The following is a 575,168-nucleotide window of genomic DNA, read 5'->3' as shown; positions in this document are numbered from 1 at the left end:
CATGACAGCTTCTCCAACCCCCCAAACAAAAGAATCAAAATCTTTCCCAAATGAAGATACAATCCTGGAATTATCAGATACAGAATACAAAAAACTAATTTACAGAATGCTTCAAGAGATCACAAATGAAATAAGGCAAACTGCAGAAAAAGCCATGGAACACACTGATAAAACTGTTGAAGAACTCCAAAAGATTATTCAAGAACATAGTGGAAAAATTAATAAGTTGCAAGAATCCATAGAGAGACAGCATGTAGAAATCCAAAAGATTAACAATAAAATTACAGAATTAGACAACGCAATAGGAAGTCAGAGGAGCAGACTCGAGCAATTAGAATGCAGACTGGGACATCTGGAGGACCAGGGAATCAACACCAACATAGCTGAAAAAAAATCAGATAAAAGAATTAAAAAAAATGAAGAAACCCTAAGAATCATGTGGGACTCTATCAAGAAGGATAACTTGCGAGTGATTGGAGTCCCAGAACAGGGAGGGGGGACAGAAAACACAGAGAAAATAGTTGAAGAACTCCTGACAGAAAACTTCCCTGACATCATGAAAGACGAAAGGATATCTATCCAAGATGCTCATCGAACCCCATTTAAGATTGATCCAAAAAGAAAAACACCAAGACATATTATCATCAAACTTGCCAAAACCAAAGATAAAGAGAAAATTTTAAAAGCAGCCAGGGAGAAAAGAAAGGTTTCCTTCAAGGGAGAACCAATAAGAATAAGTTCAGACTACTCAGCAGAAACCATGCAGGCAAGAAGGGAATGGGAAGACATATACAGAGCACTGAAGGAGAAAAACTGCCAGCCAAGGATCATATATCCAGCAAAACTCTCTCTGAAATATGAAGGCGAAATTAAGATATTTACAGATAAACACAAGTTCAGAGAATTTGCAAAAACCAAACCAAAGCTACAAGAAATGCTAAAGGAGATTGTTTGGTCAGAAAACCAATAATATCAGGTACCAGCACAATACAAGGTCACAAAACAGAACGTCCTGATATCAACTCAAATAGGGAATTCACAAAAACAAACAAATTAAGATTAATTTAAAATAAATAAATAAATAAAATAATACACATAACAGGGAATCAGGGGAGTCAATAGGTAAAAGATCACAACAATCAAAAAGAGGGACTAAATACAGGAGGCATTGAACTGCCAGATGGAGAGCGATACAAGGCGATATAGAACGAAACAAGTTAGGTTTTTACTTAGAAAAATAGGGGTAAATAACAAGGTAACCACAAAAAGGAATATCAACTCCATAACTCAAGATAAAAGCCAAGAAAAACGTAACGACTCAACTAACATAAAGTCAAACACTATGAAAATCAGGACCTCACAATTTCCTAAGAAAAACGTCTCAGCACAAAAAAGTATGTGGAAAAATGAAATGGCCAACAACACACATGAAAAGGCATCAAAATGACAGCACTAAAAACTTATTTATCTATAATTACGCTGAATGTAAATGGACTAAATGCACCAATAAAGAGACAGAGAGTCTCGGACTGGATAAAGAAACACGATCCATCTATCTGCTGCCTACAAGAGACACACCTTAGACTTAGAGACACAAACAAACTAAAACTCAAAGGATGGAAAAAAATATATCAAGCAAACAATAAGCAAAAAAGAAGAGGAGTAGCAATATTAATTTCTGACAAAATAGACTTTAGACTTAAATCCACCACAAAGGATAAAAAAGGACACTATATAATGATAAAAGGGACAATTGATCAGGAAGACATAACCATATTAAATATTTATGCACCCAATGACAGGGCTGCAAGATACATAAATCATATTTTAACAGAATTGAAAAGTGAGATAGACACCTCCACAATTATAGTAGGAGACTTCAACACACCACTTTCGGAGAAGGACAGGACATCCAGTAAGAAGCTCAACAGAGACACGGAAGACGTACTTACATCAATCAACCAACTTGACCTCATTGACTTATACAGAACTCTCCACCCAACTGCTACAAAATATACTTTTTTTTCTAGTGCACATGGAACATTCTCTAGAATAGACCACATATTAGGTCATAAAACAAACCTTTGCAGAATCCAAAACATCGAAATATTACAAAGCATCTTCTCAGACCACAAGGCAGTGAAACTAGAAATCAATAACAGAAAAACTAGGGAAAAGAAATCAAATACTTGGAAAATGAATAATACCCTCCTGAAAAAAGACTGGGTTATAGAAGACATCAAGGAGGGAATAAGGAAATTCATAGAATGCAACGAGAATGAAAACACTTCCTATCAAAACCTCTGGGACACAGCAAAAGCAGTGCTCAGAGGCCAATTTATATCGATAAATGCACACATACAAAAAGAAGAAAGAGCCAAAATCAGAGAACTGTCCCGACAACTTGAACAATTAGAAAGTGAGTAACAAAAGAACCCATCAGGCACCAGAAGAAAACAAATAATAAAAATTAGAGCTGAACTAAATGAATTAGAGAACAGAAAAACAATTGAAAGAATTAACAAAGCCAAAAGCTGGTTCTTTGAAAAAAGTAACAAAATTGATAAACCATTGGCTAGACTGACTAAAGAAATACAGGAAAGGAAACAAATAACCCGAATAAGAAACGAGAAGGACCACATCACAACAGAACAAAATGAAATTAAAAGAATCATTTCAGATTACTACGAAAAATTGTACTCTAACAAATTTGAAAACGTAGAAGAAATGGATGAATTCTTGGAAAAACACTACCTACCTAAACTAACACATTCAGAAGTAGAACAACTAAATAGACCCATAACAAAAAAAGAGATTGAAACGGTAATCAAAAAACTTTCAACAAAAAAAAGCCCTGGCCCGAACGGCTTCACTGCAGAGTTCTACCAAACTTTCAGAGAAGACTTAACACCACTACTACTGAAGGTATTTCAAAGCATAGAAAATGACGGAATACTACCCAACTCATTCTATGAAGCTACCATCTCCCTGATACCAAAACCAGGTAAAGACATTACAAAAAAAGAAAATTACAGACCTATATCCCTCATGAACATAGATGCAAAAATCCTCAACAAAATTCTAGCCCGTAGAATCCAACAACACATCAAAAAAATAATTCACCCTGATCAAGTGGGATTTATACCAGGTATGCAAGGCTGGTTTAATACCAGAAAAACCATTAATGTAATCCATCACATAAATAAAACAAAAGATAAAAACCACATGATCTTATCAATAGATGCAGAAAAGGCATTTGACAAAGTTCAACACCCATTTATGATAAAAACTCTTACCAAAATAGGAATTGAAGGAAAATTCCTCAACATAATAAAGGGCATCTATGCAATGCCAACAGCCAATATCACTCTAAATGGAGAGAACCTGAAAGCATTTCCCTTGAGAACGGGAACCAGACAAGGATGCCCTTTATCACCGCTCTTATTCAACATTGTACTTGAAGTCCTAGCCAGGGCAATTAGGCTAGACAAAGAAATAAAGGGTATCCGGATTGGCAAGGAGGAAGTAAAGTTATCACTATTTGCAGATGACATGATCTTATACACAGAAAACTATGAGGAATCCTCCAGAAAACTACTGAAACTAATAGAAGAGTTTGGCAGAGTCTCAGGTTATAAAATAAACATACAAAAATCACTTGGATTCCTCTACATCAACAAAAAGAACACCGAAGAGGAAATAACCAAATCAATACCATTCACAGTAGCCCCCAAGAAGATAAAATACTTAGGAATAAATCTTACCAAGGATGTAAAAGACCTATACAAAGAAAACTATTAAGCTCTACTACAAGAAATTCAAAAGGACATACCTAAGTGGAAAAACATACCTTGCTCATGGATAGGAAGACTTAACATAGTAAAAATGTCTATTCTACCAAAAGCCATCTATACATTTAATGCACTTCCGATCCAAATTCCAATGTCATATTTTAAGGGGATAGAGAAACAAATCACCAATTTCATATGGAAGGGAAAGAAGCCTCGGATAAGCAAAGCATTACTGAAAAAGAAGAAGAAAGTGGGAGGCCTCACTCTACCTGATTTCAGAACCTATTATACAGCCACAGTAGTCAAAACAGCCTGGTACTGGTACAACAACAGGCACATAGACCAATGGAACAGAATTGAGAACCCAGATATAAATCCATCCACGTATGAGCAGCTGATATTTGACAAAGGCCCAGTGTCAGTTAATTGGGGAAAAGATAGTTTTTTTAACAAATGGTGCTGGCATAACTGGATATCCATTTGCAAAAAAATGAAACAGGACCCATACCTCACACCATGCACAAAAACTAACTCCAAGTGGATCAAAGACCTAAACATAAAGACTAAAACGATAAAGATCATGGAAGAAAAAATAGGGACAACCCTAGGAGCCCTAATACAGGGCATAAACAGAATACAAAACATTACCAAAAATGATGAAGAGAAACCAGATAACTGGGAACTCCTAAAAATCAAACACCTATGCTCATCTAAAGACTTCACCAAAAGAGTAAAAAGACCACCTACAGGCTGGGAAAGAATATTCAGCTATGACATCTCAGACCAGCGCCTGATCTCTAAAATCTACATGATTCTGTCAAAACTCAACCACAAAAAGACAAACAACCCAATCAAGAAGTGGGCAAAGGATATGAACACACATTTCACTAAAGAAGATATTCAGGCAGCCAACAGATACATGAGAAAATGCTCCCGATCATTAGCCATTAGAGAAATGCAAATTAAAACTACGATGAGATTCCATCTCACGCTGGCATTAATCCAAAAAACACAAAATAATAAATGTTGGAGAGGCTGCGGGGAGATTGGAACTCTTATACACTGCTGGTGGGAATGTAAAATGGTACAACCACTTTGGAAATCTATCTGGCATTATCTTAAACAGTTAGAAATAGAACTACCATACAACCCAGAAATCCCACTCCTCGGAATATACCCTAGAGATACAAGAACCTTCACACAAACAGATATATGCACACCCATGTTTATTGCAGCTCTGTTTACAATAGCAAAAAGCTGGAAGCAACCAAGGTGTCAGTCAACGGATGAATGGGTAAATAAATTGTGGTATATTCACACAATGGAATACTACGCATCGATAAAGAACAGTGACGAATCTCTGAAACATTTCATAACGTGGAGGAACCTGGAAGGCATTATGCTGAGCGAAATGAGTCAGAGGCAAAAGGACAAATATTGTGTAAGACCACTATTATAAGATCTTGAGAAATAGTAAAAACTGAGAAGAACACACACTTTTGTGGTTATGAAGGGGGGAGGGAGGGAGAGGGATTTTTATTGATTAATCAGTAGATAAGAACTGCTTTGGGTGAAGGGAAAGACAACACTCAATACATGGAAGGTCAGCTCAATTGGACTGGACTAAAAGCAAAGAAGTTTCTGGGATAAAATGAATGCTTCAAAGGTCAGCGGAGCAGGGGCGGGGGTCTGGGGAACATGGCTTGAGGGGACTTCTAAGTCAACTGGCAAAATAATTCTATTATGAAAACATTCTGCATCCCACTTTGAACTGTGGCGTCTGGGGTCTTAAATGCTAACAAGTGGCCATCTAAGATGCATCAATTGGTCTCAACCCACCTGGAGCAAGGGAAAATGAAGAACACCAAGGTCACATGACAACTAAGAGCCCAAGAGACAGAAAGGGCCACATGAACCAGAGACCTACATCATCCTGAGACCAGAAGAACTAGTTGGTGCCCGGCCACAATCGATGACTGCCCTGTCAGGGAGCACAACAGAGAACTTCTGAGGGAGCAGGAGATCAGTGGGATGCAGACCCCAAATTCTCATAAAAAGACCATACTTAATGGTCTGACTGCTACTAGAGGAATCCCGGCAGCAATGATCTCCAGACCTTCTGTTGGCTCGGGACAGGAACCATCCCCAAAGACAACTCATCAGACATGAAAGGGACTGGTCAGCGGGTGGAGAGAGATGCTGATGAGGAGTGAGCTGATGGAATCGGGTGGACACTTGAGAGTGTGTTGGTGGCCCTTGTCTGGAGGGGGGATGGGAAGATAGAGAGAGAGGGAAGCTGGCAAAATTGTCACGAAAGGAGAGACTGAAAGGGCTAACTCAATAGGGGGAGAGCAAGTGGGAGAAGGGAGTAAGATGTATGTAAACTTACATGTGACAGACTGATTGGATTTGTAAATGTTCACTTGAAGCTTAATAAAAGTTAATTAAAAAAATGTTGTTGGAATTTGGATCGGAATCGCATTAAATCTATAGATTGCTTTTGGTAGAATAGACATTTTTATAATGTCAAGTCTTCCCATCCATGAGCAAGGTATGTTTTTCCATGTACATAGATCTCTTCTGGTTTCTTGCAGAAGTGTTTTGTAGTTTTCTTTGTATGAATCTTTTACATTTCCTGTAAGATTTATTCCTAAGTATTTTATCTTCTTGGGGGTTACTGTTAATGGCATTGATTTGGTGATTTCCTCTTTGATTGTCTTTTTGTTGATGTAGGGGAATCCAACTGATTTTTGTTTGTTTATCTTGTATTCCGATACTCTGCTGAACTCTTCTATTAGTTTCAGTAGTTTTCTTGAGGATTCCTTAGGGTTTTCTGTGTATAAGATCATGTCATCTGCAAATAGAGATACATTTCCTTTTTCCTTGCCAATCTGGATATCCTTTATTTCTTTATCTAGGCTAATTTCCCTGGCTAGGATCTCCAGCACAATGTTGAATAAGAGTGGTGATAAAGGGCATCTTTGTCTGGTTCCCGATCTCAGGGGGAATGCTTTCAGACTCTCTCCATTAAGATGATGTTGGCTATTGGCTTTGTATAAATGCCCTTTATTATGTTGAGGGATTTTCCTTCTATTCCTATTTTTCTGAGAGTTTTTATCATGAGTGGGTGTTGAACTTTGTCAAATGCCTTTTCTGCATCAATTGATAAAATCATGTGATTCTTGTCTTTTGTTTCATTTATATGATGGATTACATTGTTTTTCTAATGTTGAACCATCCCTGAATAAAAAAAAAATAATAAATCCCACTTGGTCTTGGTGAATTATTTTTTTGATATGTTGTTGAATTTTATTGGCTAGAATTTTTTTTGAGGATTTTTGCATCTATGTTCATGAGGGATATAGGTCTGTAATTTTCTTTCTTTTTTTTTTTTTGTGGTATCTCTACCTGGTTTTCGTATCAGGGATATGCTGGATTCATAGAATGAGTATGAGAGTATTCCATAATTTTCTATGCTTTGAAATACCTTTAGTAGTAATGGTGTTAACTCTTCTCTGAAAGTTTGGTAGAACCCTGCAGTGAAGCCGTCTGGGCCAGGGTTTTTTTGTTGGGAGTTTTTTGATTACCTTTTCCATCTCTTCTTTTGTTATGGGTCTATCTAGTTTTTCTACTTCTGTTTGTGTTAGTTTAGGTAGGTAGTGTGTTTCTAGGAATTCATCCATTTCTTCTAGGTTTTTAAATTTGTTACAGTACAATTTTTCGTAGTAATCTGATATGATTCTTTTAATTTCAGTTGGGTCTGTTGTAATATTGCCCATCTCATTTCTTATTCAGGTTATTTGCTTCCTCTCCTGTTTTTCTTCTGTCAATTTGGCCAGTGGTTTATCAATTTTGTTGATTTTTTTCAAAGAACTAGCTTTTAGTATTGTTAATTCTTTCAATTGTTTTTCCGTTTTCTATTTCATTTAGTTCTGCTCTAATTTTTGTTATTTGTTTTCTTCTGGTGCCTGAGGGTTTCTTTTGTTGCTCTCTTTCTAGTTGTTCAAGTTGCAGGGATAATTCTTTGATTTTGGCCCTTTCTTCTTTTTGTATCTGTGCATTTATTGATATAAATTGACCTCTGAGCACTGCATTCACTGTGTCCCAAATGTTCTGATAGGACGTGTTTTCATTCTCATTGGATTCTATGAATTTCTTTATTCCCTCCTTAATGTCGTGTATAATCCAGTCTTTTTTCAGCAGGGTATTGTTCAGTTTCCAAGTGTTTGATTTCTTTTTCCTAGTTTTTCTGTTATTGATTTCCACTTTTATGGCCTTATGGTCAGCGAAGATGCTTTGTAATATTTCAATGTTTTGGATTCTGCTAAGGCTTGCTTTATGACCTAATAGACCACATATTAGGTGCACTAGAAAAGAAAGTATACTTGGCTGGTGTTGAGTGGAGTGTTCTGTATATGTCTGTGAGGTCGAGTTGGTTTATTGTGGCATTTAGATCTTCCATGTCTTTATTGAGCTTCTTTCTGGATGTCCTGTCCTTCACCAAAAGTGGTGTGTTGAAGTCTCCTACTGTTATTGTGGAGCTATCTCACTTTTTAATGCTGATAGAGCTTGTTTTGTGTATCTCGCAGACCTGCCATTGGGTGCATAAATATTTAATATGGTTATATCTTCTTGGTATATTGCCCCTTTAATCATTATACAGTGTCCTTCCTTATCCTTCCTGATGGATTTAACTTTAAAGTCTATTTTGTCAGAAATTAATATTTCCACTCCTGCTCTTTTTTGATTGTTGTTTGCTTGATATATTTTTTTTCCATCCTTTGAGTTTTAGTTTTTTTTTGTCTCTGAGTCTAAGGTGTGTCTCTTGCAGGCAGCATATAGACAGATCGTGTTTTTTAATACATTCTGCCACTCTGTCTCTCTATTGGTGCGTTTAGTGCATTTACATTCAGGGTAATTATGGCTAGGTATGAATTTAGTGCTATTATTTTGGTGTCTTTTTTGGTGTGTTGTTGACAATTTCTTTTTCCCACTTAGTTTTATGTGCTGGGTAGATTATATGTTGTTTTTTCCTCATATTCATTGTAGTTGATTTTGTTTCTGCTGAGTCTCTATTTTTTTCTTGTGTTTTATTTTGATGTGCAGGATAGTTTGTCTCCTTTGTGGTTACCCTATTATTTGCCCCTATTTTTCTAAATTTAAACTTTTCTAACTTTTATTTCTTTGTATCGCCTTGTATTCCTCTCCATATTGAAGACCTATGACTACATTGCTTCGTCCCTCTTTATCTTTTTAATGTTGTTTTCTTTTACATAGTAACATCACTGTTACCCTTTTTTGAGCATTCTTTAAATCTTTATTTATTTATTTTATTTCCCTGTGTAGGTTGACTTCTGATTGCCCTGCTCAGTGTTCTAATCTTTGGTTGATACTTGATATTATTGATTTTCTAACCAAAGAGCTCCATTTAGTATTTCTTGTAGTTTTGGTTTGGTTTTTACAAATTCCCTAAACTTCTGTTTATCTGGAAATGTCCTAATTTCACCTTCATATTTGAGAGACAGTTTTGCTGGATATAAGATTCTCGGCTGGCAATTTTTTTCCTTCAGTGTTTTATATAAGTCATCCCATTGCCTTCTTGCCTGCATGGTTTCTGCCGAGTAATCTGAGTTTATTCTTATTGACTCTCTTTTATAGGTGACTTTTTGTTTATCCCTAGCTGCTCTTAAAATTCGCTCTTTATCTTTGGTTTTGGCACGTTTGATTATAATATCTCTTGGTGGCTTTGTTTCAACATCTACCTTATGTGCAGTTCGATGGGCATCTTGGATAGATACCTTCTCATCTTTCACAATATCAGGGAAGTTTTCTGCCAAAAAATCTTCAGCAATTCTCTCCATATTTTCTATTATCCCTCCCTGTTCTGGTACTCCAATCACTTGTAGGTTATTACTCTTGACTGAGTCCCACATGATTCTTAATATTTCTTCATTTTTTAAAAATTCTTTTATCTGATTTTTCCTCAAATATTTTAGTGCCAAGTGCTTTATCTTCAGGTTCAGAAATTCTGCCTTCCTTTTGCTCAGTTCTGCTCCTCTGACTTTCTACTGAGTTGTCTACTTTTGTAATTTTATTGTTAATCTAAATTTCTGATTGCTGTCTGTGGATTTTTCCAGCTTATTGAATTTTTCATTATGTTCCTGAATAATCTTTTTAATTTCTTCAGTTGCTTTATCTGTGTGTTCCTTGGCTTGTTCTGCGTATTGCCTCATTTCCTTCCTGATGTCTTGAAAGGTTCTGTATATTAATCTTTTGTATTCTGCCTCTGGTAATTCCAGGAAGGCACTTTCATCTAGAAGATCCCTTGATTCTTTGTTTTGAGAGCTTGTTGAGCCAATCACGGTCTGTTTCTTTATGTGACTTGATACTGACTGTTGTCTCTGAGCCATCTCTAGGTTATTGTATTAGTTTATTTTATGTTTGTGTTCTATGTTGTAGCATCTTGCTTTGTTTTGTTCTGATATGCCCAAATGGGTTGCTTGAGTGAGCTGGCTTGATTATTTTTGCCTTTGGGGCTCTGACATCCTGTCCTCAGATGGCTAGAGCTGTTACAAGACATATCAATCTAGGAGTCCATTCACTTTTCTTGTATGAATTCAGCTCAGGTGTCCAAGTAGCTGGTCATCAAGTGTGTGGTACAGGCTCTGTCCTACACTCTTAGAGGGGCCTGGGTGATTGGTGTAGGTACCGGTGTCTGGTTGCAGCGGGGGGTCATGCTCTGAGCAAAGCAGGGGTCTGAGAATCACCCCCCAAGTGTCTCTGAGGAAAGCATGTCTCTGTTCCCTAAAGCATGCAGGTGGATGGGTTCTGCAGACGGACCAAGGGCACCCAATGTTTTGGGCTGTAAGGACTGGTATGTACCAGTTATCCTCGGACCCCTTTTGCAGGTGGCTGGGTGACTGAGTGGAGCCACCAGTCCTTATCCCCCTGATGTGTGTAGGTGAGTACCCTATTTAATAGGCAAAGCAATGTCAAACATCAAACACCCACCTTTCTGCCGCACAGCTGAAATGGTTGGAGTCTGCCAACAAGGGCCTATTCTCCTGAAATAGCCCCGCAGAGGTCCATGCAGAGGGGAAAGGTACTCAAATTCCACAGACCATCTGTGCCTAGACAGGAGCCGCTTCTGTCCTGAGCTCCCCTAGTTAGTGGAGCTGGCAAATTATCTTTTCCCCCAACTGCAAATTTATCCCTTCTCCACAGCCAGGAGGATGGCTCTAGGCGCTCAACAGGGCCTATTTCAGGCCCAGGGAAATCAGCTTCTGAAACTGGCTTTGGAAGGGGAAGGCACAGTAAAATTTATGCAAGTACTTAGCTTTTGCCGAGAGCACTGTTCTCTGTTTCCGGAGATATGAGTAGGTTGTGGGGCTGGCTGCTTCTCCCTGAGGAAATTGCAGCTGAACACTAGTACCAGCCCACCGCTGCCACTCCTGGGAATGGTGCCTGAGGGCTCCCCGTGATTCAGGTCCGGTAACTTCTCTCTGCTTCTGAACCACCTCTTCCTTCCCCGACCCTCAGTTCATTTTCTAAGCTTGCCTTTGATGTTCAAGGCTCCTAGCTTGTCATAAATATACTCATTTCACTTGTGTTTTCATGTCTTTGTCGTAAGAGGTCTCTCTGGAAGCGTCTGTCTATTCCACCATCTTGGCTCTGCCTCAGGATTGTTTTCTTTTAATGACTCTTTCTCTTCTTATGTCCCTTCTGGGTCTGCTCTTCTTCACACACAAAAAGAAAACAACTTACGGGGGGCGCAAGCAGTTTTTTCATTCTCCCACAGCTGCAAAAAAAAAACCCCAATAACAACCAAAAAAACAGAAGAGTCTGTCTCCTTAGCCACCTCAGCTTTGCTGACCCTGGGCATCTGTTCCCTGCCAAGCCTAAGTCTTGAAATGTTTGAGCCTTGGGCATCTGCCCTTCCATATGAAGGTGTTTCTGATGATAACTGTCATGCCCAGAGGGCAATGGTGATTCAGTGCTAGAATTTCCACCTTTTGTGCAGGATATCTGGGCTCAATTCCCAGCCAGTGTACCTCATGTGCAGCCACCGCCCATCAGTCAGTGGAGGCTTGCATGTTGCTATGTTGATGAAGAGGTTTCAGCAGAGCTTCCAGACTAAGTCGGACCAGGAAGAAAGACCTGAAGATCTACTTCTGTGGTCACCATGATTCGGAGGCCAACTTGTGGGTAGTTAACAACAACAAAACCAACAATGTCATACCCACCTCACTCTGCTGCAGAATTCAGGAGGCCTGGGGCAGGGAAGAGGTGTGATGGAGAAAGAGTCTATTTCTATTTAGATGTATCCACAGAGAGATAAACATTTCTATTGGGAGAAGAGGACCCCAGTGCCAAGTAAACAGCTGCTAAGATGCAGTGCGTCTGCTGAAAACCACTGAAAGGGCTCCCATGATCAAATCAGAAAAAGTTTTGCATGTAGTAAATAATAACAGAAACACTGTAACCCATTGAATACAACAGGAAACCATCAGTCCACATAAATAAATGAAAAAATTGAAAGCTTATTGAAGAACAGGATATTTATGTATTTTAAACAACCTCCCCACTAAATATGTGTTAATTACAAAGAGGGAGAGAGTACCTTTACTGTGCAAAATCCTGGCAGATGCCTCCTGAATCAGGAGATACTGATCATGCAAATGATCAGTAATGGGACAAGCTGAACATACACCTCCTCATAAGATGTAGTGAGAGGACCCAGCATCATGTCAATGACAATCCTGCCAAAGATATACCACCTGGACCTAGTCATGAGGAAACACAGAAAAACCCAGAACCAGTTGCTGTTGAGTCAGTTCTGGCTCATGGTGACCCCATGTGTGTCAGAGTAGAACTGTGATCCATAGGGTTTTCAATGGCTGATTTTCCGGAACTAGATTATCAGGACTTTCTTCTGAGATGCCTGTGGGTGGACCCGAAATTACAACCTTTCGGCTATCAGCTGAGTGCATTAATTGCACCACCCAGGGTCTCCTCTACAACATAACTGGCCTAATGTCTTCGAGAGTGTCACGGTTCTGAATGACAAGGAAAGACTGAGGAAGTGTTCCTGGCTGAAGGAGACAAAAGAGACATGTAGCAATATGTAAGTTGTGGTTCTGAACTGGATCCTTTTTCTGTAAAGAACATAGGTGGGACAATTGGTGTAATTTGAAAAGGGTCCGAGGGTTAGTGGTGCATTAATGTTAATTTCCTGATTTGGGCTGTTGTGTTGTGGTTATGTAGGAGAATGTTGTTGTTTTTACATTCCGAAACATTCAAGGGCCATAATGCGTCCACTTGGCAAAAAATCAAATGGTTTAGGAAAAAATAATTTGTTTAATTATCGTCCAATTTTTTTGTATGACTTTGTTTCCAAATAAAAAATGAAAAAATAAAAGAAGGAAGGGAAACAGTGCCTTGTTTCCTTGGGAGAGAGGCCATGGTCTGTGTGAATTTTTTCAGGTAGTTTCAATCAGAAGCCTGAGACTTTTATTGAACTTGAATAGCTTCTGGCAGGAAATGAAGTGGGAATATCAGATGAACAACACAACTTCATCTACAGTCTTGCTATCCAGATAAAGGTACTTCTAATGATTTGGTATATAGCCTCTGAGGGGTGTGTGCTTGTGGAAACTAATTTTTAAAAAATGTAGATCACATTTGATGTACTGTTACTTACTTAACATGTTTGGTAGGGTGTCGTTGAAAATGAGGGAAACCCTCAATGAGATGAATTGACACAATAGCCAAAACAATGGATTCAAAAATACTAACAATCACGAAGATGGCACAGGACCAATCAACATTTCATTCTGCTATACATGAGGTCACTGTCAGTAGGAGTTGACAGCAACTAACAACTTACTTGACAATACATACTCTTCTACAACATCATTTTTAAAGTTTACGTAAGAAGTATTCCTTTGATTGTGAACCATAATTTAGCTGGCGATTCAGTGGTAGAATTCTCACCTTCTATGTGGGCCTGGGTTTGATTCCTGGCCAATACTCCTTATGCACAGCCACCACCCATCTGTCAGTGTAGGCTTGGGTGTTGCTATGATGCTAAACAGGTTTCAGTGGCGTTTCCAGACTCAGATGGAGTAGGAAGAAAGGCCTGGTGATCTTTAAAACAATCAGTCAACAAAACACTGTGGATCATAATGGTCTGATCTGGAACCATCATGGAGATGGCGCAGGACAGGAACGTTTTGTTCCGTGCCGTTGTGTATGGAGTTGCCATGTGTTGGAGGCTTACTCAACGGCAGCTAACAACAGCAAACAACAACAAATCCCAGCTGGGGTTTGATTTTGACATTCCGTTCTTTATATCTCTGATTTTTGGCTGATATAATGTGAAAGCAAAAAGAAAAGACCCACCAGGTTCTTTCTGGCATCACTTGTATGGCTTGCCACTTTCCCATGAACAGAACTTGGCTATGAGGAGGAAGTTTCGAGGAGGGATTAAGATCACACCCCTTAATGGATTAGCTATACTTAACATCTCTGTGTTAGTTAACATCTGTAAAATGGTGGTAAAATGAAGACTGCCCACCTCATAGGCTTACTGAAGGATTGTTAGGTGACCAAAATGTGACATAATAGAACTGCCCCATAGGTTTTCCTAGGCCGTAGTCTTTACAGAAGTACATTGCCAGTCTTTCTCCTATGCAGCCACTGGGTGGGTTCCAACTACCAACCTTTTGGTTAGCAGCTGAGTGCTTAACCATTGCACCACCAGGCTCCTTTATTGAAGGATTAACAAACTGTAAATACCTGGTACCAAGTAAGTGTTTATTTGTGTTGGCCATTGTTGATACTACAAATAAATGTGAGGAGCAACTTTTGGAGTCTGCAGAAGGCTGGACAAGAGACCAAGAGGGGCAAGCTCCTCCCTCAGAGGGAAAACAGTCCTCTAAGTTGGTGGAGAGGAGTGATTATGATAGAAAAAAAATTTTTTCCAAGGTCTGGTGCTGACGTGTATCCTTGGTGACATTTTAATCTCTGAGTAATAGATTCTATTGCCTACAGAGCTAGGATTTTTCTGTTTATTGCTTTTCCTCTTCTCTCCCAAACCTGGATTCCTCCTCCTTGGCTCACGCCTACAACCATAGACTGTTTCTGGAAAGTCCCTATTCCCAAGCCAGATTCTTTCCTCAGATATTCAAGGAAGCCCGAGGGCCCAGCAAGATACACTGCCTTTCCTGGGGAGAGTGGAGAGGACCTGCCATGTGTGCCATCAGTCACACCAACTTTAATCCTGGCAACAGCCCTGCAGATACTGATATGATCTCCATGCTAGGATGGAGCAGAGGGATTCCACACATGGAACTTGGTGTCAGCAAACGTAGGCTCAAGTCCTTTTTGTCACTCATGCAATCACTGTGAGACTTTGGATAAGTTACTTAACTTCTCTGATGCTCAGTTTGCTCATCTCTAAAATGAAAGGCATAATAGCAATGCCGACATTTTAGGGTTGTTGGGAAGATTAAATTAAATTCTAGATGTAAAGTACATGTCATAGCACTCAGAGCACACCACATGGTCAATATGGCAAAGAATATGGACTGCCAAAAGAACAAACAAGCCTGTCTTGGAAGAGGTATTACCAGGATGCTCCTTAGAAGCAAGCATGGTGAGACTACCTCTTACATTCTTTGGACATGATGTCAGGAGAGGTCAGCCCTTGGAGAAGGACATCATGGTTGGTAAAGTACAGGGTCAACGAAGGAGAAGAAGACTCTCAATGAGATGGATTGACACAGTTGCTGCAACAATGGGCTCAAGCATAACAACGATTGTGGGCATGGTGCAGGACCAGGCAGTGTTTCGTTCTATTGTACAGGGGGTTGCTATGAGTAGGAGCTGACTCAACAGCACCTAACAATAACAACAATGACAATAAATGCTAATTACTGTTGTTATTATTTGAAGTTGAAAAAACTGAGTCTCAGAGTGGTTATAATTTTTATTATGTTTTGCAAGTGAAGAAACTCTGGTATTCTCATCTCTAAGTTTGTCCTTTTCGCACTGTACTCAGATGCTTCCCCTTCTGTAGCTAAGGTTGCCATTCTCTTAGTTTCTCTACTAATAGAAATTTTAGATGGGCATATGGCCACCCATCTATAAGAGTACATTTCCCAGCCTTCCTTGTGGCTAGACGTAGCCATGTAACTGGTTTGGCAAGTAGAATGTGAGTGGAAGGGCTACGTTTCAGTTGCCCGTTTCTCTCCTAAATTGATATGTGGACTCTCACATAAGAAGGATGTAAACTCCTATCTTGTGTAAGTCATTACGTTTTGGGTCTCTTTGTTACAGCAGCCAAACTCACATGGAGAGGGCTCACATAGGATGTGGGTTACGACCTGTGTTTCTTGACTCTGTCCCTCTTTTGGTACATGACCAAATTATTCGTTTGCTCCTTAATCTCACAACATTTACTTTGTCAGCAACTATACTAGACACTGGCAGTACAGAGGTAAATAAGACACGGCCTCAGAAATAAACTAATCCATCTGCAGTCTTGGTGATATTACCCATGTTAATCTTTGAGGAGGGTGCACTCCCTTGCAGACGACGTGGGCTGCAGCAACAGATGTAGGGCCAGGGCTCTTAAATAATTATTCCACAGGTTCCAAACCATTTATGGGTTCTAAAATGGGTTCAAAATCTGTTAAAATAATTAGCAAAATGCTTGAAACTATCAAAGCTTAAACATTTTCTGGAGTCCTTGGGTGGCCCAAGTGGTCAAGCGCTCAACTACTAACTAAAAGGTTTACGGTTCAAACCCACCCAAAGGTGCCTTGGAAGGCAGGACTGGCAATCTGCTCATGAAAGGTCACAACCTTGAAAACTCTATGGAGCAGTTCTATTCTGCACACATGGTCTTGCCATGAGTTGAAATCAATTCCACAGCAACTGACAACAACAAAGAAATCTACTAGCTACAAGTACTTGGCAAGATATTAAACCTCAGCTCCAGTTGTCAAATGGATATAATGATAGAGAAAATACATTTAAAGCGCTTAGCACTGTATCTGGCATTGGAGAGATAATATATGGTGATGATGATGATGATGATGATGATGAAGGTCTAGGCTTGATTCTCAGCTGCTCTAGAAAGTGGGTTGTGGTATAAGCTGACCAAGCAAGGTCCTGTGAAGCGAGGTCATCACCATTACTTTGCTGTCCCTATAAATGCTATGAGGGTCAAATAACTATGTTTTTTAAAACGCTTTTTCAAAAGAATGAAGTGGTAGTGAGGTGAAACCTTTGTCAACACTGAAACATGTAACACTCTACCCTCTCTACCTTGGTCCCTCAGATTGCTTTACTTGACTTTACCAAGATCTCATTTGACTACTGTTGTTGTGTTGTAGTGATTTCTTGTTCACTTTGAGGGTTTATGTTACTGCCCGGTGATCATCTACTTGGTCTCTACGTCCGTTAAGACTACCCACATACATGCACAAGTAATGAGAGAAAATCTAGGAAAAGAAAGAGTTTTATTCTAATCATTAAGTTATAAGGCATCTATATTCTACTTGAATATATAAAAGTTAGTCCATTTGCATCCTAGTATGCTGACTCTTGAGCTCAAACATAGCAACAATTGTAGGATGGTGCAGGAACAGGTAACATTTTGTTCTATTATATATAAGGTTGCTGTGAGTTGGAGTCAACTCGTTGGCACCTAACAATGCTGACTCTATGTCAAACTCGATAAAATATACATATTTCTAATCTTTAATTCTGCAGAGTTAACAATTATTGTCCTGATATCATAGATGAGGAAATCATGGTTCAGAATGGTCAAGTAACTTTCCCTGAGTACCTAGAGGCAGATCTACCAGGAAGCTAATGAAGCTTAAGCCTCAGGTCCCCTCACTAGTACAAGCCTTTTCCCAAGCCAGTGTGGATTTTGTACTCATGCTTTTGTATTCTTTTTCTTAAAAGGCCCCCCAAATTGTGAAAGTTTCAGGCCCTACAGAAACGGAATCCATTCCTGTAGGTCACACAGCTGGTAAATACTGGAGCCAGAGTTTGAATTGAAATCACTTGGGATTTGGCTTAAATTTATTGTTGCAGTTCACAGTAATTTAATAAAATGGTGCTTTTGGCACAGTTATGTCTTTTTATGGTTGGGATTAAAATCTCCCAGTGATAAACCCAAATAATATGCTTGATAAACTTATACCAATACATTTTGTAAGGTCAGTTTATTAATATAGATACTATATTACACTGTGATAATGACCATAAAACGTTGGTTTTACAGAGCAAATTCCTTCTGACATGCTTAATGACGCATCCATTTTTCTTATGGAACAGAATTATCACCTTCATTTTGTAATTGCTAATTGAGCAAACAACTTAATGGAAGAAGCAGAGTAGATGAGGGGTCATGAGTACCCATGAGACACTCTCTGGGAATTCCCAGGCATAATTCAGAGACATGCTGAAGATACAGGGGAGCCTGCCCCTAAAATGTGAGTAATTCTTACCTTGACCCCAGTATGTCCTCAGCCTGAAAAGTTCTAACTGATCTTATTTCCTTCCTGCCGTCTTCCTGCCTTGGATCACGTCATTGCTCTTCTCTGAACATCCACGCGTGTTTTAGACCTAGGATTGGACATGGCTGAGGGAAGTGGGAAAGGGGAGTTGTCAACCAAGGCTACAAGAGTGTGAGGATGGGAAATGGACACATGTGACTGCATTTAGCCTTCTGTTATGTCTCAGGTTATTGTTACTGGTTGAGCTGAATGATAATGTTGAACCAATCTAACCCCTTGGGATGGCTAGCAGAGAACTGTGTGATTCTTGTTCTCTCTCATCCACTCCTACGAGGTTTGTCCTGCCTAACAATCCCCACGCATGGCTTAAATCACCTCCAGAGTTTCACCTGGCAGAGAAAAGCAAACTCCCCTTGAAGTTTCTGATTTCTCCTAATTCAACCCCAGGAAAAGTGCTGTCTCACACCTTCTGTATCAAGATCTTTCCTTGTCTTATTAATAAAATGCCATAAAAGAACAGCGAAAACTATGACTTAAACGTCAAAATAAATCTCATGGTCATAAAGATATGAAGCTGTTATTTTTTTTATCTCTTGAGACTAGAGATAAAACTGTGGTTTTTTCTTATCTTCCAGGAAAGCAGGGTGAAGGTTGAGTAAGGAGATGGGCAGAGTACAAGCCAAAGCTTCAGATTCCTGTGCCAGCTACTCCAAACTTGGCAAGGGCACATGGAGACATGCATGAGGTAGAGCAACTCCTCAGGGGTCTCTGAAAGAGTGTTCAGAGGAGGTGATGGCTTCTGTGTGATGATCCACGTAGTCCAGCTCCCTTCTTCGAACCTGGGACAAGGAAGTTATATACTGTGCCAAGTTCCAGAACAGCTGCCAGGGGGTGATTTCTGACTATTTGGGAAGGGTTTCAAATTCTGAAACACTTCCACTTTGATATACCAACTATCCCTTTTTTTTTTTTTTACTTCTTTAACATTGAAGCAAAATTATCAATTAAAAGATACACATGAAGGAAAAAGTAATCAAGACATCGAGTTTATCAAAAAAAGAAGTAGTCTCCTGCCCTACTTCTCCCTAGCTCAATCCCTTTTTTCCAGAGTCTATTTCTCTTTTAATATTTCTAAATGCTCCAGTAGTTGACTCCATTTCGATAAATAATTTTCCGTGTTGCTCTTTCACGATTTACCAGGTTTACATTTTACGCATTGAGTTCATCTTAAGGTAAATGAAAGTTTTGCTCACTCTACCCCATCCTGTATCCTCACCCTTCAAGTACTTGTTGTTGTCGTTGTTAGGTACCTTTGAGCTTGTTCTGACTCATAGCCACACGATGTACGACAGAATGAAACACTGTCCCATCCTGCACCGTCCTCACAATCGTTATGCTTGAGCCTATTGTTGCAGCCACTGTGTTGATCTATCTCATTGAGGGTCTTCCTCTTTTCTGCTGACCCTGTACTTTACCAAATATGATGTCCTTCTCCAGAGACTGATCCCTCCTGATAGCACGTCCAAAGTATGTGAGATGTAGTCTTGCCATCCTTGCTTCTTAGAAGCATTCTGGTTGTACTTCTTCCAAGGCAGATTTGTTCATTCTTTTGGCAGAAAACAAACAAACAAAAAACCAAACCCATTGCCTTCGAGTCAATTCCGACTCATAGTGACCCTATAGGACAGAGTAGAACTGCCCCATAGAGTTTCCGAGGAGTGCCTGAGGGATTCGAACTGCTGACCCTTTGGTTAGCAGCCATAGCACTTAACCACTCCGCCATCAGGGTTTCCATTCTTTTGGCAGTCCATAATATATTCAATATTCTTTGCCAACACCACAATTCAAAGGCATCAATTCTTCAGTCTTCCTTATTCATCATCCAGCTTTTGCACGCATATGAGGCAACTGAAAACACCATGGCTTGGGTCAGGTGCACCTTAGTCTTCAAGGTGACATCTTTGCTTTTCAACACTTTAAAGAGGTCTTTTGCAGCAGATTTCCCCAATGCAATGCATCTTTTGACTTTCTGACTGCTGCTTCCATGGGTGTCGATTGTGGATCCAAGTAAAATGAAATCCTTGACAACTTCAGTATTTATTTATCATGATGTTGCTTATTGGTCCAGTTGTGAGAATTTTTGTTTTGTTTATGTTGAGGTGCAATCCACACCAAAGGCTGTGGTCTTTGATCTTCGTTAGTAAGTGCTTTAAGTCCTCTTTTTCAGCAAGCAAGGTTGTGTCATCTGCGTAACGGAGGTTGTTAATGAGTCTTCCTCCAATCCTAACGCCCTGTTCTTCTTCATATAGTCCAGCTTCTCTGATTATTTGCTCAGCATACAGATGGAATAGGTGTGATGAAAGGATACAACCCTGACACACACCTTTCCTGAATTTAACCACGCAGTATCCCTTTGTTCTGTTTGAACCACTGCCTCTTGATCAGGTGGATCCGGGGTTGTATCCTCTCCATGTCAAGTCTCATGTTGAGAACAATCCGATTGTGGAATCTCAGTACTAATTCCAGATGCCCACTATCATTGTGGTCTTCTGGCTTTGTGTTTTGGACTCTGAAGGGCCAGGCCCAGTCATGGCATAAAAAGCCCCAAAGGACAGCATGCAGTGATGGGGTTGATGCTCCTAGACCCAAGGATATTTGCTGTCAGCCACTTCCTGTGTGATTATGATCTCTTTACCCAGGAGGCTTGATGCCTTGGCTGGGTTTTTGGTTCACTAGTGACTTGAAAGATAACATCCCTTCCTAATTCACAGTGAGTTATTGTCTGTGACACCATCCTTACTTTTCCTGAGCTTTCTACCTCCTGATAATTGGTATGGTCACAGGTTCATTAATTAGATCATGGAAACTAAGGAGGAGCCCATAGCAATGACTATCAAAGAGGCAAATTCCAGATTGCAATAACCAGTCACAGAATTAAATTTTTAAAGTTTTCATTTCCAGAACATTTTGTGAAACAAATCTATACTAATAATCAATAGCTAGCATTTAGAGAATGCTTTTTATTTGCCAGTAGCTATGTAAATAAACATTTATTTACATTTTTACTTTTAGTCCTTACAACACCACGATGACATAAATACTCTTGTTATTGTCACTTAAGATGATAAGGTTGGGGGTGATAATGTAATTTGTTCAAATTGAGTCAGCTTGTAAGTGGCAGAGTCAAGATTAGAACCCAGGGCATCTGAAAATTAAGGCCTGAGCTCTAAACCACTTCACTATATCCCCTCCTTCTACAATTGGTGTTTTTGTTCTGATAATTTATCTCTATTTGATGCCCCTGGGAAAGAGTTTGAAAAAAACTTAAATTTTACTTTAGCCAAATATTGTTCAAATTATGAATTGAACTTAGTCAAATTGGTTTCATGTGGAGGCCTAATACAAAATACTGGAAGTTTCTTCTCTGATCAGTCTGACATGCAAATTGCAACATATGGCTATAAGATAGTTTGAATTTGAACACAACAAATAAAAAAAAGATGAAGTATTCTTGAAATTTAAATTGTGAATTTATCCACTCAGTTACCATCATTACAAGATAATATTTTACGATGTTCCATGATAACCCAATGGTGTTGCTAATATTTATTTGTAGATATAAATAAACCCATTGCCGTTGAGTTGATTCCGACTCATAGCGACCCTATAAGACAGAGTAGAACTGCCCCGTAGGGTTTCCAAGGAGCAGCTGGCGGATTCGAACTGCAGACCTTTTGGTTAGCAGCCGAGCTCTTAACTACTATGCCACCAGAGCTCCGAAACCAAACATATAAATAGTACTTGTCCAAATGGAATATCACAGAGATGCAGCTGGGGTTTGACCTTTAAAAATCTGGAAATGACCTAGATGGTTTTCTGGGTTTAAATGACAAAATCCTCTCTACTAAAACAGCACTGTGATTAGATTCATTTCTAGAACTGCATTACTAATACATGGAAATGGTATAAATTTGTTCCTAAACCATCTGCAGATGGTAGTTTTCTTTCCCGTAAACACCCAGGGGCTGTGATAGTGCTCTTTAGAACAAATGCTGTTTCATTTACCAGCCTTTTCATATTTTGCATAGCAATGCCCTGCTCATTCAACTGGGTCCCTAGTACTTGAAAACAAAGGCTGTTTAACATTAGTGATTGCTTCTTAAAAAATTGAGAGCTTGCTGCATGGTGAAAAGGAGAGATGTTTTCTACCTTGTCCCAGTCCATGAGCACAACTCTTTACCATAACTCTGTGGGGAGCACTGGTGATCCGGTGATGGAATGGTCACCTTCCACGCAGGAGACCCGTGTTTAATCCCATGCAACACACCTCATGCGCAGCCACCACCCGTCTGTCAGTGGAAGCTGGTGTGTTGCTAGGGTGCTAAAAAGGTGTCAGCAGAGCTTCCAGGCTACAACGGGTCTAGGAAGAAAGGCCTGGTGAGGTACTTCCCAAAAATCAACCAGTGAAAACCCTATGGATCTTAATGGTTGGATCTGCAACCGACTGTGGGGATGGCACAGGATTGGACAGCATTTTGCTCTCTTGAGCCTGGGATTACCATGAGTCAGGGGCTGACTCGACTGTACCTAACAACAATAGCAACAATAGACCCCTATTCCTATGTTCCCAGTCCCTGCCCTCATGGAGTTTACAGTTTAGTGGGGGAAAAGACAAGAAAGCAAGCAGTTATGGTGCACTCTGGGAGCTCCTAGGAAGGATAATTAAAACATTAAGAAGTAACTTGGAGGTGGAAGGCTGAGTGAGTGAGATCAGGGCAGACACTCCCAAGAAAGTAACATTTAAGTTAAAACCAAAAGAATGAAAGGGTGAGTTGGGAATTAGATGCAGGGAGGCAGGAGAGAGTGGCAGGCAGAGGGAGCAGCATATTCATTGACCTGGAGATGGGAGAGAGCCCAAATTGTACATACATCGTTGGGAAGGGGAAGTCTGAGAGATGTTAGCCAACCTAGACCAAGTGGTGGAAGATGAAATGCAAAGTGAGTAGTGACCAGTGACACAGAACCTACATGCCTATGGCATCAGACAGGCAATGTCCATGAACTAGAGACAAGGTGTGTAACAGTCATGGTGCAGACTGGGTAGGACTGCAGAGCACAGGCCCCGCCCATGTGGGATGTCCCTACTCAGCTCCAACCAGTTCTTTCCACGTGGGATTGTGTGTCCAGGGTTACCAAATATTCTGATTGTTAAAGAGAAGCCATAAATTTTGATCTGCATGCAAAGATTTCCAAATTATAAACATTGGCTTTGCTTGAAATTTATAAAAGCACTGTGTGAACCAAGCAAAACCCACCAGCCCACAGGCTTCCAGTTTGCAATTGCTATGAAAAGCCTTGAAAGCTATGAGAAAGAGTTCAGATTTTATCCAAAAAGCCATGGGAATCCATTGTGCTGCTTTGGAGGGTACGAGGGCAGGATTGCATTTGTATTTTTGGAAGGATGGTACTAATTGAAGACCATATAGGAAGCTCTGGTGGCAGTATTCTTGCTTGGCCTGGGAAAGTAGCTGTGAAGATGAAGGAAAATTGTTTTCATTCCAGAAATATTTAGGAGGGAAAAGCAATAGGGAGTCCCTGGGTGTTACAAAGAGTAAGCACTCAATTACTAACAAAAAGGTTGGCAGTTCAAACCCACCCAGAAGTGCCTCGGAAGAAAGGCCTGGCAAGCTACTTCTGAAATGTCATAGCTTTCAAAACCCTATGAAGCATAGTTCCACTCTGACACACATGGGGTCACTGGTTACTGGTAGAAGCAATAAAAATAAAATAAAATAAAAACCGAACCTGTTGCTGTTGAATTGATTCTGACTCCTAATGACTCTATAGGACAGAGTAGAATTGCTCCATAGGGTTTCCAAGGAGCAGCTGGTGGATTGCTTAACTACTAGGTCACCAGGACTCCCAAGTAGAAGCAATAGAATGTGGAAATGAGGGAGAAAGGAGCCAGGCACACATTCAGGTCTGACTCTTCACTTTATTGGGCAGTTACTAGAAATTTTCTTGCAAATTTTAGATATTAAAGGCAATCATGGCCCCACCCTGATAAAAACAAAAAACCAAACCCAGTGCCATTGAGTTGATTCCGACTCATAGGGCCCCATCCTGAGTTATCTAATAATTCCACATCAGATTGTGGGGTGGGAGGTGGGGGAGGAAGGAGGTGGCCAGTATTTAATGGCATGAAAAATGCTGAATCCTTTCAGTCTGAAACTTTGAAACTGGAGTGAATGTAATTTTTTTTTTTTGGTGATAAATTTACTTGCCCAGTTATAGACCTTGGAGCCTTGGTGGTGCAGTGGCTAAGAGTTACCACTGCTAACCAAAAGCCCGGCAGTTTGAATCCACCAGCCGCTCCTTGGAAACCCTGTGAGGCAGTTGTACTCTGTCCTATAGGGTCGCTATAAGTTGGAATCAACTCAGTGGCTGTGGGTTTAGTTTTATCTATTTTTTTTGTAATTATAGACCACGATTTAAGTGAATTTTCGTTTTCTTGGCCTTCACAAAGTGATACAGGGCTAGGCTACCCCAGAAGCCTGCTAGAGGCCACGGGGATACCATACTATGACTAGGAACCTGCAGGGTAGATAGTTCACATCATACGGTTAATCTAATTTCTTATCAAAGGTTGATATCAAACTGAGTGAGGGTGGGAGATTCTTCGACTCAGAAGGAACATGCTTAATTTAGCTACTTCTCTATATTACAAGGAGATGGGAATTCAAAGCAATCCCCTCCTCTTGATAAATTCCCTTAATACTATTTAGATTTTGCCCTCAGATACAAATGTTGTAAATTTTCTCAGCCTCTTTCCCAAGCAGAGGCAAGTGAGATACCAGGAGTTCTGCCTTGAGTAGCTAGGGAAAGGGCCTTAAATGAAATCCCTTTGAATTGCAAACTTCTGAACTGTGAAGGACAAAGGTCGGTTTAGCAAATACAAACGGCAAGTCCTTTGCAAAGAAGATTCTTGGAGGTTTTCTAGAAAGACCAGAATCCCAGATATCTATGGAAAGAGGGGGAATCTAAAAGATAGTCTGGAGCCCATAGGAGACCTGTTCGTAGTCAAGGGCTTAACTGTTTGAGCCACCCAAGCAAGGACTGGTGATTGGGCTGGTCAGCACACAGGAAAGGTGGCAAAATGCAAGTGAAAAATAGAGCGACATTTGCTCTAATCACAGCAGAACAAGGAAGAGAGCTTTAAGAGCGGACATTAGGAGCCCTTTGCCTGTTCTGTCTACTCGAGTCCTGTGGTCCATGCTCTTGCCCATCTAGATGCCAAGACAAAGGTGCTTTCCTGATCCCAGACCCTGCCTCTTAGAACCCAGAACAAAGGTGTTCATCCAGGAGGAAGTAAGTAGCCTTACCTCATCCATTGCCCTCCCTGTGGGGATAGAAGCAGCAAGGGAGCAAAAAGAGAAAGTCCTTGAAGGGCAATCATCTCCTGGGGAGAAATGCAATTTCTAACGTCAGTGTATGATTTATGCAACGGTCCATAGTCACGCTCCTTTTATTTCTCTGAAACAAAGGCCGGAGATACTTGCTTATCTTCTGTCCCAGAAGGGGACTCTGATCAGTGGAGGAGCCTTGATATTGCTCCAGGATCTGAAGTAGAAACCACAGCCTTGAGACAGTGCCAAGGCAGCCAATTAGGCAGGTGTTGACAACACTCTCAGGAACATTTTTCGAGATGTTTAACTTTGACTGAAAGTTTGTTGTTCTTGTAGGGCCTATCAAGTCAGTTCCAGCTCATAGTGACCCTATGTACAACAGAACAAAACACGGCCTGGTCCTGCACCATCCTCACAATTGCTAAGTTTGAGTCCATTGTATCAATCCATCTCATTGAAAGTTATTCTCTTTTTCACTAACCCTCTACTTTACCAAGCATGATGTCCTTCTCTAGGGACTGATCCCTCCTGATAAAATGTCCAGAGTCTGTGGGACTAAGTCTCGCCATCTTCCTTTCTAAGGAGCATTCTGGTTGTACTTCCTCCCAGACAGTTTTGTTTGTTCTTCTGGCAGTCCATGGTATATTCAATATTCTTCACCAACACTATAATTCAAAGGCATCAATTCTTCTTCAGTCTTCTTTATTCATTGTCCAGATTTCACATGCGTATGAGACAATTGAAAATACCATGGCTTGGGTCAGGCGCACCTTAGTACTTAAAGTGCCATCTTTGCTTTTTAACACTTTAAGGTGGTCTTTTGCAGCAGATTTGCCCAATGCAGTATGTCTTTTGATATCTTGACTGCTGCTTCCATGGGCATTGATTGTAGATCCAAGTAAAATGAAATCCTTGACAACTTCAGTCTTTTCTTCATTTATCATGATTTTGCTTATTGGTCCAGTTGTGAGGGTTTTTGTTTTCTTTATGTTAAAGTGCAGTCCATACTGAAGGCTGTAGTCTTTGATCTTAATCAGTAAGTGCTTCAAGTCCTCTTCAATTTCAACAAGCAAGGTTGTGTCATCTGCATATCACAGGTTGTTTGTGAGTCTTCATTCAATCCTGATGCCACGTTCTTCTTCATTTAGTCCAGTTTCTCGGATTATTTGTTCAGCATACAGATTGAGTAAGTATGATGAACAGACAGTTTAAGCTTCTAATGATCCCCAGAAACTTCACATTTTCCAGGAATAGTGCCTGGGCTCATAAGAACTTCCAAGAAACTCCAATTCTCAGAAGACTTTTCAGTCTTCAAGCTCACCCACCATCTAAGAGCTTTATTCGGAAGCAAGGCAATGAAACCTCGGCAATCACTCACGCAGGTGATATGTACGCAAGTTGAGTCAGATAGGAAGCCTGGCACCAATAAGGCCCCAGCATTGGCTTTAGGAAACCAGGCCTGACCACCAATAAGGCCCCAGCATTGGCTTTAGGAAACCAGGCCTGACCAGCATGACCTGACACAGCCTTTGGGTGTGACAGGTTGGCTAGTAGCAGTATTTGTCAAAACAAGTGGTTCAAATCAGCCCTGGTCTGGCCTGGCTTCCTTCATAGGGGACTTTTTCAGCGTTCTTACCGGTACCATCCAGTTGATTCCAATTCTTGGCAATCCTTACTCAGCTTCATGTCTTTGTTCAGAATTGCCACTACTGTTTTTTTTTTTCCTGGAGAGTAACTGGGCAATAGCTATTAAATTCTAAAACTTATGTACCCATTGGTCTAACAATCTCACTGGAAGCTCTGCAAGATAGGGTTTCACCTCCATCTTAAAGATGTGAAAACTAATACTCAAAGAACTTAAGGGATTCACCCAAAGTTCAGTAGCAAGTAGAGATCAGAGACAGGACTTGTGTCCTGAGCCACACTTAGGAATTCCCAAGACTAGATAAGAGCAAGGGAAGACCTTAGCCTCAGTGTCGGGGACAGTCTTGCTGCTCTAGCATTAATCCCTTAGTTACTGGATCCTGGGGAGATCTGGAAAGCGCTGGTAGAGGAACCAGGTGAAATAGAAGTAGGGACGAGGAAGCATGTGGAGGTCTTGGGGCAGTAGCTTTATACCAACGCACATAGTATTTCAATAATTCAACAAATGGTGCAGCAAATCTGGTGCATAATGGCTGAATATTAACCTTCGTCATAAATACATTAATTGAGATATAGAGCGATGGGATAAAGGTTCTTGTTGTTGTCAGTTGCGTCTAGTTGGCTCCAACTCATGGTAATCTCATGCATCGCAGAACAAAACACTGCCTGATCCTGCACCATCTTCATGATTGTTGGTATGTTTGAGTGCCTTGTTGTTGCTATTGTGTCAATCCATCTCATTGAGCATTTCTCTCATTTTTGCTGACCCTCTACTTGACCAAACATAATGTCTTTTTTTCTAGTGATTGGTCTTTCCTCACAATGTGTCCAAAATAAGCAAGTGGAAGTCTTGCCATCCTTGCTTCTAAGGAGCCTCACAGTTGTATTTCTTCTAAAAATACTGATTTGTTAGTTCTTCTGGTAGTCCACAGTGTATGTTCAATACTCCTTGGGAAGGATCAGCTCTGCTTGGATGGGAAGTAGAGGGTTTAACAAGATGGTCCATCAGACCATCAGATCAACAGAGGGGATGAGAAGGCATTTCACAGAGAAAGAAGATCACAAGAGAGGTTGGAAGCAACATGAAGCAGGGCTTACAAGTGCTCTGCCGTGGTCAGAGGGAGTGGAGGAAGGAAGAACAGTTATGAGAGATGAGACGTGGTGGGCATGCAGAGAGGCTTGTCATGAGACATCTTGACTAGGGAATTCCAGTAAAACCATTTTTATACTATGGACATGTAGACATTTACAGGTTATTTCTTGATTCTAAGAAAACAAATTATCGAACTTCCAAAAAAATTTTAAACAAGTGTTGTGTATAATAGACATTTTCATCCCACCCATGACTGCATGGCATCCTTGGTACATCAGGTACCCACTGAGCCATGGGGCCTTGCTCGTCACTTTCCATTGGCCAGACTTGTCTACAACTGCATTTCATCTTCCTTCAATTCTGCTGGAACTGGATCTCTTTTCAAAACCCTAGACTACTTAGGTGGGCCCCTGAGTCCTGACTACATATTCCCAGGCTCCACCTCTGGGGCTGGCTGGTCCTCCTTTATTGTTCTCCTCTCCCTCAGCCACGTGCTATGGAGTTGTTGTGAATGAAGTCATTGTTCAGAACTGTGCCATGGAAACCCATCTGCCTTTAATACCTCCCTTCATCTGGAAACCACTGCCTTAGCCCATCCACTCAGTTAGACCTCCACATACACCAATACCTGTGGGAAACACATCTGAGATCATGATAGGTACTGTATAATGTGCTTCCTGCCATTTTCTTCAAGGGCCAGTGCTGCAGCCAGGTCAATTTCTTCATCCCTCCATTCCTGTACCACCCAATTCACCCAAACATCCTGTCCCTCCTCACTTACCCTTGTTAATTCACATAATGCATTGTGCAAGAGTCCCATGAAGTCATAACAACAAGAATAAGCAAACCCAAGACATGCTTATTTTACAAAATGTCCAACTCTCAACGTTTAGATAGGTTTTGTCTTCATGAATTTGATTTTTAAAGAGAGGCTTCACAGTGCCCCAGACAGCTTTAAGAGCCAGGTGGAGACATGTCCTCAGTACAGGCAGGGATGTGATTTTGTTTTGCCAGGTTTTGCTCTTGCTTACCTAAGTAGTCTAGGGTTTTGAAAAGAGATCCATTCCCAGCAGAATTGAGGGGAGGTGAAATGCAGTTGTAGACAAGGCAGGCCAATGGAAAGTGCTGAGCTGGGCCCCATGCCTCAGTGAATATCTGAGACATTAAGGATGCCAACCAGTCGTGGATGAGATGAAGTTATCTATTATACACAATACTTGTTTAAAAAATTTAGAACAATTAAAAAAAAAAACAAATTTAGTAAACATCTGACAGGCATTTGCCAGGTTTTTTTTTTTTTTTTTTTTACTCATTTTTAAACCTGGTAATTTGAGTTTACAGATTTAGAGATGAAAAAAGTATAATAGGAAAACTACTTGATTGGGTGTCATGAGGCCCAAATTCTAGTACTGACTGTATATATCCTGAGGCTATGCTACTCAGCCTCAAATCTCTTTCTAGATCTTTAGTTTCCTCATCCTTAAATGGGGGATTGAGGATTTGATGTTCTTTCTAAAGTCATGGTTCTCATTCTTTTTGTGTATAAAACTCACTTTCAAATAAAAGAATGTGAAGTAGCACAATCGAAGACCTTAAAAAACTCAGAACAACACTGAAAATGTCAGCAGTCAGTAAGTATGATCCTGACACCATACAACAGTGTCTCCTATAGTGACTATAAAATCATCCACAATTATGGTTCGATACTTGCTTGTACTTTACTAATTTATGTGGAACTGTTCTACACTTTTAGTGGAACTGTTAACTGCCAGACCTTATTCTCTCATAACCTCCAGAGTCAGAATTTTTACATGTTCTGGAAGCATTTCAACCTTTTATTAGCCTTGGCTTGACATCACGCCCAAGCCACACAGAACAAATTTATTCCAAGACACACCATCCACATATCTCAATATTCCATCTGTCAGATGAATTAAAATTGTATGAGAACTCAGATAACCAGGTTTCAGCTGAGAACCCATGGTGGACAGGTTTCAGCTGAGCTTCCAGACCAAGACAGACTAGGAAGAAGGACCTGGCAGTCTACTTCTAAAAAAAATTAGCCAGTGAAAACCTTAAAAATAGCAGAGGAACATTGTCTGATATAGTACCAGAAGATGAGCCCCTCAAGTTGGAAGGCACTCAAAATACCACTGGGGAAGAGCTGCCTCCTCAAATAGAGTCGACCTTAATGATATGAATGGAGTCAAGCTGTCAGGACCTTCATTTGCTGATGTGTCACAACTCAAAATGAGAAGAAACAGCTGCAAACATCCATTAATAATAGAAACGTGGAATGGATGAAGTATGAATCTAGGAAAACTGGAAATTGTCAAAAACGAAATGGAATGCATAAACATTGATATCCTAGGCATTAGTGAGCTGAAATGCATTGGTATTGGTCGTTTTGAATAGGACAATCATATGGTCTACTATGTCAGAAATGACAAAATGAAGAGGAATGTTCATCATCAAAAAGAACGTTTTCAAGATCTATCCTAAAGGATAAAATTTTTTTTTTTTTTTTTTTATCCTAAAGCACAATGCTGTCAGCGATAGGATAATATCCATACGCCACAAGGAAGACCAGTTAACACGAAAGTTATTCCAATTTATGCACCAACCACTAAGGCCAAAGATAAAGAAACTGAAGATTTTTACCAACTTCTGCAATCTAAAATTGATCAAACATGCAATAAATATGCACCGATAGGGAGCCAACATGGTGCCGTAGACAGAAGCGCCACGCCATCCCTCCAAGCAAAGACCTGAAAGAGCAAGTAAAACAGAGACGAATGTCAATCCTGGAACTCTACGCGCCAAGCAAAGAGATAAATAACTCAACCAAGCACCGAATGGAATAAGCTCAAGAATTATTCAAAACAAAAAGATTTATAACAGGGAACCAGTCAGGTTAATTTGTAAAAGACAACAACGTCAGAACAATAAAAGAGGGAATAAATGGAATATGTATAGAACTTTCTAATGGAGAAGAAGGCAAGGCGATACCAAGTCATAAAAGACTAGTTCAAGCCTAGGAAAATAAGGGTAAATTTCAAGGTAACCACAAAGAAAATTAACAAACCTACTCATCAAAATAAAGAAAACCATAAAGTCTCAGTAAAAACAAAAGAAATGAAAAAAAAAAAAAATCTACAAATGAGGAATTCAGCACAGGAGAACAAGAGAAACAAAGAAAATGTCAGCGCCACACACACACACACACAAAACCCTACAAAATGACAGCAATAAACTCACACCTATTAATAATTACACTGAACATAAATGGCTTAAATGCACCCATAAAGAGATAGAGAGTGACAGAATGGATAAAAAAAAAACAGGATTCATCAATATTCTGATTACAAGAGACACACCTTAGAAACATAGATGTAAATTTATTAAAAATCAAAAGATGGAAAAAAGTATATCAAACAGCTACCAAAAAAGAGCAGGAGTGGCAATACTAATCTCAGATAAAATAGATTTTAAAACAAAATTCACCATAAAAGACAAAGAAGAACATTATATAATGACTAAAGAAACAATCAATCATGAGGACATAACCACAATAAATATCTACACACCCAATGACAGGGCTGCAAAATACATAAAACAAATTCTAAAAGCACTGGAGAGAAAAATTGACAGTTCCACAATAATAATAGGAGACTTCAACACATGTTTTGTTTTTTTTTTTTTTTTCAACACACGAATCTCGGTAAAGGGCAAAACATCTAGAAAGAAACTCAACAAAGATACAGAAGATCTAAAGGCCACAGTCAACCAACTTGAATTCATAGACATGTATAGAACACTCTACCCAATAGCTGCAAAGTACACATTCCTTTCCAACGCACGTGGAACGTTCTCCAGAATAGACTACATATTAGGACATAAAGCAACCCTCAACAAAATCCAAAACATTGAGATAATACAAAGTACCTTCTCTGATCAAAGTAGAAATTAACGACTGGAAGAGCAAAGAAAAAAATCAGTTACATGGAAACTGAATAACACCCTGCTTAAAAACCACTGAATAATAGAAGAAATCAAAGACGGAGTCAAAAATTCCTGGAATCAAACAAGCATGAAAACCCTACAGATCACAATGTCCAATCCACAACCAATCATGAATGACAGCATTTCTTTTCATTGTTCATGGGTCACCATGAATTTGGGCCAACTCAACAGTAGCTAACAACAACAACGTGGTTCCAAGGGTCATGCCAGCTAGAAAGTTCTATAATTCTATAAATTAAAAACAACATTTTGAGAGAAAAAAAAAATTCCTGTGGTGAAGTGTTTAATTAAGGCATTTGAATCTGTATCAGTTGCAAAAACAAGTCCCTATGGATGAGTGACCCGCCGTCAGGTTGGCCGAGCGGTCTAAGACGCTGCGTTCAGGTCGCAGTCTCCCCTGGAGGCATGGGTTGGAATCCCACTGCTGACAAAACAACCTTGGAAACCCTGGTGGCCTAGTGGTTAAGTGCTACAGCTGCTAACCGAGAGGTTGGCAGTTCGAATCCACCAGGCTTTCCTTGGAAACTCTATGGGGCAGTTCTACTCTGTCCTATAGGGTCGCTATGAGTCGGAATCAACTCAACGGCAACGGGTTTTTTTTTTTTTTTTAATGGATGAGTGTGAGCTCCAAGGACTTTGAACAGCCCCAAAGAGCTTACAGAGTCTGAGGGGCACTGGCAGAAAAATAAATGGAATGAATCGCAGAGAATGTAAATAGCAATGCAACAGAACTTGCATTCTCTCTGTTTCTAACAGATGTTTTTAGAATGGGACATTTAAAATTTTTGTTAAGAAGAGGGAAATATTTTTAGGTTCTTTAAAGTGATAGTTTTGTGAGCACTAAACTATTGGTTCTGTTGTGTCCCTGTAAATCATTATTCATTTCCTCAAGTGGCCTTTCCAAACATCTGTTTGTTTATTGTTCTGGGCACATCAAATTATAATCAGTTTAGTGACTGCTTGGTACAGATTTAAATTAGTTTGTTAGAGAAGATCAAAGCTTTTCAGAGCCAGGCGGCAAATAGATCAAAGGAAATCCTTATTTCACAACCCATTGAGTGTGACATCTTTAAATATCAGAAAATGAACATTTAGAATCATATTTTTATTATAAAAACACTTTCTTGCTTCAGATAAAACAAGTTACCCTGTCACAACTCTGCATTTGTGCCAGGAAATGGGGTGGGCCTGTGATTTTTCTTTCCCTTTAGGGAATCTCATTCATTGCATCAGCTGGTATATATTTAGTGTCTATTTTGTGTCAGACACGTGCTAAGTGCTGGGTGCCTGCCCTTATAGTATGGGCTGACTGGGAAGGCAGGCAAATGTGTAAGCAGTTACCTTAAACAGGTGAATGTTACAATGAGGAACTGGGCTGGAGGAGTTCAATTTGCTAAAACAGAGAATGCAAGATGATATTGTCAAGAAGCTGGAACAGAAAGAGGCAGCAGTCACTTCACATAGTGCCTTTTAAGCCATCTTAGAGTTTGTCCTATATTGTAGGAACAATGGGAAACCACTGGAGGATTTTAAGCAGGAGAGTAACATCATCGGATTTGTGTTCTTGAAGATTCCCAGGACAGGATTGGCGTGTGTGTGTGTGTGCGTGTGTGTGTGTGTGTGTGTTTACTGGTAAATCAGAGGACCTATCTGCAAGACCACTTCCCCTTGTCACTATCAGTCCACAAACTTGATTGTTTTTGGTTGAAACCTGAAATTGGGTTTCTTTATTTGGGTAAGATGACCAAGCAGGAACTTCTTGCTAATAATCAAGAGCTGATCTCCAGTTTGCAAGATTTTGGGACACAGTCAGAGCGGTGTGGTTATTACTAAACTGTGCCCATGCAGGTTTTGCCAACACTACCACAAAAGCATTACCAATTGGCTGCCCCTTTCCTAAAAAAAATACCTTTGAAGAAGCCTTAACCTTCCTTTCTATTCTCCCTTTTCTTCCCCTCTAGATCTGGAGATTTCACCAGCGCTAGGCAAGGGAAATTCCAAAACGATTAATTGTCCTCATGAGGAACCTGTACATAGATGAAGAGGCAGTCTTTTGAGCAGAAAAAAGGGGATACTGCGTGGCTTAAAGTGAGGAAAGGTGTGCGTCAGTGTTGTATCCTTTCACCATACTTATTCAATCTGTAGGCTGAGCAAATAATCTGAGAAGCTAGACTATGAGAAGAAGAACTTGGCATCTGGACTGAAGACCCATTAACAACCTGCTATATGCAAATGACACAACCCTGCTTACTTAACTGAAGAAGACTTGAAGCACTTACTGATGAAGATCAAAGACCACAGCCTTCAGTATGGATTACACCTCAGCATAAAGAAAACAAAAATCCTCACAACTGGACCAATAATCAACATCACGATAAATGGAGAACATACAGAAGTTTTCAAGTATTTCATTTTACTTGGATCCACAATCAACAACCACTGAAGAAATCAAACAATGCATTGTATTGGGCAAATCAGCTACAAAAGACCTCTTAAAGTGTTAAAAAGTAAAAATGTCACTTTGAGGACTAAGGTGCGCCTGACCCAAACCATGGTATTTTCAGTTGCCTCGTATGTATGTGAAAGCTGGACAATAAATAAGGAAGACCAAAGAAAAATTGACCCCTTCGAGCCCACAGACTGCCAGAAGAATGAACAAGTCATAGCACTATGAGTCTAAAAAGCACCTCTCAGGAGCACCAAACCAAAACCAAACCTGTTGCCATCTATTCTGACCAAACCTGATTGCGGCTCATAGCAATCCTATAGGACAGAGTAGAACTGCAACATGGGGTTTCTAAGAAGTGCCTAGCAGATTCAAACTGCTGACCTTTTTAGTTAGCAGCCAAACTCTTAACCCAGGGTTACCCTTAGGAACACACCCCCTCCTAAATTCCAGGACCTCAGCAGGGTAAGACCTAAACTGTGAGAAAATAAATTCCTGTTCATTAAAGCCACCCACTTGTGGTTCTTTGGTAGAGCAGCACTACAACCTAAGACATCATCATGTTATTCCAATCAGAGGAAGTAATGATATCTTATGTAGAAGCAACCAACAAATGCTTGTCTATTCCACTGGATTTGAACCTGGGAGAGTATGAATTTGGAGCTTTGAGGGGTACTGTGTGAAGCCTGAGGATAAGGTCAACACCATAAAAGGCAGAGCCCAGAGATGACATTGTTCAAGTCCCTGGAACAACTTGTAACTAGATCTAGTCCTCAATGTTATTGTCAATGACACAATAAATTTCCTTATTCTTTTCCTAAGCCAGCTTTAGTCGAGCTTTCTATCACTTGTAACTAAAAGTATAACTTATTAAAACAGCAACAACAACAAAGAAAACAATGGCTTCTTTATGCAAATTTTACTGCACTCACCGAATTATCCAAGTAAGGAACCAGCTTCCTCTTTGGATTAGGCACGCATTAATATAGTATATGAAGTGTTGACAGTTCAGTGTTAGAGTTCTCGCCTCCCATGCAGGAGACTCAGGTTCCATTCTCAGCCAATGTACCTCATGTACACTGGTGGCTTACATGTTGCTATGATGCTGAACAGACTTCAGCAGAGCTTCCAGACTAAGACAGACTGGGAAGAGAGGCCTGGAGATCTACTTTCAGTAATCAGCCAATGAAAACCATATGGATCAAAATGGAACATTGTCCGATCCACAATCGATCATGGGGATGGCACAGGATTGGGCAGCATTTCCTTCCGTTGTGCATGGGGTTGCCATGAGCTGGGGCTGATCAGAGAACAGCTAACAACACCAACAATAAGGCAGTGTAATTAAATCCACACTGGGTTTCAGCAGTTGCCATTGACTCACCTCCAAAGGGAAATGACAGGAGTACAGTTTGTAGTTCTTTCTTAGATATAGGCTCCCATACCAGGAAGAAACACCTCTCTAGCTATAATGCAACCCATTTTTACAGTTGACAATAGCAAAGAGAGAAAAATCTTCATCTGAATGAATGGGGTCCTGAGTGCTATTACTGGTGAAACAACAATGAGTTGAAGCCTGCTGTTTATTAGCTATTGTAAACAAATTATGAATTTGTGCCAGTAACCAAAGTGGAGACAACTGGATATAATAAACATTAATTGCCAAAGAAATAATCTAACAAATTACCTAAAAGATTCTTTGTGAACTGCAACATGTTAATTACACTAGATCTTATTGTATTCATTAATTAATTCAAGAATTTGTTGAGTGAATGGCAGCCTGGTGTAGTCTAGGGATGGCAAATAGTTTTTATTTATCATGGCACTTGTGGTTGTGGCTGCTCTGAGGGCTATGCTGAGAAAGATTATGAGACCAAATCTGGGATCAATAAAAATAAATGTCACAATCGATTAGAGGCGACTGCCATGGAAGTTGGGAGAAAGATGTGGCAGTCGGCTTCCATAAAGATTACAGCCTTGGAAACCCTATGGGACAGTTCTACTGGGTCCTTTTAGGTTTTTATGAGTCAGAATCAACTCTACGCCAATGGGTTTGGTTTTTTTGGGCCATGGAAGTAGAACAAAAGAGCGTCCAAGGTCTTGTCATTTTTGAAAGTGGAAAAGGGCCTAGTCCAAAGGTCAGATTTTGGGTAAGTCGCTTCCAGTCTATGTGCCTTTATTTCCTCCAATTTCTAAAACAAAAGAGTTGATCCTAATAATTTACAAGGTCCTTCCTTTCTTCCTTTCCCCATTTTGTTTATGCTTAGTAGCTATGATTAAAATGTGTCTTTCTTAGCACCTCTTAATGTTTGGGGGAGTTTCCCACTTATGAATTCAGCTTTCCCTAGTGTAGAAGCCGGAACCTTATTTTCCCAGACTCCTATGCAGCAAGAATGCTACCATGTGGTCTAGGTCCACCAATCAGACCCATCTATTCTAGATGTGTAGGGAAGCTGGTCATGCCCGTAGGCAAGCCCTGCATAGAATTTATCTGGCACGGGTGAAGGCAGAGGCATCTAGTTTGTTGAGGCAGCAGTAACATAAGGGCTGATGATAATGGCCAGTGCCCAGCTATGGTGGTTGTTCGCTCCCAGGGCTATGATGACTTCATAGGAACAGCTCTGCAGCACTGGTGGGGGCATTGGGCCTGGCTGCCAGTTTCTAATCCTGCATTCCTGGGCCTCCCACAGAGCACTTCAGCTGTTTAATTCTTCTTTTAATGAAATCCTCTTACTGCTTACATGAGTAGGTTTCTTCATCCTCCAGGAGCTCAAAAACCTATGATCAGGACTGAATGCCTTCAAACAGACCTTTTTTTTTTTTTTTCTCCTTTAAAGATGAAAAAAATCAATTTTCTTTTACAAATTATAAAGGGTGTGCTTAGCTGGTAGCTTCCAAAATGTAATTTATTACAATTATTAGCAAGATAACTGTTGCAGGTGGCTAAATATCTGTCATAAGGGAGATTATTCTCACTGTTATCTTCTTCTTTGCTCTAAGTGCACTAAAGGAAATATAATTTCTTCAGTGTGTATGGTTCACAGCTTTACACTGAGAGAAGGACTCCTCTTCTTGATCATTGCCAGTATGATTTTTAAGAGTTTGCAGAAGCACTTTAGTTATGTTTCTATAGTTTTAATAACACCTTTAGTTTTTTAATGAAGTTTAGAGCTAGGTATTTTATGAGAGTGAATGGCCACAGCAAACAAAGTCACTTGACTAATTACCTTTACGAGAATTTTAGAGGGTTTGAAACTTACTCCCCAAACTCTGTGTACATGAAAGATCACATTGCTTTATTTTCTTTAATTAATTGAAATTTCACGTCAACCTCCATCCCACCAGACTTTCAAAAGCCTTAGGGTCTTATAGCAAAGAAAAAACTTAGTGATACCAGCTCCAATTCCAACTACCAGTGAAGAACAGGTATCAGACCTGCCTTCCCACTTTAAATGGCTGTAATGCTGGATAAAATGTATGAAGAAATGGTTTGTGGCAATGGACGATCAATGTTGTTGTGGGCTGATGAATCAATTCTGATTCACAGTGACCTTATAGCAATTGAGGTGTATTCCTTGAGAGAAGGAAAACATACAAGGTGAGCTCCTCATTTATTTCTTCAAATATTCAATATGTGAAGCGAATAATCCTGCCTGGGGACATGTCCTAAATCAAGACATAGAAAAGTGAAACCTCGACAGAATGCAGTGGTCTTCTGGGCAGAGGAAAGAAATACCAGAGTTCAGGCATGCTGAAGCTGCTGGACAGAGTACTTAAGGGGAGAAAAAAAAAGGGGGGGGAGAGAGGCCCAAAATTCTGCATAAGGGGTCCTCTTGAACCCTTGGCTGGGTATAAGCTGCATATGTTCAGGGTGAGAATCCAAGAGATCTGGAAGAGAACAACTACTAGTGGGTGTGAGCTGAGTGGATTTTAGAGCTATACCAGAGGGTTAAAAAGCGAAAACAAAAACCTGTTGCTGTCGAGTTGATTCCGACTCATAATGACCCTATAGAACAGAGTAGAACCGCCCCATAGGGTTTCCAAGGAGCGGCTGGTGGATTCAAACTGCTGACCTTTTGGTTAGCGGCTGAGCTCTTAACCACTGCACCACCAGGGCTCCTTGCTAAAAATCCACAGTAATGAGTTGAGACTCCAGAATGACAAAATGTTAAGAGTAGGGTTACTGTAGCCCTAGAGTGAGAGCAACTCTAGGCTTAACATAATAAAGCTCAAAATGAAATCTTGACAGAACCAACCTAAGCTTCAAGGAAATCAGCTTCCAGCCAGGACAAAACTCAACACTTATTAAAGAAAGACTCTCAATCAAATAGTACCCAAAAAGCCCAGCACCCAACAAAAAAATTACTAGATATACAAAGAAGCAGGAAAACGTGTTACATACCAAGGAGAAAAAAGAACAATTTAAAAAACACCCAGAGTTGATGGAGATGTTGGGATAAATGGGTAAGAACTTCACAACAGCTGTTATAAATATATTCAAGGATTTAATAGAAAAGACAGACATACTTGTGAATAGAAGAGGAATTTAAACAAGAAAATGGAAACCATAAAAAGAAATGAATGTAAATTCTCAAAGTGAAAAAAATACAATATGTGAAATTAAGAAAGCACTGTATGGGTTTAACAACAGATTTGACATTGCAGAAGAAAAGTTTGGTAAATTTGAACATAAGTCAAAAGAAACTATCCAAACTGAAAAACAGATTTTTAAAAAGAATTTAAAAACGAATACACGCTCAGTGACTTGTAAGACCATATCTAACATGTGTATAATTTTAGTCCCAGAAAGAGAAAAGAGAAAGACTGGGGTAGAAAAAAATATTAGAAGAAATAGTGAAATATTTCCAAATTTGATCAAAAATAACATTCTGGCCTAAAAAATCTCCATAAACTCTAAGCATGATAAACACAGAAAACCACATGTAGGCATATTAGAGTGCAATTGTTGAGAAAAAAATTTTTTACAGGGGGCTGTGAGGGGTGGGGAGGGAAAAACACTAAATAGACAATAGGCAAGTGATAACTTTGGTGAAGGGTAAGACAGTACACAGTACTGGGAAAGTCAGCACAACCTGACCAAGGCAACATCAGAGAAGCCTCATAGACACAGCCAGACTCTGAGGGACTGAGTTACTGGGCTGAGGGCTGGGGACCATGGTCTTGGGGGACATCTAGCTCAGTTGGCATAACATAGCTTATAAAAAAAAGTTCTACATCCTACTTTGGTGAGCAGCATCTGGGGTCATGAAAGCTTGTGAGGTACATCTACTGGTCCCACCTTGTCTGGAACAAGGGAGAATGAAGAGAACCAAAGACACAAGAGAAAGATTAGTCCAAAGGACTAATGGACCACAACTATCACCGCCTCTGCCAGACTGAGCCCAAGACGACTAGGTGGTGCCTGGCTACCCCCACCGACTGCCCCGACAGGGATCACAATAGAGGGTCCCAGACAGAGCTGAAGAAAAGTATAGACAAAATTCAAACTCACAAAAAAAGACCAGACTTACTGGTCTGACAGAGACTGGAGAAACCCCAAGAGTATGGTCCCCAGACACCCTTTTAAAACCTTTTTAGCTCAGTACTGAAGTCGCTCCTGAGGTTCATCCTTCCACCGAAGATTAGACAGGCCTATAAAACAACCAACAATACACATAATTCAGCCAAGTGTACGACACTGAAGGGGGACACCAGGCCAAAGGCAGGGATGAGAAGGCAGGAGGGGACGGGGAAGCTGGAAATGGCGAAACCGAGGTCAAAAAGGGCAGAATGTTGACACATTGTGGGGTTGGCAACCAATGTCACTAAACAATACGTGTATTAACTGTTTAGTGAGAAACTTGCTCTGTAAACTTTCACCTAAAGCACAATAAAAAAAATTTTACAGGGGGGAAGTGTTACCTACAGGAGAATAATAAGAATTACGACTGGTGTCTCATCAAAATCAGTGCAAACAGGAAGACAGTGAAATAACATTTTTAAAGGGATAAAAGGGGGAAAAACACCTGTCAACCTAGAATTTTATCTTCAGTAAAAATATCCTTCAGAAAAGAAGTAAAAACAAAAGACTTCCACGTTTAGAAAGCAGTGAAAGAATTCACCACAATAGACTGCACTATTTCAGATGAAATGAAATAATACTAATCACAAAGTTGGGGCCTGGTGGTGCAGTGGTTAAGAGCTATGGCGTGCTACGGCTGCTAACCAAAATGTCAGCAGTTCAAATACAGCAGCTACTCACTGGAAACCCTATGGAGCAGTTTAGTTGCTATGAGTTAGAATGAACTCGACAGCAGTGTTTTTTTTTTTTTTTAAGAATAAGAACATCAGAAATGGAAAATACACAGGTAAATGTATAAAATACATTTCTTGTTTTTTAATTTTATTTAAAAGACAATTGACTAAAGAAAAATAATAACAATAGACTGAAGTATATTTCATACATGTAAGTGGAATAACATTAATTCACAAGTAGGCTGTGATATAGGAGCCCTGGTGGTGCAGTAGTTAAACCTTTGGCTGCTTAACCAAAATGTCGGCATTTCGAACCCACTAGTTGCTCCATGGGAGAAAGATATAGCAGTCTGCTTCCATTACACATTATAGCCTTGGAAACCCTATGCAGTGGTTCTCTGTCCTACAGGGTTGCTATGAGTCCGAATCAACTCAATGGCAATGGGTTTGGTTTTGGATTATTTTTTTTTTATGATAAATAAAGAATGTACATTATGGTTCTTCTAAAAACTTAAAATTATCAGGCATAGTTAAAAAAAAAAGTCAACAGAGGAGATAAAATAGAATGCTAAGAGATATTTATTAGCCCAAATGAAGGCAAGAAAAAAAGGAACAGATAAATAAAGGAGGAGAGCCAGAGGCCAGGATCCCTAGGTAGGAGCTGGAATCTCTTTGCATAGTCAATAAGACACAAGTAAACATCCTTCTGGTGTTCTCTGCTTTCAGCCAAGATCCATCTGATATCAGCAATGACATCCCTCATTCCATGTCCTCTTCTGAATCTGGCTTGAACTTCTGGCAGTTCCCTGTTGATGTACTACTGCAAATGGAACTGACTCAACAGCAATGAGTTTGGTTTTCGTTTTTGGTCAACAAAATTTTACTTGTGTGCGATATTAATGACATTGTTTGATAATTTCCACATTCAGTTGGATCACCTTTCTTTGTGCCCATTCGGCACAAATATGGATCTCTTCCAGTCGGTTGGCCAAGTAGCTGTCTTCCAAATTTCTTGGCATAGACAAGTGAGCACTTCCAGTGCAGCCTCTGCTTGTTGAAACATCTCAATTGGTATTCCATCAATTCCTGGAGCCTTGATCTTAGTGAAGTTGTAATCACATCTGCTAACGGTGTACATGTAGAATATGCAAGAAAGGGGCCAGAGACAACTCCAAGGTTTCCTCTTAGCAAGCGAGGTAACGCATTTGCCATCTATCAAGGTGGAGATGACTGATGATGAGTGAGTGGGTGGAGGCTAGTGTAAAAATTAGGATTTCTGTTTGGCCATGTTAAGTTTAAGATGCCTTGTTCTGATTGATTGTATCGAACCTTTCATTGTCTCTTTCCACAGACGTAGTTGATTTGATTCCTGTGTATTCCATCTTGCAAAGTTCATGTTTATAGTTGCTGTTTAAACTGTCAAAAAAAGGTATTTGCAATGAAGAGGTTGTTGGTCTTGCAAAATTCTATCATGCGATCTCTGGTGTCGTTACTATCACCAAGACTATATTTTCCAACTACAGATCTTTCTTCTTTGTTTCCAACTTTTACATTCCAATCACCAGTAATTATCAGTGCATCTTGATTGTGTGTTTGATCAATTTCAGACTGCAGAAGCTGGTAAAAATCTTCAATTTCTTCATCTTTGGCATTAGCTATTGGTGTATAGATCTGAAAAATAGTGCTATGAACTGGCCTTCCTTGTAGGTATATGGATATTATCTTATCATTGACAGCGTTGTACTTCAAGACAGGATCTTGAAATGTTCTTTTTGACAATGAACGTGACATCATTCCTCTTCAATTTGTCATTCCCGGCATAGCCGACCGTATTATTGTCTGATTAAAAATGGCCAATACTAGTCCATTTCAGGTCACTAATGCCTAGGATATTGATCTTTATGCATTCCATTTCATTTTTGACGATGTCTTAGTCATCTAGTGCTGCTGTAACAGAAATACCACAAGTGGATGGCTTTAACGAAGAGAAATTTGTTTCTTGACAGTAAAGTAGGCTAAAAGTTTAAATTCAGGGTGTCGGCTCCAGGCGAAGCCTTTCTCTCTCTGTTGGCTCTGGAGCAAGGTCCTTGTCCTCAATCTTCCCCTGGTCAAGGAGCTTCTTAGGAGCAGGGACCCCGGGTCCAAAGGATACACTTTGCTCCTGGTGCTGCTTTCTTGGTGGTATGAGGTCCCCAACTCTCTGCTTGCTTCCCTTTCCTTTTATCTCTTGAGAGATAAAAGGTGGTGCAGGCCACACCCCAGGGAAACTCCTTTTACATTGGATCAAGGATGTGACCTGTGTAAAGGTGGTGTTACAATCTTACCCTAATCCTTTTTAAAATAAAATTACAATCACAAAATGGAGGACAACTACAGAATACTGGGAACCATGGCCTAACCAAGTTGATACACACATTTTTGGGGGGACATATTCAATCCATGAGAGACGACTTTCAATTTTCCTAAATTCATACTTCGTACGTTCCCCATTCCAATCCTTAATGGATGTTTGCAGCTGTTTCTTCTCATTTTGAGTCATGCCACCTCAGCAAATAAAGGTCCCAAAAGCTTGACTCCATCCATGTCATTAAGGTTGACTCTACTCTGAGGAGGCAGCTCTTCCCCAGTTGTCTTTTGAATACCTTCTAACTTGGGGGGCTTATCTTCTGGCACTATACCAGTGTTCTGCTGCTATTCATAAAATTTTCACTGGCTAATTTTTTTTAGAAGTAGATCACCAGGTTCTTCTTCTTAGTCTGTCTTAGTCTAGAAGCTCCACTCAAACTTGTCCGCCATGGGTGGCCCTGCTGTTACTTGAAATACCAGTGGCATAGCTTCCGGCATCACAGCAACACCTACCCTGGTGGCATAGTGGTTAAGTGCTACGGCTGCTAACCAAAGGGATGGCAGTTCAAATCTGCCAGGCACTCCTTGGAAACTCTATGGGGCAGCTCTACTCTGTCCTGTAGGATCACTACGGGTCAGAATCAACTCGATGGCACTGGGTTTGGTTTTTGTTTTTTTGGTACCCTTGCAACAAAGGAGCCTGATGGCATAAACAGTTACGCACTCAGCTACTAATCAAAAGGCTGGTAGTTCAAACCCACCCAGTGGCTCCGGGAGAGAAAGACCTGGCTATCTGTTCCGGTAGAAATTACAGTCAAGAAAACCCTCTGAAGCAGTAATATTCTGAATCAACACAACAACACCTCACAACAACAACCCCACAACTATTACTGCCCTTGAGTTCCCTCTGATGTATTCTTAACATAGCAGTCAGACTGATACAGTTAAAATGTGTCAATTCATGTCACTCCTCTGCGTAAAACCCTCTAATGGCTCCTCAGATCTGTTTAAATAGCAATGTGTCCTTGCTACCTCACTGACCCCATCTTCTCCCACTCTCCTCCTTGTTCGTGCTATTCCAGTCACAGTGCCCTTATTGCTGTTCCTCAAACATGCCCAGCACATTCATCTCAAAGCCTTTGTCATTGCTTTTCCCTTTGCCTCGAAGGCTTCACCCCGGTTATACTCATACCTCATTCCCTCACCTCCTGTAGATCTCTGCTCAGCTCACAGGACACAAAATTGAAAATAGCACACTCCATTGCCCCCCTCCAACGCTGTCTATTCCCTTATTTGCCCTTTTTTTCTTCACAGAACTTCCTATGACTGCTACCTAGAACAGTGCATGGCACATAGAAAGCATTCATCAATATGTATTGAATAAATAAATTAACTAATTTATGAATGAATGTCAGAAAGCAAAACCAAAGATGTTGGCTTAATCATTCTGCTAAACTGTTACCCTGGCAGGGAATCTGCTTTAAGCAATAGCTCCTATACAGAGATCCATTATCATAGAATTTCCCTTGATGTACTAAATTACTATCCTTCACAAAATAAGCCAGAATACCATTTACTAATTTTTCTTCCCTGCCAGAATGCTGGGAATGTAGCAAAGGAAATGGGGAGTGGGAGAAAATGCTTTTTAAATATCATTATTTAAATTACTGGTATCGACTTCTTGACCCTAGCGTGCATCAATCAGTGGGACTTGCTAGATGAGTCAGCGGGGCCATGAGTCTGCCCATGGTAGGAGATAGGTAATGGAGGGTTGTCCCCTCAAATCCTCACTGAGCTTAAGGAGGTACCTTTTATATTGTACCTCTGCCTTTACAATAATAACAGCTGTTGCTTAATGAGCCTCTACTGCTTGCTGTGTGCTGTGTTCAGTGCTTTGCTTTTAACCATTTAATCCCCACCATTTAAAGAATTCTTTTAAAGCTTTAAAAAGTGAAGATGACACCTTGATGACTAAGGTGCATCTGATCGAAGCTGTGGTCTTTTCAGTCACCTCATGTACATATGAAAGTCGTCAATGAAAAAGGAAGATGGAAGAAGAATTGATGCATTCGAACTGCTGTGCTGGTGAAGAAGACAGAATACACTGTGGACTGCCAAAAGAACGAACAAATCAGCGTTCTTTGAAGAATCGAATGTGAGGTTGGTGAAACTTGTTGTGGACATGTCGTCAGAAAAGGACATCTCGTATGGCAAAACAGAGTGCCAACAAAAAGAAGAGAAATGCTCAATAAGATGGATTGACACAATAGCCACAATAGTTTCAAACATACGAGTGATCATGAAGATGGCACAGGACTGGCAACGTTTTGTTCTGTTATATGTAAGGTTACCATGAGCTGGAGTCGACTCGACAGCAACTAACAACAACAATCCTCACCATAGTCTAAGGAGTGATGGATTTTTCATGTTTTGTAAGGTAGGAGACCGAGGCTCAAAGACTTACGCCACATGTTTGGGTCACCTACTAAGGAGTATGGAGACAGGATTCCAAGGCAAACCTGTGTGAGTCCATAACCTGCAGAACTAATGCGAGTGTTTCTTTTCTAAAATGTAGGGCACTTGGTTCCTCTTATTTTAAACTTGCCTTGCTCATGGGTGCTTTGGGTCTTTGATCTCTTTTATTCTAGGTCTTTTTATTAATATTATTGAAGACTTCCCCTTTAGGACTTGTGGCCTCTCTGAAATAAGAGAAGATGGATCCAGCTTGGCTAACAGAATTTTAGAAGATTTAATCGACTCCCTAATGGCGACATTGAAGATTGTTCATTTGTGATACTTGTGATTTATGACCTAGATCATACAGCCTATGTCGTGGTCAAACCCAAAACGAAAGCCATTGCCATTGAGTCAATTCCAACTCATAGTGACCCTACAGGACAGGGTAGAACTGCCCCATAGGATTTCCAAGGCTTTAGTCTTTCCAGAAGCAGACTGCCACATCTTTCTCTTGTGGAGTGGCTGATGGGTTAACCACTGACCGTCTGGTTAGCAGCTGAGCACTTAGCCACTGCACAACCGGGGCCCCTTTATTGTATGTCGTGATAGACTAAGTGAAATCTCAAATTCAACTCCAAAGCGTAAAATCTCACAATTTTTATAGGTTAAGCCACCTCTTTGTATTTAAATATGTTTTCATAATGTTCTCTTAAATTTGGTCTTCCTTCCATTGTCTTAATAACTTACATCCCATAGTATGCAGTGAGGTCATCATCAGTAGAGATAGTCTGAGCAAATGTGATCTCTGTCCCAGTTTGGAGATGTCTGTCCATATTGAGCAGATTTTACCTGGTGATCTTATTTTCTTGTTGCCTCTTGAAACACAGAGCATCAGGCTCCATCATGACTCTGGAAAAAAGCCCCAAATGAAACTTGAGATTCCAAATGTCTTGGCTGCAAGGATGTTGTGTAGAACCTAGGTCTTCCTTGATATTGAACAAACTCTAAAAATTACATAAATCCTAAACATTTCAGCTCTATGTAACTATATTACAATCACAGCTGGAGACTACAAAACATTTTAAATGAAAGGGATTTTTGTTCCTAGAGAATGACAAAAGCACCTAAGGAAAGGTGAACATATGCCAAGTTCTGCTGATTGCATACCTCAGCCCTTTAAGCTCACTCCATTTCCATTTGAAGTGTTTTGTCCTAAAAGCCTTCACAATACTTCCTTTCTCTTTTGGTCTTTTTGTGGATTACATAGTAGATGCTTCCTCTTCCGGTAGGCTGAACAGTGAATTGGGCTATGCTTCCCTACTTGTTATGTTGTTTGTCCCTACTAGTGCTAGCCAATGATCTCTGCTAATGATTCTTAGGTTGTTGGCTCAGCTTCTTCAGTGTAGTCCTTTGGTTTTTTTTTTTTTTTTTTTTTTTAATTTTTATTAAGCTTCAAGTGAACATTTACCATTCCAATCAGTCTGTCACATGTAGGTTTACATACATCTTACTCCCTTCTCCCACTTGCTCTCCCCCTATTGAGTCAGCCCTTACAGTCTCTCGTTTCGTGCCAATTTTACCTTCTTCCCTCTCTCTCTATCTTCCCATCCCCCCTCCAGTCAAGAGTTGCCAACACACTCTCCCGTGTCCACCTGATTTAATTAGCTCACTCTTCATCAGTATCTCTCTCCCCCCCACTGACCAGTCCTTTTCATGCCTGATGATTTGTCTTCGGGGTTGGTTCCTGTCCTGTGCCATCAGAAGTTCTGGGGAGCATTGTCTCTGGGATTCCTCTAGTCGCAATCATACCATTAGGTGTGGTCTTTTAATGAGAATTTGGGGTCTGTATCCCATTGGTCTCCTGCTCCCTCAGGAGTTGTCTCTTGTGCTCCCTGACAGGGCAGACATCGATTGTGGCCGGGCACCAACTTGTTCTTCTGGTCTCCGGATATTGTAGGTCTCTGGTTCAAGTGGCCCTTTCTGTCTCTTGGGTTCTTAGTTGTCGTGTGACCTTGGTGTTAGTCCTTTGGTTTTTGATAGAAACATCCTGACAGTGAGCATCTTCCTATTTTCTGGAGGAAGTCAAGTTTGCTTGCAGTGCTGCCTGCGCCCCCCCGCCCCCACCCATATGGATTGATCTATTCTCAGCTTTGATTGCTGAACTCGAAATATCTTTCCATAATCATTTATTTAACCTCTGCAGAATTCAGAGATATTTCACTGTAGCAGCCACCAAGGATCTGGTTCATGCTTTAGTCATTCCCTGATTGTACCATTGTGAGACTCCTGGCTGCCCTCCCCATTCATCTGCAAGGAATGGCTTGCCAAAACTCTGTGGCCTATTTTAAGGATTTTTTTTTTTAAGTTATTTTTCAGTTCCTTTGTCAGTCTCATATTACCCTTCTCTTGGGTCATTTTCATTGCTTCTCTTTACCTGAGGATTATTGTTATTTTTAAATTTGCTACTTGCTGGGAGCATTCTATCTCAAGATGTCACATTGGATGTAGAAATCAAATTCTGGCTTGGTGCTCTGGTACATATTTCTAATAAATCCTTCTGTTCTATTTCCCATTCCCTCAGTGAACTCTTCAGCTGATGTCATATTTGGGCTCGTTGCCCCAAGAAATGGGAGCGGTTGGATATGATGACACTTTGCAAGCATCCCTAGGTCATGCTGAACTGTAGAATGACAGAATCTTAAGACTTGGAGGGTGCCCAGAGGCTGGCTAGTTCAACTTCCCTCCCAGTGCAAGAATTATTCTACAATATCCCCAATTCCCTTCTGTGCTTGAATCTTCCCAGGCAGGGAGAGCTCATTAGCTGGCTAGGTAAAGTGCTACATTGTCTCTAGCTCTAATGATGACCACTATTTTATTTTTTTAAGCTGAAATCTGCCTCCTGTAACTTTCTCTCATTAGTTCTAGGTCTGCCCTCTGCAGTGATATAGAATAAACAGATTCCATCTTTTATTAATGTAATAGTAATTGCTAGCATTTTTTTTTTTTTTACTGACTACTTGCATGTCTGTACTGTATGCCAGCCTATCTATCTGCATTGCACATGCAGACAGGCTGCGCCTCAAACTTCCAGGCAGTCATTAGACTGCTGGGAAAGAGGCACGTACACTCACTGGCATCAACCATTCTGTGGGTACTAAGTTCATCTGTGATTGAGACACACACACGAGACACAGTGTTGGTAAAGTGAGAGCCATTATTATTTTTTATAGAAAGCAAACAGTAAACAATAACAACAGATTCTCAAAAGAGGAAACGCTTATTACCCTTTCACCAATTACCCATGTCCATTCTTATGTCACTGGGCAGGCACACCGTGGTTCAGGTAAGATGCTGTATTCATGTCACTGCTGCCTTTGGCTCCCACCACGTTGCTCAGGGGATCTGCACAGTTCCCGAGGCTACTGCTCTGCTACTGGGTCTCACTAGGTCTTGCCTCTTTAGTGAGAAGGCCATTGCACAGGATCTCCAGAGTCTCTACTACTGGGCCTCTCTAGGCCCCTGCCCCGGCTCCCTCCCACACCCAGGCCTGAGTTGCCCAAGAGGCCACATGGCTCCTGCCACGCTGGAGGGCAGGGGGAGGCATGTAGCACCAGGCACACTCAGGCCTCTGCCTTGCATGGGCAAGTGTTACAGCTCTTTGGCAGCAGGCGAACCTCCTGCATGCAGATGCCCATTCCTGGGCCGACCATCCCACCACCCCTGTCTGTAGTGTAACAGTCGTCTCTCCTGAGTCTAGGAAGTTCTTAGCACGGGGATACTGGGTCCAAAGGACATACTTCGCTCAAGACTCTTCTCGAAGGTGGTGAGGTCCCCCGAACCTTTGTGGGATCGACCCTTATATAAGCCTATCAGGATGACAAAACCGAACAATCCTCTAGCTGAACCTAAAGGGGCTCAATCCTATTGGAGGGATTTTCAAGACACTTATTTGCATAGTAAATTGACCAATCTCTTGCAAGATTGTGGCCCAGCTATTATTCTGTGGGAGGTACAAGACCATGACTAGAAAGGCCGTATAAAAGCAATTCATTGCGCTGAATGTACTAAGTGTCTTACACACTGTATTAGTCAGGGTTCTTCATTTGTAAGCAACAGAAGCCAACTCCAGCTAACTATATTAGAAATGTTTTATTACATAATAAATTACTTAAGAACTTAGTGGCTTAAAACACACACACATTATTTCAGTTTCTGTAAGTCAGGAATTACAAGCCAGTTATCTTCATGGTTCTGGCTCAGGGTTTCACATAAGTTGCAATTAATGTTTGCTGGGGCTACATTCATCTGAATGCTTGACTGTAGCTAGAGGATCCACTTCCAACCTCCGTCACATGGCTAATGGCAGGAGGCCTTAGTTTCTCATAAGTTTTTGGCCAGAGGCCTTAGTTCCTTACCATGTAGACCATCTCTAACATTACTCCATATCCTATGTAGATTAATATTTCTGAAACATCTTTTTGCAATCATCCCAATTCAAAAGGTTTTATGGATTCCCCTAGCGTTCAAGACATCAGTTCCAGTTCTGCCTTTTTACCAATCGTGTGTCTTTGAGCAAGGTAATTAATTTCTCTGAGTCTCAGTTTTCTTATTTCTAAAGTGAAAATGATTATATCCACTCCATAGGTTGTTAAGAGGATCAGACAAGATTCTCTGTTGACCTGGACAGGCTAGATTGCGTTGCTATAAGAAATGATCTCTAAAACTCTGTGATTTCATTCTTGCTTATATTGGGTGCTTATTGCATGTCCATCATCTTCACTTCGGGGTTCAGCTTGATGGAGCAGCCTTCATCTGAAATGTTGGCAGATGTGGACCAGTGAACATGAGTGAATGTAATACAATCTCCCACAGATAATGTAGATAATATACCTGGCACAGTGCCAGACACATGGTAGGTGCTGAGTAAACGTCTTCTCTGTGGAGTATACCTTCAACTGTGAAGTGTGTTACACTGACGTCTAAATCTTTGCTTGAAGGATGTGTGGAGTTTAGAAGTCTCTTTCAGTGAGTTTGCTCTTTTGAATGGTTAAATTATTTTTCTTTATTCTCCTGGCTTCATAATCTGGGTAGGTTACTATATTAGTTTCCTGGGGCTGCCATAACAAATTACCACAAACTTGGTGACTTTAAAACAACAGAAATTTATGAAATCCAGCAGGACCACCCTCCCTCTGGAGGCTAGAGGGGAGAATCCATTCTTTGCTTCTTTCAGGATCTGGTGGCTAGTGGTATTCCTTGACTTGTGGCTGCAGCATTTCAAACTCTGCCTCTGTGATCAATGTTGCCTCATCCTCTTCTGTGAATTCCTTCTGTGTATCTCTTAGAAGGATGCTTATCTTTGGATGTAGGGCCCATCTGAATAATTCAGGATGATCTCCTCATTGCAAGATTTTTAACTTAATTACATATGCAAATATTCTTGTTCCCAATAAGGATTACATGTTCCAGGGATTAGGATGTGAACATATCTTTTTGGCAGTCACCATTCAACTCACTGCAGTTACTGTTCTGGATTAAATTGCATACCCCCCAAAAATGTGTGTCAACTTGGCTAGGCCATGATTGCCAGTATTGTGTGGTTGTCCACCATTTTGTGATTTGATGAGGTTATTCTATGGGCTGTAAATTCTAACCTCTATGATGTTAATGAGGCAGGACTCAATCTACAGGATTAGGTTGTATCTTGAGTCAACCTCTTTTGAGATATGAAAAAGAGAATTGAGCAGAGAGGAGGGAGACCTCACACCACCAAGAAAGAAGTGCCAGGAACGAAGCACAACCTTTGGACCCAAGGTCCCTGTTGGGGATTGAATTATATCCCCCCCAAAATGTGTGTGTCAGCTTGGTTGGGCCATGATTCCCAGTATTCTATGGTTGTCCTCCATTTTGTGATTGTAATTTTATGTTAAAAGGATTAGGGTAGGATTGTAACACCCTTACCAGGTCACATCCCTGATCCAATGTAAAGGGAGTTTCCCTGGGGTGTGGCCTGCACCACATTTTATCTCTCAGAAAGGGAAGCAAGCAGAGAGCTGGGGACCTCATACCACCAAGAAAGCAGCACCAAGAGCAGAGTGTGTCCTTTGGTCCTGAGGTTCCTGTGCCGAGATGCTCCCAGACCAAGGGAAGACTAATGACAAGGACCTTCCTCCAGAGCTGACAGAGAAAGACTTTCCCTGGAGCCAGTGCCCTGTATTTGGACTTCTAGCTTACTGGACTGTGAGACAATAAACTTTTCTTTGTTTAAGCCATCCACTTGTAGTATTTCTGTTATAGCACCACTAGATGACTAAGACAGTCCCTGCGCCGAGAAGCTCCTAGACCAGGGGAAGATTGATGGCAAGGACATTCCCCCAGAACCAACAGAGAAAGAAACCCTTCCCCAGGAGCTGGTGCCCTGAATGTGGACTTCTAGCCTCCTAAACTGTGAGAGAATAAACTTATTTGTTAAAGCCATTTGCTTGTGGTATTAATGTTATAGCAGCACTAGATAACTAAGACGGTTACCAAGTGAGTATTCATGAGCATTACAAACTTTATAACTTAGTTGTTTTTCATTATTTTAGAATGAGGTTAATCTTACACATGACATTTTTTTCAGTGATCAAGTGTTTTCTATAATCCCAGAACTAAGAAGTTTTGATGCTCGAAGAGAGTTCATTCCCGCCATAGTACTTTGTGTCACTGAGAAGTTGTGGCACTGACGATACTGTCATGTCAAGAAAGTAAAAATGGTAATTAGTTTAAAAACAAAAAAAAGCAGCCTTTCCTGCTTCCTCTTTTTGTTTTCTGAGATTAATGGTGTAACTCTATTTGCTGAGGTTGCTCATGCCAACTATGTTGATATCTCTAGGAGTTCTCCATGTAGAAAAAGTCAGATTTTTTGCCTTTGACTGTGGGTTGACTAAGATCTGCTGGGAAATTCTCCTGTGTAATCTCTGTACCTAAAACATTAAGTCATTATAAAAGATTCTCTATGATTAAAGAAAACCGATATAATTCCAAAAGACTTGGTCTATAGTTAATTGTATTTTAAAATGAATTGCATTTGTTTTACTGCTATTAGGAAAGATTAAACGTAATTTATATTTCTTGGGGAAAGATCAACCTCTTCATGTATGTACTTGTTTTTTCTGGTGTTTGATAATAGTTAGAGACAGTTTTTTTTTCTGTTAGCACAAGCCACTACTCTTGGTGTGAAAATGTATTGACATCCGTTGCCCCTTTCATATTATGTGTGAGGAAGTGATGAAGGAAAGGAAAAAGGGAAAATTGTAGTAATTTGTTGTCATGGAAATGAGTTAATACAAAGCTATTGATCAGAACTATGGCTTGAGATGCTTGGAAGGGAGAGGACAAAGATAACAATGTCTGTATCATTGTGAAGTCAAAATCCTTGGAGGAATTCTGGCAAATATCTGGGAAGATTTTTGTTCCCTTTTTCTGAGTATTCAGAGGCTAAGATTACACCCATAAACAAACCAGAGGAGGAAGGCTCCAAGAGCATTTGACCCCCTCTGAACATGGCATAGCCAAGTGTAGTGTTGGGTAGTTTTGACATCCAGTCTTTGCATTTCTTAGAGAAGTAGGACTCCAGTTTAGGTAAAAACATCAAACATTGAGGCAGTCTCTACATTTAGGTCAATGGTCCAACATCCACTGGGAATGACCCTAAGTCACAGAGTTTTCCCCCATGGCTATGTCTGGACTATTGACCCTGACCCCTACCTTGCCTGTCAGGTGTGACCTGACCCAGTTTGGCCAACTGTGGTAACTTCTTCTCCTGTCCATGATTGATTGGCCTAGGAATTGGCATCTGACTCAAACCAGACCAATCAGAATTGTTCCCCAGAACTTTTCCAACTGGAACTAAAAGATGAGATTTGGTTCTACTTTGGTGGTAAAGATGTGAGGTAGGAGGCCTGGCAGCTAAATAGGGCCTGCTGACTACCTCCTCAAAACAGTTCTTCTAAGGCAATGAAGTGTGCAGTGGCAGATAAGAGATGGACAGAAAGCCTACAGCAGTGCTCAAGTCCCCAGGTCAGTTATCCTCAAGGCCCAGCTATACTTATAACCTCTCCACAGTTATGAGAATCCATCTCCATAAATTCCCGTTTCTTAATCAAGTTATTTGGAGATGAGTTCCTATCCTCTGGAATCTTAACAGCTAACCTTTCCTCACCTTTTTTGGGTTGTGACTAAAAGTGATTCTCAGTCAACTCCTGTCTTAGTTACCTAGTGCTGCCTTAATACAAATGCCACAAGTGAGTAGCTTTAAAAACCAAACATTTATTTTCTCACAGTCTTGGAGACTAAAAGTCCAAATTAGGGTCTCAGCTGTGTCAATTCCTTCTTTGTCAGTATCCCTGGGTGTTGCTTGGTTCCTTGGCTTGTATACAACCATAACATGGCATTTATCTTCCCCTGTGTGTGTCTCTGTCTTTTATAACTTAGAAGTGATTAGGTTTAGGATCCATCCTACTCTGATACAGCAAAAGGAAAACCCTGTTTCCAAACAGGATCACACCCATAAGTATAAGGGCCAAAAATAAAACGCATATTTTTTGGGGACACAATTCAACCCATGACAAGTCCTAAGCTTCTCAGGAGTTGCTAGGGGCTGGGGTGACCCAAAGTAATGAAGTCACAAAGCTCTTAAGACATTGCTGTGCTGTGTGGGGCTGGAGGGAACTCAGGGAGATAGTCAATAGGAATATTCTGTTTTGATAGCTTTGTGAAGAATGATTTTCTTGCTTCTCTGCAGGTGACTGAAGATCCTTCCTTGGGTTTAAACACAAACACTCCTCCAGGGTGCAGAAATATTTAAAAAAAGAAAAAAAGAATCTACATCAAGTACAGTCCTTGGCTTTGGCGGAGCTTTTTATATCTTCTACAACACTTTCGCATCCATTATCACATTTTACCTCTTCAGAGCCCTTGGAGGTGAGTGGAGCAAAATGTCACCATTATCATTTTACAAAAGAAGTAGCTGCATCCTGAAAGGTTTAAGTGTTTTGTTCAAGGCTGCTGAGTTAGTCAAGGACAAAAACCAATCTAAAAATTAGGTTTTCTAACTCTCAAGACTCTTTCCCTGTTATACACACATTTGACCAGAAACAAATGATTCTTGTGGCTTTCTCTTCTGGTCCTTAATTTGGTTAAGCAGACAAAAAGGGGCTGAGAAATGCCCCCCTGGTTAGCATATGGACCTTTAATAGACATACAAAGGTCATGGGGGTGGGGCAATGCTCACACAATAGAATGAGAGACTTAGATGCACATTATTAACACAGTCCAGTGAAGTAGTTTAAGGGCATTATGAGAACGGTCTGGGCAGAGGCCAAGAAGGGCAGATGGACTCGCCTCACCTCCCCAAAAAAGAGTGTGTTTCTGTCATCTGCATATGTCGCAGAAGAGGTTGGCATCGTTGCAAGTACTATTTTCCAAATCGGGGATTTTTCTTTGCCATATAAACTGGCAAGGCTCCTTAGAGGCAGAAGTTTGCCTGCAGAATTACTTGGCTCTAAAGCTGGATGTGGAGTCTCTGGGTGGTGCTAACGGTTAAGGCGCTTGGCTTCAAAGTAAAAAGTTGGAGGTTTGAGTCCACCCAGAGGTGCATCAGAAGAAAGGCCTGGTGATCTACTTTTGAAAAACAGACATTTAAAGTCCTTTGGAGCACAGTTCTACTCTGACACACACGGGGTTGCCATGAGTTGGAATTGACTTGATGGCAACTGGTTTCTAAAGCTGGATGTGGTCAACTACATTCCCCCTTCAAACAGGGGTGAAGTCACAGAAGACTAGGGTTTCCAGATGGCTCTTATGCCCTTCTCAGTCACACCTCAGGGAGAAGGAACTAATGAGACTCCATTAATGGGAAAGAAAAAAGTAGCTGGAGGCTGTCTTCAGCCAGAGATGAAAACCAGATGGCCCTAGGAATATACCCGAAGGTTCCTCTTCCCAGCTTAAGGCCCTGAAAAGAGTAGAAGCTTTGTTGATAAGATTTGATGGAAATGGGGAAATAAGGTTGACTTTTGATTGCTAAACTCTAATACCAATACATATTGAATTGGATATGAAAGGTCAATGAAAAAGGACAGGATGGCTCCCCAGGTCCTTAGGCTGGCTGGAAGTGGGGTTGTGTGTGCAAAGGGACATGATGGTTGTGATGGTCAATCATGGAAATAAAGAAAAAGGAGAGAAACAGAGACAAATATTGGTAGCACTTGTTCAAACTCTGTGCATTGGAGAAGAAACCTTAGCCAATAGACTTTAAGTATGCAATGCCATTCCTAATGGGTAGGTAAGTGTAGGTTATAATCATAATGTTTTGAGTATTCACATCCTATTGGTAAGACCATCCCTGTATGAGATCAGTGATGTACTAGGCTACCTTATCCTGATGTTATAAACCTTTGGCTTAACTAATTCCGCTTGATCTAATATCACACTCAGCAAGAACCCCCCTAATTATTATTTAGCTTCTACAAGGAAAGAATGTATTGTTCCTAGAGACTTTAAATAGTCATAGTCCTTCTAAAGGTGGTTTCGCATGAAAAATGATAACTTGACATTATGATTTTATACACCAGCCTCTTGAACATGATTAGCTTGTCAGCCCTGGGAGATGAACTGCATGGGGTGCTGAGAAAGTAAGGTTTCGAGCTTGCCGGGCTAATTACCTGACTAAATTTGTAAGGTATTAAGTGATACCCTTTAAAACCATTTGGGAGATAGCCAGCGCATCCTTCCATGGTGGGGTATTCTGGCATCGCCATTTGGCTGAAAAGGCATTTTTTCTTTCTTTCTTTCCTTCTTTGTACTTTAGAGGAAGGTTTGCAGAACAAACTAGCTTCTCATTAAACAGTTAGAACACATATTGTTTTATGACATTGATTAACAACCCCTCAACATGTCAACACTCTCCCTTCTCAACCTTGGGTTCCCTATTACCAGCTTTCCTGTCCCCTCCTGCCTTCCAGTCCTTGCCTCTGGGCTGGTATGCCCCTTTAGTCTTGTTTTATTTTATGGGCCTATCTAATCTTTGGCTGAAGGGTGAACCTCAGGAGTGACTTCATTACTGAGCTAAAAGGGTGTCCAGGGGCCATACTCTCAGGATTTCTCCAGCCTGTGTCAGGCCAATAAGTCTGATCTCTTTTGTGTGTTAGAATTTTATTCTACATTTTTCTCCAGCTCTGTCCGGGGCCTTCTATCATGATCCCTGTCAGAGCAGTTGGTGGTAGCAGGGCACCATCTAGTTGTGCTGGACTCAGTCTGGTGGAGGCTGAGGTAGTTGTGGTTCGTTAGTCCTTTGGACTAATCTTTCCCTTGTATCTTTAGTTTTTTCATTCTGCCTTGCTACCAAAGGGGTGAGACCAGTGGAGTATCTTAGATGGCTGCTCACAGGCTTTTAAAACCCCAGATGCTACTCACCAAAGTACAATGTATAACATTTTCTTTATAAACTATATTATCCCAAATGAGCTAGATGTTCCCCAAGACCATAGTTCCCACAGCCCTCAGCCCAGTAATTCAGTCCCTCAGGGAGTTGTGGTGTGTCTATGGAGCGTCCTTGATCTTGTCTTGTACAAGTTGTGCTGGCTTCCCTCCCCAGTATTTTGTACTGTTGTACCTTTCACCAAAGTTACCACTTATCTATTGTCTATTTAGTGTTTTTCCATCCCTACCCCTCCCTTCCCTCATAACCATCAAAGATTGTTTCTTTTTGTATGTAAACCTTTTCATGAGTTTTTACAGTAGTGGTCTCGTACAATATTTGTCCTTTTGTGATTGACTTATTTCACTCAGCATAATGCCCTCCAGATTCATCCATGTTATGAGATGCTTCACAGATTCATCGTTGTTCTTTAATATTGCATAACACTCCATTGTGTGTATGTACCATAGCCTGTTTATTCATTTGTCTGCTGATGGGCATCTAGCTTGTTTCCATCTTTTTGCTATTGTGAACAATGCTACAATGAACATGGCTGTGCATATGTCTATTTTGTGTGACAACTCTTATTTCTCTAGGTTATATTCCTGGGAATGGGAATTCTGGATCATATGGTATTTCTATTTTTAGCGTTCTAAGGGAGCACCATATTGCATTTTGCATTCCCACCAGCAGTACATAAGAGTTCCAATCTCCCCGCAGCCTTTTCAACATTTTTTATTTTCTGTTTTTTTGATTCATGCCGGTAATGCCAGGGTAAGATGGTATCTCATTTTAGTTTTGATTTTTATTTCTCTAATGGCTTTTTTTTTTTTTAATGGCTAGTGATCGTGAGCAGTTCCTCATGTGTCTGTTAGAGTCCTGAATGTCTTCTTTGCTGAAGTGTCTGTTCATTTCCTTAGTCCATTTTTTAAATGGATCATTTGTCTTTTTGTTGTAGAGATGTTGGATTTTCCTGTAGATTTTAGAGATTAGAATTTTGTCTGATTTGTCATAGCCAAAAATTTTCCCTAGTCTGTGGGTTTTCTTTTTACTCTTTTGGTGAAGTCTTTTTATAAGCATAAGTGTTTAATTTTTAGAATCCTAGTTATCTAGCTTATCTTCTTGTGTTTGTGTGTTGTTAGTTATGGTTCGTATCCTATTATGCCATGTATTAGGGTCTCTGGCATTGATCCTATTTTTTCTTCTATGAACTTTATAGTTTTTGGCTTTATATTTGGGTCTTAGATTCACTTTGAGTTAATTTTTGTGTATGGTGTGAGGTATGGGTCCTGTTTCATTTTTTTGCAGATGGATATCCAGTTTTGTCAGCACCATTCATTAAAAAGACTGTCTTATCCCCATTTGATAGACTTTAGGCCCTTGTCGAAGATCGGGTGACCATAGGTGGATAGATTTACATTTGGGTTCTCAATTCTGTACCATTGGCCAATGTATCTGTCATTGTACCAGTACCAGGCTGTTTTGACTACTGTAGCTGTATAGTAGGTTCTGAGGTCAGGTAGTGCTAGTCGTCCCACTTTATTCTTCTTCAGTAGTGCTTTACTTATCCGGGGCCTCTTCCCTTTCCATATAAAGTTAATGATAACTTTTTCAATTTCTTTAAAGAAAGTTATTGGTATTTGGATCGGGATTGCATTGTATTTGTAAATCGCTTTTGATAGAACTGTCATTTTCACAATATTAGGCCTATCCATAAGCATGATATGTTTTTCCATTTACGTAGATCTCTTTTTGGTTTCTTGCAGTAGTATTTTGTAGTTTTCTTTGTATAGGTATTTTACATCCCTGGTTAGATTTATTCCTAAGTATTTTATTTTTTTAAGGGTATTATAAATGGTGGTTCCCCCCCAACCCCGATTTCCTTTTCATCATTGTCTTTATTGGTGTATAGGGATCAAACTGATTTTTTAATATTTATCTTTATCCTGCTACTCTGCTGAATCTTTCTATTAGTTCCAGCAGTTTTCTCATGGAGTCTTTTGGGTTTTCTACGTATAGTATCATGTCATCTGCAATTAGGAACAGTTTTTCTTCACTTCCAATTTGGATGGCCTTTATTTATTTATTTTTCCTTGCCTTATGGCTCTAGCTAGGACTCAAGAAGGCATGTTTTGAACTTTAACACAATTCTCTTTGAGGGGGAAATGTACACTGCAAGATAGAAACAGAGTCTTGGTGGTGGAGGTAGGAGATGCACAAGCCTTAAGGTGGTGTTATAAATGTTCACAGGATGAGTGTGCTGGCCATGAGCGTGTGTCTCACAGATTTCCAACTATAGAGAGGTAGCTGTGCTCAGAAATCCATTGCCACATTTGCATAGAGGCCACTTTTCCATTGATGACTCTTAGGCAATGACTGAGTACAGCAGGACTACCAAGGCAGGTGCATTACTGGGAGCAAGGGACTCCTCTGATAGCTGACTTTAGCTTGAGAACTTCCCAACAGCCTTGGTAAACCTTCCTGAGATTGCACAGCAGTCTAGAATGCTTCCTTTCAACATTTCTTCTCATTTTTCTTCACTTGGGGTCAGACTTTTGTCATGCTCTGAAGACTCTCCTAGCCTTTTCCAGCTCTCTCCCTATTTGTTCTCTCATAGGCATTTCCCTTATATGATCTTTATACATTAAGTCGTGTCTTAGCATCTGCTTTCTGAATGCCCAAGCTAACATGAAGAATGCCATAGTCATGATCCTAGCAGGAAAGGAATGAGGTACTCAAAGTGGGACACTTTGAATAGAGTTTGATAAATGAATTACTTTCAAAGGTGTGGTCAGGGTATGGAGAAACCACAGGGAAAGTACAGTTCCTCAGGGCCAGTAAGACTCTGTTCCCAGCATTAGGGAAGTAACAGTTACTAGAATTCAGAGTCAGAGTGGGTTGTAGAGAATGGGCTGCCTTAAAGGAGCTGGAATCTATGAACAAGGGATGCAAACTGGAGGAGCTAAAGGGATAAATACTCTCACTTCATTGTCCCTCCCTCTGATCTCTTGCCAGTGATTCCACTGATCAGACCCAACTGGAAGTGGAAGGTAAAGGGAAGCTGTTGATGCAGTCCCTAGAAGCCAGCTTTCTGGGTCCTACAGCATGGAGGAGAAGAGTGCAGAGTGGGTCTGAAGAGGCAAATGGGAAATCTCCAGCAAAGGGACAGTAGAGAGCTGTGGCATGGGTGGCTCAGAGTCCCTAGGTGGCACAGATAGTTAAAGTGCTCACCTACTAACTGAAATGTTGAAAGGTCTAGTCCACTCAGATGTGCCTCAGATGAAACTCCTGGTTATCAACTTCCAAAAAATCAGTTATTGGAAATCCTATGGAGCACAATTCTACTCTGACACACATGGGTTCACCAGGCATCAGAGTTGACTCATTGACAGCTGGTACTGGCATGGGTACTGGTAGCAGAAATGGCAAAAGAGAACCCCAGCATGGCAAATTAAAGACACAGCATAGCCTGTGGGGTGAAGCCAACATGGCAGTATAGACAGAAGCACCTCACTGTCCCTTTACAACAAAAACCTGAAAAACTAAGTAAAACAGATACAAATATCAGTCCTGGAAATTTAAGCATCAAATGAAGGGGTAAGCAGCTCAACCAAGCACTGAATGGCATAAGAAACGGACAGAGAACAGAGAACAAGGAGAGTTATGGATTGGAGGTCCCCTACCAGCTAACGCTGCATGGATCTGCCATCTTGAACCTCAGCCACCAGGAACAGAGGACAGGAAGTACAGGAAGGCAGCCTCATGGAGCTCCCAACAGGAGACAGAGCACCTGGTACCAGGGATACAAGCTTTCCTGCTCTCTACCTTTCTTCCCTCTGTGCGGCCTCTTCTACTTTCCAACAGGCCATGATTGCTTGGCTAGAGAGACACCAGCTCCTTGCTGCCCGGATCCATCCCTCTCCCACTGGCTGGCTCCTTCCGTGCCATTTGTTGTTGTTTTAGCTTTTTTTCATTTATTCTCTCTCTCACTTCCTTCTTTTCCTTTCTCCTGCCCAACTAGTACCATGTACTGTCTCCACCCCTTCTTGACAGACTGTGCCACATCACCCAGATAAAGAACAACTGGCACACAGCTTCCCTGTGTCTGTGATGCCCCACCAGTAGGCTCCTGCTGTGCCATTTTTTTCTTTCAGTTTCTTCTCTCTCTCCCTTCCTTCCTATCCTTTCTCCCACCCACCTATCTGTTTGTACCATCCCTGCCCCTTCTTGATGGGCTCTGCTGCCCTTCTCAGCTAGAAGGGCAACAGAACATGGCTTCCCTGGCTCTGTGCCACCCCACTGGTAGGCTCCTACAGAGGATTTCTTGTTTCTTTTTTGTTTCCTTTCTCTCTCCCTTCCTTCCTTTCCTTTTTCCCACCCACCTAGCCCACCGCACTGCTCCTCCCTCCCACTTTTTCTAGACATGCTGTGCCACACCACTCAGCTAGAAAGCCACCAGCACGTGGCTTCCCTGGATTTGTGCCACCTTCACTGGCAGCCTCCTACAGTGCATTCCTTCCTCCCTCCCTCCCTCCCTCCCTCCCTCCCTCCCTCCCTCCCTCCCTCCCTCCCTCCCTCCCTCCCTCCCTTCCTTCCTTCCTTCCTCTCTCTCTCTCTCTTTCTCTCTCTCTCTCTCTCTCTCTTCTTTCTTTCCTTTCCTTTCTCCCACCCACCTAGCCCCATGTGCTGCCCCTCCCTTGATGGGTTGTGCTATACTTCTCGTATAGAGAGCCTTTGATACACGGCTTTCCCAGGTCTGTGCCACCCCACAAGCAGGCTCCCTCAGTGCCATATTTTTAATTTTTCTTTACCTTTCCCCTTCTCACTTTTCCTTCTCTGTCCCATCTAGGCTCTGTGCTGCCTCTGCCCCTTCTTGATGGGCTGTGCTGTGCTGCCTGACAAGAGAGACATAAGCTTGCTACCACCCCAATTCCAGCCAACCCCTAATGGCCAGGTTCCCCAGCACCATATTTATTTATTTATTGTTGTTTTTATTTTTTTTTCTTTCTTCTCTCTCTTTCCTTTCTTTTCTTTCCTTTTTCCAGCCCGCCTAGTCCTGTGTGCTGCCCACACCCATTCTTGATAGGCCGAGCCATGCCACTCAGCTAGAAAGCCACCAGCACACAGCCTTGCCAGGTCTGCCCTGCCCCACCTGCCAAATCCTACCATGCCATCATCATATTCACTTCTCTTTTTACTTATTTTTTCTTTTTTTTTTCTGTTTCTCTCTCTTCTTCTCTTCATTCTCTCACGCACTTAGCCCCACATATCACATCATCTCCATTCCCTCCCGACTATTGGCACTGTGCACTGAGTGCTGCACCCCCGATTGGCACAGACATGGACCGCCGGACCCTGTCATGCATTGCCCCCTGGCCCCACCCTGTCAGCACCAGTATGTGCTGAAAACAACCCATCCCTGCTGCTCCCTCCCGCTGGACATTCCCTGCTGCACCATAGGTGAGCACCCAGCCCTGCCCACCTAGAAAAGGTGATGAGAAGTATCATGCTCAGAGACGAGCAAGCAACAAAGCATACCCAGCCCACCTTCCCAGACGTAACCAAATAAAACAAAAAAGCAGGATGAAACAAACAAATCTACAATCAATAAATGAACAAATAATTCCTGAATGTCCTGAAGACAGCAGACAATATCAAAAATAAAAATAAAGGACAGGATGGCTCCAGAGAGTGTCCAAAATAAAAAACCAGATTACCTTCCAGTAGGAGAAAAGGCACTGGAAGTACCTGACAGGGAATTCAAAACTCTAATATTCAGGGCTCTCCAAGAGATGAAGGAGAATGCAGACAAAAATAAGGAAAAAATAGACAAAATCATGGAAAATACAGACAAAATCATGGAAAAGACAGACGAAGCAATGAAGGAATTCAGGAAAATAATACAGGAAAAAATTTCAAAATAAACAACTAGAGATCATACAAAAACAGCAATTAGAAATCCAAAAGGCAAACAACAAGATTTCAGAAATGGACAGTGCAATAGAAGGTTTTAGGAGAAATTTGAAACAATGGAAGACAGGATCAATGAAATTGAAGACAAATCCTTGGGTACCACTTTGTTTGAGGAAAAAATCAGAGAAAAAATGAAGAAATACTGAGAATGATGTGGGATGCAATGAAAAGCAAAAATTTGCATATGACTGAAATTACAGAACAGAGGGAGAAAATGGAAAACAGAATCACTGAAGATTTACTAACAGAAAATTTCCCTAATATCATGAAAGATGAAAAGCTGACTATCCAAGAAGCTCAACAAACCCCATATAGGATAGACCCCCCCCAAAAAAAAATCATCAAGGCATATCATAATCATGCTTGCTAAAACCAAAGACAAAGAAAGAATCCTGAGAGCAGCTCGAGAAAAGTCACATATGAAGAGAACACAATATGACTAAACTCTGTTTACTCAGTAGAAACCATGTAGGCAAGAAGGCAATGAGATGGTATACATAAAACCTTAAAAGAAAAAACCTGCCAACCAAGAATAATATATCCTGCAAAACTCTCCCTCAAATATGATGGCAAAATTAGAGCATTTCCAGATAAATAGAAATTAAGGAAATATGTAAAAACAAAACCAAACTTACAAGAATTATTAAAGGGAGTCCTTCATTTAGAGAACCAACAACATTGGACAACAGTCTGAATCTAGGACACAAGACAGCATCAGCCAGATACCAACCTAGGTAATGAAATCTCAAGGATAAAACAAAACTGAAAGGTTTACAACAGGGAACCAGAGAGGTCAATCTGTGAACGACAACAATGTCAGAACAATATAAGAGGGAATAAACAGTGTAGGTATAGAACTTTCAAATGGAGAGGAAGTCAAGGTGACATCAAGTAATGAAAGACTGGTTTAAACTTAGGAAGATAGGAGTAAATTTCAAGGTAACCACAAAGAAAGTTAAAAAACCTACTCATCAAAATAAAGAGGAAAAACTTAAAATCTCAGTAAACACAAAATCTACAAACGTGAAAGAATCGAAAAAAAAAATCCACAAACAAAAGGAATTCAGCACAGGAGAGTAAGAGGAACAAAGAAAACATCAGCACCACAAAAAAAGCACTACAAAATGACAGCAATAAGCTCACACCTATCAATAATCATACTGAACATAAATGGCTTAAATGCACCCGTAAAGAGACAGAGTAACAGAATGGATTAAAAAAGCAGGATCCATCAATATCCTATCTACAACAGACCTACCTTGGAAACAAAGACATAAAATATATTAAAAATCAAAGAATGGAAAAAATATATCAAGCAAACAGCAACCAAAAAGAACAGGAGTGGCAATAGTAATCTCAGATAAAATAGACTGTAAAACCAAATCCACCATAAAATACAAGGAAGGACATTACATAATGATTAAAGGGACAAAACTCCATGAGGACATAACCATGATAAATATTTATGTACTCAATGACAGGGCTCAAAAATACATAAAACAAACTCTAATAGCACTGAAAAGAGAAATTGACGGTCCCACAATAACAGTAGGAGACTTCAACTCACCACTCAAGGTAAGGTACAGAACGTCTAGAAAGAAATTCAACAAAGATACAGAAGACCTAAAGGTCACAATCAACCAACGTGACCTTGTAGACATATATAGAATGTTCCACCCAACAGCAGAAAAGTACACATTCTTTTCCAATGCACATGGAACGTTCTCCAGAATAGACCACATCTTAGGCCACAAAGCAATGCTCAACAAAATCCGAAACACTGGGGTAGTACAAAGCATCTTCTCTGATCACAATGCCATAAAAGTAGAAATTAATAACAGAAACAGCAAGGAAAAAAACTCAATTACATGGAAACTGAATAACACCTTGCTAAAAAAACCACTGGGAAATAGAAGGAATCAAAAAATTCCTAGAATCAAACAAGAAAGAAAACATACCATACCAAAACCTTTGGGACACAGCAAAGGCAGTGCTCAGAGGGTCAGTATATAGCAATAGATGCACACATCAAAAAAGAAGAAAGGGACAAAATCAAAACATTACCTACACAACTTAAACAAATAGAAAGAGAACAGCAAAAGAAGCCTACAGCCACCAGAATAAAGGAAATAATAAAGATCAGAGCTGAAATAAATGAAATAGACAATAGAAAAACAATACAAAGGATCAACAAAACCAAAAATGAGTTCTTTGAAAGGATCAACAAAATTGATAAACCATTGGCCAAACTGACAAAAGAAAAACAGGAGAGGATGCAAATAACTCAAATAAGAAATGAAATGGGGGACATTAAAGCAGACCCAACTGAAATAATAAGGATCATAATAGAGTACTATGAAAACCTATACTCCAACAAATTTGATAACCTAGAGGAAATGGACAATTTTCTAGAAACACAATACATACATAAACTAACACAAACTGAAGTTGAAAATCTTAACAGAGCCATAACAAGAAAAGATATTGAAAAGATAATTAAAACAAACAAACAAACAAACAAAAACTCCCCCCCCCCCCAAAAAAAAGTCCTGGCCCAGATGGCTTCACTGGAAAATTCTACCAAACATTCAGAGAAGAGCTTACACCAGTACTACTCAAACTATCTCAGAACACAGAGAAGGGAAGGATACTTCCAAATTCATTCTATGAAGCCAGCATAACCCTGACAGACAAAACCAGGCAAAAAAAAAAAAAAAAAAAAAACCCTTTGCTATTGAGTCAATTCTGACTCATAGTGACCCTATAGGACAGAGTAGAACTGCCCCAAAGAGTTTCCAAGGAGTGCCTGGTGGATTCAAACTGCTGACCTTTTGGTTAGCAGCCATAACACTTAACCACTACACCACCAGGGTTTCCAAAACCAGGCAAAGACACCACAAAAAAAGAAAATTACAGGCCAATATCTCTCATGAATATATATGCAAAAATTCTCAACAGAATTCTAGCCAATAGAATTCAGCAGCCAGCTTCATACCAGGTATGCAAGGATGGTTCAAAATTAGAAAATCAATCAACGTAATCCACCACATAAATAAAACAAGAGAAAAGAATCACATAATCATCTCAACTGATGCAGAAAAGGCATTTGACAAAGTCCAATACCTATTCCTGATAAAAACTCTCAATAAAATAAGTATAGAAGGGAATTTCCTCAACATAATAAAGGGCATTTACACAAAAAAACAACAACCAATATTATTCTTAATGGAGAGAGGCTGAAAACATTTCCCTTGAGCACAGGAACGAGACAAGGGTGCCCTTTATGACCACTCCTATTTAACATTGTGCTGGAAGTCCTAGCTAGAGCAGTAAGGCAAGAAAAAGAAATAAAGGGCATCCAGATTGGTAAGTGTCTTAGTCATCTAGTGCTGCCATAACAGAAATACCACAAGTGGATGGCTTTAACAGAGAGAAATTTATTTTCTCACAGCCTAGTAGGTTACATGTCCAAATTCAGGACATTGGCTCCAGACTTTCTCTCTCTGTTGGCTCTGGAGGAAGGTCCTTGTCCTCAATCTTCCCCTGGTTGAGGAGCTTCTCAGGCGCAGGGACCCTGTGTCCAAAGGATGCGCTCTGCTCTTGGTGCTGCTTTCTTGGTGGTATGAGGTCCCCCAATTCTCTGCTAGCTTCCCTTTCCTTTTGTGTCTTGAGAGATAAAAGGTGATTCAGGCCACAGCCCAGCGGAACGCCCTTTACACTGGACCAGGGCGCTGACCTGAGTAAGAGTGGTGTTACAATCCCACCCTAATCCTTTTAACCACAGGCAGAGATTATGATTTATAACACACAGGAAAATTACAAAATGGAGGACAACCACACAGGGCCTAATCAAGTTGACACATATTTTTGGGGGACACAATTCAATCCATTACAGTAAGGAAGAAGTAAAACTGTCCATATTTGCAGATGTTATGATACAATACATAGAGAACCCAAAAGACTCCACAACAAAACTACTGGAATTAATAGATTCAGCAGAGTAGCAGGATACACCCCAAAAAAGCAGGATACAAGGTAAACAAAAAAATCAGTTAGATTCCTATACACTAATAAAGAGAGCAATGAAAAGGAAATCAGGAAAGCAATGCCATTTATAATAGCCCTTAAAAAAATAAAATACTTAGGAATAAACCTAACTAGAGACGTAAAAGACCTATGCAAAGAAAACTACATAACACTATTGCAAGAAATCAAGAGGCCGACGTAAATGGAAAAACATATACTGTTCATGGATAAGTAGACTCAACATTGTGAAAAATCTCAATTCTACCCAAAGCAATCTACAGATATAATGCAATCCCAATTCAGATACCAACAGCATTCTTTAATGAAATGGAAAAACTAATCATTAACTTTATATGGAAAGGGAAGAGGCCCCAGATAAGTAAAGCACTACTGGAGAAGAAGAATGAAGTAGGAGGACCGGGCACTACCTGGTCTCAGAACCTACTATACAATTAAACGGTAGTCAAAACAGCCTGGTACTGGTACAACGACAGAGACATTGGCCAATGGAACAGAATTGAGAATCCAGATGTAAATCCATCCATTTATGGTCACCTGATCTTCAACAAAGGCCCGAAGTCCATTAAATGTGGGAAAAGACAGTCTTTTTAATAAATGGTGCTGGCAAAACTGGATGTTCGTCTGCAAAAAAAATGAAACAGTACCCATACCTCTCACCGTATACAAAAACTAATTCAAAATGGATTAAAGACCTAAATATAAAACCAAAAACTATAAAGATCATAGAAAAAAAGGTAGGGTCAATGCTAGAGGCCCTAGTACATGACATAAACAGGATACAAACCATAACCAGCAATACATAAACACCAGAAAATAAGCTGGATAACCAGGATCTTCTAAAAAGTAAACACTTAGGCTCATCAAAAACTTCACCAAAGGAGTAAAAAGAGAGCTTACAGACTGAGAAAAAAAATGTGGCTATGACAAATGCAACAAAGGTCTCATCTCTAAAATCTATAGGAAAATTCAACACCTCTACAACAAAAAGACAAATAATCCAATTATAAAATGGGCAAAGGATGTGAACAGACACTTCACCAAAGAAGACATTCAGGCATCAAACAGCTACATGAGGAAATGCTCACAATTACTAGCAATTAGAGAAATGCAAATCAAAACAACAATGAGATGCCATCTCATCTCGACATTACCAGGATGAATCAAAAAAACAGAAAATAACAAATATTGGAGAGGCTGCAGTGTGATTGGAACTCTTATTTACTGCTGGTGGGAATGCAAAATGGTACAACCATTTTGGAAAATGATATGGCAGTTCCTTGGAAAGCTAAAAACAGAAATACCATATGATCCAGCAATCTCACTCCTAGGAATATATTCTAGAGAAATAAGAGTCATCAGACAGAATAGATATATGCACACCATGTTCATTGTAGCATTGTTCACAACAGCAAAAAGATAGAAGCAACCTAGATGCCCATCAATGGATGAATGGATGAACAAACTATGGTACATACACACAATAGAGTACTATGATGATGAATCTGCAAAGCATCTTACAGCATGGATGAATCTGGAGGGCATTATGCTGAGTGAAATAAGTCAATCACAAAAGGACAAATATTGTATGAGACCACTACTATAAAAACTCAAGAAAAGGTTTACACAGAAAAAGAAGCAATCTTTAATGGTTACAAGGGAGTGGAGGGACAGGGATGGAAAAACACTAAATAGACAATAGATAAGTGGTAACTTTGGTGAGGGGAAAGACAGTACACAAAACTGAAGAATCCAGCACAACTTGACCAAGGCGAGATCAAGGAAGCTTCATAGACACATCCAAACACTCTGAGGGACTGAATTACTGGCCTGAGGCCCAGGGACCATGGTCTAGGAGGACATCTAGCTGAACTAGCACAACATAGTTTATAAAAAAAATGTTCTACTTCCTACTTTGTTCAGTAGCGTCTGCGGTCTTGAAAGCTTGTGAGTGGCCATTTAAGATACTCCACTGGTCCCACCTTGTCTGCAGCAAAGGAGAATGAAGAAAACTGAAGGCACAAGGGATAGATTAGTCCAAAGGACTAATGGAGCGCAACTATCACAGCCTCCATCAGACTGAGTCTAGCACAACTAGATGGTGCCCGGCTGCCACCACCAACTGTTCTGACAGGGATCACAATAGAGGGTCTGGCACAGAGCTGGAGAAAAATGTCGAGCAAAATTCAAACTCATGAAGAGGCCAGACTTACTGGTTTGACAGAGACTGAAGAAACCCCAAGAGTATGGCCCCTGAACACCTTTTTAACTGAGTACTGAAATGACTCCTGAGGTTCACCCTTTAGCCAAAGATTAGACAGTCCCATAAAACAAAAATGAGACTAAATGGCACACCAGCCCAGGGGCAAGGAGAAGGCAGGAGGGGACAGGAGAGCTGGTAATGGGGAGCTCAAGGTTGAGAAGGGGGGAGTATTGACATGTAGTGGGGTTGGCAACCAATGTTACAAAATAATATGTGTATTAATTATTTAATGAGAAACTAGTTTGCTCTGTAAACCTTCATCTAAAGCACAATGAAAGAAAAATTAAAGACACAGTTTTCATTGAGGGTAATGCTGGGTAAAAGAAATAACAGAGGCTGTCAAAGAAAATTTATCCCCGGTGATCTGCTTGGAACAAGAGAGGACTCAGCTGAGTGTTGTCGTTACTGCAACCAGAAGCAGAATGCGAAGGGGGACATTTGATTGTTAGGCCTTGGGAGGAGATGGTGTCTTCCCCAGGACTGACTTCAAAGCATAGTCCCAAAGGATTCAGTGGGAGGGATAATATCTTCTCAGCCAGAAGGGGTTAATAAGTAAGGCAAATTCAGAATCAAATTGCCATGACTACCCATAAACATAGAAAAGAAAAGGAATTTGATTCCCACAAAGGAAGGACAAGCTTCAGCCCTCCATTACCGGGCCCCCAGGAAGCTTTGTTCCCTCTGGCGTTACATTTTGAGTTGGAGACTCTTCTTAGAGTAAGCGGAAGCATTCCTGGAGCCTAACTTGTTATTGCATATTGGAGTGAGAAGATCTTGTACAAGAACACATCTCTGAATTTACAATGGAAGTAAACATGAAAATGCAACTGAGTGAATTCCTTAGCTCTGTTGTCTCTCATCATCCCATGCCTTCATCAAGCACTGTGCTTTGTTGATTGTCTCCTGGATCTGCCCACTTGTCTTCATCCCCAAGGTCACTGCCTTAGTTTAATTCATGGTCATATTTTGCTTGGATTGTCACAGTAGTTCCCTCACTGGTCTCAATGCCTCCAGCATGTTTCTTTTGAATCAGTTTGGATGCTGTTGACTGTGAGAAAACACTGATTAAAATTTGCTTAATATTGCACCTGACAAGTCATTTGTAAGGGTGGGCTCCAGGGCAGAAAAAGGCTCTGGCTCTACTTCCCTGTGCATCTCTTAGCCTCAAACTCCCCCATGTGGTAACTTCATCCTAGTCTGGCAACTATCAATTTCTGGTGTCATATCCAGTCCTCTACAATGTCCAGAGGTAGAAAAGGCCACTTTTCTTGTGTACTTAGGCATGAAGAAACCCTTCTAGAAGCCCCCTAGCAGACTCTGCTAATGTACATACCCACCCAGAAGAGGGGGGTTCCTGATCAAGCTGGTGGATCTTTGAAGAAGGAGGAAGAGGGCTGGGAACAGACGTGAGATAGACAAATAGCCATGTCTGCTACAGCCATTTTCTACATAGTAAACTGAGTAATCTTTCTAATGTACAAATCTGATCATATCATTCTCCTGCTTAAGATTCTTCGGTGATTCTCACCACCCTCAGTTAAAAGTCCAAACTTCTTACGTGAGCACATAAGTGCTGTGGCCCAGTCTACCTCTCCAGCCTTATTTCTCTCTCTGTCCTCTATCCTGTAGCCATACTAAACACCTTACATTTATAAAAATAAGCCATGTTCTCCATTCTGTCACATGCTTTTGGGCTTCTGTATATACTATGTCCTCTGGAGAGCCTCCTGCTTCTTCTGGCCTACTCAGTTCATCCTGTGAAGCTCCACATTGACATCACCTCTCAAGAGCCTTCGCTTCGCTCTTCTATGTGCTCCAATGGCCCTTTGTGCTTACTCCTACAGTATTCCAGCTGCACTCAGATGACCTGTTTGTGCTCACCCCTGTAGTACTCCATCTATACTCCAAAGACCTGTTTACTGCTCTGTCTCCCTCCTTGGGCTCTAGGCTCCAGGAGAGAGAAGCCTGTACCCTCTATGTGGAGCTGTCTGATGTCATAGGTAATTGTTCAAGTTCTAGCATCAGACAGCCTGGGTTTGGCACTTGGCTTCACTACTTGCTAGCTACTGACCTTGGGCATATTATTAACCCCTCTTGGCTTCTGTTTCCTTATTGGTAAGAGGGAACAATAATAGTAACTTCTTCATAGTATTATTGTGAAAGTCAAGTGTGCTAATTCATGTAAAGCTCTTAGTGTAATGGCTGGCATTGATAAATATTTCTGGAATGAATGGTGATGTGGTAAGCAGGGCTGAGTCTCTCCCATTGCTCTGGAAGCTTTACAAGGCACTCTAATATTGTGGCCCTGACAGAGGACTTCCAAGGCCGATCTTACATTTGTGGCTGAGGAGGATCCAGGAGTGTGTTGGTTTCTCAAATAATTTCCTTACTAGCCTGTCATGTTGCTTCAAATTCTGCCAATACAGATTGCTTCTTTCAGGTTAATAATGTCTATTAAGTGGAAGACATTCTGATGGAGCTGTGGAACACTCACTCACTCCATGCTGCAAAAGGCATGGTCTGTCCAATGAGTCAAGGTATAGGCACCAAGTGCTATTGGATTTCAAAGGAGAGCTCTTCATTGGACTTGGAAGCTGTTGCATTTAGACAGGTGGGTCTAGAAAGGAAGACTGAGCCAGATGATGGGAAGAACAGAGAGAAGTAGGAGCACTCAGTGCATGACTAAGAATACCATGTGAACCTTTGAATGACCCGAGGGTCCTGTAGAGAAATCCTGGGAAATAATAGTGCTCCCTTGATAAATGTGAATTCACTTGGGAGAATTGACATTTTATCACAGAATTTTAGAATCAGAAAGGAATTCTAAGATCCTCTTATTTGAAAAATCTGGAACTCAGAGAGATAAAACATCGTGTCCAAAGTCACCCAGTTAGTTGGCAAGAAAGAAAATATAAATTCAGATCCCCTGACCCTAAGTCTAGACTCTAGAGTTATTTCACCCATCACCAAACCACCTCTTGATTAGTTTAGACAGATTTATTTCCTCTTAATCTGCTTGGATAACAGAGTGAGAGAATCAGGACTTCATTGTGGGTAGCGGTTGCGGACAGGAGTGGTACTTGGGAGGGAAGGGAAGAAGAGGCCCTGGAGGAAGTGGGGAGGTGGGCAACATGTGTGTCTAATCCTTACCTTCTTTTTTGGAAATTCTTCTTCTATACAAGGAGTTTGATAAATGTATCCACCAAACCAAACCAAACCAAACCAAACCAAACCAAACCAAACCAAACCAAACCAAACCAAACCAAACCAAACCAAACCCAGTGCCATCAAGTCAATTCCAACTCATAGTGACCCTATAGAACAGAGTAGAACTGCCCCATAGGGTTTCCAAGGAGTCGCTGGTGGATTTGAACTGTCAACCTTTTTGGTTAGCAGACAAGCTCTTAGCCACTTCACCACTAGGGCTCCATCTGAGGTGTAAATGACTCAAAGCCTGTAATCTAGCGGGTCCTAGGGTAGGACTGTATGTTGCAGGGACCAGCACTTAGGAAAACTGGGTTCTAGTTGCAATCTGCCAGTTAATCATACTGTGACTTTGGGAGAAACACTCAGTGGACGGAACCACATAAAACATTCTAAAGGAGCGGTTCTTAAGATATTTGAGGACAGTTGCCATAATACAAGCCCTCACTCACGCCTTCAGTTCTTCAGGTTAAATACTGTCCATTTTTTAATTAAGTTCCTTCATTTTCAAATTACCCTTGTTGCCCTTTTGTGGATGGGTTGTAATCTGTCAACGTCTCTTAAAGTATGGCACCATGAATGAAATGTAATATTTCAGTTGTGCAGCTAGATCAATACAATTCCATTTTGCCATGTACTCTAGACCTCTATTAATGGAGTTTCAGTACTGGGCCTTTTTGGCAGTTTTGTGTCATCAGTACTTTCCTACTATGTTGATGTTGATCCTTTTAGGGACATATGAATCTTTACAGTTGGACCATCATCTACTTCAGATTCCTCTATTCTCTCCAGAAAGGAATTCAGAAAGACTTTGTTAAATGCCTTGTGGAAACTCAGATATGTCATGTGGACAAAATTACCTTGATTTACCTGTCTGCAGTCACAATCAAAACAGGAAATGGTATTTGTTCTTCATGAGCTCATGTTGGCTCCCAATGGCCACCATCTCTGTTCCAAATACACGTGATTCTTCCTGTTCTAGATTCTGGTCTCTATCAGCTCCATGCTCACCAGGCTGCCACTGTCAGCAGCCAGCTGCTGCCTCTTTAAAAATGGCTTCCCACCTTTTACTTTCTCTAGTGTTCTGGCATTTTGTCCGTTTTTCTGATTACTGAGATGATTACACATAGCCATCTCATTGAAAAATGGCTGATTACCCTGGAATGTAATTTTAAATGTATTACTTATAAATGTTACTCCTTATAGAAGTTACAATAGAGGTTCAGATGTAGTAACAGATGCCCCAAATAATAGCAAATTAGACTGGATACTCTTCCCCCGCACCCTCGCATCTCTGGTAACAGCCCACGTATAAACAGTCCTGGACTCATATGGTAATGCCAGGGACTAGGATCCTTCTGTCTTGCTTCTCCTTCATCTCTGCAGGGTTTTTCTTGCCCATGTGGTTCAAAATGGCATACCATCATCACCTCATATGCAGTCTAAACAGTGGGAAAGGGAAAAAGGGAAGGGGAAGGTGCATGTCTTAGTTACTGAGTACTGCTGTAACAAAAAATACCACAAGTTGGTGGCTTTAAAGAAGAGAAAGATAATTTCTCACAGTTTAGAATTCAGAGTGTGGCTATAGGAGTCTGAATTCAGAACATGACTGTATGGAGAAGTTCTTTGTCTATTTCAGCTTCTGGTATCTGCTGGCAATTCTTTGAGTTCCTGGGCTTATAGATGCACAGAGATCCACATGGGGGGAAGATGCCTTGCGTGTGTGCCTTCACATGGCATCTTCCCTATGTGTATCTCTGTGTCTATTCTTCTCATTTTATAACTCTGGAGTGATCAGATTTAGGATCCACCCTACTCTGGTGTGACCTCACTGGCATAAAAAAAGAAAAATCCTACTTCCAAACAGGATCACATCCACAGGTACAGAGGTCAGGATTTTAATACGTATTTTGGGGGTTCACAATTCAATCCGTAACAGCATGTACATTTCCTTTAAAGGTACAGCCCTGAACTTGCACACATCACTTCTTTTATATTCCATTGGCGAGAACTTAGAGATTTGAGATGCTAAGGAGACTTGGAAGTAGTCTGTATATTGGACTATAATGCACCCAGCTAACGACAGTTCTAATTCTATAGAAGAAAAGAATAACAGATATTTAAGGAAATTTAGCAGGATCTGCCATACTCTCAATTCAGCTTCCTCTCTCCATCTCTTAAGGATTCATCTATTCTCCTAGTTCCAAACTATGAAGTCTTTTATGTTTTCCCATTTCTTTTATATTCACTCCCAAAATGCTATCAATTCTCTTTTACTTCTTTATATATATATATATATATATACAATTTTATCTTTCTATTTTGCATTTATCACCATTCTAATACAGATTGGCATCTGTCCCTGGCTTTTCCAGCCCAATACCAAAGGTACAAATTGATATATTGCCATCTGCTGACTGCTTGGCATGGAAGGATATAGGAGAACTCTCCTACATTAGCAGGTAGCATTGGGACATAGTTTTTGGCTGCTCTCAACACTGATGCCTATTTGGGATTGGAATGGGTAGGATAGGGAGGCAGATATTGTAACTCAGGAGGGATAAGTTATCTCTGCTTCTGCCACTGTGACCTTCGTTTCAGGTCCAGCTAATTTCCCTTGACCCTGGCTCAGCCCCAATCACTCTCAGAGCACTACCAGTTTATGTCATTTCTCTGCCCCCCTTTTGGGAGCTATGTTTTGCCACAAGAACCACTTGTTTCTCTGAATGTATACTGTCCTCGTCTAATTCAATCTCTACAGAGCCAAATTAATCTCCTTAAAACACTGATTTCATTTTTAAAAAACTCTTCTGCTTAGAAATTTCTAAATGGTGAGCCATTTCTTACAGCAGGGATAGCAAACACATGTTGCCTTGTTCAAGGTACCCTTTTCATTCGAGATACCCTTTCCTCACTCATTGATCAAGATATTCTTTCCTGCTCAGCCTAGATGAAGCGTTAGAATCCTTTCCAACAGTTTGGACACTACCAGCTGATCAGAACTGGTATGAGGGACAAATCTTATTTACTATCCCTTTAAGTCCCTGGTTGGTGCACAATGTTAACATGCTCAGTTGCTAGCCAAAAGGTTGGAGGTTCAAGTCCACCCAGAGGCTCCTCAGAAGAAAGGCTTAGTAATCTAGTTCCCCAAACTTAGCCAATGAAAACCCTATGGAGGATAGTTCTATTTTGACACATTTGGGGTCACCATGAGGCAGAGTTGACTTGACAGCAACTGGTTTGGTTTAGCTTACAAATTTTTTTCCGAAAGTTAGGCTTTAGCAGTCCTCCATCTTTGACCATTTTTGTGTACACCAAAATCCTGCTGTACAGTATATGCAAGCCCTATTTCTTCAAAAAGACCAAAAGTCCCTCATTCTTTTTTTGTTTTGTTTATTCCTTAAATGTCTGGGTTCTGTTCATAGAGTTGAGGCTGGCACTTTATGCATCTTTAGGTTGAAGAGGAGATGTTGAAGATGGTGAAGGCTAGGCTTTAAAGTTGACTGTTTACCTGCAGATAGGTAAAGGGAACAAGGCCAGAAGAAAATTCTAAACTCAAGGCAGCAAAACTTCGTAATAAGAAACCTGGTGCTAGGTGTGAGGTTCTAGGAGTGAGGCAAGGTCACAAAATGAAAAACCAGAGATCAGACACCAGAAGGATGGGAAGCAATTTGGGCTGCAGAGTACAAGCTGGGACAATGCAAATGGTTTAGACCCAAGGTTGTGGGAATTCTTTCTGTAACCATTAGACCTGCCTTTGTGCGTTAAAACAGAACTATGCTTGTAATCCACAACCCGTCTGTCACTTTGTTGTTCTGTGTGGCTTGCATGTTGCTATAATGCTGGGAGCTATGCCACCAATATTTCAAATATCAGCAGGGTCACCCGTGGTGGACAGGTTTCAGTGGAGCTTGCAGACTGAGACAGATTAGGAAGAATGGCCTGGTGATCTACTTCCAAAAATTAGCCAGTGAAAACTTTATGTCCTGTAAAGTGCTGGACATCATCGGAAAAGACCAACTGCTAGGAAAGAACATCATGTTTGGTAAACTAGAGAGTCAGCAAAAACAAGGGAAACCCTCAATGACATGGATTGACACAAATGGCTACAGCAGTGACTTCAAACATACCAGTGATCATGAAAATGGCACAGGACCAGGCAACATTTCATTGCTTTACATGAACCCATTGCTGTTGAGTAGATTCCAACTCCTAGCAACCCTATAGGACTGAGTAGAACTGCCCCATAGAGTTTCCAGGGAGCGCCTGGTGGATTTGAACTGCTGACCTTTTGATTAGCAGCCGTAGCACTTAACCACTATGCTACCAGGGTTTCCTGTTGTACATGGAATCGCCATTAATCGGAGCCGACTCAACAACAAATAACAACAGCATGCATGTAATAGGCATTAATGCATAAACAAAACAAAAATATATCCCAAAGTAATACAATCTAACCCTATATTGAAATGCCTTATTGAACAAGAAATTTCCATAGTTTACCTCACTCTGCTATACCTAGTTTTATACAAAAAGTACTTATTGACTTGGGATCCTTCCTTTAAATTACTGGTCTCTATCTAGATGTCTTTAATAAGGTATTTAAGCCAGAGCGGAAAAAATAGCGCTCAGTGCATGCACTAATAAGAAAGCATACCTTAAAAAAAAAGTGGCAGATGGAAACAAAAAGACTCCATCCAGGGACTTCTGCAGATTCGATCCTCATGAAGCCTTTGTTCCCCCTCTGCTCCTGCCAAGCCTGAGAGTCAGGCTTCTTGACGCAGCTGCCTTTGCAAAAATTAACATCTCGCTTCTGCCAAGAAAGCAGGTGATAGGCTCAGCAGCTCTCCTTCAGTTTGTTTTTCTCCAAGGCAGGAACACGTCCCCCCTGAGGAGGCATTCGTTTGTGTGATCAGTAGGACTGCAAAAGCTAAGGCTAAGAGATAAAGGTAAGTCAGGACCAAAGGGATAAAGGTGAGTCAGGACGTAGAAAGTGGCAGCTGGGAGCAGAAAGAAACAGCAGAAAAGCCAGATTATAGTAACAAGGCCAGCAGAGCATTTGCCCAAGTTAATGGAAGCAAGTTGACTCATGCAACCCTGGGAACAGCTAAGAGTGTATGTATGCGCGTGGTGAATCATCTAATGTGTAAGTGAAGCCACCAGCTATAATTAATCTTGTGCATTAAAGCAAATTTGAGTATTTTGAATATAAGCTAATGTGATTGACCTGTATGATCAGGCAGTGCTCATGGCTGAGAGGGTGCATCAAAGACAAAGGAGGAATCTAACGGTGCTCTGGGGAAGTGACTTTCTCAGTGGCCTGCATTTTCACCCACATGGTATGCAATGTGGGATATGAGTGTGGGCAGCAGACTGGGCTGGATTTGCCTGATCCATGCTGCCCTCAAGTCCTCCTTTGTTTCCAGGGCTATGACAGAGGAGGGGATGTCTTCTTGAATACAAGTTCAATTTGCAATGAACTATCATACTTTTTTTTTATCATACTGATTGTGGAATTCGGCATGCTGGGATGACCAACTGCTGGTTGTTTTTGTTCACATTGTTTCTGGACATTTGTTGGGTTTTGGCAGGCCAGCATCTATTCTACGTTCCCTGGACAATAGTGCCTGTTTTTTGAGAGGGAGTTCACCTCCCCCTATTAGAGACAATCTGGTAAGACTGTAACCAAGGTGTCCTGCTCTCCCACAGCCCAGGGGCAGGCACATGACTCATCCATTCAGGGGTTCCTTCCCCATACTTTCAGTCTTAACCAAAGAAGCTAATGGACTGAAAAATAGTAGGATTCATTTCTTCTAGCAATGTTGTTGTCATTAGTTGCTGTTGAGTCAGCTCCAGCTCATAGCGATCTTATATATAACAAACCCAAACCCTGCCTGGCTCTGCACCATTCTCACAGTCATTGGTATGTTTGAGCCCATCGTTGCATCCACCATGTCAATCCATGTCATGGAGTTTCCCTCATTTTTGCTGACTCTCCACTTTATCAAACATGATGTCCTTTTCTAGTAATTGTTTTTTCCTGATGACATGTTCAAAGTAACCAAGACGAAGTTTCTCCATCCTCACTTGTAAGGAGTATTTGTTCATTCTTCTGGCAGTCTGAAGCATATTCTTTGCTTCCAGCAATAGCCCCCAGGAAAGAAAGCTAAGTGGTTTCTGACACCATAAATATCCCTTGAGGTCTCCTGGTTCCAAGCCTGGCTCTCCAGCCATTGCCAAGTTTGGCTCTCTGCCTCTGAGTCAATTCTTTTGCTGTCCCATACCCTTCCAATAAATCCTCCCTTTTGCTTCAGTTGGCCAGAGCTGGTTTCTGCAATTTGTAACCAAATAATCCTAACTGATCCGATTCAGGTACCCAAAGTTTCTACTAGAGCTGTTCAGGGCAATGGAGGTTATTAGTAAACCCAGCAAGTTTATTACGTGGATGTTGGTTAAGAAAACAAAGTTCAGTGTTCAGTACTATGTCTCTGTTCCTTATTTTCCCTGACTCGAAGTCTCTCTTATGATTAATTTGTTGATTATTTTGAATTCCTTATCAAACATTTCCCTAAGGTACAGTAAATGGCAATGTATCATCTGCAATTTTGCTTATCCACAAATATCTTTCGCCCTGACAGGCCTTATAGGGGCAAGAGGATTCATGGTATTTTGTTTTCTTATGGGAGGTATTGGTGTTTGACTGGGAAGTGTAAAAGAAAGGTAATCACTTGTGGAATAGAAAAATGCGGTAAAACGAGCAAAAATAAAGATGATAAAAGAAAACAAGTAATGATAATTATTTTATTGAATCAAAGACATCATCAGTTGTTAGAAACACTATTATTTTATGTACCTCTAAGGGAAAAAATACTACCAGTTTATGACACAACATCCCAACTTCAGAGATGTTGCAAAAATGCCCAAAATTGCATTTTGAAGTGGTGAAATTTGGTAATTAAAATAATAACTAAATGTATGGAGCCCTAAGTACATAATAGGTCCTGTTCTAAGTATCTCACATATATTAATCCATTTAGTCTTAATAATTTGATGAGGTAGTATGCTGAGTTAATACAGCTAATATTCGTAATTAGCCAATAGATGGCTTCGGTCTAATGTAAAATCCAAGTGGGGTTATTACAGGTTTTATGTGAGCTTATCAATTAATGTTTTAATCAAAGCAACAATTAAAATGGCTTGAAGCATTGCTATGTTTTTTTTTACAAGATCAATTTCTAAAATTTTACCTTGTCCTCAAAAATTTGTTTTTGGGTTTGTTTCAATTTTTGCAATTAAAAAAAAAAAATTCCATTGTTTCTAATCTTTGTGCTATAAATCTTAAAAGGCCCTTGGGCCAAAAGCAGTAAATATTTTATGTAACTCCCGATCTATATCCCTGGTTGTATAAATTTCAAAACAGTTGTTTTTGTTGTTAGGTGTTATTGAGTTTGTTCCAACTCATAGTGGCCCTATGTACAAGAGAACGAAACACTGCCCGGTCCTGTGCCATTATTTAGAATTTCTCTGAGGATATTTTGTAGAATATTGGTGTGGAGATATTCTGTTGTAACCTGAATAAATCCCAGGACTCATGTGGCCAGTCTCAACATAGTGAGCATTCAAAGAAACACAATTCGTTAACCAAGGGTGATCACTTCACTGTCTTTCTCTTTCTTTATTTGCGTTTCTCAGGAAAATTAAAGGAAGTCAAATTCATAACTCACAGCATCAGTTCTTAAATTTTCTTTTCCTTATTCTTCTCCTCCTATAATTGTCTCATATCCCAAAGCTTCGTCAAGACCTCTTTTTTCCCATTTCTTGTATTCAGCTCCCTAAGACACCCCTTACCCATAGAGAATCTTCGCTTTTTCTCCCTCTCTCCTTTTTTCCCCGTCATTTTAAATTCCTTTCGAGAAGGTTTCAGCCCTGTCTCGTGACAGCCCCTCATTCCAGAGAATCTGGCTCCTCCTTCTCTGATTAGTTGGGTTGGTCTAGTAAGGACCAAGAGGCGAATATCAGATTGAGGGAGACAAGCTGAGTGAAAGTCAGGAAAGAGGCAGAACATTTAATTATACATTAATAATTTTTTTTAATGTCCCATGGCTATTTATAATGATACACTGTAGGTACCCCTTGAAAGTTTATAATCACATTAGCATATTAAAGGCTCTAAGAAGTCCTGCAATAAAGAATCCTATTTGTCTTTGTTTAATCTAGTATTTCTCAAACTTATTTAAAAAGGGGTCCTCTTCCTCTCTTCTCCCCTACCCCGCCTAAGTATCCATGGAGTACAATTTGGGTAAAGAGGCCTTAAAGTATAAAAGATACAGTAAAGTAATTGAAGGTGCACTTATAACACACACACAGCTTGGTAGGATGAACGTTTCAATGAGAACAGCAATAGTTTGGATGTGATCTAAACTTTTCACATAACGTGGAAAGTAGTGCCATTTTGCCTTTGTCTTACAGTTGTGACAAGAAATCTCAGCCAGAATAGCCACCAAGTGAGTCTGCCTGACCAGTATTTACGCAGATACTAGTTTTGCAACTGGCTCTGAACACCAGTTGTCCCTGAATTTGATTTTGTCAAGATGCTTTGTGTTGATACCTCCCTGGATATCTTGATTTACATCAGCCAGCACCTGGAGCTAATGTTAGATGTTAGTCCACTAGCCCATTAGCTGTTAAGTTTAATGCCACTGGTTGTAGAGAGTATGATTAGGGTTGTAGGTTGACTTGTCAATAGCTAGAGGTAATGTGTGCCTAGGTGTCTGAGCAAATTCTCATGTGTGATCATCTGAAAAAGATTGGAAAACAGCACCAGAAACCACACGTACTTTTACGCATCTAAAGCTTTAGCATCGAGTCAGCAATAGGGGCAACGGCTGATGAATAATTTGCAAACTGGTGAAGTGTTAGTTGGACCTAATAATGTTGTGACTTGCAATACAAAGATACGGAAGTTTCATTAATTACCAAAAAACAAACAGCAGATAAACAGATTGTAGGAATCTAAGAAGCATGTTTGAATATTATGATTGTATTTATTGCTACTTTACCTTGAACTATTGTTATTTGGAGCAATGTGGGAGGCCACAATTCAAACTGATATCCTTGCTTGGGGCTTATAATTTGTTTGAGATTGGCACCAAGTCAATAAAAATGACTGCATTCACTTTTCACTTGAAATACTTTGCCAGAGGTGGGGGGGAGGAGGATTGTCTTTGGACATCTTAAAGAAATATGCATCTAAAAGTTATAAAACTTATTGAAAAATTAGAAACAACTTATGTGTCAAAAAATAAGAATTAGTTTATATCGTATCCATATATGGTAGTCATTAGTGCTTTCCACCAAAAATATTTCCAATTCTCCTCCTGGGTACATGATGGGATGACATTTCTTTGCCCACTTTGTATTAAGTGAGGCCATGTGATTAGCTTTAGCCAAGGAAATGTGAAAGGAAATAATACGATTGCTTCCAGGCAGAAACTTTAGGGCCAGTGTGCAATTTTTCCATGGTCACTTTTCCTTCTGTTTGGGTTCTGGAGTGAGGACAATGTGAAACAAAGGCTAGGGAGCCATCCTGCAGTAGATACATAGAATGGACAAGAAATAAACATTTGTTGTTTCATGTCACTGAGATTTTGGGATCGTTTGTTACTTTATAGCTTAACCCAGTCTATTCTGGCTGATACACCATATAATGAAACACTAAAGGGTCCATGAAAATCACATGTTAGAAAAATATTAGATGATAAAGAAACATACAGATAGTATCTGAAGTAGAAAAAGGAAATTTTAACAAAATACTGTTGCATCGTTGCAAATATATATGTAAAATGAGGGTTCCTGGGGTAGATTGGATCTTCAGAATTTTGAAGTTGGAAAAAATTCCATTTCGAAGTGCCTTTGCAGGTGGAGACAAAAAGCTTTCTTTGGGGTTGAACTGCCTCATTGGCTTTGGTGGACTCTTTTAGATTTGCACCTGTAAAGCAGGAAAACTCTTCTTCTTCCTGGGGGCTTAGGAAACATGCCCTCTTTCTGGAGATCTACTCCAAGAAATGATAAACCCTAACAATTCCTGGTATTGGGAAATAAGCTCACCTGGACTCAGAGAGGTCAGCTGGTGACCAGATAGGAAGCCAGCCTGGACAGTGACTCTGAGACCCCATCTAAACATGTGACTCTAAGAACAGTCACTTGGTCACTTGGTCTAGGAAGACCTATCTTGTGGTTTGGAGAAAAGAGCTAGGAAAAGAGTAGGTCCTTCCCTGTTGCTGCAGTGGACATATGAGCATCAGGTGACGGCAAAGGGTGGGTGACAGAGCAACAGGGCCAACAAAAGAGAGTTCCACATTAAAGACAAAAAATGGAGGGCCCCCAGCAAGGGTCATGATTTCTTTCTTCAAAGCATTAAAATCCAGAACTCCTGAGGAAATATGGTCAGCACTCAACATCCAGCTTCAGGTGTCTATGTTCTCGGCCCTCCCGCTAGAGGACAAATCTCAGCATTCAAAGTGCCCTGAGGTATGTCATCATGATGACAAGGCAGGAGAAAGTAAATGTATAACTGGAGCTGCTCCCTATCTCACCCTTGTGTTCTCCCTGAAGACAAAAGAGGATGAGAAGTAAGAAAAACTCACCATGGGGAGCTTATCACTGAGAGTATGAGTGCCCCAACAGTGTGAAAGAGAAAATAATTACCTGGAAAGGCTGCAATTAACAGTGTCCGATTTAACCTTTGTTCCAAGACTAGACTGTCTGCACTAAGACATCACCTAAGACCTAAAAGCTTTGTCTCTAAATGTGGAAGTCGGTGCTTACTACGTTTAATGCCTGAGTCTCAGCAGCCTGTGCTTCTTCCAAAGCAGCCTGCCACCAACAGCAACATTATGCAGAGGTCTTGTGGTCTGCCATCTGGCTATTACCAAATTAGCCCTTTCTGGATTGCCTCCCAAAGAACCTATTGCTGGACTGAGATGCAAATCCTACTTCAGGTGTACACTAAGAAAGTGTGAAATAATCAGCTCAAAGTCATGGCTATGAGCAAAAATTGAAAATTACAAGTTCAAGTATGTGTCTAAAATGTTTATTTAAATGGTGAGGGTGGGGGAATACATTGATGGATGTATCTGTGTGTGCATGCATGCACACGTGTGTGTGTGTGTGTGTGCATAGCCATCCAACAGAATATTAACAGAAGCTCTAGGAACTTATATACAGGATGGGGGTGGAAATCCATATTTTAGTAATGTTTTCTTCCTTCTTGAGAGCCAAAGAACGTTTTTTCAAGCATCTATTCTGTGTCCTGGTGGTGCAGTGGTTAAGAGCTTGGCTGCTAACCAAAAGGTCAGCAGTTCAAATCCATCAGCCACTCCTCGGAAACCCTATGGGGCAGTTCTACTCTGTCTTATACGGTCGCTACTTGATGGCAACGGGTTTGGTGTTTGGCTTTTTCATTCTGTGAGCAAGAGAGGGAGGGGCATACGTCAACGTTACGTGCTCAGGAGAGGAATTATGGAGAAACACTACCTACTTACCTCATCTCACCTCTATGAAAGATTACAGGGTTTGGGCTATTTCTGGCCACATCCGAGTGTCTGTGAAAAGTGGAAGTAAACTCATTAAATAGAATGGGTGCTTATACATTTTGTAATTTGCCTTGAGTCAGACAGTCTAGACACTCCCTTGGGAAATGTAAGGAATGTGGTACATTGCTATGATCTTCAGGTCACTTTTGAAATAGGAAAGGCAAAGATTATCTGGGAGATCCTAAAGAGAACGCACCCAGTAGTCCTTGATTAAGACGGCAGAAACAAAATAAAAGCCCAATGATCTGGCATTCCTATAGATGTGAGGCTTCCCCTGACTCCAGGAGAGGCAGTCTGAGTCAACGGGGGAGAGGGGGGCTGAAGACCTCAGCTCGATCTGAGTGCCATCAATGTCTTAAGAGCAACCCAAAGACAGTAAGCTAATCTCTCTATTCCTCAGTTCCTTCATATATAAAACAGGGACAATCACAAAAACCAGAATAATATGCTAACATTTATTAAGGACTACCTAGGTGCCAGGCACAATGTTCCGCTGCTAGTCATAAGGTTTTCACCGGCTAATGCTTTCCAGAAGTAGACTGCAGGGTCCTTCTTCCAGAACACTTAATTGTACTCATGAGGAACCTTTACATAGATCAAGAGGCAGTTGTTAGGACAGAACAAGGGGGTACCGATTGGTTTAAAGTCAGGAAAGGGGTGCGTCAGGGCTGTATTCTTTCACAATACCTATTTGATCTGTATGCTGAGCAAATAATACGAGAAGCTGGACTATATGAAGAAGAACAGAGCATCAGGATTAGAGGAAGGCTCATTAACAACCTGCATTATGCAGATGACACCACCTTGCTTGCTGAAAGTGAAGAGGACTTGAAGCACTTACTAATGAAGATCAAAGACCACAGCCTTCAGTTTGGATTGCACCTCAACATAAAGAAAACAAAAATCCTCACAACTGGACCAATGAGCAATATCATGATAAACGGAGAAAAGATTGAAGCTCTCCAGGATTTCATTTTACTTGGATCCACAAGCAACAGCCATGGAAGCAGCAGTCAAGAAATCAAAGACACATTGCATTGGGTAAATCTGCTGCAAAGGACCTCTTTAAAATGTTGAAAAGCGAAGATGTCACCTTGAAGACTAAGGTGCTGCTGACCCAAGCCATGGTATTTTCCATCACAGCATATGCATGTGAAAGCTGGACAATGAATAAGGAAGACCCAAGAAGAATTGACGCCTTTGAATTATGATGTTGGTGAAGAATATTGAAAATACCATGGACTGCCAAAAGAAGCAACAAATCTGTCTTAGAAGAAGTGCAACCAGAAGGCTCCTTAGAAGCAAGGATGGGGAGACTGCGTCTTACATACTTTGGGCATGTTGTCAGGAGGGATCAGTCCCTGGACAAGGACATCATTCTTGGCAGAGTACAGGGTCAACGGAAAAGAGGAAGACCCTCAATGAGGTGGATTGACACAGCGGCTGCAACAATGATCTCAATCAAGCATAACAACGATTGTAAGGATTGCTCAGGACTGGGCAGTGTTTCTTTCCATTGTACATAGGGTGGCTATGAGTTGGAACTGACTTGACAGCACCTAACAACAACAACAGGTGCCAGGCATTGTAAAAAGCACTTAACTCATTTACTCGTCTTGGCAATCCTATGAGGTAGGTAGTATTAGTCTATTTTATTGATTTTAAGATGTTCATTTTTTTCCATATTATAATATTCTCTGTTATCAGGATGCATTAGACAATTTATAAGAAAGCATGTAAGTCATGGTTTTATTGGTAACTCGATTCTGTCTTAGTGAATTGATCATTTCTTAGATTTAATGAGGAAACTGAGGTGTAGGCAGGTTAAGCAACTTGCCCAAGATCATATAGCTAGAAAGCGGTAGGACCAGGATTTGAATCCAGGCTGTTTCTAGAGTTGACTTTTTAATAACGAGCCAAACCCCTGCTTTTGAATCCTGGTGCCTCAGTTCTTCATCTATAAAATGGTGATAATAATAATAACTGGTTCGTAGGTTTGTAGTGGAAACTAAGTTCATATGTGTAAAGCTCTTTAAAAAAATGCTTTACTACACTCAAATAAACAACTTTAAAGGAAAACAAAGAAATTGTTTTCAAGTTTTTTTTTTTTTTTTGTACTTCAGGTGAAAGTTTACAGCTCAAGTTAATCTCATACAAAAATTTATATACATACTGTTGTATGACAGTAGTTGCAATCCCTACAATGTGACAACATACTCCTCCTTTCCACCCCAGGTTTCCATCCAACCATCTCCTGTCCCTCCCTGCCTTCTCATCCTGCCTTCTGACAGGAGCCACCCATTTGGTCTGTGTACCTGCTTGAACTAAGAAGCACACTCTTCATGAGCATTATTTTATGTTTTATAGTCTAGTCTAATCCTTGTCTGAAGAGTGGTCTTCGGGAATAGTTTTAGTTCTGGGTTAACATAGCATCCGGGGGCCATGGCTTTGGGGGTTACTCCAGTCTCAGTCAGACTGGAATTTTTTATTTGATTTAAAAAATATATTTGTCTAAGCTTCAGGAAATAACAAATATAAATCTGAAAACTAGTCTTGAATCATGACCCTGATACTCTTAAAAAGTTTTCTGTATCCCAGAATACAGATGTTACTTCAAGTCCTTGAGGTATTTATTGCACACTTTCTATGTTGAAAACTGTGATATTTTGATTACAAAGATCATTGGTTTCTTCTGCCTAAAGGATCCCCTATAGATATGACATCAAAAGCACGAGAGACAAAATAGACAAATTGGACTTCAGCAAAATGATAAACTTGTGACACTATTCAGCCAGTAGGAGAAATGAAGTCTTGATACATGCTATGCTATGGATGGAGCTGGAAGACATTTGCTGGGTGACATAAGTCAGTCACAAAAGGATGAATAGTGTATGACCTCACTTCTGTAAAACGACAAGAAAAGACAAACGTATAGAGAACAAAGTGTATTAGTGGTTACTAGGGGCAGGATGGAGGGGAAACAGACGGGGTGGTTAACAGTGATGGAAACAGCACGTTGGTTAAGGTTAGGGTTGCACAGCCAGTTATTGTAATTGCTATTGATAAGTTGTACATCCGTAAAAAGTTGAATTGGCAAAAGTTGTGTGATAGATATATTTACAACAAAGACAAAAAAAAAGAAAGTAGCTGCTGAGGCTGATTATGTGCAACCAATGCTGCTTCCATGGGCATTGATTGTGGATCCAAGTGGAATGAACTCCTTGACAATTTCAGTATTTTCTCCATTTATCATGATGTTGCTCATTGGGCCAGTTGTGAGGATTTTTGTTTCCTTTATGTTGAGGCGTAATCCATGAAGGCTGTGGTCTTTGATCTTTATCATTGATTCAAGTCCTTATCACTTTCACCAAACAAGGTTGTGTCATCTACATATCTCAGGTTGTTAATGAGTCTTCCTCCAATCCTGATGCCCCATTCTTCTTCATATAGTCCAGTTTCTCAGATTACTTGCTTAGCATACAGACTGAATAAGTATGGTGAAAAGCTACAACCCTGACACACACCTGTCCTGACTTTAAACCATGTAGCATCCCCTTATTCTGTTCAAACGACTGCCTCTTGGTCAATGTATAAGTTCCTCATGAACACAAGTCTGATTCTGAATAGTTTGATTTGGCACCCAAACCTAGGCTTGAGTGGGAGTAAGTCCTAAAATGAGGACTCACTCTCAGATTGGAACCAGAAAAGGTGGCCGTGAAAGAAGAGAAATCGTCTCATTTATGCTCAAAAGTGACCCATGGTAAATATTAAGACTTATCTACCACTGAATAAATTAACATTGTTTAAAAATGTGCACATGCTGATTTCAGAATAACATGAGATTAAAATACTTGCCACAATATTATGGGGCTCTTTCACTGACAACACAGCAGAAATGTTGTTGAGAGACAAAGCCAAGTGCAAATGATAAGAAGCTACTCTCAGCAAGATGCTTGACATGGTATAAGCCATCTCCTCCCTTCCTTCCTAATCACCAGGCGATGCTATACTAATTAAGCTATGTGAACTTGTGTGTTTTCTAAAAAATTTTTTAAAAACTTTTAGGTAAAATAATAGCCAAAAATCATCAAATTATCCTTTTCCAAAAGGAAAAGCAGTGAAAGCTTATCGATATGTATAATCAGCCTACCCCTGAAAACCCAGAAAAACCCATAAAAATTCTCCTGAGATTAAAGAAAGAGCAAAACCTGGACATCAGTGAAAGTAACAAACACTTCATGTGCAAGAATTCCCATAACGAATACATTTAAAACTATTTGTAGGCTCATTTTGTCTGTAATTCAATTAGTCATCATTATCCAGTGACTTCTTTTGGGTCACTATTATTACATAATTAACTGTTTTCCCTGAACCATTTATTCTTCCTATTACCTGTTACTAAGGTAAAACATCAAAACAAATTTTTTTTTTGAAATTTTTGGAACTTACCCTTTGCTTTTTATTTTTAAGAGAAAATAGATTTTTGTGTAGTATTTTAAAATTCCTCTGCACTTACAGTAACCCAACTATTGGATTCACCACCTATCTCTCAGTTTCTCCTACTATGGTGGCTTTCATGTTGCTATGATGCTGGACGCTCTGCCACCGATATTTTAAATACCAGCAGGGTCACCATGGTTGAGAGATTTCAGCACAGCTTCCAGACTAAGACAGACTAACAAGAAACGCCCAGAGATCCACTTCTGAAAATTAGCCAACAAAGAGCCTATGGAACACAATAGGATGTTGTCTGATTTAGTGCTGGAAGATGAGCCCCCTGAGTTGGAAGGCATTCAAAATACACAGTGGCCTTAACAATGGACTTGAGCATACCAATGATCCTGAAGATTGTGCAGTACCTGACAATGTTTAGTTCTGTTGTATATGGGCTCACCATGAGTCAGAGCCTTGTGGCAACTGATAAGAACAACAATTATTGAATAAATTGATAAATGAATGTATTACCATTACGTCTTATGAGAAATCCAGGTAGAAGTTGGAAACAGACAGGACAAAAGGCTAGTTCAATCCCTGGGGCCTAAAGCAGGAAGGAAGTCATGCATAGCAAGCTGGTCCTAGCCTGAAGCTCTGTACCCGTGAGTTTAACTAGTAGGAGGCTCATGTTCCTTTGCAGACATTTCTCAAAGCATTTCTGGTACTCTGTATTTAGAAGTTCTTTTAGGGCCTGCATCACATTCTTTGGAATTTCCCTGGAGGTGGCCAACCTTCATCCTTTGACGATGGGGTTAATTTTTCGAAATGATCATAAATTAGTTGGAGCCAGATCTGGCGAATCAGGTCAGTGGGTTAAAAACAGCTATGACTTTGAAGTGGTAAGTCTGTCTTTCTCATCTAGTTCATAAGCAGACCCTGTTAGGAATGAAAGCATCAGTTCATTAAGGTGCATGGAAAGTGGTGTGTGTGTGTGTGTGTGTGTGTGTGTGTGTGTGTAGAGAGGGATAATCAAGGAAAATATTAACCTTATTGACTCATAGCCAAAATTAGGACTAATAAAGTTGACATCATCTTTTCCATGTTTTGCTATAAAGGTCAACAACAAGGAAAAATTGAAGATAAGTTGTAAATTTTATCTGTAATGAGAGCTAAATTCCAGGACAACCAAGAATTCTATGAAGAATTACTGAGAGTCAGAGAGATTTCATTAAAATATTCCCTTCTGTGGCTAATTCCCCTTACGCCTCAGGCTTGAAGAATAGACATCTCAAATAGGGGAAGGAAGATAGAAAAAGAAAGGTTAAACACTTTTTTTGTTGCATAAGTCACACATTGTATATTATAGAATAAACCAAAAAAACCAAACCCATTGCCGCTGAGCCAATTCCGACTCATAGCGACCTTATAGGACAGAGTAGAACTGCCCCATAGGGTTTCTAAGGGGTTGCTGGTGGACTTGAACTGTTAACCTCTTGGTTAGCAGTTGAGCTTTTAACTACTGTGCCACCAGGACTCCATATTATAGAATAGAAATAAGAAAATAAAAATTATGCCCCCTGTAAGCCTAGCACCAAAAGATAAATCCTGCTATATGCTGTGGTATATTTCCTTCAAAACATTTACATATAATTTGTGTGTAAAAATATATGTTTATATATATATACACACACACACACACGCACATATAGACAGACACACATAGCATGCATTTTACCCCAAAATGCTATTACTGTTGAGGCCTGTTTTATGATTTTATTTTCTGTCAACAATAAAACATGAATATTTTACATGTCAATAAATATGTATGCCCTTTACAATTTTAATACTACTTGGAAGTATTTTATGGCTGGATTATAATTTATTTAACCTAATATTGGACATGCACATTGTTTACAGGTTTTTACTGTTCTAAATAATGCTGAGGTATCCGTACATAGACATACAGTTTGAAGCATTTGTCCACAATAAAGAAAAGTTCTATTGCTTTATCCTCCTGATATAAATCGAACAAGTTTATTGCCTCTCTCACCCCACGAAAAAAAAAATCAAACAATACATTAAGGAAAAAAATAAAAGTCAGCTGAAATCCACCTTTCTGAGAGAACGATTAACATTTCATTGACCATTCTTTCATGTAATTTTTATGCATACATGTACACGTAGTTATAATTTACACAAAACACACACCACACACATACATATTGAAAGAGGATTTAAGAGGGCATATTTAATGGGTTTGGTGATATATACTTCTCTGTATCTTAATAATACATAAGGAAAATTCCCCCCAGTCAAGTAGTATAGATCATTAATTTTTTAATGTTTGCATTATGTTCCACTGCAAAGATTATACTAATTCATTCAGCTGCTCTTTTATTAATGGACTTTTAATTTTCTACCAGCTTTTTATCATTAAAAATAATGCTGCAATGATCACCCTTGAATATATATATTTATACACTGAGGCTTTTATTTCTATGGTATGGATTCCCAGGAGTGGGATTGCTGCATTGCATTGTATGTGCATTTAAATTTTTAATGAAGATCATGAATTGCTTTTCCACATTTCCAACAGTGATGTACGAGATGGCCCTTTCCCTGCCTCCCATCTCTGCTAGTAATAGGTGCTATTACACTTTTATACTTGTCACTCTGATGGGTCTCATCACAGTAATTTTAATTTCCACTTTTTTGACTGTTGGGGGAGGTTGAGTGTGTTATTATGCTTGCTCCTCTGTCAATTGCCTATTCTACGGGGTTGATTGTCTTTGTCTTATGATATTATGAAGGAGCTTTTGGCATATTACAGATACTATTTTTTTTTAAATCAACCATATGAATTGAAAATATTTTCCCTAACGATTTTGTTTTTGGCTTCTTTTGCCCTACAAATAATACACTAAAATTTTATGTGTGAATACACACACACACACATACATAATTTCTTTTATAGCTTTCCTGTCGCAGTTAAAAATATTTCTCCACTTTCTAGATGTACAGACATTACCTAATCTTTTTTCTAAAATGGCATTATTTATTTATTTTTACTCTTTAATTCATCAGGGATTTATTTTTGGAATTTATGTCAACAAGGGGCTCTAAAGAGTCCCTGGGTAGTGCAAATGGTTAACATGCTCGGCTGCTAACCAAAAGGATGGAAGCTTGGGTCCACTCAGAGGTGCATTGGGAGAAAGGCCTAGTGATCTACTTCTGAAAAATCAGCTATTCAAAGCCCTATGCCGCACAGTTTTACTCTGACACACACGGGATTGTCAAGAGTCAAGTTGACTTCAGACAACTGTTTTTTTTTTTTTTAGGGAGCCTAAATTTATTTTATCCCAGGAATATATCCAATCTTAATGACACTATTAATTAAATTTCCCCATGTTGAAATAGTTTTATCATATATTAAAACACACACACACACACACACAATGACCAAATCATGATATGTCTCTTAATACTTCTGCCCAGAAGTAACATATATTGCTTCTGTTCACATTCACTGGCCATAGCAAGTCATAAATAAGGTCAAACCTAATGCCAATGGTGTGGAAAAGAGTAATCCAAACTCAGAGGGCAGCAAATAACTGGAAACAATATCACAGTCTACCACAGTCTGCTCCTTGGTTCAAAAATATTTGCTTTCCTCTCTTTCACTTACAAAATAAACCTACTCTCTCCCAAGGAAGTTCCATCGAATTGTGCCATCAGGACCAAATTTCAAGATCTTACAGTAGTCTCTACATCAGATTTGGGTATGGCCCTGCAAGCTACAAAAAGAATCTGCCCTCTATCCTCCCAACATACAATGGTAGAAAAGGATGGGACAACCTCCATTTACACTCCCAATGAAGAGAGAATGGAAGGCACACAGCAATCACTGATCCATGTTGTTGTTGTTAGGTGCCATTGAGTCGGTTCTGACTCATAGCAATCCTTTGCACAACAGAAGGAAACACTGCCCTGTCCTACGCCATCCTCACAATCGTTATGCTTGAGCTCATTGTTGCAGCCATTGTGTCAATCCACCTCGTTGACGGTCTTCCTCTTTTCTGTTGACCCTGTACTTTGCCAAGCATGATGTCCTTCTCCAGGGACTGATCCCTCCTGACAACATGTCCAAAGTATGTAAGATGCAGCCTCACCATCATTGCTGCTAAGGTCCATTCATGATGTACTTCTTCCAAGACAGATTTGTTGCTTCTTTTGGCAGTCCATGGTATTTTTAATATTCTTTGCTAACACCACAATTCGAAGGCATCAATTCTTCGTCGGTCTTCCTTATTCATTGTCCAGCTTTCACATGCATATGATGCAATTGAAAATACCATGGCTTGGGTCAGGTGCACCTTAGTCTTCAAGGTGACATCTTTGCTCTTCAATACTTTAAAGAGGTCCTTTGCACCAGATTTACCCAATGCAATGCGTTGTTTGATTTCTTGACTGCTGCTTCCATGAGTGTTGATTGTGGATCCAAGTAAAATGAAATCCTTGACAACTTCAATCTTTTCTCCGTTTATCATGATGTTGCTCATTGGTCCAGTTGTGAGGACATTTGTTTTCTTTATGTTGAGGTGCAAGCCATACTGAAGGTTGTGGTCTTTGATCTTCATTAGTAAGTGCTTCAAGTTCTCTTCACTTTCAGCAAGCAAGGTGATCAGCAAGAACCGATCCCTTGCAATTCTGAAATTCCTCAGAGCAAATGCTGCAATTCAAATCTGGGGTGAAGAGGTATTTCTTTATTAGTACTCATCTCTGCTCCTGGGGAATAATTTTCCAGCCTATTGTTCTCCATGGAATTTGACTCTGTCCTTTCAGAAGTCTTTTTATTGCCATCGCCCCTCTTGCTCCTGTTTTTTAAAAGCATTGGAGAATATGCCCCCTTTTGGTGCTCAACATCTTGCTTTCTTATCTTATTATTCACCGATATCAGTTTGAAGACCCAAAAGCTGTTTCAAGTCTTGCATAGTCACTAACCATTCTAGGCTAAAGGCTCTTTTGACAAGTACCACTTGCTGAAAAATGTTGCCCATTTTTCTCTTAACTGTGTTGGGAATAATTTGAGCTTGTAAATGTCTGTAGGAAAGACATGAAATCAGTCCTTCTTCCCCAACAGTTCTGCATTTACATTTCTTTGGCCGGCACTGTGACATCTGGACACCCCTATCTGCAAGGAAGATGAGAGAGCAAGAAATAGGGTTTTTCCACTGAACAGCAAAGAGAGGGATGGGGAGTGGGAGTGGCTGGTGGGTTGTCCCATGACAGTGACTTCACAGATATTATTATCCCCAATTTATAGGCGAGGTTAAGGGATTTTCCCAATTTTCCATTGCTGGTAAATGGTGGATCCTGACTAGGAATTGAGTTCTGATTCCAAAGTTCATGCTGCTTTCTCTATACCAATGCAGTTTGTCCATATGCTCTCCTTAAGAGTAGAATTTCAGATATTTAGACATAATCGAGGGACATTTCCTGGTACCTGTTGGCTTCCCCCAAATCACACTACCATATGCTCTCAGAGTTGGATGGAATCACTCTAGGATATTTTAAAGATGCAGCTATGCTCCTGCCTCTTTAATGAAGCCACGTGTAAACTGTGTTCCTTTTGTAAACTGAAACATTAGGAACTATACTAAGATTGTCTGTGAAGTATAGTACTTAAAAAGAAACCACATTCAAAATGTTGAAACCCATATAGCATGCTTTATAATCTTCCTTATCACCAATTGAGAATCCTTGACAATGTAATTACTTAGTTGTGAATAAGGCTTTGAACAGAGTCATCCTAACATTTCACTTCGCATGTTGAATAGCTTTTAAATTAATAATCATAGCTGAACTTCCTCTAAGGAGCCCTGGTGGCAAAATGGTTAAAAGCATGGCTGCTAACTTAAAGGTTGGTATTTCAAACCCACCCAGCAGCTCTGCAGGAGAAAGACCTGGTCATTTGCTCCCACAAAGATTACAGCCCAGAAAAACCTATGGGTCAGTTCTACTCTGTCACATGGAGTCACTGTGAGTTGAAATCAACTGGATGGCACCTAACAACGGTAACAACAAAACTTCTTCTAACACATTGAACAAAATTTTTTAAATACTCATTTTAGGAGCAGGTTCATTTCAACACAGAATTTCTAAGGAGGGAAAATGCACATATGAAATTTTGTATCTTACGTTTCTTTGATCCTTGCTTTAATGAATGAGAATCCACAAGGCACTTTGTGCTGTATTGCTGGAATTTAAACCTTTTGTTAGTAACTGGATGATGATTGTGACATCACAATGAGAAGATTATGACTTTAGGTCAAAAGAAGTGGAGGAAGTATCAACAGTAAAAACATAAAACGTGTACGAATTCTAACCCCATTGGAAATCATTTTTCCCTGACAGTAATTTTCAGTTCTACCTGCTGAAAACCCATTTTCCATAGAAATGAAGCCACAGGCAACTTAGCAGTCAAGGTACAAAAAAAGGTCTTAGGAGCATGTAGATGGCAAATTTTTTTATGTCTCAAATCTTTTTCTTTTGAAGCAAACCAGTCTTAGTCACTAAAATGGACTAAAAAGACCCACATGCCCCATAAAAGATGAATCAAGAACATTCATGCCATTCTCTGAGTAACATTGGGCTAAAAGTTACTGTATTGTTTCCAGCCGTACTGGTAGTTTTAATGATGTCCTCATTTTTTTTTTTTTTTTTTTTCAAATTTAAGCAGTCAATTTTCCTATGATGGGGGTGTATTACTACCAGAAAAATAAAACATCTTGCGTAGAAATTTTCAGCTTTGAAACAGAGGACAGCCATTTTTCTACACTGTCTTTCTTCCCAAAAGCATTCGAATGACTTGGGGTTCTGCTGCTACATGACTTTTCAAATGAGAGAACTATTAGAGAATAGAATTAAACTAAAATAAGTGAATATATATATATCTGGAGCCCTGGTGGTGCAGTGGTTAAGAGCTCAGGCTCCTAGCCAAAAGCTTGGCAGTTCTATATAGAGCTATAGATACATCTAGATACAGATAAAAAACTGTAAATATCTATAGACACAGATACAGATTTAACATCTTAAGACCCTCTGTAATATATGACACAGAGATGAAAGAAATACAACATTACGGTAGCAAACCCTGCAGCATTCTTCAGACTTAGTTTCTACCACAACAAAGTGTTGCTACAGAAACATTAAATCCCCAACAGAATTCCTGGAAGTTAAAGATCTGCCTGCAGACTTGCTTCCAGATACTGGCTTGCTTGCTTGTTAAATAAAACTTGGCATTTACTGTATGGGAGATTTTATCTCTAAACACACTATGAGAACTACCTGGGGCATTGAGTTCAATGTTCACAATGGGTAGAAAAGTATTTATAGAGTGAGAATGACTAGCCTGGGTATTTTAGGATTTTAGGTTCAGTGTTTATCAGCCTGATAGGTTTTTCTCTTCCTGCATCAACACTCTCTATAAAGTAGTAGCTCTAAAATAAAATAAACCTTTAATGACCAGTTGATAGCAAACTGACCTGTTGATAAAATCATTCATCCATGTTAAACAGCTTAAGACTTCCTGGATACCAGAGAGAAAATCACCTTTTCCTATAGACAGCTTGGGGGTTCTCTTTAAGAGTAATTTCCCCCTAGTAATTATACAGCAGTTTGCTCTCAGAAAACAGACTGATTAATGAGGAAGCAGCTAAATGATTCCTAAAAAAAAAATGTCTAAAAATGTTCTTGCTTCTCATTTTTCTAATCTCCCTCAATCAAATTGGCAGGACTTTCTTTCTTTTTTTTTTATTTTTTAATCCTCCTTATGTTATGAATGCATAACAATTACAATGGAGCTCAAAGAACTATCTCTGGCCATAGACTAAGAATAAAATTTAAATCATAAAGAAGAAGAGTACTCTATTCATTAAAAGGCCATCTGTCAGAGGTTCCCATCCAGTGCCACCACCACCACCCCTCTACCTTCCTCTCATCTTGCTGTTTTACTTCATTTGACTGCTTTGGTCACTTTGGGAGAAAACCAGCCTATGTCCACTTGGACATTTGTCCTCAGGCTGTAAGCTCAGCCTTCCAGCCCAGACGACTTCCTGCCTGGTCAGCCACTGTTCATTAGTCACAAAATCTCCAACTGTTAATGTTGTTATTGTTGTAGTGTGCTGTCAAGTCTATTCTGACTCATAGTGATGCTATATGACAGAGTAGAACTGCCCCATAGGAATTCCTAGGCTGTAATCTGTAGAGGAGCAGATCACTAGGTCTTTTCTTCCGTGGAACAGCTGGTGGATTTGAATGGCCAGCCTTTCAGTTAGCAGCCAGCACCTAACCATTGTACCTTGTACCACCAGGGCTCCTTTCAACTGTTAATAAAAACACTAAAAATCCATTGGTGTCGAGTCTATTCCGATTTGTAGTGACCCTATTTTTTTTTTTTTTTTTTTATAGGACAGAGTAGAGCTGCCTCATAGGGTTTCCAAGGAGCAGCTGGTAGATTCAAACTGACCAACTTCTGGTTAGCAGCAGAGCTCTTAACCACTTCACCACTAGGGTTCCACCTAACTTCTCCATCTAACTGCTAATAGAAGAATATAAATAATCATGGTAGAAAGTAATGTTTCTTGTGCACTTCAAAAAAAGGAAGATCCCACTCCTTAACGGTGGGCTGCACATAGTGACTTCCCTCCAAAAGAGTACAGCATAGGATGGGGGTGGGGGTAACTATACAGTGGAGAAAACTGACAAACATTTGCTTCAGCCAAGTGATCAGGGTCAACATCAACAGTCACAAATCATGTAGACTGTATGTACCCTTGACACAATATGATGAAAATTGCATATTTACTTTGATCTTCCTCCCAAAATCTCATAATCCCATTCTAATCAAGAGAAGACCATTAGACAAATTTCAATAGTGGAGCATCCTACAATATACCTAACCAGCACTCCTCAAAACTGTCAAAGTCATTGTCTTAGTTATCCAGTGCTGCTACAACAGAAATACCAAAAGTGGATGGCTTTAACAAAGAGAAATTTATTCTCTCACAGTCTAGGAGCCTAGAAGTCTGAATTCAGGCTGTCAGTTCCAGGGGAAGGCTTTCTCTCTATATAGGCTCTGGAAGAAGGTCCTTGTCATCAATCTTCCCCGGTCAAGGAGCTTCTCAGCACAGGGACCCTGAGTCCAAAGGACATGCTATTCTCCTGGCTCCAGTTTCTTGGTGGTGTGCAGTCCCCCTGTCTCTCGGCTTGCTTCTCTCTTTTATATCTCAAAAGAGATTGATTTAAGACACAGCCTAATTTTCTAGTTTGAGTCCTGCCTCATAACATAACTGCCTCTAATCCTACCTCATAAACACCATAGAAATAGGATGTACAATATGTAGGAAAATCATATCAGATGACAAAATGGTGGACAATCACACAATACTGGGAACAATGGCCTAGCCAAATTGACAGATATTTGGGGGGACACGATTCAATCCATGACAGTCATCAAAAACAAGGAATGTCTGAGAAACTGTCACAGCCAAGTGAAGCCTAAGCAGACATGACAATTAAATGTGATGTGGTATCCTGGGTGGGATCTTGTAATAGGAAAAGACTTTAGGTAAAAACTAAGGAAATACAATTGAAGTATGTTGTGTCTGTTAGTTGATTTTGACTCACAGGGACTCCATGTGACAGAGTAGAACTGCCCTACGGGGTTTTCTAGGCTGTAGTTTTTATGGGAGGTGATCGCCAGGTCTTTCTCTCATCGAACTGCTATGTGGGTTTGAACCGTCAGCCTTTTGATTAGCAGCTGAGCACTTACCCATTGAACCACCAGGGCTCCTTAATTGAAGTATAGACTCTAGTTAATAATAATGTGATGATACTGGTTCATTAATTGTAACAAATGTACCATAATAATGTAAGTGATTAATAATAGGAGAAACTGTGTGTGGGTTGAGGAGTGTACATGGCAACTCTGCTATCTGCTCAATTTTTCTGAAAAGCCGAAACTGTTACTGTTCTAAAAAATAAACTCTGTTAATTAAAAGACGGGAGGCGGGAAAGGCTGAGGAGTATGGGTGGTTAAGAAAGTCTACAAAGCTTTGTGTTTGCTACCGTTGAATTTGGGGACAGGGAAGGACTCTGGGAGGGGTTTAAGGCACCAAGCTCCACTGGGGCTGGCCTGGCTGAGGTGAACTGGCCTCAGGGGAGAACAAGAAGTGTTCTCCACGCCCAGCTCGGCATCTTCAGCATAAGCATTGACATTCATCAAGTTTTCACACTGCACTAAGCACTTTTGGATGTATTATCTCAGATAGGCATTAACTCAATTGCCCAGATGAAGAAAACTGAAGCACAGAGAAGTTAAGTAGTTTGCCCAAGAACACACAGCTAGTAAATGGCAGAGCCACGATTTGAACACACAGGCAGTTTGACTTCAGAGTACCATACTATGTTGTACTGTAAGCAGACACTCTATAAATGCTTGCAGTGGGAAATGATTTCCTGCTCTCACATGTTACATTTCAGTTATGACTCACTGGTTTTGAACATTTGACACTCCCAAACTGTTTGGCAGACCCAGCTGATCTTCAGCATTGGGAGATCTACAGTTTTGGGGTTTGGCCATATGGGAGTTACACAAAAGTTAATGGCATAAAGGCATTTCCGGTAACACTGAGGCATGAGCCAGGATCACCCTGCTGCAAGACTGGACAGTGGGATCCCATTAAATAGCAGTCAATTAGTTTGAGAACCCTCGAGTTTAACCTGTGCAGAAGCTGGGCCCTCGGGTCCTGCCCCCTTGGCTGCAGAGCATGTAGCAGCTCAGCATGCTGACAGAGGGTTACTCTTGAGTGCGAGGGCTTAAGAATGATACTAATGACCACCATATAAGATTTCTTACCTTTATGCCTGTTATGGATTGAATTGTGTCCCCCCAAAATATGTGTTGAATTCCTGGCCCTTGTACCTGTGGATGTGATCCTGTTCGGAATTGGGGTTTTCTTTTCTTGTGTAATGAAGCCATACCAGTGTAGGGTGGGTCTTAAACCTAATCAGTTCTGAGTCATAAGAAGACCAGAACAGACACAAAGACACAAACACAGGGAAGACAGACCCCATGAGATGATCGTCGACAAGCCAAAGAACTCCAAGAAACTAAGGAACGCTGACAAGGGAGGAATCGACTCAGGTGAGACATTGATTTGAACTTTTAGCCTCCAGGACTATGGGAAAACAAAAGCCATTCACTTGTGGTATTTTTGTTACAGTCACACTAGGAAACTAAGACAATGCCTAGTTGACAGTCCCCACAGTATTGACCGCATATGTCATGAAATAGATATGAGTTGTATTTGAACATATCACTAAATGCTTTCGCTGTGTTCTTAGATGCCATGGTTTACCCAATACCGTCCCAGTATATGACATTTGTCCCCACATAACTATTAACACTGCCCTCTCAAAAGTACTCCAGTTTGAATGATAGCTTAAAAAAAAAAAAGAAACACCATGTCTATAACCAGAGAGTAGTCTGCCGCTCCCAAGCTAAAATCTCTACAGCCCACGCCAACTGCTGTTCTAATATGTTGGTGACAGCTGGGCTTCCTGTTTCCAGAGCTTTGGTAGAGTGTATTCATCTGAAAAAAGAGAAAGAAATCATGATTTTCAGGAGTGTGATTATTCATTCATTCCACATGGGTAGCTGTTTTACAACTTGGAGATAAATTTCAACTACATTTCTTTGGCAATCAAAGAGTGTAGCCACTGCAAAAATACTTATTTATCAGAAAAGGAATATATTTTTTCCCATCGCCAAAACTCCAAAAATTAGATGGATGCCTTTAAGAAGTGACAGATGGCATCATCCTACGTGAGGACAGTCAGTGTAGTCACGTGAAGCTACCTTGAGTTTCAGGCTACCAGTTGCTAGCCTGTTGGAACAGGGCCTAGAAAAGGATGTGCTTTAGTTAAATCCCAGTTTCCTTGTCCTTTAAAATTTTTTGCAGTTTTTACACTTGGCAAGCATTCTAAATCTCTTTTCAGGTCTAACATTCCTTGTTTTACACTGAGTGTACAAAATTTCACCCTTTACCTATTATGCTAAAACTCTGCCATAACCCAGTGGCGTCGAGTCGATTCCGATTCCTAGTGGCCCTATAGGACAGAGTAGAACTGCCCCATAGAGTTTCCAAGGAGCACCTGGCAGATTCGAACTGCCTACCCTTTGGTTAGCAGCAGTAGCACTTAACCACTACGCCACCAGGGTTTCCAAACTCTGCCATAGCTCTTTATGTTTCTCTTCTAGCTAAGTAATTTTCTTTGGTGACTCTGTCCATTTTCTTATCATTTGCAAGGTTAACAAACTCATGGAAAAAATATGGGTTTTCATTTCTAAAACATTCTTAAGTACTTGCTATTGATCCCTATTATTTGCTTTCTCTCAAGAATTTTAAGATTTGTTACAAAATGCTCTTCTTCTGTGGAGTATTTGTTTTCTAGAACTGCTACAACAAAGTACCACAAACCGGTGGCTTATAAGAACAGAAATTTATGCTTTCATAGTTCTGGAGGCTAGCAGTCCAAATTCAGGTTATTAGCAGAGTCATGTTATCTCCGAAATTTCTAAGGGAAGATTCTTTCTTGCCTCTGTCAGCTTCTGGTAGCCCCAAGTGTTCTTTGTCCTACCTTGGCTTATAGATTCATCATCATGTGAACTTCTTCCCCAGGTGTGACTGTCTGTGTCTGTGTCTCTTTTATAAAGAAAGCACTCAGATTGGATAAGGACCTACCCTATTCTGGTAAGACCTCATGTTACCTAATAACATCTTCGATACTCTATTTCCAAATGATTACAGGACTTCAACATATCTTTTGGGGGGAACACCATTTAATCCATAACACATGGCCATCAAAGTCTACAAGCCTCCCAGAAACCCAAATGCACACTCAATTTGAACCTTAACTAAGACTGTTGATGAATTGTGGTATTCTGTGTGATAAAGACCACTGCTGCTGTCTGTGGCCAAACTAATTATAAAATATAGTACAGACCAACCAGAAAGCATTTTGGGAACAAGGAACCACAACTGTGTGTGCAGATTTATTTGAGTAGATGCCACTGAGCTTGAAAAATCAGCAAAGAATTAGAGAACAGCAGCAGTTCCTGGAAAAACATTTGCCAGTTGTTAGATGGTCTAAACATGCGATGAACTTTCATGAAGCTAGATATGGATGCTGTCTCACTCACAAAAGCAAACAAACGACTGGGTAAAGGCTGTCATGGAGCTGCAGATCTTAGGCAAAGACAAAATGGACAGATATCCTAAAGACAAAAAAAAAACTTATAAATACATTCCTTTAGTCAACAAATACTAATTGCATTCCCACTACCGTTATTTCATCAAATCCAAGACACCACGAAATGTTAAGAAATCTATATGAAATTGTTAATTTTTATGGAATTTATGGAAGTGATGTAGAGAAGAAACTGAAGTTGTCAAGGATTTCATTCTACCTGAATCAACAATCAATGCACGGAAGCAGCAGTCAAGAAATCAAATGATGTATTGCTGCAAAAGACCTCTTTAAAGTATTAAAAAGCAAGGATGTCACAGTGTGGACTAAGGTGCACCTGACCCAAGCCACGGTATTTTCGATCACCTCATATGCATGTGAAAGCTGGACAATGAAAAAGGAAGACTGAAGAAGAATTGAGACATTCAAATTGTGGAGTTGGGGAAAAATATTGAAAATACCATGGACTACCAGAAGAACAAACAAATCTGTCTTGGAGGAAGTACAGCCAGAACTTCATCCAAGAAAGCACCTTAGAAATGAGGATGATGAGACTCCATCTTGCTTATTTTGGACATTATCAAGAGGGACCAGTTGCTGGAAAAGGACATCATGTTTGGTAAAGTAGAGGATCAGTAAAAATGAACAAGACCCTCACTGAGATGGTTTGACACAGTGGCTGCAACAATGGGCTCAAACATGCCAACAATTGTGAGGATGGTGCAGGACAGGGCAACATTTCTTTCTCTTATGCATAAGGTCACTATGAGTTGGAGCCAACTCAGCAGGAACCAACAACAACAAAGTTTTTGGGAAAGGGGTGTAGCCCTTATTCTGTTACCTGTTATTTCTGCTAATGGTGGTTTGCAATATTTACAATTTTGTACTGTGAGGACAAGCTTAATTGAACTTTAACTATGGAAATCCTCTGAAGATTGGGTTGAAAGCTTTTATCTCTAGGATTTTTTTTTATCTCCCATACTAAATGCCTGGGAGTATTATAAACCAAAGGCCACTTTATATTAATTTCTTGCCTTGGAATTTCAGGACTATGCAAGTAGTATGTTATGGATTGCATTGTGTCCCCCAAAGACATGTGTTGTAAATCCTGGCCCCTACATTGGGGGTTATAATCCCATTTGGGAATAGGGTTTTCTTTGTTATGTTAATGAAGCAGTATTACTGTAGGGTGTGTCTTAAATCAATCTCTTTTGAGATATAAAAGCAATGATTAAGCAAGCAAGCAAGCAAGCAGAGATGTGGGAAGATAGATGCCAGGCCACATGAAGATTGCCAAGGAACCGAGGAACAGAAGCTGAAAAGAGACAAGGACTTTCCTCCAGAGACAACAGTGACAGAAAGACTTTCCCTAGAGCTATCACCCTATATTTGGACTTCTAGCCTCCTAACTGTGAGAAAATAAATTTCTGTTTGTTAAAGCCATGCATTTGTGGTATTTCTGTTATAGCAGCAATAGATAACTAAGATATAGTATAAATGTAAATCCAAACCCATGTACAAATAGGCCTATGATCACTAATTTTGAGGGAATGTTTCTACTCACCCAGAACATTGGCCAAGACAGACATATTTATTTCTTATCTCCCAATGTGGGACAAAGTTTTTCTAGCCCACACTTTCCCTGAGAGTGTACCTTTAAGAATCCCATCTTTGTATGGTATTCTCAGTCCTACCCTACCCCTCAGTTTTTGCAGGCTTGAGATCTTGTTTGGTCCACACCATGTCATTGAAACCATGCCTCTTGGTCATGTAATTGGTAAATACCTTCAGAAATTTCAGCTTCCTCTCTGTTACTGGCTCCCAAGAATTTCCCTTATTTTTTTTCTTTTTCACCTTTGCATTTGAGAATATGTTTATTAAGTTTTATTTAACTTATCCAAGTATGTGGTAATAGAAGGGCTTTCAAACTGTCTATTCTACCTTATTGACGAAAATGGAGGTTAATAATACTATCAGCAATGTATAGGAGTTTATTGCTGCTTTTGAGGAGCTTGCAATCTTGTTGGGCATTATTTTGGAAATATCTTTAGAACGGTATAAAGAAATATCTTTAAAAAGTCAGCTATCCCAGATACTGTTCAGTTGACCAAAAGACAAAGTCAATGAAAGTACTGCTCTTCTGTATCCCAGCATTGCAGGCACGAGCGTTCTTACCGTTACTAGGGTTAAGTGGACACAAAACACAATTGAAAAGCAAGAACTTAGTGAAGTATGTTGGAAGTTGGAGCAAGAAAACAATGGACAAGAAGAAAACAATGGAGGAGAGACTTTTAAATATTAACCAGACCAAGATAAATTAATTCCCCACCCAAAGTTGGGGAATCTTATAGAATGTTCCCATAGCTAGGGAGGGCATCTTATGAATAGTGTTTTTCACAAAGGGATTATCTGACCAATACCTTCAGAATCATCTCAAAATTTTGTTTTAAAAGGTAGATTTCTAAACGTTACTCTCAGATATTCTGACTCAGTAGTCTCATGTGGAATCTGGAAATCTGTGCTTTTAATAAGTACCCCTAATGATTCTTAAGCACACTGAAATTGGAGAAGCCTCAGTGTAGAGTATGCTTACATGTGAAAAGATTACATTTTCCTTATTTCAGGGCCCACTGATTTATGCTGCAGGAATAAAAATAGCCAAAACAGTAGAAATTCTCTTTCAGTTCTTGAGATTTGAAGAGGTTACATAAACCTTAAATGTTGAGCTATTGCAGAGAGATAAGAAGACAGAGACACAGACAAAGATAGAGGCAGAAAGAAAGGCCTCTGTAGTAGATCAGCAGCCTTGACACAAACATATGGCCAACCTGGATTTTCACAGTGGAACTTGGATCACTGTAGGATGCAAAAGTGCGTAACAAAGTTCAGATAGATTCAGAATCAGAAAGGAAGAGGAGCTCCCAGAACAAGAGCAAGACTAAACTTCACTCTAAGCCTCCCTGGCAAGAAGCTCTCCCGATTGTAATTTAGGGACGGATTGGTAATCGGAGTCCCTGGGTGGTGTAAATGGTTAACACACTCAGCTGCTAACCAGAAGATTGGAAGTTGGAATCTACCCAGAGGTGCTTCAGAAAAAAGGCCTGCCAATCTATTTCCTAAAAATTAGTCATAGAAAACCCTATGGAGCACAATTCTACTCGGGCACACGTGAGGTCACCATGAGTTGGAATCAACTCAATGGGAACTGGTTTACTGGTTTGGTAATTAGTGCCACAATCACACTGTATCTATAGCCATGCGTTTCTTACTTCTATTGCATATAGCATATTAAATTTAACTTAACTGGGAACCCTGGTGGCGTAGTGGTTAAGAGCTACAGCTGCTAACCAAAAGGTCAGCAGTTTGAATCCACCAGGTGCTCCTTGGAAACTATGGGGCAGTTCCACTCGGTCCTATAGAGTCACTATGAGTCAGAATCGACTTGATGGCAATGGGTTTGGTTTACTGCTTAACATATATATATATATATATATTTTTTTTTTTTCCATTATGTGGGTTTCATTCTTATCCTCAAGTTAATTATTTGTAAAACCCAGGTTCACAAAAATGCCTTCCGGTAAGTTCAAATGGAGGCATCTGAGTCACTGTCCTGCTGCCCAGAGCAGGTGAGGAGCACATTTACTGAACCAGTGACCAAACAGAGACCTCTGAAGCACTAGTAGGAAAAAAAGTGCTGTATAATATGGAGAGTATGTGTTTTGGTGGGGGGAGACCCACAATCAATAAGATTAGATAGAGGACTAGGCTCAGAAAAAAATTAATTGCAAGTGCAACAATCCTTTAAGAAATGCACTTAAGGTGAAATAACTTCAAGAATGCTGTTATGGATTGAATTGTGTCCCCCAAAAATGTACGTCAACTTGGCCAGGCCATGATTTCTAGTATTGTGTGGTTGTCCTCCATTTTGTGATCTGATGTAATTATGTGTTGTAAATCCTAACCTCTACGATGTTAATGAGGCAGGATTAGAAGCAGTTATGTTAATGAGGCAGGACTCAATCTACAGGATTAGGTTGTATTTTGAGTCAATCTCTTGAGATATAAAAGAGAGAACCAAGCAGATAGGAGAGGGACCTCCTACTAAAAAAAAAAAAAAGAAAAGCCATGAGTGGACAATGTCCATTAGACCTGTGGTCTGTGCACTGAGCATTCCGAGAGCCAGGAGATTAATGCTGAGACCTTCCCCCAGAGCTGACAAAGAGAGAAAGCCTTCACCTAGAGCTGAGGTCCTGAATTCAAGTTTCTAGCCTCCTAGACTGTGAGAGAATAAATTTCTGTGTGTTAAAGCCATGCACTTATGTGTGTGTTATTTCTGTTATAGCAGCACTAGATAACTAAGATAAATACCATCCATTGGAAAAACTCTGAAAAAAAAAAAATTGAAAGCACTTTCAAATGAAGAACCTTGCTGTGGGCACCATTTTTGGTTTGCAGATTATATGGCATTTTGCAGACAACTAAAGGAACTTGAGCCAACTGTATTATTCTGTTAGCCCAAGTTTTGAACAATACCATATGGTTAACATCAGTCGAGTGGTTTCTTTAGAAACAATTAAAAATCTTGCCAGACACACAAGAAGAAACCATGTGAGCATGTTTTCTGCTTGCTGGTGACATTTCATCCCCTCCCCGTCACTTTAGTCTTCAACAAATTGCCTAGCCTCGGAGTAAGATCCCTCAAAGGCTGGGAAATGACAGCCCTTGTCTGAAACATCCACTCTTATCACAACCCAAATTGGGCCTTTAGGCAAACAATAATGCAGAAAGAGATCTGTTTTGTTCCTGTGGCACCAAATGACGGCAGTAAGAAATGAAGCCAGTGTGAAAAATAGCAGCCGGTGAGGGGCTTGAAATGTTATACACCATTCAAGGCAAAAAAAAAAAAAAAAAAAAACTGACAACAAATCAATAAAACCTGGACCCATTTTTGAGGATGTCAAGTCCCTAGATGGCTCTCATGGATTGAATTGTGTCCCTCCAAAAAATATCTGTTAACTTAGTTAGGCCATGATTCTCAGTGTTGTGTGGTTGTCCTCCATTTTGTGATTGTAATTTTATATTGACAGGATTAGGATGGGATTGTAACACCACCCTTACTCAGGTCGCCTCCCTGATCCAAGGTAAAGGGAGTTTCCCTGGGATGTGGCCTGTACTACCTTTTATCTCTCAAGAGATAAAAGGAAAGGGAAACAAGCAAAGAGTTGGGGACTTCATACCAACAAGAAAGCAGCACCAGGAGCAGAGCACCTCCTTTGGACCCAGGGTCCCTGCGCCTGAGAAGCTCCTCGACCATGGGAAGATTGAGAACAAGGATCTTTCTTCAGAGCCAACAAAGAGAGAAAGCCTTTCCCTGGAGCTAACACCCTGGATTTGGACTTGTAACGTACTAGACTGAGAGAACAGATTTCTCTTTGTTAAAGCCATCCACTTGTGGCATTTCTCTTATAGCAGTACTAGATAAATAAGACAGTAGCACAAATGGTTTGTGTTTGAGTACTAAGCTAAAAGTTGGTGGTTCAAAGCCGCCCTGTGGTAGAAGAAAGGCCTTGTCCTTGTGATCTACTTCAATAAACATTGAAGCCATGAGTTGGAATCAACTCGATAGTCACTGGCCTGTTGCCCAAAGGAGGTAAGTGGCACATTTACGGAACCTCACTTTTTGTTGGTCCCAAACCTGTTGCCGTAGAGTTGATCCCAACTCATAGCGACCCTATAGGACAGAGTACAACTGTCCCCCATAGAGTTTCCAAGGAGCGCCTGGTGGATTTGAACTGCTAACCTTTTGGTTAGCAGCTATAGCACTTAACCACTATACCACCAGGGTTTCCCGTTTGGTTGGTATACTCTGCAAGATGGTCACCATGAGTCAAAATCAACATAACGGCAATGTTTTTTTGTTTGTTTATTTTACCACCCAAACCTGCTCTCCCGCCTGTATTTCTTGTTTTGTTCATGACATCCTATCAATACAGTCTCTAAGCCAGAGACGTGGGAGTCATCTTAGATTCTACCCACTCTCTCACTCTATACATATAAAAAGAGTCACTAAATCTTGTGGACTCTACTTCCTTTATATTTCAACACTCCATTGTCTCCTCACCAATCCCACTGCTTAAGGCAGGCCTTATTGTCTCTTGCCTGGACTACTTCCACGGCTCCTAGCTCCCTGCATCCAGGCTTGCTCCCCTCCAACCCATCCTCACACCTGTCACTATGTTTCTCATTGCCTCCAGGATAAACTCCACTTCTCATAGCATTTTTGTATGACACTGTAATTTGATGATATTTTGCTGCAAACTTCCTGTTACCTCTAGAACCTTCTTCCCATTCAGGCCCCAGATAGGTTGTTCTGTTTACTGCTTCAAGGAAGGGTTGTTGAAGCAAAAAGAAAATAAAATCATTAAAATCTTAGCTGTTACATTCTGAGAACTTGGGCCAAAGCCTTGAAGAACTTGGGGCATTCATTTTATGCCATAAAGTTTTTGGAGTTTATGTGATCAGCAGATTATCTGTTAAGCAAGGTAAGCATGGGCTTATTTGTGCTTGCTTACTAATCTGTAGTGAACAATTTCACAGTTTTTCACCATATCAAAGATTCTGCTTCTAGGTATGGTTGGCATCTGTCTCTCTTCCAACCTTTCTACAGAATCAAAGCTTTTTTGCAAATTTGCAATCCCTGACAGGGGCCGATGACTCAGTAAACAAGGTAACCACGGGCTTACTTGTACTTATTTACTAATCTGAGTGAATAGTTTCCCATGGGTTTTACTTTGATGTGGCGTGGTGAAGTCCATGTGAAATTGTTCACTACAGACTACAGGAAGGATGCAGGGAAAGCCTGAGACCTAATATATCTGTGTCTCCAAAAAGGGGCTCTGCTCCCTGACTCACTGCCCCCACCCCAGTCCTGTGGAGAAGAACCCCAGGTGGCTTTGGGGGATCAGAAAACCTGCACTAGCTTCCAGAGCTGGGGAGAGTGGGCAGGATGGGCAAGCCTGGGATTGTTTCCTGGCACCCAGCCTTACCCAGGAGCAGTAGAGACAGCTGAGTGAGGTGCCTAGGCAGACAGGTGGCCATCTGAGTAAACTCTTGATGAGAGGCCAGATGGAAAGGAGGGCAAGTTAGTAGATGCCAGCACGGACAGATGGGGACAAAGGACCTGCCACTTCCTCTCCTTGGCCCTCCTTCAATATCTCAGCACTTTGTAAGTCCCTCAAATTTATACACAAACGAGAGCTACAGCTGCTAACAAAAAGGTTGGAAGTTCGAATCCACCAGGCGCTTCTTGGAAACCCTATGGGGCAGTTCTACTCTGTCCGTTAGGGTCACTGTGAGTCGGAATTGACTCAACGGCAACGGGTCAGGTCAGGGTCAGGCACTGGGGGAAGACCCTCAATTGATGGAAATTTAGTGCCCAGTCCTGAGCAGAAGGACAGTTTGAAATATAGGTTTCACCGAATTTCTTTCTAAAACTCTTTTTGCTTCTCCCCCGCTTGGAAAGAGAGTATTTGAGAAACCAAGTATCATCCTAAGAGAAGAATGCTTTGGATAGGAATTCGATTCTTGGAAATTGTGGGACAAGCAGGCTCTAGAAACAAAATCACCCTCAGGGCTCAGGCCAGATGCCCCTTTCTCACTGTTTCCCAGGTTCTTATTTCCTCAGAGCTGTTTCCACCACATCCCTCCCCTGCTCCTCCTCACTTGGCCTTGACCTTTCCCCATGAATTCTATTCTTGATCTGTTGTTGATAGCTGGTGCCAAGTTGGTGGACTCACGGCAACTCCATGTACAACAGAAGGAAATGTTGCCTGATCCTTCACCGCCTTCATGATTGTTGGTATGCTGGAGCCCATTGTAGAAGCCACTGTATATTTTGAGTCCCTTTTAACCCAGGGAGGCTCATCTTCCAGCACCATATTGGGCAATATTGTGTTGTGATTCATAGGGTTTCATTGGCTAATTTTCAGATGTAGCTCATCAGGCCATTCTTCCTCGTCTGTCCTAGTCTGCAAGCTCCTCTGAAAAATGTCCACCATTGGTGACTCTACTGGTATTTAAAATATTAGAGGCATAGCAACTTGCAAGCCACCACAAGTACAACAAACTGAAAGACAAGTGTTGGTCTTGATCTGTGGATTTCTAGAGAGAATCATATCCATGAAAACCATTTAAGACAACACTCTACTTATCTCTCCTGTCTGATGTAAGCGAGGGACAGAGAGAGAAGGGGAGTTCATGGCCTCCCTCTTTTCTTCTTTTTACCCATTGTCACCAACCTCTCCACTGTCCATATTGTGACTGGCAAGTCAGATCTTCCCTTTTAAGCAACCCCCACTACTGGGCTCCCATTTGACTTTTGTAAGAATCAAGGGACTTAGGGAGCTGAAGTGGAAATTTCTAGATTTCGGGGGACATTGAAATATAGAGAACTTGTGTCTGTCCTTGGAAATCCTATGGGGCAGTTCTACTCTGTCTTCTAGGCTCGCTATGGATCAGAATCGACTTGACGGCAACAGGTTATGTCTGCTGGTGTTTGAGTGATATCGCATAACCAGAGGCAAAGGACAGAAGGGCTTATATGCTATTAGAAAATAGACAGGAAAAACAAAAGAAAGCCAGGTAATTATTCATTTGGGTGTTAATTCCTGATGCTCCTAGACAATCCACCCAGTGCAGACTGGGACCCTTTCCTTATGACAGAGTAGAACTGTCCCATAGGGTTTCCGAGGAACAGCCGGTAGATTTGAACTGCCAGCCTTTTGGTTAGCAGCCTAAGCTCTTAACCACTGAGCCACCTGGGCTCAACAGAGAGAGGAGCACAGAAACTAAGCATAGTTTCTGTGAGACATTTGATGCTTGGCTTGGGGGGGAAAGGCCTGACCCTAACAAGTATTTAGAAGTGCTTGTGTGATTATAAACCTAGGACCCCAAAGGAAACCACAGAGAACAAAAATAAAGCACAGGTTTGTTGGTGGTGGTATGTGCATGTACATGTGTGTGTTTGTATGTGTGTGTGTGTGTGTGTGTGTGTGTGCGTGTGTGTGTGTGGTCCCCCATGAACTAAGAGAACCTGATCGAGGTGTCAGCCTCAGGTACAGAGTAACTGACTGCCGTATCTGTTTCCTTTTCCTTCTGTCATGGAGCTATGGTAGCTGCACATGAGAATCCGACCAAACCAAACCCATTGCTGTCGAGTCGATTCTGACTCATAGCAACCCTATAGGGCAGAGTAGAACTGCCCCATAGAGTTTCCAAGGAGCGCCTGGTAGATTTAAACTGCTGACCTTTTAGTTAGCAGCTGTAGCATTTAACCACTACGCCACCAGGGTTTTCACACATGAGAATAGTGGAGGGAAAATTGTGGAAGACTTTGAAATGGGCCAAAGAGATTACTTTCAGTGAAATGCTGGAGTATCCAGGGATCATCTGATCCTAGGAGGGTGTGCACCTTTGTTTGTCCTTTTGACTAGGCTATTTACAACTCCGTAGAGACAGAAGTGAACTTGTAGGAAGCTGGTAGTTAGTAACGCAAACAATTCCTGTTCATAGACAAGCAAGTTGTGTCCAGGGGTATGCAGCTGATTGCCACCCCATGGATTATGACCAGCTTTCCCAGTTTCGCATCCATTTATAAATTTATTTTTTGCATTCATTATCTGTCTATAAATATAGGGTACTTTGAAGTCTCTGAACTGGTTGTAACATTTTACTGGTTCCCCCATTAATGAATGAATGAAATAAAACCTTGAACCTGTTCATTTCTTATTTATATGAGTCACAATTTTATCTTACTTAAAAACTTTTAACACTAGTTTTCCTTATAATTCACCTATGTCTTCATCCATCTTTTAGTTTTATCATCTGTACCCTTTTCATATTGGCCACACTTTGTTGGTACTGAAACACCTAAAATTTCAATACTGTCAGCATAGACTCTGGAACCAGGCTGCCTGAGCTCAAAACCCAAGTAACTTGACCTTCCTGTAACTCAGTTTCCTCACAGGTAAATTGAGAGTAACCTTATAGGGTTAAGGAGCTCTGGTGCTGCCGTGGTTAAGCACTGCTAACCTAAAGGTCGGCTCTTCAAATCCACCAGCTACTCCATGGGAGAAAGATTTAGCAGTCACTTTGGGTTTTTCATAAAGATTACTTTGGAAACCCTATGGGGCAGTTCTACTCTGTCTTATAGGGCTACTGTAAGTCGAAATCTACTCGACGGCAATGTTTGGTTTTTTGGCTTTCTTATAGCGTTTGGGATGAATAAATGGGTTATATAAGTAAAGCATTTAGAAAAGCATGTAGAACATAGAAAGAAGTCTGTACGTGCTCTTTCCTTCACGTTGCCACCAAAAAAACCAAACCCGTTGCCCTCAGGTCGATTCCAACTCGTAGCAACCCCATAGGACAGAGTAGAACTGCCCCACATGGTTTCCAAGGACCAGCTGGTGAATTTAAACTATCGGCATTTTGGTTAGCAACTAAGCTCTTGACCACTGCCGCTAGGCTCCTTCAGTTTACCAGGACAGAGGTAATTTCCCTCTCACTTTGGGACCTCCTGCTTCTTACAGCTCCTGAAGCCATATCCAGCAGTCCTATGTTATGTCTGTGAATGAAAAACCAATTTCTAATCTAGGACCCTTTTGGTGTCACTACTTTCTAACTTTCTCCTCTGTTAGGATATTATTATCAAGTAAGGATTTATATTGCAATTTTCATCTGGAAGAACTCAAAAAAATTTTTTTTTAACAGACTATCGAATCACCACACACCCTCCCAATAGCCCTTCAGATGGGGCAGATGCGTTTACTTATTCTGAACATCAAATTGGAGCAGTCTCCAGGAGACTCTACTCAAGCTGGAGGGAAGCATCAGGCAGCCCAGTAAAACTGGGAAGACAGTGCAGACTGTCTTTTAGGTATAAGAATTAGGGAGCCCAGATGACTGGTCCCTTTTCGTGAACAGGAAAAGAGAAGTTGTTTTAGCTTCTTCAATCTGTTTCTGGACCACAAAGCTCTTTCTTCAGAATTGAGCTGTTAGCTTCAAGCTTTAAAGAAGAGTTGTCCCTGGAATAGTGAGTGTTACAAGTCCCTGGTCTCAAATGCATCAGTAAAGATGGGCTTGATTTTGCTTCTGTAACAAACAACTCCCCAAATCTCAGCACCTTAAAACAAAAGTTTATTTTCATCTCATGTTCACATCCTATATGGTCTCTTCTTCATGGCATCCAGACTCTGGGACTCAGGCTGACAGATGCTCTACCATTTGGGATGTCTCCAGACTCAGGGCAGAGGAAGAAAACATGCAAAATCACAAAAACCAAACCAGTTGCCATAGGTTGATTCCAACTCATGGTGACCCCATGTGTGTCAGAGTAGAACTGCGCTCCATAGGGCTTTCAATGGCAGATTTTTCAGAATAGCCAGGTCTTTCTTACAAGGTGCCTCTGGATGGAATTAAACCACCAACCTTTCAGTTAGTAGGCAAGGGCTTAACCATTTGTACCACCTAGGGACATAGTGAAGTCACAAAGTAGCTCTTAAAGGTTGTTGCCCAAAAGCGACCAGTATCACTTCCGTTAACCTTTCATTGGCCAGAGCAAGTCTCAAATGTGGGAAGTGCGTGCCTCCTATATGCCCAGAGTGGAGAGGAACTGGATATGGGTGAACATCGTAGCGTCTACCCTACTGGTTAAGGCTCCCAAGCCTCAACTGCTTTACTGCCTTTGTTCTGATTTATCAGCTTCCCTGTCAGCCTTTGGAACAGGATGTAACTCTGTCTCATTTGGCCTCACTTCTAACTTGACAACATCCCCAATATTATCTGAAATCTGTGGGTGGAAACTAAGCTCCTCAACAGTACAAATTTGCTCCCTCAAACTTAAAAGCTTTTTTAAAGAGGTGCCTTTGGTGTTGTCAAGAGTAAGCTTGTTTTTCCTCCTCAGTTCTGCCTCACCCAGCCTGTACCTGAGTGTAATTGTAAAATGCATCTGCATGTTTTAAAAGCTCATTATGTAAATATATCAGAGTCCATATCCATCAACAGATAATTAAGAAGTCTATATACATATTTATGAGTTTGCTTAATATCGCTTTAATGAGGAGGTTTACTAGAAATACCAAATCAAGGAGACAAGAAGAAAACAACCATAACAAAGATGTGCCCAAAAAGTTTTCATCTGTTCTCAGTAGTTCTGAGAGCTGTCAGAATGCTCAAAGAGCATCTCACATTTATGAGCCTACCATAAATGGTAAGAAATTAGGGAAATATGCCGACAATGTCACTCAGCACTTCTTTGAAAACAAGGCTGTATTTTCTTGTTTCAAGGAGACACGAGATATTCCGGACCCAAAGTCTACATTCTCCAATGTCTGTAAAAATAGGGTCACCAAGGGGACATGGTCAAAAGCCTGGCATGGCAGCCTCAGCTGATGTCAAAGCCATTCAGAATAATACATGTGAGGAGTGTGCTTCCCAGTTCAGTCAGATACACAAGACCAAATGGGCATCTCCTGTCCGGGGGCAGGATGAGAAGGCAGGAAAGGAGAGGAACTGATTGAATGGACACAAGGAACCCGGGGTGGAAAGGGGGAGTGTGATGTCACAATATGGGAATTGCAACTAATGTCAAAAAACAATGTGTGTATAAATTTTTGTATGAGAAATTAACTTGAGCTGTACCTTTCACCTAAAGGACAATAAAAAAAAAAATTTTTTTTTAAACCATTCAGAGACAGGCACCACTCCAGCCTATTTAGCTCCTTTGTGAAAACTAGAGAAGAAGGAAAATCCCATGTAATAAGGCCCAAGTTGTCCATACCGTTGGTTCCGCAATCCTATCTGGCGGTTCCACCATTCAGAACCTGTTCCTCCCAGAAATCTGTTCAGTGGGAAGGTCCCAATAGTGTCTAAGGTTGTGCTGTTCAATACAGTAGCCACTAGCCATGTGTGGCAGTGCTGTTTTAAATTAGGTAAAATTACATAAAATTAGTCACATTAGCCACATTTCAAGTACTCAGTAGCTACATTTGGCTAGTGGCTACCATACTGGAGAGTATGGTTTTATCATAGAACACTTTCATCACCCTAGAAAGTTCTGCTAGACAGCACTGGCCTGAGATGTCTTTCTTGCTGGCTTTCCCCCTCCCCCTTGTCTCAGCATTTTTATCCAGCCTTGGGGCAGGGAAGCAAAGCCTTGCTCTTAAGCGATCTTACAATCTTCCAAACATCCTGCCTCATGTCTAAACCTAGGTTTTTGAAACTCAAAAGTCAAGAATCAACTTCTTTTCCTTATGTTCTACTATGTCATCTCTTTTCTGAGGCACTGACGATGGGACACCTTTGTTACTATTAGGGTGACCAACTCCTCCAGCTTGCCAAGACTGAGGGAGTTCCTGGGATATGGGACTTTCAGTTTCAAAAACCAATAAAGTCCCAAGCAACCCAGGAGAAATTGGCCACCCTACTTAAAACGAACCACAGGTTACCAAGAATGATGGGGAAAATATCCATTTTTATGTTGCAAAATCCATCTCAAATCTGTAGCTAATATAATTTGATGATTGCATTCTACCCTCAAAAGTTAGATTTGGAGATTATATTTTTCTTCTCTTTCTAGATGTTTTCGTGATCCTCCCTCTCATACCCTCTCCCTTCCTAGTCCTGTGACTTCCATGGTTTTCAGTAGGTTCCACCTTGTATTTAATTGGTGTATGTCTTCGGATCACCTTTCCCTTTTCCCACCTCAGTTTAAGTGTCTGATATTTCAGTCTTCTTTCAGGGGAAACTACTGATCTTTAGGTCAGATGAAGAGACAGGATGAAGAGTGACCCCAGAAAAGGAGTCTGCAGGGCAAACATTGAGGTTCATCACCAAAAAACCCCTTTGGGTATTAAGCTAAAACCTTCAATGGATTGTTAATAGTTACCTTTTGGCCCATTTCTAACTCTCCTAGTGACAGTTTCAGACACAAAAGCTATCGTAGAGCTCAGCTATAAGAGAAAGGGACTGCAGGAGCTGCTGTCACACGCCTGCCGACTGCTGTCTGCCCCCTTCCATCCTCTTCCTGACACATTCTGCCTCGGCTTATTAATCTGTGCAAACTGGCTAAAAATACCTTGGCAGCAGCAACTCAGAGGGTTAAAGAAAGATACGGGGCCATTCAGGAACAAGAGAACTGCTCTTCTTTCACCCAATTCCTTCCTTCAATGAGATTCAAACCTGAGGAGACAGCAGCGCAAGTTCTGCCAGAGACTTTGACTCATGAATATGATGCATTCTGTTCTCTTCTCCTGGAAAGCCCCTCTCCTCACTCTCCCTCCATTAACCTTAATCCTTGAAGTCCAAATGTAAGCACAACCTCTTCCAAGAAGCCAGTCATGATTTATCCTGGCCAGATCATTTGTCTGAACTGCCAGGATGACAGAAGATTGTTGTTGTTAGCTGCTTTTGAGTCAGCCCCGGATTCATGGCAGCCCCATGCACAATGGAGCAAAATGCTACCCGGTCTTGTGCCAGCCCCACGGTCAGCTGCAGATCAGATCATTGTGACCCAGAGAGTTTTCATTGGCTGATATTTGGAAGTGGATCACCAGGTCTTTCTTCCCAGTCCATTTACTTAAACCTGCTCAGTATCAGAGCATCACACATGCGCTTAACGTGCGTTGGCCTGGAATCAAACCCGGGTCTCCTTCATGGAAGGCAAGAATTCTAGTACTGAACCACAAAAGATTAGAGAAAGGAAAAAAAAAGACATATTATGTAACTCCACCCAGTCTTAACTTCAACTGAGGTCTTGGGAGGAGGATACTGAAAATGTGCATTTTTAACAAAGATACCAGGTACTACTTTTTTTTAAGTTGGATTGCAGTATAAATCACATACCATACAATTCACCCATTTGAAATGTACAATTCAATTGCTTTAGCCTATTCACAGGGTTGTACAAACATCATCACAATTAGTTTTAGAGCATTTTCATCACCCCAAAAAGAAACCCCATACCTCTTAGCCATCATCCCTCAAAATCCCCATTCCCTTCACCACTCACCAGAACCCGCTGCTGTTGAGTCGACTCCGACTCTAGTGACCCTTCATCACTCAGCCCCTGGCAATTATTACTTCACATTTCTATGGATTTGCCTATTCTGGACATTTCATATAAATGGAATCACACAATATGTGGCCTTTTGTGACTAGCTTCTTTCACTTAGCATAATGTCATCAAGGCTGACCCATGTTGTAGCAGGTACCATTATGTCAGTTCTTTTTACGGATAGATAATATTTCATTGTGTGGTTATACCACATTTTATTTAGCCATTAATCAGTTGATGGACATTTTAGTTGTTCCAACTTTTTGGCTATAATGAGTAATGCTGCTGTAAACATTTATGTAAAAGGTTTTGTGTGGACACATGCTTTCATTTCACTTATATACCTAGAAGGGGAATTACTGGATCATATGATCATATGGGTCATATATATATATATATTTTTTTTTTATGGTAACTCTATGTTTAACCTTTTTAGGAACTGCCAGACCGTTTTCCACAGTGGTTGCACCATGTTACATTGCCACCAGCAGTATATAAGGGTTTTAATTTTTCCGCATCCTCACCAACACTTGTTATTACCTGTCTTTTTTATTGTAACCATCCTAGTACTGGGGTCCTGGTGGTACAGTGGTTAAGAGCTACGGCTGCTAACCAAAAGCATGGCAGTTCTAATTTACCAGCTGCTCCTTGAAAACCCTATGTGGCAGTTCTACTTTGTCCTATGCGATCACTATGAGTCAGAATTGACTAGACTTGGCAAAGGGTTTAGTGGGTGTGAAGTGGCATTTCATTGTGTTTTTAGTTTGCATTTCTCTGATGGCTAATGTAGGTGCTTATTATACACACTAAATTTGAGAACCTTTGATATACTGCCCTATAGTGTAGTGATAAGGAGCCCTGGTGGCATAACAGTTAAGTGCTCGTTGCTAACCAAAAGGTCAGTGGTTTGAACCCACCCAGCAGCTCTGAGGGAGAAAGAGCTGGTGATCTGCTTCTGTAAAGATTACAGCCAGGAAAACCCTATGAGGCAGTTCTATTCTGTCACATGGGGTCACTATGAGTCAGAATTGACTCAACGGCACCTAACAGCAACAACAATAGTGTAATGATAGAGTACCCTGTTAAACTCAAGCTCCCGGAAGGTGTACAGTACATAACATGATTCCTTATATCCCCCTCAATGATTGTCCAGTGCCTGGCACATAGTACATGCTCCATAAATAAGCGCTAACATGATTGAGGGCTTGCAGTGTATCAGGCACAGGTTACACAGATTAGCTCATTTAATCATCCCAATAATCTCATGAGACTGGGACTATCATTACCAATATTTTACATATAAAGAAACTGAGGCCAGAAAAGTCAAGTAACTTGCCCAGGATTACTCAGATAGCAAGTGGTAGAGCCAGTATTTGAACTCAGGTTCTATGATGCCTGATTGGGCTGCCACCTGCAATAAATATCAACTGAATAAATGAATGAATTCAAAACTCTGTAAAAAGAAGGAGGAGACCACAGACTACAAAGGCAGAGATCACTCCACTATCAATTAGATGAACAGCCATCTTTCGGCAAGAATAGCACTAGGTGTTTGAGCTGCCTTGTTCCTGTGAGTGACACCCCAATTCCTGATGAAGGGCACAGGAAATTTCACAGACTTGGACTTTTTTTTTTAACCAGATAGACACTAATCTGAGATTCCAAGTTCATCAGAAAGTATTTATTCTTTTATCCATTGTTGGTGGGAATGCAAAATGGTACAACCATTGTGGAAATCAGTGTGGTTGTTCCTCAAAAAACTAAAAATAGAAATACCATATGACCCAGCAATCCCACTCTTAGGTATATAGCCAAAAGGCTTCAACGCAGAGACTCAAAAAGAGACTTGTACACCAGTGTTCATTGCAGCACTATTCATAATTGCCAAAATGTGGAAATAACCTAAATGCCCATCCACAGATAAATGGATAAACAAAATGTGGTACATACATACAATGGAATACTACTCAGTCTGTAGGAGAAATGAAGTCTTGGTACATGTTATGATATGAATGGAGCTTGACGACATTATGCTGAGTCAGTCAACCACAAAAGGACCTATGTTGTATGACCTCACTTATATAAAAAGACAAGAAAAAGCAAATGTACAGAGACCAAAGTTTATGAGTGGTTACTAGAGGTGGGAGGGAGAGGGAAAAGGGGGACTAACAGTGACGGAAAAATCTCATTGATTAAAGGTAGGATTGCACAGCCAATTATTGTAATTGCTACCAATAAGTTGTACACCTGTAAAGAGTTGAATTGGCAAAAGTTGTGCCAAAGATGTATTCACCACAACAACAAAGGAGTAGCTGCTGAAGCTGCTTATGTACAACCAAACACTTCATGGCATTTGGTTCCTTGGTTTGGAGGTTTAGGGTTGTGGTTTCATGGTACATTTCAGTTTAATTGGCCTAGTAACGTGTTTAGTGCTTCTGTTCTATCTCCTAGCTCATTGCATAGTTCCTGGGGTCTTAAAAGCTTGCAAGCAGCCAACCAAGACACTACAATTGGTCTCTATTTACCTAGAGCAACAGAGGAAAAAGGAGAGTCAGGAATAGGAACAGGATATGGAATGCGTGGTTAATTGCCTCCATGAACAACCACCTCCTTTGCCATGAGACCAGAAGAACTGGATGGTACTCTGCCATAATTACTGGACATTTTGATCGAAGATTCTGTAGAAGAATCCTGACCAAAAGAAGAAAAATGCAGAACAGAATTTCAGATTTTCATGGACTCTAGACTTTCTGAAGCCATGGAAGGTGGATGAATTCCTGAAACTATTGCCCTGTGATAATATTTAAACCTTAAAGCAAAAATGTCCCCTGAAGTCTTCTTAAAACCAAATAATAGTTTAGCTTAACCAGTCAAAAAAAAAAAAAAAGTCTGCCTTGACCATTATGCTCTTTTAAGAACTATCTGTGTGGGATCAAATTGACAACAGAAACTCAAAAGATTAGGGGGCAGCACATTTATGGTCATAAGGGATGAACAACTCAGAAAAGGAGGGTGAGAATGGTTGCACAACTTGAAGAATGTAATCAGTGTCACTAAATTGTAACATAGAAACTGTTGGTGTGTGTTTTGCTGTGCATATTTTCAACAACAAAATAAATAAAATTTAGGGGGAAGAGAAGCATTTATGATGGAGAATGGAAATAGAGACTCAGTCTGGTGCAGACCTAAATAAATTCACATTTTCTGGGCATTTCAAGGATACGCTGGCAGTGAGGTTGAGATGTAGAAAGAGGTCTTCATAGCTCTGGATTGACTTATTTCATATCAGAAGTCTCCTCTGAAAGTAAGCATGGCAAGTATCATCTTTAATCATCAACATAATTTTCTACCTACTGGACAGGGTAAACCATTCAACACATTCTACCAACCAGGGCTGTTCTACATCACATCATGACTTTGTGAAGATTAGAAAAAAGTGCTCCTGAGTGAGCCAAGCATGGACTGAATTTCAGCTCATACCAGCCCACCTGTGAAGTGCCCAACATGAACAACCATCTATGGTAGCACTGCTACAAAACACCCTGCATTCCAGATAGTGGGCAACTCTCTGGGTAGTCAGGATGAGACAGTCTTAATCCTTGGTGGATATAGAAATCTTGGCAATTGAGGAGCCAGTTGCCATAAATCAAATAATAGATGGTTAAAACCTCATATTTCTTTATAATCCAGAAGAAAGAAACAACTATAGGAGCCAGAAACAAATGAGTGATAAGCCTTTGTCTGACATAATGGGATACAGAAGCCATCTGGAGCCTGGCATATACAAGCCAAGCCAAAGCCACCATCCAAAGCCAAGCTCGTTGAACTTGACTTCAGTGCCTGACCTGGAAAACCAGGATACACTTGGAAATCTGAAAGATAGAATATGATCCAATAAAGAACTGAAGGTTTACAACTCATGACTGTAGGCAACCTGTTTACCATGAAGCCAGACCAACTCCCAGCAACATGAGCCTATAGCACATGTTGTTGTTGTTAGGTGCTGTCGAGTCTGTTCCGATTCATAGCAACCCTATGCACAACAGAATGAAACCCTGCCCCATCCTGCACCATCCTCAGAGTTGTTGCAGCCACTGTGTCAGTCCTTCTCACTGAGGGTCTTCCTCTTTTTTGCTGACCCTCTAGTTTACCAAGCATGATGTCTTTCTCCAGGGACTGATCCTTCCTGATAACAGGTCCAAGGTATGTGAGACATAGTCTCGCCATCCTTGCTTCTAAGGAGGATTCTGGTTGTACTTCTTCCAAGACAGATTTGTTCATTCTTCTGGCAGTCCATGGTATATTCAATATTCTTCTCCAACACCACAATTCAAAGGCATCAATTCTTCTTTGGTCTTCCTTATTCCTTGTCCAGCTTTCACACGCATACGAGACAATTGAAAACACCAAGTCTTGTGTCAGGCTCACCTTAGTCTTTAAGGTGACATTATTGCTTTTCGACACTTTAAAGAGATCTTTTGGAGCTGATTTGGTCTTTTGATTTAACTGCTGTTTCCATGGGTATTGATAGTGGATCCAAGTAAAATGAAATCCTTGACAACCTCAATCTCCTCTCTGTTTATTGTGATGTTGCTTATTGGCCCAGTTGTGGGGATTTTTGTTTTATGTTGAGGTGTAATTCATACTGAAGACTGTGGTCTTCAATCTTCATCAGTAAGTGCTTCAAATCCTCCACTTTCAGCAAGCAAGGTTGTGTCACCTCCATAATGCAGGTTGTTAATGAGTCTTCCTCCAACCCTGACACCCCGTTCTTCTTCATATAGTCCAGCTTCTCGGATTATTTGTACAGCATACAGATTGAATAGGTATAGTGAAAGGATACAACTCTGACGCACACCTTTCCTGACTTTAAGCCATGCAGATTCCCCTTGTTCTGTTTGAACGACTGCCCCTTGGTCCATGTACAGATTTCTCATGAGCACAATTAAGCATTCTGGAATTTCCATTCTCTGCAATGTTATCCACAATTTGGTATGATCCACACAGTCAAATGCCTTTGCACAGTCAATAAAACAAAGGTAAAAATCTTTCTGGTATTCTCCTTTCAGGCAGGATCTAACATCAGCAATCATGTTCCTTGTTCCAAGTCCTCTTCTAAATCCAGCTTGAACTTCTGGCAGTTCCCTGTTCATACACTGCTGCAGCCACTTTTTAATGATCTTTAGCAAAATTTTGCTTGCATGTGATATTAATGATAAAAACAAAACCAAACCCAGTGCTGTCGAGTCTATTCTGACTCATAGCAACCCTATAGGACACAGTAGAACTGCCCCATAGGGTTTTGAAGGAGCACCTGGCAGATTCAAACTGCCGACTCTTTGGTTAGTAGCTGTAGCACTTAACCACTATGCCACCAGGGTTTCCAGTATTAATGATATTGTTCGATAATTTCCACATTTGGTTGGACCACCTTTTTTGGAAATAAGCATAAATATGGATCTCTTCCAGTCAGTTGGCCAGGTAGCTGTCTTCCAAATTTCTTGGCATGGACAAGTGGGCACTTCCAGTGCTGCATCCATTTGTTGAAACATCTTGATTGGTATTCAATCAATTCCTGGAGCCTTGTTTTTCACCAATGCCTTCAGAGCAGCTTGGACTTCTTCCTTCAGTACTATTGGTTCCTGATCATATGCTATCTCCTGCAATGGTTGAACATCAAGCAATTCTTTTTGGTATAGTGACTCTGTGTATTCCTTCCATCTTCTTTTGATTCTTCCTGTGTCATTTAATATTTTCCCCATAGAATCCTTTGGTATTACAACTTGAGGCTTGCATTTTTTTCTTCAGTTTTTTTCAGCTTGAGAAATGCTGAGTGTGTTCTTCCCTTTTGGCTTTCTATCTCCAGGTCTCTGCACATGTCATCATAATACTTCACTTTGTCTTCTCGAGCTGCCCTTTGAAATCTACTGTTCAGCTCTTTTACTCCAACATTTTTTCCTTTTGCTTTAGCTACTCAATGTTCAAGAGCAAGTTTCGGAGTCTCTTCTAAGATCCATTTATGTCTTTTCTTTCTCTCTTGTCTTTTTAATGACCTCTTGGTTTCTTCATGTGTGATGTCCCTGACGTCATTCCACAACTCATCTGGCCTTTATTCATTAGTGTTCAGTGCTTCAAATCTATTCTTGAGATGGTCTCTAAATTCAGGTGGGATATACTCAAGGTCATACTTTGGCTTTCATGGACTTGTTCTAATTTTCTTCAGTTTCAAATTGAATTTGCATATGAGTAATTGATGGTCTGATCCACAGTCTGCCCTAGCCTTGTTTTGACTGATGATATTGAGATTTTCCATTGTCTCTTTCCACAGACGTAGTTGATTTGATTCCCGTGTATTTCACCTGGCAAGGCCCATGTGTATGGTTCCCATTTATGTTGGTGAAAAAAGGTATTTGCAATGAAGAAGTCCTTGGTCTCGCAAAATCCAATCATGCAATCTCAGGCATCGTTTCTATCACCAAGGCTGTATTTTCCAACTACCAATCCTTCTTCTTTGTTTCCAACTTTCGAATTCCAATCACCGGTGGATTCCAATTATCGGTGCATTCTGATTCCATGTTTGATCAATTTCATATTGCAGAAGTTGGTAAAAATCTTCAATTTCTTCATCTTCAGCCTAAGTGGTTGGTGCGTAAATTTGAATAATAGTTGTATTAACTGATCTTCCTTGTAAGCATATGGATAACCTATCACTGACAGCAATGTACTTCAGGATAGATCTTGTACTTCAGGACAGATCTTGAAACGTTCTTTTTGACAATGAATGCAATGCCATTCCTCTTCAAGTTGTCATTCCTGGCATAGTGGACCATATGATTGTCCGATGACCAACACCATTTAATTTCAGCTCACTAATGCCTAGGATATCAATGTTTAGGCATTCCATTTCATTTTTGACAATTTCCAATTTTCCTAGATTCATGCTTCGTACATTCTATGTTCTGATTATTAATGGATATTTGCAGCTGTTTCCTCTCATTTTGAGTCATGTCATATCAGCAAATGAAGGTCCCAAAGCTTGATTCCATCCACGTCATTAAGGTTGACTATACTTTGAGGGGGCAGCTCTTCCCCAGTCATATTTTGAGTGCTGTCCAATGTGAGCAGCTCATCTTCTGGCACTATATCAGACAATATTCTCCTGCTATTCATAAGATTTTCACTGGCTAATTCTTTTCAGAAGTAGATCTGCTGGGTCCTTCTTTCTAGGGTGTCTTAGTCTGGAAGCTCGCTGAAATCTGTCTGCCGTGAGTGACTCTGCTGGTATTTGAATACCAGTGGCATAGCTCCCAGCATCACAGCAACACACAAGCTCCCACAGTATGACAAACTGACAGACCCATGGGGACAACAATCCCAACAGGTGGATATTCTTAGCATTCACTGCTTTTTGGTGAGTATACTGAAGCACAGAGGGGCTAACTAACTTGCCCAAGGTCTACAGTTTATAAGTATTGGATCCTGGATCTGGAGCCCTTAGTCTGACTCCAAAACCCATGATGTTAAACACAGCCCTACTTTTCTTCTCAAAGGACTATTTATGGGTTTACATGAGGTATAGAAATGGTTTGGTGTCACCTATGGATTTACGACCAAAGAAGAATTGATACCTTTGAATTATGGTATTGGTGAAGAATACCAAATATACCATGGACTGTAAGAACAAACAAATCTATCCTGGAAGAAGTACAGCCAGAATGTTCCTTAGAAGTGAGAATGGTGAGACCTTGTCTCACCTACCTTGGACATATTATCAGGAGGGACCAGTCCCTGTAGAAGCACATCATGCTTGGTAAAGTAGAGGGTCAGTGAAAAAGAAGAAGACCCTCAACGGGATGTATTGGCACAGTGGCTGCAATGATGGGCTCAAACATAGGGATTGTGGGGATGGCACAGGACTGGACACTGTTTGACTCTATTGTACATAGGGTCACTATAAGTCGGAATCAATGTGATGGCACCTAACAACAACAAGATGGGTCTATGAAGCCGCGATGGTCTTTAAAGCCACAGTTATATGCATTGAGCATGTTGTCCATTCGTTCATCTATCCTTCCATCAATCCGTGGATCCATCCATAACACATATATTTAGTCAAGAAATATTTACTGTGCTCCACTTTTTATAAACATTGTTGCATTTAATATTCCCAGTAACTCTAAGAGTTTAGGAATACAATAGCAATAAAACATGGTCCCTGCCTATTGGCAGGTTGTCAGATTGTTTACCAAAATGACCACAAAACACATCTTTTATCTTCATGTGTTTTGCAATGAGATTTTGTCATTCCTCTCATGGAGCACTGGGGTCTCTTTATCCTCACCTTGAATCTGGGCTGTGTGGCTTGCTTTGACAAGTAGAATACAGTGGAAGAGGTATTTTGGGACTTCGAAGCTGAAGGTTTAAGAGAACTGGCAGCTTTCACTTTTCTTTTGGAAACCAGCTGCCATGTAAAAAGCCTGACTACCCTGAGACTACCATGCTGTGAGGAAGCCCACTTTAGCCACGTGAAGAGAGAGTAGCCACATGCAGGAGCACCAAGGCATAAGAATGTAGGTAAAGTCTTCTTGGACTTTTCAACCACCAGAGTAATGCAGTCCAGTGATCCCTGCTGACACCATGCAGAACAGAAAAACCACTCAGCTCAGCCCTGCCAAATACCTGACTCACAGAATTATGGGGAATAATAAATTATTGGCTTCAAGCCGCTTGGTTTTTGGGTTATTATACAGCAATGTTGTTGTTGCTGTTGTGTGCCAACAAGTTGACTTCAACTCATAGTGGCTCCATGTGACAGAGTAGAACTGCCCCATAGGGTTTTCTTGGCTGTAATCTTTACAGAAGCAGATAGACAGGTCTTCCTTCCACGGATCTACTGGGTGGGTTCAAACCACCAGTTAGCAGCCAAGCAATTGAGTCACCAGGGCTCCTTGTTATAAGGCAACTGAAAACTAACCTAATGGAACTTACAATTTAGTAACCTTAATAATCAAGTAAATAAATACATATATGTATAGCTACATTTTTGGCACATATTAACAAGGAAAAAACAGAATTACCCCTTTATCGTGTTTATTGAACACCTACTAGGTAAAATGTCCATGCTAGTGTCAGACAGTATTCTAGTGACAAGATCTTTTGTTCGGGCTCAAAGCATTTGGATCCTTACCCAGACTCTACATCTAATTTGCAGTGGTAACTGCAAAATCACGGACCGTTTCTGGACCTTGGCTTCTCCATCTGTGAAACAGGTATGATAGCATGCATCCTCTCTACCTCAGAGACTCTTGTGAAATAAAGTAAGGGGAGAAACAAAAATGCTATGAGAGCTGAAAGGTCCTCTGCAAGTTGCCTCATAACCAATAAATGTTCCCTTGTGCTAAAAATGCAAGACTGCTTCACAATTTATTGCTGAAATGAAAACATCTGGCCAAGAAAACTTGAAGGAAGAAGCAACCATTCTGACTAAATCAATATCTGGTCTCTGGAGCCTCCTCCTTCAACTCTGATTTGCCTACTGCTGAGAGTTTTACTTTGAAATATGTCAGCCTTGCTTTTTCTGCATCTCCGCTTTTTCAATTTTTACCTCTGGCCAGGATAGAAAAAGGAAAATCTTAAAAATGGTAAGTTATCTTTTGTTGGCCATTCCGGCTAGAATATAGAAATCTCCCTGAGTTTATACGTCTTTTAATTGCAGAGCAAACTGGAGTGAACCAGGATTGTGTAGGAATTTTACAAGCAACCTCAAAAAAAAAATAATAATAAAATAAAAATAAAACCCAAACCCATTACCGCCGAGTTGATTCTGACTCACAGCGACCCTACAGGACAGACTAGAACTGCTCCCATAGGGTTTCCAAGGAGCAACTGGTGGATTCAGACTGCCATCCTTTCGGTTTGCAGCCAAGTGCTTAACCACTATGCCACCAGGGCCCCATAAGCAACCTCAGCAGGCTGCAATTAGTCCACAGGTGAATGAAATTCCCATCTAGGTTACAAGATAGTATCCAAATATGCCATGTTCCTGTTTAAAAACTTAGTGACTCCCCAGTGCTGTCTGTATAAAGTCCAAGTTCCTTGGCATAGCACTAAGGTCCTCCATGATCTGGTCATTGCTTGCCTCTCCAGGCCTGCCTCTCACTACTTACCTTCTTGGGCTTCATGACCTGGATTGATTTAGTCCTCATCTCTGCTTTTGCATAAGCTATTCCCTCTAGCTGGTGCACCACCTCCCGTCCACCTTTGCTTAGCTAACTCCCTTACCCTTCATGTCTGGCTTTAGATAACCTCTCTGAAAAATCTTCCCTAAACCCCAAGGCTGGGTTTGGTGTCCCTCATCTGTGACCCTTTAACACCCTGGACCTGCCTCTAATGCCTTGTCATATAATTTCCAAAAAGTTAAAGGCATGACTTTGTACAAATAAATCATGGGGTCTATGTCAGAGATTTATTTAACTCATTAATGAGGAACCAGCAGGATGATAAAACTGGATCGAAGGAGCGTATGAGAAAGTAAGTATACACAGTCAATAGAAGAAAGAATGCTGAAGCAAGGTTGCTAACGTAGATAGAAAACTGGGTGATGACCCATGAGCAACAAAATCATAACCCTTCAGAGTTGTCTCTTCCCCTGGACAGAAATCATTCACATCACTGCCAGACAAAAACCACGTGCAACTTAATCAGTTGCCTACAACTTAACATCTCACTTTTCTGAGCCTAGGCCCTAACAAGCAGTAATAGTAAGTGAAATCACATGTCAGATGACCTTGGGCTGGCCTATTAGACAGTGCTTTAGTATGACATTGAAAGGCCCCACAGTCTTCTCTCTGGATAATTTTTCTTACCAACAGCATTAATGCTCTGTATTATCACTACTTGTTATCTTGTCTGAAATTCCCAGTAAACTGAAAGCTTCTTAGGGACAAGGATTGTGTTTTGTTCATTCTTGTAGCTAGTAACCCTAATATACAAGCCAACCAATTGCCATCGGGTTGACTCACTGCCACTCCATGTGTGTCGGAGTAGAACTGTGCTCCATAAGGTTTTCAATGGCTGATTTTTCCAAAGTAGATTGTCAGGCCCATCTTCCAAGCTGCCTCTGGGTGGACTCGAACATCCAACCTTTCGGTTAGCAGCCAAGTGCGTTAATTGTTTGCATCACCCAGAGACAACCCTAGTATGTTCTTGTTGTGTGCTGTTGAGTCGATTCTGACTTATATGACCCTACATGACAGAGTAGAACTGCCCCATAGGGTTTCCTAGGCTGTAATCTTTAGCATATAGTAGTAGCCACTCAGAAACTCCTTGCTGAATGAATTAAAAAGCTTTCTCTTTGAGGATTCATTTACCTCCTCCAAGGAACCTATCAGTGTCCCACAGATCCTACTCACAACGATGAGAAACCAGAGCCGTGATTACTTCTCCAAACCCAGCCAAGTGTACCCTGGAACCCCAGCCTCTCAAGCATTTCTCCTGCTTCCTACTGCTGAACAAGTGCTAACAGACCTCTTGATGATCAGACATGGAAGAGGAAATAAGCGAGTCTCCTGTATAATGTCTCCAAATAAGAAATGGGATGAACAAAGAGCCCTCTGCTGCCAAGGCCTCCTGCCCATCTCTCCAGTCCCAGCAGGTAAGTGAAAAGGCAGCCCTCCCTGGCTGGCTCCCGAGGCCTTTGTGCTGCTGCTGGCGGCCAAGGCTCACTCTATTCCTAGATTCAACTCCCCAGAGACAGCTATTGGGGCTGCAGACACGAAGCTCATCATTCTAATAGGCTTATGGGGGAGCAACACTTTTCTCTGGATAATGAGTCTGTATAATTTAAATCAAGGCTAATTTATGCACTTGAAAAACTTGTTGCCAAGCATGGATAAACTGCCCTATTTGTAACTTGTTTTTGTTAGTGCAAGAGACAGGCAAAACATCATTAAGTGATTGGGTGGCAGGCGAACCTAATTTTCAGTTATTTGCGGTCAGGGCACACTCCAAACACCTTCAAGTTTTAAGGGTTCTGGAAAGGTCTAGAAAAAATGGAATTAAAATAGCATGGGTGAAAATAACTTTATCATTTTATATAACACCATTGTCAATCTTGCAGGCACCTTGGAAGAACTTCAGGAAAATAGTGAGTTGTTTGGACCAGAAGGGAAAAAAAAGAGGTTAAGACTTCTTTGCTAAATGATAGGCTCCAATAACCCCAGGATCCCTGAAAGATGGTGGATTGGGACCGTGTGAAAGAAGAGAAAGCAGAGAAAGATGGATAGAAACCAGCATAAAGACTTTGAGCATTCTTGGATGCAGAGTGGGTCACTGGCAAACCTAGAAAGTGGGCGAAGTTTGCCTTTAGCGCTCCCAGTCTATTTCTAGGCCTTCTCCCTCCTCTAGGGAACTTCTTCTCCCCATGTGCATCTCCCCCAGTTCTCCTCCATCCTCCCCGCCCCCCCCCCCCAAAATCCTGGAGTTAGTCATTTACCCGTTTACTGTGAATTCAAAGTTGTGAGTTCTCTCTCTACCGGTGGCATTCACACTTAAGCTGTTTATCTTTGAGAAAGGAGCAAATAGGATGGCCATATAATTCATCATCTGTCCTGGAACATTTTTGATAGTAAAAGGGGACACCCTTAATAAGTACACCAGCACAAAAGGAATAAACCAGAACAATCCCAGCTAAATCAGAAGAGTCCTGGGCAAACTGGACCTAAGGTCCATCCTAAAAATGAAAGGCCTTGTCTCCTGTTTAAAGAATTGTGGGCATCATTGAGCAGATGGAGACAGGAGTCTGATTCTTTCCAAGGGGGAGGATAATGGGAGAGGGTGGAAGCGAATAGGAATGTATCAATTAGAATGCTTTCAACTGCACGTATCAGACTATCCAGCTATAATGAGCTTAAATTGAAGGGATTATTTGTCTCACATAGCATGTGGTCCAAAGGAAGGCCGATTTCACGGAAATTTAGTGGCTCAATGATGTCAGGACTCCTCTGAGAATCTCTTGGCATCACCCTCATTATTTCAAAATAGCTGCCAAGGCTCAGCATATCACACCCTGACAAAAAGACATTCAAAGGCAGGAAGAAGGGGGTGCAGCTCTTCCTCTTATCTTTTTCTCTTATCACGTAGGTTCAATCTTACCCAGAAGCCCCCCAGTAGAGTTCCTCTCAGGTTTGTTGTTGTTATTTTTAGCTGCCATCTAATTGGCTCTGACTCGTGGTGACCCCATGTACAACAAGACAAAACATCGTTTGTCCTGAACCATCTTGACAGTCGTTGGTGTGCTCAAGTCCATTGTTTCAGCCAGTGTGCCTTCCAACCTAGAGGGCTTATCTTCTAACACTATATGGGACAATATTCTGCCCCTCAAGTTTAGTTGGCCAATATTGCACTGCATGACTATTGCCAAGCTGCAAGTGAGGCCATGAAATCAAGAACACCTTATCTGCCTCTACGATAAGAAATGAGTTCTTCACCTAGAGGAAGGGTGAGAACATGGCTGCTGGGTGGGCAACCAACAGTGTCTACCACAAACAACCTCCCCCCAGGCCTTGTCCTGCCTACAGTATAATCTTAAATTGGGCTCCTGATGAGAGGCATAGAGTATTCCGGTCTGAGACATTAGGTATAAAAAAAAAAAAAGTTTTTTTTTTTTTTTCATATGTACCCGCTGACTGCCACGATCCTCTTAGAGATGCTCTCTCTTCATTTCGGTTGATTTTCTGCTGTTCTTGGTTCCTAAGGCTTTGTTGTTGTTGTTGTTAGGTGTCATCAAGTTGGTTCCGGCTCATAGCAGCCCTACGTACAACAGAACAAAACACTGTTCAGTCCTGTGCCACCCTCACAATCATTATTTATGTTTGAACCCATTGTTGCTGCCACTGTGTCAATCCATCTTGTTGAGGGTCTTACTCTTTTTCGCTGACCCCTTACTGTACCAAGCATGATATTCTTCTCCAGGGACTGGTCCCTCCTGACAACATGTCCAAAGTACATGAGATGAAGCCTTGCGATCCTCACTTCCAAAGAGCATTCTGGCTGTACTTCCTCCAAGACAGATTTGTTTGTTCTTCTGGCAGTCCATGGTATGTTCAATACTCTTCACCAACACCATAATTCAAAGGCATCAATTCTTCTTCAGTCTTCTTTATTCGTTGTTCAGCATTTGCATGCTTGAGACAATTGATAATACCATGTCTTGGATCAGGCACACCTTAGTCTTCAAAGTGACATCTTTGCTTGTCAACACTTTATAGAGGTCTTTTGCAGCAGATTTTCCCAATGCAATGTGTCATTTGATTTCTTGACTACTGCTTCCATGGGCATTGATTGTGGATAGAGTTGGGTGGTGCCTTGAAGACCATCTGCCAGGGGTCTCAAACATTTTTTAGTTGCCAAGACCTTCCTTAAAATAAAACCCACTATACAAAACAAATCCTCTTGAAAAAGCTCGGTTTGAATCAGGAGGTGGGACTCAGAGCCCTGTCACTGCCTTCCACCCACCTCTGGGGAGAGAGAAGTTGCCAGTGTTCCCAGGGGGCTAACTCTGAGCCAAACTGGGAGCCCAGCTCTCACTTTTGTTATTGTTGCTGTTAAGTACCGTGGAGTCGGTTCCAACTATAGAGAACCTACGTACAGCAGAATGAAGCACTGGCACTTAATCCTTAATCTCAATCAATCTTTAATCAGTCGTCAAACAATCCTTAATCAGTCGTCAAACAATCCTTAATCTCACTTAATCCTCCCAATGTCTCTATGACATGGATACTATTGTTACCACCATTTAACAGATGATGAAACTGAGTTCTAGCAAGATTCAGTAATTTGCTCAAGGCCACTGTTTTAGTTTCATAGGGCTGCCAAAACGAATTACCACAGGCTGGTGGCTTTAAAAAAACAGTTGCTGTTGAGTTCATTCCAACTCGTGGAGACCCCGTGTGTGTCAGAGCAGAACTGTGCTCCACAGATATTCAATGGTTGACTTTTCAGAAGTAGATCACCAGGTCTTTCTTTTAAGGAACCTGTGGGTGGACGTGAACTTCCAAACTTTTGGTTAGCAGTTGAGCGTTCCAGAATAAAAAAAAACACAGAAAAGATGTTATGACTTCTTTGCTGAATGGTGGGCTCTAATAATCCCAGGACCCCTGATAGATGGTGGATTGGGACTGTGTGAAAGAAGAGAAAGAAGAATAGAAACCAACATAAAGCCTTTAAGTGTTCTTAGATGCAGAGTGGGTCACTGGCAAACCTGGGAAGTTGAATAAGGTTGGTAATTTATACCAATTTATACTGTAAGTGAAAGAATGGGAAACAGAGGTACAGGTCTCAAAGGCAGCTAATTTTGCCTTCTCTGCTTGTCCTTTTTCATTTTGCAACCAAGAAGGCAGGCAAGCTCCAGCCTGTGCTCAGCCTTTATGCCCAACCTTGCTTTAGGACAACCTCAGGCTACAGAGTTAGAACCTTTATCTTTCACAGAAACCAAGCTCTTCCATTTCACCTTACATAAATGGAGCATGAGAACACCCTACAGCCTGTATTTGCTGCATGTTTCTACAGGTGCCAGCAAAACACACCTTCTAGTAATGGGGTCAGTAACCGAGGAAGAGAACTGAAAGACAAGTCTGAATTTAGCACCATCTGTCATGTTCCAGTGAACAATGAAAGCATAGTAATGAGAAATGTTGTGTTCTTACATGTTCATGACAGTCCAGCTCTGCTAGGTACTATTATTAGTAGGAATATTAGTAAATGCTTCTGACATGTGGTAAAGGTTCAGAGTGCTGGAGAGTTACAACGTGTGCCAAGCACTTACATCAACTGCCCCCAGTGGCTCCCAGGCATGAAGGATACAAGACGAGGCCCAGGCTGGCTGGGAAGAGGTTATTGCAGGTGAGGTGGGGAGATATTTCAGGTCTGTGCTGGAGATGAGCGTGACATGGCTTGGCACCCACTGCCTGGCAGTTGATCCCATCAGGAGAGCTATTCTGGGGAAATCATTGGAGAGACGCTAGAAGACAAGTGACAGTCCACTGCAAATGTCACCTCTACCATCTTGGAGCCTTGAGGGAAAAGCTAAAGATCTGTCCAGCTTTACAGCTAAGGTTAAGCTGAGGCCAAGACTGCTAATTTTTCCCCGGAGGTTATTCTCTTCTCTTTACTTTTAGAAACACGACTTTCTAAGTTAGTAGAGAACTCTTTGAAACAGAACTCCTAAATTAGAGCTGGAGACAATATATCCCAGACTCCGTGGCTGTGGATGTGGGCATGTGGCTGAACTCTGGCCAACAGGTTGAGAGCAGAAGTGATGTGTTCGACTTCCAAATCATGTTTTTCATAAGGAAGCTACATGCCCTCCATTATTTTCCCCCTCCCGCTGTCCGGGAAACGGCAACAACTGGAGCAGCCACCTTGGTCCCAGAGAAGAAAGCCACCTTGGTCCCAGAGAAGAAAGCCACTGTAGCCCAGAGGATGGTGAATCTGTTCTTCCAGCCTCCATCCCCACCTACTCTAGACCTCTCATCTTCCTCTGTTCTGTTATATTGAAGAGAAAGAAACTTCTGTCATCCTCGTCTTAGTTTCCTGGGGCTGCCGTAACTAAATACTCAAAGTGTATGGTTTTAAAGAACTGAAATTCATTATCTGATAGCTTGGGAGGCCTGAAGTTCAAATCAATGTAATGGCCATGTTGATTCTATCTGAGGGATCTGAGAGAGGAACTGTTCTAAGCCTCTCTCCCAGTTTCTGTGGCTCCCAACAATCCTTGGCATTCCTTGGCTTGCAAATGCATCTTCATATGGCATCTTCTCCCTGTCATCACGTGGTTGTTCTTCTTGTCTGTCTCTGTTTCTATTCTCCTATTTTATAAGACACCACTTGGTTGGGACAGTAGCGATAATGTCATAGTAGTCTATAGGCAATATATGACTTGTGATGGTTCTTAGGCATTTACATGTTTTGTTTGTGACATTGAATTGCAATTTTATAAATATATATTATACATCCCATTAATTAATCCATGTTATGAAAGAATAGTCAAAAGCACATATCCAGAAGATGCAGGATGGGATCGAGTGGCATTAAGGGAAGCATTCTTTTGGAGTTAAGATCTTAACTATGCAAAGTTGTTAGCCTGATCCAAGTCTGGTCTCAAATATTCTGGATAAGTGACCTATTGTAGCTCTGACCACAAACCTCAAAATAGAACTATAACAAGCTGAAATAGACCATATATGTGCCTAAGCTATGTCAGCCCGAGTGACTGTGAATAAAGAATAGGTGACACAATGGTTGCCAACATTCTTTACCCTTCCTTTCCCAACAGCATCCTGATTTTGTTCAGGTATCCACCTTTCTGTACATGACCATATGTTTTAGGAAAGGCTAACCTACTCCTGGACAGTGAGTCAGGAAGACCAAAGTAGAATTGACACCTCTGAATTATTGTGTTGGCAAAGAATAATAGATATACCATGGACCACCAGAAGAGTGAACAAATTTATCTTGGAAGAAGTATGGCACAAATGCTCCTTGGAAGCAAGGATGGCGAGACTTTGTCTCAAGTTCTTTGGACATGTTATCAGGAGGGACCAATCCCTGGAGAAGGATGGCATGCTTGGCAAAGTCGAGGGTCAGTGAAAAAGGGGAAGACCATCCACAGTATGGATTGACACAGTGGCTGCAACCACAGGCTCAAGCATAACAATGATTGTGAGGCTGGAATAGGACCGGGCAGTGTTTTACTCTGTTGTACACAAGGTCGCTATGAGTTGGAACCATCTGGATCGCACCTAACAAGAACAACAACAGAACCAAGGGCTGTTCCTGATTGAGCTAAGTAATCACGCTGGTCTCATTGCCCTTGTCAGTGATAGTTTGGTAATGAACCTGTGACACAGTTCTGGCCAATGACACAGTGTCTGTTAGAGAACCCCTACAATGAGTTTCCTTATTCTTAAGATGAGACTTCTGTTGAGTAATTGTCATGTCTGGAGTGATGCCCAAACTTTGTCAGCCATCTTGTGACTGTGAGAGAAGCCAGCCTGAGGACATAGTTGACACTCTGAGGAACACAAAGAAAGAATACAGGCTCTGAATAGTGTGGTTGGGCTGTTAAATAACCAGCCCCGAAGTCTCTCTATCTTTGTTCTTTATGTGATGGGATACTGCATTTATTTATTGTTGTACAACTACCCACTCCAAAACTTACATCCTAACAGCGTTTGGTTTGCTCTTGGATCTGTAATTTGAGTAGGGTTTGGCAAGCTGAGCTCATCTCTGCTCCACTTGGTGTCAGCTGGGGCAGCTCAAAGGCTGGGGGATACGATCTTCTGAAGACTCGCTCACTCACATATGTGGCAGTTGATGATGTTAGCTGAGGCCTTAGCTGTAGCTATCCATGGGAACACTTGCATGTGGTCTCTACATGTGGCCAGGGCTTTTTCCCAACATGGTAGATGGGCTCTAAGGGTGAGAATTCCAGGAGAGAGGGAGCCAGGTGGGAGCCATATTGCCTCAGAAATCATGTAGCATCCCTTGCTTCCTCACTTCTTCCAGGTCTCTGCCCAAATGTGGCCTTGTCAGTGATGCCTACCCTGACCATCCTGTTCCCCTCAGCCTGCCTTCTGGTTCTCCAGCGCACTTATCACCATCTTGTTTATTTTTTTTGCAATCCTATTTATTTATTGTCTTTATCCCCTCTCTAGAACATGAATTCTATTCACCTCCTGCAGAGAAGGTACTCATTAATTTTTATTGAATGAATCAAAATATAAATGTTCGTTATTTTTATTACCATCAACATCATTATCAACTAGAAATTTTTAATGGCATTTCTATACATCTGTAGGATACTGGAGGAGCCCTGGTGACGTGCTGGTTAAGTGCTTGGTTGCTAATCAAAAGTTCAGTGGTTCGAACCCATCAGCTGCTCTACAGGAGAAAGATGTGGCAGTCTGCTTCCATAAAGATTACAGGCTTGGGAACCCTATGGGGTAGTTCTACTTAGTCTGATAGGGTTGCTGCAAGTCTTAATTGACTCGATGGCAATGGATTATAGGACACTGAAAACTGATATTAATAATGATTTCCTGGAATTACAGAAAGATCCCAAAATGCCATTTGAATAACTGGACAAGAATTATACTAGGTTCAGTATAATTTTAATGTTGACTGAATTTTATCACATGCTACTAATATAAAACTTGGACATTCACAAGGTTTATAATAGGGCTTATAATAATCACCAAATTTCTAAAGTGTTTGTTTTTTACTCTAGTCTAAAAGAACTTGAGGTTTAAACAACATACCAAAAAAAGGGCTTCAACAAAACAAGAATAAAAACAGATAAAACCGGATTAAGCAAAGAAAAGCAAATGTGCTGACCATCTGAGTCACTATAATCATTCTACCAAAACATAAATTTATATTCAAAATTTTGGGCAACACAGCAGCAGATAAAAACAATACCTGAGAGGCAGATTTATTATAGCAGTTCTTCAGGAAATAGAAGATTTTCACCTTCTATAAAATTCAAAGAAAGTTCCACATGAGGCAATCTATGGGGTATAATTGTCCTTTACATCGTTCAGTATCTTCCACAACAGTTGTACTGAGGATTCAGAAGAGGAATTCATGAGGCTATTTCTTCTAGACAGTGTTTTGAAAGTCAAATGAAGGCAACGGCACTAAAACATAATTTAGTGAAGGTAGATTTTAAGGTGTGTGGTGCAAATATAAAACCTTCCTCCCAAGAATCAAAACCAAAACCAAACCCACTGCTGTCAAGTCAATTCCGACTCATAGCGTCCCTATAGGACAGGGGTAGAACTGCCCCATAGAGTTTCCAAGGAGCACCTGGTGGATTCAAACTGCCAACCTTTTGGTTAGCAACCATAGCACCTCCCAAGAATGGCACTCAGAATATCTAGAAGGTTGCACGGATATGACATCCCTTAAATTCTCTCCTGTCAATATGATTTCCATTTGACTGGGCTCTTTGCAGAACAGGCTCTAGCACAGTGGCTAAGGGAGTCAGACATCTGCACCTGAATTCAGATGTGGGCTCCACCACTTCCGAGGTGTGTGACTTTTGGTAGGTTAGTTAACTTATCTATAAAATGGGGATAACTTTAACGTGGGTTTTTTTTTGCAGGTTTGTAATAAGGATTAAATTAAATAATGTATATAAAGTACTTTATACAAGACCTGGTACATGGTAAGCACTCAGTAACGTTAGAAATACAACCAGGATGCTCCTTAGAAGCAAGGATGGTGAGACTTTGGCTCACTTACTTTGGACACATCATCAGAAAGACTAATCACTAGAGGGTCAGTGGAAATGAGGGAGACTCTTGATGAGATGGATTAACACAGCAATCACAACAATGGGCTCAAATATACCAATGGTTATGAGTATGGCACTGGAACAGGCAATGTTTCATTCTGTTATACGTAAGATCGCCATGAGTCAGAGCTGACTCGACAGCAGTTAACAACAATGTTAGAGATTATTAGCTTATCCTAATTAATACTGCTGTGGATTGAATCGTCTCCCAGAGGATATGTTGAAACCCTAACCCCTGCACCTGTGAACATGAACTTGTTTGGAAATAGAGTTTTTCCTTATTAGGGAAGTTAAACAAAAGTCATACCTGAGTAGGGTGGGTCCTAAGCCTAATCCCTTTTGAGTGGTGTCTTAGAAAAGGGGAGAACAGGCATGAACAAGAAGTCACACACAGGGGGAAGACAGCATGTGGGGGGGGGGGTCCATGTACAAGCAGCAAAGGAACACAAGGATTGCAGGTACCCACCAGAAACTAGGAGAGAGGCATGGAGCAACTCTTAGAGCCCTCAGAAGGAATGAAGAGACATGGCTGATGCTCTGAATTCAGACTTCTACCCTCCAAAACCATGATAAATAAATTTCTGTTCTTGGAAGGCACCCACTTTGTGGCATTTTGTTATGGCATTTCTAGGAAATGGAGGCAAACACCAAGTCTGATATCTGTGTACACGTGCTGTCTCCTGGTACCACCAGTCCTTGAGATTACAGAACAGTGCTGGTTCTTTGCAGAAGTGGGGAAACGGTGGTCTCCCCAACTCTATGTCACAGTTGGGTCTTGAATTGCTCTGGTTGTCCCCAGAGTCTTCAAAACAAACACACTGACTTGTCCAGCTGTTGACCCACCCAACTCTAGTAAGACCAAGGGGATAGGTAGGGGAGAAAACCATGCCACAAGCCACCTCCCACTCTTTCTTTGGGACTCCTGTCCCAGTAAAACTGTTCCTTCCTTCTCCAAATGTAAAACAAAATCCCTGTAATGCAATGGATGATAGATGTTCAGGGAAAGGAGAAGATGACAACAGGGTAGGAACCATGAGTTCTAACTATGTGCCAACTCATCGCCCAACAGGTCATAAGTCCCTGAAACATACAAAAAACAAAAACCCATTGCTAATTAGGACAGAGTAGAGCTGCTCCATAGGGTTTCCAAGGAGCTGTTCATGGATCCGAACTGCTGACCTTTTGGTGGACAGCTGAGCTCTTAACCACTGTACCACCAGGGCCCCCCTGAAACATACCTCTATTTATTATTTACAGCTATGGTGTAAAAACTTCCTAACATTGTTTTTGATAGATGAGTAGAAATTTATACATATGCTTTCCTTAACTGGTATAATTAGCAAACGGGTTATTTTCCATACAAGAAATTTTAAGAATAACTGAAGCTTAACTGAAAAATGCAAATACATTTTTATTTTTAACTTTGCCATCTTATCATAGAGTATAGAAAACATGAGTTAATCGTCTGTTTTTATGCCCAGTGTTCATGGAGGCCCATCAGTTATTTTATGGGATCCAGCCCTTGGATGCCGCTGGGATGTGTGGGAGCCTTGGCCCCACCTGCACGGCCTTACACTGCTGTCCTAGGAAGCCTGTCCTTGTGTTCCTCTGGTATTGCTGCCTGTTCCCTCTGCTGTCTGCTGTCAGTTCTCACTGCTGCTAATCTTCTCCCTAACGAGCAATAGCTGCTTAGATCAAGGTCCAAGAATGTGTCCTTGTCCCTCCTTCAAGTAAAGTACAACTATGCCCCTAGAGGCCCTTTCCTTTGACTTCAAAGTTAAGTTCTGTGTGCTGAGTGGTTGGTATTCTTAGAAATATGATCCTGGTGAAGCAGGGTATTATTGAAATGCCTGCCTGCTGATCTGTTTAGCAAAAACATGATGCTCAAGTCACAAGGCTAATTGTACAAATTGTCAGCAATTAGACTTCCAGAAATCTCCGGCACCTGAAAATTTTCCATGAATGCAGGCCAATGAGAACCAGCAAGGGCATGGAAGTCCCCTCAAGGCTGTCTGGAGAAAGTCCATCACTGCTTCAGACATGTGTTTTCAACAGCCTCAAAGTGTGATCGAATCTGATGGACATGATTAGGATTAGAGATCTGAGGGTCAGAAGGTGTCAAGGAAGGCGAAACAGGAGATGTTTACAGGGTGACTCTCCCTTCCTGATAAAAGATGGGTAGTTGACAGACAAATTGTTTTCTGTAAAGGCCAGATAGTAAATATTTTAGACTTTGCAGGCCACATATGATCTTTGTTGCACATTGTTTTTTGGGTTTTCTTTCTGTTATTGTGTGTGTGTGTGTGTATGCATGTATGTTTACCGCTCTGTACAACTGTAAAAACTATTTTAGCTCACAGGCTGTACAAAACAGGCCAGATTTGGCCGACATGCTGTGGTTTTCTGAGGAATCCTGGCTCCACCACTACTAGCTCTAAGATCTAAGCTTTCTAAGCCCCAATTTCATTATCTCTAAAATGCAAGTACAATCAATCACCTGTATCAGAGGATGGCTAATGGGGCACTTTATCACAGTCTGTGGCTCATAGCAGCATTCAGTACATGGTTGGTGGCTGGCATTGCTATTTCATGAATTGTCATTGAATCTCTGTTTTGAGGTGGCTGCTTTCACTTTGAGTTCCAGGTGGTACAAACAATTAACAGGATTAGTTGCTAACTGAAATGGTGGAGGTTCAAGCTCACCCAGAGGCACCTTGGAAGAACGGCCTGGTGATCTACTTCCAAAAAAATCAGCCATTGAAAACCCTATGGAGCACAGTTCTACTCTGATATACACAGGGGTCACCATGAGTCACAATCAACTCGACAGCAACTGGTTTAACTTTCTCTTTATTTCTTCTTTCTCAGAAAGGGTCACTCACTATGTTGGCATCTCCTGCCTGAAGGCGAGATGAGAGGGTAGAGGGGGTTAGAAGCTGGTGAAATGGACACGAAAAGAGAGAGTGGAGGGAGGGAGCAGGCAGTCTCATTAGGGGGAGAGTAATTGGGAGTATGTAGCAAGGTGTATATAAGTTTTTGTGTGAGAGACTGACTTGATTTATAAACTTTCACTTAAAGCACAATAAAAATTAAAAAAAAAAAAAAAAAAGAAAGCATCCTTCATATGTTAGGGTTCAAGGTGAGGGTTAGATGTATCCACAGGAAGGCCTGGAAGAATAAGACAGATTTAAGGGTAGCTCTCCTTCCTGCCAACCTGACAAAGGTTTGAATTGTTACTATGAGAATTACTCTTCTGTAACTCAGTACTGTGTCTCCAGAGGCTCCGTTATAGTTCCTGAAGGAGACATGGCCATCTGGTCAACCCCACTGATACTACAGCAGAAGCTTGCTTACCAAATTAGCTAATCTTTGAGAACAGAGCCTAAGAGAAATGTCCAAAACACAGACTATAGCAGCCAGAAGACAGATTGTGGAGGAGCTGGGCAAAGGGTTTGTGAGAGATGAGGGCTGGACGAGAGGAGAAGAGGCTGGAGGGGACACTGGGGGTGGCGAGGGGAGATGAGATGGACAAAGTTTGCTATCTACTGCCCTGTAGTTTTTGCTGTGCGAAGCCCTCTCTCTCCCCAGCTTCTGACTACAGCTCCCTGGATGGTTGGTGCTTGAAATTTGGTTTGCCCCTCCGTACCCAAGTCAAGTTAGCCACATCCTGCCTCCAGAACTTTCCCAAAATTCATTCTCTTTGCCAACAGGGCAGCTTGTACTTCCAGGAAGTGTGACATCCTTGAAGTGAAAGTGGATTTATTTTCCACTTTTTATTCTTGTGATTGTGAAACATAAAGTATGTAAAACATAAACCTACAGAAAAGAAACACCATTGAAGCCCCCAGCCACATAAGCACCCCCATGCCCTTCCCAGTCATAACGCCCCCTTCACCCTGGTTATACCCACTGTCCTGACCATCATGGGCTTCATTTCCTTGCTTAATTTATTTATTTTAGTATCTTACTACCTATTTCTGCATACCTGGACAACTCTAAATGTCTATTTTTTTAATCATGAAATTGGAATTTTTGTAATATTTTTTCTTTTTGGCAAACATGCAGCCATTCACAATTGCTGCATGAACAGTTCCATAACACTGGTTACATACTTCTCACTATCTCTACCCACATTGTTTCATTAATTCAGGCTCTCTGCCCCTTAACGTTCTCGCCTAAGCTTTAGATTAACTGTTGTCAGATTAAACTCATATAGATAATTCTTTGTAAGAGTTCTATGCTCAAGGCAAATGTTTTTATTAATTGGGCTAAACTATTGTTCAGATGGCTCTATGGGATAGGTTCTGTTCAAGATGTAAAGATCCTTTGTGGGCATCGGTTTCAGGGGTTCCCCAGTCTCAATGGATCCAGAAGTCTGGAATCATGTAGTGCGTATTTTACCTGCCTGGCTTCTCTTGTTCAGTATCACATCTTTAAGAAGCTTACCCCTGGTGCCGTGAAGCAGTCCTTGTTTATTTTGTTTGCTATATAGAATTCTACTGTTTGAACACACCCCAGTTGTTTACCCAGTCTACCACTGAGAGACAGCTGGGTCGTTTCCGCGTTGGGACAACTGTTAACAACGCTGTTATGAACATTTTTATGTATGTATCCTGGTGCCATGAGCACGCATTTCTGATGAAGCTTAAGAGTGAAGTTGTGGTCACAGTGTATGTGAATCTTCTGTTTTACTAAGTATTGCCAAATTTTTTTTTAATATAGTTTTTTCTTTCCTGTACTTTTCTTCCACTGGCTATTTCTACTCATTTAGTAAAGAATGAAGAAAGCGTCTTTTTGTTGTTGTTGTTGTATTCTTAATCATCTTTAATGTGTATATCACATCACAGTGTTTTCACTCTTTCATTCAACAAACATTTAGTAATTAGTCCCTGGGTGGTGCAAAATGATTGGTGCCTCAGAAGAAAGGTCTGGCAATCTAGTTCTGAAAGATCACAGCCATTGAAAACCCTATGGAGCACAGTTCAACTCTGAAACACATGGGGCCACTGTGAGTCAGAACTGGCTCAATGGCAATTGGTGTGGTTTTGATGTGCAAAAAAAAAAAGATTTTTCTTTTTTGCTGGGGTTATAGCAGTGAACGGAACAAGTAAGTATCTCCAACCTTATATAGCTGAGCATGCCAGTGGGGAGACAATAACAAATAAATACTACCTTTTAAAAATACATATACCAGATATAGAAAAGTAAAACAGGGAAAGGGAGTGCTGTGGGGCACAGTTTGAAATAGGGTGACTGAAGTAGTCCTCACTGAGAAGGAGACGTTGGAGCAAAGACCTGAAGAAGGAAACGAGGGAGCTCCGCGGATTTGGTGGACAGGAGGGTGTAATGACTAGTGGAAATAGCAAATGTAAAGGCCCTGAGGTAGAAGTATGCCTGGGGGTCTGAGGAAGAGCCAGGGAGCCAGTGGGGTGGAGCAGAGAGAGTAAGGGAAAGATGAGAACAGGGAAGGGAGGGGAACAGGAGGGACATTTGCACTGGATTTTATAGGCTACCCAAGTACCTGACTTTTATTCTCAGTGAAATGGTGAGCTATTGCTGAGTGTTGAGCAAAGGAATGACGAGAGCTAACCTAGAACAGAATCTCTCCACCACTGTGTTGAGAATAGACCATGGGGGCCAAAGGTGGAGGCTGAGGGACCAGATGGGAAGTTACAGTCATTCTCCAAGCCAGGGATGAAGGAGGAGTGGACGAGGGTAACAGGTGGAGAATTGGTTGGATTGGGGCTATAATTTGAAGGTAGAGTCAACAGGGTTTTCTGAAGAATTGGATGTGCAGAGAACAGAGAAGTCAAAGATTTCTCCAAGGTTTGGGGCCTAGGCTAAAATCTCCCTGGTTGACATGACACATTCATGTTAGTTATTTCATTTCAAGCTAACAGTCAAGGCCCCTCAGAGGGAGGTTGCAAGGCCTCTGGCTCAGGTTTGGGAGGTGCCAGGCCTGGTTTGAGTCTTGTTTCTATTATTCACTAGTGCAGTGGCCTAGGCCAAGTCCTTTAACCTCTCTCATCCTCAGTTCCCTGACTGTAAAATGGAGACACCGATGGGATGTTCTACAGCCCTTAGTCTCCCCTGGCTTTATGGATTGGACTGAACTGATCAGACCTTTTTATATATACAGTATACAAGCATACTTTATTTTGACTGCATTAAATTTAGAGACATTTAAGCAGCAAAGAATATTACAAACAACATTAAAAAATATGAAAAAGGAAAAAGAAACTAAATATGAAATAAATGCTTGTCAATATCAACTCCCCAAGATTAATCTATGAGTTTAGGAATAAACTGATAAAAATATGAGCTGGGAGAGTGTTGTCATTGATTAGGTTTTTTCCTTTTTATTTTTTAGCTAATCAACATCTATTGAGGTAAATATGGGGTAACTTGTACAGTTTCTTATCACACCTCCCAACACATAGAAAAGGTCTTTAATGTTTCAATGCCTCTACCTGTGACCAGACGTTTTGGCATTTATCAAGCACTGCCTCACCCTGGCCCAAAAGAATTTGTTCTAAACCAATAGAATAAAGAAGTTCCCTTCTTCCATAATTTAGTATATAGGCAAGGATACAGGAAGAAATGTTGACACCATCACACAATGGACCATGTGGGGCTTGAAGGAGAGGCAGTAGGGCCTAGCAGAAAGAGCACTGGACTAGGAGTCTGTCATAAATAACTGATCTGAGCTTCAGAGTCCTTACCATAAAATAAGAATAACAATATCTGCCCTGTAACACATGGAGTTATTAAAACCAAAAGCCAAACCCGTTGCCACTGAGTCATTTCTGACTCATAGCGACTCTGTAGGACAGAGCAGAACTGCCCTATAGAGTTTCTGAAGAGCGGCTGGCAAATTCACACTGCCGACATTTTGGTTAGCAGCCTGAGCTTTTAACTAGTGCACCAGCAGGGCTCCATGGAGTTATTAGGAGGATCAAATTAGAATAACTAAGTGAATATAGAAGTCCCTGGGTGGTGGAAAGAGTTTGGTTGCTAACCAGAAGTTTGCAGGTTCAAGTCCAGCCAGAGGTACCCTAGAAGGAATTCTGACTGATCAAATTCCAAAATATCAGCCATTGAAATCCCTACGAAGCACAGTTCTACTCTGACAAACATGGCGTCACCATGAGTCAGAATTCATGCAATAGCAACTGGATATGAACGTAAGGTAGGCCATGACTACCTAAGTAGAATTATAATATTTCTTAGGTATCAAATGCTTAAGCCATAATCCCAACTACCCTCCACTGTGGAGCATAGTAGGTGGACCTCCTGCACTAGGTCACTTGGGCTTGCTTAATAAAATGCTCAATTCTGGCCCCCAGCCCTCCGGTTAATTCTTAAGCACAATAAAGTTTGGAGCCACTGGTCCAGGAACTAACTTCGATGGAATAGAAGAAGAGAAAAAAGGATAATGATTACATAGATTCCTGGCATTCAGATAGGTGCTAACCTATAAGAAATGAAGGACTCTATTCATCATGTTTGAAAATCCCCAGTGGGTGGATACTTAGGGTTCCACTAAAAATAGTGGGATAATGCCGTTTGTCAGAAGTTTAAATAGGCAATGTGAATTATTACACACATCCTTTCTGAGGGGACATTTTAAATGTAGAGTCTTTTGTCTAAAGATGAATTTCCATTATCCTTTCCATGTGCTTCCTATGCCCTGAGAACACTCAGCTTTGGGTTTCCTTGGTCCTTTGCTAAGAGCCACAAAGTTGATGCACAGCTTTTATGCGTTTCAGAACTGGGCTCCTCTCCCACTGCCGTTCCATTGCAACGGCCAAATTAGCCATCGCACCTGCAATATTGATCTGGGCAAGTGCCCTGAGAACAGCCCGTCCTGGGTGAGCACGTGATCAAGTTCCTGCTGCACACTGACTCAGCAGGACCCGGAGGCTTTCAAAAGCCAGATGGGCACTGGTTGTTTCTAAATGGGTAACAGGCCCACCAGCTTGGAGCCCAATCCCAGTTTCTGGCTAGGCATTTCTCGATTCACTCAGGAGGCAATAAGCATTGTGGACACACAGGTACTCTAGGATTCATTTGGAATAAGTTGAATGTGTGGTAGAGAAAGGCAGGAGGGGGGTTTCCGAGAATGACTGGCAGCACTTGGGGGTTTGTTCTGTATATGGTAGACATAGCTCCTTCTCTGATCCTGTGGTCCAATGTGAAATGGCCGGGGACTTCTTCCCAAAGACAGCCCCGCCCCCGCCCCACACACACTTGGCCTCATGCTGTAGATGCAGAGGCAGGGCTGGTCCGCCCTGGTCATTGGTCATTTCAGGCCAACCTCTCACCTTCCATTCCTAGGATACAGCCAGGGTCACTCTGGCTCATGGGACAAAGGTGGCTGCAGAGTGTTACTCCACCCCCACAGCTATCACCGCTGCAAACAATGTCAGGGAGGAGTGCAGCCCATGTGAGCGCAGGTGGTGAGCTTACAACATTGCTAGAGGGTCGGAGGCTGTGGCCAGATGATAATTCCCAGAGAGAAATTTCCAAGCATCTGATGACAAATTGAGGGTGAAAAAGCAGCCCAGGGCTAGAAAGTCATTCAAGCTCAAGTCCTTCAATGTAGGAACTTTAAGATTGTGATAAAGATTGCCTGACATAATGTTTAAAGTTCTTAGCACAGTGCCCAGTACCTAGTAAGCGCTTGATGAATGGGAACTATTGTTAGTATTAGGGCGGTAGTTCAGAGGTATGATTCTTGACTTCCATTCAGGAGACCCTGGTTCGATTCCCAGCCAATGTGCCTCAAGCACAGCCACCAACTATTCCCCAGTGGGGGCTTACACACTGCTGTGACCCTGAACATTTTCATCAGAGCTTCCAAACTAAGACAGACTAGGAAGAAAGGCCTGGAAATCTACTTCCAAAAAATCATCCCATGAAAACCCCATGGATGGAGTTGCTATGAGTCAGGGACTGACTCGCCAGTAGCTAACAACCACAAGTTATTACTATGTGAATCTTCTTGATGTTTCCAGGGGCCCACCCATGACTATTGTTCTGTGCCACCAGGGCTCCTTCTACCCAGCACAGTGGTTGCTAAACCACTAGCATGTCTAAAGGAAGATGATAAACACAAAGTCGTGCAGATCTGAGGGCTCCTTCAGCATGGGTGCCATCCCTCCCATCTAAACCCACAGAGCAAAGGCTGCCCATTAATTCAGTCACTCATCCATTTAGTAAATATTTAGTGACCACGTAGGTATGTTAAACACTCTTCTAGGCACTTGGGCTAAAGTTGTGAACAAGACATGGGTGTTTCTTACACTCACTGCGCTTATATTCCAATGGGAAAAGACAGACAAACAAAAATTAAGCAAGGGACTGTCGGGTAGTCTCTGGCTTGTGAAGCAAAAATGTAGGGTTTTGTGATGGACAGTGACTGGGCTGGCCGCTCTGAGGAGTGGCACCCAAGACACAACGTAAACGATGAGAGCCACCAGAGGAGTAGAGAAGAGTGTTCCAGACAGAGGGGACAGTGAGAGTGTAAGGCCCTGGAGCAGGAACACGTTTGAAAAACAGAAGTCAGGTATGTGTGGCTGCAGCATAGAAAGCAAGCATCAGGGGCAGGGGGAGGCAGGGCCAGGACCTAGGAGGAGTTTGGATTCATCCTAAGTCATGGGAAGCTGATCAAAAGGTTAAGGAGAGAAACAACATGAGCATGTTCAATGCCATAGAGGTGGCCACATAGCCTGGCTGTCACCAGACTCTCCCCTCGAAGTGTGGTGAAACTGAGATACTTATGCCAAAACCTGAGCCCTGAGCCTAGGGTGACCTAAGGAAGGTAACACCCATCACCCAGGAGGCACAGAAACCTCAGGAAAAGCACAAAACTTGTCGTGTGCTGAGCTTATCTAGATATCTGGGAGTCAGAAGATCCCAGAGGACAGTTGGCTTACGTTATGATTTTTGCGGTCGTTATTTTTGTTTTCATAATTGCCCTGGACCCACTGAGCCCCAGCCCCTGTTGTTTTCCCATCTGGAATGCCCTTTCTCTTCTTAAGTCCTACCCATCCTCATGGCTCACCTCCTCCGTGCTGTCTTCCCAGACTACCTGAGCCCTCACTGACCTCCTGAGCTCTGAGAGCTTGTAATGATCATCTACCTTGTATTACTCCCTGTGTGTGACTCGTACATTCCCAACTAGGTCACTTGGCCTAGGCGACCTTCATTATTGCACCTCACCACTTAGGATGGTGTTGGGCCACAGTGGATGGCACCATGCCTGGGTGCAGTGGTTAATAGCTACAGCTGCGAACCAAAAGGTCACAGTTTGAATCCACCAGCCGCTCCTTGGAAACACTATAGTGTTGCTATGAGTTGGAATCAACTCCACGGCAATGGATTTGGTTTTTTTGGTTTATCCAGCAACCAAACCTAAACCACACCCACTGCCATCAAGTTGATCCTGACTCAGCATCCCCACAGAAGAGAGTAGAACTGCCCCATAGGGTTTCCAAGTCTGTAAATCTTTAGGGAAACAGACAGCCACATCTTTCCCGCTTGGAGCGGCTGGTGGCCTGGTGGATTCGAATCGCTGACTTCTTGGTTAACAGCCGAGCGTTTTAACTACTCTGCCACCAGGGCTCCTTCTACCCAGCACAGTGCTTGCTAAATGCCTGTTGACTAATTAGGATGCCCTTTAGCTGGGACTTGGGAATAAACTCTAAAAACTGAATTGGATAATACAATAAAAAAAAAAAATACAATAGACTTGTGAAAATTAGATACCGCCTGAATGAGTGACGAGAAACAAACCGTGGCAAAACAAGCACAATAGGATTATTTCATCATTCACCACCTAAAAAACAAAGGTCCCTGGTGACATCAGCTTTGGCAGTCCCTAGTGGAAAGTGACCTGCCAGAGCCCTGCTGCCTTGTTCCATCCGGGAACGCTTTCCATTAACGCTATTAACCTGGCGCAATGGTCAGAGGCAGAGCTGCCAGCCTGGCCAAATATGCTTGACTCCAATTGCTGAATCATCTCCATTTCCCTTGTCCTTCCTAATACCTTCAAGAATTAGAAAAAGCAAAGGAGGAGGAAAATGCACCAAACACTATCAACTGTAGCAAATCTGTAATAGGAAGCAACTTGGCCAGTTTCTTCCACTTCCTGCCATCCCTATGCTTTTCATTAAAAACATTTCTCTACCACATTGAGACTTCTCATTTTTCTTTGAACCAAGGGAAAATTCTAAGCTCCCGGGCCACATACCATAAGTGGTTTCCAAGGGAGAAAAATCCACTCTTTTCCATTTACATCTTGACCTTCTAAAAGCTGGCTGGAAGGACAGTGGCCTTTGCTGCCATCCCCTTGATTCAATGTAATCAAAAGCTGCCAGAAGACCCCGGGACTATAGATGTGAAGAAAACACCCAGAAGTAAGTAAAAGTCAAACATAACCAATAAGTAGGTTGATTGAATCCTCGGTGAGCTGTAAAATTACAGCCAAGGGAATTCTATGATTGGAGAGGCTCGGCAACCATTTTTCTCAGGCTGGGTAGTGGTGGGTTGCAAAGAAGGCTACACTGCCCTCTATTGGAGGCCTATAAGCACTCAGCTAAGAGCTTTCCCCATCACCCACCTGTCTGTCAGTTTGTTATACTGTGGTGGCTTTCATGTTGCTATGATGCCGGAAGCTATGCCACCAGTATTTCAAATACCAGCAGGGTCACACATAGTGGAAAAGTTTCAGCAGAGACTAGGAAGAAAGGCCTGGCCATCTACTTCCAAAAATTAGCCAGTGAAAACACCTATGGATCACAACAGTATATTGTTCCATATAGCACATATACACAGTGGCCACAACAGTGTACTCCAGCATACCAATGATCGTGATGATGGAGCAGGACAACTTTTCGTTCTGTTGTACCTGGTGTCACTGTGAGTCGGAGCTGACTTGATGGCAGTTAACAACAACAAAAGGGCTTTTCATTCATGATCTCAATTAGTCATTGCCACAACCCTTGACAGCTATTATTATCTGAGAAAAATGAGACCAGAGACATCAAATAACTTGCCAGAGGTCGGGCAAGTAGGTAACCACAGAAGCAAGGATGCTAATCCAGGGATGAATGACTTCAGTGTCCATTTTCTTGCTTTCGTCTTCATAGTTAATCTTTCCTTCTTGGACACCAGTAACTGTAGGTAACTGAGTCGTGCTCCGTGGAGTTGCCAGCAGTTCTCTCTAGCATGGTTGTTCTCAGGGTGAGCTGCATGTTAGAATCATCTGGAGACATTTTCTCAGCCACTGAAGTCCCACCTCTCGAGACTCTGATTTTAGTTGATCTGAGGTAGAGTCCTGGCTTCAGTAGGCTTTAAAAGTCTCCCAGGTGATTCTAGTATGTAAACAGTATTAAGAATTCCTGCTTTAGCTGCAGAAAAGATGGAGGCAGAGACAGGTGATCCCCCAAACCTGGGACTCAGTATTTAATAGAAAGTAAGTTTGGAGGCCACGACAGAAGTCACTTTTGAAGGATGCAGGCTTAATCATGGAACGCTGCGGTTATAATCTGTGATGTTGTGGTAGGCGGAATAATGCCCCCCCAAAAGAAGTCCACATCCGAATCCCTCAGAACCTATAACTATGTTACCTTACAAACAAATTGACTTTGATTAAGTTAAGGGTCTTAACAAACCACAATCCAAACCCATTGTTGTCGAGTCGATTCTGACTCTTGGCGACCTGACGTGTTACAGAGTAGAACTGCTCCATTGGGTTTTCTTGGCTGTAATCTTTACCGGGGCAGTTCATGAAGGGCTTTATTCTGTGGAGTCACTGGGTGGGTTCGAACGACCAACCTTTAGGTCAGCAGCCTATTGCTAACCACTTGCACCAGATTAGCCTGGGTTATCCAGGTGGGTGTAATGTAAGCATGAGGGTCCTTATCAGTGAAAGCAGGTGGCAGGAGCATCAGGGCCTCTAGTAGCTGAAAAAGACAAAGGAATTCTCCCCTAGAGTCCCCAAAAGGATCCAGACCTGCCAATGCCTTGACTTTAGCCCTGTGAGGATGATTCTAGATTTTTGACCCCCAAGAACTGTAAGATAATAAATTTGTGTTAAGTCACTACGTTTGTGATATTTTGTTACAACAAAAATAGGAAACTAATATAGATGTTTACAACTGACTTCACTTTTCTGAGACTTGGTTTCCTCATTTCTGAAATGGGATGATCATACCCACTTCAGCAGGGTTGTTTGAGAGGACTAAACACAATAATCATAAACTAAACGCTTGGTAGAGTGGCTAGTATGCAGCAAGTGCCCAATAAATGCTGCCTACTATTGTAATCACTGGTAGGATAGAGATCTCAGAAGACCACAGCCTCAGTGTGGTAGCTCTGGATCAGAACAGCTGGGGCAGAAAGTGGAATAACACAAGAAGATGTTAGGTGAGAGATACTTCCAGCTATGGCCAAATACAGTTTTACAGGGCAGGGGCAGATTAACCAATAAACAAGGTATGCACAGGCTTAATTGTGTTTACTTACTAATCTGTAGTGCACAATTTCCAATGAATTTCACCACATCTTTGTGGTGAAACAGGCAGCAGTGGCCCGCTCAAAGATGGCGGCCCACCTCACTGCTTTGAATGTGTGTCGTTCTCCACAGTCCTGCCAATAGTTCAGTTTCCCCGTGGAGTGTGGGTTAAAATCTGATGTGCAAGAGAGTTGGTTGCTATGCAACACTTACACTGCCCTTGTTTTCTCGCCATAACTGAACCATTTAGAACTGGTTCAAAGCCCTGCCTTGTTTCCGTCGGCCATGACCGAACTTTTTCAAACATATTTGAGGTCCGGATTAAAATGCATCTTAAATTAGAAAGGCAAGTCATAATTTATTTGGTAATGTTTTTCTTTTCTTTTTGTTAGCAGCCATCGAGTTGGCATCTGACTTGTGGCAACTCTGTGCACAACTCAATGAAACACTGTCTGGTCCTTCACCATCCCCATGATTGATTGTAGATGGGACTATTGTGATCCATAGGGTTTTCATTGACTGATTTTCAGAAGCAGATCACCAGGCCTTTCTTCCTAGCCTGTCTTAGTCTGCAAGCTCCACTGAAACCTGTTCAGTATCATATACTGACAGATGAGGTGAATTGACCAGGAATCAAACCCTCTCCTAAAATAATGGTCTATCTATTATTAGTGATGTCTTAGATCCAAAGAAATATGGTATTTAAAATTTTGACTATATTTTTCTAGCCCTACTATTAAAAAAAATAATAACTATTTGAAGACCATCTCCACATTCCTGCAAAACTATTATTAAACATGTATTTTATGGTTTAATTCCACTAAAAGAAGACTGCTACCATAAATCTCACAGAGTTCTGTGCTGAGGAAAATATGTCTCTCCTGTTGAACTACCATGCCTCCTTACTGGATAGCCATAGTAATGGATCCTTGTAACGTTCCTTTTTAACTAAGGCAGCCAAGAAGTTCAGACCTAACTTTTGTGCTACCTTACATTGCGGTAACCTTCCTCAACCTAGGTTCTCCCCTCTGAGCTTCCATGCACCTGTCTTTACCCTTGTCTTAATGCTGGTGAAGAAGGTGCTGTTTGTGGCACAATTAAACAATTCGATATGTGTGTTATCTAAAATACGCCAGCTATGGGTGAAACTCCCCTCCTAGATGTGATTTTCAACCTTGTTTTCTACCTTCAAGCACCATCCTGACAATACCGTCTCATGTTGTTGTTATTGTGCCATCAAGTTGACTCTGACTCATAGTGACCGTATATGACAGAGTATAGCCACCCCACAGGTTTTTCTAGGCTGTAATCTTTTTGTTTCTTTTAGTTTTTTTTTTTTTTAATTTTATTGTGTTTTAGGTGAAACTTTACACAGCAAATTAAGTTCCCGTTTAACAATTTTTATATAAATTGTTTCACAATATTGGTTGCATTTTTGCAGTGTGTCAGCATTCTTATTATTTCCATTCTGTTTGTTCTACTTTCCATTATCTAGCATCCCTGCCCCTCCTTGCCTTCTCATCTTTGCATTTGGGTAAATGTTGACCATTCGTTTTCATATAGCTGATTGTTTAATGGAGCACATTCCTCACAGACCAGGCTGTAATCTTTATGGAAGCAGATTGCCAGGTCTTTTTCTCCCTTGATGCCACTGGATAGGTTTGAACTGCTGGTCTTTCAGTTAGCAGCCAAGTGCTTAACCATTGCTCCACCAGGATCCTTACCATCTCATTACCCTCAGTAACTCAGGGTGCGGGTGGAGGGATGATGAAATATAGCACATCTGCTTAGAAGAGAACATCAGAAATACCTCAGGGCTATACCACGAGCCTTGGTGAGTCTAGCCTACATCCATCACTGCTTCTAGCCATCTCTTTATGCCCAAGATGGTGACTTGCACACAGTAATGGCTCATCAAATTGTTCCTGAAAATAATACAAAATTAAGAATACAAAATTAGACATAAACATTTGGTAGGGGACCCTAGTAGGTAGACAGCTCTGAGGTTTAAACTTCAGTAGCTTATAGGTTTGACCATGTGTCTGGCCAGTGAGATGTGAACAGTGTCAAGTGATGCTTCGCAGAAGTCTCCTTGAAGGGAGCAGGCCTCTCTTCTTACCTTCCTCTGCCCTGCTACCTGGAACTCACTTATGATGGCTAGGGCTCCAGCAGCCATCTTGGACAAGGAGGCGAAGAGTTATAGTCCAGGTAGTGGGACAGAAAGTTGAAGGATCCTGGGTCACGTCTCTAATGATTTTGGGAAGCTGCCTACCAAACCCAGGCTGCCTATTCCCTATTTCTTGTGAAATATTATTTCCATTAGCCTTGGGAACTCGAATCACCATCTTGGATATCTCTCTTACTATCAGCCAGTTCCTGCCTGATATGGCTTCATAAAATGATCCATACAAAAAGAGCATAGATCATGTCAGGACCAAGACCATGAAAAGAGCCCAGACCTGGAGGTCAGACACCCTCTTTCGTGTCTTTGCTTTGCAAGTTATGCCAGTAGCTTGCTCCATGAACTTAAGTAACCCACTTAACCTCTATTTAATTAAGTTTCCTCAAAAGAAAAAAGGAACTTCCTCCCACAAAGTATGATGGTTAAATGACATAAAAATGCGGAAGTACTTTGAGAGAATAAAACCTTTCATCTTTGTTACCATTAGTTGTGAATTACTGTGAAATAATCCTTCTGTTATCCCACTCCTCCTAAATGAGTTCAATGCTAGACTCTCATGTCTTTGGTAGTGGTGTTGAGGTTAAAATTAAACCATGAACATTGGCTAGTGAAGCTAGAATTGTTCAGCTGGCAGATTGAAGGTGGGAAAGAAGCAGGTATTACAAAAGTCTTCAAATTATTATGTCTTTGCAAAAAGTGATCAGTTGTTTGTTTCCTTTCTCCTCTAAGGATACCAAACCCATAGCCATTAAGTCAATTCCAACTCATAGCGACCCTGTAGGACAGAGTAGAACTGCCCCATAGGGTTTCCAAGGCTGTAATCTTCATGGAAACAGATTACTACATTTTTCTCCCGTGGAACTGCTGGTGAGTTCAAACTGCTGACCTTTGGGTTCGCAGCCAAGCACTTAACTGCTGTGCCACCAGGGCTCCTTCCTCTAAGGATAGAGGACTGCAGTTAGCGGAATAAGAATTTCCTAATTAGGTACTGTCCTAGAGTCATTTCCATTAGAGCAGAGCCTGTGAGATAGATATTCTTATGCAAGAGTTTTCAATAGAAAGATATAAGGGAAAGAGGAAAGCAGGTTAGAACAAGAGAAAAAGATGGATAAAGATATGGGTCTCTGCCTGATCCCATAGGGAGCTTCAGAGCATGACCACCACCAAGGAATTGTCCCACCAGCCCTGATAGGGTGAGTGAAGTGTAACCACCTCCCAGGCATTGCTGGGTGAGGAGGCTCCCCTTGGCTAAAGACAGTTCTGCAGAAAGGGTGCAGCTGAGATTCAATAGCCCAACACTCACAGCAGCTGTGGGATGGACAAACTGACCTACTGACTGGCGCCTGGGTGACACACCCCCAGTGTCTACCATAGGACCAGAACACTGAAGCACTAGAGTAGCTTATGGAGGAAGCTTCTACTTCCTCTGTAGGGACTTCCTTTAGAGAATAGTTCCCTAGACAGTCTTAAAAATAGAACCAACTCATCTGTCTGCCAGAGTCAGAAAAATGGGCTCGTCACAAAAAGGTGGGTGGATAAGACACCTTGAAAACCGGTTGCCATCGAGTCAACTTTGATTCATGGCAGCCCCAAGAGTCAAGCAGAACTATGTTCCATAGGGTTTTCAATGGCTGGTTTTTCAGAAGATCATCAGGCCTTTCTTCTGAGGCACCCATGGGTGGACTGGGACCACCAACCTTTCAGTTAGCCGTCAAACACATGAACCGTTTGCACCACCAAGGGACTCCAAGACACCTTTACAACAGACTACAGAGCTGTGCAGTTCTCAGTTTTTCTGCATCTTGGGAATTAAACTGGAAAACTGGCACAAATGAGAATGAATGACACCCAAGAGGTCATCCTGAGAGTACCAACAAATAGAGGAAATGGGTGAGCAAGGGAAACCTTTTCTCTTTATTCCTGGCTTATTCTTCTTTCCCCCATAGTCCGTGGCCACTATTAAGAGGCAGTTTGGATTAAGCATTAAGAATACAAGATCTGTAATCAACTCCTTGCTGGTTCTGCCTTTGAACTAGTCACTTAAGCTCCCTAAGCCTCACCTTCTCCAGCCATAAGTAAGGCTAACTCTTGTGGCAGAGACAGTGGCTGACCACCTGCCCACAGTGTAGGGTTGTGGCTCCCTGGTCAGGGCCTACATTTTCCAGCCCCCTTGCAGCTCCAGTAACTTATTCTCACCAATGGAATGTGAGTGGAAGTGATCATTTCTGATACAAAATGGTTAAGAAGTGGGTATAACTCCAACATCTCTTTCGCCAAGCTGAAACAAAAGACGGGGCCTGGACCACCGCGTAACAGTGTAGGGAGAGGCCAAAGAACCACCCCCTCCTGAAAAACAGAGGGAGAGTTGTCTTCTCCAGAGAAGATTGGACCTGACTTAAGTCTACCAGGGCTTTCCAGTTCCAATTATTCATTCTTTTTAAGCCTTCCCAACCTGCTATCCTGCAACACTTTTGTTTTTGTCAATGACTAGTGTGCTGTCAATGATAAATTCTGAGCTTGTTCTTTAGTATCAACTCAAGGCAAGTGAAACATGGGAAGTGTTATTGACACTTAGAGTTGGCATTTCACCTCATGGATTTCTCCACAGCATTGAGGATTATAGCATGTTAATTAATCACATCCCTTCTTTCCTCTGGGTTCTGAACCAAGGGAGAAATAATACATGAGAATCAAAGATCACACTAATGGCATTATTGCCAGAGGCTGGTTTGAAGACTTGGCTTGAATCCAAGGTCAAAAGATGAGTCTTCGCCTTCCCCCTGAATTGAAGTCATGGCCAGTCATGGGTTGGGCAGTGCGAGGACACGTCCAGGCCTCCCGTCTGAGCTTATTACTTGGAGGGAAGGAGAATGGTACTGCCTGTGGTCAGGCAGAAAATGCTGAGAGAGGCGGGCTCCGTGCCCTCTCCCCCCTCTTCCCTAAGGGAAACAAGCGAGATGGGCTTGAACTGTTTCTCCAGCAATCCTCCTAGGCAAGGATGCATGGGGGGAGAAGTGTTCCCTCTTCTGCAGGGATCATGTGAAGTGGGGCAAATTATCTTCTCTCTCAACAGACTGCTAAAGCCAAAGTGAAACCAGTTGTCATGGATTCAACTCCGACCCATGGTGACCCCATGTGTGTCAGTAGAACTGCTTCATAGAGTTTTCAGAGGCTGATTTTTCAGAAGCAGATCACCAGGTTTTTCTTCTGAGATGCCTCTGAGTGGCCCTGAACCTCTTACGCTTAGCATTTGATTACGTTAACTGTTAATACCGCCCAAAGACTCCAGAAACAATTCAGAGGTGGGTTACAAGCCTAGTAGACACTCTGAGAAAGAAAAGCCAACCTGGGCTCTTGAATCAGTCACACAAGTGCCATCTTTCAACCGCCCCAGGTCTTGTCTTTTGTACCAAGAAGCTGACTAACATTGTAATTCTTGGCTGCATAGTTCAAACATATCAGCTTCTATTGATCCACACACATGACCTCTGTCTTCTCCATCCAGCACTGATGGCTGCTTTTCTCTGGCCCCTCTCCTGCAAGCATTATGCAGCATTAAGGACAAGTTGATGCTTGAAGCATTGCTTTTCCTGAATTTGCTACACTCTCTGTTGTTGGAGGTAATGGATTGCCTGCTCTGTTTTCCTTCACTGCAGTCACAGGTCTGTTGTCACCATAGCCCCAGAATATATTAGCAGATTAGGCAGGGTGAAAATGACAGTGTCCTGGGTGTCACATGCTTTCCTGCTCGAAGTGGCGTTTTCCAATTTGCTAGCATTTCATAAACAAAACATTGTTTTAATTGTTTTTGGCTATGTTGATGGGTCAGGTTTTTCTCTGCCTTTTCCTCCTTAGCTCCAAACGTCTGTGCATTGTCATTGCGGTGTCTCCTGTAAGAACACACTTCCAGTTATAAGGAGCACCATGGGAGGCCAGTGGAAAAGCCCCACTGTTACCTTGCCTTCTCCCAGGACAGTGGAGCCTCAGGAAGCTGGTCTTTGCTTAATGCCACGCTATTGGGCTTGTCTGGCTGATATCAAGAATAACTCCCAGGTTTGATTAACCTGATCTTCTAACCACTGTAAATGACCTCTTACTTAAAATAGTTGGGCATTTTAAGCTGCCTGGTTGCCCAAGCAGGGTGAAATGTTCCAGAAGAAGTCACGTAAGGGCAGAGGTTTAACACAGCGGGTTCTGGTTGTGCAACGGCTCCTTCCCTGACAGGCAAGGCTGCTGCCGGGAGGAGTCAAGGGCAGGCAGATCCCACAAGAGCCAACAAGAATGTAGGCAAATATCCTGAGGCTGAATGATCACGATGGTATCTTGAATTTGTCTCACTTCCAAAGAACTCCAAGGAACAAAGGTGTATTTGACACATATGTGATCTCAGTTTTTTTTTAATGAGAATATGTATTTTAAAGGGTCTCTAAACCACTCCTCAGCCCACCCAAGTTGAGGCCTTCACTGTATCTCACCTAAATTGGCCTTTGGTCATTCTCCTTTGTTCTTGATCCCAGCCACCACCACACTCCCCACCCCCACCTCCAGCTGCCAGCTTCAATTTCCAGTGCCCTGTTTTAATCATGTGTTTGTCTCCTGGTTAATACCTGTTGGAGCCTTGCCTTACTGACTTGAGTACAAGTGTCTCAGTCTTGGGCCAAGGTCTGCCATGAAGTAGTTGCTGACTTCCCTCTCTAAGCATTGCATGCTGTCCAGCACCTCAGCCTAATTAGACTGTCTGCTGTTCCCTGAACATGCCTTTTCCCTAGGGCTGCCATAACAAAGTACCACAAATTGGGTGATTTATGAGAACAGAAGTGTGTACCTCCATAAACTACTACCCCATTTACCATGAGGCTAGAAGAAATGGATGGTGCCTGGTTACCATTACTGATTGATCAAGGACCCAATAGGTGAATCCTGACCAAAAGGAGGAAAAGTGTGGAACAGAGCTTCAAGTTCATATAGAAACCAGACTTACTGGGTCCATTGAGGCCGGGAAGAACTGCTGAATCTAATGCCTGGAAATCATCTTTAAACCTTGAACCAAAATTATCCCATGAAGCCATCCTTAATAGTTTAGCCTAATTACTAAAGAGTGTTTGCCTTGAGCATAGCACTCTTATAAGGAATTATCTATATGAGCGTGAACTGTCCACAATTAATCTACAGCACAGATAAGAACTTTAAGGATCAGACAGTCTAAATTAATGATGAGGAAACAATACTGGGTAGAGATAGAATGGTGACACAATGTGAAGTATGCAACCAATGTTCCTGTAGAAATTGTGAATGGATGTGTTTGATTGTCTATACTGACACCAAAAATAAAAATATTAAATCTAAAAAATTAAGAAAGAACAGAAATTTACTATATCACAATCTTGGAGGCTAGAAGTCTAGAATCAGAGTGTCAGCCATGTTGATTCCTTTTGAGGCTCTGAGGGAGAATCTGTTCCATGCCTCTCTCCTAGCTTCTGATGAGGGCTGCAATCCTCGGTGTTCCTTGTCTTGCAGCTCTAGTCTCTGCCTCTGTCATCACATGGCTGGCTTCCCTCTGTGTGTCTCTCTCTGTATCTCTTCTCTTATACAACGACACTAGTCATATTGGATTAGGAGCCACCCTACTCCATATGGCCTCATGTTAACCTAACTGATAACATCCTTGAAGATCCTATTTCCAAACAAGATCATGTTCACAGATTCCGGACGTTAAGACTTCAATGTATCTTTTGGAGGGAACACAATTCAATCCATAACAGTGTCCCGTGCCACCTCTCCTCTGCTTCTCCATGAACGGCCCCTGTACCCCTTCTCCCATCAGAATCCTGCCCATCCTTCAAGACTATCCCTAAATGCCATCATCTTTGGGAACTATACCATGATCATTCCAGGCAAAATTACTCTCTTTGGATATCTGTTCTGTTCTCCATCCATTTGTATACTTGTTTCACCCTTCTCTTTGAGGGCAGTTTATCTGTTCATCTTGTCTCTCCTGCCACACATAGCACAGTACCTTACACTTAGTAGATGCTCAATAAATAGCATTTGAATTGATTTGGGGTCACAGTAGGTACTTGTGTTATCATGCATGCTGAATACTATTCTGCTGAATATTTGCTATATTTTTTTCAGAAAGTATAATAGCCGTTTCCAAAACTGTGCTATTCAATTTTGAACAGTTTGTGCTCTTATTGTTCTATTTTAGGAAGCAGTGGGTGGCAAGGGGAAGGGGCAGAGCCTAGCAATTTAGCGAAAATCTCAAGGGCTTTGGAGTTAGGTTTGAGTCTCTGTTCCATCGCTGACTACTTGTATGTCCTTGAGCAAGTTTTTTAATCTCTCTGAACTCCAGGTTCTCATCTCTAAAATGGAGACAAAATAACCTATTTTACATATCGATCATGAGAATTAAATTAAAAAATTTCTATTAAGCACCTAACTCTGTACCTAGTACACAGCAGTGTCTAATAAATGAACATTTCCATCATCATCCTTATCCTCTCCATAGTTTATGTCAGAATTAAATGCTAAACTTTTTAATGAGTACATCAACTATTCCCCCGGCGTGCTACTGACTGTGGTAGGTGCAAATATTGACTATGTCAAGGCCCCAGCACACAAGATAATGATCTGACTGAATGGACAATGTTAACACACAGGAGCATTTATTAAACTATGCTACAGACAGATGTTCAAATGCATTTTAAAAATAAAAAGGATTTACTTAAATCAAAGGGTAAAAAAAAAAAAAAATTTTTTTTTTTATATAAATGTGGCAATTAGAAGCCTCAGCAAAGCCTGCAAGCCATATCGCACAGGGCCCACCTCTCCCAATGCCGTCAACGGACTGAACCACGTATTTATGTTACCTGCCTGGCCACTACAGGCAGGGCCAGCTTCAGGCCCCCCACACTTAGAAGGACTCATGCTTGGTTTAATGCTTTGCTTCACTACCTTGAAATTCTTAATAGTTTATGAGCAACAGGCCTGGCATTTTCATTTTGCATTGGGTCCCACAAATAATGTAGCCAGTTCTGCTTATAGGCATTGGAGTTTGCAAGCCCTGCGTGAGTGCCAACTCTTTGGAAAAAGGGATTATACTGAATTCTTTCTTTTGGTCCCATTGCCTGACACATTGTGTGCTCAGAAATATTTCTGGAATGAATGAGTCAATTTCACGTCCACGATCACGTGGGTGATAAATGGTTGTACGCTTACTTTACCTAGACTTTTACACTTAAAACTTACAGAGCGAGGTGTACTTGAACCTTAGACTTGGGACTTTTTAAACAAAATACAGCATGCGCCATGTTCTACAAAACCTGCATGCAGAAGAAATAAAGCAAGCAAGCAGCTGGATGACTTACTCATCTTAGCTGTTATTGCTCTTCTTCTCCTCTTCCTCCTTCCTCTTTTTCTTTTTTTGTTAATACCAGATACTTGATTGTAGATGAGAGGCAAAGACGTTAAGAATAATCATTAAAAAGGAACTGAGAAATGACACATTCAAACTGTGTGCTTTTTTGCTGCCACCTGTAAATTGTGGCTAGTGCCAACATTTTAAGTACTAAAATACTTAATGGGATGGTCCATTTTCACATAATTTCATGACTATATCCTCCCCTTAGGTGCCTGGTGGTGCAGTGGTTAGAGTGCTCTGCCACTAACAGAAAGGTTGGTGGTTCGAACTCACCAGCCGCTTCATGGAATAAAGATGTGGCAGTTGGCTTCCATAAAGATTTACAGCCTTGGAAACCCTATGGGGCAATTCTCCTCCGCCCTATAATTCTGCTGTGAATTGGAATCAACTCAATGGCAATGGGTTGTTTTTTGTTTTCTTTTTTAATTTGATTGTGCTTAAGGGGAAAGTTTAAAGCTTAATTTCTCATTCAAACATGTATACATATATTGCTATGTGACATTGGTTACGATGGGTTTGGTTTTGATTTGGGGTATCCTCATCTTAATTTTTAAAACAAGTGACCATCAATTTCAGTTTCAGTCATTATTTTTTGTTTTTATCAATTCCATAATGACCTGTGGAATATTGCATTTTCAAGAGACATCTTAGGGTTTTCAAGTTTTTTTGTAAACCAGAATCAATGAGAACTCAAAACTGCTTGAAAATGACATCTGTCTTTACAAGGGCCTGGAAATAGATCCAACTGTTAATAGAAAGGTCCCTGGGTGCCCAACACGGTTTGTGTCAGACTACTAACCCAAAGGTTGGCAGTACAAACCCTCCCAGTGGCAGCACAGAAGAAAGGCCTGGTGGTCTACTTTTGTAAAGATCACAGTGAATAAAACCCTCTGGAACAGTTCTCCTCCGTAACATGTGGGGTCACCATGAGTTGAAATCAACTCCACAGCAATAGGTTTGGTTTTGGTTTTTATCAATAGAAAGAAGATGCTCTGGTGTTGCCCTTCTATATTATCACCAAAATCTAAAACTGGAAAAGGGTTATTAGGATAGTTTCCCTCAAATATACTCTGGCACACCCTGCCTTCTCCTGGCAAAGGAGCCACCCAGAAGTTTGCAAATCTCTATTTATTGAGGGAGAACGCTCTTGTGCTTTGCCCTGTCTCCACGATGCAATCCGATTTGTCTGTGACGTTGACAGATTTGGTATAGATTAGCTTCCTCACATTGTCATACAGTCCAGTGGCCAGCACAGCTTTAAGGGGGGCAATCTCTTGTAAGGAGAGGCTTTGCGAAGCTCTGTGTCCTTCACAGCTGTTAGCGGCTGTAGATGATGAAAACCCTGCCACTTTGACCAATCTACCTCAGTTCTTAGCACCTCAGTTTTACATGTTCTTTTTTATGTACATGATTATAACCCTAGATTCCACTGCACCCCCAATATACGTACATACACACGTGCATACACACATTTTCCTGACATTGTTTTGATATCAAGTGTGCACTCTCAAGTCAATGAATGTATAACATACATCTGAATAGCAATTCGAAAACTGATGGAGCCACAGTAGACAAGTAAAAGATACAATTGAAAAGAGATTCAGATAAATTTTGAAGGAAAGAGTCACATTATTCCCTTTAAGCTTTTCAATTTTAGAATAATATAACGTCGTTTTGAAGACGGGGGCTAATTTCTCTCGTCACCAGGGAGCCAGCCAGCCCCTCTCTCCCACACAGCCTCAGAGGTCTTCTGTGATCACCAAGAAAACGTTGCCAGGAAGAAAGAAGATGACACCTCTAGAGATAAATCTTTTGCCAAACCTGGGTTTATTCATCAGTGTCTCAGAAATGTACTTTCAATGCCCAAACGGCCAGCAGGAATGCTGGCCTTATGAAAAAGACACAGACCATAAAGGCCTTGTGTATAAGGCCTCATGTATAAAACTATTCCCAGAGATTGTTTCCAGGTTAACCCGTATGAGCCCCAAATCACGCTTCAGGCTTACAACGAAGCTCATCAGGAGGGTGAGATGTTGAACCTCTCTCTGAGCAAGGAAAGAAGCTTATTCGTATTAGAGCTTATGGTGTGTGGAGAGTAGAGGGGAGGAGAAGAGCAGCTGAGTTGCGAGAGTTGATATAAATACCTGGATCTATATCTTATCTGTTGTAGAACCTGCCGACCTTATTATCATATTAGAGTTATCCAAGTTCATGAAAAGCCACAATAAACCAAAAGCAATCAAAATATTGAACAGCATCTATGATGGTGCTTGAATGATATTTCTCCTTCCTCGTTCAGTCCATTTATCACATATTTGTACAGCGCCTACTATCCATGTTCCAGGCACTCTTCCAGTCACTGGGGCTGCAGAAGTGAGCAAGGTAGACAAAGGCCCTTCAGAGAAAGAGGTTATACTCTTAGGAGTGATTTTTGGGGCGGGGGAAGAGGGACAATGAGACAAACAGTAAACAAGCAAATAAATAAATAAGATCACTTCAGATTGTGGTAAGAAGTCCTATGAAGGACAGAATCAGGGAGATGCCATGTTGTTAGGTTGTTGTTAGGTGCCATCAAGTCAGTTCCGATGTATAGCGACACTATGTACAACAGAACAAAACACTGCCCGCTCCTGCACCATCCTCGCAATCGTTGTTATGCTTGAGCCCATTGATGCAGCCACCGCGTCAATCCAGCTTGTAGAGGGTCTTCTTTTTCGCTGACCCTCTGCTTTACCAAGCATGATGTCTTTCTCCAGGGACTAATCCCTTCTTGCAATATGTCCAAAGTATATGAGACAGAGTCTTGCCATCCTTGCTTCTAAGGAGCATTCTGGTTGTACTCCTTCCAAGACAGATTTATTCATTCTTTTGGCACTCCATGGCACATTCAATATTCTTCACCAACACCGCAATTCGAAGGTGTCAATCCTTCGGTCTTCCTTACTCATTGTCCAGCTTTCCATGCATATGAGGTGATTGAAAACACCATGACTTGGTCAGGCTCACCTTAGTCTTCAAGGTGACATCATTGTTTCTTTTGTTTGTTTGTTTGTTTAACACTTTAAAGAAGTCTTTTGCAGCAGATTTGGGGTGTGGGGGAAATGCCAAAGTGGTGGTAATGGAGAAGAGGTGAGAGCAAGCCCCTGCCCACCAGGGCATCAGGGAAGGGTGTGCTAAGGAGGTGATACTTGAGCTAAGGTCTGAAGCTGAGATGAGCAAGCCATGTAAGGAGCTACAGAAGGGCAATTCAAGCAGAGTAACCAGTAAATGCAATGGCCCAGATTTATAAAGAGCTTGGGTGTTCAAGGAGAAAAGGCAGGCAGCTATGGCCAGATCAAAATGAACAAGGAACAGGTGGTAGAATAGGCAGGATCATGTGGGTGTGTGTAAAAATTGCCTGGAGGCAGTGTCTGACCTCCTCTAACTTCACAATGGAAAAGGGTAATACAAGATCAATGGCCCAATGCTGATTCCTATGAGGCAGAGGTCAGACATACCTCTCTCTGCTATCTTTACCAATTCTGACACTAACTGTTCCTCCCATGGTTCTCTCTACTTCTCCATTGGGTTCAATAACTCATTGCAATGGCCACACAGAACTCACAGACAATACTCACAGTTATGGGGTTTATTAGAGAAGTAACAGTTACAATTCAGGTTCAGGAACGCTCAGGATACACTTCTTCCATCAGGGCAGCCTCTTCCCAGCTGTGCTGCAGGCATGCCTCTCTCTGGTCCCTCAGCCTCTGCCTGCTCAGGCAAGTGCTACAAAGCTCTTTTAATTCCACCGACAAGTGCCCAGAGGCACCCCACTCCACCAGCAAGTCTCCTGCCCAAAGGCACTTAGCTTTCTGGCTGGAAAGCCAACCACACCATCTCCTGCCAGTCTTCCCTGCTATAGTTTCTCTGCTACTGCTTCTCGCTGTCTTCAGTGTTACAGCCCTCTCTCGGTCTCCTGTTTCCAGGAGTTTCTCAGTACAGGGACCCCAAGTCCAAAGGACAGTCTCCACTCTTGGCCCTTCTTCCTTGGTAGTGGTGAGATTCTCTCTTTCCTGCCTCTGAGATGGCTCATTTCAAGTCCAGCAGGATAACAAAACTGACCAATCCCCTTGGTGGGCCACAACTACACTATTTGCACAGTCGCACCCAGTCACTTGGGTGGGAGTTACAGTACCATGGCAAGAAAGGCCACACAGAATTGATCCATTGCACTGCAGTGTGGGATTTTGACATTTATGGGAAGTCACAGGAAGGTAATAAGCAGGATAATGGTCTGGCTTACATATTTAGAAGAGTACTCTAGCTGCAGGGTAGAAAATGGATTGTGTGAATTAGAAAAATTTTTAAAAATATATTGTAACACTCTAAAAGGGGCAAGGTGGGCAAACCTCACCTTTATTATAAACTACATGGCAAGGATCAGCATGAACCCAATTCCCAACAGGAAGCGGATCCAGGCTTCACCTTCACACATCTCCATTCCTCATCACCAGCCACTTCTATGGCACTTTCTCTCTCACCCTAACCATCCAGAGTTAGGGCAGACTTCCTTCTCTGCCACTCTGAGCCAGGTCAAAACATCCCTGGCGACCCAACGCCAGGTCATTGGCTCAGGAGTCTGCACACTTCCCTGTACTTCAGACTAGCTAGCTTCTCTCTCTCCCTCACCCTTGGGGCTAGGTCACAAGCTAGAAGAACTCTGCCCTTCTTCATCAACTTCTCATGCAGCCTTTCTCTGTCCCCCAGCCATCCAAAGCTCATTCTTCATGAGTTAGGGCTCTGTCTTTACAACTGCCTATGCAGCCCTTCTCTGAATTAGCTACGCTGAGCTAAACCCAAATCTCATTGCCCCTTGTGGGTCCCTTAATTCTCTATAATGGTTCACAGAATTCATGAAGGCTATTATTTATACTTAAAAACCCCCGATGGCACAGTGGTTAAATGCTTGGCTATTAACCAGAAGGTCAGAGGTTTGACTGCACCAGCTGCTCCTCAGGACAAAAGACCTGGTGATCTGCTCCCGTGAAGATTTCAGCTTAGGATACCCTATGGGGGCAGTTCTACTTTGTCCCATAGAGTCGCTATGAGCCGGAATTGACTCAATAGCACACAACAACAACATCACCCACCCTTTAGGAGTCCCTAGGTGGCAAAAACGGTTAAGCACTCAACTATCAATTGAAAGGTTGGTGGCTTGAGTGTACGCAGAGGTGCCCTGGAGGAAAGGGCTGATGACTGATTTGCTTCCAAAAGGTCATAGCCATGAAAACCCTGTGTAGCACACTACTACTCTGCAACATATGGGATTGCCATGAGTCAGGATCAACTCAATGGCAACTGGTTTGGTTTTGCCCTTCTTCCCCGCCCCCCGCCTTCTTTTTTTAATTTTCCTCCTTCCTGCTGGATATGATAACTGGAATTGGAGCAACCATCTTGGACCTTGAGATGAACATGACCTTAGGAATGGAGGTCAGGCACAGCAGGGAAACAAGACAGAGGGAGCTGTGTCCGTGGGGACTTCTTGTAGCAGAGCCTCCATGTCGACTCAGGAGTGCCTACCTCCAGACTTTCATGATAGAGCTTCTATTTTCTATCTTGTTTAAACCACTGTCATTTTGGATCTCTTACCTAATTAGCAGGACCTAGTTATTAAATGGAGCCCTTGTGGTGCAGTGGTTAAGTGATATTGTTGCTAACCAAAAGGTCGACTGTTCAGATTTACCAGTCGCTCCTTGGGAAAGCTCTCACTTTTAGCTGTTCATAAAATTCCAAACTCTGGAAACCATTACTCTGTACTACCCCTTTGGCCTTTAGCTTATTCCCCTGTGTCTCTAATGTATTTTTGCATCCTTGGCACTGAGCATGCAACCCCATAACTAGTAAGTGCTCAATAAACTTTGAGGAGGATGCAGCACCCAGAATTGTCTTGTTATTTTCATAATCAGTAATCATCATACCTCAGACGAAATTTGTAATATGAATTGCATCCTGCAAAATAACTAATGCCTTGCCCAGTGGCACTCAGTCCAGGAGTATGAAGGAATAGGTAGGCGTCTCCAGCAGAATTCTGACCCTGGTTACCTCACCTGGGGACATGCAGCCTTGAATGCACTGACTCACCAGCTCCTAAGGGCCATGATTTTTTAAATTTTTTTCTTATCACTTTGCAGCAGCAGGCCAAGGGAAGACAGCATCACGATGAATATGGAGGAAAGTTGTGCCTGAGATTCAGGTGAAAGCTTCAGACAGTTCTCTGTTGCACCCTCTCCCAATAACCACTGTTTTCCCTTCGTAGCATTTATCTTATTTATAAACAGGTAATGTTTTCTCCAATTACTTGTTCAATATGTCTCTGTTACTAGACCACTAAAAACCAGTTGCTGCCCAGTTGCCTCTGACTATGGCAACTCTACATGTGACCCATGTGTGTCAGAGCAGAACTGTGCTCATAGAGTTTTCAGTGGCAGATTTTTGGGGGGGACTAGATCACCGAGCCTTTCTTCTGAGGCACCTCTGGGTGGCCTCAAACCTCCAACCTTTCGGCTACCATATGAGCACATTAACTACTTATGCCTCCCAGGGATCCCCTAATGAGACCACTATGTACCATATCCATTGCTGTCAAATAGATTCCGACTCATAGTGACTCCATAGGACAGAGTAGAACTGCCCCATAGGGTTTAGAAGGCTGTAATCTTTATGGAAGCAGACTGCCCCATCTTTGTCCCATGGAACTGCTGGTGGGTTCAAAGCACCCACATTTCAGTAAGCAGCCCAGACCCTAACCACTGCATGACTAGGACTCCTTGCACTAGACCATTAAAACCCATTGCCATCAAGCCGATTCTGACTCATAATGACCCTACGGGACAGAGTAGAACTACCCCATAGAGTTTCCAAGGAGTGGCTGTTGGATTCAAACTGCCAACCTTTTGATTAGCAGCCAAACGCTTAATCACTGAGCCACTAGGGCTCCACTAGACCATTAACTCCACCAACATCAGCAACCAAGTTTGCCTTCTTTACCCTGGTTCCCGGCACATAGAAGCAGCTCAATAAAATACTTGTTGAAAAATAAATGGATAAATTGACTTTTTCATGCAAAGAGGAAAGAGATTAACAAATAAAGTCAAGTCAAGCTTTACATGGGATAACCCTTTTGCAAATTTTAAATGAAATTCTTCTATTGATTGATAAGATTACGCGCTTGTGTATAAGCCCTGGCAAAAGTCTCAGTCCTGAGCTAGCTTCCTTAGCCAGATTCTCATACTCCCAGGTAACCTCTCCCTGTTAGCCCAGCTCCAGGAAATACAAATGATTTCAACATCCACTTAAGAAAAAAAAAAAAATGAGTGGTAAGTAGATTGGGGGCAGAGGACAGGTCATTCAAAGGCCATGCCCCAGGTCAAACAGAAGTGACTTTTAAATTATTCCCAGTATAGAACTGCAGGCACCTGTGGCTGAGGCCCAGGCTGAGAGAGCCTGGCCCAGGGCTGGGCTAGCAGGGGTTTACCCGGCGGGGAGATGTCACGGGAGAAGGGCGCCCTCTTCCGGGGGTGAAAGAAAAATGCGTCCGCACGTGCATCCTTAGTCCAGTTGGTCCTGAACCTCAGGCTTCTTCAAGGGATAAACAAACAAACAAACAAAAAACCAAACCCGCTGCCGTCGAGTCGATTCCGACTCATAAAGACCCTATAAGACAGGGTAGACCGCCTCATAGCGTTTCCAAGCAGGGCCTGGTGGATGCCAAATGCCCACCTTTTGGTTAGCAGCTGTAGCTCTTAACCACTATGCCACCAGGGTTTCCTCGAGGGCTAAAGGTGGAGGAAAGGAAAAACTGACGCAGACTTCCGCCCAGGATGTTTTCGTCCCAAGCATTTTCCAACTCTCTCCCCTTCAGCTCCGAACTTCTCCCTTGGACAAGGGAAGGACGCGGTTTGCAGATGCCCATGGCCCTAATCTGGGAAAACGAGAGTGGTCCTCCAACTCCCCACCCCGAAATCCACGGGGAAAGAGATTACTTGAGGCGATCATAAGTGGTAGGTCCTAAGGGACCCACATGACCCTCTTTTGAGCATGTCACCTTCCCCTTCCTGGGTTCTGGAGCGCACAACGCGGGGTGCCCTTGGGCTCCAACTCCGCGGAGAGGAGGCTGAGAGCAGTTAGGGCACCTGGAGCGGGTCCTGGAGGAGGGGAGGACACCCCGCCTTGCACCCCCCAGAACAGGCCAGAACATCTTCTAGGCCGAGAGACAGGACCCACCCGCGCCTCCCTGCGGCTACTAGAGGGTAGGGAGAGGCGCACGGACCCGGTAGGTGTTGAGCTGGGCTCTGCTCCCGCCCTTCGCAAGCCCCCAACTCCGGTTGCTCATCTACAAAATCCAGAGTCTGAATTAGGCCGTCGGGTAGCCCACAAACCTAGTAACTCCTGATTCTGTTGTCCTTTTTCAGACCCAGATTCTGTCAGTGGAGGATATGAAGAACAGCAGACGGTTCGGAGTGTGAACAAGCCGTCAAACCAGCCCCTTCACAAGGAAGGAGGAGAGGCTTCCTAGGACCCAGGTCTCTCGTTCTTGAATCGGGAGTGACACCTAGTGGCTCATCTGCCACACCATCACGACGGTGCTGGGTTTCAGTGGGGTTTTCAGGGGTCGCACCAACCTGCCCTCCAATAAAAAAAAAAAAAAATTTATACAACTCTCTGTTAAAAAGACTTGGGAGTACCGATGGCATTTCCTGGGATTCCCAGGAAGCGTTTTCTGTCACATAGCAACAGCCCTTCACATGCTTGTAGGCAACTCTTTAATGAAAATGCTCTTCTTGTCAGGAGAACTTTCTTGGACACATCACTCTCTGTCAGGCAGCAAATACTTACTAAGCCAGGTGATGTTTTAGGTTCTGGGGATACAAAGATGAACAAGGCCTGGTTCCTGCATTCATGAAAGTCACAGCCCAACTAGAGGGAAATGGGCCAGTAAAAAAAGTTATAATACCTTGGACAAATGTTATATTAAGAGTATTATTGGATGTTGTGGGGACAACAGGATGTTGTGGGGGCAACATGGATGGATCTAACTCTTTCTAGAGGCATCAAGGAAGACAATAACCCTTGAGCGGGGTTTTGAAGATTAGAGGGTATAGTAGGCAGAATTCTAAGATGGCCCCCAAGATTCCCAGCCCCTGGTGTATACACCCTTTCCCAGTTATTCAATCAAATACTAATTTAGGTGCTGTTGTGAAGAGATTTTGGAAATGCAATTAAGGTCCCAAATCAGCTGACCTTAGCACAGAGAAATTATCTTCGGTGGGTCTGACCTAATCAGGTGAGCCTTTAAAGGGAACTGGGCTCTCCTGGTAAAAGAAATTCAAAGCATAAGAAGAATTTGACAAAGGATTCTCTTTTGCTGTCTTTAGAAATGAAGGGGGTCACGTGGTAGGGAATACAGGCAGCCTTTAGGAGCTGAGAGTGCCCCAGCTGAGACACAGCAAAGCAACAGTGACTTTGTTTCTCTGTCCTAAATCCACAAGAAACTGAATTCTTCCAACAACCAGTGAGCTTAGAAGAGGATTTTGATCTCCATATGAGAGGATAGCCCTAGCTGACACCTTGATTTTAGCTTTGAGGAAACTTGAGCAGAGAACCCAGCCACACTGTCCAGACTTTCAACCCACAGAGCTATAAGCTAATAAATGGGTATTGTTTTAAGCTGATAACTTGGTAGTAACTTGTTACACAGCTATGGGAGCTAATACAGATGGTAATTTGAAAGAAAGGAACAGCATGGGCAAAGGCTCAGAGGCATAAAGTAGCAAGGTGCATTTGGGGAACTGAAGTCATTCAGTGTAGCTGGACCATAGGAGACAAAAGAGGTGGCAAAATGTAATAGTTGAGAACTTGGCTTTGAATGAGAGAGATTGTGCCATGGGCTAGTTAACTTAGCTCTCTGTGCCTCAGTTTTCTCAAAGGTAAAATTAGGCTAATAATAGTAGTTAAAGCAAAAAGTTGTTGTGTTAATGGGACACAATACATAAAGATGGTTTAATACAGTCTTGGAATATGTTAAGTGTTCAAAAAATGTTAGGTAGCGATGTTCTTGTTAATTGCCATTGAGTTGGCCCCTGACTCAGGACCACCCTTGACTCACGATGACCTCATGCACAATGGAACAAAATGCTGCCTGGCCCTGCACCATCCCTGTTATTGTTTGCAGATAAAACCATTGTGATCCATAGGGCTTTCATTGGCTAATTCTCAGAAATAGATTTCCAGGCCTTTCTTCCCAGTCTATCTTAATCTGCAAGCTCCCCTGAAGCCTGTTCAGCATCATAGTTGTAGTAATTAATCATATGAGGAATGGATTTGAATAAGGAGTTGCTAAGTAATGTGGTCTGAGGACCACCTTCACTGGAATCTCTTGGGGACCTTATTAAAAATGCAGATGGCTGGACCCTACCTTGGGAGTACTGAATCTGACTCTCTGGGGGTGAGGCCTGAGAATCTGCACTTGGAAGAAGCTTCCCAGGTGATCTTTATGAGAACCACTAAGCAACTTGTAGCTAGGTCATTTGAATAGACTCAGGCAAGAGTGACTGACAGATCTACCTGGGCAGTGAGAATGGGGAGGGGCAGGTAGAATATATAACACCACATAACTGATCATTCAGGGATGGTGAAAAAGAGGGAGGACAGAGGATGACCTAGGAGCATTTTGAGAAGGTTGGGGTGGGTATGATGACTCAACTTGGATCTTGCAATCCCAGGAATCTGTGGGACATCCAGGTGAAAAGCCACATAGACAACTGGATGGACTAAAATTGAGGAGCTAAGCTGGGGCTGGAAATAAAATGTTGAATGTACGTGAGAGAGCTGAAGTCATGGGATGATATCTGCAGAATGAGAAGGTAGTCAAGAGCAGAGCTTTAAAATGTACCAATGTTGGGGCATTGTGCCTAGGAGTCTGAGAATGTCAGAAAGATTGGTGGGGTGCTGTGTGGAGTGCAGTCCAAGAAGGCAACCTCACCAATGTCCTAGGCTGTGGAGCAGTCAGAAGAAGAAAGTCTGAATGCATCTCTGAGCTCTGCCTACCAGCAGATCAGTGAGTGGTGGCATTTCACTGAGGTCCATTCCAGTCTGGTGAGGAATATACATATATATATATAATATTTGATTATATATAATAAATATAATATTTGGTTAAATATGATATTTGGTTATATATAATAAATATGATATTTGGTTATATATATTATATTTATATCTGTATCTCATCCCTGATCAGGAATGGTGATCACTCCTGAAAGGATCAGTTATCTGGTTTTATATATTCTACCTGCCCCTGCCCTTCCCATTCTCACTGCCCCGGTTGATCTGTCAGCCACTCTTGCCTGAGTCTATTAAAATTAGCTGTTTAAAAATACATATTTATATATATAAAATATTTGGCTCTGCAGAGTGGTACCCAGGCAGCCACAGGGAGGGCGCCTGGCATCATGACGTAAGAACAATGAAGTGTCTGAGATTTTACTCTGTTTGCAAGCTAACAAGTGAGTCTGCCACCATTTCATAGATGCTGGTAGATGACACGAGACTCCTGGTCAGAGACAAAGGATTTATTGCTCACAACAATAGAAGTAGCCAGAATATCGGCATTTGTGTTGGTTCCCTGAGCTCAATTCCCACAGGGTGTTGCAAAGATAACTGCATAGAGTGGGCTGAATTACAGGAGAGAAACCCTAATTTTAGGGAAGCTAAATCTTTTGTAATAGGCAGTAAAGATGCCTGTCCTTTCCTCCAGAAGGGAACACTATCTCTTTCTTCTAAAGCTGCTCATTATGCAAATATCTCTGAAAAAATCATCTAGAACAGAGGCAGTCAATGTCTCCACTCACAAGATGTACAGAAATGCATGAGGTGTGTGGAGAATTGTCTCCCATCGGCATGTGGTAGGAGTGATTATTATTAACACTATGAAAAAATGCGCTCATACTGCATAACTTTATTTCCTTTGATTACTCTGAAATTGACAGGAATTATAACGGAGCAAACGGGGACGTGGACTAAAGCGAAGTTACAAAGACTAATGGCAAGTCACGGAATTTGAATTAATGTTTGATGACAAGACTACCAAATGTGTTTCACAAATAAGATTCTGAAAATACTGCTATCAGCAATTGATTATGATATCGAGCAAATGAATTTGCAATTTCATGATGAATGATCTACACTCCCTATCTCAGAAACTCAGGCACTCGATCTTTTCTGACAAGCAGCATATACATTCTATTGCCAGAAAGGAAGGCACTCGTCAAATTCCTGATTTTTCTCTTTGAAAAATTAACGTTTAACTCAAATGTAAGATCTAGAAGAACACGTAAGACTTTAATTACAAAGCGCAATCCAAGATTTGCACTAATTAATAAGATGATAAAAAATTCATTGAAACTCAGAGAAGAACCAAAGGGGAGAATTGGCTAGTGACAGCACTGAGCTCTATAAAATGCTTAAGTCTATCCAAATAGGCAGCTACTCCATCATAATTGTAATTTAATCATTCAAATGATTATTTCATTTGAAAGACATTAGTTTCATATCAAAACTATGTGGAGAGAAAATTTCTTTAAACTTTGCAATTCCTAACAGTTATATACCAGCATGATAGAGAGTTTTGAAGAAGTTTGGTTATCCAAAATACATTGTTTTCTTTTTTTTTTTTAAATGTGAGAGTTATCCATTTGAATCTGGCTTTGCTATTCCCTAGCTGTGACCTCCAGCAAGTTGTTTAAGCTCATAAGCCAGTTTCCTCATCTACTAAATGGGGATAATAATAACTCATGAGGCTGTTGTGAAGACGAATGGCTATTATTGTGAATTAACCACACTCCTCTGCCCTGCCAGGCTCTTAACCAGGAACCAGTTGAGAACTGAAATATAGTAACTGGTCTATTATTGGTACAGCTGAATTGGTGAATAAGATTATAAAAAAATCAGTTGCTGTCGAGATTCTGACTCATGGAGATTTCAGGAGTGTCAGAGCAGAACTGTGCTCCATAGGGTTTTCAATAGCTGATTTTTCAGAAGTAGATCACCAGGTTTGTCTTCCAAGGCACCTCTGGGTGGACTCAAACCTCCAACCTTTTGGTTAGCAGCATAACGCGTTAACCATTTGCACTACCCAGGAACTTCAAGTAAGATTATACCCAGGGTGAAATCAAGTTTCCTGCCTCCATCTTTCCCGCACAGCCAGCAACCCCCATCCAGTCCTGTGACCCAGCTGCGGGTGAGCTGGTTCTGCAGAGGGGTACCCAGGCAGCCACAGAGAGGGTGCCACGCTGCCTTACCTCCTGTGGGGAGCAGGAAAGAGCAGCTAATAAGAGGGTGAGCTGGGCCTGCTGGGTCCCTGGAACCAGGAGCAGAGAGAGAACTTGGGCCTCAGGTAGCAGCTGTGAAGGTAGGCCGCAGGGCTTTCTCCATGAGACCAGAGCTCTTCCTGGGAGGCTGGGGGTGGGGCAGAGTGTGCCTTTTGCCCCAATCCCACCAATCAGGCCAGCACCTCCACTCAACAGAAGGAGGTCAGCAGGACAGATGCCCCTTCTGCCTCATAAATGGTTTCCATTTCCTGAGCAATAGAGAGAGAAAAAATATCCTCCCCCCTGCCAACCCCCACCCCCATCATCCACCCTATTCAAGCCAGCCTCCACACTACCGTCATCTTTCCAGAGCAGAAATCTAATCAACATCCCATAGGGTACAGTATACCAGATACACCAAGGATTTTGCCACACGGGCTGGGTCCTGCCTTATTTCTCATATAACGTTCCCCTTGCCATCCTATCATGTCACCTCCCTTCCTACGTCCCCAAACACACAATGCTACTTAGTACTTGTAGTCCAGTGGATTATTTAATATGGCCCTTCTGGCCATAGTTTTTGTAACTCCCATCAAATGACTGGGTAGGACTATACAGATGAGGGGCTTGTGGCCCACCAAGGGGTTTGGATAGCTTGCTAGTAATGTAAACAAGGTGCTTGACACCCTTGTGTGGGTGGGATCATGCAAATAAAGTGTATGGAACCCTAACTAGGGGATTGGTCAGTTTTGCCATCCCACTAGGCTTAAAATGAGCCATTCCAGAGGCGGAAAGGAAGAACCTCACTACCAACAAGAAAGAAGAGTCAGGAGTGGAGCATGTCCTTTGAACCCAGGATCCTTGTGCTGAGAACCTCCTAGATTCAGAAGAGAGAGAGAGCTGTAACTCCAGGCAGAGGTGGGCGAGAGACCGAAAGAAGCAGTAGCAGAGAAACAGCGGCAGCAGAGGCAGGAGATTGGCAAGAGATAGTACAGGGGACATCCCCACCCTCAGAGTGAGAAAACTAAGTACCTTCAGGCAGGATGCTTCCTGGTGAAGTGGGATGCCTCCAGGCACTTGGTGGTGAAGCTAGGCTCACCAACTCACAGAGTAAGATATCCGAATGCCTTTGTGTCAAGGCTTACAGGCAGAGTAGAGTACCTGCAGGCATGTATCAACAGATCTAAAAGAGCTTTGTGACACTTGCCTGAGCAGAGCAGAGGCTGAAGGGCCAGAGAGAGATGCGCCTGCAGACACAGCTGAGAAGAGGCTGTCCTGATGGAAAAATTGTATCCTGAGTGTTACTGAACCTGAATTATGACCTTCTACTTCCCTAATAAACCACATAATCGTGACTATTGTCTGTGAGTTCTGTATGGCCATTGCAATAGATTATGGAACACAAAAGAGAAGTAGAGAGTGCTGTGGGAGGGATGGTTGGTGTCGGAATTTGTAAAAAGATTGGAGGGTGGAGGCATGTCTGATCTCTGCCTCATAGGAATGAGCCTTGAGCTGTTGATTTTGATTCTCTTTCCCCTTTGTGAAGTTAGAGATCAGACTCCTCCACGACGCCATTTTTATGGTACTCCATCCCTCTGTTTGAAATGTCCTGGCCCCCTTGTTCATTTGGTGAGCACCCACTCATCATCTAGGACCTACTTTGAACAATAGCTCTGCTGTGAAGGCTTCTCTGACTCTTACCTCCCTTACACGTTTGTGCCTCCTCTCCCCATGGTGCCTCAGTGATTCCAAACCGTAGTCCTTCCGAGTGTGCATACTGAAGCCAGCTGCCTGGATTCAAATCCAGTACTTGCGTGGTTTCTGCAAAAGACCTCTTTAAAGTTTTAAAAAGCAAAGATGTCACTTTGATGACTAAGGTGCACCTGACCCAAGCCATAGTCTTTTCAAAATCACCTTATATACGTGGGAAAGCTGGACAGTGAAAAAGGAGGGCAGAAGAAGAATTGATGCAATCAAGTTGTGGTGTTGGCAAAGAATATTGAATATACCATGGACTGCCAGAAGAACAAACAAATCTGTCTTAGAAGAAATACAACTGGAATGCTCCTTAGCATCTATGATGATGAGACTTCAGCTCGATTACTTTGGACACATCATCAGGAAAGACCAATTGCTAGGAAAGGACATCATGTTTAGTAAAGGAAAGGGTCAGTGAAAAAGAGGGAGACCCTCAACGAGATCGACGGCCGCAATAGCCACAACAATGGACTCAAACACACCAGTGATCCTAAAGGCAGTGCGGGACCAGGCAACAGTTCGTTCTGCTGTATAAGGACCCCACGAGTCAGAGCTGACTTGACAGCAACAAAACAACAACAACAACCTGTGTGACCTCAAACAAATTACTTAAGCACTCTGGTCTCAGTTTCTTTATTGGTAAGATACATATAACAAGAATACTTAATGGTGGTTGTAAAGATTATACAAAATAATGTATTTGTAAAAGCACTTACAAAAAGTACCTAGCCCAGCAAGGACAAGAAGGCAGGAGGGGACAAGAAAGCTGGTAATGGAGAACTCAAGTTCCAGAAGGGAAGAGTGTTGACATATTGTGGCGTTGGCAACCAGTGTCACAAAACACTGCGTGTATTAATTGTTCAATGAGAAACTAATTTGCTCTTGAAACTCATCTAAACTAAAAAAAAGTACCTAGCTTATACTAAGCACACTACAAAGTGGTTATTATTTTTTATTATTACCATTATCATTATTTACCAGCTTTGTGATTTTGCCACATCCCAATCCTTCTTGGTCTATTATGTACTTAATATATAAATATTTTAAATCAATTTCACCAGTCTCCTAACCAGTATCTGGGAAATTATGGGTTTGAAAAGCTCGTTATATTGATATAATACGTGATAAAACAAACAAAAAAATACTAAAGGCATAATTATTTAAAGAAAATCTGATCATATGAGGAGCCCCACAATCTTTTCCTCTTCCAACTCCCCCAGAGAAATGCTGTTTTATCTCAGTGTTTGGACCAGACATCCATCTGCCAACACTAGATTATCAGCTACATGAGGGCAAGGACCAGGCCTAGCTCATGTTGAATCCTCAGTAGTTTGCAAGTAGGGACAGTGGTGGTTCAGTGGTAGAATTCTCACTTTTCATTCAGGAGACCTGGGTTCAATTTCCAGCTCATGCTTGTGTGTTGCTGTGATGCTGAACAGGCTTCAGCAGAGTTTCCAAACTAAGACAGACTAGGAAGAAAGGTCTGGCAATCCACTTATGAAAATCAGCCAGTGAAAACCCCACTGTGCTTGGAGCATGGGGTTGCTATGAGTTAGGGCTGACTCAATGGCAGCTAACAACAACAACAGCTTGCAAGTACCCTTGGCAAGTCATACACCCTCAGCAATTGTTTGTGGAATGAATGAATGAATTTAATGGAATGAATCAACTTATGTTTAAGAAGTCAGAACATTCTACATGAAGGTCAGAAAATAACAGGCCAATTTTCTGAGCTGCCTGCTCCCACTCCCACGACTACTCCTGCTCCCCCAGCTTTTCCCCTTCCCTTTCCACAAATTAACCTCCTTGCTTATTTGACAGCATGTCAGAGGAGGTTTCAGGGTGGAATGAATCTTGCAGTTGTAATGAATCAGAAATGGGACAAAAAATCAGATGTCAGCAGCAGCAGAATACTTTCCTCTCACCATTTAAAAAGCACTGGTCCCTTAGGCTTGAAGAGATTAGACACTAATAATTTATACTGAAATCCAGTGAAGCCCTCCACAAAGTCTGATTGCTTGTTCCTGCCTTTTGACTGACAGGTATGAAAATAGAGACCGATTTGAAAACCTAGGGCTATTTAACTAGAGCGACATTAATTCCTCCATTAGAAACTAAAAAATGAGAGGGTGGGGCGGGTCCAGACGTCACAAAGAAACAGATGTTGCTGGTATCAGGCCACTCCTTTTTCCAAATGTGCAACTCACACCCACTCTACAAGCTCAAATTTGCTTTCTAAGCCTCCTAAACCTCAAATTGGCAAAAATAATTTTTTCCATGCTACTTAAAATGCCCTCAAGCTACAGTCATTAGATTTGCTGGACGCAGCAGCATTCTGATGTTATCGGCGCTGTCTTCCTGTTGTCATGAATAATGTATAAGAAGAAGCTATTAGAAATGGATCCTTCCATGGCTGACAGAATCGCCACCAGACAAGTCCCTGAGTTCTCAGGCATTTCATCTGTAGCTCTCACAGATCTCCCTGCTCACCTCCTGACTGCCTCCTGGCTTCCTGCCAGGCATGGAGATGCTGCCCAAGAAGCTTCCTTCTGCTTCCCCCAGAAAGTAAGGAAGTTGGGGGACGAGAAGAGGTACCCACTACCTTCCTTCCTTTTCCTTGTTGGTGCATGCCAGAGGAACAGCGCTGGAGCTACTGATGCCAATTTCATGGGTTTGATTCTTGGCCCTGTCCCATATGGGCCAGCTGGGATTGTTCTGTTCCCAAACTCCTGTCCAGAAAATGCTCGTCCTTGGCACAGGTGAGGCTGGAGGAGAAGCGTGCTAAGACTCTTCTACTCTTGTCAGGGTACCCGTCTTCTTCTGTATCTCTATATGCTGAACGATCTATTGTGTTTTTACCACCCCCCCCCAAAAAAACCTTTCAGTCCCACACCTTCATTCACTCATTCATTGAACATGTTTTCACTATCTACGAGTCTTCCAGGGAAGGAGCATACAGCAATCAAGGATTACAGAAAGAAATACAACATATTTACAAGGAGCATGGATTGTGAGGCTGAATAATAGAAGGAAGTAGCTGAGTCAGTAAAGGGGATGTGAAGATTGAGCTATAAGCTGAAAGACAAGGGACCTTAAAGTAGTGTTTAGAGGTCCAGGCAGAGGGAACAGCATGTGCAAAGTCCCTGTGGCAGGAGGGGCAGGGTCCACATTGGAGGATAGGAAAGAATGCCCGAGAGGCCAGAGCACAATTTGCAAACAGGGACCAGAGCGTCTCTCCTCCCCTGACACTTGCCCACTCTCTTGTCTCTTGGATCCTCCCTCGGAGTCCAAGAACTGCTCAGTCTTGGTTTTCCTGCCACCTCTTGACGGTTCCTACTCTGGAAGGGGGGGATATACCATCCTCCCAGGCTCCTCTGCTATTGCCCCTAACTGTGGATGTGAACTCAGAGCTTTCCTCTCTCTCTGTGCCCCAGCATCAGGAGCAGTACCTGCCCCCTAGAAGGAATACGATGAAAGCAATGTGCTTATTGTTCTGAGTCCAAATTGCCAACTTGAAAACATCACAAATGCCCAATGTAACCAACCACTAGCCAACAAGTCAACTTCAACTCATGGGGACTCCATCTGTGTCAAGAGTAGAACTATGCTCCATAGGGTTTTCAATGGCTGATTTTTTGGAAGTAGATCAAACAGGCCTTTCTTCCAAGTCGCCTCTGGGTGGACGTGAACTTCAAGCTTTCAGTTAGCAGCCAAATGCTTAATCATTTGCAGATCCAGGGACTCTATGACCAATGCAGAAGTAAATAAACTACAGGGAATCCCCGACTTACAATGTGTTCGAGTTACAACGAACCATACTTACGACCATCTGTTTTTTGTCTATGTGTGTACATCTTGGGAACCCTGGTGGCACAGCGGTTAAGAGCTATGGCTGTTAACCAAGAGCCCGGCAGTTCGAATCCACCAGGCGCTCCTTGGAAGCTCTACGGGGCAGTTCTAATCTCGTCCTATAGGGTCACTATGAGTTGGAATCGACTCAATGGCAGTGGGTTTGTGTATGTCTTACGGTTAGTAAAATGATAAAAATAGACTATATACAGTATAGCAGCATGTAACTTGCTGATGTTATCATTCTCAGATGTTTACCTGTAGATGTTCAAAGATCAGATTTATAAAGATACTGATAATAAAAACAATAATGAAAACAAAAAAAGAGGTATCCAATTTACAATGGAGTCATTGGAATGGAACCCCATCATAAGTCAGGGACTACCTGTGTTTTACACCCACATATTGGAATGCCACACACTCATTAAAAAAAATTATGTTTTTGAAGACTATCCAAAGCCTCTCATGATATAACATTAATTATTGAAAAGCACAATTCAAAATTCTTCATAAAGCATGATCTCAACTTTGTGTGGAAAAATGCATATGCAAAGAAAAAGACTAGAAGCAACTTCACCAAGATATTAAGACTGGCCATCTCTGTTGGCAGAATTATTAGTGTTTTTATTTCCTTTTCCATACTGTTGAATTTGCCTGCAAATGTATTAACACATCTAATTAATAAATAATTTAAATTGGTTAATTTAAATAGCTAATACTAGAGGACATCTGTTGGGCACATATTACATGCCAGGCACCACTGTAGCGACTGAACGATGCACAGAATGCAAACGTGGTCACTATCCTGAAGAATTGCTTTTATGATTCAAAAAACATAAATTTAACAATAAAAAAGGGGAAAAAAAACCATGTTAAATTTAAAAACAAGATGGAAGAAAAGAGCCACCATCACTCCTGGAAAACAACTCAAAATGCCTGTGTCAGTAGGCAAGTTCCCTCCATCAGCATCTTGTTTCCAAAAAAAGGTGCCAGGGATTGGGCCTTGGTGAATGTCCATTTGTCATTTCTGCGCAAGGCAAGATGCTCAGAACAAGGACTTTTTCCTGTCAGCTACACTAAACCCCCAGCTTCTATGAATCTGGAGTGGAAAGTTCTTTGAACCATTCACTTTATACAGTTTCCTTCCACCTCTCTGAAAATGTACAGTCCTCTCCAGCTCTCCTGTGGGTACAGGTCCCAGAGTTTCTTCCCTGGGAATCAGCCCTTAAGGATTCAACATGACAATGCCACATCCCCAGGCGTCTGCATTCTGGCTCCCCTACTGCTGGTACCCAAAGCAGGGGCCCTGATTAAGCCACAAACCATCAGCCTGAATGAGTGAGAAAACAGCAGGAGCCCAAGAACTCCTGTGAAGTAAGAATCTGATTGTTTTTATGCAAATTGTTTTTAGTAGTAGGCAGATAACAGGCAAATGAAATATGGGTGATAAGCAGAGATTTTTCTAAACCAATGGAGGGGGCAGGGGAGTTCTTTAGTAAAACCATAGCATGCCTTTAACAGTTTAACTATAAAGTTCCCATATTTCTTATCAAGTGGAATAGAATGTCTCTATATTGTGGCTCCTCCTCCCTCCTCTCCCAGCCCAGCACAATGGATCTCTTTCTCTGTTTCTCTAATGTTCCATCCGCCCTATCTGAAACAGTTTGTTTCAGAAGGGCAATGCTTCCTAATTATAAATGTATTGCCAGAGGATAATTTTTAAGTGGTGGACAGAATGAGCAATATTAATTCTACTAGTTGTCTAATTATTTTAATTTGCTTAAGGAGAACTGGAAACCCTGGTGGTGTAGTGGTTAAGAGCTACAGCTGCTAACCGAAAGGTTGGCAGTTCGAATCCACCAGCTCCTTGGAAACCCTATGGGGCAGTTCTACTCTGTTCTATAGGGTCGCTATGAGTCAGAATTGACTTGACGGTAATGGTTTGGTTTTTTTTTTTTTTTTTTGGTAGGCAGAACTGTGTCTAGCACATCAAACCCATTATTTTATTATGGGCTATGCCAACCTAGGAATTCGGGAGTGATTCAAATGGTTAAGCACTTGGCTGCTGATTGAAAGGTTGGAGGTTCAAGTCCACACAAAGGTGCCTTGGAAAAAAAGGCCTGGTAATCTACTTCTGAAAAATTAACCTTTGAAAACGTTATGGGGCACAATTCTACTCTGAACACACACGGGGGTCACCATGAGTTGGAGTCAGCTTGATGGCGACTGGTTATGGCTGCCTATGTTTTAAAAAGTTAGTTAAGACAGAGCAGATAAAGAAAATAAGTGAATCATGGTACATGTGGTTGCAAACATGGTAAAAACTGAATGGTGCCTACATGTCTGATATTTGAAAAATATGACTGGGAATTCTACACCAGATCCAACTTGGCTCCTGGGGAAGGGCCAGACAAATCAGCTGGGTCATGGCAGTAACTTAGATGTAGACGTTTGCGTTTGACTCTGGATCATCAGTAAGTCTTCCTAGTTCTGAATTCTGGAACCTCCTGAAGTCTAAGATCCAAGTTTTCAAGCTAGAGGGTAGCCTTTGTCTCCAGCGGGGAGAGATGTTTTGTTTTTTAAAAATCAGGAAATTTCACATTAAATGCATGTCTCTTAATCTCTTTAAAAATGGGAAGATCTAGCACATGGGTCTACCTACCTGCATGGCAATAACTGGGTCATCACAGGCCCCAGAATCCCCTACCCTCCAACACAAGGCTCATTCTGGCACTTCTGTGCCTGGCCCTGTAGATGTTATGTTGGGTGCCCTGGCTTATAGCTTCTACAGTGACTGAGACTGCACTGGGGACAAAGGGTGAAAAGAGGGCTCCTCTTCTCCAAAGACCTCTTGCCTCTCCACCTTCTTTTTTCCTCTTCCCTACCAATCCCTCTACACCCCAACTATACACATACACACACACACACACACACACACACAAATGTATAAATGCCTCTCGGAGGTAAATAGAAGAGTAAAACTTCCATCTTTCCCCACTGATTTCTTTGGCCATACTTGCCTGAATAGTGGCCCAAATTCATTGATACTTCCTAGGTAATGTTGATTGCCTTTTAGCCATTGACTCACAAATGAAATTTGAAATCACCTACTACATTCTTTTTGAGCAGGGTGTGAGGTTGGGGTCAAGATTCAATTTTCTTCCTTCTTACTACATTTTTTTACTACATTATTAGGACCAGTATAATGTAGAGGGGAAGAGTACACATTTTGGAGCTAGAGTGTCTGAGTTCAAATCCTGGTTCTCTCATCTTCTGACTATATGATCTTGGCAAGTTATTTAACTTCTCTGTGCTTCGTTTTCCTCGTCTATCAAATGGGGATAACACTATCTATAGCGTAGAACTGTAAAGATTAAATGAGTGAATATACATCTATACCTATTTGGATTTGATAGATATAACACTATGCCTTAGTAGAGAAGCCAGCACATAGTAAGGATTGTGTCTTAGTCATGTAGTGCTGCTATAACAGAAATACCACAAGTGGATGGCTTTAACAAACAAATTTATTTTCTCACAGATTAGGAAGCTAGAAATTCAAATTCAGAGCAGCAGCTCAAGGGGAAGGCTTTCTCCCTCTGTCGGCTCTGAGGAAGGTCCTTGTTCTTTACCTTCTACTTCCTGGTTCCTTGTTGATTCCCATGTGTCTTGGCATCTGTCTTCCCCATCTCTTCTTGCTAGCTTGCTTTTAAGTTCTTTTATGTAGATTGACTCAAGATACACCCTGCACTAATCCTATCTCATTAACATAACAAAGACAACCCATTCCCAAGTGGAATTATAACCACAGGCATAGAGGTTAGGATTTACAACACACATGTTTGGGGGACACAGTTTAATTCATAACAGGTTGTAAAAATGTTACCTACTATGTAAGTAATATTTTTCCATTCTGTGATGGAATAAATCTCAACTCTGTACCCTGATATGATAAAATTGGTCATATTCTTTGTTATGCTGCAATCATTTATTATGCCATCAGATAAGTGCCAGGCACCGCACTTGGCACTGAGAATACAAAAACTAACAAAATGCCTGCAGAGACCTATTTTGGCCATTCTGATAGTATTTCATTCTCCCGCATATTGTAGAAGCTTGAACAAGTTAGGGGAATTTAGGCAATGGTTAAAGCGATCGACTGCTAACCAAAAGGTCAACGGTTTGAAACCACCAGTGACACTGTGGGATAAAGATGTGGCAGTCTGCTTCTGTAGAGATTTACAGCTTTGGAAACCCTATGGGGTCGCTATGAGTCGGAATCAACTCAATGGCAGTGGGTTTTTTTTGGTATCTGCCTTCCAGAGTCTTTAATGGGCCATCCTGATCCTTCTTATGTGTTCTGAGGGATCTTATTAATGGCACTCTTCTGCCCTTTGCACAACTCTGTTGTTGTTGTTGTTAGGTGCCATTGAGTCAGTTCTGACTCATAGCGACCCTATGCACAACAGAACGAAACACTGCCCAGTCCTGCGTCATCCTTAGAATCTTTATGCTTGAGCTTATTGTTGCAGCCACTATGTCAATCCACCTTGTTGAGGGTCTTCCTCTTTTCCACTGACCCTGTACTCTAGCAAGCATGATGTCCTTCTCCAGGGACTGATCCCTCCTGACAACATGTCCAAAGTATGTAAGACGCAGTCTCGCCATCCTTGCCTCTAAGGAGCATTCTGGCCACACTTCTTCCAAGACAGATTTGTTCATTCTTTTGGCAGTCCATGGTGTATTCAATATTCTTTGCCAACAGCACAATTCAAAGGCGTCAATTCTTCTTCGGTCTTCCTTATTCGTTGTCCAGCTTTCACACGCGTATGATGTGATTGAAAATACCATGGCTTGGGTCAGGCGCACCTTAGTCTTCAGGGTGACATCTTTGCTCTTCAACACTTTGAAGTGGTCCTTTGCAGTAGACTTGCCCAATGCAATTTGTCTTTTGATTTCTTGACTGCTGCTTCCATGGCTGTTGATTGTGGATCCAAGTAAAATGAAATCCTTGACAACTTCAATCTTTTCTCTGTTTATTATGATGTTGCTCATTGGTCCACTTGTGAGGATTTTTGGCACGACTCAAAATGAGAAGAAACAGCAGCAAACATCCATTAATAATCGGAACCTGGAATGTACGAAGTATGAATCTAGGAAAATTGGAAATCGTCAAAAATGAAATGGAACACATAAACATTGATATCCTAGGCATTAGTGAGCTGAAATGGACTGGCATTGGCCATTTTGAATTGGACAATCATATAGTCTACTATGCTGGGAATGACAACCCAAAGAGGAATGGGGTTGCATTCATCGTCAAAAAGAACATTTCAAGATCTATCCTGAAGTACAACCCTGTCAGGGATAGGATAATATCCATACGCCTACAAGGAAGAACAGTTAATATGACTATTCTTCAAATTTACACACCAACCACTAGGGCCAAAGATGAAGAAATAGAAGATTTTTATCAGCTGCTGCAGTCTGAAATTGACTGAACATGCAATCAAGATGCATCGATAATTACTGGTGATTGGAATGCCAAAGTTGGAAACAAAGAAGAAGGATCAGTAGTTGGAAAATACGGCCTTGGTGTTAGAAACAATGCTGGAGATCGAATGATAGAATTTTGCAAGACCAATGACTTCTTCATTGCAAATACCTTCTTTCACCAACATAAATGGCGACAATACACATGGACCTCGCCAGATGGAACACACAGAAATCAAATTGACTACATCTGTGGAAAGAGACGATGGAAAAGCTCAATATCATCAGTCAGAACAAGGCCAGGGGCCGACTGTGGAACCGACCCTCAATTGCTCATATGCAAGTTCAAGCTGAAACTGAAGAAAATCAGAGCAAGTCCACGAAAGCCAAAATATGACCATGATTATATCCCACCTGAATTTAGAGACCATCTGAAGAATAGATTTGATGCGTTGAGCACTAGTGACCGAAGACCAGACGAGTTGTGGAATGACATCAAGGACATCATCCATGAAGAAAGCAGAGGTCATTGAAAAGACAGGAAAGAAAGAAAAGACCAAGATGGAAGTCAGAGGAGACTCTGAAACTTGCTCTTGAACTTGCACAACTCTAGAGGGCCCCATATGGGTCATATGCAGTGGAGAAGTATTATTCTAACAGATTCATTTCTGTCTTGAACAAACCAGGTTTTTCTTCTCATGCTTCAATGAAATTTGTTTTCATATTATTTTTTCTGGGTTCTCAGGTTAAGTATGTTAGGCCAGCGGTTCTCAATCCTAGCTACTTATCTGAATTTGTGGCACTTAAAAAAAAATGCATTTCAGGTCCATCCCTAGAGAAGCTGGGGTTGGCTATGAGTTTCTGCATTTTTTCAAAGTTCCCCAGGGATTCCAGTGCAGGTGGCTGAGACACAGTATAGTTGGAGCCTTAAATTCTGGATCCTGACATTCCCATGCACTGAGCCAGTTCCCATTCTGTGAATTGAAGACATGTATTTGGAAACCCTGGTGGCGTAGTAGTTAAGTGCTATGGCTGTTAACCAAAAGGTCAGAAGTTCAAATCCACCAGGCGCTCCTTGGAAACTCTATGGGGCAATTCTACTCTGCCCTATAGGGTCGCTATGAGTCGGAATTGACTCGACGGCAGTGGGTTTTTTGGGTTTATGCCTGCTCTACTTGTTTGAGTTTCAAGCATGAGTGTTTGTGTGAAAGAATTTTGAAAAGTAGCATATGGATTTACAGTAGGAAGTTGCTGGTGGCCAGAGTTCAGGCCCCACCTGCAAACAGGCCGGGGGTGCAATCCTTTGGTGACATGTGCACATGTGTTCTCCAGGCCTGCCTCCAGCACGCCACACTAAAAATGGGAAGAGAGTGGGTGGAGCTCAAAATACTTTAACTCAAGTGTAACCATGTGGCAGCTTCTACTTGATCTAGGTAATGCTGGACAAACGGAAGCCGGCCTGCGAGTAGCTATATTTATTTCCAAAACAGCTGGTGAATGCCCCCCAGGAATTTGAGAGATTAGATTCAGTTTTATCGGTTTTGAAGCCTTTAGGCTATGCGATTAGAATTCCCCAGGCATGAATCAGGAGACGGAAGTACATATCTTGTTTACTCCTAACCTTCAAGCTGATACTCAGGGTAAGCCCACAGCCATTTGATATGGAAACATTTTAATTTGGGAAGTGAAATGCAGGGAGGATACTGTTCCCTAATTTTCATTTCAAACATAACATACACACACATGCACACACTCACACACATGAGTTAAATGCCCAGAATTAGGCCACTATTGAACCCTGGCTGTATACAAATTACACGAATAGTCGAAGATGAACAAACTGATGTGTTTCATATTTGTTAGTTAAATTTTGTGCATTAACCATAGCGGGAAAGGAAATGCATTAAGGATCATGCCTTTGCAAAGGGCTGGTAAGGATACTGGGGAGAAGATGGTAAGCTTTCCATGGCCCTGATGCAACTATTTCAAACTTCTTATGGAGCAAATTAAACTTTCTTCCCCTAAGACAGACATTCTCAAACTCCCCTTCCTACCAAAATTACTCCCAGAAATAGATGTCAGGACCCAATCTGAGATCTAGAGAACCAGAAACAACTGGGTGGGGCTGGGGCATCTCCATTTTCTTACATGTGTTAACACACCCAGCCAAGCAGTGGCCAGAGCACTGTCCTAGGAGATGAGCACCTGCGGAGAACTGATCAGAGTGAGACATCACAATCCCCACCGTGGGCTCCACTGTGCTAAGAGACTGCTGGGCTGAAGGAGATCATGTCTTTGTCTTCCTGATAAATCACAGGTTGGGTACCATTGAAGCACATTAACCCATTGTCATCGAGTCGATTCCAACCAACAGCTACCCTATAGGGCAGAGTAGAACTGCCCCATCGGGTTTCCAAGGAGCGGCTGGTGGATTCCAACTGCCAACCTTTTGGCTAGCAGCTATGTCACTTTGGATTTCTAACAGGACGGCCCAATTCATTTGCATAGGTTGAGCACTGCACAAGAGCATCCCATCTAAAGAGCTGTCGTTTACAATAACACTGTCAACTTGTGTATTTATTACTTCAATTTTCTGGCGGATGGCAGTAATACATCTTATTCTAACAAGTCTGACCATGACGACAATTTTCCAACAGATGGAAGTAAACTGCCTTGAAGAAGGGGTGAGAGTGCCCTTTTGTAATTCGCACAGAGGTGGGTATCTTCCCTGGTCATCCCTGGCCTGGGGGAAAAAGCCTCAGGGCCAGGACCGCTGCTCCTGCCTATAGGGGGTGGTGATTGAGGAGCAGGCGGACTTTCCCAACCCTAGGAGCCTCTCCACCCCTCCAGGGCAGGGCTCCAATCACATCACTGGAAAGTTGGCAGTCTGGCATCCTAGTGGTCAGTTTATAAGTGGGGCCATTTATTTTCTACTTTATCCTGCAAGAAGAGACACCCTCATCTCCTCTTCCTCTTTTGCCTTCCCTCTGTAAACTCAGTTTGTCGTGACTCTATTAATCCCAGGAGATCTGCTCTAGGATTCTTTTCCATGTTCTCTTCTTCTCCGTATCTAGCTTTTAATTTAAAGACTTCCAAGACATTCCTATATTTTACTCTATGTGTTGTAGAGTACTGTTGATTTCCCAAAACTTTGAGGTTTGGGTAAACACCAAGACATTCCTATATTTTACTCTATGTGTTGTAGAGTACTGTTGATTTCCCAAAACTTTGAGGTTTGGGTATGTAGTAATATATATATAAATTTGATACTGCCTCCCCAGGAAGTATCAAAAAGGCAGTGTTTCTTGGTAGAAGGGTAGTAACCTGTTACTGTTGAGTCAATTCTGACTCATAGTGACCCCACAGGACAGAGTAGAACTGCCCCATAGGGTTTCCAAGGCTGTAAATCTTCACAGAAGCATATTGCCTCATCTTTCTCCGAGGGAGCAACTAGAGGGTTCGAAACAGCGAACTTTTGGTTAGCCTAGCACTTAACCACTGCACCATCAGGGCTCCTTAGAAGGGTAGTAGACCCTCAAATTCTGTCTTGCTCCCTCTACTTTCACATTCCAGGTGCTCTCCGGGTAACCTCCCCCTTCACAGTCGCCCCTGCCTCTGTGAGCCTGTTCAAAATGAGGAAGCGTATTGTCGTGGTATCGGGGTGGTTTAAACTTCTCTGGAGGTGGAATGCTCAAACCCTTGGATCTAGGAAGAAGTTGTGAGAGGATTAAAAAAGTTTCAATTACAATCTGGGGGCAGGCGGTGCATTATCTAAGTGCTGGTGTGCTTTTGAGAAGCAAGTGTCGTGAAGACCAGGGAGATGACATGCTGGCTGAGGGTGACCTTGTTTACAGCAGAAACCCTGATATATTCCTTCAGTCCTTTTGTTACAATAGGCACATGGATACAATATATTCCTTCAGTCCTTTTGTTATAATAGGCACATGAATACGTCGTTCATTGAGCACCTGGTGTGTGCCAGGCACTTTGCTAGGAGTTGAGGCTTCTCCATAAATTCAACCATTTCCTGCCTTCAGGGAGTGAATACTCCAGCAGTGGAGGCGGACAATAGATAGATAAACAAATAATTACACACATCATTGCAAATGGTATTAAATCCTCTAAAGGGAAGACATGCTTAAGCAGGACTTTTCAGCTGAGACCTGAAGGGTGAGAGGGAACCAGCCATAAGAAGATTTGGGGAAGCTTGTTCCAGGCAGCAGATGCAATAATACAAAGAAAATCGTGAACTGAAAACTCTAGGATACAAGTTTCTATCCCCTTCTCGTTTTTCCCAAGCCCTGAGGTTTTTCTTCATCCTAGCTCGTTTATTGTTTTCACTATGAGATGAAAAGCACGGAGCACCATGCTGGGCTTATGTGATAAAACAAAACAAACAAAAAAACATTGCCATGGAGCTGATCCTGACACATAATAATTGCATGTGTTATAGAGCGGAACTGCTCCGTGGGGTTTTCGTGGCTGTAAACTTCATGGAAGCAGATCGCCAGGCCTTTCTTCTGTGGTGCTACTAGGTGGGTTCAACCACCAACTTTTAGGTTGGTAGACAAGGGCAAACCATTTGTGTCACCCAGGGAGCCTGGCATATATGATAACTAAGACTTATTACGTGCCAGCTGCTATTCTAAGCCTGCTATATACATTGACTCATTTAGTCCTCATAACGGCCCAGTGGTATAGGTTGAATTCCTGTCTCCATTTTACAGATGAAGAGGCTACACAAGTCAGCAAGCAATAACAGTCGTTTTTATTATTAAAATTAGCAAAGTATTCAACAACCACACATTGAGCATTTTCAGGTTGCTGGCAATTTAATGTTGTTCATTTCTAGCCTCTTCTCTGATGTGTCCACTGCCAATTTAGAGCCTCCTTACTAAACCCTGGTGGTGTAGTGGTTAAGAGCTACGGCTGCTAACCAAAAGGTCAGCAGTTCGAATCCACCAGCAGCTCCTTGGAAACCCTATGGGGCAGTTCTACTCTGACCTATAGGGTCACTATGAATCAGAATCGACTTGAAGGCGATGGGTTTTTTTTTTTAACTAGACTCGGTGGTTAAGAGATTGGCTGCTAACCAAAACGTCAGCAGTTTGAATCTACCAGAAGCTCCTTGGAAACCCTATGAGGCAGTTCTACTCTGTCCTATAGGGTTGCTATGAGTCGGAATTGACACCACAGCAATGAATTTTGGTTTTACTAGACTCTCTTCCTTTCAAATTTTAAAGTTGTTTTTTGAATTCACTGTTCATGTTATTGGTAGGAAAGAAAAAAAAAAAAACTTTTGACATTGCTGATCAGGCTTATAGAAAAATCATTTGCCACACCCTCCCTAGTCAGTAACACCTCTTTGAATTCCATTCAATTGAGCAAATCTTTGTTGGGAACCTACTAATTGCCTAGCATGGCCCTGGAAATGTTCGTGTTCCAAACGTTCAAAATCCAGGAAAGAAACACACATGTAGATGGTTGTAATATAATAGGGTATATACGCTCTGCTTGTCTTACAATCGCAATACAAATGAAGGAGTGATTCATTCTGTGGCCGCTGATTGGGACAACTATAACCTATAGCCCAGCAGGCACCACCCAGTAGGTATGTTCTTAACCTTAGTCTACTGTTTTTAAAATAATAAGTGTGTAACTGATCAAAAGCCTTTTCAATATGAAAGAGTAACAAATCCATATTTTGGAGTTCATTGTCCTCATAAATCTGACTTGTCTGAGAATTGTTTTTCCAAACATCCAGATTTTTTTTCCTAATTAGATACACAGGTTTTCCTACTGTCACACAGATTTTTACCTTTGTTGTCATGGTTGAAATTTACAGGTCTGGAAACTAATCTTTGAGGATGTTCTTAATAAATGAAACGGTAATTATTGAAAAAGAATTGGTGCCTAGCATGTTATTTCTAAGATGAAAAGGAACTAAATTTTTGCAACAATCCAGTAGTGACCTGCCCTTCCTTGGGACACTCTCCCTTGTCCTCCTTCCTCCCCTTCTCATTTAGCTCAGTCCTGAAATAAACAGGAAAGGAAAACTGGCCATCACACTGTGAGCAACGGGCCCAATCAATTAGGATTAGAGCTTTGTATTTGTGAAAAGATAGATGAAAAATTATAGAAGTTCCTTATTTGTGTCACAATAGGCACAAAATGCCCCTTCCAGAAGGGTCTGGCTTTATCCATTTTCAAAGAGCAACTTCATGCAATGAACAGACATCCTGCTTCTCTAGACACAGAGTTTGGATTTCCTCTTCCTGCCTCATTTCTTATAACTGAAATGCCCATATCTTAGGAGTCAAGAACACCACAAGAGGACGTAGAGGATCCAGCAGCTACTAAGTCAGCAGGGAACATAATAACACCAGTGTTAGAGAACCGTGCGCCAAGCAGAGTTAATGGGAATGAATTCAATAAAGGTCTATTCTGACCAGCAGCCTGAGAGGGCCCTTTTTCTCCTCCTGCTGCCGAACCCATCTAATGATCTATTATTTTTTTAAGGAACAGAACAGGTGGGAAATTACATCCTAGGTTTGTGTTCATTCTATTCATTTTTCAGGGAGGCCTTAACAAAGTACCACAAATTGGGTGGATGGTGCAAACAGTTAAAGGGCTCAGCTGCTAACCAAAAGGTTGAAGGTTTGAGTCCACCCAGAGGCACCTCAAAAGAAAGCCCTCGTGATCTACTTCTGAAAAATCAGCCATTGAAAACCCTATGGAGCACAGTTCTACTGCGATACAAATGGGGTGGCCATGGTTTATAAGAACAGAGATTTATTGTCTCACAGTTCTGGAGTCCAAATTCAGGGTATTAGCAGGGCCATGTTCTTACCAAAGGTCCTAAGGAAAGATTGATTCTTTCTTCTCTCTCAGCTTCTTGTAGCCCTGGGCATTCCTTGACTTGCAGCTGCAACAGAACTCTGTAGTCACATGGCTGTCTTTCCTCAGTCTCTCTCTCTCTTCCCTTTTGTAGGACACCACTCAAATTGGATTAAGACTCAGCCTACTCCTGTATGACCTCGTGTTAACTGATAACGTCTTTGAAGACCCTATTTCCAAACAGAGTCATGTTCACAGGTACAAGGGTTTAGGACTTCAATGTAAATTTGTGGGGAACACCATTCAATTCACAAAACCAATCAATGGTAAAAAAAAATATATGCCAACCCTAGTTCTTAAGTTGAGTCCTCTGAACCTGAGATAGAAGAGCCTCAGAACAAGGGTTCTTAATCTGGATCTGTGAACTTGGATGATAACACAAAATTGCAACTTTACTTTCTCTACCCTCTAACAGGAAACCCTGGTGGCGTCGTGGTTAAGTGCTATGGCTGCTAACCAAAAGGTCGGCAGTTCGAATCCACCACGCGCTCCTTGGAAACTCCACGGGGCAGTTCTACTCTGTCCTATAGGGTCACAGTGGGTTGGAAACAACTCAACAGCAACAGATAAGGCAAGTACCCTCTTACTAAAATGTACCATTTCTTTCAATTACTAATGTAGACAACAGACTAGGGCTGTTTTTGCAGCACCTGTGACTTTGTTACTACCGAGAGAAATTATAGATACTTTCAAATCACGTGATAGTTGTTTCAGATACTATACCGATCGCTACTTCAGATCATGATTAAGTAATAGAGGTGCTCCTGGATCTTGTTATTTACAATGTTACTGAAGATGCACGTATGTTTCCATGTCCTAATTATTTTGTGACTGCGTTTCAACTGCTCCATGGGGTTTTCAAGGCTGTGACCTTTCAGAAGCAGATCGCCAGGCCTGTCTTCCTAGGTACCTCTGGATGGATTTGAACCACTAACCTTTTGGTTAGTAGTCAGAGCATTAACTGCTCCACCCAGGGATTTATTTTACACATTTAAAAACATTCTGAGAAGAGCACATAGACTTTACCAGGCTCTCTCAAAGGAGTCCAGGACGCCCCCAAAAAGGTTAAGAACCCCTTTAGCAAACTCTCAGTATTGTCCCCATTGCTTTATAAGATTTTCAGTATTGCTCTGTTGCAAAAACGCTGCTTCCAACCTCTTATCCACTAGGATGGGTATTATCAGAAAAACAGAAACTAACACCTGTTGGTGAGGATGTGGAGAAATTGGAAACTTTGTGCATTGCTGGTGGGAATGTAAAATGGTGCAACCAATACAGAAAACAATTTGGCAGTTCCTCAAAAAGTTAAGCATAGAATTACCATATGTCCCAGCAATTCCACTCCTAGGTAAATACCCAAGAGACTGGAAAACAGGGACTCAAACAGATACTTGTATACCAGTGTCCGTTGTAGCATTACTCCCAATAACCAAAAGGCGGAAATGAGCCAAATGGCAATTAACAGATGAATGGATAAACAAAAGTGGTATATCCATGTAGTGGAATATTATTCAGCCATGAAGAGACGTGAAATTCCGATACATGCTATGACAGGGATGAACTTTGAAAATATTACGCTAAGTGAAAATAAGTTAGACAAAAGGACTTACATGAAAGTGATTGATCCCACTTTTATGAAATATCAACAAGAGGCAAGTGCACAGAGACAAAAATTCATTAGAGGTTACCAGGGATAGGTGGTGGGGAAAGAGGAGCTATTGCTTAAGGGGTATTGAGCTGCCACTTGGGGTGATGTAAAACATAGAAATGGATAGTGGTAATGGTAATACAACATGGCAAAAGTAATTAATGCCACTGAATTGTACACTTAAAAAATGGTTAAAGTGGCAAACATTTTGTTATATATATATGTAATATAATAAAAAATTATGTATATATATAACCACAAGAAATTTTTAAAAGTTAAAAAAAAAAAAAGCTTCCATTCAGCAAAGAGCCTATTAAATGACCCATTTAGTGCATTTTACTGGGCCTTTCACAGTAAAATGAGATACCTCTATTCCAATAATGCACCTTAGCAATATCCTCAAATGCAGTACAATCATGAAAATATGGAATCATTTGATCTTCAAATCGCTGGCTAAAACTGCATCAGCTTTCAGCTATTCAAGAGCTGACTCTCTCAGCTGTGAATTTCCAAGGTCCCCTTTCCTCCTGGTTTCCTCCTTAGCTGTTTGCCATGTGTTTTTTTTTCTCACTACTGGGTCACAGGTGCACTGACAGATAGGCAGGGCACCCAGAGGAAATGGCATTCAAATCTGACAATTTTCCTACATTACTAAGAAGTCAGGGATGGGTGGGTTACCTGTGGGTTTTAATTGCCGTGCTCTCCCTGTCCCAATCTCTTCCTCTTCCCTGCCACTGCACTCCTGTAGCTCCCATGAGCCACTGATCAGATGCTATTTTGTATTGTTTGTTATCTTTCCGGTGCATATGTTCTTTGAGTTCACAGAATCTTGTGTTATCCTTCTCTTGTGTTGCCCATGGTGCTTGGCAGACAATAGACCCGTCATAAATATGTGTGGCTGAATTGAATAGCTGTCTAGTGTGCATACTTAGTGGGACTGCATGCTGGAAGATGCCAGTGCTAACATGATTATTTTCTATTTTGGATTTGTTTATGCAACAGCTATTTCCCAAATATTAAACACTTACTATGTGCTAGGCATTATGCCAAGCAGTAGAAAGATGAATATGATGTAACTACTTCTCCCAGGCCATAGGGACGAATAGACAAATAAATATTGCAATACAGAGTAATGAGAGCAAAATGCAGGGGGATGTGCCAGATATGGTGATGGGACCAAGGAGTGATGGGTCAATTGTGGAGAATTAGTGTCAGAGACAATGCTACAGTGAGAGCCTGAGGGTCGAGTGGGACTTAGACAATGGGAAGAGGGAGGTGGAGACCTTCCAGGAGTGGAGAACTACAGAGATTTCAGTATTGAAGTGGTAGACTGCATTCTTTACTGTCTTAGGCTGGGTTCTCTAGAGTGGCAAAAGCAGTGAAGTGGATACATAAATATATAAAGAGATTTATTCCAAGGAAATGGATCATGCAATCGTGGAGGCTGGCAAGTCCCAAATCTGTGGGTCAGGGGCAAACTGGAGGCTTCTCCTGACTCATGTGGTAGCAGGAGCTGATGAACCCAAAATCTGCAGCAGGCTGCTGGCTCATGTCCCAAGAACTGGGAGGATGACAAGGTGAATGCAGGATGGAGAGAGAGCAAGCTTTGCCAGAACATTCATATATACTGGATGTGGGCCACACTCCCAAGGAAACTCCCCTTTCAACTGATTGCCTACTCACATCAGATCACAAAATATAGGATGATTACATGTTTGCCAAGCCACTCAGAATCATGGCCTAGCCAAGTGGACACTTAACCTTAACCATGATGTTTACCTACTCAGTAACTACGTCCTCTCTTGCCTTCTTTCTCTCCTTCCCAACTAAGAGCACCCTAGATTGTATATGGAGTGATCTCAAGGAAGATAAGCTCCTCCCCAAGGCTCATGACCCAATTATGAGCCAGTCATGGCCGTTCCTTTCTCTTTGCCAGTGGTTAATTTAACATGGGCAGGTGACTGGGTTCTGGACAATGAGATGTAAGGGGAAGTTGGCCGAGAGGACTTACTTTTGGAGACAAAAAGACAGAGCCTTGCTAGGAGAAACTCTTATCCCCTTCACCTTCTTGCCTTGAAAACTGATATGATGTTTGCAGCTGTGGCTGCCATCTTGTGACAGCAGAAAAAGAGCCTGGAGGATTCTTTGATGTAACATCTGTATTTAAAGAAATACAGTGAGGACAAGGAGCCACTGAAAGAGACAGAAAATTGACCTGTCGGAGTACATTATCAGCTTTTCAGAGGTCAAGAACTGTGTCTTACTCATAACTGTTTTCTTTCTTCTCTCACCTTCTGGTACCCTGACCTGTGTTTGTAATCAACAAATGTGTATGGAATGAATTCATAAACACCACTCATAAGAAGTGGTGGGGATTTGTCAAAAGACCTGACAAAGACTGACATCCAGAAATCTGATTTGGATGATATGGGGGGCGGGGGGGTATTTTTAGTAGCTGGCCACCAGGACATAGATATTAATAGATTCTCTGAAAAGAGCCAGTCTTTTTCCTGATTTGGATGAAGGCACCATGTCAGTTCGGAGCAGATAGTCACAGATGCTAATTTGATTTGGGGGAATGTCTCATGGAAATCAGGTGGTGTTGTCTGAAGGCGTATTCATCCTACTGCTCTGATCGAGGGCTAACTGTAATTTCATGCTGCATTTGCAAGCCTGCAGGCAGACACCTTAATTACTACGGATACCAGCAAGGAAGAGAGTGCTAATCAAACTTGTATTAATCGGTGACATACTTCCAACTTTCAGGAACAGATGCTAGAGGGGAATAAAGGCTTGTAAACCACAATACCTACCAGCTCCCATCAGGTAGTATATGTGTTGTTTTTTCCCTCTCAAGTACCTTTTCTATCCACTAGGGGGCATCTTAGTGTATGTCAAAGCTTGGTCTTTTCTATGCGTAGTAGACTGATACACTCAAGAAAACTTGGTTCTCCATTGATGGGTGAATCCTCCACTCGGACAGGACTCAGAGCGCTAGCATTTTGTCCTATTTTTCAAACAGATACAAGGATACCATTCGAAGTATGTTAAAGAGAACCATTGCTTAAATTCTCAGTGGATTGTGAAGGGATCCACTAACCATCTTAGATGAAAGCTCTTACTGTAAACAGAAGTTTCTCCGTGCAAAGAAGAATATTTATTTTTTAAAATCTTTGCTGATTAAAAATAGAAAATGCTGAATCTGTGCCCTTTCCATTTTGAAGAGCTTAAATTTAAATACCTGTTGGGCACTAGTGTGATCTTTATGCTCAGTGGAGTTCTTAAAGTATTATTGGCACTCAGTTGATAATTATTATAATTATTATAAGCTTGTCTAACATAATTACAGTATCAGACTCTTCCCTTTTCCACACAAAGCCATTTTCAAAGTCTGAAAGGTGCTGTAAATTAACAAATAATGCAAATGCAATGCTCAGACTTGCAGTTGGTGGTTGCTCCTCCATATTGTTAATAATATTTTCTGAGACTGAGTGTTGTTTTTCTCCTTTCATATTTTCTGTCTGTGCAGAGATAATTAATTCACTAATTAATAAATATGAGGGCAGTGGTGGCTCAGTGGTAGAATTCTTGCCTTCCATGCGGGAGACCTGGGTTCGACCCTCAGCCAATTCACCTTAATCTCAGCCACCACTTGTCTGTCAGTGAAGGCTTGCGTGTTCCTATGATGCTGAACAGGTTTCAGTGAAGAGTCCAGGCAAAGATAGGCTAGGAAGAAAGCCGTGATGATCTACTTATGAAAATCAGTCAATGAAAACCTAGGGATCACAACAGCCTGATCTCGTTGTACATGGGGTCGCCATGAGTCAGGGGCTGACTTGATGGCTGCTAACAACAACAACATTGTGCATACACCAGGGTAAGTCTTTGTATTGGGGGTTGTGGGTAACTCAAGGAATGACCTCTGCCCTTAAGGAGTTTTCAGTCTTTAAGGTTGAGTTCAATTAATGTTCATTGAGCACTGACACTGTTCAAGGTCAAGAAAGCTGCACAAGGATGGACCGTCAGTCTTGCTCACTGTCACATCCTCAGCCCTCAACCCATACTTGGCACATGGTAGGTTCTCAGGAAGTATTTATTAATAGAATAAGTGAGTAAATGAACAAAAAGCTTGAGGCATAAAGGAAGTTACAGAGATAAACTGAAAAAGATGACATCCATAACCTCAAGGCAATTAAAACTGAGTGGAAAAGCTATATGCACTACTAATGTGTAACGTACAATGTAAACCACAAGGTTTAAATGCTAGCATAGACTTACAAGTAGAGTGCTATTCAAGGAGAGAGAATCCATAACCAAGTGGAAGGATCAGTTCAGATAAACAAATTCAACAGGTCAGTATTGAGTACACTGCTAGAATGGAGTCTGGCACTTAAGAGACACTCAGTACCATAAATGAATAAATACTTGTTATTCATCAGGCCTTGTGTTAGTTCCTAGGGACACAGAGAGGAATTAGAACTCAGTTTTAGAACCCTTGACCTATTTTTTTTTTTAAGGAGCTCATAGTCTCGTATAGAGCTTCAAGTAGACTGTCAAGAAAGACTCCCAAAAGAAAGTAGCTTTTGAACTGGGTCTTGAAGGATGAATAGGAATTAGCAAATCAAAGAAGAGGTGAAAAGTATATAGCATATGCAAATGTATGAAGGTATGAAAGGGCCTGGCTTGTTTGAAGAAATGTAAACATTCCATTGCTAAAAATGGAAGACAGTACCAAGCATATCCCTAGCTCTGGGAATAAACCAGTCACTCACCACTGAGTTGATTACAACTCATAGTGACCTCATTGTGTATCAGAATAAAACTGCCCCCTAGGATTTTGAATCGCTGAGTTTTTGGAAGTAGATTGCCAGGCCTTTCTTCTGAGGCAACTCTGGGTGGATTTGAACCACCAACTTTTCAGCTAGTAGCCTGGCATTTAGCCAGAGACTAGGTCTTACCATAAGGCCATACATACGGACGTCCTTTAAAACTACTTGTTGGTTTTGACACTCATGGTGGTAAGAAGCAAAATACAAGCATAAGTTTTAGGTACTGGACAACTTTTAAGCTGGCAGAGTTATCCGGGTTAAAATCTGCTCATTGGGTCAGTTTATAGTCAGCAACTTCGGGCTTTGTGTGATAAGGCTATAGAACTCTCCATACCAGCTGGAGGGGCCTTTAGTACCAATCTGTTGCTGTGGGAAACACAGTCTATATAATGATAAGTGGACCAGGAAGGTGTTCTGCTTAGCGCCACAAGCAGCAGTGTAGCTCCTATTCCCCGGAGACACCTATTGCCATGCTTTCATGCTAACTGCACACGTCTAACGGGTGTTTGAGCTGTCACCCCTTGAGTCCCTCCTGAACCAGGTAAAATGAGGTTTCATAAGTTAGGTCTTGTGCTTTTGGTTTGATCAGTCTCATTCACATACAACCAACCATGTGTTTTGAATATCCTTCCTGTCTTGGTTATGTAGTACTGCTATTACAGAAATACCAAAAGGGATGGCTTTAACAAGGAGAAGTTTATTTTCTCACAGTCTAGTAGGCTGGAAGTCCAAATTCAGGGTGTCAACTGTAGGGGAAGACTTCCTATGTCGGCTTGGGAGGAAGGTCTTCATCATTGATCTTCCCCTGGACTAGAAGCTTCTCTGTGCATGAGCCCCAGGTCCAAAGGACTCGCTCTGCTCCTGGTACTGCTTCCTTGGTGGTACGAGGTCCCCCTATCTCTCTGCTCACTTCTCTCTTTTATGTCTCAAAAGAGACTGGCTTAAGGCACTGTCTAAATCTTGTAGATCTCATCAATACAAACTGCTGCTAATCCATCTTATCTGCTTACATCATAGTGATAGGATTTAAAACACCGAGGGAAATCACGTCAGATGAGGAAATGGTAGACAACCCTACAATACTAGGAATCATGACCTAGCCAAGTTGACAGATATTTTGGGGGGACACAATTCAGTCCATGACACTTCCATTCTGAATTAAGTACAAGCATTCCCCTGATTACAAACGAGTTCCGTTCCTAAATCTGTCTTTAAGTTGAATTTGTACTTAAGAAGGAACAGTTAGGTACGCTTTGTATCTAACATTAGTCAAATGTTTGCCTTAGTATATAATATACAATGAACATTTCTCTGCATAAAAAACATTAAAGAAACTCAGATACACTAAAACATCTTTCATATAATAATACGGTAATGACAATAACGTTTTGAGGCATATTGTGAAATAGCGCCCATTTGTTATTACAAAGCATTGTATGAACCTCAAATAATAGGCTTTATGGGGGTTGGCCCAAAGCTACGGGTTGTATGCAAGTTGACTGTTCATAACTCAGGACTGCCTGTAATCTCAGCTTCCTAATATCATCAATAACTCAGATGCCCTTCTTTGAGAGGCTGAAAGTCTATCTACCTGAAAAGACAGGACTTGCATCTAAAAAAATAAATACCATTGCCATTTATATTCTTTGCTTTGCACTATAGCTATGGCCCTTCATCTAGTCTCTCTCTCTCTAACACACACACACACACACATACACTTTCAGCCGCAGTACCCCTGGAGTACACATCTGATGAACCACAATAGTGCTTTGATAATGAGAATGCTTAACCCCCAACACATCTATTCCAAAGTCTGACTTTTTCTATCTTCACTTTTCTTAAAGCATTGTACCCCACCTTTTAATTTTTCCAAAACAGAGATTCATCCCTTGCATAGAAGGAATATTCCCAAGCACAGTTACATCATCACCATCTGCCTTCCTGCTTCCTACCTTCCATTTGCTTCTGATATTTAAACCTCTGTGTTTTAAATCATATTCTCATCTCTTTTGAAGCATTTGCCCTGTGTCTACTGCTGTCCCTGCACGCACACCATCTCCCCAAAGCCCTTCCACCCTTCTCCCTGTTGTTACTTTTCTGCCCTGTGTCTTGTGCCATTTGGAAATCCCATATCCATTATAGATGCACAACTCGACTCGGCTCTGACCAGCTTATCCGCCAAGAACAGACGTGGATTTAAATGCAGTTCCGACAGATCCTGATAGATCCGGCAGCTCACCTGTTCTGGCTGGTTTTGATGTCTCCACCAGCCACTAATATACCCACTCTTAATGTCTGGGAGCATTTTTCTCATGAAACTCAGTCTGGTAGAGGCAACCAGTCCAGCCTGCAGTCGAGTCCGTTTCTACTCATGGCAAACCCCTGCGTGTCAGAGTAGAGGTGTGCTCCATAGGGTTTTCGATGGCTGATTTTTTGGAAGTAGACTGCTTGGCCTTTCTTCTGAGGGGTCTCTGGGTGGACTCACACCTCCAACCTTTTGGTTAGCAGCTCAGCAAGTTAACTGCACCACCCAGGGACTCCCAGGTAGAGGCAGGAGGCAGGTAAATAAATAGTTAACATACAGGGGGATAGTGAAATAGGTGAAGTGTGAACAGGCAAGGACACCCAGAGAGAAGGAAGCAGTGGGAAGTCAGGAAGAACTTGGTGGAGGAAGAGAGTCTCAGGACAGAGTCCCAGCTCTACTTTAACAAAACAACCAGGGAAGGTAACAGATGAACTGTTATTAGCCGCTAACACCATACTGTGGGAGCTTCCATCAGCAAAATCTAATGGAGAAGCCATGGACTTGGAAAGAAGATGGAGTTCAAAGCCCAGCTAGGACTCGCCATGCTGTATGACCTTGGCAAGTCATTAAGCTCTCTGCACTTCAGTTTGCTCACCTGCAGAATGAGGTACTAATACTTGACAAGGTTATTCCAAAAAATAAATGAAGAATCCCAAGGAAGTGTGCTCAGTACTAGGCAGAAACATGTACCTAAGAAATGATGAGTTAAAATTCTTTCCTAATGATAGAATTGGAGATCCTTGGCATCTAATAATGGTAAGAGTAATATTATCATTATTATTATTTATTGAGCAATTACTGTGTGTCATTTTGCTAAATGATTATACATGTCAACTCATTGAATATGCATGAGAGCCCCATAAGGTAGATATTATTTCTAGTCTCTACAAGGAGGATGCTGACACTCAGAGAGCCCAAGGCCACAAGGTCTAAGTGGTGAGGCTTGGACTTGAACCCAGGCTTGTCTAGAGCCATTGCTAGCCTGCACAGCCTTTCTACAAAGAAAATGGTGCCGCTTCCTTTGGGCACACCTAGCCCCATGCCAGGGTGCAGGGCTTGGTGAACAGAGGACAGACTGGATTTCAGCCCTGCTTGCCCTCTTACTGGGTGCCCTTGTGCAGAGCTAGCCCTTTAAGATGACCCATTCTGGAGCCCAAGCTCTTAACCATTGTCTTGAACTCCCCAATGGGATAAGATGGCTAGGAATAACACTACCAAGGAAATAAAGAGATTCTGAGAGCTGGGAGTACATAACTCACCTACTTCGCAGTTGGGAATGAGACAGGTGGAAGCCCAGACTGGTAAGTTCTAGGTCCCGGGTGGGTGGGCTTCCGGGGGTACTATAGAATATCCACTAGGGGGCCTTGAGTCCACCTAATTCTAATTGGCCTCAGAACAACCCTGGCTATTTCCAGTCTTCGTTCAGCAGGAAATCCAGTTTTCTGGCATCATACCCCTAGGATCACAGTCCTGTTCTTTCACCCCCTTCCCTGCCCAGCTGGAGCCAAATCAAAGAGACTGAGAAATAAATCTTTGTCTATTTGACTATGAACATAAGTGTGCCCTTCCTCACAATTAAAGCTCCTGAATGTTCCAAATTTGCAGCTTTCATGGTGGAAAAAGAAAAAAAAAAAAAAGCCTCTGACGGTGTAAATATTTAATCACTGTTAAGAATGTCCAATAAATGAGGGGAGTCAGGTTTCAAATTGGCTGGTTCAGATGATTAAAGAGCAGGAGTCATAGCAGGGTAAAAATAAAGTACCCTCTAAAAAAGTAACATCTTTAGAACTCAAGGTGGTTTCTATTTCTACTACACAGGTATTCCTTGAGCAATGAGGGAGCCTAGAATATCCAATTTACCTTTTAAATATTAGTGGGGGGTGGATGGGGTGAGGTCTGGAGATGAGGAAGTAATGGCAACCTCTTGATAGTCCTGTTTCGGTAATAATGAATAAAAATGGAATTTCTAGACTCTATTGAAGGGCCTGCTGGAGCACAGACTTAAGGAGAGATTTCTAAAAAGGAAAAAACCAGTATGTTCAGTTTTGTCTTTTATTTGAAAATATACTTCAAATGTTCAGCAGTATTTTAGAGATCATAACCACCACTGCCCCCTGCCACCTTCTGAACCCTTAGCCCCCAAGAGTTTCTGGCTTATTTTTAAGATTCTTTTGGTTTTATTATTTAGCTGGGGGGAAAAATAATCCTACCCAGTCAGGTTTCCATGTGTCTCTATTACTGGCTTGAACTCGATGTAGGAAAGTCTGTGCAAAGGGAATAAAAATATAGCTTTGTCTGTTGCCAGATTTTGGGGTACTAAACATTTGGAGACAAAGATTAGGAGTTCCATTGTGTCTAGCTGTCTTTCATGCTTTCTGTCAATGGATAAACAAAATGTAAGGGTCTAAGAACCAATTTAAGTCAGTTCTGGATTCAGGTTGAAGTCCCTGGGTGGTGCAAATGGTTAATGAGTTCTGCTGCTAACGCTACCTGGAAATACCTTGGAGGAAAAGTCTGGTGATCTATTTCTGAAAAATTAGCCATTGAAAACCCTATGTAGCACAATTCTATTCTGATACATGTGGGGTCTCTGTAAGAATCCACTCAATGGCAACTAGTTTTTCTGTTTGGTTTTGGATCCATGTTTGGAGGTGGGTTGGTTTATTAATCATGGTTCTGGCAAGAAAAAAGCAGGTGGCACTCAAATGGATAAACTGATACAGGGACTAGGACAGAGGTGTGGGCAGGACAAAGGGAGACCAGCAACAACTATTAACAGCAAGAGTCACTGACTTTCCTAAGCCTGAAGGAGGAGGGTGAGGACATGGTTATTGAACCCAGAGAAAGCTGTGGCTATAACTGTAGCTGTGCAAGAGGACTGTCCATAGAGACGGTCCCTTTGAGAGGGATGCAGACACTGCCATCCTGAAGATCAGTGAGGAGAGAGCTGAGGGAATAAATATCTAGATTTTACCCCACCCATCCACTCCTGGTTCTTCTGTTGGGGCCACCCACTGGCTGAATCCAACCAGAAGGCAAAAATCAAGGGAGAAATCCATAAATGTCAAAATTCTGGGCATAGAGCAGGGTGGAGAAGAATGGCAAAAGGACCGTAGGAGAAAATGGAGAATACCCAGCATAGATGGGGAAGGAGAAATAAATAGGGAGGAGTAGGGAACAGGCAGAAAGGTGAGGTCACTGTTCAGTCTTCCATGGGACTCTGCTTTTGGGATTCAATGCATGACGCTGAGGATGCCAAGGGGCTGTTGGGACCCTGATGTTCTCAGTGTCTTCCCCAATGGGGGTGACAAGTGAGGTTATTCTCACCCTGGGGACCACCTGCCCAGCTTCCTGATAATAACAGCCCATGCTCAGAGTTGATGCTAGTTGCTTCTTACCCATCATGTTAGAGCTGTTTTCTAGAGAATGACAAGGGCATAAGAATGAGAAGGGGTGCCAGCTCAGTGGAGAGCAGCAGACCCCTCACCACAAAGTCCAGCAATTTTATTGTCAGCTCGGAGCATCTCCTGTCCGAATCTAAAGGAAACGGAAGTACAAGTGACTGAAGTCATCTGTGTGTTTATCTTATCTTCTGCTATTCACTTCAAGAGTTTGAGCTATTATTAATATAAGGGCCCAGTTTCTAGAAGCTCTTCTCTTTGAATGGGTTTATGCCAAGCTGTCAGTTATCAGAGGAATTGGGTCTGGGATTACGCTGACAGGGAGCCTCCAAGCTGGGATGAGAGAGCAGAGACATGGGAAATGATATTGTATCAAAGAGCAGTCCGCATTTTGTGTCTAGTCCTTGATGCCCTTTGACTCCTTATCCCAAAAGAACAGCAAGGAAAATACTAGCAGGGACAGTCTCGAATCTTGTGAAAATCAGAGAAAAGCTGCTCAGTTGAGTTACAGAGATCCCCAAATCTGAAGAAGTAGTTACAGATGATTTTGTGGACTTCATGCAGGGTGAGCTCCAGCTGGTGGGGAAAAACACAATGGCTGATAAATTGCCATATTTTGCATTCAACTGGTAATGGTCTCAGACCTTTAACGTCTGGTTTGGTTTTGGTGAGCGCTTTGGAGAAAGGCCTCAAGAGAAACTTTGTGAGTATACTATCTGAAGAGTTGGGTATTCAGGGGCCAATGTGGTGTCTTAGATACCACAATCTCCTAAAAACACCTGACATTTGACATTCTTTGCACAGGCAATAGCTCATCCATCCCTAAAGCTGAGTGAAGACCCTTATTTAGCTTAAAGAAAGTCACTAAACCTTGATGTTATTGATTAAATTGTGCCTCCCCTCAAAAAAAAATCTATTGGAATTCTAACCCCTATACCTGTGGGTCTAATCCTGTTTGGAAGTAGAGTTTTCTTTGTTATGTTAATTAGATCATTCCTGAGTAGGGCAGGTTCTAAATCTAATCACTTCTGAGTTATAAAAAAAAAAAAAAAAATTAGACATGGAGACACACACACACCAAGGAAGACAGATGCCATATGAGGATCGCCAAAGAATCAAGGAATGCCCAGGGCTATCAATAAGGAGTGTCCCTGGGTGGCAAAAATGACTAAGCACCTGACTACCAACCTAACGGTTGGCAGTTCGAACCCACCCGGAGGCTCCTCAGAAGGCAGGCCTTGTGATCTGCTCCCAAAAGGTCACAGCCTTGGAAATCCTATCGAGCAGTTCCACTCTGCACACATGAAGTCACCATGAGTTGGAACTGACTTGACAGCAACTAACAACAACAGCTACCAAAGAAGGAATCAACATGGTTGGAATTGACTTGACAGCAACTAACAACAACAGCAAGCAAAGAAGGAATGGACAAGGCTCAGACCTTGAATTTGGACTCCCAGCCTTCTGAACTGTGAGAATATAAACTTCTGTTCTTTAAAGCCAACCACTTGTAGTATTTCGATTACTGCAGCACTAAGTAACTAAGACACTTGAGTAAAGAACTGTTTCCTTGTATTTCCATCTACAGCTGTAGCTGAGCTCATGAATAACCGGGAGCCGTTAAGCCATGATGTGGGAAAAGGCAAAAACTGAGAAACCCCGGAGGCATAGCGGTTAAACGTTGGGTTGCTAACCAAAACGTCAGTAGTTCAAAGCTACCAGGTGCTCTTTAGAAACCCTATGGGGCAGTTCTACTCTGCCTTATAAGGTCACCGTGAGTTGGAATCAACTTGGTGGCAATGGGGTTTGGTCTGGTAATTTTAAGAGTGAACTCAAGTTCCACCTACTGAAGGAACATCGCTGAGCCGTCATCACTCTCACCAAAGGCACCAGGGCACCATCACCAAACGTAATAATGCTCAAGTATGGCTAAGGTCCATGCTGGTGGGCAGAGAGAACACGGCACTAAGTTCCTCAGCCATATCTTAACTGTGCTCCATTTGATTGACTTCATGTTGACTGAACTACATTCAACTGGTCTCTCAGCATCAGTTCAAGCTTATTAAACAGCTCTTCATCTTATCTACTTTCAACCATCTACTCAACAGCAGACTAGAAGGGAGGTTGGCTCATTTTTCTTTTCTTGTCAGTTACGAAAGGTGGCTAGGAACTTTGATTAGGGCCTCGATGTGGAAGATCACATAGATTTGAGCAAAGTTGTGGAGAAGGAAGTGGCCTGTCTGAAGTCCTAGAAAGATAATATTTGAATCAGTGAGTGGTGTTTCCAAATACTGCCCAGGGGGTTGTAGCTACGTAGACAAGTAGAGAGAATAAGTTGATTATCAGAGCTAATATTCTTGGTTCTTGCAATCTCGTCCAGTCTAGTCATTTCTACAGACCTCTGACAGATATTTAAAAAAAAAAAAAAAAATCAGAAAGAAAACTGAAGCTCCAATGATAGCCATCTTGTGACTGTGACCAATTGCATACTGAACAGTTCTTAATGTCCTGAGCCTCAGCAGGAAACCACTGCATCTATAAAGTCCAGTCCAGTAGAAATGAGTCTGATTGTGGATGGTCTGGTTAACCCAGATTGCCTTCAGTGCCTGAGGGAGTTGATATTTTTTCATTATAAAGACTTTCCCATCTAGAGAATGCTGCAAATAAAACTGCTCAGAATCAGACCCAACTGCCTGTTTCCGTGGTAGCAGTCCTGTGTCTGGAGGATAAATCTGCACCATCTTCTTTTTTTTTTGGGTGTCAGCCAGTTGTGTTACAGGGAGTTCCAAAATGTGCTGTAAGTGACACCCAACAAGATGGGTTGGGTTAGTTGGAGAGGGAAGCTTTGTCCCTGGTGGGCTGTGCATCCTTGCACCACACGGCAGTGCCCAAGAGAAAAAGATCAGAGATACGGAGCCCACATGCCTGAATGTTTTTTTGGTTGTTCATGTTTCCCACACTTTGCAAATGTGAACTTGTGTCCTGAAGGTGGAGCTTTAGTACACAAGAAAATTGGGAAGGGGCAACCGTGTTTGTACAAAATGGGGTAGGAACGGGCAAGGAATATTTATATGCTTTCTAGTCTCCTCCATTCTGACTTTTTGCCAAAAAGTAGGCACAGATTCTGATTTTTTTTTTCAATAGGAGTCTGCGCATAATTAAATAGGGGGTTGGGGAGAGGAAGCCTGCTCTCCAGACTGGGACTTAGAGTTCCAATAGAGTGGCAAGGCACTGTAGCCACCAAAACCATTTATACTTCTTGCTGGTAGTATTTTTAAGATGATGTTTCTTTTTCAAAACGAGGCAGCAATGAATTGCGTAGTGATCAAAATGGCGCACCGTAGAGTGTGTTTAATCCAAATAGCTCCCAAGATGGTCTGCTACGGACGGTGACAACGCTACAGGACTTAGAGAAATTACTTGGTTACCAGTGAAGTAAAACTATCTCCGGAAGGGAATTGAACGGTTGCTTCTCAGCACATCACAACAACATTGCCACAGCCGACTCCTGACAGCAGTGAAGTTCATTGTATTCTTCATCATTCATGGGGAAAACTGCAAAATACCAGCACACAAATCCCCTACTATGCTGCAAAAGGTTCTGAGCTTTGGTAGATATTTTTTAGATACTATTTTTTTCAGTTTCCAGCAGAGTAATCATTCTTAAAATATTCCAGGCAGACGGGAATTGGGGAGTGAGGCCTGATTATTTTGAAGCCTATAAAGCATCTGATTTGCTTCACCTAAGATCTCCTGATTAATGTCAGGCCTTTCCCCTTCTCCGTCCATTCTCTCCACTGACACTCCAACTACCACCACCACAACAGAAAGGGTGGCCTTATTTCTGCTGGGAAAGCATATGCTGCCTACTGGCAGGCAAAGATCAGGCTATTCAGTTTCCAATGAGGAGGTTATGAGTGGAAAGATGGCCACCCTTAGTTCAGATAGGACAGCCACTGCTGGGAGGATATGATCCTTTAACTGCGCATGGGGGGGGGGGGCAGGAACTCCTGTTTCTCCGCCCCTTTCTCACCTCACCCTTCTTTCCTTATCTTCTGCCTTATCTTTCAGCATTGGGGAGAACTTGAATCACTGTTGCAGAAGTTTAAAGCCTGCAACAGTTGCTCCTTCAGGGGGACTCACCATTTGGAGTAAGCCCACTCACCCCACCCCTTCTCAAAACATTCTATCCAGAGCTGGAGAAGCGGAGGGAAAGGAAAAAAGGGCAGCAAGCAATTGCCCTCCCTGGGGTCTCTGGCCTGGAAATCACCTAGGAAGGGACAGAGATTATTTCCCAGGGATGCATGGGAGTCCTTTGGACCCTCCTAGTGCACCCCTGTTACTTCTGCCAGACTTTGAGGGTGCCAGTGGATGCTACCGGCTGGCTGCCTCAGGTCCCCGGGGGGCACCTGTGCCTCCTCTGGAAGGCCCCCTTCTGAGAAATCTGGAAGGCCCCCTTCTGAGAAATCTGGAACGGATTTTCTGGTGTGCCATAATTTGCTGTGCCCCGGAAATTTTGGGGGACTTTGGAATAATCCAGCTGATATTCGCCCCCTGGGTGAGGTGGTGGTGCCTCAGGGGTTCTAAAAGGAAAGGAGACAGAAGAAAAGCCTGTGGAGAAATAAAGCTATCTGGCTCTAAGATCAGAAGATTGGGCTGGGGAGTGTGAAGCATACTGGAGCATTTAACTTGGGGAGGGGGTTCAATCCAGCCTCGAAGAATGACCAATGGGGATTACTGTAATGGCCACAGGTGTCACTTGGCTTGAGCAGCGTAGGTAAGCGGTCGCGCGCCAGATTCGGATTCAAATTCGGCTCTGCTGTTTACCAGCAGGAGGATTCCAGTAAGTTCCATAACCTCTCCACAGTCATTTTTCACGACTACTAAATGGGCATGACAGTAACAGTCAGTAATGAAAAGAATTGCTATGAGCATTAAACGAGGTTTAATCCACGTAGTGAATTTAGAACAGCGTCAGGGACTCAGTAAGTGCTCAATAAACGTTAGCCATGATCATTAAAGCGAGATGGTGAGCAGAACTTTCTAAGCGCTAGATTTGAGAGCCTGGGACCCCGTTGCCAAGGGAGATTAGAGAACCTTTTCAAATATGAAAGCTCCGGCTCCAGGGATTGTCCAGAAGGAGAGTCTTGGCGCCCATCCTTCTCCCACCTCACTTCCCCGGCCCGTGGAAACCCACTGCTTGCCACAGCGGCGCCTTAATCCCCTGATCCTGGGGCTCGGCCACATCTCCCGCGCTCCTCCCTCCCGCCGTTCCACACCTGTCAGCCGCCCTCGCAGCCTCCCAATGGCCTGAGCCCCGGCCCTCCTCTCCAACCCCCTGGTGCCCTGGGTTTCCGCTCCTTGCGCCTCCGAGTGCCCCCGCTGCTCACGTAAACAAAACCCGGGCGTTGGGGCAGCCCCGCGGGCGGACGAGCGCGGGAGCCCGCTCCAAGCGCCGTTAGCGAGCCCCGGGAGCCCCGGGCAAGCCAAGGGGCGATGGTGGCGGCCGCGGTGGCAGCGGCAGGCGGCTCAGCTTTGTTATGAATAGATGAAAGAGGCCACCTACACAGTAACCCAAATTACGAGACTTCCCTCCTCCCTATCTCACCGAATCAAGAGGGGAGGGGAGATGGGCGTGGAGGGAGGGCGGGCGGGCGGACAGGAGGAGGAGGGCGGAGGAGGAAGAAGATGAGGAAGGGGGCCAGTTGCATTCCACTTTCACAATGGGAAAGTGAAACGCACAAGCGCACCCAACCTCTCCAGCCCTCCCCGCCCGCCACACTCCTCTCCTCCTGTCCCCTCCCTTCCCCTCCGCGTCTCCCCGCGAGCTCCAGTGCTGCACAGAGGAACTCTCGGGCGAGGAGGGCGAGAAGGAAGCGGCACTAGAGCGCGCAGGATTTGCCACCGCCGCCGCTGCACAGGCTGCCGGAGAGAGCCCGCCGCGCGCCGCCCTCCCAGCTCTCCTTCCCCGGCGAGCCGCCGGGATGGGGCGGCCGCTGGAGCCCGAGCGCGCGCAGGAGCCACCGCCGCCCGCGTCTCCGTCGCCGCGCGCCTGAGCCGCCGTCGCCGCGCGCCCTGCCCGGGGGCGGCCCCCCTAGCCCCATGGAGGTCTCTCGGAAGAAGGCGCCGCCGCGCCCCCCGCTCCCTGTCGCGCCGCTGCCCCTGCTCGCCTATCTGCTGGCGCTGGCAGCGCCTGGCTGCGGAGCGGACGAGCCTGTGTGGCGGTCGGAGCAAGCCATCGGAGCTATAGCGGCGAGCCGGGAGCACGGCGTGTTCGTGGCAAGCGGCAGCTGCCTGGACCAGCTGGACTACAGCCTGCAGCGCCGGCTCTCGCGCCTGTACCGGGACCAAGCGGGCAACTGCACAGAGCCGGTCTCGCTGGCGCCCCCCGCGCGGCCCCGGCCGGGCAGCAGCTTCAGCAAGCTGCTGCTGCCCTACCGCGAGGGGGCGACCGGCGTCGAGGGGCTGCTGCTCACCGGCTGGACCTTCGACCGGGGCGCCTGCGAGGTGCGGCCCCTGGACAACCTGAACCGCAGCTCTCTGCGCAACGGCACAGAGGTGGTGTCGTGCCACCCGCAGGGCTCGACGGCTGGCGTGGTGTACCGGGCCGGCGACAGGAACCGCTGGTACCTGGCTGTGGCTGCCACCTACGTGCTGCCCGAGCCCGAGACAGCGAGCCGCTGCAATCCAGCAGCGTCCGACCGTGCCACGGCCATCGCGCTCAAGGACACGGAGGGGCGCAGCCTGCCCACAGAGGAGCTGGGCCGCCTCAAGCTGAGCCAGAGCGCGGGCAGCCTGCACTTCGTGGACGCCTTTCTCTGGAACGGCAGCGTCTACTTCCCATACTATCCCTACAACTACAGCAGAGGTGCCGCCACCGGCTGGCCCAGCATGGTGCGCATCGCGCAGAAAGCCGAGGTGCAGTTCCAGGGCCAGGCAGCCCTCGACTGCGGCCACGGCCACCCAGACGGCCGCCGTCTGCTCCTCTCCTCCAGCCTGGTGGAGGCCCTGGACGTCTGGGCGGGAGTGTTCAGCGCGGCCACCGGGGAGGACCAGGAGAGGCGCTCCCCTGCCACCACAGCGCTCTGCCTCTTCAGGATGAGTGAGATCCAGGCTCGCGCCAGTAACTGCCCCTCGGACTTTGAGACATCAGAACAAAACTGCGTAAGTCCTGCCTCCAGGACCCGGTGGGGAGCGCGCCGGTTGGGGAGCCGCGGCTGCGGAGGCAGAGCGGGAGGGAGACGGGGGTTGATATTTACCAGGTCCCGGGTACACACAGCCCTGGCTGCCGCCGGAAGGCCGTTCGCAGACGGTGTTCGAGACCTCTGGCATGTCCTAAGGTCTCCAGTGGGAGAATATAAAAGGCAGAGGGAGGGTAGGAGTTAGGCTCAAAACTCTAGTGAGTGCACCCTGGTGCAGCCCTTCTCGGTCCAAATGTGGACGCTTGTTTGGCGCTGAGCCTTCCCACGCAGCCCCTGTACCCTCATCGCGTCCCCAGGCTCATCCCCTGCCCCTTCTGTGTAGTCTCAGGAGGTATGTGGGTTTGATCCTTTTGGTCCATGCAGTTACCAAACACTGTGCGCTCCGCAGAGAGGCCTTTGAACCTAAAGGGCTTACTGCCACACCCCACTCTTTGTGCCCCACCCCCTACATACAGTAACACATGTGATAAGGTCTGAAGAGTTTACCATGCTGCACATGGATAAATGCCAGCTTAGGAAAAAGGCTCAAGCTTGGTGGAACAGAACCCTCAGCATGAAACAGTGCAAGGGGGCGGGGCTGTAGCTCTGCAGAGGGTGTGTTGTGATCTCCAGCTGGGGGGAAAGGATGGGGAGGCTGAGGTGGCTTTGTGGGTGAAAGCCTCACCCTGGAGGGGAGAGCAAGGGAAAGTGCTGGAGGTGCTACAGGCAGTTCCTGAGCTGCAGCTTGGTGGACTAGATCCCGCAGCCCAGAGGAATTGTGCCTGAAGCCGGCGAACAGGCTTCCCCTGAGCTCCCAGGGCAGCCACAGCTTGAATCTTGAGATTGGCAGTTCTTTGACCAGAAAAGAAAGCTGCGGTTCAAGAGGGTCCAGTTGATGAGGATTATGGAGCTATTGTGCACTTCTCAGGAGGCTGTTTCCCTTCCAAGGCTGCTGGCACATCAACTCCACATATGGCTCCTGAGAGGGGAGCCTGCTGAGAGCCTCCTTTATAACTGGACAGAAATCACAGAGCAGAAATTAATGGCTACAGGTGTTGCCATTGTTTTGGTTTAAAATGAGTCCAGGAGGAAGGGGAGAAGTCTCTACTTGGAAAATGGGTTGTATTGGTACATTTATTGTAACCACACACAGGAGGTTTGGCTGTAAGATATATTAATATGTGTATAGAAAGACACCCCCCCACACCCTTTTCTCTGCAAAGCACATTTTAGCAAATATTAGTCCTATTTTCCAGTCAGAAAAAAAAAAAAAAAACAAACTGGGAGGGCTTTTGCATAGAATGGTTACTTGCTTCTTAACTGTGTGCTGGGACAGATGACACCTTCATTTAGTTACCGATAATCATTTAAAAATATATACAAATAACATGTATTGCCCCCTAAACTGACTTAGCCTTGTTATACTCATATAATTTGACATTTGATGTCTGTCTGTTTTAGATCTTTATAATCTAATGGCTCAAGTTTGGCAAAATCGCCATCTCCTTCTCTCTTGAAAGACTAAATTTTGTGTCAAGATTTAGGCACCCTTGGTCTCCAGGGCTAATTACAAGACAAACAACTCAAAGCCCCACAGCAGGTAATAACTTGGGAAGTCCAAGCTTTGCCATCTGACAGCTGTGTAGATATATGAAGCCAAAACCTCTCTCTTGACTGCCTCTCTCTCTACCCTTTGAGTCTTTGAGGACTTAGTTCCCTTCCAAACCCAGCTGGTGTCCTGAGTGCATTCAGAAGCCACCTCTTGGCTTGATCAGGTGTTCCTACTTGCGCCGGGATAGGGAGGGGAAGGGGAAGTGACAGAACTGTTTATCCATCTTCATGGGAGCCTTGGAAATCAAGCAAGGGGCACATGCATGCTGCCAGAAAGCTGGAATTGGAAAAATAAATAATGAAAACAGTCCCCTCCACAGCATTTCTTGCTGCTGTTATTTATCGAGCGCTCCCAGCGTGCTAGGAGCTGTGTAGTCTGAAAGACAGGGTTGCTACCCCCCAGCTTGTCATCCAAGTTAAATAATGTACTCTGGTTCAAACAATAGCAGGCTGTGACTGCACAGGTGGGAGCTTGGAGTTTTGCTTTTTTTTTGAATTTAAGTAAATTCCTTGCTGCTAATGTGCGTTAAAAAGACTTGATGAAATTGCATTTCAAGAAGGGTTTGAATGAAAAAAAAAAAGGTGGTAGTTTTGGTGAAAAAGCTGACAATTTTCTAACCTATTGAACAGGAGATAAGGTACTTAATTCAACAAATATTTGTTTCATGCCTGCTACTACGTGTAAGCAGTGTTCTATGCTAGGTGCCACCAATTTTGTCACCGAAAGGACAATAGCAGGTTGCAACCCTGTTTCTTGGGGTCATGGGATTGGTATGCCCCCAGTTGTCACTCAGAAGAATGATGTCATTGGATTGCATTTGTTCTGCATATTATTTTCAGGTCTCAAATGTGTTTTGGAAAAGGGTTGCTGAATTATAGGTGCCTAAAAAAAAAAAAAAAAAAAATTTTTTTTTTTTAAAAGAGGAGACATACTTGGAAGACTCTAGAGGGAGCTTCCAGAGATTCCCCCAGCAGTTCCTTCAGTGCAGACATGGGCGTTTTAACAGTATTCCACAGGCAGTGAGGCACAAGCAGCTAGATTTGCTTGCCTTTCTCCCTCTCCCACTAGATGAGTCTCTCTTATTTTCCATCTTCAATCAGCCGTGGGTCGGGAATTGACAGGACTGACTGGGTTGTTTTGGTTTTCTTCTTATCTCACTTTGGCGGGTTCTCCACCCCTTCAGCTTCTCTGCTAAGGATTAATTTACAAGATGCTTGTGCAGGGACGCTGGACTGTTATTTTTCTGCCTTGCCACCAACTTTGAGTACATTTTCAGAACTATAGCAGATTAACTTCAGCCCCCAAATGCCAAGCAGCTGATTTCTGTGGACCATCTCACGAATAATCCTAATGAGAATTTGTGGAGGACTTCCCTAGATATTATTTCTTTTAAGCCCCTCATCTCATCTGAGGTGGATTCTGTGAGGCACCTTCTCATTTACCAGATAAGGAAGTTCAAGACCAGTTAAGTGAATTGCTCAAGATAATAAAACAAGCTTCAGAGCCCTCCAGCTTGAACCTACATCTTCTGAAGTCTACTTCTGCATTCTTTCCCCTATCCTGGTTTCTCAAACTTTCCCTTAAAGTTCCCCTAACCAAACCAAACCCACTGCTATCAAGTTGATTCCAACTCATAATGACCCTGTAGGACAGAGCAGAACTGCCCCGTAGGGTTTCCAAGGCTGCAATCTTTACGGAAGCAGGCTGCCTTGTCTTTCTTCTGAAGAGCTGCTGGTGGGTCCAAACTACCGACCTTCTGGTTCCCAGCCGAGTGCTTTAACCACTGTGCCACTAGGGCTTCTTTCCCCCAACTAAAGAGATAGCGGATAACCACGCCCCACCACACACACTGCAGAATATGGGGTTGAGGCTAGAGGGTGCCCCCTGAAAGTACTAGTGCCCCATCCTAGGGTATGTTTTAAAACTTCATGTGATTTTTTTTCGTACTACTCCATGATGTATCTGTGCTTGTGTTATTATAAAAAATGAATGTTTTGAATTATGTACAAGTTAATTAATTTAACATCCTATGTCTGTAAACTCCCAGTACCCCAGGTACATCAATGCTATGCCTAGAAAAGTGTTTGTACTCAATTTCGTGAAGTAGGATTGATCCAGATTTGTTTGGTTGCCGTAGTTGGGTCCTGGGTGTCACTGGGGTATAAACAAGGCTGCCCCCCACCTTGCAGAAGCTGAGGGTGGCATGTTTCCCTGTGGTGTTGGCAGACAGCACTGACTTCTCTAGTTCTTTCTGCCCCTTGTGAGGAGACACACCCCCTTCTTGCACACTCACAGTCTAAACCTTGATATAATTTAGCTGTCATGCAGACAACCACAAAATGCTCACATGCGCCCCAGCAGACAGCCTCCTAAGGCACATCTAGCTATTGTGTGCAGAAGTAACATCCCAGGACCACTGGGCAGTGCGGCCTGTTGACCTCAAAATCCACAATTTTCCTGTGACGTTTATTCTTCCTCTAGTTTGTGTTATAGGAGCCCTGCTGGTGCAGTGCTTAGAGCGCTTGATTGGTAGCCAAAAGGTTGGCCCTTCGAACCCACCAGCAGCTCTTCGGGAGAAAGATGAGGTTGTCTGCTTCTGTAAAGATTTACAGCCTTGGAAACCCTATGGGGCAGTTCTATTCTGTCCTACAGGGTCACTATGAGTCAGAATCGGCTTGATGGCAGTGGCTTTTTGGTTTTAGTTTCTGTTATAGTCCTGTCAAGCCATTTTACTTTGTTGTTAGTTACTGATTACGACTCGTGGCGATCCCGTGTGTGCAGAGTAGAACTGCTCCACAGTGTTTTCAAGGCTGTGACCTTTCAAAAGCAGATCATCAGGCCTGTCTTCCGAGGCCCCTCTGGGTGGATTCGAACTGGCAACTTTTCAGCTAATAGTTGAATTAGTAGTCAAGCGCTTAACCATTTGCTCCACAAAAAAAAAAAAAAAAAAAAAGACAATGGTGGCTTTTATCCCCATAAACATTTGATATGCAAGGGTGCATTCAAACAGAGCAATGGCAACGATAGCACCTACTTAGAAAGAGGGAAAACCAACAAGAGGTCCTGTCCACTGAATAGTCACTATGTGCCAGGCTCTGTACTAGCACTATAAATGCTTTATTTTCATTTGATTGTCATAGGCACCCTATGGTGCAAGGACTGTGATTGTTACGATTTTATAGATGTGAGGCCCAAAGAGTTCAATAAGTTTCTAAACAACAACAACAAAAAAACCTGTTCCTGTTCCTGTCAAGTCAATTCCGACTCATAGTGACCCTACAGGACAGAGCAGAACTGCCCCATAGGGTTTCCAAAGGGCAGCTGGTGGATTCAAGCTGCTGACCTTTTGGTTAACAGCTGAGGCACTAGGGCTTCTATCAATAAGGGTCTACAACTGGCAAATGACAGAAGATTTAGAATTTGAGTGGTCTGGCTCTAAGGCCTGAACTCTTAACCACAACCATGGACAGTCCAGCACCATGGACACTGGGTTCGGATTCCAACCCTATCCTGCAAGGAACAAGTTAGACCACCTGCAAGCTGGGCCCCGGATGAGAAGAGCTGCTTGTGGACAGTAAGACATACTATAGGACTGAGTATCCTTGGTTGTGAAGTAATTTCCTGGTTCTGCTTACTTGACCACTTGAAGTTCTGACTGTGGAAGAGTTATAGTTCTCCAGGCATCAATTTCTAGACAATGTTGGTATTCTTTGTATTCAGGCCTATAAACCTCAGAGAGTGGTCAGGGCTACAGGGCCTCTGGGGGCTGCTTCCTAGTTTTTGTTCATGGAGATAACCTAGCTCATAAACTAAATTCAGAGATCTCAGACTGTCAAATCAGGATTACAGACTGTCTTATGTGATTAACAGGCACAATTAAAATGTAAGCGCCAGAAGGTAAGGAATCTTGTAAAGTTTTGTTCTGAGTTGAACCCGGTACCTAGCATAGTGTCTGGTATGTTGTAGGGGCTTTAGAAATATTTGTTGAATGAATAAACAAAGAGTTTTGGTATATCACGTTGGGAAAGTTGTCTGTACTTGGTAGCAACACTTGCTTTAGTCAAGGCCCTTCATACTCTCTTAACCATTGTCCTTCTCTGATGTGTGAGAACCCTGATAGGAAACAGAGCACCAGGATAGGGCAGAAAGACCCCTTTCTTCCCTAGCTCTAGGCTGTCTGGCAACCTCCACTCCTCCCACTCTTCCCTTATATCTCCATTCATTGGAATAGACTTCTGGTCATGCTGACCTGGGAATTGACCTTGACCATGGAAACACAGGAACTTTGATGTTATAATTTAATAGTGTGCATGACCATGCCTTTTAACTACCAGAGAAAAGGGCTTTATGCCATAGAACAATGATTCTCAACGTGTGGTTTCTGGACCAGCAGCATCAGCATCATCTAGGAACTTGCTGGAAATGCAAATTCTTGAATCTCACCTCAGATTTACTAAATCAGAAACTCTGATTGGGTGAGACTGGCAATCTGTGTTTTAACAAGCCCTCTAGGTTCTAAATGAATAAATGCATGCTCAAGTTTGAGAACCACTGCTGTAAAGTAACAATGCCCCTGATTTTCCTTGTGATTCCAGCTGTGGCACCTGGGATAGAAATCTGTCCCACTTTTTCATTGCATTTTACTTATGACCATAGAAAGCAACCAACTCATTCTACTGCTCTTATATTTCTTATACTTTTTTAAATGCTCGACACCTGGAAAATACAGACTTAGCATTTTTGGCTTGTAGTCTGATTCCCGAGAAACTCCAGGTCTTTGTTTAATTGGCAACATTACATTTAAAAAATATATATATATTTTATTGTGTTTTAGGTGAAAGTTTACAGAGCAAACTAGTTTCCTATTCAACAAATTGTACACAAAGTGTTCCATGACATTGGTTGCAATCCCCACACTGTGTCAACCTTGTCCCCATTTCCTCCCGGGGTTCTGTGTTTCCTTTCATATGGTTTTCCTACCCCTTCCTGACTTCTAATCTATGCTTTTGGGCAAACATTGCTCTTTTTGTCTCGTATAATTGTTTGTCTATGGAGCATGTTCTTTTCAGGTGGTACTGTTTATTTTCTTAGGCCTATCTATTGCTTGGCTGGAAGGTAGTTTCCAGGAATGGCTGCAGTTCCAAGTCAGAGGGGTGTCATAGGGCTATAGTGTTGGGGGTTCCTCTAGTTGCAGTCAGACCAGTAAGCCTGGTCTTTTTTTCATGAGTTTGATTTTTGATCTATATTTTTCATCTGCTCTGGCCTGGACCTTCTATTCTGATCCTGGTCAGAGAGGTCAGTAGTAGTAGCTGGGCACCATCTAGTTCTTCTGGTCTCAGAGTCGTATAGGCTGTGGTGCATGTAGTCCTTTAGTCCTTTGGACCAATTGAACCCTTGAGTCTTTTGTTTTCCTCACTCTCCTTTACTCTGGATAGGAAGAGACCACTAGGTGTACCTTAGATGACCTCTCACAAGCTTTTAAGACCCCAGATGCTACCACCGAGGTAGGATGTAGAACATTGATTTTATGCACTATGTTATGACAATTGGCATAGATGTCTCCTGAATCTATGGTCCTTAGCCTTCAAGCCTGGTATCTTCATCCCAGGATGTGTTTGGTTGTACATAAGAAGTTTCCATGACAATGCCCCTTGTGTGTTCTATTGTCTATGTTAGTATACATGCAACATCTGTAAATAGGTATGTAGAGATAGCCACAACCTAACCTGTATCTGTAGGTGGGTGTGCTCCCTTGCATTCTCCCATGCCTCTTTAACATACCTATCTACCTGTATATCCCTTTGTAGATTATCGTTTGTTAATATTGTTGTTGTAGGATTGTCTGTTACAGTAATTGCCGTAGTTGCCCTTTGTTCTTATGTTCATCTCAATGTCTTCCTTTGCCATTGACAGAGGAAGTATATAGAGTGTATTACCTTTCCCTTCACCAGTATTACCACATGTCCTCTACCTATTTAGTAATTACCCTCCCTCCCTTTCCCTTCCCTGGTAACCATCAAAGAATGCTTTCTTCTGTGTGTAAACCTTTTCTTGTTTTTTTTACAATAGTAGTCTCATACAGTATTTGTCCTTTTGTGATTGGCTTGTTTCATTCAACATAATTCATCCATATTGTGAGCTGTTTCATGAATTTGTCATTATTCTTTATCATTGGGTGGTGTTCTGTTGTATGGATGTACCACAGTTTGTTTATCCATTAATCCGTTGCTGGACACTTAGGTTGTTTCCATCTTTTTGCTATTGTTAATAATGCTGCAATGAACATGGGTGTACATATGTCTATTTGTGTCACGGCTCTTATTTCTCTAGGTTATACACATAGGATTGTTGGAGTGTAAGGTATTTCTCTTTCTAGCTTTTGAAGGAAGCACCGTATCGTTTTCCATGGTGGCTGCACCATTTTACATTCCCACCGGCAGTGTGTAAAAGTTCTGTCTCCCTGCAACCTTGCCAGCATTTGTTGTTTCCTGGTTTTTTTTTGACTAGTGCCATTGATGTCAGGGTAAGATGGTATCTGATTGTAGTTTTAATTTGCATCTCTCTAATGGCAAGTGATCACGAGCATTTCTTCATGTGTTTGTTAGCTGCCTGAATGTCTTCTTGGAGAAGTGTCTGTTCGTGTCCTTCATCCATTTTTCAACGGATTGTTTGTCTTTTTGTTGTTGAGGTACTAAAGTTTTCCGTATATTTTAGAGATCAACCTGTTATCAAATATGTTGTAGCGGAATTTTTTTTCCCTGTCTGTAGGTTCACTTTCTACTGTTTTGGAGAAGTTCTTTTGATGAGCTTAAGTGTTTAATTTTTAGCAGGTCCCATTTTTCTACTTTTTCTTCTGCTGTTTGTGCATTTTTAGTTATGGTGGTATTCTATTTATGCCATGTATTAGTGCCCCTGGTGTCCCTGTTTTTTCTTCCATGCTCTTTATAGTTGTAGGTTTTATATTAAGTCTTTGTTCCATTTTGAGTCAGTTTTTGTGTGTGGTGTAAGGTATGGGTCCTGTTTCATTTTTCTACAGATAGATATCCTGTTTCGCCACCAGCATTTCTTAAGGAGACTGTTTCTTCCCCATTTAATGAACTTTGCTCCTTTGTTGAGGATCAGCTATCTTGCAGGTGGATGGATTTACTTCTGGGTTCTCAGTTCTATTTCATTGGTCTATGTGTCTGTTGTTGTACCAGTACCAGGCTGTTTTGACTACTGTGGCTATAGAGTAGATTCTGAGATCAGGAAGTGTGAGGCTTTCTACTTTGTTGTTCTTCTTCAATAATGCTTTACTTATTTGTGGCCTCCTTCCTTTCCACATAAAGTTTGTGATTACTTTTCCCATCTTGTTAAAGAATGCTGTTGGAATTTGGATTGAATTGCATTATATCTATAGATCGCTTTGGGTAGTATTGACATTTTCACAGTGGTAAATCAGTCTTCTTATCCATGAGCATAGGCTCCTTTATTCTTACATACAACTGACTATTTATGTTTCATTCCAGAATGTGGGAGGATTCCCAGAGTCTTCTACTCTGCTGCACACCAAAACCAATTCCACACACCGCCATTCTCTCCCAGGGTCTCTTCTGTACAACATCACCCCTGATACCAGTTTCTATCCTTGTCAGGCTCAGCTGGTTGCATGGAACAAAGATTTACTTAAGGAAGCACAAATAAGGGAGGTAGGGTTGAGTGGACAGAAACACGGGGAATCACATGGAAATCTAGGAATAGGAGCAGTGCTGTGTAAGTGGTTACACTCATAAACTCTGGAGCCAGATCACATGGGACCAGAGCTGCCACTTATCAGCTGTATGACTTTGGGCACATTATTGAACCTTTCTGTGTCTCAGTTTCTTCATCTATAAATGATGATAATAAACGTGCCTGCTTCATAGGATTATTGCCCAGATTAATGAGCTAATATGCATAGATTTCTTGGAATACTGCTTGACCCATAGTAAATCCTACGTAAGTGTTTACTATCATCACCTTCATGATTATTAATAGTAATGGGATGGGGCTCCTTGATAAAGAGTTGGAGAGTGGCTCTGGGTTCAGGGCAGCTTGTGAAGGGGCTCAGCAACAGGAAGTGATGGATGCTCAGTCTAAGATCTCACTGTTAACATGACTTAGCACTACTGCTTCCCTCTTCCTGCTCCCAAATGGCCTTCTCTGTCTCCTCAATCACCTGCCCCTCACCCCCTCCACCTGACTGCCTGAGCCTGCCTTGACCCCACTCTACCTCTCAATCACCTTTCATCTTCTGCCTCAGCTACTGACTGGCAATGGTTTTCTATGTTCTTTAGTACAAATTACAAGGAGAAAGAGAGAATCAGGTCCAGTGCATCTTTTCATACCAGATTATGAGTCCTAGTGTAGGAATTTGATGCCCTTAGGGCAGGTCCTGATCCCTGGTCCAATTAGAAGAAGGGATCAAATGTGGCTGAGGGCCCCCAGCAGGCACTGTGAGTGGGTTCCCTTAGAATAGAATGGTGGAAAAGCCACATTCTGATCAACATCTTGACCACAATAGCATGGTACCATCTCTGCCTCCCCTGAGGCTTGATGACCACTGTCATCCCTGAATGTACACTGGCACTTGCTGGGAATATTTAGATGGTGAAGACTGAGGTCTGCTCTGAGAAATCCCAAAGTCTCCAGGGGGGAGGGGAGAGGGTGGTTTGTAGGCCTCCTGAGTCTAACATGTTTGTAGGAGCAGGGCCATGGCAGTGGTAGGTTTCTTTATGAAAAGTGCTCATAGTTTTCCTTTGCTTTAATACTCTATCTTGATGAAAATGCTAACTTTTATGCTGTCACAAAACAAACAGAACTATGACTGGTGTTTCAGAGTTTCTATCATTGATTTTCATATAGGTTTGACTTTTCTATTCAATAGTTACACATATTGTTTTCCTTGGAGAAGTTATGAGGGGGATTTGACCCCAGCAATCCCCAACCACCCGCCTGGCCAGTGCTGTTATGCAGGGGTCAGTAAATGTTTTCCGTAAAGGGTCAGACAGTCAATATCTTTGCAGGCTTTGCAGACCACATACGGTCTCTGTGGCAGTTACTCACCTCTGCTGCTATAGCACAAAAGCAACCATAGATGGTACATAAGTGCGCAAGGCTGTGTTTCAATAAAACTAATTTGTGGACACTAAAATTTGAATTTCATATAATTTCACTTATCACAAAACATTATTCTTTGGATTTTTTTCCAACCATTTAAAAAAGGTTAGTTTGTGGGCTATACAAATTTGGCCCACAGGTAGTAGCTTGCCAACCCCTGCTGTTATGGAAAGACTGAGCATAAAACAGCAGTACAATACAGTATGGTACCAGTTGTAATACAGATTTAACAAAAAGGATTCTGTCGAAGCCCCAAGGAATGCCGTCAGACTCAGCCTGTGAGTTTCTAGGAGGCTTTAAAGAGGGGACGCTTGAGCTGTGCCTTGACGAACATGTACACATCAGCCAAGTGGAGAAGGCAGGGAAGAAAGTTCTGGAGAGAAACAACAGCTTGTGCACACATGGGAAGTTGAGTAAGCTTGTGAGCTGTAAGTCGCTCACTCTGGCTGGAGGGTGTCCAGAAATGAGCGTGCAGGACCAGATGGTAAAGAGCTTAATGGGAAAGGCAAAGGTCTTTGGATTTTATTCTGATGGTCAGTCATTTTCAGACTTTCCAAACCCTGACTTTAAAATAAATCTTAACCAGATGTTCCATTTGGGAAAAAGGTTAGCAAGTCATCATTGGCCTGCTACTCTGGATGAGACCACTGCCAAGTGCTGGGGATAGAGGAGTCATAGGGTTTGGGATGTCCCCAGAACCCTACAACTTGTGCCTTCCTGTGCCTGTCTCAGAGACATCTCAAAGGAACTGCTAGGATCTGCTGAGCATGAGTGTGAAAGTCATGGCTATTGTTGATGGGGACAACGTCAGGGTTATAAACAGACATGAAAGATTATTCAGAAGATGGATTGGAGAGGCAAGACTAGAGGCAAAGTAACTGATTAGGACAATCATTAACTCAAACGAATACACTTTTTGAGCTCCTATTCTGTGCCAAGTATTGTGTGAAAATGTTTTTATCAGTGGTAATTAGAGTAGGCAATAACTTTTACTGTCTTAGTTATCTAGTGCTTCTATAACAGAAATACTACAAGTGGATGGCTTTAACAAAGAAGTTTCTTCTCTTACAGTCTAGTAGGCTAGAAGTCCGAATTCAGGGCATCAGCTCCAGGGGAGGGCTTTCTCTCTCTGTCCGCTCTGGATGAAGGTCCTTGACATTGATCTTCCCCTGGTCAAGGAGCTTTTCAGCACAGGAACCTGAGGTCCAAAGAATACGCTATGCTCCTGGTGCTCCTTTCTAAGTGATATGAGGTCCCCATGTCTCTGCTCACTTCTCTCTTTTATATCTCAAAAGAGATTGGCTTAAGATACAATCTAGTCTTGTAGATCTCATCCACATAATTGCCACTAAGCCATCTCATTAACATCAAAGTGATAGGATTTACAACACATAGGAAAATCACATCCGGTGACAAAAAGGTGGACAGTTACACAATACTGGGAATCATGGCTTAGCCAAATTGATACACATAATTTTTGGGGTTACAATTCATAGCAAACACATAGCAAATAATTAAAGACGCTATTTTTATATTAAAAAATGATAGCTATCCAACAGCCTTTTTTGTAGAAATGGAAGAGCTGATCCTCCAGTTCAAATGGAATTACAAGGAGCCCCAAACAGCCAAAACAATCTTGAAAAGGAAAAAGAAAGCAGGAGGACTCACACTTCCCCATACAAAATGTATTACAAAGCTACAGCAATCAAAACCGTGTGCTGCTGGTATAAGAACAGATATATAGATCAATGAAAAGAACTGAGCATCCAGAAATAAACCCATACATCTATTACCAATTGATTTTTGACAAGGGTGCAAGGTCCGTTCAATGGCGAACAACAGTCTCTTTAACAAATGATCCCGGGACAACTGGATATCCATATGTGAAAGAATGAAGTTGGACTCATACCTCAATACACATATGAAAATTAACTCCAAATGGATCAGCGACCTAAATATAAGAACTAAAACTCTTAAAAAAATATATAGAGTGTCTTACGCTGGGTTCTCTAGAGAAGCAAAACCAGTAAAGCATATAAATATATATAGAAAAGAGATTTATATCAAAGAAACAGCTCACATGATTGTAGAGGCTGGAAATGTCCCAAGTCCGTGGATTAAGATAGAGGCTTCTCCCAACTCACACAGATGCAGGGGCTGGCGAACCCAAGATTGGCAGGTTGGAAAGCAGGGCTCTTGCTCACAGGCTGTGAATATGACGAATCCCAAGATTGGCAGGCAAGACTGCAAGGCTTCTCCTGAATCATGTAGCTGCAGGGGCTGGCGAATCCAAGATTGGTAGGTCGAAGAGCAGGGCTCCGCTCACAGGCTGTGAAGATTGATGAATCCTGAGATCAGCAGATAAGCTGATAGCTCAAGTCCCAAGAACCAGAGTTGGCCGCAGGATCCAGACGAGCAAAAACCCAGAACATCTGCTTATATTCGGATGCAGGCCATACCCCCAAGGAAACACCCTTTCAACTAATTGGCTACTCACTGCAAATCCCATTATGTGAGTGATCACATATAAACACTGAGAATCATGGCCCAGGCAAGTTGACACACAATCTTAACCATCACATAGTGGTAAAGTTTTAAGATCTTGTTTTTGATAGTGGATTCTTAGATATGATACCAAAAACTTAAGCAACAAAAGAAAAAAAAATAGGTAAAGTGGGCTTCATCAAGATTTTGTGCATCAAAGGATTTTATCAAGAAAGTGAAGAGAACCCACAGAATGGGAGAATATATTTTGTAACCACATATCTGATAAGAGTTTAATATAGAGAATGTATAAATTGCTCCTCTAATGCAACAGCAAAAAGACAAACAACCCAATTAAAAAAAATCAAAGGACTTGAATAGACATTTCTCCAAAGAATATGTACAAATGGCCAATAAGCGCATGAGAATATGCTCAACAACATTAGTCGTTGTTGTTGTTATTGTTAGTTGCTGTAGAGTTGACTCCAGCAGTGACCTTGTGTGTAACAAATGAAACGTTGGCTGGCCCTGTGCCATCTTCATGGTTATTGGTATGTTTAAGTCCATTCATTAGTCTCTAAAACCCATTGCCATCTAGTTGATTCCAACTTATAGTGACCCTATAGGACAGAGTAGAGCTGACCTATAGGGTTTCTAAGGAGTGGCTGTTGGATTGGAACTGCTGGCCTTTTGGTTAACAGCTGAACTCTTAACCACTACACCACCAGGGCTCCATTAGGGAAATGCAAATCAAAACCACAATGTGATACCACTTCACATCCAGCAGGGTGGCTATTATCAGTAAAATAACAAGTGATGGTGAGGATATGGAGAAATTGGAATCCTGGTGCATCCCTGGTGGGAATTAAAATGGTGCAGTCACTGTGGAAAACAGTTTGGTATTTCCTCAAAAGGTTAAATATAGAATAGCCATATGACCCAGCAATTCCACTCTTAGATATATACCCAGAAGAATTGAAAGCAGGGACTGAAACAGATACTTGTATGTGAATGTTCATTTTAACATTATTCACAATAGCCAAAAGGTGGAAACAATCCAAATGTCCATCAACAGATGAATGGATAAACAAAATGTGTTATACACTTATAACGGAGTATTATTCAGCCATGAAGAGAAATGAAGTTCTGATACGTGCTATGACATGGATGAACCTTGAGAACACTAACTAGTTAACCAGTTGCTGTTGAGTCAACTCTGACTCATGGCAACCCCATGTGTGTCAGAGTAGAACTGTGTGCCATAGGATTTTCAACGGCTGAGCTTTCAGAAGTAGATCAGTAGGCCTTTCTTCCAAGGTGCCTCTGGGTGGATACTTGAACTTCCAGCCTTTTAATTAATAGCCAAGCACGTTAACCATTTGTGCTACCCAGAGAGATACTGTTTGAAAACATTATGCCAAGTGAAATAAGTCAGACACAAAAGAATAAATATTGTATGATCTCACTTACGTGAGATACCTAGAATAGGCTGATACATAGAGACAAAAGTAGATTAGTGGTTACCAGAGGCTGGGAGAAGGGGGAGTGGGGAGTTATTGATTTAGGGGTACAGAGTTACTGTTTGGAGTGATGAAAAACTTTTAGAAATAGATAGTGGTTATGGGTGCACAACATGATGAAAGTAATTAATGCCACTGAATTGTACACTAAAAAATGGTTAACATGGCAAACTTCTGTTATATATATTTTACCACAATAAATTTTTTACAAAGAATGAGAAAATATGATAAGTAATGATAGATAACACTTATGCAGTGCCTACTGAGTACCAGGTATTATACTAAGGGCTTTACCAACATTAACGCATTTAATCTGTACCACAGTCTTACAAAGGGGGTAATATTGTTACTTCCATTTTACACATAAGGAAACTCAGATTGAGACTGGGGCTTTAAGGGAACAAAACAGGTACTATGACAAGGTGAGGCCATTTCAGGTAGGGCCCTGGGGAAAGTTTTCTTCAAGAAGGTGATATTGATGAGGATGAGAAAAGGTGGTGGTAGGTGTTCCCACAGAGAGCTGGGGACAGAGCACTCCAAGTAGACTGGAGAGCAAGTACAAAGGATCAAAGGGGAGAAGGGATTGGTTGGCTTGAAGAACAAAGGGTTAGTGTGGTTGAGTATAAGGAGATAGTGAGAAAGAGTATTTTTGAGAGGAGGTTGGGGAAGGAAGCGGGGACTCGATCCTACTGGCCTTGTAGGCTGTAGGAAGGAGTTTGAATTTTATTCTCAAAGCATAAGGGAGCCTTTGAAGGGAAGTGAAATGATTGGATTTGGATTCCTAAATAATGGCTGCCTGTGGGAAATGGGTGAGAAATTGGGCACAGTGGAAGCAGAGAGACTTGCAGGAGGCTACTGTAGTAGTCCAGGCAAGAAATAATGTTGGTTTGGTCTACAGTGGTGGTGACAAATGTGGAGAGAAACAGATGGGCTCTGTTGATTATAATTATCCAACTGAAGGATATTGAAGACTTGAACTGATGTTGTGACAGTGAGGGTGGAGAGAGGGATTAAATGAAACAGCTTTTTAAGATGTAGAATTCAGAGGTGTTGGTGATCAATTAGAAGATGAATATAATTTTTGTTGATTTTTAGATGCCTTTGGGGCATTGTTATGGATTGCATTATGTCCCTCCAAGATATGTGTTGAATTCCTTTAGGCCGTCTATAGACTGAGATGGTGAGAGATTCAGAAACTGTCTCTTACAGATTGGATGTGATCTTGTTTGGAAATAGGATTTTTCTTTTGTTATGTTAATGAGACCATGCTGATGTAGGGTGGATCCTAAACCTAATCACTTCTGAGTTATAAAAAGAGCAGAATAAACACAGAGACACACATACAAGAGCAGATGCCATGTGAGGAGCATCTACAAGCCAAGGAACCAAGGAATGTCTGGGGCTACTGAACAAGGAAAGAATTGACACATCCAAGACGTTGATTTGAACTTGTAGCCTCAGAACTGTGAGAAAATAAATTTTTGTCCTTTAAACCCATCCAATTGTATTTCTGTTACAACAACGCTAGGTAACTAAGACAGACATCCAGGAAGAGCCACAAAGTAGGTAGTTGGAAAGCGAGTTAGGAATCCACCTTTCCTAATACAGAGTGATGACTTTGTGCCAGACTCAGTGTTGGGGCCAACACAGTCCTCTTTGGGCTATATGTGCCTTAAGGGGAGTGGCCAGGTCTGACTGGTCTTTGTTTCCCAGGCATCTATAATGTGTCCAACATATAATAATTTGTTTGTTGAACTGGAAAGAAGGTGTGTTCCTCCACTTAGTGGAGAAGACAGATGGGAAGATTGATGATTATAGTACAGTAAGATAAGAGGTATAATGGGCTGGGTATATGTGTTTCCAAAGGAGTCAATACTTGAGCTATAGGAAGAGTAAAAGCCAAGTAGCCATGAGAGAAGAGTGTTTTCCTGTCAGTCCATGACCAGTGAGGCAAGATCCTCTGCCATTCTTCCATCTCCCCCACAACCTGGTCTTGGAAGAGTCCTCTTGAGAAGTTTGTTATCTAACATACCAGCTGTTACTGATTACTGCTCATTGACATTCTCCTGAGGCTCCTTTCTCCCTCTCTGTGACCACTTAAAAAAAAAAATCGATTCCAAATGCAGACCCTTGCTTCTCTGAGGCAGTAGGAGAGGGCTAGCCTAGAGCAGTAGGTAGTTGAGGTGTCACTGAGTATCAGCCTCCTCTGCTTAGCAATATCTCTATGTACTCTAACCCAGAGCTCCTGAGCTTGTGGAGCTCTTGTGCTATGGACTTTTGTTGAAGCCAGTAGATCTTTTCTTAGAATAATGTATTTAAATATATAAAATAAAAACATTGGATCGCAAATTAAGCCACTATATTAATATACAGATACATAATAATACTTTAAAAAATTTGAGATATGGTAATATATCCTAACACATTAAATAGCAAGATCTAGCAGCAGAAAGTACCATAATTTCAAAGTAGAAAGGGGCATAAACGATAGTTTGAGATATCTACAGTGATTAGCACCACTCATCTGTCAGTTTGGTATACTGTGGTGGCTTGCATGTTGCTGTGATGCTGGAAGCTATGCCACCCGTATTTCAAATACCACCAGGGTCACCCATGATGGACAAGTTTCAGCAGAGCGTCTAGTCTGAGACAGTCTAGGAAGAAGGACCTGGCTGTCTACCTCTGAAAAAATTAGCCAGTGAAAACATTATGAATAGCAGCATAACATTGTCTGATATAGTGCTGGAAGATGAGCCCTAAGGTTGGAAGGCACTCAAAATATGACTGGGGAAGAGCTGCCTCCTCAAAGTAGAGTGTACCTTAATGATGTGGATGGAATCAAACTTTCGGGACCTACGTTTGCTGATGTGGCACAACTCAAAATGAGAAGAAATAGCTGCAAACATCCATTTATAATAGGAATGTGGAATGTGGAATGTATGAAGTATGAATCTAGGAAAATTGGAAGTTGTCAAAAACAAAATGGAACGCATAAAGCTCAGTATCCTAGGCATTAGTGAGCTGAAATGGACTGGTATCGGCCATTTTGAATCAGGCAATAATATGGTCTACTATACCTTAATGGTATGGATGGATTCAGGTTTTCAGGGCCTTCATTTGCTGAGGCAGCATGACTCAAAATGAGGAGAAACAGCTGCAAACATCCATTAATAATTGGAACATGAAATGTAGAAAGTATGAATCTAAGAAAACTGGAAATCATCAAAAATGAGATGGAACCCATAAAGATTGATATCCTAGGTATTAGTGAGCTGAAATAGACTGGTGTTGGCCATTTTGAATTGGACAATCAGGTGGTCTACTATGACAGGAATGACAAATTGAAGAGGAGTGACATCACATTCGTCTTCAAAAGAACATTTCAAGATCTATCCTGAAGTACGGTGCTTTCAGTGATGGGATAATATCCATACACCTACAAGGAAGACCAGTTGATAGGACTATTATTCAAATTCAAGCACCAACCACTAAGTCCAAAGATGAAGAAATTTAAAACTTTTACCAATTTCTGCAGTCTGAAATTTGATCAAACATGCAATCAAGATGCATTGATAATTACTGGTGATTGGAATTAAAAAGTTGGATAAAAAGAAGAAGGATCAATAGTTGGAAAATATGGCCTTGGTGTTAGAAATGACACTGCAGATCACATGATAGAATTTTGCAAGATCTATGACTTCTTCATTGCAAATATCTTTTTTCAGCAACATAAACGGCAACTATACAGGTGGACCTTGCCAGATGGAATACACAGGAATCAAATCACCTACACCTGTGGCAAGAGATGATGGAGAAACTCAATATCATTTAATCAGAACAAGGCCAAGGATTAACTGTGGAACAAACTATCAATTGCTCATATGCAAATAAAGTTGAAGCTGAAGAAAATTAAAACAAGTCCACTAGGTCCAAAATACAACCTTGTGTATATTCCAACTGAATATAGAGATCATCTCAAGAATAGATTTGATGCATTGAACACTAATGACCAAAGACCAGACGGGCTGTGGGAATGACATCAAGGATATCATACATGAAGAAAGCAAAAGGTCATTAAAAAGACAGGAAAGAAAGAAAAAGATCAAAATGGATGTCAGAAGAGACTCTAAAATTTGCTCTTGAACATCGAGTAGTTTGTGAAAGAAGAAATGATGAAGTAAAAGAGTTGAGCAGAAGGTTTCAAAGGGCGGCTTGAGAAGACAAAGTATTATAATGGCATGTGCAAAGACCTGGAGGTAGAACACCAAAAGGAAAGATCACGCTTGTCATTTCTCAAACTAAAAGACAAAAATGTGTGTGAACTTGGCTAGGCCATAATTCCCAGTATTGTGGGACTATCCACTATTTTGTCATCTGATGTGATTTTCCTACATGTTGTAAACCCTATTTCTATGATGTTAATGAGGTTGGATTAGTGGCAGAACTAAATTTATAAGATTAGGCTGTGTTTTAAACCAATCTATTTTGAGATATAAAAAAGAGAAGCAAGCAGAGAGACATGGGGACTTCCTACCATCAAGAAACAAGAGCCAGGAGAATAGTGTGCCATTTGGACCCAGGGTCCCTGTGCTGAGAAGCTCCTTGACCAGGGAAGATTGATGACAAGGACCTTCCCCCAGAGCCAACAGAGAGAAAGCCTTACCTTGGAGATGGCACCCTGAATTCGGACTTCTAGCCTCCAAGACTGTGAGAGAATAAGTTCCTCTTTGTTGTAGCTGTCTACTTGTAGTATTTCTGTTATGGCTGCACTAGATAACTAAGACAATGCCCATGGAAACAGCAGTCAAGAAATCAAATGACGTATTGCACTGGGTCAAATCTGCTGCAAGAGATCTTTTTAAAGTGTTCTAAAGTAAAGATGTCACTTTGAGGACTAAGGTGTGCCTAACGCAAGGCAATTTTCAATTGCCTTATATGCATGGAAAAGCTGGACAATGAATAAGGAAGACTGTGGAAGCATTGATTTGTTTGAATTATGGTGTTGGTGAAGAATATTGAATACTGCCAGAAGAACGAACAAATCTGTCTTGGAAGATGTGCAACCAGAATGCTCCTAGGAAGCCTGGATGGTGAGACTTCACCTCACATACTTTGGACATGTTATCAGGAGGGACCAGTCCCTGGAGAGGGATAGCATGCTTGGTAAATTAGAGGGTCAGTGAAAGAGAGGAAGACCCTCGATGGGATGGATTAACACAGTGATTGCAATGATAGGCCCAAGCATAACAACAATTGTGAGGATGGCACAGGACGGGGCAGCGTTTTACTCTGTTGTACATAGGGATGCTATGAGTTGGAACCAATTTGAAGGCACCTAAAAACAACTACAACAGCAATGTAACCGGGTTGCCTGATGAGATATTGACTTAAAGTATTCAAACACTGATCCAGGTATTTATTCTTTCAATAAATGTTTGTTGACAGCCTACTGCATGCCGAACACTGAGGTTCATGCTGGATTCAAAGTGTAGAATAACTCTTCTAGAGTTTATACTCTACCGGCAGACAGACAATAAATTAGTTTTAGAAAAGCAATAATCATAAGAAGTAGTTTGAAGGAAACAAATGGGATGCCATATACAGAACAGCAGCTGGTGTAGGGATGGGAGAACTATGGTCATGTGTTCATGAGGAGGTGACATTTAACTTGAGACCTGAAAGATTAAAAGGAGCCAGCCTCCTTGTGAACTAGAAGAAGTAGCATGTGTAAAGGCCCTTAGGCCAAAATATGGTAATATTTCAATAATCTGAAAGAAAGTCAGTCCAGGAGATGAAGTAGAGTGAACAAGAAGAGTAGCAAGGGATGCATTTGAAGTAGGCAGGTACCAGCTCAGGTAGGACCTGGGAGGCATTTGGACTTGATTCTAAGTGTGATGGGAATCCATTGAAGAGTTACAGGCAGGGAGTCACATAGCCTATTTTCTGTTTTAAAGGATCGCTCTGGTTCCTGGACAGAGAACAGATTGTAGCATGAAATGGAGAGACTGAGATCAGCAGATCAGGAGCTAGATAATAGATGCTCCTTGTTAATGGGTGGAGATTGTGGAGACTGAGAAGATGGATTTGAGATAGGTTTTTTTTGAAACTGCTGGGATTTTCATGAATTAGACTTGAGGAATAATGAAAAGAGAGGAGTCGGGGTGGTTCTAGTGGCATTTATCACGATGGGGAAACTGTATGAGCCCCAGACACCCTTTTAGCTCAGTAATGAAGTCACTCCCTTCATCCAAAAATTGGACAGGCCCATGAAACAAAATGAGACTAAAGGGGCACACCAGCCCAGGGGCAAGGACTAGAAGACAGGAGGGGATAGGAAAGCTGGTAATAGGAAAACCCAAGTTCAAGAAGGGAGAGTGTTGACATGTGGGGTTGTTAACCATATCATAAAACAATATATGTACTGTTTAATGAGAAACCAGGTTGCTCTGTAAACCTTGTCTCTGTAAAGAACAAACAAACAAACAAAAAAACCCGTGCAGCACAGTTCTTCTCTGACACACATGAGGTCGCCATGAGTTGGGCTGGACTTGAGGGCAAATGGTTTTTGTAGGGGGAGGCTTTTTTTGCAGTAATCAAAATGATGGTGGGCATTACTGGTATTTTGTGGACAGGAGTCAGGGATGCTGAAATTCTTGGATCATGCAGAACAACCCCTCCACCCGAAATGAAGAAATATCCCACCCAGAATTCTAGTACCTCCCCTGTGGAAAAACATTGGTGGATTGAGTCTTCCAACTCTACAAATATAGCAAAGCGCAGTTTTTACACTGTCACCATTCATATCTTTTTTGGGAATTATTTTAGTAGTCACTGAGTGGTACAAATGGAACCCAAATGTTGGTGGTTCAAACCCACACAAAGATGATTCAGAAGAAAGGCCTGGTGATGTGCTTCTGAAAGTCACAGCCTTAAAAACCCTATGGAGCACAGTTCTACTCTGTGCACATGGGATTGCCATGAGTCAGAATTGATTAAGTGGCAACTAGTTTGTTTTTTTGGTTTTTCTCTTTTTATAAATCATTGACTGAAATTAGCCATAGAGAGGGGGTGGGGGGATAAACCGGGATGGGGCCATTTGGATTGATGGGTAAAGCAGAAGAAAGAAGTATACATTTCGGAGAGTGGGACTTTGGCAGTGGGTAGGCTTAGGGGTGCAGTGGTTAAGCACTTGGCTGCTAACCAAAAGGTCAGTGGCTTGAAACTTTCTGCAGGAGAAAGACCTGGTGATCTGCTTCCATAAAGATTATAGCCTACTCCATCCTATAGGGTCGCTGTGAGTGGGGATCGTCTCAACAGCCCACAACAACAACAGCTTTGGGAGGCTGGTGGGCACTGAGAAGGTCCAAGAGGAGGAGGCAGGATGTTAAATACACACTTCACCACTTTGCATATTTCCTGCTGCGCATTGCCTGGTGCAGAGGCCACCCAGCCATGGCCTTAAACTTCCCTTCTCTGCTCCTCTTGCACACTTTGAGTTTTTCCTTTTGATCACTTGCATCCCCAATGTAAATTCTTCCTTCAGATGATCAGAGAGATACCATAAACTTAGAACCCGATCTATGCCCTATACTCTAGAAGAATAAAGAAAAGCAACAGGACCCTTAATGGCTAATAAAATCACCATCTAACTTGGGTGAATAATGATTCCTCTCATTTCCCTAGTTTGACGAAGATAGTTTTGTAATTATTTTCACACAGGTTATTTCATTTGAGCCTCACAGCAGCATTGAGAGCTAGGTAGGGCATGTAGTATTATTGCCTCCATTTTTCAGATACACTAATTGAGGCTCATGGACTTAATTTGCCAAAATCAAGCAGCCTGTGAGGGTCAGAATGGGAACCAGAATTCAGGCACAGGGCTCCTTCTGTCTGCTAACCACAAATGGGCCCCTGCGTAAAGTAATAGGAAATGATGAAGAAACTGCTTCAAGATAAGTTTATCCCAAAGAGGAACCAAAATGCAGAATTAAAATGCTTCCAAAAGAGACGCATTTCATCAATGTGGAAGAAATCAGTAGGCATCTGGTGGGTGTTTGCCCTCGCCTCAAGGAAAAATAAAATAAGGGAGTCCTCTTAGTGCCTTAGAGTCCCTGGATGGTGCAAAAATTTAACTTGTTTGGCTGTTAACCTAAAGGTTGGAGATTCGAGCCCACTCAGTGGCACCGCAGAAGAAAAGCCTGGTGATCTACTTCCAGAAAAACAAGCCATTGAAAATCCTATGGAGCACATTTCTACTCTGGCACACGTAGGGTCACCATGAGATGGCATCAACTGAAAGGCAACTGGCTTCTGGTTTTCAGTACCTCGGAAGTAAAATACTCGACTCTTGCTTGGTCCTCAACACTTGATGCCCCACTTTTATGTACGTTTCCTCATGCTATTGCCATAGCAGCTGCAGCATGGACGTGCACACGCTGCCAGAACCTCCATGAGTCTGGGTAAACCTATGGCAGGGCCACCGTTCACATGGTAGGGGCAGGGTACTATGTTGCTCAACTCTGGAAGGTGCCTTTCATACCCTAGAATATGTGGCTGGCGCCCCCTGGAGTCATGCGTGCACAACTAAAAAGCCTGTTGCCCTCGTGTTGATTCCGACTCATAGGACCCTATAGGACCCTATGAGTAGAACTGCCTCATAGGGTTTCCAATGAGTGGCTGGTGGATTTGAACTGACGACCTTTTGGCTAGCTGCTGATCCCTTTATTGTCAATGAAAAATACTGTGGAGAAGCATCAAGATTAAGCTCTTTCCCTTGTGATATGCTCACTACCCCCCTAAACACACACGTGCGCACACACACACACACACCAGCACTCACCCCTCCTCAGTAGCCTTCGCCCCAACTTGGTATGCTGGGGCTCAGTTCTCTCTTTTTTCAGCCCAAACATTCTTTGAGACAAGGTAGCTTTTTCCTCAACTGAAAAAAAGTTTCCCTCTCACAGCTGGCTAACGTGTAGGTGTGATGTTGTGGTTAGACATGGCAGGCAGGAGAAGGAGAATGACAGCTCTGAGGGAACCAAGAAAGCCCAAAGGGGAGACAAGGTTTAGAGCTAAATCAAGATTGGATTTTGTCATGAAAGGCAGAACTGGCAAAAGCATCATTACAAGGCATTAACCTTGTTACACACAGATGAACAAGCAGAGGCTGGGATTCAGAAATAAATTACACATAATAAACTAGACAGAATAGGTGAGAGCAACATTAGCAATTATGCCCTAAGGGGAGAGAAGGGCAAGATAGAAAATAAGCCAAAAAAAAGAGAGTAAGAATAATATCTGGACACAGGGTCGGCTGCACTATTTCCCCCTTTTTCTGCATGGTTCCCTAGGTATTAACTCTACTTTTGTGAGGAGGTTTCTGGGGAGCCTGTCTTTCTTTTGTTTTCATTTGCTGAAATGAGCCTAAGAAAGCCATTCAGAGGACTTATTTTTCCATTCAAGAGGACCTGTCCCTTTCTGTGTGTTTACACACAAAAGAATCCATTTCTATTCAGCTGGAGCAGGCCCTAGAGTTTGCATGAGGTCCAAGCCTCCTTTTTCCTACTTTCTTCCAGGCCCACTTTTGTAATTGGCTATAAAATCCTGCCTGTGGCCAGGGTGGTCCAGAGTGGTGAGAGGAGCAAGCCCGTACCCAGTTGTTGAGGAAAAGTCAGGGACTAATTCTCAGTTCAATGAGTCGTGACTCATTTTTTATACTAAGTGACTTGCTTTTAGCTGCAAGAAACAGAAAACAACAGTGGCTTAAACCATGACACTTATTGTTAACTTAATAAAAAGTTTACAGGTTGGAGCTTCTGTGGCTCAGTGTTGTCCTCAAGAACCTAGGTTATTTCCATCTTTCCTCTGCACCAGTCTTAGCTGTTGATTTTCACCCTCCGGCTTCATTCTCATGGAAGCAAAATGGCTGCCACCATTCCCTCCCTTTTGGCTTCATACACTGTACTCGAAGGGAGGAAGTGAAGGAAGAGGGCAAAGAGGCTATCCTAAAGAGCCTCCTCTTATCAAGGAGAAAGCTGCTTCCCAGAAGCCCCTCCAGCCATTTCCATTTCTTACATCTCACTGGACAAAACTGGGCCACACAGCCACCCCGAGTTCCACCACCACCACTACCAGTTGTTGCTGTGTCAGCTCTGACTCATTGTGACCCCATGTGTGTCAGAATAGAGCTGTGCTCTATAGGGCTTTCAATGGCTGATCCTTCAGAAGTACATCTCCAGGCCTTTCTTCCAAGGTGCCTCTGCCTGGACTCTTTCAGTTTAGTAGCCAAACATATTAACTGTTTGCACCACCCAGATCTACGGGATGGAAAAACAAGTATCTGACAATGGGGAATGAGATTACCATTTGGCTTGGACCAAACATGGTTTCCCTCAGGCCTGAAACTCATTGCTACCTGAACGAAGTTAAATTTCTTTTGGCAAAGAAGAAGGCATAAATAACTGTCATGAGTGCGGCAGCAACTGTTTGTGTTTCTAATAAGGTAATGATAACAAACATGAATTGAGTGCTGCTAGGTGCCAGACGATGTTCTCAGCTTTACATGTGTTCTAATTCATTCAGTCCTCAGAACAGGTCCTTGGGAGTGATGCTGTTATCATCACTTCCATTTCATAGATGAGGAAACTCAGTTACAGAAATAATAAATAATGGGCACAAGATTACTCATCTAGTAAGTGACAGACCTGGGATTCAAACCCAGGCAGCCTGGCTCACTACCCCTATACTGCCTGTATTAGGTAAGATGGTGAAATACTCCAGGTAGCACAGTAAGCTCTCAGTGCATGTTAGCTGGTATTCTACTACTGCTGCTATCATTGTAATTTTCATCTCTTCTTCTTAACAACTGTACCAATCAAGCATCATTGTCTTGCCCCCCTTAACAGGATTAAATAAATTGCCCAGGCCACCCACTGGGTGAGAACCAAGCTTGAATGCAAACCTAACCACTCTGCCTCCTAGTCCCAGATAGTTTGTACCCTACCAGCGGCCTTTCAAGTTTGGAAATAATGACTTAATGTCTGTACTACTTACCTAAGCGATTGATCTAGGACTTAATTTAGAAAGCTACAGTTACAAAGGACAGTCATAAGTCAGGGAAGGGTGCAAGAAAGTGTGAGGTGGTAAATTAGAGCCAATGTCCTCCTTGTTCCCTTTCGGCTTTTGAGCTGCCTCTGTTTTTTGGAGCCAGTTTTTCACAAACAGCATATCTCATCACACCTCAGCAAAGGCCACCTATGGCATCATAATTCTTGGCTGACCAGAAGAGCTGCAGTTACTAAGCACCTACCATATATCAGACTTGTAAACCCTGTAGTGCAGTGGTTAAGAGCTACGGCTACTAACTGAAAGATTGGCAGTTTGAATCCACCAGATACTCCTTGGAAGGTCTATGGGGCAGTTCTAATCTGTTCTACAGGCTTATTATGAGTTGGAATCGACTTGACGGCAATGGGTTTTTTTATGGTATATCAGACCTGGGAGTACACTGTCCCATTTGGTCCTCGTGGGTGATCCATAATCCATGGACATTACTCTTTCTGTGTCATGGGATGAGCGGAGAATGGAGTCCTCCAACCAAAGATGGTGGACGTAGAACATTTCTGTTGCCCAGACAGAGATTATGCCCAATTCTTTAAGTTGGCCTCTCTGGGATGTTCAAATATTTAATAAAAACGATGAGCATGGTCAGCCGATCTTAAGTCTGAACAATCCTTGTTTTATTTTAAAGCAAAATGTGTGCTGTGGTTTTTTCTACTTTTTTTCAGTCTAAAGGTCACTCGATTTTTCTTTTTCTGCTCATAGTCATGAGGTTTCCTTATCTAAACAGTGATCTATTGTTCTTTCCGATCCTTAGACCCATGGAGATTTTTTTTTTTAACTTTGATTTTAACAGGACAGCTCCTCATCTTTCCCAATTGCATGAAAAGTTATCTTTTAACTGGGAGAAAAATACCTTTAATGGGCTTTCCAAAAATCTTTTTAAACTGGGTTTGCTATAGAATATTTTATGCAAGTAAGTCACTTTTTCTTAGTTATGACATCATTTCCTTGAAAAGTGATCATGGCATTGGAGGAATCCTTGCTAGCTTATCTTTTCCTCAAAGTGCAACTTCCACAAAGAAATACAGATGACGCTTTAAAGGCTTCAGAAATCAATTTAGTTCATGAATCCGTTTAGTTTAGGTGTTAATGAAACTTGGTGGGTTTTAAAATAACGAATATTTAATAAGACATAAATTGAAAGACATAAACACTTTTGGCAATAATATAATGAAGTTAATAAGCCTCATTCTCCCCCCATGCCCACCTCCCCTCTCCAAAAACAAGGCGATTTTAGGAGTTGTTTACTGAAGTTTGCTGGTTCTCCCATTGGCTTAAACTTAAATGTGCCTTTGAAAACCTTAATACAGTTGGGAACTGAGCTCTGGCAGATAAAGTATGCTATCACACTGTGTTCAGTAGCTACAGACGGCAACGGCTCTTTCTAGCTCCATATCTTTTAGAGATTTGTGTTACAAACTCAGTTTCCTGTCGTTGAAGGCAGGAAGCAGCATGAAGCACTTCATTCCTTTAAACAAGAAAGAAAAAGACATTTTGGTCGACACTCTCCCTGCTCTGGGTTTAAAGAGGGGCTTTATTTAATGATCAGGAACAAGCATGTGATTATCTGTGCTCAAAGCCTCAGACAATTTAAATGTCTTGGGGTTGAGAGTTACGCTTTTCATTTCCTGGTCAAGAGCATCAGCATCAGGTTCAGACCTTTTGCTTGGTTCCTCTTTAGCTCTGTGGCTCTGTCTTACACACCACCCATGACCATATTTTCCCCTCTGAATTAATTACCCTGTCTTTGGGCTTCACCTTGGACTCCTCTTGTCTAACCAGGGTCCCTCCTCTCTGCCATCACACCCATTAGGATTATCTGTCTCACATCTTGGGAAATGACTTGTGTTTAACCTCACAGAAACCAAAACCGAACTCAAATGAATTGCAGCAGGAACCTGCAAACAGCCAAGAACAAGACTGTCTCCCTCCCAATTCAGCAGTGGACTCTCTCCTAGCAATAAAGTGGAAATCAGCTTCGTATCATATGAAGTGTTAAATGGATGGCTAGCTCACCGCTGGCAGTCAATACATGTTAATACATAGTAAACAAATGGCTTCCCATGGGTTGGGCAACAATGGTGACTTTGCAGATAGCGGCATTGAAAGGTTGCTCTTGGGGATCTTGTTTAAGAAAATACATTTGGTGCTCAGGAATGGGATCCATCCTAGGAAGAGATGAGTGACATTTGATCATTATAATGAGAATTATTGCTGTTAAAAATTATCTCTTTTTTTTTTGTGTGTGTGTGTACGTTTGTGTGCATGTTCAGAAAGACGGGAATCAACCCGAAAGAGTACAACCGATCGCATCATCTACATTGATCCATTCCGACCTGACATCGGTTTATGGCACCGTGGTCATGAACAGGACTGTTTTATTCTTGGGGACTGGAGATGGCCAGTTACTTAAGGTTGGTTTCCTGTGCCTTCTTCAATATCTATTTTAATAATGATTCTTTTTTTTTTTTTTTTTTTTTTGCTTTTTTCTCTTTGTTTATTGCTTCTGGATTATACACAAGACTATACGAATTGCATTGTGAATTCCTCTGAGACCCCAGAAATGCCCTGAAAGAAATTCTGGAAATGTGTACTTAATAACCACCCTAGCCATGGAATGAAACACCAGCTACTTAGTGTTCTGCAAGAGTGCCAAGATATTTTGCCTTCTTTACTCATACGCTCCCTGGGTGAAGTAAATGGGGGTCTGGTCCCTACCCCATCCCTGACTCACCGTCCTAAGACATTTAACCTTTCGGTTCTATCTTCTTTATAATGGAATGTGCAAAGCACCTGATTTCTCACAACTTCAAAGAAATGAGAGATTATAGGGCTTGAAACGAAGACAAAACAGGTGTTCCTTCCCTCCAGCCCGCTTGCCACCCACAGAAGGGGTTTGTTTTCTGCCCTTTGTACCCACACACACCACGGAGAGGTTAGAGATCTGAAACCCTTTGAGACTTCACTTGACTTTTATCTCCGAGGACTGTTTTTTTCCCACTGTATGCATAGGCTCTTACCAAGTCAAGATTTTTATTCCTTGACAGGAGAACGGGGAAGAAAATAAAATCAGAGATACCAAATAACTTGTCCAAAATTATGTAGTGGTCATTGTGTTATTTACCAACGATCATGATGATGACACAGGCATGGACGGCATTTTGTCCTGCTATACATTAGGCTGCCATGAGTCAGGTGCGACTTGATGGCAACTAACAACATTTTATCATTATCATCAGCATGCATCTGTTGTGGTCTTCACCAGTGGTCATGGTTGGGAACCACACAAATTCTGTCTTGCTAGACTGATAACTGCTTTGTCGTTCCGTAGCCAGTCAATTTACTATCAGCTCAGATTCTTAACTGAATACTGATAAATCTGTTTCCAAACTGATCTGCCACTGATAACTAGCTGTGTGACTTTAGGTGCATCACTTAACCTCTCTGGGCCTCCATTTCCTCATCCATGAAATGAGATTGTACTAGACAGCCTAGAAAGCCCCCTTCTACTCTGATAGTCTCTAGTTCCATCCCCCATCCTAGCCAAACCTATTTACTTGCTGTTCTCCAAATGTGCGTTGCGTGGCCCTGCTTCTGTATCTTTGCTCTTACTGTACCCCCTGCCTGGAATGCTTACTTTCTGTCTGCTTCACTGACTCCTATCTAACTCTCCACAGCCCATCTGTCAGTTTGCTGTACTGTGGTAACTTGTGTGTTGCTGTGATGCTGGAAGCTATGCCACTGGTATTTCAAATAGCAGCAGGGTCACTGTGGTGGACAAATTTCAGTGGAGTTTCCAGATTAAGACAGGCTAGGAAAAAAGGCCTGGTAATCTACTTCCAAAAATTCGCCACTGAAAACTTCATGGGTCTCAACAGAATACTGTCCGATACGGTGCTAGACGATGAGCTCCCTAGGTTGAAAGGCACTCAAAATGCACAGTGGGTGCAACAGTGGACTCAAGCATACCGACAATCTTGAAGATGGTGCAGGCCCAGACAACGTTTTGTTCTGTTATACATGGGTCGCCATGAGTCAGAACCAACTTGATGGCAACTAACAACCACCACCTATCTATGCTTTGATTCTGCTCAAATGTCACCTCTTCTTTGAGGGCTTCTAAACCTTAAATGATCTTGTTTTCCCCTCCTTTCCTACAATACTCGTTATCTGTATCATTCTTTTGGCTCATTACAAATGCCTTGCTTTGGTACCTCACCCTCTCACTTGTATTTGACTTGCCTTCCCAACTGAATTTTAAGTGTCTTGAGAAGAGGCCACGAATTCCCATAGCCTGATATGGTGCTGAGTGCCTGGTAGGCATTTGATTTAATCTGTTTTCTTTGGAGGAAACCCAGTAACATATGGGAGGGTGTTTGTATACATATTCTTTTAAAATATACATTGATCATCTTTCCTGTTGCGTTGGCTTTATTTCCTGGGGATAGGTAAATACCCATCAGTCATCCTATACAAGCTGCTCAGTGCCACAAGGAAACATCTGTAGCTTCACCAACCTGGTCAGGCTGACTGGACCCACAGACCTGGCAGAAGTCTCCACCAATCCTAACTGGGCCTCCTCACCAATTATCTTTTCAGATTTGGGATATTTTTGACAAGTGTTTTGACAAGAACACTGTTTCCCCAAAGCCAAGCCAACCAAACTGTTACATGGTGAGTTGGAGGTGCAGGAACACCCAGCTATAAATAGTCCCCTGTGGGAAGGCCTGGTTTCGCCTGTCCTGTTTGTTCAGCCCAGCAGTTTGTGTGCAGCTGGCCAGCGTTTAGTGATGTTGTGGCACGAGAGGAACAGGGATGCGCTACAGCCTTATGCTGCTAGGAGGAGGGGGCTGACTATGGTCTTGCTTTCCTCAGGATCTGTATGGGCTACCCCTTCAAAGGCCACAGCAAATAACAAGGGCAGGTTGTTTTGTTTGTTGTTGTTTGTTCTGTTACTGCTAACAGTCACTCTATGTGTTTTAATCTTCATTTAATCCTCTCCATAACCCCTTGTTGTTGTTATTGTTAGCTGCCATTGAGTTGCCCCTGACTTGTGTTGACCCCATGCACAATGAAACAAAACACTGTCCAGTCCTCTGCTATCCCCATGATGGTTGAATTTTGGACTGTTGTGATCCATAGGGTTTTCATTGGCTGATTTTCAAAAGCAGATTACCAGGTCTTTCTTTCTAGTCTGTCTTAGTCTGGAAGCGCCACTAAAACCAGTTAAGTATCCTAGCAACACACAAGCTTCCATTGACAGAGGAGTGGTGGGTGTGCGCGAGGTGCATTGGCTGGAAGTCGGACCGCCGTGTCCCGCGTGGAAGGTGAGAATTCTATCACTGAACCACCACAGTCCTCGAGGTAGGTGTACTACTCCCATTTTACAAATGAGGAAACCGAGGTCCAGAGAAGTTGCATAACTTGCCCAAGGTCACACAGTGTCAGAGCAGGGATTTGAACCTGGAGCAACTTCATGGACTGCGCTATTAACCCTCATGCTATGCTGACTTTGTAACCTCTGCCCCAAGCACAGTCACTCCCTGAGAGGTGGGCGTAGGCATGCTGATTGGGGTCTGTGGTGAGTAGCTGATGCTCCTGGGGTGGGTTAAGGAGTCTAGAGGCTCAGAGAAGGATCCCAGCTGTGGAAGGAGAAGGTTGACCATCTGACTGAGGGAATACATGGTGGTATTCTTGGGAATTAATTCCTCCTCTCAGAGATTCAGAAACCCTGGTAGCGTAGTGGTTAAGAACTATGGCTGCTAACCAAAAGGTTTGCAGTTTGAGTCCACCAGGCAGTCTTTGGAAATCCTATGGGACAGTTCTACTCTGTCCGAGTCGGCCGACTGGACAGCAGTGGATTTGGTTTTCTTTGTTTTTTGTTTGTTTCTCAGAGATTCCCTCAGGAAAATTCCCTCCTGCAGGAGGAGGTTGTGAGGGATGAATCTGAGCTGAGTTGGCCCCACCAGGCTCCCTAGAACAGCCCATAATTCCCGAGAGTCCCTCATTTATCCTGTCTGCAGATTCTTGGATGCAGCCCTGAAATTACTCAGAGTACTGAAGCCCAGGGATTGTACAGATGATATGGGAGACACAGATAATCCCAAATCCTTTTATTCAAAAGCTTCAAGGTTCTTCCTTGCCACCTTGTCACCAGAACTGTTAGAAAAGACAAGCATTGATAGACACAAGTTTGGCTTCCTAAGCCGCAGAGGTACTAATGAGCGGCGCAAAACAAAACCAAACCCAAAGCAGACGCTGGGAGGAAGAGAAGAAAGAAAGAGGGCTTGGATCTCCCACAGCCTGACTCATCAGTTTCCGAGTGATCAAGAGTTGATGGCATTTTGACATATGCTGGGCACCGTAGTATATGCCTGGTTGGATGAGAGGCAGATAACAACAATTGGGGGCCAACAACAATAACAGAAAAATTGACCTCTTAAATCTCTGAAAGCCTCATGGAGTTTTCATATAATTTGGTGCAGCTTTAAACATCATTTTATTAAATTTTTTTTTTCTTGCTGTAAAAGTAATGTATGCTCACATAGAGAGTTGTAAACTAGCAGGGCTGGGGAAGGCAAAGAAAAAAATACCCCTAATTCCATCACGTAGAGGCAACTGCTGTCTACACTTTGGTGTGTTTTTGTTTTATTTATTTTTTTTTACATAATTGAGGTCAGACTCTATGTACAATTTTTTATCCTTTCATTAAAAGGAAATGCTTATATTAAAATATTTTTGCAAATTCTTTGTAACAGCATTTTTATTCGCTGTTGTAAGGCACCCTAGTGGTGCAGTGGTTAAAGTGATCGACTGCTGATTGAGACATTAGTGGTTTGAAACCACCAACGGCTCTGCTGGAGAAAGATGTGGCCGTCTGCTTCCGTAGAGATTTACAGTCTTTGAAACTGTAGTGGGTCACTATAAGTTGGATTTAACTTGATGGCACTGGGTTTGGTTTTTAGGTTTTGTTGTTGGTTGCTACAGATTCGGTTCCGACTCACGGAGACCCCATGTGTGCAGAATAGAATTGCTCCATAGGGTTTTCAAGGCTGTGATATTTCTGAAGCAGACTGCCAGGCCTGTCTTCTGAGACGTCTCTGGGAGGCTTCAAACCGCCAACCTTTTAGCTACTACCTGTGGAAAGATTATGTGTTGAATTTAAGCTGAGACATTGAATCACTTTTAACGTGTTGTTAAAGACATGCATGTCTTCCAAGGTAAGGTTTTAATGACAATCTGTGAAAACACTGAAGACTTGATAGTATGTTAATACCTTAGCTGCTCTCCTTCTCCTGCCTCTACTCCTAAATCCTTTTGTAAGGTTTTAGAGAAATTGAAGGAATTTAGAGCTGAACGGGCCCTTTGAGAGCACCTAATCTGCCTCCTTATTTCATCGACGTGTGGTTCTAATGGCCATCAAACAAGTTATGTCGACTTTTTTCCCCAGTTATTTCCCCATTTTACTTCCTTTCTGAACATGATTGCAAGCTATAATTTTTCAGTTGTCAGCGTCTCCTCCGAGATCAGCTGAAAAAATATGGTCACTCTGAACTCAGCATTTGGGAATTCACGGTGCACGTGGTGTCCAGCAAGCACATTGCCAAGTGTGTGCATGCCTATGAACACACAGCACGTCTTTCTCCAGATCCCACAGCAGCCTAGCCTGTGGCTTGGATCCCTTTGAGCTGACTCTGATGTGTAGAGAAAATTGTCCTCATTTCAAGGGTGGAATTGAGTATTTTGAGCTTTTCCAGGTGGTAAAATAAGTAATAAGAGAATATGCATGAAATTTGAAATCTCTAACTTTATGCATGCCCATTAACCGTTCTTGTAAGCATAAAAGATAAGAAGACAGAGGGTGAGGAATTATAATAGCTAGCATTTCTGAGCTCTTACTATATGCCAGGCATTAGAACCAACGTTTTCATGGGTTAACTCATTTAATCCTTACAGATAGATACGGTTACCACCTCACTTTATAAATGATAAAACCTGAGGCTTAGGAAGGCTAGAGAACTTCCTCAAGGTGATTTGAACAGAAGCAATCTGTCCTCAGAGTCCAAACTTTTAACCCCCAACATCCTGGGTGGCACAGTTAACATTCTCAGCTGCTAACTGAAAGATTAGAGGTTCAGATCCACCGAGAGACACCTTGGAAGAAAGGCCTGGAGATCTACTTCCAAAAAACCAGCCATTGAAAACCTTACGGAGCACAGTTCTACTCTGACACACATGGGGGTCAGCATGAGTGGGAATTAACTTGAAGGCAACAGTTTTCAAGCTGCACTAACAATTAAAATGTAAAAGGAGCCCTGGTGGCACAGTGGTCAAGTGCCACTCCGAGGGAGAAAAGACCAGGCCATCTGCTCCCATAAAGTCTAGGAAACCGCATGGGGCAGTTCTACTCTGTTATATAGGGTTGCGTGAGTCAAAATCGACTTAATGGCACACAACAACAAAAACGCAATTAAAATGTAGTCTATAGAGCTTGAGAGAGTTTGTGGAATTGGTTTTTTTTTTTTTTTTTTTTTCTTATTTTCTGTTTAATATTTGGGGTGTTTGAGTAGATACCAAGATGCAACTGTTGGGAGTTTCATGAGAAGGCCTTATGGCTTCTGTAGTTTCGGGAAAAGCCTCTTGGCAACCTAATTGAGTGCAGACTTCTGTATTAGAAGAAGGAAGAGCCTTCTCCTCTGGGAGCTTCAAGTATCACTTGGAGCCTTTGAAGCCCTATTGAGATTCCAGCTTTTCCTCACTGGGCTTCTTTGGAGCAAAGGTAGGTGTTCTGTGTCCAAGGTTTTTGAGTGGCTCCTGATAGATAGGAGGCCAATGTTGGGTTTCCCCAACATCCTGGGACTAAAGTAGGGTTCAGGAAAAAAAAAGAAGAAAAGCAAACCCACTGCCATCAAGTCGATTCCGACTCATAGTGACCCTATAGGACAGTGTAGAACTGCCCCATAGAGTTTCCAAGTAGTGCCTGGTGGATTCGAACTGCCAACCTCTTGGTTAGCAGCCATAGCACTTAACCACTACACCACCAGGGTTTCCAGGGCTCAGGGTACAGGAATCTAAATCGTGTTCCTTTCCCATACCCAGCAAATAGGCACTTCTCATTTGCTTATAGTTAGGGCTTCCTACCTATGTGGCCCTCAAAATTCAATCCCCACAAAAAGCTTTCATTTATCCAAATCATGGAGTGAAATTAAACCCAGTTCCAGAAAGTTCTTCCTGCATTCAAACAGAATGATACCCAAAGGATCTGTCTTGACTCTGCTTATTAAAGTTTTCAAGTGAAGGTAAGAGAAAAAAACAACAAAAAATTAAATCTTTATAAGGACAGGCTCTATTTATACTCCCACAGAAGGTTCCAATAAGGAAAAGGAGGCCTTGAAGAACCCAGGACAGGACCTGAGGCCAGATGTGGGGTGCGGTGAGGGTGGGGGACACTGAGCTAAGGTAATGAACTAAAAAGTAAAAGCAGCAGGAAGTGTCACAACTTGGAAACGGGCTCATGTTTAGCTGTTTAGAATGTCATATGAAGCCTGTTTCAAGGTTCACCCCCACCTCATTCCTTCCAGTTTGTGGGTTTGCAGGGACTCCCCAGTTTAGAACGATTACTCCCACGTAATCCACAAATTGAGTACCTTTGGCTCAGGCTGTATGCATCTCTTATTACTTACATTGAAATGAGTAGATTGGAAACGAGAGAGGAATTTGCCTTAATTTTTGTATTTCATCTTTATTACTCCTAACTACTGAAGCATATTAAGCACTACTGGATGTTCACCTTGCTTTCTTTTGTATGTGTGACTGTCTGTCGGGGGGGCTTACATCTCAATGTTTCTTTTATTTATTTATTTATTTTAGTGTTTCTTATAAATTGTTTATAGAAAAAAAATGAGAAGGGTTGATTTGTTTACCTTTCAACTAGTTAGCCCCATAGAATAAGGCATATTGTTGTATGCTGTCAAGTTGATTCCCACTCATAGCAACCCTATAAGACAGAGTAGAACTGTCCCATAGGGTTTCCATGGCTGTAATCTTTACAGAGCTCGACTGGCACATCTTTCTCCCACAGAGCAGCTGACGGGTTCGAACAACCGACCTTTTGGATAGCAGCTGAGTGCTTAAGCACTGCACTACTAGGGCTCTTGAATAAGGCATAAGAAAATTAATTTGGTGTAGAATCTTGTAGCTTTTTGAGTACCCATCGCTCTCCAATTTCATAGTGAGAGTAAAGGAAAAAAAAAAATGGACTTTTGTTTAATTCTTCTCCATCGTCCCACTCCCCCCCCACCCCTGTTTCCTTCACTGTGGTGTCCTGTCTGTGGATGGTACTGAACTTGTAATGCAAGGGTCTGGTGTGAAAGTCTGTACTTGGTTACTTTCAGGACTGTAGCTGGGGAGGGTTTTTTGTATGCAGCAAAAATCCCAAGGCTAGTTAATCAGCTACCATAAAACTTCAGGAAGATGTCAACAGAAGCAATATGTTGACATGTGCTGAAATCCTCCGTCAGGGAAAATTTGTTTTCTACACAGCCTTCAGAAAGAAATATCTAAAGAGCCCTATGAAATGGTGAATGCTAATACAGTCATTTGTTTTCTTTTAATAAATATTTACCGGGCACCTTTTATGTGCCAAGCACTGTTCTAGGTGCTGAGAATATAAAAGTGAACAAAACAGGCAAGGCCCCTGCTCCCACGGTGGGGAAAGAGACTGAAAACAAATAAATGGAGAAATCAATGATAAAGTCATTTCAGATAGTGATAAGTGCTATGAAGAACACAGAGTGATGGAATAGAGTAACCACAGGGTGTGGTAGACAGGCAATCAGGGAGGGCTTCTTAGAGGAGGTGACATTTAAGACCCAAAGGATGAAGGGGTATATAAGAATATACAATGGCTATACAGTCATACATGGAGGTGGCTCAGGTTGACTTCAGAATAACCTATATTCAAGTCATACCCTGGAAGCAATAGATAAAAATCCACATCATGCCCAAGGGTGGGGGTGGGGGGCGGTGTGTGAATTGGATGAGGTTTCTTTTATGCAAAATTCAATCAATTTCGGGGCTCTGTGATTCACTCTTAATACTTGCATTGTCTTACTGATCACGCTCCTTCTCCGAGGCTGCCTGGCTAAACCCAGCTGAGGAAGAAACGTTTCCCTTGCTCCAGTCGTGCTGGCTTCCTCTGCTGTACTGATGTTGTCAAGAATTTTGCAGTTAGGAGGTCCAAGTGCTCTATTGGTGCCCCTGAGCTGGGGCTGGGCTGGGGGTGGATGAGGAAGAGGTGATATTAATAGGAACCTGGAGGAGGAGGAGAGGAACCATCTCTTTCCTGTCCCGTAGTCATCTGAGAGAGATAGACTCTAAGGATTACAGAAGCAGGGATCCCTAACCGCTCCTTCTAGCACATATGGGTCCCTTATAATAAAACATTTAAACTCCCTTCTTGTTCTGTCCTCAGGGTTATGATGATCATTCGCTGCATGAGCTAGCAAAAAGAAAAAACAATTCTCCCATTCATCCTCAAACATGGTAAAAAATTAAATTGTATGTATTTTATGATAATTGCATTGACATAGTTCAAAACTCAAAAGAACTCAGTATAGTATATGGTGAGAGTCACCCATTCCTGACTTCTGAGGCAAACAATGAGATTGGTTTCTTGGGTATCCTTCCAGAATTATATATATACGCATACACACATAAGCAATGGAGCGCTGGTGCTAACCAAAAGGTCAGCAGTTCAGATCCACCAGCTGCTCCTTGGAAACCCTATGGGGCAGTTCTACTCTGTCCTGTAAGGTTGCTATGAGTCAGAATCGACTCAACAGCAATGGGCAAGGGGCTCTACAAGCAAAAACCGTAACCACCAGTTACTGTCAAGTTGATTCTGACTCATGGCAGTCTTGCATGTGTTAGAGTAGAACTGTGCTCCATAGGGTTTTCAGTAGCTGATTTTTTGGAAGTAGATTGCCAGGCCTTTCTTTCAAGGAGCCTCTGGGTGGACTTCAACCTCCAGCCTTTTGATTAGCAGCCAAAAACATTAACAGTTTGTACCACCCAGGGACTTCCTACAAGCAAAAGGGGAAGATATTCTTTCTCTCTCGTATTAAATAAATGTTGTTGTTGTTAGCTACCATTGAGTCAGTTTTGACTCATGGTGACCTTCTGTATAACAGAATGAAACATTGCCTAGTCCTAAGCCGATGTTCATGATCACTGGTATGTTAGCATACTACATATGTTGTTTTTGCTTTTTTCATATGAGATAATATCTTAGCATTTATAACATATCAATATGTGAAGAGTTTTCTGATTATTTTTTATGGCTAAATAGTATTACATTATTTAACCAGTCCCCTATTGTTGAATACTGAGATTGTTTTCAATCTTTTGTTGTAACACATGATGCTGTAATGAATATTCATATACATATATCATTTCACACATATACAAGAGGCTATGGGACCCAAGATTATGTGCTTTATAATTTTGATAGGTAATTCTGAATTGCCTTACAGGGAAGTCCCATTCCCACCGTCAATGAAACTTAACAATTTACACCCAGGATCAATAGTTGTCAGGACAAGCTTCAGTGTAGGCCACTCTAGGTAGCTTGATCTGGAAACTGGTGGGTAAACTTTGGCACACAGTATACTTTGGTAATTACAAAAAGGAATGAAGAAAGAAAGGAGGGAGGGAGGAAGAAAAGCTACCCTGCCATAAATCAGAGTTCTAGAGTGACTACTGATGCCTCATCTCCAAGGTGTCAAATAAATGCATCAGCACTACACAAACTTTCCAGCTCCCACCTGTCTGCATCAACCACACTCTAAGAGCAAATGAAATAAGCCCCCAATAAAAATTGCACTGCAGTTTTAATTCATTTAAAATGTTCTATGCGGCAGTGTTTTGTGAATTGTTTTTAGTTGGTTGTTTTTGTGTAACCATCACCATTATTTATTTCCAAAACTTTTCATCACCCCAAACAGAAATTCTGTACCCACTAAGCAATAATTCCCCAGGCCCCTCTTCCCCTAGCCCCTGGTGGCCACTAATCTACTTTCATCTGTATGTATTTGCCTATCCTAGGTATTTCATATAACTGGGGTCATAAAATATCTACTTTTGTATTTTAAAGCAAATCCCAAATACTATGTCATTTCACCCTACATATTTCACTATGCATCTCTAAAAAAACTATGGCCATTTTCTGACATTACCATAATGCCCATTATCACACCTAATGAAATTACCGGTAATTTCCTAGAATTATCTAATATCCAGCCCTTATAATTAAATTTCCCTGATTGACTCAAAAATGCCTTTTTTTGCAATTGTTTTGTTCAAATGGGTGCCCAAACAAGGTCCTCAAATCACATGTGGTTGTTCTGTCTCTGTTAATTTACAGCAACCCTCTTCCTTCATTTAATTCCCTGCCATTGACATATTAAAAAAATGAGATTCTTTGTTCTATAGAATGTCTCACATGGTGGGTTTGGCTGTTTGTTTTCTTGTGGTGTCACTTAGCTTGTTCCTCTATCCCTTCTGTTTTCTAATGCTAAATGGAGCTAGGAGCCCTGGTGGCTCAGTGGTTAAGGCTCTCAGATTCTAACTAAAAGGTAGGTAGTTCAAATCCACCAGCTGCTCCGTGAGAAAGATGTAGCAGTCTGCTTCGATAAAGATTTATAGCCTTGGAGACCCTATGGGGCAGTTCTACTCTGTCCTTTATAGGGTTGCTATGAGTCAAAATCGACTTGATGGCAGTGGGTTTGGTTCTTTTTGTAAATGGAAGTTAGCACTAAAGGATTGATGAGATCCGGGCTCAGCTTCATTGGCAAGAATACTTCATAGGTGGTGCTGCCAAGTGATGCTTTTGACGTGATGATTTGCTCAAGAGATACCGGGGCAGCAGGCTTTCTTCTCTGGAGCCTCACTTGAGAATATTTTTCTTTAAACTAGCTTCCTGTTTCTCCTCTTCTATACAACCAGGAACAGGATCAGCTGTTTGAATATTAGCTGATTAATAAAGCTGATGAATCAGAGATGGAAAGACAAGAACCTGGCAAGCCCACAACTCAGTCAGTGATTGCCTGATGGCTCCCTTCACTCATAGTTTTCTATAGGATTGTGCTGTCCAGTAGAATTTCCATGATGATGGAGATGTTCTCTATCTGGATTCTCCAATATAGTAGCCACTAGTGACATGTCGGAAACCCTGGTGGCATAGTGGTTAAGTGTTATGGCTGCTAACCAAAGGGTCGGCAGTTCGAATCCGCCAGGTGCTCCTTGGAAACTCTATGGGGCAGTTCTACTCTGTCCTGTAGGGTCGCTGTGAGTCAGAATCGACTCGACGGCACTGGGTTTAGTCATATGTAGCCAGTGAGGACTTGAAATGTGGCTAGTGTGACCCAGGAACTGAAATTTTAATTCAACATACATTTAGATAGCCACATGTTACAAGTAGCTACCATATTGGACAGTGAGGTTCTAGAGTCATTTTTAAGTTACTTGAGGCACAGATTTTCCCACCTTCCTTAAGACCAAACTACTTCTGTTTTTGTTTTTAAGTCGTATTTAACATATTTGGCTAGTGAAATTGACTTTTGCAGAGCTGCTACTAAATTTGGTAGCAGTTTGGGGGCTCCAAATGAGCCGCTAGTTGCACCAGATACACTTAGACTTGACTCAAAGTTGATAATAGAAGGGAGTCACTGACTGCAGGGCAAATCCAGACTCAGGCCCAGGTCCTGAGAGCGAGGGTGAGTGCAGAGAGATTGCCTGTGTGCCAAAGTGATAAGGAGCCTCTAATTAAAGAGCGAATTTCTAATTGTCATCAGGATATGCAAGTAACAGTCATATTACTGATCAATAGATAGATGAAAGTAGACTTTGTCTGCAAAGAATCTCACATGCCAATTTTTTCTTTTCAAACCGTGTGCCAAAGTAATTGATGTCCACAGAGGTAAAGATGTGTGTACAGATATTATATCTGATGTGTTCAAACTGACAATGTTGGGCACCTTTAAGGTATTATATTGGGCAAAGTGATAGGTGGAAAGATGACTAAGATGACTAAGGCATGGTCCCTACCCACAAGGAGTTTGCAATCTAGTAATAGATTATTATCTATTGAGTGTTGATTATGTGCTGAGCATCTTTCAAAATTCTCATTTGATCCTTACAATGACTTTACATAAAAAAATAAATAAATAAATAAGGAAGGCATTATTAGCCCCATTACAGAGATGAGGAAATTGAGACCTGAGAAGGTTAATCAAGTTACTAGTTCAAAGTAGCACAGCTACTTAAATGGTAGAATCAAGATGCAAACCAAGCCCAAGCCACCATTATATCTTTCCTGGGTTATTGTAATAGTCTCCTGACTCGTCTTCATACGTATGCCTCAAACCCGGTTCTATCACAGCAGCCAGAGTGGTCCTTTTGATTCATAACTCTGATCTGTCAGATCAATGTCATTCCTCTGCTCAAAGCTCTGCATGGCTCCCTCTCTCTCACTTAGAGTAAAAGGCAAAGTCTGCACACAGGCCTACAAGACCCTATGTTATCAGCCCTTCTTACCTCTTTGACTTTGATGTTCACTCCTCTCTACTTCACTGGCTCACCTTAAGCCACGCTGGCCTCCTCCCATTTCAGGGCCATTGTACTGGTGGTTCCCTCTTTTAATAACATGCTTCCTCCAGATATCTGAATGGTCGCTCTGTCACCTCCTGCAAGTCTCTGAATAAATGCCACCTTTTTTTTTTCTCAATGAGACCTGCCCTGAACATGTGTTCCCCACACCCTCACCCCTCTTTGTCTTGTCCCATATCACTTATTACCTTCTAGTATATTTTATCCACCACCCATCTGTCAGTTTGTTGTGCTTCAGTGGCTTACGTGTTGCTGTGATGCTGGAAGCTATGCCACCGGTATTTCAGATACCAGCAGAGTCACCTACAATAGACAGATTTCAGTGGAGCCTCCAGACTAAGACAGACTAGGAAGAAAGGCCTGGTGATCTACTTCTGAAAATCAGCCCATGAAAATCCAATAGATCACAACAGATATGGTGCTGGACCGGGTAGCATTTTATTCTATTGTGCATAGGGTTGTCATGTGTCAGAGCCAACATGACAGCAACTAGCAAAACAATGGTGTATTGTATAATTTACTTATTTTTTAAACAAATTCATTAAGCTGTTAATAATTTTATTGTTAATAACTATTTTTTTTTTTAACTATTACACCCCCCCACAAGAATGTAAATTTTATATGGGCAAGAAATTTTTTTTCTTTTTCCATTTTCATCACTTCCATTTTTCAAACACCCAGAACAGTGCCTGATACATAGTGGGTGTTCAGTAGATGTTTGTTGACTCAAGAAATTGAAACTCAGGTATGTCCAGTTTCGCAGTCACTGAGTCACACTTGTTTACACTTTATATGTAAAAACATACCTATCTATCTATACCTGTTAAGTTGTCCTGGATACTTTAAAATGCGTGACCATGTAGAATCATGTAGGAAAATCAGAGTAACACATGCCTATATATTCTGAGCCTACTTCCTTTAGTTTTAAGGTCACTCTTGGCTTTGTGTTAATGAAACTGTCATCTGTGGCTTCTGATAGGGCCAGATGTGGTCTGTAATTGTGGACAGTGAGCTTCCACAGGTGAGACTACTGCCCCAGCATTTGAAGAGTGGCTTTTGTGTGTGTGTGTGACATTGTCCCCTACCAAAGCAGAATTACTGTGCTTGTTATTACCAGCCTTGTTGCAACCAAGGCACAAGAGGATGAATGAGAAACATGGTACCTTAGCCAATAATATCTAGTGAGTAAGAAAGGGTGTGGTTTTAGAATCAAGCTATGAATTTTGCCATCTGTCAGCTATTCAAAGTATTTAATAGAAATCTTATTTCTCTTTTTGAAAAAACAACCAAAAAACAGGTTATTCTTGCTGAGAATTTGACTTCAAATTGTCCAGAGGTTATCTACGAAATTAAAGAAGAAACACCTGTTTTCTACAAACTTGTTCCTGACCCAGTGAATAATAGCTACATCTATCTAACAGCTGGGAAAGAGGTATGTGGAAATAGTAGTTATTGCTTCTGACTGATGAATAAAAATGGTTTAATTGATGTCATTAACCAGTAGTGAAGCTTTTCCTTTGAGCTACCGAGTTTGGGCCTGCCGCAGGCTTGGAGGAGACCCATAGCGGTGCACAGGCATGGAACTAAAACCGTATGTCAGTAAGTAAGCAAAAAATATTGCCTATTTAGACGATTTTATTATTGGCTCTATTTCCAGTGCCAAGTTTTTCAGAAGTGGGTGCGCTTGCAAATGGGCGCGTAATCAGCAAGGTAACTGAATTTCCACATTTGTCGTGTGGGCACTGAATGGTTAGATGGATTTATGAATATACCCGGTGAGACTGGGCTTGGAATTTGGGGTTAATATCAGGCCACCATCTCATACACATTCATGAGCCAGGAAATATATGGCCCTTGCCCTCCCTCTCTTAATTTATCTGGCTGTTTTAGTTTTTTTTCTTGCTTCTGCTTCCTGAAATAAAAAATAATACCTTTTTACATTTTATTCATCTATATAAAGTTCTTTTACCAAGGGAAGGGGAGAGGAAACTAATTTTACTGAGTCCCTACTGACTATGTACTAGTGACTGTTCTAAGCATGGTCTCTTTCGAGATATATAATGTCTGAATATATGTGTATATATATATATATATATATGTACACACACACACGTACATAATAAACAGCGTTAATGAAATATATTAATAATTTAATGAGATGAAGTTACTCTTGTTTTATAGATGAAGATTCTAGGACTTGGAGAGATTAAATAACTTACTCAAGGACATACAGTCAGTTCTCATTATTTGCAGATAGTATTTGCAAATTTGCCTGCTCACTAAAATTTATTTGTAACCCCAAAATATCAATACTCGAGAGGCTTTTGCAGTCATTTGGCAGCATGCATACGTCCAGAGCAGCCAGAAATTTAAGTTGCCAATGCACACATTCACAGCTAAGGTCGAACAGGGCAGCACTCTCCCTTCTTGTTTCAGCTCTCTTACTGTTAACAAGTGTCCTTTTTGTGGTCTATTTAAGCACCATGTTTTTCCCGTTTTTATGCTTTTCACTGGTGACTGCACTGCTTAAAGTGGCCCCCAAGCCATAGTGCTGAAGTGCTGTCTAGTGTTCCTGTGCACAAGAAGACCGTGATATGTTTTTATGCCTTACAGAAAAAGTGCATGTGATAGGCAAACTTCATTCAGGCATGAGTTACAGTGCTATTGGTAGTGAGTTCAATGTTTGTGAATCAACAATGTATATTGAATAAGGTGCCTTTAAACAGAAACACATACAAAACAAGGTTATGTATTGATCGGTTTATGAAAGTGTTGTGACCAGAGGCTCACAGAGACCTCCCCTGTATTTCCCCAAGAGTAATGGTTTGGTATTTGCTAATTCAGTGTTCGAGGAGACTTTGTAGAGCATAACTACTATAAATAATGAGAACTGACTGTACCTAAGTTAGGCCTTGTCAGAATTAGAACTTAAACTCTGCCTTGATGCTAGAGCCTATGCTAAATGAGATCAAATCTCGAATTTGTGAAAACAGGCCATTCCGGCATGGTGGTTTTGACGCAGGACTGTTCGAACATCCACAGTGCAAGGAATATAACCGAGACTTATATAATGGATGCAACCAAGGTCCTCAGCCCGATTTTCTATTCTTTTTCTCTCAATCATTTGATGGAGAATATGATAACATCAGTCTACGTCATGTGTTTTTTAGAGCCACAAGTAGGTGTGCAAACATTTTGTAGCCTCTGGTATTCCTTAAATGGCCGTATTATATCCTTTGCCCTTTGTCCATTGAACAATGAACACGCTGAGATGGCTACATCTGAATGTTACGTACCTTGGTAAACCCGCTCCTCCCCACACGGAATCTTCTTGGCCACCTTGGCCACCTTACTTCGCTATTTTAAACACTTTTTTTTATGTTTGTTTCCCAGGAATCCCATATTTGAAAGGTTTGTGTCTACTCAACACATTGTATGTATCAAGTAATGATTCCCATTCCCAGGCTTTACTTATGAAAGCACATCTCAGAACTGCCAGTCAGGGTACAGACGGTGCTACCCCACAGAGCTGATAAAATTCCAGCCAAAAGCAAAGAAACTTGAAGTCTTGCTTATCTGTGCATGTTTTCCATTTGGCTTTTTGAAATATTGCAAATAACTCGTAAGTCCTCATTACTACTTTTATGGGCCCCCAGCCCAGGACCTTAGACTGGAAATCAATGTGAGAGCCACCAGTGTCAGCAAGTCCTCATTTATTGGAAGGTAAAAAGTTCTGGGCTCTGATCATTCAAAGCCTGAAGTCCTAAGGAGAGCATTTAGGATTCAGCGAATCCTGCATTTAGGATTACTGCGAAACCCCATTAGTAAGACTCTTGTTGTCCCTGAATTCATACCCAGTGTAACCTCTAGAGAGACAAGACCCAAAGAACATCCTTTCCTAAACTCTTGGGGATAGACTGACAGTCAAACTAACCCATAGAACATCCTTAGAATGTTACAATATGTAGCCTTTAAAAATAACAACATGGAGATATGTCAGCCGATGTGGAATAATCACTGTGGTGTGTTAGTAAATAGAGAAGCAGGCCTAACGCACTATTTATTATGTCCTCTCTTTTACATAACATGACGTGTTTGTATGTTTAAATGCACTGAGTAGTAGTCATCAAAGAATGTTCTGGAGACTCATATTCCACTAGATGTCCTGAGCAAAAGTGGTCCTAGGACCAGATGTTACTTACTATAACCCTCCCTGGAGTGTCACGGTGTTCAACATATTCCAACGGTCTCAGAGCCTTGTGCTAAGGAAACTTCTTTAGCTTTTCAGTCTATGGTTTCATACGTTTATTGGACCACAGTACACTTTTTTCACATAATAATAATAGCCAAATATTTAAGGATTTAGTATGTACCAGACAATGTTTGTATATCCCAGTGAAGTCAGCACTGCCATCACCATTTTATAGATTAGGAAACAAGTTTAGAGAGATTATGTGACGCTTATTAAAATTGCCCAGAATTTAAAAAGACGATTTGTGATCTGCAAGGAAGTATCCACATTCTGGTTAATTCTGGCTCAGGTTCATTGCCTACCCAGTATGTCTGTCAGAGCATCAAGAGCTGTGAAATGGAAGGGCATGGTCATCCTCTCTGTAGTCAGCTTAGAATTGAAGGATATACCTCATTTTCCTCATAAACCCCTTCTAGAGCTGTACATTTCCCTAACCTTTTTAAGAAGTTACTTATACTTTCTAATGTGTACAACTTCTTGGCGTAATGAGTTCCACAAGTGTCCTTACTACCCGCTGTGTGACTTTGCCTGCAGAAAAGGTGCCCTGCCATGCTCAGGCCCCTCTCACCACCCTGCTCTGAGGCTCTGACTCAGTGACCAAATGCCTCAGATGCCTGAGTCTGCCCAGCGTGGGTGCCAGCTCTGTGGGCTGCTGTTTCCAGACAACTGGAAGAGGCAATTCTAGGGGCAGGGAAGTGATTTAGTACTCCCCTGTTTCTTTTATTCTCAGTTTCAGTGGAGGGAGTGTGATCAAGCAAGCCAGGAGCTGAGGTGACGGAGCCACCCCTGACAGAGGTGTAAAAACAAAAAACCTGTTGCTGTTGAGTCCATTCCAACTCATAGTGACCCTATAGCACAGAGAAGAACTGCCTTCCTGCCTCTTCCCGTTTCCACATCTGGTGCTAGCTTCATGCTAACGCTCCTGGGGCAGAACCTCTTGTATCCCCAGATACTTACTCCCAAGGTACCACTAACCACACGTTGACAGTTTCTATATGCAAACCGGGTGACCTGATTCTCTGATCCCTATAGAAATTATTAGCAGATTGGAAACCTGATTGCACATCAGACTCACCTGAGAGAGCTCTTGAAAATACAGATTCCTAGGCCCCACCCCCAGGCTTCCTAAGTCAGAGTGGCAGAGGGTCGGGAAACATGTACAGATCATTCTGATACATCTGCTTCAAACCTTAGAACTTGAGAACCACTGCCCAATGTAATTATGGAGGCATTAAGAGTTTGAGTTGGTAAATATGCCCTTTTTGGCTCTTCATCTGATAAGGTGTTGTAGTTTTTTTGGGTGTTGCTTATAATTCTGTCTGAACCACTACCATCTTTACTTTTAGGTTAGGAGAATTCGTGTTGCAAACTGCAGTAAACATAAATCCTGTACGGAGTGTTTAACGGCAGCAGACCCACACTGCGGTTGGTGTCACTTGCTACAAAGGTATTTCCTGAACCCGTTTCTCACTAGCTCACATTTTCCAAAAAGTCTCAGACAGGGAACACTTGTTGCCCTACTTAACAATCCATTTCAGTGACCTGAGGGAACTGATCTCCTCGCTGACTAAAATATCATTGTGTAATCCTAACTAATTCTCGAAGATATTCCAGGCCATGTCATTTCTACTAAATTGTTGGACCTGGGCCACACAGAGTTTAGCAATCTGGGGGATGGGGAGGGTGGGGGGAGGTAGAAGAGGGGACATGTGGCATTAAGAGGGTCCGTTTTGCTTTTACTTTCTAGAGTTCCCCAAGACTCAAGAGAGAGGCAAAAGGTTCTCCCTCAGAGAAGAGAAAAGAATAGGGATGTGTGAAAATTTTCAAATGAATTCTTATAATGTCATGTATTCTATTGATTCTGTGGAAGCCTGATTATTGATGGTGTTGTCTCCGAATAGGCGGTATGGCCCTGGGCCTGATGTACAACCTTGGTCAACTGGCAGAATATGCCCAAACTGGTCTTGAATTACAATGTTCATGACCCATCTAGGCTCGGGGGCGACTTGTATTGGCTTCCTTGTCATAGCAGCTCCTAGCAGCTCCTAGTGTAGCTGGGGCCTGGTTGGATTCGCTGTTGCCATGGCAACCCAGTACACCGGCTCTTGCTATAGAAGCGAGGAGGAGAGAGCCTTAGCTGCAGCTCAGGCAGGAAAAGAAAAAAAAAAAAAAAAACCTAACAGTGTCTGTCAGTTTGGTGCTTTCAGTTTTTAAAGGTGAAAAGGATAAGAAAGAGCAGATCAGGTGTAGAGAAGCTGAAGGCTGAACAAGGGGCAGTTTGGGGATAGAAAAGAGGACTGGAGAGAGAATTGGGGAGCGTGGCAAGGGGAGGAAGCCAAGTGCAATGAAGGGAGAGGAAGAAATACAATATAATATAATCAAGAGGTTCAGAAAACAAACTGAAAATATGGGGATGGAATTAAGTAAGAGTTCATGGAGGAAGTCAAAATCCAAGAGGCAGCAAGACGCATAATTGCCCTTGCCTTTTGCTGCGCTTCCTTATGGGCTGTTTGCATCAGAGTCACTGGCAGACAAAAGAAGCAGGGCCAGGAAAATTCTCATGAATAATTGTAATTGGGTAGGAACGTTTTCTTCTTGTCACTTGCTGAAGACCAGAGTTTGAGAAATTAACTGATCCTGAAAAGCGCTTTATCGTTCCACGCCCACTAAGTGGTTTGCCATAATCTTTCAGATCCAGTCCATTCATGTAGGTTCTTTATTTATGGTGCTACATGCAGGACAGGAGACCCTCGTGGCGTAGTGGTTAAGTCCTATGGCTGCTAACCAAAGGGTGGGCAGTTCAAATCCACCAGGTGCTCCTTGGAAACTCTACAGGGCAGTTCTACTCTGCCCTATAGGGTCGCTATGAGTCGGAATTGACTCAACAGCGCTGGGTTTTTGGTTTGGACATGCAGGAGTTAATTCAGCAACAGTTGTAGTGATGATGATGGTGGTGATGATGAGGGTGGCAGTGGTGATAATGGTGATGGTGATGGTAATGGTGCTGATGGTGGTGGTGGTGGTGATAGTGGTTGTTGTTGTTGTGTGCCATCGAGTCGATTCCAACTCATAGGACCCTATTGGACAGAGTGGAATTGGTCCGTAGGATTTTCTAAACTGTAATCTTTATGGGAGCAGATTGCCAGGGTTTTTTTCTCCTGCAAAGCAGCTGGTAGGTTCAAACCACTGACCTTTCCGTTAGTAGCCAAACTTAATTAACCACTATACCACCAGGGCTCCTTGGCGATAGTACCAGTTGCCGTTCAGTTGATTCCAACAGTGGTGATTAAATAGCCATGTGTAGGTAATAGCTACTGAATTGGTCAGTGCAGGTCTGGGGTTCACGGGTAATGTCCAGGCTGGTGATATGAATTGGGATTTGGTAGTGTTTGTTGTTGTTGTTGTTGTTAGTTCCCATCAAGTCAGTTCTGACTCATGGCAACTCCGTGTACAACATAATGAAAAGTTAATCAGTCCTGTATCACCTTCATGATCATTGGCATATTTCAGTCCATTGTTAATTCCATTGTATAGTGCCTTCTAACCTGGGGGCTCATCTTCTAGCACTATATTGGAAAATAGAGTTTTCATTGACTAATTTTCATAACTAGATCACCAGGCCATTATTCCTAGTCTGTCTTAGTCTGGAAGCTCTGCCGAAACCTATCCAACATGGGTGACATGGTAGTGTTTAGATGGTACTTAAAGAAGTCTTAAGACTAGACAAGGGAATGAGTGTAGATTGAGAAGAGAAGAAGTTTGAGAACTGAGCTTTGAAGTGCTGCAATGTTCAGGGGTCAGGGAGATAAAGAGGAAGTAGAAAAAGAAATGAGGAGGCAGGAGTTAGAAAGGGAAGAGAAAAAACTGGAGAGAGTAGTTTCCTGGAAGCCAAGGAGCAGGGAACGATCCACTGTGCCAGATGCTGCTAGGAGGTCAAGAAAGAGAAGGGAATTGATTATTGGACTTAGCAGGTGGTCATTGGTGACTGTGACAAAGGCAGTTGTGTGGAGTGGTGCTGAAGCCACAAGAGGAAATGGGAAGAGAAGAAGACAGTGAGCAGAGACAACTCATTAGAGGAGTTTTCCTGAGAAAGACAGCAGAAACATGGAGCAGATGCTGGAGGAGAAAGTGAAGTCCCGAGAGTTTTGATTTTTCAAGATGCATGAAATGACAGTGTGTTTTTGTGCTGTTGGGAAGTTTCCAGTAGAGCGGGAGAAACTGATGATACAGGGGAGAGAAGAGAGAGTTGTGGAGTGTTGTCTTTCAGCAGGGAAAGAAAATATGACCTACTGTGCCAGTGGAGAGGGCAGCCTCAGACAGGAGCATGGGCAGTTCATTCTTAGTAATGAGGACAAGGTGAAGAACATGGGCCAGGACCAAGTAGGTGGTGAAAGGATGTGCAATGCCTTTTCATATTGTTTATGACTTTCTCAGTGACTTGAGACACAGACTTGAGGAGGAAGAATTGGAAGTTTAAGAGAGAGGAGAGAAGTGTGAAATAGGAGAGTGGGAGAGAGAATCGATTAGAGAAGTAAAGAATGAGTGCCAGGCTGCAGTGGGCCCACTTAGGTTCGTGGTCTTGCCTTTGAATTGAGTAATAAGCATGATTTTGCTTTTCTTAAGCCATGTTCAGCTCTGTTAGTTTAGGCATAGAATAGGGGAGAGTTGGATTTAACCACAGTTGGGACTTTGCTAGGGCCCTTGGGTCGTGCAAAGAATTAACACACTCAACTACTAACCAAAAGGTTGGAAGTTTGAGTCTACCCAGAGGTACCTCGGAAGAAAAGCCTAGAAACCTAGTTTCAAGAAATTAGCCATTGAAAACCCTATGGAGCACAGTTCTCCTCTGACACACATGTGTTTGCCATGAGTTGGAGTCAACTCGATGGTAATTGGTTTTTTTTTGGAGCTTCGCAAGGAAATATATCAGGAGGGGAAAGAAGGACAAAGGAGCTGAGATGTATGCCAAGACTGACTTTAATGATCATTTTAATAGTGGACCCTGGACTCTAGGCTGGTTGAGGAAGGAAGTGGGGACACAAAGGAAGTGAGGATGCAAAGAGATGGTAGAATCAATGCATTGGAGTTGGCAGTTAGGTTTAAGAATTGTTAGAGCTGGGGAACTGGAAAGGCGGGAGGTAGTGGGGACTTGAAATTGAGATCATGGGCGGAGTGGAGTTATTGGTAATGACAAGGTCTAGGGTTTGATTGTGTCTCAGAATTAGGATGGAGGACAAGATCATTGGCAGAAAGAAGGTCAAGGGACTGAGGTGTCAGAGGATTAGATTGATTAATCATCTCTGTGGAGATTGAAGTCACCAAGAACAATGATAAGAGCAGTGTTGGAGAGAGTGAGGAGGTCAATAGTCAAGATGAGGGTAAGTGATCAGGACGTCTGGAGATGATGACAACAAGGAGGATTGCTGGGTAGTGTAATCTAGCGGCATGAACTTCAAAGCTGGGGGGCTTTGAAAAGAGAGAAGAAGAATCATCCAGAAGAAGCAGTAAGACACAAGCAGGACATCTGTGATGGGGAGAGGAAGCAGTCAGCCCTTGAAAGGGAAGCTGCGTCCTCAGGGGAGAGGACTGTTGTAGTTGTTGTTAGGTGCCATCGGGTCAGCTCCGACTCATAGCAACACTGGGTGCAAAAGAACGAAACACTGCCTGGTCCTGCACCATCCTCACAATCTTTGCTGTGCTTTAGCCCATAAAAAGCCACTGTGTCAGTCCATCTCGTTGAGGGTCTTCCTCTTTCTCTCTGACCTTCTACTTTACCAAGCATGATGTCCTTCTCCAAAGTATGTGAGACGTAGTCTTGCCATCCTTGCTTCTAAGGAGCGTTCTGGCTGTACTTCTTCCAAGACAGATTTGTTCTTTTGGCAGTCCATGGTATATTCAATATTCTTGGCCAGCACCATAATTCAAAGGCATCAATTCTTCTTCTGTCTTCCTTATTCATCGTCCAGCTTTCACATGCATATGAGGCAATTGAAAACGCCATGACTTGGGTCAGGAGCACCTTTGTCTTCAAGGTGACATCTTTGTTTTTTAACGCTTTAAAGAGTCCTTTGTAGCAGATTTGCCCAGTGTAGTGCGTTGTTTGATTTCTTGACTGCTGCTTCCATGGGTGTTGATTGTGGAGCCAAGTAAAATGAAATCCTTGATAACTTCAATCTTTTCTTCATTTATAATGACATTGTTTATTCGTCCAGTTGTGAAGATTTTTGTTTTCTTTATGTTGAGGCATAATCCATACTGTAGTCTGTGGTCTTTGATCTTCATCAGTAAGTGCTTCAAGTCCCCTTCACTTTCAGCAAGCTAGGTTGTGTCATTTGCATAACACGGATTGTTAATGAGTCTTCCTCCAATCCTGATGCCCCATTCTTCTTCATATGGTCCAGCTTCTCAAATTAATTGCTCAGCATACAGATTGAAGAGGTATGATTAAAGGATACAACCCTGGTGCACACCTTTCCTGACTTTAAACCACACAGTACCCCCTTGTTCTGTTCAAAAGACTGCCTCTTGATCTATGCATAGGTTCCTCATGAGCACAATTAAGTGTTCTGGGATTCCTATTCTTTGAAATGTTATTAATAACTTGTTATGATCCACAAAGGGAGAGGACTAGGTTTCAGTAAAAGCAAGAAGAGGAAACGACAACCAGAGAAGAGGTTGAGAACACTGGGGTTTTTATAGATGACTGGCTGTGAGTTCCGGAGGGTATAGTGAGGCCTTTTACAAACACCTATTAACTGTCTCCCCAGATTCTGCTCTTGCTTCCTCACCCCTGCCCCACCTGGATCCAAAAAGAGTGATCCTTTACAAATCTAAATCAGATCAAGTCACTCCTCAGCTTAAAAACTTCCAGTGGCCTTCCATTTGTCGGGACATACAAAGTTTTATACAATCTAGCCCTTCACTACTTCTGTGATCCCATTTCATGACACTCTGTCCCTCGTTCACTCTACTCCAGCCACACTGGTGTTCTTTCTGACTTAAGAATATGCCAAGCTTTTTCCTGCCTCAGGGCCTTTGTTCTTGTTGTTCCCTCAGTCTAGAATATTCTTCCGTGGGTCTTTTCATGGCTGGCTCTCTCTTGTCCATCAGGTCCTAGCACACACGTCTCCACCTGACTACCCATTTTCAAGTAGTTCCCACCTCACTCACAATGATATCATTGATTTATTTTCTTCATGGCCCCATCACTATCTGAAATAATCTTATTTCTCTGCCTCCCCCTTTAGTAAAATGTAAGTTCCACGAGAAGAGGGACTTTGTCTGTCTTGTTCATTACTGTATTCCCAGAGTCTAGAACAGTCCCTGGCACATAGATAGTGTTTAAAAAGCATACGTTAAATGCATGGAGTAGATTGAGTAGGAAACTCTACCAGTGGCTGGTTGAGACTTGTGCCTTAAGTATGATAGAACATTCCAGAGTTGTGGACTGATGGCCCTTCATAGCCATGTCAGATCACTTGGTTTGAAACTGGCTTGATTCTGGCCTAAGATGAAATGAAACTAAGCCTCAGATCTGTGAGTCCTGTTAAGCTCCAAGTACCATTCAAAATTAGGGATTCTAAAGGGGGACGTTTTCTTATAACTGTAGAGCATCCCACTGTGTTTATTCTAAATGTCACAGATTTATTTAGAAAAATAATTTATTTTCTCTGTTGAGAAGGTTGAGCTTCCTTGCATACATTTCTAGAAAGTGGATGGGGTGGGGGGAGGCAAGAAAATTATCTGAACTTCCTTTTTATCGGGCGTTAAGAATAAGCATCTAGTATAAGCAGATAAAAAGCAATTAGATAAACAATGAGCTCTAAAAAGTCTAGTATTTTATTGTAGGAACCTCAGATCCAACCTGTGCTGAATTTGTCTGTGTGGGTGGAAAGTGAATTTTTGCAGGCTGAATATCTTGGGTTTGGAAGGAGTTTCTCAGTTTTTCCTGTATTGCGAAGCATAGCACATGTGTTCAGTTATGGATTTCCACAAAACTGGCAATCCTGAACCAATGAACGGGTGAGGTTCCAAAAGTTCATTTGCAATTTTGTTTGGCACCCAGAGTGCATTTTCCCATAGAAACAGTGTCATAAATTAAGGATCGATTCACAAGCCAGCCCACAAAATTGAATTAAATAAATTTCAACAAATATTTATTGAGTGCTTACCAAGAGCCCAATGTGGGAAGCGAGATAGCCAGGTGCTGTTGAGAAAAATCAGATGCCATTCTTGGCCTGAAGGAATTGTCATGCTAACTAGGGAGGCAGACCCGTCAACGGCCAACATTAATTCATTCTGTATAAATCCAATCAACAAACATTTACTGAGCACTTAACCAGTTGCTGTAGAATTGATTCCGACTCATTGCTACCCTATGTGTGTCAGAGTGCAACTGTTCTCCATAGAGCTTTCAATGGCTGGTTTTTTCAAAAGTAGATTGCCAGGTGTTTCTTCCAAGGCACATCTGGGTGGACTCGAACCTCCAACCTTTCAGTTAGCAGCTGAATACATTAACAGTTTGCACTTCCCAAGGACTCCATTGAACACCTACAATGTGCTAAGCCCTAGGCAAGGTGCTAGGGATACAGTAATTTCTTGCCTACGTGAAGCTTGTAATCTAGTGAAGGATATAGGCCAGCATATCAGTCAGGTTTCTGTTCCTGTGATATTGTATAACAAACAACCTCCAAATTTTTATGGCTTACAAGAATGGGTGTTTACTTATATTTATTTTTTTGCTCATGGGTCTACCTGTCAGCTGGGGAGTCTCTGTGTGAAGCTGCATGTTGAGCTCAGGTTGGCTTCACATCCTGCACATCCTTTTCTCAAGGAAGAGCAGAAGCACGAGAGACCAAGCTAAACTATGGAACACATTCAAAGCCTCTGTTCACACTACGTTTGCTGGTATTTCATTGGCAAAGCAAGCCACATAGCCAAGCCAACCAACAGTGGGGTGGGGAAACATGTTTCACCTGCTCTGGTGGGAGGCACTATAAAGTGACATGGCAAAGGGTGTGAATGTAATTCTAGGACTGAAGCAATGAAGAACTGGGAACGATAATTCAATCTACTAGTAAGTAAAGAAGTGAGTGAAATAGAGTGTAATAAGGGCTACCAGGGGAGCAGTGGTAGTTCAGAGATAGAATTCTCGCCTTCCATGCGGGAGACTTGGGTTCAATTCCTGGCCAGTGCACCTCAAGCACAGTCATTTCCCATCTGTCAGTGGAGGCTTGCATGTTCCTGTGATGCTAAACAGATTTCAGTGGCCCTTCCAGACTAAGACGGACTGGGAAGAAAGATGTGGGATCTACTTCCAAAAATCAGCTTAAAAATTCCTATGGATCACAAAGATTCAATCCTGTTGTGCATGGGGTCACCATGAGCCAGGGGGAGACACGACAGCAGCTAACAACAACAAAGGCTAGCTCAGAGGAAGTATTGAATTCCATGGGGACACATGAAAAAACACTTAATCCAAACTTCAAAGGTCATGGAAGGCTTGGTAAAGAGGAGGCAGAAGAAGCTGAGCAAATAACTATAGGAGACCATGGCCCAACACTCAGCATGGATGGAGTGATGGCATGTACAGTGCAGCAGAAGAGTGTTGGGGGAGACGGGTGGCTTGGTAGCAGGGGCAGATGAGGAAGGGTCTTATGAGCCATGCTAAAGAATGTAGACTTTGTAGGGAGGCTATTGGAAAGCTGTTGCAGGGCTTTTGTTAGGATAGTGAGCAGATCAGATGTGTGTTTTAGAACAAGCCCTCTGGGATGCAGAATGAAGTGCAGGGGACCCCACTGGAAGCCGGCAGATTAGTTAGAAGGTGGTTGTAAACCAGCAAGAGGCTGGGGACCGAATTAGAGTAACAGTAGTGGAGATGGAAAGAAGTGGGTGGATTTAAGAGCTGTTTGGAAGATAGAATTGGTGAGACTTGGTGATTAATTAAATTCTTCCTTGAGGCTGACCCACTAAAAATAGGGCCATAAAATGAAAAATAAAATATCAAGGTGGCCGCTGTTTTTCTGGAAGATGTATTCTTTCTCCCTTGATCTCAGGCCTCACAAAGAAAATAAAGACGTGGTAGCCAAACATATGCTGGATTCTTACTGTATCCTAGGCTCTAGGGCCAGGCACTAGGTTGGAGCCTTCAGGATGAGGACCTAAATGTGATGGCGAAGGGCTCCGAAAGATGCCACAGCTGAGTCTCAGAGAGTGCAGAGAGGTGAGTGGTTGCTCTTTTACCAGGAATGAGGTGACTTTGGTGTTGAGATTATACGGGAAGGAGCCCAGGCATCTGGCTTGCATGACCAGGTGGACAGAGACATCGTTTACTGAACAGGAATGTTGGAGGGGTAGCTTGTTTGGGATGTATTAGCAGGTGGACTTCCACCTTGGCGGCATGAGCAATCTGTCACAAGAAGAGAGAGCTTGGGTTCTGGAGGCAGCTTGCTTGGGATCAAATCCAGACTTTTGTGTGACCTGCAAGAGTCTCATCTTCTCTGTGCCAAATCTACTCTTCTCTAAAGCAGGGTTAATAAAAGTGCGAAATTGGGTTGTGGAGAGGATTCAATGAGATAATGCATGTAAAGTCTTAGACACAGTGCTTGGCTCCTAATAAACACTAAAGTAATGTTAGCGATTATTATGGTGGGAACCCAGAGGAGCGAGCCATTAGTTGTCTCTGGAATTGGGAAAGGCTTACAGAGGAGATGGCATTCAAATTAGACCTTGGAGCCTGAGAGGAATTATACCAAGGGAAGAAGAGCAGATAGGAGCCCAGTGGACAAGGCATTTCAAGGTGAAGAATCAGCGGAGGTCTGTTTAGGGAGGGCCAGACTGAATTATATCATAGAGCACTGGCTCTAGAAGGAGGGAAATAGATGGGTAGAACCAGAATGTGAAGGGCTTTGACTTTGGACTTTATTTGGTGGGTGCTGGGAGCTCTGGAAGCCCTGGTGGCTCACTGGGTAAGCGCTTGGCTGTTAACTGAAAGATTGGTGGTTCAGACCCACCAGCCACTCTGCAGGAGACTGCTTCCATAAAGATTAAAAAAAAAAAAAAAAAAAAAAGCCCGTAGTACAAGAGTCAGTTCTGACTAATAGCAACCCTATAGGACAGAGTAGAACTTCCCCGTAGGGCTTCCAAGGAGCACCTGGTGGATTTGAAGAGTCAGTTCTGACTAATAGCAACCCTATAGGACAGAGTAGAACTTCCCCGTAGGGCTTCCAAGGAGCACCTGGTGGATTTGAACTGCCAGTCTTTCGGTTAATAGCCATAGCTCTTAATCACTACGCCACCAGGATTTCCCCGTAAAGATAACAGCCTTGGAAGCCCTACAGGAAGGTTCTACTCTGTTCTGTAGAGTTACTGTGTGTCAGAATTGATTTGACGGCAATGGGTTTGATTTTGCTGGGGACCCATGAAAAGTTTTATGTAGGGGACTGACGTGATCATATTTGTTTGGAAAAGATGATCCTGATGGCAGTGTAAAGATGAGCTGCTTTAATCCAAGCATAGTTGTACCCTACCCCCTACTCCCACTCCTTCCCAAGGTCACTCTCCTCTGGGATATTTTGGGAAAGAGTGAGTTTATCTCACATCTCTTCCTGAGTCATCTACTTGGCAGCTATTTCTCCAAATTTTGTGCGCCTATAGCCACCTCTGCCAACCAGGGCTGGGCCTTCCTTAGGAAACGGGCCATGCCATGTAGGAAAGGCCATACTTGTCTTTATTGACCTGCCCCTTAATGATCCACCCTGCACATGGTAGGAACAAAGTCCTTATGAATGCTAATGCTACATGTATAACCCATCAATTATTTGCATAAATTTAACATTTCTTCGTCCCCATATTCTGCATATTTCTTCCACATTGATGGTTGGAAGACCTTAAAGCAGCTGCTTATAGGTCTTCATGTTGCTATTAGGCTGTTCTGCACATGAGATTATGAAAGAGATCATTTTTCAATTTGGTCTGACAATAGGGCTCTGCAGCTGGACTTTCTATTGGACTTTCCTAAAGAGTTAGGAGTAAGAGAAGGGAATTTTTAACATGGAAGAGAAAAACTGAAATCTGAGCCCTAAACATGATTGTCTCCAATGCCCCAGAGTAACAAACAAACAAAAAGAGTTAAATGATATGCTTGTGGGTACATCCCATTTCCTTGCCTTGAGGCCTCCTTTCCCCCTCTCCTCCAAGAGAGACTCCAACCTCAATCCTCCTTAAGGCCAATGTTTAAACCCTAAGGAGACCGAGGACTGTGATTGCCCTAAAACTTGACTAAGACAAATCCATGGTGCACAGTAACCTGTAGCCATATTTTTCCAAATCCTGAGTTGCTCAGTCTCGTCTGCCCTGTGAGAGGAGGACAAAATGCAATAGAGAAGGCCACTGAGGGTTTTCAATAGAGAAGCCTAGCAGGGTGTGACCACTTGTCCTTCAGAACACAGTTCCAATGTCTCTTCCACAGGAAGCCTGCCTTGACTCCAGGCCAGGCCAGGAGACAGGGTCTTCGTGGATGGATAAGAATATGCTTGTCATGCTCCAAGCACCCACCCATTGCCGTCGTTTTGATTCGGACTCATAGTGACCCTATAGGACAGAGTAGATCTGCCCCACAGAGTTTCCAAGGAGCAGCTGGTGGATTGAACTGATGACCTTTTTTTTTTTCAGTTGTACTTTAGATGATGGTTTACAGAGCAAACTTGCTTCTCATTAAATAGTACACATATGGTTTTATGACATTGGTTAACAACCCCATGACATGTCAACATTCTCCCTTCTTGACTTTGGGTTCCCTATTACCAGCTTTTCTGTCCCCTCCAGGCTTCTAGTCCTTGTGCCTGGGCTGGTGTGCCCCTTTAGTCTCGTTTTGTTTTATGGGCCTGTCTAATCTTTGGATGAAGGGTGGACATCAGGAGTGACTTCATTACTTAGCTAAAAGAGTATCCAGGGGCAATACTCTTAGGATTTCTCCAGTCTCTGTCAGGGCAGTAAGCCTGGTCTTTTTTTGTGAGTTAGAATTTTGTTCTAAATTTTCTCCAGCTCTCGCCGGGACCCTCTATTGTGATCGCTATCAGAGCAGTCAGTGGTGGTAGCCAGGCACCATCTAGTTGTACTGGCCTCAGTCTGGTGAAGGCCATGGTAGATGTGGTCCATAGGTGCTTTGGACTAATCTTTCCCTTGTGTCTTTAGTTTTTGTCAGTTTTCCTTGCTTCTGAAGGGGTGAGACCAGTGGAGTATCTTAGATGGCCACTCACAGGCTTTTAAGACCCCAAATGCTACTCACCAAAGTAGAATGTAGAATATTTTCTTTATAAACTATGTTATGCCAATTGAGCTAGATGTTCCCCGAGACCACGGTAGAACTGCCGACCTTTTGGTTAGTAGCCGAACTCTTAACTATTGAGCCACCAGGGCCCCACTCCAAGCACAGTGTCCTGCGTATTCTATGCCATGTTCCATTTAGTCCTCCTGGTATCCTATCAAACATACCAGCTGCTCTTTGGAAACACCACAGGACAGTTCTACTCTGTCCTATAGGATCACTATGAGTCACAATCGACTCAATGGCAACCGGCTTGGTTGTTTTAGTTGGTACCCTACAAAGTTAGTACTATAACAATCTCCACTTTATAGACAAGAAAACAGGCTTAGTTTCTTTATTAGTTTCCTGTTGCTGCTATAACAAATTCCCCCAGGATTAGTGGCTTAAAGCAACATAAATTTATTATCTTACAATTCTGGGAGTCACAAGTCAGAAATGGGTTTCACTAGATTAAAATCAAAATGTTAGCAGGACTGTGTTTTTCTGAAGGCTTCATGGCAGATTCTATTCCCTTGCCTTTTCCAGCTTCTAGAGGCTGTCTATATTCCTTGGCTAATGACCCCTTTCTCCATCTTCAAAGCCAGCAGTGTAGCATCTTCAAATCTCATTGACTCTTGACTCCAGCTTCCATTGTCACATCTCCTTCCCTGGCGCTGACTCTGTCTCCTCCTTCACTCAAAGGACCCTTGTAATTACATTGAGTCTTTCTGGATAATCCAGGATAATCTCCCTATCCCAAGATCTTTAATTTAATCAAATCTGCAAAATCCCATTTGCCATGTAATATAACACATTCAAAGGTCCTGGGGATTAAGATGTGGACATCTTTGGGGTACCATTATTCTGTCTATCATAGGTTGCACAAGTAGTTGAACCAGGATTCAAGTCTAGGCTTAGTTCTAATTCCCAAGCCAGTATATTTCCCTACCACTGAGCCTCCTTTCTAGTGAAAGGGAAGAGAAACAAGAAGAAAACATTATCTCTTATGGCAGTGGGAGGAGAGGAGAGAGCCTGGAACAAATGGCCCTTTGTGCATGACTGATATGCAGAAAAAGGTGATAGAACTCAGGCTGACCTTAGTTATAGAAACTGCCACCTTGAAAGCTTAAGTACTGACTCATTCATTTAGCAGATATTTACTGACCGTCTCATATATGTTAGGAGGGGTCATTGTAGTTTAGTAGTAGAAATTCTGCCTTCCGTGAGGGAGACTTGGGTTTAATTTCCAGCCAATGCACTTCATGTGCAGCCATCACCTGTGTGTCAGTGGAGGCTTGCATGTTGCTATGATGCTGAGCTGGTTTCAGTGGAGCTCCCAGATTAAGACTAGGAAGAAAGGCCTGGTGATCTACTTCTGAAAATTATCCAGTGAAAGCCCTATGCATCACAACAGTCCAATCCACAACAGATCATGGCACAGGATAGGGCAGCATTTCATTCTATTGTGCATGGGGTCACCATGAGTCAGGGTTTGACTCCACAGCAGCTAACCACAACAACAACAATATGTGTCAGACACAGTTCTAAGCACTAGCAGTGAACTAAAATAAGCAACAACAACAAAAAAAACTGTTTCCATCGAGTTCATTCTGACTCATAGGGACCCATAGGACAGAGTAGAACTGCCCCGTAGGTTTTCCAAGGAGCAGCTGGTAGACTCGTACTGCCAGCTACTTGGTTAGCAAGCAAGCTCTTAACCATTGTGTCACCAGGGCTCCAGCACTGAACTACACAAACCCAAATCCTTGCCCACATGGAGGTCATTCTATTGAGGAAAGATCGACAATGCAAAAATGAATAAGGAAATGGAGGGCATATCAGAAGCGGTCAATGTTATAAAGAAAAATAAAACAAAGAAGCGGTAGGGGAGTGCTGGTTGAAGGCAGGGGAGGTTACAATTTTAAATAGTGTGGTCACGGAAGGCCTTAGTGAGAAGATGATGTCCAAGACATGACATCTGAGACCTGAAGGGACATGTCCAGCTTTGGAGCTGTCCTCCTTTACAGATTGTGAGTGGTTGAGAAGGCAGTTTGGGACCGAAGTTCTAACTCTGCACTCGTCCATTCTTTCCTCCTAACCCATGATTTGTCCTTGTGCAGGTCTCAAGCTTGAAGGCTGTGCAGTGACACTCTTTTATGGTCCAGTGCGGCTCTAATGACAGCAGTAATGATACTAATGGGATTTGGGGGTGACCCCTCCTTCTTGTGCGAGGATCCCATTGTGCCAACTAATTTTGTAGAAGCAAGTAGGACAACTGTCTGTGGGGTGGAAGCAGTGGGAAGCAAAGAGGAATATGTTATTTGGGCCTCAGGGCATGACCGAGTTACCCAGACAAAGGCTGAGACCGAGTGTCTGGGTTACCGAGGATGCTGGAAGGGGTTTGGAAGCCTTTTCACATTGGAGGAGTCTTGGGTGAACCCTGCTGGTTCTTCATCCCTTTATCAGCTGTTTGGGGAGCTGCAAATAAATCCCACTCTTTTTTAAAGCAGAAAGTGGAGAAGGGATAAGAATATTAAGAGGTACAGCTCCACCCTTGGCGTCCCAGACATTTGACGATGGTCCAAGCAAGGAGAATGGCCACCTTGCTCAGAAGCCAGTTTTTGTTTGGTGGAGTCAGGAGCTGAGGTCCTCAGACCTCAGCATCCAAAGTACTTATCTGCACCATCTCTTTAATTGATGTTCTCTGACTTGGAACAAGTACCCTTAGGAACACCCCTTTAGGTAAATGTAAGTTTTAATGGAATAGATTTTTTTTTTTTTGGAATGACCTTATCTCAGCCAGAGTGCACTTTCATAAGTATGTATTGATTGGCTTTTATAAAATTCCTCAAATGTTTTCACTTGTCTTTGTGACCTAGTATTCGTCCTGTTCCCAATAACTCCTCCACATTCAAACACAGTGTTCAGATCTTCATTCCAAGCCTTCCTTCTAGTCTTTCCTTATTGCTTTTGTAATGTTCAACTCTGAATGCTATTATTCTGTTGTATCGAGAGTGCACCATTTCTGCCATGCCAAGTGTGGGATTTAATATTGCTCTTGGGAAGATGGGGTTTTCGTATTATTGCCGCCTGTTTACTGGTGGGGTACTGAGACTCAGGGAGGCTAAGGAACCTGCCCTCAGTTACACAGGGAATACGTGGGATTATCCTCGCTCAAGAGGCATCATTTTCCTATTTTCATTTCCACGCCACCTGGGTTTAAAAAAAAAAAATGCCTCCCCTAAGTTCTTCAGTTCATGTTTTACATTTGGAAATAAAAACACCAACTTTTAGTACAGTCATCACCCACAAAAGAACCACATGGGGTGAAGGCCACAAATCCCTTTTGTGTGAGTGTTTCAATCTGCAAATGTGTTTTATATGTGTGTTAAATAGCTCAAAGTTTCAAGACAAAGGCTAGTTTTCCACCATGCTGGTTAATAAGCCAACCCAGTGAACAAAAATTAATGAAACAACTTAGACGCTGGTATCATAGAGACATAGACAAGAATTTAGTCACTTTAAAATTTAATTCCTAATCCAATTCAGCTAGCTTTTGTTGAATCCCATCCATGGGCCAGGCCCCGTACTAGGCCCTGGGGAAACAAAGATGAATGAGCTCTGCCCGGAGAAGCTTGCAGGTTCGTGTGGGAAGCAGGCACTGAAAGAATAATTTCAATACACCATGGGAAGTCACCTAATAGCTGGTGTTCAAGGCATAGAGAGACCTCAAAGAACCCTGTAGTCTTGGGGGAAAGGAGGGTTGTATTTAAGAATCTTCAAAGAAGCTATGTCTATCACCTTAGATAGAAAAGGCACACTGGATGTTGACCTGGTGTGTGTGAGCAATGCAAATGGGAAATCTGGTTAACTTTATTGCCCTAATTGTTTGGCTTATGTCATTCAAGTTATTGCCTAAATTCTCTGTTTCACTTGCCCATGCAATGATGATAACAATAACAACAACATCAACTAATATTTATTGGGGCATTATTGTAAATACTTTAAATAGAATTATTTTTGTAACAGCTTCATGAGGTGGAAGCTGTTAATTTCTGCAGTTATTCAGGTGGAGAACTGAGACACAGAGAGGGTACATAGGTTGCCCAAGGTCACCAGCTTGTAAGTGGCAGGCGCACTCTTCCCTTTTTTCACTAAGTCAAACCATGCTGGTCTTCAGTCAGTTCCTTACAAAAATGAAGCTTTAAGTTCTTTGCACGTGCTGTTCCCTCTGCCTGGAATGTTCTTCCCCCTACTCTTGACATAGCTAGATTTTTCTCATTCTTGAGCTCCGAGATGAAATGTTGCCTTTCTTGACCAGCCTTGTGTAAAGTAAATCTCTCGGTCCTATGCCTTTGGTTTCTGCAGAAGGCTTACCTCAATTTAGAATTATTTTGAATAATTGTCTGCTTATTTGGTTTTTGTCTATGCCTCCTTGGAATGTAAGTTTATTAAGAGAGGAGCCTTAACTGGCTTGTACATCAATGTCTCCCCAGGGCCCCAGTGCAGTGTTTGGCGCACGGTGGGCTCTCAGCACATATTTGTAGAATGAATACTAGGTACGGTCCTAGGCCCTGGAGGTACCAAGGTGAATGAGATGGGCCTTTCCCTCGTGGGACTTACAGCTTAGTCAGAGAGGTAGGCAATTGGCAACTAAGGCAGTGTGCTGAATATACTAGGGGTGTATGTTAGGTGCCATGGGTGCCCCAAAGAGGGAGTGACCACCTTTGCCTGGAGGCTGTGCAGACATCATGGAGGAGGTTACACTGAACCAGCCCTTGAAGAAGGAATACAATTTCATCAAGAGTTGAAGGTCCTAGGGCATTCCAGGCAGTGGTAGCAGCAAGTGGGAGGGAGAGCCTAGCATGTGAGCATTGTAAGAGTTTATGAAATGCCTGTCCTCTACTAGGCTCTGTGTAGACATCCAGGATGTATGATGTTAGGAGCTTGCAGTCTAGCCAGTGAGATGGACTCATCATCCCACAATTAATTAAGGATAAGTTTGGAGAGGAATCCAGGAGCTAGATCATAAAGTATCAGGGTAAAGAGATGAGTGTGAAAACGTATTGTAGGTTCCAGGTCATGAAAAGACCTACTTGTAGGCAGAGGAGTTTGGTGTAGATGAAAAAGAGCTGTTAAGATTCTGAAGGAGGGGAGTGACACGATAGCTCTGTGCTTGAGAATGACCTAGATGTCAGCATGGAGGTTGACTGAAGGAACTGGCGATGGAAAGGAGGAAGACCAGCTGGGAGGCTGTGGCAGTAGCCTGGGTGAGAGGTGATGGACAAAGATGGAATGCAGAGCGTAGCTTAGAGCTATGCTTAGAATTAATAGGTCATAATCAGTTGAGTGTGAGCATTGAGAACAAGAGCCAAAAAGGCCCAAAGTTTTCTAACTCAATCTGCCACGTGGACTTTCATTCATTAACCAAGACAAAGCAGTATTTTTCGATGTGTGTGACTAGAACTTCTAATCTCTCAGAACATCCTTAAAAAAAAAAGTTGGAAGACATTGTGTCATTTGTTCTTATCTTGGCAAGTCACAAAGCACATCATCAGCATGATGTCCTGCAACAGAGAAACTTGTTTAATTTTACTTAATTTGTGTTTTCCAAACTTCTTGGCACAAGAACCCTACTTTAATACCGACACCCAAAACAACCCAAGGAACACACTTTGAGAAGTTCTTAGAAATAGAATAAACTATATTTTCCTATGTGGCCTGTGCTGTGGGGGACCTATTTGTCGTTATCTAGGCATTGAAGATACCGCTATCCTAGAAAGCTTTGAAAATTGTGGGCAACTGGCCATAGTCATAAGGGTAGAGATGCTAGGGCCAGACTGCTGGGATTTAACATCCTGCTATTTAACTTCTCTGTACCTCAGTTGGAAACCCTGGTGGCGTAGTGGTTAAGTGCTACGGCTGCTAACCAAAGGGTGGGCAGTTCGAATCTGCCAGGTGCTCCTTGGAAACTCTATGGGGCAGTTCTACTCTGTCCTATAGGGTCGCTATGAATCACAGTCGACTCAACGGCACTGGGTTTGGTTCTCTTTTTTATACCTCAGTTTGAGGAGCCCTGGTGGCACAGTGGTTAAGTGCTTGGCTGCTTAACCCACCAACCTCTCCACAGTAGAAAGATATGGCACTCTGTTTCCATAAAGATTTCAGCCTTGGAAACCCTATGATGTAGTTCTACTCTGTTCTGTAGGGTTGCTCTGAGTCAAAGTTGATTCGGTGGCAATGGGTTTGGTTTTGGTTTGGTTTATATCTCAGTTTCCCCATCTCTAAAGTGAGGATGGTAACAATAGTACCTACTTCATGAGGTGGTTGTGAGGATTAATGAGTTAGGATATGGAAAGCATGTTAGGACGGGGTACAGTGCCTGGCCCATGGGAAAAGCTCAGTAAATGTTACCTCTTGTCAGCGGCAGTCTAAGGTAGTAGATAAGACCGTGGATTTTTAAAGCTAGACTTCCTGGTTTTGTATCTCATCTCCTGTAGTTACTAACTCTGTGACCTAGGGAACACAAGAGGAGCCTTCTATGTCTCTGTTTCCCCCATTTGTGGGGTTTGAACCATTCTTGTACCTATTTCACAGCCTTGTTGTGAAGAGTAAATGAAATAAATCATGTGAAAGAACACTGCCTGGCACGTTAGATGTTTTAGCTGTTAAAAAAAAATATCTTCTAAATTGTCTGTTATTAGCATAATTTCATCCAGTTGATTGACTTTCAGTTCCACTGATGAAGATCCAGGTTTTCAGCTTTCCCAGCATCTTGTTTTGGTCTTGTGTTTTGGCATTCCCCTCTCCTGACTCTGGAGGCCTTTAGTTTAGAGTTTAGTTTGTCACCGTGATTTCCCATTCTCGTCTACTCAGTAGAGTTCGTTTTCTTTATCTCGTGGGCTGACAATTGTTATGAAAGTCCCGTGATTCTGGAGACCACCTGGCCCCTCCTTTGGGCTCTGTTTCTTTCCTAAAAATGCAGACATCTGTCTCAAGTCACTTAGCAAAAGACCTTGGTATGCTCTTACAGCAAAACCCTTCCTCAGCTTGTAGGCGGTCTTCTGCCCCCCACGAGAGAGGCGGGATTGTTTCCCTGTTAAAAGTTTTGTGATATCAGTGTAAGATCTTTAGAATAGGTCACACTAACCCCCTCGTTGAAGCCAATTACCTGATATTTAGTTATCAGATTCCTTCAGGGTCTGTCTGTTCTTCGTGAGCAATTGGATTAGGGATCTGTGACCTTAGGAGCTTGCCATCTAGATGGTGAGATGGACTCATCAACCCACAATTAATTAAGGATGAGTTTGGAGAGGATGATGAAATTCAAGTGGCAGGAAGTAGACGCTCCATTTCTGAGTTCTGAGTTTCTATTTCAAGGTTGAATAAGTGGTAAATTTTTGCTTCGAGATTCTAGCCTCATAGTGTCAGATTCTCAAGGTCTCCAGCCCAGCCCAGCCCATTGGCATTTATTTCACCTGCCTGAAAACTTCAGCTACTTTTCAGAGGTCGGTCTCCCTGTTCTTTATGTTGGCATGAAAACAATTAATAATTTAAACCGTGCCCATTAAAAAAAAAAGAAGAATAGTATATAAATACAATACTGTAATAATAAATTTAAAAGTCGATCCAACTGGGCACTGTTCCCAGACTACCAGCTGAACAGAAACACAAATAAGTAGAGAAGAAGAAAAACTGCTCTAATGCAAATGGCTGCAATCTCATTGTTTCTGCTGTCCTTTTATTGCAAATATATGGTATCGAAGTTACATTATGGATAAGCAGATTTTATGGGCTAACCTGGAAACATAATCACCTTTTATAACATTATTTCTGTGGGGAAAAATGTCTTCCATATTACAAACAGATGGTTTGCAAGCAAAGACACAATAGATTTATAAGTCGGGGATTGGAAAGGAGGCTCCTGGAATCTTAACCTCCAGTTGGATAGTTGTTTTCAGGACTAGTGATAGATAAATATTGGAGGCCTCTCAGAATCCTCATCGCTGTTTCATTTCCAAATCCTTGCTACCTTCTTCATCCTAGAGAATGTCTTACCTTCTCTCGTCCCTGCTCCTAGGGTCCCCATCCCTCCCTCCTCAGCCTAGCCCAGCCCCACCCTCCAGCCTCTGTTGAGGCCCCAGAAGACAGGAGGAACACTGAATGCCTTTGTCCTGGTGACCTCATTAAATGTCGGTTAGAGTTCCTAAGGAGCCATTCAGCCCAGTGGTCAAGCACATGGCTGTGAAGCCAGACTTCTGCCACTTACCAACTGTATGACCTTGCCTCAGTTTTATCCTCCATAGAATGGGGATAATTGTAGTTCCTGCCTTCCCGGGTTGTTGTGGGAACTGATAGGCACGGACATACTGTAAACAGTAAGACAGTACCTGGCACTGAGCCAAGGGCCCATGCATGCGAGCACGTGGCAAACTAGTTATTCAGGGATATTACGGGTTACATAGGTTTCTATGAACTAGTTGAGGAATCAAACCTACTGGGTGAAAATATTTTCTGAATTTTAAATAGCCAACTTAGAAACAGGTGTTTGAAACCTCCCTGTTGATGACCTGTGACCTAGGTAGGCTTGGAACATCTTTTTGTGTGTGTCTATGTATGTGTGTGTGTGTGTATGTGTGAATTGTGGGGTACGTGGGATGGGGTGACAGGAGGTAGCCCACCTACTTATGTAGTTGAATGGCAACATTGAATTCTATTATTATTATGAATAAATTAGCTGTATAGGAAATTTTAGAGCAAACTAATAAATTTTAGAGCAAACTAATAAGAACAAACCAAAAAAACAAATTCTATTGCCGTCTAGTCGATTCTGACTCACGGCGGCCCTATAGGACAGGGTAGAACTGCCTCATAGGATTTCCAAGGAGCGGCTGGTGGATTTGAACTGCTGACCTTCTGCTTAGCAGCTGAACTCTTAACCACTGTGTGAGCCACCAGGACAAGCCTTCTTAAATTGTTTCATTTACCTAATTGTTTCCACGTTCAGTATTTTTCACCTAAGGAAAGCTTTTTTTTTTTTCTTTAATTAACTCTTTGATTTTTTTTCTTGTTGCTGTTTCTTTCTTCAGGTAAACTTTTCATTGCATTTGAGTAGGTTCTATTTTCTAATTTCAAATAGGCTGGTGTCAACATATTGGCCTTATCATGTAGGTATGAGATCTAACTGGAAATAAGAACTAAAAAAATAAAATACTGCATGGGAGCCTTAGGACTTTTGGATAGACTCTCAATAGAGGGTGAGGCAAAAGAAACGGTGTGAGATAAGGAAAGCAAACGTATCTCTGCCATTTTCTCCAGAATGCTCTTATTCTAATCTGAATTCAATTTTCCTCTTATCCATGACCTTAAGAAATTAGAATGAAGCCCGTTAAAAAATCATCCTGAAAATGCCTCACTGAGGATTCAACGTCACTAAGAGTCACATCCAACAATGAAATCTTACTTTTACTTGGGCAATAGCTTCAGTGTTTTTGTACTTGACCATTGCTTTTCTTGATCTCTAAGATAAGCTTTTTTTTTTTTTTTTTTTTAAGATAAGAGTGATAGCTTTCAAAGGAATTATTTCAAACTAACTGGATTTGTTTACTAAAATATTGGTGCTATAAAATATTCTCCTCATCCTTAAGAAATTAGACTGTGTGGGTAGAGTGCTGTCATGAAGATTTTATAATCTGCAATATTTGAGAAGTAGTAAGATACTGTTGTTGGTTGACCATCTGGTTACACATACTTGGTGTCACGGTTTGTGGGTTTTTTTTTTTTTTTTTTTTCTAACTAGTGAGAGGCAAGGAATAGGAGTTGAGAATATCAGAGGTGTTTTATAAAACAAGGAATTCATATTTAGTTCCCAAATGTGATTAGATTTCATTTTGACCTTACGCAAAATAGGAAAGGAAAGATTCATTATGTATTTTCTTTTCTCTCTTTTTTTTCCAAAAGATAAACTGAAAGCCTCAGCTTCTAACTTGATCCTTCTCTGGGCTCAGATTCCAATTTTTAGATTATGTTAAAAAATAGTCCCTTTACTATAAAGGGGTAGCTGTTAGTTGCTGTTGAGTCAATTCCAACTCACGGTGACACCCGCCCCCGCCTCCCTCCCCCCCACACCCCTGCAGAGTAGAACTGCTCCGTGGGGTTTTCAAGCCTGTGACCTTCTGGAAGCAGATTGCCAGGCCTGTCTTTCAAGGTGCCTCCGGGTGGGATTGAACAGTCAACCTTTCAGCTAGTAGTTGAGTGCTTAACCATTCGTGCCCCGCAGGGACTCCGTACTATAAGGTGGAATGGAACATAAATCATAATGAAACTCTAGAAAGAAAAATCACCAAAAAAAGGACCTATAGAGATTTCATATTTCATCCATTCATTCAAAAATGTTTACTGAAACCCTAGTATTTGCATATCATGCTGCCAGACACTGAGGGATTTGCTAAAGAAGTATTAAAGACATTCTCCCCTCCTTTGAGGAGCTTAGAGCTTACTCGGGGAGAAATGACACATATGAAACAGTTAAGTTGTAATTCAAGGCAGCATATGATTAAATACCAAAATGTGTGGTTCCGACAAGAAATGCTATAGATCAGAAAAGGGAGTGATAACTCAGTGGCACTACTGTTTTCTGCCTACAAATTGGCGAATTGTAATTTGTGTGAAAGGTTTTACGCTTGTTTTTTTGGCAGTCTTAGGCCTTGACTCCCAGGCAGTATTAAGAGCCTACAAAAATATTTGTACTCCAGTCTCTCTTGAACTGTTTTTTCCCCCCCTTTATAGGCAGAGGAAGTGTCTATACCAAACCACAGTGCCCGTGAGAGGCAGGTAGTATTTTGACAGAGTCATAATCTGTTTCAGATACAAAACAAGGAACCAGCCTCGTCACTCTGTTTTTCCATCCAGCCGTCCTTGTCCCTCCATCGCAAACCCTTCCTGACATTGAGAGGCAGTTTAATTTGAACTTAATGTCCGTGACGGACGAGCTAGCCATCAAGGGTCAGATGAATTTATGGCTTTGGAGAATGATGAAAACCCTCATGGTTATGATGTTGGAGAAGGAACAGACACAGATGTAGGGCAGTTTGGACATACGTGTACTTGCTGTGAACAGAGTTCCCCAAAATGTCAGAATATGATGACATGCTGAAGTATTTTGGAAGGGGTGATGTTTAATGAAACTCTCTGGCTTCCTGTTCTATTTTTGCCATATTGAAATTAGCACAGAGCTCAAAGACAAATGGGGCCTAAATTCTTAAGACTTTGAAAAAAAAAAAGTGAGCGAGAGATAAGAGAGGAAGAAGAAATAAAACCCCTCTGAAGGTGTGAAGTCAAATACATGGTTTGGGCCCACAGCCCATTCCACTCAGATCTCCTCAGGGACTCCGCACATCTGTATGTGGTCATCATTTGGTTGTTTTTCAATTTCATGATTCGTGTATTTTCAGTTTCCTTTAAAAATCTGGTTGCCCCCCCCAACCCCTTCATTGTAACTTGAGGCTTTGAGGAGGCATAGATACCAGAGATGTTTTGTTTTTTTCTTGATACTACTCAACACAATGTCTACAGAGACCCAACACCATTTGAAAATAATGTGGCACTTAGCATTCGTACTTCTTGTTGGGTTGGACGACCCATCTGGTGAGGCGAGGGTTCCCATGTTAGCGTGACCTAGACTGACCCAGACACCAAGCAAGTCAGCCATCTCACCACTCTGCTTGTGATCATCTGTCTTAACAAAGTAGTTGGCCCTGGTCACAGTTTGAGACTTATTTGGGGGCATCCTCTCAGCTTACTGACTTGGGAATGTGGCCCTGAAAGTGTTTCACCCATATTTGTTGATACAGTTTGGTGTCTGTCTAAATAAATGTTATGCAGCAGATGGTCACAGAATGTCTTATCAAATTCTTGGGCTGACTGTGCCCTTGAAATATTTTTATTTAATTACCATACTGAAAGCACAAAATAGTAGCTTTTTTAATTAAAAAAAATTGAACAATAGGTTGATATCCTGGGAATGAATTGCAAACCTAAAATTTCTACAGTATATAAACCTTTCCTAGTTCTTTGCTAGATTTTTCTAGAAGGGAGCTCTTTATTTCAGAATCTATAAGAGGATGTGATTTGGATGTATTTGGCTGTGTCATCTTGAGAGATGGCTCGGGAATCTAAGTTCAACATGTTGTCTACATTTGTTCTCTGCTCCTGGACATGATGGAAAAAATGCTCTGCTGTTTTCCTGTTGCTTTTCATGATTTTAGCATCATGTTCCTATTCTCACTCAAAATCAATAATCCACTCTACCGAGCCTGGCAATTCGTACTGAAGCCAAGTATGAGAAAGTTTTAACTAACGCATGTTCAGGGTTGCTGTTCTGTTGTATTTTTTTTTTTTTTTTAAGGTGCACTTTTCAAGGAGATTGTGTGCCTCCAGAGAACTCAGGAGACTGGCTGGATATTTCATCTGGAGCTGAACAGTGCCCTAAAATTCAGATGATTCGAAACATTACAGTTGAGGTAAGGGGGAAGATTTTGTTAGTCTCAATTGTATTGTCTCGTTTTGACCAACTGATGCTGACCTCCTTCTGGGTGTAAAATTTACGATCAAATAAGCTTAGTTAGAGGAGTCCATTCATTTAGCCAGTGACTATGTCATGCCTACCAGGTGCCATGCATTCTGCAAGGTGCTGGGGATATTGCAATGAACAAGGCATATTGTGGGCCTGCCCTCCTAAAGCTTGTCGTTCTGTTGGAGCTAAAGATGACCATCAATATTTGGATTTAAAGAAAAGATGAACTTTTAATGTAAGAGAAAAATATTTTGACAAATATATAAAGAAAAGACATGCAGACTCCTGGTCAACAAGATTCCTTAAATATGGCTTAACTGTATAATTTTGCTTTGTTTTATGGCTCCTTTTCCTAAAGTGGGAGTCCCTAAGTGGTACAAATGGTTAATGCCCTCAGCTGCTAACTGAAAGGTTGGAGGTTCAAGTCCACTCAGAGGTGCCTCAGAAGAAAAGTCTGGTGACCTACTTCCAAAAAATCAGCCACTGAAAACTCTGTGGAGTTTATGGACACACATGGGGTCACCATGAGTCAGAATCGACTTAATGATATTTTTTTTGTCTCCTAATGTGTCATGGAAACCCTAGTGGCATAGTGGTTAAGTGCTACAGCTGCTAACCAAAAAGTGGGCAGTTCGAATCCACCAGGTGCTCCTTGGAAATTCTACAGGGCTGTTCTACTCTGTCCTATAGGGTCGTTGTGAGTCAGAATCGACTCGATGGCAGTGGTTTTTTTTGTTTTTTTTTTTAATGTGTCGTAGTGGTTAAGAGCTATGGCTGCCAATGAAAAGGTTGGCAGTTCAAATTCACTAGCTGCTCCTTGGGAAACCCTATGGGGGCAGTTCCACTCTGTCCTGTAGGGTCACTATGTGTCAGAACTGACTCAACAGTAATGGTTTTTTTTTTTAATGTGTTCAAGCATCTTCTTTCTAACAACTATACTATAAACATGGCTTCAAGTAATATTGGTAGAAATGGAGAGAAAAGCCATGGGGGCAATGGATATTGTACTTGGGGTCCCTTGGAAAGCCAGTGCAGTGCCTGCATTGACATTGGCAGCACCACTGGCAGCGCATCAGCCTTGTCATTGGATGAGAGAAAGGAGCAGGAAGCATAGTTGAGCATTTTCTGATACACTGATCAACCACGCCCTACAGGAAAATGGAACTCCTGCTTAGGAAACTCAGTGACACTGTAAGGGGAGATTTTCTCCCTAATCATGGCTCTTGTGTTATGAATACTTGAACACAGTCCCCATGAGCGACCAGTTGACCTGCCTGTTGAGCTGGTTTTGCTTTATTTGAAATGCCACATTAACAAGGAAATGGGCCACCTTCTCTTTTCCCTTACGCTTTGCCATTTCAGTAGCAAGAACCATACCACTCAGGATGATTTAACATTTAATAAAGGGGAGCCAGAGCACTGAATGAGTGATAAGTAACAAAAGAATCAAACTTTCAAGACATAACTGATCAGAACTCACCTTTTTTAAGTTATTTGGCTGTTGCCACTTTTTGTGGACTTCCTGGGGGGTGGGGGAGAGAGAGAATCTCTAAATCCCTCACCCAAAACCTTCACCAGCTGTGAATCAAAGTGAATAGAGTCTGTCGAAAAGATACTTAGGCATCCAAGCATAGGTATGGCCAAGTTTTTATTTCTCTTATCAGTCTGAAAAATAGCTGACTTTAGTGCTAATAGAGAGTGGTTGAAAATTCCATGATCCTCAAATATACCCAGGACTGTGCTAAGTGGTTGAGATTATACAAGTTTTGTTTTTTTCTTCTTTTACCATTTTAAGATTTTAAGAATAATTCTTCAGCTAAATATAGTGGGGGAAAGTAACTTGTTCATTAAATAGAAAGTGCTACTTACATGATTTGCTTACCCATCTGTGGGTTCGCTGTTGTTGATGTTAAAAAAATCCATTGCCTTCGAGTCAATTCTGACACATAGCGACCTTATAGGACAGAGTGGAACTGCCCCATAGGGTTTCCAAGGAGCACCTAGTGGATTTGAACTGCCAAACTTTTGGTTAGTAGCCAGAAGCTGCCATCAAATTGGCCCCCAACTCAGGCGCAATGGAACAAAACTCTGACTGGTGCATGTTTGGTTGAGGATTGGACCATTATGATCCATAGGGTTTTTACTGGCTGATTATCAGAAGTAGACTCCCAGGACTAGTAATCCATCTTAGTCTGGAAGCTCCGCTGAAAACTGTCCAGCCTCATAGCAACATGCAGGCCTCCACTGACAGACGGATGGTAGCTGCACGTAAGGTGCATTGGCTGGAAATTCATCCTGGGTGTCTCACATGGCAGGCAAGAATTCTACCCCTGAATCACCACCGCCCCCATGAGTTTGAATAAATTAATTACCATTTATATCTATTCTGGAACCTTACAAAAAATGTTTACCACTTAAAAAAACACTAATGATTCCTTCACCACCCTGTGCCCCACTATTTAGCCTAACCCCCTAGAGTCTTTCCCAAACAACCCATCACGTTGCCCTCTCTAGCTCACCATCACTCTCAAGGTAAAGGAGATACAAAGTTAATAATTTGATTAAAGCTGTTCTTTGAAACCACCTTCAGACTGATTATTTCAATAGTGTTGATGCGACATCTGACTCCATCTCTTGATCTTATGATTTTATAATAATTCTACCCCTATGGACATATTTGACTTACATGAAAGTTTCAGGTCTTTGTGTAAATAATACCTGACCTTGACCTACGGAGGTGGCAGTCTATAGTATTCCCCCAACTCCATCTATTAATTCAGTTCAAAGAAAATTTACTGTCCATCATATGTCTAGTATCATTCAAGTAATTTTCTAATGAGTTGACATGAAGTCAACTTTGACTCATGGCGACCCCATGTGTGTCAGAGTAGAACTCTGCTCCACAGGGTTTTCAATGACTGGTTTTTCAGAAGTAGATTGCCAGGGCCTTCTTCCAAGGCATCTATCTCTCAGTGAACTTGAAGCCTCCAATAGAAACATTCAAATCAGAATTAAAATAAGGAATTCCACCGTCTTTGATAATATTGACATTTTTAAAGTTCTGTCCAGTGTAGCAGCACAAGAAATAAGCAATAGGAGTAATTATTGGAGCGGGATATACAAAAAAAAATCATCATTTGCTTATCTTCAGTGGTTGTGTATCTGAAAAAGATAAAAGTATTCTCTTTAAAAGCTGTTCAAATTAATAAAAAGGTAAATGAAGAGCTAAATGCTCAAAAAGTATTCAGATATCAATAATATTGCTACATGTCAGGTAAAACAGTTACTGTCAGTTATAAAAGATCCCAGTTGATAGATACAACAAAAATACTCAGGCATACACTTAAATAGTGAGATATATAACCTGTATCTTAAAAGCATTTTTACTAAGAGATGCAGGCTGGAGACAGCTACCAAAAAGAATGATTTTGGCTTTGCAACAGCTGTCTCAAGCCATTCTTTCTACAGTAGTTAGATAGCAGGGCAGTGATCTATTAAGGCCATTTATAATTCATGATAATGAAATCTTATGAATTAAAAATATATCAAATTCAAAAATATATATATATTAAATTCACATTTTACATTAAATGTAAAAATAAAATTTAGGCCAATTAAAGAATTACATCTAAAAATCTAACTCAGAGAAAAACAGAAAATAGAATTGAACATCCAATAATTTGGAAGAATAATTTTCTTAGCTCTGAAGTAGTATATGTAATAAGAGAAAAATATCCATATACTGAGTTTTCCAAAAAAAATACATACAACAAAGAAAACTAAACATACACTTCAGGAAAATATTTTCAACAGACAAAATATTAATGACAAGCAAGATAATTAAGCTAGGAGAAGTTAAAAAGAAAAAGACCAAGACACCAAAAAATAAGTGGGCAAAAGCATGTATTCTTACAAGAAGAGGTTTAGAGAGTAGACATAAATATGGAAATATGTTCAAGTTCACTAGTTATCAAATAAATACAAATTAAAGCAATAATATGCTATGCTAACTAACACCCAGTGTTGTTGATGTCAATTAGCACAACGTTTTTGGGAAGCAATTTGGCAATATGTTTCAAAAGCCATGAATATATTCATTCTGCTTAAAGCACTAATTCCAGGCTTGAAAATATATTTTGAGGAAAGTAACTTGAAAGAAAAAAATCCATAAGCATGAAGATGCTCTTGCAATAGCTTTTATAGAATTGTGTTGTTGTTGCCATCGAGTTGATTCTGACTCATGGTGATCTTTGTATGTAACAAAACAAAACATTGCCTGGGCCTGCATCATCTTCATGATCGTTGGTATAGCTGAGTCCATTAAAAAAAAAAAAAAAAACAACAACCGTATCTGTTGCCGTTGAGTCGATTCTGATTCACAACAACCCTATAGGACAGAGTAGAACTGTCCCATAGAGTTTCCAAGAGGCTCCTGGTGGATTCAAACTGCTGACCTTTTTTGGTTAGCCATAGCACTTAACCACTATGCCACCAGGGTTTCCATTAGAAACCTGGAAATAACCAAGCTGTTTGATGATAAGGGGGATGGTCGAGTAAAATAAGGTATAACAAAGTGATAAAATGCTGTATAGCAAATTCTTTGGCCCCATGGACATTGCCAGCTAATTGACACTCAAACTTTCTTTTTATCCCATTCGAGCCTTTGTGTCTTCACTCCCTCTTTATCCAGCTTAATTCAAGAAAGGGCTATCAGTCTAGTAAAGATTCCCATGTTGGGTTTACAAAGCTGAAGCGGAAGCTTTGTAACCATACTCCCTGGGAACCCAAAGACTCTTGCAAACTCCCTGGCTACCCTCTCCTTCCACTGCACCTGACAAAACTTATGGTCGTCTAATTTCAGATTAACTCCAACCTGACTCCTGCCCCACTGTTCCCCTGAGGTGTTCTTGCTAAGGTCACTAGTGAACTCCATGTAGCCAACCTAGTAGACACTGTAAAGTCCTCTTCTTACTTGGCTGATTGACAGCATTCTTGAAACCCACTCTTCCATTACCTTCCCTGACACATCTTCTCCATGCGCTCCTTCTCTCTGGCCACTTCTCATCATCCCTTGCTGACTCCTCCTTTCCCGGAATCTAAATATTGGAGTTATTTAAGGCCCAGTTTGGGCTCTTTCTCTCTTCTCACTCTGTAATTTGTCCATAGACAATTTTATCTACTTTCTTGGCTTTCTGTATCATCTATATGTTCATGTCTCCTTTTATCTCCAGCCTAGACTCCTCCTTGGAGTTCCAGGCCCATGTCCAATTTGACATATCCTCTAGATTATCATGAAGGTATATTGAATTAACATATCCGAAATTTAAAATCTTGAATTTTCCACCCAAAATCTGCCCTTTTCCTCAGTGTGTCCCATCTCAGTGTATGGTACCTGAATCTATGCATTTGCTCACCAAAATTCTCCATCTTCACATTCCCCACTTCCAAACCCCTCATGCTACCTCTACAGAATACCTAAAATCTGCCCAATTATTTCCATTTCCATTGTACTATCTAAGCCCAGGCTTCCATCATCTCTTGCTAAACTACTGGCTGGTCTTCTGGTTTTAGTCTAGTGGAATTTTCTGTACTTCCACTAGACTATAAGCTCTTTGAGGTTCAAGGACTGTAGCTGTTTGGCTCATTTATGTATTCAGTACCTTGTGTGGCACCTGGTGCATGTTAGGAGCTCAATAAACATTAATGGAATAAATAAATGTAAGAATTATAGCTATGTAAAAATTAGTATATGTGATAACTGGAAGGAAATGTGGAAAATTTAAAACAGTTGGTGGAAACAGAATTTTAAAAAATATTTCTGATGCTTTTGTTATAATATTTGAGCAATGAATTAAATTTAGGATCTATAAATATAAGCTATATAGGTATACATGATAATATGTGATGTAATCATGTACTAAGATGTGTGGTGTAGATATAAATGCTGGGAAGAAGAAGTCAACATAGATGAGAGCTTAGCCATATGTTGAAGATGAGTTAGTGGGAATGGTTTGGGGTTCATTATCATGCTCAAATTCCCTAGGGATGGCTGGATTACAGTCTAGTTCAATTTGGGCTTGAAAGAATTTGCCTTCTTCCAGCATGATTCTACAGCCCAGAAGAAGAATTTACAAAATGGAAAGTTGGGGGTGACCTCCAGGGACTAGAATAGACTTATCAGGCTTGTTAGAAGACCAGGGAGAAAGCAGAATTGTGGGTGACAGGATAGGAAGTTTGCCAGAAGCCAGAGAATGACAGAAGATAGACACCTCCCAGATTGTCTGGGGCCATAGTTCTTCATAGTTGGTGGTAAAGTTGCCTCTTGCTCCAACTACCCAATACATAGCCCACCTTCCAACCAGATCAATCCCTTTCATGTGCCTGATACAAAAAGGCTCCACCATTGACATATTAATTCCTTTAAGTTTTCCTTTTCATCAGGAGAACTAACTGCCTAGTTCTTTAGGGTAAGTCATCTGGGAAAAGCTCGCTTTGGGAATATGCCAAGATTTTCTTCTTTTATCCTCCTGAGTAGCATGTGTGTATGTGTGTATGTGTGTGTGTGTGTGTATACACACACATAACATCTCCCCCCCCCCAAGGTTATATGTTTGACCACAAAAAAACCTTAACTAATTTTAAAATTTTAACTAATTTTAGAGAATTTCACAGACTACCTTCTTTAACCATGATGTAATAACAGAAATAAAAAAGAAAGAGATGACAAATGTATCATAACAACTGGGGAATTCAGGAACACCCTCTTAACTAAACTGTGGATCAAAGAAAAAAATTCACAAAATCATGTCTTTGGATGGGAAGACTTAATGTCGTAAATATATACATTCTCCTAAATTATACATTTGGTACAATTCCAATTAGACTCATAGTCTCCTTTGGATAAAATTATCTTAAAGTTCATATGGAAGACTAAAAGTCTGCTGAGAAAATTATGAAAAAATACATAAGCAGAAATTTCCCTTATCAGGTGTTAAATATACTTAAAGTCATAACAGTCAAAGCTGATGACATCGGAATAGTAGATCAATAGATAATTGGAACAGAGCAGAGTCCAGCTATATGGTAATTTAATATATGGCAAAAGAGGTATTTCAGTATAATGGAGCTTTTTTTTTTTTTTTTAAAGTAAATGGTTATAATAGCTGATTAACCATCTGGATAAAAATAAAGTTAGACCCATATCTCCAACTATGTATAAAAATAAAATCCAGATGGATGAAAGATATATGTTTAAAAAATAAAACAGAAAAGGTGGCAGGACAATTTTATATTTGTCTATAAGCTAGAGTTTGGGGAAAACTTTGTAACCAAGATAGGAAACCCAGTATTTGATTACATAAAAACACATTTTGTAGGGTAAAAGATACCACAAACAAAAGTTATAAGTAGGTTAGGAGAAAATATGTGTCACGCACACAACAGATAAGGATTAATATCTACACTATACAGAGAGCTCTTAAACATTGATAAGAAAAATACACAAAGCAGAAAAATGGTCAAAGAAAATGAATGTGATTCACAGAAGAGCAAACCAAATTGCCAATATGCTCTCTTTTCTTTCTGATGGCAGGTCAGAGGGGTGAGTTCACCAAAGGCTTATGATGAACGAAAATGATGAAAAAACAATGGTTTGTTTTCTGTATCTCTTTCCCTGCACAGACTGCTGTGACTGTGGTTGGAAGCTTCTCTCCGAGACATTCAGTGTGCGTGATGAATAATGCTGACACCAAGAAGGATCTCTGCAGGAGTAAAAGTCGGGCAAACCAGACCTGCGTCTGTCACATCCCAACCAGAGCAACCTACAAAGGCATGTGTATACTTTTCTATTTTGTTGTTGTTGTTATTAAATGAAGAAGGCAAGGGTACCTCCTGAGGTCAGATTGTCCAGGAAATACATTAAATAACAGGGAATCTGAATAGTTCCACCCTGTGTTAGTCAGGGTTCTCTGGGGAAACAGAACCGGTGAGATACCTGTATCTGTACCTAGAAAGAGATTGATTTACTTTAAGAAACTGGCTCATGCAGTTGTCAGGGGTGCTGGCGAGTTCAAAATTTGTAGGTCAGGTGATGGGAAGAGTGAAGAGTGAGTTCTACAAAATATTTATTTATAGTCTGGAGGCAGAACACATCCTAGGGAAACCCCCTTTTAGCTCTTAAAATTTTCAACTGATTGATTAAGGCCCACCCACGTTATGAAAGATAATCTGCTTTAAGACCAACTGGTTTAATCATACATAACTATTCCATAACAGCAACCAAACTAGTGTTTGCCTAAACAACCGGACACCATAGTCTAGCCATGTTGACATGTAAAATTAACCACCACATACCCTATAGTCTCACTCTCTCCCTACATAGCTTCTGGTGATGGCCGATGGTCCTTGTCATTCCTTGCCTTGCAGCTTCAGTGTCTGCCCTCGCTTTTACATGGCCATCTTCCCTCTGTGTGTCTCTGTGTCTCTTCTCCTCTTTTGTAAGGATACTAGTCATGTTGTATTAGGACCCATCCTACTCCACTATGACCTCATGTTAACTGATAACATCTTCAAAGACTCTGTTTCCAAACAAAGTCATGTTCACAGGTACCAGGGGTAGAATTTCAACATATTTTTGGGGGATTCAATACAGTCTACAACAATTGCACATCTACTATGTGCTCTGGTGGCTCAGAGGTAAGAGCTACGGCTGCTAACCAAAAGGTCGGCAGTTCAAATCCACCAGCCACTCCTTGGAACCCTATGGGACAGTTCTGCTTTTGAAGGGTTTGAGGTCGCCCTATAAAACTAGTTGGTTGCTGTCTTAGTTACCTAGTGTTGCCATAACAGAAATATCAAAAGTGGGTGGCTTTAAATAACAGAAATTTATTTTCTCACAGTTCTAAGTGGCTGAAAGTCCAAGGTCTCGGCCTTGTCACTTCTTTCTCTGGGCTTCTTTCCTAGTTTCTGGTGACTGCTGGTGTTCCTTTGCTTATAGACAGTCCTCATGTGGCATCTGTCATCCCCCTACACGTGTGTCTTTTTTTCATTCTGCTCTTTTTATAAGTAAGTCAGAAGTAATTAGATTTCGAACCACCATATTCGCGTATGACTTAATTAACATAACAAAGAAAAACCCCATTTTCGAACAGGGACAGACTTATAGGTGGGTTAGGATTTTGACACATATATTAGGGGAACACAGTTCAACGTGTAACAGTTGCTTTTGGAGCTTCTATCAGTTGCATCCAAATCTTTGCCTGCCTTTTTCTGAATACCTTCCATATCCCAAGCAGGCAAACAAATTCACTCGCCACCTCTTGTACTCAGCCCACCAACAGCCATTGTCAAACCTTTGTCCATGGCCTTCCTCAGGTCTAGAGCGGCCCCACCCCCTTTCACTAAATCCTGTTGCCCTTCTGCTTTGAAACATTGGGAGAAAGTCAGCTCTTCCATGCAGTCTTGCCAGATTCTGCTCTAATAGTCCCAGTCATTCTAGCACCTCCTTGGTCCCTCGCAGACACCCCCATCTTGGTACCCTGGTACTCCGTGGAGCTCAAACCACTTATTTAGTGTTTTCTTAACTGCAATGTCATTATGTTTTTCACCTTAGTTATTTTATCTCTCCCACATAATTGGAAATGCAAGATCATGAGCGTTCATTTCCTTGCGATGTTTCCAAATCTTGTTTTGTGTACAGATGATGATCAGAAAGTATGACTCTTGTTAGTCTCCACCACTGGACACTTGCAGATCCCACTGAAGTGTATTTCCATTGGGAGTACCTCAGAACTTACTGTCTGTATGTTCATTCTACTAACATTTATCAAGTGTCTGTTTAAATGCTCTTGCTAAGAGGTCATGTCAAACCTTCTAAACCTCCTTGTCTTTTGAACAGAGGATTATCATTTCACATATATCCACTTTATGTGAGCAGAATTTTTTGTGGCATTCTGGCTTCCAGAGTGAATTTTATCACTGTAGAGCAGCCCCTTAAAGTAGGGGTTCTCAGACTTTGAAACCACACACTAATTAATTTATAGTAAGAAAATTAGGGGTGCCAATAAAGTCTGGCCAGCTTCTTATTTTATCAAATAAAGACTTTAAAGATAGTACCATCTACTATCCCCATTCATTCATGAAAAGAAGAAGATTTTAACACCAAAATGGATGACAGTGAAAATTGTCGCAGATTACACAGGTCCCTGGACGGAATAGGGATTGGAAGGCGATGCTCCAGGCTGTGGCACCCACACCTGGCGATTATACATTCATCATCTGGGGAGCTTTACAAACCACATTCCCAGGTCTACCCCAGGCCTGTTAAATCAGAGTCTCTAAGAACATGGTCCTGGGATCTGTATTTTCGTAATTTTTCTCACTTAATTCTAATAGATAACTGGATTGGGGAATCACTGCCTTGGGTAAAGCATAGAAGTTAAAGGAGATACAGAAGATATTGCATCTCTCTAATGCTGATTTAACACAGATTTTATCCTTTTTACTTTATTCTTTTGGGGTTTTCTAACCAGTGGGTAGGTTTTCAAAAGCAAATAAGAAAACATTCATCATAGATTTGGCAAGAGTTGACTCAAAGAAGATTATGGATCCCAGCCCATGGGAAACACACCTTTTAGAGTTTGTTAGGTAAATATTTGTAGTGCAGATTTTTCTGAAGGTGCAGGGTTTCCTTCCTAGCATTCTGGTTATCATGTTCTAGGCACTTCTTGCTCGGTGACTTGTTTTATTCTTATGCCGTGGCCAATTGCAAGCTGAGATAGTGATCCCGGAGAGAGTATGAGATGTAAATGGGCTGTAAAATGGCTTTTTCCTAGTGATTATCCATGGGAGACTTGGAACACAAGTTGGGTTCGGGTCTGTTTGGAGGCTTGTGCTGTGCACTTTGGCTGCCTGGCGTGAATGGCCCGTGGGGAAGGAACCACATACTGATTGAAATGTTAGAGAACAGCTGGTGCACCCCCCGCCCTCCATGCACAGGAGGCAAAAATATTTATTTTTTGCATTTACAGCTATGCTTGACTGTAGCAGGAATCCACCATAAATGACTTTTTTTTCCCCTTGCCTCCAGATGTTTTAGTTGTCAACGTGATGTTCTCCTTTGGAGCTTGGAATTTATCAGAGAGATTCAACTTCACCAACTGCTCATCATTAAGAGAGTAAGATTTTATTTGAAATTTAAATATTCTCTCACAGTTTTTAATTATTTATTTGTTTTGCTCCTCAACTTCCTAACGAACACTTTTGTTGAGTAGAATTTTCCAAAGTGCCTTTTGGAGCATGGCCTAAGTGGAGACAGGAGAGCCGCTGAGTTAATAAGCTCACTGAGCTTATTCGTGCTCTAACAAGTGAGATGGCGCAGCCAAGGGGTGAATGACTATGTTTAAGTGCTCATACCAACAGCTAAATATATTTTCCTCGAGACCAAGAGACAACCTTAAAGTACAGTAGAAGGGGTGCTTCTAGGTTCTCGCCTGATCAGAAAGGCTTCGGGCGTTTAGGTAGAGGGAAAAGGAGTGAGCGTGAGGTAAGGGGAAGTCATACTCAAGGAGAAAGACAAGATGAAATCTCTTTCACCAAAAGAATATGTTCGTTCTCCTTGCCTCTTTGCATCTTTGGGCTCCTTAGGGCTATGTACCCACTGAGTTAGAGTCCCACTTCACTCCTTGTCTTCTAAAGCACAGAAAAGACAAAGGAAATATGATTCCCAGATTCCTGATTTCCCAGTTGGAAGTTGGGATGGAGGTCTCCGTAGAACAATGGGAAGCTGTACTTATTATTAGAGACTTTACAGTTCAGTGGTATGACTGACTCACTAAATAGATACCAAATGTGGGCTTCTTTTGGCCTGGCCTGGGAGCGACTGGAGTCCCTGGGTGTTGCAAACAGTTAACACACTTGTCTGGTAATGGAAAGGTTGGCGGTTCGAGTCACCCAGAGGCAGGCACCTTGGAAGAAACACCTGGTGACCTAATTTTGAAAAACCAACCCTTGAAAACCCTATGGACTGAAGTTCTACTCTGACACACATGGGTCATTATGAGTTAGAATTGACTCAATGGCAACTGGTTTGGTTTGGCTGAGGACCATTGTTTCTCTGGGGAAAATGAATTCAAACCCTAAACTGGATTGGTAGACTACTCCGCAAGTATTAGCACGGGAACCCCTGGAACTCATCCTTTCCATTGAGGCACTTTGAAAGTGGAATGATTCAAAGCTGAGTTCAGTTATTTCTAATAAATAGAATGAATTTAGGGAGGGAAATACATAAGTTGGTACAGAAAGCCACAGAAGTCTATGAAAATAGAAAAAAAAAAGTGGGTCATCAAATAGAATTTATAGTTCAACGAGAATGTAAAGATAATGTAGCTTACTTAACCCCTGGTTTTAGAGTCTACAGGGAAGAAGTGACTTGCCCTGGGTCCTTCAGCTAGGTTATTAAGAACCAAAACCCAGACCCTGAGAGGGTGAGTGCTTTTTCAGTTACGTAACTGCTTCCTGTTAGCAAAGCACTTAGTATTGTAATGACACCTGAGGGGCAGCTCACAAACCTGCATGGAGCTCACCAAAGTAGACGGATAAACACAGAGCGAATCCCTGTTTTCTCCTTAGGTCAAAATTGCCGTTTCTGTATGTCAGAACCTCTGAAAGCTTCAGCACATCTTGGAGAATACGTAAAACACAAACCATGTTCTCTCTCCCTGCACTAGACCGTTGCCACGCTGTTCCTAGGCGAGGCCTCCCCGGCCTTTTTCTGTGTTTCCAGACCAATCTTGCTTTCCATTTGTATCATTCCTTCTTTAACTCCAATTATTTTGAATAAGTGCTTTTCAAGTCCTCCACAGTTATCCATGCATGATAGATTATTTGATTAGTAGACATAGTTCTTCCCTAATTTGATTAAAAGCAAACACTGGCCCCCGTTCCCACTGCTTGCCAGGTACCACTTGTTGTCTCATATCTTCCAGGCGTTTGGTAGTGTGGTTGGTAGTGTTACTGCTCCAAAAAGAGGGCGTGCAGATCTGGGAGGGGAGGGAGGGAAGGATGGGAAGGAGGCAGATCGATCCAGGTAGAAACTTACCTGAGGGTAGACAAATAGCAGAATGATTCAGAAACAGGTTCAATGGGTTCCTGTTATCTACTGACGCAGCAGGTGACCCTAGCTTCAGGTTCCCATGGCAACACTCCTGCAGGTGCCATTACAGTCCGTGCACCCTGAGGGCTGCCGGAGCAGAGCACAAAGTCAGCGGTTTGTCCTCAGCCTCAAAGGACTGTCTTTTCTCCCCTTTAGTTTATCACAGTCTGTCCAGGGATTTTCTTGTCTTAATTGCTGGTGTGCCATGTCCACAAAGGGAAAATTCTAGGATATGAGCATTTTCCTAAAAACACAGGAATTAAATTGGTTTTCCCTGTTGCCAGATGCCCAGTATGTATTGGAACTGGCTGTGCTTGGTGTAAACGTGAGAGAAAGTGCATCCACCCCTTCACAGCCTGTGACCCTCGGGATTATGCCAGCAACCAGGTAGAGTGACATTTCTGGTATTACAAGGTTTAACCAAAAATAAATGTTTGTCATCGCCCAGCCCCAGCCTGTCTTTTGTGTTTATTTCAACTTTGAAATTCCCACTCATTTCTGGATGTTGAAGGGTGATTTTCATTTCAGAATTTGTGTCCAGTTGCTGTTGAGAAACGGCCACCATCCACGATATCAGGAGGAGGAAGATTCGAGGGGAATAAGACTAGCAGAACCAACCAGGGCTTACAGGTCGGACCCCATGTTTGTTTTGATGATGGGAAAATCTCCCTTTTAAATGACACTAACAACTTCTACTACTTGGGTTCCTTAAAAAAATTCCTGATTTTACTTTCTACTAAAATTCCCTTTTTTATCTTTGGTTTTTAACCAAGTTTCAGTTAATTGGCTCAATACATCAAAGACTGCACACTCACAATAAGAGAAATTAAACCTGTGTAATTATGAAAAATGATGTCGTTCTGGTAGAAGTAAAATTTTAAAGGTGACTTTGTGGCTGGCTTCAGGAGAGGTAGAAGGAAGTGTAGCACACAGCCCTGAGGGGATTTCAGTTCAAACCACATGTTATGATTACATTTGTGGGAGCTGTGTATGTTGGAGAGTATCTATGCAAAGTGTGAAGAGTAACCTCTATTTGAGTTTTTTCTTTACTTTGTAGGGACGACCTAACCAGTAGTTGAGAGCTCTAAAACAAAGTTGTCATAGGCTATATACTTCTCTCTCCTTCTCAAAAATGGTTATTGCCTCATGAAATTTTTTTTTAAATTCCTCTTATTTTCTTCATAGTAAATCACCACACTCAACTGACACATGTTTGAGAAGATAGGGGCATGACAATGTAGATATCTGAACAGAATGTAAGTGGCTCTGCGTAGACAGCACGTAAGTGATGGCTTCGCTCAGTGACAGGAATTCATTGAGCATCTACTATGTAATGAAAAAATAACAACAAATGGACAAGTTCTTGTTCTCATTAACCTTGGGGTCTAGTGTGAGCAGACAAACTAAAAACAATAGCCTATTAAAAAATAACCTCCATTTTCTATTTCATGACTAACCTGTGGCCTTGATTTATCCATTTACTGCTATTTAAAGGTCAAGTGCCAATAAGTGGCACATTTTTAACAATTACCAAAAAGTTGACAGTCACTTTAAGTGAATTAAGTAAAAGGTGGAGTGCAGATGAATCAAAATGAATTATGAAGTTAATTAAAGGCATTAGGAAAGCTTGGTGTGCAGCTATCTCTGGACATTAAAAGTCTTCGAGGTTTTATGAAGTGATGGGCAACTTTTCTCTTCCCATTGGTTTATAAAACTAAGACACAGTGACAGGGACTTGGATCAAGGAGAAAAAAGCTTTTTTTTTTTTTTTTTAAATTAATTATTGTACTTTTTATTTTGAGAGAATTGTAGGTTTGCACGCGGTTGTAAAAAGTAATACAAAGAGTTTCCCCCAATGGTAACGTCTTGTAAAACTAGAGAACAATATCACAGCCTGGATATTGACGATGACACAGTCAAGATGGAGAACATTCCCCTCAACACAAGGATTCCTCAAGCTGCCATTTTGTAGTCGAACCTACTTGCCTCCTGCCCCTACCTCCTCCTTAACCCCTAAAAAACCCCTGGCAACCGCTAAATCTCTTCTCCTTTTTCTGTAACTTTATCGTTTCAAGATTTTTATATAAATGGATTCAGACAATATGTACCCTTTTGGGATTGTTTCTTTTTTTCACTTGACATAATTTCAGGAGATTCATCCAGGTTGTGTGTATCAATAGTTTGTTCTTTTATATTGCTCACTAGTGTTCCAGGCATTTGCCTTTTAAACTTCTTTTATTTTAAAGAAAAAGAAAATTATACAGTCACAGTACCCTGGGTTTCCTGTGCTATGCCTTCCTGCACCTTTTGAACTCTGACACTTTTGTGGGTTAAAAGAACTGGGGTCATCAAGAGAGCAGGAGGAGGCTGGAAATAAACAAAAGCCCAGATCTGTCTTTGGTGCTTCTCTGTGGATTACCCTCCTTCATTTGGAGAAAGGCATTTTGTTGATACTGGGATTTTTTTTTTTTTTAAATATATGACTCATCAGAACGAAATCTCAATTTTGGTTGATAGAGAATAGGGCGTTTTTTGTCACCGCAGGGATGTCCTGTGTTCTGTAAAACACTACTGTCTTTCATTATCACGTAGAATGTGTAACATTCGGGCTTCTAGTTTTGGTCCTCCTGCTGGCCTTGAACAAAGTGCCCAACCTCTTTGTGACTCTTTTCCTAGAAGAGAAGCTATGGGAAGCTTTGCTGTAATGTCTGAGTATTGTGTGCTTCCTATGGCTAGGCACTGGGGACGGGAGATGTGAATGGTGCAGACGTAGTCCTAGACGGCAACGATGCTGGCCTTGGGTTTGTTCTTCCTAGAGGCATTTGTAGAGCACCTACTTACTAAATGCTGTTACACTGAGCTGGATGCCATGAAAAGGTTGCCTGAATGGATCAGGCATATCTCTTACCATCAGTCTCAATAATCTTATGTACAAGTACGTAAGTAACAAGATAAAAAATGTTAGCATAGGAAAAGTACCATGAAGTATAAAAACCCAGAGAGCCTCTCTGTGCCCCAGGCCTTCTTTTAGTCATCCCTGTATGTCTGAGCCCACTGCTTAGCAATTAAAAACACTTCATCAGTGTGATTGGTTAAGTCTTTGATTGATGGATGGATTGATTGATGGAGATGGCATTTCAGCCAAACCTTGAGGAACAAGAAGCATCCAGACGTGTGGAGATGGAGGAGGAAGTATTCTAAGCGGAGAGGCTAGCGTAACCAAAAGTGTAATGGGTGGGTGGGGAAGAGGCCAGAAATTCCAGAGCACACATTACAGGAAACCCCCAGTAATACAATTTATCTGGAGCAGAGGGTACAGGGAACTATGGGGCACAACATTGACATGACCTTGGAGCACACATACATAGGGCCTTACCTGCCAGCCTTAGGAGTTCTGAAGTTATTATTCAGTGGCAATGGAATGTCATCTAAGACATTTATTATTATTTTTAATATATGAACTTGCTCACCCTAGGCCATGATACTGATGAGGGAGGGTTCCTGGTTCAACCCAAGTTTGGGCCAGTTATCCTATAGTTTCATGATTGTACAGTCCATTCCTGTACCCTGACTCAAAAATGTGTGCTGTCATTTGTTAGAGGGGCTGCATTAAGAAAAATTATCACCAAAATAGGGAAACTAAAAAAATCAATGTTTGACCTTTGGATGAGAAGTATTTCAGCTATAAAGGCCAGTCTCTCTCTCCCCTCCACTCCTCTGCCCTCTCTTACCCCCCCTTCAGGAAGTCCACATATTTTGTAGGTGAAACCATGTTGAGAACCGTTGACCCTGCTTTCCAGCCCTAACCACTTTTCCTTCCTTTTCTTAACAATCTTATATCTGGTGCCTTCACCTGATGAGAGCAGACGTGGCTGCCCTCTCTTTCCTGCTCTCCAGGAAAGGTTGTGAAGATCTATGATATGATGTTGTTCTAATATTTGTTCTTTGTTATTCTTCACAATATGCTTATCGCTATAGGGCAGTAATAAAATATATAAAGACATATCTCCTGGTTTTGAGGAATTTATAGTCAAACCTTTCTTTCTCTCCCTTGTACTTTCTCGTCTCTCCCTCTATCACTTTTTAAATGGCATTTTAATTTCTCATAGGTAATCCAAATGGACTCTTTCAAGGATCTTGCTATCAAAAGTGAAATTAAATAAACTATAATCTTTTTTTGAGTACCTTCTATGTGTTAGGTGCTGTGGCGTTCACTTCCAATTGTTCATTCAGTCATTCATTTAAAAAGTATTTCTTGGGCATCTGCTATGTACTAGACAGGCAAAATGTGTGCCCTGTGGAGCTTACATTGTAGAACTAGAATATTTTGGAGGAAGTAATATTCGTTTTCATGCAGCAGTTAAATGTACCCAAAAGAAAAAGTAACAAGAAAGAATACCACAATGTACTAAATTGAACACTGGTAACTAATACCTCTTGAGCATATGATATGCCCTAAGCTCAGAGTATCAGTCACTATACGTAAGCCTCATAACACCTCTCTTTTCTCCACTTATGAACAAGGAAATTTTGGCTTAGAGAGAGTGAGTAGGTAATGGTAGACAAGAGATTTGAACCCAGGCAGTCTGACTCCAATGCCCAAAGTTTTAACCGCTACTCTACATTATATAAGAGTCCTGGTTGTGAAATGGTTAAGCACTTGCTGCCAACTGAAAGGTTGGAGGTTCGAACCCACAAAGCGGCTCCATGGAAGCAAGACCTGGCAGCCTGCTCCCATAAAGATTACAGCCTAGAAAATCATATGAGGCAGTTCTACTCTGTCACATGGGGTCACTGTGAGTCAAAATCAACTCAACGGCACTTAACAACAGCAACTACATTATACAGATTAAATTGAATATAACCAAACCAAAACAAACCAAACCCATGACTGTTGAGTCAATTTCGACTCATAGCGACACTACAGGACAAAGTAGATCTGCCCTCTAGGGTTTCCAAAGCTGTAAATCTTTATGGAAGCAGGCTGTCACACCTTTTCTCCCTTGAAGTATCTTGTGGGTTCAAATTGCTGACCTTTTGGTTAGCAACCAATCAATTAACCACTGTGCCACCAAGACTCCTCAGATTGAATATAAACAAGTGTTAACCAGGTAATGATGATGTAAGTCAGTCTGGAAGAGAGGAGACTAATACTATATTGGCTTCTCTTGGCATTAAGATGTCAAAGCGTGCCCCATCTGAGCCAGAAGTGAGGGGTGTGATCAGGAATCAGGACCTCCAGCCTGGTCAGGCTGTAGGGGGAGTGCATTACCGTTGAAGACTCTGGAGGAGAGGGATGGTTGGGTGTGGTCAAAGTGAAGGAGTTGGGCCCAGGCAAGACTGGGCATCTTCTCCAAGATGAGGAGCGTGGAGGAGAACTGAGATAGGAACTGAGGCTCTTAGGAAATTGGAGCAATGAGAATCTCATGTCTAAGTTGAAACAGAGTAAGTAGATTTTGGGTGGTTTGGTTTAAGTTGGAATCAAGATCTTGTACTGGAGGGGAAATGTTGCCATCCTTGGTCATGGAATCCTGGTCATGCAGTCCACTCTGAGGAGCCATACTCAGTAGTTATGGGGTGGACTTGGCAGCTCCACCTTGGCCATGTCAGCTTTGCCCTAGAGTCTCTAGGTCAGGTAAGTGAACCTTCATCTCTTAGCCCAGGACCTTGTTCTGTTATTTTCTCCCAGGATGTCCCCAGGTCTTTTGAGGAGGCATTGCTAACTTGTGAGAATTCCTGAGACCCATTGCAAGTTATGTCCCAAGTTCCCTGGGATCTGTACCATGGTCCCACATGAAGGGGCATTTGCCCAGGGGCTAAGCATCCGATGGATAACCTTTAGTTCCATTTAACTCTCTAATTTACCTTCAATACGATTGTGCTTTACTATTTTCTTTCCATATCTCATCTGCTTTTATACTTTCCCATCTCCAATTCTAGTTACCATTCTTCTCAATTTGTGTTGTTGTTGTTAGCTGCCATTGAGTTGCCCCAAACTCAGGGCAACCTTATGCACAGTGGAATCAGACTGTTGTGATCAATACAGTTTTTATTGGCTGAGTTTTCAGAAGTAGATCACCAGGCCTTTTTTCCTAGTCTGTCTTAGTGTGTAAACTTTGATGAAACCTGCTCAGCATCATGCAATACAGTGGTAGCTGTGCATGAGGTGCATTGGCCAGGAATCGAACCTCGGTCTCCTGCCTGGCAGGTAAGAGTCCTACCACTGAACCACCATCAGCCCCTTTTCAACTTACACATTTCATTAATCTATTACTTCCATCTCAGTCATTAATAAAGATGTTAAATAATTCTGAACCAAATGCTCACCCCTGGAGGCCCCTACAGGACACTTTCCTTTAATTATCTGAGCTACCTTTCATCTCTCTAATGTCTTTTGGTTTTGGATTTCCAGCTGGTTTTGAATCCATGTGACTTTTTATCCAGTCCCGTTTGAACTAATTTCATGAGTAAAAATCTGAAAGACGTTTTACTTAGTGTTGATTCAGGTCCAGGCCTACAGAAAGCTTTGCTATATTCAGATTTTTTTTAACAGATAATAGAGTACAATTTGGTCTTAATAAACTGAGCCGTGCTAATGCACCTCCTTCTAACATTCTTTTCAATCATACCGGTATTTTCTCCATTAATGTCATGGTAATTTGAATTGTGTTGACGTCAGATTTCACAAAATGTACTCTTACTGTCAGGAGTAATCCTCTTAGACCTTTTCAAAGATAGCTATTTCTTAGTTGTGTGCTATTTCCAGTATCTTCTAATGACTTAGTTTTAAAAAAAATAAAAATAGTTGGGTATTTTGCAAAATCACCTGATTAACCAGTTTGTAATGTGCTTCCTTACACAAAACAGGGAATGTTTTAAACTCATTCATGAGAGACCACAGAGCTCATAGTATTTTATTAAATAAATTCAAAATTGGATAACCATTTAAAAATAACTCTTTTAAGTCTTTAAAATACAGTTGACAGGAAGTAGACTATTCTAAGGTTAATTGCCGGACAACATAGAGCTGTGATGGTTGCAACTCAATGGTATTTTGATTTGATGCATGGAAGTCCTTGGACATAGGATAAGAAAGAAATGTCACTGAAGGACTACAAGAGACTGGCTCTTTGTGTCAAGCAAGATTAAGCTTTTAAATTAACCCCTCTGTGTGTCAGCTTGTGGGCCCCACTACCTTATGTGAGGTCATGAGTTCAATCTTGATTAAAATACAAAAATAGATCTAAAAAATTGTGTTGTAGAACATTTGTAGGGAGGTTGTTCTTTGATTTTTGTCTGTACTAGCTTTTTTTTTTTTTAATCTTTATCAGCAAGAATAGAAAATGTTATATTCTAAGGATGGCTGTAGTCATGTAGCTCAGCCCTATCTTTTTTTTTTTTTTTTTCCACATTTTCTTGAATACCTGTACTGTTTATTTAATGGAATCCTCTTGGTAGCTCCTTAACCTATTTATTAAGATTAGAAGAGTTTCTCCCAGCAAACTGAGGATAACTAATCTCATTCTTTTTGAGAGCAGACTAGAAGCATCTACTTTTCACGACACAGGTCAGGCTGGATCCCATCCTAGATGGCTGATGAAACTGTCTCTAAACAGTAAGGTTTTTAGATGAAATCCTCTTAAAGTAGCCGTCCATCTTGCCTCCCTGAGGCCCTGGGTGGTGCAAATGGTTAAGTGCTCAGCTACTAACTGAAAGTTTGGAGGCTTGAGTCCACCTAGAAGTGCCTCAGAAGAAAGGCCTGGAGATCTACCTCCAAAATAGCAGCCATTGAAAACCCAAGGGAGCATAGTTCTACTCTAACACACATGGGGTCACCATGAGTGGGCTCAACTTGAAGGCAACTGGTTTGGGAGTTTTGTTGTTGTTTTTTTTAGTTATCTTGTGTCCGTAAAAAGACAGTGGACTCTTCTACTACAGAGGTTGGCAAACTTTTCCTATAAAGAGCCAGTCAATATTTCAGGCTTTGTGTGCCCCAAGTGTCTGTTGCAGCTACTTGACTCTGCCATTGTAGTGTGAAAGAAACAACATGTAAATGAATGGGTGTGGCTGTCTTCCAATAAAACTTTATTTTAGGACACTGAAATTTGATTTTCATATATCATGAAATATTCTTCTCTTTTTGATATTTTTCTATTATTTAAAAATGTAAAAACATTCTTTGCTCAGGAGCCATACAAAAACTGGTGGCAGGCTAGATTTGGACAATGGGCTGTAGTTTGCCAGCAGCTGATCTGGGGCACACCTAGAACAGGCGTCCCACAACACTTTGTGTTGTCCTAGGGACCCTGTAGGTGCTCAATAAATGCTTGATCACTTACATCCCAACGTAAGAGCAAAGGAGTAAGCCTTTTCTGTACAACACACACTTGACATTTGCAAGGGATTTATCTTGAAGTCTTTGCTAATCCCTCATTCCAAGTACCACTCTAGTAGATAATTTCCCCCATAAAAGGCAATCACGTGTAAGGCAATAATTAAAGTGACCCTTCCAGGCCCTTAGTGATTCTATAAATGCAGGGCTAAAGTCGTTTACAAAGTGATTAAAATAAATTCTGCCACCAAAATCAATTCTCTGTCACATTACATCATTGCTGTGATGACATTAACGATAAATTTACCTCAATCTGCAAAACCGATCCATGGTGATAATGAGTGATGGTTATTGCTCTACCACCTAGCACCTGTGTTTGCCAAGGAGCAGAATGATAAAACGTCCGTTTCAGCAGGATGGGCAGCCTCAGCAGCCGAGCAAAGCTGTCTTGATGAGTGTTACACACACAAAGGATCAGGGAATACATGGTCACTTGGAGCAGGTGTTAGGCAGGTGTTAGATTTCACTGAAGTTCTCCCAGTGGCTAAGTGTCTGCCTCCTGGACTTTGTCCTCCAAGTGGGTACACTCAGCACATGTGGTTTAGCCAAACTTCACATGAATACGCATTTCTGGACGCTGGAGTTGCTTTCAAATATCAAGAGTGTGAGTATGAAATTCACTCATGCTAAAGGTCTGCTGTACTTTATCTTGGCCACAACCTTAGAATATTATGTCCTGTTTTGGTCACCATATTGTGAACAAAATACAGACTTGCTGGAAATTGTCTACAAAAGAACAACAAAATGACCAAAGAGATAGAAGATAGCAACCCCCAAAGGAGAAAAGCAAAAGAAGTCAGGGTTGTTTTGTCTTGATAAGAGATAGTGGTTCTCACTAGCAAATAAAGGGCTTTTTTTTTTTTTTTAAAAAAAAAAGGGGAATTTGACTAGACATTGCAAATGGAGAAGTAAAGGTGGTATGTTGTTTTTTGTTGCCTTCAAGTAGATTCTGACTCATGGAAGCTTCATAGGTGCAGAGTAGAACTGCTCCATAGGATTTTGAAGGCTGTGACTTTTCAGAAGCAGATTGCCAGGCCTGTCTTCCAGGTGCCTCTGGGTATGTTCTAACCTCCAACCTCTCAGCTAGTAGTCAACCACTTAACTGTTTCCACTACCCAGCCACCTTAAAGGTTGATGGTTCGAACCGTCCCAGCAGCTCCTTGGGAGAAAAGCTTGGTGATCTGCTTCCGTAAAGATTACAGCCAAGAAAACCCTATGGAGCACTTCTACTCTGTAGCACAAGGGGTCGCCATGAGCTAAAATCGACTCAACAGCATCGGGAAAGGTGGCATAAGCCTACATGATGTGGCCAGGTATCACGTAACTCAAAGGGAATTTTACTTGACCACAGACCTGATAAAACTGGCAATGTGTAGTAGCAAGGAGACGATTGTGGTATCTGCAAACAATGCAGAAGAAACAGTTGGCCACAGTTGGTTTGGGCATCCAACTACTTGATATTAGGTGACGGAATGGGTTGATTTCTCAAGGGTTTTTTCCCCTGCAGTATACTCCTTGATGCAAGTAGCCTAACTGAAACAAACAAAAATAAGAACTGCTTTCTTGGGAATTAAATTTATCTGAAATGACATTTATTTCAACTTAATGATGAGTCTGTTGTTGGCCTACGGTCAATGGACTCCTTTGTTTTTCCTTCATTTTGTCTATATTGTGAGCCTCTGGAGACTGTAAGGCAGCAAGCATTTTTGAGACTCGGTTGATATCTTATTCTTCAGATAGAATGTCAGACTCTTCAACAGTATTTTCAACTGTCTTGTGAGACAAAGACTAATTGGTTTGACCTCATGCTGTCGCATGTTGAGAGACATGAATCTTCAGCACTTTTCCCTGAATTCATTGATTTCATTAAACACTGTCTGCTTGTGTTTGCAAAATGCTGAAATTTCGCAGTGATTTCTTCGAACGGCAGCACATAAACAGAGTTTTTGGAATGATGCCATTTCTTAGCTTTGATCTTATGTTTTCATCTTTTATTTCCAATAGGTCTTCTACGTTAAGTCCATTGAGCCACAGAAAATATCGACCTTAGGGAAAAGTAACGTGATAGTTACGGGAGCAAATTTTACCCAGGCATCTAACATCACCATGATCCTGAAAGGAACCAGTACTTGTGATAAGGATGTGTGAGTTGCAAATCTAGTAATTTATTCTCGGTACCGTAGTGAAAAGCTAAAATCTCTGCCAATGGACTATCACAGTGATTATACTCTTTACACAGTCAAATTATTTCCATGTGGCAGAGTGGGCCAATTATTCTGAACATTTGATATAACACAATCCCAATGAGTAAAATAATTTAAACATCACATTTGAAGTTCCTTGTGAGAAAATCTGTCTTGTTTTACCCCCAAAAATCTCAACACACAATAATTTCAGCATGCTGCTTGGTTTTGGTCTTGATTTGTTTTTATTAGCAAAATCAAACATGGAGAGTAGCAAACATCATCTTTAAGATGGCCTCCTTGAAAAATAGTTGAGTACCTTTGAATTTTATGGAGAATATGGCAACTCTTTCAAGAATTGGGGCGGGGGGAACCTTGTTGATCCATTTTATGTGAAAATTTCATTCTGTGTAGCCTTCTCTTTATTGGTTTGGTTTCTGGCTCAAATAATAATTAAATATAACGTACATGAGCAGTAGAAAAAGAACAAGACTCCAACACAAATACCTGGTCAATGTACCATTTGAATGGCATTATGTCTATGATTTCTTTTCTCATAACTCATCCTTTTGATGAAACTTCAAGAAAAGAAAAATCCGTTTCTCCCTGATGTCTTCATGCATATATTACTCTTCCCCCAGAAAGAGATCTAATAATAATAATGCAACAGACAATTTGAGTTTTCTGCTTGTTAGCTTTTATAAGTTTGGGCTAATATGAAGTAAAAGATATTGCAGTCTACATGAAGAATCATACAAAGCTTGTTCTTATCATAGAAATGTGTATAAGACGATCTGCTGAAGCGTGGTGCTTTGGTTTTTAAGTCCTAAAACAGATTTGTACAGCATTGTAATCTGCCATGCTTATTTACTGAATTTTCCGTTTGCACTCATTTGCTGCCTATAACTGCCATCCCATGCCCCTCATGGCAGTAAATCTGGGATTGCTGTGATCTTGATGAAAAAAGCTACTCATCGGTGACTTTCCTCGGTTCTGCTGTTTACTGGAATTATCAAGCACACGTTAGTGGCTGTATTTATGCGAGATAGGTATTTTCGGGCCGTTTATTCTGGCTAAATACCTGACTGCAAAAATCTTTCATTTTGTGTAGTGACATCTGTGAAGTTCGACACCTGTGCGTTCACTGAAAGGCAGTAGGCTTCACTGGAAAAGAAGTCGTTTTTCAGAGCCTTACCCTGTTTCTGAGCCTTTATGCTCTCATTTCAATTCTGAATATGTCTTGAGATACCGCAGTTATTAAATTAAATGACTAAGCGGCCTCTCTGCATGTAGCATTTTAGGAACCACATCTGTGTGGTGAACCCTACTCACAAGCAGTAAACATAACAGTTAATCCAATACCTGAGTTCCTACTGGAATCCTAAACTCTTTTAACCCCCCCTTTTTTTTTAATGAACGATTATTCTGAAGAGACAAATACAAGAATAGCAGTGGAATGACTCACATTTCCATCCCTCCTCTTCTCAAATTTATAAACAAGCTTGAATTTTTATGATCAACCATTTTATGATGAATTTCCTAGCACTTTGTTTTGATTATAAACCTTAACATGTAAATCTGTGGTTGTATAAATACAAACGGGTTCAAATGTTTCTGGAATTTGCTTTATTATAAGGTTTAGGAATAGTATTAAAGTTAATAATTATGCATATATCCTTTAAATAGCAATAATAGATTCTCATATAGCATAATTATACCAACGTTATTCAGGTACAACCCAGTCTTAATGATTTGTGCTCTCAAGGGTCATTGTAGACGTGGCGCTCAGAGGCAGCTGCAGGTTACACACGGAGTGCTGTAGGAAGCTTTACCTTGACTTCTGAAAGCTGTCAAAGGCAATCCCTGTGGATGTCGAGCACCCAGGACAGCCTTAGCTAATTTCTGGTCTGGAGGTTCCCTGGGAGGTGGCTCAGCTTTGACACCGGTTGATTCTAAGATTCCTGGGCTGTTGGCATGAGCTCTCTGCTATTTCAATGGCGAAATTCCCATCCCTGCCTGACAGTGGGTTCTGTCCTCCCAGTTCTTTGGGACTTATCTTTTTTTAATTATGGAAATTATCAAACACACACAAAGGTAGAGAGGAGAATGTAATGAGCTGCTCTGTACCCACCACCCAGTTTCAAAACTTATCAACATTTTGCCAATCTTGTTCCATCTATATTTTCAACTTTTTTGGGGGGGCGGGGAGTGGGAGAGGGAGCTGGAATTTCTCAAAAGCATAACCCAAATATTATATTCTTTCACCCAAAAATTCTTTGGTATGTATCTCTAACAGATAAACATGGTGCCATTATCACAGTTAACAAAATTAACAGTAATTCCTTAATCTCATTTAATACCCAGTCCATGTTCTACTTTCTACTAAAGTTTCTTAAAAGCAATGGTTATAGCCCCTTCCTTCCCTATTTCTAAAGGGAATGCAAATAACAAGATAAAATGCATAAAAGAAAGAGGACACAGGATTGGTTTACTAGGTCAAAAGGCTTGGGTCCATAGTCTTAAGGGACAGCTTAGTCAACTGGCATAACATTGTTCATAAAGATAATGTTCTATGTTCAAATTTGGTGAGTAGCGCCTGGGGTCTTAAAAGCTTGTGAGCAGTCATCTAAGATACAACTGTTAGATACATCTGAGATGCAACTATTGAAGGATATCAAAGGCTCAAAGAAAAAACTAGTTCATGGAACTTGTAGCCCACAGAAACCACAACCTCCTCAAGCGTGAGACCAGGAAAGCTAGGTGGTGCCTGGCTACCACTACCAGCCATTCTGATCAGGGACACAATAAAATGTCCCAGATAGAATGGGAGAAAAATGTAGAACAAAACTCAAATTCCTAAAAAAGGCCAGACTGACTGGACTGATTGATAGAGACTAAAGGAACCCCCAACTGTCACTCTAAGATACCCTTTGAACTTGGAATTGAGACCATTTCTGCAGGTCACCTTTCAGCCAAAAAATAGATCAGCTTGTAAAATAAATAATATCACTCTCGAGTAATGGTGCTCCTTTAAACAATGAACATATGAGACCAAATGGGCAACATTTACCCAAAAGCAAAGATGAGAAGGCAAGGAGGGAAGGGAAGCTAGATCAATGGAAACAGAATGGAAATGATGAGAATGCTGACACATTGTAAAAATTCTACCCAAAGGTACAGAACAATTTGTATAAAAAACGTTAAAGGGGAACCCAGTTTGCTTTGCAAATTTTCACCTAAAACACAGTAAAATATTACTAAAAAAAAAAAAAAAGAGGAACCCAGCCACAGATAATGCCCACATGAGATAAGTAGTTCTGATTAATCAGCAGTTACCTGCAGCTGTTTTCTTGATAATTCCTCAACTGTTGTGATTCAAGTGCAATTCATATGCTGTTGCGTTGAGTAACTGACGGTGCTAAGTGTTCCATGTCAGAGTTCTCTTTCTACCCCTTTCTAGGATACAGGTTACCCATGTGCTAAATGACACCCATATGAAATTCTCTCTTCCATCAAGCCGAAAAGAAATGAAGGATGTGTGTATCGAGTTCGATGGTGGTAGCTGTTCTTACGTGGGATCGCTATCATACATTGCTCTGCCACACTGTTCCCTTATATTTCCTGCTACCACCTGGATCAGGTACTTTCTAGATTCATAGTAGTTTTCTCTCGATGTGGTTAAAAGGGTCATATGAATTAAGATCATGGATTTCACTCAAATGTGTATAGAGATAGCACCAATAGCAGTTGCCGTCTAGTCAATTCTGACTCATGGCAAGTTCCTGGGTAGTGCAAACAGTTAACATGTTCGGTTGCTAACCAAAAGCTTGGAGGTTCGAGTCCACCAAGAGGTCTCTCAGAAGAAAGGCCTGATGATCTACTCCTGAAAAATCGTTGAAAACCCTATGGAGCACAGATCTACTCTGACACAAATGGGGTCACCAGAGATATAGTAGTCATATCTAAATTCTTCTCACAAAGTTCCTCTTAGGATTTATTTCTAGAAAAGTCCATACCAGCCAACCAAGTGGGTTGCTTCCCGTTGTCACAGTCAACACTATGAGCATATCCTGTTTTTGTCTTGCCATGGCTGTCAGGAAACTCAGAGCTAAAATGTTTGTTCAATTGCAGGAGCTATTCTTAGCCTAGGTTTCTGGTACAAATATGCAATCCTCTTCCTAAATGAAAAGCAGCGTCTACATTTAAATGATGCTCCCGACGTGAGAGATAGAAATTCCAAAATAAACTCTTCCAGATGAATCCAATATATTAAGGAAAAAAAAAAAAAATCTCTCCCTAGTTGAATTTAAACCATTCAGATTTTGGAATGTAACCCTAAACATATTTTCTTCACCTAACAGAAAATGAGGAAACCTTGGTGGTGTAGTGGTTAACAGCTACGGCTGCTAACCAAAATCGGCAGTTTGAACCCACCAGGCGCTCCTTGGAAACTCTATGGAAACTCTGTAGACTCTGTCCTATAGGGTCGCTATGAGTCAGAATCGACTTGACTGCAACAGGTGTGGTTTTTTGGTTTAACAGCAAACGGATGGCTAAACAAAATGTGATATAAATATACAATGGAATATTATTATTCAGCCATAAAGAGAAATGAAATTTTGATCTATACTACCACATGGATGAATCTTGAAAACACTAAGCCACACACAAAAGGACAAGTCTTGTATAACCCCACTTATATGAAATATCTAAAATAGGCAAATGCATAGAGACCAAAGTTTACTAGTGGTTACCAGGGCCTGCAGGGAGGAGAGAATGGAGAGTTATTGGAATAAAAAGAAAGTATTAAGGGAGAAGTGCCATAAGGAAAATGGGATTTCAAAATCAAGGCTCTCTAGTATGACACTCTCTCCTATCTCGCTTCACTTCCTGTGAATAAATTCCTTCCTACAAATAAAAGCAAATACTGATGCAGGACTTGCCCCATGTCAGATGTGTTACACCAATTAACTTGGTCAGCCCTGACAACAAGCGGAGGAAGCCCCTTTTGCAGATGAAGGAACTGACGACAGGAGCGGTAAAAAAAAAAACTTGCCTTAGGCTTCCAGGCAGTCTGGCTCAGAGTCTGTGCTTTTAGCCATGACAGTGTCTGCTTCACCATAAAATAAGAGGCTCCTTAATGAACCAAGGAGCCCTGGTGTCGAAGTGGTTAAAAGCTCAGCTGCTAACCAAAAGGTCAACAGTTGGAATCCACCAGGTGCTATTTGGAAACCCTATGGGGCAGTTTTACTCTGTCCTATAGGGGCGCTATGAGTTGGAATCAACTCGAGGGCAATGGGTTTTTGGTAGTGAATTGTTACTTGTGACATTCTGAGCCTGTGTCTCGGTTACCCCTGGTACTTTGAATGCGAATGTGTCTCTGCGGTCTGGCCATCAGCAGAGTATGCTTGGCTTGGTTTTCTAGTAATGATGACAAGCTGGCTTGAGGCCATCCCAGCCCTTCCCTCTGTGGCTGGAGGTACATGTCTGCCAGGCTGCAGGACTCAGGGTCTTCCCTCTGCCCTACACAATGGACCTGCTCACACCTACCTCCTGGTCTTGTCATCAGGGGCTCAGCCAGCTGACATATTCAGGCTCCTGTCCCCTGGAATGAGTGTCTGGTGACCTACATGAATGGAGGCGTGAGGGTAGCCAGAGCTATGGACAGCTGTTTGTTTCATATTTAATGACCACTTTGCTTATACATGATTATGCACCAAGAATATGTGAAATCATTTGGCTTGGTTTAGGAGAGATAGGATATAGCAGTTACTTGTATGGTTTACTAAATAGGAATTTGTACTTTTAATGTCATTTGCAATTTTAGTTTGTCCAAAGTATTCCCTGTCTCTCTAAATAAAATATAATTAGTAGGTTGGAAGTTTGATTTTGAAAATTGTTAGATTGAAGACTCTTCATATAGGTTAAATAACAACCAAACAAAATTTCTGTTCAGTGAAACCTTTTCAAGGTAGAGCTGATGATCTGATTATATATAGTGGCAATATGAAACAACAAAATTAAAATTCTATTAAAGAATTTGGGCATTTTCCTAGAATTAAGATAGGCTCTGACTTGAATTTTTATATTTATGTTCCTTGAAAGCCATGAATTCGTAGCCAGTATCTTTAAAAGACTTCTAAAATTATCCTGCATTTGAAATTAAAATTACTTATTTTGCTCTCAAGTGTAATTGAGCCTAATATTAAATGTGAATAAATTGATAGCTTTGTTCATACATGCAAAATGCCCGTGTGTTTACTATGAAATGCCTATTGTTGCCTTTTTCCTTGCAGTGGTGGTCAAAATATAACCATAATGGGCAGAAACTTTGATGTAATTGACAACTTAATCATTTCACAGGAATTAAAAGGAAACAGCAATGTAAGTCTTCAGCTACTTTATAATAATAGTTATTCTCAAGGATGATTTGGTTTTTATCACACTAAAATATGTAGGGAAATAGCTTTATTTATATGTCTTTGCTGTAAACTTTTACCTGTTTTATTTTGCCTACCATCTGTGCTCTAATGGAAATAATAAGACCGTCTACTTGTAGTTGGGTACTGAGTGTTGTGGCATTGAGGAAAGAGAAATGAACTTGCTATGACAAGACCTGCCGTTTTCTCCTCGTGTGAGGTGTGGCAAGTCACTTTAATGAGCGATGTTTATCAACATGTATGAAATTACCTTGTGATTGCTAAAGGCACGAGGTAAAGAAGAATAACATTTCTGTGAAGAGTAGGGGGTGGTCCCATTTCACAGAGAGAGCTGACGATCAGAGACTGACTTGCCGAAAGTCCCAGAAATCATTTCCTACCCTTCTCCTTCTCTTGCCATTGTCTCTATAGCCCTACTTGACCCCTTCTGATCTCTTCCCTCTGCCTTTCATCTCCTTCCCAAAGTGGGAATCGTAGGAGGGGTCTGGTCCCCATCCCTTACCTCGTCCTCATACCAACACAGTCACAATCGTGCCTCTTCACTGTGGCGTGATATATCACTTTTGTGTGTGGCCTTCCTAGCCATGGTCTCCCACCCAAGTGGTTGGGCGGAACTGTGTGATAGGGTAATTGTGACCCACCAAAGGGATTGGTCAGTTTTGCCATCCTGCTGGGCTTGAAATGAGCCACCCCAGAGACAGGAAAGAGAAGATACCACCACCACTAAGGAAGAGGAGCCAGCGAGTCCCTTAGACCCAGGATCCCTGCAGTGAAATGTTCCTGGAACCAGGAGACAGAGAACTGTAACACCAAAGGCAGCGAGACCAGGTGTGTGGAAATTTAGCTTGAAGCTTCTGCAGTAGGAGCTTGAGGGGAGATGAAGGAATTCAGATACAGGTTGGGCCCCCAAACATGCTACTAAACTCTTTCTGACTGCTCATCACCATTCTGTCTTCCCCTTTCTCCCCTTTCCTGATGAAAAATGAGAAGACAGGCTCTCTGGGGCCCAGCCTGACCACTTCCCACCAAGAACAGCTGAAGACCTGGCCCCTGCTGGGGCCAGTCTGGACCCAAGGTCTAGAAACAGGAAGCCTCCCAACATGCCATCCATGCAGGCTGTCCTATTACACACCTGTCTACCGATACACTTCAGAGCCATGTCCAGGCCTCCCAGTGTATCTGATTACAGTCGTGTCTGCACAGTGTGAACACATCCAGTTAAGTGATTCGTACAGATTGACTCTAACCAGAGACATTGACTGAGTTTGTTGGTGGATTGCTCTCCCTCTTCAGTGCTGTTCCTAAATCAATACCATTGAGTAGAATTTATTGAACACCTACTATGGGCAAAACATTTTGCTGGGTGCTGAGACCAAAGATAAATAAAAGAGTCACTGCCTTCATGGAAGGAGATGACAAATCTACACTGGGATTGATAGTTGAGGGCACAGTATGCCATCACAGGGGTGCCATCAAGTTCAGGTGCTCTGGTTGCCTTCCAGCTCAGATATCTGTGAGTCCAAGAAAGCACTATGGGTTCCCACATGAAAGAGAATTAAATATGGATGGAAGGCGGGCGACTGGGTTTGATTCCCAGCCAATGTACCACATGCACAGCTACCACCAGCCTGTCAGTGGAGGCTTGTTGTTGCTATGACGCTGAACAGGTTTCAGCAGAGGCTCCAGACTAAGACACACTAGGAAGAAGCCGTGGTGATCTACTTCCAAATATCACCCAATGAAAACCTATGGATCACAATGGTCCAATCCCATTGTGCATGAGATCGACATGAGTTGGGGGCTGACTGGATGGCCCCTAACAACAACAGCAGAGGTGGGGCAAAATGGGTAGGATTTAGATAGGTAGAAGGAGGGAGGTGATTTCAGGTACAGAGGACAGGATACTCAGGCTGTGCTGGGAACATCCGTCAGTCTCGTTCAGCTGGAACTTAGAGGGCAGGTCAGGAAAAGAACAGGAAGGATGGCTGGACAGCTGCACTGGGACCATGTAAGAGAGTATCAGACTGAAAACTCTGCCCTTCATTCTGTAGGCAATGGGGAGCCATTGAAGGTCTTTGAGCAGAGAGTGACCTGAATCTAAGTACACTTCATGATTGTTATTCTGACAGTAGTGCTTAGGAGGGTTTGGAGAGGCAGTAACTACAAGAGGCTGGGAGACCAATTAGGATGCTAATGCAGATGACCAGCAGGGCATCTGGGCTGAGCTGTCCGCCAGGCAGTTCGTTGGTGGTGGAGGTCTAGAGTGCTGGCTGAGAAGATGGCAAGGCTGGAGATGACTGCGTTATCATTGTAGGTGTTATCATTGAAGGGAGAGTGGGTACGACATCGTGGGAGTGAGAGCACAAAGAAAGATGAAAAGAGTGCCGAGGATGGAATCTTACAGAACCGCTTTCTTTTAAAGGGTGAAAGAAAATAGGATGGCCAGTGAAGGTGGCTGAGAAGTTGCTCGGAAACTTTAGAAAAAGAGCCTTTCAGATGGTGGGAGTTGGTCACTAATGTGCAAAGTTTCAGACTGGAGGATAATGAGGTTGGGGTGATCCTGTCACTGGCAATCTTTCTAGAAGGCAGTTTCAGTTAGAAGCCAGCCTGCCAGGGGTTCAAGACTGAGAGGGTAAAAGCAGTGGGCACGGTGGTTTTCATCATATTGACAGAAATATGGGCTAGAAATTCAGGGAGTCCTTGGGTGGTACAAATGGTTAATGTGCTTGACTGCTAAACAAAAGATTGGAGGTTCGAGTCCACCCCCAGGTGCCTCAGATGAAAGACCTGGTGATCTACATACTTCCGAAAAACCAGCCATCGCAAACCCTATGGAGCACAGATCTACTCTGAGACGCGTGGTTTGCGGTCAACTCTATGGTGGCTGGTGGAGAGCAGGTCTTGTTTGCCTCAATCTCAGCTCTTCGCACCAGATTTTTCCGCCTTTTCCTACCATTTTTTTTTTTTTAACTCCAGTACTGAGGAGAAAAAAAAGAGGAAAAGTTCTCCCAGCTAGACAAGTTTCTTTTCACGAATTTTAGTTGTAGTCGCACTTCTCTTTTTTTTATCAACCTCCTCTACCCACCAGCTCTCTCCGTACACCCTCAAATGGCAGTGTGTATGTCGGTTGGCGTGTTTCTTTAAATAAACCTGTAAAGCGGACCACACTTTGTGTGTTATTTCCAGTGTTTATTCTCTTTGCTTCAGCCAGGGGGGTCGCGTTGTCACTTTCACTGTTGTTTTCTCCCTTTTTCTGTTACCCTGCAAAGCCTTTACCTCCTTGTGGTTAGTGACTTCTGCTAAAGCTCTGCAGGAGGTTCCCAACAAAGAGTGACTCAGCCAGCAACACTGGCCTTTGCTGAGTGTCATCTCCTTCCTTCTAGTAGTTTCCCTGGACTCAGCCTTGCTGGCTTGAAGGATACATAGGCCCTATTGCCCAGTCTCCCCCACTCTCTAGCCTACCTTTTCCCGCATCACCTCTTTTCCCATTGCACAGTATTCTGGCTGTTTCCATTATCACTTTCTAAGCACTTTTGCATGTATAATCTTCTTAAATTTAGCACTCACAACCCTGGGAGGTAGGTAGTATTTCTGTGCCCATTTTACAAATGAGAAAACCAATGTACAGAGAAGTTAAATTACCCAGGTCACTTAGCTTTTAAATACCAGAGCTGGGGTTCTTTCACGAAGTTATTAAAATGCCCTTTTTTTTTTTTCCTCCCCAGGTGTCTGAATGTTGTATGGAGACTTACTGCAGGTTTTTAGCCCCCAGTTTAAAGAGCCCAAAAGTGCGTACAAATGTCTCTGTGAAGCTAAGGGTACAGGACACCTACTTGGATTGTGGGACCTTGCAGTATCTTGAAGACCCTAGGTTTACCGGGTATCGGGTAGAATCGGAGGTGGACACAGAACTGGAAGTAAAAATTCAAGTATGTTTCCTTTTCCCGGGTGGAATGTGCCCTCCCTTGGCTGGAAAGGTGTGCTTATGGTTGTGAGTCTCCATGTGTGCCCTGATTTCTTCATCCTTGTTTTGTTCTTCACAGAAAGAAAATGATAACTTCAACATTTCCAAGAGAGACATTGAAATTACTCTCTTCCATAAAGAAAATGAGCAATTAAATTGCAACTTTGAAAATATTACCAGAAATCAAGATCTCACCACCATCCTTTGCAAAATTAAAGGCATTACTGCTGCAAACAGCATTGCCACCTCTTCCAGGAAAGTCCGTGTAAGTCACCTGACAGTCCCACCTGTTATTTTTAGCTGATGATCTATAATTCCTTGGCTAAACAAGAAGTCAGAATGGAATCCTTCATGGACCTTTGGATCTTCGCTTTAAATAGAAGATAAACAAAACTGGCACTGCAAACCCAAGCATAATTCCTCCAGAATCTCTGGCAGAATCCATTCATGTGCCTGTTAGAATGTCAAAGCTTTGAACACACTATTGTCTATAATACTAATGAGTCTTGATAGCTTTTATTCTACCCTTACATTTAGACTCTAGCATCTGCAAGCAGAATCTCAGGACCCATTGACGAATGAGCTGTCATTCTTTTCCCGAATGTGGAGGTGACACGTCTTAGTAGAAATCCAAGATGGAGGCCTCTTTGGCATACTCACAGTAGCGTTAGACTTTGTTGGAGACCAAATAAACTATGGGTCATGGGCTGCTTCCTTTACCACGAAGTCCTACTTGCTACGATTAATGTTTTTCCAGACACATTTGAGGGACCCATCATGATTATATTTACGTCCCACAATGAAGATGTAAGACCGTAGGGAAAGGAAACTTATTAGAAGTCACCCTTTATAGTGCTCGGGCCATATGAGGCTCCACACAGTCTATACCAAAAAATGCTTTATGATCTATAGTCATAAATAATTGGATAAAGGACAAGGAAAAACAACGACAACAACAAAAGAGCTGTGTTCATGTCCAAGCTGCACCAGTTAATAGCCGTGTGGCCTTAGATAAGTCTTTATTCTTGCCAAGCCTCCCTTTCTCCATCTGTATGGTAAAGGGGGCAATGATAATTATAAAATCAATAGCAACAATTAAAACTAAAAAGTACTACTACCTTTCAAGTTAATTGAGAAGACCCTTTTCGTCATTCATAGAATAGTTCCTGAACACTTAACCCTCTGATGAGCACGTGGCAGAGAAGAAACAGACAAAAATATCTGCCTTTATGGAGCTTACCTAAAGAGACATACACTAAAGAAAATAAATAAAAAAGATGTTTTTGTTGCTGTTGGTTGCCACAAAGCCTGCTTTGATTCACCGCATTGCCATGTACAATAGAACAAAATGTTGCCCGGTCCTGTACCGTATTCACGATTTTTGGTATGCTTGAGTCCGTTGCTGTGACCACTCTGTATTTTGAGTATCTTCCAACCTAGGGGGCTCATCTTCCAGCAGTATATCTGACACATGCCTGATAGCCTTGCCCTTGTGTTTTCTTCTAAGGATTTTATGGTTTTAGCGTTCACCTTTAGGTTCTTAATCCATTTTGAATTTGTTTTTGTGTATGGAATGAGACATGAATCCTGTTTCATTTTTCTGCTGGTTGGATTTGAACCACCACCTTTTCCGTTGGCAACCGACCACTTAACTGTTGCATAACCAGGACTCCTAATGAGCTAACTTTAGTTAAGTATAGAAAAGCAAAGATGTCACCTTGAGGACTAGCATGTGCCTGACCCAAGCCATGATGTTTTCGATCACCTTATATGTGTGCAAAAGCAGGGCAATGAATAATTAAGACCAAAGAAGAATTGATGCCTTTGAATTGTGGTGCTGATGAAGAATATTGAATATACAATGGACTGCCAAAAGAACGAACAAACCTGTTTTGGACCAAGTACAGCCAGAATGCTCCTTAGCAGCAAGGATGGCGAGACTATGTCTCACATACTTTGGACATGTTGTCAGGAGGGATCAGTCCCTGGAGAAGGATATCATGCTTGGTAAAGTACAGGGTCAGCAAAAAGGAGGAAGACCCTCAAGGAGATGGTTTGACACAGTGGCTGCAACAGTGGGCTCAAGCATAGCAACAATCATGAGGATGGCGCAGGGCCGGGCAGTGTTTCATTCTGTTGTGCATGGGGTCACTTTGAGTAGGAACCGACTCAAACGACACCTGACAATGACAACAACAACAACAACAGTTAAGTGAGATAATGCATTTCATATTCACGACAGCCCTGTGAAGCAGGCACTTTCAGTATCCCATTGTAGAACTGAGGAAAGTGAGGACTGGAGGGCTGAGTAACTTCTCAAGATCCTACAGCGGTAAGGAGAGTACAGGGCAAAGCTGGAAGTTAGAACGTGGGCTGCCTGGGTCCCGATCTGTCTTCCAGGCACCGTGCTCACATGTCTCCATAGGGGCAGTCACCACTACAAGGACCGAAATGCATCTTAATACTTGTATGGATGTCAGTGAAAAATAAGGCTTGATGGAGAGGTTTTCTCTTTAGAAGTTTTATGCAATTTTTATAACCAAAAAATGCTAAAACTGGAAAAGACCCTTAGGGATCAGCTACTCAGCATTGCCAAACTGGTTTTCACTACAGAATGCTTTATTCAAAATAGGCCTTCCAAGGAAGCCTGAGACGTGGAAGAGGCAAAAGTTCAGTTGTGTGCTTAGAATAAGGGTGGGGGCTTCCAACTAACAGGTGAACCAGTAACCAGTTGCCATCAAGTTGACTCTGACTCATGGGTGTCAGAGTAGAACTATGTTCCATAGAGTTTTCAATGGCTGGCTTTTTTTCCAGAAATAGATCACTAGGCTTTTCTTCTGAGATGCCTTGAATTACCAACCTCTTGGTTAGCAGCCAAGCGTGTTAACCATTTTCACCACCTAGGGACTCAACCAACAGGTTACCATCTCTCTATTGCCCCTGCTCCTGCAATTTAATACCCCCAAGGCAAAGAGGGCCAAAGTTTAAACTCTATGGGTCTAGTCCAACACACCTCAACTTACATATTAGGAAACTGAGGCCCTGTGAGTATTCTTGATTTGCGCAAGGTCGCATAGCTAATCTGCCCCAGGGCAAGGACTTGAACTCAGCGGAAACCATTTGGGGAAAAAAAGTAATGTGCATATATATGGTATCCAGCTCCACTGGATCTAATGTCACTCTATCCCATTAGGTCAAACTGGGAAATTTGGAGCTCTTTGTTGAGCAGGAATCAGTTCCCTCCACTTGGTACTTTCTGATTGTGCTTCCTGTCTTGCTAGTGATTGTCATTTTTGGTAAGTGCCCTGTTTAATTTTGTCAGAAAAATTATCCTCTGGAGCCTCTCCTCAGGCAGGCAGATTTTCCACTTTCAGGAGCTGTTTGCTTCAATTAAGTATTAATGGATGAAATCCAAAATCAAAACTTGGGGAATGGAATAATGAGGACATGTTGGGAGCTTTCTAAACCTTTTTTTAAAGGATGCCTTATTAGTAAAAGGCTGGATTAGAAAGATGGTGTCTTGGTGTTTGAGAAGTATAAACCATTTTGCTTGTGCTTTGATATGCCATGATAAATATCCTGTTTACACTATTCCCTCAGGACTCCTTTGGGAGTTTAGACTCACAGGACTTAGTTATCTCATCCTGCCTTCCTACCCTGCTAAACAACCCATCCCAGCCCTGCTTTTCCTGGCAGAAATATGCTTTAGAAATATGACCTGTCCCTCTACAGCAATGTTTCCAGGCTCATTCTAGCACAGTGATCCCACTGTGGTTGCCCACGGACTCAATCTGGCCCACTGGTGTGTTCTGTTTGGCCCACATAGCATTATTTAAAACTTTGAAGTAATTGACAACATTTAAAAACTGGGTGACTTCACATTTTTTAAATCTGAAAAATGGAAAGGTCTGGTAACATTGGATCCAGTTTTTTCCATAGCATCAGTTTGCTGAACTGAGTAGCAGCTTCCCCGTTGAGATAAGTCATGTGTTCACTAGGTTTTCACCAGTCTCCACCACTCCCTATTGTCTCCGTCCAGGATGCTTAACTCCTATATGTACCTGGTCCCTGTAGTCATTTAGTTTGTGACCTCTATTCCTAAGCTTCTTTTGGTTTTAAGTCTGTTTCTATCCTTCTTAGAAAAAAAGGGCCTTTTCTCCACCAACTAATGTAGCATTTCATATTCCTTGATGTAACACAGACATTGCCTTTCTAGCATTTTAGGCTATCAAGGGAGTTGCTAATGTCTCGTTTGAGACATTCACTCCCTCCCTCATTCATTCATCCATCCACGTTATGTTTACTGAGCACCTGTTATGTTGTTAGTAACTCTGTAAGCCTCTGGAGCCAGAAGAGGCGAGTTAAAGCCTGCTTCTTTCCCTTGGGTGGTTCACAGTCTAGTAAGGGTAAGATTTATGTATATGATTAACTTGCCTAATGAAATGGGTTCATTTTGCAAAGGCCCTATTTTACTGTGTTGATTATTATTTCAGGTGTTTTGTCATGCTCTCCCCAAGTTGTCCATTCCTCTGTTTGGAATCCATAATTGGGCTTGATAATTTAATGAAGTTCTGGCTGATGTTGGCTTTGAGTAAGAAGATTATCTGTAAATTCTAAATGCTGGAATCTGTTTTGAGAATCCCCTGCTGTTAACCAGCCTTACATATAACAGCCTCGCCTTGGACTCAGGTCCACTTTGTAACTTACTAGAAACTTCTGATCTTTTCCTGACCTGTGTGTGACTCTCCATGTCTTTCCCCTCACTTTGTTTGTAGAGGTTGTTTATGCTGTTTAAGGTGAAGTGAGATAAATTTGACACCTTGTTTTTGGCTTCGTTTGGATCTGCAAAGCCCATTAAAATTCTCATCCCCTTCTTACAGTGATGCCAGGGCCCCAAGTGTCAATGTCAATTTGAGTAGGTGTGCTCTTTAGTTCGTCAATCACATCATTAGTGAAAACACCAAACACACCTGGTCTAGTCTGCCACCTGGGAAACATGCCCTCCGTGGCCTCCCCTGTAGACTGTAGCCATGAAAAGCTCACTGCTTTAAGATTGTGGCTGGTTAGCTCCCTTTGCTTGCAGTAAGCCACTGTTGCTCAAAGTGAAGCCTGAGGAACAATTGTCCCAATGGATGCTCCTGAAAAAAGGGGTTCCATGCTCATTGAAGTTTGGGAATCACTGCATATTCTACCGTTTTACCGAGATGCACAAATGCATGTTATGATTAGGATTGTTGACTTTGTGAAGTGGTCCAGTAAAGAAACCTAACCAATTGCTGTCAAGTCAATTCTGACTCATGGCGACCCCCTGTGTGTCAGAGTAGAACAGTACTCCATAGGGTTTTCAATGGCTGATTTTTCAGAAGTAGAGCACCAGGCCTTTCTTCCGAGGCATCTTTGGGTGAACTTGAATCTCCAACCTTTTGGTTAGCAGTCAGGTGCGATTTGCACCATCCAGGGACTTCACCAGTGAAGAAAGGTATTTAATTTTGTTTCTTCTAGCATCATTCACAAAGGAGCCCTGATGACACAATGGGTAAGTGCTCGACTGCTAACCAGAAAGTCGGTGGTTGGAACCCACCAGCTGCTCTGTGGAAGAAAGACGTGGCAGTCTACTTCTGTAAAGATTTACAGCCTTGGAAACCATAGGGAGGAGTTCTACTCTGTTCTATGACAGGGTTTTGATGGCAATGGTTATTATTATTATTATTATTTTGGTTTGGTTTAGTAGCAGAGCCCTTTTATCAGGTAATTCCTATTAAAATTCCCAGGAGAAATTTCCTAGAATAATAACAATAGTTGACAATCTTTAAGTACTTATTCTTTTAAAAACACTATTTTAAATGCTTTCTGCAGGTTACTTCTTATAATCCTCTTACCACTGCAGTGAGGTAGGCATTCTTACAGAGAAGGCAGTCAAGGCACAGAGAACCTACGAAACTTACCCGTGGTCACACAGCTAGTAAATGGCAGAGCAGGGATATGAACCCGAGCACCCAGCCCCTTCCATGTACTGCCTCCACAGCACAGTTGAAAGCAAGATGAAGTGGAGAAAGAAGCAGAATCCAGCTATGGGTTCATTATGGACCACCCATCATGCCAACCTAGTAGATCTGTGCAAGTTTGGCTTATATAACTTACCCTAGATCTGTGATTTCTTTCTGCCATTTGTTGCTCAACTTTATTTCTCCAGGGATGTTTAGAAACATTAAAAAAAAAAGAATGGAGCAATGTAAGTGGCCTGTGGCTGTAGAGAAACTTGGCTGTTTCATTACTTTTCAGCCAACTGGGATCTTTGGTTACAAGTGAAGGTTATTTGATTTAGTTTTCCACTTTTAAGAGGAGTGGATTTTTTTTCCTGTTACATTTTAGTATCTCCCTCTTTAGAGTGATCCCTCACTGGGAATTTTCCTTTTTATAAAATCCACCTCTTAAATGCTGTTTTCAGGGAGGGGGGTGGCTCTCATTTTTTTTTTTTTTTTCCTCCCTTTCTTATTTTTTCGCGTTGTCATCTTTATCTCTTTTTTTTCTCTAAAATAGATAGCACTAAATTTGCCAATTCAACATTTTTCACGTATACAGTTCAGTGAGATCAATGACATCAATCATGTTTCAAAAACATCACAAGGTCCTTTGCCAGATTTTCTATTCCCGTAAACAAAAACTCAGGGCTTCTCAAACAGTAACTCCCATTTTCCCGCTCCTTCTAACCCCTGGTAAAAAAAAAAAAAAACACCCTTAAATTCTGATCTCAATATATCTGCCTGCTCTAGGTCCTTCCTATTTGTGAGATCATACAATATTTGCCCTCTTGTGATTGACTTATTTCACTCAGCATAATGTTTTCAAGGTTCATTTCTTTTTTAAAGAAACTGTGAAGGTTGGCCTTTGGGTTTGCTTTTCACGTTTGCTTTTGAAGTTAAACATGTCAGTCTGTTGCTGATTCTCTGTTTCCTCAGCTGCCGTGGGGGTGACCAGGTACAAATCGAAGGAGCTGAGTCGAAAACAGAGTCAGCAGCTGGAGCTTCTGGAGAGTGAACTCCGGAAAGAGATACGTGATGGTAGGCTCCAAAATTTTATCTGTAGGAAAACAAGTCTTTTTTTTTGTTAGTTTTAAATGGCCACAGTAATGAGAAATGTTTGTGTAATAGAAGACAACTGAACAGCAGGGTCTGGACCTGGCTTTGTTTTATTTCACCTCTTCTCTGTCGCCAACCAAGTAATTATCTATTGTTTCTTCTTTAATGAAAACCAAGGTCATACTCCGTGTTAGACAAAACAGCAGAAGATCTTCTCCACTGTTTGTTGAGTTAAAATATTGCTCTTGGGATTCTGTTTTGCAGGCTTTGCTGAGCTGCAGATGGATAAATTGGATGTGGTTGATAGTTTTGGAACTGTTCCCTTCCTTGACTACAAACATTTTGCTCTGAGAACTTTCTTCCCTGAGGTAAAAGAGCATTGATCAATTCCTAAGGTTGGGTCTTGAATAGTAATGAAGGCGGTGTTGGCTATTGTCAAAACGGTGGCTTTGCTTCTGAGGCAGCTGTAGATAATCGGCTTGGTTCAGAATAATGGCTCAAGTTTGAGCAGAGCAGGGAGGAGGATAATAATTAATTACATTGATTAGGGTATAAAGCAGTGATGGGTCACTGGCAATTACTCTGTGTCCAGTAACAAAAACCTAGGAGGGACAGAAGTTCAGAGTGATGATTTTTGCTTTATTTTACTACCAGTTTAGAACTGAATTTGTAGCTGGGAAGTGAGCTAGTTTATTTAAAAATCAATAAATTGTGGGCTGGGCAATTTCTTGTGTTTATCTGCATGACTTACATTGCGGGTGCTAGATTATTCCCTATTCTCAGTTGGAAATGAAAAGTACTAGCAGCCTAAAGGGAGAAGAGTAGATAAGGCTAGAATGTGAGCTGCTAATAGGCCTTTATAGCAGTGTAGAGTGTTTCTCTAGTCCCTGGAGAAGGACATCATGCTTGGTAAAGTAGAGGGTCAGCGAAAGACAGGAAGACCCTCAATGAGATGGATTGACACAGAGGCTGCAACAGTGGGCTCGGGCATGGCAACAGTTGTGAGGTTGGCACAGAACAGGGCAGTGTTTTGTTCTGTTGTACATGGGGTCGCTGTGAGTTGGAACTGAGTCAACAGCACAGAACAGTAACAGAAAAGTGTTTATGGTTCTCTTCAGCAGTTATTCTCTAACTAATCATCCTCATTTAGTAGAAATAGCTGCATGAAATTATTGATTAATTTGTTCTAGGTCTCCATGGAGTATCTATTCAACCCTTGAGTTTTCAGTCTCATCTATGTTCTAACACCTCCATTTTCTCACTCACTCATTCAGCCTTCTTCATTTACCCTCCCAAGTCTTTGGTGAGGTACACTCATCCTCCACATCATTACCTCCACATCCCAATTCCCCAGCTCCGCCATATTGCCCTGTTTGTCCAGAACTGGTGACTACTGAAGGCCCAACCTCTGGAACACATCAACATCAGTTATCATATTTATATCTAGACTTCTAAGCAAAGCTCAAAATCTCTCCAGGCCAAAAGAGAGCTGGTATTGCCTTACCAGAAGCTTCTTTGCTGCACTTGGCCAGAAGCCTAGAATTCAGAAACCCAGACACAAGCAGTAAGCAATTTCCAGCTTCTCTGTAATTCTGGAAGTGGACACCACGATATGTAATGCTGTGTCTGGAGGTTGGGATACCTCCATAAAACACCCATCAATTTTTTTTTTTTTTTGTCCAACCCTTAGTATTGCAAATCAAGAAAGCTATAAATAAGACGTCAGCCTTTTGCATTTGTGGAGTTTTTTTCTTTTTTTTTTTTTAACTTGTCCTCTAAGAGTACTGGGCCATTTGCCTCCTCATCCATTTCTGTGGCAGAGCACTGCCTAGGGAGGGAAGTTGAGTTCCCTGAATCAGGATGACTGTGCAAAGGTTGCATCACGAGTCCTATTTCCCGGCTATCTGAGATCCCCATTAAGAATTTAATAGCAATAAAATAATAGAGATTTCTACCATCAACGTGAGTACTGTGTGGGCTTTTACAGTTAATGATTGCCCTTGAGTGCTGAATAGAATAATCTGTGGCCTGAAAAAGAAATTTTCCTATCTTCTAAATTCAGTAATCAAGAGCAAGATAAAGTGATGAATGTAAAGGAACACTGTTGCAAGTTGAATGTTTAAAAAAAAAAAAAAAATCCACAGGAACAATGCTGTGTTATTTTAGAAGAGAGAGTTGCAAGAAGTCAAACTGATTTAACTCAATGTTATGTGTAATCTTCAAAAGCAACTGGGAAAGGCATAAAACTTGAAGTCAGAAGGGATCATTAAAGGAGAGGACCCAGAAAAGCAAGCATAAATTTGTTAGAACTTTATCAAGAAGACCTAAGTAAAAAATGAATTTATAATAATTAAGAAAAGATGTAGAGAACAGTTGAAATGCATTCTCGGCTGCAGATAAGTCCTTGTATTAATTAGGCCCTTTACTGATTGATTGGAGTCCCTGGGTGGTACAGTTAATGAGCTTGGCTGCTGACCAAAAGATTGGAGGTTCAAGTCCACCCAGAGGTGCCTTGGAAGAAAGGCCTAGGAACCTACTTCCGAAAAATCAGCTATTGGAAACCCTGTGGAATGCAGTTCTACTCTGATACACATGGGGTTGCCACAAGTTGAAATCAACTCCATGGCAACTGGTTCATTACCGATTGATTGGGACCCAAATCCTCTAGGCCTGGAGCTTGGGTGGCGAGGGAGATGGGGGACCTGTGTGATCAATACTTACCAGATAACGATAGGTAAATCCAGAGGGAACTGTTGATTCACAAAGGCCAAAGGAATCACCAGTCCCCTGATTCTTGGCCCTGTTGGTTTTGACTTTTAAAGCCTTGCTTTTCATTATATTGATTTTCTTTGTTCTACATAAAATAGGAGAAGAAATAGGGTAAGCAGATGATCTAACTTCCTGGAAGAGGGAAATTTGAATGAAAGGAAGAAAAAGCCTTAGAACACAGGGAGTCAGGTGAATTTCCTTATTTAAGGTCAAGAATCATTCCCTTTAAACTGTCTATGTACATAAAGTTGGTTCAGCAGAAAAATATTAGGAACTAGAAAATGCAAAACCAGGGCCTGTGTTTCTGTTTATTATTAGGACCGTGTATGACCAAAATAGTTTGAGGTCTTCTGCTTGTGGTAACAAATTTGAAACTATGAAGCAAAAAATTATCTTCAGGAGAAACTTACTTTAATAAATATAAAAGTGGCCAAAATTTCAATTATTACCAAAAAGAGAAAAATATGAATGTGTGAGTTCATATTTTTACTCGGTTGATTCATGTAAAGTGTTATTCAACACACTTTTTAAATTTTAATTATGTAATTCCAATAAGGCTTATGATACATTAAAAAAAGTAAAATCAAATTGGAAGTTTCTATTCAAAAGCTACATAGCACAGTGCATAAAAATATTTTTAGAAACCAGTGGAACAATAACATTGTGGTCTAGTTTGCCGTAATTTAGAGATAAAAACAGTAATGATAGCTAACAGAGAACACTTACTATGTACTCATTGAATTTTCACACTGAGCCCATGAGGTGGGAACCATTACTGTCCCCATTCTACAAATGAGGAAAGTCGGGGAGGTTAAATAACTTGTTCAAAGTCATGTGACCGGTATATGATATAACCAGGACTAGAACCCAAGTAGTTTGGCCCAGGATTCAACCCTTCTAACTGCCCCCACCCTACCACCTCTCGTGTATTGAGACAATCTATGCTACTAAGCTAAGACTCTTGTGACAATTTACCAACCATAATTTAGTATTTATTCTTACAAAGTAGATTGCTTGAGGAGTGGTCTAAACATTTGCATAATCTTCTTTAATGACCATTTCTTTAACATTTGAGTCCTTTCTTTCACTTTGAGTCAGTTCTTTTAAAGTGTGAGATTCCTTCACCCACCAAAAATGGGATGGATCAATGATAATTATTCTTAGAGCTTTCACAACTCGTTGGTTTCTTGAGAGCAGAATAATGATTTATTATGTATTATAGGCTATGCAGCAACCCTAAACCCCGGGGCTCTTCAGATTAGCAAACAGTGTCTCTACTTTATTAAAACGGACATGGATATTATAACAAAAATACACTATTCATTTCCTCTGGATGTTATGAATAATGAAAGTGTCTCCTTCCTCTCAGTCAGGTGGCTTCACTCACATCTTCACTGAAGATATGCATGTAAGTCTATAAGTTTTCATTTTTAGCCCAGTGACTGCCTGATTTTCATAGTGTTATCATCATCATCATCATCTCCATTATTATCACTTTGAATTTTTATTGTGTATTTTTTGGGGATCATGATTTCAAAATTAAATAATTCATTGTCTTGGAAAACCCATTGTGGGTCTACTTTTTAAATTCCAATTGTTTATATTATATTGTAATATATACTTTTTTTTTTTTTTTTTCCAGAACAGAGATGCCAATGACAAGAATGAAAGTCTCACAGCTTTGGATGCCCTAATTTGTAATAAAAGTTTCCTTGTTACCCTCATTCACACCCTTGAAAAGCAGAAGAACTTTTCAGTGAAGGACAGGTATTAGTCAATTCTTTTGTGTTTTGAAAGCATTCAAGTAGAGAAAACAAAAGCTGAACCACTTATTTTACTTCCAAATCACTAGCCTAAGTTTGTCTTCTGAGAATGCACACTTATCCAGAGGCTGGTTGACAGGGTGGTTCTCTGGCGATACTATTTCAATTTTAGATCACACCATCACAACACAAATCCTATTTTGAAGACACACACGTACAACCCTGAAAAACCCCAGCATCAAGAAAAAAAAATAAGTCCTTAATCAAAAATGCGGAAGTGTTATTTTCTATTTTTCAAAACACCCTTGAAATTAGGGAAAGATATTAACTTCCTGTTAACGCTCTATCTTAAATGCTGAAAACACACAAAATATCCTCAAGTTAGCATTGGTGTGTGGTTTTTATGGCTTGAGGACATTAAAAAAAAAAAAAAAATCTCAGGAATAAATAGGCGGAGCATAGGGTATTTTTAGGGCAATGGAACTATTCTGTAGGATACTGTAATGATGGATACATGACATGATGTATTTGGCAAACCCATAGGGCTGTACAACACAAAAAATGACCCCTAATGTAAACCAGGGACTTCATAATAATCTGTCAATATTGGTTCATCAATTATTAACAAATGTACCACATAAATGCAAAATGTTGATAATAGGAGAAACTGTGTGCAGAGGGGCGAGGGGGGATATGAGAACACTCTGGACTTCCTGCACAAAATTTCTGTAAGCTTAAACCTGCTCTATAAAAATAATATAGTCTATTAAAAACAAAGACGCTCAACAGGACAAGTACCCCCTTGCCCAGCAAAGTCCCATGACAACTATCATCAGCAACAAGCCAAGCCTACAACTGATAGTTAACCAAGGCTCTGTTTTTAAACAGGTGTCTGTTTGCCTCCTTTTTGACCATTGCACTGCAAACCAAGCTGGTCTACCTGACCAGCATCCTGGAGGTGCTGACCAGAGACTTGATGGAACAGTCCAGTAACATGCAGCCTAAACTCATGCTAAGGCGCACAGAGTCTGTGGTCGAAAAACTCCTCACCAATTGGATGTCTGTCTGCCTTTCTGGTTTCCTTCGGGTAAGTGTAGCATCCCTTGGCAGTGTCAGAGGTAAGACAATAGGTAGTCATTTTTAGCAGATGCTGATTTCTTTGTGGGGATAAGTTCGGAGTACTCCATGGTGTCACCATTTAACCTCTATTAGTCTTGGTCCTGAGCCCTGGTGGCACAGTGGTTAAGAGCTTGGCTGCTAACCAAAAGGTTGGCAGTTCAAATCTACCAGCTGCCCCTTGGAAACTCTATTAAGCAGTTCTACTCTGTCCTATAGGGTCACTGGAAACCCTGGTGGCATAGTGGTTAAGAGCCATGGCTGCTACCCAAAAGGTTGACAGTTCAAGTCCACCAAGTATTCCTTGGAAACTGCATGGGGCAGGCCTACACTGTCCTATAATGTCGCGGCTATGAGTTGGAACCGACTCAACGGCAATGAGTTTTATAGAATCACTATGAGTTGGAATCTACTCGACGGCAACGGGTCCTTCCGAGGAGCTGATAGAGGGAAATATAAAAATTGTTTTTCTTACAACCGGCTTATCTTTGTTTGCCATCGAGTCGATTCCAATTCACAGAGGACCCATGTATGAAGAGTTGAACTGCGCTCCATAGGGTTTTCAAGGCTGTGACCTTTTGGAAGCAGATCGTCAGGGCTTCCTTCAGAGATGCTGCTGGGTGAGCTTGAACTGCCAACCTACCTTTGAAATTAGGGAAAGATATTAACTTCTTGTTACCGTTCTGGCTTTGGTGCTGACGACACAGAAAATGTCCTGAAGTTAACATTGGTGTGTAGTTTTTATGGCTTGAGGACAGTAGTGGACAGAACCTGGGACATTAAAAAAAAAAAGGCAGCACAGGATTGAGGGAAATTAGCAGTCCAAAACTTAGACCTTTTTGACACTCAAGGAGTCCTGTAACTGACTTAGGTCAATGTCATTCATTGAGAATTTATCCAGATAAGACTTTTCACGGGAGCCCTCCCTTTCATCATTAACATTAATTAACACCCATAGGCCAACAGGCCCATTTAAGAAAATGTCCTGAGTAGAGGGAATATTTCAATTCCTGAAGAACAAACTATTTTCAGGTCCTCAGAAACATTTGAGAAAGATCCATTTACCTACCAGTATGTTGTAAGCTAATTACAATCAATTCGAACAAGTCATTCTGCATTGAAGCGACTCCCCAAAGGAACCACCTCCCCTTAAGTTCACTTTGTTGGAGTTACCATATGAACATGGTTGTAATCTAACTAAATCTTAAAATTGTTTTGAACGTAGTCTTTCTGCATAATCCAGTGGTTAAGAGCTGTGGGCCACACTGCTTGCTTCAAACCTGGGTTTCTCTACTTACTAGAGTCCTTGGCAGATTTCTGGACCTGTCTGAGCCTTGGTTTTATAACCTGAAGGATTAGAAAAAGAACATTGCAAGACCGTTTTGAAGTGCAGATAAGAAAATGTATGCCGTTGCTTAGCGCAGAGTAAGCACTCCCTCAATGCTGGCCATCATTATTATAAGATATTAATATCAAAATAAAGGTGAACCCAATCATCATTCTGTCCTCCGAGGCCCCTGGTACAGAAGGTTCTTATCCTTCTTTAATTTTACCAGCCATCCAGATTCCAGGGGAATTGCATAATTGTGTATTTGTAGCTAGTTCTAAAATCTAATTAAACTTTGAATAAGATATACTGCTATACCACAGGTTTTAACAGCGCTACTTAAGTTCCAATCCAAAACCAGCACTTCAAATAGACTGTGCGTAGTTTAATGTTTAATGCAATCTTACAAGTGGGTGTACTTTTTTTTTTTTAACCAACCCCTTCCTCTCCCAAGGCAATACCCATTTATTAAGATTAATGAAATCTGCCTTCTTTTCTGTTTACTTGGTATAAATCACCCGCTTTGGGGAGGCGTTGAGTGGTTATTTCCGGGTTGAATATGTTTTGCTTCCCACCATCGTTGCTTCAGCCACAACTGCTTCTAAGCAGAGGCAGTGGGACCCTAACCCAGTTCCTTGGCCTCTGGGTCTTAAAAGGCTGACTCATATTCCACCACAGTCCCGCAGAATCAGTAGCTCTGTGGGTGGTACCCAATAACCCTCATTTTTAAGAAACTCATCCAAGTAATTCTCAGGTGCCCTACATTTGAGAACTCCAGGGTAATAGAAAGAGCACTGGGCTAGGAGTCTTGGTTAGAACTACCAGGTTGCGGTTCTAAAATCCTTGCTGTTTTAGCTAGCTGTGTGTCTCTGGGCTTGGCACTTTCCGTCTGGGCATCCACTTTCTATCTACTAAATGAGGGGTGTAGTCGTTTGTTTTAAATTCCTTTCTGGCTCTTTTTACCGGGATCTCGTGATTCTTACTCTATACTCTCAACAGTTGATCTTCCCATCTCTCTTGCTGCTCTTGGACACTAAATGGGTGAGGCGTTCTGTTAATCTGGGCTCCAAGCCCAAATGGCTCCCTTGAGCAAAGGATTCTGGGTTGGGCTTTAGCAGTACTGATTTGAGTCTCTCGAGCAATCCAGTAGTGATGGGGCAGCAGAGCTGACAGGGGAGGCGGCGGGGGAGGACGCTAAACTAGTCAGAGACGCTTTCGCTTTCAGTGGAATAATTCCCTCTGGTGAGGAGGGCCTGGCTTCCCTCAGCCCGGTGCCCAAGGGGTGTGGGGCTCTGACAGCCCTAGTCTTCCTGCCCTACCCCCTACAAATGTTTGAATGGGGGGCACTCACACTTGACCTCCAGGTAACTTTCCTTTCTAAGCCTCCAAGGCTTTGTGGTAAAATAATAACGACAACAAACCCTCCCCCGACCACCCCCCCAAAAAAAGCAAACCAGTTGCCTTTGAGTCTGTTCTGACTCATGATGACCCCACGTGTTTCAGGGCAGAACTGCTTGCTCCACAGGATTTTCGGTGACTGTAAACTTACAGAGGAGCCCTGGTGGCGCAGTGGTTAAGGGCTCGGGCTGCTAACCAAAAGGTTGGCAATTTGAATCTACCAGCCACCCCTCGAAACCCTGTGGGGCAGTTCTACTCTATCCTATAGGGTTGCTATGAGTCGGAATTGATAGCAAGGGGTAAATCTTATGGAAAGGTCCTTAAGTGGTGCAAACGGTTTACATTCGACTGCTAACCTGAAGGTTGGTGGTTTGAACCTACCCGTTGGTACCTCGGAAGAAAGGCCTGGCTATCTGCTTCTGTTAAGATTATAGCCAAGAAAACCCTATGGAACAGTTCTCCTCTGTAGCACATGGGGTCACAATATGTTGGAATTTATTCCACAGCAACTAACAACAATTTTATGGAAGTATATCACCAGGCCTTTCCTCTGTGGCACCACTGGGTGGATTGAACTGTCAATCTTTCAGTTAACAATTGAGTACAAACCATTTGCACCATCCCGGGACAACTACTGCCATTTATTGACTGTGCCAGATGTTATGCTAAGAGCTTTGCTTACCGTTTCTCACGTAACCCTCTTAACAGCTGTGTGGAGTAAGTACCTTATGACCGTTTTGCCTATGGGGGGTTTGGGTCACACAGAATAGACTGTGACTTTCCCCTGATCCCACAGCTAGCGTGCGACAGCGCCAGGGTTTGAGTACTCTTAGCCACTCTGCTTACTGCTTCCCCAGCAAGGAGGGTTCCTACAGACAGGTTCAGGAGAGAATTGGGGAATGGAGAGAGATCACGGGCACCAAAGTGTCCAGCTCAGTCAGGGCCAGAGGTCTGGTTGTGGGGGAAGGATGGTGAAGGGTGAAGTGTAGTTCCAATCACAGGAAGAGAAGGGCGGGAATAGATCAGTGAGGTGGGCTCTGCCAAGGCCAGCTCCCTGGGGAGCTGTGTGCTGAGAAGATGGAGTCTGCTCTGGTCACATAGATGGTTGATCCTGACCCAGGTCGGGGAGGGACCCTCCTGTCCCCAGCAGGTGTGACTAACCTAGAAATTGTGTTCAGTGGTGACAAAGAAACTTTTTGGCCCTGTGGATCCTTAAGCTGGCCACACATCGGGATTTCTTAGGAAGTTTTTAAAACTACAGATGCCCAAGCCTCATTTCCAGGGATTCTGGTTCTGTAGGTCCAAAGTAGGGCCCAGGTATCTGAATGTTTTTCACGAGAGCCCCAAAGCATTCTGGAGATGCTTAGCCTGGGTTGGGACCGTGAATGTGGGCAGCAGTGTAAGAGGTTGCTGCTGTCGGATGGTGTCAAGAGTAGAACTGCCCCATAGGGTTTTCTAGGCTGTAATCTTTACAGGAGCAGATCACCAGGTCTTTCTCCCGAGGAGCTGCTGGGTGGGTTTGAACCGCCAGCCGTTCTGTTATTAGCCAGGCACTTAACTGTTGTCCCACCAGGGCTCCTGGGTATAAAAGATGTTATTAATTTCAGACTCACTCTACCCTGGAGAATTCTTGACCACAGGGCCATTGAGCCAGTAGCTGCCCAGGAGAGCCTATCTGGCCCCCCACCTTCAACCTTGTGGGCACATCCAGCCACTCACAACAGCTGTCACCCTCGTCTCTGATCTGTGTTGGAGAAGAGAGAAGTAGGGGCTCTAGTTTTATGGTTAGGATATTGCCTAAGGGGTGGAGGGAAAGAGAAGAGAGCAGTAAGGTTGTGAACCACTAAATAAAGGAAGTTTCTCATGAGAAATAAATGTCATGTACCAGACCCTCTCTCTCCATTTTGGAAAATTTTTGAACATCCCGCCACTGAGAAGAGACTCAAGGAAGTGGTAAAGGGAGCCCAGCAGCCCGCATGTGTGAGTGTAGGATGGGGCTAGGGGCAAGAGGAAGCCAGGATTGGAGATTGCAGATGTTCTTGCAGTCTGCGTAAAGGATGGGGGTGGGGCAGGAGGAAAATCCCAATAGATTTAAAAGAGATCCATCACCTGCCCAAGGGAATGCGGGTGAGAAACGAAGTAGACTCTGCCTTTCAAAGTCAGAACTGTTGGCTATAAAGCTTTGTAAACTGGTGCTTTGAACACTACCTGGCTTGACTTCCTAGCCATGGCCCCCGCTCGTTCTCCCCGAACTATTCGCCTTAAGGTCTGTTGGTCATTGTTGTTAATTGCTGTTGAGTGAGCTCCAGCTCTTGGCAACCCCATGGGTGCAGAGTAGAACTGCTCTACAGGATTTTCGAGGCCGTGACCTTTCAGAAGCAGATCGCCAGGACTTCCTTCCGAAGTACTCCTGGGTGAGTTTAAACAGCCAACCTTTGGGTTAGCAGTTGAGTACAAACCATTTCCACCAGCACGCAGGGATTCCTCTGTTGACCATTAGAAGGTTGTTTCTTTAACAAATACTGTATTGCCCACCCAGGGTGACATGCCTTAGGAGGACGCTGCAGAAGCCTCCACTTGAGCTGCTCAGCGTCCATTTGAGCACACTGTTGTTGGCTACAGTTGAGCTGGCTCCCAACTCATGGAGACCCCATGCACAATGCACAACGGAACGAACCACTGCCTAGTCCTCTGTCATTCCCATGACTGGTTGCAGAGTGGACTGTTGTGATCTATAGGGTTTTCTTTGGCTGGTTTTCAGAAGTAAATCACCAGGCCTTGCTTCCTAGTCCATCTTAGTCTGGAAGCTCCACTGATATCTGTTTGGCATTGTAGCAACACTCAAGCCTTCGCTGACAGACTGGTGGTAGCTGTACTTGAGGTTCACTGGCCAAAAATCAAACCCTGGTCTTCTGCATGAAAGGCAGAAATTCTACCACTGAACCAAATTTAAGGCATTTAAATAACAACAGCCCCTGGTCCAGGAAAGAGTATACACAGCAGAAATTTGAAGAGAGAAACCATCAGGACGGACCTGAGTGCATGGGGACAGTGTTAGAAGAAATGGCATTGGCTCTGGTCCAGGGAAAGGAGGTGGCATGCGTTTGTGGACCAGCACCAGCAAAGGTGCAGAGGTGGGACTGCAGGATGTGTCTGGGAACCGAACGGGGACTGGTCTGGCACACACCAAAGAATAGAGCTGCAAATTGCTTAACCGAACAACCACATCCTTCATTAAAAGCTGTAAACACCAAGAAGCATCATTCCTGGCAAATGTATAAAATTTTCTAACATTTATTCTTGTTACCAAGGCTAATCGTTGTACATTTTTTTAAATGCTGTTTATTTCGGTTTGCTAAAAAAAAAAAAAAAAAAGGCAAATAAATAGGAGTGGAAGGAAAGGTTAAGCCTCTGCCTCTGCAACTGTTTGTTCGTAGGCCTTAGCCAAGTGATAAACATTAGCCTACCATACATAAGCTTAGCACAAGTAATTATAGACTACCGTGTGTACTTCCTGTTGGTATTGACTGTGAACATAGTGAAGGTGTGTGTGCATGTGCGTATGTGCGTGTGCGTGCATGCACATGCCAGTGTGTTGGGGAGAAGAGGCAGTTTCCTGTGCATCCGAGTTTTGCTCCAAACCCTAAGTAGAGCAATATGTATTTTCTTGGGAGTTTCCTGTTGACTATTAGAGAACACCACCTCCTGTCTCCTGTCCTCCTGCCATAGACTGCAACTTTTGTTCTTTGGGAAGTGCAGAGGATTCAGCAGAATGCTAACTGTCGTTTTTGCATCTTTTCCAAGGAGACTGTAGGAGAGCCATTCTATTTGCTGGTGACGACCTTGAACCAGAAAATAAACAAGGGTCCCGTCGACGTCATCACTTGCAAAGCCCTATACACCCTTAATGAAGACTGGCTGCTATGGCAGGTTCCAGAATTCAGCACGGTGGTATGTTTGTGATAAAACTTTCCATCTAGACTTGGAAATATGTCTGGCTGGGAATTAGAGGGTGGGGGTGGGGTCACTTGGAATGAGATCATTCCTGCTTCGGGAGGGCTCATAAGTTTAGTTCATTTAAAACAGTAGTTGATAAAATACTAACACGTGTTCACATAATAGATTTTAATTACTTGGATGGGGGAGTAGTATTGTAATGATGCCTGGGGTACTCATCAATTTCCAAAGATTTTAATATCAGGATTGCCTATAGCTTTCAGTATCGTCAAAGGAAATGCAAAGTACTCCCTATTCAGCGCTTATAATTGCAATCAGAATTTCTCAAATGGCTCTGCTCTGGAAGACAATGTGTGAAGATATATTTCAACCAAATTGAGGCCGTCTTATTTTAGAACGATACCACAAGACAAATTCAACTGCGTTCCCCGTGCAACGTGGCGCCCTTACTTTATTTCCGTGGGTTAGTTACAAATGTTTGGTGTCGCGCACTTAATGTACTGTGATCTCGTAGATATTTTTAGAGGAACACTGTAAATCACTACAGCAGCGTGATTGTCTAGCTCCTGGAGGGTTTTATCCATTTGAGAATTTCCTCTCAGCTTACCCCCGCCCCACCCGCCCACTACTCTTCCTAAAGCAAGGCAGACCAATTTATAGCACATTCTGGAACTTGAGAGAGGGAGCCACGCATGGAACATAGCTCCAAAATTACTTAGAAATTTCCTATGCTTTTCTGTTAATATAGACTTGGCGAAGAGTTGGTTGTGTTCTGGTTGAAAATTAACAAGATACTTCCAGCTGCAAAATCTTTAGCTTTACAGACTCTGGCTTCTTCACCATCTCGCTAGTGGAGAAGGAGGGGAAATGACAGTGAGGTTTTGGTATTGCCCATTAAAGGAGCCGAGTCTCCTGTGGCTTCGCTCTGGTTGGTGAGTGCCATGGTGTCATCTGGGAAGAATTCATCCCCTAATTGGAGAAGGCACCACTTTGCTGTGGACCGTACTATGGTTATGTCCTCGGGTGGGAGAATACTCCGTACATCAGCTACTTTGAGTTCTCAGGCACTGCCATGTGTAGCTCATCCCTCCACTGAAGATGGCTCCATGCTCAACAGCCATCTGAGAGATGGGAAGCTGAGCCGAAAGTCAACATTTCCCAGTACTCTGAATTCTGTCTATACCCCCATCTGCATCTGAGAGGCAGCGTAGCGGGTGCCAAAAATAAAACAAAAACCCAAACTCATTGCCCTTGAGTTGATTCCGACTCATAGTGACCCTATAGGACAGAGCAAAACTGCCCCATGGAGTTTCCAAGGCTGTAATCTTTACGGGAGCAGACTGCCACATCTTTCTCCCAAAAAGTGACCAGTGGGTTTGAACTGCCGACTTTTCAGTTAGCGGCTGAACACTTAACCACTGCACCACCAGGGCTGCCTGTGTACTGTGTGCAGTGGTTCTCAAACCTGAGCTTGGACCGGCATCACCTGGAGAGCTTGTTAAGTGCTGACTGCTAGCCAGCATCCTCAGAATTTCTAACTGAGTGGATCTGCATCTGGCCTCTTCCCTAAACCCAGCAGAGCCCTGGTGGCACGGTGGTTAAGAACTAAGCCTGTTAACCAACAGGTCGGCCGTCCTAATCCACTGGCCACTCCTTGGAAGCCTTATAGGGCAGTTCTGCTCTGTCCTGTAGGTCTCTATGAGTCGGAATCGACTGGACGGTTTTTCTGTTTGGCATTGTGGCCTGAGAATTTATATTTCTGACAAGATCGCTGATGATGCTGATATTGCTGGTCCAGGGGCCACACTTTGGATATAGTGCTTAAAAACTTGAACTCTGGAGCCAAGGCAGGTTTGAATCCTGTCTCTGCCACTTGCTAGCTTTGTGACATTGGGCAAGTTTCTAAACCTCTCTTTGCCTTAGTGTCCTCACCTGTAAATGGACAGGATGATGACAATGGTGCCTGCCTAATGGGTGTGGCAAGGAATTAAAAGTTTTTTTTATATTATATTGATTACTTCGAACTTGGCCTGGCACATGAGTGCTATGTAAAGCTTTGTTACATTTAATTCACATCTCCTTGGCTACTTGTTAAACAAGCAGACCCAGGCATTCTAAGGCCTGGGCCTCCTTTTGGGCTGATTAAATCAGAATCTTTGGGGATGGAACCCGGGCATGGTTACATTTTTTAAACTCTCCAGGTAATTTTAAAGTGTGTCCACTGTAGAGAACACCACTGGGTATCTTGGAGAAAAAAAGACAAAATTTGGGCTAGGACATTTTGACTTTCCTTTCTCGGACCTTGGATTTGTCTTAAAAACAAGGCCTTGGTTCTAACATAGAAGGCCATGCATTTACTTTGAAATATTTTATAAGCACCAGGGAGCGATATTTCCAAGAAATATAAGTTGGTGGAATCCAGTAGTATTTCAGTTTTACGAAAATACTGACCCCAGAGAGCAAAAGGTGGGGTTGGGCGGGGAACCAGCCAACCCACCACTGTTGAGTTGATTCTGACTCATAGCGAGCCTACAGGACAGAGTAGAACTGCCCCACAGGGTTCTCAAGGCTTTAAATCTTTACAGAAGCAGACTCCCACATTGTTCTCCCACAGGGCAGCTGGCGCGTTTGAACCACCGACCTTTTAGTTCGCGGCCAAGCGCTTAACCACTGTCCCATCAGGGCTCTGTTGGGTGTAGGGAAGAGGCTAAATGTCTGATCAGGGAAGCAACTTTTGAGGTTTGAGTTCTTTTGAATGCTTTACATCTGAAATGCTTTCTTCCCCCTTTTCATTTTGAAACATTATTTATTTCACAGTCAATAAAACCATGTGTTTCTGATTTGTTAACACTCAACTCATCATCAAAATGTTGATGTTGAAGAAATTCATGTCGACTCTTGAGGGTTTTTTTGTTTTGTTTTGTTTGTTTCCTTAATAGCCCCCTGGGGGAACAGGCTAATGGAAAATTATGATTTCAGGAAAATTCACATAAATGACCCTTTTCAGATTTGCCAGTAAATAAAGACTGGAAAAGTTGTGAGCCACGTGTTTCTAGGGGCCTTGCCTTTAAAATGATATTTAATGCCTTTCATTGTCCCTGTCCCAACATCCCTTTCATGGTGATGATTATACTGGAAGCTCTAGATGAGGCATATGATCCGGCCTGTGCTTGTGTGACAAAATGTTAGCAGAAGGTCAATATAAAATATTTAAGGTTTCCATTTCCCAGCTGGCAAGTTCCCCCAGCTTTAACTATCATATTCCTAATTTCCTTCCTTCCTCCCTTCTCCCTTCATCCCTCTTTCTTACTCCACTTTCCTCCCTCCCGGGGGCATGTACACCCAGTGGTTTTAAGTCTTGATTTTCTAAATTTGCCTGAGGTAGTTTATGTAACTGAAAACCAAAGGTGTGGTGAACAAACTTGATTCTGTGTGTGTGTGTGTGTGTGTGTGTGTGTGTGTGTGTATAGGAGAGAGAGAAGGAAATCCTTTCAAGGAAAGGAAAGTCAGAGAAAAACCAAGAGCAGTCACCTGAGCAGTTTGAAATGACAGAACCAGGTGCCATGGCAGGGGAAAGTTTGAAAAAAATAAAATGGCCCCAAACTCCTATTTGGCGCTCAGAAGCTCAGCACCTCGTTTAACAACCTAAAAGTTAGGTTTCACAACTCTAAGATTAGGATATGTTCTCCCTGAGGTGTGGAGTGTTTTCTAGAACATAAAGACATACTTCCTGCCAATTTCTAATATATGAAATCATTATACTAACAAATGGGCCCTGGAAAGTAATTCTTTGTTCTTTGAATCCTGGGAGGAAGATTCTTTTGTCTTTCCTCAAGTTTAAGCAAAGCCACATAGAGTCACGCTTCCCCTGGTACAGTAAGAAACCTTCCTTCTCTATCAAGGCATCCAGGCTGGTGTTCAATGAGGCAACAATGAGGCAAAAAGCCTTCCATTAGCATCCGTCCTAGCGTTAGCATCAGGGGAGGGTTTGCACACACAGGGCTCTAGTCTTCTTGTAACATCCAGGAATTTACATTTGACAGGTAGAAGAGAAACAAAACCTATTTGCTGGGCTGTTTTTCCCCCTTTGAAGGACTTTTAGCATGTTCGATTTTGTTCATGGAAAACCGCATGCCCTCACTCAGCTTGTGCTGTGTCAAAAGGATGATTTCAGAACATATCACCTAAAACTTTTGAGGAGCCAGTGAACACTTGAGAATTTCAGTTCCAGGAAAGCGAACCACACGGGAGAAAGGACATTTGCTTTTCTTTCAGGAGGAGATGAGAAAACCCAATAACTCGTAGCAAGCACGCTGAATTAGCAAGAGACATTTGACTTGTAATCAAAGTTAAGCGGGAAATGGTTTTTTGAACTCTTAAACCCAGGAAATGAGCCTGCCAATCTGATGTAGCTGAGAGATAACATCTTGGCATCCTGGGAAACAGTGTTCCAACAAACATATTATTGCCCCATTCTCATATCTGTAAGCAACTCTTTAAGATTATTAGAAATTCTTGAAAAAGCACAGATACACGCCTGCAGACATTTTAATGTCTCCACTGTGATTTATTAAAAGTTGATACCAGCCCACACCGGTTTGCCTTTTTCCCGCGTAGTTACCATTTGGGGACAATCACGTTTAATAGAATAGTTCATATATAAAAGAGTCCATCTCTAGCAAGAGTTTCTCGTCTATATGTTTCCTTTAACATGGTCTTTTCCTTATTACTCCCCAGCTCCTTCTGTTCCATTTAGTTTGTCCTTTCACAAGATCCATTATCTCCATAATTAAACAACCCACTGTCCCGATTAAGTCATTCTCTGTTACTTCAATTACATCCCATTGTTCATTAAATCCTGATGTTTGTACTTCAGCAATCTTGTTTTTTAATACTGCTAGCATTTGTGGAGAAACAGTGAAGTTAATTAACAATTCTTGCACTTTTTTTTTCTTTTTGCTTTTTCTCTCTACTATGGTACAAATCATTTCCATTATGACTTGCAATAATACTGAAACTATTTACTAACTTCAGAGTTACTGTTCTAAACTTCCTGATCAAAGCAGTGAAACCGTGTTTTATAATCATGTTAGGTAAGTCATTCTCTGGTTGATGGCAAATAGTGGAAAATGAAAAATTAATACTAAATGGGTGCTTTAAATGACTTTCCTCTTTATACCCTGTCTTCTCAGGCCCATAATCTGGGAATAAGAAAATAATTTAGTATCCTAAATACAAAAGTATTTAATTTTCCTCTTTATGGCTCAACTGTGGCTCTATGATTTCATTGCTGAGGATCCTTATTTATACTCAGGACTGGCAACTATTAAAGCAGATTATGGTAGAGATAAAAAGTGTTTTCTAGATTAATCTTTTCTGGCATTGTCTAAATAAGCATTCCTTTTGAAGTTACTGCTATCTGGGGCAAAGGTTAGCAAACAATGGCCCATGGGCCAAATCTGGTCTGCTACCTATTTTTTATAAATAAAGTTTTATTGGAACACAGGAATGCACATTCATTTACATATTATCTGTGGCTGTTTTCCTGTTCAGCAGCAGTGTTAAGTATTTGTAACAGAGACACTTGGGCCACAAAGCCTGAAATATTTATTAACTGGCCCTGTATTAAAAAAAAAAAACAACCAAACCCACTGCCGCTGAGTCAATTCCAACTCACAGCGACCCTATAGGACAAAGTAGAACTGCTCCCACAGAGTTTCCAAGGCCCTTTATAGAAAGTTTAAAAACAGACAAAAAAACGAAAGCCGTTGCTGTTGAGTTGATTCCAACTCAGTGACTCCGTAGAACAGGGTAGAACTGCCCCATAAGGTGTCCAAGGATGTGAGTCTTTATGGGAAACCCTGGTGGTATAGTGGTTAAGAGCTACAGCTGCTAACCAAAAAGTCAGCAGTTCAACATTCTTTTGTGGTTACGAGGGGGGGAGGGAGGGAGGGGGGGGAGGGGTATTTACTAATTAGATAGTAGATAAGAACTACTTTAGGTGAAGGGAAAGACAACACTCAGGGGAGGTCAGCACAACTGGACTAGACCAAAAGCAAAGAAGTTTCCTGAATAAACTGAATGCTTCGAAGGCCAGTGTAGCAGGGACAGGGGTTTGGGGATCATGGTTTCAGGGGACATCTAAGTCAATTGGCATAATAAAATCTATTAAGAAACCATTCTGCATCCTACTTTGAAGAGTGGTGTCTGGAGTCTTAAACGCTACCCAGTGGCCATCTAAGATGCATCAATGAGTCTCAACCCACTTGGATCAGGGGAGAATGAAGAACACCAAGGACGCAAGGTAATTACCAGCCCAAGAGACAGAAAGGGCCACATGAACCAGAGATTACATCATCCTGAGACCAGAAGAACTAGATGGTGCCCTGAGACCAGAAGAACTAGATGGTGCCTGGCCACAACCGATGACTGCCTTGACAGGGAACACAACAGAGAACCCCTGAGGGAGCAGTAGAACAGTGGAATGCGGACCCCAAATTCTCATAAAAAGACCAGATTTAATGGTCGCCTAAGACTAGAAGAACCCCGGTGGTCATGGCCCCCAGACCTTCTGTTGCCCCAGGACAGTAACGCTTCCCAAAGCCAACTCTTCAGACATGGATTGGACTGGACAATGGGTTGGAGAGGGATGCTGGTGAGAAGGAAGCTTCTTGGATCAGGTGGACACTTGAGACTATGTTGGCATCTCCTACCTGGAGGGGAGATGAGAAGGTAGAGGGGGTTAAAAGCTGGCAAAATGGATACGAAAAGAGAGAGTGGAGGGAGGGAGCGGGCTGTCTCATTGGGGGAAGAGTAATTGGGAGTATGTAGCAAGGTGTGTATAAGTTTTTGTGTGAGAGACGGACTTGATTTGTAAACTTTCACTTAAAGCACAATAAAAGAAAAAAAAAAAACAGTTCAAATCCACCAGGCGCTCCTTGGAAACCATATAGGGCAGTTCTACTCTGCCTTATAGGGTCACTATGAGTCGGAATCACGGCAATGGGTTTGGTTTTTTTAGTTTTTTAAGTCTTTACGGAAGCAGAATGTCACATCTTTCTCCCGTGGATGGGGTAGTGGCTTTCAGATAGCAGCTGACTGTAAATCTAGAGCTTGACAGAATATAGAAGAAAAAGCTAGGATCCTCCTCCCCAGCAACCCCAAAGCCTTGACCTCTTTCCTCTCCTTCTTGGGGGTACAGCAATGGAAATGCCTTGTCACTAGTCACAAATATGAAACTTATGGGGCTCTTTCCCAAACACACACACACAAACCGTGAAATACTCAAACCTACAATACTGAAATTGATCATTTTGGGTTTAATCAGACAGCCCTTCCTACTTGATTCTAAGGTGGATAAATGGTGACAAATGGCAGCAAATGTTACTAAGTATGGAAAAATTTGTGAGAGAGACTTAAATTTGAGAAAATTCTCTCCATTAAGTTTTTCTTTAAAATGGAAAAAACTCACTCTCCTGCCCCCTCTCCCCTGCCGGGCCCAGTGTTCTGGGGAGCAGAATATCTTGGTCCAGGAAGCTCTGAACTCTTGGTCTTTGATGGGAAAAGGAAAAGGAGGGTAAAGCCGGGAGGTTGGGCAGGAAAGCACAGCGTTGGAGGGGAGGCCTGGTAGATGGCCCAAGGCTGCTGACTCCAGCCTAAGACAAACCTCAGGTAGAAGCTTTTCAGAGACCACCCCTTCTAACTCTGGGCTCCTGCTGCTTTTGCTGAACTTCTAGAAGTTTCCCTTTTCTTTTTTTTCTCTCTTTCTCCCCCTCTTTTTGTTTGTTATGAGAGCCAGACTTTCCTCTTGACCTTTACTTGTCTGTAGAATGAAATTAGAAATGTATCCTATTGGTTTTGTTTAATGAAAGCAATTATTGGTCTAAGACCTTTTATGGTAAAGTTGCTGGTTTGTAATAAATAGGTTCTTTTACAATTACTTTTCTAGGTTTTATAAGGTATTACAGAAAGGACGCAGCAGCATGCCAGCCCTTATTAGCCAGGAATATGATTGAGAAGTGAATGAGGAGCACCCTCCCACAGTGTGGGGAATGCCTCTTCTCTGTCCCTTGATTCATCTTCCCAGCCTCCTGCAGCCTTATCTTCTCTGTCCGCTCTATACCTGAAACTGCCTGATTATGTGAGGGACAACAGGAAAAGGAATGGGGCTTTATGTTCATGTGCTGTGTAGCTTAGAGCAGAAGCCCGACGATCTTGGTTTTGAATCTGGGTTTAGCCATTTTCTTGAGTAGCCATGTGACCTTGAGTAAATCACTCTACTTTCTTAAACCTCAGTTTCCTCATTTATAAATAGACAATTTATAAATAACAAACTAACCTTGTAGATTTGTTATGTGGTCAGAAAATAATATCTGTGAGATGTCTACCCATCATGCCTGGCACAGAGCGGGGGTCATTAGTCAACTATATAAGATCTACTAAGCAGAGAGTATCCCCTCACTGTCGTTTTTGGTTGGTTATTTATTGCTGATGGGTGATATGTGGGAGTTGGTTAGCTGATTCTTTCATCTTTAAAAGCATTCCTTAAATGTTGTTAGTTGCTGAGTCGGCTCCAACTTGTGGTGAATCCATGTACAACAGAACAAAATGTTGCCTGGCGCTGCACCATCTTCACAATCGTTGGCATGCTTGAGTCCATTGTTGCAGCCACTGTGTATTTGGAGTACCTTCCAACCTAGCGGGCTCTTCTGGCACCAGAAAACAACAGCAACAACAAAAAAAAACCATTGCCATCAAGTCAATTCCAACTCATAGTGACCCTATAGGACAGAGTAGAACTCCATCACAGGGTTTCCAAGGAGCAGCTAATGGATTCGAACTGCTGACATTTTCGTTAGCAGCTGAGTTCTTAACTGCTGTGCCACGAGGGCTCCTCCAGCACCATATCTGACAGCATTCTGCTGTAATCCATTGGATTTTCACTGGCTAATTTCTGGAAGTAGATTGCCAGGCCTTCCTTCCTAGTCTACCTTAGTCTGGAAGCTCTGCTGAAACCTGTCCATCATGGGAGACCTTGCCAATATATGAAATACCAGTGACATATCTCCCAGCATCACAGCAACATGCAAGCCACAACAGTACCACAGACTGACGGATGAGTGATGGAGTCCTTAAATGCCTCTGTGCTTATGTGACCTGTAACCCCTGTACCTGGGAGGTTACGCCCTATGACAGATGGCATCCTGCTGGATAGATGTTAAAAAAAAAAAGACACTCATGATAAACCCCAAGACAGCCTAAAAGAGTCTGGTTTGTGACATGCTACGAAAGGATCAGGTCATTCCAGAAGGTTCTTTATCTGTGCATCCTGGGCTATGCCTTTTCCAAATAGCCTTGTCCTTCTAATAACCTGCTTTGGTAAGAGGCATAGTTCCTGAATCCGTTAGGCTACAATTCAGCTACAAGAAACAGAGACCCAAGTTAACTGTGGCTTAAGTAAGAGAGAAGTTTATTTCTCTCCACATGAAGTTCTGAGATGGGCATTCCAGGCCTACTGGGGCACACTGCTCTGGGAGGTCTTCACAGGACCCAGGCTCCTTCCCTTTTGCTGTCCTCAGGTCACCTCATGGCTTAAGGTGTCTGCCCACCTGCAGCCATCCTTCCCCATTCCAGCCAGCAGAAAATAAGTGGGGCTGACAAAAAGGGGACAGATTTGTCACCAGCCGTCTTTCAAGGAAGTTTCCTAGAGGAAGCCACATAACCAAAAAAAAAAAAACAAAAAAACCATTGCTGTTCAGTTGATCCTGACTCATGGTAACCCCATTTGTTACAGAGTAGAACTGTGCTCCATAGGGTTTTTCTTGGCTGTAATTTTTACAGAAGCAGATCTCCAGGCCTTTCTTCCATGGCACCGCTGGGTGAGTTCAAACTGCCAACCTTTTGGTTAGTTGCCTAGAGCAGACCATTTACATCACCCAGAGACCTCTTCCCACATAATGCAGCTGCTTTATTTCATTGGTTAGAACTTAGTCACTTGGCCGCACCCAGCAGCAACAGAGGCTGGGAAATGTCATTGATATTCTGGGTGAATATGTGCTCTGTACAAATGTCCATGGGTGGTACCTGAGCCACAGGGTTCTCCAATTCAGTGGGGACCGTGGGACTCAATGCCAAGCCAAGCTAAGGAGGTAGAACCTCCTCTACCAGGTTGTCTGTGTCCCACCTGGGTCCTCAGATAGCATTTATTGAGAACCTCGGGCAGACTGGGCCTGCCCTTTGGCTTAGCAGTTAACGGTTGTGGACTCATACCCCAGTTATGACCCTCGGCAGCTGTGCAATCTCGGACCCGTTTCTGAAGCTCACTGCGTCTCAATTTCTTCATTTGTTAAATGAGGCTGATAATAACACCCACTTCACGGAGTAGCCGTGAGGATTAAATGGTTAGAAAAGCACCTAAAACACTTCCTGGTGCATGGCAAGCGTTCTGTATGGGTTGGCTATTAAATGAGTTAGGAAAGCACTTATTAGAAACCTAAAATAGCCGTCTCTTCTTCACCTTTTTCTCTTTATTACTAGTCCTGGGCTTCTCTCTCACATGGTTTCTTTACCCTCCCTTCTACCCAAAGGAAGTGTGATTCTTTATCTAGACTTCCTGACGTGGTAGCCTGAGTAAAAATTTGAAGTTTGCTTCTCACCAATCGAGTTAGGGACTGGAAGCCAAGTGTCTCTGTGGGTACAGAGACCTCCCTCCTGTGCTGGTGCACATGCAGCTCCTTTCCAGACTCAATTCAAATGCCCTCTCCTCCGTACAGCCCTCCCTGATTTCTCTCCCTTTGAAACCCTCCTCCAAGCTAGAAGTGATCTTTCCCTCTGGGTACCTGAAGCACTACATCTATAAAAAAAAAAAAAAAAAAATTTTTTTTTTTTTTTATACCAACCATTACAATTGGTTGGGTGTATCCCACACTTTTTCTATTAGACTACAAGTACTTCCCAGGCTGGAATACTGTCAGGCTCAACTTTGTATTACCTACAGTGCTGTGCACACAGTAAGTGCAGAGTAAATGGGCCAATGAATTAATTAATCTACCCCAGCATCAACAAAGCCAGTTTTGGGTGCCTTCAGCTACTCTAAGTAAGAGAAAATCTGACTAATAGTGCCTGAAATTGTAAGAGGATTGAACTGCATTTTAGAGCAGAAAGTCTGGAGGTAAGCAGCCCCAAGGCTGGCCTATCTGCTCAGCTGGTCAGGGCTCTGGGTCACCACCTCTGTGCAGCTCTTGGCCCTGCCCTCCTCATCACAAGATGGCTGCCACAGCTCCAAGCACTGCTGTCCATTTGGTTAGGGTAGAAAGCCTTTTCTTTTATGTCTCATTGGCCAGAACTGGGTCATATGACCAGTCCCTGCAAAGGAGAAGGGGGTTGTCACCAATCATGCTTCCTACCCTGGGCTGGGCCCACTGCTGTCGATACCTGACTTCTGTCAGCAGAGAAGGAGGAGGGGTAGCTGTTGGTTGGACAACCAACCAGGTGGCGTCACTAAGAAGGTGCAGATCACACTGGATGACACTGTCAAGAGGGGGTGACAACAAACAACTGTCTATAAAGTTTTTGTGCAGTGTTTCAGCAGAAATTATTTTTTATAAAAATGTTCCTGTAGTTAGTTATAACAACAATGACCATTCTTTGACTAAGAACTTGATCTCAGTGTCTAAGTGCCTTCCTGCATATCCCTGCAAAGTGGATCAGCTCTTCTGTGCACCTCCAGCTCTCACTGGCATTTTCAGGGGAGCTAATTTACCAAATGATTCCACAAAAAAAGTTTGTTTAAAATCTTATACAAGTGATAGGTTATTCTCAAAAAGAGGAATTAAGCCCTAATACAGCTCAATGTGTTTCAATATGTTCAGTTTCAGTACCGTCAGAAAATAAGTCTGGACGTGCTACATCTAAGTGAGTTGCACAAAACAGGAGCTAGAATCAGCTAATGGGATGCATGCTTCCTGCACAGGGAAATGACTGTTCTGGCTGCTTTCCTTTCATTAGAGCATGCTTACTGCAGCCTGAAGAACAGATTCAAAATTATATCAGCCCACCTGAAGGTTTGGTGATCGTGAACTCATTGAAGTTCTTAGGCGTTTACATAAGAAAAGTCCTTATGAGTTTACAAAATTTTCACTTGTTCTCCCTATTCCTCACTGGCTTAATGAAAAAAATCCTCAAAACAGACAGCCAACGAGTGTTAACTGGGTTCTCAAGAAGCCCAACAATACTCCTGTAGAATTTATTATCAAGGTCTATTAAAATTCTATCTTACCAATCCCACTCCTAGGAATGTATCCCAGAGAGATAAGAGCCGTGACACAAGTAGACATATGCACACCCATGTTCACTGCAGCATTATTCACAATAGCAAAAAGATGGAAACAACCCAAGTGCCCATCAACAGATGAGTGGATAAACAATTTACGGTAAATTATTTAATTTACACACAATGGAATACTACCCAACGATAAAGAACAACGATGAATCCATGAAACATCTGACAACATGGATGAATGTGAAAGGCATTATGCTGAGTGAAAAAAGTCGATCACAAAAGGACAAGTATTGTATGAGGCCACTATTATAAAAACCCAAGAAAAGGGTTACACACAGAAAAAACAATCTTTGATGGTTACAAGAGAATGGAGGAGTGGGGAGGGGAAATCACTAATTAGATAGTAGACAAGAGTTAACTTTGGTGAGGGGAAAGACAACATACAATATAGGGGAAGTCAGCAAAACTTGACCAAGGCAAAGCCATAAAAGCCTTCCTAGACACATCTAAACACCTTGAGGGACCAAGTTACTAGGGCCGAGAGTTGGGGACCATAGTCTTAGGGGACATCTAGGTCAATTGGCATAACATAGTTCATAAAGAGAATGTACTACATCTTACCTTGGTAAGTATCGTCTGGAGTCTTAAAAGCTTGTTGTTGGCCATCTAAGATACATCTCTCAGTACCATCCTGTCCAGAGCAAAAGAGAATGAAGAAAACCAAAGACAAAAGTCCTTTTTTACCACATGAACCATAGCCTCCAGCAGCCTGAGCCCAGAAGAACTAGATGGTGCCCAGCTATCACAACCGAGCACTCTGACAGGCTCACATTAGAGGGTCCTGGACAGAGTAGGAGAAAAATGTAAAGCAAAATTCAAATTCACAAAAAAAGACCAGACTTACTGGCCTGAGACTGGAGGAACCCCTGAAATTATGCCCCCAGGCACCCTGCTAACTCAGAACTGAAGCCACTCCCAAAGTCCATCTTTCAGCCAAAGATTAGACAGGCCTATAAAACAAAACAAACAATAGTACATGTGAGGAATGTGCTTCTTAGTTCAATCAAATATAAGAGACCAAATGGGCCACACCTGCCCGAAAGCAAAGACGAGAAGGCAGGAAGGGACAGGAAAACTGGATGAATGAACATGGAGAACCCAGGGTGGACAGGGAAAAGGAGAGAGTGCTGACATATTGCGGGGATTACAAGCAATGTCACAAAACAATGTATGTGTAGGTTTTTTGTTTTTTTTTTTTAATAGAAAACTAATTTGCGTTGTAAACTTTTACCTAAAACACAATAAAATTAAAAAAAAAAAAATTTTTTTTTTTAAGCCTAAGTTCCAAGTATCAATATACCTACAAAGCGAAAACTCTGTGCTAATTTACTTTTTGAACCTTCCAATGTGCTCTGGTCCCAGCTGTCATTATTACTCAGCTACAGTGACACTTCGAATCACATGGTTTTGTCTGCACCACGCTACAAGCATGTGCGTTTGTTTTCATTGCTGCTGGTCTTTTTTATAGTCGTTGATTTTGTCAAAATTTCTGGTGTTTTAGCTACAATATTGTGATAATTGGCATAAGGGAGTAGCGTCATGAGTTACTGCACTGGGCGATGCCAACCCTAGTGATGCCACTGAACTAACCGTATCTGTTACCTCAACTTTGCTGACACTTTCATGTCAAGGAAATAAGGTGACCCAGAGCAGTCCCTCTTAGCAGAGGGGCAGATTTCTGGGGAAGAGACTGGTCAACATTTTACAGCACTTTGCCCTTTAGTGGGTATTGCAAATTTATCACCATCCCATAGATTTGTACCCTGCTTGATGTAGAAAACATTGTTTTCATATTTTGAAAGGCAGAATTGCTAAGTGTATAAAAATAGAGTTAGATTGCATGATTCTACCATTTACTTGTGTGATTAACCCCTTGGTGCCTCAGTTTTAAGATGGGAATAATACTAGAATCTGCCTTATAGGTTGTTTCTGATGCTAATTCATATGTGCTAATACACACATGGAATCCCTGGGTGGTGCAAACAGTCAATGCACTTGGCTGCTAACCGAAATATTGGAGATTCAAGTCCACCCAGAGGCACCTTGGAAGAAAGGCTTGGCAATCTACTTCAAAAAAATCAGGCATTGGAAATACCATGAAGCACAGTTCTACTGTGACACACATGGGGTCTTTGTGAGCTGGGATTGCCTTGATGGCAACTGGTAATACACAGACATATAAATTTGGAACAGTCTTTGGCACCTATGAAGCACTCCTTCATTTGCTGTTATTACATTGCGTTACTTAGTGATCCTGTCCGCTCGTGAAGATGGGAACCGTGGGAATTTTTAGGCTCAGAGAAGTCAGATGACTTGCCCACACTCCTAGGGCTGGTAAGTGGCAGGGGAAGACGTGATGCAAGCTTTCTGATGTCGCCTGGTGCTCGGGCCACTCGGCGCTCCGTCCTCTCTACTTAGAACTTTCTGTAAACACTTCCTGAGGGTGACAGCTGCACCTGGCAGTGAATATAGTTTCACAGGTGATGCTTTTGTCTCCCGATTGTATTGTGAATTATCTGAGGGCAAAGGTCTCTCCCACCCTTGGCCCCTAGCACCAAGCAGAGCATAGAGAAGACTCTGGTTAAGTGGACTGTGATGGGGGCTGGAGAGATGGCACTTCCACTGGGGGATCTTCATCGATGGGGACAGTGGCAGAAGGCAGACCTCTCTCTTAGGTGGCCCTGGTGGGGGGGTGGGGCGCCTAAGAGGCAAAGCAGACGCTGAGAGCATTGACTACACTTAACGCTTTAGGAAACTGCTGTTTGAGCACTAAGTGTTAGCAGCATAAAAAATGAACACAAATCAGTTTATGTCTGAATTTACTCAGAATTCCCTGTGGACTCTGTAAAATGCTATTTTACCTTTTTCCACCCATTTTTTAGCTGTGGAGCAGTGGCAGGTTTATATTATTTTACATCCTGTTAAGAGTTGTTTTTTTTTCTCTATCTCTATTGCATATGTTTTTAAGAAGAACATTTATTGCCTATAAAGAGGTATTTTTGTTAAAGACAATAGCACCCTTTGGGTAGTAACGGAATGTTATTTCACAAATACCTATAAAACTATTAAACAAGCTGGGATCACTGGCGCTCTGATTAAACGGTGCAAACCCCTGTGAAATAGCTTATCCACCATTCCTCCCCACAGAGAGGAACTGGCAAGACAGGCAAGTCTACTCAGGGAATAGGTGATAAGGCTGGAGTTTACTTCCCAGATTTCCCTTATGTTGGGAATCTAGCTTAGGACGTCAGTTTACAGCCTGATCTAAGGCATGTGTTCTGGGTGGTCAGGAGAGTTCCTGGGCTGTAGGTGGGACCAGGAGGAGAGGGGCTGGTCAGCAAGCTGGGAGAGCCAGGTGGTAGGCAGAGGGCACTATAACGGAGTGGCTCACCTATCAATGCTGGCTTCAAATCCTGGCCCTGCCACTTATTAGCTGTGGCCTTTCGGCAAGTTACTTAACCCCTCTGTGCCTCAGTTTGCTCACCGTAAAGGAGCCCTGGTGGCACAGTAGTTAAGCACTCAGCTGCTAACCAAAAGGTCAGTGGATCGAATCCACCAGCCACTCTGCGGGAGAAAGACGTAGAAAATGGGGGATAATAGAACCTCCTTCACCAGGCCACTGGGTGGATTAAACATTGTCTTATAATGCCTCTGGCAGAGTGACTGACCCCAGAAAACCAGAGATCTCAATAAATGTGACTAACAAAGGAGGTGAGCAAGAGGGCTCTGGCATGAGGCTGTGCCATGTTGGGTACTTCTAGATAGTTGTCACCCTCCCCCAGTTTTTCCCATTTGTTATTTGAAGGTCTGTGAGCAGAGAGGCATTCTGTACCCCTTCCTAGTGATGGGGGTATTGGTGGTCCATCTGAGAGACCTGGGTTCAATTCCTGGCCAATGCACCTCATGGGCAGCTACCATCTATCTGTCAGTAGGGCTTAGTGTTGCTATGATGCCATCAGTTTCAGCCAAGACGTACCAAAGAAAAACCTGGTGATCTGCTTCCAAAAATCATCCACTGAAAACCTTATGGATCACAGTGGTCTGATCATTGCGTGTGTGTCGGGGGCCAACTCAATTGCAGCTAACAATAACAACAACAATTCTAGTGTGTGACTGCCCAGAACACAGATGTTGTCTGCGGGCAGACAAGAGAGCAGGTGCCTGTTCCAGGAAGAAGGAAACACACGCAGGCCAGACTGAGATGACAGGTTAACCTCAGTGTTCAGCTTCTACTGATTTGGAGTTTGATCATTTGGTGCAGGACTGGACCACAGTTGCATAATTATAAGCAAGATTGCAGGCGTAAGATTTAAAGACAGTAAAGACAAGACATGCCCCTAAGAACCTTCCAGAGTTTTAGAAGCCCCATTCCATGTCAATGATCCATAAATCATATGTCCCAAGAACTCATGTACTATTCTAATCCAGACGCTATTCTAAGTGCCACTTGGTTAATTCATTTCATGGTCATAGGAACCCATGAGGCAGTTACTGTTATTATTCCCATTTTGCAGGTAAGAAAGCTGAGATACAGAGAGGTTACTCAGCTGGTTAGTGGTGGGCTGGACTGAACCCAGGAGTCTGACCCCAGGGCCTATACTCTGCGCCATTACACTCACCAGCATCCTCCATGCTCAGACAGAGACATTGAGTGCAAGGTCAGAGTCTTTGCCATTCAGTAAGGGCTGAGTCTCTGTTTCCAAATGAAGGTGCCATCATCATCATCAACAAGTTCTTTCCAGCAGCCTGGCCCTGTGATAAGCCTTTGACATGCATTATCTCATTTAGTTTTCATAACAGCGCTAGCAGGCAGGTATTTTATTATACCACAGTCCCTGGGTGATGCAAATGGTTAACCTGCTCAGCTGCTAACCAAAAGGTTGGCAGTTCGAGTCCACCCAGAGGTGCCTCAGAAGAAAGGCCTGGCAATCTACTTCCAAAAAACCAGCCATTGAAAACCCTATGGAGTACAATTCTACCCTGATGCACGTGAGGCTGCTATGAGTCCGAATTGACTCAGGAGCCAACTGTTTATTATTATTATACCCATTTAAGTTGAGAGTATAATCCATGTCCTCTGAGTTGTTTGTGTTTTCACAAATGTTTCCCCTTTGTTGATCATTTTACATTCCCTCGTTATGGCCAGGCTCATAAACAATAAGTATTTGTGCATTTCACACTGTACCCAAGTCCCTCTGACTTAAGTGCTCAGGATTACCAAGGTGCCTTAGAATCTACAACTGTATGTTATGCTAATTGCAAAATACTCAGAGCTGTTCGCTGAATCGGTTCCCCTGAGAATCTGCACTAGGTAAACCTTTGTGGTTTTGGGTCTGTTTGTTTGTCCTTAAAGGACTCCTGCAATTTCTTTTAAATTCCTTTTGAAATGTTCACTAGTTTTGTGTTTTCACACGTTCACAAAGGCCTTACTTCTCCCATTCGTCTGATTCAGAGGCTTTGCTGCCCTGGGAGAATGTTAACTGACAAAACGTTCAGTAATGGCACTGAAATGTAAAGTAATTAATGCAAGAATAATAGTACAGGATGGAGAGCTCAGTGTTTTAATGAGGGCTCAGGAAGCTGTCTGCCTGACGATGTAGAACGTGGAGGGGTAGATGAGTGTTCCCATAATTAATGCCACATATAAAAAAGTGACCTCTTGGCTGTGATCAATACGGGGACCTCGTAACCTTTCCTGTCACCTGGAACTTCACTTCTGGGACTCTGTGGTCCTGTAAATAAAAAAGATCATCACCAGTCTGCCCTCGCCTACTGCGGAACCTTCCCAATTTTTAGGTTTTTTGGATTTTTTGAGGATGAAATCAGAAATCATCGTTTTTAGAATATTTATGTGTATTTATCTTTTATTTCCAGATATATTTATTCAAGGCTTGCTCTGTGATGAGAGTTTTACCGTTTTGTTTTCCTTCCCATTATCCTTGAAAAGAATGGATTATGGAAAAAAGATTAAAGTAGTGCCATGCGATAGGGTGTTTGCTAATACACTGTCAGAGGTATTAGTAGGAATCGCCAAGGTTTGTGTCTTTTATGAGTGCTTTTCAGATTGCAGTTATCTAATCGACTCGGAAACCTGTCTGTATTCTTGCAGGCGTTAAACATCATCTTTGAAAAAATCCCAGAAAACGAGAGTGCAGATGTCTGTCGGAACATTTCAGTCAATGTTCTTGATTGTGATACCATCGGCCAAGCCAAAGAGAAGATTTTCCAGGCGTTCTTGAGCAAAAATGGCTCTCCTTATGGACTTCAGCTCAATGAAATTGGACTTGGTAAGGTGATGCAGAGCCTATTCTGCCCCAGTCCCCTGGTCAGCATCCCTCTTGCCTTCCCTCACTCCCTGACCCCAGGACCTTCGTTTGGTGAAGCGTATAGGGCCCGGGTTGTTGCCTGGAGGTCATGTCTAGGGGCTGAGAGACTGTGTTGCTCACCTAAGAGCATCATGATTCTTCCTAGGGAGCAGAAACTGTTTTTTAAAATATTATAGTTGTAATCAGATGCATGAGAACACTGACCCTGAGCCTGAGTGGATTCACCCTGCACCGCGAAGTACAGAAAGGTGTAAAGCCAGTGCCCGCAGTCTATGTTGTGTTTCACACTGGCATTTGATTTGTTTGTTGTGATACGGAATGTGTCATTAGTGGGTGTCTCTGACTCTAGGTGTTAACTCCAGCGTGCTGGCAAGGTCGTCATCCTCTGTGCTAATCGCATCCTGCATTAAGTATCTTCTCCGCCTTCCCCCAGTGTGAAACAGCATCTGCTATGCATTCATTTTCAGGCTCTATTGGTAGACTGCAAAGCAGAGCATATGCGTGAGCAAGCGAACAAGGCTCCACTTCACTCAAATGTTCGCCAACATTTTAAAGTTGTGTTCCATGCAGCCCGTCCGGGAGACCGCCATGGGATTTTACAGCTGATTATGGGGCAGGAAAGCAGAGTGGAATCTCGGCAGTGACAGACAGCATATCGAGTTTCACCTTCCCTCAGTGGAGAGTTGTAGGCCTTGCCTAACCAGGCAATTAAAATCCTCCCACCCAGCACTCCAAGTCAAACTTCCTGCTAAAAGACCATTTAGAGAAGCCTGAAGCAGGGCCTGCGAGGCTTGAGCGAAACTTGGAAAATGTGTAGTGACTCACATTGGCCTATCTTCAGAGAAGCTGGGCAGCTAAGGCATGTCTCCTGGGCCTCCGTCGCCACTGAGTCAATTCCAACTCATAGCGACCCTATAGGACAGAGTAGAACTGCCCCGTAGGGTTTCCCAGGAGTGGCTGGTGGATTCGAACTGCTGACCTTTTGGTTAGCAGCCAAACACTTAATCATTGCACCACCAGGGCTTAACAACTATTTTAGCTCAACTGATTAGATCTAGGGTGAAAGGGGCGGCCCTAGCCAGGAAACCAACACCTGGCCCTAGACCATCCACTTCCATGACCTGAGCACACATCTCGCAGATATATGGTTGTGATTGCAAAGGAAGGAGACACACCCAGCTGGACAACCACAGGGGAAACAGCTCGACTGCCTCAGTCCTGCCACAGAAAAGTCAGTTGTAGCATCTTGGTGACATTTCTGGGTTTGCACCCACCAGGTATGCCTCGTCCTCTAATGTAGGAAGGCAGGGAGCAAAGCAAGGAAGTGCTGTCCAGTTGTGGGCTGGTGGTAAGTGGTGACAGCTGTCTGGTGACCTTGCAAACCGCCTTCAAGGCCGACCTCAGAAAAGCCAAAAGCAAATCCTTAAAAACCAGCCATAAATTATACCAAAATCCAATACCAGAAGCAACTACACTCTCACCTTTCACAGCAGAGGCTCACAAACTCAGATGATCAGAGGGGAGGAAATATCATAAATAAAGGGTGTCAGCCCCCACCTTAGGACACTAGGAGATAGTGGGCTCCCACTTGAATGGGAAAGGACCGGCCAGTTTGGGTGCGGTGCCACTTAGCTTCAGTGCATTGCAGCCATATGGGCCTGCAGGCTCAGTGTTACCAGATCTTCCAATTTTTTTTGGGGGGGGGTGATTTTTTAACTAGACTTTATTTTTTTTAGAGCAGTTTTAGGTTTAAAGAGAAATGGTGTAGAAAATACAGAGAGTATTTTCTTTCCCCCTGCGCAGATTCCCCCCCTTATTCATATCCTTCATTCATGGTATATCTGGTACAATTGGTGAACCAGTATTGATAGATTATTATAGACTACAATCCCTAGTCTGCGCTAAGATTCAATCTGTGTTGTACATTTCTATGGGTTCTGACAAATGCATAATGTCATGTGTCCCCATTACAGTATATCATACAGAATAATTTCATTGCCCTAAAAATGCCCACACCTGTGTGTCACCCACACACAAACCTACAGAAGATCATTCAGTATTGACCTGTGTGTGTGAATATGTGCACACACGTGTGTGCAAGAGAGAGAAATAGTATGCATGTGTGCTTTGGCATCTTTAAAAGAGCTTAATCCCTCTGAGGCGTAGTATTTTGTCTTCAGTAGTTTTGCTTCCAGCCTTAGCCTCAGAGTAAAAGCTTCAGGGAAAAGTGGTGTTAAAAATTAGAGTCCTGAATATCAAACAAAACAAAATTCAGGCAACCAGCCTGGCTGATATAGCGCCACACCTTTCAAACAAATATTTACCACCTTATTTAAGTTTTATTTACTTGTAAATAATGTTTGTGAAATGTGATAGGGTAGCATTTAAACTTCCTCACTACGATTTTAAAAGGGATCAAAATGCCTTTTGGTTTTTCAGAACTTCAAGTGGGCACACGACAAAAAGAACTTTTGGATATTGACAGCTCCTCCGTAATTCTTGAAGATGGAATAACCAAGCTAAATACCATTGGCCACTATGAGGTAAGACCAAGACTCACCTTTAAGTTTTCGTCCGTATCCCCCAATCCTGAATGGATTGGATAATTGCCCAAAACCAAACCAGTTACCGTTGAGTCAGTTCCAATGCATGGTGACCTCATGTCAGAGTAGAACTGTGCCCCGTAGGGTTTTCAGTGGTTGATTTTTTGGAAATATATCACCAGGCCTTTCTTCTGAGGCACCTCTGGGTGAGCTCAAACTGCCAGTCTTTTGGTTAGCAGCCAAGCACTTGCACCATCCAGGGACTCCCAACCCAAACCCAACCCCAAACCAAACCCATTGCCGTTGAGTCAATTCTGACTCATAGTGACCCTGCAGGACAGAGTAGAACTGCCCCATAGGGTTTCCCAAGAGTGCCCCTGGTGGGTTTGAACTGCCAGTACCATGTAAATTCTTTTTTTCTTTAAAAAAAAAAATAAAAAAGGGCCACGCCTACTTCCTGGAGTAGTTTGCAGGATGCATGTTTGTGGGGCAGTTTCCTTCAGATGCCAGTTCAGAAGAACCAATGATGACTGCCTGTCATGGTGCGCTTGTTATATGTCCCAGTCTTGGAGGGCTTTGATTTCTCATCACCTGATTACCCTCCATCCTCTAGTTTAGGCCAGAAGCATCTCTTTTATGAGATCCTCTGGCGTGGTGAAGTATGCTGCCCAGCAAAACTACATAAAAGTTACATAGCTCGACTGCTGAGTGCCAAGTGTGATGCTTTTACAAAAGCCCCTAAGCTTCACCACTCTCCATGCCAATGGCCCCGACCATGTTCACCATGCACCTCCGTCACCTTTTGTGTAGAGTACTTTTTTGAAGAAGCTCTAAGTTTCCTGTTTGTTTGCACTATTCAGAGGTACCTCCTTTGGCTCCTTGACCCACATTCTCAGTAAAGGCCAAGACTGGTGAGGGGCACACATGACTTCTCAGAGGCAGTCTAAGTGCCAGAGAAGCTGGCACATGACAAGGGAGAGGAAGCAGGGAAGACTCCTAAACACAATGGGATGCTGGGATCCAGTCAGCAGCGTTATCCAAACTGCTGTTGAAAATCCAGTCTGTACTAAGAGCTGGGAATGCAAGTGAGAAGAAAAGGCATCAGGTCCTTACCCTCACAGAGCCTACAAGCTGGGTGGGTGGTGGGAAGGGAGAGAAAAGTAAAGAGGCAGTATTTTATGGTGTGATGAGTATTGTGGTTTGGAGCATCCGAGAAGACTTCCTGGAGGAAGCTGTGACTAAGCTGAAACCTGAAGAATGAGAAGAACTTCGCCAGGTGGGGGCAGGGTGGCAGCTCGTGGAAAGTCTCCAGCAGGATAGGGAGGGCATGCATGTTCTTCAGCAGATAGACTGTTACCAAACCAAACCAAACCAAACCCAGTGCCATCGAGTCAATTCCGAACTCATAGCGACCCTACAGAACAGAGTAGAACTGCCCCATAGAGTTTCCAAGGAGCACCTGGCGGATTCAAACTGCTGACCCTTTGGTTAGCAGGTGTACCACTTAACCACTGCGCCACCAGGGTTTCCAATAGACTGTTAGACTGGCTAAAATCTGAGGCGTCAGGGTGGAGGTGAGAGCCAATAGTAGCCAACAGTTATGGAGCACTTAGGAGCCCCTGGGTGGTGCAGATAACATGCTTGGCTGCTAACCGAAAAGTTGGCAGTTCTAGTCCGCCCAGAGGCACCTCAAAAGAAGGCCCGGCAGCCTACTTCCAAACAATCAGCTATTGAAAACTCTATGGAGCACAGTTCTGCTGTGACACTCATGGGGTCACCATGAGTCGGAGTCGACTAGATGGCAACTGGCTTGTGTTTTGCCTGTGGAGCACTAACTCTGTGCCAGGTGCTGTCCTCAGCGTTTCCCTCCATTTTGGATCATTTCATCCTATAGCAGTCCTGTGAGGCAAAACCGTACCTGTTGCTGTTGAGTCAACTCCAACTTATAGCAATTCAACAGGATAGAGTAAAACTGCTCCCAGAGGGCTTCCAAGGCTGTAATCTTTATGGAAGCTTACTGCCACATCTTTCTCTTGCGGAGCGACTGGTGGATTCAAACCGCTGGCCTTTTTGGTTAACAGTCGAGTGCTTAACAACTGTGCCACCAGGGCTCTGCATCCTATGAGGAAGATACTATTATTCCAAAAACCAAACTCATTGCCCTTGAGTCAATTCCAACTCATAGTGACCCTACAGGACAGAGTAGAACTGCCCTATAGGGTTTCCAAGGCTGTAATCCTTATGGACGCAGACTGTCGTACCATTCTCCTGCAAGGTACTATTATTAACCTATTTTTTTTTTATAAATAAGTGGGCAAACTGAGGCGCAGGGAGGTTTAGTAATAGTCAATGGCAGAGCCAAGATTTGGACCCAGATAGCTGAGTTCCAGAACCCATGGTTACACACACACACACACCCCCACATACACACACACCACATACATACCCAGACATACATACCACACACACTGCACACATACCACCACACACACATATATACCACACACACTGCACACATACCGCCACCCACACATACATACCACACACACACCAGACACACACACCAGACACACACACACCACACACACATATACACACACCACACACACTGCACACATATATACACACACGCCACATACACACACCACACGCACACATACACCCCACAAACACACACCACACACACATACACACACATACCCCACAAACACACAGACCACGCACACATACACACACCACACACAGACACCACACACACAGCCACACACACTGACACATATACACACACACCACACACACACCACACACACACCACACACACAACCACACACACTGACACATATACACACACACCACACACACAAACACACAGACACCACACACAGACACCACACACAACCACACACTGCACACATACACACACACATAGACACCACAAACACACACACACACACATACACACTACACACTCATATACACACACACACCACAAACAACACACATGCACAAGGGAGGCCAGAGAAGGGAGGAGCAGGTCATGCAGGGCTTTGACAGCTGTTTAAGGAGGTTGACTTTTATACCAAGAATCGTGGGAAGGCATTGGAGATCTGTGAGCAGGGGAGATTAGTGTTTCAGAAAATGATTGTGGCTGAGCATGGATTTAAGGGGTGAAGCCTGGAAATAGGGAGACCCGCGAGAAACTGTCAGAATATCAGGTGAGGGATGAAACTCTCCAGAAATAACTCAGTGGCTTTGGAGATAGGAACGAGTGGATGGATTCAAGTGATGTTCAGGAGGTGGAGGCCATGAGCAATGAGAATCAGAGAGGGTGTCAAGGATGACACTGGGGGGAAGATGCACCTGGAGGTGGAGAAGACAGGAAGAGGAGCAGCTTCCCGAGACACTCGGACAGTAGGGGGTTGTAGGGCTACCTAGAGCCAAGGAGACATGTCTGTACCAGAATGCCTTTGACCCTGCCAGACTCTGAAAGTTGCTGAAACTGTTCCTCCAGCAGAGCTCTCTGGACAGCAGCCAGGAGCAGAGGACACCCTGTTTGTGGGCAGTGGTTGAGTGGGTCTCAGACCCATTTTGGAAATAGTTGCTTTGGGTGATGCCTGAGTGAGCTCTGCCCCCCCAGCCTTGGATGGAGGGGACCTAGGCAAGGGGCCCTGGGTACCATCTGCTACCTGATGCTCACCCTCCTATACTTGGACTTTCCAACCTCAGAATCATGTTGCCAGGAGCAGCAGTTCTTAGCTATTGGAGTTTGTAAAAACCCCTAGGGAACTTTCTAAAAGTGCATATTCCTGGACTCAGGAATGCAGGGGGAGAAACACTGCTGCATAGAATTTGATTGACCAGAAGGAGCTTAGAGATGGCGATGCTGTCAGGTAGGAGCGCTTGGAGAGGGCCGTTTGATGGCATCAGCTTGAAGTTCAGGGCTCCGGATCCACAGGCTCCCTCTCCCTGTGTTTGGGGAGCAAGCCTGTCTGAGCAAGTTTCAGGAGGGATGCCAGCCACCAACGCACTCCTTTGGTGCTCTTGACTAATGTCCTTGACTAGCTCAGCTGTGCAGGGGGGGAGACAGGCTTCTCAGCAGCCTACCACAACCGTGTGGCATGCGCCCCAAAGGAAGGGGTGTGGCCCCTGATTGTCCTTAATAGGGAAAGGCAGAACAAGTCCCTGAAGCAGGGGAAACCAAGAACCAGCACAGCTGTCTGCAAGGCAAGGAGAGGGCTGTCAAGAGGGATAGAACATCAGTCTTCGCTGGAGACATCGGCCATGCTAGACACCTATCTGCTTAAGGATGATAATGAAATTAATCCAGCCTGTAGCCACTTCCCGTCCAAATGATTTATTGGCCTCATACCCCAGCCTTGCCACATGGTGGTAATAAATGACAAGACGAGGACATGATGGCTTAAAGGATTCTCCTTATGTTTAAAAAGCTAAGCTGTAAGGCAAATCAAGGCATAGAGCTTGAAGGAAACCTGGGAGGTCATTGAGCCCAATGCTCTCTATGCCTGGACCATCTCAGATGCCCTTTTGGAAAAAAATTGCACAAAGAAAAGCATTCACCACCACCCTCGGCCACCTAAATCCATATTTGATTTAGCTGAGCCCCCGCAGATTCAAAACTCGCACTCATTTGACAGGGCCGGGCTGAGGTTTACTTTTACCGTTTCATTAAAGAAAAATTTTCCCCTCAAGCACTTGCATTTGCCTCCAAATAGACAAGATGCTAATTATCACTCTTATTCACTTACTAAAGCGCCCTAGTTTGAGTCACTGTGTGTGCTTGAAAGCAAAAACTGTATTTCATTTAAAAATAGGGTCTAATTCAGAGTTTTCAGTGATTCAGACTCACCTCCCTCCAATTAGCCCAAATTAGTTAGGTTTTAAAGTTAATCTTTAGTGACGGCCAGTTCCTCCTACTGTCTAAACGAAGTCCCTGCTGCTGGAGTATAAGCCTTTTTCTTCTCGCCTTGTTCTGGCCTTAAAACCTGGTGATGTAGTGGTTAAGAGCTATGGCTCCTAACCAAAAGGTCAGCAGTTCGAATCCACCAGGTGCTCCTTGGAAACCCTATGGGGCAGTTCTACTCTGTGATATAGGGTCACTATGAGTCAGAATTGACTTGACGGCAACGGGTTTGGTTTTTTGCTGCTGTTGTTGTTCTGGCCTTAGGGGAAATAGAGTGTAGCTGGTCTCCCCAGAATCACTTACCGTCTGTATGTTTGAGGACCGGGTTCTAGAGCATTGCACAGACTAGATACAGCCCCCAGAGTCCCAAATTGCCAGCAATGCCCTGGCACCTGTTGGATGGCATCCTCGCCAACCCCGGGCTTCATAGTGATTGCTTTGCACAATGATAACAATAGCAGCCAGCGCTGGGCCCTGTTCCCATGCATTAACTCATTTAACATTCACAACAACCCCACTAGGTAGGAGCTTTTATGATCCTCATTTTCAGTCAGACAAATCAGAAGAGGACAAATTTCTGCTCAAGTCTCATTCTGTCCCGGGCAGAGAAGGGGTTAAGCACGCCACTGTCTTTACAAACACATTAAACCAGAGGCATATTTCTCCCCTATAATTAAATCCGCTCCAAGTGCTTCCTTAACTGGCTGTTGCTCTGTGTGCGTTTACTATGAAGGGACAGCCTTGTGTTCTGGAGCTGAGGAGATCAGTTGTGTGTATGTGCGTGTGTGTGTTGGCGGGGGGTCTCCAATGTGGCCGCGGCGGATGGCTTCTCTGGGGTTCAGGCTTTCCTGCCCTCAACTGCACTCCTGTGTCACCTTTTGCTGGACCGTGATATCACGCTCACACTCTGCCATGGAGTGGCATCCTGTGTGCAGAACAGACGTTTTGTCAGATTGGAAATTCTCGCCACAGATCACACCTCTCATTCTGAGCTGCAAGGTTCTGGGAGATGGAAGATGCCTTTAACCACCGCGTCATTGAAGCGTGCTCCCCAACACAGAAGTGGTCACTGCTAACGCCGAATGTGCCGTTCAAATGGCATTTAAAGCTCATAGTAATATCCCAAAGGGCCTGTTGGGTGAGGCTGGTGGTCCTTCCAGTCAACTGTGTTATCTCTGATAGTAAAATAAAGAGACTGGACTTTCTCTGAAGTTCTCTTAGAGCGCAAACGTCTTCAGAGACTCATTTATTTAACAAACACACATGGTTTGTGTGTGCAGTGTGGTTAAGAGCCCGGCTGATAACCAAAAGGTCGGCAGCTTTGAATCCACCAGCTGCTCCTTGAAAACCCTATTGGGCAGTTTTACCCTGTCCTGGAGGGTCTCTATGAGGTGGAATCCACTTGACAGCAACGGGTTTGGTTTTTTTGGTTAGCCCTCTTAGGAGCACCTGAGAGGTACAAACAAAGCTCAGCTACTAACTAAAAGACGGTTCAAATCTACCAAGAAGCAACTCAGAAGAAACGCCTGGCAATCTACTTACAAAAAATCAGTCATTGAAAACCCTGTGCAGTGTTCTAGTCTGAAACACATGGCATCACCATAAGTCAGAATTGACTTGATGGCAACTGATTTTAGTCCTCTGAACAGCTCGATGAGATTGGTACTGCCATTATTCCCATGCAGAGGCACAGAGAGGTTAAAGAACTTACCCAAGGCCACACAGGTCTCCTTTCTGATGCTCAAGGCTGGAAGCAGATGAAAAAGGAATCACACTAGAGACTGCTGCTCTTCTTGGGGCCAAAGGGATAACCTTGCTCAGAGCCAGGCTTTCAGTCCAGGCCTCCTCAACGCCCAAGCAGCCTGGCTTTCTGCTCGGCCAATTTATGAGAAATCTTTGTAGTTGCCCTTTTTGGTGTCAAGTTCAAAAGGTAACTTCTCTTACCATTTTATGATGAATCTAGCATCTGTGAGTTTATCAAAATGGTTTCTTATTTCTAATCCTACTTTAACATCCTTCGTGACCAACATTCCTTGAAGTAGACAACATTTACCTTCATCAGAAGGGTAGTCTCTCCAAGCATCCAAGAGCCGACAAGTCCAGCCCAATCAGTGCACAGGGTGTGCTTAGGTTTCCAATTCATACACATCCTTGGAGACCAGGGAGTTCCTGATGGTGCAGACAGTTAAAACGCTCAGCTGCTAACCGGAAACTTGGTGGTTCAGGTCCACCCAGAGCTGCCTTGAGCATTGTGCTCTTTTGGAGAACTGTCTGAATGGGATCAAATTGACAACAGCATCTCAAAAGGTCAGAGAGGAAACTTAGGCAGCAGTGAGTTCATGTTAACGGGGGAGGAACAATTCAGAAAAGGAGGCCGAGGATTGTTGCACAACTTGAAGAATGTAATCAAAGTCACTGAATTGTATATGTAGAAATTCTTGAATTGGTGTCTGTTTTGCTGTGTGTACTTTCAACAACAATAATAAAAAAAGAATGGGAAACAAAAAAAAAAAGAAGAAGAAGAAGAAGAAAGGCCTAGCAATGTACTTCTGGGAAATCAGCCATTGAAAACCCTATAGAGCACAGTTCTACTCTGACACCATGAGTCAGAGTCAACTTGACGGCAACTGGGTTTCTTGGAGACTAGGCTCCCTCCCAGTGGGCTCTCCTAGGACCCTCTCTAGCAGTCCTCTGAGGAATTTTGCTACGAGTCCAAGAGTTCATTTTAAGTAAACGAGAGGGAAGCAGGAGCCCTGCGAGCATGTCACTCATTTCAAGGATCCTGTAGAGCTCTGTTGTGGGTGTCAGGAATCGCAAGTGTAGGATTTGATGAGCCAGTTGAGAATGTCCTGACAGACCCGTCCAGATGCTCTGATGAGCTGGAGCCTTCACGGAAGGACTGAGCAAGGTCAGGCCTCTGGCCCTGAGAAAAAGATTCCTTTTTCATCTGCTTCCAGCCTTGGGGCACCAGTGAGAAGAGCCAAGGGGGAAGACAACAGAGCAGTATTGACGAGTGGCTGCTGGGACAGCACTAGTTGAAAAAAATTTTGTTTTCACATAAAACAGAAAAAGGTGGTGTCAGGAATGAGATACCAGTACAGGTCTGCAGGTGGTGATTTGTATTGACTATTGTTTCAGATTTTTTTTTTTTTTTTTAAAATAAGGAAAAAGTATAGCCATAGCTTAGACAGAAGAATTTCCTGTGAAATTCTTCGATTAAAATTTCAGTTTTTCTGTTAGGATAAGCAACATGAAATTGCCAATATTTGACCTTTTTTCTTTTGTCCTACAAAAATGGTAGTTTCACTTGCAAGTGGTTTGGAGGGTGTATAACCAGTTGCCATTGAGTTGGCTCTGACTCTCGCAACCCCATATGTGTCAGGGCAGAACTGTGTTTTTCACAGGGTTTTCAACGGCTGATTTCCCAGCAGTAGATTGCCAGGCCTTTCTTCCTTGGTGCCTCTGGGTGAACTCGAACCTCCAACCTTTTGGTTAGCAGCTGGGAGCATTAACTGCTTGTACCACCCAGGGACTGCAGAGAATGTGTAACTACTGTTTATTTCAAGAGTGACTTTAAATTGTTGGTGTGGGTCCATTTCTCCCTGCTTGGTCACAGCTCCTAATTTTGATGATGGAAAAGTCTCCAGTCACCCCTGCCACATTCCCACATGGGCCGGCTGTCACTGAAGGGGCGTCACCTTGTTGTTACATGGAATCCTGGAGCTCCGAGAAGCTGGGAAGAATTCAGTTTGAAGTTACCGTGTGTACCAGCTCCGCTCTGGGCTGCAGAAACATCCCCGCCGCAGGTCCATCTAGTGACATTAATCTTGCTTTAATTTCATTTGGTTTTCATCCCTAAAGCAGGGGCCCAGAGGACGCTCCCAGTCTCACAGGAGTGAGGGACGATTAATGAGCCACTCTTAGGAAAGCATTTGGAGCTCCTCCTAGGGAACAGGCAGCGTCATATTTTTAACACTTCGGATTCTGTGGCACTTTCTATCTTCAACTTGGCAGCAGCTGGCTTGTGGGAAATAGAAAACGGAAACCTTCCCCTCCACAAACATCTGTAAATAAACAACTTTTCTGTCTTTAGCATGGTGTGAAAGTGTCACATGGGGGAGGGGACCGTCCCAGCCCTAGAACAGCTGTGGAAGTTAGAAATATGCTCAAACGCACACACGCGAGCAACTCATCCGCTAATAAAATGCTTTTACACTTGCTCCCGGGAGATAATTTCAGAGGAAAGTCTCCTTGGTGCACGCTGCATTTATGCTATCTTAATGCTCGAGCACAGCGCCAGCAGTGAGTTGCTGCCAGCTCTTGAAAAGACATTTGAACTTCTGGCAACACTCCCCATCGGAAGGCCCATCCGTGGTGTTTGTGATTATAGAGTAAGGGTGCTCGCTTTTGGCAAAACAAAGCGTCTGACAGGAGCTGAGTATTGGCTCAACACTCAACGGGATCCATTTGGGATTCATTCTTTGACAATTACCCAGAATGAATCACCAGCTTCCTTTTATAAAAAGATATTTATTGGCTTAGAAACTGGGTATAGGCAGCTCTTCATGGGGAGGAATTCTGTAACCATGTTCAAATATTCTCATAAACTCAGTGTCTGAGTATTGCTAAGGGGGTATCTGCACAGAGCGCTTGCTTTAATTGCATCAAGTATGGAGGAGAACTGAAACGGCAGCCAGGAAACAATGAATGTCTCAAGGGGAAGGGAGAGGACATTTGGACATAAGAGCAAAGTCGAAGAGCTCAGTAAGAGTTAAGAATCCCCACTTTGCAGAGGCCTGATGGCCCCAGCTAGCTCCTGCCTGGACCCCCGCCCTCCCCAGATGGAGGCCTCTGGCTGAAACTTAGTGGTTGGATGGGCACAGCTGGCTGGACAGCTGTGCTTGGGGACCTGTCAAGGCTGCCTCTTGCTCTGTGTTTTTTCCTCTGTGGGTGCCACCTGAAGGAGATTAGACTTTAATCCTTTGGTGCTTGCTAGGCAGGCGTGTACATTCTGATAACCAACGTGCACAGGTTATAAGAGAAATTCTAGGTTTCTTTTTTTTCCAAATTTTAACCAGTTGCCATTGAGTTGATTCTGACTCATAACGACTCTATGTGTGTTGGAGTAGAACTGTGCTCCCATAGGGTTTTCAGTGGCTGATATTTCAGAAGTAGATTGCCAGGCCTTTCTTCCAAGGTGCCTCTGGATGGACTCCAACATCCAATCTTTTGGTTAGCAGCTGAGTGTGTTAACTGTTTGCACCACCCAGGGACTCCCTTTTCCAAACTAGGGAAGGCCAATTCCAAGTTAGTATGAGAATTCAAGATGGCCTTGGAGCTTTACAGTGGAGGGAAAAATCTTGTAGTGGAGGGAAAAATAATGTTCCAAAAAAGGACAGGGTTTATCTCCAGCCACATCCCAGAATGAAAGAGGAGATTCATGTATTCCCGACCTACCTCCTCTTCTCGTGGACCAGCTCTGAGAACAATCTACGCTTCCAGAAGAATGAGGCCTGCTCTGTGTATTTTAGCAACTACAACAGCATTTTCTTCACCCAGTTATTTCCCAGGGCCCATCAGGGCGTGAGAGTTCCTGGATGGTAAAGAATGGTTAAGACACTTGGCTGCTAACTGAAAGGTCAGAAGTTCAAGTCCACCCAGAGGTGCTTCAGAAGAAAGGCCTGGTGACCTAATTCCAAAATATCAGCCTTTGAAAACCCTCTGGAGAACAGTTTTACTCTGACACACATGGGGTCACCATGAGTCAAATCAACTCAATAACAACTGGTCTTATCAGGGTGTGGAAAGAGGGTACTGGACTGCCATTTGGCCCTGGGCTCCATATTCCTGAAAGGCCTCAGGTGAGAGCACTTAACCCTATTGGTCAAGTGTGTCCATTTCAAATCTATGGCAATTTTTAAACACCTTTTGGTTATTGGGATATAGTTTATATACCATTAGGTTCACTTGTTTGAAGAGTACAATTCAATTTAAAAAAAAACAACCCAAACCCATTGCCATGGAGTCGATTCCAACTCATAGCGACCCTATAGGACAGAGTAGAACTGCCCCATAGAGTTTCCAAGGAGCGCCTGGTGGATTTGAACTGCTGACCTTTTTTTTGGTTACGTGACCAAGTGACCACTATGCCACCAGGGTTTCTGTACAATTCAATAGTTTTCGGTAAATTCGGAGTTGTGGAACCATCACCACTGTCCAATGTTAGAACGTTCTCATCATCCCCAAAAGAAACCTTGTGCTCATTAGCAGTTGCTCTACGTTCCCCCAACCCGTGTTTTAGGCAACAGGTAATCTACTTTCTGTCTGGATAAATTGGCCTATTCTGGACATTTCATATTAATGGGATCGTATGGTATTTTTTTTTTTTTTTTTATGGTATGTGGTCTTTTGTGACTGGCTTCTTTCACTTAGTGTGATGTTTTTGAGGCTCATCCATGTGTAGCATGTATTAATACTTTATTCCTTTTATTATATGGTGCCTCTGGGTAGACTCAAATCTCCAACCTTTGGATTAGCAGCTGAGTGTGTTAAACGTTTGCACCACCCAGGGACTCCCCTAATATAGTAGGAACCTCAAAAAATGAAATGGGCCCAGGCCTCTCTTGACCTCTGAGAGACTGGGGTATGTCCTAACACAGCTGAGTCCTCCCGTCATCCAGGGGTGGCTGGCTGCCCATTGGTCCCATGACATCAGGGCTACCACCTTCTCAGTGCTCACCTCCCTCCCTCTCCTGGCCTTGGCTTTCTCCTTCCCTGGACCATGAGCCCCTTGAGGGCAGAGACAGTGTCTCATCGTTACAGCCCAGCCTCCACGTCATTCTGATAAATATTTGATTCAATCAGTGAGAGAATGTGCAATCCATCCAGCCATCTAAGTCCTGGGAGCAGTTGAGAAAGACATTAAAATTTGAAAACTCATGTATTTTTTATCTTTGCTTTCAGATATCAAATGGATCCACTATAAAAGTCTTTAAGAAGATAGCAAATTTTACTTCAGGTAACCCATATAATATTGTTAACCTTTTGTTCTCTCAGCTTTGTAAATTACCGTTTTTGCCTTTCTCAGATGGATTGCCACAAAGGTGAGTTGAGTTGTTGCTATGTAATTCTCTGAAAGTGGAGAAGAGCCATTTGGATCTGTTTCTGGTGCTAAGACTGTGAGCCCTGCAAGAAGAAGGAAAGGAAAATGTAAACAACGGTTGGTCGGGACCGCTCAGCACTGAGGAAGCTGCTCCCTCTTAGCAATCCTCAACTCAGGGCAGAATCGCAGCCCTTGTAACTATCTCCTCCAGCTCCTCAGTAGAATGGGGGCTGACAGAGGGGATCCTCTTGGCAAACTGAGAGGGAAGCGTACAGATAATCACACAGCCCCGCAAGCACTGAACAAACAAGAAAACCCACTTAGGAAGCCACGCGACTGCCACGTCTGCAGCAATAGCACTCGCAGACTTCCCAGAATGTGGAGAGAGATAATCTAACACCAGAAAACCAGTTGCTGGGGAGTCGGCTCAGACTCATGGCGATTCCAGGTGTGTCAGAGTAGAGCTGTGCTCCATAGGGTTTTCAATGGCTGATTTTTTCGGGGGTAAATTGCCAGGTCTTTCCTCTGAGGCGTCTCTGGGTGGACTCATTCCTCCAACCTTTTGGTTAATAGCTGAGCTCGTTAACTTTTGTGGCACCTAATGTCCCAGACAAATTAAAGAGGGAGTTTTATGGGAAAGTCAAGAAGCCCGGTCTCTAAACTCATCTACCACCCTGATAGCCTTGGGGACAGGAAAGTAGCCTGTGACAGTGCCTTAAGAAAGTCCCGAGGTCCTGTTCCAGGTTGGTCTCCAGGGAAATGAAACCCCAGCCAAGACAATCAGTGCTCAGCTGTCTGCAGGGTTCTGGCCCTCTCATCCACAGGCTCTTTGTCACACAGCCCGAGTTGAGGCTTCCTGATTCAGTGCTAAAAGCAGCTTGGTGGATCCGAGCACCTGGCCACTGCAAACAGGAAATGCAGGGCTTCTGATTAAATAGAGGATAATTTGGTAGGTTGTAGGACATGCCTTTGGAGATGCCACCTTTCCATCACCACATCAGGCTATAATGAAGGAGCAGCCATCTTGCAGAGAGCGGCTTGTCATTCTGGGATAAGGCAGAAGGTGTCCCTGTGTTGTAAAAAGTGCAAGAGCTGTGTTTTCAGGTTTCAAAGATTGAGCCTTCAAAGGTTGGGCCTTTTGAAGAGTTTGATGGTTGGGGACCCAGTAGTAGAATTGTGGGCTTGGATCTCTTCATGGGACTTCCAGTCAGCCAATGCCTCTGCTTCCTCCCTGTCCAGTGACTCTCCCTGTCTTCCCTGCCCTCTAATCCAGCTGAGAGCCATCATTTTGATCACTATTCTGCCAACACTCCCAGTCCTGTGCCCCTCTGTCCTTTCATCATCCTCTCTGTTAAAACCCCAGCCCTGGATGAACCCAACTATTGGCCTGTCCTGGACCTGCAGCCAAGCAGCCACAGCACCACACAACAGGGCAGTTGGGGCACCACAGGTTGATGGTGCTCGCCTTGACCTAGTCCCTCAACACAGCCCAGTCCTAGTGAGTTTCTCTAAGCAGCTCACGCTGTGTTCTCCACAGTGTCTCCTTCCTTTCCTCAAAGGTCTGACCCGCACAGCTTCCCTGACTTTCAGTAGACGACTTCACCCTCCACTTCACACGGAAAAGAAAAAAAGAAATCAGAACTCCCTCAACCTCCATCGCTAACCTTCCAACCTGTCTGCATTTGCCCCATTTCATCCTCTTTGCTTCCCCTGACATTCTCAAAACTGTCCTTCCTTCCATCCAGAGCTAGTCTCCCTGCCTATGCTCTGAATCCCACAGTCCTTCTGATCTGCTGAGCATTCTTCTTGTTAGCTGCCGTGGAGTCGACCCTCGACTCATGGTGACCCCATGCACAATGGAAGGAAATACAGCCTGGTCCTGCATCATCCTTGTGATCAGTTGTGGATCAGACCCTCCGAGCGTTCTTACATCATCAGTAATCTCTTCTCCCACCTGTACTTTCTTTCCCTCCTCTCTACTGCATCATTCCCATTGGTGTTCCAGAATAGTCTAGTCTCTCTTATCTTCTCTCTTATCCCTCCGTTTACCCTTAACAGTCAATTTTCTTCCAAGAGTTTCCTCACCTTGTGCCACTTTCACATTCACCCCGAGAGCTCTACCTCCTCACATTTCTTTCAGATCTTAAAAGGGGTTGTGATCCTTCCCACCTTAAGACCTTTGCACTTCTTATTTCCCTTCCTCCCTGTGCCTAACTCTATCCATTCATTTCGGTCAGCTCAAAAATGCCTTCCTGAAACATCCCAGACTAGGTCAGATCCTAGGTATTCTCTTAGCGTATAATTCTCCTTCATGGTCCTGATCCCAGTTTCAATGAAATAATTAATTGTGTAATTTGTAGTTTGATGTCTCTCATTCGCTAGAATGTAAATTCCATCAGGGCAGGAACTGTGGTAGTTGTTATTGTTTGCTGTTGTGGCATCGGCCTCCACGGCACAACGGAACAAAACGCTGCCTGGTCCTGTGCCATCCCTATGATCGGTTGCAGGTCAGACCACCCTGATCCACAGTTTTCCTTGACTGATTTTTCAGAAGTAGATCACCAGGCCTTTCTTGCTAGTCTGTCTTAGTCTGGAAGCTTTGCTGAGACCTGTTCAGCATCACATGACACACAAGCCTCCCCTGACAGACGGGTGGCAGCTGAACATGAAGTGCACTGGTCAGGAATCAAACCTGAATCTCCTGCATGGAAGGCAAGAATTTTACCGCTGAACCACCACTGCCCCCAGAAAGACAAGACCTAGGTCTTTTTTAATTCATTTTTTTTTTTTTTTATATGCCTGGTAGCCATTGGCACATAGCAGGTGCTCCATAAATATTTGTTAAGTCAATGAGACTTGAATCTCTTCGACCCCATCCTCACCAAGTTTTAGCCTCTTTTTCAACACTTCCAAGGACAGGGAACGTGCTTCCCACTTCAATCTCTGGCTCATACTGTCTCCATTTAGTTCTTCAGATCTTAAGATACAGCAGGGGGTGAAAAAAAAATGTAGCTATAAAGAGCTTAGGTAACCTCTTCGGTTTATAGTACAAATGGGGCATTTTATGAGATAGCCAATTAGCCCGTGGTTGTTTTTCTAATGGACTGTTTTCTCTCCCTGTCTCTCTGGCATTCAGACGTGGAATACTCGGAGGAGCACTGCCATTTGGTGAGTTCAGGTTTTCTTGTGCTCGCTGGCTGCTGAATGGCAGGCCTTCTGTAGCGTGAACCGTCTCCTTGAGTAACGCTTCTACTCCCTGTCTTCCCTTTAGATTTTACCAGACTCAGAAGCGTTCCAAGATGTACAAGGAAAGAGACATCGAGGGAAGCACAAGTTCAAAGTCAAAGAAATGTATCTGACAAAGCTGCTGTCGACCAAGGTACACTTACTGTTCTGGGGGCACTCTTACGGCTACCTTGGGGGTGTATGATGTGTTTGACTTCATTTCCGCTGAAGTGTGAAAATGTTACAAATCCCTTGTGCCTTCTAGCAAAGCAAAATGAAAGTTTAAATTGTTAACACTTCCTACCCGCTTTCTTTTATATATATATATATATATATATATATATATATATATATATATATATATATAAAAACCAGTGCCGTCAAGTCGATTCCGACTCTCTCTATATATAAACGGCAAAGATAACAGCACTTTACAAATTTCTGCTATAGCGTCTTCAGTCAGGGGCTTAATATTGTTCCCAGTCCCTTTACCCACCGTTTCCCTATTGTTATTTTTTAGGTTGATGGCGTAATTATTCCTTTTTGTTTACTTGTTATTATCGATGAGCAATAAAACTTTCTGAATTGCAAATAAAAGGAAGGGGGGGTCAGTGACTATAAATCTAGTAAATCTTACTGTTTTTTTTTTTTTTCATTTTAAAATTAAGAATTCTGTTCACATATAAAAAAGTCAGATGTGAAAGCCAGTGGAATACCAAGTCAGGAGCCAATTTTTTGTTATCTGGCTTTTGGGAGGATTAACAGAAATCTGTGGTGGTCCTTTTTTTTTTCCTGAAACGACTAGCAATATAAATGCTATTATCTTCACCTGGCCCCGGTAACCTGCTGGGCATACTTCTTCAGATTACAGGAGGGAATCCGCTTAGAGCTTAGTAGATCTGTTTAGTGAGCAGAGGACAGACAGCGCCTCTTGGTTTTCTCAGCTGTCCCATGGAGCTCTGCCTATTTGGTTTTTGTAAACACTCAAATGCTTTGGAAAGGCCACCTTAAACCCAGTCATGGAAATATGTGCAACAGGAAAAATTCTGGGAAGAGAACAACATCACGTGAGTTTTTCCAAGCTGAACATAACTAATAAAAGCCAAACATCCATGGCTCCTTGGTGTCGGTATACAGCCCTACAACTGACATTTCAACTGCTGGAGATTTCTAAGATACCCTCCCTGTTGACCAAACAATCTTGTTATCAGCAAGAAGCTTATGAAACAAATTTATAATTTTGGCCATGGATTTCCAGGACCTTTGTCCCATACTGTGAGTGTTGGCCTCGTTTGACAATTTTAGTTATTTTCTCTTCAGCTTTTCTCTGTTTTGCACGTCAGAGTCTCAAAACTTGGATTTCATTTTCTATCATGTTTTCAAAACTGCTACGATACACATGCACATATATGCACATATATACAAATTAATCTCATGAATCCACTGTTTTCTCTCTTTCAGGTGGCAATTCATTCTGTGCTTGAAAAACTTTTTAGAAGCATTTGGAGTTTGCCCAACAGCAGAGCTCCATTTGCTATAAAATACTTTTTTGACTTTTTGGATGCCCAGGCTGAAAACAAGAAAATCACAGACCCTGATGTTGTACATATTTGGAAAACAAACAGGTGGGAATGTAGGCGATTACTGACTGTTTTCAAGAATCTAGGACAGAATCTTAACTAAAATTGAGGTCAAAGAGAGTTAGGAGGATTCTTTTATCCCTGTCTCAGAATCTTTGTGCTTGGTGAACTATCATGTCAAAATAGTTTCTTGCTCTGTTACTATTTTTTTTTCCTCTTTGTTCTTTACTTCACCGAAGTTGATCCTTGTCTACTGTCTAGTTATTGATTTCCCTTCCCCTCCCTCCCCATTTGTTACTATTTTTAAACAATAAATAAAACCACTTCTATGCTGTGAATTCTATTCTTTAGGTTTAAATAAACAAAATCTAGTGTCCTTAATGTATGAAAAAGACTGTCTAAACTGTTAACACAAGTTTAGCTTGACCAGAAGGATGAGAAATTAATATTTTGTGGGATTCCTCATACAATGTTTTCCTTAGAGAAGGCTCTTTTATTTGTCCGTGAAAGAATCAGTCACTTTGCCATTTCCAAACTGTCTTCTTAGTGCATGCTCAAGCCCAACCAGGCCTATCTCCAATCTTCGCTTGGGTTCACTCCCTTCCTTTCAGGAGCTCTGTTTGGCTACATTCTGAATCTGTGTAGAAATGTCTGCTTCAGCCTTATCAAATACAGTACTCAAATGCCAGGAGAACTAACCAAAGGTTTGCTTTGTTTTATTAACATTTTACCTCAAGCAGAGCTAAGGAATCTAGATTTATTCGAAATGTTTCCGCAATAAAGAAATATAGCTCATTACCTTTATTTAACATACTTTGTGCATGAGCTGAGTAAGACTCAGAGTTATGATGAACAACTTCTCAGTCCCAGCTCAAGCCTTCTAAGCACTGAAGTTAGCCAGACCATTTTAAGCAAGTACTAAAAACTGAAGTTCCAGAATCTAGGTCTGAGCTTCTCCCATTTAATCCGGATCTAGCCGGCCTCTCTGCTCCACTCCCTTCCTGTGTTCTAGCCTTTTATCCTCCTGCCGTGCTACGCCCACATCAAGCTTGGGTGCTACAGCCCACCACTGCACCATGGAGACGTGGCATCTGAGCAGGGGCAGCAGCCAGGACAGTAGAGCTGAAAGTGCCTTTAGGCTATTTATTGGGAGACCCAGCAGCCATATGGTAGAGGCCAGAGTTAGACTTTGAACAGTTCTCAAGTTTCTATTCAAATATTTATTCAAGCACGTACTGTGTGTCAAGCACTGTTATAGGTGCTAGAGATAAAAACTAGTTTCTGTCCAGTCAATTTCAACTCATGGTGACCTAAAGGTGTCAGAGTAGAACCGTGCTCCGTAGGGTTTTCAATGGCTGATTTTTCAAAAGTAGATTACCAGGCCTTTCTTCCAAGGTACCTCCAGGTGGGCTTTAACTTCTGACCTTTCAGTTAGCAGCTGAGTGTGTTAACCATTTGCTTCACTCAGGGACTGTGCTGGAGATAGAGTAGTGAATAAAACAGGCAAAAATTCATGTCCTCATGGAGTTTACATTCTAATGGTGAAGACAAGACAATAAATAAAACAGGTGTAGTATATGAGAGGGTTATCAGTGCAATGGAGAAAGTGGGAAAGGAGAATAAAGAGGGTCAGGATAGATTGGATAGAGAAGGCTTCACTGAGATGATGCCATTTGAGCCAGGTTTTGAAAGAGGTGACAGGTGAGGGTGCAAACTGTGAGACCATCTCAGGCAAGAGAGTTTCAGGAAGAGAGGCAACAAGAGAAAAGTCCTGAGTCAGGAGCTTGCCTGGCGTTCTTGAAGAACAGTGAGGAGGCCACTTTAGTTGGAATGAGTGAGATGGAAAGTAGTAGGAGATGGATGCACTGGGCCAGACCATGTAGTGTTTTTACCTGCAAGGAGATGGAAACGTATAGGATTTGGAGCAGAGGAGAGACGTGATCTGATTCGTTGTTAAAAGATCACTGGTAGTTGTGTAGAGAATAAACTGTCAGGAGCTGGGGATTATAATCTGGGTAAGAGACGGTTATAGCTTAGATCAGGATGTAGCACTTAGGAGCCCTGGTGGCGCAGTGGTTAAAGCAATCAGCTGCTAACTGAAAGGTTGGTGGTTTGAAACCACAAGGGGCTCCATGGGGAAAAGATGTGGCAGTCTGCTTCTGTAGAGATTTACAGCGTTGGAAACCCTGTGGGGTCACTATGAGTCTGAATCAACTGGAAGGCAGTAGGTGGGTAGCACTTAGAGGGGGTGAGTAGAGGTCTAATTCTAGAGCTCTGAGTATGAGATGTTCTCATTGGTAACCATCGTCTGATATTATCAAGAACTATCTGGAGAAAATTCTCATCCCCTTTCAGACTTATCCTCCTCTAGTCCTTCCTCTCAGTAGCCCTGTCAGTTTAACCCTTTCTTGTTCTTTCTCAGTCATGCTGCCCTCTGTTGCTTGATACGTGTGCCAAAGCAGACTTGTATACTTCGATTACAAGGACAAAAATGCCCGTTTACAAACTGTGATACACAGAACATTGGCCTCATATGAATGGCCCTATTTGAAAGAGATTTCTCTCCTTTTGAACAGCCTTCCTCTTCGCTTCTGGGTAAACATCCTGAAGAACCCTCAGTTTGTCTTTGACATTAAGAAGACGCCACACATAGACGGCTGTTTGTCAGTGATTGCCCAGGCGTTCATGGATGCGTTTTCTCTCACGGAGCAGCAACTAGGGAAGGTAGGGCTCCGCTGTAGTATTTCTTGAATGTCCTCCTGTGAATTTGAAGCACTCTCTGTTTCTTGTAAATCAACTCTGTCAAAAATAATAAACGATTGGCTTAAACCACACCGGCTGAAAATAGCCAATGATAGTCACTGTACATTCACTTTGCTCCAAAATCTGTCTCCTTTATTTCTGTTTGTAATCTAGTATCTTTTTTAAGGGAAAGCTGAAATATTAGATTAGCTCCAGCCTATTGCAGAACTCTGCTGTGACACTGATAAAACATTAGCCCAAAGTGTAAAACTATTGAAATTTGCCTAAATTAGTTCCATCTGAATATACATAAAAGAGTCTCTATTTGAATATGACAAATTGCTTACGGGGAAGAAAATCTTGCCTGAGATTTGTATCGCTATTGGTTTGTCAGTTTATAATCAAAACATGCATATTGTTTTCCTAGCTGATCAAAAGCCCCAAGAAAACAAACAAACAAAAAAAGAAAACAAAGCAGGATAAAAATACAGAGCAAACTTTGAAAGCGGTGTTTTGGTCTTATGTGAAGTACTCCGAAATACATTAAACGGAATAATATCTGTACCTAGTGCATTTCAGAAAATCTTTTAACGCTGAACTGTGGCTCTTTGGTAGAGGATTTTAAGAGTGCCTGGGATGAACAGTGATTGATGTTTTATAAGCACCCCAGACTCCTAGCCTAAATCTAAACTCTATCACCACTATTCCTACAGAATAAACCTGTTTTTACTTTTGTCTTCTAGAGGATTGCCTAGTCTCTCAAGGTAGAATCCTTGGCCTTCGACTCCTTCTTCTTCATCTCTTCCCCCAGCCTTTCCCCCAGTCTGTTGGTTACCACTCACTTCTGTCTCCAGAATGTCTCTGTTCTTTCCTTTTATTCCGTCTGCCTCATCCTGCCATCCCTTCTCCACTGGGGTAATAATCACTTCCTGACCGCTGTCCTTGCCCCTGCTGTCTACCCCACCCCCCAGCCTTTTCCTTTTCACTGTATATAGGGTCGCTATGAGTCAGAATTGACTCAACAGCAACCGGTAACGGGTATCTCAGGTGATCTAGAACATAAACCTGATCTTGTCAGTTTCCTGCTGAAAAAATTTTAAATACTTCCCATTACCTACCAGATAACAATCTTCGCAGTACCACCTGGCCCTTCTTGATTGGCCTTCGGGTCTCTTTTCCAACTTCCTAATTTTCTGGCACACTTCACATGCTCTCTATGCTACAGTTTACTTTTCCCAAACACACTATGAACTTGTTTTCACACCCCTTTGCTAATCCCCTCTTGTCTCACAACTACTCTGTCTAGTAAATACTACTCATTCATTCATCCAACAAACATGATTTCCAAATGGGTACCAGAAACTGGTACGAGGCTCAGATCAGCTTAAATACACATGCTTTGAACCTTCCCCTGATCTATTTCCCACAATACTTTAGTCATTTGACTAACAAAGTTCTTAGCACCCACACAGTGAAAGACACTTAAATGTTTATTTTTTCATAGTAAAAATGGTTGTTTATTAATTACTTCCTGTGTTCTTGGTATATTTCAATTAATCTTCACAAGAACCATATAAGGTAAGTTATATACCTTATATATAACCATATAAGGTACACCGAAAAACCAAAACCAAACCCGTTGCTGTTGAGTCGATTGGGACTCATAGCAACCCTATAGGACAGAGTAGAACTGCCCCATAGTTTCCAAGGAACACCTGGCGGATTTGAACTGCCGACCTTTAGGTTAGCAGCCGTAGCACTTAACCACTATGCCATGGGGTTAAGGAAGTTGATGTTCTGAGAGATGACCAAATCCACTGCCATCGGTGTTACAAATCTTGCCTAAAATCACACAATGTAGCAGACTTGATTCACCTCTACAGTCTTTACTCTGCACCCTCCCTCCTACTTACTAATCACTTATACTAACCCGTTGTTGCTGAGTCAATTCCGACTCATAGCAACCCTATAGGACAGGGTAGAACGCCCCATAAAGTTTCCAAGGAGCACCTGGTAGATTCAAACTGCTGGTTAGCAGCCGTAGCACTTAACCGCTACGCCACCAGGGTTTCCCCACTTGTACTAAGCTGTGTGTAAGTTTGTCTTCCCAACTAGATTATAATCTTCTTAAGGTCAGGTACTGGTCTCTTTCATCTTTATATACCCAATGCCAACCATAGTGCCTGGCTGAATGTTTACTGAATGAATGATCCCATGATCTGTGGGTTCTACTTAAACTTGACAAGTAAAAATATTTCAGTAATATCTCAGTCTAGGCATCATTTGGAACGATGCATCAAATTACTGGTTCAGCTTCAGATATTCTTTGAAATGTAGTAGGACATCAGCCATATCATCATGTCACCCATCTTTCCTGAGTAGAATTTTTTTAATTGTGTGACAAATAATGATTATTTAAATTTTCACTTATTTTATTATTTTTTAATATTATCATTGTTATAGTTACATAAAAAACATTCAAACTGCGCAGGGACCTATGCAAAATCAGACACCAGAGCCACCAACACTAATGACCATGTGTTTCCTTGAGGTAACTGGAAGATCTTTATAATCTAATGAAACAAAAGGCACGAGCAGAAAAATCTGCCACTGCCAATTAGTTGCCAGTTTCGTGGTTATATAAAGGGCTCGATCAGATCTACAATCAAGTCTTTTGTAAATGCCAAAATTCACTGGTGGGCGAGGATGAGAGAAAAATGTTTTAATTCAGGCTTTTTACAACCATTAGTAATGAACTATGATTGAAATAAGTTCCATTGTTACAGTAACTCAAAATCATGCAAAAATAATAATTTCAGTTCTTTTATGAGAGGAAGGCAGAATATATTAGCATTTAATCTGCCTGAAAGTAACAGTGAGTCACCAGAACTCTATAGATGGCAGTCAGTCATTCAGTCAACAACATTGATTAAGGCCTACTGCACGAAGCCAGGAGATAATACTGGTGGTGGAGGTTCAGACACATTGTACTGTTATAAATTCCCTTGGTTTTTTCACTCTTTCTGCCATGGTTGCTTTTTTCCAGGAAGCACCAACTAATAAACTTCTCTATGCCAAGGATATCCCAACCTATAAAGAGGAAGTAAAATCTTACTACAAAGCAATCAGGGATTTGCCTCCATTGTCATCTTCAGAAATGGAAGAATTCTTAACTCAGGAATCTAAGGTATCATTAGAAGACAGATGTTAACTTCCATTTGGTTACTTCTTTAAAAAAAAAAAAAAATTCAGAATTTCTCACCAAGCCTTTTTTTTATTTAAGAAACATGAGAATGAATTTAATGAAGAAGTGGCCTTGACAGAAATCTACAAATACATCGTCAAGTATTTTGATGAGGTAAGATTTTAAATTAAAACAATTTTTTTTTTTTAACTTATGTATCAGTGACAAAGATTTGGGTATAGCACTCTATGGGTCTCAGGACAGTTCTGGCATCCCAAATGGCCAGAAAAGGAGGCCAGGAAGCCTGTCCGAGATGGGGGATCCTGGCACCAAGCCAGACCCTGCACCTGGCTGCCCCTCCGAGTTTCATCGTGCTGCCTACTTTTGGACTAGCCTGAATCTACATTTGAGTTCATGTGGCCTACAGCCACACTGACTCCAAATAACTTGATGAGTAAGCAGTGGTCCTATTAAATGGGGCCAGCTTATGCTGGATTGTAATTTGCTAAAAAGAAAGCTAAGCTTGTGAAACCACCTAGATTCTGTATTCAATAGCTATATGAACAACTATGCCATATTTCTGACTTAAGAAACTATTTCAATAAACCATTCTCCTTTATGATTAATTCTCCTAAATCTGGATTTTTTTCTTTGGGAATTCACACAGACACATTCATCAGATGCGCTGTTTCCAAATATATGTTAATCCCCCCCTTCCCTGATTCCCCCCACTCAGTCATGCTGGGACAGGCTATCCATGTCAATGGTGAGAATAGCTCACCCATTCCATTTGCTACTTGAAGATCAAGTGAAGCGCTAAGGTAGGGTAGAGGCAATGAGTTCCTTCAACATGATAAGCATCCCTCTTTCCAGGGGTTAGGGGTGAGAAGGGAAGCACTGGGGAGGGTAGGGGAGAGGAGGGACGACACTGCACAGGATGGGCGGGAGGAGGGGAGGAGGGGAGGGAAGTATTCATCTCTTACCAGGATGCCCCTGCCTGCTGCATTGAAGACTACTTGCCTGCATGCTGGCTGCCCAGAAATGCTTGCTGTGCTTGGAATGGCTATGACATAATGCATAAAGCAGGGCCTTGAAGTCTGGCCCCATATTTGTTTAAGCAGATAGTTGGTATTTCTTGTGAGCTTCTATTTTAAGCCAAAGTGTTGTTGATCCTGTGATAATGACTTAGCAAAACAACTTGCAAAGTGAGTATGTAAATGATTGGAGAAAATGCTGGCATCTGTTTCATACAGATTTTACCACTCACAGCATCAGGAGTGCAAAAAAATAAATAAAAAAAAAATAAGAAAACATAAAGAAACAAACCCGTTTAATGCTAAAACCGCAATATCTAAAATAACTGTTCTAATTGTCAACAGATTCTAAATAAACTAGAAAGAGAACGAGGGCTGGAAGAAGCTCAGAAACAACTCTTGCATGTAAAAGTCTTATTTGATGAAAAGAAGAAATGCAAGTGGATGTAAGCACTCTGGGGCCTGGCTTAATCTGGCAGAGTTCATCAGACGACTTGGGAGCAAAATGGCTGCTTGAGCTACTCTGTCTCGTTAATTTTTTAAGTTTGCACATAAGTTCCACTTTGAGCACGGTCTTTGTGTAACAGACCCAGGTACACGCACAGCTTTCAGAAAGCAGACCAAACATTGTGCCTGAGGGAACCCTTCTGTAAATAGAGTTGAAGTGGTTGTTGCAAACAGTCTCCTTGTTTACAGAGAACACAGGGCCAGTAAGCAAGCGTCAGTATTATAACTACAGCCTCCACTTAAGCACAATAATATGTAAGTGGTTTTGTTTGAAAACTACAGCTAAGTAGCACTTGTGACTACACTGCACCTCTGCAGAAAAGGGACACTGCCAGTGCTCAACACAAAATGTGAAATGAGTCATTTGGAAACAAGTGGGGGTGTGAGGGCAACCTCGAGGATTTGCAGCATTGAAACTTTCCCCGGTAGTTCTTGGAAAAGCTGACCGCAGAATTTGGTAGTGTGTACACTTAGCATTCGTGAGTGTGTGTGTGTGTTTTTAAACCAAAAACTAACAGTGTTGCAACATTGTTGAAAGGGCTCGTGTTTTTCAGTGGTCACCAACTGCACTCCATCAAACTCACCTGCATTTCACCAAGGAGCTCTAAAGCAAGGAGAGTGTGTAGCTTTCTTTAAATGCAATCGCATTTTAGCCACTCTGTTCTAACTTATATTCCTTTTTTTCTTTTTCTATTTTATTTTTTCATACAGCATGTATTTGACAGTGGGCCTACTAGGTATTGTTTAAAGGAAAAAACTCATTAGTAGATTACGTATACTGTTTAAAAACTTCTGATCAGAGCCGCCTGTAGAAGAGTGCTCACTCTCCCAATCAGACATTTCTAGGCTCGTGCCTCCTTGCTTTAGATTTCAAGTGAACCCTGTGGTTATAAATACTTGTGTGTGATTTAAAAAAAAAAAAGATACATTTTACATTTCATGAAATTGCTGTTCACACTGGAGTATTATATATAAATATATATAAGGCCCAAGGCCTGAAAATATTAGTATACAACTTGGTATCTTAGTCTTACTATGTACTTTTTGAAAGTATTCCTCACAGGAGAAAGGATTAAAAATATCCATTTTATTCATGCCTTTCTTTTTAAAGAATTCCCTCTCCAGTTATACTGTAGTCTTTTTATTGCTGATTTTTTATTCCTGAATTTTTGCTGCTCATGACCAATTTTAATACCACTGTGTTTTCCTTCTATTAAACCAGAAGGAGTAACAAGCGTAATTGGCAACTCTCTCAAGCTTTTCTTATGGCACCTTTTACCCTTGGTGCTCCAAATTCCCAATCTAGGAAATACATTTTTTTAAATAGCAAGCAAAACATTGACCACACATTCCTTAAAATCATTGACCAACACTGTATGTAACGTCAGGATTTAAACACAAAGTTTATCTGAGATAAATGAAATTCTTTTTGCTCCTCGATATCTGGTAAATAAAGAGTGAGAGAGGTGACACCTTAACCAACTGATCAGAAATGAAGCAGTTACTGCCCTGATAGGCACCTTCCTAACCCCATCACTTTTGACCATTGTCTGTCCAATGGACACACCTCAAAAATACTACCAAATAAGTTCCTTGTAAGTATTACAGAGTGAGGTCTGGCCCCGTCTAAGGCTGCTACACAGTCTTGAAAGATGTGAAGGAGTTCATAAGTGAACACCAGTAGGAGAGTTGAGAGCCAAGGGTAGGAGAGTTGCCCAAAAGACTTCCCCTTCTTTAGGGTACAGAAATGCTCAGAAAACTCAAAGGATCAGCTACAGCTTTATCTCAGTATTTACTAAATGCTACAGATGAGGGTGTCCCTGTCCAGCCCTCTGGCACGCAGGTCCCGTGTGGAGAATTATCTGCTCTTCCAGGAACTGTGCTGTTTGGAACTTTGGGCAAGTCACTTACCTCTTTGTGCCTCGATTTCTGTATAATATTTCTAACCTACCTCACTGAGGTGGCGTGAAGATTCACTAATGTATGTAGCGTGTTTGTCAATCCTCCAGTGAAAAGCACTGTCTAGATCCACACTTTGGATTACATTAGCCAAACGCAGAAAATGGCCAAATCAGATGTGTGCTGAAGACAATCAGTCACTGGGTCCATATTAAACAGCAACCAGAGAAACAAATGGCAAACAATATCTATTTTCAAGTTTCTTTGCTTATTTTTTTGGTGCAAAACGATTCATTTATAAACTTTTTTTTCTAACACTAGTGTCTACAGCAGCAATTAAAAATTTATTCGGTTACCTTTTCCGTACTAGGATTTAAAGTCTATTTCTTATTGTATACCTGATTGAAGCTGTTCTTGGAGATGAATGTTTTAAATGTCTATATCCAAAAATAAACATTTTGATGTAACCGTGGACTCTTTTTGTCTTTTTTTCATTTTTCCAGCTATAGTAGCTTTTTTATTCTAAGTGGCTACATGTAAATTAATAGTTTTTCAGGAACAAGATGTCACTGTATACTCTCTGTGAATAAGCAGCTATATTAGATAGTAAGTCTGAACCTAGTTTCTTGTTAACTGATGCTAAGGGCTGCTCAGTTACATTCCTGGTCTCCAATATCAACTTGGATTTTGATTATGAAGACTTCTGGTTAATGAAAATTCCACTTAGTTTGGCAGGCTTGAGCTGTGCCTTGTTGACATGAAATTATTCCAGCAGAATTCCTCTAAAAGATGTTACATAAAAAGCTGCTGGGTGCACAGTGGAAAAAAAAGTAAACGATGGCATACTTAAGGATGTGCAGAAATAAAACGTTTATAATTATTTGGTTAGATTCAAAATAGTGGAAAGCAAAATTAAATACCAACAATACTTCTACAGGAAACACGCTGGGTTCAAGTTTTACAACTGATGGCCCCCTTTTTATACAGCCACAGGATTTAATTATTTGTACTTTGTTATTTTCTATTAATTCCAACTCAACAAAGCCAAACTCAGTGAGAGCCACATTGGTAAATACCCCCAAAAACCCAAACCCGTTGCTGAGGAGACAGTTCCAACTCATAGTGACAGTATAGGACAGAGCAGAACTGCCTTATAGGGTTTCCAAGCAGTGGCTGGTAGATTTGAACAGCCAACCTTTTGGTTAGCAGCTAAGCTCTTAATCACTGCACCACCAGGGCTCCTACTGCTCAATACATATGGTCAAAGTGAAATTAAACACAAGACAATATAGATAGAAAAATATTTATTAAGCTCTGTAATAAATTATGTGCACACAGGTTTTAGAAAACGTAGCCTTTGTAATGAATATATAGATAACTTTAAGTTTTATTTTTTATGCTGATTTTTAAATTGTCATGTTTTTTTAAGAACTAGAGGTTTATAACTCATATACAGTAAACCAGAAGGTATTTGCAGACCCTGTTATTGCCAAGCCTCTTGGAGATAAGGAAGAGGGAATTCAGCATGGGCATATTTCACGCAAAATGCCAGAAAGTTCAACAAAATAAAATAATTTTAAAACTTGATTCCCTAACTCTTTTTTTTAATATTCTCAAAGGATTGTCAATAGATGATCTAAGTATCTCTGAAATGGCTTCTTTTAATGCTTCGTTGGTCGTTGGTATCCTAAAATCCCAGACCTCATGAAATACAGTATGCAGCTGGTACCTTTCCTTGAGGTACATTCAGGTGTTTTGGCAAACGGTAATAAAGTATCTAAATGCCACATATGTTAAAACTTCAAGCTTTATTGAGTCACTGATTTTGCCCCTTTTGTTCTGCCTTTTCTCCAAGAACATCATTCTCCAGGAGATCCAAGTTCCTCTAGTTGTTTTCTTTGTGTTGTTTCTAGTTCTTCTAGTCTTTTACGCAGTAAAGAGAGTTCCCTTTGATGCTGTTCCTCCTTAAATGTTGCAGAGAAAGCAGAGCAAAAGTGACTGTTAGAAAAACTATGGAAAAGTAACTGCTAAGCAGCAGCCTCAGTCGGCCTCTTTCGCACAAGCCGGCAACATCTGGCAAGGAAACAATGACCGTTTTAGGAGTTTAAGAACAGAGCAGCATGGGCTAGACTACTAACGCGTCCTCACTTCTTTTCTGCCTCAGGCTCTAGCCTTAAGCAAAACCCAGTCTGTTTTTTTCTGGCTGTACAATCCAGCAGGGAGTGAATCAGAAAATACTAATGCAGGCCCTGGTATACCTGTGTGGTAGCTGTTCTAACAGGACTGGAGTCTAACAGCAGTGTATCGTCAACAAAGCACTCGGTGACTAAAATCTCCAGGGCTCACTTATTAATAGTCTATCTTCTGAAAATCAGACAATCAGTTTGATTCCTTCAATATTTTAGTGTACTGATATAGTAGAAAAGAGACCAGGTTTTAGTATCACACAGATTTAAGTTTGAAACTTAACTCTGTCACGTACTAGCTATGTTGTTGTTGTTGGGTGCCGTCAAGGTGATTTCAACTCATAGTGGCCCACGTGACAGAGAAGAACCGCTCCATAGGGATTTCTAGGCTACAATCTTTACAGAGCAAATCACCAGGTCTTCCTTCTGCAGAGCCACTGGGTAGATTTGAACCACCAACCTTTCAGTTAGCAGAGAGGCTTAACCGTTGCACCACCAGGGCTGCATTACTAGGTACGACCTTAGGCAAGCCTCTCTCCGTTTCCTTATCTATAAATTGATAATAATAATACCTGCCTCAAAGCACTTCTCATTAGGACTAAATAAAACACTGTCTAGAAAATTCATATTACAGTGCATGGCACATAGTAAACATGCAATATGAGTGGGCTACGAAGTAGGTTATTCAAGAACCAATCAATCAAGTTTCTTCTTTTCTACTGCCTGACAGGAGATTTTGCTCCTAGAATCATCATTAAAGGATAGTCAGAGTAGATTCAAATCTACTTTGCTTCTCAGGAAATTTCTCTGATAAATGAAAGGGAAAAGTTAAAACTGACCTGGCTTAAATGGAGTATGTCATTTTTATAGCTAATTCTGAGTACTGATCATATTCACAATTTGAGGTTTGAACTTTTTATTTAAACAGGTAAAAACCTACAGAAATTTTTGCCTGACCTTTTTTCCCCTAAAATAAATGCCCTTACCTGAAGATGAGGAGGGAAGGACAGTTCCATGCCTGGACCCATGTTTGATGACTGAAAGCTAACAGGGTTGATGGATGCTGTGGGAGGCATGTTAGGAACCAAAATCAAACTTCGAAATTCATTATGTCTTCTCTGTATATCCTTCAGTCTTTTCTGAATCCTTGTATATTCTTCAAACGGAACATTTTGTCTTAAAAGGAAAAAAAAATCATATTACTGCTCTTCGATGCAGTTATACTCTATAGAAGAATAGTATGTTTCACAGAATATAATTTTAAATTAGAAGAAACAAGTTTCTAAATTAGAAAATTTATCTACATGCAATATATAGGTAAAATGCTATTTATCGGAAAAGATAAAGAGAAACATGACATTGCATCTTAATCACACGTGAACATTACCAGCATTGCCAGTTAGCAACTTAAAGTTTTATTTGCCCTCTCCCTACTCATGAATCTTGAAACTAAGACACCTTTAAACCAAAGGGGTTCTTTATCTTACAGAAGGAATCAAATGGAAACGCAGAAACTACTAGGTTGAACCTTGTGAAAGTGTCATTTTTGTAGATGAAATATAGTCAAATATAAGCAAGTTCATACTGTTCAACCTAATTAAAAAAGTGTAGCTAATCACCAAGGGGAAGCTACCCAATTTCAGGAGAATCAGCTGGAGAAACAAGCTGACCTGTACGGCCTGCACACATCATCTTCTTATTGGTCCGACCATGACTCTCCTGACCACCAACCACAGGGATAATCAAATATGGCTATAAAACTACCCCAAGTTGTATATAATCTGTGCCACAACTTCCCAATCTTGAATTGATATTTCAGTATTAATTGGAATTAAGGGAAGAGGTAGTAAGTTAATTTTGTTTTAGAATGAATTTGGTGATTTCCTGGTTTGCAACAGAGTATTGTAGAGTTGGCATTAATTCCACAGTCTAAAAGCTTCTTGGGTGTTCTAAAAACCAACTGTTGGAATTTGGGTAACAAGTATATCCAAGAACAACAGAGCACATCATAAAACATCATTCCTTGACATGATAGGCAATTTCTGTAACAGGCAAGTCCAGGACTTGAATAGCTGGAGTGCTGAAGCTACCACTAATTAGCTGAATTTGAAAAGATTTTATTAAACTGAATCAAATATGTTAGAAATGCTACTACTGATTTTCTCAGTCCCTTTTAAAAAATATGTAACTTGAAAAGATTCAGCTGAATATGGTAAGTCTTCTCTGCTTAAAAGAAGGCTAACAACGTTGATTATCTGCTGTGCTTGATATGACTCCAAAGCCAGAAGCTATAGCCCAATATTTTCCATACTGGGCAACCAAAACTTGACCTTTGATTCAAATCTGCAGCTCCAATTTTAAAAACCATGAAATAGCTACAACGGTTTTGTTGTCTCAGCAGCAAGGACTCACACCACTTATGGCTACCAAAGTGAGCTCCTGAAGCAGACTGAGCTTTCAGTACCAACCACAGCACAAACACATGGCACATAGAGAAATCTTTTGGTTTGATGGAACATTTATTTAGAAGGAAAAAAAAACAGATAATGGATTAGGGGTTACCAAATGGTTTTAGAATTTTTAAAAATATATAGTTTTAAAGAAAAAAAAAAAATAAAGCGATTAAATAAACAAAGCACATTATACCCAGAAACAAAGTTCTGTACCATCAAAATAACCACGTGGTGTATGTACATATAAAACATTACCTATTTAACACCTGGTTTTCTGTTTCCAATTCTTCTCTCTTTGCCTCCAAAACTTCTATTTTCTCCTGCAGTCTCTTCAATTTGTTTTCATGAAGAGATTTCCTCTAGAAAAAGAGAAACAATTACTATGAGCACGTATGTTAACACATAATCTCCTATTTGAACAAGATAGTGAATATTTAACTCACTCCCAAATTTTTATTTAGAAATTAGTATTTTCAGTGAATATCAGGAGCAAAGATTAGTAGATATTCCTCTTTTTGAAAATTGCAAAGATAATAAACCACATATCTATCTCGTATCTTCAACGTGACACACAGGACTATTATGAATGCCAAACCAGATATTGGTATCAATAACTAAATTGCTGCAAGTAATAAATCTAAAAAGGGAAGGAGTCACATTTTACTAATGAGTCTGTCTGCCACCTGATTAGGAATCATGAGCTCTTCATTCTCCCAGAAGATATCATGTGTTTAAAAGAACTGAAACAAAATTCAAAATTAAAAGCACGTTTGCATTAATGAATTGCTACCAAAGCAGCAAATTAAAGGACCAGAAAGCGAAGGTAGATTTTGGATACATCTCAGTTTCTAAATATCAAAAAGAAAAAGAAATTTTACAGGTACATAAAAGGGAAAATTTTCTACAAACATGGTATGGTTTCATTAAATAATATGGGAAAATCTATGTATAATGCAAAAGGAGCATGTGGAAAAAAAGTAATTTTTTTCAGTTTTAAAACAGGTTTTTGTTTTTTTTCCCCCTCAAAAACAGACCTATAATGTTGGAACTTATTTAGTAGGTATAAAACTTTTAGGTATTAGTTTTCTAACTTTTTTACTGAAGTATAACTCAGTCGAAAACCACAAGGCAAATGCTGGTGTTAATTACCTCGCAGGTCAAGTACACTGCCATGCCTGAATTGCCCCCACCCTTCCCCTCTTCCAATCAGCCCCTCTGTCTGAAAAGGTAATCAAGTAATTAACTTCTGATGCTATAGTTTACTTTTGCCTATTTTTGAACTTTGTATCAATGGAATCATAGTATATACTTTTATGAATGGCTTTTTTCTTTCACTCAACATTATGTTTGTGAGATTTACTCCTGTTATGCTCACAGGTATATTTCATTCATTGCCACATATTGTAGTCCACTTATGAATATTACATAATTTAGTGTATCAACCCAGTCCACTGTTAAGGGTCATTTGGGTTATTTCCAGTTGGTATTATTAAAAATAATGCTGGTATGGGCATTCCTTCTCATGCTTCCCATTGCTCCACCTCCTCCAGTACCCTGGAAGGCTCCCTTGTGCTTCCTCCCATCTACCTTGTAAAGAAACCACTCTTCTGACCTTTATCACCACAAGTATATATTTACATATTTATGGGTAATTAAAAACAAACCACTCGCAGACAAATCGATTCAGACTCATAGGGACCCCACAGGACAGAGAAGCATTGCACCATAGGGTTTCCGGGTCTGTATATCTTTGTGGAAGCAGACTACCAGATCTTTCTCCTACAGAGCAGCTGGTAAGTTGGAACCACTGACCTTTCTATTAGCAACCAAGCACTTAACCACTAAGCCACCAGGGCTCCTTTTAGGATTCTATATAACCATCTATTCATCCATATAAAAGAAATCACACAGTATTACTCTTTGAAATCTGGATTTTTTTCTCAAAATTATATCTAAATGACTAATTCATGTTATTGCTGTCACCAAAAAAAAAAAAAAAAACTGCTGTCAAGTTGATTCTGAATTATAGCGACTCTACAGAACAGAGTAGAACTACCCCATAAGGTTTCCAAGGAGCAGCTGGTGGATTTGAACTGCCGACCTTTTGGTTAGCAGCCAAACGCTTAACCTCTGCACCACCAGGGCCCCACTGCTGTCACAGTAGTCCTTTTTCATTACTATGTCATCACTCATTGTATGAATATACCACAATTTATGTTCTTCTGTTGATAAAATTTTAATTGTTACCAGTTAGGGGCTATTATGAATAAAGTTTCCTGAACATGTCTTTTGGTGGATATAACTACTCACTTCCCTTGAGTATACTCCCAGAAGTGGGTCATAGGGTATACATATTATGATGGTTAAGACTGTATGTCAACTTGGCTGGGCCATGATTCTCACATTTTATATGTGATCACTCCCATGATGGGATCTGCTGTGAGTAGCCAATCAGTTGAAAGGGAGTTTCCTTGGAGGTGTGGCCTGCATCCAAATATACAAGCAGACGTTCTAGCTTTTTGCTCACTCTGGATCCTGCAGCTGCCTCCTGTTCATCTGACCTCCGGTTCTCGGGACTTGAGCTATCAGCTTATCTGCTGCTCTTGGGATTCACCAATCTTCACAGCCTGTGAGGGGAGCCCTGCTCTCTCTAACCTGCTGATCTTGGGCTTGCCAGCCTCTGCAACTATGTAAATCAGGAGAAGCCTTACCGTCTTGCCTGCCAGTCTTGGGATTCATCAGTATTCAGAGCCTGTGAGCAAGAGCCCTTCTTTCTGACCCACTGATCTTGGGTTTGCCAGCACCTATGGCTACGTGAATTGGGAGAAGCCTCTATCCTAATCCACAGACTTGGGACATTTCAGCCTCTACAATCGTGTGAGCCGTTTCTTTGATATAAATCTCTCTATATATTTATATAATTTACTGGTTTTGCTTCTCTAGAGAACCCAGCCTGAGACACTTATGTTTTAGCTGTAGTGGATGCTGCCAGGTTTCTAAAGTGGTTCTACCAATTACCAATTACACACCCACCAGCAATATGTGAGTTGCAGTTGATAAACAGAAGTTCTTAATTTTAATAAAATCCGAAGTATCAATCATATTTTATGGTTAATGCTTTTTGTGTACTGTTTAAGAAATCTTTATCTCAAGATCCTATGATATTCTTCTAGAAGCTTTATTTAACCTTTTCATACTTAGGTCTGTGATTCATTTTTATGTACGCTGTGAGGTTGGATTGAGGATAGCCAATTGACTAAGTACCATTTATATAAAGGATCATTCTTTCTTGATGAAATGCAATGGTCTCTTTGTGGTAAATCAGGTGAACACATATTTGTGGGTCTATTTCTGGATTCTTTTCTGTTCCATTTGTCTGTCTATCCTTATACCAATACCATACTGTTTTAATTACTGTAGCTTATAATAAGTTTCGGTATCTAGTAGTGCGAGTCCTTCAGCTTTGTTCTTCAAGATTGCCTTGGTTACTCTAGGTCCTTTGTATTTTCCTACAAATTTTAGAATCTACTTTCCAATTTCCACAAAGAAGCATGTTGAGGCTTTGATTAGGGTTGTATTCAATCTACAGTACAATTTGAGAACTGACATCTACCAAATTATAAACATGGTATAGTTTTCCCTTCATCCAGGTTTTTTTTAGATTTTTTCTTGACAGCATTTATAGTTTCCAATGTAGATGTCTTACCCATCTTTCATCAGATGTATTCCTAGGTGTTTTTGTTTTTTCATACTATTGTAAATGGTATTTAAATTTTTCATTTTCTAATTAATTGTGAGCAAAAGAAAGATAACTGATAGTTATTACTTGTCTTATAGCCAGCAATTTTAAAAATTCACGTATTAATATATTTGTTTGTATTTTATGCATACATAATCATGTCATCTGTGAATAATGACAATTTTACTTCTTTCTGTCCAATCTTTCTACCTTTTATTTCTTTTCTTCCCTTACTATACTAGCTAGGGCTTCCAATAAAATGCTGAAAAAAATGTTGATAGTAGACATACTTGCCTTGTTCCTAAACTTGGGTGGGTGGGGGTAAGCGTTCAATATTTTACCAAGAAGTCTGATGTTAGCTGTCGGATTTTTGTAGATACCATTTATCATATATCATATTGGAAATTCCCTTCTATTCCTAGAGTTTTTATCATGTAAGCATTATTGGATTTTATCAAATTATTTTTCTGCATAGGTTAAGATAATCACAATGGTTTTTCTTCTTTGTTCAGTTAGGGTGTTGAATTATACGGATTGATTCTGAATGTTAAACCACCTTGCATTCCTAGAATAAACCCAACGTTGTCATGATATACTTTTTTACATATCACTGGGTTCACTTGGCTAATATTTCATTTAAGAATTGCATCTATGTGCATGATGTAGTTTCCTTTTCTTATAATGATCATATTAGTTCCTAACCTCATAAAAATAAGTGGGGTATTTTTTCCTCTCTTTCTATTATCTAGAGAACTTATGTTAAGATCAGTATTACTTCTTCCATAAGTATTTGGAAGAATTCACCAGAGAAGCCAAATGAGTCAGGCATTTTCTTTGTGGAAGGTTTTTAATTAAGAATTCCATTTCTTTAATAGATACAGGACTGTTCGTATTTTCTAATTCTTTTATTAGTTTCATTAAGCAGTACTTCAAGGAATTTATCTAAATTGTATCTTTTTTGGCATAAAGCTGTTTTTAAAATATCCCTTTTTTGTTTTAGTACCTGTAAGATATGTAGTGATGTCCCTTTTTTCATTCATGATATTGTTCATTTGTATTATCTATCTATCCCCCATTCATCTTTGGGGAGGAATAAGGGGAATCAGTCTTGCTAAGGCTTTGCCAATTTTGTCAATCTTTTCAAAAAACCAACTCCTGTCATTTTCAATTTTCTATATTGTACATTTGCTGTTTTGTTTATTTCTGCTCATTCCTTGATTATTATTATAATTATTATTTTATTTCTACCTCCCTTGGGTTTAATTTGCTGTCCTTCAGCTAGCTTCTTTAGATGGAAGCTTATATCATTAAACTTTTCTTCTATTATATGCCTTTAGAGCTATAAATTATCCTGTAGCACTGCTTTAGCTATATCACACAAGTGTTAATGTATCATACTTTTATTTAGTTCAAAATATTTTCCAATTTCCATTGTCATTTCTTCTTTCACTGATGGATTATTTACAAGTGTACTGCTTAATTCCAAACACTGGGGGGTTCTTAATTTAGCTCTCTGGTATAGATTTCTAGTTTAATTCCACTGCCAGAAAACAAACTTTATATTACTTCAATTCTTTAAAAATACATGGTGACTTACTTTATGGGCTAGCACATGGTCTACTGTGACAAATGTTCCATGTATATGTGAAATGAATGTGTATCCTTCAATTGCTGGGAATAATGTTCTATATGGAATTAGTTCAAGTTGTTTAATCACATTGTTCAAATCTTCTACACCCTTACTGATTTTTTTTGCATGTTTATTCTGTTATTTACTTTATAAAGTTTCTCATTTATTTGTCTGAAAATGTCTTCATCTCACCTTAATTTTTAAAGGACATTTTCTTTGGATATAGAATTCCAGGTTGGAAGCTTTTCTTTTAATATTCTACAGATGTCAATCTATTGTCTCTGGCTTCCATAATTTCTGCTGAAAGTCATTAAACTGCCTTATTGTTCTTCCCTTAAAGGTAGCCTACTTTTTTTGTTCTGCTTCTTTTCAAGATTTTCTGTCTTCAGTTTTGAGCAATCTGACTAGGCTATGCCAGGTATGGTTTTCTTTGTATTTCACCAGCTTAGAGTTCACACTAAGCTTTTTGAATCCATACATTAAAGTCTTGCATTAGTTTTGGAAAATTATTGACTGTTACATGTTCAAATACTGTGTCCATTCCATTCTCTCCTCTCCCTCAGGGACCCCCAAAAAATGTACAACAGAACTTTCAACTGTGTCTCACATGTGTCTAATGATGTGTTCTATTTTTTCTATTATTTATTCTCTCTTTATGTCAGTTTGGATATTTTCTGTTGACTCTTCTTATAGTTTATGAATTCTACTTTCTGCTATAATGGAAACACTGAAAATAAACTTCGGAATTTCTCAAAGCCCAGTTCTCAGAGCTCTTTTCTTCTCAATTTTCCTTTACTTCCTAAGTGGCCTCATCTAATCCCATGGCTTCAAATACCATCTATATGCTGATGGCTACCAAATCTTTATCTGCCCTGAACTCCAGATTGATGTATCCAACTGACTACTTAGCATCTCCACTTGAAGTCTACTGGGGATCTCAAACTTAACATGTCCAAAAGAGGCATCTTTATTTTACCCCTGAACTTGTTCCTTCCATAGTCTTCCCTGTGTCAGTAACGGCAACTCTATTTTACCAATCGCTGAAGCCCAAAATCTTAGTCATCTTTGATTTATCTTTCATACTCCATATCCACTGTCAGCTCTATCTCTAAAATATATACAGAATCTACCACCATTCCTCCACTAGTTCTCTAAGTCTCTATCATCTTTCACTTGGACTACTGAAGCTGACCCTAAGTGATCTCCCTGAGTCCTCTTTTGCCCTCTACACAACTGCCACAGATTCTTCTAAAATATAATTCAGATTATATCATCTCTCAATTCAAAACTCTCCAATGCATCCCTATCTCACTCAGAATAAAGGCCAAAGTCCCCATATCATCGGGCCTACTATCTTTCTCTCCATTCCAGCCATCTCAGCCTCCTTATGCTCCTTCTAACATGCCAAGCAGACCCCTGCCTCTCTCTTGCACTTGCTATTTCTGCTGTATGGAACACTAATCCCCTACATCTAGCAACATGTCATCCTCCATGCTTATCTTTCCATATGGCTTCCCTAACACCACAATATAACTCTACCTCTAGGACCATTCCTTCATTGTACCTAGATTCTCTTTCCAAGTCAACTTAGTCATTAGTCCTCATATTCTTCAATCATCTCCAAAATTTCATGTTTCTAATTATATATCTCTAATCTGAATTACTCATCCCCACGCTTTGCGTTCCATTATTTCTAATTATCTATATAATATATTCCCTTAGAATCTAGGACGTGTCTACTTGGACCTACTGCCATCACTTCGTATCATATGTGTGTGTGTAGTCAGAATTATCTTCTCTTTCTACCCCTAAACTGACACATATTCTTCATTCCATTATAAAGCTCGACTTATAGCCCTTCACAGCTACAATACTTCATATTTTACTCTATCTTCTTATTTACTACCATATTGTACACTTTTTTTCCTTCAAAATACCTCTACAAATCACCCTTCATCTTTATTCCTACACCTCAAGTCCCAATTCCAGACTTCTCATCTCATTTTTAGTTTACTGTAAGAGTTTCCTAACTGGTCTCCTTGTTTTCAGGCTTTCTTTTCTCTAGTATGGTGGTTCTCAAACTTTAGCGTCCATAATAATCACCTGAAAGTGACTGATAGTATTCTTTAGGTATTTCTTGCTTCCTATCTTATTTCTCTAGTGGTTGGTGCGTAAATTTGAATAACAGCCGTATTAACTGGTCTTCCTTGTAGCCGTATGGATATTATCCTATCACTGACAGCGTTGTACTTCAGGATAGATCTTGAAACGTTCTTTTTGACGATGAATGCATCACCATTCCTCTTCGAGTTGTCATTCCCAGCATAGTAGACTACATGATTGTCCAATTCAAAATGGCCAATACCAGTCCACTTCAGCTCACTGATGCCCAGGATATCAATGTTTATGCATTCCATTTCATTTTTGACGATTTCCAATTTTCCTAGATTCATACTTCATACATTCCAGGTTCTGATTATTAATGGATGTTTGCAGCTGTTTCTTCTCATTTTGAGTTGTGCCACATCAGCAAATGAAGGTCCCAAAAGCTTTACTCCACCCACGTCATTAAGGTCGACACAACTTTGAGGAGGCAGCTCTTCCCCAGTCATATTTTGAGTGCCTTCCAACCTGGGGGGCTCATCTTCCAGCACTATATCAGACAATGTTCCGCTGCTACTCATAAGGTTTTCACGGGCTAATGCTTTTCAGAAGTAGACTGCTGGGTCCTTCTTCCTAGTCTGTCTTAGTCTGGAAGCTCAGCTGAAACCTGTCCTCCGTGGGTGACCCTACTGGTATCTGAATACTGGTGGCATAGCTTCCAGCATCACAGCAACATGCAAGCCCCCACAGTACAACAAACTGACAGACACATGGGGGACAAATAATACGAGAAGCTGGACTATATGAAGAACAGGGCATCAGGATTGGAGGCAGACTCATTAACAACCTGCGTTATGAAGATGACACAGCCTTGCTTACTGAAAGTGAAGAGGACTTAAAGCACTTACTAATGAAGATCAAAGACCACAGCCTTCAGTATGGATTACACCTCAACATAAAGAAAACAAAAATCCTCACAAGTGGACCAATGAGCAACATCATGATAAACAGAGAAAAGATTGAAGTTGTCAAGGATTTCATTTTACCTGGATCCACAATCAACAGCCATGGAAGCAGGAGTCAAGAAATCAAAAGATGCATTGCATTGGGTAAATCTGCTGCAAAGGACCTCTTCAAAGTGTTGAAAAACAAAGATGTCACCCTGAAAACTAAGGTGCGCCTGACCCAAGCCATGGTATTTTCAATCGCATCATATGCATGTGAAAGCTGGACAATGAATAAGGAAGACGAACAAGAATTGACGCCTTTGAATTGTGGTGTTGGTGAAGAATACTGAATACACCATGGACTGCCAAAAGAATGAACAAATCTGTCTTGGAAGAAGTACAACCGGAATACTCTTTAGAATCAAGGATGGCAAGACTGCGTCTTACATACTTTGGACATGTTGTCAGGAGGGATCAGTCCCTGGAGAAGGACATCATGCTTGGCAGGGTACAGGGTCAGTGGAAAAGAGGAAGATCCTCAACGAGTTGGATTGACACAGTGGCTGCAACAATGAGCTCAAGCATAACGACTGTAAGGATGGCGCGGGACTGGGCAGTGTTCCGTTCTGTTGTGCATAGGGTGGCTATGAGTCTGAACCGACTCAACGGCACCTAACAACAACAACATCTTATTTCTCTAACTAGATTATAAAGTCATCAAAGGCAGAGATTAATTGTGGCTTCTATTTTCCCCTCAGGGTATAGAATAATTCTAGGCACACAACATATTCAGTAGATATTTTACAATTTCAACATACAGTTCATTCCTTTTCTGAAAGCGTTCATTATGGGATCTATCTTACCAAGAATTACTTCACAGAGATATACCTTAGAATAAAAGTAACAATTTGTCACTTCAAGTGTCTCAAAAAGAATAAAAAAGCACAACACATTGTGCTTACTCCATGAGATCTCCCTTGATATTCACACTTCCAAATGTAGGGAGGGGGGAAGGGATACATACAGAGAAGTCATCTATCACAGAAGGGTACTGCAACTCAAGATCCCTGCTCAAGTTTTTCCAAACAAATTAACACAGCAAAGTATCATTTATACTAAAGAAAAATACTTACCAGAAATGACATAAGCTTCGTGCTTAGGGGCTTAGAGTTGTAAATAAGCAAACTCAGACAGCAGTGAGTCATCTTATCCAGTTTGGGGGAAAAATAAAGTTGCTCCTCCCCAGTTATAAGAAACTCTCACAGGAAAGTAACTCTAAAGGATTACAATTTCTACCTTAGAGTTCATATTTTGTGACTTAAGTCTTAACAGCATAAGAAAGTTATAATTTTTGTCATTTAAGTAATCTAAAAAGTCTGTTGCACTCTTAAGAATTACAATCTATCTTCATTATTTGTGAATTCTGTAGTGAATCTGCCTACTGGCTAAAATTTATTTGTAATCCCCAAACCAGTATCTGTGGCACTTTCGTGGACATACACAGGGCCAGAGCGTCAAAAAACTCAAGTCACCCCATGTGCATGTTCTCAGCTGAGGGCCACCATGGCTGGTTAGGTATTTGCTAATTCAGTGTTCACAGTGACTGTAGAGAACATAACTAATGAATATTTATGCAATCTTATAGCCAAAATTTTCATACAGAGACTTTATCTTTCACTTGAATGGGAAAAGAGTATGAGTTACAGAAATTAATTTTATAGTGATTATTTTGCCACAGGAGATACGACTCGTATGTATCATGGCTATAATAAAGAGAAAAGCAGTGGAGCATCTGGAATCAAAGTGGGAAATTAAAGAGTACCAGTGCCATGAAAAGAGCACTGGACTGAGAACTGAATGATGTCAGTTCTGGTCATGGTTTTGTTACTTACTAGTTAAGTGGCCTGGTACCTACCATTTTAGTTTCCTAATCTATTAAAAAGAGGGGAATGGGCTAGCTATCTGAATACTAAGATCTCCTCCAGCCCCCAAATTATATATACTTGTGTATTTTTTAATAGTATTTTTATGTCATATCCACTTTAACTGATATAAAATCATAAACTCCTGGAGCATTGTCCCACATGGTGCATGGTACAGCTCTGGGTCACAGCTATCCATCGAATTGAGCTTAACAATCTCCTATGACGTAAATCACAATTAATATATCATATTTTAAAAAGTAAAATGAATATTTACTGTGTCTACACCCATCATTTGGCAGGTATTTCGTTAGGAAAAAAAAATTCATCCTAGGTCACAATACTGATGAAATATTAGTTTGCAGGTTTCTTAATACATCACCTTCCTCCCCTCTTTCTGGCATACCTGTGATTAGCTGATAATCTCTCCCACCACTGGATGTCACTTTTGCTCCTAAACAAGTCAACCCAGACTAACCTCAATAATTAGAATTTGATCTCTAAGATAATTATCTCTAAAACCTTGACATAAAAGTTCCTCCATGAAAGATAAAATCAGCCCTCACAATTGCTTGTGATTTGTAACTAAAATCTGGTTTCAGATGCTTCTAGGCTTCAAACAGTACAAAGAAAGATAAGTAGGATTTCTGAGATGACAGGCCATCAGTACCCGTTCACTGTTCATATACTTAATACAGACAGAAAGAAAGAGAAGTGGCATGCACCAGGGGAAAAAATCAAGTTATTTATATTTGGGTATAACATTTAGATTCCCATGTAGTGAATGTTATTTCTCTAATCTCAATGCCATACCTTTTCTAGCATTATGGGCAGAGAAAAATATTATTGAAAGAAACCAAGAAAAGTAGGAAAGTAATGACTTCTAGACTACTCATGTTGTGACTCCAGCTATCAAGAGACATTTGTCAGTTATATCCAATAATGTACATAGATAGCTAGGGGCTGTATCCTTGTTTTCCAAATTCAGAATATGCGAATGATTTAAAGTTGTCTTCTTTTATGCAAATGTGAACAGGTAGCTTTTCCAGTAAACATAGGGACTATTAGGATACTGTTGTCCATGCCTAGAAGCACCTTCTTCTCAACTCAGATTCTCTTACCTTCACACAACCAGTGCCACTATTAAGGGAATTCATCAAATGGGGACAGATCAAAATCATCCGTGGGGGGAGGAGTTTATATTACCATGACTCTCCCCACACTCAAATCCTGCTGAAAATAACTGCTGAGCCACTACCACAGTGAATAATGGTTACTGATGGGACCATGCTACGCTCCTTGGGTTTGCTAAAGTAGAAAAACAGTTGTAAACCACTAGCTTAGATGAATCATCTAGCTACATTATTTCCATGATGCCCTAGACTGTTTCCAAAAAAAAACATTTTAGATTCTGGGGAACGGATGCCTGCAAAGGTGAAACTTCAAAAGGATCACGCTGTGGGAACTATCATGGCTGTTTCAGAACCAAGCGGAGTCCCAGTTCTTCCTGCTGGGCAAAGAGATACTTGTTCCTATATTCCTGAGTTACAAACAACCAAGTATTTAAGTCATAACAGCAATGTCACAGATACTAGTTAGGTACAGTTGAAACAGACTAACCACACTATAATTTAGGTGTAGAATGACTGAAATATGGCTTGTATGGCCTGGCCTGGAATCTTTATCACTCTGAAAAACACCAACTCTTTGGAAAAATGCACACCAGCTCTGAACAACTGACTCATAAATAAAATTGAGAAATAAACCCGTTGGGCAGTTTGGATTTCCCCAATTTACCTCTGCAAGGTTGACAGCAAAATATCGGGTTTAAATATTAAATTAAACAGGTGACTAAAATCTCGATTTTAATTCTACTTTTTATTCTCCTAAATGGTTAATTACATTTTACTCTGTAGAAATCACTTTAAAAACAACCACTTGCCTTTTTCTGGGCAACTGCAGCTCGCTGCAGTTTCTCTCTAGCTTGATTATACTTTTCTTCTCTGTCTGTGATACGCTCATGAAGTTTATGCTTTTCTTCTAACCACTGCAACTGTTTCTCTTCCAATGTCCTGTCAGAAGAATGTATGTAAACATGGAAGTTAACGTAAACCCTTAGCATTAAATAGACATTATCACAAGTATAAGCAAACTCACTACCTGTCTGAGCACGTTCATTAATTATTCAACCCCAGGCGGTCTTGCGTAGTCACTTATTTGCTAGTACTACCATTACTGAGCATTTCTGACGAGCCAGTGTTGTACTTAGAAAGGCATGTGTACTGCTTTGTTTATTCTTCACAATAACCTTTGAGTTAGGTACTTCTATCTTCTCTGTTTTATCTATGAGGAAACTAAGGCTTAGACAATTAACTAACTTGCTTAAAGACTCACACCTAGTTAATGGCAAGGCAGATACCTGGTAACCAGGTTTGAACTATGATAAATACCAAGCTACAAAAATTAGGCCTATTAAAGCTGGCTGAAAAATCAACCTTTGTATCAAATTTTAATGCAGTATATTTTTCTGAGTAAAATTCACATAAATGATATTTTAAGGTAATATCATAACAACTTATATTTGTTAAAGTTCTTTGGCATAACTTATATGATATTTAATATCCTTATTGTAGACAGTAAAAATCAGAATAACAAACCCTGAGAAGTCAGATTACTTGCCTAACGTCACACAGATCTTAAGTGTCTTAAAAAAAAAAAAAAAAAGTGTCTTAGCTGGGACTAAAATCACATTCTACTGATCTACAGTCCAGTTATCTTCTATACAATCCTATGACTAACACTCAGAAACCAATAAGTTATTTATATCATATTTTATAGCTACTTTAGAATTCTTAAGCACATTTCAATCAAACACTTGAGGATTCCAGCATACAAACTTCTATTTTTTGCAAAATAAAAGCAAAATAAGTTGGATCCTGTAGAATGTCACATTATGGACAAATATCTTGCCTACTTCCTTTTCTCAAAATTTAATCCCATGTACGAAGCTATGGACAAGTCTTAAAATATGAAATAACGTAAGAACTGAAGGAAAAAATTTTATGTCCCAAAGTAGTCTTCAGAAAAACATATTTAAAAAGAAAAATACTTGTAGATTATAAAGACAAAGCAAATACAAAATAGTATAGTTTTTCTACCAGAACCAGACAAATTTTTCCGGAGAATATAAGACCTTGACTATCACCAAAATCATCCGTTGTTGTCAGGTGCCATCAAGTCAGTTCTGACTCACGGCAACCCTATGCACAACAGAACGAAACACTGCCTGGGCCTGTGCTATCCTCACAATCCTTGTTATGCTTGAACCCTTCGCTGCAGCCACTGTGTCAACCCATCTCATTGAGGGTCTTCCTCTTTTTCGCTGACCCTGTACTTTACCAAGCGTGATGTCCTTCTCTAGGGAAAATCATCTACTCTCTATCAATTTACTATACTGTCTACTACTAACAAATTTCAAGACAAAAAATTAATAAATGAGTTTTTTAAAGGGAACAATCCAAGAGACTATAGTTCCAAATCTAGGAAGTGAATCTACCCATCAGAAAAAAAAAAAAAAAAATCATGTTCTCTGGCATTCAGAACAATAAGTTAAATATTTGAAGAAATGTGTTGGTTTACTCAATGAATGAAAAAGTTTTTCTTTGAGGGTTTTCAAAATGCTGTGGTCAGACAGAACTTTAAAAGGCCTTCTTCCCTAGATCTTACTTTTTTTTTTTAAACAATTCAAGAGCCCATAAAGATCACTCTGTTGGAATAGAAAGTACATTACCTAAGACCCTTGTACACTCTCAAAGGGTATTTGTGATCAGTTCCCAAAACACATTTAACATTGGAATCATCCCTAAAGAACCATATACAATAATAGCAGAAAGAAGAAATAGTTTGTACATAAAAGACAGCACACTCTACTTTTCAACTTCTAGTCGTGCTTTTTCAGCTTGGCTTCTTAAATTTCGGCATTCCTGTTTTAACCTCTCCACCATTTCCTTCAGCATTTGGTTTGAATTCAGCAAATCATTCTCTGACTGTGCAAGTGAGGTCACTTGGATCTGCAAGCTACTGATTTGCTTTAAAAAGAAAAAAGAAAAGAAACATAAGGCTCATAAACAAATGCAGTAAGGCATGAGAAGGGGCACAGCATACTTAGCATCTTGTCTCACAAATGTTCCACCCAATTGGTGTGCCCTTGAAGATAACCTTAAGTGAAATTATAAACAGCAGCAGCTACGGTTATATCTCAATATAACCAGTTGTTGTCAAGAACCACATCCCTCAGTCAGCTGCTGATTCCTCTCTCTTCTTCCCCAAATAAGCAAGCCAGAAGAGGTAGTATTGGTAGTAGGGGGAAGGGTTAGTAGGAGGAGAACAGGGAGGTGAGAAAAGAGTCCAACCATGAGAGAGACTTCCCCTAGCCTCCTAGGAAAGAACAGACTTTAACAGCAGGTCAGATGGGAAAGCTGCTAAGGAAATCTGTTCTCCCACTCTCACGATAGCCTGTGATCAGCAACACCTCCAAGAGTTCTGCTCTCTGAGCAGTCAGGGATCGTCATGAGTACAGGAAGGATCACTGTCTCATGGTTTTTAAGATGTTTCCAAGCATTCTATACGGCCACTGTTGTGCAGAAGATGCTCTGAGAAACCTACTGAATGCCAGGGAGTCCCTGGCCTTTGGTATCCTTTATCAAAACACGTAATGTCACTCAGGCTTTTTCCCCATTCCAATTTATCTTTATCTGGGAGTACTTTTTCTCATGAAAGGTAGTAGCTAATTATCACTTGATTATGCTGCAATTTTACTGATTTTAAATTCAGGATTTAAAAGAAAAGTATCTAGTATAAGATACCAAACTGTATTCTGTAATGTATTTTATGAGCTTTTCATCCCTGAGATGAATGAACACTCACACAATTGTGTCCTCTTGAAAAGGAATAATATATCCTCAGCCAGAGCCTAGTTAAAGAACAACAAGCTAGAAAAATTCACACTGCTTTCAAGTTATATCCAAATAACCTTCACTTGGTACAGTTTGACCTACTTCCCCCCACAAACCATTTTACCAATTAATAAGCAATAAAAATTCCCATTTTTCATTAACTTTCTTTTCTTTCTTAACCACTTTCTGAGAGAACTTTGGGAACAAAGAGCATCAAGAGACCCCGGAATCAAAAGAACCCATCATGAGACTCAAGGGTCAAAAGAAACCAGAGTCTTTATGCAATCAAGTAAATAAGTGGGAAATAATTCCATTACTTCCTGATGGTAAAAAAAACCCAGTGCCGTTGAGTCAATTCCGACTCATAGCGACCCTACAGGACAGAGAACTGCCCTTGATGGTAGCAAAGTCAAATAAGACTGTGTATGTATGTCCAAAGAACAACTGTCAGCAGAATAAAGTAAAATGGGATGTCTCAGATTGCTAATTTAGAATGAGCTTCTCCATGTAGAACTATTCATTATTTTTAATAAAAAAAAAAAATTTTTTTTTAATAGGAGTTGTAAATATTAAATCTGTATTATAGCTGACTGAACAAACAACCTTCAAAGACCTTAATACCTCTCCATATACACAGGATGACAGAAAGTTCAACGCCAACATTACCAGGTAACTTCTCTCAGAGCATCAAACATTGCACTCCCCTAGTGAAGACTTAGAAACCATAAAACTGCGTATGTGAAGTAGTACTAGCTCGCATGTAAGCATACACCCTAAAAATGGAATATTATTTCATAATTTAAAGGTAAAATTAATTTTTTAAAGACAATAGAATTCAGAAAAGAATGCTTTTCCATGTTTCGCCCAACTTTAGAAAAATCTTTCCTGAACCCAAATGACTTTAACAAAAACAAATTTTCTTCAAAAACTATATATAACTCTCTGATTTCATAGAGATATTGTAAGGAATATCTCATGGAATAAGAAATGTAAGGTTATGAATCACACAAGTAACTTAAAACCTGAATGATTTTACCAATCTATTTTCTAAACTCAGAATATTGAAATACTATCCTTTAAACTCTAACTTAAAAAAAAAAAAACAACACTTTGTGGGCCACAGCACACAGCATATAAATATCTTAAGAAAAACAACAGGTGGCAAAAGAAACTTATTAAACTAATGCTTAAAGAGGTTTTAAACATTTTATCTCAACATATCAACTTCATCAATACATTATCAATTGTGATTAGATTTTCAGAACACTGATATGCAAAATTCAAATAAGGATGCAAAACAAAGGTCTTCAAAGAAGGACTTTTAAAAGGTAAATGCAAAATGTTTGCTGAAATCATACCTGTTTTAGGTCAGAATTTTCATTTTTTTCTTTCTCTGCATTTTCAATATTCACAAATTGCTGCTGAAGTTTTAACCTAAAAATTATAACACACAAAAGGCATTATTAAGAATCCATAGTTCATTAAATTCACTGAATCAGGCAACCATTCTACTGTATACCTACTTGACACCAGGCACTGTACTGTGCAGAGTGGCAGATACAATAAAGATTCAGACTTCTAGCAGCTAGGTTGTACTCACATATAGCTAAAATGTAACATGAATTACTGCTTTTGCTGTAAGAAAATATAGAAACTATGGGCATCTAGAAAATGAGAAATCAAGGATATCTAAAGGGACAATACTACATGGACATAAAAATCTGATGGGCAGGATTTTGATAAACATAGGGAACAACCTGAACTTTTGGTTAAAAAAGTACAGAATGTGTTGCTAAGGTATCAGAAAGTAGCCTGATTCAGGAGAAGCCATCCATATAGTATTCCACAGTTTACAAAGTGCTTTCACACACACTCTCCTTCACCTTCATTCTGCTAGGCTATGAGACTTCTTAATGGTACGGATCACGCTCATCTTTGTGTCCTGAGCCTACCAGGACGCTTATAGTATAAAAGGTATTTAATTAGTGTTGACCAATTTGAATTGTATGAGTTCCTCATAATAATTCCATGAAAACAAGCAGAGTAATCTTTATTATTCCAAGTTTACAGATAAGGATCACATAACCACCAAGCAGCCACATCAAGATAAGACCCAGGTCTTCTAACACCCAAATAAGTGTATCCCTGCCCCACTTGATTATGCTGCCATTTTAGTGATTTTAAATTCAGAATTTAAAAGTATCTAATATAAGACACCAAACTGTACTCTGTAATATATTTTATGAGCTTTTCATCCCTGAGATGAATGAACACTCATACAATTGTATCCTCTTGGAAGGGAATAATATATTTTTTTTCAGAGCCTTAAAATGCAGAGCATCTCTGGAGACCAAATGGCTAAGCTCATGAGGAAGACTTTGTACTAATCAGGTTTGGCAGGAATCGCTCCTCAAACTCCCCCTTTTTAAAATTCTTCAAACACTTAAGTCAAATATGATTCATTTGGCACCCATTATTTACAGTTTGGTATTATTAGTATGTCTTATCTGCCCAATTAGAATGTATTTATTGGAATAAAAACACTCTCAACACCTAGAGCTTTTCAATACAATAAGAATGTTCGTTGATGAATTGAATGAACCAAAGCAAATCCTGGATTAGACATTTAAATGTGTAAGATGATTGCACAGCATAATATGAAAGAAAACAGGAATATGACACCATTGCTTCCTGAGATATCTACATACGAATACCAGAAACTGTGGATCTAAGAGGGCCAGTTCTGCTCCTCCTTTTGCTTCATTGTCAGTACCAGTCACACTCTTATTTCATAATTCTAGCTATATTTTGATTCTCTCCAACTTTCTGTGCATTTCTTCCGTTAAATGCTTATGGATATTAACTTGGTGCTTTTAGGTTACTGAGTTAATAAAGATTTCTTTCTACAAAATCACAAAGATGATAATAGAGAATATTGTGGGTTCTAGCTCAGGTCGACAGTTAGAAAAGTTAGGCCACAAGTATAGCCTGCTTCAGGTTCAGAATCTAGAAACACTTGGTAAATCAGAAGAAATAAGACTCAGTTAAAAAAGCATTCATGACCTGAATGTTTTCTAAATAAATTATGTAGATATAAAGAGAAACAATACTGCCCTACATACAAATATGAAGCCAAAGAAACCAATGATAAAGAATGTTTGGCTATTATTAAAATATGAAAGGAATAGGAACACCACCATGGTAGACTATAAAAAAAAAAAAATAGGAGACAATATATTTTTCAAAAGCAGTGTTGGGTCAGAATCCACAACTGATGAAGGAGATTTTTTTAGGAGAAAATCAGTCCATGATCATTACAGTTTAGATTCCAATGGATGATGGAATTTAACATACATAAAATTAATTTTAATAGAACTTAGATTATCAGGGTTAGAAAGAAGTCCAACATTCTTAAATTCCAATAACAAATGAATTCAAAAAAGGTAGATATTATTTCAAAAGACAGTACTGCAGATTTAAGAACAGTTATCTCTTTTGAAGGCTTTTGAATATTCAAGGCATGTCACACCAAACCAAAAGAAAATAAGCCTTAAAACAGAAGTACAGTAAGAATTCAAGAAACAGTTTAAACACAGACGAAAACATCCTTTGATGGTTACGAGAGAGGGGTATTCACTAATCAGACAGTAGACAAGAATTATTTTAGGTGAAGGGAAAAACACACAATACAGCAAAGGTCAGCACAAGTGAACTAAACCAAAAGCAAAGAAGTTTCTTGAAGACAATCAAACTCTTCGAAGGCCAGAATAGCAAGGATGGGGGTCTGGGGACCATGGTTTCTGGGGACATCTAGGTCAACTGGCATAACAAAATGTATTAAGAAAATGTTCTGCATTCCACTTTGGTGAAGGGCGTTTGGGGTCTTCAACACTAGCAAGCGGCCATCTAAGATGCATCAATTGGTCTCAACCCGTAGCAAAGGAAAATGAAGAATACCAAAGACACAAGGTAAACATGAGCCCGAGAGACAGAAAGGGCCACATAAACCAGACACTACACCAGCCTGAGACCAGAAGAACTAGATGGTGCCCGGCTACAGTCGGTGACTGCCCTGACAGGGAACACAACAGAGAATCCCCGATGGAGCAGGAGAGCGTGGGATGCAGACCTATAATTCTCATCAAAAGACCAGACTTAATGGTCTGGCTGAGACTAGAGGAACTCCAGAGGTCATGGTCCCCAGACCTTCTGTTAGCCCAAGACTGGAACCATTCCCAAAGCCAACTCTTGAGACGGGGATTGGACTGGACTATAAGAAAATGATACTGGTGAGGAGTGAGCTTCTTGGCTCAAGCAGACACATGAGACTATGTGGGCAGCTGGTTGAATGGAAACGGGGAATACAGGGTGGAGACGGGGAGTGTGCTGTCTCATTAGAGGGAGAACAGCTAGGAGTACACAGCAAAGTGTATATAAGTTTTTGTACAAGAGACTGACTTGATTTGTAAACTTTCACTTAAAGCACAATAAATAAATAAATAAAAACAGAAGTACAAAAAAGAAAGTGCAAGTAATTTTCATTAGGGGATCGATAAAAGCTACAGGAGAGAGATGTAATTTGAGCTAGACCTAGAAGGCAAAATAAGAGTCTGAGGTAGAGAAATTAAGATACAGATGAAGAAGTTAACTGGCGAAGCAAGATCCTAGAGGAAACAATGGGGGCAGGATTAAGATCACTGTTCACTATGAAAGTGAAGGGAAGAGTGTCTTTTCAGTAAGATAGAAAGGAATGAAAGAATGTGTGAAAATACAGAAATTCTAAGATACATAGAAGTTGAATGAATTCATATCCAGTAGCCTTTGTTCAAGTACAAGTGCCTTTAGTGGACAAATAGTCTCCAAGCTGTATAGGAGGCAAGGGAGCCAGCTTAATAGATTGGAAGAAAAAGAGGAGTCCAAGGACTACCAGTTTCAATAGATTCAGTGCAAGTGGAGTGGGTAAAAGAAATGTTTGTCTTTGAAGTGACTGGTTCTAGGGGATGACGAGGTCCAAGAAACGGTTAGGTGCATAGGCTACTGAAGTGGAATAAAGATAAAGAATGCCAGAGTAAAGATAAAAGAAACATGTCTAAGGTACTGAATGGGTCAACAATATGAACGTTATGGTCAAAGAATGACGGAAGGGATAGAAAACAAAGAAAAATTGAGCCAGATGTTCAAGTGCTCAGTGACCACTGGAGAACAGCCTGTAGGTCAGTAATTGACAAGGGAAAAGATAGGGATAAGGTGGATGCAATTAATATCAAAGGAAAAGCCATTTCAACTGAAGTTAGTCAAACAGTGGCCCAGAAGCAAGAATGAGGTTCACAAATGTCAATTACCTCTCTTGGTTCTTATTTGTAGTAATGAGGAAGGAAGACTAATCTCCAATTAAAAGGGTTGCTAGGGTATATGCAACAAGGAGAAAGTCAGGTTTCAGTGAGTGTATTTAAAAAATAGAAGTTGAGATTACAAAAAAAAATTTTTTTTTAATTTTAAATGCTAATATTTTTCCCCTAAATTTTATTTGTTGTTGAGAACATACATAGCAAAACATCACCAATTCAAGTTTCTACATGTACAATTTAGTTGCATTGATTATATTCTTTGAGTTGTGCAACCATTCTCATCCTCCTTTTCTGAGTTGTTCCTCTCTTACTAACATAAGCTCACTACCCCCTAAGGGTCATAGTTGACATGTCATTTTGACACCATATAGATAGTTCTTAAAAGAGCATAATCTTCACGGCAGACCTTTTTTACTACAGTAGTTAAGCTAAACTGGTCACTATGAGTTGGAATCCACTCCACGGCAAGAGGTTTGGTTTTTTTGGTTTTTTTGTTTGTTTTGGTATTGTTGGGTGTTAAGAAGACTTCAGGGGATACTTTTGGTTTAAGGTTTAAAGATTATTTAAGGGGTTCATCCAGCCTCTACAGCTCCAGAAAGTCTGGAGTCCATGATAATTTGAAGTTCTGTTCTGCACTGTCCCCCTTTAGATCAGGATTCTTCTACGGAATCTTTGGTCAAAATGTTCAGTAATGGTAGTCAGGCAGCATCCAGTTCTTCTGGTCTCATGGCAAAGGTGGCAGCTGTTCATGGAGGCAATTTATTGGTAATGAACAGGGATTCCAGAGGCTACAATGCAAGTTGTTAAAGGAGAACTTTAATGGGTAAATGGTGGGGAGAAATCGGAAGTGAAGGATGAGTAAGTTGAAAGACGAGAAACTATGAGATCAAGTATTTTATAATTTAAAAGTAATTATGGAAATAATGGAAGTAGAAATGGTAGGTAGACTAAAAGGCAAAGGCACAATAGAAAATGCAGCTATGCAAAAGTTTAAATGGAAACTTCGGAGTAACACTAAGATGGGACTGTTCCAAGTTCCCTTCAAAGTACAGGGTAGCCAACTGTGATGATTATGGTTTAGGTTTTCTGTGGTAAGCAGCTGATGTGTGTCATTTCAACATTCAACAAATATTTAAAGAGTGCCTACAAATGCTGAGCCCAGTTCTAAGTGTTATGGATACATCAGAGAATAACAAAGACACCCTTCCATTAAGGAGCTTACAGTACAGCAGCACTACCCAATAGAACTTTCTTGATGATAAAAATATTCTATAACCATTTATAGATTCAGTTAAGATAGCCAATAGTTACACGTGCCTGTTGAGCATTTGAAATGTGGCTAGTGTGGCGAGGAGCTGAATTTTTACTTTAAAAAATTTTTAATTTAAATAACCATATATGCATAATTATACCACATTGGGCAGCACAGGCTCTAGTGTAACCTCTTGGCTCCTTATTCAATGCTAGCCTACATTACCAAGGGAAAAGCAGTAGACAGGACAAGTATGGCAAGTTATATTTTTGATTTCTCTATTGTTAAGGATTCCTAGAACATGTCTCCTGAGAATGACAGTAGCCTCTTCATATCAACCTGCTGAAAGCAAGGTTGTGCGCACTGGAGATTCACTCTGGCCAGTATTAGCAAAAAGGGACTTGCCTGGAAGGATATGAGTCTCATTAAATCAGCAGGAAACTGAAGAACCAGAACCAGACTGGAATAACTGACAGAAACAATGGGAAGGACATACCACAGAACTCTCCGGTCCTTTAAATTCTGCCACATATCCTTCCATCAGTTACTTCACAGTTCAAATTCTGGGAGAGAACTTGTCGAATTGGCCAAGTACTGAATTTCCTGCTCCCTATCAAGATGACATGCAACAGATAACTCCTATCAAGACGAGGTGTAAATAGAAGGGAAGATACATTAAATGGTAGTTTTTTTAAAAAGCACATAAGCACTAAAAAAAAAAAAAGCAGCTGCCGTTTAGTTGATTCTGACTCATGGCAAGCCCAGGTGCTGCACAGTAGAACTGCACTCCATAGGATTTTCATGGCTGTGACCTTTTGTAAGCAGATTGGAGGTATTTCTTCCAAGGTGTTTCTGGGTTGGTTTCAACCGTCACCCATTTAGTCGAGTGCTTAACTGTCTGTACCACCTGGGACTCCAAATATCCATTACATGTAAAAAAAAAAATCCATATTTACTCAATCAAATGTATACCAAAAGCTTAAGAAAAACAAGGAAAGCTTCAAATGGAAAAAAAAAAAACCCATTGTCTTCTATTTGATTACAACTCATAGCAATCCTATACGACAAAGTAGAGCTGTCCCATAGGGTTTCCAAGGCTGATATGCATACTTGCCCCATCTGCCACATCATTCTCCCATGGAACAGCCGGTGGGTTCGAACCTCTGACCTTTTGGATAGTAGCTGAGCTCTGAACCACTGAGCCACCAAGGCTCCTTGTATTCACTATAACCCACTGCCATCGAGTTCTTTCAACTCATAGCGACCCTGTAGGGCAGAGGAGAACTGCCCCATAGGGTTTCCAAGGCTGTCACGGAAGCAGGCTGCCACATCTTTCTCCCTTGGAGAGGACGGTGGGCTGGTGGTAACAGTGATGGGTCCAGGGATGGGCATGTGAGACAGGCTTAAAGCTTTCTCTAGATTTTTCTAATTTGACTTGACAAGTAAGAACTTTGTCTTCTGGGGTCACAACATAGAGTCTCAACCCCACAGAGAAATCTGTATGAGAGAAGCAGACACAGGAGGCAGAAAGGGAGAAAAAAAAAGGAGGCAGCAGAAAAAAGGCAGGAAGCCACACTCATCTGACCGCATCTGAGTTCCTACATCTAGGTGACCACGAAAACAACACTACCCCTGTCTTTTCCACAATTTATGTCAGCCAATAGGGTGCCTTTTTTTTTTTTTGCTTGACCAAGCATGTTGGCTTACTGTCATAACCAAAAAGTACCAACTACCTACATTATTACATTTCAGCTTGTATTATTTTTATATCTTGAACACAGAGTAGCTAAAGCAAAAGGAAGAAGTGATGAAGTAAAAGAGCTGAACAGAAAATTTCAAAGGGTGGCTCGAGAAGACAAAGTAAAGTATTACAATGAAATGTGCAAACATGTGGAGACAGAAAACCAAAAGGGAAGAACACATTTGCTCGGCATTTCTCACGCTAAAAGAACTGAAGAAAAAATTCAAGCCTCCCCAGTTGCAGTACTAAAGGATTCTATGCACAAGATACTGAATGATGCAGGAAGCATCAAAAGTAGATGGAAAGAATACACAGTCACCGTACCAAAAAGGAAAACGCTGGTGGTATAGTGGTTAGATGCTACTGCTTCTAACCAAAGGTCGGCAGTTCGAATCCACCAGAGCTCCTTGGAGACTCTGTTGGGCAGCTCTACCCTGTCCTACAGGGTTGCTATGAGTCAAACAGCAAAAGGTTTGGATTTTTTTTTCTTTTTGGTACCAAAAAGAATTGGTCCACGTTCAACCATTTCAGGAGGTAGCATATGACCAAAAACCAATGGTACTGAAGCAAGAGGTCCAAGCTACACTGAAGGCACTGGCAAAAAACAGGGCTCCAGGAATTGACGGAATACCAGCTAAAATGTTTCAATGAATGGATACACCACTGGAAGTGTCCACTCATCTACACCAAGAAATCTGGAAGATAGCTACCCAGCCAACCGACTGGAAGAGATCTATATGCCTATTTCAAAGACAGGTGATCAAAGAGAATGTAGAAATTATTGAACAATATCATTAATATCACACGACAGTAAAATTTTTCTACAGATATTTCAAAAAGGCTAGCAAGCGGCCATCTAAGATGCATCAATTGGTCTCAACCCACCTGAAGCAAAGAAGAATGAAGAACACCAAGGATACAAGGTAATTACGAGCCCAAGAGACAGAAACGGACACATAAACCAGAGACTACATTAGTCTGAGACCGGAAGAACTAGATGGTGCCCGGCTACAACCGATGACTGCCCTGACAGGGAACACATTAGATAATCCGGGAGGGAGCAGGAGAGCAGTGGGATGCAGACCCCAAATTCTCATAAAAAGACCAGACTTAATGGGCTGACTGAGACTAGAAGAGCCCCAGTGGTCGTTGCCCCCAGACCTTCTGTTGGCCCAGGACAGGAACCATTCCCAAAGCCAACTCTTCAGACAGGGATTGGACTGGACAATGGGATGGAGAGGGATGCTGGTGAGAAGTGAGTTTCTTGGATCAGGCGGACACTTGAGACCACGTTGGCATCTCCTGTCTGGAGGGGAGATGAGAGGGTAGAGGGGGTTAGAAGCTGGCAGAATGGACATGAAAAGAGAGAGTGGAGGGAGGGAGCGGGCTCTCATTAGGGGGAGAGCAATTGGGAGCATGTAGCAAGGCGTATATAAATTTTTGTGTGAGAGACTGAGTTAATTTGCAAGCTTTCACTTAAAGCACAAGAAAAATTAAAAAAAAATTAGATATTTCAAAAAGCATTTGCAGCAGTATATCAACAGGGAACTGCCAGAAATTCAAGCTGGATTCAGAAGAGGATGTGAAATGAGGAATATCACTGCTGATGTCATATGGATCATGGCTGAAAGCAGAGAATACCAGAAAGATGTTTACCTGTGTTTTATTGATTATACAAAGGAATCGGACTATGTGGATCATAACAAATTATGGATAGCACTGTTAAGAACAGGAATTTCAGAACACTTAATCGTGCTCATGAAGAACCTGTACATAGACCAAGACGCAATCATTTGAATGGAACAAGGGAATCCTGCATGGTTTAAAGTCAAGAAAAGTGTATGTCAGGGTCGTATCCTTTCACCATATTTATTCAATCTGTATACTGAGCAAATAATTTGAGAAGCTAAACTATGTGAAGAACACGGCATCAGGATTGGAAGAAGACTCATTAACAACCTGCAATATGTAGATGACACATCCTTGCTTGCTAAAAATAAAGATCACTTACTGATAAAAATCAAAGATTACATCCTTCAGTATGGATTACACCTCAACATAAAGAAAACAAAAATCCTCACAACTGGACCAACAGACAATATCATGATAAATGGAGAAAAACTTAAAGTTGTCAAGGATTTCACTTTACTTGGATTCACAATCAATGCCCACGGAAGCAGCAGTAAAGAAATCACACTACACATTGCACTGGGCAAATCTGCTGCAAAAGACCTCTTTAAAGCAAAGATGTCATTTTGAGGACTAAGGTGTGCCTGACCCAAGCCATAGTGTTTTCAATCGCCTCATATGCATATGAAAGCTGGACAATGAATAACGAAGGCTGGAGAAGAACTGACGCCTTTGAATTATGGTATTGGTGAAGAATACTAAATATACCCTGAACTGCCAAAAGAATGTACAAATCTATCTCAGAAGAAGTACAACTAGAATGCTCATTAGAAGCAAGAATGGCAAGACTTCGTCTCACATATTTTGGACCTGTTATCAAAAGGGACCAGTCTCTGGAGAAGGACATCATGCTTGGTAAAATGGAGGGTCAGTGAAAAAGAGGAAGACCCTCAACAAGATGGATTGACACAGTGGCTGTAGCAATGGGCTCAAGCATAACAATGATTGTGAGGATGGCGTAGGACTGGGCAGTGTTTTGTTCTGTTGTACACAGGGCCACTGTGAATCAAAACTGACTTGACGGCACCTAACAACAACAATTTTTATATGTTTTAAATTTATAGATAACTTGACAAACTATTTAGTCTAAATGTGAGATAGGGCAGCCTTTATGAACTACAGAATAGATTCTGAAGAATAATTTAATTACTCTTTTTTTAATTCGCACACTCAATCAAAAAACACTTATCGAGAGTATATGCCAGATACACAGCCCTGTGCGAGGCCCCTGAATCAAATGCTATGTTTTCTGCTTCCCTTTACACACAATGTACATTTAACATATGTTTTTTTTTGTTTGTTTTAGGTTCTCTTTAACAATTTTTATACAAATTGTTCCTTGCAATTTTTTTGTGTCATTGGGTACAATTTCTATATTGTGTCAACATTCTCATTTCTTCTGTTCTGTTTGTTCTGTTTCCATTGCTCTAGCTTTCCTTCCTCTCCTTGCCTTCTCATCTTTACTAATTGGGAATTTAATTACTCTTGGCACTATGATAGGCAAGTAGTGAAAAAAAACACATTAGTGAAGACAAAAGACTGATATGTAATTAAAAATTGAAAGCAACTTCCAAAGCAGTGATTAAATCTACTTATTTATCACAAATATTTGTTTGTACATAAATGGATACTTCTACTTTATATAATTTATGATTTTCTTAGCAAGCCCTTTCTCCCCACAGGTAATCTCTTTCTGACATACCACAAATTCTAAATAAGCTAAGCTGCAATTATGATTATTTTACTGAATGATCAAAATAGGCCTGGTTGATGTAGAAGGACTTATAAATCAGAAAACCAGAACTGCCATGGAAAAAACGCCACAACTGCAGACTATTAAAAAAAAAAACAAGTCATGTAAATCTTGGGAATTATTTCTTCTACTGTATTTTATATTGGTAACTGGACCATTACTTTAAAATAAGTTGGGGTCATCATATATTATAAATGATCTGGAGAAACTGAAGAGAAATAAAAAAAATTATCAAAGAGAATAATGAAATAGAAAATTAAAATTAAAGACAAGTTCTATATACAAGAAACATTTAAAAAACAAAGTGATTTTAAAAAAAGCTAAAGGGATAAACAAAGGTTTACCAGGCCTATGGAAACAATAAGAAAAGAAAGGGTAGTGATGATATCCCATATCAGACAATGCAAAATTCAAGCAAAAAAAAAAAAAAATGTTGTTCAAAAAAAGGAAACCCTGGTGGCGTAGTGGTTAAGTGCTACGGCTGCTAACCTAAAGGTCGGCAGTTCAAATCTGCCAGGCGCTCCTGTTAGGTGCTATCAAATCAGTTCCAACTCACAGCAACGCTTGTACAACAGAACAAAATACTGCCCAGTTCTGCGCCATGCCCACATTACCACCCTTTTTGCAGACACTGTGTCAACCCATCTCATTGAGGGTCTTCTTTTTTGCCAACCTTCTATTTTACCAAGCATGATGTCCTTCTCCAGGCACTGGTCTCTCCTGATAACATGTCCAAAGTACATGTGATAAAGTCTCATCATCCTCTCTTCCAAGGAGTACTTTGGCTGTATTTCCTCCAAGACAGACTTGTTTGTTCTTCTGGTAGTCCGTGGTATATTCAATGTTCTTTGCCAACACCATTAATTCAAAGGCATCAATTCTTTTTTGATCTTCCTTATTCATTTTCCAGCTTTCACATGTATATGAGGCGACTGAAAACACCATGAATTGGGTCGGGCACCTTAGTCCTCCAAGTGACATCTTTGTTTCACAACAATTTAAAGAGGTCTTTTGCAGCACATCTGCCCAATGCAATGTGTCGTGTGATTTCTTGACTGCTGCTTCCATGGACGTTGATTGTGGATCCAAGTAAAGTGAAATCCTTGACAACTTCAATCTTTTCTCCATTTATCATGATGTTGCTTACTGGTCCAGTTGTAAGGATTTTTATTTTCTCTATGTTGAGGTGTAATCCATATTGAAGGCAGAAGTCTTTGATCTTCATCAGTAAGTGCTTCAAGCCCTCTTTGCTTTCAGCAAGCAAGATTTTATAATTTGCATAGCACAGGTTGTTAATGAGTCTTCCTCCAACCCTGATGCCAAGTTCTTCTTTTATATAGTCTAGCTGCTCAGATTATTTGCTCAGCATACAGACTGAAAGAAGTACGGTGAAAAGATACAACCCTGACATGTACCTTTCTTGATTTTAAACCACACAATACCCCCTTGATCTGTTCGAATGACTGCCTCTTGGTCTATGTATAAGTTTCTCATGGGCACAATTAAGTGTTCTAGAATTCCCATTCTTTGCAATGTTATCTATATTTGCAACATATATGAAAGATAAAGGGCTAGTATTTCTACTATATGAAGGACTCTTAAAGAACAAGGGAAAAGGGCCAAAGAAATCATTAGAAAAAAGGAGAAAGATATGAATAGACAATTCGCAAAAAGATACAAAAATGGCCCTTAAATGTATGAAAAGTCGTTCAACCTTATTCATAATAAAAGAAATTTCTCACCTATCCAAATGGCAAAAATTAAACAGTGTTCCAATATATTCTGTTGGCAAGGCTGTGGAAAAACATGCACTCTCATACATTACTACTGGGAAGGCAAAATGATACAATTCTCTTGAATGGAAATTTGGGAAAATCTAACAAAACTGCATATGCATTTTCCTTTTGACCCTGAAAATATACCTTCAACAAGATGAAGATATATACATGTACAAGATTATTCATTGCAGCATTGTTTGCAATTGCAAAACATTGGAAACAAACTAAATACTGGAACACAGGAGAGTGGCTGAATAAACTACAGTACACAGAACAATGGAGCACTATGCAGCTGTAAAAAAGAATGAGGAAGATCTCTATGAACTAATACGGAGAGATTTTCAGGATACACTGATACATTGGAAAGAAAGGGATATAAAATTTGCATGTATCTGCTCATTTGTGGAAATATAAAACAGGAAGGATAAATCAGAAATTAATGAGATTGGTTATGGAGGGTGGATAAGAAAAGATGGGGGCATGGGAACAGGGCAGAATGGATGAGGACAGTGGCACTTTTTGAGTATATTATTTTACATAGTTCTGTCCTTTAGAACCATGTTAATGTTTCACATAGTCAAATATATTAATAAATAATATCCAAAAGGATGAGGTGAGGACTCAAAATAGGATAAAACAGAAAGAAATTATCCTATTTTATAAATAAATAACATAACCACAGTGAAAGGGGTTTGGGGAGAATAGACCTAAACTTAGTAACTTTGGAAAACAATATTTTGACTATATGTTCTAAGGCTAAAGACAAAAAAAGAATTATACACTAGTTAATAAGTTCGCCTTTCACAGTTATTAATTAGAAATTCCCAGACTACTTTATATGTAGTCTAGGATTATGGAAATAAGCAAACCTGTAAAACCCTATGGGGAAGTTCTACTCTGTCTTATAGGGTTGCTACGAGTTGGAATCGACTCAAAAGCAATGGGTTTGGTTTTGGTTTTATTATGCGTAAGAGCCAGGTCTCTCACTCCTGTCAAAGGGGTTATAAATAAGGATAGGGGAAAGCTAGAATGAACTCCATGGTGCTGGCCTGCCACTAGATATATCAACATGAACTTGATATTCAAAATATCATAGCTTAAAACTCAAGATATCATATATATTATTTATATATGCATATAATGAAACACAGAAATAGCTCATTCTACTGAGAGTACCTAGAAGCAATGACACCCTAGTACTAATAAGCCTATCTACACCTGAGATTCTGCTTTCTAAATGCCACTCTCCAATATACGGAACCATAGCATCTTAGGAAAACAGCGATTCCAAGGCTGGGGCAGGGAAAGTACAAGATATAAGTACAAGTATTAGAACATCTTATAGTGCCAGAAAATAAAAAATAAGCTTAAGAAATGATGAGGACATGTCAAAAAGACACAGGAATCAACATGAAAGAGCTCCCAATGGCCAAATCTGAGATAATTTGAGCATCAAAATATAATAAAAGATTGTAACTCATGGAATAAAATAAGAATCCTTGAGTCTATACTGATATAAATAAATATTTTAAGGAGGAAGAAAAGCTCCTCCTTTCAGAAGAACTCCAATTAATAAATTAGAAGAAATGATGGAAATAGAAAATCACCACTGAGCAAACACTGCAGTAATAATTGTTTCAGGCAGAATTATCAACGAGTGCTAAAGTTTCTGAAGAACATTATGATGAGAAAATAAGAGAATATTTTTACATAGTTTCAAAGTATCTTCCCATAAGATAATGATATATTACAAAGGAAAAAAAATAGTAATTTTATGTGGAAAAAAGTGGCAAACACCACCTTAACCAAGTAATCAAAATTAACATCACCAGTAAGAGGAGAAATCATGTATCTCCTGATATGAAGCACCGAGGAGGACACAAAACAGCCTCTAAATTGTTTTTGGTAAAAATGCATACCAAACCAAAAACCCACTGCCTTTGAGTTGATTCTGACTCATACTAACCCTACAGGACAGAGCAGAACTGCCCCACAGGGCTTCCAAGGCTCTAAATCTTTACGGAAACAGAACGCCACATCTTTCTCCCAAAGGGTGGCTGGTGGGTTCGAACCACAAAACTTTCAGTTAGCATCCAAGTGCTTTAACCACTGCGCCACCAGGATTCCCAAAAATGCATAACCTAAATTTAATCACGGGGAATGTAAGAGAAGCCCAAATGAGCGACATATTATAAAACAACTGGCCAGCAGTATTCAAAAAGTATTGAAATCACTATAGACAAAGACGAGGATATTTTCCAGATTAAAGGAGACTAAACAAAGGCAATGTGTGATCCCAGATTGGATCCTGGACCAGAAAAAGGACATCAGTGGGACAATCGATAAAATTTTAATAAAGCCTACAGGTTCAATGATAATATTTATTTAATTTCCTGATAATGTTAATTTCTTGGTTTTGATTATTGTACTATGATTATGTAAGATGTTAATATGTGGCCAATCTGGGTGAAGGGAATATGGAAATTCTATATTACTTTTACAATGTTTTGGAAACTCTGAAATTATTTCAAAATAAAATGTTTAAACTATATATACATATATAAAGATATGTATATATATATATATATATTTTTTTTTTTTTTTTTAAAGATATATACACATATATAACCTAATACTCTGAAGTTCCCTCCTGGCCGACTCTTCTGCCATCTGTGAAGCCCGCAATTTCTCTTCGCACTGATCCTTTTCAGATTGCCTCCAGACATCATGTTCCACTTTCATTTTTTCTAGATCTGCTAATCTGTTCTCAAGTTCTAGCCTAAAACAACAGATGATAATTATGTTACAAAAACTACAAACAGGACTGTATGACAGCAAAATGTTCTCATCTGCAATGAGATTTAACATAAAATAAGGTGATTTAGTACTCACTTTTCATCTTGCAATGCCACAAGTTTTTGATAACCTTCCTCCTTGGCAGCTTGTACTTTACGTATTAATTCACGATCCTTTTCTACTAAGAGCACTTTGTGGTGTTCAACAGCTGATTTGAGAATTTCATTGTCTGACTGTAATCCTAGTATATTTTTAAGGAGAAAAATGTACTATATTTAATATTATCATCCAGATGAAAAATCACAACTAAGGGTAAGCATTCATAAGATGGTAAGGTATTTAAAAGAGTGCAGAAAATAAGTCTCTCTGGATATATATTCTCAAAGATCTTTACATTATTGATAAAGTAAGCACCAAATGTAAAACTCAGTTAATTTTTCTGTCATTACCTTATTTAGCATACACACAAAAACACTTTAATAAAAGGTTATATACATTTACTCATTTGAAGCGTAAGAGCTGGGGAGATCAACTTGGGTTCTATGACACACATATACCATAGACAACATCATAACAAAGCTAGCTGAAAAAGGGTTAACAAAATCACAGTACCTTTTAAAATCTGATTCTGGCAGAACAAAATATAAATAACATGGAAATTTCAAGTTTTTGCTTCCTTATAAGGAGATGGCAAGTATTTTGCAGGCATAATAACTAAAACAAATTCATTCTAACTCAGAAATTAAAATAGAATGCAGAACTGGATCTCAAACTCTCTAAGGTCGTAAGAAACATAGTCCCTAACTGTACTCATATCCATGAGTTAACATCAAGTAGAAATCGATAATAAAAACAATCATTCATCATAAGTGCTGTCTAAAACTACAGAGGACAGTTACAGGCCAGAGGCAGCTTATTTAAGTACTTAAGAAAGTTAGAAACAATATAATTACTGAGGAATACTGCTGAGATGGGCTTTCTAAGACTAAACTGAAACTTAAAAACAAACGTAAACTGAACTAGGCTCCAATAACTGGCCTTGGGTACACATAAAAAAAAATTTTTAGGCCTGGATCTTACCTATCTTCCTTATATACTTTAGACTTAAAATGGCCTAGAACTAATAACTCCACATATGGAATTCCATTTTTAAAGTTTTCGTTAATTTATGTACTAATCTTATAACTATGACATAAACATCAGATTGACTTTAAAAAAAAAAAACTTAGATCACAGAGTTAACAAAACATTTAACATACAAACAAAATAAAAATATTCTATATGTGCTCTAAGATTAAAATTCAATTAAGTAAAAAAATCTGGAAATAAAAATTCAAGTTGATCTATTTTAATAATTTTACTTTGTGTTAATATCGAAAGTTAATAGAAAAAGCATGGGAAATCATATATTACCATCCAGTTCACTTTGAATCTTATTCCTTTCTCTTTCTAGCTCACTCTTAGCTCTTGCTGCCTCCAGTTTGATGTCTGTTATTTCCAGTTTGTTTGAATGTTTAAGTTCTTTTACCTGTTAATTAAAAATTGAAATTACTGTTGGTAATGGAACAGACCATCAGTTGCTTGTATGCAAGTTCAAGTTGATGCTCAAAAAAGTTAGAACAAGTTCATGAGAGCAGAAGTAGACCTTGAGTATATCCCACTTGAATTTAGAGACTATCTCAAGAAGAGATTTGACACATCAAACGCTACTGATCAAAGACCAGATGATTATGGGATGACATCGAGGATATCACACATGAAGAAAGCAAGAGGTCATTAAAAAGACAGCAAAGAAAGAAAAGACCCAAATGGATGTCAGAAGAGACTCTGAAACTTGCCCTTGAACGTCGAGTAGCTAAGGCAAACAGAAGAAATGATGAAGTCGAGCTGAACAGAAGATTTCAAAGGATAGCTCAAGAAGACAAAGTATTATAATGATATGTGTTCACCTGGCATTTCTCAAGCTGAAAAAACTGAAGAAAAATTCAAGCCTTGAGTTGCAATACTGAAAGATTCTGTGGGAAAAATATTAATGACACAGAAAGCCATCAAAAGCAGATGGAAGGAATACAGAGTCACTATACCAAAAAGAATTGGTCAATGTTCAACTATTTCAGGAGGTAGCATATGATCAGGAACAAATGGTACTGAAGGAGGAGGTCCAAGCCACACTGAAGGCACTGGTGAAAATCAAGGTTCCAGGAATTGATGGAATGCCACATGAGATGTTTCAACAAATGGATGCACCACTGGAAGTGTTCAATCATCTATGCCAAGAAATTCGGAAGACAGCTACCTGGCCAACCAACTGGAAGAGATCCATATTTACGCCTATGCCCAAGAAAGGTGATCCAACCAAATGCGGAAATTATCAAACAATGACATTAATATTTCACTCAAGTAAAATTTTGCTGAAGATCATTCAAAATCAACAGGGAACTGCCAGAAATTCAATCTGGATTCAGAAGAGGATGCGGAACCAGAGATACCATTCCTGATGTCAGATGGATCCTGGCTGAAAGCAGAGATTACCAGAAAGATGTTTGTCTGTATTTTGGTCCAAGTAAAATGGAAAAAAAATAGAAGTTGTCAAAAATTTCATTTTACTTAGATCCATAATCAATACCCATGGAAGCAGCAGTCAAGAAATCAAAGGACACATTGCACTGGGTACATCTGCTGCAAGAGACCTCTTTAAAGTGTTAAAAAGCAAGATGTCACCTTTGAAGACCAAGGTGCACCTGACCCAAGCCATGGTGTTTTCAATCGCCTCATGTGCATTCAAAAGCTGGACAATGAATAAGGAAGGCCGAAGAAGAATTGATGCCTTTGAATTATGGTGTTGGCGAAGAATCTCGGACGTGCCATGGACTGTTCCTGCCAGAAGAATGAACAAATCTATCTTGGAAGAAGTACAGCCAGAATGCTCCTTAGACAGGAGGATGGCGAGACTATGTCTCACATACTTTGGACATGTTGTCAGGAGGGATCAGTCCTGGAGAAGGACATCATGCTTGGTAAAGTAGAGGGTCAGCGAAAAAAGAGGAATCCTCAACGAGATGAATTGACACAGTGGCTGCAACAATGGGCTCAAGCATAGCAACAATTGTGAGGATGGCACAGGCCCAGGCAGTGTTTCGTTCTGTTGTCCGTGGGGTTGCTATGAGTTGGAAGCAACTCAATGGCACCTAACAACAACATTGGTCATTTTCTTGCCATTAAGTGCTTACCCAAAAGCATATGTAGAAATGACAGTACAGAGTATAAACATCTTCCAGGGAGGAAGGGACTTCAGTGTTTGCAACAGTACTTGAAACCAGAAGACACCAACAAAACAGCCTCTTCCTAATGAAATTCAGTCACTTCTATGCACATAACTGAGTGAGATCTTCTGGCTTAATTTTGCCTGGAAAAACCATCTCACTAACTAAAGTTGCTAAATCCAGTAGTTAATGATCTTCAGGGAAATAAAATAAAATCCTCCTTTTAAAAAAGGGCCAGGGACAGAAAGGGCATTCTAGAAAAAGGGAATAACATATCAAATGTTACAGAGGTATAACAAACATCACATGGTCAGCTCTGGAAACAGTGAAGGATGTGTTATAGGTAGAGCAGAGGGAGTGACGTGCCATACAAAAGAATTTTATCCTGGTACTTATGTCACATGGGGTCTCTATGAGTCAAAAATTGACGCCCAGGCACCTAACATCAGCACAATCAACTTTATTTCAGAAAGTTAACTCTAACTGCAAATATGCTGGATTAAAAAACTGAAGATAAAGAAACCAAGTAAGAGGCAAGGGATTAATAAAAAGGGGCAAGAAAGAAGAATCAATTGAATTTGGTTCAGAATTGAATACATTATATATGTACATACATGTGGGTGGGTGTGTGTGTTTGCGGGGGGGAGGGAATATAAATCTAACTTAAATCTTTACTGCCAATACCTGATTCTTTTTAAGCCCCCCTCCCTTTCTACCATCTTTTTTTTTTTTTTCTTCCAGTTGCCGTTGATTCCGATCCTGGAGGCCCCATGTGTATAAGTGTAGACCTGTGGTCCACAGGGTTTTCGATGGCTGATTTTTGGCAAGTAAATCACCAGGGCTTTCTTCTAAGGCACCTCCGGGTAGACTCAAACCTGCAATCTTTCAGTTAGCAGCTGAGCGCATTAACCGTTTGTACCACTCAGGGACTTCTTTTAAGACCCAAGTGAATGTGAATAATCAATTGCCAAAATTTCCCACATGATTCACCCATCACATACCATTTTTCAATCTTCTTTGGGACATTCCTTTTGCAGGCTGAATAAGTCTATTTCACAAGTAGTATTCATTCATTCATTCAACAAATATTTACTGAGCACCTATTGTGTGCTAGGCACTGTTTTAAAAGCTTTTTTACAGTTACTCTCTGATGTTTTCCATATCCTTCCCCTTTGGTAGGAGCCCTGGTGGTGCAGTGGTTATGTGTTTGGCTGCTAACCAAAAGGTCACAGTTCAAGCTGTTCCATAGAAACTCCACAAGGCGGTTCTGTCCTATAGGGTTGCTATGAGTCGGAATCAACCTGATGGTCTCTTTGGTAAAGCGGTTCTAAAATTAGGTATATTACTATAATAAGGATTTTATAAATTTAAATACAAAGGTTACATAAATGTGCATTCTGACATATTAATGTATAAAACTATGGAATCAGAGTAGAGAACCACAAATACAAGTCAAATGTGTAAAGTGTGAGATGATGGGTACAGGAGAGTTAAGGATACAAAGCCCAATAAAATCCTATCACAAGTGGGAGTTGGGAGTCAAAAAGAAATCAGGAAAAGGTCTCAGAACCAAAGAGGGTGAGGACAAGAAATAGAAGTAAGTGCTTTACTAGAACAGACTCCATCTCTGAAAGGTCCTGACAGCTTTACAAGGAATGGTTTAACGCAAGACACTCACATAAAGGAAACCAACAGGAAAGTGAGTACTGCACTGCTGTTATACTGCTAACCACAAAAGACGTATCCCTCCAAGTTAACTTGTAGATTAAAATGACACTACATAAAATGGCTAACTTGTGCTGACATAAGTTTTGCATTTCTGAATCTCCTTTGTACAGCAATTTTCTGTGAAAGCCAAGTCTCATAAAACAATGTTTAACTACATGAAAGCAGCTAAGAAATATTTTAATATTCAAACTTTCTGTAGAATGGTTTTTACTACATTATAATTTCATGGACGGACAGAATTTAAACCATAAATACTTTAAAAATGTGAAGAAATACAACTACAATGAAAATCCAATCTCTATGGCAAATGTGCTATAGAGCCCGACGGCAGTGGGATAGTGGGTATGGCAAATGTAATTATAACCTGCTATTATAGACTAACTGTAAAAGGTTAAGAATGACACAGCAGATCATTAACAAACCACACTATAGTTGTTTTAAATATGAGGTGGAAAATTAGAACCATCTTATTTTGTAGAAAGTTGATTCATTTCATGATAATTTCCAAGAATAGCTATGAAATAAAAACCTATTTATTATTCATTTCACTGTGAGATTTACTGAAATGAGAAAACATTTTCAACTAAACTATAATTATTAAAATTGAAAGAACACTGGACAGGAAGTCAGAAGACAAGTGAGGTCTGACTTCTGAGCCTGCTTTTGCTATCAAACAACTGGTAAATGCTTATTAAGCAAGTTACTTGTCCTCTCTGCATTCAAATTACTCATGTATGGATCTAAACAGTTTTTCTTTAGTTCCACATTTTTACAACCCTAAAAAATGAATACACCTACACTAATAGTAATTGTTAACTTCTTAAATATACATTAAAAGAAACTGTTTTATTTATTAAAGATGAAAACTTACACGAAAATTACCCAGAAATAACAAAATAGTGTTTTTCTATGAATAATCTGGTATAAATCCCAAAGAGTCATGATAAAATTTCTTTCTGCCTCTAGATCCCTAGTTCTTAATCTTCTTTGGGATCAGGTCTCTTGAAAATCACAGGAAGCCTAAGGACATTTTCCTAAATAAAATACAGAATATTAAAATGTTGCATATAATTTCAAGAGATTCACAGTCTTCTGAAACTCCTCTGGGACAAGCCACCCTGCTTTTTACAAAATGTTTTCCATGAAAAGTCTGGCCTTTACATTTTACATGTACTTTATGTTTTTGAAAAAACAGCAGTGAGTACTCAGAGATTACTACCTAGTAGTTTTTAACAAAACATTAACAAACATTAAAAATCATGATACTATGTATTTTATAGGGGTTCAGAATTTGTTAGATTACACACCCACAAGAAAACAATATATATAAGCAGACAACAGAAACATAACTGAAAAAAATATCATCCAAGAAATTCTGGATACAAATTCCAATGAAAAGGTACATAAATTCTGGTCTTTTTCAAAGGTCTGACATGCATTAACTCATCTAGCTGATAAGGATACGTCTGTGGGATGGCTTCCTTAAAACTACCTTTTACTGGAGTTCTCAAAATCAAAAACCTTATGAGGTGACTAGAAGAATTTTACCTCACTGAAGGAAAAAAAAAGTCTTTAAGGCCATCATTTTCAGGCCATCTTTGATAATGCCTTTTAATCCAGGACATTGATAATAACACTGGCATAGCTTTGTTCTAAAACCTAACAAACATTTGCAAATTTGAATAACTTAAACAAATACACCCCAGGTGTTCTTTTACATTGCAAACAACCACTTGCTAGAATTATAAAATGTTGACAAAAAATTTCAAGTTGCAAACAAAACTGTGACAGTCATTTTTGAAATATTATTTTAAAATCTATCATTCCAAAGGAATCTTCTTACATGTAAGATTTCAAATGAAAATTTGGTTTGTCTAAAATTGAAGCGTGATTTTCAATACTCTATTTATATGCAAAATAACACAAGTGTGCCTTTAAAAAGACAGGCAACTCTTAGCAATGTGTGTGAACAAATAAATACAGAGAAATAAATACTACTACACTAAGTTGCTCTTCTTCCTTCAGCAGAGTATGGGGTAGGGGAAATCTCTACGCTCTAACCCTAAAAAGAAACGGCAACAGAGAAAAATATGTACGGAAAAAGAAGAGAAATCAGGGTTAGGACACAGGTGGGCCAGAAAAAGCTCAGGTAAGGCGTGCTATAGGAAAAGTACTTGGTGGCCCCCAAGAAGAGCCAAAAGCCATGTGCAGAAGCCCAGCACACCCAACGTTCTGCTGCCTCATCTACGGTTCGGGTTATTCCAAGCAGTTTAGTCTAGCTACTCAGGTCCAGGACAGTGTTTTCCAAGTACTGGGTACTCAATGCTTTTTTTTTTTTTTTTAATAAAATTGAAAATAATTCATACTGGAATTGGAAGAAAAGCATGAGAAAACTTCCTGTATCCTGAATTTACTTTGTGTTTTATATTTCTTTGAATACTCTGTAACTATAGGTGTGCAATACATATCTGCAGGCTGAAAGAGTTTTTAGGGATGCTAGAACAATGCCTAATATGGCCTATGAGGAAACTGGATCCCAACGCAATTAAGTTAACTTGCCTAAGGTTGCATGTACAATTATTGATACAGGAGGAACAGAACTAGTGAATGGGCTCAAATCCTGTATTCCTTATGTTACATTATTTTCTCATTTAAAGACATCACTTGTGTATTACCATCACCATCATCAGTTTTATCACCAGCTACTATTTGTGCTCAGTACTATCTTTAATCTTCACAAAAATCCTATAAGAGATAGGTAGCTGGTGAGTGAGGTGGATGGGTCAGGATTTAAAGATAAATTCATCTGATTCAAAGCTCATGAACTTTTCCACTGTACTTCATTGCTTTTACCCAAATAATACAGTTTTTAATATTTAGATATATCTGAATTTCAACTTATAAACTAGAAAGACTATACTTAACAGTTAAAAATGTTTTTTGCCTAATTTTCACTTTTTCTTCCTACTGTCAGCCATGTCTATTTAATTAGATGAGATATCGGCTATGAAACCACTTTGTAAATTCTAAAGTATAGTAATTCAAACAAAAATTAAAATCATCACTAGACACATCCTGACAAATGCAAAAGAGTATATGTTTGTCATGGAAAAAACTGGTTAGAATATCTTCCAGGGGTGGCATCTAATACTTGGTAAATACATTATGGTTTTGGCCTTGTGGGTACAGAAACCAGATTTTATCGCCACACTTAAAGATCTCAAGGTTAGACTAACATTAATACAGCTTACAAAGAATGATCTATAAAATCAAAATGTCAATTTATTAGTTATGAGAAAAAATTATAATGGGGACTAGAATACTCTAAAGGATACTTACACTAAGGTACCAGTGCATTCTCTCCCTACAGACAGAGCTAAATGGGAAGCCAAATAACAGGAGGTTGCTTGCTGAGCATAGAATCAAAACAAAGGGAATGAGGTTGATTGTTTAATATCCAAAGATCAAAAAAGAATGGTGTATTCATCTCACAATAAAAATGCTCTTTTACATGGGACCAGTATACTTAAATTCTGCTGACAGAAAACTTCCTCACCCTTTGAGGTAAACATACCTCTAACTCTTCTCAAATAATTTCTAAGCCAACTTTATGATGAACACATTATTTCTTTAGATAAATTCATGTATTTCTACCATGTTACAGGTAAATTCATTCTGGTTTGGGAGCCATTCTGTTTTTTAAGGTGATACTTTGTTTTTAAAGTGATTTTATATTAACCTTTAGGGTCAATATGAATTGCAATCAACTCAAATGCAATGGGTTTGGTTTGGGTTTGATTATATTACCTGCTCTGAGACAGAAAGCAATGACCCAGGAATCAGTCTTAGTTTTAATTTCTTGGAGATACTCAAAGTACTAATACACTGTATTATAGCAAATGTAATCCTTACCACAACTCTATATGGTATAGATTTACCCCATTTTATACGGGAAGACACTAAAGTTTTCAAAGAGAAAGTCAATTGCACAAGGTCACACAGCTAGAAAGGCGAAAAGTCAGAATTTGAATCTGGTTTGCCTAACTCCAAAGCTGATATTCTTATTCACTACCCAGTAATCTACAAAATACTCTTATCATTGCTATCCTATTTCTCCACCATTCATCTGTCAGTTTATTGTACTATGGTGGCTTGTGTATTGCTACAAAGCTAGAAGCTATGCCACTGATATTTCAAATACTAGCAGGGTCACCCATGGTGGACAGATTTCAGTTCTTTTTTTTTTTTCAGACTAAGCTAGACTACGAAGAAAGGCCTGGTGATCTACTTCTGAAAATTAGCCAATGAAAACTTTATGGATCATATCAGAACACTGTCTGACTCACCTGTTTGGACATGTTTTCAGAAGGAATCAATCACGGGAGGAGGACATCGTTGTTGTTGTATACCAGTTAAGTTGATTCTGACTCACAGTGACCCTATAGGACAGAGTAGAATTGCTCCATAGAGTTTTCAAGGCTGTAATCTTTATGGAAGCAGACTGCCACATCTTTCTCCCATGGAGCAGCTGGTAGGTTCGAACCTTTTGGTTAGCAGCCAAGAGCTTAACTACTGTACTACCAGGGCTTCTTTGGAGGAGAACATCATGTTTAAAGAATTAGAAGGCCACTGAGGGTGAGGGAGACCTTCGGTGAGATAGACTGGTACAACAGCCACAGTGATGGACTTGAGCATGCCAGTGATCATGAGGGTAACACTAGACGGGGCAACATTTCATTCTGCTATACATAAAGTTGCCCTGAGTTGAAGTCAACTCAACAACAGCTATCTATCGATTGACTGATCTATCTACCTATCCTATTTCTGGTTACCAGATTTCTCACATATATTGCATTTGAGAGGAAAAAAATCCTACAAGTTCCTGAAAAAAGCTCTGTATACAAAGGATGTTTCTGGAATATTCAAATTATTACATTATTTTAAAATTTTAAAGAATAACATAAATGCAGATTATGCTGCTGATATTTATTCATTTAACAAATAAATCTGTTTTGGAAGAAGTACAATCAGAATGCTCCTTAGATGCAAAGATAGCAAGACTACATCTCATTGGCTTTGGACATATATCAAGAGGGATCAGTCCCTGGAGGGTGACATAGTGCTTGGTGAAGTAGAAGGTCAGCAAAGAAGAGGAAGGCCCTCAACAAGATGGACTGACACAGCAGCTGGAACAATGGGCTCAAACATAACAATTGTGAGGATGGCGCAGGATCAGACAGTGTTTCATTCTGTTGTACACAGTGTCACTATGAGTTGGAATGGACTTGATGGTTGCTGTTAGGTGCCGTCGAGTCGGTTCTGGCTCACAGCGACCCTATGCACAACAGAACAAACACTGCCCAGTCCTGCACCACCCCCACAATCGTTGCTATGCTTGAGCTCATCGCTGCAGCCACTGTTCAGTCCACCTCATTGAGGGTCTTCCTCTTTTCCACTGACCCTGTACTTTACCACACACGATTTCCTTCTCCAGGGACTGATCCCTCCTGACAACATGTCCAAAGTATGTAAGATGCAGTCTTGCCATCCTTGCTTCTAAGGAGCATTCTGGTTGTACTTCTTCTAAGACAGATTTGTTCGCTCTTTTGGCAGTCCATGGTATACTCAATATTCTTCACCAATACCACAATTCAAAGGCGCCAATTCTTCTTCGGTCTCCCTTATTCATTGTCCAGCTTTCACATGCATACGACGCAACTGAAAGTATCATGGCTTGGGTCAGGCGCACCTTAGTCTTCAAGGTGACATCTTTGCTCTTCAACACTTGAAAGAGGTCCTTTGCAGCAGATTTACCCAATGCAAAGCGTCTTTTGATTTCTTGACTGCTACTTCCATGGCTGTTGATTGTGGATCCAAGTAAGATGAAATCCTCGACAACTTCAATCTTTTCTCCATTTATCATGATGTTGCTCACTGGTCCAGTTGTAAGGATTTTTATTTTCTTTATGTTGAGGTACAATCCATGCTGAAGGCTGTGGTCTTTGATCTTCATTAGTAAGTGCTTCAAGTCCTCTTCACTTTCAGCAAGTAAGGTTGTGCCATCTGCATAACGCAGGTTGCTAACAGTCTTCCTCCAATCCTGATGCCCTGTTATTCTTCATATAGTCCAGCTTCTCGGATTATTTGCTCAGCATACAGGTTGAATAGGTATGGTGAAAGGATACAACCCTGACGTACACCTGTCCTGACTTTAAACCAATCAGTATCCCCTTGTTCCGTCCGGACAACTGCCTCTTGATCTATGTAAAGGTTCCTCATGAGCACAATTAAATGTTCTGGAATTCCCCTTCTTCGCAATGTTATCTGTAATTTCTGATGATCCACACAGTCGAATGCCTTTGCACAGTCAATAAAACAGGTAAACATCCTGCTGGTATTCTCTCCTTTCAAAACTTGATGGTACCTAACAATAACAACATATGCCAGCCCTGTTCTAGAAGATACGGCAGTTACGAAAGCAGTATCCCTGCTCTCTTGGTGCTTACATTTGGTGAAGAAGCAAGGGTGGGAAAGGGAGAGACAAAATAAATATATAAGACTTAATGGTCTGACTAAGACTAGAAGGACCCCAGAGGTCATGGTCCCCAGACCTTCTGTTAGCCCCAGACAGGAACCATTCCCAAAGCCAACTCTTCAGACAGGGATTGGACTGGACTATAGGATTGAAAATGATACAGGTGAAGAATGAACTTCTTGAATCAAGTGGACACATGAGACTATGTTGACATCTTCTGTCTGCAGCAGAGATGAGAGAGCAGAGGGGGTCAGAAGCTGTTCAAATGGACACAAAAATAGAGAGTAGAGGGAAGGAGTGTGCTCTCTCATTAGGGGGAGAACAATTAGGAGTATACAGCAAGGTGTATATAAGTTTTTGTATGAGAGTCTGACTCAATTTGTAAACTTTCACTTAAAACACAATAAAAATAAATAAATAAACATAAATACATCAGATGGTGTTAGTAGCTTTGAAGAAAAGTACAGCAGGTAAGGGTGATAGAGAGTGGGGCAGAGGGAGAAGGAAGATGCTGTTTTACAAAACGAAGACAAGTAAGACTTCTCTGATAAAGTAACATTTGAAGGGGGCAAGGAAGCGAGCTATGCCATTATCTGTGGGAAGACCATGCCAGACACACAGGTGCAAAGGCCCTGAGGTGAAAGTGAGATTGCTCAAAGTGCGCAGACCCGTGAGGCAGGAGCAAAGTGAACAGGAGGGGAAATGGACAGTGATGGCCTTAGAAAGGTTGCAGGGGCCAGATCTCACAGAGTACTGAATGGTAAGAACTTTTGTTTTTACTCTGAATAACATGAGAACTCTTTAGAGAGGTTTGAAGAGAAGAATGACATGATCTGACAATGATTTTAAAAGAATCCCTTTTATTACTCTATAGAGAAAAGTCTCTGTGGGAGGAAAGGCAGAGAGTGGAAAAACCAGTTAGGAAGCTATTATTAAAACTGAGCCTAGAGACATCATGGATTGGGTTAGAGTGGTCACAGTGGAGGTGGTAAGAGTTTGTCAGATTCTGCATGTATTTGGAAAATAGGACGATATGATAAAAACAATTCCAACGTACAGAACAAAATTTAACACAAAATTTCTCTGTCATTCTATAGTATCAAGTTTTCCAAAGAATGAAATAGAAAGATAACTTACTTTACTGGTCAATGTATTTACTTCTCGTTCGGCTTTATGCAATTTACTGATTAAAAGAGTATTTTGTTCATTGCTTGATTGAAGCTCTTTTTCCAAACGTTCAGATTGTAGTTTAGCAGACTGTTTTTCAGCCTTTTATTAAAAAATATATTAAAAAAAATTTTTTTACAATTATATAAAATAAGCATGATTTAAAAATACACATATAATCATACGACCAAAAATTATTCAAAACCTCAACAATATTAACACCTACCAAAGTAATATGAATATTCTCAAACTACTTTGGTCAAATTCAAATAAAAGATACTTATTCCATCAAATTAAAGAAATTATAATTTAGACACAAAAAATAAGGTTTCATTATCAAACCACAATAGTACTGTATTTATCATAGAACTTCTCTACCTGGTAGTCTCCCTTGCCAGAGGATTTTAGAGAACCAGAAAATATGCAAAAACAGTATCTGGGCAAACAACATTATCAACATCCACCAACACAACAGAAGTCATGCACTTCTCTCATAGGAGTATACCTGAGGCACTTCCTTTATACCTAGTTACTCTTATTGTTGCTGAAATTCAAACAAGCATTTTTTTGGGGTTTCAAGTCTACAATAGATATGAAAAAGCATATCAGAAGATGGAAGAGAGGACTCCTTGATAGTAGTAAGAAGTGAGAGCTTAAAGTCTAATAGAAAGGAACTTAAAAAAAAAATACTCGAGAAATACAAGAATTCAAAAACGTTAGCTAATCTGGAGTCTTTTGAAGTATGGGCAAAAGCTCTTAGCCTCAAGACATAACTAAGATTCTTAATGAAGCCTGTTAAGTTGTCGAGAAAATTTCTGGTTGGTAATATTCATAGTACTCTTTAATTAGGGAGGGAAAACTAAATGTTCTTTAAAAATATCCGCACTCAAAATATTTAAAATGAAAAACTATCTCGCATTTAAAGGATAAGCTTCAATTTTTTAACATCTCATTTCCTATATATCTTAACCATGATAACAAATATGAACAAATCATTTAGGGGGGAAAAAAAACTATTTTCTTCAAATATAAAACAACACTCTCTGGGCACAATGTTAGCAGACAAAGTCAAAGAGAAAAATGCTTAATGTGATGTGCTCATTTTCATTTAATCTGATAAAATTAAATCTAGGCTCTTTTGAAAATGTCATGGATGAGCCCTCCATCTCGTGTCATCATTCAACTTACTGTGAAAGTAATCACTTTAAATGGCCTCAATAAAAAGTTTCACATTGGGACCATACGCACTATATTTCACTGCAACCATCTCACTTATCCTGTCACTGTATAAAACACGTCAAGGATGGGAAGATGGTGACATAAACAATCTTAGTGTGAACTGCTTTATGTTTAAAGTCCAATGATACTGCCAACTTTAGTTCAGGATACCAGCAAATACTATTAGAAGCTCCACCTAAGAAATAAGAAGGTAGCTTCCACTCTTCAAAATATATCAATATACTCCTTGTCCAGTTTGCTGGATGGAAAAAAAAAAAAATCAACATTCTGGATTTGGATATTGGATTTTAATTACAAACAAGGCACCCGCTAATCTTCCTCCAACCTGAATCATTTCACAACTATTCTGCCAGAATTGAAAAGCACTCTGGACTGATCAAAATAAATCAAAACAATTAAATGGGCATATTTGCTACATGTGAAGCACTAAGAACTAGGAGAAGTAAACATATCTGATTAAGATGAAAACCAAGAATTTTTATAAGTAAATAATATTCCTCAGAGGATGAACCTGGCTTTGCCAACCCTTATCTTTCTCCAATGAACTCAGGGAAATAATTCAGTAAAGGCTGGTATGCATTAGTAGCCAAGCTGACTTTTATTACTCTGGCAAGAAGCTGTCATAAGATATATAAGTACAGCATTTCTATTCAAACAGGATTTATGATTTTAAGATCTTGAATCCCAGTATAAGGAAATCACCATCTAGGAAGAAACTACTCTCTCTCTGGTTTGAGATTACTTCAGTCTTCAGAGACTCAGATAAATTTTTTTGGATTTTGCTTTTTCTATTCTGTGGCATTATAAGAGTTAAATTATGTCAGATAGGTGATCTGGCTTTCAAAGTATAAATAATGCCATTGTAAATGGGTAGCATAGCTATGGCTTATGAATCAATAGCTTTCTGCTTTTGAATATATACACTTGGGATTCCACAAATGCGTCAGCATTAAATTGGTAAGCATACACTTATGCTCTAAAAATCAAAGGCTTGTCAATTGCACTTTAAAAAAAGTATCCCATATTCTACCGGGAAGCAATTAAAACCTTACCTCTAGGGATCTAACTGTAGCCTGCATCTCAGCCAACTGCCGCACCTGTATTCTTTGGACACTTTCTACCTGAACACCAGAATTCTCTTTTTCAGCCCTTAATTCTGCTACTTCAGCCTCCAAACCTTTTAATTTCTGACATAAATGGACTTTTTCTCGAACAAGTTGCTCCACTCGTTTGCTGTCTCTTGTGGGATCAACACTAAGCAGCTGGTTATGTAGTTCTTCTTTATCTTTCTCCAGTCTTGCAATCTAATAAGAATTTGAAAGAAAAGCATACTACCTTAAATTACTGAATTTTTAGTTAGGAACATGGTTTACAAGTCAGTAAATTAAAATTAAAAATTGCACAATATGAAAGCTCAGGTGGTGAAACGGAGCACAAAGGAAAAAAACTCTAAAATGTCATTTTTTCATGCTGTACCCAGCTTGACTACAGTGTGAGGGCAAGGACCCTGTCCTAATTTCCCCCTGTCTCCCTATGGTGTCTAACATAGTACTTAATCAGTTGCTGACTAAAATTCAAAATTATAAATAATACTACAAAAATAATTATTAAAAATATATTAAGTATTTAAAAATCATCAGAATGTTATAGGGGTTTATGCAAGATCAATCCACTAACTAGTGCTAATCTTTTCCTCATGTGACAGTAATTCTTGGCCTATGTCTATACTAATAAAATTATCCATTTCAAGGCAACTTAATTCACCCAAAAGCTGCATGTCTGTGTAAATAAATACAAATGTGATTGATGGGAGTTTTTAAATGATAGTTGAGAGTTTATTAAAGTCCTAGTTGTAATGATGGCCTAGTTCTTAGTTCTTAAGTTCAGTAAAGAACTAAAAATCATTACTCCAGGGCATTAGAAAAAGTCACTGGGTAACATAGAGCCAGCACACCCGTGGTCTTGTCATTCATGACAACTATCACTGTGGGACCCTATGCATCTCCTAATCAGGGAGTTTCAAACTGCTCCCAAGCCTGTGAGGCACTTCAGAGGTCCCACACCTCCACCTGCAGGGATGAGTGGGCCAAGGAATCAGGGTAGAACTCATTCTTTCCCTTTCTTGATCTCCCCAACTATGTACCCCCTACCACTACCAACAAATCTTTGTTGTTAACCAGAAAAGCTCCTTTTTATATACTGGGTTTCTTCAACTTAAGATTTGATTCACTTAAGGATTCAGCTGTTAATAACAAAAACAAACTCTACTCTAAACAGCAGGGGTTGTTTGTAGTCAAGATAAGCTTAGGAGGTCCACTCTAAGACAAAAGTACCCTAAAGCAATGCTCTGCACCCTAGGGAGAAGTGACCCAAGAGATAACTGATCACTTACAGAGCTATCAGTGAATATAAGACATATGAGACCTCCACCCCGGGGCAAAATCTGTTCTCTTCATCTGTAAAACGAGAGGTTGGACTGATGACCTCTTTCCAGTTTTGACATGTAGTGATTCCAATTTGGTTTTGGACATACTGAATTAAAAACACCAATGGGAAATATAAGTAGAGCTATCTGGCAGGCAAATTAATATTTTTTCCAGAAAATAAAATTTATCCTAGAAGGCAGCTGTAGCATTCAAAGTTGGGAACTCAAAAGCCCAACTGATTAGTGTTTCTCTTATTTCTCTTCCCACCCTTTACATATAAACATTGCTGCAGGCTTTGGTCTCTAACTTTTTTTCTCCACATTCTTCAGCCAGTTGTGTGACTCTGTACACAGCTGGCCTCAGTTAAAATGAAGGGCTTGGGCTGGAGGATCTTTAAGATACCATTTAGCTTTCTCATGAGGTACAGTTTTGATGTGTTGTATTAGAGGTGCTGGTGGCTCATAATGGACCCTAGTGGTACAGTGGTTAAACATTTGGCTGCTAACCAAACGGTCAGCAGTTTGAAGCCACCAGCCTTGCCTCAGAAATCCTATAGAGCAGTTCTACTCTGTCCTATAGGGTTGCTATGACTCAGAATCAACTTGACAGCAACAAGTTTGGTTTTTGGTTTGGTGGCTTACAAAGAGGTGCTGGAGTCAATGTGTAACTCAGGTCCAGACAACAGCACCCTTTACTGAGTATTTACATGAATCAAGGGCTGCGTTTTACATGCAAAATCACGTTTAATAGCAATATTTTCTCTTCCATCCCCATTTTACATATGGGATCACAAGCTAATGTTTTTGACCAGCATGTTTTCTGTATTACTGCTTTCTCCAGTAGTTCTGAAAGGCATCCGTGTGATAGGTGAAGCGATAGCCAAAGCTATGGGATTAGATGGCAGCTAGTTAAATGCAAAGTCAGGGTTGGATCCCACGTTTATAAGTCCTAAACCAGGGCTCACTACCAAATCATTGCTACCAAAACTAGTGATGGCTCCCTTCTCCTTATTTCTTGTTCATTTATTTATGCGACAGATATTGAGTACTTCCTTTGTACTCAGCAGTGTTTCTAGACAGTGAGGATGCAGTAGAGAACCTAGTAGACAAGGAAACAAACACAAAATCTCTGCTCTCAAGGAGCTTACATTCAATCACTGCCATTACACCACTTTTGTCCCAATCATCTGGGCACAGACCCTGGACACATTCTCAGCTCTTCACTCTTCCTCCGCTCTCAATCAGATTCACAGGTCATCTTCCTTGGTGTCTTTAACTTGTTATACTCTCAATCCTTCTGCTACATTTCCAAGGGGCTTTGTTTCAATTTCTCTTTTATGACATTTATCCAAGTCTGCCTTGTATGACAAGAAAGATGATGCATTAATCAATTTTATTTTTTAAAAAATGTTGAAGTAAAGGAAACTGAATAGAAACTGATCAGGGATTAGGAACAATAGTGGATCTAGGATGACAGTGCCTCTCTAAATCCCCAGGGTATGCAAAAGAAAAAAGCAGTGTATCTAATTGCTTCATTCATCTTTATTTTTATTACCTTTATGATGCAGCATGATACCCTGCTGGTGTAGTGGTTAAGAGCTACAGTTGCTAACCAAAAGGCCGGCAGTTCAAATCCACCAGGCACTCCTTGGAAACTCTGGGGGCAGTTCTACTCTGTCCTATAGGGTCACTATGAGTCGGAATCGACTCAACCACAATGGGTTTGGTTTTGGTTTTGGTAAGCACTTATAAGGAATAATACAAAGAGATCCTGTGTACCCTTTACCCAGTTTTCCCTAATGGTAATATTACTTCCCGTTGTATTTTCTAGAAGAGATTATGTGGAGTTGGGCTTAAATCTTCTTTAAACACTTGGAAGAATTCTCCAGTGAAACCATTCTTTTTGTTAGTTTTAAAATTATGAATCGATTTCCTTAACAGTTATGCTGTTGTTCTTGTTGTTAGGCGCTGTGAAGTAGATTTTGACTCACAGGGACCCCATGTGAGAACAGACCTGCCCCATGGGGTTTTCTAGGCTGTAATCTTTACTGGAGCAGATTGCCAGGTTTCTCCCAAAGAGCCACTGGTGGGTTCGAACCACCAACCTTTTGGTTAGCAGTCAAGCACTTAACTGTTGTGCCACCAGGGCTCCTCTCCTTAACAGTTATAAGTTATCACGTATTGGATGAGTTGTGGTAGTTTGTGCCTTTCAAGGAATTGATCCATTTTATCTAAGTTGTCAAATTCATGTGTGTAGCATTGTTCAAATGTTCTTTTATTATCCTTCTGATGCTGCAGGGTCTGTAGTGATAGCCTTGTTTCATTCTGATACATGTAATTTACACCTTCTCCTTTTTTTGTCAGTCTTGATAGAGGTTTGTCAGTTTTACTGATCTTTTCAAAGAACCTACTGTTTCTTTGATTTTTCCATTGTTTTTCTGTTTTCAATTTCAATGATTTCTGCTCTTATCTCCTTCGTTTGCTTGCTTTAGATTTACTTTGTTCTTCTTTTTCTGAGGTGGGTTCCTGAGGTGTGCTGAGGTTATTGATTTGAGACTTTGCCTCTTTTTTTTTTTTTACCTGTTTCTTTGTATTTTTTTAAATAATTTTTATCGTGCTTTAAGTGAAAGTTTACAAATCAAGTCAGTCTCTCACACAAAAACTTACATACACCTTGCTACATACTCCCGTTTACTCTCCCCCTAATGAGTCAGCCCGCTCCCTCCTTCCCGTCTCTCCTTTCGTGACCATTTTGCCAGTTTCTAACCCCCTCTACCCTCCCATCTCCCCTTCAGACAGGAGATGCCAACATAGTCTCAAGTGTCCACCTGATGCAAGTAGCTCACTCTTCATCAGCATCTCTCTCCAACCCATTGTCCAGTCCAATCCATGTCTGAAGAGCTGGCTTCAGGAATGGTTCCTGTCCCGGACCAACAAAAGGTCTGGGGATCATGACCGCTGGGGTCCTTCTAGTCTCAGTCAGACCATTAAGTCTGGTCTTTTTATGAGAATTTGGGGTCTGCATCCCACTGTTCTCCTGCTCCCTCAGGGGTTCTCTGTTGAGTTCCCTGTCAGGGCAGTCATTGGTTGTGGCCGGGCACCATCTAGTTCTTCTGGTCTCAGGATGATGTAGTCTCTAGTCCACGTGGCTCTTTCTGTCTCTTGGGCTCATAATTACCTTGTGACCTTGGTGTTCTTCATTCTCCTTTGATCCAGGTGGATTGAGACTCACTGACGCATTTTAGATGGCCACTTGCTAGTGTTTAAGACCCCAGGCACCTTCGCCTCTTTTTTAACGTATGTATTTACTGCTGTACTAAATTTCCCTTTCAATACTGCTTTAGCTGTGTCCCGAACATTTTGATATCGTACATTTCATTTAGTTTTACGTATTATTTCCCTGAAACTTCCTCTTTAACCCATGAATTATTTAGAAGTATGTCATTTTGTTTCCAGGTGTTAAGATTTTCCTGCTATCCTTCTGTTATTGACTACTTGTTTGATTCTGTTATGGTTGGAGAACCACACTCTATGTCTTCAGATTCTCTGGAGAAGCAGAAACAGTGAGATACATACACAGATGTGGATTAAAAGAAAAAAAAAAAAAAACTCATTGCCACAAGTTGATTCTAACTCAGAACTGCTCCATAGGTTTTCTTGGCTTAATCTTTATGGAAACAGATCACTAGGCCTTTCTTTCGCAGCACTGCTGGGTGGATTCAAACCACCAAACTTTAGGTTAGTACCAAAAAAAAAAAAAAAAAAAACCCCGTTGCCGTCAAGATGAGTCTAACTCATAGCAACCCTACAGGACAGGGCAGAAATGCTCTACAGGGATTCCAAGAAGCATGTGGTAGATTTAAACTGCCGACCTTTTGGTTAGCAGCCAAACTCTTAACTACTACACCACCAAGGCTCCAAAACCAAACCAAACCTGTTGCTGTCAAGTCACTTCGACTCACAGTGACCCTAAAGGACAGAGTAAAACTGCCCCATAGGGTTTTCAAGGCCATAATCTTTATGCAAGCAGACCACCACATCTTTCTCCTACAAAGCAGCTGCTGGGTTTGAACTGCCGATTTCCCTTGCACCACCAATAGCTACCATTTATTGAATGCTCACTATGTGCTGGGCACTTGTCTAAGTACTTTACATTTTAATTTATTAAATCCTCACAATACTCCATGAAATATGTACTATTATTAATACCATCTCACAGATTAGGATATCTGTGCAGTTCTGATACACACAGAAGTTTAGGCAGTTCCAAAAGTCACACTAAATAAACACATAAACATTTTAAAATATTGATTTTAGATACAGAAAGTCTGCAGGAGCCCTGATGTCACAGTGGTTAAGCGCTCTGCTGCTAAACTACATTTTGGCATAAAAAACTTTAATAATATTTAATAAAGAAAGAAAATGAATAAAGAAATTAAACATTTCACAAAGCCCTTCTAAAAGGCTGCCAAAATCAATCCCAGAGAATCCCAGGTGTGAGGAAATTAAATTTTAATTTGGGAGATTTTGCCTCTTGTGATGTGACTCATGGTTATCTCAGAAGAGTGCTGGCTAGAGAACTTGGAATACCTTAGATAAAGGAACCATCTAGACCTGAAGGAGCACTCCAGATTAGAACTTCCCAGGACCAAAAGGAATTGTTTTGAGAGGTTTCATAATGTCTGCTAGCATGTGTATGAGGATAAAAATCAAATCCAGAGGTACATTATCAGCTGTGGTGCTATCAGCACTGTAAGAAAAAAAACAGCATGTGGTAACAGGGACCCAGAAAAGTTCTCCTTTATGCCATGGGAACTTTGGTTTCTTGCCTGCCCACATTAACACACCACAAAAGCCAAGGAAAAACTCAGTCAGTTTGAAGAGCATGATGGAAGGATCTCAGTGACTTGTCATTACATATTGTTACTTTGATGGTTTTTCATATGATGCAGTGCTCTGTGCCTTTCTCCTGAGATCTTAATACCTCCCCACTGAATTACCCTTGCTTCTTTCACTCAGTCTACCAGTATAATTACCTATACCTAAAACTCTGTGTTGTTTTTCATTACTCTTTTCAAAATAATATAAAATTAAAGTTCTAATAACAAAGAAAATACAACAGTATCACTTTTGAATAATGTGTGTATCTAACTTCAGAATTTGATCTGTATAAAGCTTAATAACATCCTTAGAGAAAATGCATTCAGAAGTAATGGCATTATCTTTTTCATAAAATAAAGATATATTCTTTCATATATTGTTTTTATTCAGAATATCATGACAGAGATGTGAATTCCTGGAGTGCTTCTCAGGAAGACACTAACAAAGTCTTCCTAAAGTATTTCGCTAAAAACTAAAACACTAAAGGATATTCAGTTATTTCTTTAATCTGTAGAAGTAAAAATGCACAAGCATTGCATGAGTCCTTAATTAGTGCAAGAAATTCCAAGTGTTTTTATTACAACAAATTAATACATTTCATAACAGTTTAAACTGTAGAATCAGAAGATGGCGAGAGGTGGCTTCTACCCTGACATTTTTCTGCTGTGCCCTGATCCACAACCACTTCTTACATTTTACTGTTACTGTGTATAGAAACTAGAGTATAAAGACAAGTGATGAAACTAAAGCAAATACCCAATTATCCACAATTAATAATGCTTCTGCATAATAGTAGGATTGCTATGAGTCAGAATCGACTCGAAGGCACTGGTTTCACTGGGTTCTGCATAATCAATTGGGAAGCAGAAGGAAAAGAACTTCAATCTTATCAGAAAGCTTTACTTCTCTGGCTTCTACTAATTATGACTTCTTAACTAGCAGTTTCCTTCAGATTCCTAAGAATGTCATAAGAGATTCCAATTTATGAAAATTAATGATGCTACTGACCCTTTAAAAGTTTTAATGAATATCATTTGGTCTTTCATGGGTGAAAAAACAGATTAGTCATCAGATTTAAGATGCAGGCTTCCTTCTTTAAGAAAACAAAACTAAGAAACCAGAGAATACCCATAACTGCTACCAGATAAACATCATCATTCGATGTTAAAAGCAAAGTAAAAAATAAAGCACCACCTTATTTATAGCAACTTCCTCAGTAAATAAAAAAAAAAAACTGCCATCGAGTTATAGTGACCCTATACGACAGAGCAGAACTGCCCCATAGGGCTTCCAAGGGGCAGCTGGTGGATTCAAACTGCCGACCTTTTGGTTAGCAGCCCAACCCTTAACCACGATGATCTTCATTTTAGGCCAGAGATCTTTATCATTCCTTTTTTTCATAAGAAAATGTCTTACATGCAGTTCCTTTGAGTCACATTAGTATAGATCAACGGACCTCTTGACAAAATTATAGTTGTTGGATGGCCCCTAATTAGAGAGATGACTTCAAATTACTGGTAATTTCAAACTTAAAACTCTGGGTTAGGAGTTGGGATGTCTGAGTTACCATTAACTTGGCTGCTGGCTTTCTATAAGTCTTTGTGCAACTCACTTATCCTACACCTCAGTTTCATCATCTAAAAATGGAGAAAATAAATACAGTCCTGTCCATTTCACTACTGTAATAGAAGTGAGATAATATATACAGCATTTAAAACTGTAAATAATTTAAAAAATGAAAAAGACTATTACAAATATTTATAGTTTACTGGTACTATATTGTTAATTGGAAACCCTGGTGGCATAGTGGTTAAGAGCTACGGCTGCTAACCAAAAGGTCGCTACGAGTCAGAATCGACTAGACGGAAATGGGTTATGTTGTTAATAGAAGCCCTGGGGCCCAGTGGTTAATGTGCAATATTTACAGTTTACTGGTACTATATTGTTAATAGAAGCCCTGGTGACTCAGTGGTTAAAGCACTGGGCTGCTAACTGAAAGGTCAGCAGTTTGAACTCACCAGCCACTCTGCGGGAGAAAGGTGTGGCAGTCTGTGTCTGTAAAGATCACAGCTTTGGAAACCCTATGGGGCAGTTCTACTCCGTCTTACAGGGTCTCTATGAGTCGGAGTTGACTCAACGGCAACAGGATTGTTTGTTTTTGGTTTACATCAACAGACTCAAAAGATCCGAAGTTCATATAGCTTCTTACATATCAATCATGGAATAGTTTACTCAGTGATGAGAATAAATCAGTTTGATTCAAATAACACAGTTGTCATTTTTATTAGATGCCTAGAACACTATAAGTATTTAGTAATTGATAAAGGAAGGTAAATATATTTTAAGTCTTAATTTCAAATAAAGATAATGCAATAAATAAATAATACGGGTATATCTGTATACAGAATACATCACATAGTTAGATACAGAGCTATTTTTTAAAAATTTAAACAAGAATTAGATTTCTGATTTGAATATGGAAGGATAAAATTGGTATTTCTCTCTTTCCATTCTGAAAAATCATCTAAAAGCAACATGAAAAACAAAAAACGAAAAAATAAGCTCTGTTGCTGGCAAAACTAGGAGACAAACCACAAAATAAGTAGAAGGGCTGCCAAAAGCAATGGAGATAAAGTAGGAGTGAATGAAGCAGGCCACAGATAAAGAATGCTGCAGTCACAGGTTTCAAAAAGAACAAAGTACACTTATGAAGGTGATAGGCATACCCTAAGGTATAAACTCCTTGTTTATATCAGTGGAAAGAAGGTACATGGGCTGGCAGCTAGAGCTCTCCTGGATGCTGTTTGGTTCCAAGAAGCAGAGGGGGAACTGCTAAATAAAGAATCACACAGACAAACTATATTTGCAAAGAGAAAGAAGTCTGTCGCTGTGGCTATGGCAGAAAAGAGATTTTGCATAAAGGAAATCCCCACAGTTGCCTATCTCCATTGGCTAGGGCAAAAAAAAGGAAGAAAGAAACAGAAAAATCTAACAGCCAAAACAGAACATTCACAAGAACAATGTTGCCATAGAGCAGATGAAATTTGTGACAAATACTTCACAATTAATTAATACAACTTGATTATGCAATCAACTTTAATTTGGGACTTAAAAAATACATAATCATGAAATTTTACTGACTAGAATGATAACGATTGGGCTAGTATAATCAATCACTCACCTCTGATTCATTTTTTATTTTTTCTTCTTCTAAAATACGTCCAAATTCTTCTTTCTGGTGTTCGAATTCTGATTTGAGAAATGTATGTTCATAACGAAGCTTATTATATTCAGCTCTATACTTTTCTACTTCCTAAATTAAACAGAGATAGCAGTTTTTCACAAATTTATAAATGAAATCTGTACTCACTGCAAAAAGTCATTTTTGCAAACATAATTTTAAATTACATTATGCCAAGAGCCACTCTAAATAAATAGCTAAATAAATTTCACAGGAACATAAATAAACCTTGGAAAAGTTCTCATGACAAGTATCCTACATACAGAATTAGTACATTCCTGAGAAGGCACCAATACAACAAATTACTATTCAATTAACCTTATGCCTTCACTGAATGTCGTTAAATAAAAATGTATAGTATGCCAAAAGTTTTGACCTTTGGGCTAAATAAAATAATACTTACAAATGCAGTATGCCTTTCAAAATAATACAGTCAGTTGGAAAAAATAATTTTATAATAAAGTATGAAATACTCCCCTAAAAGTTGGACCAGGTTAATTCAAAGTAGATAAAAGATTATTTTAATATTTAGTACAGTAACTTAAGATTCAATTAAATATTACAGTGACAGTTGAACTCAACACACCAGCCTGAATAACATATGTAGCACCAACTCTCCTGACTAACAAGGATCACATATAATCCCTGGGGTGCTCAAATCCTCCTTCCTAACACTCTACAAAAGTTGCTGACATTCTGACTACTCAATAAGACCTGGGGAATACAGCAAAAAGACGTAGAAGACTATTTTCAGTATGCATCAGAAATTAGGTAATGAGGAATGCACGCCTCCTGAAATACTCAGGTCCCTGTAATTTTCAGTTCAAAGATTTATCTTTGGGTCCAGTTTACAAACCAGGTAAATGGGTTTCACGGTTTCATTAGAGCCCTACTTTGTTTTGACTTTCTTTTTTTTTTCAGCTTGATCATCTACCTTAGCTATGAGTGATTTTATTTCCAAAAATAAACTCTACTCCAAAGCGTAATGCTTTGCCACAACAAAGGATATTCAAAAGATGTTACCAACCCAGTAAGCCACTATAAAAGAGGTATTCCACGATTGATTGGTACAATGGCAACATCACTAGACAACAGCTTCCCAAAGGACTTCATGCTGAAAAGGACAATACTTATTTGTATGGACAAGGCCTGGTATATTTGTTAAATAAGGTAACATATAAAATGTCTAGCATATAAAATATCTAGCATAGTACCTAATATATTTAATATCTAAAACCTTTTCCTGGACCCATTGCTAAACGTTTAGTCACATTATGCCAACATTTCTTATTAGGAGACTGGTTTCAATCTGAAGTAAAACCGTAACACATTTTTACTTTTCTAAGGTCGCATAAAATTCTTTCTTTCATTCAACAAATATTAACTGAGAAACTACTATATGCCAGGAACTGCTCTAGGAACTTTGGATGTAACAACGAACAAAACAGATAAAGGTTCCAGCTCTCACAGAGCTTACTTTCTAAAGGGAATGAAAGAGAAAATAATAAATAAGTAAACTGTAGCATATGAAAAAAAAAAATTTTTTTTATGAGATGACAATAAATACTAGAGGAAAGATAAAAAATTAGAGCAAGGTTTAAGGGAGAATCCAGAGATCTGGCAGTGAAAGAAAAGACAGCTTGCAATATTACACTGGGGCAGAGGGGAAGGCCAAAGGCAGCCTCAATGAGAAAGTGACATATTATTTTCTTTTCTGGTACTTTAATGAAGGTTTACAGAACAAACTAGCTTCTCATTAAACAATTAGTACATATATTGTTTTGTGACATTGGTTAACAACCTCACGACATGTCAACACTCTTCCTTCTCAACCTTGAGTTTCCTATTACCCACTTTCCTGTCCCCTCCTGCCTTCTAGTCCTTGCCCCTGGGCTGGTGTGCCCCTTCAGTCTTGTTTGGTTTTATGGGCCTGTCTAGTTTTGGGCTGAAGGGTGACCCTCAGGAGTGACTTCATTACTGAGCTAAAGGGGTGTCCCAGGGGCCATACTCTCAAGAGTTTCTCCAGTCTCTGTCAGGCCTGTAAGTCTGGTCTTTTTTTGTGAAAATTTTGTTCTACATTTTTCTCCACTCTGTCTGGGAGCCTCTACTGTGATCCCTGTCAGAGCAGTCAGTGGCAGCAGCCAGGCACCATCCAGTTGTGCCGGACTCAGTCTGATGAGGCTGCAGCAGTTGTGGAGAAGGTGACATTTTAGCAAAGACTTAAAAGAGATGAGGAAGTTAGCCAAGCAGCATATGAAGGAACAGTGTTTAAGGCAGAAGTAGCAGTTGAAGCGAGAAGTCTTAAATTGCCCCGTTACTAACAAATCAAAGAAACACCAAGGAGTCCAATGTGGGTGGAGGCAAGGTCAGAAAAGTGATGGGACCCAATCATGGGGAGCCTCTGAGGCCACTATTAGGACTGAGTAAGAACGGGAGATATTGCAGGGTGTTTGAGTAGGAGAATGATGCTTTTTATAAAACCTTATAGTCACATGAAAATAAATGCACAGTTTTTCCAAACGAATTACTTACTTCATCTAGATTCCGAAAACGCTCTCTCATTGGAGTTTCTAATTCTTGTTGTATTTCGGCTCTTAACAATTCCAGTTTTTGTGGAGTTAATACCTAATATGTAGAGAAATAGAAACAATCCTAAATATAAAATTATAAATATTAAAATCAAGAATTTGCCAAATTTTAAAGCCTCCCTAATTATAAAAACGGAATTCAATTCATAGATGTTTTCTCAAAATAGCTAATTTTATATTAGTCACTATATAAACAGAGCTTTAATTTGAACCAATACTTGAAGAACCTTACTTTGGGTTAGGCACTTGGCTGCTAACGGAAAGGTTGGCAGTTTGAATCTGCCAGCTCCTCCATGGGAGAAAGATGTGGAAGTCTGCTTCTGTAAAGATTTCAGCCTTGGAAGCCCTATGGGGCAGTTCTACTCTGTCCTATAGGGTTGCTATGAGTTGGAATCAACTCGACAGCAACAGGCTTGGTTTTCTGGTCTCAGTGAGTGGGGTATCAAAAGGTTGCAGCCATCTCTAATCTACCACAGATACACAAGAGGCTGGGGCAAGGGTGGGGCGAAGACCAAGCATCTGGGTAGGAAGGCTACTTTCATCCTGTTGGCATGTTTTCCCGTGTGCATGTATTACTTGAAAAAAAAAAAAAATGCAAGGAGCATGGGGGAGGAAAGGAAGGCCAATGTCAATAAGCTACATCATCTTCTGTGATAGTGAGTCAACAGAAAATGTCTTAAATTAATAAATCAAGAAACAGCTGCACAAGCATCTTATTTAGAGTTACAGAGATAAACACCAGAAGAACTAAAAACGGAAACAATATTTCAAACAGTTGCCTCTGGGAAATGCGACTTGGGGAGAAAAGGAAGGAGAGAAGGGGCCAGGGCGGTGCTTTCATTAGAAGCCCTTTTGTACCTTTTACTGTGTGTGTGCACATATTACTTTAATGAAAAATTTTGAAGGCAAAAAAATAAAGGAAAAATGATACTGTTTTTTTTTTTTTTTCCTTAAAAAAAAAAAAAAAGAACCTTACTTTAGGGCTCTAAGAGATGCCAAAAAGTTCACTGATATGAAGTAAAGACAGTCACTGATTATTGTTATTGTTAGGAATAACAATGTTGGAAGCCAAAGCATTCATGCTGAATATGACGACTGATATTCTAGTTATTTTCCAAAGCAAGCAAAATAAAGATGTAATAATTTGGTTTACCAAAGAGAATTCTTCAGACTTATTCTCAAACAGGAAAAGCTAATTTAATATATGCTAATATAGGCGCATTCCCATTATACTCTTTTACAGAACTTATATTTCAATTAGTAACCAAATATTTATGTAAACTCCTTATGAGCAGACATAATTTTTATTCACCATTGTATCCCCAACACTTGGCACCAGTGTCTAGCACATAGGAAACACTCAATTATTATTTCTTAAAGGAATGAGTGAATAGATGAAAAAAATGAATGAACAAATACTGGTTGTAGATAATTCTTCTGCCATGAGATGCCATGAGACCAGAAGAATCCTGATGAAAAAAGAGAAAAGTATGGACCAAATTACAAATTCTCAATGGAATCTAGACTTTCTGGAATGAATGAGGCTGGATACCCCACAAATACCGCCTGAAATAATATTTAAACTTTAAACCTTAAACCAAAACTATTCCTTGAAGTCCTCATTAAACAAACAAACAAAAAAAAAAGTTTATCTTAACTAGTAAAGTACATCTGCTCTGAGTTTGTGCTGTTTTAAAGAATTATCTATATGAGAACAAATTGAGGAAGGCAACTCAAAAGGTTAGATGGTGTAATGGGTTGAATTGTGTCCCCTCAAAATATGTGTCAATTTGGTTAGGCCATGTGTGGTTGTCCTCCATTTTGTGATTTTCCTATGTGTTATAAATCATAATCTCTGCCTGTGGTTAAAGAGGATTAGGGTGGGATATAACACCCTTGCTCAGGTCACATCCCTGACCCAATGTAAAAGGATTTTCCCTGGGATGTGACCTGCTCCACCTTAGGAAAGAGAAGCAAGCAGAGAGTTGGGGACCTTATACCACCAGGAAAGCAGCACTAGGAGCAGGGCGCGTCCTTTGGACCCTGGGTCCCTCTACCTGAGAAGCTCCTTGACCATGGTAAGACTGAGGACAAGGACCTTCTTCCGGAGCCGACAGAGAAAGAAAGCCTTCCCCTGGAGCTGATGCCTTGAATTTGGACTTTTAGCCTACTTTACTGAGAGGAAATAAATTTCTCTTTGTTAAAGCCATCCACTTGTGGTATTTCCATTATAGCAGCTCTAGATGACTAAGACAGATGGAAAGCTCAGGAGGCAGTAAGTTTAAAATAATGGTGGTTGAATATATGGAAAAGGAAAATGAGAATGATAGCACATCTTGGAGCATGTATACAATGCCACTGAATTGTACATGTAGAAACTGTTAAAACCGTATGTTTGTGACTATGTATACTTTCACCAAAAATAAATCAGTCAACACTGAATGTAGAAAAGTCTACACTTTATATTAATCTCTAAGAAAACTGAAAAAATGTAGTTTAATTCATTCATTCATCAATATTCCAAATATCTTACTGAATACTTACAATATATAAAGCACTGTACAATGTACTATAATGTACATAACACACTGTTCTAGGAGGGTTATATACACTAACCTATTTAAACCCCACAACATTCCTACAATATAGTTACATTATCATCTACTTTACATGAAAGCTGAGATACAAAAAAAGATTAACTTATGAAAGATCACAAAAATATAAAAGTACATCTCTCCCCACAAGAACTTCAAACTCTGAGAGGACAAATAACTCTTACACACAAATAATTATAAAAACGAGCAAATGTAAAAATAAAATACTTTTAAGAATAAACAAATAATTTTTTTTTTTTTTTAATTTTATTTAAAAGCCCACCTCTCGTCTGTCAGTTTCTCATACTCTGGTGGCTTGGGTGTTGCTGTTATGCTGGAAGCTATGCCACCAGTATTTCAAATATTAGCAGGGTCACCCATGGTGGACAGGTTTCAGCACAGCTTCCAGACTAAAACAGACTAGGAAGAAGGACCTGGTGATCTACTTCTAAAAAGAAACTGATCAGTGAAAACGTTGTGAACAGCGGTGAAACATTACCTGATATAAAGCCAGAAAATGAGCCCCACAGGATGGAAGGCACTCAAAATATGACTAGGGAAGAGAGGCCTCCTTAAAATAGAGTTGATGTTAATGACACGGATGGAGTCAAGCTTTTGGGACCTTCATTTGCTGATGTGGAATGACTCAAAATGAGAAGAAACAGCTGTAAACTTACATTAATAATCAGAATGTGGAACACATGAAGTATGAATCTATGAAAATTGAAGTTGACAAAAATGAAATGCATAAACGTCAGTATCCTAGGCATTAGTGAGTTGAACTAGACTGGTACTGGTGATTTTGAATTGGACAATCATATGGTCTACTGTGCCAGGAGTGACAAGTTGGAGAGCGATGGCGTCACATTCATCATAAACAAGAACATTTTGAGATCTATCCTGGAGTACAATGCTGTCAGTGCTAGCATTAATATCCATATGCCTACAAGGAAGACGAGTTAATGTAACTATTATTCAAATTTAATCATCAGCCACTAATGTCAAAGATGAAGAAATTGAAGATTTTTACCAACTTCTGCAGTCTGAATTTGATCAAACATGCTATCAAGATGCATAATTACTGGTAATTGGAATGCAAAAGGTGGAAATAAAGAGGAAGGATCAGTAGTTGGAAAATATTGCCTTGATGATAGAAATGATACTGGAGAGCGTGTGATAGAATTTTGCAAGACCATTGACTTATTAATTGAAAATACCTTTTTTCAACAACATAAACAGGGACTATACACATGGACTTGGTCAGATGGAAGACACAGGAATTGAATCGACTACATATGGGAAAGAGACTATAGAGAAGCTCAACATCATCAGTCAGAACAAGGCCAGGGGCTGACTACAGAACAGACCATCATTTCTCCTATGCAAGCTCCAGTCGAAGCAGAATAAAATTTTAAGAAGTCCACCCGAGCCAAAGAATCACCTTCAGTATATGCCACCTGAATTTAGAGACCATCTCAAGAATAGATTTTATGCACTGAACACTAATGAATGAAGACTAGACAAGTTGTGGGATGACATCAAAGACACCATACATGAAGAAAGCAAAAGGTCACTAAAAAGACAGGAAAGAAAGGAAAGACCAAAATGGATATCAGAAGAGACTCTGAAACTTGCACTTGAAGGTAGAGTAGCTAAAGCAAATGGAAGAAATAATGAAGTAAAAGAGCTGCACAGAGATTTCCAACAGCAGCTTGAGAAATAAAGTAAAGTATTATAACGAATTGCACAAAGACCTGGAGTTAGAAAGGGAAGAACATCACTGGCATTTCTTGGGCCAGAAGAACTGAAGAAAAAATTGAAGACTTGAGTTGCAATTACTGAAGAATTCAGCGGGCAAATGACTGAATGATGCAGTAAGCATCAAAAGAAGATGGAAGGAATACACAGAATCACTGTACCAAAAAGAACTGGTTGCACTCAACCATTTCAGGAGGTTACATATAATCAGGAACTAATGGCGCTGAAGGAAGAAGCCCAAGCTGCACTGAAGCATTGTCAAAACACAAGGCTTCAGGAATTGACAGAATACCAATTAAGATGTTTCAGTAAACAAATGCAACACTGGAAGTGCTCACTCATCTATGCCAAGAAATTGGGAAGACAGCTACCTGGACAGTCAACTGGTAACAATCCATATCTGTGCCCATTCCAAAGAAAGGCGATTCAACAGAATGTGGAAATTATCAAATAATAACAATAGAATCACACACAAGTAAAATTTTGCTGAAAATAACTCAAAAGCAGTCGCAGCAGTACATCGACAGGGAACTGTCAGAAATTCAAGCTGGATTTAGAAGAAGACACGCAACGAGGGGTATTATTGCTGATGTCAGATCGATCCTGGCTGAATGCAGAGAATACCAGAAAGATGTTTACTTGTGTTTTACTGACTATGCAAAGGTATTCAACTGTGTGGATCATAAGTTATGGATAACATTGCAAAGAATGGAAATTCCAGAATACTTAATTGTGCTCACACGGAACCTGTACATACACCAAGAGGCAGTTGTTCGAACAGAACACAGGGATACTCTGTGATTTAAAATCAAGATAGGTGTATGTCAGGTTTGTATCCATTCACCATACTTTTTCAATCTCTATGCTGAGGAAACAATCCAAGAAGCTGGACTATATGAGAAAGAATACGGCACCAGGGTTGGAGGAAGACTTATTAACAACCTGTGTTGTGCAAATGACACAACCTTGCTTGCTCAATGTGAAGAGGACTTGAAGCACTTACTGATGAAGATCAAAGACCACAGCCTTCAGCATGGATTATACCTCAACATAAAGAAAACAAAAATCCTCACAACTGGACCAATAAGCAATATCATGATAAACAGAGAAAAGATTGAAGTTGTCAAGGATTTCATTTTATTTGGATCCTCAATCAATGCACATGGAACAGCAGTCAAGAAATCAAACGATGTATTGCATTGGGCAAATCTGCTGCAAAAGACCTCTTTAAAGTGTTAAAAATCAAAGATGTCACTTTAAGGACTAAGGTGTGCCTGACCCAAGCACACCTTAAATTGTGTCCCCAAAAGTTATGTGTCATGATTGGCTAGGACATGATTCCCAGTATTGTGTGGTTGTCCTCCATTTTGTGATCTGATGTAATTTTCCTATGTGTTGTAAATCCTCATCTCCGCCTGTGGTTAATGAAGCAAGATTAGATTATGTTAAAGAGGATTAGGGTAGGATGCAACACCCTTACTTGTGTCTCAGCCCTGATCAGTTGTAAAGGTAGTTTCCCTGAGGTGTGGCCTGCATCATCTTTTATTTTACAGGAGAGAAAATTGAGCAGAGAAATAGGCACCTCATACCACCAACAAAGAAGTGCCAGGAGCAGAGCATTTCCTTCAGATCTGGGGTCTCTGCACTGAAAAGCTCCTAAACCAGGGGAGATTGATGTTAAGGACCATTCCTCAGAACCTACAGAGACAGAAAGCCTTCCTCTGGAGCCGGCACCCTGAATTGAGACTTCTAGCCTCTGAAACTGTGAAAGACTAAATTTCTATCTGCCAAAACCATGTACTTATGGTATTTCTGTTACAGCAGCGCTAACACTGTAGCATTTTCAATCACTCCATATTCATGCAAAGCTGGACAATAAATATGGAAGCACGAAGAAGAATTGATGCTTTTGAATGATGGTGTTGGCGAAGAATACTGAATACACTATGGACTGCCAGAAGAACGAACAAATCTCTCTTGGAAGAAGTACAGCCAGAATGCTCCTTAAAAGCAAGGATGGCAAGACTTCGTTTCACGTACTTTGGATATGTTATCAGGGGGAAAAAGTCCCTGGAGAAGGGCATCATGCTTGGTAAAGTAGAGGGTAAGCAAAAAGAGTAAGACCCTCAACCAGATGGACTGACGCAGTAGCTACAACAATGTACTTAAACATAGCAACGATTGTAGGATGGCGGGGGACCAGGCAGTGCTTCATTCTGTTGTAGACAGGGTCAATATGAGTAGGAGCTGACTTGATGGCATCTAACAACAATTTAAAAGCATGGTTAAAGTTTTAGATTGTCTGGGATGGCAGAGAACGTATGGCAGAAAAACGATTCTCAAAGGTAAGCTAAGGACGTTTTGGATGGAACACACTAAGCACTACAGAAAATTTAGAATCCTGGGTCCCTGTGTATTAATGATGATAGCAGTCCCCGAATACTATGACAACCAAGACTATGCTGACACATTTCCAAATAAAAGGGAAAGATAGGTTGGAGCCAAATAATGGAAGGTTCACCAACACCAGGTTCGGGCTTTTATACTCAGTATTCAACAAGAAGCCACTATGTATTTACTTTAAAAATAATTGTTTCACTGAAAATGAACAGAAACAATTCAGTACATAAAATAATTCAAACAAAATGAAATATTTAAAGTCTTCTTGTCACTTAAGTCATCCAGTTTCCCTCCATAAAGGCAAATATTATTGATAATTTCTTATGCATCTTCCCTGAAATAATCTATAGCTATACAAGCATATATACCCATCTTTTGTTTTTACAAAAGAGAATCACACTAAGCACATTTTTCCATCCTTTGCTTATTCATTGAAGACTTCTAAGCTTGGGAATGACATCACCATATCTATATTTTAGAAACAACTAAGATGGATCAAAAGTGTGGCTACGGGGTAGATGGTAGCTATGGGAAAAAGTCAGTGAATGGGGCTAGAGTAACAAGATAGAAAGCTCTTATAATAATCTGAATTATGGTATCAAGAGAATGGATTAATACTACATATCAAGAGTACAAAAGAACAAAGAGTGATAAATAAAAAGAAGAAATTAATAGGTAAACATTATTTGGATCCTGACTCAAACAAACCAACTTTAAAAATAAATAAATAAAACTATGGGAAAATTGAACAAATCTGAATAAAGATGTGATATTAAAAGGTATTAAGGAAAAAGGTTATTAAGGGATAAATATTTTTAGGAATAATAACTGTATTATAGTTACGCTTTTAAAAGACGCATTGTCTTGGTATGTAACAGAGATATATAATGTTTACATTCGAAACATGATTTGCCTCAAAATAATCAGAGAACATCGATTGAGAAATCAGACAAACTTATATCGCACATCCTATAATGCAATTCTCTGCTTTTAGCCAGGATTCATCTGACATTAGCAACGATATCCCTCGTTATCAAAACGATGTTTACCCGTGCTTTTTTGACTATGCAAAGGCATGTGGCTGTGTGGATAATAACAAACTATGGATAACATTGTGAAGAACGGAAATTCCAAAACACTCAAATCATTCTCCTGTGGAACCTGCTCATAGATCAAGAGGCAGTTGTTCCAACAGAACAAGTGGATACTGTGTGGTTTAAAATCAGGAAAGGTGTGTGTCAGGGCTGCATTCTTTCACCATACTTCCCCAATCTGTATGTTGAGCAAATAATCCGAGAAGCGGGACTATGTGAAGAAGAGCGAGGCATCAGGACTGGAGGAAGACTCAGTTAACAACCTGCATTATGCAGATAATACAATCTTGCTTCCTGACCTAAAAGTGAAGAGGACTGGAAGCACTTACTAATCAAGATCAAAGACCGTAGTCTTCAGTATGGATTACACTTCAACATAAAGAAAACAAAAATCCTCACAACTGGACCAGTAAGCAACATCATGATAAACAGAGAAAAGACTGAAGTTGTCAAGGATTTTGTTTTACTTGGATCCATAATCAGCACCTATGGAAGCAGCAGTTAAGAAATCAAAAGATGCATTGCACTGGGCAAATTTTCCGCAAAAAAATCTCTTTAAAATGTTAGAAAGCAAAGATGTCATTTTAAGGACTAAGGTGCACCTGACCCAAGACATGGTGTTTTCAATCACTTCATATGCATGTGAAAGCTGGACAACGAATAAGGAAGGCCAAAGAAGAGCTGACACCTTTGAATTGTGGTGTTGGTGAAGAATATTGAATAAACCACTGACTGCCAAAAGAACAAACAAATCTGTCTTAGAGGAAGTATAGCCAGAATGCTCCTTAGAGGTAAGGATGACAAGATTTCGTCCCACATACTTTGGGCGTGTTATCAGGAGGGACCAATCCCTGGAGAAGGACATCATGCTTGGTAAAGTAGAGGATCAGTGAAAAAGAGGAAGATCCTCAAACAAGATGACTGACACAGTGGTTGCAATAATGGGTTCAAGCATAACAACGATCATGAAGATGTCACAGGACTGCGCAGTATTTCGTTCTACTGTACGTGGGTTGCAATGAGTCTTGACTCGATGGCACCTAGCAACAACAACATAATGCTATTTATTTATTGTATGGCAAGTTACATAATCTCAATAAGGCTCATTTTCTCATCTGTGATAGGAAAAAAAAATGCCAATTCACAGGCTTATTATAGAGATTAATTTAAATAATATATGTATAAAACAATAATCCGAGGGGTTGAGAAAGAGAGTAGCCTGGCTCAGACAGAGATGATAATTACTGATGCATGGTGATGGTTACATGGGGATTAATTATACCACTCTCTACACCATTGAACATGATTAAGATTTCCACAAAAAAAGTTAATTAAGATAAGAATCAAAGAACTTTCACTTCTGGCCAAGATGGAGTAATGGAGACCAGATTTACTCTCTCACCTGAAACAAATTAGAAAACAGACAAAACTTAAGCAAGTTTTCAAGACACTGGACATAATGAAGCAAAAGACAAGGATTCCTGAGACATGGAAAATGAAATGAGCTTTAGGATAGTTTCCTGATCATGACACAAGAAAGAGTGCCCAGGCAGAGTCCAACGGACTCCCTGACTTGAGTAGACAGAACTGAGAATACAGGAAACCAGGGTGGTTAGACTCACACAACAGAGTAACATAAAGGAGGGTGGCACAGAAAGAGAACTACGAAGATCTGCAAATGGTCTCTCTTGAGTGTTCAGCAGAATACTGATCAGCACATGTATGTTAGGAAACTACCTGAAGCCAGAAAAAGAACCACCTGAAAAGATTAGAGGAAAGAATATTCAACACTTACATTTTTATTGCTGTTATGTGCTGTGAGACAATTTTAACTCACAGTGACTGTATGTGACAAAGTAGAAATCCATAGGGATTTCTGGGCTCTAACCTTTATTTTTTATTTTTTTTTAACCTTTATAGGAGCAGATCACCAGGTATTTCTCCTGTGGAGCCACTAGGTGGATTCAAACCGCCAACCTTTAGGTTAGCAGCTGAGCACTTAACTGTTGCGTCAGCAGGGCTACTTCAGCACTTACGCAGGGCTATGAATAGTTTCTGTTTCCGAAAGTCAGATTAAAAAGCTTCATAATTCTCTAGAGAAATGGGTACTCAGAATGGTTTTGCTTCAGCAGTGGAATGTAATTAGTGCTACATTAAACACGCTCAGCTGCTAACTGAGAGGTTGGCAGTTTGAACACACCCAGCAGTTTCGTAGGAGAAAGAACTGGAAGTCTGCTTCCATAAAGATTACAGCCAAGAAAACCCTATAGGGCAGTTCTACATTGTCAAATGGGGTCACTATGATTCAAAATCAACTCAATGGCACATACCAACAATAACAACAACACTAAACACTACTCTGGTCCCACTTAACAAATCTTAAAAGCAAGACGCATAAAGATGAAAGTGTCCCAAGTAACTTAATTGTGTCGCAGAAGAAAGTTCAAAAATATTTATTGAATTACATACCTATTCAGCAGTCAACAAAATAAAAGTCATACTGTCTAGTATTTAATCAAAAAGTGTCAGACATGAAAAGTAGAAAAATACTATGCATAATGTATAGAAAACACACAAAAGTGACACAGATGTTCGAATTCGCAAAGACAAAACAATCGCTATAGCTAAATTCTATATGTTCAAATAACTACGGAAAAAATGAAACCCTGGTGGTATAGTGGTTAAGTGCTACGGCTGCTAACCAAAGGGCAGCAGTTCGAATCCGCCGGGTGCTCCTTGGAAACTCTATGAGGACAGTTCTATTCTGTCCTGTAGGGTCGCTATAAGTCAGAACCGACTCGACGGCACTGGACTGGGTAAAGAACAGACAAAGACACGAATTTAACCTCTAGCGATAAAAGTTACAATTTCTGAGATGCTAGAACACTATATGGAATTAATAGCAGATTAGAAATTGCAGAAGAAAATATTAGTGAACTTGAAAACATGGTAACAGAAACTAACAAAAATACAGGTATGTTGTTGCTGTTAGGTGCCGTCAAGTTGGTTCAGACTCGGAGGTGAGGCCAAGATGGCAGAATAGTCAGATGCTTCTGGCCATCCCTCTTACAACAAAGACCCAAAAAATCAAGTGAAACAATTATATTTACGCCAGCTCCACTAATGTGGGGAGCTCAGGACAGAAGTGCATCCTGTCCAGGCATAAACAGTACACGGACTTTGAATACCTTTCCCCTCTGCATGGACCTGTGTGGGCCTATTCCAGGAGAAGAGGCCCTTGCTGGAAGACTGCGACTGTTTAAGCTGTGCGGTGGAGAGACGGGGGTTTGATATATGACATGGCTTTGCCTATTAAACAGGGTCCTCGTCTACCCACATGAGGGGCCTAAGGACTAGTATCTCCACTCAGATCACTCAGCCACCCGTGACAGGTGTCCAGGGGTAACTGATACCTCCCAGTCCTTACAACCAAAAGCACCGGGTGCCCATGGTCCATCTGCAGAACGCACCCTCCTCTATGCTCTAGGGAACAGGGATGTGCTCTCCTCAGAGACACTCGAGGGATGATTCTCAGCCCCCTCCCCTGTTGACAGCCTGACTCCCTACTGCAACCAGATACCTGGACCTACACCAATAAACCCTGCCCCTCTAAGACTGTACGGCAGAGCCAGTACCACACACTTGATGACCAGCTACCTGGACACCTAAGCTGAATCCATACAAGAAAAGTAAGTGCACTTAAAAGCTCATATACATGAGAACAGCTCTAGCCATCTCGTGACAGGACATTAGAGCCCCAAAGGGAAAAATGATCAAGCTAGCTCACTCAAGCATCCCATTTGGGCTTATCAAAACAAAACAAACAAAACCAAACATAAAATGAACTAATAACTTATAGATGGCTTGGAGCCAACAGTCAATACCAAACTACATAAAGAAACAGACCATGATCACTTCAACAAGCTCTCAAAACAGAGAATCACAGGATCTTCTAGATGAAGGTGACTTCCTAGAATTACCAGATGCAGAATTCAAAATATTAATACACAGAACTCTTCAAGACATAAGTAAAGGAGATCAGGCAATATGCAGAACAAGCCAAGAAACGAACAGATAAAACAGTTAAAGAAATTAAAAAGATTCTTCAAGAACATAATGAAAAATTTAATAAGCTGCAAGAGTCCTTAGAGAGACAGAAATTAGAAATTCAGAAAATTAACAATAAAATTACAGAATTAGACAACTCAAAAGAAAGTCAGAGTAGCAGAATTGAGCAGATGGAAAGCAGAATTGGTGAGGTTGAAGATAAAGCACTTGGCACCAATATCTTTAAAGAAAAATCAGATAAAAGAATTTTAAAAAATGAAGAAACCTTAAGAATCATGTAGGACTCTATCGAGACAAATCACCTACGAGTGATTGGAGTACCAGAACAAGGAGGGATAACAGAAAATACAGAGAGAATGCTGAGGAGTTGTTGGCAGAAAACTTCCCTGATATCATCAAAGATGAGAAGAAATCAATCCAAGATGCTCATCAAACTCCACATAAGGTAGATTTGAAAAGAAAGTTACCAGGACATATTATAATCAAACTTGCCAAAACCAAAGATAAAGAGAGAATTTTAAGAGCAGCTAGGATAAAAGAAAAATCGCCTACAAAGGACAGTCAAAAACAATAAACTCGTACTACTTGCCAGAAACCATGCAGGCAAGAAGGCAATGAGATGACTTATATAAGGCACTGAAGAAAAAAACTGCCAGCCAAGACTCATATTTCCAGCAAAACTGTATCTCAAATATGAAGGTGAAATTAGGACATTTCCAGATAAACAGAAGTTTAGGGATTTCGTAAAAACCAAACCAAAACTACAAGAAATACTGCAGGGAATTCTTTGGTTAGACAACCAATAATGTCAGGTATCAACCCAAGACTAGAACAGTGAATGGAGCAGTCAGATGTCAATCCAGACAGGGAAATCACAACAATAAATCAAGATTAAAAAAAGCTCAAAACTGGAAACAATGATGCCATTATGTAAAAGAAGACCACGTTAAAATAATAAAGAGAGACAAAGAAATGCAGTCAAAGATCTTTCATATGGAGAGGGAAACAATGTCATATAAAGAAATAAAAGTTAGGTTTAAACTTAGAAAAATAGGGATAAATATTAAGGTAACCGCAAAGGAGACTAACTATCCTACTCATAAAATAAATCACAAGAAAAAAATAGAGACTCAGCAGAAAGAATATCAACAACAAATAAGAGGAAAAGACAATATATAAACTTCTCTGCACTAAAAATTAAGTGGAAAAAAGAAACTGTCAACAACACACAAAAAAAGACATCAAAATGACAGCACTAAACTCATGCCTGTCCATAATTATGTGGAATGTTAACGGACTAAATGCACCAATAAAGGACAGAGAGTGGCACAATGGATAAACAAACACGATCCGTCCATATGCTGCCTACAAAAGACACACCTTAGGCTTAGAGACACAAACTAAAACTCAAAGGATGGAAATAAATATATCAAGCAAACAACAATTAAAAAAGAGTAGGAGTGGCAATATTAATTTCTGACAAAATAGACTTTAAAGTTAAATCCACCACAGAGGATAAGGAAGGGCACTATATAATGATTAAAGGGACAATATACCAGGAGGATACCACCATATTAAATATTTATGCATCCAATGAGAGGGATGCAAGACACATAGAACAAACTCTAACAGCATTGAAAAGTGAGATAGACAGCTCCACAATTATACTAGAAGACTTCAACGCACCACTTTCAGAGAAGGACAGGACATCCACAAAGAAGATCAAGAAAGACACAGAAGACCTAAATGCCAAAATCAACCAACTCGACCTTATAGACATACACAGAACACTCCGCCCAACAGCAGCCAAGTATACTTTCTTTCCTAGGGCACATGGAACATTCTCTAGAATAGACCACATATTAGGTCATACAGCAAGCCTTAGCAGAATCCAAAACATTGAAATATTACAAAGCATCTCCTCTGACCACAAGGCCATAAAAGTAGAGATCAATTACAGAAAAAGCAGGGAAAAGAAATCAAACATTTGGAAACTAAACAATACCCTATTCAAAAAAGACTGGGCTACAGAAGACAATAAGGATGGAATAAAGAAATTCATAGAATCCAGTGAGAATGAAAACACTTCCTATCAGAACGTTTGGAACACAGAGAAAGCAGTGCTCAGAGGTCAATCTATATCAATAAATGCATACATAGAAAAAGAAGAAAGGGACAAAATCAAAGAATTATCCCTACAACTTGAACAAATAGAAAGCAACAAAAGAAACCTTCAGGCACTAGAAGGAAGTATCTCTATTTGCAGCTGACATAATCTTATACACAGAAAACCCTAAAGAATCCTCAAGAAAACTACTGGAAGTAATAGAAGAGTTTAGCAGAGTATTAGGGTACAAGATAAGCATACAAAAATCAGTTGGATTCCTCTACACCAAAAAAAAGAACATCGAAGAGGAAATCACCAAATCAATACCATTTACAGTAGCCCCCAAGAAGATAAAATACTTAGGAATAAATCTTACCAGAGATGTAAAAGACTTATACAAAGAAAACTATAGTACACTTCTGCAAGAAACCAAAAGAGACTTATATAAGTGGAAGAACATACCCTGCTCGTGAATAGGAAGACTTAACATTATAAAAATGTCTATTCTACCAAAAGCGATCTGAACATTTAATGCAATTCCAATCCAAATTCCAACGACATTCTTTAATGAGATGGAGAAACAAATCACCAACTTCATATGGAAGCGAAAGAGGCCCTGGATAAGTAAAGCATTACTAAAAAAGAAGAACAAAGTGGGAGGCCTCACTCTACCTGATTTTAGAACCTATCATGCTGCCACAGTAGTTAAAACAGCCTGGTACTGGTACAACAATAGGTACATAGACTAACGGAATAGAATTGAGAATCCAGACATAAGTCCATCCACATACGAGCAGCTAATATTTGACAAAGGCCCAAAGTTAGTTAAAAGGGGAAAAGACGGTCTTCTTAACAAATGGTGCTGGCATAACTGGATATCCATCTGCAAAAAAAAAATGAAACAGGACCCACACCTCACTCCATACACGAAAACAAACTCAAAATCGATCAAAGGCCTAAATATAAAATCTAAAATGATAAAGATCATGGAAGAAAAATAGAGATAACGCTAAGAGCCCTAATACATGGCAATAAACAGTAAACAAAACATTACTAACAACGCAGAGGAGAAACTAGACAACTGGAAGCTTCTAAAAGTTAAACACCTGTGCTCATCCAAAAACTTCATCGAGAGAGTAAAAAGATTACCTACAAACTGGGAAAAGCTTTTTACCTATGACATTTCCGATCAGCGTCTGATCTCTAAAATCTACGTGATTCTGCAAAAACTTAACAACAAAAAGACAACCCAATTAAAAAATGGGCTAAAGATATGAACAGACACGTCACTAAAGAAGATAATCAGGTGGCTAAGAGATACATGAGGAAATGCTCACAATCATTAGCCATTAGAGAAATGCAAATCAAAACTACAATGCAATTCCCTCTCACCCCAACAAGGCTGGCAGTATTCCAAAAAACATAAAATAATAAACGTTGGAGAGGTGGTGGAGAGACTGGAACACTTACACACTGCTGGTGGGAACGTAAAACGGTGCAACCACTTTGGAAATCGATATGGTGCTTCCTTAAAAAGCTAGAAATAGAACTACCATACGATCCAGCAATCCTACTTCTGGAATACATCCTAGAGAAATAAGAGCCTTTACATGAATACATATATACACACCCATGTTCTTTGCAGCACTGTTTATAATAGCAAAAAGATGGAAGCAACCAAGGAGCCCATCAACAGACGAATGGAAAAATAAATTACAGTGTATTCACACAATGGAATACCAGGCATCGATAAAGAACAATGATGAATCCGTGAAACATTTCATAGCATGGAGGAATCTGGAAGGCATTATGCTGAGTGAAATTAGTCAGTTGCAAAAGGAAACATATTGTATAAGACCACTATTGTAAGAACTCAGGAAATAGTTTAAACACAGAAGAAAATATTCTTTGATGGTTACGAGGGTGTGGAGGGAGGGAGAGGGGGATTCACTAATTAGATAGTAGACAAGAACTAATTAAGGTGAAGGGAAAGACAACACACAATACAGGCGAGATCAGCACAACCTGACTAAACCAAAAGCAAAGAAATTCCCGGAATAAACTGAATGCTTCGAAGCCCAGCTTATCAGGGCCAGGGGTTTGGCCATGATGGTTTCAGGGGACATCTAAGTCAATTGGCATAACGAAATCTATTTAGAAAACATTCTGCATCCCACTTTGGAGGGTGGTGTCTGGGGTCTTAAACGCTAGCAAACGGCCATCTAAGATGCATCAATTGGTCTCAACCTACCTGGAGCAAAGGAGAATGAAGAACGCCAAAGACACATGGTAATTATGAGCCCAAGAGACAGAAAGGGCCACAGAAACCAGAGACTACATCAGCCCGAGACCAGAAGAACTAGATGGTGCCTGGCTACAACCAATGACTGGCCTGACAGGGAACACAACAAAGAAACCCTGAGGGAACAGGAGAGCGTGGGATAAAAAAAAAAGACCCCAAATTCTCGTAAAAAGACCAGACTCAATGGTCTGACTGAGACTAGAATGACCCCAGGGGTCATGGTCCCCAGACGCTCTGTTAGCCCAAGACAGGAACCACTCCTAAAGGTAACTCTTCAGACAGGGATTGGACTGGACTATGGGACAAACAATGATACTAGTGAAGAATGAACCTCTTGCATCAAGCAGGCACATGAGAGTATGGTGGCATCTCCTTTCTGAAGGGGAGACGAGAGGGTAGAGAAGGTCAGAAGCTGGCCGAATGGACACGAAAAGAGAGAGTGGAGGGAAGGAGTATGCTGCCTCATTGTTGTTGTTGTTGTTGTTAGGTGCCGTCAAGTCCATTCCAACTCACAGTGACCCTATGCTATACAGAATGAAATGCTGCCCGGTCCTGAGCCATCCTTACAATCATTGTTATGCTTGAGCTCATTGTTGCAGCCACTGTGTCAATCCACCTCGTTGAGGGTCATCTTCTTTTCCACTCACTCTGTACTCTGCAAAGCATGATGCCCTTCTCCAGAGACTGATCCTTCCTGACAACATGTCCAAAGTACGTAAGATGCAGTCTCGCCATCCTTGCTTCTAAAGAGTATTCCAGTTGTACTTCTTCCAAGACAGATTTGTTCATTCTTTTGGCAGTCCATGGTATATTCAATATTCTTCGCCAACACCACAATTCAAAGGCATCAATTCTTCTTCAGCCTTCCTTATTCATTGTCCAGCTTTCACATGCATATGATGTGATTGAAAATACCATGGCTTGGGTCAGGCACACCTTAGTCTTCAAGATGACATCTTTGCTTTTGAACACTTTCAAGAGGTCTTCTGCAGTAGGCTTGCCCAACGTAATGCATCTTTTGATTTCTTGACTGCTGCTTCCGTGGGTGTTGATTGTGGATCCAAGTAAAATGAAATCCTTGACAACCTCAGTCTTTTCTCCGTTTATCATGATATTGCTCATTGGTCCAGTTGTGAGGATTTTTTTTTTTTTTTAATGTTGAGGTGCAATCCATACTGAAGGCTGTGGTCTCTGATCTTTATTAGTAAGTGCATTAAGTCTTCTTCACTTTCAGCAAGCAAGGCTGTGTCATCTGCATAACACAGGTTGTTAATAAGTCTTCCTCCAATCCTGATGCCCCGTTCTTCTTCATATAGTCCAGCTTCTCAGATTATTTGTTCAGCAAATCCTTTTGGTTTTCTAACTCCAGGTCTTTGCACATTTCATTATAATATTTTACTTTGTCTTCTCAAGCAACCCTTTGAAATCTCTGCTCAGCTCTTTTACTTCATCATTTCTTCCTTTCAGTTTAGCTACTCTGTGTTCAAGAGCAACTTTCAGAGTCTCCCATCTATAGCCTTACGAAACGTATTTTTTAAATAATAAGACTTGAAAGTCAAAAGTACTCCTTGCTGCATGGGCTTCAGAATGGATCTTGTGTTAGCAGACATGAAAACAACATTAATCTCCTTGTACATTTCTATTGCATCTCTGGTGACCAAGTGCATTGCCAATGAGCAGTAATATTTTTTTTCTCATTCAAAAATTTATACACAGATTGTTTTGGTACACTGGTTGCAATCCCTGCAACGTGTCAGTACTTTTCCTCTTTACCTTTACATCCTGGGTTCCCCACATCCATTTGTCCAGGTTTTCTGTCCTTTCCTGCTTTCTTGTCTTTGCTTTGGGCAGGTGTTGCCCATTAGGTCTACTATACTTGAGTCAACTAAGAAGCACATTCCTCACATGTGTTATTGTTTGTTTTATAGACCTGCCTAATCTTTGGCTGAAAGTGGACTTCAAGAGTAGCTCCAGTTCTGAGTTAGCAGGGTTTCCAGGGGCCTTAGTCTTGGGGATCCCTGCATTCTCTGTCAGATCAGTAAGTCTGTTCTGTAAGTTTTAATTTTGTTCTATATTTTTCTCCTGCTCTGTCTGGAACCCTCTATTGTGATCCCTCTCAGAGCAACTGGTGGTGGTAGCCAGGCACCATCTAGTTCTTCTGGACTCAGGCTGGTGGAGGCTGTGGTTCATGTGGTCGATTAGTCCTTTGGACTGAATGAGCAATAATATTTTGAAAGGAATTTTTTTTTTTTTTGGTAAGTACTGGGTCTCAAAAACTCAGCAATCCATTTTGTAAACAGGTGTGCTCTCTTCCAGGCTAAATGTTGTTCCATTTATAAAGCACAGGTAGAGCAGACTTAGCACAATTCTTATGGGCCCAAAGATTTTCAGAATTGTAAATAAGCATCGGCTTCAAAAAAAATTTTTTTTTTTTCGACTTAAGTTCACCAGCTGCATTATGCCCTATCAAGAAAGTTATAGCTTTGAAGCCAGGCATTGACTTCTCCTCTCTAGCTATATGCTTCCAATATAAGGCTGTTTCATCTACATTGAAAATCTGTTGTTTAGCTAGCAAGTGGCGATCTAAGATGCATCAGTTGGTCTCAACCCACCTGGAGCAAAGGAGAATGAACAACATCAAAAACAGAATGTAAGTATGAGCCCAAGAGACAAAAAGAGCCACATAAACCAGAGACTCCATCAGCCTGAGACTAGAAGAACTAGATGGTACCTGGCTACCATCAATGACTGCCCTGACAGGGAACACAACAGAGAATCCCTGATGGAGCAAGAGAACAGTGGGATGCAGACTTCAAATTCTCATAAAAAAAACCAGACTTCCAGTCCAAAGGACTAATGGACCACATCTAACACAGCCTCCACCAGACTGAGTCCAGAACAATGAGATGGTACCTGGCTATCACCACTGAGTGTTCTGACAGGGATCACAATAGAGGGTCCCAGACAGAGCTGGAGAAAAATGTAGAACAAAATTCTAACTGGAAAAGAAAGACCAGACTTGCTGGCCTGACAGAGACCGAAGAAACCCCGAGAGTATGGCCCCTGGACACCCTTTCAGCTCAGAAATGACATCATTCCTGAGGTTTACCTTCAGCCAAAGATTAAACAGGCCCATGGAACAAAGCAAGACTGAAGGGGTGTACCAGCCCTGGGGCAGGGACTGGAAGGCAGGAGGGAACAGGAAAGCTGGTAATGGGGAGCTCAGGGTTGAAAGGGTAGAGTGTTGCCATGTCATGGGGTTGTTAACCAATGTCATAGAACAATGTGTGTACAGTTTAATGAGAAATTAGTTTGTTCTGTAAACCTTCATCTAAAGTACAATAACAACAACAAAAAAAGAAACAGACATAATGGTCCGGCTGAGACTATAGGGACCCCAGAGGTCATGGCCCCTGGACCCTCTGTTAGTGAGCCCAAGACTCAAACCATTCTCAAAGCCAATTCTTCAGACAGGGATTGGACTGGACTATAAGACAGAAATTGATACTGGTGAGTGAGCTTCTTGGCTCACATAGACATATGAGACTATGTGAGCAGCTCCTGCCTAGAGGTGAGATGAGAAAGCAGAAGGGGACCGGAGCTGGTTGAATGGACACGGGGAATACAGGGTGGAGAGGAGGAGTGTGCTGTCACATTAAGGGGAGAGCAGCTAGGTTTACATAGCAAGGTGTGTATAAGTTTTTGTATGAGAGACTGACTTGAATTGTAAACTTCTACTTAAAACAATATAAACTTTTTTTTTTTTAAGTTTAAGGAAAATCTGTTGTTTAGTGTAGCCACCTTCATCAATTATCTTAGCCAGATTTTCTGGATAACTTGCTGCAATTACATTAGCACTTACTGCTTCACCTTGCACTTTTATGGGAACGGCTTCTTTCCTTAAACCTCATAAACAAACCTCTGCTAGCTTCAAACTTTCCTTCTGTACCTTCCTCACATCTCTCAGCCTTCACAGAATTGAAGAGTGTTAAGGCCTTGCTTTGGATCAGGCTTTGGCTTAAGGGAATGTTGTGGCTGGTTTGATCTTCTATCCAGACCACTAAAACCTCCTCCATATCAGCAATAAGTCTGTTTTACTTTCTTATTATTCCTGTGTTCACTGGAGTAGCACTTTTAATTTCCTTCAAGAACTTTTCCTTTGCGTTCACAATTTGTCTAACTGGTGCAAGAGGCTTAGCTTTCAGTCTATCTCAGCCTTCAACATGCTTTCCTCACTAAGCTTAATCACTTCTAGCTTTTGATTTAAAGTGAAAGATGTGCAACTCTTTCTTTCACTTGAACACTTAGAGGCCATTGTAGGGTTATTAACTGGCCTAATTTCAATACTGTCGTGTCTCAGGGAATAGGGAGGCCCATGGAAAGGGAAAGAGATAGGGGAAGGGCCGGTCAATGGAGCAGTCAGATCATACACAACATTTATCGATTAGCTTCACCATCATACACCCCAAAACAATTACAGTAGTAACAACAAAGATCACTGATCATACCATAACAGATAAAATAATAATGAAAAAGACTGAAGTACTGCAATAATTACTAAAATGTGACAGAGACACTAAATGAGCACATGCTGTTGGAAAAATGGCACCAACAGACTTGCTCTACACAGAGTTGCCACAAACCTTCAATTTGTAAAAAATGCAATATCTGTGAAGCACAATACAGTGAAGCACAATAAAATGAGGTATGCCTGAACAGAGAAAAAAAGAAACACTAAAAATAAATAAATAAACAGAACATCAGCGAGCTATGGGAGAACTTTAAGTGGCCTAATATATGTAAAACTGAAGTCCCCAAAGGAGAGAAAGGAGGCAGAAAAATATCTTGAGAAGAAATGTCCCAAATCTTTCTAAATTTGATGAAAACTATAAACCCACAGACCCAAGAAGTCAATAAACCCCAAGAAGCAGAAACATGAAGAAAATTACAAAGCCATGTTAATCAAATTGCTCAAAACCAGCCATAGAGAAAATAGTTAGCACAGCCAAGGGGAAAAAAGATATACTGCATACACAGAACAGATGACAGCAGACTTTCTATGTGAAACAATGTAAGTGAGAAGACAGTGGATGAAGAGCATCTAAAAAGTACTGGGGGAGGGGAGAAACTGTGAACCTAGGATTCAATACTCAGCGAAAATAACTTTAAAAAAAAAACACAAACCTTTTTCAGGCCTACAAAAGCTAAAAAAAAAAAAAAAAAAAAATTTTTTTTTTAATCCTTAAGACAGAAGAAAAATGGAAATGATAGCAGATGGAACATGGACCTATGCAAAGGAATGAAGAACACTGAAAGTGGTAACTACATGGATAAGTGTTTAAGATTTCTTTCAAGTCTCTTTAAGAGATAACTGACACTTTAAGCAAAAATAATCAAAATCTAGTGTGGAATTTATGGCACAGTTGGGTAGAGAAAAGTTATATTCTATAAATTGTAAAGGTAAACATGTACGCTATAAATACTAAAGGAATGTTTAAAATAACAGAGTTATAGATAATAAACCAACAAAGGGGATAAATTAGAATCATCAAAAATAGTCTAAAAGAAGGTTTTAAAAACGATAGAAAGAAAAACAAAGAACAGATGGGACTAATAGAAAACAAAAACAAAGGTAGTAGGCTTAAGTCTAACTATATTCATAATCACACTAAGTGTAAAAGGTCTAAATGGCCCAATTAAAAGGTAGAGACTGTTAGAATAAAGTACAAAGGAATATACAGTATATTCTTTAAAGAACATATAAATAAACATGTATTGAGTATCTACCAGCTGATTAATAAATCATATAAATTTTAGGCCCTGTAAATTTTAATGAAATCTGCAAATAAAATAAAAATCTATAAAGAACAATGTCATACTTACACCTAACTATTAAACTCAAATATTCAGATCATCGAAAATGTAACTACTGATACTGAACAATTCATGTAGAAATTATCAGTTAGGAACTTAATCTGCTATGTAAACTTTCACTGAAAACACAAGAAAATATCATTAAAATTTATATATATATATTCAAATCATTAAAACCATTAATAATTCAGATACACTAAATAACTTTTTATTATCTCTAGTTTTTTGGCAGGGGGATGGGGTGGGGGGAAACTACCTATTGGGAACATCCTGGGTTAAAGATGCACTACAATCATTTGCCTCCTCTACATCTACAATTGTGTACGCTGAAAATGTTCTACTCTGTCCTATAGGGTCACTATGAGTTGGAAATGGCTCAACAGCAATGGGTTTGGTTTGGTTTGGTTTTTACAAGTGTTATCCCTATTTTGCACATTAAAAAATCAATATTTACTTCTAAGAGGGGAAAAAAAATTTGAGGGAGCTTACTGTCAAGGGCTGTTTTGTCAAGATGATTAATCTCCTGAAAACTCTGTTACAAATAATAAGCAGAAGGCACAGGGCTAAGCAAACAGAAATTTGCTGACCTATGCTCACTACCCACCCCGCCTGAAGAGCTGAAGCAGCTGTGCAATAGCCACACAGCTCCTAATATTATGTTATGTTACACCACAGATGTATCTTGGAAACAAAAGTGCTCTAAATCCTATAATGATATACTTCTCACCACTGGCCAGGGTCTTCGAACAGCAGGCAAGGATTTAGGAACCTCTGATTGATGACGTCTCTGACAGGGTCTCTAACTATAGGATTTTTTTCTTTATCTCCTAAAAGTCTTCTTAAAAAAAAGCACATATAAAACATCTATTTTCTCCTCTCTGCCTGTCCGTCTTTCTGTCAAAGTACATGTACACTAATGGCAGAATTAGAGGATTTTTCCCGTTCCATTTTAGGAGAAATTATGTCCTTGTCTTAGACTTCTAATAAAATATTGCCACTACTTGTATGGAGAGAAAATTACAAGAATCTTTATTCATGCAATAATCTATGTGCAATTACCTATTCAATCTACAAAAATAAATTTTAACACCACAATATTTTCCATATTAATAATATAAAATACGATAATCTTTCATTTTTTTAATTCGAGAGAAAACACTGCTGTAGGAAAAATTCTTAATAAATTAATGACTGCAACAAGCCTTCTCTGAGCTTCCTGGGAGACAAAGTAAGATGGGAAATATATAGGTTATATAGTTTTCACTGTCTCCAAAAAAGGGCACATAAAATTTTTGATAAGATAACATTTTTAAATTTCTATCAGAAATATATCAAATGATTTCCCATATTTAAAAAAAAAACTTTTTGTTAACAAAGTTCATAAAAAATAAAAATGTAATAACAATAGCTAATAAGTACTGACTACTTACTACATCAAAGCACTGTACTAGCAATTTTTATGCACTGTATCATTTCATCTTCAAAATCATCCTAGAAGATAGGTATTATTAATATTCCCATTCATTGTAACTGCACAAGTGATACAGAAATATTCTTTAAATGAATGTCTTTTATATCTTTTATCTATAAAACCCAAAGGGATGACATTAAAATTTTTTAATAATATTTTATTGTGTTTTAAGTGAAAGTTTATACTGTAAATTAGGTTTCCACTTAATAATTTCTATACAAACTGTCACATGCCCTTGGTTACAATTTTACAATGTGTCAGCATTCTCATTATTTCCATTCCATTTGTTCCGTTTCCATTGATCTAGCTTCCCTTCCCCACCTTACAGTCTCATCTTTGCTTTTGGGTAAATGTTGACCATTTGGTCTCATATAGTTAATTGGTTAAGGGTGAACATCACTCATGGTTGATACAGTTTATTTTATAAGATAATCTATTATTTGGCTGAAAAGTGACCTGCAGAAATAGCTTCAAATCCAAGTTTGAAGGTTATCTTAGGGCGACAGTCTCAGGGGCTTCTCTAGTCTCTACTGGTCCAGCAGGCCTGGTCTTTGTTAGGTATTTGAGCTTGTTCTATATTTTTTTCCCCTTCTATCTGGGACCTTCTACTGTGTCCCTGGTCAGAACGATTAGTAGTGGTAGCTGGACACCCATCTAGTTCTTCTACCCCCAGGTTACAGGAGGCTGTGGTTTAAGTTTTAACTCAGAAAAGGCATTTTTCAGGTAGACAGATAATATAATACATGTGTATTTTAAAAAATAACCATCTTGTGGGCAGAGCCAAGACGGCGGACTAGGCAGATGCCGCCTCGGATCCCTCTTACAACAAAGACACGGAAAAACAAGTGAATCGATCACATACATAACAATCTACGAACCCTGAACAACAAACACAGATTTAGAGACGGAGAACGAACTAATACGGGGAAGCAGCGATTGTTTCCAGAGCCTGGAGCCAGCGTACCAGTCAGGTACGGCACAAGCACAGAGAGCTGCTCCACCCCCCTGAAGAACCCGGGAGGGGGAGCACCAGTTCCACGGGCGGCATGGGACGCAGCCGGTAGGAGAAGTCCCCGGGAGGCAGTGACTGGTCTTGGAGCAGAAAGAGCAGCGTCCGAGCCGGGGAACTGTCCCGCAGGGATTTGGACTGGACGCAGGTACGGCATAAACACGGAGAGTTGCTCCACCCCCCTGAACTAACCCCGGGAAGGGGACCAGCCAGGTCGTGCAGGTGGCGTGGGACGCAGCCGGTAGGAGAAGTCCCCGGGAGGCAGCGACTGGTATTGGAGCGGGGAGAACAGCGTCCCAGCCGGGACACTCGGTCACGGCACAAGCACGGGGAGCTGCTCCACCCATCTGAACTAACCCCGGGAGGAGGCCCAACTGGTTCTCGGAGGCGGCACGGCCACGCGGCTGGAGGGACAAGAAGTCCCCGGGAGGCAGCGACTGATTTTGGAGTCGAGAGTGCACCGTCCCAGTAAGGGAGCCTTGACGCTGGGCGTGGGGCTGGAAGCGGAGGATCTGACCGTGACTCCAGCGGGCCAGACCCCCCGGGGGCAATCTCCACACAGCCAGCACACATAGGCGACGCGCCCCACGGGAATCTCAGATATAATAGTCATTCCAAGCAAGACAAGCAACTCTGGCTATATTCTGAGGTGCTACTCTCCTATCTCTCTGTTCCCTCCCCCACCCTCCCCAGGCGGCTTCATTGACATCTGAATAGCCTGAGCCAGAGGGAGAACTCTGATAGGGATCTGACTGCATTTTTTTTAGCGGATTTTCTGGAAAAACTAGTTTCCCAGTGATGGCGTGGAGACAACAATCCATATCAAACCACTTAAAGAAGCAGACCGTGACAGCTTCTCCAACCCCCCAAACAAAAGAATCAAAATCTTTCCCAAATGAAGATACAATCTTGGAATTATCAGATACAGAATATAAAAAACTAATTTACAGAATGCTTAATGATATCACAAATGAAATTAGGATAACTGCAGAAAAAGCCAAGGAACACACTGATAAAACTGTTGAAGAACTCAAAAAGATTATTCAAGAACATACTGGAAAAATTAATAAGTTGCAAGAATCCATAGAGAGACAACATGTAGAAATCCAAAAGATTAACAATAAAATTACAGAATTAGACAACGCACTAGGAAGTCAGAGGAGCAGACTCGAGCAATTAGAATGCAGACTGGGACATCTGGAGGACCAGGGAATCAACACCAACATAGCTGAAAAAAAATCAGATAAAAGAATTAAAAAAAATGAAGAAACCCTAAGAATCATGTGGGACTCTATCAAGAAGGATAACTTGCGGGTGATTGGAGTCCCAGAACAGGGAGGGGGGACAGAAAACACAGAGAAAATAGTTGAAGAACTCCTGACAGAAAACTTCCCTGACATCATGAAAGACGAAAGGATATCTATCCAAGATGCTCATCGAACCCCATTTAAGATTGATCCAAAAAGAAAAACACCAAGACATATTATCACCAAACTCACCAAAACCAAAGATAAACAGAAAATTTTAAAAGCAGCCAGGGAGAAAAGAAAGGTTTCCTTCAAGGGAGAATCAATAAGAATATGTTCTGACTACTCAGCAGAAACCATGCAGGCAAGAAGGGAATGGGACGACATATACAGAACACTGAAGGAGAAAAACTGCCAGCCAAGGATCATATATCCACCAAAACTCTCTCTGAAATATGAAGGCGAAATTAAGATATTTACACACAAACACAAGTTTAGAGAATTTGCAAAAACCAAACCAAAGCTACAAGAAATACTAAAGGATATTGTTTGGTGAGAGAACCAATAATATCAGATATCAGCACAACACAAGGTCACAAAACAGAACGTCCTGATATCAACTCAAATAGGGAAATCACAAAAACAAACAAATTAAGATTAATTAAAAAAAAAAATACACATAACAGGGAATCATGGAAGTCAATAGGTAAAAGATCACAATAATCAAAAAGAGGGACTAAATACAGGAGGCATTGAACTGCCATATGGAGAGTGATACGAGGCGATATAGAACAATACAAGTTAGGTTTTTACTTAGAAAAATAGGGGTAAATAATAAGGTAACCACAAAAAGGTATAACAACTCTATAACTCAAGAAAAAAAACAACAAAAACGTAACGACTCAACTAACATAAAGTCACGCACTATGAAAATGAGGATCTCACAATCTACTAAGAAAAACGCCTCAGCACAAAAAAGTATGTGGAAAAATGAAATTGTCAACACACATAAAAAGGCATCAAAATGACAGCACTAAAAACTTATTTATCTATAATTACCCTGAATGTAAATGGACTAAATGCACCAATAAAGAGACAGAGAGTCACAGACTGGATAAAGAAACACGATCCATCTATATGCTGCCTACAAGAGACACACCTTAGACTTAGAGACACAAACAAACTAAAACTCAAAGGATGGAAAAAAGTATATCAAGCAAACAATAAGCAAAAAAGAAGAGGAGTAGCAATATTAATTTCTGACAAAATAGACTTTAGACTTAAATCCACCACAAAGGATAAAGAAGGACACTATATAATGATAAAAGGGACAATTGATCAGGAAGACATAACCATATTAAATATTTATGCACCCAATGACAGGGCTGCAAGATACATAAATCAAATTTTAACAGAATTGAAAAGCGAGCTAGATACCTCCACAATTATAGTAGGAGACTTCAACACACCACTTTCGGAGAAGGACAGGACATCCAGTAAGAAGCTCAACAGAGACACGGAAGATCTAATTACAACAATCAACCAACTTGACCTCATTGACTTATACAGAACTCTCCACCCAACTGCTGCAAAATATACTTTTTTTTCTAGTGCACATGGAACGTTCTCTAGAATAGACCACATATTAGGTCATAAAACAAACCTTTGCAGAGTCCAAAACATCGAAATATTACAAAGCATCTTCTCAGACCACAAGGCAATAAAACTAGAGATCAATAACAGAAAAACTAGGGAAAAGAAATCAAATACTTGGAAAATGAACAATACCCTCCTGAAAAAAGACTGGGTTATAGAAGACATCAAGGAGGGAATAAGGAAATTCTTAGAAAGCAACGAGAATGAAAATACTTCCTATCAAAACCTCTGGGACACAGCAAAAGCAGTGCTCAGAGGCCAATTTATATCAATAAATGCACACATACAAAAAGAAGAAAGAGCCAAAATCAGAGAACTGTCCCTACAACTTGAACAAATAGAAACTGAGCAACAAAAGAATCCATCAGGCACCAGAAGAAAACAAATAATAAAAATTAGAGCTGAACTAAATGAATTAGAGAACAGAAAAACAATTGAAAGAATTAACAAAGCCAAAAGCTGGTTCTTTGAAAAAATTAACAAAATTGATAAACCATTGGCTAGACTGACTAAAGAAATACAGGAAAGGAAACAAATAACCCGAATAAGAAACGAGAAGGACCACATCACAACAGAACCAAATGAAATTAAAAGAATCATTTCAGATTATTATGAAAAATTGTACTCTAACAAATTTGAAAACCTAGAAGAAATGGATGAATTCCTGGAAAAACACTACCTACCTAAACTAACACATTCAGAAGTAGAACAACTAAATAGACCCATAACAAAAAAAGAGATTGAAACGGTAATCAAAAAACTCCCAACAAAAAAAAGCCCTGGCCCGGACGGCTTCACTGCAGAGTTCTACCAAACTTTCAGAGAAGAGTTAACACCACTACTACTAAAGGTATTCCAAAGCATAGAAAATGACGGAATACTACCCAACTCATTCTATGAAGCCACCATCTCCCTGATACCAAAACCAGGTAAAGACATTACAAAAAAAGAAAATTATAGACCTATATCCCTCATGAACATTGATGCAAAAATCCTCAACAAAATTCTAGCCAATAGAATCCAACAACACATCAAAAAAATAATTCACCCTGATCAAGTGGGATTTATACCAGGTATGCAAGGCTGGTTTAATATCAGAAAAACCATTAATGTAATCCATCACATAAATAAAACAAAAGACAAAAACCACATGATCTTATCAATTGATGCAGAAAAGGCATTTGACAAAGTCCAACACCCATTCATGATAAAAACTCTTACCAAAATAGGAATTGAAGGAAAATTCCTCAACATAATAAAGGGCATCTATGCAAAGCCAACAGCCAATATCACTCTAAATGGAGAGAACCTGAAAGCATTTTCCTTGAGAACGGGAACCAGACAAGGATGCCCTTTATCACCGCTCTTATTCAACACCGTGTTGGAAGTCTTAGCCAGGGCAATTAGGCTAGACAAAGAAATAAAAGGTATCTGGATTGGCAAGGAAGAAGTAAAGTTATCACTATTTGCAGATGACATGATTATATACACAGAAAACCCTAAGGAATCCTCCAGAAAACTACTGAAACTAATAGAAGAGTTTGGCAGAGTCGCAGGTTATAAAATAAACATACAAAAATCACTTGGATTCCTCTACATCAACAAAAAGAACACCGAAGAGGAAATAACCAAATCAATACCATTCACAGTAGCCCCCAAGAAGATAAGATACTTAGGAATAAATCTTACCAAGGATGTAAAAGACCTATACAAAGAAAACTACAAAGCTCTACTACAAGAAATTCAAAAGGACATACTTAAGTGGAAAAACATACCTTGCTCATGGATAGGAAGACTTAACCTAGTAAAAATGTCTATTCTACCAAAAGCCATCTATACATTTAACGCACTTCCGATCCAAATTCCAATGTCATATTTTAAGGGGATAGAGAAACAAATCACCAATTTCATATGGAAGGGAAAGAAGCCCCGGATAAGCAAAACACTACTGAAAAAGAAGAAGAAAGTGGGAGGCCTCACCTTACCTGACTTCAGAGCCTATTATACAGCCACAGTAGTCAAAACAGCCTGGTATTGGTACAACAACAGACACATAGACCAATGGAACAGAATTGAGAACCCAGACATAGATCCATCCACGTATGAGCAGCTGATATTTGACAAAGGACCAGTGTCAATTAACTGGGGAAAAGATAGCCTTTTTAACAAATGGTGCTGGCATAACTGGATATCCATTTGCAAAAAAATGAAACAGGACCCATACCTCACACCATGCACAAAAACTAACTCCAAGTGGATCAAAGACCTAAACATAAAGACTAAAACGATAAAGATCATGGAAGAAAAAATTGGGACAACCCTAGGAGCCCTAATACAAGGTATAAACAGAATACAAAACATTACCAAAAATGATGAAGAGAAACCCGATAACTGGGAGCTCCTAAAAATCAAACACCTATGCTCATCTAGAGACTTCTCCAAAAGAATAAAAAGACCACCTACAGATTGGGAAAGAATTTTCAGCTATGACATCTCCGACCAGCGCCTGATCTCTAAAATCTACATGATTCCGTCAAAACTCAACCACAAAAAGACAAACAACCCAATCAAGAAGTGGGCAAAGGATATGAACACACATTTCACTAAAGAAGATATTCAGGCAGCCAACAGATACATGAGAAAATGCTCTCAATCATTAGCCATTAGAGAAATGCAAATTAAAACTACGATGAGATTCCATCTCACACCAGCAAGGCTGGCATTAATCCAAAAAACACAAAATAATAAATGTTGGAGAGGCTGCGGAGAGATTGGAACTCTCATACACTGCTGGTGGGAATGTAAAATGGTACAACCACTTTGGAAATCTATCTGGCGTTATCTTAAACAGTTAGAAATAGAACTACCATACAACCCAGAAATCCCACTCCTAGGAATATACCCTAGAGATACAAGAGCCTTCACACAAACAGATATATGCACACCCATGTTTATTGCAGCTCTGTTTACAATAGCAAAAAGCTGGAAGCAACCAAGGTGTCCATCAGCGGATGAATGGGTAAATAAATTGTGGTATATTCACACAATGGAATACTACGCATCGATAAAGAACAGTGACGAATCTCTGAAACATTTCATAACATGGAGGAACCTGGAAGGCATTATGCTGAGCGAAATTAGTCAGAGGCAAAAGGACAAATATTGTATAAGACCACTATTATAAGATCTTGAGAAACAGTAAACCTGAGAAGAACACATACTTTTGTGGTTACGAGGCGGGGAGGGAGAGAGGGTGGGAGAGGGTTTTTTATTGATTAATCAGTAGATAAGAACTGCTTTAGGTGAAGGGAAAGACAACACTCAATACATGGAAGGTCAGCTCAATTGGACTAGACCAAAAGCAAAGAAGTTTCCGGGATAAAATGAATGCTTCAAAGGTCAGGGGAGCAAGTGCGGGGGTCTGGGGAACATGGTTTGCCGGGACTTCTAAGTCAATTGGCAAAATAATTCTATTATGAAATCATTATGCATCCCACTTTGAAATGTGGCGTCTGGGGTCTTAAATGCTAACAAGCGGCCATCTAAGATGCAGCAATTGGTCTCAACCCACCTGGAGCAAAGGAAAATGAAGAACACCAAGGCCACACGACAACTAAGAGCCCAAGAGACAGAAAGGGCCACATGAACCAGAGACCTACATCATCCTGAGACCAGAAGAACTAGTTGGTGCCCGGCCACAATCGATGACTGCCCTGACAGGGAGCACAGCAGAGGACCCCTGAGGGAGCAGGAGATCAGTGGGATACAGACCCCAAACTCTCATAAAAAGACCAAACTTAATGGTCTGACTGAGACTGGAGGAATCCCGGCGGCCATGCTCCCCAGACCTTCTGTTGACACAGGACAGGAACCATCCCCGAAGACAACTCATCAGAAATGAAAGGGACTGGTCAGCAGGTGGGAGAGAGACGCTGATGAAGAGTGAGCTAATTATATCAGGTGGACACTTGAGATTGTGTTGGCAACTCTTGTCTGGAGGGAGGATGGGAGGATAGAGAGAGAGGGAAGCCGGCAAAATTGTCAAGAAAGGAGAGACTGAAAGGGCTGACTCAAGAGGGGGAGAGCAAGTGGGAGCAGGGAGTGAGATGTATGTAAACTTACATGTGACAGACTGATTGGATTTGTAAACGTTCACTTGAAGCTTAATAAAAGTTATTAAAAAAAAAAAAAAAAACCAAGACCAAAAGTCCTAACTGTCCACTGCAAAAATAAATAAATAAATAAATAAATAAAATAACCATCTTTTATAACCTCTCAATGAACTATTTCTTACTGATCTTGCTTTGCTGAATTTATTCAACTCACAATTCATACAAACCACAAGCATCTATTAAAGCAAATAGCTAAATTGTTTCAATACATGTGTATATATATGTATATATGATATATTTCTTTATTTTTGCCAAATAAAATATCACATCAAGGCAAGTTTATCTTGGGGAAAGAAAAGAAACTTTACTATATAAATTATAATTGTCAGCAAACATTTGGAAAGTTTTCACATGGTAGAGAACCCAAAACTACTTTGTGTAGCTCCAAGGAACAGTACCAGAACCAGCAGCGGGGTTGAAGGGAAGATGATTTCATTTCAACATGTCCTGGATTGTAATTGTGTCCCCCCCAAATATGTGTTAACTTGTTTAGGCCATGATTCCCAGTATTGTGTGGCTGTCCTCCATTTTGTGATTGTAAAAGGTATTGTGTGGTTGTCCTCCACTTTGTGATTGTAAAAGGATTAGGGTGGGATTATCACACCTTTACCAGGGTCACATCCCTGATCCAACGTAAAGGGAGTTTCCCGGGGGTATGGCCTGCACTACCTTTTTCTCTCAAGAGATAAAAAGTAAAGGGAAGCAAGCAGAGAGGGGGGGACCTCATACCACCAAGGAAGCAGTACTGGGAGCAGAGCAAGTCCTTTGGACCCACAGTCCCTGTGTGGAGAAGCTCCTAGTCCAGGGGAAGATTGATGAGAAGGCCGACAGAGAGGGAAAACCTTCCCCTGGAGCTGACGCCCTGCATTTGGACTTTAGCCTACTTTACTGTGAGGATATAAACTTCTCTTTGTTAAAGCTATTCACTTGTTGTATTTCTGTTATAGCAGCACTACATGACTAAGACACAGTATCAGAGAGAAATGTTTAACATACTCCAATCCATAAATAGAAGTGATCACTTTAAAAAGTTCTCTAGGTTTTCTAGCACTGAAAGCACTGGGCAGAGAATGAAGAGCCCTGTGTCACAGATATTCTAAAAAGGAATTCTCCTTTGAATTAGAGGGAGAATTACTGTATTTTTTCATAAATAACGCACCCACATAAATAACGTGCCCACACATATAACACACATACTGCATCTTGGAAAATAATGAGCAGGGGGGGTGCACAGATGGCAAAAAAAAATGTATAGCCCCTCAACGGATGAATGGATAAATAAATTATGGTATATTCACACAATGGAATACCACGCATCAATAAAGAACAGTGATGAATCTGTGAAACATTTCATAACATGGAGGAATCTGGAAGGCATTATGCTGAGTGAAATTAGTCAGTTGCAAAAGGACAAATATTGTATAAGACCACTATTATAAGAACTTGAGAAACAGTTTAAATAGAGAAGAAAATATTCTTTGATGGTTACGATGTGGGGAGGGAGGGAGGGTGGGAGAGGAATATTCACTAATTAGATAGTAGGTAAGAACTACTTTAGGTGATGAGAAAGACAACACACAATACAGGGGAGGTCAGCACAGCTGGACTAAACGAAAAGCAAAGAAGCTTCTGGAATAAACTGAATGCTTCGAAGGCCAGCGTAGCAGGGGCGGGGGTTTGGGGACCGTGGTTTCAGGGGACATCTAAGTCAATTGGCATAATAAAATCTATTAAGAAAACATTCTGCATCCCACCTTGGAGAGCACCTTCTGGGGTCTTAAACGCTAGCAAGCGGCCCTCTAAGATGCATCAACTGGTCTCAACCCACCTGGATCAGAGGAGAATGAAGAACACTAAGGACACAAGGTAATTACGAGCCCAAGAGACAGAAAGGGCCACATAAACCAGAGACAACATCAACCTGAGACCTGGCTACAATGAATTACTGCCCCGATAGAGAACGCAACAGAGAACCCCTGAGGGAGCAGAACAGCGGGATGCAAACCCCAAATTCTTGTAAAAAGACCAGACTTAATGGTCTGACTGAGACTAGAAGGACCCCAGTGGTCATGGCCCTCAGACCTTCTGTTGGCCCAGGACAGGAACCATACCCAAAGCCAACTCTGCAGACATGGACTGGACTGGACAATGGGTTGGAAAGGGATACTGGTATGGAGTGAGCTTCTTGGATCAGGTGGACACTTGAGACTATGTTGGCATCTCCTCCCTGGAGGGGAGATGAGAGGGTAGAGGGGGTTAGGAGCTGGCAAAATGGACACGAAAAGATGAGAGTGGAGGGAGGGAGCGGGCTGTGTCATTTGGGGGAGAGCAATTGGGAGTATGTAGCAAGGTATATATAAGTTTTTGTGTGAGAGACTGGCTTGATTTGTAAACTTTCACTTAAAGCACAATAAAAAAAATTTTTTTAAATGTCTAATGTGCACGTTATTTGCATAAAAATACAGTAGATAATTATTAACTCTTAAGATGCTGTGACTCTAGGTATGTAAGAGTCAGAAAGTCCAATATTATACTAGATATGAACAGGAAAATAATCCCAATTCATTCATTTATTCATGTCATTCATTCCAAAAATACGTTATCTGCCAGGTACTACTCTAAGCACTGTGGACACACTGTGAGAAAAAAAAAAAAAAAAAAAACTTGTTTGACAAAAGTTTCTGTCCTCATGGAGCCAGCCTACAAATAGAATAAAAGTGCCACCATTTGTCGCTATGTGTCAGAATTCCACTCAACAGCAATGGGTTTAGGTTCTGGACTATGTGCCAGAGGACCTATAGTGGTGCAATTGTTAAGCACTCAACTGCTAACTGAAAGGTTGGCAGTTCGAACCCACCCTACGGCTCTATGGGAGAAAAATCTAGCACTCTGCTTCTGTGAAGATTACAGCCTAGAAAACCCTATGGGACAGTTCTACTCTGTCACATGTGAATGATAAAAATTGACTCAACAGCACCTACCAATGACAATACTATGTGCCAGTGCCAGGCCCTATATTGAAAATTTTCTTTAGTCTTCACAACAACCTCTGTTAGGTAGACTTTTATTCCCTTTACCAAATGAGGAAACTAAGGCACAAAGACATAATTATTTGCTGAAGGTGACAGAGCTAGTTAAATATCGGAACAGGAAGTGGAAGCTAGGTCTGTTTTTACAACAAAGCCTATGCTTTACACTATGGTGCCTTATTCCTCTTCCTGTAAAGTATCCGTCCTTTAAGGTTAAGTTTGGCTATCTCCTCTTCTATGAAACTTTTTCTAATTCCTCCAGTGAAGTGTGATCTGACCATTCTCTGAAGCCCATATCCTCTTATATCCTTATGTTTCTATGATCTTGTATTTTTCTCTGCATCTAAGTTTCTTCACTATCATGAGTTTTCCCACACCCACCCTCTTACACTGCAGTATCTCCTTAAAGTCAAAAGCTATGTGTTATTCATTCTTTCATTACCTGCTGTCGTCAAGTCGATTCTGACTCACAGTGGCTGCAATGGACAAACTATAACTGTCCCATAGGGTTTCCAAGGCTATAAATCTTTACAGAAGCAGACTGCCACATTGTTCTTTTGCAGAGCAGCTAGTGGGTTTGAACTACTGACCTTTTGGTTATCAGCTGGGCACTTAACCATTGCATCATCAGAGCTCCTTATTCTTTTATTAAAAAAATAAAATAAAACTCATTGCTGTCGAGTCAATTCCAACTCAGAGACTCTCCCCGCAAAAACTACCAGCGTTCTTCCACGTAGTAGACAGTCAGAAAAGAAATCTGAATTTAATTCAGTGAAATTTGTTACTTTCAATATTATTTATGAAGACCAAATACGATTACAACAAAAAATGTGTAAATAAAAATATTTCAAAGTCGTGACCAAAGTCTACTACTCTTAAGCAAATTTTGTATCTGACCCAAAACAAAGAATTTGCTTAGCTCCTTAAACTGTCATAGTATAATCTGACCCATCTGAAAAAACACAGTCCACCTTATTATACAAACTTCATATATAGTACTAAAAAATCACCAAGTTCAACAATTCAAATAAAACTATAATTTATCGTCTAACTGAATTTAAAACAAAAAGCAATATTCTTTAAACACCCATCAGATTATTACCACCAATGCATTCAGAAAATACACATGAGGGTTCTGCTTTCAGAATGAAGGAATAAAGTTCTTATAAACCATTCTTCCCAGTGGTAGATAACAACTGGTAGGGGGAAAAAAATCTACCTGAGGGCTTTGGAGTATAGGGGAGGAAAACAGGCAGACTTGAGAGAAGACAAAACTTGTAGGAAGCTCCCAGCCTGGGGTGGATTGCCTATTTCTGAAGTTTTGTCCTGAGGGTGGATGTAGCCAAAGTACTTGGCAGGAGGCCAAAATTATGATAGAAAGTCCACCATTTTTCTGGCCAGAGAAAGTGAAACAGCCTGGGGCAACCAGGGCTTCTGGAAAATGACAGTGAAGTTCCAGAAAGAAGAGAGCTAGAGAAGAATTCTCTATTCTGTATATAAACTCTTCCCAAGTGCCTGGCTGGCCCCTGAACCAGGCACACATGAGACAGACTAGTAAAAGCAGTTTGAACTGAGATGTATACTGCTGCACACTCCAGGGGAGCAGAGTATGCAGTTTAATCTTACCTAAGAATAACATAGCAGAACCAAGAATCTCCATAAGATAACATTCACAATGTTTATGATAAAATCCATAGTACCTCATCATACCAAGAGCCAGGAAAAGGTGACTCATTCTCTAGGGAAAAGATAATCAACTGAGGCCAACCTTGAAAAGACCAGATATTGGAATTACTGGACAAGGACTTTAAAACATCCCCCTTATTTATATTCAAAGAGTTAAATAAGCAGAGACACAAGAAGTTTTAAAAATAACTACACAGAAACATTAGAACTAAAAACTAAATTCATCTGTAATCGAAAAACTCCACTGAACAGGCTTAACAACAATAGAAACGACAAGAAAAGAGTTAATGAACCTGAAGGCAAATGAACAGAAATTATCCAATCAAGAAAGGAAAGAGGAAAATGCCACAAAAAAACAAACAAGAAAAGAGCTTCATAGATCTGTGGAACAATATAAAACATAACATAACACGTAATTAGAATCCCAGAAGAGACTGAAAAAATGTGGCAGAAAATAAAAATATCTGAAGGAATAAGGGTCAAAACCTTCCCAAATTGGTTGAAAGACACAAACGTCTACATAAAGAAGCTCAGTGAATCCCAAACAGGATAAATTTGAAGAAAACCACATGTAGGCACAACATAGTCAAGCTGCTGAAAACCAAAGATTAAGAGAAAATATTGAAAACAGCCAGAGAAAAATGACACATTACACACAGGTAAATAATGACACGAATGTCCATGGACTTCACATTAGAAACCACGGAGGTCAGAATATAGTAGAACAATATCCTTAAAGTGCTGAAAGAAAAGAAAAAAAAAACTGCCAACCAAAAATGTCATATCCAGAGAAATCATCCTTCAAGAATGAAGGCGAAATAAGGGCATTACCATATGCACAAAAATGAAGAGAAGTCATCATCACCAGACCCCCAACTACACGAAATACAAAAGGAAACTCTAAACCTGAAAAGAAATGATACAAGACGCATACTAGGGTCATCAGGAAAGAACGAAGAAAACTGTAAATAGTAAATATCTGAATCAATATAAAGACTTTTTTCCTCTCTTAATTGCCTTAATATACACCTGATCTTTCAAAATAAAATGTTAACATTGTCCTGAGGGTTTTATAATTTATGTAAATATGATACATATGACAACTAAATACATGTCTGTCAGTTTGTTGTACCGTGGGGGCTTGCATGTTGCTGTGATGCTAGAAACTAGGCCAAGGGTATTCAGATACCAGCAGGGTCACCCATGGTGTACAGATTTCAGCTGAGCTTCCACACTAAGAGAGACTAGAAAGAAGGAGCTGGCAGTCTACCTCTGAAAAGAACTAACCAGTAAAAACCTTACGAATAGCACTGGAACAATGTCTGATATAGTACCAGAAGATGAGCGCCCAGAATGCAAGGCACTCAAAAGACTACTGGGGAAGAGCTGCCTCCTCAAAGTAGAGTCAACCATAACGATGCAGATGGAGTAAAGCTTTCTGGGACCTACATTTGCTGACGTGGCATGACTCAAAATGAGAAGAAACAGCTGCAAATATCAATTAATAATTGGAATGTGGAATGTATGAAGTATGAATCTAGGAAAATTGGAAATCGTCAAAAATGAAATGGAATGCATAAAGATTGATATCCTAGGCATTACTGAGCCGAAATGGACTGGTACTGACCATTTTGAATCAGGCAATCATATGGTCTATTATGCCGAGAATGACAAATTGAAGAGGAATGGCTTCGCGTTCATCATCAAAATGAACATTTCAAGATCTATCCTGGAGTACAATGCTATCAGTGATAGAATAACATCCACACGCCTACAAGGAAAACCAGTTAATACAACTATTATTCAAATTTATGCACCAACCACTAAAGCCAAAGCTGAAGACATTTAAGATTTTTACCTGCTTCTGCAGTATGAAATTGACTGAACATGCAGTCAGGATGCATTGATAATTACTAGTGATTGGAATTCTAAAGTTGGAAACAAAGAAGAAAGATTGGTAGTTGGTGACCTTGGTGACAGAAACAATGTCGAAGAATACACAACAGAATATTGCAAGACCAATGCATTCTTCATTGAAATATACCTTTTTGCACCAACATAAACCGCAACTATAAACCTGTAATCTCGCCGGATGGGACAGACGGGAATCAAACTGACTAAATCTGTAGAGAGACTATGGAAAAGCTCGATATCATCAGTTACAACAAGGCCAGAGGCCACCTGCAGAACACACCATCAATTACTCATACGCAAGTCCAAGTTGAAACTAAAGAAAATTAGAACAAGAGCCAAAGTATGACCTTGAGTATACCCTACCTAAACTTAGAGACCATGTCAAGAACAGATTTGACGTGTCGAACACTAGTGACGGAAGACCAGATGAGTTGTGTAAGGACATCATACACGAAGAAAGCAAGAGGTCATTAAAAAGCCAGGGAAAAAAGAAAAGAATAAAATGGATGTCAGAAGAGACTCTGAAACTTGCTCTTGAACGTCGAGCAGCTAAAGCAAAAGGAAAAAATGATGAACTAAAAGAACGGAAGAGAAGATTCCAAGGGGCACCTCAAGAAGAGAAAGTAAAGTATTATAATGACATGTGCAAAGACCTGGAGATAGAAAACCAAAAGGGAAGAACAAGCTTGGCATTTCTCAAGCTGAAAAAACTGAAGAAAAAATTCAAGCCTCGAGTTGCAAACTGAAGGATTCTATGGGGAAAATATTATGGTATATTCACACAATGGAAAACTACGCATCGATAAAGAACAGTGATGAATCTATGAAATATTTCATGATATGGAGGAATCTGGAAGGCATTATGCTGAGTGAAATTAGTCACTTGGAAAAGGACAAACATTGTATAAGACCACAAGAAATAGTTTAAACAGAGAAGAAAATATTCTTTGATGCTTACGAGATGGGGGAGGAAAGAAGGGTGGGAGAGGAGTATTCACTAATTAGGTAGTAGATAAGAACTACTGTAGGTAATGGGAAAGACAACACACAATACAGGCGAGGTCAGCACAATTGGACTAAACCAAAAGCAAAGAAGTGTCTTGAATAAACTGAATGCTTCAAAGGCCAGGGTAGCAGGAGCGGGGGTTTGGGGACCATGGTTTCAGGGGACATCTAAGTCAATTGGCACGATAAAATCTATTAAGAAAACATTCTGCATCCCGCCTTAGAGAGCGCCTTCTGGGGTCTTAAATGCTAGCAAGCGGCCATTTAAGATGCATCAATTGGCCTCAACCCACCTGGACCAAAGGAGAATGAAGAACACCAAGGACACAAGGTAATTACGAGCCAAACAGACAGAAACGGCCACATAAACCAGACACTACATCAGCCTAGACGAGAAGAACTGGATGGTGCCTGGCTACAACCAACGACTGCCCGGACAGGGAACACAACAGAGAACCCCTGAGGGAGCAGGAGAGCGTTGAGATGCAGACTCCAAATTCTCATAAAAAGACCAGACTTAATAGTCTGACTGAGACTAGAAGGACCCCAGTGGTCATGGCCCCCAGACCTTTTTTTGGCCCAGGACAGGAACCATTCCCAAAGCCAACTCTGCAGACATGGACTGGACTGGACAATGGGTTGGAAATGGATGCTGGTATGGAGTGAGCTTCTTGGATCAGGTGGACACAGATGTTGGCATCTCCTCCCTGGAGGGGAGATGAGAGGGTAGAGGGGGTTAGGAGCATCCCTCTCCAACCCATTGTCTGGTCCAATCCACAATTATAGTAGGAGACTTCAACACACCACTTACGGTAAAGGACAGAACATCCAGAAAGAAGCTCAGTAAAAACACGGACGATCTAAATGCCATAATCAATCAACTTGACCTCATAGACACATACAGAACACACCACCCAATAGCAGCCAAGTATACTTCCTTTTCTAGTGCACATGGAACATTCTCTAGAACAGACCACATATTAGGTCATAAAGCAAGCCTTAGCAGAACCCAAAACATCGAAATATTACAGAGCATCTTCTCTGACCATAAGGCCATTAAAATAGAAATCAATAACAGAAAAAGCAGGGAAAAGAAAGTAAACACTTGGAAACTGAACAATACCCTGCTCAAAAAAGACTAGGTTATAGAAGACATTAAGGATGGAATAAAGAAATTCATAGAATCCAATGAGAATGAAAACACTTCCTAGCAGAACTTTTGGACCCAGCGAAAGCAGTGTTCAGAGGTCAATTTATATCAATAAATGCACAATACAAAATCAAAGAATTATCCCTACAACTTGAACTAATAGGAAAAAAACAACAACAACAACAAAAGAAACTGAGGCACCAGAAGAAAGCAAATAAAAAAATGAGAGCAGAATTAAACGAAATAGAGAACAGAAAAACAATTGAAAGAGTTAACAAGGCCAAAAGCTGGTTCTTTGAAAAAATTAATAAAATTGATAAACCATTTGCCAAACTGACAAAAGAAAAACAGGAGATGAAGCAAATAACCTGAATAAGAAATGACACAGGCGATATCACAACAGACCCATCCGAAATTAAAATAATCATATCAGACTACTACAAAAAATTGTACTCAAACAAATTTGAAAAAACCTAGAAGAAATGGATGATTTCCTGGAAACACACTACCTACCTAAACTAACACAAACAGAGGTGAAACAACTAAATAGGTCCATAACAAAAGAAGAGATTCAAAAGGTAAAAAACTCCCAACCAAAAAAAAAAAAGCCCTGGCCCTGAGGGCTTCAATGCAGAGTTCTACCAAACACTCAAAGAGTTAACACCACTACTACTAAAGGTATTTCAGAGCATAGAAAACGAGGGAATGCTCCCAAACTCTTTCTATGAAGCCAGCATATCCCTGATACCAAAGCCAGGTAAGGATACCACAAAAAAAGAATATTACAGACCTATATCACTCATGCACTTAGATGCAAAAATCCTCAACAAAATTCTAGCCAACAGAATCCAACAACATATCAAAAAAATAATTCACCAAGACCAAGTGGGATTTATACCAGGTATGCAGGGATGGTTCAACATTAGAAAAACAATGAAATCCATCATATAAATAAAACAAAAGACAAGAATGACATGATCTTATCAATTGATGCAGAAAAGGCATTTGACAAAGTTGAACACTCATTCATGAAAAAAACTCTCAGCAAAGTAGAAATAGAAGGAAAGTTCCTCAGCATAATAAAGGGCATTTATACAAAGCCAACAGCCAAAATCACCCTAAATGGAGAGAGTCTGAAAGCATTCCCCTTGAGATCTGGAACCAGACAAGGATACCCTTTATCACTACTCTTATTCAACATTGTGCTGGAGGTCCTACCCACAGCAATTAGGCTAAATACAGTAATAAAGGGCATCCAGATTTGTAAGGAAGAAGTATCTCTATTTGTAGATGACATGATCTTATACACAGAAAACCCTAATTAATCCTCAAGAAAACTACTGAAACTAATAGAAGAGTTCAGCAGAATATCAGATACAAGATAAACATAGAAAAATCAGTTGGATTCCCCCACATCAACAAAGAGATGGTCCAAGAGGACATCACTAAATCAATACCATGTGTAGTAGCTCCCCAAAAGATAAAATACTTACGAGTAAATCTAACCAGAGATATAAAAGACCTATACAAAGAAAACTACAAGACACTACTGCAAGAAACCAAAAGAGACCTACGTAAGTTGAAAAACATACCTTGCTCATGGATAGGAAGACTCAACATTGAAAAAAGGTGTGTTCTACCAAAAACGATCTATAGATGCAATGCAATGCCAATTCAAATTCCAGTGATATTTTTTAATGAGATGGAAAAACAAATCACCAGCGTCATATGGAAGGGAAAGAGGCCCTGGATAAGTAAAGCATTATGGATCTAGAAGAACAAAGTGGGAGGCCTCACACTACCTGATTTTAGAACCTATTATACCGTCACAGTAGTCAAAACAGCCTGGTACTGGTACAACAACAGATACATAGACCGACAGAACAGAACTGAGAATCCAGACATAAATCCATCCACATATGAGCGGCTGATATTTGACAAAGGCCCAAAGTCAGTTAAATGGGGAAAAGGCAATCTCTTTAACAAACGGTGTTGGCATAACTGGATATCCATCTGCAAAAAAATGAAACAAGACCCATACCTCGCACCATGCACAAAAACGTACTCAAAGTGTATCAAAGACCTAAATATAAAAACTAAAACGATAAAGATCATGGAAGAAAAAATAGGGAACAATGCTAGAAGCCCTAATACGTGGCACAAACAGTATACAAAACAAAACTAACAATGTATAAACACCAGAAGAGAAACTAGATAACTGGGAGCTTGTAAAAATCAAACACCTATGCTCATCCAAAGACTTCACCAAAAGAGTAAAAAGATAACCTACAGACCTGGAAAACTTCTTAGCTCTGACATTTCCGATCAGCATCTGATCTCTAAAATCTATATGATACTGCAAAAACTCAACTACAAAAAGACAAATAACCCAGTTAAAAAATGGGCAAAGGATATGAACAGACACTTCACTAAGAAGACATTCAGGTAGCTAACAGATACATGAGGAAATGCTCATGATCACTAGCCATTAAAAAAAAAAAAAAGCCATTACAGATATGCAAATCAAAACTACAATGCAATTCCATATCACTCCAACAAGGCTTGCGGTAATCCAAAAAACATAAAATAATAAATGTTGGAGAGGTTGTGGAGAGTCTGGAACACTTATACACTGCTGGTGGGAATGGAAAATGGTACAACCACTTTGGAAATCGATTTGGCACTTCTTTAAAAAGCTAGAAATAGAACTACCATACAATCCAGCTATCCCACTCCTGGAATACATCCTAGAGAAGTAAGAGCCTTTACACAAATACATATATAAACACCCATGTTCTTTGCAGCACTGTTTACAATAGCAAAAAGAGAGAAGCAACCAAGGTGCCCATCAACGGATGAACGGATAAACACATTATGGTATATTCACACAATGGAATACCACGCATCGATAAAGAGCAATGATGAAACTGTGAAACATTTCATAACATGGTGGGATCTGGAAGGCATTATGCTGAGTGAAATTTTAGTCCAGTGCAAAAGGGCACATATTGTATGAGTCCACTATTATAAGAACTCGAGAAACAGTTTAAGCAGAGAAGAAAATATTCTTTGATGGTTATAAGGGGGCGGGGAGATGGGGATTCACTAATTAGGTAGTAGACAAGAACTAATTTAGGTGAAGGGAAAGACAACACACAATACAGGAGAGGTCAGCACAACTGGACTAAACCAAAAGCAAAGAAGTTCCCTGAATAAACCAAATGCTTCGAAGGCCAGTGTAGTAGGGGTGGGGGTTTGGAGACCATGGTTTCAGGGGACATCTAGGTCAACTGGGATAATAAAATCCATTAAGAAAACATTCTGCACCCCACTTTGGACAGTGGTGTCTGGGGTCTTAAACGCTAGCAAGTGGCCATCTAAGATGCATCAATTGGTCTCGACCCACCTGGAGCAAAGGAGAATGAAGAAAACCAAAGACACAAGGTAATTATGAGCCTAAGACACATAAACGGCCAAATAAACCCAAGACTACATCAGCTTGAGACCAGAAGAACTAGATGCTGCCCAACTACAACTGATGACTGCCCTGAACAGGGAGCACAACAGAGAACCCCTGAGGGAGCAGGAGAGCAGTGGGATACAGACCTCAAATTCTCAGAAAAAGACCAGACTTAATGGTCTGACTGAGACTGGAAGGGCCCTGGAGGTCATGGTTCCCAGACCTTCTATTTGCCCAAGACAGGAACTATTCCCAAAGCCAAGTCTTCAGACAGGGACTGGACTAGACTATACGACAGAAAATGATACTGGTGAGGAGCGAGCTCGCATGAAACTATGTGGGCAGCTCCTGTCTGGAGGGGAGATGAGAAGGCAGAGGGGGACAGAAGCTGGCAGAATGGACAAAAAAATAGAGGGTGAAGTGTGCTGTCTCACTAGGGGGAGAGCAACTAAGAGTATATAGCAAAGTGTATATAAATTTTTGTATGAGACTGACTTGATTTGTAAACTTTCACTTAAAACACAATAAAAAAATTTTTTTAAAAAAGGTGATCCAACCGAAAGCATCAATTATCGAACAGTATAATTAATATCACACACAAGCAAAATTTTGCTGAAGATCCCATACTGCAGCAGTATATCTACAGGAAACTGTCAGAAATTCTAGCCAGATTCAGAAAAGGACATGGAACCAGAGATATCATTGTTGATGTCAGATGGATCCTGGCTGAAAGCAGAGAATACCAGAAAGTCCTGGGAATCTGCTTCTGCAAAACATCAGCCATTGAAAATCCTATGGAGTACAGTTCTATTCTGACATACTGTATTTTATGCAAATAATGCGTGCCTTCTATGTTGGTTTGCCATTCACTCCCTCCTGCTGTGAGGTATTTTCATAAGTACACTACACTGATTTTTTACAGCAATATGTAAAATAAATTTATATAGTAGCTGTGATGTATTGAATTATGTTCCCCCAAAAATGTGTGTATCAATTTGGTTGGGCCATGATCCCCAGTATTGTATGGTTGTCCTCCATTTTGTGATTGTAATTTTACGTTAAGGAGGATTAGGGGTGGGATTGTAACACCCTTACTAAGGTCACATCCCTGATCCAATGTAAAGCGAGTTTCCTTGGGGTGTGGCCTGCACCACCTTTTATCTTACAAGAGATAAAAAGAAAGGGAAGCAAGCAGAGGGTGGAGAACTTCATACAACCAAGAAAACAGTGCCAAGAGTAGATGGCATCCTTTGGACCTAAGGTCCCTGAACGGAGAAACTCCTAGTCTGGGGGAAGACTGATGAGAAGGCCAACAGAGAGAGAGAGGAAAGCTTTCCCTGGAGTTGATGCACTGAATTTGGACTTTAGGCTACTTTAGAAAAGACCTAAACCCACTGCCGTGGAGCTGATTCTGAGCCTACTTTAAAAAAAAAAAAAAAAGCCTACTTTACTGTGAGGAAATAAACTTCTCTTTGTTAAAGCCATCTACTTGTGGTATCTCTGTTATAGCAGCACTAGATGACTAAGACAGCAGCACTTAAGAAAATACCTCTCGGGTGGAGGTGACTAGCAAACAAACATAGAAGGCACACATTATTTGCATAAAAATGCTGTCCATGGGGTCTCCATGAATCAGAATCGACTCAAAAGCAACTAGTTTTTACTGGTTTTGGTATCAGGATTCAGCCTAACCTTTCAGCACCTTAGCCAAAAACCTAGCATCAGAGTCAATTCAATTCAGAATCCTCACACATGGAAGACTGGAGGTCAAAACCAACTCACCTTCAATGCCCTCCAAAACAATAAGGTAAGCCTGAGCCTGGGTGAGATCATATTTAGACAAGGGTTGCTGCTGATGGCTCTAACACCGTTATGCATCCCAACAGCAGTCTGAATGTAAAGAATACAAGCCAGAAATGTCCAAAGAGCAAGAAAGTATAAAAGTTAGATTGACTTTCTGTGTCCTCTAAGGTAGAGCACCAAGGGGAAAAAAAACTTGTCATATTAGATTTTTACAGTTTTTGTACTAGCCTCCTGTACATCCCCAAAAATGTTATTATACAAAGAATTATATCCTTATTACAAAATTATGGACACTGTCAAAAGGAAAAATTATTATTAAATACAGAGAAACTTGTATCAGAAATTCATAGTACTACATTTTAAAAAGTAAGCATACATAGAAATGCCAAAACACGGAACAAAAGGGTTTATTAAAGCAAAAGTTATCTTTATAAAAATTTAACAAAAATTAACAAAGATATTCCAGCCTGGCATAAATATCAGTCTTTTTTAGTTCAGTGTCAGTTACAATCCAAACAAACCCCACTGCCATCAAGTCAATTCCAACTCATAGCGACCCTTATAGGACAGAGCAGAACTGCCCCAACAGGGTTTCTAAGGCTGTAAATCATTACAGAAGCAGACTACCACATCTTTCTCCTGTGCAGCGGCTGGTAGGTTCAAACCACTAATCTTTTGGTTGGCAGCCGAGCACTTTATCCACTGTGCCACCAGGGCATGATTTCAGTTATAACACTTATTGGAAAATTAGTAAAATTTTCTTTAAAAATATAATGTTTAACTCTGAATTTTCATCAATTCAAACTAGCCCTTCTCCCATTTTTCTAGTTAAATATTATTTAAATTGAAATAGGTAATATAATATCAATTTACATAAAATAATATTTTCATGTCTACCCCTACATGGTAGCTAACGTTAAAGAAGTTACATTATACCACCTGGAGATCTGGACATGTAACAAAATAATTACTAAGAATTTAGAGAAAATTTATCAAATTTACTCTAACTACTTACTTTCACTAAACATCCAACTACTTTGATACTAACTCAAGTATGTTTTCTTACCTGCAGCTTCATTTCCTCTAAGTCTTTAGTTTTTTCTACTAATTCCTCTCTTAGCTCTTGAAGCAGCAGCTGAAATTTTTCCTGGTGAGTTTGCTTTTCATTTAATAGTCGCTTGAGTTCATTTTGTGACTTTATATACTCATCCTGCAACCTGATTTAAAAAAAAAAAATTACTCAATGTAAAGTGTACCCTTTGTTTTCTAAGTGCATTATCCACCCACTGCCGTCGAGTCAATTCCAACAACTCATAGCGACCCCACAGGCCAGAGTAGAACTGCCCCATAGAGTTTCCAAGGAGTGCCTGGCAGATGTGAACTGCCGGCCTCGTGGTTAGCAGTTGCAGCATTTAACCACTATGCCACCAGGGTTTCCTTCTAAGTAGATTACTTATGTAAAGTCAACCAACACTACAGAAGAACAAGACCAATAAACATTCGATTAAACTGCCAAATATCTTTACTGAGTTTCATTTAATTATTAACACTAAAGTTTTTGAATGCAATTTTATTTTGAGGGGGGAAAAATACACATTTAACTCATCTAGAAACATTTAATCAGATATGTCTTGTTACTTTCAAAATAAGAATTTTATAAAATTCATACCCACTTAATTATCAGGATCAGTTTTATACCAAATAATTTTAAAGCAAAAATTTTACTGTACTAAAAAAGTCTTAAATGCAAAGTAACAAAATTATACTATATCCTCCAGAGTAAACAGCCAAAACTCTCCCAATAACTTTATTATTTTTATCAACCCCCCAACTTCTAAATTTAAATAATTTACCTTGTATGTTCAGCTTTCAGAGTCTGATAATTTGTTTTATGATGTTCACATCGTAACCTTTCATCAATTAACATTTTTTGGAACTCAGATTGAGAACTAGTCAGTCCGCTGTCTCCAGCAGGAGGAAAAATGTTGGGAAAGGTGTCCATATTGGTATGTGAGCTGACAACCATGTAAGAATAAATTCTGGCTTCCCTAAAATTTCAGTTTTTCTTCCAAGAGGATTTCCCACTGACTTCTTGCTAAGGCAGAATCTCAGGAAGCCAAATTATACCTGCATAGAGAAATATGCTCAATTAGTGATCAATAAACTTAAACTTCCTTCAGTATTATATATTTTTATCACTTATACTCTACTTATCATCTCTGTAACAAAACCTATTTTTCAGATTCTCGATTAACAAATAAATAAAACAAAATTCAAGAATAAAGTTGAATCATACCTCAAGGAAACTGTTTACACACAAAAGTTCCAGAGGCCATCCCAGTCACATCTGCCAAGTCTTAAATCTAAGTAGAAGTACCAGCTTTTCCAATTCCAGTACTCTCAGATTTACAAACCATGGAGTCGTATTTCCCCAAGCTACTGGGACAAATTTTAAGGGTGGATCTTGGTACAACACCCATACTCTCAAATCAAGGGAAAAGCCGTTTGAAACCTGGTAAGTAGCTGGGGGAAATCCAAGACTTCACAAAGACTCAGCGGTGATCAACACTTCAAAAGGTCTCTCATTTGACATTAGGCAAACTGCACTCAAGCTGCAGATTCAGATGTGAAAAATGTCAACACATAAATATTGATCACCTCCTATGTGCTATGCACTGTGCTAAGAAAACTAAATCACCTCAGTTATCTCCCAAAGCACTGACCCAGTATTATATATTTGTTGTATCTAGAAGTAAAAAGTGATGACAAAGTGTTCTTATTATAAAAAAATTAAGAACAAATTTTAATTAGAACAGTTCTGTCCCATTAACTTCATTAATCTTTCTCTAGACCATTTTATATTCTTCCCTGATGGCATTCTCCCTTAGTCATGAGTTATCATGAACTGCATTTTCTTGCTCAAAGAAAAGATCTTTAGCCTATGCAACCCAACTACTAAATTACTCAGTCTTACCTGAAATACACCATTTCTGATAAATTAGGGCGATTTCTGCATATTACATGTTGTTGTTGGGTGCCATCGAGTCAATTCCAACTCATAGCAACTGTATGTTACAGAGTAGAACTGGCCCATAGGGTTTTCTATGCTGTCATCTTTATGAGAGCAGAGCGCCAGGTCTTTTCTCCCTCAGATCCGTTGAGTGGATTGGAACCACCAACCTTTCAGTTAGCAGCTGAGAACTTAACTACCTGCACCAACTGGGCTTCTTGAATATTACATCAGACTTTTAAACTATAATTGAGGCTGCTTTGGTGTCCTGTCAAATTATATTTTAATGTTGTTCTTAGGTACCCTTAAGTCAGTTTCAAGTCAGCAACCCTAAGTACAACAGAATAAAACACTGCCAGGTCCTGCACCATCTTCACAATTGTTATGTTTGAGCCCACTGTTGCAGCCACTGTGTCAATTTATCTCATTAAGGGTCTTCCTCTTTTTCACTGACCCTCTACTTTACTAAGCATGATGTCCTTCTCTAAGAACTGATTCGAAGTGTGTAAGGTTAAGTCTTCTATCCTTGCTTCTAAAGAGCATTGTGGCTATATGTCTTCCAGGACAGATTTGTTTGTTCTTCTGGTAGTTCATGGTATTTCCAATATTCTTTGCCAACACCATAATTCAAAGCTATCAATTCTTCTTTGGGCTTCCTTATTCATTGTCCAGCTTTCACATGCATATGAGGTGACTGAAAATATCATGGCTTGGGTCAGGTGCACCTTAGTCCTCAAAGTGACATCTTTGTTTTTTAACACTTTAAAGAGGTCTTTTGCAGCAGATTTGCCCAATGCAATATGTTGTTTGATTTCCTGATGGCTGCTTCCATGGGCATTGATTGTAAATCCAAGTAAAATGGCATCCTTGACAACTTCAATCTTTTCTCCATTTATCATGATGTTGCTTACTGGTCCAGTTGTGAGAATTTTTGTTTTATATCGAGATGTAATCCACACTGAAGGCTGTTTTCATCATTAAGTACTTGTGCTTCAAGTCCTCTTCACTTTCAGCAAGCAAGGTTGTGTCATCTGCACACTGCAGGTTGTTAATGCATCTTCCTCCAATCCTGATGCCACATTCTTCTTCATATAGTTCAGTTTCTTGGATTATTTGCTCAGCATACAGACTGAATAGGTATGGTGAAAGAATACAACCCTGACACCCATCTTTTGTAACTTTAAACCTATGCACCATGGGTGACCCTGGTGGTATTTGAAATAGCTTCCAGCATCAAAGCAACAAGCCACCACAATAAAACAAATGGACAGATGGGTGGGGAGCTTCTGGCATAACAGTAGTATTGTTTACTATTCATCCACACTTACAACCCTGAAGCCTTCTCTGCTTTCTCTCTTAACTTCCCATACATAAACAACAAACACTCTTCCTTTAAAAAATGCTTATTTTATCCATCCCATTCTCTTCATTCCTGCTTAACACAGGAGGTTAAGCCCTTTTCATCTCATAACTAGACTATCATAAGAACTTTTTGTTATGCCTTCTTACGATATCTTTTCTCTTTGGTCCACTTCACAAAGCACTACCAGATTAGTATTTAAAATTTTTGTTTTGACTTCTAACCCCAAAGCTCCTATATATGAAACAAAATCAAAACAATCTAGTGTTAAGGCCCTACACAATCAGCCCCTAGTGTTTAATTTCACTTCTTACCATCTGCCAAGAACGTTCTACTCTAGCTCAAATGGTCTACTCACTCCCCCTGAACAAATACCGTAAGTGCATCAAGGTTTCGCTCATGCAGCTTTTGTCTTGGTTTATGAACCCTACGCTAATGAAAACAGACCACAGTAGTAACCATCATCACTAACTGTTCTCTATCTCTGTGATGACTGAATATGAATAGGCTTAAATGTAGTAGGCACATTTTAGATTAGATATCAGAAAGAATTTCCTGACTCAAACTTCAAGTTATGACCCCCCGGGTTTTATTTGCCAATATTCTTTTACAGAACTTTCTCCTCAAGGGGTGTTAAGAATATCTCTGCCTAAAATTACTAATGGGATGTGTATAATTATTTTCAAGGTCAGAATGAATTTTATACCTGTTCTTACATGAATGATAAATATAACATATTTAATTATCCAGTTTTAGTATTAATAAATCAATCAGTGATAATCTTGGAAAATATAATTATGGCAGTCCTCAAAAACAGTGTCATAGATAAAAAGGGCTCATAAACATAATTCTCTCTCTGACCTTTAAATGTGATTCTACCATTCAATATGCAGTATTACAGAAAAAAAAAACTTCCACTTATTATATTTACTGTATGAAAGAAGCTTTCAGGTGAAAACAGAAAACCCTAACTCAACTGTTTTAAACGTTTTGGAAAATATATCACCACTCTCTCAGAACAAGAATATGGAGAAAGTCTTCTACTTCCGGTAATGGAGGATTAGGAAATTCAGATAAAGACCCCCATTGTGGGTAACTAGAAAAGCTGGATACATATTTTAAAGATCTGCTCAAAGGCATCTAAAAACTAGCACAGGAATAAATATTTACTGATGTGGGATCAGGGGAGGATGGTGATACAGAAACTGTCATTTGGGACCACTTTTATCCTGGGGGTATTTGCCAATTCCAGAGCATGTAGCTGGGAGACTGAGTGCCTTCTCATAGCATTCAAATTCAAAGAAAGAGAGACAGGACCAGCAAGAAGTAAGAAGGTCCTAGTAAACTCTCTTCACTTTGAATAGGACTGCCTCTTAGGAATAAGGGTACCGTTTTTACCCAAATAACACTCACCTTCTACGCTTGTTTGCCAACTGTGCCCTTCCCCTGCAAGTGCTTATGAAAATACCTCATGGGGGGAGGGCACAGTTGGCAATCAAATGTAGAAGGTGTGTGCTATTTGTGCGAAAATACAGTAATTTAGGAAAAAGATATCAACCTAGGCCTCAAATTGTTTTTATAAAAAATTGCAAATAAATGTGTGACACATAACAAATAACCAGACTTACAAGAAGATAAGACAACAAGATTAAAGCCACAAAAAACAACAGGGAATAGACAGACACACAAAGGCCTCAATTAGAGTTATCAGACATAGATTCTAAAATATATAATAATAATTATTGGGCTGAAAGGGATAAAAAACAAGATCGAGAATTTGGGCAGAGAATTAGAAACCATAAAAAGAAACCAATTAAAACTATAAAAATGAAAAAATGCAATAACCAATATCAAGAGCTTTATGTGTGGGTATAATTGTTGTTTCTAGCTGCCATCAAGTCAGCTCCAACTGATGGCAGCCTTATGTATAATAGAATGAAATGTTGTCCAGTCCTGTGCCATCTTCATAACTGTTGGTATGTTTGGGCACACTGTTGTGGCTATTGAGTCAATCCAACACATAGAAGGTTTCCCTCATTTTTGCTGACCTTCTACTTTACCAAACATGACGTCCTTTTCTAGAGACTGGTCTTTCCTTATGACATGTCCAAAGTAAACAGTCAAAGTCTCACCATGCAGCTTAGAAGGAATTTATGAGTTTGAAAATAGGTTAAAAGAATATACGCAAGATATAGCAGAAAGAGATCAAGGATGGAAAACAGAAAAAAGGAAACAGATACAGAGAATAAAGTAAACACGTCATTCCAAGGGGCATGAAATTGGAGTCCCAAAAGGAAAGGAGAGAAATAACAGGGCAGAAAGTATAGCTACAAAAACAATGGTTGATAAATTCCCCAAATTAATGAAAGAGACCAAATCTCAGATTTTAAAATGCTCTACAAACCCCAAACACATGAATAAACAGAAATCTACATAGAGGCATATCACATTAAGATGACTAAATTCAAAATAAAACAGTCTTAAAATCAGCCCGAAAGAGAAACAAATTGCCTTCAAATAAGCAAAAAAAAAAAGAGTAAGAATGGACTTCAACAACAAAGCCAGAACACAATGTAATAACACAATGTAAGTGATGAAAGAAAAATACATATAATACAGAAAAAAATATCTTTCAGGAATTATGGTAGAATAAAGATATTTTTATATAAACAAAAACTAAGAGAATTCATCCTAGCATATGCACACTAAAAGAGACAGTAATGGATTTCTTTATACATAAGCAAAATTATCTCAGATACGAGCTCAAAAATGTGGAAACAAAAAATGAGAAACGGAAATTATAAATATGCATGTAATTCTAACTGAATACTGACTATACAAATAATACCTTGTGGAATTTTAACACATAGGATTAAAATACATGGGATATATTTGGAAACCCTGGTGGTGTCGTGGTTAAGTGCTACAGCTGCTAAATAAAAGGCTGGCAGTTCTACTCCACCAGGCACTCCTTGGAAACTCTATGGGGCAGTTCTACTCTGTCCTGTAGGGTCGCTGTGAGTGGGAATCGACTCGACAGCAGTGGGTGGGTTTGTCACTGGTATATAATTTAAGAGAAGTAGAATTAAAGTTATATACCAGTGATTGATCTCATATATTTTGATAAAGTTAGTAAAGTAGAAGGTCAGTGAAAAAAAGGAAGACTCTCAAAGATGGATTGACACAATGTCTGCAACAATAGGCTCAAACATAGCAACAACTGTAAGGATGGTGCAGGACTGGGCAATGTTTTGTTCTGTTGTACACAGGGTGGCTATGAGTCAGAATCAACCTGAGGGCATTTAATAACAACAACAGAATTACACTTTGATAAGCCAAGGAAGAGTTGGCAAACTACATCCTGAGGGCCAAATGTGGCCTGCAGCCTTTTATATCCAGCTACCAAGCTGGGAATAATTTTTATATTTTTAAAGAGTCGTAAAAAAAAAAAAAAGAAGAAGAAGAAGAAATATGTAACAGAAACCATACCTGGCCTGAGAAGCCTAAAATGAAGAGAAACATTCATAATAACAAAAGCTAACTACAGCAGGAAGATGGGGTGATTTTATATATATTTATATACACTTACTATGGTCCCTAAATACATAAGGCAGAAGTCAGAACTATAAGAAAAAATTAGCCAAATTCACAATCACATTGGGAGAAGTTAACCACTATTCTTGTTAACTGACAGAACAGCAGCCAAAAAATAATCAGTAAGAACACAATTTGAGCAATGAAACAAATTAACCAAACTTACATACCTATATTTTTTCATACATATATATATACACATATTATATATATACACACATACATATATATACACACACAAAACTGTAGCCAGTAAATACAGATAATACATTTCTTATGAGCATATGCAGAACATTTATAATCATCACATGCTAGGTCTCAGGAAAACAGATCTCATTTCTTTTTATCACTGAAGAATACTCTTAAGTGCCCAGCTGCTAACCAAAAAAGTCAGCAGTTAGAACCCACCTGCCGCTCAGCAGGAGAAAGATGTGGCAGTCTGCTTCCGTAAATATTACAGCCATAGAAACCCTATGGGGCAGTTCTACTCTATCCTATAGGGTTGCTATAGTTGGAATTGACCTGACAGCAATGGGTTTTTTTGTTTGTTTGTTTTTTTCTTTCTTGTATGGATGTACCACAGTTTGATTACCCATTCCCTACTGAAGAACACCTTGGTTGCTTCCAATTTTTGGCAACTGTGAATAAAGATGCTATAAACATCTACGTGCAGAATTTTTTGTGGACATACGTTTTCAACTGATTTGAGTAAATACTTAGAAATGTAATTGCTGGATCACTTGGTAAGCCCATGTTTAACTTTGTAAGAAACGTACAGACTATCTTGCAGAGTGGCTGTACCATTTTGTATTCCCACCAGCAATGACATGGGGGAAACGAAAATGTACACTGCTAAGCAAAGAAAGTCGGTCTGAAAATGGTACATACTATATAATTCCAACTGTATGACATTCCTGGAAAAGGCGAAACTATAGAAACAGTATAAAGATCAATGGTCGCAGGGTTGCAAGGATGAATAGGTAGCACACAAGGCATTTTTAGGGCAGCGAAACTATAAGATATTGTAACGGTAGACACACGAAACTATGCATTTGTCAAAACCCACAAACATATGCAACACAAAGGATGAACTCTAATGTAAACTGAGGACTTTGGTCAATAGTAATGTATCACTATTGGTTCATCAATTGTAACAAATGTACCACACAAATGTAAGATGCTAATGATAGGAGAAACAGTGTGCAGGAGCAAGAGGAAGTATACGGGAACTCTCTGTACTTTCTGCACAATTTTTCTGTAAACCTAAAACTGCTCTAAAAAGTAAAGTCTGGTTTTTAAAAATCTCACAAACTTGAAAAGACCAAAATTATAAAGAAAATGCTCTATATAATATCTCGTAGGATTTTAACATAGTTAAATTCTAACCACAATGCAATTAAACTAATAGTCAATACATAAAGATAACTAGAAAAGTCCCATATGCTTAGAAAGTAAAAAGTACATTTCTAAATAATTCATGAATAAAAGATCGTAACAGAAATTTGAAAATATTTAGAAATAAATGAAAACTGATATTACATACTAAAACTTGTGAGATAAAGACTGCCACTTCCAGAAAAGTAGCATAGACATACTTTCCAGTACTCCTCCCATTACGGAAGTACTCAAAGAAATAATGACTGAAAAACTCTCGAATTTGGTAAAGACATAAACATATAAATTCAACAAGCTGAGCAAACTCCAAACAAACAAAACAAAGGAATCCACATTAAGACACATCATAGTCAAATCTCTGAAAATGAAAACAAAGAAAAAATCTTGAAGCAGCAACTGCAGTGACGGTTAGCAACCTTTCATCCCCAAAACCAAACCGTTTTGCCGTCAAGTTGATCCTGACTCACAGAGACCCTCTTTTGCTCCCAAAATGTTAATGGAGACCACACGGGAAACCTGGACTTTCACCCCACCAGCAGTTACAAGGAGAACCTTCCTTGTGCCATTGAGGTGCTGTTAGAAAAGGTCTTATGGACAATCGGGGCAGGTGCCAGGACTCAGTGTTAATGAGGTCACCACCTCCAAGGTGTCACTGGAGACCACATAGGGAACCAGAACTCCTAGTCCTGCCCAGCAATACTGAGGTTTATCCCCAACCTTGGATGTCAACAGAGGCCAATCGGGAAACCTGGATTTCTACCCTACTCAGCAATAATTAGGTAGTGACTCCCCTTTTCCTAGCCAAAGGAGTTTCAAAAAAAGCCAGCTAAAACTGAGGGTTTAAATAAGATCCAAAGTCCCATAATGTAACAGCCAAAATGTCCTAGTTTCAGTTGAAAATCACTAGTCATACCAAGAACTAAGAAGATTTCAAAGTTAATGAAAACAGAAAATCAATAGATGCCAACACTAAGATTACAGAGATATTAGAATTATTTGACAAAGATTTTAAAGTAGCCATGATAAGAATGATTCAATGAGCAATTACAAACAAGTTGGAAATAAATGAAAAAAGACAAAGCTGCAGTAAAGAAATACACATCACCAACGAAATACTATCTACTCATTGTCAGCGAGTCGACTCTGACTCATAGCGACCCTATAGGACAAAGTAGAACTGCCTCACAGGGTTACAAGGAGTGGCTGGTGGTTTCAAACTGCTGACATCTTGGTTAGCAGCCAAGCTCTTAAAAACCACTGTGCCACCAGGGCTCCAGTTAGGTTAGTAGTAGAGAGAAAACTGTTTGCACCACCAATAAACCAAACCCACTACTGTCGAGTCGATTCAACTCATAGTGACCCTAAAGGACAGTAAAACTGTCCCATAGGGTTTCCAAGGCTGTAATCTTTATGTAAGCAGACTGCCACATCTTTTTCCTGCAGAGCGGCTGGTGGGTTTTAACTGCTGACCTTTGGGTTAACAGCCGAGCGCTTAACCACTGCACACTAGGGCTCCCAGTAACGAAATAGGAGATAAAAAGAACCAAGAGGAAATTTTAGAATGACTGTAGTAAAAATTTCAGTGGATGAGTTGAACATCACAAATGGAGGGGAGTGAGAAAAGAATTAATGAACTGGAAGACAGAACAACTGAAATTACCCAACTGAAAGAATACATGGGGCGGGGGGGAGCAACAACAGATGCTCAGGGACCAGTGAGACTAAAATAAAAGATCTGTCATTCATATCATCCGAGTCCAAGAAGAAGAGAAAGAGGGAGGCGCTGAAAAGTACTTGAAGAAATAAATGGCCAAAAACCTTCCAAATTTGGTAAAGATACAAATATACAAATTCAACAAGCTGAGAAAGCATGGAACAAACAAAGGAATCCATATTATAGTTAAACCTTTCAAAACAAAGAAAATATCTTGAAGCAGGGACTGTGGTGATGGTTCCACAACTTTGTGAACATACTAAAAACCACTGAGCTGCATACTTTAAGCAGGTAAATTGTATAGTGTGTGAAATATCTATCAATAAAACTGTTTTAAAAAAACACATTAAACTGAATAAAAATGAAAATACAAAATATCAAATGTGTTTCACACAGGAAAAGCAGTGCTGAGAGAGGAATTTATAGAGCTAAATGTACACATATGAAAAGACGAAAACTATCAAATCAATAATCTAAGCTCCCACCTCAAAAACCGAGAAAAAGATGACCAAAATATACCCAACACAAGCAGAAGGAAAGGAATAATAAAGAGCAGAAATCAATGAAATTGGTAACAAAAGATAATATAGAGAAAATCAATTAGATAAAGAGCTGATTAATTAAGTTCAATAAAACTGACAAACCTCTAGAAAAACTGACAGGAAAAAAAAAAGAGAAGACACAAATTATATACATCAGGAATGAAATACTACAGACCCTGTGGAGAACAAAAGATATTAAGAGAATATTACCAACAACTTTATATACATACATTTGACAACAAAATATATTTGACCACATATATTTGGTCCTCAAAGATGAAATGGACCAATTCATCAAAAGGTACAAATTACCACAACTCAGCAACTATGACAATCATAATCTAATGCTCTATATCTACCAAGGAAGTTAAATTCGTAAATCACAAACTCACCAATAAAATGGCTTCATCGGAGAATTTTACCAAATGTTTGAAGAATTAGACCAAGTCTATACAATTTCATCAATGAAACAGAAGAGGAAGGAATAATTCCCAATTCATGTTATAAAGCTAACGCTATTCTAATACTAAAACCAGACAAGGACGGTACAAAAAAACAAAACATATAGACCAACATCCTTCATGAATGTAACTGCACAAATCCTTAACAAAAATTACCAAATACAATTCAGCAACATACAAATAAAATTATACACCATGACTAAGTGACGTTTATTCTAGGAATGTAAGGCTGACTCAATATTCGAACATCAATCAATGTAGCCCACCATACTAACAGCCTAAAGAAGACAAATCACATAATCACAGCAACTGAAGAAAAAAATTGATATAATTCAATATTCATTTGTTATAAAAACTCTCAGTAAAATAGAAATAGAGAACTTGCTCAACTTGATAAAGATCATCTACAGGACATAAATGACCTACCAAAAGCAAACCAAACCCGTTGTTGTTGAGCTGATTCCAACTCACAGTGACCCTATACGAAGAGAACTGCCCCATAGTTTCCAAGAGGTGGCTGATGGATTCGAAGTGGCGACTTCTTGGTTAGCAGCCTGAGCTCTTAACCACTCTACAGTTATCATTATTTGTTGTTGTTGCTGGTTGCCCTTGAGTAGATTTCGATTCATGGCAACCCCAAGTGTACTTAATGGCAAAAGACTGAATGCTTCCCTTAAGATCTGAATCAAGGCAAGGATGTCTGCCTGGCTACTCTTATTTAACATAGTTCTAGAAGTTGTAGCCAGTACAATAGGCAAAATAAATAAAAGACAGATAAATCAGAAAAAAAGAAAGAAAACTGTCACTGATTGCAGACAACATGACTGTCTAATCAGGAAATCCCAATGAATCAATTTAAAAAAATGCCTATAACTAATAATGAAATTCAGCAAGGTGAGAGGATACAAGACGAAGATGAATATTCAAAAATCAACTGCATTTTGATATATGGAAGTGAGGATGGTGAGACTTCATCTCACGTACTTTGGACATGTTCTCAGGAGGGATTAGTCCCCCGAGAAGGACATCATACTTGGTAAAGTAGAGGGTAAGCAAAAAACAGGAAGACCCCCAACAAGATGGACTGACACAGTGGCTGCAACAATGGGTTGAAACACAGCAACATTTGTGAGGATGGTGCAGGACTGGGCAATATTTCACTCTGTTGTACATAGGGCCGCTGTGAGTCGGAACTGACTCAACAGCACCTAACAACAGGAGGAGCACCAATGAACACATGAACATCAAAATTTTAAATGCAATACCATTTACCTATAAAAAAATTAGCTTAAAATGTATCACAGGCTTAGAGGTAAAACTGTAAAACTTTTGGGAAACAAAATAAAATCTTCAAGATCTAGAGCTAGATAAAGAGTTCTTAAGCTTGATCAAAAAGGATAATCTGTAAAAAAAACTTATAAATTGGATTTCTTCCAAATCAAGACTTTTTCTTCTGCAAAAGACTCTGTAAAGAGCATAAAAAGAGAGACCACCCCTTGGAAGAAAATATGTGCAAACCATATATCTAACAAAGGACTAGTATATAGAATATATTAAAACTTCTCAAAACCCAAATAAAAAACGACCTGAGAAAACAGGCAAAAGATGAGAGACATTTCACGAAAGAGAAGATACAGATGGCAAACAAGCACATGAAAAGATGCCTAACATCATTAGGCACTAGGGAAATGAAAATTAAAACAATAGAAAAATATTAATACACCTATCAGAATGGCTAAAATACAAAAAAGTGACACCACCAAATACTGGAGAGAAAGTAGAGAAAATGGATTACTCATAAATTCCTCGTGAGAATGTAAAATGGTAGCCACTCTAGAAATCAATTTGACAGTTTCTTTACAAACTAAACATTTATCTATCATGTTGTTGCTCGGTGCCATCAAGTCAGCTCCAACTTGTAGCAACCCTATAACAAAACAGAACAAACCACTATCCAGTCCTGGGCCATTCTCATGTAGCTGCCTATTGTTGCAGCTACTATGTTGATCCATTTCGCTGAGGGTGTCCCTTTTTTTCGCTGACCCTCTACTTTAACAAGCATAATGTCCTTCTACAGGGACTGATCCCTCCTGATAACATGTCCAAAATATGTGAGATGAAATCTTGCCATCCTTGCTTATAACAAGCATTCTGGCTGTATTTGTTCTGAGACAGATTTGTACATTCTTTTGGCAGTCCATGGTATATTCAATATTCTTCACTGACACCATAATTCAAAGAAATCAATTCTTCTTCAGTCTCCCTTATTCATTGTCCAGTTTTCACACGCATATTAGGAGACTGAAAACAACATGTCTTGGGTCAGGCACACCTACTCTTCAAAGTGACATCTTTGGTTTTTAACACTTAAAGAGGTCTTTTGCAGCAGAGTTTGGCCAATGCAATACGCCATTTGATTTCTTGACTGCTGCTTCCATGGGTGTTGATTGTGAATTCAAGTAAAATAAAATCCTTGAAAACTTCAATCCTTTCTCCATTTATCATGGTGTTGCTTATCGGTCCAGTTGTGAGGATTTCTGTTTTCTTTATGTTGAGGCATAACCCATACTGAAGGCTGTGGTCTTTGATCTTCATCAATAACTGCTTCAAGTCCTCTTCCCTTGCAGCAACCAAGGTTGTGTAATCTGTATAACACAGGCTGTTAATGAGTCTTCCTCCAATCCTAATGCCACATTATTCTTAATATAGTCCAGCTTCTCAGATTACTTGCTTATAGTATACAGGTTGAATAGGTATGGTGAAAGGACAAAACCCTGACACACACCCTTTCTGACTTTAAACCATGCGGTATTCCCTTGTTCTGTTCGAACAACTGCCTCTTGATCTATGTAAAGGCTTCTCATAAGCACAATTAAGTGTTCTGGAATTTCCATTCTTCTCAATGTTATCCATAATTTGTTATGATCCACACAGTTAAATGCCTTTGCATAGTCAATAAAACACAAGTAAAACAACATTCTGGTATTCTCTGCTTTCAGCCAGGATCCATCTGACATCAGCAATCATATCTCTGGTTCCACGTCCTCCTTTAAATCTGGTCTGAATTTGTCAGTTCCCTGTCAATATACTCCTGGGGACACTTTTGAATTATCTTCAGCAAAATTTTACTTGCGTGTGATACTAACGATATTTTTCAATAATTTCTGCATTCGGTTGGATCACCTTTCTTGGAATAGGCAGAAATATGGATCTCTTCCACTTGGTTGGCCAGGTAGCCATCTTCCAAATTTCTTGACATAGACGAGTGAGCACTTCCAGTGCTGCATCTGTTGGTTGAAACACCTCAATTGGTACTCTGTCAAATCGTAGAGCCTTGTTTTTTGCCAGTGCCTTCAGTGCAGCTTCGATCTCTTCCTTCAGTACTGTTGGTTCCTGATCATATGCTACCTCCTAAAACAGTTGAATGTCGACCAATTCTTTTCGGTATAGTGACTCTATGTATTCCTTCCATTTTATTTTGATGCTTCCTGTGTTGTTTAATATTTTCCACTTAGAATCCTTCAATTTTGCAACTCGAGGCTTGTATCTTTTCTTCAGTTTTTTCAGCTTGAGAAATGCCAAGCGTGTTCCCTTTGGTTTTCTAACTCTAGGTCTCTGCATGTGCTGTTACAATACTTTGTCTTCTCGAGCTGCCCTTTGAATTATTCTGTTCAGCATTTTTACTTCATCATTTCTTCTATTTCCTTTAGCTACTTGACATTCAAGAGCAACTTTCAAAGTCTCTGCTGATATACATTTTGGTCTTTCCTTTCTTTCCTGTCTTTTTAATGACTTCTTGCTTTCTTCACATATAATGTCCATGATGACATTCCACAACTTGTCTGGTCTTCTGTCATTAGTGCTCAACGCATCAAATCTATTCTTGAGATGGTCTCTAAATTCAGGTGGGATATACTCAAGGTCATACTTTGGCTTTCATGGACTTGTTCTAATTTTCTTCAGCTTCAACTTGAACTTGCATACGATCAACTGATGGTCTCTTTGGCAGTTGCCCCCTGACCTTGTTCTGACTGATGACATTGAGCTTCTCCATCACCTCTTTCCAAAGATGTAGTCAATTTGACTCCTACGTATTCCATCTGGTGAGGTCCATGTGTATAGTCACTGTTTATGTTGGTGAAAAAGGTATTTGCAATGAAGTCACTGTCTTGCAAAATTCTATCATGTGATCTCTGGCATCATTTCTATCACCAAGGCCATGTTTTCCAACTACTGATCCTTCCTCTTTGTTTCCAACTCCCACATTCCAATCACCAGTAATTATCAATGCATCCTGACTGCATCTTCGATGAATTTCAAACTGCAGAAGTTGGTAAAAAGTCTTCAACTTCTTCATCTTTGGCTTTAGTGGTTGGTGTGTAAATTTGAACAATAGTCGTATTAACTGGTCTTCATTGCAGGCGTATGGATATTACCCTATCACCGACAGTGTTGTACTTCAGGATAGATAAAAACGTTCTTTTTGACGATGAATGTAACGTCATTCATCTTCAAGTTGTCATTCCCTGCATAGTAGACAATATGACTGCCCAATTCAAAATGGCCAATACCAGTCATTTCAGCTCGCTAATGCCTAAGATATCAATCTTTTTGCATTCCATTTCATGTTTGATGATGTCCAACTTTCCTAGCCTCATATTTCGCACGTTCCACATTCCGATTACTAATGGATGTTTACATCTGTTTCTTCTCATTTTGAGTCCTGCCACATCAGCAAATGAAGATCTCGAAAGCTTAACACCATTCATGTCATTAAGGTCGACTCCACTTTGAGGAGGCAGTTCTTTCCCAGTTGTCTTTTGAGTGCCTTCCAATATGAGGGGCCCATAGTCCCGCCAATATAAAGACAATGTTCTGCTACTATTCATAAGGTTTTCACTGGCTAATTTCTTCAGAAGTAGACCACTGAGTCCTTCTTACTAGTCTGTCTTAGTCTGGAAGCTCAGCTGAAACCTGTCAACCATGGGTAACCTTGCTGGTACTTGAATACGAATGGCATAACTTCCAGCATCACAGTAACACACAAGCCCCCGCAGTACAACAAACTGGCGGACGTGTGGGGGGCATCTATCATACAAGTCAGCAATTATACTGAGTATTTATCCCAGAAAAATAAAAACTCCAGATCACACAAAAACCTGGACACAAATGTTTACAGGTGATAACTAGGTCAATGTAATTAAAAAAAAAAAAAAGGGAAAATAAATGTTGGTGAGGACATGGAGAAACTAGAACTCTCATACATTGTTGGTGGGAATATAAAATGGTACAGCTGCTCTGGATAACATTCTGGTAGTTCATCAAAAAATTAAACCCAATAATTCCACTCCTAAGGATATGCTTAAAAGGATTGAAAACAGGTACTCAAACAAGTGGGAGTCTTAGATGTTGCAAACGTTTAAGCCCTTCACTACCAGCCAAAAGGTTAGTGGTTCAAACCCACCCAGAGACACCTCAGAAGACAGTCCTGGCAATCCACTTCCAAAAGGTCACAGCCTTGAAAATCTTATGAAGCAGTTCTACTCTGCACACGTGATTGACAGAAGTCAGAACTAACTGGATGGCAAACAAACAACAACAGCAAAAACTCAAACAAATACTTGTACATGAATGCTCATAGCAACACTTTCACAATAGCTAAAAAGGTAGAAACAACACAAATGGCCATCAAAGGATGAATAAAGAAAATGGAGTATATGCGCACAATGGAATATTACTCAGCCACATAAAGGAATGAAGCACTAATACACACTATAAGGATACATGCTACTAGGTGTTGTTAGGTGCCATCAAGTCAATTCCAACTCATAAAGGCCTCATGTGACAGAGGAGAACTGCCCCATAGGGTTTTCTTGGCTGTAATCTTTACAGAAACAGATCACTAGGTCTTTTGCCAGTGTAGCTGCTGCGTGGGTTGGAACTGCTCTCTGATCATATTAAGTCTAATGAAAGAAACCAGACACAAAAGGTCATGTATTGCATGATTCCATTTATATAAAATATCCAGAATAGCTAAATCCATACAGACAGAAAGCAGATTGGCAGTTGACAGGCCTGAGAGGGGGGAATAATAGGGACTGACTACTTGATGAGTGCAAGGCTTCTCCTTTTGGGGCAATGAAAATGTTTTGAAACTAGATAGAGGTGGTAGTTGTACAACACTGTGAATATATAAATGCCATGGATAGGTACACTTTACGATGGTTAATTTTATGTCACCTCAATTTTTTTTTAAAAGGCAAAAAAATTACAAAAATGGAAACTGAAAGGCACATGAATCAAATAAGAGATATATATAAAATGAGTACAGTAAATACCATACTTGATTTTAAGATCTTGAATGCCTTTCTTTGAGAACAAGATCATGACAAGGATGTCCATTATTACCCCTTTTATTCAACTTTGTATTGAAGGATCATGAATAACACAATGGAATAAAACATACAAGGAAAGGAAAAATGAAACTTTCTCTATTCACAGATATTCTGGTTGTACATGCAGAAAATCCCAAAGAATCTACAGAGAAATAGAAGAAGCAAGTTAGTAAGGTTGCTAGATAGATCAATATATAAAAATTAATTTTGTTCCCTATGCCAACAACAGAAGAATATATTTTTCAAAGACATTCATAACAACTGCATTGAAAAATATCAAATACCCAGCCAAAAAGATATACCAAACATCATATGAAAAACTATAGGTAATTATTGAGAGAAACTAAAAAAGACCTAAGTAAATAAAGCACACCTACTCCTCACAGTTCTACTCTGTCCTATAGGGAAGTTCTACTCTGTCCTATAGGGTCGCTATGAGTCGCAATTGTCTCGACGGCACTGGGTTGGGTACTCCTCATAAAAAAAAAAAAAAAAAAGACGAGTAAAATTTTACTGAAGATCATTCAAAAGCGGTTGTAGCAGTACATCCACAGGGAACCGCCAGAAATTCAAGCCAGATTCAGAAGAGGACATGGAACTGGGGAGATCATTGCTGATGTCAGATGGACCTTGGCTGAAAGCAGAGGATACCAGAAGGATGTTTACCTGTGTTTTATTGGCTATGCAAAGGCATTCAACTGTGTGGATCATTAACAAATTATGGATAACACTGCAAAAAATGGGAATTCCAGAACACTTAATTGTGCTTCTACTTCCAATAGAACAAACAGTGGGTCAAAGGGTATACTGGATGTTTTCATGGTTCTCTGTAAGTATCGCCAAATTGCCTATCAGTTTTACACATCAATTACCAGCACTGGGTATTATCGTGGTTTTATATTTTTGCCAATTTCACATTCAAAAACAAGCTACCTGTTCTTTTAATATGAAAGTTTTGGGTTATTCAAGTGGTTAATTATTTTCCATATGTTTGCTTATTAATGGATGGGAGCAAAAGGTAGAGAAATCAGTAGAGGTAGCTGGGCACCATGTAGTTCCTCTGGTCTCAACAGACTGTGGCTCATGTGGTCCATAAGTCCTCTGGACTGCTTCCTTGAGTCTTTGATTTTCTTCACTCTGCTTTGCTCTGAACGGGAAGAGACCAATAGTGGTATCTTAGATGGCCGCCCACTACTCACCAAAGTAAGATGCAGAATTCTGTCTTTATGAACTATGTATGCCAATCAATGTAGATATCCCCCGAGTCTACGGTCCTTCACCTTCGAGCCAGGAGCTTCGTCCCGCAAGGCATTTGGTTATGTCTAAGAAGCTGCCCTGACTGTGGCCCTTCTCTGCTCTACTGTCTATATTAATATATAAGCAGCATCTAGTTACATATGTAGAAATATCCATTACCAAACCTATATCTGCAGGAGGGTGTGTTCCCTTACATCATCCCACATTGCTTAGCATATCTATCTACCTACGTATCCATTTGTAAACTCGTGTTTGTTAACGCTGCTGTTGGAAGCTCTGGTGGCATAGTGGTTAAGTGCTATGGCTGCTAACCAAAGGGTTGGCAGTTCAAAACCACCAGGCACTCCTTGGAAACTCTATGGGGCAGTTCTACTCTGTCCTATGGGGTCGACATGAGTCGGAATAGACTCGACGGCAACAGGTTTGGTTTTTTTGGTTTAATGCTACTCTTACAGGCTTGTCTGTATTTTAGTAATTATTGTTGCTCCCCTTTGTTCTTGCATTTCTCTGTGTCCTCTCATACCTTGGTCATGTTTTGCTGACTTCCCTCATGTTGTGTGTTGCCATTCCCTTCACCAATATTTACACCTGTCTTTTATCTGGTTAGTAATTTTCCCTCTCTCCCCTTCCTATCCCTGGTAACCATCAAAGTTTTTTTTTTTCCGTGTGTAAACCTTTTGTTTTTGTATAACAGTGGTCTAACAGGATATTTGTCTTTTTGTGATTGACTTATTTCACTCACCACAATGTCCTCCAAATTCATCCATGCTGTGAGATGTTTCATCATTATTCTTTATCATTGCATAGTATTGCATTCTGTGCATGTACCACAGTTTGCTAATCCATTCATCTGTTATGGGCACTTAGGTTGTTTCCATCTTTTTCCTACTGTGAATAATGCTGCGATGAACGTGGGTGTGCGTATGTCTAGTCGTGTCACGGCTCTTATTTCTTTAGGGTATATACTTAGGGGTGGGGCACCATACCATTTTCCATAGTGGTTGTACCATTGTACATTCCCACCAGTAGTGAATAAGAGTTCCAGTCTCCCCACAATCTCACCAGCATTTGTCGTTTTATATATACGTATTTTTTTTGTTGTTATTGCCATCAATATACTGGTGAGATGGTATCTCATTGTTATTTTAATCTGCATCTCTCTAATGGCTAATGATCAAGAGTATTTCATGTGTTTGTTAGCTGTCTAAGTGTCTTCTTGGTGCAGTGTCTAGTCATATCCTTTGCCCATTTTTTAATTGGATTGCCTTTTGGTTGTTGAGGTGTTGAAGTTTTCTATAAATTTAAAAAATTAGGCCCTTGTTGGCTATGTCACTTTTTCCCAGTCTGTAGGTTCTCTTTTTACTCTTTTGGAAAAATCTTTTGAAAAAGCATAAGTATTTAATTTTTAGGAGATCCCATGTATCTAGTTCATCTTCTGCTGTTTGTGCATTCTTAGCTATGTTTGGAATTCTACTTATGTCATATTTTAGGGCCTCTGGCACTGTGTCTCTTTGTTTCACGATTTTTATACTTTTAAGTTTTATATGTAGGTCTTTGATCCGTTTTGGGCTTATTTTTGTGTATGGTGTGAGATATGGGTCCTGTTTCATTTTTTTCACAAATGGACATACAGTTTTGCCAGCACCATTTGTTAAAGAGACTGTCTTTTCCTCATTTAATGGATTTTGGCCCTTTGTCAAAGATCACTTGTCCATAGGTGAATGGATTTATGTCTGGGTTCTCAATTCTATTCCATTGGTTTATGTGTCTGTTGTTATAGCAGTAGCAGGCTGTTTTGACTACGGTGGCTGTATAATAGGTTCTGAGATCAGGTAGGGTAAGGCCTCCTACTTTGTTCTTCAATAATGCTCTACTTCTCTGGGACTTACTTCCCTTACATATAAAGTTGGTGGTTAGTTTTTCCAACTCATTAAAGAATGCTGTTGGGATCTGGATTGGGACTACATTATAACTGTAGATTGCTTTGGAAAGTATCAACATTTTCACAAGGTTGAGTCTTCTTATTCATGAGCATGGTATGTTTTTCCATTTATGTAGGTCTCTCTTGGTTTCTTGCAGTAGTGTTTTGTAGTTTTCTTTGTACAGATCTTTAATGTTCCTGGTCAGATTTATTCCTAAGTATTTTATCTTTTGGGGGGTTACCATAAATGGTATTGTTTACCTGATTTCCTTTTTGAAGTTATCTTCGTTGATGTAGAGGTATTCAACTGATTTTTGTATGTTGATCTTGTATCTTCCTACTTTGTCAAATTCTTCTATTAGTTCCAGTAGCTTTCTTGTGGAACCTTTGGTGTTTTCTATGTATAAGATCATATTATCTATGAATAGGGATAGTTTTACTTTTTCGTTGCCAATCTGGATGTGCTTTATTTCTTTTTCTGGTCTTACTGCTACTGCTCTACCAAAGACTTCCAGCACAATGCTGAATAAGACTGGTAATAAAGGGCATCCTTCTCTGCTTCCCATTCTCAAGGGGAATGCTTTCAGTCTCTCTCCACTGAAAATAAGACTGGCTGCTGGTTTTGTATAAATGCCCTTTATTATGTTGAGAAATTTCCCTTCTGTTCCTATTTTGCCGAGAGTTTTTATTAGGAATGGATGTTGGACTTTATCAAATGCCTTTCAGCATTGCTCATGTGATTCTTTTATTTATGTGCTGGATTGAGTTGATTTTCTGATACTGAACCATCCTTGCATACCTGATATGAATCCCACTTGGTCATGATGTCTTTTTTTGTTTCTTTTTGATATGCTATTGAATTCTACTGGCTAGAATTTTGTTGAGAATTTTTGCATCTGTATTCGTGAGGGACATTTGTGATTTTCTTTTATTGTGGTATCTTTGCCTGGTTTTGGTATCAGGGTATGTGGGCTTCATAGAATGAATTCAGGAGTACTCCTTCTTTTTCTACATTCTAAAATAGTTTGAGTAGTATGGATGTGAGATTTTCATTGAATATCTGGTAGAAATCATCCAGGCAAAGGCTTTTTTTGTTGGGAGTTTTTTTTATTACCTTTTCAATTTCTTCTTTTGCTATGGGCCTGTTCAGTTTTTCTACCTCAATTTGTTAGTTTAGGTAGGTAGTATGTTTCTAGAAATTTTTCCACTTTCTGTAGGTTTTCAAATTTGTTGAAGTACATGATCCTTTTTATTTCAGTTGGTTCTGTTGTAAAGTTACCCACCTCATTTCTTATTTACGTTATTCGCTCCCTCCCCTGCTTTTGTCAATTTGGCCAGTGGTTTGTCAATTTTGTTGATCCTTTCAAAGAACCAACTTTTGGTTTTGTTGATTCTATTTTTTTTCTGTTCTCCATTTCTGCTTTAACCTTTATTATTTCCTTCCTACTAGTGACTATGGGCTTCTTTTGCTGCTCTCTTTTTATTTGTTCAAGTTGTAAGGTTAATGTTCTGATTTGAGCCCTTTCTTCTTTTTTCAGTGTGCCTTTATTGCTATAAATTGACCTCTTAAGTACTGCTTTTGCTGTGTCTTAAAGGTACTGGTAAGAAGTGTTTTCATTCTCCTTGATTCTGGGAAAATTTTTACTACAAATTTGATTTCTCCTATTACCCAGTGGTTTTTAAGCAAGGTGTTATTCAATTGCCATGTATTTGATTTTTTTTTTTCCCTTGTTATTCCTGTTATTGATGTCTACTTTCACGTTGTTGTGATCAGAAAAAAACGCTTTGTGTTATTTAAAAAATTTTGTTAAGGCTTGCTTTGTGGCCTAAAATGTAGTTTATTATGGAAGATGTTCCACATGCATTGGAAAAGAATGTGTATTTTGTTGTTGTTGGGTGAAGTGTTCTGTATATGTCTATGAGTCGAGCTGGTTGACCTTGCCATTTAGATTTTAATCTTGGCTGAGTTTCTGTGTTCTGCCCTTCACTGACAGTGGTGTCTTGAAGTCTTCTACTATTACTGTGGAACTATTTCTTTTTCAATGCTGTTAGAGTTTGCTTTATGTATTTTTGAGCCCCATGATTGAGTGCATATGTATTTATTATGATTTTCATTTTTTTATTTGGTTTATTTTTATTATAGTTATGTCTTCTTAGTAGATTCACCCTTTAATCATTATATAAAGTCCTTCCTTATCTTTTATGTTGGATCTTGCCTAAAGTCTGTTTTATTAGAAATTAATTACGAAATAATTTATCAGAAATAAATTAAGCACTATCTTACTGAAGCTTAAGAAATACAAATACCGTAATTTGGCAGTTCCACTCCTAAGCATATACCCAACTGAAATGTCAGTGTAAGTGCACCAAGAGATTTGTACGAGACCATTCATAGCAGTATTATTCCTAATAACTGAAATCTAGAAACAAACCAAAGTTGTTTTTTGGTTGTTTGCTTGATACATATTTTTTCCATCCTTTGAGTTTTAGTATGTGTAGGTCTTTGTTTCTAAGGTATGTCTCCTATAGACAGCATCTAGATGGATCATGCTTTTTAGTCCATTCTGCCACTCTTTATTGATGTATTTAAGCCATTTACATTCAGTGTGATTATCAACAGATATGAGTTTACTGCTATCATTTTTTTGCACTTTTTTCTGTGGTTTTGATGGTTTCTTTTTCTGCTTAATTTTCTGTGCTAAGTTCTGTTTGTGGATTTTCTTTTCATTTCTTTCATTGTTGTAGATTTTGTGTTTACTGAGTTATGTTTTTCTTCTTTTATTTTGATGAGTAGGTTTGTTAACTTTCTTTGTGGTTACCTTGAAATTTATCTTTATCTTCCTAAGTTTAAATGAATCTTTTATTTCTTGATATCGCCTTAACTTCCTCTCCATATGAAAGTTCTATAGCTCATTATTTATCGCCTCTTTGTTTTGACATTGTTACCATTTACAGATTAACGTCTCTGGTTCCCTGATTTCATTTTTTTAGCTTTATTTTTGAGAATTCTTTATCTGGGTTTGTACCTGGCTGATGCTGTCCTGTGTTCTAATCTCAGGTTGTTGTCTCTCTCATGTTGTTGGTTATCTATCCAAAGGACTCCCTTTAATATCTCTTATAACTTTAGTCTTGTTTTTTACAAATTCCCTTAATTTCTGTTTATCTGGAAATACCTAATTTCACCATTATACCTGAGAGACAATTTTGTTGTACACGTAATTCTTGGGGAAGGTTATGCAGCCAGTCCTGGGGCCCCTGGCACAGGTAGTTGTATGGAATAGGAGGCACCAACAGTCTTGGCATGTGTGGCTGGAGGGGTTAGGAGGCACTGCTGGCCCTCAGGCCCTCGGTGTGGGCGGCCGGATGGAGTGGGAGGTACCGCCAGCCCTCAGACCCCTGGCGTGGGTGGCCAGGGGAAGTAGGAGGCACTGTTAGATCTCAGATTCCTGGAGTGGGTAGCGGGAGGGAGTAGGCGGCACTGCAGGTCCACGGGCCCCTGGCACGAGTGGCTATAACAAAGAGGTGGGCGCCTCCAGTCCGTGGGCTCCCAGCTTAGGCAGCAGGGTGGTTGAGCATGTCACCAGAATACAATCATATAGGGGGATGGCAGACGAGGAGAGTAGCCCACTGGCCCATGGGCCTCCAGCTAGGGGGCTGGGGTGGGCTCAGTGAGTGGGGTGTGTGCACTTAACTTTCACAGGGCAGGAAGCATCCTGCCTGGCTCTGGACATGAGTGTAGAGTTGCTCATGCTTAGCTGCACCAGGTGATGGGGGTTTCAGCTGGGAACGCTGCTTGCTTTGTCCCAATATGGCTGTGCTGTGCAGGTTGGCTAGCAGGGCATCGGCGATCTGTACTTCTCTATGTCCGCTCTTTTCAGACTATCTCTCCTTCCACTTGGCGCTCAGTCCAATTCTTCAGCCTTGTCTTTGATGCTCAGGGTTCCAAAGTTGTCATCTATACCTAATTCACTTGTTTTCTCAGGTCTTTGTTGTGAGAGGGACATTATGAAGTGTCTGACTACTCCATCATCCTGAACCACTTGACATTATTCACTTTGGATAAAATTAGCACTATCTATCTACTGAAGCTTAAGAAATACAAATACTGTAATTTGGCAGTTCCACTCCGAAGCATATATCCAACCGAAACGTCAGTGTAAGTGCACCAAGAGATTTGTAAGAGACCATTCATAGCAGCATTATTCCTAATAACTGAAACCTAGAAACAAACCAAAAGTTTGTCAACAACTAAAGAAACAAATTGTGGTACAATGGAAAAAGACATATCATTGAAAATAAACTAGGAGTAAACACTATGACTATCATTTAAATACTGTATAAAAAAGCTAGGCACAAAAGAATACATACTAAGGATATAAAGTTTAAAAAAAAAGATAAAAAAAAACTATAGAATTTAGGGAATACATGCTTAGGTATGCTAAGGATGCAAAACCAGAAAGAAAGGAAGTGAGTAACATAAAAGTCAGGAAAGTGTTGCCTGAGGAAGGGAGGGAGCACTAGAAAGACTAGCAATCAATGTTCTACTTCTTGATCTTTGTTGTGGTTACACAGAGGTTTGAATTGTAATAAATCACTCAGTTGTACAGTTTTTGTATACTTTTCCATAGTATATTGTAATTCACAATGTAAAAGATAAAACAAAAAAGGATTCAGAAGGGAGAATAATTCAAAAATTGGGTCCAGCATCATCAAGGACCCTGGTCTTTTCCACTGTTCTGCTTAAACACAATGCTGGCTTAATTCTCATGGTTGAGAGACTATCAGAGTATCAAACATCACATGGATATAAAATAACATCCAGAAAAAGAACCATTTCTTCTGCCAATTCTCTTTTGCTTGTTTACAGTTCTTCTGTTTCTTAGGTAAAATTTGCATACAACAAAACGCAGGTTTAAAGTATGCAATTCAATGAGTTCACAAAGGAAGCCTCAACCTTATCAAGATATAGAACTTTCCAACATCCCAGGTTTCTTCACACCCCTCCCAGCCAATTTAACCACCCACTACAGACACTGTTTTCACCATAGTTTTTACCTGATCTAGACCATTATTAAAATGCAGTCATACAGTATGCACTCTTGTATATTGCTTTGTTTTATCTAGCATGTCTGTAGATTCAATCATATTTTTATGTGTACCAATACTTTATTCTCTTGTAATACTGAGTAGTATTCTACTGGGAGTCCTGGTGATGCAGTGGTTAAGGTGCTTGGCTGCTAACCAGTAGGTCAGCAGCTCGAATCCACCAGCCCCTTCTTTGGAGAAGGATGTGGCATTTTGCTTCTATAACAACTTACAGCCTTGGAAACCCTATGGGGCGGTTCTACTCTGTCCTATAGGGTTGGTATGAGTCAGAATTGACTCAACAGCAGTGGGTTCGGGTTTTGTTTTGTTTTTTGGTTTTAGTGTTCTACCATTTGAACACAGTACATGTTGTTTCATTCTCCTGGTGATGTATATTTGAATTGTTCCTAGTTTGGGTTATAATGAATAAAGCTGCTATGAGCATTCTTGTACAAAACTTTCCGGGGACATTTTAACGGGGACATGTTTTCATTTGGGGGATACACTTTGACAGTAAAAGTGCTAGGTCATAGAATGGATATATGTTTAACTTTATAACAAACTGTCCAAACTTTTACCAAAGTAGTTTTACCATTTTCCATTCTAACCAACAACATACAAGAGTTCTGTTCATTATACATTTTTGCTAACATTTGGTTTTTCAGTCTTTTTCATTTTAGCCACTCTAGCGGGTATAGGAAGAAAGGCCTGGTGATTTACTTCCAAAAGCCAGCCAATCAAAGCCCTGTGGATCACAACAGTATGATCCGCAACCGATCACGGGGACAGCGCAGGACTGGACAGCACTTAGTTCTATTGTGCATGGGGTGACCACGATTAGGAAGCTGATGGCCCTTAACAACAGTGAGTGTAAAGTGGTATTACATGGTGGTTTTAGTTTGCATTTTCCTGATAACTAACAAGGTTAAGCACTTTTTATTGGCCTTTCATAGATCTCCTTAATCTATGAAAAGATATTTCCTTAAAGAACTATCACAGCAAATGATGTCTTACTTTGTAATTGCTAAACTGGGAAATATCTATTTGTATATTAGAAATTAAAACATTTTAAAATTACCTCAGTAAACTACCAGTAGCTTCTTGAACACACATTGCTGTTTCCTACCACCATATTTTTGCGAATACTAATTTCCTTGCACAGAAGTCCTTCCCATCCCTCTGCACAATAATCTAAACCCAAAACTAAACCCGTTGCCATCAAGTCGATTCCGACTCATAGCAATCCCATAGGACAGAGCAGAACTGCCCTACAGGGTTTCCAACGAGCGCCAGGTGGATTTAAACTGCCAACCTTTTGGTTAGCAGCCAAATTCTTAACCACTGCGCCACCAACTGAACTGCTATTCCACCTTCAAAACCCTGCTCAGGAATGCATTATTTCCTCCACAAAGTACTTCATAATCCTCCAAATATACATAGCTAATATTCTGTCTTCTAGCATTTTATGTTACGCTTAAAATGTAACTTCCTCCAAGGCAAGAACCATGTCTTACTCATCTTTGTATCCCCTGCATCTAAAACAACTACCGTCACATATTAAAAAACAAAAAAACAAACCCATTGCCCCGAGTCAATTCTGACACGTAGTGGCCCTATAGGATATAGTAGAACTGCCCCATAGGATTTCCAAGAGTGTAATCTTTACGAAGCAGACTGCCACATCTTTCTCCCACAGAGCGGCTGATGGGTTCAAATCACCATCTTTCAGTTAGCAGCCGGGCAATTAACCACTGCGCCCCACCAGGGTTCCTTGGTCACATACTAAAACCAAAACCAAACCCTTTGCCATCAAGTCGATTCAAACTCATGGTGATCCTATAGGACAGAGTAGAAATGCCCCATGGGGTTTCCAAGGAGCTGCTGGTGGATTTGAACTGCCCACCTTATAGTAAGCTGCTATAGCTCACTGTAACCCTCAACCACTGTACCACCAGGGCTCCTCATCATATATTAAAAAAAAATATATTAGGAGCTCAAAAATATCAAGTAAACAAATAATACGATCACCATTCTAATGCTACTTTAGCCTTGATTCACCTTCTCTTCCATAATGAGAAACTGAGGCTCCCAGGCTGTATTGAGCTGAATGCTGGCCCCCAAAAAGATATGTAACATCCTAATCCCTGGAACCTGTGAATACTGATTTACATGGCAAAAGAGTGAATATTATCTTATACAGGAAAAGATGTGAAGAGGAGATGCTTATTCTTGCTTATCTGGGTGTGCCCTAAATGCAATCACGTGTCTTCTTATAAGACAGAGGCAGAAGGAGATTTGAGGCAGAAGAGGAGGTGGCAATGTGACCGCATATGCAGAGGCTGGAGTGATGCAGCGGCCACAAGCCAAGGAATGCCGGGAGCCACCGGAAGCTGGAAGAGGCAAGGAAAGGACTCCCCCCTAGAGCCTTAAAAGAAAGCGTGGCCTTGCCAACTCTCTGATTTTGGACTTCTGGCCTCCAGAACTGTAAGATAATAATTTTCTGTTGTTTTAAGTCACCAAGTTTGTGGCAATTGGTTACAGCAGCCACAGGTAACTAATATACAAGCTTTCTCTTCAATCTATTCATAATGGATTTTACCCAAATTCCAAGTTTCTACTACAATTTTAAATTCCTACTAGGGTCAGGTCTCACTGATTTCAATCAGACAACATAGTTATCAATTTCCTCAAAGAATGCCTAAACTTGTCTTAGGCACTTGGTGTGTGTGTGTGTGTGTGTGTGTGTATAAAATATAAAGAATAATTTTTATAGTGTAGTTTATGAAATAAAGAAACTCATAACAAATTTTTAAAAAGTTAAGTACATAATTAAAGCTGTATTAAGAAAAGTAAAACGGATTATCTTGAATCAGCCTGTTAATCCATGAACACTTATTATATGGGCGAGTCTTTGTGAGAGGGAGCCCTGGTGGCACAGTGGTTAAGTGCTCAGCTGCTAACCAAAAGGTCAGCAGTTTGAGCCCGTTAGCCGCTCCGCAGAAGAAAGATGTGGCAGTCTGCTTCCATAAAGGTTACACCCTTGGAAACCCTACGGGGCAGTTCTACTCTGTCCTGTAGGGTTGCTATGAGTTGGAATTGACTCGGCCGCAACGGGTTTGGCCTTTGTGAAAGGCGATTTTATAAAGGCTCAAATTCTTCATCTTCTATTACCATCACATAACCATACTCACATTTCTTCCTATCACTTCTTTTGGACAGTCCCAGCTCTACTGGAACCTACCTATGGCATTTTCTTCTGTACAGGAGCTGTATTTCTTAAGCAGTGGTACAATGTCTGCTCAAAAGTATGGTAATTCAAAATGTTCTGAAAGCACAGCCACTCATGCTGATAGAAAGCTTCCAAAACACATTCCATTAAAAAGCACGTGCTACGTCTTCGAACATTTCAAAACAATGCTTTAAATACTAAATGCCCCCAAAGTAACTGTTATTTCTTAAAAACAACATTAAAAGTCTGGGGGAGAATGAGCATCATGTATTACTTCACTTATAAACAAAACATTAGAAATAAATTTCTTTAAAATCCAGAGAGAATCCTACACTAGTTACCCATATGGCCTTTGGATGGCCATCCCAGGGTGTCTTGTATACAAAAAAAAAAAGTCACAACTTGACACCCTGCCAAAACCTGAAGTGCAGCTGGGAGCAGACCCTTCAAAGCCCTGGTAAGGTGCCAGGCCCCATAATTGTGATTTAGAAAGAAACAGGGGAGGGCAACAAAAGAAGAAGAGAAGAAGATATATATTAGAGTGGTTAGCAATCAACCAGCAAGCACTCTGAATTAAAATGTTATTCTCTTCTTATAATTGCACTGTCTGCCTCCGTACGAATTAATTCACACAAAAGAATTCTAGAAAATTGGATATAGTAACCAGTCAACCTCAAATGCTTAGAAATACATTACAAATGTCTCTGAAACGCTGAGATCTGAAAGACAAAGATGACTCTTGCCCAAACCACACTTCAAATTTATTTTAATACTTCTTAGTGTAGACTCTATTACACATAACATGGGGACTTTCCAAAAGATTATAAGCACTTAGTACCTTTGTGTGAGTTCTGGATTATTCTCTGTTCACAGTCCTACCTTTCTCCAGAAATAGAAAAGGCTGTCATGTGATTTCTAACACACAATAAAGAGCGTATACTGTCCCAACAACACATCCTGGAAGCTACTTTTTTAAACACATCCTGATTTAATTTCATTTCCATAAGATTTACACCTTGGTCTGAAAAGTTACATAAAAGAAAAAAAAGAAAGTTAAGAGTTTAAATCATATTTTTTACTGTAACTGACACACGCATTCTCTTGTTCATCTTTGAGAATCTTATCAGAAAAAAGCTGTAAAATTTTCCAGAGCAAGAAAAGGGAGATAAATAAAAGTCAGCCTCAAGACATACAGGTTAATTTTAAAGTCTTTTACCTTTTTCGAGTGATTAAACTGTCAGTAGTTATTGAGTAGCTACTATACCATATTTACTAAGTAGTCTACTTATACTAAGAGGATTTTTAGGGATATAAAGAAATACGCCTAACATCAAATTAAGCAGATGTCTAATGTACAAGGAAGAGCCTGCCCATATACCGAGTACTATGAACATTTTCTAAGTGTTCATTATATGCCAGATATTTTGTTGGGTAAAATACAGAAATAAATAAAAGAAAATCCTTGCCCACAAGGACTTCACAGTGGTCAGTGAAACGTACATGTTTCCTAACAATTGCTGACTGAACAAGGATGAGAGAAAATTTACTATTTATTAAATGCATTTGTACTTTTTTTTTTTACCATGTACATATATTACCTCCTGAAAAATGGTAAATAAACTCAGGAAGTTTTTAAACGATAAGACATGTAATGTATTTCTAGGTAATATAGCTGCTCTGAGGTGAGAGGCCTAATTCTAGAAATGCTGCCAGAGAAGAATTCACAAAGAAGGTAACCGTGAGCTAAAATTAAGAAGATGGGGGAAAAAAACGTCGAGTGCAAAGGCATGAAGATAGAAGAGAAAAACATGATTCTTCTACTGAGGGGGCAGGGGGTGGGGTGAGGAGTTGGTGCAGGCAGTGCAGATCAGCCCTGAAAGGCAGCTCAGGGCCAAACCTAGAAGGCCTTGAAGGCCATGTACAGCAGAATGGAGCTTATCCTTGTGCCTGGGGGAGCCAATAAAAGGCTTAAGGGTAGGTGGGGAGACAGTATAGGGTGGGATTAGATTGGCACTTCAGAAAAAATAACTAGTTTATCCAAGGTGTGGAGAATAGATTTGGGGCAGGGTAGGGAGAAAGAAAGAGCAAAAGAGATCAGAAGTCCAGACAAGCGATCATGAACCCCTGAACTAAAGGCAGCGGCAGACGTAGTCAAGTGGAAACAGTCTTGAAAATGAAACAGAAGCAACAGAGTTTATAGTTTTATCTTGATCCCTCCCCACTCACTCTCCATAAAACATATTTTTTTTTTTTACTTAAAAGAGCAACCAGGAAACCAGGACAGTAAAAAACAACAAAAATTTTTTTTTCAAAAGGTAAAATTGAATCAATTTAAAGTGAAAGAAAGGGTATTTCAAAGATTACAATTACTTCAAACACTAATCCTCCATAAGAACCAAGAATCAAGCATAGGACCTTTGCAAGAACATCTTAATAAATTGCAAATACCATCACAATAAACACCTTGAATATCCACCTTTCTTCCACAGGGATTTCAGAAGCAGAAGGGTAAACTCTAAAGCTGGATCTGTCAGGAACAAAGACACAGAGTAAGTATTTTGTTCCTTAAATGTCCACCTGCTGCTACTCCTCCTCATTCTTTCCTTCAAACAATCATCTCTATAGCAACACACTCTAAAGAAATTTGTGGGTGGAAAGCATATGTCTTGCAAAAATGTAAGAACTCAAGAACATGAGTTACTTTGTTTTTCCCTTTAATACAAGAGATACATAATACACCTTAAGAGACAAGTGGAAAATATGAAACAGAAAAAATATACTTTAAAACAAAAACACAAGAAAATGTAAAAATTCTACAATTGACGTTGCACATTTTTACATGGAAATTCTTTTTATAGGTTACAATGACACCTTGTGGTAAGACTTTTTAAATTATATAAATTATCTCGGAAAATACTTTTACAGCATAAAGAGAAAAGCATAGATATAAGAAAACTACTTTAGAAAATAGAAAACAAAGGGAGAGTGTTGACATGTCATGGGGTTGTTAACCAATGTCATAAAACAATATGTACACTAACTTAAACGAGAAGCTAGTTTGTTCAGTAAACCTTCACCTGAAGTACAATTTAAAGAAAAAAAAAATAGGAAAGACCAAAACCACACTGTGGAGGTGAAATGAACATGTAGAACAATGCACTTGGAAAATCAAGGGGAAAAAAACAAACTTTTTAAAAATGTCATTATATTATATATGGAAAAGCACCTTACAAACTATAAATGTAAGGTATTATACTATTCCCTTTGTTTGAACTAAAATTATTACTGTAAGACTTTTAAACGATGCAAAAACAAACTACTTTTGTAATGTGGAGCAAAACTTACTATAACACTAGCAATCTCTGTACATGAAAACAGTGACATGTGGTTTATAAACTATCAAAATAAAGGCACAGTGGTTAAGAACTCGATGGTTAACCAAAAGGTCAGCAGTTCAAATCCACTAGCCACTCCTTGGAAACCAAACGGGGCAGTTCTACTCTGTACTAAAGGGTCACTATAAGTTGGAATTGACTTTCTGGCTATGGGTCTGGTTTTGGGGTTTTTTGTTTTTGTTTTGTCATTACTCCTTTCTTAGCACTTAAAAGCAATAGATACTAAGTCAATTGGCAAAATAATTCTATTATGAAAACATTCTGCATCCCACTTTGAAATGTGGCATCTGGGGTCTTAAATGCTAACAAGTGGCCGTCTAAGATGCATCAATTGGTCTCAACCCACCTGGATCAAAGGAGAATGAAGAACACCAAGGTCACGATAACTATGAGCCCAAGAGACAGAAAGGGCCACATGAACCAAAGACTTACATCGTCCTGAGACCAGAAGAACTAGATGGTGCCTGGCCACAACCGATGACTGCCCTGATAGGGAGCACAACAGAGAACTCCTGAGGGAGCAGGAGATCAGTGGGATGCAGACCCCAAATTCTCACAAAAAGACCAGACTTAATGGTCTGACTGAGACTAGAGGAATCCCGGCGGTCGTGGTCCCCAAACCTGTTGGCCCAGGACAAGAACCATTCCTGAAGATAACTCATCAGACATGGAAGGGACTGGACAATGGGCTGGAGAGAGATGCTGACAAAGAGTGAGCTACTTGTATCAGGTGGACACTTGAGACTGTGTTGGCATCTCCTGCCTGGAGGGGAGATAGGAGGGTAGAGAGGGTTAGAAACTGGCAAAATTGTCACGAAAGGAGAGACTGGAAGGAGGGAGCGGACTGACTTATTAGGGGGAGAGTAAGTGAAAGTATGGAGTAAGGTGTATATAAGCTTATATGTGACAGACTGACTTGATTTGTAAAATTTCACTTAAAGCACAATAAAAATTATTAAAAAAAAAAGCAATAGATAGTAACCATATTAAAACTTTTACTCTTGATTAATAATTAAGATAATAACTTATAATTATCTTTCATCAAGAGGTTACTATGTTTACTAGCCAATGCTAAACAGTAGGAAACACAAAGAAAAGTTGATGCTGCAGCTTGCACACAATTCCCCTTATGAATCTCTCAGAAACCTTCTTCCTTAGCATCTACAACACCATGACCATCTCCTCTCTCTGCCTCTTCTCACTCTCTTATTTGCTCCCTTTCTGTCACTCCCCATGGGAAATCTCTAGTCTGTCGTTCTGCCTCTAAAAGTCAAGTTACCACTCTCACAGCTTCAATTATTACTTCTAGTCTGAATGACAGTCAAATTTACATCCTACTTCCTAACCTCTCTACTAACTCAGAACTTCCCACTCCACACACATCTCATCTACAATAGCAACTCAACATAAGAAGAACTCATTTACTTCAAATTTTCTACCTGCCTTCTTGGGGGGGAGGGGGGGAAGACCTATTGTTATCATTATCCTTTCCTTATTTCTTAGGCACAACTCACTCCCCACAATCCACAAATTACAAATTATTAATCTTGCTGATTCTTTCTTGTTCTGTTGGTCTTAACCATTCTTCATTTCCAGAGTCATTACCCTTTGGTGTAAAATCTCAAATATTTTATACTTAGTTTATTTTAACAGAAGCTACCTGGTCAGTGTTCTAGATTTTAGTTTTTCCTTATTCTTACAAAGCCTACAAATATCCACCAGGGCAATCTTTCTCATACAGTTTTCACCATTATAATTACTATTACAGCCCTTCCTATGGTTTCCTGGATAAAATCTAAATGTCTCAGCCACAAAATCAAAGCCCTGCATTAACCAGCTCCCTACATAAAATGCAAACATTTTATTTTGCTGCCCCACATGGCTCCTTTGCTAGAGCCAATTAAGTTCACTTTACAGTCCCTCACATACTTCTTCTTGCCTTCAGAACTTTGCTCATACAGTTATGCCAAACTAAAATACTTTCTTAAATCCTTTCAATTAATCACAGATCAAGATCAGAGTCAAACTAAAATTCCAGCAGTCTGAAGAATCTTGGAACTATTTTCACAGTTTGTAGTCACTCTAAAAGTCAAGGTCAAGAATCGCTTTTGTCCTTCTGCTCCATAGGTCTTTACCCTCTTTGTGCTTGCCTTAGGGTATCTATCACATCTGTACTTTTCCTCTCTAGCTGCTTTACAACTATGCCAACTATCTTTCAAATAACAACTATGAATTCTTCAAAGGAAAAACTACAATTCTCTACTTTTTTGGTCATCTCCATAGCTGTCAATTTTAGTAAACCTGGTTAAAAACAAGGAGGTAATCTAGAAATTTACTGATGTGAATCCTACTTTCCCATAAGCTTACAATGTAGTTTGACGGAAAGCTTGGGGAAGGATATCACCAAGAGCATTGTTTGCTAACCAATTATGCATACTTTATGATAGCTAGTCACCAAAAAATTTCTGCCTCAAAAATAAAAAATTTGGGGGGACACTTTGGTAAATCAAAAACCTTATAAACGAACATATCCTTTGACCTAGGATCCCACATGTAGGAAAGAATCCTAAGAAACTAATCAGAGAGGTACCCAAGTATTTATGTTCAGGGATCTTCTTCATTTATCAATCAATAAATATTTACTGAGTACCTGTTAAGTGCCAGGTAACAGTGGGAAACAGAATTAGGTCCCTGCCCTCATGCTGCTTACATCAAAATGCTTTTTATAATGGAAAAAGAGGCTATTAAAATGTATGTCATGTAGTAGTCAAAACAGCCTGGTACTGGTACCACAACACATACATAGAGCAGTGGAACAGAATTGAGAATCCAGACATAAATCTATCCACATATGAGCAGCTGATATTTGACAAAGGCCCAAAGTCTGTTAAATGGGGAAAAGACAGTTTCTTTAACAAATGGTACTGGCATAATTGGATCCATCAGCCAAAAAAATGAAACAAGACACATACCTCATACCACATACAAAAACTAACTCGAAATGGATCAAAGCCTAAATATAAAATCTAAAATGACAAAGATCATGGAAGAAAAAAATAGGGACAATGCTAGGAGCCCTAATACACAGCATAAGCAGTATACAAAACATAACTAACAATGCACAAACACCAGAAGAGAAATTAGATACAAGGGAGCTCCTAAAAATCAAACACTTATGCTCATCCAAAGACTTCTCCAAAAGAGTAAAAAGATTATCTACAGACTGGGAAAAAATTTTTTTGGCTACGATAAATCCAATCAGCGTCTCATCACTAAAATCTATAAGATACTGCAAAAACTCAATAACAAAAAGACAAATAACCCACTAAAAAAATGGGCAAAGGATATGAACATGCACTTCACCAAAGAAGACATTCAGGCAGCTAACAGATACATGAGGAAAAGCTCTCGATCACTGGCCATCAGAGAAATGCAAATCAAAACTACAATGAGACACCATCTCACTCCAACAAGGCTGGCATTAATCCAAAAACAAAAGAGTAAATGTTGGAGAGGCTGCAGGGAGACTAGAACACTTATACACTGCTGGTAGGAATATAAAATTGTACAACCACTTGGAAAATCAATTTGGCACTTCCTTAAAATGCTAGAAATAGAACAACCATTCGATGAAGCAATCCCACTCCTTGGAATATATCCTAGAAAAATAAGAGCCTTCACACGAACTGATATATACACTCACGATCACTGCAGCACTGTTTACAATAGCAAAAAAATGGAAGCAACCATGATGCCCATCAACGGATGAATGGATAAATAAATTATGGTATATTCACACAATACTACGAAAAGATTGAGAAAAATGAATCGTGAAACATAACGTGGAGGCATCTGGAAGGCATTATGCTGAGTGAAATCAGTCAGTTGGAAAAGAACAAATGTTGTAAGAGACCACCGTTATAAGAAACAGTTTGAACACAGAAGAAAATATTCTTTGATGATTACAAGGGTGGGGAAGGAGGGAGAAGGCTACTCACTAATCAGACAGTAGACAAGAACTATTCTAGGTGAAGGGAAAGACAACACACAATACAAGAGAGGTCAGCACAACCGGACTAAGCCAAAAGCAAAGAAGTTTCGGAATGAACTGAAGGCTTTGAACGCCAGTGTGTGTGTGTGTGTGTGTGTGTGTGTGTGTGTGTGTGTGTGTGTGGCAGGGGGGTTGGTTAGGGACCATGGTTTCAAGGGACATCTAGGTCAATTGGGATAATAAAATCTATTAAAAAACTTTCTGCATCCCACTTTGGGGAGTGGGTCTGGGGTCTTAAACACTAGCGAGTGGCCATCTAAGATGCATCAATTGGACTCAACCCACCTGGATCAAAGGAGAATGAAGAACGTTAAAGACACAAGGTAATTATGAGCCCAAGAGACAGAAAGGGCCACATAAACCAGAGACTACATCAGCCTGAGACCAGAAGAACTAGATGGTGCCTGACTAAAATCGATGACTGCCCTGACAGGGAACACAACAAAGAACCCCTGAGGGAGCAGGAGAGCAGTGGGATGTAGACCTCAAACTCTCATAAAAAGACCAGACTTAACCGTCTGACTGAGACTAGAAGGACCCTGGAGGTCAGGCTCCCCAGACCTCCTGTTAGCCCAAGACAGGAACCATTCCCAAAGCCAACTCTTCAGACAGGGATTGGACTGGACCATGGGATAGAAAATGATACTGGTGAAGAGTGAGCTTCTTGGATCAAGTAGACACATGAGACTATGTGAGCAGCTATTGTCTGGAGGGGAGATGAGAGGGCAGAGGGGGTCAGAAGCTGGCTCAATAGACCCGAAAATAGAGAGTGGAAGGAAGGAGTGTGCTGTCTCATTACGGGGAGAGTAGCTAGGAGTACATAGCAAGGTGTATGTAAGTTTTTGTATGAGACGGGCTTGGTTCGTAAACTTTCACTTAAAGCACAATAAAAGGAAAGAAATGCGTGTTATGATAAAGATATATACCAACTAGTCATGAATCAGAAAACTCAATATTGCTAAGATGTTAATGTGTCACAAATTCAATGTCATGTCATTCAAAATCACAGCAGCCTTTTCTACAGAAATTAACAAGGTGATTCTAAAATTCATTTAGTTAAAAGAAAGGATCTACAGTTCTGCTAGCTCAGTGGTTAAACATCTAGCTGCTAACCAAAAGGTCAACAGCTCAAATCCACCAGCCACTCCTCAGAAACCCTATGGGGCCGTTCTACTCTGTCCTACAGGGTCACTGTAGGTCGGAATCGACTCGATGGCAACAGGTTAGGTTCTTTTTTTTTTTAATAGCCAAAACAACTTTGAGAAAGAAGAACAAAGTTAGAGGACTTGCACTACTTGACTTCATGACTTATTAAAATGCTACAGAAATCAAAACTGTGTGGCATTAGTGTCAACACAGACATATAGATCAACCAAACAAGACAGAGTTCAGAAATAGACTCACACATATATGGTCAATTCAGTTTTCACCAAAATGGAAAGTCAAGGCAGTGAAGAACGGATATCTTTCCAATAAATTGTCCTGGACAAGTGGCTATCCATATGCAAAGAAGTGAGCTTCAAGTTATACCTTGTACCATACACAAAAATTGACTCAAAATGAATCACAGTCCTAAATGCAAACTATAAAACTACTAGAAGAAAATCACTGTGATCTTCGACTAGGTAAAGATTTCTTAAATAGACACCAAAAGCACAACACATAAAAGAAAAAAGTGACAAATTGGACCTCATCAAAATTAAGAACTTCGGCCCTTCAAAAGACACTGTTAAGCAAATATAACCTTGCTTGGTGAAAGCGATGAGTACTTAAAGCACTTACTGATGAAGATCAAAGGCTATACAGCCTTCAGTACGGATTATACCTCAATATAACGAAAAAATTCTCACAACTTGACCAATAAGCAACATCATGATAAACACAGAAAAGACTGAAATTGCCAAGAATTTCATTTTACTTGGATCCACAATCAACACCCACAGAAGCAGCAGTCAAGATATCAAAGAATGCATTGCACTTGGCAAATCTGCTGCAAAAGACCTCCTTAAAGTGTTTAAAAGCATAGATGTCACTTTAAGGACTAAGGTGTGCCTGACCTAAGCTGTGGTAATTTCAATCACCTCCTATGCATGCAAAAGCTGGACAATGAATAAGGAAGACCAAAGAAGAATTCATCCCTTGGAATTATGGTGTTAGTGAAGAATATCAAACACATCATGGACAGCCAGAAGAATAAACAAATCTGTCTTGGAAGAAGTACAGCCAGGACGCTCCTTAGACACAAAGATGGCAAGACTACATCTCACATATTTTGGACATGTTATCAAAATGGATCAGTCCCTGGAAAAGGGCATCATGCTTGGTAAAGTAGAGGGTCAGTCAAAAAGAGTAAGGCCCTCAACAAGATGGAAAGACACAGTGGCTGCAACAATGGGGTCAAGCACAACAGCGACTGTGAGATGGAGCAGGACCAGGCAGTATTTCGTTCTGTTGTACACAGTGTGGCTATGAGTCCGAACTGACTCGATGGCACCTAACAACAACAACATATACAGGGCAACAACAATATGACTAACAGGTGGCTTCTTATCAAAAAAAAAAAAAATGAGGCCAGACACTACAATGAAGAAAAACCTGTCAACTAAGATGTCCTGACATTTTTCAGAGTCAAATGGGTCCTATTTGAGTATAAGGATAATCCAGTAGTTTGAAGAAAAAAAATCTACAGTTAATGGGAATGATGATTACAATAACAATAATGCCAGATAACTGTTATTATCTTCATTTTACTGATGAGGAAGCTGAAGCCCATAGGTTGAATAACTCTCCCAAGGTCACAGTCAGTAAACTGCAGAACCAGTATTCAAATATACAAGTCTGACATAAGAATTCGTATGCTCACAACTACACTATTTTTTCTCTACAGACCATACTAAGGAAAGCAAAGCTTAAAAGAAAGTTCATTTACTGTATTAAGGGAAACTCTCAAGCCATTGCCAAAATGGAAACGCTAATAAATAAGTATAAACTAAGCTTTGTGACTAAGATCTGTAGGTTAGTTATGTCCAAATATTTCAAGTTTTAGCAGGATTCACTTTAACAGCTCTGCATCTTTGTTCATATTGTTCTTTTATCCTGGGATACCATCTCACTCAGATAACCAAAACCCTGCTCCTCTTGTAAGCCTAATCCAATTACTATTCTTTTGAGAAACATTCACTAATACACTCAATTATAATTAATCACTTCCTCCACTCTTCTTCTTTAGCATATTGAGATAACGTGTAACACGTCTGGGACACTTAAAGGTTCCATATATGCTAGCTATCACACATGCACTTATTCAATTATGCCTTTTATCAACTTCATAAAGGCAATATTTATTCTTTAACAAATTTATTGAGCATTCACTGTATGCCAATATCTTTTCTGTATATGCTTAGCATACTTCAAATATAAAAAACCAAACCAAATCAAACCCAGTGCCGTTGAGTCGATTCTGACTCATAGAGACTCTATAGGACAGAGTAGAACTGCCCCATAGAGTTTCCAAGGAGTGCCTGGTGGATTCAAACTGCCCACCCTTTGGTTGGCAGCCGTATCACTTAACCACTACGCCACCAGCGTTTCCACGGTGCCAAAATGTTTGATCAATAAATAATGAAAATACAGAAAATTAAAAGCTCCCTGCAAATGACTGAATTTAAACACAGAATTGCTGCAGATGCGCAAAAGTAGCACTTCAACCCATCACAATTTTAAACTTAATCATCATAGGTGTTTGCATAGTCCTGATACTGATATTACAACCAAATTCTTCTCCAAATGACTACTGATGTCAAAACAGTTGATTAAAGAGAATTCTGATTTTACAATTTTTACAAGCCCAAATCCCAATTCTTTAGTAGGTAGACAAGACCAAGAATGACCTGGGATCTAAGCCTTCCCTCATACTTTCACTCCAGCCATGCCCAATTTTATGCTATCCCCCACACAACGCACAACTCTATCCCTCTGCTTCCATTGCTCATCCTTCAGAGAATGACCCTGCTGAACTATGGGTCAACAGCTACTCATTCCCAAAACTAAACTCAAAGTTCACCTCTTCTATAGCCTTCCCAAATGGCATCAGCTACATACCTCCCCATCATAATCCCTGCTTTGCACTTTCACTGCACCCAACTCGTACCTTCTGACAGAGCTTTGTAGTGCTTCGTGGTGCTTTTTCATGTCTGTCTCCCTCTGTTGGATCACAAATCCTTCAAAGTCCAGGGTTTATTAGGACTAGCCCTAGTACTTAAAAATTTATTAAGCGCCTATCACAGAGGAGGCACTTAAAGGTTTGTTGAATTAATGCCTTCTCTCATTGTTTCCCTTCAGGGCAACATCTTCTATCTCATTTTTTTTTCACCTTCCATTTACTCCTCAATCCAAGGTAACCTGCTTTCTAACTCATTCCTAACTCAAATTGCTCTTGCCAAAGTCAACAGCAACCTCCTTGTTATGAAGTCCACTGGACATTTCTCAACCCTTACCTTACTTGACCTCTCCACAGCATTTGATATTGCTGACCTCTTCATCCCTCCTTGAAGCACTCCCTTCCCAGGGCAACCCACTCTGTTTTCCTTCTGTCTCTTTGAGCTTGCTGAGCTCTCCACAGTTTCCTCCAAGATTTCATTTTAACTAATACATTCTTTCAATTCTAGTCCTCCTTTGGGCTCTGTCCACTGATTCTCTTCTACATCTTCCTCTTATGGGATCATTTCCATTTCCATGACATCAATTGCCATCTCTTGACTATTCCCCTAAGGAGTGCGTGTGTGTGCGTGTGTGTGTGTGTGTGGAGGGGGAATGAGGGGAGTCCTTGGGGTGCTGCAAATGGTTAAGTGGAAGACTACTAGCTGAAAGACTGGCAGTTCAAACCCACCCAGAGGTGCCTTGGAAGGCTGGACTGGTGATCTACTTCTGAAAGTTTACAACCTTGAAAACCCTATGGCGCAGTTCTACTCTGCACACATGGGGTCGTCATGAGTCGGGATCGACTCCACGGCAACTAATAACAGCAACCCCAGTCTAAAAAATAAATAAAATATTTTTACCCTATATCCTTAAGGGGGGGGGGCAATATGGGTGAAGCATAGTGAATAAAGGTGAGAATGGAGGCAATGAGGTTAAATATAAACATAACATGCAGAGTCTTGAAGACATGGTAAGAAGTTTGAATTTCATTTTGTCTTCTTTGGAAAGCCAATGAAAGCAGACAAGTGACATTCCTCAGTTCTACAGTTCAGAAAGGTAACTCTGGCTCTGGGGGATTACAGGGAGTGAGGGAGCAGGGAGACCGATTAGGAGGCTGCTGCAGTAGTACAAGAGAGCAATTACTTAAAGACAGGAGCGATGGCAGTGGTTAAGAGAATTCAGAATATGCTATGGCAGTATGGACAACAGGACTAACTGATGGTGACTTAGAACTGGGGTATAAGAAAAGGAAAGACAACTCGAAGGTTTGTAGCCAGAGCAACAGAGAAGCAAGTCAGTGACACTTACTGAAATGCTGAAAATACTTTCAGAGATTTAGTACAGAGAGGAATAGTGTCTGTTCATGAAACCTATTGAACAGTCAAGCAAAGATATATAGAATAAGCAGGATATCCGAGTGGCTCACTCCCTTACTTCTTTTAGGTCTCTGCTCAAACACCATCTCTTCAGTTCCACTTGGATGGTACTGAAGGAAGAAGTCCAAGCTGCACTGATAATAAAAAAACAAGGCTCCAGGAATTGAATAAATACCAATTCAACAAACGGATGCAGCACTGGAGGTGCACACTTGTCTACGCCAAGAAATGTGAAGACAGCTACCTGGCCAACCGATTGGAAGAGATCCATATTTGTACCCATTCCGAAGAAAGGTGACCCAACAAATTTAGGAAATTATCGAACAAATCATTTATATCCCACAAAAGTAAAATTTTGCTGAAGATCATTCGAAAGCAGTTGCAGCAGTACATCGACAGAGAACTGCCAGAAATTCAAGCTAGGTTCAGAAAAGGACGTAGAACAAAAGGATACCATTGCTGATATCAGATGGATACTGGCTGAAAGCAAAGAACACCAGAAAGATTTTTATCTGCGTTTGATTGACTATGCAAAGGCATTTAACTTTGTGGAGCATAAGAAATTATGGATAACATTGGGATGAATGGGAATCCAAGAACATGTAATTGTGCTCATGAGGAACCTGTACTTAGACCAAGAGGCAGTAGTTCAAACAGAACAAGGGGATATCGCATGGTTTGAAGTCAGGAAAGGTGTGTGTCAGATCTGTATCCTTTCACCATACTTATTTAATCTGTATGCCGAGCAAATAATCCGAGAAACTGGGCTATATGAAGAACAACACGGCATTAGGATTGGAGGAAGATGCATTAACAACCTGCAATATGCAGATGACACAACCTTGCTTGCTGAAAGTGAAGAGGACTTGAAGCACTTACTGATGAAGATCACAGACCACAGCCTTCAGTATGGATTATACCTTAACATGAAAACAAAAATGCTCACAACTGGACCAATAAGCAACATCATGATAAATGGAGAAAATACTGAAGTTGTAAAGGATTTCTACTTGAATCCACAATCAACACCCATGGAAGCAGCAGTCAAGAAATCAAAGAATGCATGGCACTTAGCAAATCTGCTGCAAAAGCATAACAACTGTGAGGATGATGCAGGACCAGGCAGTGTTTCACTCTGTTGTACACAGGATCACTATGACTGACAACTGACTAGATGGCACCTAACAACACAATAATATCCCCAACACCTAGGACAGCATCTGACACACAGTAATTTGAGCATGCTCAGCATAGAGATGAATGCTATGCAAGAGAAATATAACATGCGAGCCCCATACGTAAGTTTAAATTTTCTAGCAGAGACATTTAAAAAAAAACTATAAAAAGGTGGAATTTCAATAAATTTAACTCAATATATCCAAAATATTATTTAAAAATTTAATGAATATAAAGATTATTAGAGATATTTTATATTAGTTTTCCACACTACATCTTTGAAATACGGTATGTACCTTACTCTCAAAACATCTTAAATCATCTCAAAACATCTTAAATCAGTAGCTAATAGCTACTCGTAGCTAGTGGCTACCATTAGCACAAGTATAGATGATACACAGGCCATGGGTAGAACCAAATAAGATCACTTAGGGAGAGAATGTAAATAGAGAACTGAACCCTGAGACATACTCAGAAGTCAGGTAGAGGAGAAGCCACTTATAAGAGACTAAAAAGGAGCAATCAGAGAAAGAGAGAAAAAAACAAGAGAATATGACCTAGTGTTACAGTGGTTAAGAGCTACAGCTGCTAACCAAAAGGTCAGCAGTTCAAATCCACCAGCTGCTCCTTGGAAACTCTGTGGGGCAGTTCTACTCTGCCCTATAGGGTCACTATGAGTCAGAATCGACTTGACAGCAACAGGGTTTGCTTTGTTTTGGTTAAACTTTATGGAAGCAGACTGCCACATATTTCTCCCATGGAGCAGCTGGTGGGTTCAACCCACCGACCTCTTGGTTAGCAGCTGAGCTCTTAACCACTGCGTCACCAGGGCTATCTTAGGGATCCTGAAAAGAACTTTTTCAGAGAAGTGGTAGAAATAAACGCTTGATCAGAATGTAATGAAGAGAGAATGGCAGGTGTAATACGGGAAACGGCAACTCTTTCACGGAGCTGGGTTGCGAAAAGAGGCAGAGAAAGGAGTTGGTATCTAGAGAGGAATATGGGGTGAAGAGAGGTTTTTGTTTTTATTTAGATGAGTTATATTAAGGAGTGTTTATATGCCAACTGAAAAGGATACAACAGAGAGGAAAAAAATTAAAGGTGTAGAGAAAAAGGATCAAAGTTCTAGGGAGAAAAGAAACCAAGGACCCAGAACAAAAGTAGAGCAGCAGGCTTTAGAACAGAACAACTTCCACATTGTAACATCAAGGGAAGACAGAATATGTGGGTACAAATGCAGGTGGATTCTCTTATTAGGTGAGTCATCAACTGAGAAATACTGGAAAGAATACTGAAGATCTGGGGAGAAAATATGAAATGGTTGTCCTGACAGTGTGAAATTTAAGACTCCAGAAATGCTGGGTGACCATTTGAGATTGCTGACCATAAATTTGAAGTGAGTCTGGTTGGCATGATTAAAAATGATTTGTTCAACAATGTTCAGCTCCTTAGGGTCCAGATACGGAGCAGGAGGATAAATGTGTTTTGCCAGGACTGGGGTTCTACAGGGAAGGATGGGTAAGGGAGTTAAGAGATTTTGCTAGGGAGTAGTTATAGTGCTAGAATAAGGAACCTAAGCTGGGTAAAGAGAGAAGTAGAGACTTAATAAGGGGTAACACTGAAAATGTGGTAAGGTCAAAACCTTGTTGAGATCAGAGAATTGCTGCAATGGGAATACTAGAGTAAATGGGCTAAAAAGTTAAGTGGCTAGAGACTGTGATGTTTGAAATTGAGGTTTCAGAGGTGGTGCTATTATACCAATATTAAAGTTTAGGACTTGACTACATGAGTTGTTTAGTTAGGGCACAGAAAAAGATCATCTTGGTGCTATAAAACAACAAAGATGCCAGAATGTTGGATAGATCATATACATGAAGGGTTGACAAACTTTTTCTATAAACGGCCAGACAGTAAATATTTTTGGCTTTGCAGACTATACAGTTCCTGGCACAATTACTTACTTCAGCCATTGTAAAACAAAAGCCACCAAACACAGTAAATGAATGAGCATGGGTGTGTTCCAATAAAACTTTATTTACAAAAATAGGCGGTAGAAGGAACAGATTTGGTTCATGGGCTATAATTTACCAACCTCTGATCTATATTAATAAGAGTGATGACAGAAGTAACAGTGGAGAGGAAGACAATGAGCTGGGTGATAGGCTTCATTGAATGAGAGGAATTGACTGGAAAGCTGGTAGATCACAGAAACAAGGAATAATATAGTTAAGTCTGATGAAACAATTTTCAAAGGAGCTGAGGTTCATAAAGATCCCTCATTCAGGCCCTAGGGTATCTGGGATGAGGAAAAAAAACTCTTCACTTGTGATGGCTACAAGGAAAGCAGTGTCCCCAAGGATAACCAGGATTCAGTTACAGCAAGAAGGTGAAGCAAATATTTACAGAGGAGTTGAGTTAAAATATGTAGGAGATTGAGCTGATTCCCCACTTCAGCATAAGCCCCAATATGGCAAGTCCAAGTCTGTCTAAGAGCTGATCCCAGGGCCTACCCTAGTGCCTGGCAAACAGTAAAGGTTCAGATATATGATGATATGATGGACAAACGAATGTCTTCGTATTCATTTTAAGGACTAATGTCCAAATTCCTCAAAAAGGTATACAACTCCCCCACCTCCTTCCCTCCATGATCTGATCCTGGCTTATTCTCCAATCTCATCGGTGTTCTGAATATACTTTACTACTTGTAGTTCCATAAACCCACAGGTCCCTACCCTTCTCACTTCACTGATTCTTACATACTTCATGACTCAGCCTATATATTACTTTCTCCACTAAGAGAGCCTTTCCTGATGCAGCAGAGTTCTAGGTCAGGTGTTCCTCCTACATGCCCCCATAAACACTCTTATTTATCCTTACAGCACTTACCATGTTGTATTAAAAATAACTACTTTATCCCATTTCTCTCACCAGATAATAAGCTACTCAAGACTTAACATTATGTCTCATTTACTATCTCCTCAGTGCCTAGTATAGTGCAAGACACATAACAGGCACTCAAACACTGACTACCAATGAACAGGAGAAATAAAAATTGCTTTAAACTGGAAGCACGCAATTCCTGAAACGAACATTTGGAGATATTTTTTTTTCCCCAATGACAAAACAGGCCAAGAAAGGTTCAGTGACTCACCCAGTCAAGTCTTGGTCTCCTGAGTCACAATTCTCTTCCCACAAAATCACAGTACCGATTAAATCAAGCTTACTGATCTAAGCTTTCCATGAACCTCCAGAAATAATACAAAAATGTTATTAAGAACCATTTCAGCTTCATCCACCCCAGCTCCGGTTGACTATATCAGTTGCAGAGAACTCTGATGTTAATTATTACTTAATAGCTTTTTTGCCCAGAATAGGCCAGTCTTTAACTGAACCAGTCTTTTGCATGTCCTTCTCACACACTAAAATTCAATACATATTTATTGTGCATCTCTACGTGAAAACCATGTGCAGAAAGTTATAATTTGTCATCACCCTAGAAAATATATTTAAGAGTTTAATAATATCTCAAATGTCTGCCAAACACCAAAACATGAATCGGTTGAGAGACTGAATGTGAACATTAGAGATAGGCATTGCACCTTCATCAGGAAAATCCCTATAGTCCAATGCTTCTGTTTTCAATGGTTGCTATGTTATACTGCAATTGTGTTACTGAGCAACAACTCAGAAGCTAGTATGGCAAGCTCACTAAGAAACAACTGAATCAAGTCAAGATTTATAAAAGTACTCTGAGACTCAACATCACTTTTTTATACCTTCAACTGAAGTAACTCTTTTTTATAAGCATCAGATACAGGATTTACAGCAAGACTATAAAATTTACCTAGAATTTTTAAAGACATATCTTCAGAATGACACATGCTTTCCAAAAGAGAATAGTCAGTTTTAGTGTCCCCCTTCAAAACAATCTGAAGTCACAATTTATAGAAAAATTAATAACTGGGCATTTCCTGACTTTAATTTCTTTCATCTTGGATTATAGCTCAGTTAAACTCAAAGAGTACTAGACTTGACAGTCAGTGATCTCTTCATGACCCAGCAAGGGCAGACCTGGTGGAAAATATATATATATACTTAAAAGAATTGCTAATTTATGAGGGTTAGATAAAATTACTGACATTAATTTCATAAATTAAGTTTCGATCAGGTCAAAAATTAAGATGGAAAGGGGTAAGATGAGGAACTGGGAAGACAGGGATGGGAGAAGAGAGGTAGGGGAAGGGGAGGGAAAAAAGGAGAAAGAGAAAGGAGTGGAGGGAGGAAGGGAGAGAAATATTGACTAAGGTGTTTAAAACTAAGATTCTACTAAGGAAGAACCAGGAAACTGACCAAACTCCCCAAACCCACTTGGGAGTAGCGTAAGCATTCCTGAGGGAGACCTTACTGCTGATATTGTCATGGGAAATTCTCAAACATTCACTTTCTAGGAACAGAACCTTTCCTTCTGATTCCAGTGAATCCCTTGTCTTTAATCCCTCTTCTTATGGTCTACAGTTGCCCTTCATTTACTCTCTTCTCTCAACAATCTTCTTTTACTTCTACTGCATTATGGAAGGGGGAAAAGAAGTAGAAATGCACATTTGTCATCTTTAAGAAACATTTATTTGACAACTTCTATGTGGAAGAGTCTAAGGAAACATACAACTCATTGAGATCTGGTATTCTGCCCTTAAGGAGCTTACAATCTAGTTTGGAAGACAAGACAAACGAAAAACAGAACAATACGATATAAAGTATAGTATCAAATAAGTGTGACCGACAAATATATAGGATTTCAGAGGTCCTTGTGAAGTTGAACTTTTAAGAAAGAGTACAATTTAGATTTTAAGAAAGAAGAGAAAAAAATGGGCCAGGTACGCAGAATGACATAAAGAGCGGTATGGGAGGGAGAAAGCATATAGCAAGCTTAGAGGATAGTGAAGAGAGCAGTGTGGCCAGAGCTCAGCTTTTCCATAAAGAACATAAGGTTGATAATACATGGTGAGAAGAGATTTTGAAAAGTTCAGATTAAGAAATTTGAACTTTAATCAGTAGGAAAGAGTACTTCCAATTATTTTTTCTTTACATAGATACACATATACAGTCCCTAAAAGTACACATAAATTACTCACGAATCTATTATGTATGACAAAGTTAAAATAAAACTCATTTACTTGAAGCAAACAGATGATACTTAGAAAATACAAAAACAAAAAGAGAAAGAGCGAGGAATTCTGACAATTCACTAATCTTTCCATTAAGATTTCATTCTTCTAAGCTCCTTGAATTAAAACTTCCTATGTTTTTATGACATAAGTGCTGACTTCAGGTTACTAAGGATTTTTATCACACGAGTCATTCTTCATTTTTCTTCTCTACTAGTCTCGCCCAACTATGGAATATTTCATAACTTCAACATCAGTATATGGGAAAGGAAAAGGGAGAGGGGACTAAAATGAAGTCTACTTTAATGCTTTTAGCAATACAGTAAGGGTATGACACAAAGAACACTAAACTTCAACTTCCAATTACTAATAGCTAAATTTCAAAGAAGTCATTCAGTTTCACTGTCTCCAATTGTCTCACCTACTTTCTTACTTGAAAGTTACTGTGTTCAAAAGATCATGAAAAAGTGCTCTGAAAGCTGACCTACAAATTACATGATTAAGGGTTCAATGAGTGGACAAGGAGTGAGGTTATTGCTTAAGTCAAGACTTAAAAACTACCTGTCAATAATCAGTGCTTCAATTTCCCTAAACTCTAAATTGATATAATTTGAGAAAATTTTTGAATATAGCCTACATACTTCAACTGGTTAGAAAATACTCAAAATAAGGGGAATATCCAGGATAAAAAATACTCTATCCTAAATAACCAAACCAAAAACCCAAACCAAACTCAGTGCTGTCGAGTCAATTCCGACTCATAGTGACCCTATAGGACAGAGCAGAACTGCCCCATAGAGCTTCCAAGGAGCACCTAGTGGACTTGAACTGCTGACCCTTTGGTTAGCAGCCATAGCACTTAGCCACTACACCACCAGGGCTTCCAAATAACCAAAGGGTAACTCAAATCCATTTGCAACTCTCAGGACAGGCCTGTATGACTCTGAAATTTAAAGCAGTCTAATAATTCTAAACAAAATGCATTTCGAGTCAAATCTCAATACGAAACAAAGGTACTGATACGAATTTAGAGAATTCTGAATCCAGATAATTGTAGGATAAAAAAACCAGTGATACATTTAATTACATTCTAACTGAATATCAGACTTGTTTATGGTGATGTTGCTTGGCAACAGAAGCACTGCCTTAACAACCTACTCAGTTCTACAACTATTCAAGTATTTTGTGCTAATAGCCTGAACATATTATGAACCACATCATATGTAAAAAAAATTCAGCACAAGTCTCTTCTTATACTAGACTTCTGTGAGATTTTATGGTAATAGCTTCATCACTCCAGCTAATGTGAAACAAAGGCTTTTAAAATAATTGGCAGTGGGCATTTTTAAGAGCAAAGAACCCATTTAATACGGTCAAAATCTGGACACTAAGCGTTTACCGAAGTGCCCATTTAAACCTGTTACACGCTTACATATTTTAGACCTTATCTCAGGAATGACAGTCAACACCACTGTTAAAATTGTTTTCAAGGCCAAGGAAAATGGAAGCATGGCTTTCTCATCACAAATTAAACTGGAGCTATTATATGTTTTAGTGAATTATTAAATTGGCCACACAATCACCACGAAGATGTGCATCAAAAAGGGCCATAGTTTCACGTGTACTTAACTGGCTATAAACACTCGTGGTACAGCCTACTTTTCTAAGGCGCGCTCCAATCACTTTAAAATAAATAAATAAATAACAAGAAAGGATTTGGAACGAAAAAAAAAAAAAAAGGCGTTTTCCCAAATAAGGAAAAGATACCATCCCGAGAAAGAAAGGCTACGTACCAGACTCACACACGGTGTGCAACGAGCGCACATAAAACTTAACAGGGACCGGTGTTCTGGCCGCACTCGCCACCGGGGGACACCTCCACAGCTCCAACCACGGGTACACACTCAACCCTTCTCGCGGAGGCATTGGGGCTAAGGGCGACGGTCCTACAGCTGGGATGTTGGCCCGGTCCACCACGCCGGGCGAAGTCCGGGGGGCCGCTCGCGGCGCAGGCTGACGACGAGGAACAGGAGCAGGAGGGCTGAGTCGGGCCCTCGGGCTCCTGACTCGGGAAATCTCAGAGGTAACCCAGCAGAAATCCAAGGACGGGGAAGCGGCGGCGGAGAAAAGCGCAGACTTCTTTCCCGCGGATTGGCCTCCTCAAAGCTACGAGGCCAAGACGAAGCCCTCAGCCGGCTGCCCGCCGCCGGCCGCCTCCCATGCCCCGCGGAGCAGGCTCTGTCCCGAAACCCGGGGCCGCGCGAAGCAGGAAGTCCCGCCCACACGCCGACGTCACCGACGCCCCCTACGCCGGCCGTGGTTTGAAGCCGTTAGAGGGAGGAGGCAAGCGAGCTGAGGTGGCCGCGGGCTGTGGCGGCGGGAAACGAGCTGAGGTGGCCGCGGGCTGTGGCGGCGGGAACGCGGATGCTCGGACGTTCCTCCCGGAGGGCACTGGAGAGACTCAGAGGCAACCCTCGCCCCCAAGCTGGAGGAAACGGAAAATCCAGGCCTGGGCCCTGGCCTCCAGGGGCCGGAGTGACGCGAGGGTTAGGGGAGGAAACCGGTGTCCCTCACCGGCGCCCAACCCAGCGTCTCTGGGGTTTTTTCAAGCCCTTCCGCGCCTCTCCTTCCCTCTTCGCGCAGTGCCCCCCACTCTGCCTTCTCTGAGGGCTCCAGTGGCTCTCCTGCCGCCACCCCCCGTCCTGCTACCTTTCCTCCTTCCTGCTTGCCGCCGTGCCCGTGGGCGGTGCAAGGGGTGCTGAAGTGGCCTGCGGTCAAGCTTTGGGGCATTAGCCCAGAAGTGGCGAGTCTGCTCAGCTGGCCCCTGGGGAACTCCCAGGTCAGGACCCAGGAGAGAATCCCTCCCTGCCTCCGCGCTTCCTGCTCCAAATCTCAGTCACGTAGTTCAAGACCTGCTCTGGCTAACACTGTGAACTACCTATCTTCAGGTTGTAAGCTAGAGTTAAAAACGTCAATTAATGTTCCGAGGGCTGAAATAAGGTAGGCGGTCAGCCTTTGAAAATAGGTGGAGAGAAAATAGACATTCCCCTCGCCTCATATTTAGTACCTTGCTTTTTATTCTCACAACAATGTCTGGCACAGCTTATTTTTATCCTCCGAGCTAACGTTTTCGGGCTCCAGTTATGATTGGAAGCAAATGAGATAACGACTTTTTGAATGAAATGAAAGAAAAGGAACCATTAGAAAACACTGAGTTGGCAATGGAATGTTACTGGGTTTTAAAGATATGAGATGTGGTAAAATACATCAATGGAATAGAATAGAGAATTCAGAAATTCCCATATATGTAAGTGCTTAATATAATAAACCAAAAAAAAAAAAAAAAAAGCCCGTTGCCATCCAGTCGATTCTGACTCATAACAACCCTGTAGGACAGAGTAGAACTGCCCCATAGAGTTTCCAAGGAGCACCTGGTGGATTTGAACTGCCAGCCTTTTGGTTAGCAGCCATAGGTCTTAACCACTATGCTGCCAGGGTTTCCACTTAATGTAATAGTAATACTCTTTAAAGAAACCAGTTGCTCTGGTGCAGATTCTGACTCACTGACCCCGTGTGTTTCAGAGTGGAACTGTACTCCATAGGATTTTCAGTGGCTGATTTTTTGTATATAGATCACCAGGCCTTTCTTCCAAGGTGCTGCTCTGTGGACTCGAACCTCCAATCTTTGGGTTAGCAGCTATGCGTTAACCATTTAGACCACCCACGGACTCCAGTATAATAATAATAGCTCACATTTACTGCGGACTTATGTGTCAGATGCTGGAGTACTTTTTCAGGTTATATTATTTAATCTTCATAGCTCTGTAAGATAGGTGTAATTATTATCCCAATTTTCCAAAGTTAGGCAGAGTTACTAGTGGTTAGTGTTTGAGCCAGGCTAACTCCAAAAATCTCAGTGATAACTTGTAAAATATACAAATTAAGTGGGGAAAAGATTAAGAAATGGCTAGGCAAGGGGGCATAGGAGTCCCTGGGTGGTGCAAACAATTGACATACTCAGCTGCTAACTGAAAGGTTGGAGGTTTGAGTGCACCAAGAAGTGCCTTGGAAGGAAGGCCTTGCACAATCTACTTCTAAAAAATCAACCACTGAAAACTCCATGGCGCATATGGGGTTGCCATGAGTTGGAATCGACTTGACACAACTGGTTTTAGTGGTTAAACCACAAAAAACAAATGTCCAATTAACAGATGAAAAAATATTCAACTTCCAAAGGTATATTTTTCATCTGTCAGCATTGATAGGGAGTGGGGTTACAATGACTGTCATGCACTATTGGTGTTAAGTTTAAATTGGTACAACCTTATTTACCAAAATTATGCATTAGTGTTTGTCCCAACAATTCCATTTCCTGGGGGTTAACTCTAAGGAAAATAACAAAGAGTGAGGAGAGATCCACAAGAATGTCCCTGGCTCCCTTTTTTATAATAGATGCTAGTAGAAACAACATAATGCCCATCACTACTAGAATACTAATTAAATAAATTTTGGTGCATGCATACAATGTAATACACTTGAGCCCTTAAAATTGATGATGTAAATCTCTTTAATATGTTCATAGCATATAGGCTGGTATTTTTTTTCCCACAAAATGTGTGTAGATATATATATCTATGGGTATGTGTATATGCATACAGATACTTGAAGGAGCCCTGGTGGCATAGTGGTTAAGCACTGGGCTGCTAACCAAAAGGTCAGCAATTTGAACTCACCAGCTGCTCCACGAGAGAAAAATGTGGCAGTTTGCTTCTGTAAAGATTACAGCCTAGGAAACCCTATGGAGCAGTTCTACTTCGTCCTATAGGGTTGCTATGAGTTGGAATCAACTCTACGGCTTTGGGGGGTTTTATATAAATACAGGTAGTTCCTGACTTATGACATATTCAAGTTACAATGAACCACACTTAGTCCGTTTTTGGGTTTTTTGGTTTTTTTTTTTTTTTTTTGCTTACATAAGTGCATATAACTGGAGAAGCAGGAAGTGCCTATGTTGAAGCCACTGAAAAATTCAAGGATGAGCTGGACAAAATAATACAAGATGATGAATATGAAAGCAGATTTTCAGTGTGGATGAAACAGGCTTGTTTTGGAAAAAGATGCCAGAACAGACCTATATTCACAAGTAAGAGAAGTCAGTGCCTGATTTCAAGACATTTAAAGACATTATCACACCACTGCTTGGAGGAAATGCTCCAGGATTTAAATTAAAACCTTATTTACCATTCTGAAAACCCCTAAGCGTTCAAAAACATTGACAAAAATAGCTGCCAGTCTACTACTGGAGTAATTCCAAGGCCTGGATGATGTCTTATTCAAAGACTTGTTTTTAAATTGCTTCATCCCAGAAGTGTGCGCCTACTGCTTTGAAAAGAGCATCCCTTTCAAGATTCTGCTGCTACTTGATAATGCCCCCATATCCTCCTCACGTGGAATATCTAAATCAGGATGTGAAAGTGGTGTATCTACCTCCCTGTGCAACAGCTGTAATTCAGCCTATGGATCAAGGTGCAGTTGCCACTTCCAAGGCATACTACCTATGGACTACGTTTGCCCAGGCAATAGCTGCAGCAGATGGAGGTACAGTAACATTATGTGAATTCTGGAAGAATATAATATTTTTCAGTGTATCTGGAACATTGCATCCTCCTGGGAAGAAGTTATGGGAAAATACATGCAGGGGATTTGGAAAATATTGCTGCTCTATGTGAACACGCTCCAAGTATTTGATCAGGATAATACGATGGAAGAAATGGGTGGGAAAAATAGTCATATGGCAAGAACACTGAATTTAGAACTTTGTACCACTGATGTGGAACAGCTCATAGATCATGAAGGAAAATTGACAGATCAGGACTTAATGAATTTTGAAGAGAAAGAAATGCTGAAGAAGAGAGAAATAATGAGGAAAAGGAAGGAGAGAAGTTATCAAAAAATTTTACAGTGAATTTTTTCCTAAACTAAATCAGGGGCTTCAGTTGCTTGAAAACATGAACCCAAATGATGATCACTGCTAAAGTCGATAGGCAGATTCAAGAAGCAGGAGATGTTACCATGAAATATATGAAGAGGAAAAAAAAACATAGACAACTCTCAAACTAATTTTCTGACTAGAAATGCTATCCGTACTCTCAGGGATAATACAGATGATCCAGAACCTTCCACAAATGGAATTACTACCACAACTGCCAAAATGACAGCATTGTTCAACTCATCATTGGAGCAAGTTTTTATAATTTGTGTATTTTTTATGTATTTATGAAAATATATCTAAGTTTATATGTAATATTTCCAACCCCCAAAAACAAAGATCAGATTTATAAACACACTGATAATAAAAGGCAATAATAATGAAAACTACAAAAAAAAAGTATTAAACTTATGTCAGAACAGACTTAAAACAACAGAGTTGTTGGAACAGATCCCATCATAAGTTGGGGACAACTTGTATGTGTGTGTGGGCACACATATAGATACACAAACACGCACATTTTCTGCCATATGTTAACAAATATATTTTCCTCTGTCATTAATTTTAGTGTGCAGTTTTAATTTTAATGTAGTCAAAGTTCTAATAGAATTGTCAAGAAATTAATGGGATAATGAATAATTTTGAGCAACTTTATGCCAATAAATTCAACCACTTAGGTGAAATTGACAAATTCTTGAAAAATGCAAATTGCCACAACTGATACAAGAAGGAAAAAAATTTTAATGGTCCAATATCAAATTAAATTTGTAATCTAAAACCTTTCCACAAAACTTCAGGATCAGATGGCTTCAGAGGTGAATTTTATCAAAAATTTAAGGAAGATAAAATACCCATACTACACTCTTTCAGAAAATAAAGAATTAACACTTCCAAACTTGGTTTATGAGGCTGATATGATCCTAATACCAAAACGTGACAAGGATATTGCGAGAAACTACAGAACAATATCATGAAAATAGGTACAAAAATTCTTAAAATATTAGCAAATCAAACCTTGCAATATAGAGGATAAGATAACCATGGCCACAAAAAGTGAGATTTAACATTGAAATATCAATGTAATTCACCACATTAACAGAATAAAATAGAAAAACAAAGTGTTGCAGTAGATACAGAAAAGGCATTTAACAAAATTTAACAACCATTTATGTTAAAAATTTTCAGCAAGCTAGGAACAGAAAGGAACTTCATATTGATTCACCTGTGAAAAATGTAATGGTAAATACTACATCCTTTTCATCTAAGATCAGGAGCAAGGTAAGGCAAGAATGTCTGCCCTCATCATCTATCCAGGATTATATCGGAGGTCCTAATCTTTGCAATGGAGGCCTAGTGGCACACTGGTTAAGAGTTCTGCTACTAAGCAAAAGGTTGGAAGTTCAAACCCACCAGCTGCTCTTGTAAACTCTATGGAGCAGTTCTACTGTGTCCTATAGGTTCGCTATGAGTCAGAACTGACTCAATGGCACCTAACAACAACAGTCTATGCAATAAGGCAAGAATAAGAAAGAGCATAAAGGTTGGAAAGACTCACACTTCTTGATTTCAAAACTTAGCAAATGGCTACAGTAATCAATACAGTGTTATACTGGCATAAGGATAGACATATAGATCAAATGGAATATCACTGAAAGCCCAAAAATAAGCCCTTATTTTTATGGTTAACTGATTTTCAACAAGGGTACCAAAATAACGCAATGGGAAAAAGAACAGTCTTTTCAACAAACGGTGCTGGGACAACTGGATATCCACATACAAAAAAAATGAAGTTGGAACCCTATCTCATACCGTATACAAACATTAAAATGGATCAAAAACCCAAATGTGAAAGCGAAAACTATTAAAGCTCTTAGAAGAAAACTTAGGCATAATTCTCTGTGACCTTGAATTAGGCAATGGTTTCTTTGATAAGACAACAAAAAAAAAGATTGATTACATTTCATCAAAAATTTAAAAACATTTGTGCTTCAAAGAACATCAGTAGAATGAAAGATAACCCACAGAATGGGAGAAAATATTTGCAAATCATATACCTGATAAACATCTATCCCAAAGATATGAAGAACTCTTACAACTCAGCAATAAAAAGACATAACCCAGTAAAAAATGCTCAAAAGATTTAAAAAGACATTTCTCCAAAGAAGACATAAGAATGACCAATAAGCACATGAAAAGACGCTGAACATCATTAGTTACTGAAACCAAAAAAACCAAACCTGTTGCTGTCAAGTCGATTCTGACTAAATCAAAACCACGATGAGTACAGTGAGATACACTTCACACCAACTAGGATGGTTGTAAGTTTTAAAAAAAAGGAAAGAAAGATAAGGGTTAATATGTGCAGAAATTGAAACCCTCATGCATTGCTGGTGGAATTATGAAGTGGTGCAGCCACTTTGGAAAAGTCTGGCAGCTACTCAGAAGGCTAAACACAGAGTTACCATATGACCAAACAATTCCACTCCTAGGTATACACCCAAGAGAAATGAAAAGAGGCCCACACAAAAACTTGTACATGGCTGTTTACAGCAGCATTGTTCATAATACCCAAAAGGTAGAAACAACCCAAATGTCCCTCGACTGAGGAATGGATAAACAAAATATGGCATACTTATGCAATGGAATACATACACAGACCTGAAAAGGAATGAACTATTAATCCATGCCACAACTTACATGAACCTTGAAAGCATGCTAAGTGAAAGTCACTTATTTTATGATTCTATTTATATGAAATGTTCAGAATAGGCAAATTCATAGGGACAGAAAGTAAATTAATGGTTGCCAGGGACTAGCATGATGGCACTAGTTTTTTTTTTTTTTTTTTTGGGACTAGCATGCAGGGACAGTGGGGTGGGGGAGAGAAGTGATTGTTAATGAGTACGGGGTTCCTTTTTGAGGTAATACAAGTGTTCTCCAATTAGATAGTGGTAATGGTTGGACAAATTTGTGAGTTACAGTTGATTCTCATTATTTGCAGAAGTTACGTTGCTGCAAACACTGAATTAGCAAGTACTGAACCAGTCTTGTTCAACTTCAGCTGAGAACATGTGCTTCAGGTGAAAAAGTTTTTCACCGTTCTGCTCAATGCACATGTCCATGAATGACTGGAAGTACCACAAGTATTGACTGTAGGGTTACAAATAAGTTTTACAAATACAAGATTCACAAATACAGAATCTGAGAATAATGAGGATCGACTGTATATACTTTTAAAAGGTAAATTTTATGGTATGTGAATTGTATCTCAATTTTTTAAAAGATAAAAAGAAGTAAAACCATATTCACAGGCGGCATGACTGTATATATAAAAAAGCCCATGGAATATACAAAAAAAGCTACTAGAACAAATAAACTAATTTAACGAGGTCACAGGATGCAGGGTTAATATAGAAAAATCAATTCTATATACCAGCAACAAACAATTAGAATATGAAATTAAAAACAACAGCATTTATAATGTATTCAGAAAGCTAGGAATAAGTTTAACAAAAGACGTGAAAGACCTGTGCATTGAAAACCACAAAACATAACTGAAGGAAGTTAAAGAAGACCATTCTTCCTATACTTATTTGAAGACTCAATTAAATCCCTTTCAGAATTCCAGCAGACCTTTTTTTATTTTTTGCTGGCTTTTTACTTTTTTTCTTTTCATAATTTTTATCGTGCTTTAAGTGAAAGAAAACTTTTGTGATATAGTGGTTAAGTGCTACAACTGCTAACCAAAAGGTCAGCAGTTCAAATCCACCAGGCACTCCTTGGAAACTTAATGGGGCCAGTTACACTCTGTCCTGTAGGGTCACTATGAGTTGGAATTGACTTGATGGCAATGGGCTTGGTTTTGGTTTTCTGGTTTTAAGTGAAAGTTTACAAATCAATTCAGTCTTTTCATACAAAAATTTATATACACCTTGCTATATACCCCTAGTTGCTCTTCCACTAATGACACAGCACAGTCCTTCCCTCCACTCTCTATTTTCGTGTCCATCCTGCCAGCCTCTGACCCCCTCTGCCCTCTCCCCTCCCCTCCAGACAGGAGCTGTCCACATAGTCTCATGTGTCTACTTCATCCAAGAAGCTCACTCTTCACCAGTATCATTTTCTATCCCATACTCCAGTCCAATCCCTGTCCGAAGAGTTGTCTTTGGGAATCATTCCTGTCTTAGGCTAACAAAAGGTCTGGGGACCATGAGCTCTGGGGTCATCCTAGTCTCAGTCAGACGGTTAAGTCTGGTCTTTTTATGAGAATTTGAGGTCTGCACCCCAGTGTGCTCCCGCTCCCTCAGGGGTTCTCTGTTGTGTTCCCTGTCAGGCCAGTCATCGGTTATAGCCAGGCACCAAGTAGTTCTTCTGGTCTCAGGCTGATGTAGTCTCCAGTTTATGTGGACCTTTCTGTCTCTTGGGTTCATAATTACCCTGTGTCTTTGGTGTTCTTCATTCTCTTTTGCTTGAGGTGGGTCGAGACCAACTGAGGCATCTTAGATGGCCGCATGCTAGTGTTTAAGACCCCAGAAGCCACTCTCCAAAGTGAGATGCAGAATGCTTTCTTAATAGATTTTATTATGCCGGTTGACCTAGATGTCCCCTGAAACCATGGTCCCCAAGCCCCCACCCCTGCTACGCTGACCTTCAAAGCATTCAGTTTATTCAGGAAATTTCTTTGCTTTTGGTTTAGTCTGGTTGTGCTGACCTCTCCTGTATTGTGTGTTGTCTTTCCTTTCACCTAAAATCCATCTTACCTACTATCTAAGTAGTAAAAACCCCTCTTCCTCCCTCCCTCCCCACTCTTGTAACCATCGAAGACTATTTTCACCTCTGTTTAAACTGTTTTTCCAGTTCTTGTAATAGTGGTCTTGTACAATATTTGTCCTCTTGCAACTAACCAATTTCACTCAGCATAATGTCTTCCAGATTCCTCCATGTTATAAAATGTTTCACAGATTCATCATTGTTCTTTATCAATGTGTAATATTCCATTGTGTGAATGTACCATAATTTATTTATGCATTCATTCATTGATGGGCACCTTGGTAGCTTCCGCCTTTCTGCTATTGTAAACAGTGCTGCAGTGAACATGGGTATGCATATATGTGTTTGTGTAAAGGCTCTTATTTCTCTAGGATATATTCCACGGAGCGGGATTGCTGGATTGTACGGTAGTTCTATTTCTAGCTTTTTAAAGAAGCGCCAAATTGATTTCCAAAGTGGTCATATCATTTTACGTTCCCACCAGCAGTGTATAAGTGTTTCAGACACTCCACAACCTCTCCAACATTTATTATTTTGTGTTTTTTGGGTTAATGGTAGCCTTGTTGGAGTGAGATGGAATCTCATTGTAATTTTGATTTGCATTTCTCCACAGGCTAATGATCGTGAGCATTTCCTCGTGAATCTGTTAGCTACCTGAATGTCTTCTTTAGTGAAGTGCCTGTTCATAAACTTTGCCCATTTTTTAATTGGGTTATTTGTCTGTCTGTAGTTGAGTTCTTGCAGTATCATGTAGATTTTAGAGATCAGGCTTTGATTGGAAATGTCATAGCTAAAAACTTTTCCCCAGTCTGTAGATAATCTTTACTATTTTGGTGAAGTCTTTGGATGAACATACGTGTTTGATTTTTAGGAGCTCCCAGTTATCTAGTTTCTCCTCTGCATTGTTAGTAATGTTTTATATACTGTTTATGCCATGTATTAGGGCTCCTAGCATTGTCCCTATTTTTTCTTCCATGATCTTTATTGTTTTAGATTTTATATTCAGATCTTCGATCCATTTTGAGTTAGTTTTTGTGCATGGTGTGAGGTATGGGTCTTGTTTCACTTTTTTGCAGATGGATATCCAGTTATGCCAACACCGTTTGTTAAAGAGATTGCCTTTTCCCCATTTAACTGACTTTGGGCCTTTGTCAAATATCCACTGCTCATATGTGGATGGATTTATATCTGGGTTCTCAGTTCTGTTCCATGGGTCTATGTATCTGTTGTTGTACCAGTACCAGGCTGTTTTGACTACTGTGGTGGTATAATAGGTTCTAAATTCAGGTAGAGTGAGGCCTCCCACTTTGTTCTTCTTTTCCAGTAATGCTTTACTTATCCGGGGCCTCTTTCCCTTCCATACGAAGTTGGTGATTTGTTTCTCCATCTCATTAAAAAATGTTGTTGGAATTTGAATCGGCATTGCATTGTATCCATAGATCGCTCTTGGGAGAATTGATATTTTTACAATGTTACATCTTCCTATCCATGAGCAAGGCATGTTTTTCCACTTATGTAGGTCTCTTTTGGTTTCTTGCAGTAGTGTCTTCTAGTTTTCTTTGTATAGGTCTTTTACACCTCTGGTAGGATTTATTCCTAAGTTTTTATCTTCTTGGGGGCTGTTATAAATGGTATTGATTTGGTGATTTCCTTTTCGATGTTCTTTTTGTTGGTGTGGAGGAATCCAACTGATTTTTGTGTGTTTATCCCGTATCCTGATATTCTGCTGAACTCGTCTATTAGTTTCAGTAGTTTTCTTGAGGATTCCTTAGGGTTTTCTGTGTATAAGATCATGTCATCTAGAAATAGAGATATTTTTACTTCCTTCCCAATCTGGATGCCCTTTATTTCTTTATATAGCCTAATTGCTCTGGCTAGGACCTCCAGCGCAATGTTGAATAAGAGTGGTGATAAAGGGCATCCTTGTCTGGTTCCAGATCTCAAGGGGAATGCTTTCAGACTCTCCGTTGAGGATGATGTTGACTGTTGGCTTTGTATAAATGCCCTTTATTATGTTGAGGAATTTTCCTTCTGTTCCTATTTTGCTGAGAATTTTTATCATGAATAGGTGTTGAACTTTGTCATATGCCTTTTCTGTATCATTTGATAAGATCATGTGGCTGTTATCTTTTGTTTTAGTTATATGATGGATTACATTAATTGTTTTTCTAATGTTGAACCATCCCTGCATACCTGGTACGAATCCCACTTGGTCATGGTGAATTATTTTTTTGGTATGTTGTTGAATACTATTGGCTAGAATTTTGTTAAGGATTTTTGCATCAAAGTTCATGAGGGATATAGGTTTGTAATTTTCTTTTTTTGTGGTGTCTTTACCTGGTTTTGGTGTCAGGGATATGCTGGCTTCATAGAATGAGTTTGGGAGTATTCCGTCCTTTTCTGTGCTCTGAAATACCTTTAGTAGTAGTGGCATTAACTCTTCTCTGAAAGTTTGGTAGAACTCTGCAGAGAAGCCATCCAGGCCAGGGCATTTTGCGGGGGGAGAGTTTTCATTACCTTTTCAATCTCTTCTTTTGTTATGGGTTTATTTAGTTATTCTACCTTTGCTTGTGTTAGTTTAGGTAGGTAGTGTGTTTCTAGAAATTCATCCATTTCTTCTAGGTTTTAAAGTTTGTTAGAGTACAATTTTTCGTAATAATCCGATATGATTCCTTTAATTTCAGTTGGGTCCGTTGTGATATTGCCCGCCTCATTTCTTACTCAGGTTATTTGCTTTGTCTCCTGTTTTTCTTTTGTCAGTTTGGCCAGTGGTTTATCAATTTTGTTAATTTTTTCGAAGAACCAGCTTTTGGTCTTGTTAACTCTTTCAATTGTTTTTCTGTTCTCTATTTCATTTAATTCTACTCTAATTTTTATTATTTTCTTTCTTCTGGTCCCTGAGAGTTTCTTTTGTTGCTCTCTTTCTATTTGTTCGAGCTGTAGGGATAATTCTTTGATTTAGGCCCATTTTCTTTTTGTATGTGTGCAGTTATTGATATAAATTGACCTCTGAGTGCCGCTTTCACGGTGTCCCAAAGGTTCTGATAGGAAGTGTTTTCATTCTTACTGGATTCTATGAATTTCTTTGTTCCATCCTTAAAGTCTTCTATAACCCAGTCGTTTTTGAGCAGGGTATTGTTCAGCTTCCAAGTGTTTGATTTATTTTCCCTGCTTTTTCTGTTATTGATTTCTATTTTAACGGCCTTATGGTCAGAGAAGATGCTCTGTAATATTTCGATGTTTTGGGTTCTGCCAAGGCTTGCTTTATGACCTAATATGTGGTCTGTTCTAGAGAATGTTCCATGTGCACTAGAAAAGGAAGTATACTTGGCTGCTGTTGGGTGGTGTGTTCTGTATGTGTCTATGAGGTCAAGTTGATTGATTATGGCATTTGAATCTTCCGTGTTTTTACTGAGCTTCTTTCTAGATGTTCTGTCCTTCACCGTAAGTGGTGTGTTGAAGTCTCCTACTATAATTGTGGAGCTGTCTATCTCACTTTTCAATGCTGATAGAGTTTGTTTTATGTATCTTACAGCCCTGTCATTGGATGCATAGATATTTAATATGGTGATATCCTCCTGGTATATTGTCCCTTTAATCATTATATAGTGTCCTTCCTTATCCTTTGTGTTGGATTTAACTTTAAAGTCTATTTTGTCAGAAACTAATACTGCCACTCCTGCTCCTTTTTGATTGTTGTTTGCTTGGTATATCTTTTTCCATCCTTTGAGTTTCAGTTTGTTTGTGTCTTTAAGTCTAAGGTTTGTTGTAGGCAGCATATAGACGGATCGTGTTTTTTATATCCGTTCTGCCACTCTCTGTCTGTTTATTGGTGCATTTAGTCCATTTACGTTCAGTGTTATTATGGATAGGTATGAATTTAGTACTGTCATTTTGATGTCTTTTTGTGTGTGTGTGTGTTATTGACAGTTTCTTTTTCCCACTTAATTTTTTACTGCTGAGAAGTTTATCTTTATATATTATCTTTTCCTCTTCTTTGTTGTGGTTGATTTTGTTTTTGCTGAGCCTCTGTTTTTTTCTCGTATTTAATTTTGATGAGTAGGATTGTTAGTCTCCTTTGTGGTTACCTTAATATTTACCCCTACTTTTCTAAGTTTCAACCTAACTTTTATTTCTTTATATCGCCTTGTCGTCCTCTCCATCGAAAGATCTATGACTACATTTCTTAGTCCCTCTGTATTGTTTTAATGTTGTCTTCTTTTACATAATAACATCACTGTTTCCCTGTTTTGAGCGTTTTCTTATCTCGCTTTATTTTTGTGATTTCCTTATCTGGATTGACATCTGATTGCTCTGTCCGGTGTCCTAGTCTTGGGTTGATATCTGATATTACTGATTTTCTAACCAGAGAACTCCCTTTAGTATTTCTTGTAGTTTTGGTTTGGTTTTTACAAATTCCTTAAATTTCTGTTTATCTGGAAATGTCCTAGTTTCACCTTCATATATGAAAGACAGCGTTGTTGGATATATGATTCTTGGCTGGCATTTTTTTCCTTCAGTGCTGTATATATGTCATCCCATTGCCTTCCTGCCTGCATGGTTTCTGCCAAATCTTCTACACTTATTCTTATTGACTCTCCTTTGTAGGTGACTTTTCATTTATGCCTAGCTGTTCTTAAAATTCTCTCTTTATCTTTTGTTTTGGCAAGTTTGATTTTAATATGTCTTGGTGACTTTCTTTTAAGATCTACCTTATGTCGAGTTCAGTGAGCATCTTGGATAGATATCTTCTCATCTTTCATGATATCAGGGAAGTTTTCAGCCAACCAATCTTGAACAATTCTCTCTGTGTTTTCTGTGATCCCTCCCTGTTCTGATACTCCAATCACTTGTAGGTTATTTCTCTTGATAGAGTCCCACGTGATTCTTAGGGTTTCTTCATATTTTCTAATTCTTTTATCTGATTTTTCTTCAAATATATTTGTGCCAAGTGCTTTATCTTCAATCTCACCAATTTCCAGCAGGCCTTTTTTAAGGAAATAGATAAGAAATTCTAAAGTTTATATGGACAGGTGAAGTATCTAAAATAGCCAAAAATATCTTGAGAAGAATAAATTTGGAGGACTTACACTACCTGATTTCAAGACTTCTGTAGTTACAGGAATCCAGACTGTTTGGTATTAAGGATAGCCTGATAAGCAGAACAGATAACAGAGTCTAGGCATAGACCTACATGTGTACAGTAATATAATTAATTAATTTTTTTAATCAAGGCACCAAAACAATTCAATGGGAAAGGAATGTTTTGTCTTTCAACTAATGTTGCTGAAACAACTGGATATCTGTTTCTAAAAGAAATTAACTTCAACCCCTATTTCACTCTATACACAAAACTAATTCAAGATGGCTCATACTCATGCCATTATCTTCACAACCTTGGAGTAGGCAAATATTTCTTGCACAGTACACAAGGAGCACTAGCCATAAAATACAAAATTTGACAAATTGTACTTCATCAAAATTTTTATTTCTGCCTTTCAAATGACACCATTAAGATACAGACTGGGAAATATTCACCACATATCTGGCAAAGGACTTGTATCAAGAATATAAAGAACTCTTAAAAATTAATGATAAAAATTAAGCTATTAACAATAATCCAGTTAATATAATATCAAAAGACATGAACAGACCCTTTACAAAAGATTTGTGAATGTCTAATAAACATGAAAAGGAGGTCAGTATCTTTAGTCATTAAAAAAGCAAAAAAAAAAAAAGACCCAAACCTACCGCTGTTAAGACAATTCAGACTCATAGCAACCCTATAAGACAGAGCAGAACTGCCCCATAGGGTTTCCAAGGAGCTCCTGGTGGATTCAAACTACCAACCTTTTGGTTAGCAGCCGTAACTCTTTACCAGTACTCCACCAGGATTTCCCTTTAGTCAGTAGGGGAATGCAAATTAAAACCACACTGAGATTCCATTTCATACCTGCTAAAGAAGCTGAAATCAAAAGATTTAATAACCCAAATATTAGTGAGGATGTGAAGTAGCTGGAACTTATACATTGCTGATGTGAGAATAAAATGGTACGCTCACTTTGGAGAATGTTTCTTCATGTTTTATTGACTATGCCAAGGCATTCAACTGTGTGGGTCATAACAAAGTATAGATAACATTGAGATGAATGAGAATTCCAGAACACTTAGTTGTGTTTATGAGGAACCTGTACATAGATCAAGAGGCAGTTGTTCAAACACAGCAAGGGGATTACACCTCAACATAAAAGAAACAAAAACTCTAACAACTGGACTGATAAGCAGCAACACAATAAATGGACAAAAGATTGAAGTTGTCAAGGATTTCATTTTGCTTGGATCCACAATCAACACCCATGGAAGCAGCAGTCAAGAAATCAAACAACACATTGCATTGGGAAAATCTCCTGCAAAAGACCTCTTCAAATTGTTGAAAAGCAAAAACGCCACCTTGAAAACTAAGGTGTGCCTGATCCAAGCCATGGTGTTATCAATTGCCTCATAAGCATGCAAAAGCTGGACAATGAATAAGGAAGAACAAAGAAGAATTGACACCTTTGAATTGTGATGTTGGTAAAGAACATTGAATATACTACGGGCTACAAAAAGAATGAACAAATCTGTCTCGGAAGAAGTACAACTAGAATGTTCCTTAGAAGCAAGGATAGCAAGACTACGTCTCACATACTTTGGACATGTTATCAGGAGGATCAGTTCCTGGAGAAGGACAACACGCTTGGGAAAGTAGAGGGTCAACGAAAAGAGGAAGACCCTCAACAAAACGGACTGACACAGTGGCTGCAAGAATGGGCTCAAGCATAACAACAATTGTGAGGATGGTACAGGACCTGGCAGTGTTTCATTCTGTTGTACATAAGGTTGCTATGTGTCAGAACCAATTCAATGGCATCTAACAACAACAACAACAACACTGGGATATATTGAACAGAACTGAAGAAAAAATTCAAGCCTTGTATTGCAATGGTGAAGGATTCTATGGGGCAAATATTAAACGATGCAGGGAGCATCAAAAAAAGATGGAAGGGGTACAGTCATTATATCAAAAAGAATTGGTCAATGTTCAACCATTTCAGGAGGTAGCATATGATCAGGAACCGATGGTACTGAAGGAAGAAGTCCAAGCTGCACTGAAGGCATTGGTGAAAAACAAGGCTCCAGGAATTGATGGTATATCAACTGAGATGCTTCAATAAATGGGTGCAGCACTTGGAAGTGCTCACTCATCTAAGCCAAGAAATTTGGAAGACAGCTACCTGGCCAACCTGGAAGAGATCCATATTTATGCTTATTCTCAGGAAAGGTGATCCAACTGAATGCGGAAATTATTGAACAATATCATTAATTCCACAAGCAAGTAAAATTTTGCTGAAGATCATTCCAAAGCGGCTGCAGCAGTATAGCGGCAGGGAACTGCCAGAAATTCAAGCCGGATTCAGAAGAGGATGTGAAATTGAGGGAAATCATTGCTGACGTCAGATGGATCATGGCTGAAAGCAGAGAATACCAGAAAGATGTTTACCTGTGTTTTATTGACTATGCAAAGACATGTGACTGTGTGAATAATAACAAATTATGGATAATATTGAGAAGAATGGGAATTCCAGAACACTTAATTGTGTTCATGAGGAACCTGCACACAGATCAAAAGGCAGTCCTTCGAACAGAACAAGGGGATAATGCATGGTTTAAAGTCAGGAAAGGTGTGTGTCAAGGTTGTATCTTTTCACCATACCTATTCAATCTGTATGCTGGACAAATAATCCAAGAAGCTGGACTCTATGGAAAAGAACAGGGCATCAAGATTGGAGGAAGATGCATTAACAACCTGCGTTATGCAGATGACACAACCTTGCTTACTGAAACTGAAGAGGACTTCAAGCACTTACTGATGAAGATCAAAGACATGAACAAGTATGGATTGCACCTCAACATAAAGGAAACAAAAATTCTCACAACTGGACCAATAAGCAACATCATGACAAACAAAGAAAAGATAGAAGTTGCCAAGGATTTCATTTTACTTGGATCCACAATCAACACCCATGAAAGCGCAGTCAAGAAATCAAACAACACATTGCTTTGGGCAAATCTGCTGCAAAAAACCTCTTTAAAGTGTTAAAAAGCAAAGATGTCACCTTGAAGACTAAGATGCGCCTGACCCAAGCCATGGTGTTTTCAATTGCCTCATATGCATGCAAAAGCTGGACAATGAATAATGAAGACTGAAGAAGAATTCATGCCTTTGAATTGTGGTGTTGGTGAAGAATATTGAATATACCAGGGACTGCCAAAAGAACAAACAAATCTTTCCTGAAAGAAGTACAACCAGAGTGCTCCTTAGAATCAAGGATGGTGTGATTATGTCTCACATACTTTGGACATGTTATCAGGAGGGATCAGTCCCTGGAGAAGGATATCATGCTTGGTAGAGTAGAGGTTCAGTGAAAACGAGGAAGACCCTCCACAAGATGAGTTGACACAGTGGCTCCAGCAATGGGCATAACAAGGATTGTCAGGATGGTGCAAGACCAGGCAGTGTTTCCTTCTGTTGCACATAGGGTCACTATGGGTCAGAACCCACTTGAGGGCACCTAACAAAAACCACAACAAGAGGTGTGCATTTTATTCTGTCAATTATACCACAATAAAAGTGCTAGTACAGATTATACCTTTCCATTAACTGAAATACTCATGTGTGCTAGTGACGTCATTCTCTATCAAAATACTCGAGAAATCTAGCTATAAATCAGAAAGTAAAGGAGCCCTGACAGTGCAATGGCTAAAGGCTCAGCTGCTAACTGAAAGGTTGGCAATTCAAACCCACTCAGTGGGTCTGCAGGAGAAAGACCTGGTGATCTGCTCCTGTAAATATTACAGCTTGAAAAACCCCAAGGGGTCTCTATAAGTTGGAATTGACTCGACGGCACTTAACGATAACAATCACAAAGTTGCTTTTTTATTAGTTGTAGCAAAGGAGAGTATATGGTTCCGAGCGATAAATCTAAACTGTAAAAAACCTCGATGAGCCATCGGAGAATAACAAATGAGTTTGTCTACTGTGGCAGATAAATGAAATAATTGCTGCAAAATCGAAGGCTTCAATATTGTAATGCTAAAAAAAAAGAGAAGTCATATTACAACTAAGTAGAAAAATAGGATCCTTAGGACTGGTGGCGTAGTGGTTAAGAATAAGGCTGCTAACCAAAAGGTTGGCAGTTTGAATCCAGCATGCACTCCTTGGAAATCCTATGGGGCAGTTCTACTCTGTCCCGTACGGTCGCTATGCGTCAGCATCGACTGGACAGCGATGGGTTTGGGTTTTGTCTTAGGAACTAAATAGGAAATTTTGGGGTTTGGGTTTTGTTTTAGGAACTAATTAGGAAATTTTTTTAAATTTAAGTTTTAAATGAAAAGTGAGTACATTGAGGTACTTGAGGAAGAAATAGGATGCTTCAGGATATGTGAATTATTTTAATAAAGAGCTGGCATTTTGGTATTGCTTTTCACATTTAATACTTTGTTGCCAGAGCCAGACATAATGTAAAAGAAATAAGCTTGTATTTCAGAATGTCAGGAAAAAAAGTTGTATATCATATGGCACAGTGGTAGACAAAACTATTTTTGTCTTAAAATTTCACGTACCTTCTTTTCTCATCTCTTCTCCTTTCCGATTTATCTTTCATCGTTCTACTTTTCTCTCCTGTTCTTGTTCTCTCTTTCTCTTTACTTTTTCTCTCTTCTTTCTCCTTTAGACAAGGTTTCTCAAACTTTTTTTTTTCATTATTGATCTCCTAGAGAGCCTTTTGAGATACTTTTTTCCCCTTAACCTCTCCCCCTTTCCCATGAAATTTTAGTACTATGGATGAACAGTTTATCTGTTTATGTACTGTGGCTCTTTGGAGGCCCACAAACCGTTGTACTATCTAAGGAGTTTTTTTTGCCCCCAAAGCACATTTTCACCCTTTTGGAGTTGATATCACCTTCAATGAGAATGCATGCTTCAGATTATAAGTTTTTTGAGGGGAAGGACCATGTCCCGTTTATCACCATATTTTCAGAGCTTAATATAATGCTTAGCACATAGTAAGGCAATCAATAAACAGGTGTTAGATGAATATTGAATTAAAAATGAAAAAGTGATCTGCTACAAACTAATCAAGTGACTGCAATTCATGATTTTTGTTTGCTTGTTTTTTTTTTTTTTTCTGGGTGTTTTGTTTCATTTCTTTTGGACAGTGTTATCGACTACTGATATTCTTACTCCACAATACCTCCGTATTCCAAGAATGCCTTCCTGAGAATACATCCTTGGGACTTGATAGGAAATTGGAAAACACCCTCAACACAAAAGTAACACATAGCCGATTCCAAGGGTACGTTACTTATATAGATGGCTAAGTTCGTCTACCATATACTGATTTTCTTTTTTTCTAGCTTCTACTTTGGAGGGTGATCACTTCTTAAACCTGTGTGCTAATTCTGAAGGTACACAGCCTATTTGGTACTTTTAACTTACTAAATCATTAAACTTTTCCTTAATTTGTTTATCTATAAGATCTCTTCTAGCTCTAAAATTCTATGATCTTGAGGATTATACTCTTAAATGAGTGGTTCTCAATAAAAGCATTTTGGAAATCTGTGGAGGGGTCATTAGTTACTTCATAATTGGCTGAACAGTTCTAACAGTTCTGGCAGTATTTGTGGAAGAGGCCAGGGATACTAGACATCTTGTAACACATGGGACTGTACTCAATTCAGGTCCTCAGAGAAGCAATCACAGAGTCAGAATTAGACATGCAAGAGACTTATTGGAGGAAATGACTGTGAAGAACTGAGAAGAGAGGAAGCAGTAGACAGGGAGAATCTTCAGAGTGCAATGCAGATCTGACACAAGTGAAAGGAGAGAGAGGATGAGGAATTAGGTAGGAAGAGCCTCAGGCTGCAGTACAGCTCTGAGAAAGTCTTGGCCAGGCCAGTAGGGAGCCCCAGTGTAAAGACTGACCATTTGAGGCGTTCCAATTTAGGCAGACATGGTCTAGTTCTAGTACCCCTGCTATGCTCAGGCATTGTTGGGGAGCAGTTCAAGGGGGGTGAAGGCATCGCATAAATGCTGTGATGGATCCACAAGATACAGCAGTAGGAGGCTGTCAGCTAACTACAATCCTTACATGCAGTGGGTTCTCTCTCATTCTCTCTTTTTTAAGGAAAACAAAAAAGACACTTAGAAACCTTTGCCTGTAAAGCAATAGAATAAGGTGATGTAAACAAGAACGTCTTCCGAGACATGTCAAGGTGACTATTTTCATGTTTTCTTCCCCCCTGCCCCTTTTGTCATTTTCTTTGCCAGGTTGAAGTTGGATACAGATTAAGAAGTTTTGGGAGAAGAGAGCTGCTCATTGAGCTTCAATATAGAAAACAAGATGAATTAACCTCCCAGGAAACAGGAGCATTCACATTTCTGGTTGAATTGCAACAGGTTTGTTTTTTGTTTTGTCCTCAGAAGCCGTTTGGAGACTTTGGTGAAACTTCATGGTATCCTTTAACTTTTGTTTGTGGTTGTCATGAGGGATAGCATCAGAATTTAACAGAGGTGGCTCCACTTGGCCCACAATATCAATGATCTTATCACAGATCTGCCCTGTTGCTTCCCATCAAACTCTATGAGGATCTCACTGCATCATCAGCTTTCTGAGAATTCATGGTTTTAACGATGGTCTTTTTGCCTGAGTCGTTGGCAGAGAGTCTTTCACATTTTTCTGTTTGAAAATTTTTGTATCACCATTAACAAATGCTTTACTGGTCTCTTTATTTACTTGCCCACCAGTTGCTTCTAGATAGGTCAATTTCAGTGGCATTTTCTTGGCATTATTTTTAGTTTGCATTTTGATTTTTGGAGGCGAATCAATGCCATTTATAATTAGTGCTGGAAGGGTTTCATCAAAGGTGTCCTTTTTGGTTTGTCTCATCTTCATGACTGGTTCATCTTCTTCATAAATGTCATCTCTTAGTATTTCTGTAGCTCTAGAAGCATTTGCATCTTTCTTGTCCTTTTCATGATTTCTTCAATCCTTTTTCCTTTCCAGGCTTTCTGACATGTTCTCTCATGGGAGAATCTGAACAGTGTGTTCCATGGTCACCATTAAACATCCCTGGCTCCGTATCGATCCACTTCTCCACCTATGTTCTAGGAGCAGATCCTCTATGATTACTCTAGACCTCTATTCCAGAGGGAAACTTAGAAGAGGGAGGTTACTGGAACAAATTACAGTCCCCTCACGCATTAGTCTCAGGGCTGCAACTACTACTCATCTTCCTCTTCCTCCACTATCCATTTCTAATTCTACTCTCCTTCAGCTGTCACTTCCTCAGTCCTTAGTGGCTTAGCTGGTGGTGTGACCCAAATCCATAATTCCTAATGAGAATTGTATATGTATTGGTAATTACATACTTCTCAGGCTGGGATTGCTGCACATGTCCTTTCTCAGTTACAGTTGGGTGGAGTATGAAGAAACTTCAAGTGGATCGCGTATGTTTTTCTCTCCCACCTTGGCTGGCCATATGTTATCTACTGTGTGGACAGCACACCCTGAGGGAAGGGTGCTGGTGCAACCATGGTGGGTGATGTGGGGATCTGAGCTACTACTTATGCAGTTTACTCATGCGTTCAGTCCTATTGGGGTTTGATTCTGGATGTGTCATTTCCATGTTACATTGACCTGCTGCTGGGCCCATTGATTTTTTGACTTGGCGATTCTGACAGAACTCAGTTCATAATGGGCACTTCTGGACACGTGGACACTTGGTGGCTCTCTGTCTCCACGAGGCCCAGTACCACGCCCTGTTGCTTGAATGGAATAAAATTCTCCACTGTGGATGACATGGCCTTGCTCCAGATCTCCACAGACCTATCTTGTGATGTCCTACTGGGACTTGCTATAACTCCACACTGACTGCTGCAGAATACTTTGCTGCTCTGGGCTCCACTCAGAACTTGCAGCCTTCCATACCGTCCAGTATATGAGCCAGAACAGTATTCCTACATGTGCAGTGTGTTGCCTCCAGAACCCAAAGAGGCCCAACGGGCATTGTGCTTCCTTCATTATAGTGTGGTAATTATAGTAAAAAAAAAAATTATAGTAGGAGATGCAAAATAGAGAAATTTGTCTTTCACCCTGGAGGGGATGTCTGTACATGCCCCTGACTGCTGGACCCTAAAAACTTTACAGAAGTGGCAGATCCTTGAGTCTTCCCTAGGGTTTTTCTCCTGCCCTTTGGATTCATGTGTCTTACCAAGTCCTCTCATACAAACCACTTCTTGCTTGTCCTGCCCAATCAGTATATTATCAACATAATATATCAATGTGATGTTCTGCAGAATGTCCAGACAGTCCAAATCGCTTCAGAATATATTGCAGTCGGGGTTGTGAGAGGTAGCATAGTCCTTGGAAAAAACTGTACATAAATGCGACCCATTCCTTATGAATGAGAACTACTTCTGATACTCTTTTCTGATTGGAATATAATAGAATACATTCACCAGATCAGTGGCCTCATATCATGTGCCTGAAGCCTTATTAATCTGCCCCTAGCAATGACACCATGTCTACCACAGCTTCAATTGAAACTACTACTTGATTAAGTGGTAGTCTGCATTCATTCTGTAGAATCCAGAGCGACACTAATCACCACCATCTTTTCCCTGGCACACAATATTGTTTTTCATTTTTATCTTGCCAGTGGTGGGGGACAGTATCAAGGTTTTCAGTTGGCCTTCTTCACTATGATAGCTCTTATCTAACAGCCCAAGAATCCAATGCTTCAACTGTGAAATACAACTATAGCAATTATATACTCAGAAGCCAGGGAAATGACCACCAGTTAGGTGTGCAAACCCAGTGAATTCGCTGTAAACCAGACATTAGCTAATACTCCTGCTTCCGTCAGCCTCCTTTCTAACAAGGGAGGCATGATAACTCTTTGTGTCTCCAGGTATCAGTGTCTTCTTAGAACCTAGGTCCAAAGCTACTTGAAATGACTAGGTTTTCTCCTTTCCCAGCATAAATGCCCTATCCAAGTAAATGCCGCAGGTCCCCTTTAGGCAATGCCTGGAGGAATCATTGCTATAAATAGTTGCCACAAGGATGTAGGGTTCTCTCCTGGGAACCCAGCCACCTCGTCAGTAAATGAGTTCCAGATCTGAAAATTGGCTCAAATTCAAGAACTGAGTTAAGATTGTAACTTTTTATTAAGGTGACTGCCCTTAGCTTCCTAGCCCTCCATTCTTGCCTTTTTTTGATTATAGATGTTAAAGGGCACCCTCATTGGCTGCCTATCTGTTTTGCCCTTAAGGTAGGGCGACCAACTTGCCCCAGTTTTTTGAAAGCTCCCAGAGAGACCCTCAGGCTTCCACACTTAGGCTGTAAATGTTTGTAAACAGCCCTTATCAATACAATTTAGTAATAGCCAGGCAACTCCACTGTCCTTATAAGCATTGCTCTCTCCCAGGCCACTACCAGTGAAATCTTCAGCAATTGAGCAACCATCTGTGTCAGGTACTGTCTGTGCCCCACATTCAGGATGAGGTCCTCCTTCCCGAGTGGGTGGCAAGTGATCTGGTCCTGAAGTTCCATCTTACCATCTGCTTTCTCAGGTCACTCCCAATACCAGTTGTCAGTTTGTGTCTCCCGTGATGCAGATATCAAGACGGATTTAGATTTGCAAGAGACTTATTGAGGCGTGGCGGGGAGGAGGGTGGGATATTTGTGAAAGACAAAAGAGGGGGGAAGAAGGAGTAGGCAGGAAGAACCTTCAGACTGACACATGTAAAAGGAGAAAAGGGAAGGAAGGAAGGAAGAATAGGTAGGAAAAGACTGAGGCTGCAGTGCAACTCTGTGAAAGTCTCAACCAGGCATATGGGCAATCCTCAGAGTAAAGCTTGTCTATTGGCAGAGTCCCACATCAGGCAGGAATGGCCTGGCTCTATTACCCTCACCATACTCAGTCACTGGCGGAAAGCAGCATAGGAAGGGTGTGTCCTTGGCATGAATGCTACAGTGATTCTCGAAGGTATGGCAGTAGGAGGCTGTCAGCTAACTACAACACTCGTAGCAGGTTTTCTCTTGTTACATGGAGATCTGAGTGATACATGTCTGTATAACAAAGAATTGTTTTTTACCTCTCATGATTTTCATATGTACAGGGAAACATTTATATATGTAAAAACAACCTTTTAAACAACCTTTATCTGTGTCTAGAATTCAATCTGGTTTTTATGTACAAACAAGAAATGATTTTGTATTAGTAGATAAGAACTGCTTTGGGTGAAGGGAAAGACAACGCTCAATATAAGGAAGGTCAGTCTAATTGGACTGGACTAAAAGCAAAGAGGTTTCCGGGATAAAATGAAAGCTTCAAAGGTCAGCGGAGCAGGGGCTGGGGTCTGGGGGACATGGTTTGAGGGGACTTCTAAGTCAATGGGCAAAACAATTCTATTATGAAAACATTCTGCATCCCACTTTGAAATGTGGCATCTGGGGTCCTAAATGCCAACAAGCGGCCATCTAAGATACATCAATTAGTCTCAACCCACCTGGAGCAAAGGCAAAGGAAGAACACCAAGGTCACACGACAACTAAGAACCCAAGAGACAGAAAGGGCCACATGAACCAGAGACCTACATTATCCTGAGACCAGAAGAACTAGTTAGTGCCCGGCCACAATCGATGTCTGCCCTGTCAGGGAGCACAACACACAATTCCTGAGGCAGCAGGAGACCAATGGGATACAGACCCCAAATTCTCATAAAAAGACCATACTTAATGGTATGACTGCGACTAGAGGAATCCCGGTGGCAATGCTCCCCAGACCTTCTGATGGCACAGGACAGGAACCATCCCCGAAGACAACTCATCAGGCATGAAAAGGACTGGTCAGCGGGGGGGGGGGGGGGGAGATGCTGATGAAGAGTGAGCTAATTAAATCAGGTGGACACTGGAGAGTATGTTGGCAACTCTTGACTGGAGGGGGGATGGGAAGATAGAGAGAGGGAAGATGGCAAAATTGGCACGAAACGAGAGACTGAAAGGGCTGACTCAATAGGGGGAGAGCAAGTGGGAGAAGGGAGTAAGATGTATGTAAACTTACATGTGACAGACTGATTGGAATGGTAAATGTTCACTTGAAGCTTAATAAAAATTAATTAAAAAAAAAGAAATGATTTTGTACAGTTTAAATATATATTGAATTTTTCAGAAATGCAAATGCCATGTAAATTGAAAGAAAATTGTAATTTGTTTTGTTTGAACTTTGCCAACTGTTGTCAGCCATTTTGAAAAATTACTGCCCTGATATTTGAATCATTAGTACAGTATACCTCTGTATTTGTGCCTATCTTTTATACAGTTATTCAATGCATGTCTATGAAAATATCTCTTTAACCCTTATTTCCAAATGTAAATATGAAGAAAAATGCCAACAATATTCCTTTGAATATTGTTTTCTCTAAAATCCAAACTTACTAATTTTTGGTGGGACTGTAAGACATTATAATCACTATAATTAAAAGTTCATTTACTTTTGATCCCCAATCCTAGGAATCTATCTCAAAGACAATATGAGAAAAATATCAAATGATGAATATGCAGGTATATTCATTATGGCACTATTTGTAATAGTATAAGACTGCTTTTAGTCCAAATGTTCATCAGTGAGGGATTGATTTGAATATATTGTACTACACTCACAGAATGGAATACTATGCAGCAATAAAAAGAACTGAGTAATAGATCTATATATTGCTATGGAATGGTCCTAGGATATATTGTTAAAAAAAAATTAAAAGCAATGTACAGAACAGTATATATAGAATGTTACTTCTATGTAAGGAAAGAATAAAAACACATACATACACATACACACACACACTTACGTGCTCTAAAAAAAATTATGGAAGTATAAACAAAAGCCTAATGAAAATAGTTGGCTATGGGGGAAGGAAGAAACAGAAGGAAAGGGATAGGAATGGAAGCAAGCCTTTCCTTAAAGTATCTTGCTTAACAGTTTTGTTTCTGAATCTCATAGAAGTTTTGCAACATTATAAACAAATTAAAAATTCTTAAAAACCGCCCCAAGAAAAAAGGAACAAGAGAACTTAACTAAATATCAAGGTAGTGATTTAACTACACATAAAAATTATTTTAAGTAACTTTAAAACACAGTAACTTCACTGTATCTTCCTGGTTGATTGAGCATAGCCTAAGGACAAAGCCCTGGTGGCACATTGGTTAAGTGTTTGGCTGCTAACCAAAAGGTTGGCAGTTTGAATCCACTAGCTGTTCCTTGGAAACCCTATGGGGCATTTCTACTCTGCCTTGTAGGGTTGCTATGAGTCAGAATTGACTCAACAGCAATGGGTTTTTTAAGGACAAAAAAAAGAACGCCAAAGAAATTTTAAACTTTATTCAGTTCTCATTATTAGTAATTCTGACATTATTTTGAAAAACATATGAACAAAGCAAGTAAATGATTATGCTAGTATCATTAAAGAACCAGTAATTTTGGTGTAAGAGGAAATATATACACATATATGATTTTATATGTGTATAAGAAGTTATGTAAAAACCCTGTAATCTTATACTTAAATTGGAAGTATTAGTATACTCCCAAGATATAATTTTCTCTTTTAAAACATGTATTTCTCAGATCTTCCCACTGAAAAGTTCTAGGAGCAATGATCAGTCCTATAACAATGAGCACCACTACAACCCAGGTTATGGTATCTACAAACCATTTCCCACTAAAAGGAACAAAGCTCCTTAGAGAAATGGTTGGCTCCAAGGCTGGGGTAGGAAATGTATAAGATGAGCCTCAAATATCTTTCCACACCTGAAAGCAAGGAGGCATCAATGACTGTGTTAGAAAAACTCAGGAGCCAACTTGAAGAGGCTCCAATTGAGCAAAGATAATTTAAGCATCATAAAGAAGATGACTGAAATGAATTAAATATCAAATATATTAAAATCCATAAATACAATCATTATACTCAAAAGTAAAAATTTGGAGGATGCTAGAGTACAAATTCATTACTTGAAAACTAGTTTAAAAAGTAAAAGAAGTAAATTTATGTTTCCTTTATAGACTGCATTTCTTGTGCAAATACTTGAAGAGAAAAAGTTCTTTATGTTTCAGGTGGTATTGCAGAGACAATGATAAAAGTTAGAATATCACCATTTTGCATCTCTTAATGAAATAATGAACCTAGGTAGTGACCATCAGTGGCTGCTAAACCATTAGGTGAAAGGCTGATGGCTGATGGCTGACAACACTTGAACCTACTAATCAACATTAATGTCGGAAAAAGTCAACTATTTAACAAAGGCCCAAAGTCCATTAAATGGGGAAAAGACAGTTTTTTTTTTTTAACAAATGGTGCTGGCAAAACTGGATGTCCATCTGCAAAAAAATGAAACAGGACCCATACCTCACACCATACACAAAAACTAATTCAAATGGATCAAAGACCTAAATATAAAACCAAAAACTATAAAAGATCAAGAAAGAAAAAATAGAGTCAGTGCTAGAGGCCCTAATACAAGGCATAAATAGCATACAAACCATAACTAACAATACACAGACAGCAGAAGATAAGCTAGATAACTGGGATCTTCCAAAAATTAAACACTAACGCTCATCAAAAGACTTCACCAAAGGAGTAAAAAGAGAACCCATAGACTGGGAAACAAAAATTGGCTATGGCATATGCAACAAAGGTCAAATCTCTAAAATCTATAGGAAAATACAACACCTCTTCAAAAAAAGACAAATAATCCAATTAAAAAATGGGCAAAAGATATGAACAGACACTTCACCGAAGAAGACATTCAGGCAGCTAACACACACATGAGAAAATGCTTGTGATCACTAGCCATTGAAGAAATGCAAATCAAAACTACGATGAGACACCGTCTTACCCCAACACTACTGGCATGAATCAAAAAAACAGAAGATAACAAATATTGGAGAAGTTGAGGGAAGATTGGAACTCTTAGGCACTGCTGGTGGGAATGTAAAATGGTACAACCACTAGGGAAAATGATATGGCACCTACCTAAAAAGCTAGAAATAGAAATACCATCTGATTCAGCAATCCTACTCCTAGAAATAATGAATACACATATGTACACCCATGTTCATTACAGCATTATTTACAATAGCATAAAGATAGAAACAACATAAGTGCCCATCAACAGATGAATACATAAACTATGGTACATATACACAATGGAGTACTATGATACAAAAAACAATGATGAATCTGTGAAACATTATGCTGAGTGAAATAATTCAGTCACAAAAGGACAAATAATGTGAGACCACCATTATAAAAACTCATGAAAAGGTTTACATGCAGAAACAATCTTTGATGGTTACAAGGGTGGGGAGGGGTGGGGAGAGAAAACCACTGAATAAACAATAAATAAGTGGTAAATCTGTTAAAGGGTAAGACAGTACATAATACTGAGGAAGTCAGCACAACTTGACCAAGGCAAGGTCATGGGAGCTTCATAAACACACTCAAACTCTCTGAGGGACCAAATTACTGGGCTGAGGGCTGGGGGCCATGGTTTCGTGGGACGTCTAGCTCAATAGGCATAACATAATTTATAAAGAAAATGTTCTACATCCTACTTTGGTGATTAGTGTCTGGTGTCTTAAAAGCTTATGAGCAGCTATCTAAGATACTCCACTGATCCCATCCCATCTGGAGCAAGGGAGAATGAAGAAAACCAAACACACAAGGGAAAGATCAGTCCAAAGGACTAATGGATCACAACTGCCACTGCCTCCACCAGACTGAGTCCAGCACAACAACATGGTGCCTGGCTACCACTACCTACTGCTCTGACAGGGGTCACAATAGAGGGTCCTGGACAGAGCTGGAGAAAAATGTAGAACAAAATTCAAAATCATGAAAAAAGACCAGAATTACTGGTCTGACAGAGACTGGAGAAACCCTGAGAGTATGGCCCCCAGATACCCTTTTAACTCAGTGCTAAAGCCACTCCTGAGGTCCACCCTTTAACCAAAGATTAGAAAGGCCCATAAAACAAACAGTAATACACGTAGCTCAAACATGTATACAAGACTAAATGGGCACACCAGCCCAGGGGCAAGGGCAAGAAGGCAGGAGGGGACAGGAAAGCTGGACGAATGTAAATAAGGAACCCAAAGTCAAGAAGGCGAGAGCATTGACAGATTGTGGGATTGGCAACCAATGTCACAAAACAACATGTGTATTAATTATTTAATGAGAAACAAATTTACTCTATAAACCTTCATCTAAAACAAAATATAAATAAATAAAAAAAAAGAAAAAGTCATATTTATGTGCTCTCTGCCATGATTCAATAAGAAGGGCATAGTACCTCCTGTGAAACACTCTTGCCAAAAAAATCAAATCTGAATATAATGAAGCTGATAAATCTAAAAGCCAGATTATACTAAATATAGAGGTCAGAGGAACAAGTTAATGCAACACCAGAGGGACATAATCAGCAAAAACCTGAATGTAGGAAACCCAAAAATCTACTGCCATCGAGTCAATTCTGATGCATAGCGACCCTATAGGACAAAGTAGAACTGCCCAATAGAGTTTCCAAGGAGCGCCTGGTGGATTTGAACTGCTGACCTCTTGTTTAGCAGCCACAGCACTTAACCACTACGCCACCAGGGTTTCCATAGTACAGTTAGGGCATTACATTTATTTTTAATGATATATGTAGGCATGGCACATTATATATTTATTTCATTTCAGGACTGTACAAAACCAAAACCAAACTCACTGCCATCGAGTTGATTCCAACTCATAGCAACCCTATAGCACAAAGTAGATCTGTCCCATAAGGTTTCCAAGGCTGTAAATCTTTACAGAAGCAGACTGCCACTTCTTTCTCCCATGGAGTGGCTGATGGGTTTGAACTGCCAAACTTTTTTTTAATTAGCAGCATAGGACTTCTAACCATTGTACTGCTAGGTTCTCCTTCAGGATGGTAAAGAGCAGGGTGGATTATCCAATAGGCAAGGTAAGCACGGTGCTTACCTTGCTTACCAGATCGTCTGTAGTGAATAATTTCACATTTTTTTCACCACATCAGAGATTCTGCTTCTAGGTACATGTCTCTCTTCCAGTCCCACATTGCCTTCCTACAGAATCAATGCTTCTTTTCAAATTCACAGTCCCTGACAGGGGTGGAGTCCTGATGATGCAGTGGTTAAAAGCTCAGCTGCTAACCAAAACGTTGGCAGTTAGAATCCACCAGCCACTCCTTGGAAACTCTATGGGGCAGTTCTACTCTGTCCTATAGGGTTGTTATGAGTTGGAATCAACTCAATGGCAACAGGTTTGTTTGTTTTTTCTTTTGGTTTTGACAGGGGCAGATGATACAGTAAGCAAGGTAAGCACAGATTTACTACAGTTTCACTACAGATGATCTGGTAAACAAGGTAAGCACTGGGCTTATCGTGTCTATTGGATAATCTGCCCCTGGTAAAAGGATGTTAAAAGACTTATTGTAAAATGGGAATATTGAGTCTGATAAAGGTGATAATTGGTGGTCTAAGACAGCCTGTGCAGCGATGAAGGCTATGGAGAAAAGCAAGTTCTGATGGCTGTAGAGGGGACTTCAGTGGTTATCAAAGCAGGGGCTTCCCAAATCCTCCAGGA

General features: G+C 40.8%; 2 protein-coding genes and 1 pseudogene across 6 annotated transcripts; 1 reads left to right on the top strand and 2 right to left on the bottom strand.

Moving 5' to 3' along the window:
• Positions 1 to 161,440: 161,440 nt before the first annotated feature.
• Positions 161,441 to 209,242, bottom strand: LOC135231292 (ATP-dependent RNA helicase DHX29-like; annotated as a pseudogene).
• A 1,233-nt stretch (positions 209,243 to 210,475) lies between these two features.
• PLXNC1 (plexin C1) lies at positions 210,476 to 382,234 on the top strand. 2 transcript variants are annotated; one of them, XM_003405262.4, is made up of 31 exons: positions 210,476 to 211,552; positions 239,718 to 239,858; positions 254,408 to 254,542; positions 258,709 to 258,809; positions 283,075 to 283,189; positions 290,923 to 291,070; positions 294,329 to 294,416; positions 296,677 to 296,779; positions 296,921 to 297,022; positions 306,789 to 306,928; positions 310,428 to 310,607; positions 313,264 to 313,351; positions 317,133 to 317,336; positions 317,451 to 317,636; positions 320,565 to 320,667; positions 324,331 to 324,432; positions 324,715 to 324,818; positions 328,589 to 328,627; positions 328,862 to 328,986; positions 329,871 to 330,069; positions 336,628 to 336,774; positions 355,230 to 355,407; positions 357,886 to 357,989; positions 369,874 to 369,928; positions 373,149 to 373,180; positions 373,284 to 373,391; positions 374,699 to 374,862; positions 377,394 to 377,541; positions 380,606 to 380,746; positions 380,843 to 380,917; positions 382,123 to 382,234. In XM_003405262.4, exons 1-31 carry the CDS (start codon positions 210,491 to 210,493, stop codon positions 382,225 to 382,227), a joined length of 4,722 nt encoding a protein of 1,573 aa, XP_003405310.1. In that variant the 5' UTR covers positions 210,476 to 210,490; the 3' UTR covers positions 382,228 to 382,234. The 2 variants fall into 2 exon arrangements, with proteins under 2 accessions (XP_003405310.1, XP_023415480.1); XM_023559712.2 differs by lacking the exon at positions 239,718 to 239,858.
• On the bottom strand, positions 373,854 to 544,574 carry CEP83 (centrosomal protein 83). 4 transcript variants are annotated; one of them, XM_023559732.2, is made up of 17 exons: positions 544,461 to 544,574; positions 525,768 to 525,831; positions 495,195 to 495,468; positions 494,408 to 494,558; positions 447,487 to 447,579; positions 444,895 to 445,026; positions 435,460 to 435,711; positions 433,139 to 433,270; positions 421,889 to 422,003; positions 420,572 to 420,716; positions 420,309 to 420,458; positions 405,477 to 405,552; positions 403,094 to 403,251; positions 401,106 to 401,235; positions 389,078 to 389,181; positions 387,356 to 387,545; positions 373,854 to 386,147 (listed from the first exon to the last, which is right to left on the bottom strand). In XM_023559732.2, the coding sequence occupies exons 3-17, from the start codon at positions 495,365 to 495,367 to the stop codon at positions 386,043 to 386,045; spliced, it is 2,106 nt and encodes a 701-aa protein (XP_023415500.2). In that variant the 5' UTR covers positions 495,368 to 495,468; positions 525,768 to 525,831; positions 544,461 to 544,574; the 3' UTR covers positions 373,854 to 386,042. The 4 variants fall into 4 exon arrangements, with proteins under 4 accessions (XP_023415500.2, XP_023415498.2, XP_003405311.2 ...); XM_023559730.2 differs by having other exon boundaries at positions 525,781 to 525,831; XM_003405263.4 differs by lacking the exon at positions 525,768 to 525,831 and having other exon boundaries at positions 544,461 to 544,571.
• Positions 544,575 to 575,168: the final 30,594 nt, after the last annotated feature.

The sequence above is a fragment of the Loxodonta africana genome, chromosome 4 (assembly GCF_030014295.1).
Source record: "Loxodonta africana isolate mLoxAfr1 chromosome 4, mLoxAfr1.hap2, whole genome shotgun sequence".
Lineage (NCBI taxonomy): Eukaryota > Metazoa > Chordata > Mammalia > Proboscidea > Elephantidae > Loxodonta > Loxodonta africana.
Note: the sequence above shows the minus strand (reverse complement) of the source record. Positions and strands in the feature narration are given on the sequence as shown.

Coding starts and splice junctions, on each gene's coding strand:
- PLXNC1 (XM_003405262.4), top strand. CDS start 210,491: ATGGAGGTCTCTCGGAAGAAGGCGCCGCCGCGCCCCCCGCTCCCTGTC. Junction 283,190..290,922: donor TTCGAAACATTACAGTTGAG/GTAAGGGGGAAG, acceptor TTCCCTGCACAG/ACTGCTGTGACTGTGGTTGG. Junction 296,780..296,920: donor GGGATTATGCCAGCAACCAG/GTAGAGTGACAT, acceptor TTTTCATTTCAG/AATTTGTGTCCAGTTGCTGT.
- CEP83 (XM_023559732.2), bottom strand. CDS start 495,367: ATGGTTGTCAGCTCACATACCAATATGGACACCTTTCCCAACATTTTT. Junction 494,559..495,194: donor CTGAAAGCTGAACATACAAG/GTAAATTATTTA, acceptor TTTTTAAATCAG/GTTGCAGGATGAGTATATAA. Junction 435,712..444,894: donor AAATAAAAAATGAATCAGAG/GTGAGTGATTGA, acceptor AATTCTTATTAG/ATTGCAAGACTGGAGAAAGA.